This window comes from Globicephala melas, chromosome 10, assembly GCF_963455315.2.
Source record: "Globicephala melas chromosome 10, mGloMel1.2, whole genome shotgun sequence".
In the NCBI taxonomy this organism is placed as follows: Eukaryota; Metazoa; Chordata; class Mammalia; order Artiodactyla; family Delphinidae; genus Globicephala; species Globicephala melas.
Genome location: NC_083323.1, coordinates 70614769 through 71129651, shown reverse-complemented (window position 1 = coordinate 71129651; position 514883 = coordinate 70614769). Strand labels below are relative to the sequence as shown.

The 514883-nt window shown below is 35.4% G+C and overlaps 1 protein-coding gene and 1 non-coding gene across 8 annotated transcripts; both read left to right on the top strand.

Moving 5' to 3' along the window:
- Positions 1–107712: 107712 nt before the first annotated feature.
- On the top strand, positions 107713–483330 carry CNTN1 (contactin 1). Of its 7 annotated transcripts, XM_060307111.1 has the most exons (27): positions 107735–107863; positions 111663–111720; positions 198966–199013; positions 249358–249456; positions 317838–317973; positions 319370–319402; positions 327836–327968; positions 331418–331590; positions 333347–333442; positions 340711–340917; positions 344194–344293; positions 344447–344628; positions 347469–347593; positions 348245–348362; positions 352068–352218; positions 357779–357906; positions 358216–358391; positions 373761–373881; positions 395779–395937; positions 406490–406639; positions 415359–415429; positions 417842–418076; positions 420418–420521; positions 427660–427846; positions 437297–437409; positions 438197–438353; positions 481044–483330. In XM_060307111.1, exons 5-27 carry the CDS (start codon positions 317913–317915, stop codon positions 481118–481120), a joined length of 3057 nt encoding a protein of 1018 aa, XP_060163094.1. In that variant the 5' UTR covers positions 107735–107863; positions 111663–111720; positions 198966–199013; positions 249358–249456; positions 317838–317912; the 3' UTR covers positions 481121–483330. The 7 variants fall into 7 exon arrangements, with proteins under 7 accessions (XP_060163093.1, XP_030691243.1, XP_060163097.1 ...); XM_060307109.1 differs by lacking the exon at positions 111663–111720 and having other exon boundaries at positions 107718–107863; XM_060307113.1 differs by lacking the exon at positions 249358–249456.
- LOC115841449 (small nucleolar RNA SNORA18) lies at positions 361059–361189 on the top strand. The gene has a single exon (XR_004034821.1). It is a non-coding gene; the product is annotated as a small nucleolar RNA SNORA18 (small nucleolar RNA).
- Positions 483331–514883: the final 31553 nt, after the last annotated feature.

The window sequence follows — 514883 nt, the reverse complement described above, 5'->3', positions numbered from 1 at the left end:
TATTGTCTGTCTTTTTTTATTATAGTCATTCTATAGCTTATTTAACCTCATTTTAAGCCCCAGTTTTCTCACTTGTAAAATAGGACTAATAAAAATATGTGCTTCATAGGTTTGTTTGAGGATAGGATGAGAAATATGTATAATGTATAAACATCTGTTTTTCAATCAGTGTTATTATTCTACCTTTCCTCAACACTGCAGGTCAATCTTATGGCAGTTTTGTAAAGTGACTTCCACACTGCTTACTTTATTTCAACTTAGAAATTGAGAAAACAGAGACGAAAATAACATTCCTAAGTATATAGGAAATAACCATTTCATAATAGTAATTTGAAAGGATATTAGATAGAGGCATTATCATAACTGAGTTTTGTCATAAAGAAATATTTCAAGCTTTGGGGGTTGAGAAGATGAAGAAATACAGGGCAACAAAATGTTCTACTGTGCTCTAAATGTGGCACTTGCCATTATTCTACAAAGTAGATTATAAGAAAATAAAAATTTTCAGCTACACTTAAAATAATTTTATTGTGTTCCATAGACAATATTCTATGATTATATTTTCAAAATTTGTTTGGAAATAATTTTTGTTCATTTTAATCCTATTGTTAAGCTGGTTGGTAACTAATCCAGCTAAAACTATGTGGACATCTGATATTTTTCCAGAATTATCAAAAGCCAATTTCACTTTCACTTATGTGTAGAAATCCAAACTTGAGGGTAAAGAAATGCCAAATTTGTTACTGTATGGGAAAAAGGAATGGAGAGACATTCCACTTAGTTGTGACATAGAGACACTGCCTAAATCATAATGTGGTTGTAAGAATCAAATGATATACTTGATATTCGGGGTTTCCTGTGAAAACCCTAGTCACATGGAAAGAGCTTTGTTGCCATTCTTATTGCATTCCTTGCTTTCCTTTTTTTGTCTCTCTAAGACTCTGCCATGTTCCTAACCTCTATCTACTTTCCTCAGGGCTGGAGCTACTTGATGCCTACCTTTAGCTCCAGCCTTGCACAGTCTTTAGGGTAAGTTCTACCAGGCACTAATGATTAAGCGGCTCCCATTCAACTTTCTAAATCTTTGCTGTGAGTCTCGTGCTGAATTAGACTCCGATAGCTGAACTTTCACCTTGTTCCTGAAATGGACTCACCTTCTTTACCAATTTTGAGAAAACACCCTTTATTTTCCTAGCACTGGATTTCTTTCTTGGTAACTTGCACATAGCAGCATCTCAATTAGAGGATTCACCTTGCTACTTTAGTACCTCCTATCCCCACCCTTTCTTTCTCTGCCTGTGTCTCTTTGGGTTTTGGATTCTGCTCTTTACTAACCAATTTTTCCTCTTCTGCCTGTTGTCTGCCTTGATTTCCAAACACATTTTGGCTCAGTTAGGTAATTTTGTTAATTTGTATGTGACTTAGGCAACACTGAACCTCCTCTTCCAAGAGTATATTTATTGCCCTAGGCAATAGCTCTTCTGTCAGAGAATGCTCAGGAAATTTCTTTGCTTCTACAGATTATTCATGGACATTGAAAGAACTGTCCACCCATGCTCCTTGATTCACATGAGCTCAGGAGTCTTGTGACAAAGAAAATGAGCTTGCTATGAGGGTTCCAGTCATTAATGGACTGGTCTTTCCATGCAGGTTAGAATCATATTCAACTGAATTAGAGATTGAGCTCTTAATGATGCCAGAATCTTCACAAAGCATTAGCCACTATTTCTTATGAGGCTCATGAGAGAGCTACATGCTTTAGGAACAATGAGAATGAGATGTAAGCTGCTCTTACACTGTTAACCAGACTTGTCCTGGTGACATGTGTGAAATAGTTCCTTCTCTATGAATGGAAATAGAGGTCAGTTAAGGAGGCAATGTTCTCCTGTCTTCTCTATTCTCTTCATTCTGAGTTAATTCAGTGGACTTAATACCAAGTGTATGGTCAATTAGGGTATGGCTGTCTCAGAAAAGAAAAGAAGTAAATGAGTATCAGGGAAATACTTCTAGCATATTTATTTTCTATGCTTTCCTTTTCTTGTCCCTCTGGAACTCTGCCAGATTCCTAGCATCTCTCTACTCTCTCCAAGGCTGAAGAGTTTTGCATTGTGCCTATGTGTCCACTTGGTTCTAATAATAAAACGAGCATTTTACTTGTTGTCTTTACACACTTCTATAATTATGAAGTGTCAAAAAAATTATTTAATTCCTATAAATTTCCCACAATATATTTGGGTGAGAATTCACCTGTTTTATTTTGCTTCTTTTCATGCACAGCTGTGTAATCCAATCTGGTATACCAAGGAGTGCTATGTAATAGACACCATACTGATCCCTTCTATAGATATTTACTGAATAGCTGCTATTCTAAGCCCTGGAAATACAATGATTCATAAGCAGTTAAGATTCCTTATACAGAGTTTACATTCTAGATAAGCGGGAGTATAACAAGATATAAGTGAATATTATTAGGAGTTATGTGGAAAGTGAAACAGATTGTTAGTACAGAGAATGAGAACATGATGAAGCAGTTACTTAAAACTTTTCTTAGTGTGTCATTCAGGACAGAAGAGGATACTATAATAACAAATTAACTCCAAAATTGTAGTGTATTATAGCAACACAAGTTTATTTCTCACTCATCCGAAGTCCACCCTGGGTTTTATAAACTCTCCAGGACAGCAATCCTTCATGTATTGCCTTAGTAATTAAAGCTACTTTAATCTTATGCTTTGCCATCTCAACATGAGACTCTTCAATTGTGACAGAAAGGGAAGAAGGGAGATTAGAACCCTGAGAAGAGAGATTAGAACACTTCTCACGGACTCAACCTAGAAATGATACATTTTACTTTCGCTCATGGTCTGCTGATCAGAACTGGTCAAATGTGCTTAAGCTGTTCCAGCAGAGTCTGGAAGTATAATCTTCCAAATATCTAGCAAAGAGAGGTGTGCCCTACTGATATTTATGCCACATAGGAAGTTCTCTCTGAGACCTGAATAACAAGAAAAACCAGCTATGTGAAGATAAAAGTGAGTAACATTCTATGTAGAAGAAACAGGGAGAGCAAGTGTCCTAATTTTGGAAGAGAAAGGCCAATGCACTAAGGGAAGAGTGATAGAGATTATGTCAAAGAGGAAGGCAAGAGACTGATCACAGAAGGCACAAAGACCAAGTAAATATGATAAGAAATCTTTGACAGTGTTTAGAAAAAGAAATGATGTGTTTTGATTTATATTTTAAAAATAGCAGACTGATTCATATACAGACAATTGCTTGCATAAAGGCAAAAGTGGAAGCAAGGTATTATTGCAAGTACCCACATACGAAATAGTAGTGGTTTAGCCTCATGTGATGTGGTAGACTGAAAAATGGTCACAGATTCCTCCCATCCCTTTTTGCACAACTTTTGCCACAAGGCTTTACCTTTCTTCCCATTAAAAAGTGGAGCCTATTTCTTCTGACCTTGAATCTGGGTTTGACCTGATGACTAGCTTTGGTGTTACAAGCAGAGGCTTGAAAAAAGAACTAGTCTGTTTGAGCTTTTTCCATCTTGATCCTGGATGTTCTTCCACTATCATATGAACAAGCCCCAGACTGGCATGCTTGAAGATGATGAATGAACCCAGGACAGGTGTTCCAGTCATCCCAACCATCCCAGCGATCCCATGTAAGGCCTCAGATGTGTAAGCAATATAATTCTAAATCATTCAGTCCTAGCCAGACCAGCCCACACTAGAAGAACCACCCACTTAACCCACATAATTGTGAAAAGTAATAAATTATTGGTGTTTTAAGATACTAAGCTTTTGGGTGGTTTGCTATGCAGCAAAAGCTAACTAACGATTGGCAGTTAGTGGTAGTAGCAGTAGTAGTAGTAGTAGTAAAAATGGAAGAAGTAAATAGATTTAGAATATGTTTTGGGAGTAAAGCTTGTAGGACTTGCTAATAGTTTAGATACAGAGTAAGAGAGAGAAAGGAATCAAAGGTAGATATTAGGGTTTTAGTATCATTTATTAAGATGAGTAAGTCATCTGTAGGGAAGGGGTAGATCAGAACAGAATTATCCATAATACCAACAAATCAAATGCTCCAAATTTAAACAGTATTTACTCTCTATCATTATTATTTTTCCACAGAAAAACATATATCTCATAGCAAATTTAAGAGATAAAATGTTAAAAGGTATGCAATATAAATATGAAATGAAATAAGTTAGGCAAAAACTCTTTATTTTTTCCTTTTTAATTGGAAATGTCAGTATGAACTCAGAATTTAGTTTCTTCATTCTAAAAGCATGCATATTTTCTAGTTTTGTCCACTCAGTTTTCTTGAAGCAATAACAACTAGTAGAAAAAAATATACCTTGTGCACAGATTTTCATCTTCAAACATTTCCTACTAAAAGGAACAAGATCTCCTTAGAGAAATGGCAGATTCTTCAACTGGATACTAAATGTAAAACATGGATCTGAGATATCTTGTCATTTCTGAAAGCAAGGAAGCTTTCTAAAACTCTTGAGATCATGTCAAAAAGGCACAGAAACCAGTTTGAAAGGGCTTAAATTGGCCAAAGATAGATCAGCTTGAGCACCAAAACAATAATTATTAAAATGCACTGAAATAAATATAAAATATAATATATGGGTTTATAATGATACTTTAAAAAAATCTCTTTAGCAACTTTAGGATAATTGTTAGATACCAGTTGGTTTTTCTAGAAACTGATAAAGGGAAAGAATCAAGTATTTGAAGGAGAGGTCAAGATGGCAGTGTAGAAAGATCCTGACCTCACCTCCTTCCACTACACACCAAATTTACAGCTATTTACAGAACAATTATTGATGAAAAATCCAAACCTACCAGAAAAGATCTTCTACAACTAAAGATATAAAGAAAGAACCACAAGGAGACTGGTAGGCGGGGAGGAGTCATGATATAGTTAAGTTTCATACCCCTAGGAGGGTGACCACAAATGGGAGAATTGCAGAATTTCTCCCAAAAGAGTGAGGGGTCTGAACCCCATATCAGGCTTCCCTGTTTAGAGGTCTTGTGCCTGGAAGATGGCTTTGAAGGCCAGTGGTGCTTACTTTCAGGAGTCTCAGAGGACTGGGGGAAATAGAGACTCCACACTTAAAGGGCACATACAAAATCTCACATGCTCCAGGACCCAGGGCAGGAGTAGTAATTTGAAAGGAATCAGAGTCAGACCTACCTGCTGATCTGGAGTGTCTCCTGGAGAGGCAGGAGGCAACTGGAGCTCACTCTGGGAACATAGACACAGGCAGCAACCATTTCTGAGAGCTTGTTTTACCACATGGACACTGGTTCTGGCAATCTCCATTTTAGAATACTTTCTCTAGCTTATTAGACTCAGAACTTAGCCCCACCCTTGCCCAACAGCTTGTAGGCACCAGCACTGAGATGTCCCAGGCTAAGCAATTAACTGGGCTGGGACATAGCCCCACCCACCATCAGGCAGACTGCCTTAAGATCCCCTGAGCCCAAATCACCCCTGGACATAGCCCAGCCCACCAGAAGGCCTATGACTTGGCCCCACACACCAGTGTGTATGCACTATACCAGGGGCCCCCAGGGTCTTGCCTTCAGAGACCTAGGGCCCAGCTCCACCCACCAGCGAGCAGTCCTCAGCCACAGAATTCCTGGTCCTGCCCACCAGCTAGCCTGCTTTAACGTCAGGACCAACCTCACCCATTAGTGGACAGATACAGACCACAGGACAGCCACAAACCTGAAGCCTGTGGACACAGCCCACCAACCAGCAGGCTAGCACCTACCCTGGGACTGGCTGGGCTCTGGCCCCACTCTCTAGCAGGCCAACACAAGCTTCAAAACACCATAGGCCCCTCAGCGAGCTGTGTCAGGAACCAGTCCCACCAATAAGCAGCCTGACACCACCTCTGGAAACCCTGCGGCCAGACCCCAAGATGTGGCTTTGCAAGCCAGTAGGCTGGTACTAGCTTTAGGATCTGGCTTCACCAACCAGTGGGCAGGCACCAGCCCTGTGGTCTCCTGTACCCCAACTCTGTCCACCAGTGAGCCAGCACTAGCCCCAGGGCCCCCCAGGGTGTATAGCCAGCTGCATCATGACCCAGCCCTACCACACAATGGCTGTCAACATCCACACAAGGCAAGGCCAGGCAAAAAACTGGACCAGGGCCAACCAAGCCTACCAGACTGGCCAAAGTAGTCAGCCTGCCAGAAAATAAGAATTCATGCAGCCCGTATAAGAGGAACCCCAAAGAGCATATAGCTTTGATGTCGAGAGGGGAGTGTGCTGCTGAGATGCCTAGGACATCTCCTACAGAAAGCCACCTCTCTAAGGTCAGGAAATGTAACCAACCTACCAGATATGTAGGAAAAAAAAAAGGAAGTTAGGCAAAATAAGGTGATGGAGGAACATGTTCCAAATGAAGGAATAAGATAAAACCCCAGGAGAAGAATGAAGTAAAGTGGAAATAGGCAACTTACCCAAGAAAAAGTTTAGGGTAATGATTGTAAAGATGACCAAAGAACTTGAGAGAAGGATGGATGCACAGAGTGAGAAATTAGAATTTTTAAACAAAGAGTAAGAAAATACAAAGAAAAAACAAACAGAGATGAAGAATACCATAACTACAATGAAAAATAACTAGAAGGAATCAACAGTATACTAAATGATATAGAGGCATGGAATAGAATAGTGGAAATCACTGATGCTGAATAGAAAAAAGAAAAAAGGAATGAAAAGAAATGAGGACAGTTTGAGAAACCTCTGGGACAACATCAAGTGCACTAACATTCACATTATAGGGGTCCCAGAAGGAGAAAAGAGACAGGAACGTGCTTAGAAGAAATAATAGCTGAAAACTTCCCTAACTTGGGAAAGGAAACAGGCTTCCAAGTCTAGGAAGCATAGAGATTCCCAAATAGGATTAACCCAGAGAGGAACACACTAAGGAACACTGTAATTAAAATGGCAAAAATTAAAGATAAAGAGAGAATATTAAAAGCAGCAAGGGAACAGCAAGAATTTTTACATACAAGGGAACTCTCATAAAGGCTATCAGCTGACTTTTCAGCAGAAACTCTGTGGGCCAAAAGGGAATTCCATGATATATTTAAAATGATGAAAGGGAAAAACCTAAACCCAAAGATACTCTCACAGCAAGTCTCTCATTCAGGTGAGAAGGAGATCAAAATTTTACAGAGAAGCAAAAGCGAAAATATTTCAGCACCACCAAACCAGATTTACAAAAAAGTCAAAGGGACTTCTCTAAGTGAAGAAGAAAGGCCACAACTAGAAACAAAAATTATGAAAGGAAAAAGCTCATTGGTAAAGGCAAATAAACAGTAAACGTAGTAAATCAACCACACACAGAGCTAGTAGGAAGGTTAAAAGACAAAATTAGTAAAATCATATGTATCCACAGTAAGCATTTGAGAGATATATGAAATAAATAGATGTAAAATACAATATCAAAAACAGTAATTGTGAGGAGGGGAGTACAACTGCAGGGTCATTAAAATTCATTTAAAATTAAAAGATCAGCAATTTAAAACAATCATGTATGTATAAAGATTCCTATATATAACCTTTATGGTAACCACAAATCAAAAATCTATAATAGATACACACACAAAAAAGAAAAAGAAATCCATACATAACACTAAAGATAGTCATCAAATTACAAGAGAAGAGAACAAAAGAAGATGAAAGGGAAATAAAAGAGCTACCAAAAAAAAAACCAACAACAAAACAATTAACAAAATGTTGATAAGAATATACATATCAATAATTACCTTAAATGTAAATGGACAAAATGCTCCAGTAAAAAGACATAGAGTGGCTGAATGGATACAAAAAGAAGACCTGTATATATGCTGCCTACGAGAAACTCACTTCATATCTAAAGACAGAGTGAGGGGATGGAAAAAGATATTTCATGCAAATGGAAACCAAAAGAACGGCAGAGTAAAATAGAGACACAGATGTAGAGAACAAATGTATGGACACCAAATGGGGAAATTGTGGGGCGGGTGGTGGGATGAACTGGGAGATTGGGATTGACATATATACACTAATATGTATAAAATAGATAACTAATAAGAACCTGCTGTATAAAACTAAATAAATTAAATTAAATTAAAAAAAAGAAAGGCAGAGTAGCAATACTTATATCACACAAAATAGAATTTAAAACAAAGACTGTTACAAGAGATAAGGAAGAAAGTTATATAAAGACAAATCTATGAAGATATGACAATTGTAAATGTATATGCACCCAGCATAGAAGCACCTAAATACATAAAGAAAATATTAACAGACATAAAGGGAGAAATAGACAGTAATACAGTAGTAGGGGACTTTAACACCTTACATCAATGGATAGATAATCCAGAAATGAAATCAATATGGAAAGATTTGCTTTAAATGACACATTAGACTAGATGGACTTAATAGATTCCACCCAAAAGCATCAGAATACACATTATTTTCAAGTGCACATGGAACATTCTCCAGGATACATCACATGTTAGGTCATAAAAAAAAGTCCTGGTAAATTTAAGAAAATTGAAATCATATCAAGCATCTTTTCTGACCACAATGTTATGACACTAGAAATCAACTACAAGTAAAAAACTGCAAAAAACACAAACAGGTGGAGGCTAAACAATATGCTACTAAACAACCAGTGGATCACTGAAGAAATCAAAGAAAAAAAATAAACCTGCAGACAAGTGAAAATAAAAACACAACAATACAAAATCTATGGAATGCAGTAAAAGCAGTTTTAAGAGGAAAGTTTATAGCAATACAAGTTTATTTCAGGAAACAAGAAAAATCTCAAACAACCTAAATACATACCTAAAAGAAGTAGATAAAGAACAAACAAACCCAAAGTTATCAGAAGAAAAGAAATCATAAAGATCAGAGCAGAAAAAAATGAAATAAAGAATTAAAAAACAATAGAAATAATCAATGAAATGAAGAGCTGGTTCTTTGGAAAAGTAAATAAAATTAAAAAAATCTTTAGCCAGACCCATCAAGCAAAAAAGGGAGAGGGCCAAATCAATAAAATCAGAAATGAAAAAGAAGTTTCAGCTGACACCACAGAAATACAAAGGATCATAAGATACTACTATGAACAATTATATGTCAATAAAATGGACAAGAAGAAATTGACAAATTTCTAGAAATGTACAACCTGACAAAACTGAACCAGAAAGAAATAGAAAATACAATCAGACCAATTATTACTAATAAAATTGAATAGCAATTTTTAAAACTCCTAACAAACAAAAGTACAGGACCAGATGGCTTCAGAGGTAAATTCTACCAAACATTTAGAAGACAAACATTTGTCCTCAAACCATTCCAAAGAATTGCAGAGGAAGGAGCACTTCCAAATTCATTCTATGAGGTCAGCATCACCCTGATACCAAAACCAGACTAAAGGAGAAAATTACAGGACAATATCATCGGTGAACATAGATGCAAAAATCCTCAACAAAATATTAGCAAACCAAATCCAACAATACATTAAAAGGATCAAACACCATGATTAAATGGGATTTATCCCAGAGATGAGATGCAAGTATTTTTCAATATCTGCAAATCAATCAATGTGATTTGCACATTGACTGACCAACAATTTGAAGAATAAAAACACATCAACAAATTGAAGTATAAAAACCATATGATCATCTCAATATATGCAAAAAAAGATTTTGACAAAATTCAACACCGATTTATGATTAAAAGCTCTCCAGAAAATGGGCATAGAGGGAACCTACCTCAACATAATAAAGGCCATATATGACGAACCCACAGCTAACATCATTCCCAATGGTGAAAACATGAAAGCATTCCCCCTAAGATCAGGAACAAGACAAGGATATCCACTCTCGCCACTTTTATTCAACATAGTTTTGGAAGTCCTAGCCATGTCAATCAGAGAAGAAAAAGAAATAAAAGGAATCCAAATTGGAAAAGAGGAAAACTATCACTGTTTGTAGATGACATGATACTATACAGAGAAAATCTTAAAGATGCCACCAAAAAATTCTAAAGCTTATCAATGAATTCAGTAAAGTTGCAGGACACAAAATTAATATACAGAAATCTGTTGCATTGCTATATACTAGGAATGAACCATAAGAAAGAGAAACTAAGAAAACAATTCCATTCACAATTGTATCAAAAAGAATAAAATAACTAGGAATAAACCTACCTAAGGAGGTAAAAGACCTGTGCTCAAAGAAGTATAAGACACTGATGAAAGAAATTGAAGATGACAAAAAGAGATGAAATGACACGCTATGTTCATGGATTGAAAGAACTAATATTCTTAAAATGATCATACTACCCAAGGCAATCTACAGATTTAATGCAATTCTTATCAAAATACCAATGACATTTTCCACAGAAGTGGAAGAAATAATTTAAAATATTGTATGGAAACACAATGACCCCAAATAGCCAAAACAATCTGGATAAAGAAGAACAGAGCTGGAGTTATTATGCTTCCTGACTTCAGGCTATACTACAAAGCTACATTAATCAAAACAGTGTGGTAATGGCACAATAACAGACATATAGATCAATGGAACAGAATAGAGGACCCAGAAATAAACCCACACAATTATGGTCAATTAATCTATGACAGTGGAGGCAAGAAAAGAAATGGAGAAAAGACAGTCTCTTTAATAAGTGTGATGGGAAAACTAAAAATCAACATATGAATGAAATTAGAACATTTTCTAACACTATATACAAAAATAAATTCAAAATTGATTAAAAATCTGAATGTAAGAAGAGAAACCATAAAAATTCTAGAATAAAACATAGGCAGAACACTTTTTGATGTAAATTATAGCAGTTTTTTCTGGATCTGTCTCCTACAGCAAAAAACAAAACAAAACAAAACAATAACCAAAAATAAACAAATTGGACCTAATTAAACTGAAAAGCTTTTGCACAGCAAAGGAAACATACTGAATGGGAGACAATATTTGCAAATGATATGACTGACAATGGGTTAATATCCAAAATATATAAACAGCTCATACAACTTAATGTCAAAAAAGCAAACACCTGATTCAGAAAACATGAATAGACATTTTTCCAAAGAACAAGTACAGATGACCAATGGGCACATTGAAAAATCCTCAACATTGTTAATCATCAGAGAAATGCAAATGAAAACCACAATGATATATCACCTCACACCTGCCAGGATGACTATCACCTGGTTCCACATCCATGAGTTCAACCAATCTTGGATTGGAAATAGTAAAAAAAAAATTCCAGAAATTTCAAAAAAGCAAAACTTGAATTTGCCACATGCCAGCCCTTATTTATATAGAATTTACATTTTATTAGGTATGATAAGTAATCTAGAGATAATTTAAAGTATACAGGAGGATGTGTGTAACTTTATGCAAGTATTACACCATTTTATATAAGGGACTTGAGCATATGGGTATTTTGGTCTCCACAGGGGTCCTGGAACCAATCCCCCACGGATATGGAGGGATAACTACGTTGTGATTATATTTTTCTTTTTAATCCATATCTGTTAGACATATATACTCGAGTATTTATTGGTGAATGATACGATGTCTCTGATGTGTTTTAAAATCTCCAGGAAAAAAAAAAGTGATGTTACTCTTGGGTGTTTCCTTTGATACATGCTGGATGGAGTTTGGCAAAAGGAATTCTCTGGAGACAATGAGGCATAAAGGGATTAATGTCTGGCTTTGACTACACAAAGGTTTGAAATAAAATTCACTTGTACTTCAGAGAAATACCCAGACTGTGGCTTTTTTCTTTTTATAAGAAAGTTATACTAGGTTCTCAACACTTCTGTGCTCATTTCACACTTTGAAATATTACAATTGCTATTGTAAACTTGAAGAGATTAAAAGACCCAATATGACATGATACAAGTCCACAGCATTATAGAACATTTACTCTTACGGTGTGACAATAACTCACAATGTTTGTAGAGCATCAGCTCTTACCACACTATTGCCTTGATTGCCCTTCAGCACTGTAAGCTGTGGTTTATTGCCCTGACTATGCCGTCTTATCCATTCACATGTCAAAAGTTCTTGAATATTTCAATAAAAATAAGATCTATTTTTGGTGTCAGCCTGCAAGTTTCAGTGTTTGACATTGCCATTATAATATGCATATTCAATTAATTTACAAGGAACAAGAGTGTATAGCCTGACTGAAAGGTTTGAGGCATGCAATTTGAGTATCCAAGGTCACATTACTGTACCTGTTTAGGTAAACATTCCCAACAATAGAGTTACTTATATATAAAGTTGATTTCCCCTTCACCAAAATATTGAAGAGAAGTGAGCCATGTGACATGGTCGAAGCTCAAAATATTCCTTTGGAATAGCATGTAAGCTATTGTTTTTAAAATTCAGAAGCATCTTGGAAGCTAATGACCTATGGCACAACATAAAAATCATGTAAGCACTTTATGTAAGGGAATTGGTTAAGTCTTAGTATAATCATACTTAATGACTGGTTTTGTCAGTCAATATGGTCAAAGAAATGTAATTCCATAAAATTCCATATGCTATTTAAATCTATACCTGTATATTGGAGAGATTTATTTATTACTTTAGAAGTTTTTCAAGAGTGTTCTAAATTACTGTTGTGTACATGAAGGCTTTAGTAAATAATTCTTTTTTTTGACTTAACTTTAATCTCCATCTTCTTGCAATAAAATTACTTACAAGAACTTTCAATAAAAGTATAAACACATTATGTTGTGGTTTGAACAAAGTCCTGATAGATGTGTGAGAGAGAGAAGAAGGGATAGGGCCTGATGAAATAAAAATTCATCTTTTAAGACAGGACAAGAAAAATTTAAACAAATTTTTTTCTCTGCCCATTTGTTCTCTTCCCTTCCATCTAGTGTGCATCGTGTTTCTGCATTATGTGTTAACCAGATCTTTCCAATGGCAAAAACACCTGCTCAATTGTAATGATCAATTTTTTTCTTCTGGCACCAGCCATGTAACTTCTTAGAAGATAACATTCCCTTCTCAATCCTGTAGGGGGTCACAATGGCCAACCACTCATCTTGTATGTTCAGACATCTCTGTTGAACGTTATGTACAATGCCAATATATCATTTTCCTCAATGATAGCAATTGGTGCAGAACAGACTGGTCAGATGGCCTGGGGAGATGCTGGGTCACACCTGATGGAAGTTCTTAGCTTAAATTGTTACTTATGACCTTATTACTATTATAAGGTAGTACTACTATATTACTTTATTCTGACTATTTTATAAGATTATTGTTTCTTGCATTACCAAATATGTAATTTGGACTGAACCTTCAATAAAAATAATAATGACTAGGCGACTTGAAATGATTGACCAAATATATAGTTCTACAGGGTCAGTGATTGTAATAGTGCTGTTCTAGGTATGGGAAGAAGCAAAAAACCTCCACACACTATAATTGGTGACCAGAATCTTAGGTGTAGATCATCAAAATATAAAAAAGACCAGAGGAAAGAAGGGAAGCCTAGAAAACTTATACCAGAGTTCATACCTGAGCTACTTGGCTGTTTTACCAAAAGGAAACATTAAATTTTATAGCTCTAATCATCTTATACAGAATTGTATAGAACATGTGACGACACAAACTTTGTCCCAGTTCTGGACTATGAGAAGAATTTTTCATCAGACTATTGGAGTTCATTTTAATCTTTTTCAAAAGAAATAGGTGTGAAGAATGTAAATATTATGAAGGAAATTATGTGCAAAAACTGTTCTTGTTTATGTAAGTTATTCTGACAGTTTATTAGGAATGATTGTATCTCAGGAAAAGAGACAAATGCTCATTCTGCTTATGCTTGTCATAATTATTATCTATTCTTCGTTAAATTTTTTACTGAGCATCTACTCTGTGCCTTGCTCTGCAAACGTGCCATAAGCATGTTCTTGCAATCATGGGTGGTTATAAGATGTGATTGCAAAGGAAATAAAAAGGAACTTACTTTAAATATGGCACAACATAAGGTTTCTTCGAGATAAGGTTTAAGATGAGACTTGAAAAATGAGAAAGTGCCAGCCACGCTAATAGTGAGAAGAGCATTATGGGCAGAAGAAACAACGTAAGAGAATCTTGGCATTTTCAAAACCCAGAAAATCAGCTCATGTCACTTAATTTATTAAGGCAAAGAGTATGCTGAGATGAAGCCGGAGAACAGGTAGTTGCCAAACATGTAAGGTTTTACAGGTAAAAGTATGGCTTTTGTATTTTATTCTAATTATAATTTGTCTGTATGTATATATTTATAGAACTTGGATGCTACGCAGAGAATAAATTGGAAAAGGACAAGGGAGGAAACATAAATGTTAAACCTAGTATTTATGCATTACACATCTACAGGAAGAAAATTATGACAGATACAGCCTTTGGTTTACAGATAAGTGTTTTTCTTATTATTACTCAGTGACGTGTTCCTGAATTCAGGTTGCAGCAAAATCATTGTTGCTTGCAGATGATTCTGCAAATGCCAGAATTATCTAAATATGTTTATGTCTTCTCTAAACTCTCAATTTGCCTTCATCCATCTTTAAGTCAGTAATCTAGCTGATGAGTTGGTCATAATTCAACCAGACACAATCAGTGTGGACCAGTCATGATTTCTGTCATGGAGAAATGTGGAATAAGAGCAGGGGGGCATAAAAACTGACATCCCTCCCCAAGGACAAATTATTGTAAGTGCCTATACATAAAAATAAAATAGTTTGGATTTCCCTATGCTGAAGATTGGGCTAAGAATTCATTTTTAAATTGGATTAATTTGGAAAGAGAGAAACTATTTGCATAATGAAGCAATTAAAATAAAGCTCAGAGACATTTTACTAAGAAGGCTGTATTTCAAGGCCTAAGTGAACTTAATAACAATATAAACTCTAGTGTAAAGTAGGATCCAAGTCCATCCCATATCTAACTTTTAGTGATTAGTAATCAAATTCAGTGATGAAACATGATGGAAGAATTGAAACATGAAAACAGAATTGAAACATGATGGAAGAAATCCATTCTTTTGTAGGAACAATACAGCAGTTAATATTTCCCAGTCTTTTTACTTAAATTTATATATTTTCAATTTTCAAATAGAGATATTTAAAAGAATTAAGATAAAGTATAGGCAAATAGTTCCTTCCCTTATGACATTCAGTTTTACTAAAAAACAGACCAGCAAGTGTACATTTGAAGGACTTTAGAAACTATTTTATCTACTACCTGGACAAGCTAAAGAAATCTCCAGAGCAATAATGTAGCAGGTTAATTTATTTCACATTGGCCCAAAAACTAATGTATGCAATATTACCGAAACTTTGTCTATTGCTATGGCAGGGCTAAGAAAGAGGAAGCCCGCTGTGGTTTGTACCCTCAAAACTTTTTCACATTCTCTGAAATATTGATGTGTGTTTCTGCAGAGGTGTTCTCTCTTGTTACCAGAAACTTATTCTGTTTAGTTAAAAACTAACAAGACATAGACACTAAATAGCAAATTAACAAGTACTATAATCCAGGGTCAAATTTAACCACAATAGTAGAAAGAAAATACTTTCTGAACACCACATTTGGCATCTTAATCAGTGGAATGAGCAGGCAGTTCTCAAAAACCACATGCAAATAATCAAAGAATTAGTGTAGGGTATACAAATGATCCCACTCTCAATGCCATCTTTCACAACTTTTTCTTTTTCATGCAAATTCACTGGGCTACTTCTTTTGGTGCCTGCCCTTTCAGGAAGAGATACTTTATGATAGATACTCTTCTTTAGTAATAAAATGTGAAGAGTTGGACCAGTACTTTTTCTTTCAGTCTTTTCTACCGATTTTCTAGTTACTCTAAATACTTAAGCATTCTCTGTTCTAAATAATCATAATGAAGTGCTTAGATTTTCTTGAACATGCTCTTCTATGTCATTTTTGTGTCATCATTTATTTTCTCTTTCCCTATTTTGTTCAAGTGATAAATACCAACTTGCCTATCATTGCCTGCCTGCCTGCCTGCCTGCCTGCAAGCCCTTCTCATGAGAATGCATGACTCACGGAAGAAAAAAAGTCTTATATATCCAGAGACCCTGCTCCATCTCGGCATAGCTGACTATATCAGGATGGGTAACTGATACAACTGGGCTAATAGGATTCTCTTTCCCAGGATTTTGGATTTGGGATATGAAGGGGCTGTACCAAACAACCTTAGGATGGACAAAAACAGACATGGAGAGGGACAAAACCAGAAGTGGTCATGGGAACAGAAAGATCATTTAAAGTGAGTTTAGTTGGCACCAGCAAGCCAAAGCATCATGGAAACTGAAATGATGACAAAGCAGAAACTAAGAGTCTTAAGGAGGAGAAGTGAAACGACTGGAAAGAAGCAGAATTGAGAGACGATGTCGCCTTAGAGAAAGAGGTTGAGAGAGCGAATACATCAATGTGCCACTCTCAAGAGGCCAAGCTGTTTTGTTCTGCAGAGAGAGATTGATTTTCTTCCATATTTTTTAGTAAATTCCTTTTCAACTGGAGTGGGTTTCTGTACTTAACAAAAATTTGTCTTAAAATTTTTTTATTTTATTGTAGTACGGGTACTTAATATGAGATATACCTTCTTAACAAACTTTTAAGTGCACAATAAAATATTGCAGACTATAGACAAAATGTTGTACAGCTGGTCTCTAGAATTTATTCATCTTGCTTAACTGAAACTTTATGCTCATTGATTAGTTTTGATCAAAACACTGTCCTTCTACATTTACCTCTATTCTACACCTCCAGTTCTGCAGTCATCTCTCTCCAGAACACCTATCTTTTCCTATCCTTCCCTCTATTCTCAGGTGCCTCATACATCCTGTACATGTTCTTTCACAACCCTCATAAACCTTTGCCGGATGAACTTTATGTGTCTGTCTCCCTTATGTTAGATGGTAAAGTTCTTAAGAGATGAATTCTATCTTTTGAGATTTATATTCCTGACACCTAGTACTGTGCCAAACACATAACTTGCACAATAATAAATATCTACAGAATAAGTAAGTGAAAGATTGAATGGATGAGTAAATAAAATAAACTTTAAAAATCTCAACTGTGCATTCTCTTTCTGTTCCATGCTTTCTTCTTATTCTCTTTTTTCCTTCTAGAAGTTCTATACTGTACTAGTGTTTTCCAAATTCTAGTCCACAAGTAGATACTTACTTGGTAGCCTAATAACAAGCTGTTAAAAATTCAAATTTAGTGGGACAGAGGCGTGGGCTGTACATTTGTATTCGTAAGCATGTTTGGGAACTCATGTTTTCAGATAATATGACTTCGGACTGTAGGAAAACTACTTTTTCCAGGATGAGTGAACTTTAAATGGCTAAATCCCACAAATCCTTTTTCGTCATCACCCTGTCAGTTCTACTTTCAGAAATTGCCACTGTTACCTTTATTCATTTAAGAGTCTCTCTCTCCCAGGGAATTTGAAGGTAGTTCTACTTTAATACTCATGCCAGGTTTCTAAATCTCCCTTAATCTTGATCTTTGGCTTCTCTTCTTAAATTTCAAATCATTGTGCCTCAAAGCCTGCATACTGGTCCAGCAAAGCAAAGGGAACTGAACATTTTAAAAAGATACCATAAATAACAAAATAGCCCCAGAGATAGTCCCAGGCCCTGGAAGGGGAGGTTGCAGGGTAGTGTGGAAGCTGGAACAGTAGCACATATAACTTCAAAGCCTCTGTTCCACTCTTTCTCATAGACTCAGATTTGGATGGATCTCATACATTCATCTATTCCAAACTTCTTGTTAAAGACAACTCATCCCTTAGAGGAAAAGTGACTTGCCCAAATTCACAGAGTTAGTTGGTGCAGGGCCAGAACTGAAATATACATCATGGGTGATACAATCAAGTGCTCTTTCTAGGAAATAAACAGAATTTTTTCCCCTTGTTTTATATTTTTAATTGTTTTTTCCTGATTATACAAACAATATATGGATACAATAATTTTGGAAAAGTGCTTGGCAGTATCCACTAAAGCTGAGCATTGGAAGCCATGTAGTGTAGAAATTCTGCTCTAGGTATACACTCAACAGAAATGTGCACATATGTTTACCAAGAATGTTCATAGCAGCATTAATTTTAATAGCCCTCAAATGGAAACAACTCAAATGTCCATTAACACTAACATGGATAAATAAAACATGCATATTTAGAAAATAAAGTGCTACCTAAGTCATTGAGAGTCAAAAAAAAAAAAAAAAAAACTAGCAACTACATATAATAATACAGATGAATTTTGCACAAATAATATTAAGGCAAATAAGCCAGACACAAAAGAGTATATATTTTATGATTCCATTTTTGTAAAGTTCAAAACAGGCTAAACTTATAATAAAAACAGAGGGTAGTTCCCCTTAGGTGGTAGTGTTAGAGGAAGGACTACAGGGCAGAAAGGAGCTTCTTGACTTTCAGTAATGGTTTGTTCCTTGATCTGGGTACTGGTTACACAATGTGCTTACCTTATGAAAATTCATGGTGTTATAAATTTTGCTATGGAGTTTACTTTTTGATAAATTTATTAAAGTATAAATTATCTTAAAGAAAGGATAAATAATATCTGTAGGGCTTCCCTGGTGGCACAGTGGTTGAGAGTCCGCCTGCTGATGCAGGGGACATGGGTTCATGCTCCGGTCCGGGAAGATCCCACATGCCGCGGAGCGGCTGGGCCCGTGAGCCATGGCCGCTGAGCCTGCGCGTCCGGAGCCTGTGCTCCACAACGGGAGAGGCCACAACAGTGAGAGGTCCGCTTACCGGAAAAAAAAAAAATTAATAATATCTGTAGAAAATTAGGAACTCACAGAAAATATTAAACAAGCTGAAATCAACTATTAATATTTTTGCATATTTTCTACTGTATTTTCTGCATACATACAATCTGCACTTTTATAATCCCCAAAGTTCAAAACTAAGTTTTTTTCATAGCTCACATAGCAACAAAATTCTGACCTGAGCAGAATTCATTTAGTGACAAATCTTGGCCTCGACTGTTATGAGGTTGTTTATAGTTTTTATTTATCCCACTTGGGGTGAATATTCATACATTTCTCACAGAAAGACTAATGTGCTTGAATATGGAATATTGCTGCAGACATCACTGGTTTGCAATCTTTAAATTATCTTTTAAATACTAAAAGTTCTGAGTTCCAAAATACATCTGGCCCTAAGAATTTAATATATAGCTTTATGTATTTTTTAAAAAATGTTTTAAAACTTTTATTCTTACTTTCAGAGAATTCAAAGAAGATATACAGATGAAATCTGACAACACATGTGAATTTATTATGGTTTTATATATCGTGATAGGCAAAATAAAGGCCTCCCAAAGATGTACCCACCCAGATCCCTGGAACCTATGAATATGTTAGGTTACATGACAAAGGAGAATTAAGGTGTAGGTAGATCATGGTTGCAAATCAGCTGACCTTGAGATGAAAAGATTATCCTGAATTATCTGAGTGGGCTAATGTAATCACAAGGGGCCTTATGAGTAGAAGAACCAGAGAGATGGCAGTGTGAGAAGGAATCAGACCAACGCTGCTGACTTCTTTGAAGATGGAGGAAGAAGGCCATGAGCCAAGGAAAGCAAGAAGTCACTAGAAGCTGAAAAAGCCAAGAAAACAGATTCTCTCCTAGAATCTGCAAAATAAATAAATAAATATATATATATATATATTGCCCTATCGACACCTTGATTTTAGCCCAGCGAGACCAGTTTTGGACTTCTGACCACCAGAACTGTAAGATCATAAATTTGTGTGGTTTAAGCCACTTTTTGTTTGTAATTTGTTATAAGCAGTTATCAGAAAATTGCACATGTATATACACATATATGCCATAAAATTTATACACACACATATATGCATACATATGTGCATCCACATACGTAGTTGATGTATATGCTTATATGCATCCCTAGCCAATATCTAAATCATGCAGTGCCTGGCACAGGGTAGAAACTCAATAAGAATTTTAAATATATAAATGGATGAATGCATGAATAAATGAATAAATTGAATGACTACTCTATGTTTTATATATGCAGATAGGGATGGAGTTGCATATGAGTTGATAGTAGAGAGTTAGCTCTTGGCCTGTGTAATAGTTAATTAGTACTACATAACAAACTCAAAACTTCTGTGGCAAACAACATGAACATTCTGTCTAGCTCACAAGTTTTCAGCTCAGCTGGAGTAGCTTAGCTTCACATTTCATGTCAGATGGGTGGCTTTGCTTTATGTGTCTCTCAGCCTCTTCTCATGGTGAGGGCAGAAGAATGGTGGTGACCCAACCAGCCAAGCACATAACCTGCATCAAGTCTGCTAACTCACTGACCAAAGTAGATTATACGGCCAAGTCCAAACTCTAGGGGCAGGAAGTATATTTACCTTCTATAGGAAGAATTTCAAAGTTACATTAAAAAGGCATGAATACAGGAAGAATGGAAGAATTGAGACCAAAGATTTATCATAACCTCTCTTGCTTTTTATCAAGAAGTACTGCTGAAGCCAAATATAGATATTAGAGTATGCCAGATAAGACCTTCAAGCACCCTAGAAGGAAAGTGTACACTGTCATGTAAGAAAGAACATGTGAATAGGATGCAATTATCAAAAAAAGAGGGTTTTATCTGATTAGTTGGGAATTAACTAGAAGTGTGGGTATGTTTTAATACAGGAACTTATAAATATCAGGAAAAGCATTTTCTCCCCTTTTAAATGGGTTTATATTGTAGAGCAATTTTAGATTCACAAATGATGAAATAAAATTTATATTTTAAGGCAAGACAAGAAAAAATTAAACATAAAATTCTCTCTCTGTGTTTTATGGGCCTCCTCCTTACCTCCCTAATGTGCAGTGTGCATCTGCATTACACATTAACCAGAGCTCCTCAAAGATGGCAGTGCCTGCTCAACTGTAAAGATTTTTTTTTCTTTCTTCCAAAGCTAGCAATGTAATTGCTTAAAGAATAGTGTTCTTTTCCAGCACTGTAGGGGGTCGTGGTGACTTGCTTGCTGCTTGCTTTGTACATGTTTACCTGAACTATGTACCCTTAATGAACTTTACATAAAATATCAGTATGTCATTTCGATGTATGATCCTGTCTCAAAAATGTATATGACTGTGCCTTTGACTTCTAACAGGCTTCTAACAGTTCTCAGAGCTTTCTGAGAATTTGCTTCCCAGGTTATGATCCTCAGTTTGGCTTGAATAAAATTTGCTTTTTTCTTTTTCACTTGATAGTTAATTGAATTTTTGTCAACACAGCAAAATCTAGCAGAAAGAATAAAGCGTTCCAATTTATCTCCTGCCTGCACCCCACATCCCATTACCTATCCTTCCCCACTGTCAACATTCTGCACCAGAGCAACACATTTGTTAACTTGATGAACCTACATTGACTTATTTTTTATCACCCAAAGTCCATAATTTGTATTAGATTCATTCTTGGTATTGTACATTCTATAGATTTGGAAAGATGTATAACAACATTTTACCTCCATTATAGTATCTACAGAATAGTTTCACTGCCCAAAAAGTCCTCTGTGCTCCATCCTCCCTCCCCACTACCCCCTGGCAACCACTAATTTTTTACTATCTCCATAGTTTTGCCTTTTTCAGAATATCATATAGTTGGAATCATATGCTGTGTATCCTTGTCAGACTGGCTTCTTTCACTTAGTAGTAGGCATTTAAGGTCCCTCTGTGTCTTTTTATGGCTTGATAACTCATTTCTTTTTAGCACTGGATAATATTCACTGACTAGATGAACCACGGTTTATTTATTCATTCATTCACCTACTGAAGGACATCTTTGTTGCTTCCAAGTTTTGTCAGTTATGAATAAAGCTACTATAAATATCCATGTGCAGGTTTTTGTGTGAACATAATTTTCAGCTCTTCTGGGTAAAATACCAAGGAACATGATTGCTGGATTGTATGATAAGAGTATATTTAGTTTTGTAAGAAACTGCCAAACCATATCCCAAAGTGGCTACACCATTTTGCATTCCCACTAACAATGAATGAGAGTTCCTGTTGCTCCATATTGTCACTAGCATCTGCTATTGCCAGCGTTCCAGATTTTGACCATTCTAATAGATTTGTAATGGGATCTTACTGTTTTAATTTGCATTCCCTGATGACATATGATATGGAGCATATAAGCATATGACATATCCTTTAATACGCTTATTTTCCATCTGTATATATTCTTTGATGAGATATCTATTCAGATCTTCTGGTCTTTTAGTTGGGTTATTTGTTTTCTTGTTGAGTTTTAAGAGCTCTTTGCATATTTTTGATAAGAGTAACTTTATCAGATGTATCTTTTGCAAGTATTTTCTCCCGGTCTGTGGCTTGTCTTCTCATTCTCTTAATATTGTTTTTCACCAAACACAAGCTTTTAATTATAATGAAGTTCAGTTAATCAATTATTTCTTTCATAGATTGTGACTCTGGTGTTGTATCTAAAATGTCATCACCATATCCCAATCATCTAGATTTTCTACTATGTTATCTTCTAGGAGATTTGTAGTTTTGCATTTCACATTTAGGTTGATAATCTATTTGGGGTTAAATTTTATAAATAAAAAATTTATTTTTAATGTGGATGTCCAATTTTTTCACAACAATTTTTTGGAGATACTATCTTTTCTCCATTGTATTGCATTTGCTACTTTGTCAAAGATCAGTTTACTATATGTATGTGGATCTATTTCCGGGTCCTCTATTCTGTTACATTAATTTGTCTATTCTTCCAGCAGTATCACACTATCTAAATAACTATAGGTTTATGGTAATTATGGGTCTTTTGCCTCTCCATATAAACTTCAGAATTAGTTTCTTGACATTCACAGAATAACTTACTGGGGTTTGGGTTTGCACTGTGTTGAATCTGTATGTCTAGTGGGGAAGAACTGCCATCTTGAGAATATGAGTATTTATGTCCATGGACATGGACTATTTCTCCATTTATTTAGTTCTTTGTTTTCTTTCATTAGAGTTTTGTAGTTTTCATCATATAGATAGAACTTTTACATGTTTTTTTTAGATTTATAATAAATATTTAATTTTGGGGGGGTGCCAAAGTAAATAGTATTGTGTTTTCAATTTCAAATTCTACTTGTTTATTGCTGATATATAAGAAATCTATTGAATTTCACATATTAACCATGTATTCTGCAAACTTGCCATTATTGTTTATTAATTCCACGATGGTTTTTTACTTTTGAGTGATTCTTTTGGGTTTTCTACATAGATAATCATGTCATCTGCAAACAGAGACAGTTTTATTTCTTCTTTCCCAAATTGTATACATTTTTATTTTCTTTTTCTTGTCTTATTGCATTAATTAGAACTTCCAGTATGATGTTGGAAAGAAGTGATAAGTGGGCGTATCCTTGTCCCTTACCTGGTCTTAGTGGGAAAGCTTTGCATTTCTTACCATTAAATATGATGTTAGTGTTGATTTTTTGTAGATCTTCTTTATCCAACGGAAGAGAAAAACATTCTTAAAGCTGAAAACTATTAGGTTTAATTAGGCCCCATTAGTTTATTTTTGTTTTTATTTCCATTACTCTGGGAGATGGATCGAAAAAATATTGCTGTGATTTATGTCAGAGAATGTTCTGCCTATGTTTTCCTCTAAGAGTTTTATAGTATCTGGTCTTATATTTAGGTCTTTAACACATTTTGAGTTTACTTTTGTGTATGTGTTAGGGAGTGTTCTAATTTCATTTGTTTACATGTAGCTGTCCAGTTATCTCAGCACTACTTATTGAAGAGATTGTCTTTTCTCCATTGTATATTCTTCCCTCCTTTGTCATAGAGTAGGTGACTATAGGTGTGTGGGTTTATCTTTGGACTTTCTATCCTGTTCCATTGATTTATATTTCTGTTTTTGTGCCAGTACTATACTCTTTTGATGACTGTAACTTTGTAGTATAGTCTGAAGTCTGGGAGCCTGATTCCTCCAGCTCTGTTTTTCTTTCTCAAGATTACTTTGGCTATTCAGGGTCTTTTTTGTCTCCATACAAATTTTAAGATTTTTTGTTCTAGTTCTTCAAAAAATGCCATTGGTAATTTGATAGGAATTGCATTGAACCTCTTGATTGCCTTGGGTAGTATAGTCATTTTCACAATATTGAGGGAGGGAGACACAAGAGGGAAGAGATATGGGAACATATGTATATGTATAAATGATTCACTTTGTTATAAAGCAGAAGCTGACAACCCATTGTAAAGCAATTATGCTCCAATAAAGATGTAAAAAAAAAAAAAAAGAATGAGGAAGCATGCCTTATAAGTATCTGGTGGAAAATATTCTAGGCAATGAAAACTTAAGTTCAAAGGCAATGAATTATGAACATGATTGATGTTTTCCAAAATGGAAAGGATGGCTAGAAGAGTGAGTGAGAGGACAATGGCAGGAAATCAGATCATATAGGACTTTGGAGACCATGGCGGGGGGGGGACATTGGATTTTTTTTCCTAAGTTTTATGAGAAACTAAGAAGTGTTGAGAGCAGAAAACTGACATGACCAGTTAAATTTTGAAAAGATTGCTAGTAATCCTTATAGTGAGGATTGTAGTGTGAAGACCTCAGAATAGAAAGCAAGAAGACCAATGTTTTGATTTGCAGTGGTTCAGGCAAAAGGTGGTGGCTGTGGCTGTGGCTGTGGCCGTGAGAAAGTGAGAAGTGGAAAGGATGGGATAGAAAAGGTGTAATGTTGACTCTAAAGTTTTGGTCCTGAATAATTAGGTGGTGTCCATTTTCTGAGGTGGGAAATATTGGGAGCAGAAGAGAGTTGTAGGGAGAGTTTTGTATATTTTAACTTTAAGATGCCCATTTAACAACAAAGTGGAGATGCCATAGAAAGAGTTGGGTATCTGAGCCTTATATTCAAGGGATGGTTTGTACTAGAAATGCACATTAGGGAGTCATTTGAAAACTATAGATAATTTTTGAAACCATGGTAGTAGACAAGATCACCTACAGATTGAGTCTAGTTAGAGAAGTTTTGAGGTTGGATTTCTGGGGCACTCCAAAAAGCAGAGGACGAGAGCCCAGAAGAAGTGGCTTGTAAGGCAGGAGAAAACCCTGGGTCTCTAACCATATACCCTGAATATCTTTGCTATGCCAATCTATCAATAGAATGTGACTTGATCACTATTTCTCTAAATCTCTAAATTTCATAAATATTAGGAACAAATATTCATGCCAATAGTTTTTAATACAATATTGGTAATAAAAGTAATTTTGAGACAACTTGCCCATCTCCATCTTCCACACAATAACTAAAAAAAAATAATAAAACTGACTTTTCCTTTAGACACTCCCAATCAAATTCTAAACCTAAACTGGAAAAGAAACCCAAACCCCAAACTTATTGTATATTAAATATGTATAACTCTCACTCCTTTGAGAGTAAACACAACACATTAGAGATATTCCAAACAAGACTTATGGTTGGTGTGGGGATTCACTCATGCACACAGAGCAATGGGCACTTAGCATACATACATAGGTGCTTTCCATGCTTCATATTGTGTGATAGTCAGATACTGTGTACTGATAATCTAAAAGCAACTAGAACAGGGTGATGAGAAAGTCTGAAGTTGACTCAGATTATCCAAAAAGGCTCAATTGTGGATAATCTCAATTTTATTTGACTTTTATTTTGCTTTTCATAATTTGTTTACCATTGTTCAGTTTCCGGAATTTCCAACAGATTTAATAGGTTCAATTTAAAAAATGTTATTAGAAGCAAACATTTAAAATATGGCAAAAGCTAAAAAAATTAAAAGGTTAAATATATGCTAAAAATTGAGGCTGTTTTAAAAATGTATAATTTTGTCAAATCCCCTTGAAGAGATTTAGAAAAACTTTAATTCAATCCATTAGAAAAAACTGATTTTTTTTTTAATAGAAAGAAGTCTCTGGGAAAGAAATTAGTCATAAGGGCTATTAAATCTCCTAAAATGAGAAATTATATAAATATAATTCCACTGGAAATTATATTAATATTCATAAAAATATTACTTTTACTAACAAGATGTCATTTGCTTTACTAAAATCACCTAATTTGAGGAAAATATCCTCAGAGACATACGAGAACACTGGGTGGTAGGAATATTAAATATGATAAAATTTTAAAATGCTTAATCCTCCTCTTTAATACTACTTAGTTTTCTTATTTTCTTTCTCCTTATTTTTTGTAACAAACAAATTGCTTTAAAACCTGGAAATTATTGTAATGTGTCCTTGGTGTGATGGCTTACTGGTATGGCCAACTAGTTTTCACTGATGAAGAAGGTTATACTGTCTAAAAAATAGCTTTCCAAGCATAGGATGGCAAATTAGCATCCTTGAATTCTACTTCTGTCTTGTTTCTGGGTGGCAAATTATGCTCAGAAATGGAGATTGTCCTTGGCAAAAATTTATTTAATACAGGTTCGCTGTGGGAATTATAATATTTCACAAGCCAATAGCATATAGGATAATGTTTCTTAGTAAGCCAATAAAGAAATAACATACTCCAAACCAATAATAGATTAATTACACTATTGTTCCAGGCAAGGGGAAGATGATAGGAATAAAGTCAAATTTAGTTGAGGTGTAACTTTCGATGAATTGATTATTAGGACAGTGGGTTAGCCAGCTAAGAGGCATCAGCCAGCTGCCCAAGCAAAAGTGAAATCCCTTGTTGCTAGAGTGTGTTGCTGGGAACAAAGGTACTGATGTTGGTAGGTAAGGTGGCCTCCCTGGAGGAGCCTGCAGGTTTTCATCACTGCCAACAAAGAGTTGTTATGCCTGGGTTGGAGCTAATGCCCCCGCCCCCAAGGTCTTCAGAGAGAAATTAAGATCAGCAAAGAGTAAACTTGCCCAGATCAAACACTTGGAGTTGCTGGTCAAACCTCTGTATTAAAGCTAAACGTCCCCTAGCCATAGTTGCTCAAGCCCCCAGCAGTGCTGGTCACTAGCTGAGCTACTGAGTGCTTACCAACAACTACAGATGTAAATAAAAACATCCTGATACAGCTTTCTCAGTGTAAATATTTTCACTCTTAGAACAAAACATATTCATTCTTAGAAACAAATAACAAGTGGATTTTAAATCATATCAAGCCAGTACACAACAACTTCCAAGTCATTCAAGGAGTTATAAAGCAAAGCATATAAAATTAGGTTTGGTCTATTCACTCTGGATAATCTTGATGGATACTTTGATTTTGAATGATGTAACCTCACACTGAGCTGCTGGATTCCAGGTGTAGCAATTATTTATACTAGAGTTGGACAGCTAATACAAATTTCTCTTAATTAAAAAATAGATGTTTTGGGGCTTCCCTGATGGCACAGTGGTTGAGAGTCTGCCTGCCGCTGTAGGGGACACGGGTTCGTGCCCCGGTCCGGGAAGATCCCACATGCCGCGGAGCGGCTGGGCCTGTGAGCCATGGCCGCTGAGCCTGCGCGTCCGGAGCCTGTGCTCCGCAACGGGAGAGGCCACAACAGTGAGAGGCCTGCGTACCGCAAAAAAAAAAAAAAAAAAAAAAAGATGCTTTAAAAATTATCTTAGCTATGTGAATACATATTTTGCCATTATGAATCTATGTTGCTCTAGAAAATTATTTGGCTCAACATATTCTAAAAATCAACACTGAGGATGTGTCAAAGTTTTTAAAATTGCAAGAAGAAAGGAAAACATACTTTCTTCTGAAAACTGTTAACTCTCACTTTAATTTCTGCTATCCTAGATTGAACTCTTTGCTACTATATGATTTCTACTTTTGGAAGCAAAATGTCAGACATTAAAATATCATTAGAATTTACCTGCTTTGTTAAAAGATGCATTACTGCATAGTACTTCAAATCTGGTTTAAACACATCTCCAAAGCAGAAATATCTATCCTTAAGATGTTGGCAATTGTCACCAGGTTCAAATTGTGCTAACCTTTTAAGTCACATGCAACTAATTTTCTACTTTATTCATTTTGAAATTTTACATTATTTTCTGTTCCTATCTTCAATGTTTCTGTCTTAGTTCAGGCTGCTATAACAGAATACCATAGAGAGAGTGACTTAAACAACAAAATATTTATTATATCTCTCACAGTTCTGGAGGCTAGGAAGTCCAAGATCAAGGTGCTAGCAAATTCAATATCTAGTGAGGATACTCTTCCGGGTTTACAGCCAGCTACATTTTAGCTGTATCTTCACATGGAGCAGAGAGTGAGGGCTCTGGTCTCTTGCTCTTATTATAAGGGCACTAATCCTATCATCAGTACTCCACTCTCATGACCTCTAAACCTAATTACTTTTCAAAGGCTCTACCTCCAAATACCATGACATTAGGGGTTAGGGCTTCAATAGATGAATTTGGGGATGGCACAAACATTCAGTCCATAGCAGTCTCTTTTAAAGCATTAAACCAATAATAATGCCAGTAACAACAACTTTTATTTGTGGAACACTTGCTCTGAGCTAAGCACTCTTCTAAGGATATTACAAACATACTAGCTCATCTAATCTGCACAACAAATCTGTGAGGTAGGGTAATTATTATCGCCTCCATTTTACAAGGAAAACTGAGGAAAAGTGACACTAAGTAGCTTGCTTAATGTCATTAATTTGGGATGTGGCAGAGCTGGGATTTAAACTCAGTCTGATTTTAGAGCCCACTTTCTTCACCAGCATGTAACATAGATTATTTCTTTACTTCTGTTTTTTTTATTTTGTTTTCGTTTAGCTTATTAGTAACTTTTAACAAAGAGTATAGTACATAAAACTAAGGAAAGCAATCTCTAGTTCTTGCTTAATAACTGATCATTAGCTCTAGTGATTCTTAAAAATATAACTCCCCCAACAACCAGGGCTCTCCAGCAAATCAGTGACTGTGTTTCAGAGCCCTGCACAATTACGGATTTATTTGATCACTGCTGAGTTGGGATAGCATGCTAGTCTTTGTGAACAGCACCCAGGTAATTAATTTCATGTAAGAAACGTGTTTAATGAGAAGATGGTAGAATTAAAGAGAAGGTGGGTATCAGATTAGAGGCATCCTGGGTAAGTCAAATTTCTCTAAATTGGGGGGATTTTTCACTGGTAGTAATTAATACCTGGTTTAATTCAGAAAATTTTTCATCTTAAAATTCAATTAGGGAGTTTCTATTATGAATTAACATAGTTTCATGTAAGTATGTGCTTCCCTGGATAGTCCAACAGTATATTAGTAGTAACAGTTTGATTAAAAGTGTTCATATCAAAACAAAAAATAAAGCATGCTTTTATGTCCTCTTTTCATTTCAAAACCATTTTGATTATTCAGCCATAGGTATTTTAGAGAAATCCTTAAGAAGATCTTCTGTACTATTAATTTTCAGTTGCCCATAATAGAGTTCTTTGCTGGTCTTCAAAGAGCTTTTCAACAGAATGTTATTACATTAAAGAAAGTGGCAGGCATCATTAACCGTACCATACAGGCAATCGCTCCTGAGGCATAGACAAATAATATTGCCTGACATTACAAAGCAAATCAGTTGCAGAGCTAGACTAATGTTCTAATCTGTTATTCACGGCATAATCTGATAAAAAAAGTTAAAACTTTTGTGAAATAAAAATAATAATAACCCCCCTGCCCCAGTTCTAACCTGGGGCAAACCCACCAGTTTGTGAACTTACTGTCACGTAGCTCTGACACTGTTGTAATAAACGTTTTCAGTAAAAAAAAGAATAAAAATAACATCATGAAAATATCTGTGGTAGGGCATGGAATTGGAGTACATAAAAATTTGTATTTATAGAATTCTTATGTGAAAGGGCTTTTAGGGAACAAACTTGTCAAATTTCCTGGTAAATTACATGGTAAGTGATTTACTCAAAACCACACACAGTTTTCTCATGATAGAGAAAGTATAAAATTTCATTTTATTTTCATTCTACGGTTATTGAGAGGATAGTGTATGCCAATTTTCTGCAGTGTGGCAGGAATTCAAAGATGAATAATGTAGTAGGATTGAGAGTAGAGAAAAAAAGGAAGTAAAAAATAATTGTATTGTGGCATGATTCTTTCTATGAGATGGAGAGTCCACTGTTTTCTAATACTGTTCTGCCCCTATAGCACTGCCTCCTCATATTCCAAGTCAGGAAAACAAATGTACTGTTGTTACCATGATCAAGTTTTGAATGGAAATTACTCATAATTATAGTTACTTCCAAACTAAAATCTGGAAAAGTCAAAGTTATAGCTGGCAAAGTGTTTTGTCAAATTTTGTCAACGTTATCTTTCTAGAAAGATTATCCATCAAGTATATATATGGATATAAATTTGCATGTATGTTTATTAACATTATTAAACTTAGTTTATTAAACTTATTAAAGTTAAATTATGGCATATTGTATTTCTTTAATTCTAACTATTGAGCATTCATGCCTGAGTTTTCTGATCAAATAATCACAAATATGAAGGTTTCCCTAGAAGCTTACAATTTATCACTGACTTACAGATGCACATTCCAGCCAAAAAAGGAAACATGAATAGATGAGGAAGTCCAATAATTAATTTAAATGATTCGTTTTAATTTGGGACTTTGGGAATACTTATAGATTTTGTAGTACATACATAAGCCTAGCAGAAAAATGATAAAATGAGAAAATCATCACTCAAATTAACCTCCAATATTCCTGGAGGAATTGGAGCAGCACTGCTCAATTGCTCTTACTAGAACTGCTACAAAACACTCTTTTAATCCACAAAAGGAATATAAATTTGAGCGGATACTTTAAATAGTGCAAGCATCTGGTATACATTACGTTTTCCCAAATAGTCTCATACTAAACTTTTTTATACCTGCATATTCTCTTAGTATATACCACTCTTTTTAAAATTCAAACTAAATTCATACTTCTCAGGGTAAGATAATAGCTTAGAATCTCCTATAACCCCACATTTATTTTCACATAATTGCTTTCCTTTGAGCACATTATTACCATTTCTGATATCTGATCATCCTGTGCCTGATCCTAAGCACACCAAGGATAGCATATCATTTTCTACAGAGGTTAAGTTTATAAAATTAGGTTTGCCAAAACATCTTTAATATGAAAGAAATAGGTCTCACAGAAAGGGCTGCCACTGGTTTTCTGAACAGCATTAGGCATGTCACTGAACCTCTCCATGGTTACTGCTTTTTTTTTTTTGAACACATCTATTAGGTATAAGAAGATCTGAGGGCTTTAAAAAATGATATCTGAGAGAGAAAAGGAGTGCCCTGGGGAGAATTCTCTTAAAATCAGGATGTGACTAAGGGACGTTTGATATAATGTAGTAGAATATAGAGTATGAAAAAAACTAGTGGAGAAAGTGGAGCCAGAATGATGAGGGGAAATCAGTCAGCTCTGCAGGATGCAATTTTCTGTTTGTTGTTATAGTATTTCTTTGTCAATATTGCCTCTATTTTAATATTTCTAGATGGATGTATATGTTTAATCTAACTTTTTATACCAACAGATACTATTACACACAAAAATGTTAAACTCTCAAAAGGCAAGTCTAAAAAGCAAATGTTTTCATTAATAAGATCAATGTGATTTTAAAAATCCAAGCATAGAAAGCTTTTGCTCTTTTGTTCATAGAAAGAACTACTTACAGTAATCAGGATTTAAATCAACATGTAATTTATTAAAGATAAAAATAAAATAACCTAATTTTCCTTATACTTTGAAGTTCTGTTTACAAATCTCATTATGGAAGTAACTAAAATGCCAATATTTCCCTTAAAGTTTTCTTGGATTAGTGTTTGATCAACTTAATTTGAACAGAATAAATTCCCTTAAACAAGAAGTCTCATTTATAAATTTAATTAATTAAATTTCCTGGAGTATTTTGCACTGTTTTTAAAAATACTTCATATTTGAACTACAAAACATTGCTGAAAGAAACTACAAAAAAATTGCTGGAAGAAATTAAATAGTATCTAAATAAATTACGAGGTAGTCCATATTCATGAGAAGACTCAACATTATGAAGATAACAATTGTCCCCAAGTTTGATCTTCAAATACAATGTAAAGACTATAAAAATCCCAACTGACCTCTATTGCTAAAATTTACAAGCCAATCCTAAAATTTGTGTTAAATAGCAAAAAATTCCTGAAATAGAGCAAAGTTGGAGGACTTACACTACCCAATTTCAATAACTAATACAAAGCAACAGGAATCAAGACAGTGTGGTAAAGATAGACATATAGATCAATAAAAGAATTGAGGGTCCAGAAATAAACCTCTATGTATTTGACCACTGAATGCAGCTAGAGGTTCTAGGTCAATTTCAATGGGGGAAATAGTGGTCTTTCCTAAAGAGAATGAGGAGAAAATTGGTTTTCCATATGCAAAAAAGATGAATTTAGACTCTTACATCACACACTGCACAAAAATTAACTCAAAATGGGCCATAAACCTAACTCTACCAGCTAAAATTATAAACTCTTAGAAGAAAACATAGAAGTAAATCTTCATGGTCCTGGGTTAGGCTAAAATTTTTTGAACTGATGACAAGCACAGGTGATTAAAAAAATAGTAAGTTAAGAACTTTGTGCTTCAAAAGACACCATTTAAAAAATAAAAGAAAAGGCACAGAAAGAAATAAAATATTTGAAAATCATATATCTGGCAAAGGACTTGTATCCAAAATACATAAAGAACTTTTATAACTCAATAAGAAGGCAAATGACCCAATTCGTGAATAGATATTTCACCAGAGCAGGTTTATAAATAATCCCATGAAAAGATGCCTAGCACAATTAGTCATTAGGGAATTACAAATTCAAACCACAATGAGATATCACTTCACATCCACAATAATGATGGTAATCATAAAGAAAGACAACAACAAGTATTGGTGAGGATATGGAGAAACTGGAAACCTCATCCATTGCTGGTAGAAATGCAAAATGGTGCAGTCACTTTGGAAAACAATTTGGCAGTTTCTTAAGGAGTTAAATATAAATTTACCATATGACTCAGAAATTCTACTCCTAGGCACCTATCCAACCAAAATGAAAACATATATCCACAAAAAGTGTTTTATGTAGATGATCACTGCAGCATATTTATAATAACCAAGATGTGAAAACAATCCAAATATCCATCAACCATGAATGGGCAAACAAATTGTGGTGTATTCATACAATGGAATACTACTCAGCAATAAAAAAGAGAGATATTACAGCATGGATGAAAGAAGCCAAACACAAAGATCATATATTATTTTATTCCATTTATATGAAATGTTTAGGAAAACAAATTCCATAGAAATAAAATTAGATTAGGGGCTGCATATGGAAGGGAAACATGGTAGTTGAATAATGGTCCCCAAAGATGTCCAAGCCCTAATCCTGAAAGTCTGTAAAAGTGTTATCTTACACGGCAAAAGGAATTTTGCATAGGTCATCAGGTTAAGAATTTTGAGATGGGAAAATTATTCTGGATTATTTCGATTATCTGGTTGGGCCCAATATAATCACAGGAGTCCTTATTAAGAAGAAAGCAAGAATGTCAGAATCAGAGAGGAAAATTTGAAAATGTTATTCTTCTGGATTTGAAGAAGGAGAAAGAGGCTAGCTAAGAACAAAGGCATGCTAACGGCCTCTAGAAGCTAGAGAACATGTTACTGAGTCTAAGCTCTCTCTGCTTGCCGCATGACAGGACAATAAATCAGGAGACAAGGTGTTAAGGCAAGGAATACAACTTTATTCGGAAAGCCAAGCATCTGAGAAGGTGATGGACTAGCGTCCTAGAGTACCATCTTCTTGGGGTCTGGATGCTAGTTTCTTTTATAGAACAGAGAGGGGGAGGAGGTGAGGGAGTAAAGTTAAAAGGCCATAAATCTTGCAAAACACCTCCTGGTTTGGCCAGCCGTGGGGAGGGGATGTGTTAATTTCTTCTTTCTTACAGCCATTCACAGGTGGGCAGGGTCAGAATGTTTCCCTGTGAGCTGAACAAAGGCACTTTAACATTTAGGCCGAGGAGCAGTGTTCCCCGAGGGAGGCCATTATGTATGCCAATAGCTATAGACAACATGATTTTAGTGATTGTAGTAACAAAAAGCAATGGAGAGCAAAAGTTAAAGTAAAAGAAACAGATCCAACATGGAGTCAGATTTTGTTCTTACTGCTTACAAACAGATTATATAAGAAATGACTAGCAAGGGAACAGATTCTCCCTTAGAGCTTCTGGAGGGGAAACAACTCTGTCGTCGTCTTGATTTTAGTATTAAAATGCCCATCTTTGACTTCCTACTGCTAGAACTGTAAGACAATAAATTTGTGTTGCTTTACACCATTAATCTTGGGTAATTTGTTACATTCATAATAGAAAATTGGGCTACATTCCTTCTAGAGACTCTAGGGAACAAATTATTTTTTGCCTTTTCCTGACTCTAGAGGCTTGCCTGCCTTTTTTGGCCCATGGTCCCACATTACTGACTTCTGCTTCCATGGTCACAACCCCTTCTCTGACTTCTGCTCCCTCTTTTATTTATAAGAACACTTGTGATCACATTGAGCACACCGACACAAGATAAATCTCCTCATCTCAAGATCCTTAACTTTATTACACCTGCAAAATCCCTTTTGCCATTTAAGATAACATATTTATAGGTCTCAGGGATTAGGATGTAGATATCTTTGAAGGTAATTATTCTGCCTACCACACTTCATAAATATGTTAAAAACTATATACTTGATTCCTATTTAAGCATTTAAAAAAGTTAAGGTTATAAATATATCAAATCAGTGTCTTGAAACTGTTCCAATTCTGTTTACAAATTAAATAAAATTCTGTTTAAAATCACTGATTAATAAAAATTCAAATTACTCTCATATTTAACATTAAAATGTTCATATTATGAGTTTTATTTATTTCAACATTTCTAAATTTAACTGTAAATCCTCCCAGGGTTGAAAGATAGTAACCCAAACAACTTGGTTGAGTATCTTTTCAGTCTCAGGAAGCCTGAAGTTACTGGTACAATTGCTTCTTAATCTGAAGATTAAGATAAGGATATATGAACAGGTGCCACTTATCTACAGGAGTTAATGAGCCCCTTTTTATGGATCTTTAATATGAACGTTCATGTTCACAGCCTTAGATATGATTGGTTTTGCAAATATGTGTTCACCATGTTCAAGTGGCCACTTGCTTAATTCTTTCATACATCAACACTTATTTCTACTTAATATGATTCAATATATTTATTAACTGTCTGATTGAGTCCTGCATTATTTTTGTTCTTCCCATGTAGGTCACCACATCTCTAAAGTCATTCTGATGCCATCTTGTTAGATTCCCACTTTGTTCTTGTTTTTGTAACAAAAATCTCCATACTATTGGCAACTTGGAGGTTGTGTTGAAGTTTTGCAAATAATACTTCTCTAAGCTAGTTTATACCTTTCCTCACTTTTGTGAACAAAGTCTACTGATAAATGGAATATTGCCTGCCATATCAGTAAACGAAAGATGTCACACTCATCAGCGATCGCAGCCACAGCACGGTGAGCTGGTGAGCCCTGGGAAAACTCTGGAAAGAAAAGAATACCTGCTGTCTAGCAACCATCAGACTACAGCCACTCCCTAGTGAGCCCTGAGGAAACTCAGGATGTGAAAACACAGGATACTGGCCCCAGATAACTGAGGTGCTTATCAAAGGAATGATTTCAGTGAGCCCAGTCCCTTGAATCTTCCCATACATAGAAAAGCACTAAATTCCTTAACTTGAGACATCTAGTTTTCTTTTATTAACAGTAATCTATTTTTCCTACTACCTGCTTCTTGTTGTAAAACTCCTATATATCCTAGCTTTCCCCCTCCCCCGCCTCCTCAGAGCAGTTTTCTCAGGGTTACTTGAGATGTTGCCTCCCGGGCTTGACGTCCTAAAAATTCCCACCGAATAAAACATAACTCTCAACTTTTATGTTGTGAATAACTTTTTAGTTGACACTACCAAACTGAATTTAACCTTTCTTATTGATAATATATTGTCATTAAAAAATTATTTCTGTGTTATTGATATTGATGAGTTGCTGTGGCCTAAGCTTGTTCCGAGAATATATACCAAAATATTCTTTTTTGAAATCTATGAACTCCATTGGCTTATTTTTATTAAAAGGAATAGAAAATTTACTTGAGAAGCATAACAGGCTTTTTCAGCAAAATTAAATCTTCTGTTATAACTTATAACAATATATATACACATATACATAATATATTATATCACATATATACATATCACATATATACAATAATCTTATCATTTCTATTTGCTTTATCCCACCTACTGAGCTGTTTGCAACTTGTAAACTCACAAAGCTTCTGCACATTAAAGGATTAATAACACCTTCTTGAAATCTTCAACAACTTATTTCCTGTTCAACTTAGGGATAGAGCTCAGAATCATGTACAGATACCTGGTAACATGCTAAATTAGGGGTATATTTTTCTCATGTATAAATGAGTCCAAAATTCAGTAGTCTATGGTTGGTGCAGTGACTGAATGCAGTCATCAAGGACCTAGGGCCTTTTTAGCTTCCTGATTTTCTAACCTTATCATGAGACTCTCATCCTCATGCCCATGAGAGTCTATGGTCATATAGAGGCATGTATTGGAGTCACTCCTATAATCACTATTACAATAGTGTATATATATGTACATACACTATACACTCTATATACACCATTATACATACACTATACACTATAATAGTGACCAGTCACTTTTATAATGTGTGTGTGTGTGTATATATATATATATATATATATATACACATACGTACATACACAATGGAATATTACACAGCCATGAAAATTGAAATCTTGCCTTTTGTGACAATATGAATGGTTCTAAAGGGTATTATGCTAAGTGAAATAAGTCAGACAGAGAAATACAGATATCCTATGATCTCACTTATACATGGAATCTTAAAAAGAGAACAAATGAACAAACAAAGGAATGCAACAAACTCGTAGATGCAGAAAATAAACAAGTTGTCGCCAGAGGGGAGGGCTGTGGGGGGATTGAGTGAAATAAATGAAAGAGATGAAGAGGTACAAACTTCCAGTTATAAAATAAATAAGCCACGAGGATGTAATATATAGCATAAGAAATATGGTCAATAATATTGTAATAACTGTATGGGAAAAGATGGCTACTAGACTTAGATTGTGGTGACCATTTTGTAATATATTTAAATGTCAAATTACTATGTTGTAACCTGAAACTAACACACTATTGTATGTTAACTATATTTCACTAAAAATATAAAACAAAATTTGTGATTTAAGAAAAAATAAACCACCAGTGGTTATCTGTATAAGCTGAACTGTAGATATATTTAGTTTTATTTTTCTATATCTCTAGTTTATGTAACTAGTATGCATTTTTTCATAATGCAAATATAAAATAAAAGTTACCATTTTAAAGGGGGAAATTTAGCTTTCCTTGAAACCTTAACAAAATACACTTCCATTTATATAACCTTGTTCTGCGTGGAGTTGTCAGGTCACTTCTAACTGACAATGAACTCTGCTCTTAATAAAATTGGGGTTTTGATAATAAATAAGAAGCGAGGGGAGAATGTATTTTGTGTAGGCAAATGGCAGTGTCCAATGTAGATTCAATGTATGTTTAACTTTGTATTTAATTATTACTCAGTTGTACCTTGCCTAAAAGACTGATTTGGAAATAGGTGTATATGCCTAATGATTATATACAAGTTGGTACCTAAACGATATCAGAGTCATGACATAGTGGGAAAAGCATGGTTGGATTCAGTCCTGGGTTTTAATCCCATCTCTATACATCTTATCTTCTACTCTGAAAAGAATGAAAATACCTGGTTTTTGGTGATTCTTAAAAAAGGATAAGGCTATGAAGTGTGACCTATATAGAGGGATAAATGTAGGACTGGAATTACCAACAAGGTCGTATGGTTAAGCCTTCCACAGGGAGCTTATTCTAACTCTCTCTATATTGTGTTAGGCCTATTTGAGTTCCAGAGGTGGGAAACTCACAGTTTTTAAGGAATTAATTCTATTGTCTAGCTATCTGTCTTTTGTAAAGTTCTTTCCTTTATTGACTCAGATCTGTCTTCTATTTTATAGCCAAGGCTCTTACAAAAGTAAGAACATCTCTTGGAATTTAATAGTGCTGTATGATAAGTAGACCTCTTTCTATTCATAGTGTTGGATTTGGGGTTGTTATTATTTTCAATATAATTTTTATTTGTTTCAAAGGCAAAATATTTCCTGACACGTTTTCCATTGCAGTAACATTTCTCTTCAATGTTTGTTGCCAGTGTGATTCCAGTAAATAGGTGCCTTTATAAATTAACTTTGATATTACCTAACTAGTGGATATGAATGTGTCCAGTTTGTCCATTTCCTTTCAGGGAAAGCACATCTGGTACTCAGAAGCATTGCTGCAATCTCACACAAAGAGAGTTAGTTGATGAAGCTACTTGAATATCCCAAGCACCAATGAAAGCAACTTGGCTCCCTCTGAATACTCTATTTCATGCCCCAAATACTATGTGAGTGTCTAAAACTGCACATGTCTTTCAGATAGTTTTTTGCTTCCATGAAACCCAGGTCAATATCAAAGGCATTCCTCTATCTTCTTGGTGCATTATCTGAATCCCAGGGTATCTTCCAAGCCTGATGTTTTCATGGAACTGAGAGTCAATAGCCCCATCTGCCCCACCGGAAGTGCCTTTGCCATCTGGCTTGAGGAAATTGGGTCATGTCTAACTTGTTCAAAGTGAATTGGTAGTAAATCTTTCCTATGTGCAGCACAAACACAATCATGAAAAGACTGCCTTTGAAAGGTGGAGAGACACATCTTTGGAGTGATGCTTAGCTTATTTTACCTACATGTGCTGATCAGGAAAGCATCAGTCTAATACCATTTATGGAACGTCTATTACATGCAAGATGTTTTATATTCGTTATCTTTAATACTCATAAAACCCACATGTAAGTTTTATTTCCCCACTTAACAGATCTGTTCCTAGGCTTAGAAAGTTTATTTGAGATGCCCAAGGATGTGCATCCCAGTAGAAGTGCACATTGGATATCCAAACCTGTGTCACTTCCATGGTCTCCAGGCACACCTGCATTCCACCACCTAAAATCAACTTGCTGTGTGATTCTTCCAGCTTCTATGTCACTCACTTATACATGGACAACAGGAGTTAGCATTATTTTAATTTGTATTTATTATCTGTAGGGATTTTTTTCCTCTGAAATAATAAACAAGCTTTGTTTTTACACAAAACAAAACAGTATTTGGACTCTAACATTTTCAAAAGTCAGAAAAGAAGAGAAAGTCCTTGAAAGACTTCCATGAATTTTCTTTTAGTATATGCTAGTCACTGACTTTCAGCTCTTTCTCAATTGCTAAGATTTTTTACTTACTTGAAAACAAAATGTTTTAAGCCAACTTATCAGCATTCATTTGGGAAGAAAGGAAAGTTAAGTAGCATGCAAATGTAATTTAAAAGAAAAAAATATTATCTAGTTAAAATTGCTAGATCATTTCAAATGACAAGTCTCAGTCAGGAAAGAAAGAAAGCTAAGGCCAGATGTGTCACTATCTCAGCTAGCGAATAACGGGTTTCAGAAGGAATTGCTCTTTTGTTTAAAATCATGATCTATAAGAATTTTTGTAGACAGTAAACTCAATGTACATTTAAACTTGACCCTCTCATCTTTATTGCTGATTGAACCAGACATTCTTGGAGTACAATAGGAAGACAATTTCTTTGCAATTTCCAGGATCAATTATCTGGTTGAAAGTGCCAAACAAATGTTTTAGAACTTTTAGAATATTAATTAGAGAAGTCATTTTTTGTGGCAAATTGTATACTACAAGAAAAACATTTCTATGTGGTCTATAGAACAAAAAGCTTTCTATCTCTTTTCAAGTAATTGAAATATAGAAATTGCATTTGCTCTCAGAGTAACTGAGATAATTTTTAGAGAAGTATATAGATGTAGGACAACATAGTAAAATGACATGACTAGATGCAATACAAATAAAAATAAAAAATCACGAATTTCATGCAGTTATTTTCTTTTTACCAGCAAATTCCTTCTTTCCAAAGTGAACAGACTTCTAAAAATGGAACCTGAGGTATTTCATTTTTTATGAAGTTCTTTCATGACACCCGTTCTTCCTGGAAGTCTCTAGGTCACCCAAGATGCTGCAGTAGACTTAAATTCTGTTGATCCTTGTCAGAGGCCAGAATGCACAGTAATTTAGATTCAAGACTCTGGATGTAAAAGCAACCAGGGGCCAGGGCCCACAGATAGAAAATCTAATTCACCTGAATTCGCTAATGATAGATTCTTAGAGAGAGGCAGGCTGGAGGTCAAACCTGGGAGATGGGATAGAGATTACAGTTTGGAATAGAGCTGGGGACTTTAGAAAGAACATGAGTGGGATACTATATGGTCACGCTGGTCTGGGAGAAAGAAACCAAGTGTTAAGGCAATATAACATGATATGATTCCTGCAGTCCTGCTTTGTCTTATCTTCTTTTGCTATACATCTTCTTTAGATGACATTTTCAGTTATCATGGATTAAAATAACATCTTTTATTAAGATGTTATCTCCCTTTTGAGTACTGATTTCAGAAACTTCTTCCCACGTGGTCTCCACCAGGGTGTCAGAGTTATAGTCTTTAAAACAGAAATCTTGCATTTTCCCCCAACTCACTTTTCACTTCTACTCTTCTTCATTTTAGTAAATAGCAACATGAGTCCTGCCAATTGCTCACTTCAAAATGTCTTTCCTTTTCTTCACTCACCTAAGCCCCATTGATTTTATTTCCAAAAGATTTCACGACTCATTTCTCTGAAGGTCCATTGACATTACCAAGTTCAAGATACTATCACCAATTATTCAGATCACAGTGTTAACTCCTAGCTCATTTTATTTTTTTAAAAATTTTTTTATTGAAGTATAGTTGATTTAGAATGTGTTAATTTCTTCTGTACAGCAAAGTGATTCACATACATACATTCTTTTTTTTTTTTTTTTTTTTTTGCGGTACGCTTTTTTTTTTTTTTTGCGGTACGCGGGCCTCTCACTGTTGTGGTCTCTCCAGTTGCAGAGCACAGGCTCCTGACGCGCAGGCTCAGCGACAATGGCTCACGGGCCCAGCCGCTCCACGGCATGTGAGATATTCCCGGACCAGGGCACGAACCCGTGTCCCCTGCATCGTCAGGCGGACCCTCAACCACTGCACTACCAGGGAAGCCCCATACATTCTTTTTTAAAATATTCTTTTCCATTATGGTTTATCACAGAATATTGAATATAGTTTCCCATGCTATGCAGTAGGACCTTGTTGTTACCCATTCTGTATTTAATATTAATAGTTTGCATCTGCTAACTCCAGACTCCCACTCCATCCTTCTCCCACCTCCCCACCATGTTGGTGACCACAAGTCTGTTCTTTATGTCTGTGAGTCCATTTCTCTTTCCTAGATAAGTTCACTTGTGCTATATTTTAGATTCCACATATAAGTGCTATCATATGGAATTTGTCTTTCTCTGTCTGACTTACTTTGCTTAGTATGATAATCTCTAGCTCCATCCATGTTGCTGCAAATGGCATTATTCTGTTCTTTTTTATGGTTGAGTAGTATTCCATTGTATAAATATACCACACCTTTATTCATTCATCTGTCTATGGACATTTAGGATGTTTCCATGACTTGGCTATCATGAATAGTGCTGCTATGAGCATAGGAGTGCATGTATCTTTTTTAATTATAGTTTTGTCTGGATATATGCCCAGGATGGGATTGATGGATCATATGGCAACTCTATTTTTAGCTTTTTGAGGAACCTCCATACTGTTTTACACAGTGGCTGCACAAACTTACCTTCCCACCAACAGTGTAGGAGAGTTGCCTTTTCTCCACACCCTTTCCAGCATTTGTTATTTGTAGACTTTTTAATGCTGGCCATTCTGACTGGTGGGAGGTGGTACCTCATTGTAGTTTTGATTTGCATTTCTCTAGTAATTAGCCATCTTGAGCATCTTTTTATGTACCTGTAGGCCATCTGTATGTCATCTTTGGAAAATGTCAAATTAGTTCTTCTGCTCATTTTTTGATTGGGTTGTTTGTTTTATTGTTGTTGAGTTATAGGAGCTCTTTGTATAATTTAGACATTAAGCCCTTGTCAGTTGCATTGTTTGCAAATATTTTCACCCATTCCATAAGTTGTCTTTTCATTCTGTTTATGATTTCCTTTGCTGTGCAAAATCTTGTAAGTTTGATTAGGTCCCCATTTGTTTATTTTTGTTTTTATTTCTGTTGCCTTGGGAGACTGACTAGCTCATTTTCTTCCTTTCATTCTCGTCCCCTTATGACACACTGTTAGCCAGCAGTGAGAAACTTAAGATATAAATTGTACCACATTATTCTCTTGCTTAAACCTTCTCATGGTTTTTTAAATTAAAATTTTTTTTTTTGCTGAACTCAGAATAAAATCCAAAAACCTTTTAGTGATCTAAAAACCCTGAATTATCTAGTCCTAGCTTCATCTTTCCCTACCTTTCCCACCCCACCACACCTAACATCCTCTATGTTCTGAACATTCCAAGCTCCGTCCTATCTCTTTGCTTTTACATGTGCTCTCCCCTGGTATGTACTTATCCCAAATTTCCACATGACTAGTTCATTCTCTTTATTTAGGTCTCAACTTCAATGTTATATCCTCATGAGGTCTTCCCTGACCACCTTTCCTAATGTAGGGTCTCATCTGATATTACATTGCACACTATTATTATAACTTGCCACTGTTTATTTCCTTTTTCCCCCTGTTACTCTCACTACAAAGTAAGCTCCATGTCTTCCTTGTATACTGAAGTATCTCAACCATTTCTTAAATGTATGATTAAATAAAATAAATAATTTCTGAATTATCAAAAAGCCTCATTTGTTTGTATGAAGGAACATTTGAGAAGATGGACAAGGAGAAGCTTCTCTGGTTAGGGGCGGTTTTCAAGGAGCTCTGGGTTGACAACATTCAGGAACAGGAGTTCCTCCAGGATTCCTGGTCAGCTTTGAGTTGATCAAAGGTTGTTGTATCTCTTATATTAATTAATCTTACTGTCATTCCATCTGCTAGCTGTTAAAGAAGAAATAGGATCATTGAACACTTCAAGAACTATGGAGGTCAGAGAAGCCATATGCCAGATGGGGCAAATTTTCTTGGGTTCACAATGGACTGTTTATTGGTAAAGCTCACCTAATAGCTTCACAGAGGTTTGGAAGTGAGACCAGAAGAGATGGTCTAATGGCAAAATGGGCTGCCATCAGATGGCAACAAAGAGTTGTTTCTTCTTGCATGGCTACGTATTAACTTTGCCCACAATTAAGAATATTAAAATATGATTGTTTACCAAATATATTTAAAGCATTAATGGGTTTCCCCATATAGTATTTATATCTGTTTATTTCAAACAGTACCAATTTGTGGAGTCAATGGGAAAAGTCCACTGCCTAAAAATGTATCTTCAGAACAAAAAAACTCAAAATTTCAAATTTATTGAACTTAAAATGATGGGTTATCCTTTTCTAAAAATTTATTTTTTCTCTAAGATCTTAGAATAAACATAGGATATATATGATGAACGTTATGATATAAACATTTTATATTTGAAAATGAATTAATTCACTTCACACCAATTTGACTCAAAAAATAATATGTATTGTTGCATTAGGTGCGCTCAATAATAAGGCACTAACACCTTTGTAATTTTATAAGTTATTATGATTATTTTGCTTCCATGTTAGAATTGAACTACTTCAGGTTGCATGAAAGGCTTTAACATTTTGAACCTGACAGTAACTACAGTCATCTCTCTTCATCACCTACTCTAGTCACGGAAAACTCACCATTCCCCAAACACTTCTTTTGCTTCAGTGCTTTTGCTCATGCTAGTCCCAGTTCTGGGAATAATTTCATCAGCTCTTTCTACCTGACAAGTTCTACTTATTTTTCAAAATCCATCTCAAGTGTCACTTCCTCTGAAAAGCTTTTCTTCCTTTCACTGTCCTTTCAGTGAAATTTAAATTTCTATAATATTGTGTGTGTGTGTGTATATATATATATATATATATATATATATATATATATATATATATACAGAGAGAGAGAGAGAGAGAGAGATGGCACATGACACTTCATTCAATCATTCGTCCAGTAAATTATTATTTAATTAGCCATGCACTTTACTGGGTGCCAAGAAATATAACAATTGTGTCACTGTTGGCAAAGACTCTGGCAGAATAAGGAGACATTATATGGACAATTATAGAATGATGAAGCCTATGAAGACCTTTAGGAAAACAAGTCTTTTGCATATAATAGAGGCTCTCCTGGGCAGTGAATCTAAGAATGAATAGAAGTTAGCTAAAGAGAAAAGAATTCCAGGCAGAGGAAAGAGCATGTGTGAAAACCCTCAGTTAGAAGATGACATATATTAGTTTAAGGAAGGACTCAGTGTGCCAGAGCAGAGAGATTGAGGGTAAGAATGATATTCAGATAAGGTAGAGAGTTAGGCAAGGGGTAGTTTGTAAAGGCTGCTTAAAGCCTTACTGAGGATATTGGACTTTACCCAACAGTAAGGAGCAATGACAGAAGCTTTTAAGAAGAGGAATAAAATAAGCAGACACTGTGTTTTTGATGTATTATTCTGATTGCAAAGTGCAGAACAAATAGAGGAGAACACAGAAGGTTTAGGGAAGTATAAGGAGGTTATAGTAATAGTTTAGGCAAAAGATTTCTGTGATTGTACAAGAGCCTTAACCATGCAGATGGAGAGGAAGTAGAGTGATTTACATGTATTTAGGAGGCAAATTGACAGGGCGTGGTGATCGGCGGTGAGTAGCGAGAGAGCACAAGCAATCCAGGGAGGCTTCACGGTTTCTAGATTGAGCAGCAGCTGGATAGACAGTCTTCCTAATTCTACGAGTGAATAGATTTTTATTTACCAATTAATATTTAGAATTACATTGATGCTCTATTTTTTAATGTGGTCAAGAATTATATAATAAGAATGAATGTAATGATACATTAAATCTAGGATATGGGATTTCTAAAATTCATATTAAAAAGACTTTCCAAAGAAATATGAGTAGTAAAAATTTTCTGTTATGATAATAAATGGGTATATTGGACTGGGAAACTTGCAGTAATAATAATTCCTGCTATCAAGCTCTTTCTGTGGCTGCTTCTCAAAGGAAGCATTTGTAGCTCTCTCTCTTTATTTTCCTGTTTTTAGTAAGGTTCACAACCTTCTGTATTGTGCATACATAACACCTTAAAAATTAAAAATAGAATCTCCAAGCTGCAGATATTCTAATTGAACATTTTAGTAACATCTTTTCTTTGTGTTAATCAACTTTCTAAAGTGCGAGCTATTTTTAGCACCAGTTACACTTGTACCTTTGGGTCCAATTCTAATTCTCTTCACATCGCAGACGATCTCTCTGCAGCGTTCTCTTTGAAATCAATCAGTGCTTTCAGGAGAGAAAGTTATGCAGCGGAGGATGAGAACTGGGTCATGGCGAGCATTCTCCTCCACATAATGCTGAATTCTTTTACTTCCAGGTGCAGAGACGGGTAAGATGACTACCATTTAGAGAGCACAAAGCGGGCCATTAAAATAGTCGGAAAAAAAAAACAAAAAACCTTACCTCAGTAAGGTTACTTCAGACTGGCTGCATTGTTGTTTTGGTTCCAGAATTTTAACTTTACCAACATAGTGCTAAGTAAAGTTGCTATAAAAATATTCCTAGTCTGAAAAAAGGCAAGCAGTTTCTAACGTAACATGCTCACACCCACATTTCCTACTTAGAACCCTGAGAAGACCCAGAAAAGACGGGTAGACAAGCTACTCCTTGACAGATCATCTCGTTCCAGGAACTTTAGACATTTCCATTAATTTTAAGTTTGAAGGGATTTAGAATGAGGAATACAGTGATTTGCCCAGTTTTTAAAGGGAAAAATGCAAACCCACCCATCTGAAAAAAAACTGCAAGATCTTTCATCCTTCTTACCCATCTGACAAAAAATTGTAAGATCTTTCATTCTTCCCCTATGGTCTATCTTTTCATTAGCAGTTCAGATTCTGTATCAATCAGAAAAAAAGAAAATAATTTCTGTTATTTTCATTTTGATTTTGAAGTGGTCAGAGGTGTTTTTCCAGCCTTTTCTCTCCACCCCCATAATTCAGGTAAATTGGGGCAGGTTGGGTTGGGGTAGACAAGAGTCCTGAAGAAACCAGGAGAAGACTTTCATTGCATGTACTACATTCATTCATGGGATGCAGGAGATTATTTCCACATCATAAAAGAGTTTATGAGATGATTATCTGTAGATTGATATAAAATTTGGAGCTAGTTCCTCTAATTTTTCACACCGAGGTGAAAAATTGCTTATTCATCCACTTACCCACTTACCTATTGAGGCAACTGGTCCTTGTTGCCTTCAGAGCCTTTAAATTGCCTCTGAAAATGGAAGGCACTAAACATTCTAAAGAAAAAATAAATATCGGAATGAATTTCTAAGAAAAAAAAATACCAAGAAGAATTATCTCAAAATTCAAGAAAAGGAAAAATAATTTTGAATTTCCACAATAAATAAGTAAATATAAAAATAGAATCTTTGACTCTCCTGAAACATAACTTGAAGAAAGAAATTGTAATGCTGGACTGGAAAGTGTGTGCATGAAGAGTCAGTTTCTGATTCTGTCCACTACACACATCTTCCTCTTTCATGGCACAGAAACTAAATAATAAAAGCTCTCTATGTTCTAGGGAAAAGAGCTTGAAATTTGGGAGAGAAGAGCAAGAACCTTCCCATGTGGGTATCTGGGAAAGGTATCTTGCTTTTCCCCCTCTCAAGGCCAAAATCTGGGCTTGATAGGTACCTTCAAGTAGGTTTAGCATTGGAGAGCAGGGGTGCCTTGTGTCCTATCCTTTATCTGGACCGTTAGGAGGGAGGAGTTATGTAGATCACCCCAGTCATAATGGATAAGAATGGATACAGGGCAGTTCTAGGAAGAGAGAAACCATTACCCATTTTCTCCTGCTCTTCATGGATCCAGTGTAGATGAGCATCTGAATGATTTCCATGTCCCCTTGAAAATGATACAGAGGAAGGCTGAAAAAGTACAGGTGTCATGCCTTGGGGCTGGGATGAGGAATATGTGGAATGAACTATATTGTCCTGGCAATTGAAGAGCAAGGCAGTACCATGGATAGTAGCAGCAGATGGCAGAGGGGCTGGATGGAGATCATTCAAGGTTAATATGGATCATATATATCTTGGCAAAGGCTAACAAGGGAAGAAAATGGCCATGGTTAGATATCAACTTTTCCTGTGGCCTTAATCATATGTAAGTACTGTTGGAGAGAAAGAAATTTCCCTCTACACCTCTGACTGATCTAAGAATTAAATTGATATGAGTCAGATTAACAGGAGAAACTCAAACAAAAGTTTAATAGCATGTATACATGACAGAGACCCAGGAAAACTAACTCACGAAAATGCCTAAAACCCTCACCTTAAATACTATCTTCAACCAAAAATAAAAGAGGATGTTGAGGGTAGTGGTTTGGGACCTCAAAGGGGAGGAAGGCAATTCACATGGAGATGGAAAAGAGAATTTTTGGTAAAGAAATGTTTGCTGAGCAATGCACAGACTGTGGGACACAGAGTGGACTCTGATCTCTAGGCCCTGCTGCGTTTCTCCCACCACAACTAGCCCATATTCTTTGTGGATATCTCCAGTGATAGCTCTATTCCAGGAACAGACTCTTTAGGCAGCTAAAGGGGAGATAAAAAGAAAGACTTCCTGAGTCTTCGGTTTCTTAAAAATAATCAGCCTGAATTAATCCTCATGTTTTATTTCATTTCTTTTTTGGCCATGCCACACGGCTTGTGGGATCTTAGTTCCCCAGCCAGGGATCAAACCAGGCCCTCGGCAGTGAAAGCACAGAGTCTTAACCACTGGACCATCAGGGAATTCTCAATCCTCATATTTTAAAAGAGTGAATTTTATGTTATATGAATTATATCTTGATAAAGTTGTTACTAAGTAAAAGGAATTCCTGGAAAGTTTGAAATGGAAATATAATTTTTGTGTTATTAATGAAACACATGAAATAGATGTCATGAGTGCATCTTCATGAAATGATTGCATAGTTAAGAAAGTTACTAAGTGATAAATCACTTTTTATACAGTAGGGATTTTTTTTGTAGGCATTTATTCAAGATGCATGCATTCTATTGAACAGTGACAACCTAAAAATGATTTATTGCTAATGATATGCAGCAAAATCCAGAAACTAGAAAGTGAGGTAAAATCAAAAAGAAGAAATGAATTATTCTGGGAAGTGGATATAAGGCCTTTATGAATGGTCATCCTAGACCATGGTGACTATGATGAAAGATATAAATTAGCTTTTAAGATATCTTATTTTCTTATTTCTGTTTCCTATTGCCTATAATTCCTTCAACATGTAGCATGACTTTTTTCTCTTTCTTCCAAATGGTACAGAAAAAAAATGTTGATTTTTAACTACTTGACAATTAGTTATTTATGCAATGAAAAAAACTTGGATTTTGCTGTTACAGAATTAAAATTAGTAAAAGAGGTTTTTACTAGATCATAGAAATAGAAATCCTAATATGTTTTCATAATTGTTATTTGATTACAGAGTAACAGTCATCAAACTGGAAACAAGTTCTTATGTATCAATATATCGTATAGCATTTATCAGTACCACTCAGATATACAGCCTCCCTGAACAACAACAACAAAAAGTTTGCAATAGGGTATGTAGTGTGTGCATAGTATTAAATGTTTGGCTTAAAGTACTGTGTTTGAATTTTAAAAAGAAATTGTGTAGTAGTCTAAATTTCAGAGGGAAGATATTGAGGCTGAAGTGTCCAAAAGTTTGAGACACACAAATGAAGAGACCAAAACTCTCCAACTTTGAAGTCCAAGAAAGGGGCATTACAACTTATGAACTAAACTGAGGGCTACACTATAAAGAGTGTAGTTTATGCTCACTAGAATATTCCTTCTTAAGCAGCTCTTCAAATGGGAGAGAGAAACTTTTTCCTGTTTTATTAGCTCTATTCAAATGTCTGAGAAACAGAATCTCCTTTGTCTCTTAAGCTGCAATGGAGCCACTATCACAGGGATTTGGCATTTCCCTTCCTTTATAAAACATGCTCAGCAAACTATCAGTTAACCACAGATCGGTAAATTCGTATCATTATTATTGTGGCATCTGTAGTGTTTTGTAAAGCAACTGATTTAATAAAATCACAAATGTGAGAACTTAAAGTAAATCACATGAATAAGATCCATGCATGTCTGTCAGACTCTTGGGGAGCTCAGGAACAAAATGGTCATGGTGGCAAGGGTAACATTTACATACAGGCTTCGCCTCACCAAAGCTAATCTGATTAAGAGTACTGTTAAATGTCCGACTTGCCAAAGCAGAGACTGATGTTGCTCTTAATATACCACATACTTCAGAGGTACCAGAAAACATTTGGTGGCAGGTTATCACTTTGAACCATATGATACTGATTTGTTCTCCCTGGAAGAGGCACTTATCCATGGACTTACTGAATACCTCATTCACAGTTTCAGAATTCCTCATGATGTTGTTTCTAACCAAAGGACTCATTTTCTAGGGAGAAAAATGGAACAATGTGCTAGAGGCTGAGGAATTTCCTGGTTGTACTATGTCTCTTGTTACCGCAAATATATCCTTATAGAGTAATGAAACAGTATATTGAAGACTCAGTTATGGCATTTTCTGGAAGGTAGTAGTACCTTGTGAGGTTAAGAGACTTTTTTGGAGAATGCATTGTATGAACTTAAGCAGTGATTCATGCTATAATTGACTTTGATTTTAAGGAACACCACTATATTAAATACCATTAAAAAGGAAAGAAAAGAAAGTGCTACCAAGTAAACAATGGTTTGCAATTATTGTAAGAAGCAGGCCAATGTCAGAGACATAAAAATCTTTAAAAAAAAGGAAAAGACAAAATAGAAAAATATGGTTAATGATACTTTTTCTTTTATAGCCATAATATAAAAGTCGAGGAAACAAGGAGTGGAAATAAAAGTGATGCTCTAACCCACTGCACCAATGTCACCTTCCAAAAAAATCCCTGCTATTAAAAAAAAAAAAAAACCTATTCTGACAATTTAATTATGTGGACTTGTCAAAATTTTACTTCAAGGTTGTTCAAAGAATGAGAACTAAGCAGGCCAATTTAAAGGTTGATCTCTTGCTGGTGACACTTATAGAAAAAAGAGTTTTTAGATAATCAGTAAAAGGCTGGGTTTCTGATTGGAGTCATTAGACTTCTAACTGACACTCAGCTGGCAATTAAATGGTGGACAGGTGACTAATTTTCTAGAACAGATCTTATGCTTATTAAAGTTCATCAGGTAAGCATGCAATGGTACCTAAGCAATTTCATTAGAAATTGTAATTTCTCAGAAAGAGGTTGTGAAATTATACCAGACCAGGTTTGAGCAATATTTTTTTCAAATTATAAAAAGGAGAAATGTTTCCACAGGGGACATAGCAATGGTTGCATTTTAGGCTCTTCTTGCAACAAGCCAAACAAAATAAAATAACATCAAATGGGATGCGAGTAGAAGAACTGTATTTTCCAATGATTTATCTAATTACCAAATAGCAGTAGGGCTAGTTTTTCACTATGAGGTGTATGTATGGAGCGAAGTGGTCTTCTGCGTTACCTCTTCTACTTGCTTATGTAGTGTTAAAATAAGTTACATTGACCAAATGAACATTCAGCCAAGACCATGAAGGAGCCAGACACCTCAAGATAAAGACTTGGATCAACCTACAGACCAAAAACATAAGCTATCAAACAAAACAAAACCACACAAATAAACAAAACTAACCAGCTAAGATGCTGGGTGAAGGCAAGAGGATATGGCACAGGTCTCATGAGTACTTATAGAAATGACTATTTAAAGAAATACATAAATTCTTTCTGTATTGTGTATATATCTACACCTAAGTAATTTTTTTTCTCCTCTTACCTCTTCTACTCTTTTATGTATCATTAATGTTAAATTTCTAATTGAACTTATAGGTTTGTAAATAAGAGAATAATCTAAGCTGCTATAGTTAGTCCAAAATAAAGTGTCTTAAGATAAAAGTTTATTTTTCTCTCATGTATTATTCTGGGTTGTGGTCTAGGGCTGGACGGTAGTTTGAGCCATTGCCAGAGGTTAGCACTCCTTTCATTGTCAACTTTCCCATTCCTAGAATGCTTTCACTGTCTGTCATGCCAAAAATAACCCAATCCCACATCCATATTTCAACCTGGAGGAAAGAGGAAGGAAAAAGGGGAACAACATATTTAAGATGTCATTTTAGCTGAACAGAAGAGGAATGAGTATCACCCAAAGACGACTGTAGTAACTGAATCAAAAAGATTCAGTTACTACAGAGAATCAAAGTTATTGGATCAAAGGATATACATACTTTTGAATTTCTCTACATGGACAAATTCCTTTCTGGGAAAACTTGTTCTGGAGTAGACATTCCACTGGCAGAGAATGAGTGTCTGTTTTCTCTTCAGTGTTTAGTCTTAATAGTCACTGATAATTTAAGTGAAAAGTGGTACCTCGCTGGTATCTTCATTTAAATTTGATTACTAGTGAGGTTGAACACTTTCCCTATGTTTTTGGCCACTTTTATTTCTTTCATTAGTTTGTTCATGTCCTTTGGCAGTTATTCTGTGAGGTGGTAGCATTTCTCTTGTAGATTTGGAAGAGCTCTTGTAATGTTAGTGACTCTTTGTTTGTCGTAATTGCAGATATTTTTCTCCACTAGGTTGCTTATTAGTTTTGTTGATTATATGTATGAGTGTGTGTGTTTATATGTACACAGGTTTTTAATTTTCATATAGATGGATCTATATATGTATTTTGTTTTATGCTTATTACAAATATTCAAAGTTTTCTTCTAAATCTGGGAGACAACTTTTAATTTAACTCATTAATCCATTTGAAGCTTATTTTGGTGAAAAGTATGAGTAATAATCTGAGTAATATGATTCTCTCCTCTTGGGGAGAGGGTGACTGCATTTATATCTCTTTGGCAATGGGTATTTTAGGTTGCCATTGTTATTGTTGAAAGTTAAGTATAGAAAGAAATGTGTGTATAAATGTTACTTATCAAAGAGATTGGATATGGCAGATACAGTGAAACGGCACTCACATTCATTCACTCCAACTTTCTCCTAAAGTGGGTTTCCTATACTGCAAAAGTTGGGAAGTTAAAATGGCACTTTAAAAACTCTCTTGAAGCTGAAGTTGAGGGTGAGAATTAGGTTCTGTCCGTTAGATGTCTACTAGATGGAGCTGCCTCCAATATGGAAGGAAGAAGTCTCCCTGCTGCTTTGGGTGTTGTTTCTGGCAGGCACCACTGTATACTTGTTGTTTTTTTCTAAAACTGGGTTCTAACCACTGACTTGTAGAGTGGAGGTTGGTATATTTTTGTAAAGGTCCTCATAGTATATATGCTATATTTTTGGGAACAGGAGGCCACACAGAAGCTCTGTCTCAACAGCTGAACTCTACTGCCATCATGAAAGAAGCCATAGACAAGGTATAAATAGAGGTGAGTGGCTGTGTTTGGTGACTGGATTTGGACTGGGAAGCTCATTTCTAGAGCATGATTTGGAGAGGTAGATGCAAGGAGCATTGTGGTCCAAATTAGCATTTCATTCTCTAGTCACTAACTTCATGGGTGTCAGCGGATAGTTGTGGAGGTGCTGACTTCTTTTTCTCTGAACCACAGCTGTTCTTTGGATCAGTTTCAGAATTGGCCTCCCTGTTTCTTCCTAATTGGTAAAGATTGTAGTTCCTGGTGGGTCAGTTCAATGGTATTGATCTGGGAGTCATTACTGGAGACCCAGACTAAAGATTGGTTTTGTACTCCTTCAGTGATCTTTGTAAGCACTCAATTCCTTACATTAAACTAATGTCTGCTTAAAATATATATAGAATATGTTCTGTTTCTTACAACTGAAAACTGTCTGATCCTTGCCTATCTCTATACATCAGTCAGAAACCATAACTCTCAATAGGCTAAATGCCAAGAAAGAGAAGCAAAGGCCAAGTGCATTCTAAGATATTTGGTTGTCTAAGAAATACACCCCACCCCCATTTTCTCAATGGAAAGCACAGACAACAATGTGAACAGTGCATGTTGGTCTTAGTAAGAAATACTGGCAAGGAAAGTATAAGATCTGACCTTAGACTCAACAAAACCACACTGGATTATGGTTAGGTGTCACAAACTGAGTACATCAGACTTTTTTTCCATTTGGACAGGAGTGCTACCAGCATCCAAGTGGACAATAAATGGCATAAGAGGTGTTCTGCTTTTTTTTTAGCAAATGTTAGGCCTGGGTTGTTGCTCCCTATTCCAAATTAGTAAAGAGAAAATAATTTATAGCTATGTTAAAAAATGCTGATGATTGAGAGGTCAGTATAGTTCTGAACATTCTTTTCCAGTATAAACAAAAGATTAGAAATTGTTAGAAGGCATCTGATTGAAGCAGACGTGAAATGATAGAAACCTAGAGGTAAGAAGAAGTGGAGGCAAGGATGCAATGGGAGAGAGCAGAAGTAAAAAGGTATAAATAGAAATACCAATAGCAATCACACAAAAAAAATCAATTTTTCAAAAGAGAACACAATAAAGTTGCAAAATATCAAATCAATGGTATGGTAGAAGAATTTTAGTACTCCTTCATTATACAGAGGAAAAAGACACAGTTGAAAATGAAGGGAAAATGACATCTAAGGAGGAGAGAAAAATAGAGTTCCAATCTAAGAACTATTTACATTCCAAAGGAAACTGAACATAATAAGCAATTACCTTATAGAAAATTTTTCTGAGGTGAAGAATAATTGCATCTGTGGACTGAATGTACTCGCCAAATTCCAGGCAACTGCAATGAAAAAAAAAAAAAGAAAAGACCCATCAACTTTAGATTTCAGAAAAACAAAAATTGGGCTTCCCTTGTGGCGCAGTGGTTGAGAGTCCGCCTGCTGATGCAGGGGACACGGGTTCGTGCCCCGGTCTGGGAAGATCCCACATGCCGCGGAGTGGCTGGGCCCGTGAGCCATGGCCACTGAGCCTGTGCGTCCGGAGCCTGTGCTCCGCAACTGGAGAGGCCACAGCAGTGAGAGGCCCGCGTACCACAAAAAAAAAAAAAAAAAAAAATTAAAAAATAAGTAGCCATAAGAGGGGTTTATCAAAATGATGTATTTAACAACCAGTATTGCACAGAAACAAACCAATGAGATAAATGGTAGCACTGGCTTGGCATGGCCTTACAACTAAGTACTGTCTTAATAGCATCCCTGGTTATGACATAACTCTGTATGTTTTCACCTCTGTGTGAATTCAATGAAAGATATTTTTAAGTAGGCAAGGTCTCAGAACATGTATTGCTAAGAATATACTCTTACTAAGAAAACTACTTGGAAGTGTTCCTTACAAACAAGGGATGAATTAAAATCAAGATTTCGTTGCTGTCTTGGGAGTGTGTGGGCTGCCACCACTAAGAGACGCAGGAACAGGTGCCAGTCGCTACCCCTGCTGACCTGGGGGCATGCGGGCTGCTGATGCCACTGGCAGACCCACGAGTGGATGCCAATCTCTGCCCTCATCATCCCAAGAGCATGCATAGGCTGCCATCCCTGCACACCCTCATATCAAGGGGATAATGGCCAGCATGCACTGAGGAAAAAAGGCAGCTATCATCCAAACTAAAAGCAACTCCTTGATTCTGGACAAGATGGTGGAGCGGAAGGACTTGAGCTCACCCCCTCTCACAAAAACACCAAAGTCACAACTAACTGGTGAACAACCATTGACAAAAAAGACTGGAACCTACCAAAAAAAGATATTTTGCATCCAACAACAAAGAAGAAGCCACAGTGAGATGGTAGGAGGGGTACTTTTGTGATATAATCAACTCCCATACCAGCCAGGTGGGCAACCCACAAATTGGAAAATAATTACATTACAGTTCTCCCACAGGAGTGAGAGTTCTGAGCCCCACATCAGGCTTCCCAGCCTGAGGGTCTGGCTTCAGGAGGAGGAGCTCCCAGAGTATTTGGCTTTCAAGGCCAGCAGGGCATGAGTGCAGGAATTCCACAGGACTGGGGGAAACAGAGACTCCACTCTTGGAGGGCACACACAAGGTTTCACATACACTGAGATCCAGCACAAAGCAGTGACTCCATAGGAGCCTGGGCTAAACCTACTGCGGGGTCTCGCAGGGTCTCCTGGGGAGATTGCTCATTGTGGGGGCAAGGACACTGGTGACAGAGGCCCCAGGGAATATTTATCAGGTGAGCTCTCCCAGGGGTAACCATTCTGGCACCAAGACCTGGCCCCACCCAACAGCCTTCCGGCTCCACTGCTGGGATACCAAACAACCAGCAGGGTGGGAACACAGACCCACCCATCAGCAGATAGGCTGCCTAAAGTCATACTGAGCTCACAGCCACCTCTAAACACACTCCTTGACACAACCCTGCTCACCAGAGGGACAAGATCCAGCTCCACCCACCAGTGGGCAGGCACCAGTCCCTCTCACCAAGAAACCTGCATAAGAACCTGGACCAACATTGCCTACCAGAGGGGAGAAACCAGAAGCAAGAGTAACTACAACCTTACAGGCTGAGGAAAGGAGACCACAAACACAGATATTTAGGCAAAATGAGATGGCAGAGAAATATGCTCCAGACAAAGGTACAAGATAAAAACCCAGAAGAACAACTAAGTGAAAGTGGAGATAAGCAATCTCCCTGAAAAATAAATCAGAGTAATGATAGTAAGGATGATGCAAGATCTTGGATAAAGAACGGAGGCACAGACTGAGAAGATACAAGAAATGTTTAACAAAGAGCTAGAAAAATTAAAGAACAAACAGAAATGAAAAATACAATAACTGAAATGAAAAATACACTAAAAGGCATCAAAAGCAGAATAACGGAGACAGAAGAACGAATAAGTGAACTGGAAGACAGAGTGGTGGAAATCACTGTCATGGAACAGAATAAAGAAAAAAGAATGAAAAGAAACAAGGACAGTCTCAGAGACCTCTCAGACAACTTTAAGCTCACCAAGAGTTGCATTATATGAATCCCAGAAGGAGAAGAGAGAAGAAAGCATCTGAGAAAATATTTGAAGAGATTATAGCCAAAAATTTCCCCAACATGGGAAATGAAACATTCACTCAAGTCCAAGAAGTGCAGAGTCCCATACAGGATAAACCAAGGAGGAACATGCCAAGACACATATTAATCAAACTAACAAAAATTAAAAACAAAGAGAAAATATTAAAAGCAACAAGGGAAAAGCAACAAATAAAATTCAAGGGAATTTTCATATGGTTATCAGCTAATTTTTCGGCAGAAACTCTGCAGGCCAGGAGAGGGTAGCACAATACATTTCAACTGATGAAAAGGAAAAACTTACAACCAAGAATACTCTAGCCAGCAAGGTCTCGTTCAGATTCGATGGAGAAATCAAAAGCTTTACAAATAAGCCAAAGCTAAGAGAATTCAGCACCACCAAACAAGCTTTACAACAAATGCTAGAGGAAATTCTCTAGGCAGAAAAGAAAAGGCCACAACTAGAAACAAAAATATTATGAATGGGAAGCTCACCAGTAAAGGCAAACATACAGTAAAGGTAGGAAATCATCCACATACAAACAGTTGTAAATGTATATGCACCCAACATAGGAGCATCTCAATATATAAGGCAAATGCTAACAGCCAGAAAAGGAGAAATCAACAGTAGCACAATAATAGTGGGGGAAATAAAACAGTGAAAATGTTGCCTGATATACTTTTTCTTCTTCAAAAGCATCCTAATATAACTGTACTGATTTATGGGACTGCTATTACCAGCAAATGCTTACATAGAGATTTCTGCTTTAACTATGGTTTTATAAGTGTAATTTTCTGCTATAGTGGCTGGCACACTGATATTAATAGATGTTATTTAAGTACAGTTTGCAACAGAATAAACAATGTCAAACAAAGGTCATTTCTTATTGACTGAGAAAATGAGATGAAATTAAAATATTCATGTGTAATGACCTTGCCACTGGCAAGGGTGATTAGTAGAAGAAGCAATATGCTTTAAATATTAGAAAAATAATTAAACTTTCATTCATGCCCTGATCAGAGTAAAATAATATTAGAGATTGTTTATCTTAACTTGACCTCAACTCCCATTCTGCATTGGAAAGATTGCTGATAGAAATTATCAAGTTGGAGAATACTACTTTCTAATTTTTTACTTCAATATACATCTAATTTGACTACTACCTATCTGTCATCTATCATCTATCTATCTATCTATCTATCTATCTATCATCTTTTATCAATCATCTATCATTTTAAATTCCTGTAGTGATATTTGTATCCTTGCATGCAGCATGTAAACAGAACCAACTCTTAAGATTTCTATTAAGTAGGAAGAGATTTATCTTCAGCCCCCTCCTTTCTACCTTTTCCTACCTCCCGTCCTGACTCCCACCTCCCTTATCCTCAAAGGTTTGCATGCTGCTGCTGACAGTCTACTTATCACTACTTCCCAGAGATGGCTAGATGTTTCTAATATCCATGTTCACCTCTGCTTCCCACTGACACTGCTAATTACATTTTCCAGCCCTTTTCTCAGGTATGGCAATCAGACTGAGTTCAGTGATGTGCGACATTTACAAGTCTAGCCCTTAAAGTCTCCTTTGAGATCCCCCTTCCCTTACTCTTCCCTTCTCTGTTAACCAGATGCAAAGCATTCAGTGGAAGACTCAGAGGCCCTCGGTGATAGTCATTTGATAAAAAGAACCTGAGTACCCAAAGGACTATGTGGGGCAGAGCACCCCCTTTCCCACGGACTCTACTCCAACCCACCTACACATTGGACCTTGAGAGGAATCAAACATAGTTCACTTTTTTTTTTTTTTTTTTGCGGTACGCGGGCCCCTCACAGTTGTGGCCTCTCCCGTTGCAGAGCACAGGCTCTTGATGCGCGGGCTCAGCGGCCATGGCTCACGGACCCAGCCACTCCGCGGCATGTGGGTTCTTCCCAGACCGGGGCACGAACCCGCGTCCCCTGCATCGACAGGCGGACTCCCAACCACTGCGCCACCAGGGAAGCGCCAGTTCACTATTTCGTTAAGGTTTGGGATTTGGGAGTTATCTGTAACAAAAGTTAGCACACTTTGAAAAATACAGTGTCCTTATTTCAAATCATTTGTCCACTCTCTACTTACCCCTTAGGACAGGATTTAGGAAACCACAGACTGTTGGCCAAATACAGCCATGGCCTCTTTTTGTACAGCTTGCACTATAAAAAATGTGTGTGTTTTTTTTTTTAAATATGTTTTAAAGGATTTGCTTGAAGAATGAAAAGGGGGCTTCCCTGGTGGCACAGTGGTTGAAAGTCCGCCTGACGATACAGGGGACACGGGTTCGTGCCCCGGTCCGGGAAGATCCCACATGCCGCGGAGCGGCTGGGTCCGTGAGCCATGGCCGCTGAGCCTGCGCGTCCGGAACCCGTGTTCTGCAACGGGAGAGGCCACAACAGTGAGAGGCCTGCGTACTGCAAAAAAAAAAAAAAAAAAAAAAAAGAATGAAAAGGAGACAGAAGAACAGGAGTAGGAAGAGGAGACACAATGTGACAGATAGCATGTGCATGAAAACCAAAAATATTTACCATCTGGTCTTTCAACAAAAAAGTTTGCCAATCTCTGCTCTAGAATATTAAGGCAGCCCCAAATCCTTTGCAGAAGCCTCAGTATTCCAGGGCTGTCCATCATAAGATCTCCAATGTCTATGGTAAGGATGTTGACTGAACTCTACCGCAGCTTTCACTATCCATGTAACCAAAGAGCACAGGGCTCTCTGCAGAGATACAAACTTGGCATTGTGTGGGCACCCTAATGCAGCCCTGAGCCCCACTTTTCAATATGGGCACCCAAGGTAGTTCTCTTTGTGCTCATAGCTTCACAGCTTCCCTTGGAGTAGGGGTATAAGCTTTTGGTCTTAATTCTTCATTGGCTGAAAAACAATCTCAAATACCTGGGAAAGGAGAAAGTCTTCACTATCTCATGGTTGTCATGTTCTAACTTATGTTTGAAACTTCTATCAGAGTAAACTTTGTCCCCACAAAATCTCTCTTGGACATAAAGATATGAAGGGAGACTAATTGATACCCGTTATTTATTTAGGAAGAGTGTATCTGAGTGTGTGTATGTTTCATGTGCTTAGGGAGTTGTCTACACTAGCAAGCAGCTGGTTAATAATAAACTTTTACACTTGCATTTACATAGGGCTGACCACTGAATAAAAGTATTTAAGATTTCAAGTGGCCAGTAAAGAAGGTATCTATGCCAGGCATTGCCTTTTGAAAGCATGAATTTCCTGTCCCTGAAATTATTTTTAAAAATTAGTAATTACTGAGTCAAATATATTTAAGAACATTTTGAGAAGTAAAACCTGAGGTACTGGGGACAGGAAGCAAATACCACAGCTTCCCTTGGTTGGGAAGTTTATGTGTACCTCGTTAGGTTATGGGAGACAGAGTCTTAGTACCTAAGTATAGGGAAAAACTTTACAATGGCAGTATCTAAGCCAAACTATCCCAAACACTGCTGAGTCTGGCAACCGACTTATCATAGAATATAAAAAACAATTTTCAATCAATGAAGCATTTTAAAATCTCTTGGAATTCAAACTAATGTTGGACTAAGTCATAGTTCAACTACAATAAATTTAAAGGCAGAAAAATAGTAACAAAAAAATGGCTGATTGCTTAAATAATTCCAGACTTTCTGACACCTGCTGACTGTGCAATTTTTTGATCTTGTCAATGTTTTGTTGAAAAATAAGTCTTATCCCAGAGATGTAATTTTATCTAATCAATCATAAAAATTTTAATGAGTTTATGTTGGAAAAGTTTCCAAGAAGAATTAAGTTTTAAACCCTGGGTTTCAGAGAACATGCTAAACAGGCCAAAAGTCATCATGCTCTACAAATATTTTAAGATCACATACCCATACTAGAATAAATCACCTATTTCTCCAAAGTAAATGGACCACTGGATGCAATGGCCCACTCTCTCTTCCATGTCTGAGAGGACTACAGCAGAGCCGAGAGATTCTGTGCACAGAACACATGGATGAAACAAATGCTCTTGCCAAGCTCCCACCAACAACTTCCAGGGAATTAACAGTGACAGGTTTCCTGATGTTAGCTCATCGCTTCCACCAGGCTTCTTAGCCATTGTAATTCCCTGATGAATTGACTGGATAAACAAATCCACACTAATTTAACATCAAAAACTAATGTTTTTTGTGCCTTCAACAAATTTAATAACTTTGGTTTCTTGACAATGTTTGCCCTCACAGGGAAGAGATGTCAAAACCTTTTGTCAAGCCCTAAAATTACTCTTACTTGTTCAAAGTTATTTTAGACAGAATGCTTGAAGACAGGAAAATTGGCACAAACTGTCAGTGTTTAATGTTGTCGGCTTAAACTGGAAGGAACATGGCATACACGATTTTTCTGTGTTTCTGGGATAATGGTGATGTTTCTTAGCAGGTGAGAGTCTTAGGATTTAGAGCAGGGATTTAAAAAATTTGCTCTTTTCCCAAGGGAATAACATTATTTTTGTAGAGAACATATTTTAATCTATTTAAATGTATTTTAATTATTCTAAGAATGACTGGTTAATTTAAACTTCAGAGAGGAGCTAAGGATGAACTTCTTAAAAAGTCTGGCATCAAAGATTACACCTGGACAGTGCTAATGTGTCTTGTACATGGTTAAAATCTAAAGCCAGCCATATGGTTTCTATAGGAGGGCAGTTTGCATGAATGAGCAGGTCTGTACTCTCAGAATGACATACCATCACTTGTTTATTGACCATTCCCATCTTTGTTTGTAATAAAAGAAAGTAAGAGAAATTTTCCTCTGGAATTTTATTCCCTTATTTTCCTAATCACCCTTTTCTTGCCTTCAACAACAGAGCCCCCTGAATGGAGACATTTAGGAAGATTGCAGTGTCTCTGCCCACTTTGTCTTGAAATTCTGTAGATATGGATCTCATATTTTCTAGTGTTAATTCTGATTTGATATTAAAGCATTGTTCCCTAAACCAAAGGTTAATTTCTTTTCCTCCAAAATAGTTTAGATTACCTTTTTTAGATTACATTTTTAGAACTATGTTATAAAAGCTTATTTACTGCTATTTGATGTATTTTATTTTCCCTTGTATTACTTCATAGTTTATTTGAATAGTGGATGGTTTCACATAAAACTGAGTACAGCTATTTGAGTTTTTGTCTATTTTCTTTTTTAAATTGATATGCAAAAATTGCACATATTTAACATATACATTTTGATGAGTTTGGACATATGCACACACTGATGATACCATCACCACAATGAAGGTGCTAAACATCTCCATCATCTTCAAAAATTTACTTCTGTTTGTGTGTGTGTGTGTTAGGAACACAACGTAAGATTTTTCCTCAACATATTTTATTTTATTATTTTTACTTTTTCAATTTTATTTTTATTTAGTTTTAAAATTTTTATTTATTTATTTACTTTTGGCTGCATTGGTTCCTCGCTACTGCATGTGGGCTTTTACTAGTTGCAGTAAGCGGGGGCTATTCTTCATTGCGGTGCATGGGCTTCTCATTGTGGTGGCTTCTCTTGTTGTTGAGCATGGGCTCTAGGCACACAAGATTCAGTAGTTGTGGTGCACGGGCTTAGTTGCTCTGCAGCATGTAGGATCTTCCTGAACCAGGGTTTGAACCTGTGTCCCCTGCATTGGCAGGCAGATTCTTAAACCACTGTGACACCAGGGAAGTCCTTCAACATATTTTAAAGTACACAATACCATGTTTATCACAGATCTCTAGAGCTTATCCATCTTGCATAACTGAAACACACCCATTGAGTAACAATCCCCCATGTCCCCTTCCCCCATGTCTATTTCCTTATATTTTCAAAATTACCATGCTTTAGCAAAATGGTTATAAAAATCAACTCTTTGTAGAAAAATCATTTAAAAATAATAATTTTAATAAGATGATGATTTAAGGCAATGCTATATTTTATGTCTAAAATTTTTTTGCATTTTTCTGTAAAATACCAACGAATCATTTCTTAACAATGCCTGTGAAAGTGCAAAGTTGTATTTCACTCATGCCCTGAAGAAGGCAAGAATAGCCTAGAATACTTTGTTTCACAAAAAAGTCACCTTCATTAGGTCTGAAATGGCCTGTAACTTTGAATAAAATTATTTAAATAAAGCTAAATGCAAACTATTGAGAGATTTTCAACAAAGAGAATTTGACAGGAATCAACAACAAGGGCCATTAATTGCCCTGCTTCTAGAGGTAATATCACACCCTCGTGATGTTTCTGAGATGATGGAAAGCAAGGCAGATGGGAAAGATGATGTGGCTGTTAAATGTCCAAGAATATTTTATCCAAGCAAAAGTAAAAGGTGTCATGTAGATTTGAAGAAGAGGAGACTTGAATTTACTTTCAGGGTAGTTGCTTAAAGACAGCTATTTTTTTCCAGCCTTGAGATATTTTGATATACCTAAGATCTTACATTTATAAAGCAATATACAAAAATATAATAACCATACCTACTCAAAAAAGCTTCTGTTACCTCAAAAGAAAGTGGCTGATATATTGTAGGGAGTGCATTCTCACTTTACCTACCCCAAAATATCATTCACAAAAGCAAGGTCAATGGGGAACTTTCTGGGAAGTCATGCTAAATTTCAGGGGCAGAGATACTATGAAATAAATTTAATTAAGAAATTTCAAATTGTAAGTCAGAATTTAAGCAACAAGATTCTGTGACAAATAGCAGACTTATGTTTCTTGTAAGTAAATGAATTTAGACCTTTATCACACTTTCTAATGACAGATGGGGGATAGAAAAAACAATATATTTAAAGAAAATATTCTTTAAAATATAGTTTATTTTTGTGTATGGTGTTAGGGAGTGTGCTAATTTCATACTTTTATATGTACCTGTCCAGTTCCTTAAAAAACTAAAAATAGAACTACCATATGACCCAGCAATCCCACTACTGGGCATATACCCTGAGAAAACCATAATTCAAAAAGAGTCATGTACCAAAATGTTCATTGCACCTCTATTTACAATAGCCAGGACATGGAAGCAACCTAAGTGTCCATCAACAGATGAATGCATAAAGAAGATGTGGCACATATATACAATGGAATATAACTCAACCATAAAAAGAAATGAAATTGAGTTATTTGTAGTGAGGTGGATGGACCTAGAGTCTGTTATACAGAGTGAAGTAAGTCAGAAAGAGAAAAACAAATACTGTATGCTAACACATATATATGGAATCTAAGAAAAAAAAAAATAAGGTCATGAAGAATCTAGGGGCAAGATGGAAATAAAGACACAGACCTACTAGAGAATGGACTTGAGGATATGGGGAAGGGGAAGGTAAGTTGTGACAAAGTGAGAGAGTGGCATGGACATATATACACTACCAAACATAAAATAGAGAGCTAGTGGGAAGCAGCCGCATAGCACAGGGAGATCAGCTCCAGGCTTTGTGACCACCTAGAGGGGTGGGATAGGGAGTGTGGGAGGGAGGGAGATGCAAGAGAGAAGAGATATGGGAACATATGTATATGTATAACTGATTCACTTTGTTATAAAGCAGAAACTAACACACCATTGTAAAGCAATTATACTCCAATAAAGATATTTTAAAAAAAAAAGAGGATAGCAAAGAAAATAAACCATTTTCCAAGGACTTACTTGCTTTAGGCCCTGTGTTTTCAAATATGTCACCAGATACAATTCTCAAAATAATTTTCTAGATAAATATTATTATCCCATTTATATAGATGAAGAAACTGAGACCCATGAAAAATTAACTAAAGTAAACCAAAGCCAGGATTCAAATTCATTTTGACTGTTAATCTCATTCATTTTCCATGCTCTCATAATTCATCCTTTAGAAATCATAAAGATTAATCTTTATGCATTTAAATGACTGATCATTGCTCAGTGAAGGACATTTGTGTCCTAGAGATGCTCATTTTCCATTCAGATCTTGAATCTCCAAAGGGACCTCTGTTTTTGGCTCCAGACCACGTACAGGGAATTTTAACTGTGGAATCCACAATGTGGGAACCAGCGGAGGCAATCCAAGGAGACTTGACTGTCAAACTGTTAGAATGTACTGATGGAGAAATCCTTCTGGGATGGCTGCTGTTTTCTGAGTTAGGGATAGTGATCTCCCTTTAAGATACAGAATAATGTAGCTTCTGAGAGGGAAGAATGTCATTGTGGAGAAACACTCTCCTTTGTAATTAACCTCTGGATTCCTGGACAAGATGTGACTGGATTTTCATCCCAGGATTTCAATCATTTTCTATACTACTCTCTCTCTCTTTGATTTTGTTTCCTATGCCAAGTTGTTCTCCCTTACAAGCTCTAAGTTACTAACCTGTCTTCCCATTCCACATCCTTTTTCTTTAATCTGATCTCTCTAATCCCTGCTTTGTCTTTTGCATCCTCCCATCATTGATTCCACCTTGACTATTTATCTGGATTTCCCTCTTGACCCATTTTTATTTTATATCCTGCTCTGTTTTCTGGTTTGGGCCACACTGTCTCCCCCCAAAAAACCACTTTGGAATCAGGGTCCAGGATCTTAGATGATTTCCTTTTTTCTGCATTCATGCTAAAATCTCTGGGGGCCTCATTAAAGTTGGGACTCTGTGAACAATATGAACCTGATGACTGTTCTAGAATATATTGACTTTAGCATTCTCTTGCACACTCTTGTCCCCTTTTCCTTCCATTATTCTGACTTTCATTCTCCAGTGGGGCCCTCCATGTCACCCAGCAACTCTACCATGTTTTCCTTTAGTACATTCACTTTTCCACTGCCAAAGATGACTGTTTTATGCCTTCATTTTTCTCCTCCAACCACCAAGTACCTCCTTGTCCCTTTCTAATCTCAACTGATGACCTTTCCTCCTCCACAGAAAATAGAAGAAACCAGATGGGGAAATTCCATATGCTTCTAGTACCATCCCTACAAACCTACTGGTAATTTGCCTTTGCCCCATCACTATGGATGAAATATACACCATCTTATCTAACTAAGGTCAATCCCTATATTTGATCACTAGATCCCAACCTTTCATGCCAATTCAAATAAATTAATTCAGCTGCTGTCTCCTCTCTATGGCATCATCAATTTTTCACTTTTAATAAATCTTTTGCAACATTATACCAATAAGCTATATCTCTAATCTATACCTCTCTTGCTACTGTCCCTTTCCCTCTCCCCTTTCCAGTAAAACTTTTAAAAAATGTTGTCTATATTTGCTGCCTCTGTTATTCTCTTCTAATCTTTTTCTGAATCCAGGACAATCAGGCTTTTAATTCACTGAATCAACTCTTGTCAGGGTTTCCAATGACCTGTTCGTTGCCAAGTACAATGGTCAATTCTCTGTTCTTATGTAATATTTAATAGGATTGAACATTTCTGCATTCTCATTTTCTTCACTTGCTGTCTGGAATATCTGTCTCCTTCTCATTCTCTGTCTCTCCCTCTGTGTCTCTCCCTTTGTCTCTCCCCCACCTCCTCTCTCAGTTTGTCTCTCCTGCCTCTCTCTTCCTTATTAGCTATTCCTTCACAATCTACTTTGCTGGTTCTTACCTATCTCTCCTAACTCTAAATTGGAGGGCTCCATGACATAGCTCTCAGATGTCTTTCATTACTCCTTAGGTGATCTCAGGCAAACTCAAAGCTTTCAACATGTTGTAAATTTCAAAGTTATACATTGAACCCAGGTGTCTCTGCTGAACTCCAATCTCATATACCCAACTGTCTACTTGACATGTCCACTTGACTGTCTAATAGATATCTTAAACTTAACATGTCCAAACCAAATACTAATTTTCCACATCTCTGCCCCATACCCCCAACCCGCTTCAAGCCACTCTATCTCAGTAAATAGCAATTTCATTCTTTCATTTCTCAAGACAAAACATTACTATTTCCTTTCTTTTTCACAATATTCAACCTATTAACTAATCCTACTTGGTCTTTGTTCAAAATACATCTAGAATCTCACTACTTATCACCAATTCTACCATTATCACCACTGTCCAATCTTGTTTGCATTATAGCAATAAGCTATTAACTAGTCTTTCTATTTCTACACTTGTTTCAGTATTCAGTTTATTTACTAGACAGCAGCTAGAATGCCATTTTCACAAATGTAAGGTCAGGTACATTTCTGACCAGTGACTTCCCAACTCACTCAGAGTAGCAGCCAGTGGCTACATTGTAGGTCAGATGGCTCACCATAACCCCACCTGATATCCCACCAGCCTATCAACCCCAACAGGATAGGTCTTTTCTGATAGCTCCAGAAGAAAAGTTTCAGAGGAGATTCTTCTTGGTCTGGCTTGAGTCTTGCATTCTTATTCCTGAACCAGTCACAAGGTCCAGGAAGATGGAGAACTTTGGCCAGTCCTGGATCATATTCCCTTCTCCATGTTTCAGGGGGGTGACCAGACTCACATAACCACATAGAATGTGTTCCCCAAAGGAAAGAGGAATTCTATTACAGAATAAGGAGGAAAAGCTGCACAGATAAAAACAATGCACATCTACTACATAGACAATAAAAATTCAGAATGACAGGTGTTTCACATGAAGAAAGCTTTTTGATGTGTGAAAAAAAGAGAATTCTTTTTGTGTGCCAGGAATGCTCAGAGATGGTAAAAATACCAGTGGAGAGTGCACAGGATGCTATTTTAATATTTATTTTTACCTAGAATATCAGTAAAAAACAACAAATGAATAACATCAAACTAAAAGATAAAAGATTAATTCTTTACCACCTTTTTCTTTTGTCTTCCACATGAGTGGCAGGTAAAAATGTGCTCCCCCAAAATAGAATATTAATTTAAAACTAGCTAAACTCAAGATGTCAGAGGAATATCAGAGTTATGAATTCTCAATAAAATTAGTGAAAATATAAGTATTTAATTGCTTAAAAATGAAAATAAAGAGTCGAGGTCAAGATGGTGGAATAGGAGGGCCTGAGGCTCACTTCTCCCCATAAGTACATCAAGAATACATCTACAAGTGGAACAATTTGCACAGAGGACCTGCTGAACACTAGCAGAGGATCTCAGAAACCTAAAAGGACAAGAAAAGATCCCTGCATAACCAGGTAGGATGAAAGAGAAAAAGGGAAGAAAAAGAAAAAAGGAAAAGGGATGGGACCTGCAACCCTGGGGGGAGCTGAAGGAGAGGAGAGGTTACTGTACCCAGGGAGGCCCCCTCACCAGTGGCGAAATATACTGAAATAGAGGGGGCCTCAGGGGCTATTGGAAGAAAGTGCAGTGGCTGTTCTGTGGCAGGCAAGACAGAGTGAGACTTGCATGGATTATCTGTGCCATAGCTCTGCATGCCCCAGCCTGAGACAGGAGTCCACCAGTGCTGGTGGGGGCTGGGTGCTGAAGCATGGGGTTAAGAGAGTAGACCCAGGGAGAGGACTGCTGTTGGCTCATGGAGTCAGCCTGAGGGGGTAGGAGTGAGAAGCTCTGCAGCTGAGAATGCTCCTGGATGAATCGCAGACTGCCTTGGAAGTGAGGTGTCATTGTTGAGTGGTGTGCAAGGGGCGGGGCCGCCATTGTGGCTTTTCTCCCTACATGCTAGCTCCTGCCTCCATGGGCACTGGGAGGGACTCCCAACAGAGCAAGTGTGCATGCCCCAGTTGTTGCCACCTTGTCCCCCTCACGCTTGAGTGAGCATTTGCACCCCAGTCTGTTGCCTCTTCCTGTCAGCCCTTGCCTCTGTGGGCACTAGAGGGGGATCCCACAGGAGCAAGTGCATGCCCCAGTCATGGCCACCTTATCCCTCTCCTGCCTGAGCAAGCATGCGTGCCCCAGTCAGTTGCCACCTCTTGCACCTCCCACATAAATGAGCAAGCATGCTCCAGTCAGTCACTGCCTTTGCCCCTTCTTGCCTGGGCAGGGAGCAGATGCCTGAGGGTGGTCCACATTCAGAGGTGGGGCCAAAACCAAAGCTGAGCCCCAGGGGCTGTACAACTAAGGAAGAGGAACTGAAATCTCTTGTTCAGCTGCACAAGCCATGGATTAAACCCCTGAGATCAGCCTGGTATATCCAACACCTACGGAACATCTGAATGGACAACGAGTGCTCCCACAACTGAGACCAGTCTAGCTTTAGCAGCTGTGAACTTTGGGGGCAAGTACAAACAGGAGTTGGGCCAGGTCAGAGTCTTAGCTGACGCCACAGTGCCCACAGCAAGTCCAGAGACCTACCTAGAGGTCTTGAAGGGCCTCCTGGGGAGGTGGAGGTTAGCTGTGGCTCACTGTGGGGACAAGGACACCGATTGTGGAGGCCCTCAATGAATTTTTTGTTTTGTTTTAATTTTTTTTATTTAATTATTTTCTTAATTTTTAAATTTATTTTTAATTTTTCTATTTTAATTTTTTAAAATTTTTTGTTTGTTTTTGTTGTCTTTTTTGGTTTTTTTGATTTTTGTTTTGTTCTTTTCTTTCTCTTTTTTCTGTTTTTTAGTTGTTTTCATGTGCTTACTTTTTGTTTGCTTTGCTGTTTTTGTTAGTTTTGTTTTGATTGTTTTGGTTTTGGTTTTTTTTTTGTTTGTTTGGTTGTTTTCTTGTTTCTTGTTTTTGTTTCTGCTTTTGTTTTTTGTTTTAGTTTTGTTTCTATTGTTTGTCTTGGTTTTTGTTCATATGTTTGTTTCCTTTTCTCCCCCCCATTTTTTGGCCATGCTGCATGACCTTTGGGGTCTTGGTTCCCCAACTGGGAGTCAAACCTGAGCCCCTGTGGTGGGACTGTAGAGTCCTGGCTACTGGACTGCCAGAGAATTTCTGGCCCCAGGGAATATTAATCAGGGTGAGCTGTCCCAGAGGTCCCCATCTTGGCACCAAGACCTGGTTCTAACCAACAGCCTGCAAGTTCCAGTGCTGGATACCTCAGGCCAAACAACCACTAAGACAAGAACTCAGCCCCACTCATCAGCAGACAGGCTGCCTAAAGTCATATTAAGCTCACAGATACCCCATAACACACCACTTGACATGGCCCTGCCACCAAAAGGACAAGACCCAGCTCCCCCCACCAGAGCACAGGCACCAGCCTCTCCCACAAGGAAGCCTACACAAATCCCTAGACCAACCTCACCCACCAGGGGCACATACCAGAAGCAAGAGGAACTACGACCCCACAGCCAGAAGAAAGGACACCACAAATACAGTAAGTTAGACAAAATGAGATGACAGAGGAATATGTTGCAAATAAAGGAGCAAGGTAAAAACCTAAGAGACCAACTAAATAAAGAGGAGATAGGCAATCTACCTGAAAAATAATTCAGAGTAATGATAGGAAACATGATCCAAGATACCAGCAATAGAATGGAGGCATGGATCGAGAAGATACAAAAATGTTTAACAAGGACCTAGAAGAACTGAAGAACAAACAAACAGTGATGAACAATATAATAAATGAAATGAAAAATGCACTAGAAGGAATCAACAGCAGAATATCTGAGGCAGAAGAACAGATAAGTGAGCTGGAAGATAGAATGGTGGAAATCACTGGAGTGGAATAGAATAAAGAAAAAAGAATGAAAAGAAATGGGGACAGTCTCAGAGACCTCTGGGACAACATTAAATGCACCAATATTTGAATTATAGGGGTCCACGAAGAAGAGAAAGAGAAATGTTCTGAGAAAATATTTGAAGAGATTATGGGTGAAAACTTCCCTAACATGGGAAAAGAAATATTCACCCAAGTTCAGGAAGCACAGAGAGTCCCATACAGGATAAACTCAAGGAGAAACACACTGAGACACATTAATCAAACTAACAGAAATTAAATACAAAGAAAAAAATATTAAAAGCAGCAAGGTAAAAGCAACAAATAACATACAAGAAAATCCTCATAAGGTTATCAGCTGATCTTTCAGCAGAAACTCTGCAGGCCAGAAGGGAGGACTGCATGATATATTTATAGTTATGAAAGGGAAAAACCTACAACCAAGAATACTCTACCTAGCAAGGCTCTCATTCAGATTTGATGCAGAAATCAAAAGCTAAGAGCATTCAGCACCATCAAACCAGCTCTACAACAAATGTTAAATAAACTTCTCTAGGCAGGAAACACAACAGAAGAAAAAGACCTACAAAATCAAATGCAAAATAATTAAGAAAATTGCAATCAGAACACACATATCAATAATTACCTTCAATGTAAATGGATTAAATGCTGAAACCAAAAGACACAAACTGGCTGAATGGATATAAAGACAAGACGTATATATATGCTGTCTACAAGTGACCCACTTCACACTTAGGTACACATAGAGACTGACGGTGAGGGGATAGAAAACGATAGTCCATGGAAATCAAAAGAAAGCTGGAGTAGCAATATTCATATGAGACAAAATGGACCTTTAAATAAAGAATGTTACAAGAGACAAGGAAGGACACTACATAATGATCAAGGGATCAATCCAAGAAGACATAACTGTTGTAAACGTATATACACCCAATATAGGAGCACCTCAAAACATAAGGCAAATGCTAACAGCTATAAAAGGGGAAATCGTGAGTAACACAATAATAGTGGAGGACTTTAACACCCCATTTACACCAATGGATAGATCATCCAGACAGAAATTAAGGAAACACAAGCCTTAAATCACACATTAGACCAGACAGATTTAACTGATATTTATAGGACCTTCCATCTGAAAGCATCAGAATACACTTTCTTCTCAAGTGCACATGGAATATTCTCCAGGATAGATCACATCTTGGGTCACAAATCAAGTCTCGGTAAATTTAAGAAAATTGAAATCATATCAAGCATCTTTTCTGACCAGAATGCTATGAGATTAGAAATCAATTACAGGAAAAAAACTGTAAAAAACACAAACACATGTAAGCTAAACAATATGTTACTAAATAATCAATGGATCACTGCAGAAATCAAAGAGGAAATCAAAAAATACCTAGAGACAAATGACAACAAAAACATGACAATCCAAAACCTATGGGATGCAGCAAAAACAGTTCTAAGAGGGAAGTTTATAGCAATACAATGTTACCTCAAGAAACAAAAAACTCTCAAATAAACAACCTATCCTTATACCTAAAGCAACTAAAGAAAGAAGGACAAACAAAACCCGAAGTCGGTAGAAGGATAGAAATCATAAAGATCAGAGCAGAAATAAATGAAATAGAGATGAAGAAAACAATAGCAAAGATCAATGAGGCTAAAAGCTGGTTCTCTGAGAAGAAATACAAAATTGATAAACCTTTAGCCAGACTCATCAAGAAAAAAAGGGAGAGGATTCAGATCTATAAAATTAGATTATAAATGAAAAATTAGATTAAAAAGGAGAAGTTACAAAAGACACCACAGAAATACAAAGGATCATAAGAGATTACTACAGGCAACTATATGCTAATAAAATGGACAACCTAGAAGAAATGGACAAATTCTTAGAAAGATACAGCCTTCCAAGACTGAACCAGGAATAAATAGAAAATATGAACAGACCAATCACAAGTACTGAAATTGAAACTGTGATTAAAAATTTTCCACAAACAAAAGTCCAGGACCAGATGGCTTCACATGCAAAATCTATCAAACATTTAGAGAAGAGCTAACACCTAAACTTCTGAAACTCTTCCAAAAAACTGCAGAGGTAGGAACACTTCTAAGCTCATTCTACAAGGCCACCACCACCCTGATACCAAAACCTAACAAAGATATCACAAAAAAAGAAAATTACAGGCCAATATCACTGATGAACATAGACACAACAATCATCAACAAAATACTAGCAAACCAAATCCAACAACACATTAAAAGGACCATGCACCCTGATGAAGTGGGATTTATCCCAGGGATACAAGGATTCTTCAATATACACAAATCAATTGGTGTGATACATCACATCAACAAATTGAAGAATGAAAACTATATGATCATCTCAATACTTGCAGACAAGTTTTTGACAAAGTTCAACATCCATTTATGATAAAAACTCTCCAGAGTTTTTTTTGAGAAAGCCTACCTCAACATAATAAAGGCCATATACAACATATCTACAGCTAACATCATACTCAATAGTGAAAAGCTGAAAGCATTTCTTCTAAGATCAGGAACAAGACAAGGATGTCCACTCTCACCAATTTTATTCGGCATAGTTTTGGAAGACCTAGCCACAGCTTTCAGAGAAGAAAAAGAAATAAAAGGACTCCAAATTGGGAAAGAAGAAGTAAAACTGTCACTGTTTGCAGGTGACATGATACTATACATAGAAAATCCTCAACACAATACCAGAAAACTACTAGAGCTGATCAATGAATTTGGTAAAGTGGCAGAATACAAAATTAAAGCACAGAAGTCTCTTGATTCCTATACACTAGCAGTGACAGATCAGAAAGAGAGATTAAGGAAACAAATCCATTTACCATTGCATCCAAAAAAAAAAAAAAAAAAAAAACACCTAGGAAAAAACCTACCTAAGTAGGCAAAATACCTGTACTCAGAAAACTATGAGATACTGATGAAAGAAATCAAACAGATGGAGAGATATATTATGTTCTTGGATTGGAAGAATCAATATTGTGAAAATGACTATACTACCCAAGGCAATATACAGATTCAATGCAATCCCTACAAATTACCAATGACATTTTTCACAGAACTAGAACAAAAATTTTGCAATTTGTGTGGAAACACAGAATACCACAGATAGCCAAAGCAATCTTGAGAAAGAAAATGGAGCTGGAGGAATCAGGCTTCCGGACTTCAGACTATACTACAAAGCTACAGTAATCAAAAGAGTATAGTATTGGCACAAAAACAGAAATATAGAGAAGTGGAACAGGACAGAATTTACAGAGATAAACCCACACACTTATGGTCACCTAATCTATGACAAAGGAGGCAAGAATATACAATGGAGAAAAGACAGTCTCTTCAATAAGTGGTGCTGAGATAACTGGACAGGTACATGTAAACAAATGAAATTAGAATACTTTGTAACACCATATACAAACGTAAACTCAAATGGATTAAAGACCTAAATGTAAGGCCAGATACTATAAAACTTTTAGACGAAAACTTAGAGAGAACACTCTCTGATGTAAATCACAGCAAGATCTTTTTTGATCCACATCCTAGAGTAATGATAATAAAAACAATAATAAACAAATGGGACCTAATTAAACTTAAAAGCTTTTGAACAGCAAAGGAAACCATAAACAAAACGAAAAGAAAGCCCTCAGAATGGAAGAAAATATTTGCAAATGAAGCAACCAACAAAGAATTAATCTCCAAAATACACAAACAGCTATATCAGAAAAACAAACAACCCACTTAAAAAATGGGCAGATCTAAATAGACATTTCTCCAAGAGGACATACAGATGGTTAAAAAACTCATGAAAAGATGCTCAACATGGCTAATTGTTAGAGAAATGCAAGTCAAAACTACAATGAAGTATCACCTCACACCGGTCAGAATGGCTGTCATCAAAAAAATGTATAAGCAATGAGTGCTGTAGAGGGTGTGGAGAAAAGAGAACCCTTCTACACAGTTGGTGGGAATGTAAATTGGTACGACCTTAATGGAGAACAGTATGGAGGTTCCTTAAACTAAATCTAGAACTACCATATGATCCAACAATCCCACTCCTGGGCATATCTGGAGAAAACCATAATTTGAAACTGTTCATTGCAGCACTATTGACAATAGCCAAGACATGGAAGCAATCTAAATGTCCATTGACAGATGAATGGATAAAGATGTGGTACATATATACAATGGAATATTATTCAGCCATAAAATGGACTGAAATTGGGTCATTTGTAGGGACATGGATAGGCCTAGAGACTGTCATACAGAGTGAAAGTCAGACAGAGAAAGACAAATATGATATATGGAATATAAAAAAATAAGGCTGCAAATGAACTTATCTACAAAACAGAAATAGAGTTACAGATGTAGAAAATAAACTTATGGTTACCAGGGAGTGAGGCTGGGGAGGGATAAATTGGAAGATTGGGATTGACACATACACACATATATATAAAATAGATAACTAATAAGGACCTATGCTATAGCACAGGGAACTCTACTCAATACTCTGTAATGGCCTGTATGGGAAAAGAATCTAAAAAATACTGGATATATGTATTTGTATAACAGATATATTTTGCTGTACACCTGAAACTAACAAAATATTGTAAATCAATTATACTCCAATAAAAATTTTAAAAAATTAAAAATAAAACACAAATACTTTTTATATATTAAAAATGATTTACCATTTACCTGGGTTCCGATTTTTAAAGTTATAATTATAAAATTATCTGTATATGTTTTCCATAGAATCCATTATTGTCTAAATTATATTTCACTATTTCTATTTTTCACTTTTCCTATTTGACTATTTTTATTTCTTTTACAGTTAATTAAGAGATGTTTCTCTTCCAGTATAGGAAGCAAAGACATCTTTAATAGAAAAGAAAGCAATCAGGTTTGGGGGTTACTGGCTGATCATGTATTCTTTCCTTTGTACTACTGCTTCTATCAAACAGGAAGTGAAAAGAACGTACTGGATACAGCATTAATTACCTGTGGTTCAGTCCTGAAAGCCAAACTGAATTTCTCTGAATAATGAGGAACTGCTGAAAATAAACATTAATGATTACTTTAATTACATTATTAATAAACAATAAAGAATTACATAATTAACATCACATAATCAATAAACACTAAATGATTACATTAAGTATTATTGACAATGAATTCTTACTCTTTGTGAATCATTTTGCTTATGCCTGACTCTTTTATAAGAACTTGATATCCTTAAATTCTTTAGCCTTCTGTGTGATTCCTCTCTTTAAAACCCAAATAACAGTAGTTTGCATTTTCCTCTCTTGCCTTACTTACAGGAAATAATGTCTTTTACCAAGTTTCCCTCTCCAAAGATTTCTTGGTAAGTTTTAGGAACATTTTCTTGTTCTATGAATGCTTCCTGTATGTCACTTGGCATCTTCAATTCAGGCTGCTTGTCTGGGCTTCTACATACATCACAGCTTGCCAGGTCAATATTACTCTTCCAGGATATTGGAGCTCTCCTAAGTGTAAGAACACATCCAACCAATGATTCCTTAAAGTTTACTGTTTAAGAAAGTTTTACTCAAAGGACTGAGAACAGTAAAAGTTACAATGTAGACTAGGGAAGGGAATCATGGAAATCCCACCATGCTCTCTTTTATCAGGTAGTAGACAGAATGGTTTCTAGAATATATATGCCCCACCATTCCTCCAGGGATCTGCCATAACTCTCTTAACCCTCAGATTGCCACTTAGTTGCAGGCACCAATTTCCCTTTCATGATCTTTCCATTAGGACTTTCCTACACAGAGTCCAGATGTGTAAACTGAAGAGATACTGTGCAAAACATTTGGTACTTCAGTACTCAGAAATTTTCCTTTCTAGAGAGGAATTGGATTTATACTTGCATATCTAAAAGGTCTCCTTAAAGAGTTTCCCAATCCAAATCCAACCATACATACATATATGACACATACACCATCTTCATGAAAGAGAATTCTGTTTCCATCACAAAAGCAACATGCAAAGTTGCATGTTAACACTATTTAAGAGGAGAACTCAGTAAATATATTTTAAGATAATGAATCACATTTTAGAAATGAATGTAAAAAACTTAAGCCTCTCTGGGGATACAAGAGACTGCAATGTACCCTCTCATTTTCATGAATATGACTTTGTTAGTCTCTTAGAATGATCCTGACTTTCAAATATGAAAATATATCACTGTGAATTTAAGGAGTAAATGATTGCCACAATTAAATCTCCAAATCTTTCTATAGGCCATTTCTAAAATTGGAATGATTTGGAAGTTTCTGGAGCAGAAAGTGAATTACCAGAGTCTACATTTGCAAACTGTTAGCATAGTTTTTAGTAGTTCTACATTGATATAATTATGAAAATAATGCTTCCCTTTCTGAGGGTTTGAATATCCAGGTTAAATTGAAAGAACAGCTGAAGCAAGATGCAATGTCAGAAGATGGCACTACTCTCCAAAACAGAAGGGTTTCTTTTGTCCAGCAAGGTTTCTGCAGTCTTTAACTGGTGGATAACAAGCAACAGGTGGAGAGACAACTGACGTTTGGTTGATAAGTGTGAGGCTGAAAAATCTTTATGTCTAATTCAAATGGTGGTATTATTAGAAAATATAATAATTTTCTCTTTTATTCAATGCACATTTATTGAGTACTTACTATGTGTAATGTTCTGAATTGTGGTGGCTATAAACAAGAAACTGTGCAAAAAGCTAACAGTTTATCGACACTAGATACATATTCATGCACGCACACACGACTGTTAAATAACCTATCATGTAATACATACAATAAGGAAAGGTAGAAAATGATTAGGCAGTTCTGAGGAAAGCCATTCTAGGCACAGAAAGAAGGCAGAATTAGGAACAGCAAAGGGAATAATTTATCTGGAAAAATGGAGTACATGTAAATGGAAGGTGGAATATGATATTGGGAAGATAAGTTGAACTGACCTTGGAGGCCTTTGAGGATCACACAAATGCGCTTATTTCATAATAAGCCTACATTATTTCATCATAATAAGGTTCTACTAAAAGCTTTCAGCCAGGGAGAGCCATGATCAGGGCTGTGCTTCAGAAGTCAGTCTGTTTGGTGGTGTGAAGAAGGTAATGTTAGGATAAAGGAAGAAAATAAAAAGTCTGGAAAAAATTTGGCATACTAACAGCTGGTTCTTGAAAGTTGTCATTCAGAAATCATTAATGCGTTTCAAGTAGGAAAAATAGTTTGACATTTAAGGGTCCATATTTAATGTTTATCCAGGCTTATGTAAGTTATTAAGCTGAAACTATTCCAGATGTTTCACGATGTTTACTAAAGTTTCTTTCTGGAATTTCTTGTATTTGCAAATATATGGCAATCAGGTGTTAAATGCTTAGAAGCAGGAGGAAAAAAGAAATGTACCCTTCACCACCCCCCTTGCCGTGTCATACACGAACATGAGTGTGTGAAGCAGAGTGTCTACTGCATTGCTTACTCTAAAAGCACAAAGCTGGATCCTCTGGGCAGTGACAGAGAAAGGAGAAAGCATTCACAAAGGATTCTTGAGAACATATTTGTTGTTTCTTCTTTTCTTTTCAAACTCTTTTCATGCTGAACATTTTAACTGACCTAGCCTTTGGAGAGTTAAGAGAGTGTCTGGAAGATGGAATTGAAAGCTGCCTCAGAAGAATTCTTGTGAAGAAAAAACCCCCACAGTGTTGGAGGTGAAGGAGGTTTTATTTATTACACTGTATCTGGTAAAATATGTTGCTAGCATTCATGCTGACAAGTGTAGAAGAAGTTCACCATTCTCTGGAACTGAATCTTCTTTATCCATTCTCTCATTTATCTAATAAAGGTTTACGAGTACCAAGTGCACATTACCATGCTAAGGCCTGGGAAAACTGTCAGGGACTCCAGCTTAGGGCATAATTAGCAGAACAGCTAAGGAACTTGGGAACAAGAAAAGAATGGTGTGTTCAGGAGCGGGACATGCCAGGGAATGAGGCTGATTAGAAAGCAGAGACCAGATCATATATGCTTGCATAAATTATGAAAAGGTCTGGAATCTACCCTGTAGCAAGTGTGATTCTTTCTGATGGCCATTTTACATACTGAAAGCCTGAAATATATAAACTAAGTACTTGCAAACAAAGTCTGTTCTGGTTGGCATTCCTTTTGATCCTCTTTTGAATTTTTATGGCTCACTCAATATTGACACAATAAAGAAAGACAGTCGCTAGAACTAGAGCTATCTGCTCTGCCAGGTTTTGGGGTCGCTGGTTTAGGCCCTAAATGTGAAGTTGGGCAAATTGAAGTACTTTGCAGTTAGAGGACATTTAGTTGTCAAAGCAGCAACCTCTGTGAGTGAAATTTCGATTGTGAAACATGCGATGGGAGAAAAGCTATGAACACTTACTGAATTTGCATAAGTAAATGAGTTAATTTGTGTGAAATGCTTAGAGCAGTATTTGGCACATAGCACTCAACAAGTAGCTAACTCAATGTTAGCTACTAATAGTGATAGTATTATTTAATTTTTAAAAGAGAATTAGAGTAGGAAGAAATAAGAAACATTATAAATATGGAATAGGATTATTTGCTTGTTAACTCAGCACCAAGATATCCCAAGTGATACTTCAACAAACACTGATCAGCACATACTCTGTGCCAGGCACTGATATAGGACACAGCAGGGATCAAAGGAGACAAAAAGCCCTGCCTTAGGGAGGTTACATTCTGGGAGTTTGGCTTAAGCTTTGAAGTCTGGAGCCAGGGTCATATAATTGACTCCAAATACAACAATGACTCTTCCCACCTCTCCTGCAAAGCCTAATGAAGAGGATTCTGGTGAGGGGCAAGATAATGGCCAGAAGAGATGGCACCAACCCAATGGCTATCACCTGAGTGCAGGACTCCACTATTTTTTCTGGCTGCTGCTTCTGGATCTCCTGGCCCAGTGGCCCCTCTCCCCCCAAATAATCTGCTAAATTCTCCCTCTGTGGAGTGATGGTTTCTTTACAGTATGTGATTCTTTTTCTGTAAGAATGTTGCTCCTGCTGCATGGTGGGTACCAGTAGAGACGAGTTCAATTATGAACTGAATGCTAATCAATCAATTATAACTTAGAAGCTTTAGAAGTGTGTTTTTCTCAGAAGCCTGACCTAATCTATCATTGCAAAACTTATACTTTCCAGGAAAGAAAAAATCTCCCTTTTCTTTGTTTAAACTATATACTAAATGTGGGAGCAGATGATGTCAATAGAATGAAGAGTTTCCTGGTCTAAAAATACATTTATTATTGTTTAAACCATATTTTTTCTTTGTAAAACTAAAACCTTACCTGGAAAACTTTAAAAAATTTCACACAAACATCTGTGAAAGTTGGTAAATTTATTCTACTAAGTGATGATTCCTTTAACTCTGCTCTGAATAATGCCCAAAACTTGCTTTAACACTGCTCTACAGAGCATTCAGTGCATACTTCATCAGTCCAAGCACTTAAAAAAAATCTCTTTTTTGTGTGTCTTTTTATCTTTTCACCCACAGGGATGTAGGGTTGATTATTTTATTGATTCTGAAGTAGTTGTTAAACCAGGAAGTATACTAGGGCTTTCAGGATTGAACATTTGAAATGGTGTGGATAGACTCAAACAACTCTGCCTTCTACACATATGTGCACACACACATACACACAAACTATCTTTGGCTAATAATGGAATCATAATGGATTAAAACATCCAGTAAAAGAGCAGGAGATTCAGGACAATTGGTTTGTGAGAATTTAGAATAAGTGTTATTTACTTAGAAGATGGATTTATGAAGTGTAAATCAACCTAAATTATACTTTTTTATGAGGGGTTGGAAATAGATTCCAATAGATAGCTGAAAAAATAGCTGAATCAAGAGAATTATATATACTACTATGTATAACTTTCACTGAAATTTTAAACAAATGTCTCAAGATATTCTTGAGGAATATCTCCAGAGCAATGTATATTGGATGACAATAAAGATAGAATTTTTAAAGTTGGTGAACAATTATTTCCAAATATATTCTAGTAAGATGTACCTTAAGACACCTGCTTCTATTTAACATTGTATCAAGAACAAAGTGACACAAGCTATCTTCCCAAATCTGTGAATCAAACAAAATTGGAAGGGTAATATAATGGATAATACAATAAAAATGACAAAGAACTGTCCAAGACCTCAACAGTCCAAAAGATTGGAACTGACAACCTTACATTTAAGGAAGATTAAGGTTTTCCATTTGAATAAAAACAATTTTTAATTAAAAAAAGAAAGTATAATGTGTGAGGTACCTGACTTCATAGAAGTTTATGTGAAAAAAAGATAGTTTTAATTGACTACAGATTAATATAAATATTTCATGACTATTAAAGATATTGTATAGACGCAAAGAGGTAAAATAGTTTTAATCTTCAATGGTCCTGATATATGTGGTATATTACATTTAGTACTTAATGTGATATTTTAATAGAAGTGTCTATAAACAATGCTATTTCCAAAGGAATTAAAATTACATGGTGAAAGGAATGGAAACCACCTAATGGGAAGAAGCACCGAGGGTCCTAGGAATGTTTAGACCATAGAAGAAAGCATATATAAGAGAAACGCCAGTTGTATTCAAATATACAGAGCAACATTAGGTGGATGAGAAATTGATTTATTCTATATTGGTCAAGAAGACAAATCTAGAATCAGTAAGTGAAAATTAAAAAGGGGCATTTGACTCTAGTAAAGACTTTTCTGGAGGTCAAGATGGCATAGTAGGAGGATGGTGGGCCAACCTCCCCTCCAAATATATCAAAACTACGATGACAGGGCTTCCCTGGTGGCGCAGTGGTTGAGAGTCCACCTGCCGGTGCAGGGGACGCGGGTTCGTGCCCCGGTCTGGGAGGATCCCACATGCCGAGGAGCGGCTGGGCCCGTGAGCCATGGCCGCTGAGCCTGCGCATCCGGAACCTGTGCTCCGCAACGGGAGGGGCCGCGACAGTGAGAGCCCCGCGTACCGCAAAAAAAAAAAAAAAAAAAAAAAAAAAACTACGACGACACATAGAGCGACTCTCACTGAAATCAACCTAGCGGCTAGCAGAACAGCTCTTCTGCAACGAAGGTTGTAAAGAAAGATGCACAGAGTCTGGAAGGAAGGGAGGAGAAGCAATCTGGTTGGACCCGCACATCTAGCAGGGGACACAGGAGACAGGCACAGAAGAGGAGGGGTATATCACAGGTTCAGGGATCCTCTCTGGGGAGTGAGACGTTTGATCTACATATTAGGAACCCTAGCCTTGGCGTCTGACACAGGGAAGAGGAGCCCCCTAAGCTGGTTTGAAAACCCGTGGGGCTTACTGGAAGGCTGTAAGAAACTGAGACTCTGCTATTAAAGAGTGAGCACACATGCTTGCTTACTCCCAGTCACAGTGCAGAGAGAGCAGACTGAAAACTGTCTGGGGAGCTGGCAGTGTAACATGGCCAAGCAAGCTTACATTGAGATTATGTGCACATAAGTCATTTCCAAATAATACAACCAGTTTTCTTTAACATCCACAGCATTCCTTCATTTCAGTTATATATAAGTAAAAGGTTTTTATGTCTGCTTGAAAACATTTCCTTTCTTTTTTCTTTCTTTTCTTTCTTTTTAACCTAAATATGCCCATCCCTTTTTCTTCCTTATTTCTAGAGAATCAAATTTACTATCAAAATCACAACCCTAATTTCTTCCATAGGCCTGTTTCCTGGGAGCATTTTATGGCCTATGCCTTATGCCTTGTCATGTGCATCTCTTCTTTGGGTTCACTTAGAGATAGGCCAGGGGCAGATAACTTAGAGACTTTTAGGCCATGGGGGAAAAGATATTTATTCTTTTCTTCTGAGAGCTGGAAAGTTATTAGGAGATTTTTGAGCATAGGATGACATGATCTATTTATATTGTAAAAGTATCATTCTTTCTACGGCTGAATAGGAAAATGATGGCAGAGATCCAAAAAGAGGCAGGCAGCCAGGGGCAGTTATCAAGCCAGAACTGACTGTAGCTTGACCTAAAGTTAGTAGTAGGGGTGGTAAGAAACGCTAGGCGTTAGTATGTATTGCATTGGGGTTGAAAAAGTTCGTTCGGGTTTTTCTGTAAGATGTTACAAAAACCCAAATGAACTTTTTGGCCAAACCAATATTTTCATATATTTCTCATAAAGCATATAACTGGCATGAGAGAAACTTTTGCCACATAAAAACTTGAATTTGGTCTCTGAAATTATTACTTTATGTCCTCTTTCATTTGGTAATTAGTAACATAAGGGAAAGCTTAAAAGGGCACGATGTTGTAGTAGTGAGCATTTCTGCAAAAGGGCTGAGAATGGTTATTAGTCATCAGTTTAGCTTTTCTATGCCTCTTTTTCTTAGGAAAAGAGAAAAATGGACTCTTTAACACTAAAGTTACCAAAGTGGATAAAGTTATAAACCATATAAGTTATGGTTTATGCAAGTGTTCATTTTTGTCTTAACAGTAGACTCATCTGTACTACTGTTGGTAATAAATGTCTGACTTGGGAAACACATGCATTTTCTGAAAATGTAAGCACTTTAGGATATAAATGGAAAAGCTTTAATGAAAACAAAACTACCTCACTACCATTAGTCTGCTTAGACATTATATATATATATTTATATATATTTACTTGGCAGAAAGTCAGTGTACGTTCCCTCTTAAGTTGTGGTAAATTGGGGAGTTTTGAATTCTCCAATATAATAAGTGTATGGTATATAATTTTTTGGTCTAAATAACTCAGTAGAGTTGAGAATTAATGTTCTCAACAGAAAAAACTGTACCTCCATTCTTCAAGTACCTGTTTTGTCCAAATATCCTAACTTTTATTTAGGATGGTTATTTGGATGGATGGCAGGGAAGATTGGTGAGCCTATTACAGCAGCAATGTTCCTCTGTAACATCATAACCAGTGGCTACACAGAAACTTGGAGTCTATCTGGAAGAATCCCCTATATGCTGACAATCTGACAGTTTTTTCCACCTTTTGAGAAGGGAGTGGCTATCTATCTTGTGCTCTCATAGTTTGGGAAACAATGCAAAATTTATGTAACTGGGATTTTTAGAATAAAATGGGAAATTACTTGGCTACCATTGGGAATAGTTATAAATAGTTTTTGTGTGCTTACTAGATTGAATGTACAAAGTTTTATTTATTTATCTATTTAATTTTTAGTTTAAGCTGCAAAATTTCACTTGGCACAGCTCCTAGAATGTAAGAGAAATTTAGAAGCAGCTAGAGTTGCCCTCCTTTTCACTTTTGTTGAGATTGATGCCCGAAGCTTGATAGAATACAAATTTGTGTGACTCCATCTTATAAGTGGGAACATCCTGTTTACTTAGGCACAATACATACGGTGTTGATTTGATTCTTTGCATAAATAATAAGAACAGAAAAGTCAGCACAACAAAGGAAGAAAGAAAAAACAATTGTTGACTTGCTGAACTTGAGCAGTGTTGAACTTGAGTAAGTTGTAGTGAAGTGACACAAAGTATTTGAGAGAATGGTGGAATCGGAGTCTAAATATCTGGATTTGAACCACAACCCTGACACTCAGTAGATTTATGACCTTGGGCAAGCTACTTGCTTTCCCTGAGTTTCATTCTCCTCATTTGTAAAAATGAGGATAATGATGCTTGTTTTGAAGATTTATGATGAAATCCTGCCTCAAAAGGAACCTGGCACACAGGCTACTTGAATCTGAGAACTCATTGTTCTTTCATTCCAAGTTGCCTGGCTTCTGCTAATATTTCATTATCTTTGAAAGTTTTGGCTTAACTATTTAACAATAACACTTCAAAGTAATTCCAATGTAAGCTGAAGTTAAAAGGAAGGATACTGAATGAGCTGTATATTTATTTTTTCTATTTTCTTTTTCTAGAAAGTTTACCTAAAGTTTTGGAAAGTGTACATCTTGTTTTATTCTTTTGGTGGTTGCCTATACATTGGAAATTGTCTTTCAACTAATTTATTTAATTATCCATGTGTAAAGCTATTGATTTCTGCTACTTTGTCACTATTATTTGATGCTTCTGATCCAGAGAGCTTTTGTTGCTCACTGTCAGGTATTTTATAACAGTTTTTTCCCCAGCTTTAAAAAAATTATCATCCAGATATGTTTGAGGAGTGTAAAATATTTAATTGATTTTTCAAAACAAGTAGAAATTTATGATTGAAAACAAATAATAATTATTATAAAATTGAAGATGCCTTTTCAAATTATAGTTATGCTTTAATACTTACAATTTCTAGAGTTCCTAATATCTGCCCCTAAGACGATGTTGGAAGAGATCATTGAGAGGACATGACCCCCAGTTGACACTTGATCTGGACCCAGGCAACTGGAGGCGCCTCTGCCCCTCCCCTGGTTTTGGAATGCATGTTCTGCCCACAATTCCTGCACTAGGTGCCACTTCAAGGATGTAGCCTTGAGAGAACAATTTAGTGTTGAGACCATCTGGATGGTATACATGACTGAACCCAGTTAAGGTCTCTCTATATACTTTTAAGATTCTGGTGGGCCGGGGTGGGTGGAGATCTCCTCATCTTGTGACCACCCAAAACAAGTCTCATTTTAAGTTTCCTTGCTCATTAAACCTGGCACCTACTAATCTTCTGTGGTCTGCCTTTTTCTTTGGTTTCTCCTTGCCCTCTGCGTATAAGGGCCAGTTTCAGATTTCACCTGGGAAGCTCCTGAGGTTGCAACCAACAGGCGATGTACCTGATCCCTCTACCTCTCCCTCCTGCCTGGAGATGTTTCTTTTAGCTCTGATTTCCCTTTTCTTGATGTCTTTATGTTAATTTATTTCTTGTAATTTTTTCCCCCTTGGAAGGATACATAAGTGGTATACTTCATGAGACTTGCATTTCTAAAATTTTATTTTTTTTGTCCTTGCAGATAAATGGAAAAGGGGGTTTGATTCCCAGAAAGAAAGTTAAAATATGGGTCAGTGAAAGCTCAGTGTCAGAATAAGGTACTTTTATTTGCATTCCAATTATGACCAAGACTAGCAATATTAAGTCTTAAGGTATAGAAAGTATTTCTCGGGCTTCCCTGGTGGCGCAGTGGTTGAGAGTCTGCCTGCCGATGCAGGGGACATGGGTTTGTGCCCCGGTCCGGGAAGATCCCACATGCCGCAGAGTGGCTGGTCTCATGAGCCAGGGCCGCTGAGCCTGCGCGTCCTGAGCCTGTGCTCCACAGCGGGAGAGGCCACAACAGTGAGAGGCCCGCGTACCGCAAAAAAAAAAAAAAAAAAAAGTATTTCTCATGCGATGACTTTTACACCTGTTTCATTATAGTTATTAGCACTAAATACCTCCAAGAAATCGCCAGTGTTGTGTGTTTATTTAGCTGGGACAAGAAGAGAGAGGACAAGTTTATAAATATGGTTCTGATCCACAGTGATCAAGTGGTAGCAAAGGAAGTGTTCTGGTGGATAAAACTTTCAGGGCATAATAGAGAAAAGGGCAAATGAATGATCTAGAGTATCATTCCAGGAGAATTTTTTTTTTTAATTGAAATATAGTTGATTAACAATGTTGTGTTAGTTTCAGGTGTACAGCAAAGTGATTCAGTTATACACACATACATATCTATTTTTTTCAGATTCTTTACCCTTGTAGGTTATTACAAAATACTGAGTATAGTTCCCTGTGCTATACAGTTGGTCCTTATTTGTTATCTATTTTGTACATAGTAGTATGTACATGTTAATCCCAAACTTCTAATTTATCCCTCCCTCCACTTTTCCCCTTTGGTAACCATAAGTTTATTTTCTCTGTCTGTGGGTTTATTTTGTATACCCACTTTTTTATATAAGTTCATTTGATCATTTTTTTTTAGAATCCACATATGAGTGATGTCATATGATATTTGTGTTTCTTTGTCTGACTTGCTTCATTTAGTATGATAATCTCTAGGTCCATCCATGTTGCTTCAAATGGCATTATTTCATTCTTTTTTTATGCCTGAGTAATATACCATTGTATACATATACCACATCATCTTTATCCGTTCATCTGTCAATGGACATTTAGGTTGCTTCCATGTGTTGGCTATTGTAAATAGTGCTGCAATGAACATTTTCAAATTATGGTTGTCTCCAGATATATGCCCAGGAGTGGGATTGCAGGATCATATGGTAGCTCTATTTTTAGGTTTTTTTTTTTTTTTTTGTGGTACATGGGCCTCTCACTGCTGTGGCCTCTCCCGTTGCGGAACACAGGCTCAGGACGCGCAGGCTCAGCGGCCATGGCTCACGGGTCCAGCCGCTCCGCGGCATGTGGGATCTTCCCAGACTGGGGCATGAACCCGTGTCCCCTGCATCGGCAGGTGGACTCTCAACCACTGTGCCACCAGGGAAGCCCCTATTTTTAGTTTTTTTAAGGAACTTCCGTATTGCTCTCCATAGTGGCTGTACCAATTTACATTCCTTCCAACAGTGTAGGAGGGTTCCTTTTTCTCCACACACTCTCCAGCATTTATTTTTTGTAGACTTTTTGATGATGGCCTCTCTGATCAGTATGAGGTGATACCTCATTGTACTTTTGATTTGCATTTCTCTAATAATTAGGGATGTTGAGCATCTTTTCATGTGCCTTTTGGCCATCTGTATGTCTTCTTTGGAGAAATGTCTATTTAGACCTTCTGCCCAGTTTTTGATTGGGTTTTTTTTTTTTTTTTCATATTGAACTGTATGAGCTGTTTGTATATTTTTCAGATTAATCCCTTTTCAGCTGCATAATTTGCAAATATTTTCTTCTATTCTGTAAGTTGCCTTTTCATTTTGTTTATGGTTTCCTTTGCTGTGCAAAAGCTTTTCAATTTAATTAGGACCTTTTTTTTTTTTTTTCCTGTTTTTGTTTCCATTACTCTAGGAGATGGATCCAAAAAGATATTGCTGCTATTTAGGTCAGAGGGTGTTCTACCTATGTTTTGCTCTAGGAGTTTCATAGTATCTGGTCTTACATTTAGGTCTTTAATCTATTTGGAGTTTATTTTTGTGTGTGTGGTGTTAGAGAATGTTCTAATTTCACTCTTTTACATGTGACTGTCTAATTTCCCCATCACCACCTACTGAAGAGACTAGACTGTCTTTTCTCCATTGTATATTTTTGCCTCCTTTCTTTTTTTTTTTTGCGGTAAGCGGGCCTCTCACTGTTGTGGCCTCTCCCGTTGCCAAGCACAGGCTCCGGACGCGCAGGCTCAGCAGCCATGGCTCACGGGCCCAGCCGCTCCGCGGCATGTGGGATCTTCCCAGACTGGGGCATGAACCTGTGTCCCCTGCATCAGCAGGCGGACTCTCAACCACTGAGCCACCAGGGAAGCCCTGCCTCCTTTCTTGAGTGTAGTTATATTATTAACTTGAGTTCATTTGTTTCTGATTGCATACAGTTCTAGGGTTTTTTCCTCATTTTTAAAAATTTTAATATTTTAAAAAGGAAAACATTAGTATGCTTCTAAATTTCAAAACTACACAAAAATTAAGCTAGAGAAGTATCATTCCCAGCTATGAACCTTCTCCTAGCTTCTTGCTCCTTTTTACCCCTTACAAGTAATTGATTTCATTATTTTATGACTTATTCTTCCTGTTTCTTTTTGCAAAAGTAAGAACACACACACAGTGTATCATGTACTGATATGCACTTTGCTTTTTCATTATTGTAAGCTAAAAATCACTCCATATTTATTCATATAAGTCTTCCTTATCTTTTTACAGCTGCATAGTCTTCCATTGTGTGGATGTATAGTAGTTTAGCCAACCAATCCCCATGTTTGGACATTTAGGTAGCTTTCAGTATTTTGCAGTTACAAATAATATGCAACTTGTATTTTTATAGTGTTCTAAACATATCTTCATGGTAACTTTCTAGAAGTGGGATTTCTGGTACAAAGTGTAAATGCATATATAATTTTGTTAGATATCGCCAAATTCTTCAAAAGGATTGTACAATTTTGCATTCCCAAAGCAATGTGTGAGAATGCCTGTTTCTCCACAGCCTTGTCAGCAGAGTTCATTATTAAGTTTTTGAATTTGTACCAATTGAATGTTGAAAAAAGATATCTTAGTGAGGTTTTAATTTGCATTTTCTTTATTATAAACAACATTGAACAGCATTTCATGTGTTCAGGGATCATATGCTTTTTGTGAATTCATCTATATTCATATCTTTTGCCACTTTTTCTATAGAATTTTTGTCTTTTTCTCCCCAAATTAAAAAAAAGTTTATTTTTAGTAGGCATATTACCCCTTTATCTGTAATATATATTGCAAAAAATTTCTCCTGATTTGCTATTTTGTTTTATTTTTTATATTGATAACTTTATGGAAATTATTCTACTGTCTACCTGATAATTCTGATAAATTTTATTTTACTAATGAATTATCAACTTTATTTACATTTTCAGCTTTTTGTGCAGGTGTGCAAAATTTACTTCCAATTATATTATACTGTATTATATTATTATAATATATATTTATCCCTCTGTATCAATAATTATCTCTTTCATGTCTTCTCTTTTTTTAAAAAATAGTGTTCATTTAGCTAGTGTTTTGTCTATTTTGTTGATTTTTTTAAAAGTCAGGAGTTTGACTGAATTTAACAGGCTATTTTCTTTCCTCTACTGAGTTAATCTCTACTTTTATCTCTATTATTTTCTTTTATTCTCTATTATTATCACTTTATTTTCTATTATTTTCTTTTATCTCTATTATCTCCTTACTTACATTTTTTGAACTTCTTGAGTTGTGAATTTATTTATTTACTTTTCATTTATCTATTCAAATGGAACAAGAACTGGTAAACTTTTTTTGTAAAGGGCCTATATAGCATACATTTTAGGTTTTGTGAGCTGTTTCAGCTCTGCAGTTGTAGTGAAAAAAACAGTCATAAGAGAATAAGCTTGACTGTTTTTACAGGTCACACAAAACAGGCATTGGGCTGGATTTTCCCCTTAGGATTGTAGTTTTCTAACCCCTGTTATAGATGTTTAAGGCTATGAATTTTCCTCTGATTATTACTTTAAATATAGCCCACACATTTTAATACATAATGTTTTTGTTATCATTCTTTTTTCAGAAACTTTGTAACTTATGATTATATTTCATCTTCCACCTGGGAGTTATTTAATAGAAGGTTTTTTATTTCCATGTGGAATTTCTTTTAATTTCTAGTTGTTTTGTATTGTGATCAGAGTGTAGTTGTAACTGTTTAAATTTATGGAAATTACTGGTCCTTTCTTTGTGACCTAATATATGGATAATTTTTGTGAATATTTTATGTGCATTTGAGAAGAAAGAATATTCTCCATAGCACTGTGTAATGTTTGATATATCACCATATATTCTATATTATTGATTATGTTATTTAGATTTTCCATGGCCCAAGTTTTTTCATTTGATATGTCTTGAACTGAGAATAATGTGTTAAAGTCTCCTATTTTTAATATCTACTTCATCTTTATCTCTCACAGTTTATTTTAAATAAATGGTTAATATATGTGCATAGATCTTATAATTTTTATTTCTTAATTGTGAATTGTGGCTTATAGCATTTTAAAGTCCCTTTTTTGTTCTCATTTAATGTTTCTGACTTAAATATTACTTAGATATAAAAAAAAACACAAGCCCTGCTTCCTTACTGCTCCCATTTGCTATCTACATTTTTGCCTTTGCCATTGTTTGACACTTGTTTTAAATTTTATTTTTTCAAATTTTTATTTTTTTATTAGTTATCTATTTTATACATATTAGTGTATATGTATCAATCCCAATCTCCCAATTCATCCCACCACCACCCCATCCCCAGATTTCCCCCCTTGGTGTCCATATGTTTGTTCTCTACATCTGTGTCTGTTTCTGCCTTGCAAACCAGTTCATCTGTACCATGTTTCTAGATTCCACATATATGTGTTAATATACGATACTTGTTTTTCTCTTTTTGACTTACTTTACTCTGTATGACAGTCTCTAGGTCCACCCACATCTCTACAAATGACCCAATTTTGTTCCTTTTTATGGCTGAGTAATATTCCATTGTATATACATACCACATCTTCTTTATCCATTCATCTGTCAATGGGCATTTAGGTTGCTTCCATGACCTGGCTATTGTAAATAGTGCTGCAATGAACATTGGGGTGTATGTGTCTTTTTAAATTATGGTTTTCTCTGGGTATATGCCCAGTGGTGGGATTGCTGGGTCACATGGTAATTTTATTTTTAGTTTTTTAAGGAACCTCCATACTCTTCTCCATAGTAGCTGTATCAATTTATATTCCCACCAACAGTGCAAGAGGGTTCCCTTTTCTCCACCCCCTCTCCAGCATTTGTTGTATGTAGATTTTCTGATGAAGCCCATTCTAACTGGTGTGAGGTGAAACCTCATTGTAGTTTTGATTAGCATTTCTCTAATAATTAGTGACATTGAGCAGCTTTTCGTGTACCTCTTGGCCATCTGTATGTCTTCTTTGGAAGAATGTCTATCTAGGTCTTCTGCCCGTTTTTTGATTGGGTTGTTTGTTTTTTTGATATTGAGCTGCATGAGCTGTTTATATATTTTGGAGATTAATTCTTTGTCCGTTGATTCATTTGCAAATCTTTTCTCCCATTCTGAGGGTTGTCTTTTCATATTTTTTATAATTTCCTTTTCTGTGCAAAAGCTTTGAAGTTTCATTAGGTCCCATTTGTTTATTTTTGTTTTTATTTCCATTACTCTAGGAGGTGGCTCAAAAAAGATCTTGATGTGATTTATGTCAAAGAGTGTTCTTCTTATGTTTTTTTCTGAGTTTTATAGTGTCTGGTCTTACATTTAGGTCTTTAATCTATTTTGAGTTTATTTTTGTGTATGGTGTTAGGGAGCGTTCTAATTTCATTCTTTTACATGTAGCTGCCCAGTTTTCCCAGCACCACTTATTTAAGGGACTGCCTTTTCTCCATTGTATATCCTTACCTCCTTTGTCAGACATTAGTTGACTATAGGTGCGTGGGTTTATCTCTGGGCTTTCTATCCTGTTCCGTTGATGTATATGTCTGTTTTTGTGTCAGTACCATATTGTCTTGATTACTGTAGCTTTGTAGTATAGTCTGAAGTCAGAGAGTCTGATTCCTCCAGCTCTGTTTTTTTCCTTCAAGGTTTCTTTGGTTATTCAGGGTCTTTTGTGTCTCCATACAAATTTTAAGATTTTTTTGTTCTAGTTCTGTAAAAAAAATGCCATTGGTAATTTGATAGGGATTTCATTGAATCTGTAGATTACTTTGGATAGTATAGTCATTTTCACACTATTGATTCTTCCCATCCAAGAACATGGTATATCTCTCCATATCTTTGTGTCATCTTCGATTTCTTTCATCAGTGTCTTATAGTTTTCTGAGAACAGGTCTTTTATCTTCTTAGATAGGTTTATTCCTAGGTATTTTATTGTTTGTTTAACACTTTTGACTTACTGTTTTAAGTGTATCACATGTACACAGCAGAGAGCTGCGTTTGTTTTATGAGCCAATTTGAAAATCTTTTTCTTTGGTAGGTGAGTGAAGCCTGTTCATATTTATTGATATGATTGATATGTTGCTTCTTTTATATTATTTTATAATTACTGTGTCTATTGTGTTATCTTTACTGTACTTCTTTCTGTATTTTTTGAGTCTTCTTTCCTCTATTTAAAAAATTTCTTTTGGTTATGAGGAAGTTTTATATTTTATTTTAACTATTGCCTATTCAAGTGTACCTTTTATATTACATTTAATCCACTTATTTCCTGCTTAATATTTCAGTATGCAGTTTGTAAAATTTAAATGGTACTCTTTGATCCCCAACTATTCATTTTAACAATAGTCAATGATCTTAGTCTACTTTCTCCTTTCTTGTTTTCTCCTTCTATTCATTAGTTACATTATTTCTACTTTTTCAGAATATGTAATGTTTACATAGTATTTTTTCACCCATGTACCTAAACCTATATCTAATCCTGTATTAGTTCTACAATTAGATGTACTATGTGCTCACCTTCTGTTCTTTTGTAGAAACCTCCCTGAGACAGGCTGGGACCTGGGCCCCTTTGCTGCAGTGCTGCAGTGCTTGCATCTGGACACACCTCTCCTCCAGCAACAAAATATAAAGAAACTGTATGGGACTAAAAATAACTGTATGCATGTGCTGTTGGAGTAAATTCTGGACAAAAGATACACAGAGACCAAAAAACCCAACTGCCACTTTTGAAAAGCTTTGAGCAAAAACAGGGGGTCAGAAGTAAAAGCAGGGTACTGTGCATGACCCCTGCACACAACATCACCTAAGGGGTGGGAAACCACCCAAGCCACCCCTCTGGCCTGACCCCTGGACACATCGCTACCATTACTCCATATAAGGAGCAAGCTCGTGCCTCCCTCAGGGAGCCAGCAAGTAAGGGAAACTGTTGTTTGTTCTTGCTACCCCCTACTGCAGCAGGAGCCCCAATAAAGCCTTGCCTGAATTTCTTGTCTGGCCTCTAGTCAATTTCTCTTCATTGGGGAAGGCCAAGAACCCTGGCCGGTATGATCCTCAGTCATTATTTGTTTTGATGAAGTTCATCTGGTAGTAGAATCCCCATGAAGAGAGCTCATGGTTACAGTATATCGTGAGTTCCTTCTCATACAAATGTGTTTATTTTTAGAAGCTTGATACTTGAAGTATTGCTTGGCTAGATATAAAATCCTTGGCTCAGACTTCTCTTAGACTTTTAAAATGCTGCTATCGCCTTGCTTTTAATGTTGCTCTTGAAAAGTTTGGCACCAGTGTAATGGTTTTGTCCTTATTGTTTGATATTTTTGTCCAGGAATCCTGATGATTTTGCTTTTGTCTTTAAAGTCTAATAGTTTTACTAAGATTCGTCTCAGAGTTTACTGTTCTGGGTCAATTTCCTCAGGTATACAATGGGCCCTTACAGTATGCACATTTAGCATTCTTTTGAAAGTTTTTTTGGATTGCATGTTTAAATACTACTTCTGTTAGATTGTTTTGCTTTTCTTCTTCTGAAACTACTTATAAGCATGCTGGGCCTTCTTTGCCTTCTTTCTGTTTCATTCAGTCTCTATCTAAGCACTTTTATTTCCTTATCTTACTTCATTTTCTTTGTTACTTTTTTCCTTCTTCAATGTCCCTTGTTAACTTTTCTTTTGAATTTATTATCTTTTAAGTACTTTGTAATTTATTCTTCTTTTCAGAGATGGCTTATCTTTTTGTTAAATTCTTTCCTGAGTTCACTAAACTATGTTATCTTTCTTTCTTGTGAGGAATTTATTGGTAGTTATTTTTTATACCATTTTTATTTTTACTTTTTACATTTTTTTTTTTTTTTTTTTTTTTTTTTTTTTTTTTTTGCTGTATGTGGGCCTCTCACTGTTGTGGCCTCTCCCGTTGCGGAGCACAGGCTCCGGACGTGCAGGCTCGGCGGCCATGGCTCACGGGCCCAGCTGCTCCACAGCATGTGGGATCTTCCCGGACAAGAGCATGAACCCGTGTCCCCTGCACCGGCAGGCGGACTCTCAACCACTGCGCCACCAGGGAAGCCCTACTTTTTACATTTTTGATTCTTGATTTTTTTTAATTTATTTTTTAACATCTTTATTGAACCATAATTGTTTTACAATGGTGTGCTAGTTTCTGCTTTATAACAAAGTGACAGTTATACATATAAATATATCCCCATATCTCTTCCCTGTTGCATCTCCCTCCCTCCCACCCTCCCTATACCACCCCTCTAGGTGGTCACAAAACACGGAGCTATCTCCCTGTGCTATGCAGCTGCTTCCCACTAGCTATCTATTTTACGTTTGGTAGTGTATATATGTCCATGGCACTCTCTCACTTTGTCCCAGCTTACCCTTCCCCCTCCCCATATCCTCAAGTCCATTCTCTAGTAGGTCTGCATCTTTATTCCTATCTTGCCCCTAGGTTCTTCATGACCACTTTTTTTTTTTTTTTTTAGATTCCATATATATGTGTTAGCATACAGTATTTGTTTTTCTGACTTACTTCACTCTGTATGAGAGACTCTATGTCCATCCATCTCACTACAAATAATTCAATTTTGTTTCTTTTTATGGCTGAGTAATATTCTACTGTATATATGTGCCACATCGTCTTTACCCATTCATCTGTTGATGGACCCTTGGGTTGCTTCCATGTCCTGACTATTGTAAATAGAGCTGCAATGAACATTGTGGTACATGACTCTTTTTTTTTTTTGTGGTACGCGGGCCTCTCACTGTTGTGGCCTCTCCCGTTGCAGAGCACAGTCTCCAGACACGCAGGCTCAGTGGCCATGGCTCACGGGCCCAGCTGCTCTGTGGCATGTGGGATCCTCCCGGACCGGGGCACGAACCCATGCCCCCTGCATCGGCAGGTGGACTCTCAACCACTGCGCCACCAGGGAAGCCCCATGACTCTTTTTTAATTATGGTTTTCTCAGGGTATATGCCCAGTAGTGGGATTGCTAGGTCATATGGTAGTTCTATTTTTAGTTTTTTAAGGAACTTCTGTACTGTTCTCCATAGTGGCTGTGTCAATTTGCATTCCCACCAACAGTGCAAGAGGGTTCCCTTTTCTCCACACCCTCTCTAGCATTTATTGTTTGTAGATTTTTTGATGATGGCCATTCTGACTGATGTGAGATGATCTCTCATTGTTTTTCAGTTTGGTTGCTCTCTTCTTTCTTTCTTTTTCTTTTCCTTTTTATGATTCTTCATTTTTTTAAAAAAATCTTCAAAATATTTTTTTTTGTTATTTTTTGCAGTACATGGGCCTCTCACTGTTGTGGCCTCTCCCATTGTGGAACACAGGCTCTGGACACGCAGACTCAGCAGCCATGGCTCACGGGCCTAGCCGCTCTGCGGCATGTGGGATCTTCCCAGACCGGGGCATGAACCTGTGTCCTCTGCATCGGCAGGCAGACTCTCAACCACTGTGCCACCAGGGAAGTCCAAATCTTCAAATTTTTGTTTGAGGATTTAAAATTCAGATTAAAGTGGTGTGTTGCAGTTTTCTCCTGTTTGTGTTTATTTTTTATTTTTTGAGTAGAAATTTTCTCAACTGAAATTTTTGATTCACATTTTCTCTTTTCTTCTTCTAATAGCTTTGTATGAAATTTGTCTCTTTTTTTTTTTTTTTCCTACTCTTGAGTATCTAATGGACAAGATTACTGGTTTGAGGGCTACTTCTTTCAGTTTATCAAAATATGTTTGTTAATGGATACTCTTGTTTCTTGTGGTGATGATAGAGGGTGACAAGTTGTTTAATTTTTGCCCCCTTTTGTTTCTACAAGATTATTACTTCCCATCCCCTTCCCCTTTCCTTTCCCTTTACTACCATATCTTCCCAAGGGGCACCATTCTTCTCTATTTACCTTTCTCCTGAAGAAGCAGTTCTTCTCTAAGGCTGCTACCTCCCTTTCTTCCCAGTTTTAAGTACCTTCTCAATGGTTGGTGCAGTGAATTTCCACATCTCAGACCAATATTGGGGCATTTGGTAATGAAATTTTTTTCTAGGGGTGCTTTTTCTGTATTTCATGAATGTACTCTGTCTCTCTTCTCAAGCAATCTCTCATCTCCACACCCACAGGCATGTAGCCACGGTAAGAACTTTCTTGGTCTCTGGTACGTATTTCTTCAGTTACAAGTAATTTTAATTTAGTGGTATTCTCAGTCTTCTAATAATGTTGAAAATTTGGATCACATGTTTTATTTGCCTTCCTTGTTGCTCTTTTTTGGTTTTGTTTTGTTTTGTTTTTGGCTAGTGTGTGAAGAGATTCACATTTGGCAGTCACCATTATCCTCTATACATAAAGGTTTTTTTTGTTTTTTTTTTTTTACATCTTTATTGGAGTATAATTGCTTTACAATGGTGTGTTAGTTTCTGCTTTATAACAAAGGGAATCAGTTATACATATACATATGTTCCCATATCTCTTCTCTCTTGCATCTCCCTCCCTCACACCCTCCCTATCCCACCCCTATACATAAAATTTTAAATAGATAGTTATTTTTGAAATTAAAATTGTATCAGAAAATACATGGCAAAGCCTCCATATGTACTGTCATAGCAAGAAGAATCTCTCAGTCTGCAGGTTATATTCTGAAAATATCCATTTCTTTTTAGCAGACCAATATTGTGTTGTTTTCCTGGAAAACCACCTTTCTCTGAACAAGTTAGTATGTTTCAAGAAATGTTTTTCATAAATATATAACAGAAATAAATTAGAGTTAGTATCTCTGGACTCAATCTTGTGATTCTGGTACTTAATCTGGTTAGTTTATGGTTTAATTGAGTAGCTTTTCAGCTCTTCCTTTCCTCCCTTCCCATAAATTATCTTAGGCTTACTCTAGGCTCAGGGAAATTTAGTGTGTGGTAGCGGAGTGAAAGTTTGACTACATAAGCAGAAATTATGAGGGTATTTCAATTATTTGAAGGAATTAGTAAATTACTATCATTAGGAAATAAAACACCAGGTTGTTTAATATAAAAGTGTCAGAAGACTTTTCTTAGATGGACTGTCTGCATCAGTGTAGTGGTAACTAACTCTCCTGAGCCCACCAACTGCCAAAGGAGCAAAACCAACAGCCTGCTCCAAGGAGACCAGATGGACAACTCTACAGGACAGTGCATCCAGGGAGAGCTGTCTGTCTGTGACTGGGTGAGTGCTCACCAACAATATTCATTGATTATTTTACTGCCTGCCATGGATATTAAAAAGAAAAACAGTCACGGTGTCATGATTTTTATTTATGCTAAAATATCTGTTGAGGATGAACCATGTTCCATGCACTGTTCTAGCACTGGAGAGACAGCAGTGAATAAGACAGACCAGGTCCTTGTCCTCATGTAGCATATATCCTGTAGAGAGAAATAAATAAGATAAACAAATAAACATTTAAATGCCAAATATTATTTTCTATAGTAAAGTGCCATGAAGGAAAAATAACAGTGTGATATGATAGAGAATCTGAATTAAGGGATGTCCATTAGGAGTGTTATCACAGAAGTCTTCTCTGAGAGATGACATTTAAGATTAGACTTTTTTTATTAATTTTTTTGGAGCATGGTTGCTTTACAATATTGTGTTAACCACCACTGCACAACAAAATGAATCAGCCATACACATACGGATATCCCCTCCCTTTTGGACTTCCCTTAGGTTACCACAGTGCATTAGGTAGAGTTCCCTGTGCTATACAATATGATTAGACTTGAAAACGTATAGAAAGCTAATCATATGAAGAACCAGAAGAGCTTCTTAGAAAAGAGGAAGAGCAACTGAGTTTGGCTCACTTAAAGAACAGAATTTAAGGAACAGCCAGTATGGCTGGAACATATTAAGCAAAAAACTGAGTGATTTGAGATGTCAGAGAGGTAGAGCAGAGCCAGACATATGTAATGGAAAAATAATTGTTCATTTGAACTGTAACGCAAGGCCATCAGAGAATTTAAAATGAGGGAGGACTTTAATGAGAGGGGACTTTCAGAATATGAGGACATCCTCTGGTGGAGGAATCTAGCTCCAACAACCCTGGATCTCCCCTCAAGTCTGTTGACCTCTTCTACACATACTTTCCAAAGAATTGTGGAGCACATAAAAATCTTCAGTCCCCACTCATGATTTTCAAGCCCACATTCCAAATGAACCACTGTAGCGTTTTTTTCCTTTGTAAATGACTTGACCTATGTCCTTTGAGTTCATACTAGAAATCTGCTAGTCAGAAAAGGAATTCTTGGGCTTCCCTGGTGGCACAGTGGTTGAGAGTCCGCCTGCCGATGCAGGGGACACGGGTTCGTGCAGCGGTCCGGGAAGATCCCACATGCTGTGGAGTGGCTGGGCCCGTGAGCCATGGTTGCTGAGCCTGCGCGTCTGGAGCCTGCGCTCCGCAGCGGAAGAGGCCACAACAGTGAGAGGCCCACGTACCGAAAAAAAAAAAAGGAATTATTGATACTGTAAGAGCTACTTATTTAACCTAGAGTGACTAATAAGGTTGTAAAGAGCAATGGCAACATAGAAAATATTCAGACATTCAGGTAAACTGGGAAAGTAGGTTAAGTGGCTTCTAGCCATATACATATGATTAACATATATACATATATTTTAAATATATAAAATACATCATGTATATACATGTATGTCTAATATATATGAAATATAGGATATATGTATCAACTCCCTCAGTTAGAAAACCAGTTGGAGAGGAGTCTAGGCTTTGAGCCAATTTTTTTCAATGTCAAATGGTACAGATTTTTGGGAAAATAAATAATTATGTCCAGATAAAGGTTAAAGTAAAATTTCTTTTAAGCAGAGATTCTCATTTGGTAATTGGATGGCAGTGAAATGCTCAGATTTGCTGGTAGTAGGTCATAATTTCCTCTTAAGCTATGCTTTGTGCTTTTTTGTGTACTGAGGTACTTATGCTATATGTTCCTCATATTATTACTGAATACTCAAAGGAAGGGCAATAGCAGTAATGAAATGGCATTTCTGACTTAATTTTCTTCAAAAACAAACAAATTTTCTTCAATTCAGAGTCCCAAAATATAAATTTTACACATTTTGTCTTTGTCTAGATGGATTTATATTTTTTGGTTCCTCTATCAGCAAATTGCCATATTTCTCATAATTAACTTTCAAGGTAATAGTTCATTAAGGTAAAACATGATTTATATGTTCTTTTTATAGTGAGTAACTATTAATGTGATACTAAAAAAAATGCTTTCCATTTCAAATATAAGCAAACTAAAAAATTGCAATTTTTAACTATAAAACTGTATCTATGCTATTCCTTACCTTCCATCTAGTTAATTTATATTTGTTTTTAAAGTTTCAATTCATTTGCCACTTTCCTTGAAGACTTCTCAGATAACATGTAACAGAAGGTAGAAGGGAGTTACTTCCTTTTTCTTTAGTTCTTACCAGGATTCCCAATCAATCAAATATAGCCTTTGCCTTCAAGAAGCTTTTTATTTGTAATGAAGAGAGATATACCAGAAAAAGCCTATAATAAAATATTATAGTATCATAATAAATTTATTTGTAAAGCATAGATGTACAGAAGAGAAGTAACTGTATCTGGGTGTGGGTGTGAGAGGAGAGTTTGGGTTTCACAAAAGAAATAGCAGCTAATACAGTTTCGGAGAATACACGGGAGTTTATCTGGTTGAAAACAGTCTGGGTAAGGGAAGAGAGAAGAATAGTTCACAGGTTGAGAGAACACTGGATGTGAAGACAGGGTCAAACAAAAAGCATGGTATTATGGGTGCTCTGTTTTGTTTGTGTTCCTAATTCATCCTTTTTTTTCCCCCCACAGGCAACAAACATTTTTTTGAGTACTTATTATGTCCCATGGACTGTTTGTTCTAGAAATGAGCACACAACACTGAACAAAAGAGAGTCAATTTAAGCCCTAGTGGAGATTAAATTCTAGAGAGAAGTAAGGGCATATTCTGCAAGACAGGCAATAAAGCAAAGGAATACAAAAGTTGTATAGTATTGTAGTTGATGAAAAGTGCCACTGAGGAATAAGAGGTAGGGATGTCAATTTTAAATGAGGCAATCAGGGGTAGGCTCATTAAGAAGATAACATTTTAATAAAAATCTGAAAGAGTTTATACAGAAAACAAGGAAGGACATTTCAGGAAGTGAGATCAGCAAGTGCAAAGCCCTTACCATTGGAGTGTGCCTCACTTATTGGAAGAATAGCAAGGAGACCAATGCAGTTCCAATCCATTTTTTTATTCTCTTCATCCTTATGCTTTAGGCATCATCAAATTCTCTCAATTCTTAAGCATGACTTGCTATTTTATATTATGTATCTTTCACATTCGTTTTCCAGCTCGGAATAGCTTCTTAAACTCTGGATACTAACAATTCTTCCTTTGAAAGTCCACCTAAACATCATCTTGTTTTTCCTCTCTCAGATATACTGAGATTCTGTTTTCATAATGTTCCTTTGTGCCACTAAACAAGATAATTATTTCAGTTTGGGTATTTTGAGTTTTATATGATTTTCAATCATCCAAGTAGAAAAATTTACTAGAGAAATGGATTTGTGAGTCTGCAATGCAGAGTATATCCAATGTTGGAGACAGAGATTTAAAAAATTATCTTATAGGAGGATGTTAGAACTAGAAGTACTTATAATATCACACACTAGAAAAGGCAAAGAGATAAAAGAGTCAAGCACTGGGTATACAATTATTTGTTAAATTAATATTCATAGAAACAGAGAGAAAGAGAAAAAGAATTTGGGGAAGGAGCTTTAGATTTCTTAGAGAACTAAGAAGAGAACCAGGAAAGAAGTTAAAAAGTAATAAGGATATGTGAGGGTCACAATGGCAAATTTTCAGTTCTCAAGGTCTTGTCCTGTAATTAGAGGAAATGCAGGGTCAGAGTAATTTTTTCATGAAAGAGACTTAAACATGCTTTTATGAAAGAAGGAGGTCTAGAAAAATGGATATTGTCAGGATAAGAGATATAAATGACAACTGCTGAAAAGGAGACAGGAGGAGGAAGGTGGAGAAGAAAACAATATATTTGGTTATAATTGAAACTAGTCAACCTTCAGTCAGAACATCCATGAAAATCCAGGGAAAATCTGTAGTTACAAAAGCCTAGTAAACTAATAATGTCAAACAATAATTTGCTAATTTCTGGATAGATGATTTCTTTTCAACTTTTATGTCTCTTAACTTTTTATAGTTTCTATAATAAGCATAATGATTTATTACATTATGTTAGATTATCCAAGAAACTGATTCTAGAATCAAACTTTGTGTGCAGAAAATTTGGGGTGGGGGGTAAATTTGTATTTAGACAAATTTTCTTTTTTGCCCTCGAGCATAGTTGTAGTTGCAGTTTTAAAATCTTGGTCTGCTAATTCAAATATCTGCCTCTAATCTTAAGTATGTTACCTTTTCCTGTTTTTTTTTTTTTTTCTTTTTGTAGGAGGGGTATCAGGAGCAGACAGGTTTTTCTAGTTATTTTAGATTATATCCTGGACACTGTGACAATACATTGTGGAGATTCTGGATTCTTTTTTCTTTCTTTTTTTTTTTTGAAGAGTATTAATATGGTTCACTTTTTGTTTTAGAAGGCAGTTACCTTAGCTGAACTCGAACTTCAAACTCTGTGTCCTGTTTGGCAGGCAGCAGTTGAAATTTCTGGTAAGTTCTTATACTAGTTTCCTTTGGCTACTGTAACAAATTATCACCACAATAAAACAAAACAATTATCTTCTCACTTAAAACCACAAAATTTATTTTTCTCACAGTTTGGAAGTCCAGAATGTCCAAATCAGTATCATTGGGTCAGAATCAGTGTCAGCATGGCCACCCTCCTTCCAGAGGATTTAGGGAGTATATGTTTCTTGCTCCTTCCAGGTTTTGGTGGCTTTGGGAATTCCTTGGAATATGGCTGCATCCCTCCAAATTTCAAGGCCAGAATTCTCAAATCTCTCTCTCTGCTTTGTCTTCGCATGTCTTCTGCTCTGTGCATAGTAAAATCTCACTCTGTCTCCCTCTTATAAGGATACATGTGATTGCATTTAGGATGGAGCAGGATAATCTGAGATAATCTTCCCATCTCAAGATCCTTAATCACATCTGCAAAGACTTTGCCATACAAGGTAACATTCACAGGTTCCAGAGATTAAAGAGCATTATTCCATCTACTACAGTTCTGTTAGCCTTATTTGGGCTGCTCGGAGTCTTCCCTGTGTATCCACAGTTCAGAAGTCAGTTTAAAATTTGGCTTATACTCTCAATCGAGGACTCTCTCTTTCTGTATCTCTCCTTTCTGTGATTTCCCCCTCTCATTTTCTTTGTTCCATCATTATCCAGAACTCTGTCCTCTGGTTCTTTAAACCAGAAATTTTTTTTTTTTAAGACTTATCATGTTGTCTTCTGATTCTTCAAGGCAGAAAGGTTTTATTTATTTGTGTATTTATTTATTTTAGTTTTATTCATCCTGTTTGGAACATACTGGAAACTTTCCTCAAGACAAAAGCTGTATAAAATGGGAAATTCACTCTCTGTCATTTCCCTTTCCCACGTGTAGACATCTTGTCAAGTTCTGCCTGCTTTTGACTATTTTCCAGTGGCCTCAAACAGGTTTTATTTTTTCTTTCTGCTAGAGCTTATCATTTGTACCTGTATGGAGGATGGTTCCACAATAGCTATTCCTCTGTCAACAGAAGCTGAACTTCTATGTTTTTTTAAGAGTACATGGGACTTTCGCCAAAACTGCCTTATAATTTTGTATTATAAACAAAGCCTCAAAAAATTGCCAAAGGTTGAAATCCTTTCAGAATATTTTTCTGACAACAATAAAATTAAACTAAATATTTCAAACAAAAAGATAAGTACCCGAAGTGACTATAAACTAAACAACATATTTTAAAATTATCATTGGATCAAAAAGCATGAAAAACAGAGAAAACAGAGTTTAGAAAAATATTTGACCTGAATGATAATGAAGATAAGACATATTAAAACTTGTCAGGGGCTTCCCTGGTGGCGCAGTGGTTGAGAATCCGCCTGCCGATGCAGGGGACACGGGTTCGTGCCCCGGTCCCGGAAGATCCCACATGCCGCGGAGCAGCTGGGCCCGTGAGCCATGGCCGCTGAGCCTGTGCGTCCGGAGCCTGTGCTCCGCAACGGGAGAGGCCACAACAGTGAGAGGCCCGCGTACCGCAAAAAAAAAAAAAAAAAAAAAAAAAATAGAGAAGAATACCAAATCAAAACTGAGTGAAGTAAGAGAAAGGAAGTAATAGAGGTAAGAGCAGAAATCAATAGAATACAAAACAAACATACAATAGAATAAAATAATAAAGCCAGAATTGATATTTGAAATGATTAATAAAATTTCTAAACTGGAACACTGACTAGTGAAAAAACAATATTTATCAAAATTAAGAAAATTGGACTGTATATACAAATCTAATATATATTAAACACATAATAAGGGATATTATGAATAATTTGAGGTCAATAAATTTGGATAAAATCGACAAATTCATTCTTTTGTTCTTTTCCTCTTGCTTTTTTTAAAGGAATCATATATATAATTTTTGGCTCTGGTGCCCAGAGTTTTATTTTCTGTTATTTTAAAAAATATTTATTTATTTATTTGGCTGCATCGGGTCTTAGTTGCAGCAGGTGGGATCTTTCGTTGTGTTGCACAGGCTCAGTAGTTACGCTGCGTGGGCTCTCTAGTTGTGGTGTGTGGGCTCTGGAGCACGTGGGCTTAGTTGCCCCAGGACATGTGGGATCTTAGTTCCTGGAACCTGCCTCCCCTGCATTGGAAAGTGGATTCTTAACCACTGGACCACCAGGGAAGTCCCCCCCTCCACGCCTTGCTTCTTTTGGTTGTTTTGAGGGTAGGATATATATTTGGGTAGATGACCTTTTATAAAGATGCTGATACTATATTCTTAGCAAATAGTTTTGTATTGTGCAACTTTACCCCTCATCTTATGGTATAGGAAACCGAGTTTTAAAGTTCAGTCTCTGTCCTCTCAGTTAGTTACTAGAGTAGAATGAAGGTCTCTTAACACTCTGTTCTATGGTCCTATGTTCACCTCAGATGGTGAAGGTGTCCATCATTTCAAGGACATACTGAAGAAAATAGAATTTTCAGTATCTATAACGGCAGTTAGGAAAGAAGGGAAAGGACATGCTAATTAAGGTTGTTAGTGAGAGTTCATAATAGTATATGACTGCCTGCTCTCCATGAAGAGAGACTGAAGGTGCAATTTAATAATTGAATTGAGAATTGGCCCCTCCTTATGCGTTCCTTGAGTTGAAATAATTTGGAGGGCATATTGGCTATAAATTAAGGAGTAACATGCTCTTTTGTTGCATTCCACATTGATTCTTATTATACAAATTAAGCAATATTAAAGAGAAATAGTTGACTCTATTGTGAAACAATGGAATCTGTGTGAAGATATCCTTGCAATGTTAGCATGTGGCTTTTTTGTAAATCTGACCTTCTGGTACACAGCAGTCAGTGACAAAACAAAAAAATAGTCTATTCTTACTCTTAACCTCCAAAAAGATTGCAGTGGTTCTCGGTGAGTAGCAAGCTGCTGCTGTTGACTGTATCTCTAGTCTTTAGTACTTGAAAACTATCTGCCCAGCCTGCTTCCCGCCACGTGGTACTGATAGTGTGTGTGTGTGGGGGGGGGGGGGGCTGTGCATGCACACACATCCCTTTGCCTGTGTTCCCAATCGGCTCTGTAAAAGCTAGGTCAGTAGGCTGATGTGATCTTCCTTGAGATGCTGCAGGCTGGGTTTAGCATGATTGTCTTCAAACCAGTTTCTGCTGTGTTAAGTTTGCTTGAAATTTTGATTGGAAAAGCACTTTTTTTCTTACTCTCCCACCCTCTTTCCCATAACAGGCTGTTAGCAACTGTTCTCCTGGGAAGCTTCAAAGTGAGGAAATGGTGGGTTGAGCAGAGGAGAAAGAAAAGGAATACATGCTGTGGAAAGCTGTACTGTTGCTGTAGTTTCCTTTCCTCTCACTGAGATTTAATCACTGGTTGGAGAAAATTGGAATGTTTCAATAATGAGGGCCAGTGCAGGGTGGAAGAAGGAGAGGATGGCAGGAGAATTCAATAATAGGGCCAAGGGGAGATTAGCAATGTAATGCCCAGTAAATTGTGCTCTGGAACTCTGCCAGTGGTTAGGGAAGCAGAGCCATCCAGGGAACAAGGCAAATTTTCCTAGCGTTTCTCTTGAAGATTTGCAAATAATACCAGGCTGCCAGATAAGGGAGATTGAGACATGTTTCTGCAGTTCTCTTCTTCCTCACTTTAGGGACAATGTGTGCTAGAGGCAATCTGTCTAGTTGATCACCCATTTCTATCCACTTTCTTTATACTCCCACACTAGCCCCAGTTATTCTGATCTCAATCTCGTGAGGCAGACCCCAAACATAAAAGCAAACTGAGTCTCAGATACTGATTATGTCCTACTTAATTTCCAGTTAAAATGGCATGCTTTCATATATATTTATAGATGCTGGAAGATGAGTATACCATTGTGTCCGTTCTGAAAACTTCAATAGACTGTGTGGTTTGGGGAGGAGACCGGCTAAGAACTCTCCTGGATGAGATATACCAGAAAAATTTATTGTTCATTTAGGTGGGAAAAGTAAGGAACTGGGTTCTAGAGCCAGCTTTGCCCCTAACTAGATACACAACCTTGGGCAAGTTATAATGCCTGAATCTCTTCTTCCTAGAATAATGGGTGGAAATTGATGACTTCTAATGTTCTTTAAACTTTCAAATTTTGTAATGCACGTATTCATCAATAAGTATAGGTTGGATATTTCCTACATGTGAAGCATTATATACACAACTATTTTTTATTACCTTTTGTTTCAAAGGAATACATTTCCATGGCTACTTCAATTTCCCCAATTGTGAAATGGGGCTAATAATGATGCTCCTTCTTACTTAAGAACATAGATGGGGATTGTATCTGCAAGTGATTTGGAAAATGTAAAATGCTCTGCAGCAGATATTTCTGATATATCCACATACATAATAAACATGTATTCCAGGAACAGATATGGAAGTTTTGCTCTCTGAGATGATAACCAATAACCTGGAGACAATTTGCTTTATCTGAAAATATATGAGGTACCTATGACCAGATGGACTTAAACTAATACTGTTCCCAAGTTGTCTGTGTGCGTATGTGTGTGGGCACACACCAGCTTGCCTATTTCATTCTTCACTAATATTTGTTGAAGAAATGAAGGAATGAAAGAACGAGGATAGAATAATTCAGTAATCCCATGCTAACCTCAATGCTCAGTGTTTTTCCTTGATACTCTGCCTTCTCACTGCTTAAGTCTAGAGGAGGGTGTGCTATAGTTCATTGTGACTCAAAATAATCTATGCTCAGGGATCAAAAGATGTTATTGTTGATTATACACACTTCCTCTACAATATTTTACTGTCTTGTTTCTTGAATCCCTTTTTAATAAGTTCAATGTATTATTCTCACTTCATTCCCTAACACCTAACACAGCGTGTGACACAGATTAAGTGCTCAGTAAATGCAGTAAGTCATCAACAATTTGTCCAATTCAATGGAACAATTGGTATGGGTGCATAGGTGGAGGCATAAGGCTAACAGGAATATTATGTAGAAACATGAATGATGGGATCTTGAAACTTGCTATTACATTTTAGTTATTTCTATTCAGTGTTAAAAGGGTTTCTGACATAAGAGTCTTATCTATTGTTCACTATAAATTATCTCTAAGATTCCTTCTGACTTCCAAATACATTAATTTGATTCCTCCAGTTTCATGAAGAGAACATTGAAGAGTCTGGCTTAACAGTGATAAGAACCATACGCACGAAGAGCCTACACTTGTTTAACATTTGATAACAATGTCATCTCCACAGTTGTCCAGTGAGCCACATCCATCATAAGCTCTTTGAGGCTGGGAGCTCAGTCATGGTCAGCACTAGTTAAGACAGCTACTTAATTTAGGTGGATGAGGAACTTGGCTATTTGCAGAAAGGAAGCAGCCTGTGAGGGAGAAGACTGATTCCTTATATGGCATTAGAATAAGACACCTCCCTACCCTCAATTTTGCTTGTGATTTTCTATGATTATTCCTCAACTAAGAAGTCCCTTGAATTCCACAGCTTTCTGACTCCACCTGGATCAGTGGCAGAGATAGAATGTGGGCAGAAAATGGTTTTACCCTCGTCCTCCTTCACCTAAAAGGCAAGCTTGGGATCATATAGATTTGGGTTGGCTTATCCACCCTCTGCTCCTCAGGGTTTGAGCACGAAAGAAATGATGGCCCAGTATCAGGAGAAAGGGAACAGATTGATTAGTCAGCCTGGTGGTGATTGTTTGAAGACTTTTACCACCAAATGAACTGCCCAAGGCAAGTCTCTTATGCAGTCTGGCTTTAATTGCCTTCTTTTACTCTTTTTTGAGAGGTTATTATCGTAACACTTTTCCATCGAAAACAGTGTTCCTACCAGCGGGTATTTTGGAGTCTCCTGCGCTACAGAATAAGCAGTTCAACATTTTCTCCACATGAAATACTGCCATGTTACATTTAGGGGAAAGAATGGAAACTTGAAATAAAATTCTCATGCTTTTTCTTTTTCTTCTGATTTTTTTCACTTAATTATATGTATTTTTCTATTTTGCTTCATTCGTTACCGAAGTTCGTGCCTCTGTATCGAGGCACTCACTGCTCCTGATATTTTCGCTGTCAAATCTCCCAGAGCAGATGGTCCCTTCAGGGAAGCTCTGGAAAGTGCTGGGTGTCTGGTTCTGGCTGGTCCCTCCCTCCCTCTTGGGGTCTCAGATGACAAGTCAACAAACCAGTTTCCCTCCTCTTAGGGGTCTTTGATCCAGTAGCAGCAGGGTTTGGTTCCAGCGACTGCAGAGACCCTTTGCGGTTGGGTTTAGCAGCTACCCGGGTCCGCAGCGAGCCCTGGTCCTGGGGTGAGAGTGACATTCCTCCTGTCCAATCAGAGACTCGGCTTTCTCTCTGGTGCCCGCCCCAGTTCCCTCGCCGCCCCAATAAGCGCTCTAAAAGGCCGGGCTTCTGCTGTCAAGTAGCTGGGGTGGGCTCGGCCTAGGCGAGGAGGGGCGCCGGGTGGGGAGATGCTCTCCCAGGTGTCTGTGGCGGAAGTGGGAAACCTGTAGGTTATGGTCCAGCTGTGCCGCGCCAAGGCGAGCAGGAGCAGGGAACAGGTAGGAGGCAGGACTTTCCCTTCTTTGCAGACAGAATAAAGAATGCGTGTTTTCCTGCTGCTGTTGCCTCCCTTCCCCTTCCCCCAGCCCCGCCCCGCCCTCGTCACCCCCAGATCTCCTGTAGTCGCCGCAGCTCTCATCGAGAAGGACGGCAGGAAAGACTGGGTGGAGGGTGTGTGGTGCTGGGAAGGAGGGTTACGGGATGCCGGAGCCCGGGGTGACGGGCGGGGCAGGGCGGCAGTACGACGGGAGAGGGCACCGAGCCCCCTCTCCGTCTCGTCAACTTTCCTCTCGGAGGCTGCGGCCGCCACCGCCGGCGACTCGCCCAAGGGATGCCAAGTCGACCTGGCAGGGGAGGGTCTGGGAGAGCAGACCTGTCAGCAGCCGGGAACCTGCAGGTCTTCCTAAATCGAGAAGAGAAGAGCATCTTCTCCTCCCCACGCCTATCCGCACCCACTCGTTTCCCCTCTCCTCCCTTGCCTCTAGACTAGTACAACCCTGAAAAACTGGGAATGATTGCGCTGAGGGGAAGAAGGACTTGTATGTTCCCTGGCCGCTGTTAAGAACCGGCTCCTTTCGGGAGTGGGGGGTTGGGAAAAAAGCCTGCAACTCGCAGGGCATTTTCCAGTTAATTACGTCTCCACTGAGAAGACATCAGCCCTTCTCCCCTATCTGCAGCAGACTGAGGAGGGAAGAGGCAAGGAAGGCTTGGCTTCTTCTCTCCTAGCCTTACGCTCTTTATCGGAAACCACCTTCTCGCCTAGTTTCTAAAAGATGGGTCTATCCTGGGGGATTTGCGGAGAGTCAAGTAATCGTGCCGAAATGGGCTCCCAGGGGCTGCAAGGCAGCCTCCTTGGGTGACCGCATCTGGGTAGTAGGTGTTGGCCCAGTGCCGTTTCCTGCCGGAGTTAGACTGCTGGAAGCAGTAAGCAGAATTGCAGAGAAATTAGACGCTGCATCACTCTCAGCGATTGATGACACCCTGCTTTGACAATTGCTGAAACATTCGGGTGATGGGAAGGGGGGAGAGGGGAGAAGTTGCAACCTTTTCTCATTTATTCATGACACATCCAGCATGGGCATTTGTACACGTACTTGTGTGTGCATATCTCCAAGGTGGAGCTATATATAGCTCCTGCTCACCAAGCCCTGTTTGCCTGCTGCTGAGCAGGCTGCCTTGGTCTTCTGAAGCAATCTGGAAGCACTGAGTGGGAGGGGAAAGAGGGAATCAAATTCTCCATTAGGGGAAAAGCCAGAGAAGATGCACTCAGACTGAGGAAACCTTGCATGAAATAATGTTTCTCTATTGCACATGAAGATCAATATTTCCAAATATTATTTTGAATACGTTCTTAGAGTGCTATTTGATCTTCATCCATTTCCCTGCATTTTTCAGCTTCACATGAGCCTTATCAGCCTGAAATGTAGCACATATATCAAATAAATATGAGTCATATGTGGGATATTTTATGAAATTCATCAGAGCATAATGGTTTCCCTATGCCTGTACCTTGGTTGATCGGTGGTAAATTTATTTGGCTAGTAACTCACAGCTGGCAGCATTAGGGGATCTGGGGGAAAATCCCAGATCCACCCACTTTATAGGATATAGAACTAAGGGACCTTTGGAATCTTGGAGGGTAATTTTGATATATTTCTTTGTACAAATTTTACTTGTGGACCTGATATTTAAACTTGTGCTGCTGTTTTATATCATATCTATTTGCATGACATGGACTTTCTTTTATAGGTGTATGTGCATTTATTTTTCCCATTGGCTGGAATTAGTTAATCTTGATGAAAACCTTTCCATTTTCTTAGATGAGAAAACTAAGATTTAGAGGACATAAGTAATTTGTTTAAAATCTTCTGAAAGTCCACTATTTCAACCCTAATATTCCAACAACCTACTGTGAATTAATTGCATAGCAGTTTACCATCAAATAGAATTCTTCAGTTTCCCATGGTTTTTGGACCTGGTAACAATATTTGATCAATATTGATATAGTATAGACCAAGGTTATTCAGTTATTCAGACACTAAGTCTGTTTTGTTGCTTGACCATTATTTGTATGTCTGATTTGTCTTCTAATTAGGCAGTTAGTACTTTGCAGAAAAAGACCATGACCTACATTTTGTATAGCCTACAGTTCTAAGTAGGCTCAAATATTCTTACTGAGGAAGAATCATCATAAGGAATTGTTTGGATGGATGAAGCAATGATTTTGGGTAATCCATTTATTGATAGAAGGCTATGTGTTGAGAACTACTTTTGGAAACTTCCTTTGGCTCCATTGTCTTCTCCATGAGCAGGAATGAATGACATGAGACATTTCTATATCCTTCCAAAGAATGATTCTATTTCCTAGTAGAGGTTATGACTGTGTACAGGTTATTCTATATATACTCTCATATCTTCTTCCCCTTGAGACCAAGTTGAAAGATAGACAATCCATATTTCTCCACACAAAACATGCCATGCCATGTGCCTTATTTTTAAAAAAGTGATCAACAGGGTCCATCCATTTCTACAGATAAATTGGCCATGATCTATGTCATATCAAGAACCAATCCTCTCTAAGTCATCCGTAAGCCCTTCAAGTCCAGTACTTGTTTTCTTTTTATTGGTACATTCAGTTTTCTTCCCTTTTGATCTGCCATTTCTGCTGTATTGTCCATCTCCTCCTTGAAATTTTACTTCTTGGTACCACAGTGATCTGATGTCATAATTATTCTCTCACTTTTTATAACCCTGTCTTTGTGCCCCTCTTATGTCTTCTTCCTGCTCCTAGCTTTCAAATGAATCCCCCAAATGGATGGCAATTTTATTAGAAATAAAACTTTCCTTTGCATTTCCGTTTCTATTCTCTCCTCCATGAGTCATTCCAAAATATTATCCTGGTGGCTAAGAGCACAGGTATTAGAAGGAAGCCTAGTTGTGTTAATATTCATATATCACTAGGCAGATAAGTGAATGTCAGTAAGTCAATTGGAAATTACAACAGCACTTATCTCAGAGATTTTTATGGGATATTTTTCAAGTATTAAGTGAGATAATGCATGCAACACATTTAAAATAGGTATTGGTCCATAGTAATTACTCATAAACAATAGCTGTTAGTAGTAGAAGTACTGTTTACAGTAATGATAATGTACATAGTGACAACCATTTTTTGCTTTCCCCCCATCAGTTGTCATCATCCTTAAGTTGGCTTTTAGTAAAGGATACTGCTGTTTTCTAGGCTTTTCTGATTTGTGATCAGTTTTTTTTTTTTTTTTTTTTTTTTTTTGTGTGTGGTACGTGGGCCTCTCACTGTTGTGGCCTCTCCTGTTGCGGAGCTCAGGCTCCGGACGCGCAGGCTCAGTGGCCATGGCTCACAGGCCCAGCTGCTCTGCGGCATGTGGGATCTTCCCAGACTGGGGCACAAACCCGTGTCCTCTGCATCGGCAGGCGGACTCTCAACCACTGCGCCACCAGGGAAGCCCTGTGATCAGTTTTATTTATTTATTTTTTAGATTTCCTTTTCTCTACCTCCAAATGCCTACCATCCATTCAGTAATAAATTTATTCATTTCTATTCTCAACCTAATTTGTATTTTTCTCTGTTTTCCTTAATACCAGTTTTCATCTGTCATTGCATACCTCCATTAGTGCAGTTATCAAATATCCCAGTGTATAAGTTTCTCTGCTTTAATCTAAGATGTCAGATATTATTATTGGTATAATGTATTTTTAATGCCTCATATTGATTCAATTCTGCTTTGAAACCTGCACTGTGCTTTACTTTTTATCTTGAAGGGCACTGGCTTTGGAGAAAGAATACCTGGGTTCAAATCCTGAGAACAGGACTTACCAGGTTTGTGAACTTGGAAATGTAGCAGGTGGAGGAATGGGGCATTATTTCACTATGGTTGTCTGGATGACTTACTGTGTAAAGTTGTATTTGAAAGTATATTCATTTAACATTACATTTAAATAACATTTTTATGATTATAAGGAAATATGGGATCATTCAGGAAAAATTGGAAATAAAATATAATTCTATCATCATGCACAGAGATCCACTATCAACCTTTTAGTTTTATTTCTATGAATATGCATAGGTATTTTAAATTTACAGATTTGAAATTAGAGTGAATATTCATTTATGCATTCAGCTTTTTCCCCACTTAACATCATACCATAAATATTCATTTATTTTATTTAATATTCTTACTAACCATGTTTTTTTTATGGCTGCCAAATAATTTTTATATAGAGCTTTTAGATAGTTTCCAGTTTTTCACACTTATGGAAATGAACATAAACATTCATTAATCTTTACCTTTCTGACCATTTCCTTACAGTAACTCCTTAGATGTTACTGGATCAAACATATAAATATTTCCAGACTCCTAATGCTTATAGCTAAATTGCCCCAGCAAAAAAACTTGTGCAGAAATTGGTACTCAGTTTAAGCTGATTTGGCAATAGCTTTATTAATACTTGGTACTGTGGTTAAAACAATTGAGACTATTTTGATAGCAGAAATTAGGTATCTAGTTATTCTTTGAGTTGTGTTTCTATGATTTTGAATGAGTTTGAGAAATGTTTTCATTTCTCAAATTGTTTATCTGCTCTTTGTATTTCTTAATTTGTGGATTTCATTTGATTATTTTTTATTGGGGTAATCATAGTTTCTTCATATAATTAGAAATCTGTTGTAAACTGAAAATTTTCCTCACCCTGTTTTTTTTGCCTTTAATTTTTTATGTGTTGAACACACAGAAATTTGTAACCTTACTGTAGTTTAATCCATAAATTGATTTGCAGTAATATCTTTCATTTCTTTAATGCTCAGAAAACTTTCTGCTACCTCACAAAGAACTGAACATAAAAGCACACATTTGAGGGTGCTGTTGCTGAACTTTTCTTCTTTGAAGTAGTATTTGGCTTATGTATATCATGTATCTCTGTGTGAAATGGCTCCTGGGGACATAAATACACTCACAGTCTATTGAGATCCCATTATTATTTATGTGACTTTCCCATGAAGTGAATAGTACCTTTATTCTTCCTGAGCTACTGTTGTCCATTTTAGAAGTGCCACAGGGAAAAATGTACTATGGAAGATATTAAAGACCAGGTTACTCCGCCAGAGCAGGGCACACTGTTTGCACAATTATCTGAATGACTCAGGCACTAAATCTGCTTTTGCCAGGATTATCCAGATGGTCCTTAATTCACTGGATAATTGCTCACCCCTGTACTTGATTTTGATGATGTAGACTGACTGTGTCATCACTTTTCCTGCACTGTTTTATTTGTTGCTATTCTCTAAATGCTTAGGGTTTGTCACATTCATTTCTCTTCATGAGAGGCAGTTTCTATGGTCCTAAGAGCACACATTTTAGAGTTATGTAGAGCTTTGCACAAAACCTAGCTCAGCCACTTACAAGCTGTGTGATTTGGGGCAAGTTACTTAATTTCTTTAAGCCTTTGTTTCCTGTGTAGGAAATGAGGATATTCTGAGGATCTTCAGAATTCAGAGCCCGTACTTCAGTCCCACTCTCTGTAGTCTTCTCAAGAACATTCTCCACACTATAATCAAGTGTCTTTCTGAAACCAATCTCAACAGGTGCCTCCTCTGCTGAAAAATTTTTGATAGAGCTCTCTCTCTCTTTCTCCTTTTAATAACAAGATGCCAGAAGTCCTTTAGGTTGTACTTAAAGTCCTTTACTAAATGGTCCTTGTTTACTTCTCTAAATTCATTTCCTCATTATTCCAGTCTCTTTGATCTCCAATCTCCCACAATGCCAATCATATTAAACTGTTTGCATTTCCCCTTATTCAGCATATATTTTTCTCTCTTTTCCCAAACTCCACTTCCCCTCCATATTCTATTTTCTGCCAGACATTACCTGTCTCATTGTCTGCCCTGTAGTTGATCTGCCTAACCTCTTCAAGGCTCAGGTCAGGTGCCACCATCTTAGGGAGGACTTCTCTGAACTTCCAGGCTGAGTTTTTTGTAAGCCCTTGAAGACAGAGACAATGCCGTATTCCTCTTTGTGCCCAATGAAGACTTTGACATATATTTTATGAAGAAATGAATTAAAGAAGGTTAAGATTAAACACCTTTTTAAGATTTCAACAAGTTAAGAATTTATATCTCTACCTTGGAAACCAAGAAATAAAACTAGAAGCTATGTCAATCTTCTTAATTTGTCAAGGATTAACTTCCTGGTTTTGTTGATTTATACAGCAAGATAGGTAAAACAGAGTCTTTTAATAAGCAATTTGTCAAGATAAGACATGTCTAGGACATTGAATAATTCCCGAATGCTAAATATGTAGCTAACTCTTTTAAATAATTCTTCATTTTAGAAGGAGGAAGAAATATATAATTACATGGATAATGTAGATATATAAGTTTAGCTGTGTTTGAACTAAACACAGCTAATTAATTAACTAATTAATTAATTGGTGAAATTAATCCCCTTTCTCTTCATTTAATAAAAATCTTCCATTGGTGTGGTCTCTGGAAGTTTATAAAGCATGGTTACATGTATAACCTTGTTGGATCCTTTGCAACAATTCTGAAAGTTAGATCGAAAGGTGTGGTTATCCATTCTTACAGATAAAGAAACAAGCTCAGAGAAATAAGTAATTTGCCTAAGATCACGTTAGTGGCAAATCTGGACAAGATGTAAGGTAATCTTACTCATACTTGCATGTTTGGTCTATTATGCTCAGCCAAAACATCTCACAGAGAGGTGCAGTCCACCATTCTGTCCAGGTCAAGGACATTGGTCTTGAAGGATATAAATAATCCACTGAGAGTCCTGAACAATCCAGTAAAAATTTACTGCACTAATACCTATGTATAGTTGTCACTTTGGTTTTTAATAGCTGAGAAGTAACGCACTGGCAGTGATTTTTGATTTCAACTTATTGTAAAATCGTGTATTTGTTTAATTGATTATGTATATTTATATTTGTTTACATATATATAAAACTTCAGAGTGTATTTCTTTTTATTTTTGGTGACAAGTACAATACCCTTTCCCTTATTTATTTTTACTAGAATATTAAAATGCTTTTTCTAGATATTCTTAATTAAGTAGAAAATATCCAGCTTTTCAGTTTGGCTCTTAGCATATATTCTCTACAATCTTGGAGAGTCAGATGAGTCAAATATGTTTTTCAGAAATAGTACAAGAGTTGAAAACATTTTTATGAAAAATAGATGGGTGCTTACCTACAGCATTGATCTAGCCTAGTTTAAAAATGAAAAAGACAGAAGTGGGATTCCCTGGTGGCATGGTGGTTGAGAGTCCGCCTGCCGATGCAGGGGACACGAGTTCGTTCACCAGTCCGGGAAGATCCCACGTGCCGCGGAGCAGCTGGGCCCGTGAGCCATGGCCGCTGAGCCTGCGCGTCCGAAGCCTGTGCTCTGCAATGGGAGAGGCAAATAAAAAACCAAAAAAACACAAGTATTAGACTGATTTTTTTTTGTTTGGTTGTGCAGATAATGTCTTCTCTATAACCGCACTTCAGTTATTAACAACAACCATTTTTTGAGTGCTCACTCTGTGTTGGGCATTATTTTAAATGTGTTGCACATGATATCTCATAACTTAATCAAACCCAGTGAAATGGATTTTATTTATTATTTTTACCATTTTACAGATGAGAAAAAATAGATATATTAAAAATCTAATGATTAAAAAAGCTAGAATTCATATGCAGGTTAACTAACTCCTAAACCTAGATTATTAAACAGTGTTTATTCTGCTCTCCATGATATCTAGTTTTAGTATTTTGTTAGTCACAGTTTAAATTTCCTGCATTTGAGGTGGCCATCTATCCCTAGATCTCACATGTACTTAACATCAACACAACAGATAGATTAAATCATTCTAAATTTATATATGTTTTATTTATGGAAATCTCATAAACAAAATGGTCTTTCACTACAGTGATTTACATGGGGCAGTTTTCCAAACATAAATTAAGTAATTACAATGTGCTATTTTAAAATTCATTATTTTAACTTTAAACTAAGTAACAGAATTTTGTATGCTTTTCTGCCCTAATTTTGCTTGCTGATGTTACAAACCATAAACAGTAATTCTATCCTAAGACATCTAATCAGATCATATTTAATTGTCATGGTTACTGAAAGTACAGATTTGCTATCAGTAACAGGCAAGATTGCCTGCTAAGATATTATAAATAATATTTATAATATTCCAGTTTGAGGCTCAACTTATTTAATATAACAGAAATTTATATCAGATGAAAATTCCCATTGCATATTATTTTTATACATTAAACACAATATATTTTAACTGAAAATTTTTAAAAATATCTACTGGATTGATTTACTGTATGTTTCTTTAGCTTTCAAATATTATTTTAGAGGTCATAACAACTCTTTTGGTAGAATTAACTAATTAACTAATTAACTAATTTTTTCCCAAAAATGTTATTTGGAAACTAAGACATCTATTTTCAATAAAACATTGCATTGTTTTTTTAAACCTTTTTAATTAAAGAGTAACAGAAATATAGAAAAGCACACAGAAAAGAGTCAGCACAATGAGTTAAACAAAGTATTTACATCCATGAAATCAACACTCAGTTCTGAATAAAGAACCTTGTCAGCCCCCAGAAATCCTTCTTCCAGCCACTCCTAATCATTACCACCTTGCTTTTCCCCAAAGGTAATCATTAATTCTGACTTCAAGACCATGGAATCATTTTGCCTTTTTTTAAAATTCATATAGACAAAATCATGCAGTATGTGACTTTTTTGTATCAAATTTCTTTTGCTCAACCTTTTTGGTGAGATATATCCATGTTTTTGAATGTAATAATAGTTCATTTTTGTTGTCTTATAGAATTCCATTGTATAAATACTCCAAAAATGTACCTATCTTTCTATTTGATAGACATCTGGGTTGTTTTCAGTTTTGTGTAATAGTTTTCCTATGAACACACATTCTTTTACATGTCTTTTTATACATGTATGTGTATACATTTTTGTTAGGATATAAATAAGATTAAAATTGCTGAGTCAATGGCTAATGCTTAGTAGAAATTGCTAGATTTTCCCAAGAGGTTGAGCCAATTTCCAGTTCAATCTGTGGTGTATGAGATTTCAAGTTACGCATTAGCTTTGCCTTCACTTGGTATTAATAGTCTTTTAAACTTAAACTATTAGAGTAGTTGGGAATGTGTGGAGCTGGATATCTAATTATGGTTTTAATTTGCATTTTTTTCATTAATATGTAGTTAAACACCTTTTTATATATATTTTGGCCATTTGAATATGATGTTTTGGAGTGTCATTCAAAGATTTTGCCCATTTTACTATTGAGTTATTTGTCTTTTATTTATTGATTCATAGGTGGTTCCTTATATATTCTGAGTTTGAGCCCTTAGAAAATATTTGCAAATATCTTTTCCCGCTCTATAATTTGCTTTATCATTCTCTTAATGTTATCTTTAATCAACAAATGTTCTCAGCTTTAATGTAGTCCATAGTTAGAATTTTTTGTGTTTTATTTAATAAGTCTTTCCTTATTGTAATCATGGAAACATTTTTCAATATAGTATTTGTGCCAGACACTATACTGTTTTCATCTAAACAAAACCTGTAAAACTCATGTATCAATATTAATAATTTCTTATAAGAAAATTTCTCAAAAATTCATCCTTAAGTATTAGATTTTTTATGCATAATTTTATCAAGTGAAGGAAATTCCCTACTATTTCTATTTGTTAAAATTTTAAATATTTTACAAAATTTTAAATTTATTCAGATGATCATATGATTTTTATCTTATCTTTGTTAATGAAACAAATTATATTGATTGATTTTCAAATGTTAAACTAGAATCCCCACCCAGAATAAATTTAGTTTATTATGTATTTATTAACTAGAATAAATTTAACTAATTCATTATGTATTTATTACCTGTTAATGTATATTACTAGATTAGTGTTGATAATGTTTTATTTAGGATTATTCTAGTAAGGGTTTGTGAATGATACATTTTAATTTCTTGTAGAATCCACTAGTGAAGCCATTTGGCCCTAGAAATATTTTTGTGACAGTATTTTAAATTAAAAATTCACTTACTTTATGTGTTATGTGTCTATTCGTATTTCCTAAATATTATTTAATCTTTTTTGTAAGTTGTACTTTTCTAGGAATTTTCCCATCAAAATTTTCAAATATATTGGACACTGCTCTTCAAAATAGTCTCATACAATCTTTTTACTATGTATAAGATTTTTAACGACGACTCTCTTTTCATTCATTTAAATCCACCCACAGAGCTGACTATTCTTAACATTTTGTATATATTTTAAAAGATTTTTATGAATAGAATATAGTTTTATATATATTGTTACTACTATCAAAATGCACCATACTATATGTAATGTTCTGTCACTCATTTTTTCTATCTTGGCCAACTTTTATTTTCACACATTATAGTGCTAACACATCCTTTTTAGTATTTGCATAATATCTCTTTGCATGAAACAATTTATTTATGTCCCCCTTATTGGATCCTTGGGATATTTCTAATTTTTTTTTAAAGAATGCCACAAGAACATTATTCTACATATACATTTGTACATTCATTCCAATATTTCCCTAATACATTTCTAGAGTGAAATTGCTAGCAAAGAGATACATCTTTTACAGATTATCAGTATTTCCAAATTGTTCTTCAAGTACATTATAACAATATATAATCCTAGTGACATAAATAAGAATGTTTGCTCTTGAATATCCTTCCTTGTACTGCGTATGATCAATCTTTCAAATACTTTTAGAAGTTTTCTTTCCAAATCAGACTATTATTAAAAAGAAAATATAAATAAAGCACAATTATGCACCAATGACATCATAAAACATGAATTTGGTATTTCCCTATTGATTGTTTACTTTTATACATAAAAATATTTTGTGTATTATTGGGATTATAAAAGATTTCAATTAAATTTGATAGTAAGTTGGTTTTATAAAATTTAAGTGCTAAAAATCTCTCCTGCCTTCATTGTTTGTTATTTTAGTATCATATATTTTCAATATAATATATGGCTATGTTTGCTCATGCAGGAAAGAGTATAGTACTAGCTGTTCAGTAGACATAGATTTAAATCTAAATTCTGGCACTTAGTAGATATGTATTCTTAAGAAATCTACTCAACTCCTGTAACTCTGAGTGGCTTCATTTCCTAAATTGAGGAAAATAGGTATGGAAGTAAGTTTGCAGTATGTCTGTCATCTGATTATTCACTAGGTTTTATTTAGGTGATTAAACTAGTTAGGCAAGGCCTTTTCTCTTTCACTTGCCTATTTATGACCCTCTCAATGCTACTTGTTCTTCAAGGAAAACAGTTTCCAGGTATGAAAAAGGACTGTCTCCCATGAAAAATCTATAAAGTACGTCCTTCTGCTAGAAATGTAAAGAAATAATGTGATTAATACTTTTTTCCGTCATTTATTATATATTGTATTTGTAAGTGGAGGAAAGGAAGAAGCAGAGAGGGAGGGAGGGAGGGAGGGAGGGAGGGAGGGAGGGAGAACAGAAACACACATCTCCTATGTGGTAGGCTTTGTAGTAATGAATAAGTCAGACTTTTCCTGCCTTCAAGAGACTTCTAAGAATAAGTGGGGAAAATAGATGAAAAGATAACCCCAAATTGTGTGATAAGTGCTTTAATACAAGGAGATTCAACATGTTAGGTGAATATTGTATGCCAGAGACATTTAGGAGAGTATGGTTCAAATAACTGAAAGAAATCTAGTATATGATAGAGTATAAACTATAAAGTAGCAAGACATATGGGCAAAGAGGAGAAAATAGTAGATCAAGAAAGTATTTTTAAAGTGTTTGTATTTTACCCTAGAAGCAATAGTCCCAAGTAAGGCAGTGATTTAATTGAATATCCTAAAATGTTTTTTTGAGAATTTAATGAAGTAAAAGAAAGATATTAGGTGTGAGAAGACTTTGTAATTTAAAAAATGTTAAGGAAGTTAACTAGATTTGAAGCAGCATGTCTAGATAATTCTTGATAAGAAATATTGCTACAATATTGGCAGGGCTGTACTCTCCAAATCAACTCTTTTAAAAAGCCCTCCTAATAATTTCATTTTGACTTTATTTTGCTATTAGCATGTTATAAAACTTCCTTTGAGTAAATAAGGAGAGAAAATTAAATATATATTTTCATCTCAATCTTCCCATAGCTTCTTTGAGAGCTAGATTTCTGCTAAGACATATATACCTTTTTATTTTTTATTATTATTTTTTAAACATCTTTATTGGAGCATAATCACTTTACAATGGTGTGTTAGTTTCTGCTTTACAACAAAGTGAATCAGCTATACATATACATATATCCCCATATCTCCTCCCTCTTGTGTCTCCCTCCCACCCTCCCTATCCCACCCCGCTAGGTGGTCACAAAGCACTGAGCTGATCTCCTTGTGCTGTACGGCTGCTTCCCACTAGCTGTCTGTTTTACATTTGGTAGTATATATATGTCCATGCCACCCTCTCACTTCATCCCATTCTCTATGTCTGCATCTTTATCCCTGTCCTGCCCCTAGGTTCTTCAGAAACTTTTTTTTTTTTTTAGTTTCCATATATATGTCTTAGCATACGGTATTTGTTTTTCTCTTTCTGACTTACTTCACTCTGTATGACAGACTCTAGGTCCATCCACCTCACTACAAATAACTCAATTTCGTTTCTTTTTATGGCTGAGTAATATTCCATTGTATATATGTGCCACATCGTCTTTATCCGTTCATCTGTCGATGGACACTTAGGTTGCTTCCATGTCCTGGCTATCATAAATAGAGCTGCAATGAACACTGTGGTACATGACTCTTTTTGGATTATGGTTTTCTCAGGGTATATGCCCAGTAGTAGGATTGCTGCATCATATGGTAGTTCTATTTTTAGTTTTTTAAGGAACCTCCATACTGTTCTCCATAGTGGCTGTACCAATTTACATTCCCACCAGCAGTGCAAGAGGGTTCCCTTTTCTCCACACCCTCTCCAGCATTTATTGTTTGTAGATTTTTTGATGATGGCCATTCTGACTGATGTGAGGTGATACCTCATTGTAGTTTTGATTTGCATTTCTCTAATGATTAGTGGTGTTGAACGTTCTTTCATGTTTTTGTTGGCAATCTGTTACATATCTTTTTAAAAGCCATAGAAGTTCATGGAAGTTCATAGCAGTTCACTGGACTTTGGATGTCATTTCTAGCCATGGCTGAGAATACCACCATGCTTATTTTATAAACACACATGGTTTACTCTTTGAATACAATTGTATTTTTTATAGGGGCATATAAAATAGCCATTTGTAATATGACTAAATCACGAAAAATGTTTTCCAGTAGTACTCCCAAAAGGTGTTTTGTTGATGAAGGAACAGGGAAATGTGAAGAGAGAACAATGTTTTGGAGTCTTTAGCTTCCTGGGTGATCTTTGGAGTTTACTGGATTGCTAAGAATATTAAAATGAGATTTTTGTAGCCTATCCAGTTCTCAGGATGGTTGAGAAAAATGAATATTTTATTTACAAACTCAGAGCAAAGATCACTTGCTCTAATTCTTACATACATATCAATAAAATGGATGCATTATTTTATAATATTAAGTCCTCCAGTGGCTTTTTAATCCTGGGTACTTTTCTCCAATGTAAATTGTATTATGTACTAGAATCTTCAGTCTAAGTTGCAGTTACATTTTCTTCCATTTATTTGATTTTATGTTTGAGAGAAAACATGGTATATTACTCATGGCTATGCTTTTATTTTGGGAAATCAAAATTGTATCACTAAAATGTTCTGTTCACATTTTTCAATACCTATTGGTTTCTGACAATATGCTGAAAATGTTCCACTGCATACTGTCTGATTTGAGGTGGTAGATATGAATGTAATAACTGCTAGTAAATTGAAATATTTCTTTAGAACCAACTGAGAAACAGTGTTACAAATGTTACCACAAATCATGTTTATTCATATTGCCTTCTATTTTTAAGAAGAATACTGCAGAACAAAGGAATTTGGATCCTTGCTAATATGTAGGGTAAGGAGACAATCTTGCTGGACTCAGCAATTATTTTATTTTATTTATCTTTTTAGATTTCTTAGTGTAATTCACACATAACCTAGTTACTTCTGTTTTTGAGTTTTAAATCCAGCCTTCCTCCACAACCCTTCTGTAACGCATTCTGGAAGATGACATTAATATTTATGTTACTAAAAATATCATTGTGAAGTGGAATGCCTTAATTAATTAAATATTGCTTCACTCAGCATGTCTTCATCTCTACTGCTATCCTTAAGCCTATGATGGAGGAGGGATCTCTCCTCTTTCTTAATTCCAATTCCTCTACTTTTTTTCTGGATCTCAATTTTCTACAACATGAGAGAAAATTTGCTTTTATGCTCATATGCTTCCTCCCCAGAAATGCCAATCTTTCTTTCTTAACTCCCTAATATTCCCCTGCCTTCAAACTTTTCAGTTGTTTTTCTACTAACTTTTCTAGGTTCTTTTTAAAATTTCATGTTTTCTCGTCTCTTCCAGAATTACTAGTCTACAGTTTCTAAATATGACCTCAGCTATAGCAACATTCTCCTTCCATTCTTCTGACTCATTGTAATGGAAGAGGAAAGCCAACTTCTTCATAAATTTTTTTTTCTCTTCCTGGGTTCTGGATTACACCCTTCTATCATTTTAGGGTCCTCACTATATTCATTACCACCTCTTTCTTGGATCTTCAACTTTGATCTCTCTACTGGCTTCCTGATGCCAGCATTTAGGCATGCCTAATTCTCTTTCATTTGAGAAACAATGCAGACAAAATTAAACAAACAAAATCATCCTCCAACTCTTTCCTCCCACAAGCTACTGCAGTCATTTTTCCCTTTTCTCTTTCACAGCCAAGTTTCTTTGAACGTTTATCTATGTTTGCTTTACCATATTTTGCCTTCAATTCTCTCTCTAACCTTTGAAACCTGGTTCTTAAGCCAGACATTTTAGTAAAACTGTACTTTACAAGGTCTCCAAAATATCCCTTAGTTCCTAAATTCTGTGGATACCTTTCAAATATCACCTACTTGACCTTTCAGGAGAAAATTTAACACTGTTGAATTTTCCTTCTTGGAAAGGTCTTTTCATAGTTTGGATTTATTGTTAAGCAAATATTCATTTCTCTTCCATTCCCACTGTTAATAGAGCATACAGCTGTACCAATTGATGTTGTGTTCAGTCATATGTCTTGCTTTGCCCATTGTAATAATACTAGATGTGTACTAAGCAAAAATTATGCATCTGAGTTTGGCATGGTTCTTACACCCAGTCATCTGCATTGAGAAGAACATATGCTGGGAAACTGCTGATCCAAGGTGAAAGTGGAAACATATGAGCAGACATGAGGGCAATACAAAGCTTGGAGACAGACCCAGTTACTGTACAGCCTAAAGCATGATTGACCTAATCAAACTGTGGACCCATGTGCAAGAGAAAAAGCTATTGTAAATTTGGGATGTTTGTTTTGCAGTGTTATTGGGCAATAGCTGATTGATATAACTCAGTTCCTTGAGATTTCATGAAACTATCTTCTGGTTTTTCTTTTAAGTCTCATAAACCTTTGTAGCCTTTATAATCTTTTCTTCCAGAGGCTTCTGCCCTAAACCCATTACCTCAGTTTGAATACACTTACTATGAGATCCTATTCCCAGTGATGGTTCTGATTGCTATCTATATGCTGATAACTTCTAAATAATTAGCTTCAATTTGACCTATACATCAGACCCATCTTGTCAACAATGCATTGGACATCTTCACTTGGTTGTTTCACAATCACACCAAACTCCATTTCCTGAACACAGTGCTTCTGCTCCACAATACATTTCATATTCAACCACAGGGGGGATAAAACTAAAACAGCTATGTACCACCAACATTACAAAAATTAATATAGAGGTTATGATTTATTGCATTTTTGCTTTATGCCTTTAAATGCATTATCTGACTTGTTGCAACAACTCCATGGGTTGTAAATTATTATCCCTCCTTTGATGGACATGAAGTCCAATTAAATAAAATAAGATCAATAGCTAGTAAGGGACTGAAACAGATCAAATTCAAATCTGTCTGACCCCATAGGGTGGACCTACTTATAAAATTTTATGGGCTGCTTGCTTAAAATCTAAATTTAAGGACCAGACTCTCCAGTGATCTTTTCAAGGTGCTGTACTGCATACACATATTACCTATTCAGCAATAACTATCTCTGTTCCCTCAGAAGAAACTTTTTTGCTATCCTCCACACAAACCACCCACATTACTGCTTCTGTGTCTTTGTTCATGCTATTTATTGTAAATAATGGTAGCTGTCTCCACATATATCCAGATTCTCTCCTTCTCAGATGCACTTCGTTTAAAGATTAAGGCTTTAAGAGATTCTCAAACTATTTCTCGTGACAAACTATTTCTAATGACGTATAACTTGTATATATTATTTAATAGTTTCATATTCCAGTTTCTTTAGCTGTGTCTTGAACACAAAGACTTGTGGTCAGCCTCTTTTGTGTTCATTTCAACACGAAGTACATTTCATTGAAAAGTTGAACTGAGTATTTTAAATGAACTATTTTATTTTTAACCCCTATTATTGCTTTTTCTTTTACTGCTCTCTCAAAAATATCAATGAAGTATCATATCACTTAGAGCAATATTTCTCTCCCTCAAATCATAGATTTATATAATCATTGAAATAATTATAGGAATTGACTTATTTATGTTATTAAGTAAATGCAAATAAAGTTAGCCAAAATCAAAGCTGCAATCTCAGGGAGCTTAGTTATCAAGGTCTTCATCATACTTGTTTATATGAGACTAAATAAAGTATGTGAAAAGTAGAATAGAGTCACTCAGTGATTTCTGTTTCTTTATGCTAACAATTTCTTGATTATTTGACATATTTTAGGTAAGTTTTTCTATTTATGAAATGGCCTAACAGATGTAAATTGTTCAGTGTAGTTTCTCACAAAAGAAGCATTTGATAATAGAAGTGCTGGGTAGGTCATGCTGAAGATGTTATGCTTTTAAGGTTCTATCACATTAAAAATGAGTATCGTGAAGGCAGAGAAGATAGTCATTATTCAGGGAAAATACAGAGGAATTATCTATGTACATGATAAAATAAGTGAAAAAGTAAATAAAATGTCCAACCAAAACCCCTCGTTTTCTGTTACCTTAAGAACCGTTGGGAAGTAAATGTATATGTCTTTTCCACATTTAGTACTTTGGTTTAATCTATTATTAAATGGCAGAATCATACTGTTTTTTCCTGATATTTTCAGATTACACTCTGCTCTATTTCTCCCTGCTAAGAGAAACAAGATGAGGTCAAATGACCTCACTGGGTAGTAATTGGGATTCTTCTGAATTTCTTTTTCCTTGACTACCTAAGTGGTAAGAGATGGGATGATTAATTATGACCTCACTCTATTCTGTTGTTAGACGTTGGGGTACTAGCTAAAAAAATTTCAGGTTTGACCACATATGAATATAAATATGTAGTCTAAAGTCAATATAAATTTTAAAATTGTTAGTTTTTTCTTGGATTATCCATATAATAGGTCTTCTCTAATTATGAGGATAACTGAGTTGACTTAAGCATCTTGTCTGTTTGAAAATTCTCCACTATAGGCACACTAAAGATTTTCAGCATTTCAAGAACTAGATATTCATTTTAACCATTAGCAAACCCAGGAAGTTTTCACAGTTTGGGCAATTCATGAAAAAATGGAACAGACTTCACAGACTCTTAGTATGGGGGATTTCTGGAATTAATAGGTTGGGAAGTAGCAATTGTAAAATTTTACTCAGAGGATCACATAATACTGAATTATAACCACCCCCCTCCACCGTCCATTTCAGGCATGATTAAAATGTTGATCATTAATGATGCTATATTTTCCATCTTTATTAGAAAGTGAAAAGATACAGTGGCATATCTAATTACTAATTCTTTATTATAAGGATGCTCTCATCTCTTGTGTCTTCTCAGAAATAGATGTTGCTGGACAATATTATATATATTGTTTGTTTTAAGAAATGACACTTTGAATTAGTTTTCCTGAAGACATTTATTCAATTCTGAACTGGTTACCTTGTAAGATGTAAATTGTCAAGAACTCTAATATGAATTGCTTTATAAACACATATATAGGCATTCATCATAAAGCAACCAAAATGTAAGGCTTAATTTCAGTGAGCTAAAAATGTGTTTATTATGTTAAACATTCTGTAGTTCCTGCAACTTTTGGATTTTTGTACTATCCAGATCCCAGGGGATTCTGATTTCTTCAGGACCTGCTGAAATAGAGTATGACTTTGATATTAAATTTTAGGTTCTGTATTCAATCCACTCAAAAATGGACTGCAAGTGTATTGTTTCTTACAGAAAGGTAAATATTGATCCTTTCAAATCAGAACCTCATCAAATCCTCATGGTCATTTTGTAGATGACTGAAGAAATTCCCTCTGTGTGAAAATTATTTTGTAAGCATTTTTATGGAAAAGGAAAGATAGATGCAGAAAGGAATGAGATGACAATCTATAACACCATGGATTATGAACTGAATTTTATTTGCTTTAGATATCCTCTGAGCTTGTGATTCTCCAGCATGAAAATAAGTATCACTGGAACAGTTTGTTAAAACCAATGCTCTCAAAGCTTCTGATTCAGTGTTCTGAAGTGGGGCCTGATAATTTGTATTTTAACAAGCTCTCAGGTGATGCTGATGCTGTCTTCTCAAGAACCACCCTTTGGGTATTCCTCTAGTTACCTCTGGTACCAATCCTTTGTTAACTAGTAACACTTACCTTCAGACAATGATAACCACACCAAGAGTATTAGCTAATGGAAGAAAATAACAGAACAGCTTACTTTATTGTATAGGATGATGCTGCATTAGCAGGATTCTTTGCCTTGATTTAACATTACTAACACAGTTTTTCCTTACTATCAAAAAATAACAAAAGTAATCTTCTAGGGCCTGATTTGATGATTCTTGTGTTGGAGAAAATATTGATATTCCTGTTGATTTTGAGAAGTAAATCTGTTATGGTCTCAAGTTTTTATTACAATCAACTCTGGGGAGAGCAAGTGTGATACCCATGATGCTTTCTCATTAACAAATAACTTCAAGCTCCTTAGAGTCTAGTAGTTAGAGAATATGAGGGTGAATGTAATTTGCTATGACAACTAGTAAATGTACCCTTGAGATTAACTATAAAATTCCACAAATATTCCTAATATTTTGAAAGTCAGGATGATAGAGTATCTCACAATCTTAGCTGGATATTAAAATCACCTGGGTAATTTAACAATACTGATACCTGGGCCCCACAATTTAGACGTTCAAATTTAATTGGTTTGGGTCTGGTCTTGACATATTGAAATGGGTAGAGGAGAAAGATTAAGGAGGGAAGTCCAGACAGGAAGCCAACTACCATTTCTTGAGACCTGCTTTCCATATGTCAGGAACTATATGAGACATTTTATGAATATTGTCCCTAAACCTCACATAAATTCACAAGATAACTATCAATTAAAAGCTTTTTAAAATCTAAGATAATAGACTTGAATAAAGGGATAAAATAACTTTCTCATGGCAAGAGGCTGTTTAATAAGTGGGAGATTGGTCATTAGAACCCAGGTTGAGGTGGCTCCAGTGTCCATTCTTCTTCATTTCTTTGCATGGGTACTAGATGTCTCTTTCTTCTATCTCAAGTCAATTCTATTGTTTCCTTGAAGGAGCATTATAACTTCACAAGGAAAATAGTTTCATAGCTCTATATAAAAAATACAGCTTTGTTTTTCTTGCATTGGTTTAGGTTGAAATTTAGCATTACAATCACCATTGGATAAAATCACTCCTGTAAGCACAGTGTACCTAGTGAATTGGAGGAATCTCTTTTAGTATTTCTCAAGCAAAATAGGGGCCTCTTGTAAGTAATTGTGTTTATGAATTTTTTATAATATTTGGTTTTCATATTTAGGTCTGTATTATTCATTCTTTAATCAGGTTTAAAGATACTAAGTAAAATGGAATTTCTTTGGTTGTATATTTTATCTTTCAAGAAAAGGTTCTAAATTTTTAATTGACTGACTTATAAGTGCAGTAGATTATGGTTTAATTTTTTTCTCTGTTTTTAAAATTATGTTTTCATGTATAATTCAGCCTTTATAATGTTTTTTATTCCATCTGATAGATATCTCTTTTTAAAGCAATGTACATTCTCGTTTGAAACCAATAACTTGCTGGATAGTTTTAAAGGTGGTCCTGAGGGTTATGAAAGTTTTTTCAGTGCTTTCTCTGGTAAGGAAACTGGAGCTTTCCAGTCAACAGTAAGAGTTGGCTTTAATGAATTCAGTCCTGTCTGTAGAGCCCAAAGTACAGAAAAGAGGCCTCTGGGGAAATGGCTGAAGTACTCTACCAACCCAGCATTCTGGAACAGCATGATTGAATAGAGTACTTAGGTGGCACTATGAGGCAGAGATTATCCCCTCTTTACAGATGAAGAAACTGAGGACACCTGAGGCTACATATTTAGAACCGTAAATCATAGGCTGGCATTTGGACTCAGATCTGATGGACTTTGCACCTATCCTTTAAAGTTTTCCCAGGCTCTACTGTTCTCCTTATTTGAACAGACTGGCTTGTGTATTTCTACGCCCTGGCTATCCATCTGATAAAAATTTGGCATTTCTTTCCATCAAAGCATATTTTCCAAAGGTGCCCTTAGGAAGACAGTCTCATTGAATTTTATTTCCCTTCACCTTAGATGGTATGAGGTGTTAAGTCTTTTAAGAGATGCTATTTGAAATCACCGTTATCTGACTACCTGCATGTTACTACAGTTCAAAACTTGTTAAACATTGGACTATTAAAGTTAATTATATGGTTATTTGTCCCTTGAAGACAGAAGTGTTGTTCATTCAGCTGGAAATAATGTGCTGAAGATGGAAAAGTTAACAGTTGCTGATTCATCACATGGAATAATGCATATTTATGGATATTCTTTTATAATAATAGAGAATGCTAAATAAATCAGTAATATATGAACACAATGGGAAGATGGACTAATAGTCACTTTGACTTAAAATTGAGGATAGTTACATTTTCAGAGTATAGTATTTAGAGAAACTTTATATAGAGGCCTAATAATTTAGTCACCACAAAATCCTTTTAACCCAATAATTTGCTATATAATTTCTAAGCTATTTTATAAGCAACTTCTAAATAGCAGTCCTTCTTAACCTGATCATCTGGCATATAAAATACAGATACTAAATATAGGAGTTGAAAGAAGGGAAGCAGTGGCTTTTAAGGAAATGAGCATTCAACTTTGAATCAGGACCAGAAACTTGACTATATTTCATGGGAAATTGTAGAACCCAACTTATCTCATTGTGCTTTGAGGTCAGAAAAATAAATCATTCTTATTTGTTTAGTATATTCTTTCATGGTTCAGAGGAAGTATATAATATGTTAGCTACATAAGTGCAGAGGCTCTTAAACTGCAAAGTAAGTATTAAGTATCTACCAAGTGTTAGCATCATTCTAAAGTTAAAAGAGTAGAATTCTGTTAAAAGATCTACCTTGTTGGTCCTAACACTGACATTCAGCAATGTGACTTTCTCACACTAATCTACTTACGAATCTACTCTCTATATTTTTCACTCAAATTTATCTCTAAAGAATGTTAAAGTCAAAAAAGTGAGTTTAGAAGAACATACTTATTAGCAGTAATTTGATCTCTTAAGTTCTAGCTTTAGTCGTTGTCTTTTAAAGATTTAGTTCAGAGTATGTTTGTTTCATTGTTAAACACTATAGATAGATCTCAGTCTAAGTAACAGATACCCATCTCAAAGGTTTTGTGTGTGTGTCTGTGTGTGTATACACACGCAAGAGAAGAGCAGTATAAAAAATGTTATGACACACAGTCAAATAACATTTAGCTTGTATGGCTGTTTTGTGTTTTTGAAAATTGAATTTTATTTGGAATGTGAAGGTAATATGGTTGCCAGATAATTAAATCCTATTATAAATCCCTTTGAAAAATTAACTATAATCAACTAGTTTTTTATGTAATTCAACATTTTTTAACATAATCTTGTTAGATTATTTAAACTGAAGCTCAGCTGTGATTGTTTCAAATATAAAATAAGGAAAATACATTTTTGCCCTTTGAGAGAACATTATAAGTTGATCCTCTGTCTTCTCTTTCCAAAACCCAAGCGTCAGAGTTCATCATGACATCCTCATTTATCAGAGTTGTTTAAGACAATGAAGCCCACATAAAGGATGCAATACTTTGTATCTCAGTCCTCCTTGAGCATCTCCAGACACAACTTTTCACCTTTCCCATCGCATTCCCTGCCCAAAAAAGTCAACAAAATAAGCTAAATGGGTGATGGCCATATAATCACTCAGGACCAGCTCCTATTTTCTCTCTTATGTTGATCTTTTCTTTTTTATATATAAATTCATTTATTTTATTTTTGGCTGTGTTGGGTCTTCGTTGCTGTGCGCGGGCTTTCTCTAGTTGTAGCGAGTGGGGGCTACTCTTCATTGCTGTACATGGGCTTCTTATTGTGGTGGCCTCTCTTGTTGTGGAGCACGGGCTCTAGGAGTGCAGGCTTCAGTAGTTGTGGCTTGTGGGCTCAGTAGTTGTGGCTTGAGGGCTCTGGAGCACAGGCTTAGTAGTTGTGGTGCACGGGCTTAGTTGCTCCACGGCATGTGGTATCTTCCCAGACCAGGGATCGAACCCGTGTCCCCTGCATTGGCAGGCGAACTCTTAACCACTGTACCACCAGGGAGGTCCCTGGATCTTTTTTCTAAGTTTTAAAATTCTTTATGTTATATAGAGAACTCTAAAACATCATCTTATTTTCACTGATAAAGAGAAATGCCAATTTGACTTTGATAATCCTAGTACTTAATATTTATTTGTAATTTATTGTCAAAGGATGCTGATTGCTATTGGAGCATGTTACATAAATTTGAACTGTGGGGAACATCACACTTCTCCATCAACTAATAAGTACCTCATGGTGGGGCTACGCAGGATACAAGAGAAGTACAGGTCAACATTTCCTTTCTTATAATTCTAGAATTCAAAAAAAGCTCTAAACATACAACATTGTGATTCATTTGGTGATAAAACCTGATTTTGACTTGAACTCATTTGGTAGCAAAACCTGTTCTGAACTGATCTGAGGCCATTTCTATCTTATGTTTTTGGTCTGGAGTGAATATACCCAATTTTTGCTAAAGAAATATTGATGTCTTTGATTACATGTTGCTACTCCAGACAGATATACACACTTCCAAAGTTCCAAAAACTCCAAACATATTTTAATCCAAAACATATATAGCCCCATGGACTTTGGAAAAGGGATTCTAGGTCTGTTAGACGTTGTCCTTGCACTCCAGCAGCTTGTAGTTTATTGAGGTGTATGACAGGAACACCACCTTTAAACACATAGTCAACAAATAGTTACTGAAAGTCTACCAGTTGGCAGATATTCACACACATACAGATATATGTATATATTCTATGTGTATATATATGTATAATATAAAACTATGTTTTATATATAATGTATATAATGTTAATTTTGCAACATAAGAGAAAAGTAGTACTAGTTTAGAAAAAGTCTAGTGACATAAAAGGTTTCAGAAAGTAGTAGAACTTCTCTCTTAATCATTTTTGAATTTGTTTCTTCATAAAATAAAGCAAAAGCACAGTCAATAAGGAAACCTCTGTATGTACACTGAAGGTAAAAACAAATAAGCCTGTAAAGTTTTGATGAAAACCCTCCAGTAAGTGTGTTTTTCTTTACATATAATAGAAAGCTGTTTTGAGGATAGATCAGTGTAACAAGTTTAGATCAAAGAACCAAATAGAATTTAGTTGACTTTCATTACTGCCCTTACTAGATATGACTTTAGGTAAGTTATTTAAAATCTCTAAGCCTGCTTTATTATCTGTAAAATATTAATAATAAAAGCAGCCACCACATAGACTCGTTAGAGGATTACATCAGGTGATGCATGTATTGGAGGATGTCTGGCACATAGGAAGCACATTTATGCTCCTTATTACGAAGCTGTTCTCATCCAGGCCCAGTGGATAAAGATAGTCTTAGGCTATAGAATTCTATGTAATTCATTCTTAGCTATTCAAGGGAGTTGTTTTCATTGCATGTTATATTTTCATTTGATAGGATAAATTTTTCTATAATTTTTTAAGGTTTCATATCTAATAATGAAAGTAGTTATCTGGTGAAGAAGCCATCTTCAGCTGCTCTAGGCCTTTATGTTTATTACTGGAAGTCTCTCAGCTGACTCACATGAGACTTTTAGATTTAATTTCTAGAATTTCTCCAGGAAGCAGAAGAAATTGGAACAGCAAAGTGTTTTGTCTTATGAAATACTTGATGTGTTATTTACTCCTGATGAGTTCAAGTTTAATATCTAAGCCATTCAATACACTCATAAGGTGATCACACCCTCTGCCCTATAAGAATCTCATTGAAATAAGCTACAATAAGGTATAAAACTAGGTGGTAAAATGGAAAGGGATGATATTCATAATAGAAACTTTGACATATTTTTGCTAGACATAGTGAAGTCATATTAGAATGAAGGAACTTCTAATGTGACCAAGAATCTCTGTATGTGTTTAAAAGACTCATAGAAAAAGGAAGTGAAAGAGATGGTAGCAGGGCCATGTTATGACTTTCATGAACCCCAGGCACTTCTACCTTTATGGGCCCCTTCCTTAATAAAAAATAATTACAAGTGATATTTTACACCAGTCTTGTTATAAAGATAAATATAATCCAGGCTGGATTTATTATTATATATTCATTAATAGTATATCTATTTTCTCTTCTTTTAAAGCAAATTAAAATTAAAGCATTTTTGTGAACTCCTAAAAGTAACACAGACCATAGGCATTGTGCCTATTGTGTCTGCCTCATGGATAAGCACTATCCTGGATGCTAGTAGAACTTCACCAATTCTTTTTCTTAAAAGCCAAGTATCAATGCAATACCTGGATTTCTACAAGAGCATTTAACAGGCATAGAACACAGGAATGGCCCAGCCAAACAACGGTTCCTTCAATAAAGAAAAAGAAAACTCATCTTCAACATAGACTGACAGATCCTGTCCTGACTTTGTCCAGTTCAGCTTAATTTCTTTCCATCACCATCCCAGGCTGCTGCGATTCTGGCTTAACAAAACGAAAGTAAAGTAATTGAAAACTACTCCCTTGTCTTTTCATTTGTACTCAGAAGATTTGGAAATAGATCCTCAATGTTCAGTATTGAAAAAGCATAGACCGGGCTTCCCTGGTGGCGCAGTGGTTGAGAGTCCACCTGCCGATGCAGGGGAAATGGATTCGTGCCCCCGTCCGGGAAGATCCCACATGCCGCAGAGCGGCTGGTTCCGTGGGCCATGGCCCCTGAACCTGTGCGTCCGGAGCCTGTACTCCGCAACGGGAGAGGCCACAACAGTGAGAGGCCTGCGTACCGCAAAAAAAAAAAAAAAAAAAAAAAAAAAAAAAAGAAAAAGAAAAAGAAAAAGCATAGACCGTACTCTGTGATCACAAGCAAACAAAAGAACACTTCGGTTCAAAAGACAATGACATTTGAAAAATAAGATAAGAGTATATTCTTATGCATTTTTTACTTCAACACAGTAGAAAATTTTAGGATATGTTAGGTTGACTTAAAAATAAATCAACTTTTGATTTTAATCAAATAAATAAATCACAACTTTGCAATTTAAGAGCAAAAATGATGATGAGAGAATGATCTGAAACAAGAAAAATTGCATGGAGTGAAAAACACAACTGCCAAATTAAAACTCAAATAAGAATAGCGACCATTGATGGCATTTCACAAAATCAGTCATGTAAATGACATGTTTAAGAAATTCTCCCAGAATTGGGAAAAGTATTAAGAGACCAAAATAACAAACGACAAAGGGTATGTGACCAAGATAGCCTTAAATTTCCCATCAGTGACTAATTTTGGACAGGTTTCTTCCTGACTGCAGGCCTCTCTCATCTCCCTTTTCTTGGAAAATTTACTTTAGAAAACTTATAATTGAAAATTCTTTCTCTGCCCCCATGAAATGTATATAAATTAGTCCCCAGCCTCTAGCCAGTTTTATAATCCAAGAATGTCTTTCTCAAAAACCTGGGAATCATTCCTTCAAAATATAGTCATCAAGAAAGATCTCTATCTCTCAGTTTCTGTGGGAGGGCAGGAAACTAAACTCAATAAGCACAAATTAGCAAACAGATGGCCTAATAACATTGACCCTCCCACTAACATCTTTCAGTACTATTCCACTGGCTCACCCCAGCTCTAAAAACTCTCGCACCATTTGTTTCAATGGAGTTGAGTTCAGTTTCTTTTCTTACTGCAATAGTCTTGAATAAAGTCTTCCTTGCCTGCTTAAATTTGTCCAGTACAACTTTACTTTGACACATCAAAGCCAGATCTTTTTGATTCAAAGGATATTTAATAAGCATCTAATAATAATAATAACAACAAAGTACAGGAATAACTATTGACTGTGGGCCATGCCCAGGGTGAGGCATCTCGTCTTAGTCCAGGACAATTTTCCAGAGAAAGTGAAGCCATGAACTCACAGTAGCTGGGGGACATGCACTGACAAGTAAAGGAGATCTGAAGGGGGCCGACAACATCTACCATAGACATGCTTTCTGTTAAGATTAATTTTGGCTGCAAGAAAGAAAAAATCTGATGAAAGTGGTTAAAACAAAGTAAAGGCTTTATTATTCTCATGAAGCAAGAAGTCCAGGGATAGGCAGTTTAGACCTGTGCACGGCTCCAGTATGTCAAGGATCTGCACTCTTTCTCCCTTCCTTCTATAGTGTCCTGCTAAGTGTGTGGTTTCATCCTCATGGCTGCTAAATCTTTGTACATATCACCACATTCCAGACAGGAGGAAGGGGAAGAGCAGAGGACCAAAGGGACAAGCCAATCAGTATACAAGCTCTATAGGTAAAAATCTCTTAGCTTTCCTGGTAGTACTACCCAGTGACTTCAGTGAACATCTCATTGTTAAAATGAGATCACACAATACACCCCTAGTTGTTGAGAATTTTAGCTGTCCACCTTCTTGTAGCAAAGGAGGTCAGATGAGAAGGAGGATTGGGATGACTCTAAACGCCCACAGCATTTGCCAAACTGAACAATTTTACATTTGAGTTAAATGACTCTCTTAACCCTTAGGAAAACAGAGATCCAGTTCTAAAATAATATGATATTAAAAGTAGCAGAGTAAAAAATACATATAAAATTACGCAATAGGCCTAAGCTATATTCAGAAAAAATTATGTTACATAATAAGGACTGAAAATAAGTGAACTAAGTATTAAGGTAAGCAAGAAAAAAGGTAAGAAAATATGCTTAAGGAAAATAAAGAGAAAATCATCAAAAGCAAAAGCTGACATTTACAAATTTGAAAAAAGAAAAGGGGGAAGGGGAACTGCCATTGTAAACTTAATCCAATACTTGTTCTTTACAAGGTCAGTAAAATAGACCAAGCCTTGGGCAAGACTTATAGGGAAACAAGGGAGAAAGGCACTATATTATGTTAGGAATGATGTAGGGGATGTAACAACATATTTTGGGTGATTTTTCCCCTTAATAAAGAAAATACTTTGACAGTTATATGTTAAGAAAAGGCAAAAATATGGATAAAGTGAAAGTGTTTTTTAGTAAAAGACAAATGACCAAAACTGATCCCATAGATAATAGAATAGCATGGGGAAAATGGTTAAAGCAGTAACTTAGTTTCAAAACAACATAGGTCAGATGGAAATGGAACCAACAATAGAGCAAAATATTCTCAGCACAATTTAAAAGTAAATTTAAAGATTAAAAATAAAGTACATATCCTCTAGATTAGATATTTTGCTTATAGAGGTTTTTCTTGGGGGAAGAATGAGAGGTGTATATATAGATTTATGTGACTAGATATGCAATGTCGTGCCATTCATTAGCACTATATATTAAAGAAAAATATGAGAAATTATTTAAATACACAAATGTAGAGGATCGTGGTTCATACATGCAGTCAAATAGATTAGATTGAATTGTATGACGTTGCTGCTATCGACCATTTCTAATTTGTTATATAAAACCAGTGATTTCATATGCTCCAAACTAATAAATACACACACTTATATACCCCAATATTTTAACTGTGGTTATCTCTGAGTGGGGGGATTATTAGTGATTTTAATTGTCTAATTAATTCTAATAAATGAACAAAATGAGCACATAACTTGCATGTATTACTTTGTAATGTTCCACTAAATTATGCACTCTTGGGGAACAGGCATTTGGTTTTGGTAATCATTATATTCCTGTTGCAGGAGGAGCCCTGCAAATATTTGTTGAATCAATAACTGAAAAAATATTTATACTATAAAAAAAGATTTTAAATTGCAAATGAGGAGAGCTAGAGAAATTGCTCCTTAAATTATTTGCCTCACCATGTGAAAGGGTTAAAGCAATTTTAAGCCTATCATGGCTCAATTTAGGCAATTATTTTTCCTTAATGTATTCCATATGTTTAGTATCTGATAAGATGCTATTATGAGATGTTACATCGACTTTATGGTTCTCTTTGAAAACATCCAATTAAGTTTCACAAATATAACTTGATGTGAGAAATAATGAAAACACCAATGATTAATGGAGAGATACAATCGCAAGAGAAAAATGTCTGCCCAACAGTTCAGAATAGAATGGTAACATAGTGTTTGAATCTATAATAATAGTGGTATATGAAATTGTATCAGATACATTTTACTGATTCATTATTCAAATTCTCAAATTTCAAAAACTGTGTCCTGGAAGATATACTACAACTTCGTAGACCATGCTCATGGCTTGCGAGGAAAACTGCATTTCAGCACTACAGTTATTTTCTCTAATGTAAAGAGTGGCACAAGAAACCACTGACTGTGATGGTCCTTAGTGCAAAACAAGGTTGAAATCCACATTCACTCAGAAATCCTATTAGTGCCTCTGCTGAAGAAAAGGCAAAAAAAAACATTGAAGGGTTAATGATTTGCCTACAGATTTTTTTCTGTCCATGTGTTTGGATAAGCTGACAGGAGTTAATTACATAAAATTCTTTTCTTTCAAATAATTTCACTGATGTAAAACTTCCAATCCAGTTACATTCTTTGATAATTATTTTAAATATCAAAACACTAATTTTTGCTTACATAATATTAATAAATGATGCAGGCATTTTGCATCATTCTCTGCCCTTACTCATAGAGTTGGCATATACTTTAATTAGATATACAAAAAATACAACTGCTTTGTTATTTTTACTGGGAAATTTATTCTTTCCGTCATTGATGTGGTAACCTGCCAAGGAATTAGGAGTTTTTGCATTCTTTGCATTCTATTTATAAAAGAGATACAGTTCCTGGGTATGAACTTGGGCTCTGAGTGAAGATAGGTAGACCAGGAGAGGGTATTTATGAATATTTTAAGTAGGTGCATTTATATTTTGTGGTTGATGTCATACTTGATTTGCAATTTTTGAAATATAAAATACAGTGTTCTTGGAATACAATGTTGTCCAGTAACAAAGAGCTTATAAACCCAAATGAGGTTCCATTTATTTTCCAGTATTTTTTTTTCTTGGTCATAAAAAAATAGCTTAAAATGAAGACTGAAATATACATTCAAAGCTTGCATTCCTTATATGCTATAAAAGTTAGATTTTTTCCAGATATTAAAATATATTTTGTGGCAATATTTGGCATCAAAACAGAAGACTCATATTTTCTTATCATGCTGTCATTTTCAAAAGTGTTCAGGTAAGGAGATCTTTTTCCTGAGAGGAAGAATTCCAAGAGATTTTCGTCACCATGAGACAAAGAAAGTCAACAAGCTTAAAAAGCAGCATGAAGGACTTAGATTGATTGTGGAAAAGTCTTTATTTCCAATAATACTTTTTTCAACATTAAACTAGGGAGAAAAATTGCAGAATATTTCCAATTTGATAAAAAAAATTATATAATAAGTTTAAAAAGTTATATTTAATAAGAATACATTTTCTTCTTTGTCCTGCCTTTTTGCATTCACCCTTAGTACCACATAGCTCCATTTAATTTGGAAAGTTTGTACCTGAAAGACAGAATACAATCTCTCAATTGATCTCTTTGTCAAGAGCACTGACGATTGATTTGATTGCAGCTCCTGCAGTTAAAGGAGTGTTCATTTCATGATCAAGTATTTTGAAAATGCTTCCTTAAAATGAATGTTTCTTTTCTATTTGGTGATTCTTTTAGTGCACATCAGGGTCCTTCTTGCCTGGGCTTTCCCTGAAACCCTCCTTTTGACATTTCCATTAAAAAATAAAAATTAGTGTTTACTGATTAACATCTCACTTTAAGAGCTCTGCTAAAAGCCATATTCATGAATCAAAGTCAGTGTGTACCACTTGTAATTAACTTGACAAAATTCAGCTTTCCAGGCTAATCTTCTTCTGGCTGCTTTAGGTAATGGCTGTCAATTCAGCCATTCAGCAATTCAGCCACAAAACAATTGGAGTCCACTAAAAAGGAGGGGGGAGCATAAAAACTAGTGATTAGTCCGTGTTCTCTAGCTGGGAACATATTCTAATTAAAATTCTGAAGTATAATGAGGAAACAGAAACATCCAAAAATGTTGACTTGAGATTCACATATTTATAATTATATAAACCAGCCTAAATAAGATCAAATTGACAGTAGGGGTTAAATGAGAGTCAATGTAATAAATACCCTAGGGCTTACCATGTGAATGTTTCTGAGCAAGATCCTGAAACAGTAGATCATCTGTTGCGCTACAGGGCTTTGTGGTTAAGAATGCTGCCTCTGCAGTGAGACATGCTCAAATACTGGCCTTTTTCTAGTTGTATGATTTTGCAAGCACTATTCAACTTTATTCTGCTTTATTACGTTTTCTCATAAAAAAGTTAGGAAAAAAAATACATACCTTGCATGTTTATTTTAAGGGTTAAACCAAAAAACAACCTTAATTCACTGCCTGGCATTTAGTAGATGCTAAATAATTATCATGTATTATAATTCTATTATTATCATAATCTATTACTTAGAGAAAAGCCAAATACACAAATTGTTAGAGTATAATATAATAATATAATAAGCATGTTAAGAAATATACAAACAAGTTGCCCTTAGGCTTCAGAAATGGAGAACAAACATTTTGGCTGGGAAATCTTGGAGAATGAGAAGTTGACTTTGGAGATGTTCTTTAAAAAGATAGGTATAGTTTATCAATAAGGTGAGGATATCTATTTTAGTTAAAGAGTATGAGCAAAATCATGCAACAGGAAAAGCATGATGTATAATTGAGGAACAGTAAAGCATTCATTTTACTGGAGCATAAGATTTTGTAATAAAGCAAAAGAAGATTATTCTGCAAGGAAATGTTGGATAAATATTGTGAGTTGAATACATTTAGATCATCAATAGATTGTAGAAAGTTTCAAAGGATATTTTGATCACTTTTTGCAGGCCAAAATATTCCAATATCAGAGAGTCCAACAGAACCAAAGCAGACTAAGCCCTCCTATAAAATCTCAGTTAGCCTCTGTTTAATAATTAAAGCCATTTATAAACTTACAGAGATTAAAACTGCTAGGTTTTATGAAAGCCAATTTAGTACTGTTTTTTAGAAGCAGCAAGAATCTTAAAAATATATGGCAGTATGCTTAAAAATGTACATTTGGTTCATACAAAGAAAGGACAGTTAAGTAGAATCTTTTAAATAATATTAAAGGCCTCTATCTTTGTTTGGCTAGGACACAGGTTTTGCTCCTGCAGAACAGGAGCTGTGAACAGAACAGCTACCTGTGGTGTTTGTCAGTTTACACAGTTTTTGGACTTACACTTGAAGATTCTGATTCCATTTGTTTAGAATGCAACTCAGGGCACCAATAATTTTCAGACACAAGGGAATTTCAATTGTAAAAGAAAGAGCAAAGACACTTGCCCTTTTTCTACTCTTAAATCATTAAAAGAATAACAAAAAAAATATAACCCATGTTTTTAACAAAACTAGGAATATCTGTCCTTTTGAATCACAATTTAAGAAGCAGCATTGTCAAATACAGTAAATATCAATCCAGGGTACGGGAAGATCCTGACAGAGGACATATGCAGTTATGTGTCTCAGACACAGCCAGCTAAATACAAACATTGTTCAGACAATTGGAGTACGCTAAAGAGAAAAAGCAAAAACCCTTGGTTTGAGCCAATGGAAACAACATGTTTAAACCATTTATATAAGTTTTGGAGACGTTAAAAATGATACTGTAAAGTGTTTAAGGTCACAAATGTGTAGCAGTAGAGTTTTTAAATCTTTAAGAATGATACAAAACAAATTCAGGCCATTTCTATATCTCAGAGGATAAGGTAGTCAGATTTAGCAAATAAAAATACATTCAAATTGCATATCACATGAGATATATTAAAAATTGAGTCATTGTTTATCTGGATTTCAAGTTTAACAAAGAGTCCTGTATTTTATATGGCAACCCTACTTGGGAAGTGGTCTAGAGGGGTGTACAGAGGTTCCAATCATATCTGTGATGTTTGATTTCCTTAAGGAAAATCAGAAGCAAATATAATCAAATGCTAGAATTTGATAGAGCTTGGTGTTTAGTACAGGCATATCTGTCTTGTAGTCCTATTTACTATTGTAAAAATAATTTTAAATATAATGGGTGAACAGACTTCTTTGGTAGTAACAACACAAAGGAGAAGCTACCTTGGCATAAACTTATCAGTAATTGTCCAGTGTCCATATGAAGAAAACATACTACACTATTGAGGGTTAGGAAGATAAGCATCGATAGAAAAACATGCTATATTTTGTTCTTGGATAGGAAAACTTATGATGTAAAAAAAACTGTGCTTTCTGCGTGAATCAACAAATTTAATGAATTCCCCTACAAAAACTCAATATAAATTTTTTGTGAACTAGACAATATAAGAGATTCTAAACTTCATCAGAATAAATTTGCAATAACTGCCAGATAAATCTGAGAATGATGAATAATAAAGGAGATAACCCAACCTTGTAATAAAATATACATCTACTGTTGCTAAAATGAGGGCTATGCAAAAGTATCATAATTACATTTTCTTAAATAAATTTAGTTATTTTTGGCTGCATTTGGTCTTCATTGCTGCGAGTGGGCGTTCTCTAGTCGCTGTGAGCAGGGGCTACTCTTCACTGCGGTGAGCGGGCTTCTCACTGCGGTGGCTTCTCTTGTTGCGGAGCACGGGCTCTAGGCATGCGGGCTTCAGTAGTTGTGGGACACGGGCTCTAGAGCGCAGGCTCAGTAGTCGTGGCGCACGGGCTTAGTTGTTCCGTGGCATGTGGGATCTTCCCGGACCAGGGCTTGAACCCGTGTCCCCTGCATTGGCAGGCGGATTCTTAACCACCTGGCCACTAGGGAAGTCCCATAATTACATTTGAGTGAAATGGCCATAGAAATAAAATTGTGATAATCATTGCATAACATGGATTTACCCACAGTAAATATATATATGTATGTATATTTTACATTTTTTTGAAGTATAGTTGATTTACAATGTTGTGCCAGTCTCTTCTGTACAGCAAAGTGACTCAGTTTTAGACATACATACATTTTTTTTAATAATCTTTTCCATTATGGTTTATCTCAGGAGATTGGATATAGTTCCCTGTGCTATACAGTAGGACCTTGTTCTTCATAGTATATTTTTGAGTCTTTGCTATCTTTCTTATCTTTTTCTTTTTTGCTCCAGTTCAGTTCTTTGGGACTTCCCTGGTGGTCCAGTGGTTAAGACTTCACCTTCCAATGCAGGGGGTGCAGGTTCAATCCCTGTTTGGGGAGCTAAGATATCACATGCTTCGTGACCAAAAGAACAAAACATAAAACAGTTCAGTTCTTTATCACCTTTCATCTGAAAGTTGTAATAGCTCTTTAACTGCTCTTAATACTGGCAGGTCTTTTCTTCAGGTCTTTTCTTCCACCTCGGTCAAAATGATCTATCACAAACACACATAATGTGTTAACTTCCTGACGTAAAATAGTTTGAGGCTCTCCATTGCATCCTAGACAAATGTAATCATATTAGCATGGAATGAAGGACACTCTAGGACCCAGCCCTACCTATCTCTTCAGTCTTGTCTTTAGCACTCACATAACTCAGAAAGCTTTCCCCCATCTCCTCCCGCATACCAGACTATTTCTCACTGCCTGGAATTTCTTTTCAACTTGCTTCACCTGGCCAATTTTTTTCATCTAAAAAATTAATTCAGCTACTATACCTGCCCTCCCCAGTGGGAAGGACTAAATGTACCTTTCCTGGGTATCTCCCTGTAAGTGTCTATTTTATAACTCATGAGTGCATCTTGGAATTTTTAAATTATATACCAGTCTTTTTTTATTACTCAATGTACTCAAGACAAAATTTTATTTATCTTTTTACACTTACTTCCCAGCATACTGTATGCATAACTGTTGGTTAATAAATATTGAAGTGACTTGTTGAATGTCAGTTGAAGTCCTTTCAGTAAAATATATCACACATGTGCTCAGACAAGTGATATCTCAAACAAACAACCAAGCAGGCAAACAAACACACTAAAAGTCCTGGAATAGGAAGGTGGATAGCAGTATTTCTAGTTTTACTGGCTATATCCTTACATCTATTTGTTTATTTCACTTTAAATCAGCTTCAATAATTTTGATTTTGACTTCAATTAAACTTATACATAAAATAAATCAATCATAATCTGTATTTCTTCATTTTTCCAAATGTGGTTCCAAGAAAATCTCTAATGAACAAGGTTCCCTCTTTTTTTGGACCACCCATCTTTCTTTCCTATATATGCTCTGTAAAGTATCACATATTTTACCACAAAAAGATATGAATGATGAACTGAAACAATAGCTTTATTTAGATATAATCTGACCTTTTAGCTTTAATTAAAGGCTATTGACTAACCCCCTCAATAAGACTGAATTTGATCACTTTAATATACTTAGATTTCATTTTAAATGACATTTATTGATTACTTATTTGTACCAAACATTATAAATATCAGCTGAATACTTGAAACAACCTGTGCGTTGCATACTATTTTTACTTTCCTGGTGAGGAAATATGACATCGAGTGGTGAAGTAAATGTTCAGCGTAACAAATAGTAAATGTCAACTCTCAGAGAAGCAAATTAGACTAATTCATTTTCTTCAGACTTATTTTTCTTGATCACAAGTATGATCATGTTTTTACTTACCTTCTGTGATAGAGGTATATTAGAGTATAATTATTACTATATGAATTGAATTTTAATAGAAAAATTTTGAAAATTCTAGAGATAGATTCATAATATATTATCATTACTAATAAAATATATTTGAACTTGTTATTTTGTTTTTTTTTTTTAATTTGTTTTGAGAGGCAGAATTTCTTTTCTCCATTCATTCTAGGGGAAAGAAAATCTAGATTTCTAATTTTTCCAAAGTTTTATTATACTCTCAAGAAATGAAGCAAAACTACTTCTACTTATAATAGGCCTTTCTCTCAAGTTGGACAAACTGGCCCAATAATATCACATTACAATGAGAGTTTGGCTTAAAATGTTTAAAATATAACCTGTGTAACCTAGCCACAACTGGAGGGAGCCAATAATGTTCTCCTACTGTTTGATGACAAAAAGAACTTCAGGGAAGTTGCATTTATCCTGCTCTTTCACTATGCAGCAAGGTGACTGCCAAGTTGAGTTTCACAATAGTCTAAATGTTCTAAAACTAAAAACATTTGGTGGAGTGATATTTCACCATAGTAGCTCTATTGGTCAATAGCTGAACCAAGAGTTTACACAAAGAAGAAAAGAGGAAAATGCTTTGTCTTTTTTGCAGAGAATTCTATCCAAATTAACTTGCATTTGATTACTTAATACTTCAGAAATGACAAAATTTTCAAGGGAGTATGGTTTGTCTTTGCTGCTTTTCAACTCTCTGTCACTTCTATATCTCATCCTCTTTCATGTCCTTTGCCTTATATCCCTAGAGACCTTTCAGGCTTTGCTACTAGTTCTAAGACTAGAACTTGAAGACTGTCTGATAAGAATTACCCTTTCCATAAATATCTGCTTTATAATATGGTGCTCTGATAATTTTCCATTTCAATAGTTTATCAAATGTCATGCCAGAAATTGAGTTAAGTGTTAGCATTTGCTGGATATTCAACTAATATTATTGGAAGAGAAAATGATACAGTGATGAATAAGACCCAGTCCCTACTCTGGAGGAGACTATGGTTTAGTAAGAAAGTTAGATTAGCCAATAATTAAATTCTGTTACCTTACAATAGATAATGTGTCAGATACATCAGTACAGTGTTATGGAAATGTGGTGAGCAGAAAAAATTATTCTGCAGGATGCTGACAGAGGGAAAGGAGGCTTCATTGAAGAAGCAACTTTGAGTCTTGTATTTGCAGGCAGTGATTGAGACAGATGTTGAGGCATGCATAAACCAACGGGGTTGAGAAAGAACCCAACATGTCCTGAGTCTTTCTGTTCAGTTTGGCAGGAACACACGGGGTTGGGTAGGGAGTGTTAAGAGATAAGCTTGGACAATTACACTTGCTCTAGACTTTCAAGAGCTTTCTTTGAAACATTAATGAGTTTGAATTGTTACCAAATGGGCAATGGAGACAACAAATATTTTAAAAATAGTTAGGAAGAGTGACATAGAGAAAGGGAGATAGTTGCAATAATTAAGAATGCCAGCTTTGCCTCTTACTAGCTATGTTAACAAATTATTTATCCTTTTTGTGTGTCAGTTTTGTCTATAAAATAGTGTGAATGTGTATGATTGGTGTAAAGATTAAGTGAGATAATAAAGACTAAATATTTAGAATTAGTGTTTGGAAAAAAAATTTAAAAACACTGTAGATGAATGCATAAATGAAGTGAGAGTGGAGAAGATGCATCAAGTTAAGGAGCTTTCTAGAGTAAAAGAGCCTGTAATTGGTTATTTGTTGCTTCGGATAGGAGAGGTAGAGAAAGAAATGAAGTTACCTATTAAGGTTTCCAGCTTGAGAAACAAGTATGGTCACATGAAAGCTTACAGGGGGCCAGGAATGATTGAAGGAATTACTGTTAAGACTTTTGTACAAAATCTTTTCAAGAAAACTCTGGTACATTCAGTTCACTTTGGAATACAGAGGACTGGGAGTTAGAATAGAGATAGTCGTTGGGATAGACAGACTTGGGATTTAGTAAGAATGGAAGATGATTGTTTAAGCCATTCAAAAATGAGTGCATGGAGTAAGAGATAGAATCACTGGGGTACTCCAGTTTCTAAGATGGACAGAGGGGAAATTTCTAAAGATAGATTTATAGTTATATTAGAAATGGAGGTATTCCAATGCAAGGACTCTTGCATGGAAGCATAACACATATGCAACATTATATTTTTGAAAAATAAAATCACTTTTTAAATAGAACATTAGAGGGAATAACTTTTCCAATCACAACCATGATTATCCTTTTACAACTCTATTTTTAAACTTCTGTTTCCTAAACAAATGTTTCTTTATATATTTGTGATTGGATTATAATACTTTACAACCTGCTTCTTTCACTTAATATTTAGTATGATCATTCCCCCCCAAAAAACTTAATATGATCCATATTGTCACATAATCATAATCAGCACATTTTGCAGCTATAATAGTCCATGTTGAATTGTACCATATTTATTTAACTATTTTTAATTGGGAGATATAATTTTATTTATTTACTTTGTTCTGGCAAATATTTTCAGACATAAAATTCCTTTCTAAATTTCTCATTTTTCTTAAGTAGTTCTATTTATGAGACCAAACACTGATCATAAAACGTCTATTCAACAGAAGTGCTATTTACTTTTACATTAAACTAACACATAAAACTTTCCAACAATTACCATTGTCATACTTAATTATTACTGTCATCTTCAATCCCTTCATTTCTCAGTGATTTTCATTCAAGATATGGGTATTGACATCAAGTGCTCCATTTAAAAAAAATCAGATTTTGGCCAGTCTTACTATTACCAAATAGTATTTAATTGTTAAAACACTTCAAAATATTAAAAATACTGCTTCACAACCTAAGTGTCCATCAACAGATAAATGGATAAAGCATATGTGGCACATATGTACAATGGAATATTACTCAGCCATAAAAAGAAATGAAGTTGAGTTACTTGCAGTGAGGTGGATGGACTTAGAGTCTGTCATACAGAGTGAAGTCAGAAAGAGAAAAACATATACAGTATGCTAACACATATATATGGAATCTAAAAAAAAAAAAAGGTTCTAAAGAACCTAGAGGCAGGACAGGAATAAAGATGCAGATGTAGAGAATGGACTAGAGGACACAGGGAGGGGGAAGGGTAAGCTGGGTTGAAGTGAGAGAGTGGCATGGACATATATACACTACCAAATGTAAAATAAATAGCTACTGGGAAGCAGCCGCATAGCACAGGGAGATCAGCTCCAGGCTTTGTGACCATCTAGAGGGGTGGTATAGAGAGGGTGGGAGGGAGGGAGATGAAAGAGGGAATAGATATGGGGATATATTTATATGTATAACTGATTCACTTTGTTATAAAGCAGAAACTAACACACCATTGTAAAACAATTATACTCCAATAAAGATGTTAAAAAAATATACTGCTTCAAATAATCTTAGATATTTGTTTAAAAAACTTAATTCTTTATTCATTATTAAATAACTAACTATATGAGTCACAAATGTATATGAATATAGAATAAATAGGCATAACTGAGGAAATTAATTTGATAACATAGGTCAATATAAAAACCCATTCTGTCTCTATCATTTAGTTTCCCGTTGAAAAATGTAATATTTCCTTTGGTCTCACTTGTTGCATTTTTTACAAATGAAATAATCACCTACCAGTTTCAATCTCATTTTTTCAAGCCGTTTGAATTTTGTATATATTGTAATAACATCCTGGGTCCTCTTAATAGTATTGAGGGTCTCTTAAATTGTTTCATTTCTTCATTTAAAATAATCATTAAATGATAACTATGTGCTCAGCTTTCGCTCACTCTTGTCTACTTTTTTAAACTTTTCAGTGTAAACTTTAGCATCAAATTTGAGTGGGGGGAGGGAAAAAATAGCTGAGCAAAACAGTTTGCTGTTAGAAGATTTTGAAAATACTTTGCTATGAATTATTTTGGTTTCCTTTGAAATTTTAATACTGTTGGTGTTTTTACTGATTTGTGTCCCCCCCCATTCTATATTATCACAAAGAGAAATTTGTTTGATGGCACTACAAAAAAAAGTTTAAAAGGCATTGTCTGGGTTTAGAAATATACACTTAATAGAAAGTTCCCTTGCAGGGTTTACGGGACCTGGAGTTAATTAATTCAATTCATTTAGGATCTGCAGAGCCTTGTGGTTTTGTTGGATTTCAATGGGGTTGAAATTTTGTACAAAATACGGCTGATGACTTGCCAATAAAACCTCTGCATAAAGTAAAATAGAATCTCATAGCACACTGAATGAGAGACCAGATCTTTTATAAAACTGGTAGAGGGATATTTTAATTTTATGTTCTATTTTCTGTTTCACTTTGGAAATTCTACTTGTTTGCACATAATTCTTAACATTCATTTTGCTTTAACCTGTGATTCTACTTAATTAAAAAAAATAAAAACAAACGTTTGAGCACCTATCATGTTCAAGCCACTCTACTGCATTCAAGAACATTAGGGCACTCAGACAACTCTCCTTAAGGAATTCCTATTCTGGTTAAGGAAACAGACTATATGCTTTTTGGCAGACGAATTAATTTACGAATTGAACAAATATTTACTGAGCATTTCCAATATACTGAATTAGAGACACATTTGTAAAAAGATAGGAGTTGGGTGTTTGGTAGCATCAAAAATTAATAAAAGTAAGTTCAGATAATGATAAATTCTAAGAAGATAAAAAAGCAGGGGAAGGGTAGAGAGTGGTTATGTGTGCATGAATATGTGTGTGTGTGTGTTTGTGTGTGTGTGTGTTGGTGAATATTTTACAAAAGATGGTCAGAGAAGTTCTCATGAGAGAAGTAGGCAAGGAAAAGATGTGGAGAAATTAAAGACAAAGAAGGATTACAATGCAGGGACCCATGAGCCTAGTGACTAAGGGCAGAATGACAAATCCCAGAGCAGAAATGAGGAGGCAGTGTGGGCAAGTACAGAGTTATGTGTGATGCTTTTGTCTTTTCTTCTAAGTATAGGAACACACTAGAGGGTTTTCAGCAGGGTTGGGACCTGATATGATTGCATTTTTAAAATATCAGTTTGGCTGCTGAATGGAGAATGAATTACAGGGGGCAAAAGGAGAAATACTCTAGTCAGAAGGTTATTGCTGTAAAATAATAGCATAAACAACAATATAAAGAGGTTATGAGAAAAAGTAAGTCATACTTAATGCCAATGGACTTAACTTTGATTTGCTGTTAAAGAAATGTTCCTTAATAGGAGTCTGTGATACAAAGAAGGGCAAGTCCATCACAGGCAATGGAAAACTGTTTTGGTAAAAAAGATCTGAGTTTACATTACCTCTTTCTGGGCAATGAGTAGTCCTAGTTGAGTGAAATGGAGTATCTATGAAGAAGAATATTAGGCAATAAATCTGTGTAGGCAAGAGACCCAGATTGTGAAGAACATAAAATACAAGTTTAGGAATTAGTTCATTCTGTAGGCAGCAGAAATAACTGTAGATATCTGAAGAGAACAATGGAATGCACAGTTTGGTGCTTTAGACAAGTTGATCTAGCAGTGGTTTGTAGTATTTTTTGAGGTACTACACTGGATGCAAGAGGATCTACTAGGGAGAAAAGTATCCTGAGGGATATGAGGTGAGCATCTGGGTAGAGACCTGGTTTCATTGTTAGGTGAGAGACAATGGAAAGAAAGTATTAATGTAATGGGTAGAAAGAGAAGGAAGGATGAACGGTAACTCCAAGTTTATATGGAATATACGTATCGCCTTTAATTTTTCAACAAACTGATGATGTAGGTAATATTCTTATTTTACAAATGAAGAAACTGAGGTGTTCAAGGTATAGTAGCTTGCCAAGTTCTCAGCGCTAATGAATGTCAGATGGGATTTTTAAACCCAGGTAAATTATATAACACTGTCCCCAAAATGCTCTGAAATAATTTAACGTTTCTAAAGATTGGTTGTGTATGCATATTGTACTGAGTTCTCAAGATATTTATTTTCATGGAATAGTTTTTATACTTGATAACTGCTGTGCTCATTTACAAATACTGCTGATGGTGTACTCCAGATATTTAAAGCAATCAAAACTGTGTTTAAATAGAAATTTGGCTTTTATTCTCATTGTTTTCATTTAATCACAAAAATAGTATTAATGTATTTGTTTCTAATGTTTTATATATTATATGTTTTATTGCATCTGCTCCCTTACTGATTTAATCAACTATAACACTCTTATTGTAAGCCAACACACAGATAAAAAAGTGTGATAAAGTCAAAGGAATCAAATTGAGGAAACAATTTAGTAGAAGGGAAAATGTTTTTACAATAAGTTTAAATAGTTTAAACTTATAATTTAAAATAGTTTAAAAATTATAGGTGCAATATGTATTTTTAATCTATCTTTTCTTGCCAAGTTAATATTAAAATGTGTTAGACCTGAAAATAGATAGAACACCCCTTATGTTCTTATACCTGGTCTTAAACAATAGCATTCTTTGATATTAATGAATTATTTCAATTTAATTCTTTCAGTTATTATAGAAATGATGAACTTGGTGTTCTGACTTATTTGTTCTATCTAAAGAACACTAATACTTTATTATCTCTCTGGAATTTGATTCAATTTTGTAAGAACAGTTCAGGAACTGAACTATGTAATAATTGTACAGAACTGACCCTTTCTAAATATTTAATGTAAATCACCATAAATTAATATTTATTGATTTCACACAGTGGACCAGGTATTATAGCAAAGTAAATCTACAGTATATTTAAAGTAGACAGCCTATATCTTCATTGTCCACCTTTCAATGATATTTTTGACTGAAAAATATTTCTTTTGATTGTTATGCTTAGTTTTATACATGTTTTTGCAAATAGTATTGTGAATTATGTTAATACTAATTGAGATAGCTTTCAAATGAAGGAAATAAGGCTTCTGTTAGGTGGCTATGAGCCAGAATATAAGTTCAGTTCAATAATTTTTTTCATTAATAACCTGGTAGGTGTGAGGTCCTGAGTGAGCACTGAACAAAAAGAATAACTATCTATATAACAACAATAGTGATAGTTACACATAACATTTAACACTCTTAACAACCTTGGGAACCTGATCTTATTTATGATCACCCCATTTTCATGGATAATAAAAATGAGGTTCTAAGGTTAAATAACATGACCAAAAACATGGGATAGCAGAGCCACAATTATAATCCAAGTATGTATGACCATGAGTGCTATAAAATGCTCTTAAGTACTATATTTTTAAAGCAATTAAAAGATATGTCAATTGACTAATGAAAATGTTTGATAAAATAAGAATTTTCCTAAATTTTGATCAAGCCATGCAAGATATTATATTGGTTGTTCCTTTTCCTTAGAATGTTACCATTGTTGTAGATTTATTTACTATATAATTTGGTCTATTCTTTGGAAAGATAATAGCATGGAAAGTAGATTTAAAGGGAAAGAAAATTGATATAGAAATATATATTTGGTAGTCACATTATATAGTGCAGATAAAAATTAAGAGGGTCTGAAATAAATTCATTATTTACTATACTTGTGTATATAGTAAAAATAAATAGTATAAACAATATTTAGTGAGTGCCTAATATGGGCTGGAGACTGGTGTAAACACAAAGTCCTCAATCTCATTGAGCTTACATTTCACAAAAAGTAAATGTATGTCAGGTGGTAATAGGTGCTGTGAAGAGCTGGGAGCCTGCAGAAGAGGGGCTTTGGGGTTGGGGACAGGATTTTCACTATTTTTTATACTTGGTTAGGGAAGTCTTGAAACTGTCTTGAGATAGATGGAGTCATGTACTATGTCAAAAACTCCTACTACCTCCTATAAAATGAGAACAAAGGATTGACCATTAATTTGGTGGTGTAGAAGTCTCCAGGGTCTTGAAAAAGGTCTTGTATGGATTGGTAAGAAGATAAGCCTGATTGAATTGGCTCAAGACGATGTGAGAAGAGGAAGGGGAGACAGTATTAACAATTCTTTGAGTTTTGCTATAAAACAAAGCAGAGAAATGGAAGAGTAGTTGGATAGGAATGTGCATCAAGGAAGGTTTGTTGTAATTTTTAAGATGAAAAAATTTCTTAAATCAGGTTGCATGTTGATGGGAATCATCCAGTAAAGAGGAAAAATCCATGAGACAGGAGGTAGGGTGATATTCTGGAATACTGTCCTTGAGTAGCTAAAGAGGTATGGATGGCTTCCAAGTAGAGGAGGGATTAAATTTAGGTAGAAGTAGGGCAGCTCATGCAAATTAACAGAAGAAAATATGTAATATATGGATACAGATGAAAGTAAGTGGGTGGAAGTGGGTGGATGTGTACTAGCAACATTTAGAAGTTTGCTCTTGATTGCATTTTTTTTTAAAGAAATAGAAATCATAGATAGCTGAGAATCAAAAATAGAGAAAAATTCTAAAGAAGGGATAGAAGTGTGAAAACTCAAGAGAACTCAGTTTGGTGAAAGAGGATTATACAGAAAAATATGTATTTTGAGGATGCTATGTTTAAGGTCCTGTGGGTCATTCAAGAAGAGAGGATATGCAATCCTTTTGCTTAGTCAGGAGATTAAGACTAGAAAAAGATATGAGTACTAGTGGCATAGTTATAGTAATTTAAGCCATGATGAAAAAGATATGGCCAGAGAGAATGAGCAAAGTGAAGAGAGGAAGCCAAGGTCATAATTAAAGTATTTCATCATTTGTTTAGGCAAGGGAAGAGTGCCAGCAAAGGAGAAAATATAAAACAACAACAAAACAGAGAAGGATAAAGAAAACTAGGATAAGGTAACTAGATGAACATTTACAAAAGAGAGTGTTCAGTTTTGGGATTTTTTTTTTTAACATTCTTACTGGAGTATAATTGCTTTACAATGGTGTGTTAGTTTCTGCTTTATAACAAAGTGAATCAGCTATACATATACCCCGGTCTCTTCCCTCTTGCATATACCTCCATCCCACACTCCCTATCCCACCCCTCTAGGTGGTGACAAAGCACTGAGCTGATCTCCCTGTGCTATGCGGCTGCTTCCCACTAGTTATCGGTTTTACATTTAGTAGTGTACATATGTCAATGCTACTCTCTCACTCCATCCCAGCTTACCCTTCCCCCTCCCCATGTCCTCAAGTCCATTCTCTACATCTGCGTCTTTATTCCTGTCCTGCCCCTAGGTTCTTCAGAACCTTTTTTTTTTTAGATTCCATATATATGTGTTAGCATATGGTATTTGTTTTTTCTCTTTCTGACTTTACTCTGTATGACAGACTCTAGTTCCACCCACCTCATTACAAATAATGCAATTTCGTTTCTTTTTATGGCTGAGTAATATTCCATTGTATACATGTGCCACATTTTCTTTATCCATTCATCTGTCAATGGACATTTAGGTTGCTTCCATGTCCTGGCTATTGTAACCAGAGCTGCAATGAACATTTTGGTACATGATTCTTTTTGAATTATGGTTTTCTTAGGGTATATGCCCAGTAGAATTGCTGGGTCATATGGTAGTTCTATTATTAGTTTTTTTAGTTTTTTAAGGAAGCTCCATACTGTTCTCCATAGTGGCTGTATCAATTTACATTCCCACCAACAGTGCAAGAGGGTCCCTTTTTCTCCACACCCTCTCCAGCATTTATTGTTTGTAGATTTTTTGATGACGGCCATTCTGACCAGTGTGAGATGATATCTCATTATAGGTTTGATTTGCATTGCTCTAATGATTAATGACATTGAGCATTCTTTCATGTGTTTGTTGGCAATCTGTATATCTTCTTGGGAGAAATGTCTATTTACGTCTCCTGCCCATTTTTGGATTGGGTTGTTTGTTTTTTTTTAATATAGAGCTGCATGAGCTGCTTGTCGATTTTGGAGATTAATCCTTTGTCAGTTGCTTCATTTGAAAATATTTTCCCATTCTGAGGGTTGTCTTTTGGTCTTGTTTATGGTTTCCTTTGCTGTGTAAAACTTTTAAGACTCATTAGGTCCCATTTGTTTATTTTTGTTTTCATTTCTGTTTCTCTATGAGGTGGGTTGAAAAGGATCTTGCTGTGACTTATGTCATAGAATGTTCTGCCTATGTTTTTCCTTTAAGAATTTGATAGTGTCTGGCCTTACATTCAGGTCTATAAACTATTTTAAGTTTATTTTTTGTATGGTGTTAGGGAGTGTTCTAACTTCTTTCTTTTACATGTAGCTGTCCAGTTTTCCCAGCACCATTTATTGAAGAGGCTGTCGTTTCTGAATTGTATATTCTTGCCTCCTTTATCAAAGATAAGGTGACCATATGTGTGTGGGTTTATCTCTGGGCTTTCTACCCTGTTCCATTGATCTGTATTTCTGTTTTTGTGTCAGTATCATATTGTCTTGATTACTGTAGCTTTGTAGTATAGTCTGAAATCAGGGAGCCTGATTCCTCCAGCTCCGTTTTTCGTTCTCAAGATTGCTTTGGCTATTTGGGGTCTTTTGTGTTTCCATACAAATTGTGAATTTTTTTGTTCTAGTTCTGTGAAAAATGCCCTTGGTAGTTAGATAGGGATTGCACTGAATCTGTAGATTGTTTTGGGTAGTACAGTCATTTTCACAATGTTGATTCTTCTAATCCAAGAACATGGTATATCTCTCCATCTGCTTGTATCATCTTTAATTTCTTTCATCAGTGTCTTATAGTTTACTGCATACAGGTCTTTTGTCTCCTTAGGTAGGTTTATTCCCAGATATTTTATTCTTTTTGTTGCAATGGTAAATGTGAGTGTTTCCTTAATTTCGCTTTCAGATTTTTCATCATTAGTGTATAGGAATGCCAGAGATTTCTGTGCATTAATTTTGTATTCTGCTACTTTACCAAATTCATTGATTAGCTCTAGTAGTTTTCTGGTAGCATCTTTAGGATTCTCTAAGTATAGTATCAGGTCACCTGCAAATAGTGACAGCTTTACTTCTTCTTTTCCAATTTGGATTCCTTTTATTTCTTTTTCTTCTCTGATTGCTGTGGCTCAAACTTCCAAAACTATGTTTAATAATAATGGTGTGAGTGGGCAACCTTGTCTTGTTCTTTATCTTAGAGGAAACGGTTTCAGTTTTTCACCATTGAGAACAATGTTGGCTGTGGATTTGTCATATACGACCTTTATTTTGTTGAGGTAAGTTCCCTGTATGCCTACTTTCTGGAGGGTTTTTGTCATAAATGTGTGTTGAATTTTGTCGAAAGATTTTTCTGCATCTATTGAGATGATCATATGGTTTTTATCCTCCAGTTTGTTAATATGGTATATCACGTTGATTGATTTGCATATATTGAAGAATCCTTACATTCCTGGGATAAACCTCACTTGATCATGGTGTATGATCCTTTTAATGTGCTGTTGGATTTTGTTTGCTCGTATTTTGTTGAGGAATTTTGCATCTATGTTCATCAGTGATATTGGCCTGTAGTTTTCTTTCTTTGTGACATCTTTGTCTCGTTTTGGTATCAGGGTGATGGTGGCCTCACAGAATGAGTTTGGGAGTGTTCCTCCCTCTGTTATATTTTGGAAGAGTTTGAGAAGGATAGGTGTTAGCTCTTCTCTAAATGTTTGACAGAATTATCCTGTGAAGCCTACTGGTCCTGGGCTTTTGTCTGTTGGAAGATTTTTAATCACAGTTTCAATTTCAGTGCTTGTGATTGGTTTGTTTATATTTTCTATTTCTTCCTGGTTCAGTCTCAGAAGGTTGTGCTTTTCTAAGAATTTGTCCATTTCTTCCAGGTTGTCCATTTTATTGGTATATAGTTGCTTGTAGTAATCTCTCATGATCCTTTGTATTTCTCAGTGTCAGTTGTTACTTTTCCTTTTTCACTTCTAATTCTGGTGATTTGAGTCGTCTCCCTTTTTTCTTGATGAGTCTGGTTAATGGTTTATCAATTTTGTTTATCTTCTCAAAGAACCTCGTTTTAGTTTTATTAATCTTTGCTATTGTTTCCTTCATTTCTTTTTCATTTATTTCTGATCTTATATTTATGATTTCTTTCCTTCTGCTAACTTTGGGGATTTTTGTTCTTCTTTTTCTATTTGCTTTAGGTGTAAGTTTAGTAGTTTATTTGAGATTTTTCTTGTTTCTTAAGGTAGGATAGTATGTGTATAAACTTCCCTCTTAGAACTGCTTTTGCTGCATCCCACAGGATTTGGGTCATTGTGTTTTAATAGTCATTTGTTCCTAGATATTTTTTATTTCCTCTTTGATTTCTTCATTGATCTCTTGATTATTAAGTAGTGTGTTGTTTAACCTCCATTTGTTTGTATTTCTTACAATTTTTTCTTGTAATTGATATATAGTCTCATAGCGTTGTAGTCAGAAAAGATAATTGATATGATTTCAATTTTCTTAAATTTACCAAGGCTTGATTTGTGTAACAAGATATGATGTATCCTGGAGAGTGTTCCATGGGCACTTGAGAAGAAAGTGTATTCTGTTGTTTTTGGATGGAATGTCCTATAAATATCAATTAATTCCATCTTTTTAATGTATCATTTAAAACTTGTATTTCCTTATTGATTTTCATTTTGGATGATCTGTCCATTGGTGAAAGTGGGGTGTTAAAATCCCCTACTATGATTGTGTTACTGTCGATTTCCCTTTTTATGGCTCTTAGTATTTGCCTTATGTACTGAGGTGCTCCTATGTTGGGTGCATGAATATTTACAATTGTTATATCTTCTTCTTGGATTGATCCCTTGAACATTATGTAGTGTCCTTCTTTGTTTCTTATAATAGTCTTTGTTTTGAAGTCTATTTTGTCTGATATGAGAATTGCTACTCCAGCTTTCTTTTGATTTTCTTTTGCATGGGGTATCTTTTTCCATCCCTTCACTTTCAGTCTGTATGTGTCCCTAGGTCTGAAGTGGGTCTCTTGTAGACAGCATGTATACAGGTCTTGTTTTTGGATCCATTCAGCCAGTATATATCTTTTGGTTGGAGCATTGAATCTATTTACATTTAAGGGAATTATTGATATGTATGTTCCTATTACCATTTTCTTAATTGTTTTGGGTTTGTTATTGTAGGTCTTTTCCTTCTCTTGTGTTTCCTGCCTAGAGAAGTTCCTTTAGCATTTGTTGTAGAGCTGGTTTGGTGGTGCTGAGTTCTCTTAGTTTTTGCTTGTCTGTAAATTTTTAAATTTTTCCATTGAATGTGAATGAGATCCTTGCTGGGTAGAGTAATCTTGGTTGTAGGTTTTTCCCTTTCATCACTTTAAATATGTCCTGCCACTCCCTTCTGGCTTGCAGAGATTCTGCTGAAAGATCAGCTGTTAACCTTATGGTGATTCCCTTGTATGTTATTTGTTGTTTTTTCCTTGCTGCTTTTAATATGTTTTCTTTGTATTTAATTTTTGATAGTTTGATTAATATGTGTCTTAGTGTGTTTCCTCTTGGATTTATCCTGTATGGGACTCTCTGTGCTTCCTGGACTTGAATAACTATTTCCTTTCCCACATTAGGGAAGTTTTCAACTATAATCTCTTCAAATATTTCCCCAGTCCCTTTCTTTTTCTCTTCTTCTTCTGGGACCCCTATAATTCAAATGTTGGTGGATTTAATATTGTCCTAGAGGTCTCTGAGACTGTCCTCAATATTTTCATTCTTTTTTCTTACACTCCTCTGCAGTAGTTATTTTCACTATTTTAACTTCCAGGTCACTTATCCATTCTTCTGCCTCAGTTAGTCTGCTATTGATTCCTTCTAGAGAATTTTTAATTTCATTTATTGTGTTGTTCATCATTGTTTGTTTGCTGTTTAGTTCTTCTAGGCCCTTATTAAACATTTCTTTTATTTTCTCCATTCTGTTTCCAAGATTTTGGATCATCTTTACTATCATTATTCTGAATTCGTTTTCAGGTAGACTGCCTATTTCCTCTTCATTCGTTTGGTCTGGTGGGTTTTTACCTTGCTCCTTATCTGCTGTGTGTTTTTCTGTCTTCTCATTTTTCTTAACTTACTGTGTTTGGGGTCTCCTTTTTGCAGGCTGCATGTTCATAGTTCACGTTGTTTTTGGTGTCTTCCCCCAGTGGGTAAGGTTGGTTCAGTGGGTTGTGTAGGCTTCTTGGTGAAGGGGATTAGTGCCTGTGTTCTGGTGGATGAGGCTGGATCTTGTCTTTCTGGTGGGCAGGCCTGCATCTGGTGGTGTGTTCTGCAGTGACTGTGACTTTATTATTAATTTAGGCAGCCTCTCTGCTAATGGGTGTGTTTATGTTCCTGTCTTGTTAGTTGTTTGGCATAGGGTGTCCAGCACTGTAGCTTGCTGATCGTTGAGTGGAGCTGGGTCTTGGCATTGAGATGGAGATCTCTGGGAGATTTTCACCGTTTGATATTACTTAGAGCTGGGAGGTCTCTTGTGGACCAGTGTCCTGAATTTGGCTCTCCCACCTCAGGTATAGGTCTGATGCCCGGCCAGAGCACCAAGACCCTACCATACACACGGCTCAGAATAAACAGGAGAAGAAAAGAAAGAAATAAAGAAAAGAATAAAATGAAATAAAATAGTTATTAAAATAAAAACTAATTATTAAAAGTAAAAAAATTAAAAAACAATAAAAAAAAGAAAGAAGAGAGTACCCAAACCAAAATACAAATCCACCAATGACAAGAAGTGCTAAAAACTAAATTAAAACAAAAAACAAACAAACAAAAAACAGACAGAACCCTAGGACAAATGGTAAATGCAAAGCTATACAGACAAAATCACACAGAGAAGCATACACATACACACTCACAAAAAGAGAAAAAGGGAAAAAATATTGTATATTGTTGCTCCCAAAGTCCACCTCCTCAATTTGAGATGTTTCGTTGTCTATTCAGGAATTCCACAGATGCAGGGTACATCAAGTTGATTGTGGAGATTTAAGCCACTGCTCCTGAGGCTGCTGGGAGAGATTTCCCTTTCTCTTCTTTGTTCGCACAGCTCCTGGGGTTCAGCTTTGGATTTGGCCCCGCCTCTGTGTGTAGGTTGCCTGAGGGCCTCTGTTCTTTGTTCAGATAGGACGGGGTTAAAGTAGCAGCTGATTAGGTGGCTCTGGCTCACTCAGGTCGGGTGGAGGGAGGGGTACAGATGTGGGGCGAGCCTGCGGCGGCAGAGGCCGGCATGACGTTGCAACAGCCTGAGGCATGCCGTGTGTTCTCCCAGGGAAGTTGTCCCTGGATCACGGGACCCTGGCAGTCGCGGGCTGCACAGGCTCCCGGGAGGGGAGGTGTGGATAGTGACCTGTGCTCGCACACAGGCTTCTTGGTGGCTGCAGCAGCAGCCTTAACGTCTCATGCCCCTCTTTGGGGTCCGTGCTGATAGCTGCGGCTCGAGCCCATCTCTGGAGCTCATTTAGGCGGTGCTGTTAATCCCCTCTCCTTGCGCAACACAAAACAAAGTGGCAAGAAAAAGTTTCTTGCCTCCTCTGGAGCTCCAGACTTTTTCCCGGACTCCCTCCCGGCTAGCCGTGGCGCACTAGCCCCTTCAGGCTGTGTTCACGCCACCAACCCCAGTCCTCTCCCAGCGCTCCAACCGAAGCCTGAGCCTCAGCTCCCAGCCCCCGCCCGTCCCGGCCAGTGAGCAGACAAGCCTCTCGGGCTGGTGAGTGCTGGTCAGCGCCGATCCTCTGTGCGGGAATCTCACTGCTTTGCCCTCCGCACCCCTGTTTCTGCGCTCTCCTCAGTGGCTCCGAAGCTTCCCCCCTCCACCACACGCAGTCTCCGCCCGCGAAGGGGCTTCCTAGTGTGTGGAAACCTTTCCTCCTTCACAGCTCCCTCCCACTGGTGCAGGTCCCGTCCCTATTCTTTTGTCTCTGTTTATTCTTTTTTCCTTTGCCCTACCCAGGTACGTGGGGAGTTTCTTGCCTTTTGAGAGGTCTGAGGTCTTCTGCCAGCATTCAGTAGGTGTTCTGTAGGAGTTGTTCCACGTGTAGATCTATTTCTGATGTATTTGTGGGGAGGAAGGTGATCACATCTTATCTTCTGCCATCTTGAAGCTCCTCCGAGTGTTCAGTTCTTAAACGAGTTCGAATAGGATGAAGACTAAAAATAGACCACTGCATTTTGAAAATTAGGAGACTATCGGCTATCTAACTGGCAATTATTTCTGAGGAGTGGTGGGTGTAAAGCTGTAATCTAATTGCCTGAAGTTTTAAGGTATTTGACCATGACTGTGGAAGGAAACATCTTAAGAGGTTAGTAGCTGTAAAATGAGGTGAAGTCCAAGGATTATTTAGATTTTAATAAAAGTTTACTAAGTATCTGCTCAGTGCCAGACACTGTCCAAGGCGGCCTCGAACAAAGTGGACGTTGTAAACAGAAGAGAAAAAACACCAGTCCTCACATATCCTGCATTCTAATTTAGGTTATTTCTTTAGCCTGAGAAGCCTTGAGCATTTTTAAGTTTTATATTAGGAGAAAGATTCAAAAGAGAGAGATGAATAAAAGAGGTGGTTCCAAGGCGTGACAGACTGAAGGGAAGTTCGCAAAGGGCATGGGGTCATTGATATCACAAGAGGAAGCCACTATAAAATGCAAAAAAATCCCAAACACCTGGATTTTCAGTTTATGGCATTTACATGAACAAGGATTTTGTACAGAAACACAGTGGTTCAGTGAGAAAAATATAATAGGTTTCAGAAGATTGTGATTCTATCCCCACACTTAATTAACTATACAAACAGAGGAAAGGCCCTTGAGGGACCATGGTTGCTTCTGTGTAAATTAGTGGTATCTCTTCAATAGCAAGGTGTTCTTACATTGGTTAAATGAGATTATAGATTCTCTAAACAGCCTTATAAGTCAAAACTTTTATTATAAGAAAATGGTAATTGACAGGGCACATCTGCAAATCTTTTGACCTATATTTTGTAGTTCTTACAATTTAATTTTTATAATCATTATTTTTATTTATTAGACTATAATTGTAGTAAAAATTCATATTTTTTAACAAAGTGAATCAGTTATACATATACATATGTTCCCATATCTCTTCCCTCTTGTGTCATATTTTTATTTGATATTTTAATGTTTTTATATTTGTAAAATATGTTTACATTTATAAAACACTTGATTGTTTATTATGAGCAAGTTAATAAAATAAATTTAGAATATATAATTCCCCTTGACAACTGTGCACTAATACAAGAACAAAGACATTATTATGCCTTGTATGATCACATGTTACAATAGATGAGCTTTGGCTTACAATGACTGCTTTGTCTGATGTTTATTAGCCCATGCCTTGGTGCAGTTGAACTTGTCCTAAATTCACTGTTTCAGAGCTACAACGTGTATAGTGCATTCATTGTCCTGTGAATAATACTCTCTTGCTTGAGTCAAGAGACTATAACCTTAGGACTTCTAATGTTCTTTTCTTATAGGTTCTAGAAACTCCTGCTAAAATGTTGAAATATGTAAAGACATTAAAATAGTTCAAATGGTGGAAACTTTATCTGATATGATTTTGAAAAATAACTGTGTAATCTGTATAGGATGAGAATTATCCCTCATTTTCCTTCTTGGTGCAAGCACTAATGAATGTCATCTGAGTGTGGATTTCAATTTGTCGTTAATCTATTTAATTCCAAATAAGACAGTTCCATGATACACTAACTTTTTTATAATTCTAATCTCTATTACTGGGAGTTTCCAATAATTCTGAGATTATTACTTATTTTTTAAATTGATACCACAAAAGTTAAAGACAAAAAATTTGAAGTGTAATATTTTAAATGCTAGAATGCCTCAGAATCTTCTTAGACATATAACTCTGATTTATAAAAACAGTAATGCTCTTTCCCCTTAATCTCATCTATATTACTAAGTAAACAAATAAATACTTAAATTCAGAAATATTCTATGACTGCCCAGCTACATGTTTGGCATGTAGAGCCTAGAATCTCTTCACTACTGCAGTATATGTCATTGCTTTTGGTGGTTTTAATAATTAATTCTGCAAATATGGTGGTGAAGGTGGAGTGAGATTTGGCTCAACCCTGCAATAAGCTAGTTTTTCCTGTGCAGGGGGCCGCAAACCATGTATCTACCCTGAGGCTCTGGTGATTCTGCCCAGTTCCCCCTAAACAAAGTGAAGAGAAGGAAACTTTACTCTCCTTCCCAACTTGCCTCCTTCCTTTTCACCATCTTCATCTTCAATATTTGTTGCTTTCTTAACTGCTATATACTGAATAGACTTCTATAAAAAAGGTGGAAAATACTAAAGAAAACTATAATTACTCATAGCTCTGTTACTCAGAATAACCAGTCTTAATACTCTGCTATCCAATCGTCTTTTGGTATATTATTTATAATGAACACTGTAATGAATATTTTAGAAAAATTAGACCATTTATTTGATACTGTTTTGTAACCTATGTTTAGATTTGGCAGTGTGCTTGGAGCAACATCAGTTATCCTTACATATTCTTCAAGATTATGATTTTTAATTGTTCTATCACATGCTAACGTAAGGATGCATTACAATTTATTTAGTTAATCTACTGTTGGAAATTTATATTGTTTTTAATTTTTTGCTCTTATAAAATAACCATATTTTTTAGACTTTGCTTCATATTGCCAAGTTACCTACAGGAAGTTATCAGTTGCTATCCCAACTTAGTATGAGAATCCTCACTTCCTTGTATGTTTCACAATACTGAGTACACTATACTTATAGGTAGATATATAAATACAGAAGTCTGTGTCTGTATGTTGTATATGTGTATGTATGTATATATGTGTATATATGATAAAGTATAATATATAAAACATATAAGTGATGGTATCTTACTTTTTGTTTTATTTTATATTATTAAAAATTTGTAAAGTGAAACTTTCATATATTACTGCCTATCTCTATATCTTCTTTTGAAATGATTAATCATGTTTATTGCCCAATGTTTTCTTCTGAGCAATAATCTGTAAGAGTTATTCGTGTTTTAATGATATTTTCCTTTTCCTATTATCAGTGTGTTGCAAATTTCCCCCAGATTGTCAATAAGTTCATAGTTTAAAAAAAATCAACCTGCTTTCTTTTTTGTTTTGAAATGCCATAATTATTTCATCTGATGTTAGGTCTGTTTACATATTTCTAGTCCATAAAAATATTCTATTTCTATTTTATTACCATTTTTATATTATTGTTGCTTTATAGTAGATTCTAATACTTTTAATACAGCCACACCCATATAAGTTCTGTAAGTTTTTTAAATTGCTTTATTATTCTTGCTATTTATTCACTTATTCTTCCAGAAAAAAAAACCCCACCTATTTATTTTCTTTTTTCTTATTTACTCACTCTTCTAAAGAAATATAGTTTGGAAAAGAGAAGTAACAGCAAGTTTGTATGTTAATGGAAACAAACAGTGAGTGTTGAAAAAAATTTTTGCTACAAGAAGAAAAGGGGAGACTTACTTGCGTAGGCTAGAGCAATGGGATCTTATGCACCAGTGGAAGTTCTACTTCTGTAGAATAACACATGGTGTTTACTCAGTAAGGATGGCTATGGGGGAGGAAATGTTCACAGTCTAAGGAGAGAAAAGTAAGTACAAAATAGTAATCTAGGAGAATCTAAGAGAGTGAATGGTCTGGTTTAATAGCCTTTTTCAAGATATTGTTCATGAATGTAAGGTGAAACCATTCAGTATGATTCTACAGTGTGATATTTTTCCAGCCATGTTTAGATACATGGCTGTAGGGAAAACAGGTGGAATTGATTTTGACTAGGGTTGGATTTAGTTAAGAATAGAGTGAAGCAAGAAAGAGACAAGGGAGTTGGAATTTTAAACAGTGAAGTGATTTAAGTGAAGTATCATGAAATTTATCACCAGTAAGGAAAGTGGTGAGGAGCTGAGTTGGGGATGAGGGACAGAAAACAGGTGGTACCTCCATAGATTGTAGGTCCTGGTGGGGAGGAGAATCACTGGAGTCAGGGTACTTAGAGTGAGTGAACTGGGAAGAAAGAAGGTGGTAGTCAAGGAGTATGATGTATAAATTGAGACTATGGTGGTTTTTTTTTTTATTGTTATGACCAGAGGAGATGAAGTAGTGTTGATAACAAGATCACTGAATGAGTGGAAATAGAGGACCCTAGAGGCCAGTGTGTTGAAGGAGTTATGGGTATAGATATTAAAATCACCAAAAGCTGATATAAAATTAGTGTTGGAGATTGTGACAATGAGCAAAGATTTCTGAGAAATGGATATGTAGTTGTACCGAGAAAGGGTACTGGATGGGCGACTTAATATGAGATTCAAAGCTGAGGATTGTTAAGGAGACCTGGTGCACTAGATGTTTCCTATGCCTAGAATGTTTTCCCCCCAGACCTCCCAATACTTTTCTCCTTCTTATTCATTTATTGGGTCTTTGTTCAATTATCACCTCCTTCAAGAGACTTTGCCCCATCCTCTAATCTAAAATAGTCCCTCAAGGCATGCTCTACTTTGTATTTTACTTGTTTTATATTTTAATGGCATTTATAACTAATTGAAAACATCTTGTTTATTTACTTCTTTTTATACACTGGTTCTCTTATAGAATATAAATATTTTGAAAATAGTGATTTTTCTTATCTTGGTTGTGGCTGATTTCCCAGACTTAAGATTTCTGGCATATAGTAGGCAGCCAATAATTAGTGGTTGAATGAATGAATGGATATTCATAGGGTTAAATAGTGTCTCCCACTTTCCTGTGACTTCTTCCAGAATCCAAATACACTTTCTTAAAGCCACCTTCCAATTCAGAGTATTCATTCTTATAAAAATTCCTATTTACAACCTCCCCTCAAGAAAGATGAATGTAAAACACAAGTAGGAAAAGGTACAAAAGTAAGCTTGTTCTGTTTGCCTTGTGATAGTTATTGAAGTTAGGACTCAAAGATGTTGTCACTCATTACTTCAAGAAAGACTCACCAGTGGGATAATGAACTTGAAGTATAGTTATCTTCTGATTTATTGTTTTCAACTATCACTATACTGATATACCTAGCAAATAGCTGCCCAAAGATTAGCACTCCACAACAGTAAACTTGATGCCCCTCTCAGTATGACTATACCCTTTGCTCACTTTTTTTTGGAAATCAGACTAAAGATAAATTTAAAATCTTATTAGTCAGAAAAAAAGAAGGAAAAAACCCATTTATCTGTCTTCAGTTGTTCTTTCTTTATACAAAAATCTAAATATCTTTATATTTTTATGCTAAATACAAAGTACTAGAGATAAACTTATGTTCTTATGTTTTGACTATAAGTAGAAATATCAAGTAACTAATTAACATGCTATTTAGTTTATGTATAATAAACTAGAAATAGCATGGTATAGAAGAATGAGCCCTTGGTGTTGTCAAGAACTAATTAAGATAACAAATGTAAATTAATTTCCCCTTCTTTTCTTTTTAACATACCAAATATGTGTTATTTATCTTCTTACACAGAATAAAATTATCCACCTTAATTTGATGCCCTAGGCAAGAAATTTTTTCCACATTGTATATGGTTATTATGTAGCATGATTCTAATTGTTGCTGTCCTATTTTTATAAAGTGTCATTCTGTAATCACATCAGTAATGTAATGTTTCTAATCATTTACATTTTAATCCTCTGGCATTATGAACATTTTACATAGTAGTTGATTTATGTTTATATACTCAGAATATTTCAAGTTCAAAACAAAGTGTTCTTTTGGTGTTTTGAGTATTTTATACACAACTGAAAGAGAAATTTGCTTCTATTTTCAATTCTGCTGCCATTTATTGAGCACCTATCAAGTGAAAGGCTCTGTATTAGTCAGCTTGGGATGCCATAGTAAATACCATAAACTGGGTGGTTTAAACAACAGAAACTTATTTTGTCACAGTTCTGGAGGCTGGGAAGTCCAACATCATGGTTGGGTTCTGGTGAGGACTCTCGTCCTACTTTGCAGATGGCCAATTTCTCAGCGTCTCCTCACATGACAGAGCAAGAAGAGAACAAGCTCTTTGGTGTCTCTTCTTCTAAGGACATTAATCTCATTGTGAGGTTTCCACACACATGACCTCATCTAAACCTAATTATTTCCCAAAGACCTCATCCCCAATACTATCACTTTGGGGGGTTAGGGCTTCAACATGTATATCTGGGCGAAACAATCCAGACCAGAGTAGACCTTAAATTAAGAAACACACACTATTTTTTTGAAGTAAAAATCAGTTAGATTGTAATTGCAAGAGTTTACCACTATTTAGATTTCCTGTTGGAATGTGGTTCTTTACAGCTGCTTGAAAATTATATTTTCTATATATTATGAAACACTTATGGGCACTCTACACTGTAAGATTTTGCATCCAAACAGACTGCAATCTGGGAAATTTTGTTTGTTTTTTTTGTTTTATGAAAAAAAGTTTTTATATTTACAAAACTAGACAGAAAAGTTAATGAACACTTATAAACACATGACCAGTTTCAACAGCTATCAACTCAAGATGAATGTGGTTTTCTCTATACTTCACCGACTTGTACGCAACTTACCGCAAATCTGGAATCAATCATTGTCTCAAAGTTCTAGTATTTCTTTAGTATTTCAAGTTTTCAATTTTTCTACTGGGGTATTTTATTGCTACTAAGTTGGTTATTGTTTTTTTTTTTTTTTTTTACTTGTTTTTCAGTTGACAGAGTAGGATAAATATGTTTTGTTTTGATTTTGAAAATCATATATATTCTTAGTTCCTACTGATTTTTACAATTGGAATTCAAGATTTGAGGAATTTTAGTTAATTACTTCAAACTTATATTCTCCCATGACAAGAATCTCTGCGTCAGGAACATCAGGGGTGATAAATTTATATTATCACAAAATCACATATTTATTTCTTCTAATGTTGTACATATAACAGTGTCTATAATGCCAACACTACCACCAACATTGTTATTACTGATAGAAGGTAATTTGCAGTTGTTTTGCCCATAGAATAGCCCACTAGGAATCTGAAGTCAAATTACTGTGTATGTGTATTTTTAAAAAGTTATTTTATAGTGAAAAGAACATGAGATCACCCTCTTCACAAATTTTTATGTGTACAATACAGTATTGCTAACTATAAGGACACTGTAGTACAGCAGATCTCTAGAACATATTCATCTTGCACAATTGAGACCTCGTGCCCATTGTTTAGCAACTCCCCATTTGGAAGAGTTCCTCTCAGTGTGGTCATACCACCAACTGGATACACATTTAGGATCATTGGTTTCATTTTATTTTTAATTTTAGAATCTCCTTGTTTAAAATTTGGTTTTGTTTTATAGTCACCTGAAATATTTACATGGGTCAGTGACAAAAATGCAAAACAAATTATATTAAAAAAACTAGCTAGTAGCTCATGTCTTGTATTCCATTCTTTTCATCCCCTTATTTATTAAAAAGTTTCCACTTACATTGTCATATATGTGTGTGTGTGTATATATATATACACACACACACATAAATATATACATACGCATACATATCAGTAGATGAATGGTAGCCCAAATAGGCCATATATATATGTGTGTGTGTGTGTATATATATATATATATATATATATAGAGAGAGAGAGAGAGAGAGAGAGAGAGATGTTATTGAAATGACAATCTGCTTTTCTTTCTCTAAGTGATTTGGTCATTGTATATGGATGCACCTCCCCCATTTTTTTTTCTTTTTCTTTAAAGTCTGATAATTTTACTAGGATATGTTTTGGTGTGGGGTAGATTATTTTCCAAGGTATGTATGAACTTTCAAAATATAGTTTCAAATCTTTTTCCTTTTTTTCAGGAAATGTTTTAGAATTGTAATTTTTGGTATTTGTTCTATGTTTTGTTTTTACTTTATAAGGATATAAATGAGCTACAGTTCAAATTATTCAGTTAATAGTGATTAACATAAGGTTTACCACATGGAGTCAGTTTTGGCCAATACAATCAGACTTTTACTAGTTCTAATGATGGTATGTTACACAGTATTTCCTCTTTGATCTCATAGTCAAAGACTAGGGATGCACTCTGTTACCTGGCTTTCCCAAATTCAACTTTACCCAAACTATGTGCCACAGAACATTGAAATGTTTCTTTGGTAAAATACTTACTCTATAAAATAAGTTGAGAAAAAAAGGTAGATTAGTCAAATTAAGCAGGCTTATTGAAAATGTGCATTATAGTCTTCAGAGAAGATTACATGTAGTGTTCTTCTTCAGAGAAGCATATTTGTAGCATTTCACAAATGTATCTGACAAGTAACATTTTTACAATAAACACATTAACATCTCTAAGTGAGATACAATTTGGAAGATATTGACTTAATTCATTTGCTATGGAACTGTCAACAAAGTTATATAAACACATTCAATTTTTAGTATTTTTCCATTTGTACCAACTTTTAGAAAAATATAATCTACAAATTAATGCAGTAACATTTTTATTTATGCAACACTTTATTTTCTCATAAAATAGTAGGGTATCTTTTTAAAGTATCTTTGACTTAGGAAATTATGATAATATAAGATTTATTCTTTTCTCAATACTCACTAGAATACTTTTTAATCTGCAGTTTTCCTTTTTCTTTTTTGCCTTGTAAAGTGTAAAATTTTAGTAAACTATTTCTAAGATATATGAGTCAATGAATTTTGATTACTGGCTCTCAACTTGGCATTGGAAATGCGGCATTAGACCATATTTTGAGTTTTATGTTATTTCTTAGATGGATAAGTTTAAGATACTCTGAAGAGTAAGAATTTTTTTTTACCTCTGACTAATAAGAGTTGCAAATATGAGTGTTCATTTGGTATTCATTTTATTATTATTATTATTTTAAACATCATTTTTACCTCAGCTAGAAGACTTTTTTCTCTTTTTTCTGTTCATTTGGATTTTGGGGAGCGCTGGTTTTGCAATGAATAATCATTGAAAGCTAGAATCATAGAGAAATTAGAGTGTTGTTTTGAATATGCTAAATTTCTAAGCTTAATCAAACTTTCAAATTAACAGCAGAACTTTAATATAAGCTGAGTGGCATGGGGGATAGCTGATTGCTCTGTGTTTGTTAGCATCAGTTGTTACCATGCACCTTGACTAGCATGGGCACCACAAGGTCTCCAATTTCCAGACTGTACACTTTTGATTCCTCTTTAGTTCATAATCAAGCTCGACTGTATTACCCTTTGGGTTACTACAATTAAGCATGTATTTAACTTAAACTAGACCTTTTTATTTCTTTGAAAAGAATACTGAGTACCTACATTATGGATTTCACTTCTGTAAATACAAAAAGTTCACTCCTAAGTTAGCCATCTGCAATTTCCAAAGACGAGGAAATTCATTTTTCACACAAGAGAGACTGAAGGCAAGCTCTTGACATTTTATGGAATTCATTCATCAGAGATGGACTGCTAAGTGCACTCTTTAACTTTGTAAGTAATAATTAAGATGAGAAAGAAAAGGATTGGTCCATGGGCACACAGTAGACACTATCACCTTAGAGAACAGATTAGAATTTAAAATGATCTTAAAAATTCAAAGAAATGATCAGAATTTATCCAACATAAAGTTCTACTTAAGCAGAAAAAATATCTGCAATATTTAAAATGAGTAATATGTACAATCACAAAAACTGAGCATGGGTTAAAAATAAAACAAGAAAAAGAAAAAAGGTAATACTCCTTATATAGTGTCCAAGGGTAAATACTCTACTGCATATAATAGTGAGAAAAAGAATGGACTTGTGTATAAGGAGCTCAGTTTGAATCTTCACTCTTTATGTATAAGAACTGAGACAGAGCCTACTATGTGCTGCACCATGTGCAGGGTCTGGAGGTACAATTGTGAGTAAAATCATGCATGGTCCCTTGTCTTCTATGGCTTATATCTAGTGGATGAGACAGAACTCAATCACATAATAATAATAATAATGAAAATATATAGTTAAATAGTGAGATGAGTGATCTGAAGACAAATAAGATCAGATTATAAAACTGCATATTAAAGGAACCTTAACCTTGAGTGAAGGTTAGCAAACACTTTGCTGATAGAGGAATTTAAGTGAAGATCTGAAGGTTTAGTAGAACTTTATTAAGTAAATGATGTGAGGAGGAGGTCGTGCAGCTAAGAATATTCCAGGGTGGGAAAAAATAGTGAGAGCAAATATTACGTGGAGGAAGGGAGCATAGTGTTTTGGGAGAATAGAAGGAAGGTCACTGTGGCCAGTGTGCAAAGAAGAGAAAATGGAAGGAATGTGAGGATAAAGAGGTGACTGGTGACAGATCATGGAGGGCTTTGCAGGGGCATGCTAAGGATTTTGACCTTTGTTCAAGGTGCCACAGAACAAGAGGAGGAAAACAAAGTGGGGCTTCAGAAGGATGTAACATCCATGGCATATTCATTGAAAGGCACATGTATTTACTGTGAGTAGGTTGCATTATCTTCAAAATCTCAGTGGCTTATAAGGATACTTATTTCTCACTCATGTGTCTGGCATTGCCTGGAGCAGCTTTGCTCCAAGCTTCAGGCTCCAAACTTGGAGTCTCTCAGAATTTCTCATTAGGGATTCAGTATGTACCCGGGCATGCCTTTCTTATATCAGGAGGTGGAGGAGGTGTGGGTGGTGGGTAGGAGTCAGGGACAGGAATAGCATGGGCCAAGCCAAACCAGGCAAGCACTTTTAAATGCTTTGATCACAGATGCCTCATTCACATCTGCTTACACCACTGCTTCCATTAGCCAAAGCTAATCACATGACCAAGTTCAAAATTCATAGAGTGGGAAACATGCTCCTTCTATAGGGGCAGGGGAGTAATTATTTGGTGAACAATAATATAATCTGCCAAAGGGCTTTCTAGAAACCATGGGTTGAAGTATGAAAGAAAAATTACCCTGGGCCAGTAAAACAGGCAAGGAAGACTTTATTCAAGACTGTTGCAACAGAAGAGAGAAACTTGCAATGGGGAAAAGAAAGAGAAAGAATTAACAATTGCAAGTTTTCTAAAGTAAATGCTCTAAGAAAAGGGAGGATATCAAAAGATATCTGTCTAAAGTTTAATCAAGTTGAGAGGAACTTTAAGGCTGTCTTGGTCAGAAGGACGAACAAGCTTACAGTTAGAAACATCTCAGAAATATCCCTTATAATCTTTCTTTATGAAATGATACACTTCCAGGAATTGTTTAATTTCTTCTTCAAAGCATGGATTATTTAGCAGCATACTGCTTAACTCCTCAACAGTTGAGGGTTCTTTAGACACCTTTTTGTTAAACTTCCATTGAGATTAGAGAACACACTCTATTTGACTTGTGAGTCTTGCTTTATGGTCCAACATAAGAACAATGTTTTTAAACGTTCCATAAGCACTTGAAAAGAATGTATATTTACAGTAACTAGGTGTGGTATTTCATACTATATACTTTAGGTCACACATAAATATAACATGCAGTACACTTTTATATATATTAAGATATTAGGTCAACTGAGGATATTGCTAACAAGACTTGATAATAGATTGTGTATGGGGAGACTAGAGTTAATAAAGGAATCTAGAGTAACTAGATTCTTGTTTTATGGTTTGAGCCAGAGTATGAATGGTGATTATATTTCCTGAGGAGAAGACTCAAAAGGAACTAGTTGGAAGAATATGTTAATTTTGGCCATGCTGAGTTCAGATGCTTAATTGACATCCAAGTGAAAAAGTCCATCCACAGCAGTAGGAGTTCAGAGCTCAGGGGTAAAGATGGAAATGGATATATAGATTAAGGAGTCATATAAATGATCCTTAGCAGCATGGATTTAAAGAGGTCATGTTGTGGGAGTGTTTAGTCAGAGAAGAATCCTAAAGCATTCCATCTTCAGAGATAGAATAAGAAGAAAGAACCATCAAAGGAGAGCAAGAAGAAGTAGTTAGCAGAGCAAAAGGAAAACCATAAGAGTTTGGCTAATAGAGTCAAGGAAAAATGTGTTTTTAAGATGAAGTGGTTAACTTTGTTGAATGTTCCCAGGAGGTTAAGTAGTATGAGAATAGTTGGTTTTGATAACTGGAGATGCTTGGTAACCTTAACAAGAACAGTTAGCAAAAGCTTATATAACATTTATCTATATTTTTTTCCAATAGAAAATTTATAACATTATTTAATCATGAAAGAATGAATGGAAGATTAAAAACTATAGTTTATACCTTATACCTTAAGCTCATAGTTTTGAAGGGAATAAGACGTGCAAAAAAATTAAAATAAAATTTTGCAAGTCCTATGCTAAAAATATATCCCATTCTCTAGAAGATGGAGATGTGCATGACCAATTTAGCTCAGGGAAGCTTTCAGAGAAGGAAATGTCCTGCAGGCTGAGGCTTGAGAAGTACCTGGCAGTTTTCTAGACAGATGTTGGAGGAAAGAGGTTCCCAAAGGCACTGACGAGTAGGTTCTAAAGACTCAGAGGTAGGACATTTAATGGGATATTTAGAGAACTGTACAATCACCCTCTGAGATATGTAGAAATGTGTGTGATAGGGAGGTTGGTCATGCCAATGACTATAGGGTGTTACAAGCATTTAGTAAGGGGTAGTAATACTAAATTTCCTGGAATCTTTGAGTGGATTCTCCTTCTCAACTTATCCTGTAAACCTCAACAGAGCATTGCTAAACAGAGAAACACTATAGTAGAGTATGCTACATGGCTGAGAGGATGAGTATTTGGAGAGTGGGAATGAAGTCCAATATGACAAATGTTTTAGAAGTAGAATCCATTTAATCTGATGGCAGATCAGATAGGTCTGAGGTCACGCAAGGTTGCGACTGCCACATTTTAGACATAAATCACTGTGTGGGTAGCAGTTATTTTCAATCAGATAGAAATATAGGGACAGAAGCACATGGCATAGAGTGGGAGATGACAAGTTTGTTTTGGAACAGGCTAAAGGGTTTGTGGTACATATCCAAGTATAATGTCCAGCAGATAGTTGAAAATAGGAATGTGGACTTCAGAAGAGATTGGGAATGGAAATAGAGTTGAAAATCATACGTTAATATTAAAGGAAACCCAGAGTAGGTAACATTTCTCAGGGAGAGTTAGTAGAATAAAGAAAAAATAATCAAGATAAAAAATAAACTTTAAGAATTTTATATGCTTTATTCAAAATTCTTTTGCCATACAAAACTTGTCTGTGTTTTATAAAGTTGTTTTAAGGAAAGCAAATGTAGTGATGCAAGGAACTGTATATTTTTAATATACTCAATCAGAGTATTTGGAAATTTCTATTTTATTTTACATAATATCTACTCTGGTAATTACTAGTGGTCAAGTAGTACTATGATGTAAAATGTTTACTCTTCAAGTATTCCCTAATAATGGAATTGTTTTATTTTTAGTGTCTATTCTTTTCATGTTACTTAAATACTACTTGGAAAGTTACCATACTAAGATAACTAATTATCAAACTAAGATAATTTTCCATTCACTTTTCTATTTTTTTCCTGTTTTTTTTTAACTGAAAATAACTTTTAAAGTGTTTTTCTTAATGAAGTGACTTTCCTAACCTAGTGAATTGTAAGAATCATTAATAGTTCTTCAATCTTTGAATTCATGTTCCTAGGAGGGAAAATCTTAATGTAAGAAATGACTTCATTGCAGTATCTTAATTTAACATTTTATACTTCTGTAGACTGATAACAATGATTTTAAAATTAATTCTCTTTTTACTACAAATGGAGATTGGCTTTACAATCTTACTTCATATTCTTCTTCTATTTTGTTATCTTTTAAATTCCTCATGACATTTGTGTAACATTTCGTAATTTACAAATTATTTGTAGTTATCATGTTACTAATTCTTACTACAATTTGGTGACATGAGAATTAGTAATGCCGTTTTATGGAAAAGGACACTTCAAATGAGAAGTCAACGTTTTACAGCTCATAAGGGTAGAGTGGGCCCTCAGATCAGCTCCTCTTCTTATATGTCCAGAGTACTTTGACCACACCTGAGCAATTTCAAAACGATATCATATTTTTATTAAAGCACTTGCTCATGCTGCTTTTGCAAATCCCTTGTGAACACATACTAAATTAGAAAATTGTATCCTTTAAAGAAAATAGCTATGACATGATTGATTCCACCATCCCACCCCATACCTGACTTTTTTTTTAACTAGGTACAAAGGTCTCCGATGAGATTGAAAAGAGTACTACATGTTTGGGGTTATAACAAAAAAAGGTTATTTTCATCTCCAACAGTTCCTGGCTAATCACAGTGTTCCATGCCACAGAAAGGCCTGAATAATTTCGTTAAAGAAAGCACTGAAGCCAAGAATTAGCATTCTTTCTGGGTGAACTGCAATTGCACACAGGTTGGCCTCTCGTTTCTGCAGCAGTGTTTTCATTATGTCAGTTGAAAGGCTGCCCCCTCTGTTCAAAGCAAAATCAGAAACTTACACAAGGAAGTGGATCTTCAGCAAGAAAATATCTCTATGGTGCCCTTTGTCTACTTTTTTTCTCAAATTTTAAATAATTGAAACTTTGATGCTTGTTGCTATCAAGGACTGTCTATTTTGATATTATTATACATAAGGCTGTGTTCTTTTTTTTTTTTTTTTTTTTTTGCGATACGTGGGCCTCTCACTGCTGTGGCCTCTCCCGTTGCAGAGCACAGGCTCCCGACGCGCAGGCTCAGCGGCCATGGCTCACGGGCCCAGCTGCTCCGTGGCATGGATCTTCCCCGACCGGGGCACGAACCTGTGTCCCCTGCATCGGCAGGCGGACCCTCAACCACTGCGCCACCAGGGAAGCCCAGGCTGTGTTCTTTATATGTAACTATACAAGCTCTGGTGGTCTTTCCCAAAACAGTGTGCTATGATGGTCAGTGTGAGCCACTCCTCCAAAAGCAGCATCAACAAAGGGTCTGAGATCATGTGAGGGTCCTCTAGTTGTGACTTATTATTTGTAAATTACAAAGTCATATTTACTGTAGTGCTTCTGTGTGGAAGTATAAAAAAATTATTATTGTTATTTTTATTTGTGAACTCAAAATGTTTGTTAAAAAACTTAAAACTAAAATAAGTATAATAAGTCCATCAGGTGAAATTAAGTAGTTATAATTTATATCTTTATCTCAAGCACATGCACAACTTGATTATTATTAATAATGGGAGGATAACATTATACTAATTTGGACCACCTAGTAAACATGATTTTAGTACTATTCAATATCACAAAGAATTGTGATTTTTTTGGAAACAACAGCAGAGTATAAAGTGCATCTCACATTTGCCCATGGCCAACAATTAAAATTCCATTTATAAGGAGGACAAAGAATAAACTTGTAGATTTAGTGTTTAATGATATTTGTACCAACATTTATGTATTGAACTGTAGTTACTCTGTAATTAACCAATTAAAATGAAACAAGTGGCAAGTATAAGGACTTATTTAGCTAGATATAGTGTCTAAGATCTTTATTTAAAAATTTAATATTTTGTTCATCATGCATTTTTGCATTAATTTTGATGTTTTAGACTATTACATTAAAATGTTACTTATCTTGATTGCTAATTTTGGGAGGTTCCCTTTAAATTTTGCACTGGGGCAAGTGCCTTATTTTTATCACCGTGGTACTGGTCCTGGACTGTGTTTAGATATTTTTAAGACAATAATAAATTTTGATATTTGTAGAGATATACCTCTAGGAAAGGTTTCATCCTTAGCCTGTTATCTTAACTAGTTGTCTGTAAATATCTCTTTGACACAATGCTAGTTGGAAAAAAAAAGAGAGAGAGAACTATATATCGAGAGGATAAGACACAAGGGTTTCAGAATTGTACTGCAGAGAAGTGAGAAGAGAGTTCTGCCAGATTATTTTGTACTCTGGTACAGCATTCTTTTTAGAGGTTGTGAAACTGAAACCATAATCCTGTCAAGTTTGGAGAAACCCTATAGCCTTAGGTAAGCCAAGCTTTGAATTTCAATAAATATTAACAAATCATTCTTTATGAAGCAATCAAATTCGTTTAGCACCACAAAGCATGTCAAAGTTACCTGGAGAGAGGGTCCCTTTAGAACACATTGGCAGTCTTTGCAGCCCCAATCATTCTGGAGAGGCAGATTCGCCAAGTCTGCCATTTAGAAAAGCAATAGCTCTCTGGCCTGTTTTTTTTCAGAAAATTTTCAGAGGAATTAAGATTCTTTTGAGCTACTTAGGTGTGATATTATTTGGAACTGGAAATAAAACTTGTGCTAGAAGAATTAAATTTGTCTGAAAAAGTATATAAAAATAAAATCAGAAATTTTCTATTTCAAAATTTTTATAAAATATTGCCATTAGATTTATTGACTATATATCTGTATGTAGTCAGAACTTTGGATATTGAAGCCATGAAAATAATTTTTAATGTAGTTTATGCCAATTTGCATTTCAAGGTTCAAACTGACAATTTAGAAGCTAGATGCTGTCATAAAGGCTTAAGAGATAACATATAATTAAAAATATAATCACAAGAATTTCCAAAAAGTGGGTATAAAAGGAGATGATCAGAGACTATGCAAAAGAGATGAGACTGGCTTGGCTTAATTAATGCTTTTTATATTACTTGAGATATACTGGATAATCTAAAGCACATGCTGTGTACAAAATAATAAATATGAAATATGAAGCAATTATATTTTACTAGTGACAGTGAAATAAGCCAAGGCAGGTGCATTATGAAACTAATGGTATGGAAACTTCCTTATTAGGGTTTCAATTTTAATTAATTGTTTTCCAATCCCATGAGTTGAATCTTGCTTTGCTTGTCAAGTCAGAAGTCTCAGTGCATTTTCATTTGTCGATAAAATATTTTGTGACGTACTGAAGAAACTTGCTCCAAGGGAAACTTGGAAAAGATATCCAATAGGGTTTCATGAAACCCTTAGACTTGTACGTTATTCTAATAGGAAATCACATTAGAAATAAATCTCAATGTAGTATAGCTAAAAAAAAAATGTTACCTGTGAAATCTTGTTGACTTACTCAGAATCACAGTTAGAACATATTAGAAACTTGGCTGAAATCACTTATGGGCTACAAACCAGAATCTTTTCCTCTTCACCAGCTTGACTCCCTGTAGTCTTGCCTTGAATGTACATTTCTCACATTGGCTTTAGTATAGTTAACTGAGCAGCTTTATTTTCAACTAAGCTAAAGTCAATGTCTAGTGTTATTTATTTTATATTATTATTCTTGTATGTATTCTGCTAGAGATGGGAAACTCTGTAAATTTAAGAGGATATAGAGTTTAGACAGTTCATAAATAAGAAATGTAAGAATATTTAACTAATCTATGTTGCTGTGGAAAGTCCTTAATTTGGGATTAGTTAATATAATTGTAATAAGTAAGAAAGGTTTGCACTTCTGTTTTGGTGAGCATCTGACCTGCAGCGTTCATAAGCAGGATGGGCAACTATGGGATGAGGCTGCCTAGAGCACTATCCCAGGAGGAGAATGTCCAATTGTAAAATCAAAATTGGCTTGGGTGGGTGGTGGAGTTCTAGCATAGGTGACTGAAAATAAAATATAGAATAAGTTGTTATTATTTAATAATACTAATTATTTAAATATAACAATTTTATAGAGATTTTTAGTGGTTGCAAAAACAATATAAATGTTCCTTATCTTCTCCCTCCACCTCAACCGCTATGTATTCGAGGAAAGATGTGAACATGGAGGTGTTTGGGGGAGTGTTTTTCTTTCCCTTTGGGAGTGGCCTCTATAGCACCAAGAAAGTGTAAGGTAGCAGTGGGAGAAAAAGCAATGAAATTCCTTTGGTAAATAAATTAAATACATATTTTCTTCATTTGAGGTCTTTATTCCTCATCTTAGACTACTTTGTATGCATTCTATTGGTCTTCTCAACATTCTTCAGTAATACTGATAGAGTAGACTGCTTTCTAAATTAGGACATATGGGATATACACATATAGCAGTTTGGATGGAGTTACACGGCAAATGTCAGAGGATGGTTAGAACGGAAGTCTCAAGGGCTGCTGATGCCTCAGATTTCTCAGGAAAGCCTGTGTATACTTTTATATGTTAAAGTAAGTTTGCTTGAGAAGAAACTTGGATAGCTGGAAATTGGAATATTAATACTAATATCACCTCTAACATTTTTCTCATATTTATGTTTTATCTGTAAAATAATATAATGTAGATGTTATAGAGAACTGTGAGTTATTCAAGTGATTCTAAATAGAGTTGTTTCTAAACTGCCTTCTGAGTCTTAAAGATAAATGTATTTTATGTATATTGTATAAGTAAAAGCAAGGAGAATATGTTCTTTCCTTGATTGAAACAATCACATTCGTCTATAATCATACTCTCTGTTGCATTCACTTTATGATAGATGAATTACATAGGCAAGTGTGTGGAATAGGAATTTTAACTATAATGTGAGGAGCTTAAAACCAAAAAATAAATAACTAAAATCTACTTTGGAATTAACATTAAGAAAGAAGAAAAATAGAAAGCAGGCATGTAATACTTGTTCAAGTGCTATATGCTTTGAAGATTAACTTTATACCTGTAGGATTTTTGCCATGTTTCCTGTCACCTGAGTAACCCAACACACTGAGTTGAATACTTAGGGTCACCAAAAGGCGTATGAGTATCATTCTGTACCTTCATAAGCTCAAAGTTAATAGCAGATGTTGGGAAGCCATCGAAGGTATCTGAACAGGTTAATCAGGTGATTAAGGCTGTGACATAGGAATTTTATCTGGAAATAGAGTGCTGGATAAAGTAGAATGAGGAGGCTAGTTAGAAAGTTGTGATTATCTAAACAATAGAAAGGAGTGCTTTATTAGGGCAGGACAGTGAGATTAAAATTGTGTACACTCCATGAAAATTGCCACTTTCATGCACTTACCTTCTAAGAAGTAGAAGCAAATGCACCGTTTCAAACTGAGATAGTGAGGAAGAAGGGATGAATGAATACTGAGCCTTACTGTGTGCCATCCACAGGTATGCCATTTACACATATTATTTCATCCAACAGTAACAGAAGTACAGTCCACAGGAAAAGAAAGAAGTTATGAAGGGGATTAACAAAGAGGGGCACCATGCATTTCAGACACAGAAGACCTCTAGCATAATTTGGAGAAGACCTCTAGCTCAAGAATTGAGCATCAGTGATTCTGGAACTAAAAGGAAACATCTAGAAATGATCATTAAAACTTGGAAAGTATATAAAATAAGTCATGTATGTTCAGAGAAAAAAATAAGAGAATACTGGTCCAAATTTTAGTTAAGGTCTGTTACTTTTATTGGGTGACAGAAAAAACACAGGCCAATGATAAGGACAGATAAGCCAAGAGACAGCTAGCAGGATGTCCAAAATCGTGCTGTATCATAAAAACCAGAGAAAAAGAGAGTTTTAAAAAGGAAAAATTGAACAAAAGCAATATATGCTGTAAAGAAAATGAGGAGAAAGAGGATTAAGGCAAAGCTTTATATTTTGAAATTAGAAAATAATTGGTGATACAAAACTTTGAGAAAACAGGAACAAATTTGTAGCCCCTTCTGAGAAAAGTCAGCAATTCACAGACCAGGCCAGGATATAGCAGCTCTAACGCCAAACAATATTTTTGAGAAGAGGATCTTGTTGAGAATGCAATTTAGGAAACTTCTGGGAGCACCATTGGAGAATACAGCCAAGCTAAGGCATTCAAACTGTTTGATTAATAGACCTTAAAATAGGTCCAGGTTCAATCTGGAAGAGATTGAGAGATGAAGCAGAAGCAAATCAGGGAAATAGATATCAGTAACATTTATGGGATGAGAAATTCTGAATAACCTCACTCACCAAGTTTCAAAAAAGGCAAATGAACAATTATGATCAATAAAGAATTCTGATACTGCAAATGTGGATTCTGGGTTTAAAAGAAGAACCAATGTCTTGCTGCAGGAAAGAAACTGTGTCTTGCAGCATAATATGTTATGGTCTCTGTAGCCCTGGTCCTCAACAAAGTGCCTGGCACAATACACTGTCTGTAAATGAAGCAGGAGTTTAGTGAATGAATGAAAAATAGTGGGTTTTGAACAGGAGAATGAAATGACTAGGATAATATTTTAGAAAAGTCACTCTGTCTGCAATAAGGAATAGGTTTGCTCTGGGAATGATTGTAAAAAGCCAGACTATTGCAGAAACATATACGAGAGCTTTAGAAGAAATAACCATGATTGTTTAAGTGGAGATAAAGAGAAGTGGGTAGATTTGAGAGATGTTTGAATTGAAGAATCACCAGAACTTGGTTATCAGAAGTATGAGGTAAGAGTGAGGGAGGAGCTGGGATGGTGCTCAGGTTTCTGACTTGAGCAATAGGATGAAATATGATGCCAACAGATAAACCAGGAGAATATAAAAGGGATTAATTGGGGGATGGGTAATGATATGATAATGAGTTCAGCATTAGATTTGTTAAATTTGATATCTCTGTGGACCATCCAAGTAAAGATGATCAGTAGGCAGATCTCAGAAAAGAGCCCTGGACTAGCAACATTGAGATGAGGGTTTTATCAGCCTAGATTTGTTTATTAAAACCATGAAGGGAAATAAAACTGCCCACAAGAAATATACATAGGCAGGCGATAGAAGGACAGATAAATGTCTGAGGAATGTCTTCGCTAAAGGATGGGCAAAGGAGTTCACAGAAGAAACCAAGGAGTGGTTTAGGGAGTGGAGACAAAATAAGGAGAGTATGGCACTGCTGAAGGAAAAATTAAGGGTGATACAACTGCATAAAGGTCAAAGAAGATCAGAACTAAATATATATGTACCTTTAGAATTGCTTTTATTTAGGCCACTGACCTTGATGAGAGAAATTTCAGGGTAGGGAAGGAGGAGGGAGCTATCTGCAGTGTTAAGACATGAGTGGAGCCTGAACTCTTGGAGTCAGTGAGTGTGTTGGGGAAGCAAGACAGGATTGAGGAGAGTGATGTAAGATGCAAATAGAAGCCAAGAGTTCAAGCTCCTCTTTTCAGAAGTTGGGTGTTGGATGATGAAACAGGGCTACAAGTTTATATTATTATATTAGATCCCCCAAACTTCCTCCCAAACTGGCACCTGTTATGTGGAGTGACTGTGGATAAAGGGCCAGGTCCAAAGCACTAACTGTGCTTTGTTTGGTTGTTTTTGGCTTGCAATGTTATTAAGGGTTGTGGACAGGAAAGAGAAGAAGCATTATTATGAGTCATTTTTTTTCTAAAAGCAGACAAATCCCAGTATTACCATAATCCTCCCTCCATTTCATTATTTTCTCACTTTCCTTATCTTCCTGCTATTCAAAACAGGCCAGAATATTTTGTCTTTCCTCCACCTAAGACATAACATAAGGTTTTAAAAGTACTCCTTTCATGGAATTTTGAATTACACAGTTTACCCAAATTAATTTTATAGCTTATAAAAACTTAAAAGTGCCAAAACGGATTATATTGTCATGCTTTGAGTCCTCTTCCTTGAGAATAAAATATATATGTATATATAATCAGAGTGGTATTAAAAATGTTTAACAATAAAATAAGTCCTATCTATATGTATATCTTAACCTTTATGCATATAAATATCTATTTATCCATCTATCTATATGTAGACATTTGCACAAGCTTTCCAGAGTTGTTCTTTCATAGGCAAATGGCATAAATATGAACCTTGGTTGGTATATCATCCTTTTTAAAGATTATTGCAATGTACCCACGGTATCTCTTGACTCTGATCTTAATATTTGTATAAAACAGCACCTTCAATAAATTTTACCTCCATGAAAATTAATACCTGAATTAAAGAAAACTGAATTCCAGACTTGTTATATGAAACAAACGGCTGATAAAACATTCTATGTAAGCCTATAGCCTATTCCCTTTCTGCACTGACTGGGCTTGGCACTTTCAATTTGAGAAAATGGCAATACGGTTAAGTGCATTTAAATTTTACTTTCATATTCATCCTCCACAATAGTGCAGATTCAGACCCTTTCCATCCTTTCAAATCCTCAAAATCTATATTTATTTTTTAAAATATAAGAATGGATGTATAAAACTAGGAGATGATGTAATTATACATAGTATAACATTTTATTGACTTTTGTATGTTAAATTTCTCTATTGTGAACAGTAGAGAGTTTCAGAGACTTCAAAAACCAAAACCAAAAACAAAACAAAAATAAAACAAAATGTATTAGCTTTAAGATGGTGCTCAGAATTCTTAAAGTTTTTTTTCTGACCCTGCTTTGTTCATGTTGCTATTCTAAGCACTTTGTAGCAACTGTTAGACATTAACCCTGCTTTTTTTTTTTAAAACATCTTTATTGGAGTATAATTACTTTAAACTGTTGTGTTAGCTGCTGCTGTATAACAAAGTAAATCAGCTATACATATACATATATCCCCATATACCCTCCCTCTTGAGTCTCCCTCACACGCTCCCTATCCCACCCTTCTAGGTGGTCACAAAACACCGAGCTGATCTCCCTGGGCTATGCAGCTGCTTCCCACTAGCTAACTGTTTTACATTTGGTAGTGTATATAAGTCCATGCTACTCTCTCACTTCGTCCCAGCTTACCCATCCCCCTCCCCCATCCTCAGGTCCATTCTCTATGTCTGCGTTTTTTCTTTTTTTTTTTTAACATTTTTATTGGAGTATAATTGCTTTACAATGGTGTGTTAGTTTCTGCTTTATAACAAAGTGAATCAGTTCTACGTATACATATATCCCCCTATCTCTTCTGCCTTGCATTTCCCTCCCTCCCACACTCCCTATTCCACCCTTCTAGCTGGTCACAAAGCACTGAGCTGATCTCCCTGTGCTATAAAACTGCTTCCCACTAGCTCTCTATTTTACATTTGGTAGTGTATATATGTCCATATATACACTACTACTCTCTCACTTTGTCCCAGCTTACGCTGTCCCCTCCCCATGTCCTCAAGTCCATTCTCTAGCACGTCTGCGTCTTTATTCCTGTCTTGCCCCTAGGCTCTTCATGACATTTTTCTTTTTTTTTTTTGATTCCATATATATGTGTTAGCATACAGTATTTGTTTTTATATTTCTGACTTACTTCACTCTGAATTACAGACTCTAGGTCCACACACCTCACTACAAATAACTCAATTTTGTTTATTTTCATGGCTGAGTAATATTCCATTGTATATATGTGCCACATCTTCTTTATTCTTTCATCTGTTGATGGACAATTAGGTTGCTTCCATTTCCTGGCTATTGTAAATAGCGCTTCAATGAACATTGTGGTACATGTGTCTTTTTGAATTATGGTTTTCTCAGGGTATATGCCCAGTAGTGGCATTGCTGGATCGTATGGTAGTCTAATTTTAGTTTCTTAAGGAACATCCATACTGTTCTCCATAGTGGCTGTATCAATTTACATTCCCACTAACAGCGCAAGAAGGTTCCCTTTTCTCCACGCCTTCTCCAGCATTTATTGTTTGCAGATTTTTTGATGATGGCCATTCTAACTGGTGTGAGATGATATCTCATTGTAGTTTTGATTTGCATTTCTCTAATGATTAGTGATGTTGAGCATCCTTTCATGTGTTTGTTGGCAATCTGTATATCTTCTTTGGAGAAATGTCTATTTAGGTCTTCTGTCCATTTTTAGACTGGGTTGTTTGTTTTTTTGATATTGAGCTTCATGAGCTGCTTTCATATTTTGGAGATTAATCCTTTGTCCATTGCTTCATGTGCAAATAGTTTCTTCCATTCTGAGGGTTTTCTTTTTGCCTTGTTTACAGTTTCCTTTGCTGTGCAAAAGCTTTGAAGTTTCATTAGGTCCCATTTGTTTATTTTTGTTTTTACCTCCATTTCTCTAGGAGGTGGGTCAAAAAGGATCTTGCTGCGATTTATGTCATGGAGTGTTCTGCCTATGTTTTCCTCTTAGTGTTTTATGGTGTCTGGTGTTACATTTAGTTCTTTAATCCATTTTGAGTTTATTTTTGTGTATGGTGTTAGGAAGTGTTCTAATTTCATTCTTTTACATGTAGCTGTCCAGTTTTCCCAGCACCACTTATTGAAGAGGCTGTCTTTTCTCCACTGTATATTCTTGCCTCCTTTATCAAAGATAAGGTGACCATATGTGCATAGGTTTATCTCTGGGCTTTCTATCCTGTTCCTTTGATCTATCTTTCTGTTTTTGTGCCAGTACCATACTGTCTTGATTACTGTAGCTTTGTAGTATAGTCTGAAGTCAGGGAGCCTGATTCCTCCAGCTCTGTTTTTCTTTCTCAAGATTGCTTTGGCTGTTCTGTGTCTTTTGTGTTTCCATACAAATTGTGAAATTCTTTTCTTGTTCTGTGAAAAATGCCTTTGGTAGTTTGATAGGGATTGCATTGAATCTGTAGATTGCTTTGGGTAGTATAGTCATTTTCACAATGTTGATTCTTCCAATCCAAGAACATGGTATATCTCTCCATCTGCTTGTATCATCTTTGATCTCTTTTGTCAGTGTCAGTATAGTTTAGTGCATACAGGTCTTTTGTCTCCTTAGGTAGTTGTATTCCTAGGTATTTTATTCTTTTTGTTGCAGTGGTAAATGGGAGTGTTTCCTTAATTTCACTTCCAGATTTTTCATCATTAGTGTATAGGAATGCCAGAGATTTCTGTGCATTAATTTTGTATGCTGCTACTTTACCAAATTCATTGATTAGGTCTAGTAGTTTTCTGGTAGCATTTTTAGGATTCTCTATGTATAGTATCAGGTCATCTCCAAATAGTGACAGCTTTACTTCTTCTTTTCCAATTTGGATTCCTTTTATTTCTTTTTCTTCTCTGATTTCTGTGGCTAAAACTTCCAAAACTATGCTGAATAATAACGGTGAGTGTGGACAACCTTGTCTTGTTCCTGATCTTAGGGGAAATGGTTTCAGTTTTTCACCATTGAGAACAATTTTGGCTGTGGGTTTGTCATATATGGCCTTTATTATGTTGAGGTAAGTTCCCTCTATGCCTACTTTCTTGGGGGTTTTTATCCTAAATGGGTGTTGAATTTTGTTGATAGCTTTTTCTGCATCTATTGAGATGATCATATGGTTTTTAACCTTCAATTTGTTAATATGGTATATCACATTGATTGATTTGAGTATATTGAAAAATCCTTGCATTCTGGGATAAACCCCACTTGTCCATGTGTATGATCCTTTTAATGTGCTTTTGGATTCTGTTTGCTAGTATTTTGTTGAGGATTTTTTATCTATGTTCATCAGTGATATTGGCCTATAGTTTTCTCTTTTTGTGACATCTTTGTCTGGTTTTGGTATCAGGGTGATCATGAACTTGTAGAATGAGTTTGGGAGTGTTCCTTTCTCTGCTATATTTTGGAAGATTTGGAGAAGGATAGGTGGTAACTTTTCTCTAAAATTTGATAGAATTATCCTGTGAAGCCTACTGGTCCTGGGCTTTTGTTTGTTGGAAGATTTTTAATCTCAGTTTCAATTTCAGTGCTTGTGATTGGTCTGTTTATATTTTCTATTTCTTGTAGGTTCAGTTGTTACATCTCCTTTCTAATTTCTAATTCTGGTGATTTGAGTCTTCCCTTTTTTTCTTGATGAGTCTGGCTATTGGTTTATCAATTTTGTTTAACTTCTCAAAAAGCCAGCTTTTCGTTTTATTGATCTTTGCTATTGGTTCCTTCATTTCTTTTTCATTTATTTCTGATCTGATTTTTATGATTTCTTTCCTTTTTCTACTATAGGGTTTTCTTCTTCTTTTTTTTTTTTTTGCGGTATGCGGGCCTCTAACTGTTGTGGCCTCTCCCACCATGGAGCACAGGCTCTGGACGCGCAGGCTCAGTGGCCATGGCTCACGGACCTAGCTGCTCCGCGGCATGTGTGATCCTCCTGGACCGGGGCATGAACCCGTGTCCCCTGCATTGGCAGGCAGACTCTCAACCACTGTGCCACCAGGGAAGCCCCTTTTCTTCCTTTTTTAGATGTTCTGTATCTAATTGCTTTAGCTGTAAGGGTAGATAGTTTATTTGAGTTTTTTCTTGTTTCTTGTAGTGGGATTGTATTGCTATAAACTTCCCTCTTAGAACTGCTTTGCTGCATCCCATAGGTTTTGGGTCATAGTGTTTTCATTTTCATTTGTTTCTAGGTATTTTTTGATTTCCTCTTTCATTTCTTTAGTGATCTCTTAGTTATTTAGTAGTGTATTGTTTAGCTTCCATGTGTTTGTATTTTTTACAGTTTTTTTCCTGTAATTGATATCTAGTCTCATAGTGTTGCAGTTCGAAATGACACTTGATATGATTTCAATTTTTTTAATTTACCAAAGCTTGATTTGTAACCCAAGGTATGATCTATCCTGAAGAATGTTCCATAAGCACTTGAGAAGAAAGTATATTCTGTTGTTTTTGGATGGAATGTCCTATAAATATCAGTTAAGTCCATCTTGTTTAATGTGTCATTTAAATTTTGTGTTTCCTTATATATTTTCCTTATGGATAATCTGTCCATTGGTGAAAGTGGGGTGTTAAAGTCCCCTACTATTATTGTGTTACTGTCAATTTCCTCTTTTATGGCTATTAGCATTTGCCTTATGTATTGAGGTGCTCCTATGTTGGGTGCATAAATATTTACAATTGTTATACCATCTTCTTGGATTGATCCCTTGATCATTATGTAGTGTCCTTCTTTGTCTCTTGTCTTTGCTTTGAAGTCTATTTTGTCTGATATGAGAATTTCTACTCCAGCTTTCTTTTGATTTCCATTTGCATGGAATATCTTTTTCCATTCCCTCACTTTCAGTCTGTCTGTGTCCCTAGGTCTGAAGTGAGTCTCTTGTAGACAGCATATATATGGGTCTTGTTTTTGTATGCATTCAGCCAGTCTGTGACTTTTGGTTGGAGCATTGAATCTATTTACATTTAAGGGAATTATTGATATGTATGTTCCTATTCCCATTTTCTTAATTGTTTTGGGTTTGTTATTGTAGATCTTTTTCTTCTCTTGTGTTTCTTGCCTAGAGAAATTCCTTTAGCATTTGTTGTAAAGCTGGTTGGTGGTGCTGATTCTCTTAGCTTTTGCTTGTCTGTAAAGGTTTTAATTTCTCCATCAAATCTAAATGAGATCCTTGCTGGGTACAGTAACCTTCGTTGTAGTTTTTCCCTTTCATCACTTTAAATATTTCCTGCCACTCCTTTCTGGCTTGCAGAGTTTCTGCTGAAAGATCTGCTGTTAACCTTATGGGGATTCCCCTGTATGTTATTTGTTGCTTTTCCCTTGCTGCTTTTAATATGTTTTCTTTGTATTCGATAGTTTGATTAGTATGCATCTTGGCATGTTTCTCCTTGGATTTATCCTGTATGAGACTCTCTGTGCTTCCTGGACTTGACTATTTCCTTTCCCATATTAGGGAAATTTTCAACTATAATCTCTTTCAATATTTTCTCATTCCCTTTCTTTTTGTCTTCTTCTTCTGGGACTACTATAATTCGAATGTTGGTGCAGTTAATATTGTCCTGGAGTTCTCTGAGACTGTCCTCAGTTCTTTTCATTCTTTTTTCTTTATTCGTCTCTGCAGCAGTTATTTCCACTATTTTGTCTTCCAGGTCATTTATCCTTTCTTCTGCCTCAGTTCTGCTATTGATTCCTTCTAGATAATTTTTAATTTCATTTATTGTGCTGTTCATCATTGTTTGTTTGCTCTTTAATTCTTCTAGGTCCTTGTGAAACATTTCTTGTATTTTCTCCTTTCTATTTCCATTATTTTGGATCATCTTTACAATTTTTACTCTGAATTGTTTTTCAAGTAGACTGCCTATTTCCTCCTCATTTGTTTTGGTCTGGTAGGTTTTTAATTTGCTCTTTCATCTGGTGTGTATTTCTCTGTCTTCTCATTTTGCTTAACTTACTGTGTTTGAGGTCACCTTTTCCCAGGCTGCATATTTGTTGTTCTTATTGTTTTTCCTGTCTTTCCCCAGTGGGTAAGGTTATTTCAGTGGGTTGTTTAAGCATCCTGGTGGAGGGGACTCGTGCCTGTGTGCTGGTGGGTGAGGCTGGATCTTGTCTTTCTGGTGTGCAGGACTTCGTCCAGTGGTGTGTTTTGGGGTATCTGTGAACTTATTATGCTTTTAGGCAGCCTCTCTGCTAATGGGTTGTGTTGTGTTCCTGCTTTGCTAGTTGTTTGTCATGGGGTGTCCAGCACAGGAGTTTTCTGGTCATTGAGTGGAGCTGGGTCTTAGCGTTGAGATGGAGATCTCTTGCAGAGCTCTCACTGACTGATATTATGTGAGGTCTGGAGGTCTCTGGTGGTCCAATGTCCTGAACTTGCCTCTCCCACCTAAGAGGCTCAGGCCTGACACCTGGCCAGAGCACCAAGACCCTGTCAGCCACATGGCTTAGAAGAAAATGGAGGAAAAGCAAGAAAGAAAAAATAAAATAAAGTGAAATAGAATAAACAAATTTATTAAAATAAAAAAATAAGAATATTATTAAAATGAAAAAATTAAAAAAGTTTTTTAAAAAAATAAGAGAGCAACCAAACCAATAAAGAAACTCACCAATGATAATAAGCACTAAAAGCTATGCTAAGATAAATATAAAAATCAGAAACTAGTCAGTCATTTACAGCAAACCCCAAGTCTACAGTTGCCCCCAAAGCCCACTGCCTCAATTTTTGGATGTCTTGTTGTCTATTCAGGTATTCCACAGGTGCAGGGTACATGAAGTTGATTGTGGAGATTTAATCCACTGCTCCTGATGCTGCATGGAGAAACCTCCCTTTCTCTTCTTTGTTTGCACAGCTCCTGGGGTTCAGCTTTGGATTTGGCCCTGCCTCTGCATTTAGGTCACCCTCTGGTGTTTGTTCTTTGCCCAGACAGGAGGGAGTTAAAGGAACGGCTGATTAAGGGGCTCTGGCTCAGTCAGGCCGGCGGGGAGGGAGATGTACGGAATGTGGGGTGAGCCTGAAGCAGCAGAGGCCAGCATGATGTTGCAACAGCCTGAGGCACGCCGTGTGTTCTCCCGGGGAAGTTGTCCCTGGATCACGGGACCCTGGTGGTGGTGGATAGTGACCTATGCTTGCACGCAGGATTCTTGGTGCCTGCAGCAGCAGCCTTAGCATTTCACACCCATCTCTGTGGTCTGCGCTGATAGCTGTGGCTCACCCTCATCTCTGAAGCTCATTTAGGCAGTGCTCTGAATTTCTTCTCATAGTGCACCCTGAAATAATGGTCTCTTGACTCTTACGTATTTCCAGACATTTTCCCAGACTCCTTCCTGGTTAGCTGTGGTGCAGTAGCTCCCATCAGCTATGTTCACGCCACCAACCCCAGTCCTCTCCCTGCGCTCCGACTGAAGCCCGGGCCTCAGCTCCCAGCCCCCGCCCGCTCTGGCGGGTGAGCAAAGCCTCTCAGACTGGTGAGTGCTTGTCGGCAGTGATTCTCTATGCAGGAATATCTGCTTTGCCCTCTGCACCCCTGTTGCTGCACTCTCTTCCATAGCTCTGAAGCTTCTCCCCTGCCACCCCCCGTCTCCATCAGTGAAGGGGTTTCCTAGTGTGTGAAAACTTTTCCTCCTTCACAGCTCCCTCCCACTGGTGCAGGTCCCATCCCTATTCTTTTGTCTCTGTTTTTTCTTTTTTCTTTTGCCCTACCCACGTATGTGGGGAGTTTCTTGCCTTTTGGAAAGTCTGAAGTCTTCTGCCAGCATTCAGTAGGTGTTCTGTAGGAATTGTTCCACGTATAGATGTATTTTTGATGTATTTGTGAGGAGGAAGCTGATCTCCACATCTTACCTCTCTGCCATCTTGTAGGTCCTCTTTAAATCTTATATCCTGATAAAGGGTAACATATATAGGTATATTATGAATAAGCCATGGTTCATGTTCTTTTTTGTACTGTTTACATTTTACTTCATTTGAAGAACCTTTCCTTCCAATTCCAGGTAATGCAAAGAGCTGTAAGGCTAGAAATCATCACTCAGGAACAAAAGTGTACAAATATCTACATCCATGAATTTAATGCAAGACTACAGAGAGATACATGATGTTTTGTTATTTGTAGGCACCAGCAAGTTTTCACAACCTAAGATCAAGATTTAACACAAAGAATTATTACAATGGCTACTTGAAATGGTACAAAATTGCCCTGGGAAGTATGACCAAAAACAAACCAGCAAACAAACAAAAACAAACCTTAGAGGTCAGTGTAAGGCAAAAATGTACTGTAGTTAGTACATTACTGCATAGTTACTTTATAGGTCAGTTACACATCTAAATAGATCTTAATGCTAGAAAACAAAATTTATTTGAGTCATAAGTGTGGCTTATTATTATCTATTGTGAAAGCTACAAATGCAACTGTTTAGGGCATTTACCTCATTCCACAGGGTGACCTGTAATGCTGATGCAGCCTATAGCACTAACATTTCTCTATTATTATTTTATTTTATATTTCTATCATCATGATTAAGTTGGGAGGATCTACAATATTCTGAGACAGATGAGATCTTCTTATGGCTAGGTCAAATATTGGACACATAAAAGTAAAGCCTCATAAAAATACTAAAATCCATTGAATTGTACACTTAAAATGTGTCAATTTTATGGTATGCAAATAATATCTAAATAAAGCTCCTTAAAAAAAAAAGATAGAAGCAGGACAGGATATCACTTGAAGCCACTACTGATTGATGACTTGGGATTCCTGGATCTTCTGTGAAATACAGTAGTGTCAGTTATTCATCTCCAACTTTTTATCTTAAATTGCTTTCTTTCTTCCAGATACTTTTCCATCTTCAAAAATGTCCAGTCAGCTTCAGCTCATAAAAACAAATATGAAACAGAACAAATCTTTATCCTTCTTTCCTCCTTTTCTGCCTTCTCTTAGGTTTTAGATTTTTTTTTAAATGTCTGCACATTCTATTTCTTCATCTTTACCCTCCACCCAGTTCTGGCCCCTCACTTTATTATCGGATTGAGACTGACTGTGCAGCATTCACTAGTTGTTCTTGGATTGCCAGATATAGTGATTTCTGCACAGTTCGCATCTTCCTGGAACTCTCTGAAGTAAGGGACATTCTTGAGAATCTCTTTTCATTAACACATTTTTTGTTTTTGGCTTCAGTGATGCTATTTTTAACTTGTCATATCCCATCTCTAATTAGAGTTCTACAGTGTTATTTCTTTTTTTGGCTTATCTTGTAGGTCCCACTTCTCCCAATCCTAGACGCTTCCCAACTACATTCTCTCATTCTCTTGGCATTAGCTCTCACACTTCTATGAAAATGACACCCAAATCCCCAGCTCTATCCTTACTCACTGTCTTAACTTTGGGTACATATTTTCCACTTTCTTTTTGATTTCTCCATCATCTCATACTGAACTTCAAAAAAGGAATCTTTCCTCTCCCCCCAGACTTTATCTCCCAATCTTAATTAATAATATATTCATAATCTAGTCAACCATCTTATGATATTTATATTATCTACAATTCTTATCTCTTTCTTATTCTCTGTATCCAGGCAGTTACCAGGTCCTGTCATTCTTATCTTGAAATTTCTTTCATGTTATATAAAACCTTTCTCTGTTTTCGTAGTTATAAACTATTCCCAGGACTTTAAGACAGGGAAGGGACTGTTACATATACAGTCTAGTAGCACAGAATTCCCTCAAGACCTTACTTTTTGTAACACTCCAGGAGGCTGTCCTGACACAAAATTCATCATAATGTGAAAGAACAATGTCTTTAGAATCAGGCCAGGACTGGAGCTATCACATATGGTGCATTGCTGTAAATTAGAAAAAGAATCCTAAAATATACATCTTTCTATCAAAAAATAGTCATAATATTGATTTTTTCAAGACAAATAAACTCTATTGACACCTGTGGGAAATTTTCAATAATAAATATACCAATCTACCTCATCTATACCCTTATATGTAGTGTTCTAACAAGTGCAGAAATTACACAACCATACATGGTAGCACTGCATGGGTCTAATTTTTCAAATCCTGGCCCTACAGCTATGTAACATTGGTAATATACTTAACCACTTTAAACTTCAGATTTATGACCTATAAAGTGTGACTAATACTACTATATCTTTCAGAGTTTTTAGCAAGGGTAAATAAGAAAAAAAACTATATATATATATATATATATAAAATTAGCAACTTCAAGTTTACCTGCCTATGTTCTCAATCTGCTGCCCCAATAGTACAAATCATTAAAAGATGCCAGATTGTGGAATTCCTTACACTAATATAAAGATGAGATGAAAATACTGTTGGTTTTAACAGCTCACTATAAATCATTAAAATTTTTACCTCTGAGAGTATTTCATGGAGGACATTTCAAAAGAATTAGAAGAGGGCTTCCCTGGTGGTGCAGTGGTTGAGAGAGTCCGCCTGCTGATGCAGGGGACACGGGTTCGTGCCCTGGTCCGGGAAGATCCCATATGCCACGGAGCAGCTGGGCCCGTGAGCCATGGCCGCTGAGCCTGCGCGTCTGGAGCCTGTGCTCCGCAACGTGAGAGGCCACAACAGTGAGAGGCCTGCGTACCACAAAAAAAAAAAAAAATTAGAAGAATAGATGTCCTATTTTTCCATTAACTAAGGGTTGTAGCCCAGAGCCTAATGTTTATACCTGAAAGTTGCTGTTAGCTATTTGGACAAAATGATGAGAAAGCTTTTAGCACACTACAAGAAAGTGTCTTGGTTTCATCATTTCCATGTTATGATTATATTCTATTATTCTCTTATATTAGGATCAGCAAACTACAGGCCATGGGCCTTATGTACTCTTTTTGTAAATAAAGTTTTATTGGGACACAGTCACACACATTTATATATGCATTGTCTAGGCTGCTTTTCCACCACAATGTTAGAGTTGAGTAGTTGTCACAGAGAACTGTTGGTCCACTAAGCAAAGAATATTTACTATCTGGCCCTTTTCCTAAAATGTTTGCTGATCCCTACCTTTCTGGTCACTTTAAAAATATTAATTCACTTGAACTTCAATTTTGCTCAATTTTACACATATGAAGAAAAAAGATTGTATTAATCTGGAGTATGGTGAGACTTATTTTTCCTTCCAAAGTATATTTTATGGCTCAACAATGGAAAGTTAGTTTCTGTATGCTGCCTTAAACATGTACAATTCTCAGGTTTTTTTTTTTTTTAAAAGAAAACAATACAAACAAAAACCCCCTAAGGCAGAACAACCTGTTTCTTTTCACCAGATTTTTATTGGCATTACCTAGAAAATATTTCCTGTAAGAAATAAGCTTTTTAACAACTGATATTTTCCTTTCTTTTAACATTAAAAAGTGATAGTAGGGAAACATCCATTTAATAGTCAGAAGAGCCATGAATTTGATGACATAGTGATGGAGTTATTTCCCTGTTGGAAACTATTTTTGATTGAAATTCAGGGAATTCATGATTACCCATTTTTTTCATTAAAGCAAGTAGTTGAAACCATAATTTTCACACGGGAAAACAATTCATATTTTGCAAGATTAAAAAAATTAATACTCTACATTAAAAACTCAGTAAATAATGGTTTCTCAATAGTAGTTAATTTATTATTATTAAGATTAAGTTCATTAAGTAAAATATGTCAAATTATTTCAGCATACCCTTCAAAAAGTCTATTTAATGATCAACTCCCCATCAGTTTGTTTTGAATTACTTAACTGTTCCTTCTGTGTGCTACTTCTCATTTTTAAAAATGAATAAGAATTTAACACTCCTCACCTTTTTTCACCTTTAACTTAAAAGAATTCTACCAAAGACATTTATAATTTAAAAGCTCATTGTCTGGTGTCATTTGGATGTGTAGATATACCTAAAGGTATAATTAGTTATGGAGCAAGGAAATATACAGCAAACTTTAAGATATTTATTTTTTATCAGGCTTTCCAATTTCCTAAATATCAATGGCCAGGGAATGGACCTTAATTAAAAGAACATCCTCCAAGAAGTTTGCTGTCAGTTAAGGCATTCTTTGTAGTGTGTTTTAGAGTCAAGTCATGAAAGTTAAGTTTTCCTATTATTAACTGTGAAGCAGTTAAGAAATACTTTGGGATCCAATATAGAAAATCCTCAAAGTTAAATAAAATTGTTAGGAGAAATGAAATCTGTTTTTAAAAGAAGAAATTGATTACAAAAAAGTAGCATTTCCACTGATATCAAAATATAGGTACAAAGCACAACAGGGTGCATATTAGCTGGATTATGAAAGATATTCATAGACAAGCATAGTTCAAAGCAATCTAGTTCTGGTTCCTGCTGCTGTCATTGTTATGAGGATTCATTTTATCTGGAAATATAAATCTCCCTAAAGTCACAGTGGTTCCTGGGGAAAACATAAAGAATTTGAGCTTAGAATTTAGTCTGGATTCCTAAGATCTTTTGGACCATGTATCTTTCTCCTGAAAAAGCTTCAGACCAAATTGTAGTCTATATTTTATATTATATTCTAGACTGTGGTCCTACAAAGCTTAAAATTTACCTCCTTTGGGGACTATAGCTCATCAGCACAGGTATATGGAAGAGTTGTTCTGTACTCTTATTATTACCAGGAGTGCTGCTCACCAAAACAATCAGTTTATTCAAGTAATTGGAAAACAATGTGAAGTATTTATACACAGTGAACACAGCCTAAGACAAAAACTATAGTTTGGGAAAATAATAAGAAGTTAGGGTTGGACAAGATGGCCATAAGAAGTTATCTATCTCATTTTATATAAGAAAGGCATACTGGAAAGATGACAGGTAGACTTGCTGTATCTACATTCCAGTTGGGAAAAGGGATAAAGAATCATCTGAATGATTAGGCTTTAAAGTTTAAGGCCATTAGAGATTTGGAATGTTTGAGATGAAAGATCTGAAACATCAGCCAAGAATTTATTTAGTTGTCAATAATGTGGGAAACTATTGATACAATATGGTTCTGGGATATCCAACATAGAAAATAAAATTTGAAATTGTTTCTCACACTTGTCTTTGTCTCATATTTTTATAGTTTCTTTTTTGAGGAAAAAAGAAAAAAGACCAAGCTTCATTTTAAGGTTAATCTCAAAATTCCATGAATGAAAAGAGAAGGACTTTAAGGAAAGGTCAAGGCACTCTAGTCGAGCCTCTTGTTTTGGTTAGAGGTTCAGGGCTTATTGAGTAAGAAGATGTGATGTGTTTTCTGGAATGACCAATCGCACGAAAGGGTAGACTTTCTTTTTAAAGAATTTTATGCAAAGATGACAGAAGTCTCTTTTCTTTATGAAGATGTATGACTCATTAATGAATCAGTCTTTGTCTTGCACTAGACAGCAATCACATGCTCACTAGTAAGGTTGCTTCTGTTAGCAAAAACTGTCTCATCCATAAGCAGCTAAAAGTGGAAGCCAAATACATGAAAATAAGTTGAATGCAAAACAAACTCAAGATTTTGAAATGTAAGTGATCAGCAAAAGGAATGATAATCTTGGAATATAAGTAATGACTGTATTAGGTCTATTAAGCTATCTATGAATAGATGGGTAAAGTGCTAGGAACAGGCAAACCCACAATCATGTCTGGGACAAAGGGTCTCAGAAGAGACAAAGGGATGAAGTCAGATGTGAAGAGATTTTGTGTAAGCCACCAGAAGAAACACGAACACTGCACTCTCACACTTGGGTCTCTATCTCATTGGGCATCTGTCTCGATCATTCAAAATAGAAAATTTTAAATCTCAGCTCAGGCTGGGCCATTACACATGGCCCCAATCCTATGCTGAGTATGTGGCAGAGATCCCTGGGTAAACTTTCCTCTCATTTCCTAAGGGTTCCATTGGAGACAAGTTTTCCCCTCACGTATTAGGAACAACTTACATGTAGAATGAATTCTGTTTTTTTTAATATCTTATGTGGGATAAGAGGAGAGTTGGCCATTGTTATTTCTTCCTTCCATAAAATTAGTCACCAAAATGAAGTATTGGAACAAGAGTACTCAAAACAACATCATTAGGTGAATAAGGCAGCATAAAAGGCCATAAATTTAATTATCTCTGTGTGTACACTGTCTTCTCAATTGTACCCTATTACAAAGTGGATACTTATTGATTTACTTAGTGTCTGCTTATATTTTGGTTTCTGCATCTGTTGTCATTTTCCGTAAGGAGAAAAGAATAGCTTTCCCTTAGAGTAGCAATGTAAATGATCAAAGTAACAGATATTTGGAAACTAAGTTCTCTTTTTTCTGTTCTGTTCCTTTTACTGTTTTTCATTAGTCATCTCAGGAGATTAAATTTTCTTTAGAATACTAATTGGATGTAATTTTGCCTTGTCACTTAAGAAATTGTTAATCCTGGAAGTTAAATTTTGTGACAAAACAACATTTTAATTGATTTACTTTTCAAATCTGCTGTAATTAACCAAATGTGTCTGGTTCTTGAGGAAGAGGTCTATAATTCTCCTGTATGAAAATATCGAGCAATGAAAGTCTATCTGGAAAAGATTTTTCTCCCCAGCCAAACACATGTTTTTTCCCCTTAATTAAAAAAAAAGGGAGGTATTCTAAATGCCAGCTGCACTTTTCCGTTGACCAGAGGAAAGCTCATAACAGCCTCCTCTATCTTACTGAATGCAGCAAACATGCTTCAGTCCTCATCAGACTTGTTCTCTGCAGCCTCCATACTCTTGCCTTGTCAAGGTCCCTCCTTCCACAGATCCTTCTTCATGTCTTCCATCATGCCATACTCTGTTGGATTTTCCTGAGTTTCTTTGTTTCTCTTCAGTTTCCCTTGCTGGTTCATTTTCCTCTGCGCATGCCTGCATTCTCCAGGACTCTGCTGGCATTAGTCTCTCTTCTCACTTCCCAACTCTCGTACCTTATGCAGTACAGCTAAGTCTTTAACAACACAGGCTACATAAACTGACTACCTATGTTTAATCCTGTGCATTAGTTTCCTGTTGCTGTGTAGCAAATTCCCACAACTTTGTGGCTTAAGACAACACTCATTCAGCATTTCACAGTTTTGCAGGACAGAAATCTGGGTGGAGTTCAGCTGGGTTCTCTGCTCAAGGTCTCACCAGGCTGAATTCTAGCTGGAGGCTAGGGCTGAGGACTCATCTGAGAGGCTTGAATCTTCTTCCAAGCTCACTAGTGTTGGCAGAATTTAATTTCTTGTGGTTGTAGAACTGAAGGTCCCATCTTCTTGATGGCTGTTGGCCAGGGCCTAGTGTCAGTTCTTAGAAACTGCCTGTGATTCTCTGCCACGTGACCCCCTACCTAGACCTTCTAACACTTCCAATTTGACGTTCTTTTAAAGGGATGAACTGATTAGGCTAGGCCTACGTCATCTCCCTTTTGTTTTTAACTCAAAGTCAACTGATTAATAACTAAATAGTAGGAATTGTATCCCATCACAATTACAGATTTTGCCCTGCACAGGAGAGGAAATTGTGTGTACAAGGTACGTACACCAGGGGTTAGGAGTGTTTGAGGCCATCTTAGAATTCTGCCTATCACATCCTAGTTCTGCCATTTACTAGCTGCATGAATTTAGGCAAGTTATATAATTTCTCTGTACCTTGGTTTTTGCATCTTTAAAGTGGGATAATAAATAAAATATTCTTTGTGGAGTTATTTTGAGGACTAATGGGATTGATACATGTAAAATCCTTAGAACTGTGCCTGATACATAGTAAGAGCCTGCAAATTTTCAGTTATCATTATTAATCTATTTTCTCTCCATAGATATTGCATCCACTCCCATGACATCACACAATTACTGATATTCTTATGGTAGATATTGCTTTTCCAAATAATTGCACTTTTTAAATTTAAACTTATGACTTCACTTGCAAACCTGATCTTTTCTAGTGATTCTTATCACAGCAAATAGTACAATTATACTATTATAGTATAATAGTTCCTTATGCTTTCCAATTTTCTCTTCCTTTCCTACCATTCATTCATTAAAAAATTATTTTTTGGAGTATCAACTATGTACAAAGCATATGATGACAGAGGATATAATGGTCAGTAAAAAGATACAGTCTCTGCCCTCATAGAACTTATAATCAAGTTAGAGAGACAGATTATACTGTATCACACAAAACTTATTAAAATAAACCCATTTTCTCAATATCTTTTGCAAACACTCAAGTCAAAGCCACTACCTCTCTTTCCTGAACTAGAGCAATAACCCTTCACTGGGTTCCAACATTCACTCTTCCTCCACTTTTTTCCTCCTCTCAGAGCTACCCTCTTCAAGGAAACCTTATTATGTCACTCATCTGCAGAAATCCTTTCAATGGCCTCTTGTAATATGTAAGATAAAAACAAATCTTCTTCATAACCTGCCGTGCCCCTGCCAGAGCTCTCCAGCTCTGTACACCCCCACTCACCCCTCCCGGTCTGTGCTTTAGCCCTATGGCCTTCTTCTTGCTCCTCCATGGTGCCTCGCTCCTTCATGCCTCAGCACTGTGCACCTGCCAGTCCTTCAAAACTGGCCACTCTCTCTCTTCCCTGCTCTGTCTTTGCCTGATCATTCTGAGTTTAAATTTTATTCCCTCCAAACTAAATCAGCATCCTCATTATACTCAAAGTACCATATGAGTCTTCTTCATCACATTTAATATAACATATAGTTATGTATTGATTTGAGTCATTATTTGATTAATATCTGCCATCATTCTGAAGAAGGGATGTTTGAGACAAGATCTAAAAGAAGAGCTTCAGCCACATGAAAAGTTATATTTCATAGATTTCAAGTGTGTTTTGTTTATGAGGGAATATGACATAGCTTGTATTTTAAATGTAAAGACTAATCTCAGAATGGGGATTTGAGGGGCAAGCTTCCTATGTAACTACCTCTGTGTTAATTCAGACCAAGCTTACCTTATTAGTATTTGGGAGGGAACACATTTGTGATCATGAGGGTTACTGAAGACTTGAACAAGAATGTGAGAAAGTGTTCTTTAAACTATAAAACTCACAACATGACTTTTGCTGCTGTTATTGTTAATATCACCAAAATATCAGGTTATCCAAACACTTGAGCTCAGTTGAATTTGATCCATTAAATTACACCCAAATACTTGGTTTACTTTACCAAATTATTTAGGTCTACCTGTGTTTTTTTCCTTAAATTTACTTATGTGTGTGTGTGTGTGTGTGTGTGTGTGTGTGTAATACCATTCTATCAATATGTAAACATACATTTGGAATACTCACACATATACATATGGTGTATGTGTGGTGCGTATGGTATATACACACGCTTCTTATAGTATATTTTAGTCTAGTGTTCATTATCATAAAATGGGTCAAGTTCAGAAGTCCTATTATTATAGCTTTATTTAAAATGTTAATTTTTAATACAATTCAATAATGCTTAATAAGATGATATTTGGGATATAACTCATCAATAGGCTTTGCAAATAGTGAAACAAGTCAAATTCCTTTAGCTTAAAAGTGTTTACTGATTTTTAAAATATATTTTATGAATATTCCAAAACTTTAGTGGTCAAGGCAATAAACAAAAACTTCTAGATGATGAATATGCTACTAATTTTTTGTAGAAAATATTAAAAATCATTGCTAAAAGTAAAAGCACCTTTATCTTCAAGCTAACTGACTGTAGTTTCATAATTATTGACTTGTAGATATCTGCTTTAGATGGTTTCTGAAGCCAAATTCAGAACAATCTTAAGGTAAGCTGTTTACTCGGGGGATGTGTATGTTTATGTACGTGTATTTTAGTTTTAAAGAATAAAAATTATGCCAAAACAGTGTGTAATAGAATATTCAAATGTATTTTTAGTAACTGAGCATGGAGAAATTTTCCGGTTCATGATAAACACTCAATGTTATTGGTTCTGTTTTATCTGTTATTTCTCAACTTCAAAAATATCAAAACGTGATAAACTGTTTGATGACTACTTATTAAATGTCCTTTCAGTGCCCTCTCACACAATAGCCATACAAGTAAATCACTGTGTAAATACATAAAACAAGTAAAGGACAATTAATCCTGAGTTAATAGAGGTTGGAATGAGTTATCAAATATGGGTTGAATGAGAAACCTGAGGCTGGTTAAAGTTATGTAGCTGGTAAGTGGCACAGTTACAAGCTGAGGCCTAACTAACGCCCAAATTTTGGTTTCTTATCACTGTGTAAACTACCTGGAAAAGATAAGAGTTAAACCGAATTTTGCAAATTTTCTACTGAAGAGACAATGAGAAGGGAACGTTTTGTGCTATGACGACCGTTAACAAAAGCGTGAAAGATCCTATAGATATGCAGTGTGCTAGAGTAACAAGTTGTAATGAAGAGCATTTGAGAAAAATGTAATAAAAATTGTATAGCCAGAGCAGATTGAGATTACGGACATACTTTGATGGATAATATTGAGTGACTGTTCCAGTTTCATCTCTAGTGTCCTCTACCTGCAAACTACTAAATTGGATTATTGCCATTGGAGTTGGGTACAAGAATCCACAATGTGGTCAGGGTGATCAGTTAAAAAAGATAAAAAGTATTGAATTAAAAGGGATCTTTGAAAATTATCTAGTCCTGTCAAGACATGAAGTGATGTCCTAATTCTAATAGAGGCCAGAAGACCTGGAAGCAAACAAATATGACAGCTCTTTATGATAGATTAGATAAGCGGAATAAAGGAAGGAAGAACAGAGAGGGTTTTAAGATTATTCTCACAGAAAAAAAGGAAAAAGTTTAAAACTGATAGAAAAGGAATATAAACTATTTTGTTAGAGAACAGAATGAGTTTGGTTTCTCTATTTTGCATCTGAAATATTGAAGGGGACCCACATTCACAGTTCTTACAGACATAGAAAGTTAAATGAAGAAAGGGGTGAAGATTGGGTCCTAATTCCATTAAATGTATTTATTACTTTAGAGGGGGTGATTACTCTGGAAGGATTAGTATAAAAATAGAAGAACATATGGTTGATATTTAAACACCATTTTCAGTTGAACATTTTAAGAACAAAATATAGGGGTGTAAGCTTGAAAAATATATGTAAGAAGATGTAACTTGTATGCCTTCTATATGTAACACTAAATTCTCAAAGGTTTTATTTGTTTTGGATTATTGTTTTGGGATTTTGTTTATTTCTTTGTTTGGCAACATAGTGTACTTCTTTTAAAAGTAAGTAATGCAAATTACTTAAAAATCAGCTCTGGAAAACATTTATTTTAAATGCTGACAATGTTACTTCTTTTACTTTAAGGATTTTCTTTCATTGGGCGTTACCATTATCCTGTTAACAATGCTTCAGGCAAAATACAATTTTAAATTACTTTTATTTAAGAATCTAAGCTCTCATTCATTCATTGTGCAATGAAATATGTGAATTAGATGGTAAACAAGAAGAGAAAGAAAGAAGGGAATCTCTACTTAGAGTACAAATTACTTCATTTGGAGTGATGTCTCTCACTAATGCTGGCCTACAATTCTATAATATTTCTAGTAATACTAAAAAAATTTCCCCTAATATTAGTTTAAAATACAGGTTAAAATAATATGTATACAGAATTATAAACTTCTTACATTGTACTAAACATACTCACTCATAGATTAAATTCATCAAATATCTATTCAGTACCTAAATTCAGTGCTAAATTCTGGGCCCATTACAATACTTTTAATACATATGGCTTCTCTTTTCAAGATGCTCACAGTCTAGTTAAAAAAAAAAAACCCAAATATATAAACAAATTATTACATCATAACATAATCCCTTGTTATGGAAGGACAAAGGATTGGATTACTTCTGATTGAGTGGATCAAGACTGGTTGTAAATATCATCAAGGAAATGTAGATCTTTAATTTACAAATCAAAAAGTAAACATACTTTCTAAATCTAAAGATTTGAGCTTAATTATGTTTATTTAAAATATAAAAGCAGTACAAAGACTAATTGAATTTCTTAGAGTTTGATTCTCAAAGACTATGTTTTTTTTTTTTTTTTTTCCTATATTTGGAGTCTGGAGGAGAGTCTTTATATAGTGCTATCAATACATTTTTAGAAAGTAGAGACTTAAAATGTGAAACATATTGCCTGTGGTCTGCTAATTTTTCTTGACATTAGTACCATCAGGAACTGTACTTGTTTCTGGTTTTATTTTTAAATTTATTTATTTATTTATTTTTGGCTGTGTTGGGTCTTTGCTGCTGTGCTGGGGCTGTCTCTCTGGCTGCGGTGAGCGGGGGCTGCTCTTCTTTGCAGTGCGTGGGCTTCTCATTGTGGTGGCTTCTCTTGTTGTGGAGCACGGACTCTAGGCATGTAGACTTCAGTAGTTGTGGCAGGCAGGCTCAGTAGTTGTGGCACGTGGGCTTAGTTGCTCCGCAGCATGTGGGATCTTCCCGGACCAGGGCTCAAACCTGTGTCCCCTGCATGGGCAGGCGGGTTCTTAACCACTGCGCCACCAGGGAAGCCCTGTACTTGTTAAATGCATGAAGAAGTTGAATGAAAAAACTATCACTTTGGTAACAGTTTTACTTAAGGTAATAAAACCCTTGTACAGGCAACAAACTGTATTACTTCAATTTTTTTTTTTTTTTTTGCGGTACGCGGGCCTCTCACTGTTGTGGCCTCTCCCATTGCGCACAGGCTCCGGGCGCGCAGGCTCAGCAGCCATGGCTCACGGGCCCAGCCGCTCCTCAGCATGTGGGATCTTCCCGGACCAGGGCACGAACCCGTGTCCCCTGCATCGGCAGGCGGACTCTCAACCACTGCGCCACCAGGGAAGCCCACTTCAATTTTTAGAAACTAAATTTAAGTAGGATTAAAAATAATTTATAGAGCGTTCCTTTTCTAGCAGCTGTGAAATGAAAAACTCTAAAAATATGACTATAAAATACTTCTTTTTAAATGCTTTTCTGAAAGGGTAAGAAAGCAAAGAATCCAAAGGGGACAAAAACGAAGTGAAAAAAGAAACCCAAGAGGTAAGTAAGGGAAACACTGGGACAGAAGATGAAGCAAAGGGCTAACTCTAGTTGTAGTCTGATAGAAGTGTCTCTCTCAGAGAATCAGAACCCTTAAGGACAACACTCTAAGAATAAGGGTCTATACAAAATAAACCTACCACCAAGAAGGTACATCAAAAAACCATGCCTATCTAGACACTGCACTGGGTGGAGGGACACAGAATTGTCCTTAGAACTCAGAATTATTAGATGGCTTTCACTGAGACTTGGTGGCAGAATTTACCTGTGTGATCAACGAACTTTATCCAGTAATTTAGAGTGGTTCCAGATTCACAGTCAGTGAGTAGAAGCAAAATAAATCACTTGCTTTGTGAATCCAAATTGAATGTTCCCAAGATAAATTTCTAAAATAATTAGTTACTAATTTAAAAATTGCAAAGCATAAAGAATAAATTAGACTTGAGAGAAAGCTGAAAAAAACGATACAGAAGACATAGTCTTACAAAGATACATTGTATTGGAATGATCAGATTCAGAAAAGGAGTATGTTGAATATTCTAAAATTAAAAGAGAAATTAATTTTCTATTGCTATTTTTATTTTCTATGACAAATTACCACACACTTAGTGTCATAAAACAACAAATTGTACAAGTGTCACCAGATGAAACTCAAAGTATAGGCAGGATGCAATTCATTCTGGAGGCTCTAGGGAGAATCGAATTAATTTCTTGTTCATCTGGGTTGTTGGCACAAGTCAGTTCTTTGTGGTTATAGGACTAAGCCCCTTGTTTTATTGTTGGCTCTAGGTTGAGGGTTTCTCCCAGTTTCCAGATGCTGCCACATGACTTGACTTTGGGCCCCTTTTTTACTTTCAAAGCCAGCAAAGGTAGGTTGAGACTTTCTCACATCATATCTCTCTGACCTCTTCAGTCCAAGTTGGCAGTGTCTCTGCTTGTATAAGATTCTCAAGAGCTCTGTGGATTTTCCATAGATGTCACAAGGATTCAATCCATTAGACAAAGAGGTTCATGCGCAGATCTTTCCAAGAAAATCTCTACTTTTGGCTTCTGATGAGATGACTGATGGGATTTATGATAACTTCCTTAATTTTTTCAAAGAGTCTTTTATGTTACTAATTACTCTGATCTTTCGATCTTTCTGAAATAGCTCAGAAAAATAATCTCTTAATTTTTAAATAAATTTAAATGAATATCTTAATTTTAACATTTTGCCATATGGGAAGGCTGAGAATTTCCAAAATCATCAAGTCCTGATTCCTTTTTGTTTAACAGTTCCTCTGTCAGTTTATCTCTTTCCTCTTGCATTTACTCTAAGGGAAAAGAAGAAATCAGTCTGCACATTCAACACTTTACTTGGAAATCTCCTCAGTTAAATATCCAAGTTCATTGCTTACGAGTTCTGTTTTCCATATAACTGCATGACACAAGCCTGCTAAGATTTCTATGTAACAAAAATCCCTTTTCCTCTGGTTTCCAATAACATGTTCTCATTTCTTTCTGAGCCCTCACCAGCAGCATTCTTAAAATCCATGTTTCTATTAATAGTTTGTTCATGACCATTTATATTTTCTATGAGGCAATTTAGGACTTCTCTGTAATGCTCTTTACTTCCTTCTGAGCCCTCATGGACATTCTTTAATGTCCATATTTCTGCTAACAGTCTATTCAAAGAAAACTAGGCTTTTTCTTCCATACTTCATAAAATTCTTCCAGCCTGTACCCACTGCCTGATACCAAAATCAATTTCACATTTTTAGATATTTGTTACAGAAACACCTCAATTCTAGTACTAAAATCTATATTAATTTTCTATTGCTGCAAAAAAAAATATTACAAACAGTGGCTTAAAATAGCATAAGTTAATTATTTTATAGTTCTATAGAACAGAAGTTCAGTACAGTACAGTTCTCATTGGACTGAAATTAAGGGTGGCAGATATGTTCTGGAAGTTGTAAGGCAGAATCAGTTTTCTGCCCATTCACATTACTGACTGAGTTCAATTCCTTGTGGATGTAGGACTGGGGTCCCCATTTTCATGCTGACTATAAACTGAAGGTTGTTCCCAGCTTCCAAAGGCTGCTGCCTTTCTTGGTTTATGGTCTCTTCCTTACCTTTCTACAGCCAGCAACACTGGGCTAAGTCCTTTTCACATTGCATCTCTTGACCCATTCTTCTGCCTTCCTCTTCTGCTCTTAAGAGCTCATGTGATTGGATTGGGACCATCCAGGTAATCCAGGATAATCTCACCATTTCAAGGACACTACCTTGATCACATCTGCAAAGCCCCTTTTCCCAGGTAAGGTAACATATTTGCAGGTTTCTGAGGATTAGGTCATGGACATCCTGGGAGTGGAAGGAGGACCATTATTCTAACTACCAAAAATATATTTAAAGAAAAAAATGTCTGAAAATATGAGCAAGGAACCAGAAATGTAAAAATGAGAAGTGGCTTTGGAAAAGAATAATAGAAATGAAACATATTATAATTGAAATTATACACTTAAAAAGCAGTTTAATAGAATTGACCCAGCTAAATTTGTGATCCAAAGAAATAATTATCAAAGACAGAAACATCACAGAAAGAAAAAAATGCAAATTACCAGAGAGACTATGGACCGTGGAACAGATGATGAACAGAATGAAAAGATGTAAAACATGTAATTTGTGTTCTAAAATCAGAAAATAGATATAAGGAAGAGGAAGAAATACTTAAAGAATAACAGCAGAAAATTGTTGAAAAATACTTAATCTTCAGATCTTGGAAGACTAAGGAACCTGAGACAGGATAAATTATAAGAAAGTTTATGTGTAAACACATAAAAATGAAACTGCAGAATGCCAACACTAAAAGAAGAACTGGAAGCAGCTAGAGAAACAAGACAGCACTGTTAAATGGAAGGTGATTAGATTAATGGTCAACTTCTAAGTAGCTAAAATGGAAGCCAGAGTTACCGGGATATGGGATCTACCAGAGGATTCCATTTTTCTGTGAGCAGCCCGTACCTCACGCTACTCTCTTCTTCCAGTTATGGGTGTTATTGTGAAGGCTTATTTGTATTTCTTCACTCAACCTTTAAATACTGTGTAGTATTTCTAATATCTAACAAATATGAGCATAAATAAAAGTATAACACATATAACTATCGATTTATTCAACAAATATTCATTATCAGTTCCCTGTGATGCTCACTAGAATGCAGATTCTATTCTAGGCATTGGGGATATTAAAAAAAAAAAAATCCATCCCCGTCAAGTTATCTACTTATATCAATCTCTCATGAATTAGAGGTTGTAAGCATAAAGTCACACCTTTTTTATTTATAACGTAAATCCTCTCATTTGTTTGCCGGTCATAAACCTTGATATCTTTATAACTTTTATATGATTTTCAACAATTCCATGCACCCTCCTAAATGCTACAGTTTGCTCAGCACTTAGCAGCTATCATCAATCAAAAGTAGTTTGTTTAACACCAAATATGTGCTCACTCTTGCACTTGGCACTTTTGGGAACAATGGGAAAAACACTATAGCCCTAGTGTATCTTTCAGTGCCATTAAATACTATTTATTATAATGAATTTTGGCAGACTCGCCTTGTTATTTCTGTTGCACAACTGAATTATTTTATATGCTTAATAAAGTTTCTCATTAATTATATTAGAATGAATTATTGAATATATATTAAAAGCTGTGGCTTTATTTTTTGAGCATGGCTAATGTAAGAAAATTGCATGAATTTTTATTCCATTTCATCAAAACAATAATTGTTTTCTTCAATAAAAGAAAATCCAGGAAGAAACAGGGGATTTAGTGCCTGAGATTCAATGAACAGTAAAATAAAATGACTGTGAACTTTTCATAAAGCAAACATAAGCTTTATTTTCTCCCAGAATTGCACAACAGCATTCATCTGGAGTTTAAGAAAACATTTTACTAATTACTAGTGAATAATAATTTACTAAATTTTGCTAGAGGTATAATTTTATCTGGAAAATATATAATGTCTATGACATCCCTTTCGTAGAGGATAGAAGATTAGTGTCAAACAGGATTGGTTTGAATTCTAGTTTTGCAAATTACTAACTGTGGCTGATTAGGCAAGCTATGTGTCATTTTTGAGCCTTCTTCCCATGATAAAAAAAAAAAAGCAACTGGAATTCAAATGCAGTCACATCTCTTTTATTTTTTTTTCACATAACTTGAAACTTGGCATGCCCATATTAGCAGGAAGTCCAATGCCTCCCTCCTGAGGTCCTTGCTGCCCTCACTCCCATTGCTGAAGATTCCCAGAGGATCACTCTGTCTAATGTAGTCTGCCCTGCTTCCAAATCCCAAGCAGAAAGAAAACAGGGGAGTCCATCCATTGCTTTCTGTCAGCATACTTGGAGCTGCTATGGAAAACTGATCCCCCAGCAGATTCCACCTGGTGATTTTGCACTGCTACAGGGATGTCCTGTCTGAACTGATCCCTGCACACTGTGGACTTAATAATTCTATTTGTGATCAGCTATCATTCCTGCAATTCCCACCATCATATATTGGCCAGGACAGGAAAGGCTGCCAGCCTCAACCTTTCTCCAGAAATCTCTAAATTATGGTTCTGAGCTTGGGTCAATGGCCTTGTACTCCCTTGCCACAGGGTGACCTTGCTGAGGCTCCTGATATCCTTTCCTGCTGACAACCTCAGTCAGAAACAGAAATCCTTTAAGGAGGTTTCAATAACACTAAATCACAAAAGGATATTCTCCAACCCCAAGTAACCTCTTGGAAAACTTAGTGACCCGCTCTTGTGGGAGGTGAGCCATATTTTAGCAGGTCATAAAAGGTTCTAAATAATAGAAAAGGTTCTAAATAATCTTTCCCCAGGAAGATAGGTACCTACTAGGTTACTAAGGACAAATCACATGACTCTTTAAAAAGAGATTCTCTCTAGATGACTTACTGACTTTACTAGAGAAGCTTCTTCTCTTCCTCTTAGGTTCTGCCTCATCAATTACATTGTACATCCTGTTGCTGAGAGAGTAAATGAGATGACACATAGCAAATGCCTATCAGTTCCCACTATTTAGTAGACACTTAATAGATTCCAATTTTCTCCTTTGTCTTATATTCTTAATTTTTAGTTTAAAGCTTTACTGTTATTTTGATTATTCACATAAATTTCATAAGTGAGATTATAAAACCAATAAGGGAAGAGAGTTATGTCTTGTACATTTTTTAAGGCTCAGCATAATACCTTACAGAAAAATATTAATTACTATGTTATTATTGATTTAGTTATTACTTTGAAGTTTATTTTTCCATATGTAGATAATATAATCTTCTTTTTAAATTTCCTTGTATGACTTTCTGCTATCATACTAAATTATTATTCTGAGCAGAAGCTTGGCATGGAAAGGATATGAAATTCTAACATATATATTTGCATTTTGATTACTGAATCACCTATCAGTCAATAACACATAAATTGCTTAGAAATTTTCACAAGCCCTTGAAATGATGGGTTTCATTCCTTCTCATAAATGGTGAGGCAAGAACACATTAGTATGTGTTGCACTGAAAGGAACTGAAGGGAACTTAAATTTGAATTCTAAGTCTCTGCTGACACCTGTAAGAGTATAGACAAGCCATTCAGTGTGCCTCCTGTAGCACAAAGGGTAACAATAAAAAAAATTATTATAATGATTAGAGGAAATAACTGTGTAAGTGCTCTATAATAAGAGCCCTTTAATTTAAAAAATGCACACTTATTTTGAAAAAAAATGGAGAATAAGTGAAATAACTCATAATCTCACCTCTCAATAATAAATTTTTGTTAACATCTTGAGATATTTTGAAGTCACAGATACATACATTTTAACATTCTATTTTTTTAGTTCATCTTATAGTGTGTTGAATTTTGAAACTTTTCATGTCACAAATTTTTCAAAACCATTTTTTAATATTATAACATATAATTTGGCCACTTCTCTTAGTTACATGGTTTTTTTCCTAATGTTTCACTTAAAGATAATTTTATTTTTAACATCCTTGCAATGTTCTTATATTCATGTATATGAACATTTGTAAGATTCTTACATTTTAGATTTACATCCTTAATATTTGCTACTTTAACCTTCCTTGTTCCATTTAATCTGGAAATACCTCCATAGACCCATGACTTGTACAAATCTATTATTCATTTTACTGAAATCCACACTTGGGTGCTGCCCTGGGCTAGTGTTACTAGTACTCACTTCATCTATTGAAGTCTAGTGGCTGCCTGCCCCTCTCTCACTCAGCTTAATTTTTCTCCCCTTTCCACGGTCCACATTGAATCTATCTTTACTAGAGTGTTATAATAATTCATCAAACTGTCCTTCCACCCAAAAAGTATTCTTTTAATTCATTTGATTTTCTAGGGTTTTATTTATTTATTTTTTAGCACTTACAATCACATCTATTTTTTCTCCCTTCTGTGCTTTGCTTGTTAAGTTTGGTGTCAGAGCTGTAGTTCTAGGTTTATACAATGAAAGTGGTAGCCTAAATCATATTCTACAGAGTACAGTGCAAACATGGGAAAGTTAAATATAACAACTTGCCATTATATAGCCCAGTAGCTAATACTTTGGAAAACAGAATCAATATTCAATTTATTGCAGCAATTATAACACTGAGCTCAAAACAAGATAAAATATTACAGAGGTAAATATAAATTTTTTTCTTTTATATTTGAAAATATAATTCTATAAATATGGGGTGGTAAGGGATCTGACTTGACACCAATTCATATGAAATAAATAATTATACTTTTTTAGAAGGACCACAAGTATACGTACCAACAAAGCACACTAGCAGCTGATATAACTCATGTCAAAATACATTGTGTTTATAAATCAGAAGAAGGGTGGCACTTTTCTCACCATGTTTCTGAGATTCTTTCCAGCAGCAAATTCTAGTACATGAGAGACTCCTACAAATATGTATGAGTCCTGCTGTTAAGCCCTGTGTCCGGCTGGTCTTTGGAGCTTGTCCTATCCAGCTGATACCCTTAGCTACCTCTAAAGGGTAACACAGATGATGTTTAGGAGTCAGTGAGTTCCCCCTGCAGCTTCTGAGATGGACAGTCTTATGGATAGGAAACCACATTCCCCTCTTATCTCAGAGAACCATCCCTACATCTGTGATACTATCACTTCATTCTACCAGGATACCTCTTACAAGACTGTTCCCTAAGTTACAGCTTCCAACTGTGGTCGTAGACTACCTAACTAATAGGAAACTTACAGTTCTTGCCATGCATCGTGGAGTCCCACAGGAAACTAGAGTGGGCTTTGCTCTCTTCTCCCTGTCTGTGCCTTTTGGCCATCTCCCATCTGTCCAGTTCCCAGGCTCTGACAACACTGGAAATATCTGGGATTCTGCTGCTCAGTAACTTGCAAGCAGGAAGGAGAGCCAGCACCCCACATTCAAAATCACATCCAAATCTCAAGGGAGGGTTTTCTGTCTACCTCTCCTATACCCTACCAACACCAAACAGAGGCAGGAGAACAATGTAAGTCTCCTATTTCTCCATAAATTCTTCTCTTCAACTCTCTTTCTTAACCTTCTTTTAAAATTTCTTCGATGTTAAAAGATCCTAGGAAATCAATTCTGCCTATTTCCCAAGGAACCACGACCCTAACCCAAATTGAGGGAGGATCCTTTGCAGCAATTAAGGGCTGGGCCTTTATTCTCAGCCAGCTGAGGATTGTCACCACAGGATTGAACCCTGCCTTTTCCTTTCAGACACAGCTTATAAAAGAGGCTTACCACTAGTCTATGGCTGAGGTTAGGAAGGAGCACTTTCCTCAAATCTTTATTTTATGTTGTTACAGCAATTCTTATTACTCACTTCAGTTAGAACTAATAATTTTCTACTCTTTTAAGTGCTGTATTTGACAAATTTAGAATTATTACACGCGTTAATGCACATGATATGTATGTAGTTTATCAACTAGTTCCTTTTTACATTTTAACCAATGAAAAGGTGATCACTTTTAAAATGCCATCAATTTATCTTTGATTTTCCTTAAGCCATGTCACTGTATTGCTCCTGGTTTATCACCTTGATCTAGCAATAAGTACAGGCAGCATTAATGCTGATCTCTATTACCGCTCAATACATCTCAAATTCTTTTCTATGGTCTGGAATTCCCAATGTTCCATTTATGAATGCTCTTTGTGACCAAAGCTGGACCATTTTCCCTAGCAATCCAGTTAAAATACATATGGGCATTGATTTGTTTCTTTTGAAACTAGGACATTGATTCAATTATCATATTGGAGGAAGTTCATGTCGGTAAATTTATATCACTTCTCTTATACATATCTAATAAATGTTCCACAATTCAGGATTTTACCTAGAAGTATGTAAAATGAAAAAAATATTCAGGACCTTGACAAAATAGAGTTTAGTTTAATATCACTGTCCTTGCACAATGAAGAAACCACCTGAGATAAATATGTTCTTCGAGTAGCACTTTTCATGAATATTTTTTAGCTATTCCTGTAAGAGACAGCAACATTATTTTTGTATTGCTGAAGTGCTTTGAGAGTAATGTCCTGGTGACAGCATAAACAAAACACAAAGGCCAGTTTGTTTTTATACCTAAATGGGGGATTGTTGGTGAAGAGCTGTGCCAGCCAGTACAGAGTGGGATAACATTTTATTCCTCTCAAGATAGATGGATTGCTGAATTGCCTGAGTTCCTGCTGTTTTATACCTTGCCCCTTGAATTTGAAAATGAATAACTGCTCTTTTTTTTCTGAATGGATAGTGAGAAAATATATAATTCAGTAAAACTCAACTCATAATATTGTCATTAAAATTATGTCCACCTGGTATTTTATCCACACAATATATTGCCAAAATATTAAATGTCTTATTTATTAAATATTATATTTTTGGTAAATTATACCATTATAAAACAGGGTATGGGCAATTTGCCAGTGGGTTACACTTTTAAAATGTTCCTTCAAATGAAGGGAATTAAGTTTTACATCATTGATAAAGCCATTACTTGAAACTTTTTTGTTGGGAGATAATAAATTCAACAAATATCTTTTGAGTGCCACAGTGAAAAGTCTCTGTAGGGGATAGACATAAAAAGAAAGCATAGTTCCCACAATCAAGGAGCTCTAAACAAGTAGAGAAAAATTATTACATGTACAGAAGATTATAACAGAGGGATGCAGGAAAGTTACAATGACTATGAGACAAAAAAGGGAAAGTACTTCCCATGGAGATGAATAATTGAAAACGATGGAACATGGAAAAGGAGTCTCACAGCTGAGGAGGGAGAAATTAGAAGAAAGAAAGAGAGTTGGATCATGGAGATCCTTAAATACAAAGAGAGAATTTGATTTTTGTCCTGTAGATATAAAGGAGTTATGATGGCTAGTTTTATGTGTCAGTTGACTAGGCTGTAACATTTAGTTGTTTAATCAAACACCAATCTGGCTTTGCTATGAAGGTATTTTGTCAATGTGGTTAGCATCTAAAATCAGTTGACTTTAAATAAGTAAGTTATCCTCCATAAGGAGGGAGGACTTCAACCAATCACTTGAAGGCCTTAAGAGGAAACACTGAAGTTTCCCAGAGAAGAAGAAATTCTGCCTTAAGTCTGTAGCATCAGCTTCTGCCAAGTTTCCAGCCTTCTTGCTTACTCTAGGGATTTCTTACTTGCCAGCCTGACACACGCAGTCAACTGAGCCAATACCTTAGAATAAATCTTTTTATATATAAACACATATATATCCTATATACTGTACATATATATTCTATATGCTATACATGTATTCTATACATTATACACACACACACACACACACATATTATGTTGGTTCTATTGTTCATTTCTCTGGAGCAGCCTGACTAAATCAAGACTTATTACAAATTTTAAACAAAACTGTGTTTATAACTATTATGACACAATTAAGTCTTGTAATTTTAAGCTTTTATTGAACATTAATTTATGCCAGGTTTAAATGCTTTGAGAAAAAATAAGCATAAAATATAGTACCAGTTTTAGTAATTTTCTGCACTCTGCACAGGAAAATACTGTTTTTCCAAATTCTTTCATTTAACCAATCAATACAACATTGCTATAAAATAGATATTAATAATGAGGCTATTATTATCTTTCTAATTTTACTAATGAATAAACTGAATTTACAGCTAATATATGTGAGGCTTAGGGACAAACTGCATGCTACAGCTCATGAAATGTTGTGTATTTAACCACTAAAGTGCACATCTTCTAATGTAAAACAAATTGGCTGCAGTCAATGACACATGATCAGAATAAAACTATGCTCTTAAATATTCATAAAAGAAAACATAAACAGGCATATTTATTAGAGAAGAGAGTTTTTAAGCAGATAAGTCTTCATGGGTGGTAGAAGGAGTCTGATGGCTTCAATAGTGAAAATAGGGAAGTAGCTTAGATCATGACTACCAGATCTAAGAAAAGTTAAAGCAATTGTAGTGTTTTCACAACCTCAGACAGCCACCTTCCACCAGATTTTAACAAACGTAGACAAACTATTACAGTAGTGCTATTCAAAGTATGGTTCTAAGACTATCAACATCAGCATAATGACCCAGGAATTTACTAGAAATGCAAATTTGGAAGCTTCAAGACAGATTTTACATATCAGAAGATCTTAGAGTGAGGCCTGGGAATTTGTATTTTAAAAGAGTTTACCAAATGATCCATGTCATGTACAGTTTGAAAAGCACTGCACTACAGCAGCAAGGATCAGCAAATAAGATGTGAGGTAGCCACAGCAATCAGAGAAGAAAAGGAAATAAAAGGAATCCAAATCAGAAAAGAAGAAGTAAAGCTGTCACTGTGTGCAGATGACATGATACTATACATAGAGAATCCTAAAGTTGCTACCAGAAAACTACTAGAGCTAATCAATGAATTTGGTAAAGTTGCAGGATACAAAATTAATGCACAGAAATCTTTTGCATTCCTATACACTAATGATGAAAAATCTGAAAGTGAAATCAAGAAAACACTCCCGAGATACACCAGAAATACATCTACGCGTAGAACAACTCCTACGGAGCACCTACTGAACGCTGGCAGAAGACCTCAGACCTCCCAAAAGGCAAGGAACCCCCCACGTACCTGGTTAGGGCAAAAGAAAAAACTAAACAGAGACAAAAGGATAGGGACGGGTCCTGCACCAGCGGAAGAGAGCTGTGAAGGAGGAAAAGTGTCCACACACTAGGAAGCCCCTTCGTGGGTGGAGACTTCGGGAGGCGGAGTGGGGGAGCTTGGGAGCCGCGGAGGAGAGCACAGCAACAGGGGTGCGGAGGGCAAAGCGGACAGATTCCAGCGCAGAGGATCGGGCCGACTGGCACTCACCAGCCGAGAGGCTTGTCTGCTCGCCCGCCGGGGCGGGCGGGACTGGGAGCTGAGGCTCCGGCTTTTGTCGGAGCGCCTGGGGAGGACTGGGGTTGGCGGCGTGAACACAGCCTGCAGGGCGTTGGTGCGCCGTGGCTGGCCGGGAGAGAGTCCGGGGAGGGGTCTGGACCTGCCGAAGAGGCAAGGGACTTTTACGTCCCTCTTTGTTTCCTGGTGCACGAGGAGAGGGGATTGAGGACGCTGCTTGGGAGAGCTCCGGGGACGGGCGCGGGCCGCGGCTGAGAGTGCGGAGCCCAGAGACGGACATGGGACGCTAAGGCCGCTGCTGCCGCCGCCGGGAGGCCTGTGTGCGAACACGGGTCGCTGGCCACGCACCCTTCCGGGGGGCCTGTGCAGCCCGCCACTGCCAGGGTCCCGGGATCCAGGGACGGCTCCCCCGGGAGAGCGCACGGCGCGCCTCAGGCTGCAGCGTCACGCCGGCCTCTGCCGCTGCAGGCCCGCCCCGCACTCCGTGACCCTCCCTACCCCCCGGCCTGGGTGAGCCAGAGCCTCCGAATCAGTGGCTCCTTTAACCCCGTCCTGTCTGAGCAAAGAACAGACACCCTCCGGCGACCTACACGCACAGGCGGGGCCAAATCCAAAGCTGAGCCCCTGGGAACTGTGAGAACAAAGAAGAGAAAGGGAAATCTCTCCCAGCAGCCTCAGAAGCAGCGGATTAAAGCTCTACAATCAACTTGATATACCCTGCATCTGTGGAATACCTGAATAGACAACGAATCATCCCAAATTAAGGAGCCCTGTGGATGAAAGGCTCTTGGTGCTGCAGCCAGGACTCAGTGCTGTGCCTCTGAGGTGGGAGAGCCAACTTCAGGACACTGGTCCACAAGAGGCCTCCCAGCTGCACATAATATCAAACAGCAAAAATCTCTGAGAGATCTCCATCTCAACGCCAGCACCCAGCTTCACTCAACGACCAGCAAGCTACAGTGCTGGACATCCTATGCCAAACAACTAGCAAGACAGGAACACAACCCCACCCATTAGCAGAGAGGCTGCCCAAAATCATAATAAGTCTACAGACACCCCAAAACACACCACCAGATGTGGACCTGCCCACCAGAAAGACAAGATCCAGCCTCATACACCAGAACACAGGCACTAGTACCCTCCATCAGGAAGCCTACACAACCCACTGAACCAACCTTAGCCACTGGGGACAGACACAAAAAACAACAGGAACTACGAACCTTCAGCCTGCAAAAAAAAAAAAAAAGGAGACCCCAAACACAGTAAGATAAGCAAAATGAAAAGACAGAAAAACACACAGCAGATGAAGGAGCAAGATAAAAACCCACCAGACCTAACAAATGAAGAGGAAATAGGCAGTCTACCTGAAAAAGAATTCAGAATAATGATAGTAAGGTTGATCCGAAATCTTGGAGATAGAATGGACAATAGAATGGACAAATTGCAAGAATCAGTTAACAAGGACCTAGAAGAACTAAAGATGAAACAAGCAACGATGAACAACACAATAAATGAAATTAAAAGTACTCTAGATGGGATCAATAGCAGAATAACTGAGGCAGAAGAACGGATAAGTGACCTGGAAGATAAAATAGTGGAAATAACTACTGCAGAGCAGAATAAAGAAAAAAGAATGAAGAGAACTGAGGACAGTCTCAGAGACCTCTGGGACAACATTAAACGCACCAACATTCGAATTATAGGGGTTCCAGAAGAAGAAGAGAAAAAGAAAGGGACTGAGAAAATATTTGAAGAGATTATAGTTGAAAACTTCCCTAATATGGGAAAGGAAATAGTTAATCAAGTCCAGGAAGCACAGAGAGTCCCATACAGGATAAATCCAAGGAGAAATACGCCAAGACACATATTAATCAAACTGTCAAAAATTAAATACAAAGAAAACATATTAAAAGCAGCAAGGGAAAAACAACAAATAACACACAAGGGAATCCCCATAAGGTTAACAGCTGATCTTTCAGCAGAAACTCTGCAAGCCAGAAGGGAGTGGCAGGACATATTGAAAGTGTTGAAGGAGAAAAACCTGCAACCAAGATTACTCTACCCAGCAAGGATCTCATTCAGATTTGATGGAGAAATTAAAACCTTTACAGACAAGCAAAAGTTGAGAGAGTTCAGCACCACCAAACCAGCTCTACAACAACTGCTAAAGGAACTTCTCTAGGCAAGAAACACAAAAGAAGGAAAGGACCTACAATAACGAACCCAAAACAATTAAGAAAATGGGAATAGGAACACACATATCGATAATTACCTTAAATGTAAATGGACTAAATGCTCCCACCAAAAGACACAGATTGGCTGAATGGATACAAAAACAAGACCCATATATTTGCTGTCTACAAGAGACCCACTTCAGACCTAGAGACACATACAGACTGAAAGTAAGGGGATGGAAAAAGGTATTTCATGCAAATGGAAACCAAAAGAAAGCTGGAGTAGCAATTCTCATATCAGACAAAATAGACTTTAAAACAAAGACTATTAGAAGAGACAAAGAAGGACACTACATAATGATCAAGGGATCGATCCAAGAGGAAGATATAACAATTGTAAATATTTATGCACCCAACATAGGTGCACCTCAATACATAAGGCAAATACTGACAACCATAAAAGGGGAAATCGACAGTAACACATTCATAGTAGGGGACTTTAACACCCCACTTTCACCAATGGACAGATCATCCAAAATGAAAATAAATAAGGAAACACAAGCTTTAAATGATACATTAAATGAGATGGAGTTAATTGATATTTATAGGACATTCCATCCAAAAACAACAGAATACACATTTTTCTCAAGTGCTCATGGAACATTCTCCAGGATAGATCATATCTTGGGTCACAAATCAAGCCTTGGTAAATTTAAGAAAATTGAAATTGTATCAAGTATCTTTTCCGACCACAACGCTATGAGACTCGATATCAATCACAGGAGAAGATCTGTAAAAAATACAAACACATGGAGGCTAAACAATACACTACTTAATAACGAAGTGATCACTGAAGAAATCAAAGGGGAAATCAAAAAATACCTAGAAACAAATGACAATGGAGACACGACGACTCAAAATCTATGGGATGCAGCAAAAGCAGTTCTAAGGGGGAAGTTTATAGCAATACAAGCCCACCTTAAGAAGCAGGAAACATCTCGAATAAACAACCTAACCTTGCACCTCAAGCAATTAGAGAAAGAAGAACAAAAAAACCCCAAAGCTAGCAGAAGGAAAGAAATCATAAAAATCAGATCAGAAATAAATGAAAAAGAAATGAAGGAAACAATAGCAAAGATCAATAAAACTAAAAGCTGGTTCTTTGAGAAGATAAACAAAATAGATAAACCACTAGCCAGACTCATCAAGAAAAAAAGGGAGAAGACTCAAATCAATAGAATTAGAAATGAAAAAGGAGAGGTAACAACTGACACTGCAGAAATAAAAGAGATCATGAGAGATTACTACAAGCAACTCTATGCCAATAAAATGGACAATCTGGAAGAAATGGACAAATTCTTAGAAATGCACAACCTGCCAAGACTGAATCAGGAAGAAATAGAAAATATGAACAGACCAATCACAAGCACTGAAATTGAAACTGTGATTAAAAATCTTCCAACAAAGAAAAGCCCAGGACCAGATGGCTTCACAGGCGAATTCTATCAAACATTTAGAGAAGAGCTAACACCTATCCTTCTCAAACTCTTCCAAAATATAGCAGAGGGAGGAACACTCCCAAACTCCTTCTACGAGGCCACCATCACCTTGATACCAAAACCAGACAAGGATGTCACAAAGAAAGAAAACTACAGGCCAATATCACTGATGAACATAGATGCAAAAATCCTCAACAAAATACTAGCAAACAGAATCCAACAGCACATTAAAAGGATCATACACCATGATCAAGTGGGGTTTATTCCAGGAATGCAAGGATTCTTCAATATACGCAAATCTATCAATGTGATAAACCATATTAACAAACTGAAGGAGAAAAACCATATGATCATCTCAATAGATGCAGAGAAAGCTTTTGACAAAATTCAACACCCATTTATGATAAAAACCCTGCAGAAAGTAGACATAGAGGGAACTTTCCTCAACATAATAAAGGCCATATATGACAAGCCCTCAGCAAACATCATCCTCAATGGTGAAAAACTGAAAGCATTTCCACTAAGATCAGGAACAAGACAAGGTTGCCCACTCTCACCACTCTTATTCAACATAGTTTTGGAAGTTTTAGCCACAGCAATCAGAGAAGAAAAGGAAATAAAAGGAATCCAAATCGGAAAAGAAGAAGTAAAGCTGTCACTGTTTGCAGACGACATGATCCTATACATAGAGAACCCTAAAGATGCTACCAGAAAACTACTAGAGCTAATCAATGAATTTGGTAAAGTGGCAGGATACAAAATTAATGCACAGAAATCTCTGGCATTCCTATATACTAATGATGAAAAATCTGAAAGTGAAATCAAGAAAACACTCCCATTTACCATTGCAACAAAAAGAATAAAATATCTAGGAATAAACCTACCTAAGGAGACAAAAGATCTGTATGCAGAAAATTATAAGACACTGATGAAAGAAATTAAAGATGATATAAATAGATGGAGAGATATACCATGTTCTTGGATTGGAAGAATCAACATTGTGAAAATGACTCTACTACCGAAAGCAATCTACAGATTCAATGCAATCCCTATCAAACTACCACTGGCATTTTTCACAGAACTAGAACAAAAAATTTCAAAATTTGTATGGAAACACAAAAGACTGCGAATAGCCAAAGCAATCTTGAGAATGAAAAACGGAGCTGGAGGAATCAGGCTCCCTGACTTCAGACTATACTGAAAGCTACACTAATCAAGACAGTATGGTACTGGCACAAAAACAGAAATATAGATCAATGGAACAGGATAGAAAGCCCAGAGATAAACCCACGCACATATGGTCACATTATCTTTGATAAAGGAGGCAGGAATTTTCCAGTGGAGAAAGGACAGCCTCTTTAGTAAGTGGTGCTTGGAAAACTGGACAGGTTCATGTAAAAGTATGAGATTAGATCACTCCCTAACACCATACACAAAAATAGGCTCAAAATGGATTAAAGACCTAAATGTAAGGCCAGAAACTATCAAACTCTTAGAGGAAAGCATAGGCAGAACACTCTATGGCATAAATCACAGCAAGATCCTTTTTGACCCACCTCCTAGAGAAATGGAAAGAAAAACAAAAATAAACAAATGGGACCTAATGAAACTTCAAAGCTTTTGCACAGCAAAGGAAACAATGAATAAAACCAAAAGACAACCCTCAGAATGGGAAAAAGTATTTGCAAATGAAGCAACTGACAAAGGATTAATTTCCAAAATTTACAAGCAGCTCATGCAGCTTAATAACAAAAAAACAAACAAGCCAATCCAAAAATGGGCAGAAGATCTAAATAGACATTTCTCCAAAGAAGATATACAGACTGCCAACAAACACATGAAAGCATGCTCAACATCATTAATCATGAGAGAAATGCAAATCAAAACTACAATGAGATATCATCTCACACCAGTCAGAATGGCCATCAGCAAAAAATCTAGAAACAATAAGTGCTGGAGAGGGTGTGGAGAAAACGGAACACTCTTGCACTGCTGGTGGGAATGTGAATTGGTACAGCCACTATGGAGAACAGTATGGAGGTTCCTTAAAAAACTACAAAAAGAACTACCATATGACCCAGCATTCCCACTACTGGTCATATACCCTGAGAAAACCATAAATAAAAAAGAGTCATGTACCAAAATGTTATTGCAGCTCTATTTACAATAGCCCAGATATGGAAACAACCTAAGTGCCCATCATCTGATGAATGGATAAAGAAGATGTGACACATATATACAATGGAATATTACTCAGCCATAAAAAGAAATGAAATTGAGCTATTTGTAATGAGGTGGATAGACCTAGAGTCTGTCATACACAGTGAAGTAAGTCAGAAAGAGAAAGACAAATACCGTATGCTAAAACATATATATGGAATTAAAAAAAAATGTCATGAAGAACCTAGGGGTAAGACTGGAATAAAGACACAGACCTACTGGAGAACGGACTTGAGGATATGGGGAGGGGGAAGGGTGAGCTGTGACAAAGTGTGAGAGAGGCATGGACATATATACACTACAAAACGTAAGGTAGATAGCTAGTGGGAAGCAGCCACATAGCACAGGGATATCAGCTCGGTGCTTTGTGACCGCCTGGAGGGGTGGGTTAGGGAGGGTGGGAGGGAGGAAGATGCAAGAGGGAAGAGATATGGGAACATATGTATATGTATAACTGATTCACTTTGTTATAAAGCAGAAACTAACACACCATTGTAAAGCAATTATACCCCAATAAAGATGTTAAAAAAAAAAAAAAAAAGATGTGAGGTAAGCTTCGCCAGGACACCAGAATAAAAATACCAATTAAAAATAACTGGAATTAACAATGGTTGATGAATGTTCTGTCTTAGTATGAGACAAGATAAGAATCTGGGACCACAATAAATCCAGAAGGGACAGAACTTAAGTAGTATCATGGAGAAGATGAAACTCTCCCACTCAGGTAAGGATGAGTTTGGACACAAAGAATAGGTTACATAGCATAAGTGAAAGTGGTCAGGGTGATATGCATCAAGGATCAAAGCAGAGTTAAAGATTAGGGCAGATGTGATAAGCTGAGGAGGCAAAAATCCTGGGACAAAAGAATAGCTATTTTAGAGTGTGACTAAAGATTTAAGAATCCATAGCCAAAGGTCTAAAGTTGAATATAAACTATTTGGAAACAGGCATCCCAGATCTGTTAGGCCAACCACATCACATTTGCCAATTTTCCATCCTAAGGAATTAGGTCTTGTTAATAGATAATACTATCACAAATTGTGCCACTGAATCATATGTCTATGAAGCCACAAAAATATTTTCGGCACTCTTTATGTGCCAAGTTCAGTGATAAATAACAGAGATAAAAAATTAAGTGAGACAAGTGTGATCTCTGCCATTAGGAGAGTCAGGCATTAAATACACAGTTATTATACAAGTAAGTAATTATGATTGCTGTAAGTATTACCCAGGAAAGGTACAAGTATTATGAGACTGAATCACAGGATACCTAAGCTAGCCTGCAAAGAGGAAGGGTAGGAGGATGATCAGGAATGGTTCCCAGAGGAAGTAAATCTTAAGTTATAACCTCAAAGATGAGATGAAGTTGATTAAGACAAGAGCTCGGGAAAAAGCATTCTAGGCCAAGAGGGCAGTCTGTACAGAATCTGTACATTGGGGAAAAACATGAGGATGGCCAGGGTGGTTGGAATACAGTGAATAAAGGGAGAATGCACAAAATGAGATTAGTGATGATACAGACCCGTTATGCCGTGTTGAAGAATTGAATAGCATCCTAATTGCAGTAGAAAAACACAGGACAATTTTAAGCCAGTAAATAATGTGATGACATCTGCATTAAAAATATATCATTCTAGGTGATATGATAGGGTATTTGACATGAATTACACAGGGAAAACTTTTAGGAGGTCATTGTACTAGTTCAGGCAAGGCATGGTGATGACACACATTATGTTAATGGTAGTGAGGAAAGAAAAAACAGACAGATTCAATATATGTATATTTACCAAGTACAAACCAATGGGCTAGTGGCCAAAGAGGAAGAAGAAAATATAAAGTATACAATCTAGGTTTTTGGTATGAGCAGATGAGTAGAGATTTGTACCATTAACTAAGATAGGGAAGACTGGTGGAACCAAGTTTCAGAGAAAAGTCAAGAATTCAATTTTGGGCTGTCCAAGATTAAGATGCCTATCAGTTACCCAATATAAATGTAAATATAAAGTAGACCAGTGGACTGATGGGTCTGAAGCTCAGAAAAGACACTTTGCCTGAAGATGTAAGTTTGGATTCATTGTACGTGGTAGGTCAAGTTATTAGGGTGGATGAAAATGCCTAGGAAGAGAAGATGAAATGAGAAGAGATCTCTTATCTTTCAATCTTTAAAGGATGATAATAAAAATGTTGCACTGGCAAAGGAGACTGAAAAGGAATGGTTAGAAAAGCAAGAGGCAAAGATGAGTGCAACAGAAACCAGTTGAAGAGATGTTTCAACTAAGAAGGAGTCAGTAAATATGAGACAGAGAGCAAAAGGATTAAAAAGAATGAAGTGAATAGGACTGACCAATTTACAGTCCTTTATTTTCCGGCACTTATTGTACTTTCTTAGTCAATCTCGGTTACACGTGTCCACATCCACTGATTTATTCCAAGTCAGAATCCTCAATGTCATTTGTAACATCTTCTCTCTAATCTCCCACATACAACCTCATCTTTAAATAGCATCTTTAAAATATGAAAGAAAATGGAAAAAAAAAAACCCTGTCAATCTAAAATTCCATACCTAACAAAATATCTCTCAAAAATGTAGTATACATACTTCATAATTTTTTAGATAAAGAAAAACTAAGCAAATTCATTGCCATCAGACTTGTACCATAGTAATGGCAAAGGAAGTTCTCCAGGCAGAGGGAAAATGATACCAGATGGTGTTCCCTAGAGCTGTGCAATACAGAAGCCCAGAGTATCAAAGCCCATATTCTATCTACACTACTTTTGAGTCAGAAGCTGAAAGCGATATTGACATAAACCCAGTAGTCATTTAACTTATTTTTAAACTTTTTATATATTTATAAATGAACACTAGTAAGTTAAATTAATGTATCAGTCTCAGATTACCTAATATCAAATCGATTGTTTGATGTCTTATATAATTGAAATTTTATGCACAATAAAATCTATTATTGAGTAGTTACTTAATAATGTATACATAATACAATCTCTTACTTAGAACTTGCACTAAAATTAGTTGTTTCACCATGCCAGAATATAAAATACAGTTATGTTATGTTCAATACTTAAATTACTTTAAAACCCTGATAATTTTTTTTCATCTTATCATTAAGGAGTTAGTGAAAATTTGAATAAGAATAAACAAACACTTTTAAAAGGTGTTCATATCATTTTTTTTTTTTTGGCAGAAAATAACCCTTGTGTTTCTACAAATGGCTTTCTTAGTGGGAGGTAGTATTTTATTTTTCTTTTTTCTCTTAGGGTTTTATTGAGATATAATTGACATATAGCATTGTATAGGGTTAAGGTATACAGTATAATGATTTGACTTACATACATGATGAAATGATTACCAAAATAAGTTTAGTGAAGATCCATCATTGCATGTAGATACAAAATAAAAGAAAAAAAATATTTTTCCTTGTGATGAGAACTCTTAGGATTTACTCTCTTAACAATTTTCATACATAATATACCAGTGTTAATTATATTAATCATGTTGTATATTACATTCCTAGTACTTATTTATCTTATAACTGGAAGATTGTATGTTTTGAAACACCTTCCTCTAATTTCTCTTCCTCTCACTCTTGGCCTCTGTTATCCAAAAATCTGAAAAAAGGGTTTGTTTATTTGTCTTTTGAAGTATAATTGACCTACAATCCTATATTACTTCCTGGTGCACAAAATAGTGATTCAATATTTCTATACATTACAAAATGTTTGCCACAATGTTTCGTTACCATATATTACCATTCAAAGATATTACATTGTTATTGACTATACTCCCCACACAGTTGATATCACCCACATGACTCATTTATTGTGTAACTAGAAGGTTGTACCTTTTAATTTCCCTCACCTATTTCACTCATCCCCCACTCCTTTCAATTTCCCTTATGGTTGTTCATTTACTTTATTCTTTTATTCTATATAAAGGTGAAATATATGATATTTGTCTTTCTCTGATATATTTTACTTAGCACAATATGCTCTAGGTCCATTTATGTTGTCACAAATGGCAAGATTTCATTCTTTTCTTATGGTTGAGTAACACTCCAGTTTTTATTTATACCACTTATTTATTCATTCATCTATTGATAGGCACTTAGGTGGCTTCCATATCTTGGCTATTGTAAATAATGCTGCAATGAACGTAGGGGTGTATATATCTTTTGAAGTACTACTTTTTTTTTGAATTTTATTTTATTTATTTTTTTATACAGCAGGTTCTTGTTAGTTATCTATTTTATACATATTAGTGTATATATGTCAATCCCAATCTCCCAATTCATCCCACAACTACCACCCCCCACCACCTCCCCTGCTTGGTGTCCATGTTTGTTCTCTACATCTGTGTTTCTATTTCTGCCCTGCGAACCAGTTCATCTGTACCATTTTTCTAGGTTCCACATATATGCGTTAATATACAATATTTTTCTCTTTCTGACATACTTCAATCTGTATGACAGTCTAGATCCATCCACATTCTCTACAAATGACCCAATTTCATTCCTTTTTATGGCTGAGTAATATTCCATTGTATATATGTACCAAATCTTCTTTATCCATTCATCTGTCAATGGGCATTTAGGTTGCTTCCATTACCTGGCTATTGTAAATAGTGCTGCAATGAACATTGAGGTGGATATATCTTCATGAATTACAGTTTTCTCTGGGTATATGCCCAGTAGTGGGATTTCTGGGTCATATGGTAATTTTATTTTTAATTTTTTAAGGAACCTCCATACTGTTCTCCATAGTTGACTGTATCAATTTACATTCCCACCAACAGTGCAAAAGGGTTCCCTTTTCTCCAAACCTTCTCCAGCATTTGTTGTTTGTAGATTTTCTGATGATGCCCATTCTAACTGGTGTGAGGTGATACCTCATTGTAGTTTTGATTGGCATTTCTCTAATAATTAGTGAGGTGGAGCAGCTTTTCATATGCTACTTGGCCATCTGTATGTCTTCTTTGGAGAAGTGTCTATTTAAGTCTTCTGCCCATTCTTGGATTGGGTTGTTTGTTTTCTTGATATTGAGCTGCATGAGCTGTTTATATATTTTGGAGGTTAATCCTTTGTCCATTGATTCATTTGCAAATATTTTCTCCCATTCTGAGGGTTGTCTTTTTGCCTTGTTTATAGTTTCCTTTGTTTTGCAAAAGTTTTAAGTTTCATTAGGTCCCATTTGTTTATTTTTGTTTTTATTTCCATTATTCTAGGAGGTGGATGAAAAAAGATTTTGCTGTGATTTATGTCAAAGATTGTTCTTCCTATGTTTTTCTCTAAGAGTTTTATAGTGTCCAGGCTTAAATTTAGGTCTCTAATCCATTTTGAGTTTATGTTTGTGTATGATGTTAAGAAGTATTCTAATTTCATTCTTTTACATGTAGCTGTCCAGCTTTCCCAGCATCACTTACTGAAGAGACTGTCTTTTCTCCATTGTATATCCTTGCCTCCTTTGTCATAGATTAGTTAAACATACATGCGTGGGTTTATCTCTGGGCTTAGTATCCTGTTCCACTGATCTATATTTCTGTTTTTGTGCCAGTACCATATTGTCTTGATTACTGTAGCTTTGTAGTATAGTCTGAAGTCTGGAAGCCTGATTCCTACAGCTCCATCTTTCTTTCTCAAGATTGCTTTGGCTATTCAGGGTCTTTTGTGTTTCCATACAAATTGTGAATTTTTTTGTTCTAGTTCTGTGAAATATGTCATTGGTAGTGTGTAAGGATTGCATTGAATCTGTAGATTGCTTTGGGTAGTATAGTCATTTTCACAATATTGATTCTTTGAATCCAAGAACATGGTACATCTCTCCATCTGTTTGTGTCATCTTTGATTTCTTTCATCAGTGTTTGTAGTTTCCTGAATACTGGTTTTTTACCTCCTTAGGTAGGTTTATTCCTAGGTATTTTATTCTTTTTGTTGCAATGGTGAAAGGGATTGTTTCCTTAATTTCTCTCTCTGACCTTTCATTGTTAGTGTATAGGAATTCAAGAGATTTCTGTGCATTAATGTTGTATTCTGCAACTTTACCCAATTCATTGATTAGCTCTAGTAGTTTTCTGGTGGCATCTTTCGGATTCTCTATGTATAGTATCATGTCATCTGCAAACAGTGACAGTTTTACTTCTTTTCCAATTTGTATTCCTTTTATTTATTTTTCTTCTCTGATTGCTGTAGCTAGGAGTTTCAAAATGATGTTGAATAATGGTGGTGAGAGAGGACATCCTTGCCTTTTTCCTGATCTTAGAGGAAATGCTTTCAGTTTTTCACCATTGAGAATGATTTTTGCTGTGGGTTTGTCATTTATGACCTTTATTATGTTGAGGTAGGTTTCCTCTTTGCCCACTTTATGGAGAGTTTTTATCATAAATTGGTGTTGAATTTTGTAGAAAGCTTTTTCTGCATCTATTGAGATGATCATATGGTTTTTCTCCTTCAATTTGTTAATTAGGTTTATCACATTGATTGATTTGTGTATATTAAAGAATCCTTGCATTCCTGGAATAAACCCCACTTGATCATGGTGTATGATCTTTTTAATGTGTTGGATCCTGTTTACTAGTGTCTTGAGGATTTTTGCAGCTATATTCATCAGTGTTATTGATCTGTAACTTTCTTTTTTTGTAGTATTTCTGTCTGGTTTTGGTATCAGGGTGAAGGTGGCCTCAGAGAATAAGTTGGGGAGTGTTCCTTCGTCTACAATTTTTTGGAAGGGATTGAGAAGGATGGGTGTTACCTCTTCTCTAAATGTTAGTGAAGCCATCTGCTCCTGGGCTTTTGTTTGTTGGAAGATTTTTAATCACTGTTTCAATTTCATTACTTGTGATTTGTCTGTACATATTTTCAATTTATTCCTGGTTCCACCTTGGAAGGTTATATCTTTCTAAGAATTTGTCCATTTCTTCCAGGTTGTCCATTTTTTGGCATAGAGTTGCTTGTAGTAGTCCCTTAGGATGCTTTGTATTTTTGTGGTGTCTGTTGTAACTTCTTTTTCATTTGTAATCTTATTAATTTGAGTCCTCCCCCTCTTTTTCTTGATGAGTCTGGCTAAAGGTTTATCAATTTTGTTTATCTTCTCAAAGAACCAGGTTTTAGTTTTATTGATCTTTGCTATCATTTTCTTTGTTTCTATTTCATTTATTTCTGTTCTGATCTTTATGATTTCTTTCCTTCTACTAATTTTGGGTTATTTTGTTCCTCTTTCTCTAGTCCCTTTAGGTGTAAGGCTAGACTGTTTGTTTGAGATTTTTCTTGTTTCTTGAGATAGGCTTGTATTGCTATAAACTTCCATCTTAGAACTGTTTTTGCTGCATGCCACAGGTTTCGGTTCGTCGTGTTTTCGTTGTAATTTGTCTCTAGGTATTTTCTGATTTCTTCAGTGATCTCTTGATTATTTGGTAACGTATTGTTTAGCCTCCATGTGTTTGTGTTTTTTACATATTTTTTCCCCTGTAATTGATTTCTAATCTCATAGCGTTTTGGTCGGAAAAGATGCTTGATATGATTTCAGTTTTCTTAAATTTACTGAGGCTTGATTTATGACCCAAGATATGATCTATCCTGCAGAATGTTCTGTGTGCACTTGAGAAGAAAGTGTAATCTGCTGTTTTTGGATGCAATGTCCTATAAATATCAGTAAATCTATCTGGTCTATTGTGTCATTTAAAGCTTGTGTTTCTTTATTAACTTTCTGTCTGGATGATCTGTCCATTGATGTAAGTGAGGTGTTAAAGTCCTCCACTATTATTGTGTTACTGTTGATTTCCTTCTTTTATAGCTGTTAGCAGTTACCTTATGTACTGAGGTGCTCCTAGGTTGGGTGCATATATACTTATAATTGTTATATCTTCTTCTTGGATTGATCCCTTGATCATTATGTAGTGTCCTTCCTTGTCTCTTGTAATATTCTTTATTTTAAAGTTTATTTTTTCTGATATGAGTGTTGCTACTCCAGCTTTCTTTCAATTTCCATTTGCATGGAATTTCTTTTTCCATCCCCTCACTTTGAGTCTGTATGTGTCCCTAGGTCTGAAGTGGGTCTCTTGTAGACAGCATATATATGGATCTTGTTTTTGTATCCATTCAGCGAGCCTGTGTCTTTTGGTTGGAACATTTAATCCATTCACGTTTAAGGTAATTATCGATATGTATGTTCCTATTCCCATTTTCTTAATTGTTTTTGGATCCTTTTTGTACGTCCTTTTCTTCTGTTGTGTTTCCTACTTAGAGAAATTCCTTTAGCATTTGTTGTAGAGCTGGTTTGGTGGTGCTGAGTTATCTTAGCTTTTGCTTGTCTGTAAAGCTTTTGATTTCTCCATTGGCTCAGAATGAGATGCTTGCCCAGTATAATAATCTTGGTTGTAGGTTTTTCCATTTCATCACTTTAAATATATCTTGCCATTCCCTTCTGGGTTGTAGAGTTTCTGCTGAGAAGTCAGCCGTTAACCTTATGGGAGTTCCCTTGTATTTATTTGTCATTTTTCCCTTGCTGCTTTCAATTATTTTTCTTTGTTGTTAATTTTTGCCAATTTGATTACTATGTGTCTCAGCATGTTTCTCCTTGGGTTTATCATACCTGGGACTCTCTGCACTTCCTGGATTTGGGTGGCTAGTTCTTTTCCCATGTTAGGGAATTTTCAACTATAATCTCTTCAAATATTTTCTCAGGTCCTTTCTCTCTCTCTTCTCCTTCAGAGACCGCTATAATACGAATGTTGTTGCATTTAATGTTGTCCCAGAGGTCTCTTAGGCTGTCTTCTTTTTCTTTCATTCTTTTTCTTTATTCTGTTCCACGGCAGTGAATTCCACTGTTCCATCTTCCAGGTCACTTATCCGTTCTTCTGCCTCAGTTATTCTGCTATTGATTCCTTCTAGTGTATTTTTCATTTCTGTTATTGTATTGTTCATCTCTGGTTTTTGTTCCTTAATTCTTCTAGGTCTTTGTTAAACATTTCTTGCATCTTCTCCATCTTTGCCTCCATTCTTTTTCCGAGGTCCTGGATCATCTTCACTATCAATATTCTGAATTCTTTTTCTGGAAGGTTGCCTATCTGCACTTCATTTCGTTGTTTTTCTGGGGTTTTATATTGTTCCCTCATCTGGTACAAAGTCCTCTGCCTTTTCATTTTATGTATCTTTCTGTGAATGTAGCTTTCCTTCCATAGGCTGCAGAATTGTAGTTCTCTTGCTTCTGTTCTGTGCCCTCTGGTCAAATTAGTATTTTTCTTTGAAAAAAAAATAGAAGTGGAATTGATAGGTTGTATGGTAGTTCTGTTTTTAATGTTTTGAATAATCTCCATACTGTTTTCCAAAGTGACTTCACCAATTTATCTTCCCACTTACAGTGCACAAGGGTTCCCTTTTCTCCACATCCTTGCTAACAGCTGTTATTTGCTGTCTTTTTGATAAAAAACCATTCTGGCAAATGTGAAGTGATATCTTATTGTGGTTTTGATGTGTGGTTCCCTAATGATTAGTGATGTTGAGCATCTTTTAATTTTTCTTCTGGCTATCTGCATGTCTTCTTTAGAAAAGTATCTATTCAGATCTTCTGCTCATCTTTAATAGGGTAGTTATTCTTTATCATATTTAGTTGTATGTGTTGGATATTAACTACTTATTAGATATTTCATTTGCAAATATTTTTCCCGTTCAATATGCAGCCTTTTCATTTTGTTGACAGTTTCCTTTGTTATGCAAAAGCATTTTAGTTTGATTAGGTCCCTTTTGTTTATTTTTGCTTTTGTTTCCCTTGGCTGAGGAGACATTCCAAAAAACTGTTGCTAAGAGCAATGTCAAAGAACACACTGCCTATGTTTTCTTCTAGGAGTTTTATAGTTTCAGGTCTTACTGAATGGATTTAACTCTAATCCATTTTAAGCTTATTTTTTAATATGGTGTGAGAAAGTAGCCCAGCTTAATTGTTTTGCATGTAGTTGTTCAGTTGTCCCAACACCATTTATTGAACAGCCTGTCTTTCCCCCAGTGTATATTCTTGCCTCCTTTTTGGTAGATTAATTGACCATATAAGTGTGGGTTGATTTCTGCACTCTCTATTTTGTTCCACTGACCTATGTGTCTAGTATAGTTTGAAACCAAGGCATGTGATACCTTCAATTTTGTTCCTCTTTTGCCAGATTGTTTTGGCTACTTGGGGTCATTTGTACTTCCATGAAAATTTTAGAATGATCTGTACTAGTCTATGAAAAATGTCATTGGCATTTTGATAAGGATTTCACTGGATCTTAGAATGCCTTGGGTAGTATGGTCATTTTTAAAATATTAATTCTTCCAATGAGCATAATATATCTATCCAATCATTTGTGTCACCTTCAGTTTCTTTCATCACCCTCTTATAGTTTTCTGAGTACAGGTCTTTTACCTCCTTAAATTTATTCCTGGGTGTTTTATTGTTTTTGATGTGATGATAAGTGGGATTGTTTTTAAATTTCTCTGATAGTTTGTTGTCAGTGTATAGAAACACAACAGAATTCTGTACGTTATTTTTTATCCTGCAACTTTAATTAATAATTTATTAGTTCTAATAGTTTTATGGTGGCATCTTTAGGATTTTCTCTCGCTATATATATATCATGTCATCTGCAAACAGTGATAGTTTTACTTCTTCCTTTTCAACTTGAATTCCTTTTATTTATATTTCTTTTCTGATTGTGTGGCTAGGATTTTCAATACTTTTTTTTTTTTCCTCAAGTCCATTCTCTAGTAAGTCTGTGTCTTTATTCCCGTCTTGCCCCTAGGTTCTTCATGACGTGTTTTTTTTTTTTAACATCTTTATTGGGATACAATTGCTTTACAATAGTGTGTTAGTTTCTGCTTTATAACAAAGTGAATCAGTTATACATATAGATATATTCCCATATCTCTTCCCTCTTGCGTCTCCCTCCCTCCCACCCTCCCTATCCCACCCCTCCAGGCTGTCACAAAGCACCGAACCAATAGACCTGTGCCATGCGGCTGCTTCCCACTAGCTATCTACCTTACTACGTTTGTTAGTGTGTATATGTCCATGACTCTCTCGCCCTGTCACAGCTCACCCTTCCCCCTCCCCATAACCTCAAGTCCGTTCTCTAGGAGGTCTGCATCTTTATTCCTGCCTTACCCCTAGGTTCTTCATGACATTTCTTTTTCTTAAATTCCATATATATATGTTAGCATACGGTATTTGTCTTTTTCTTTCTGACTTACTTCACTCTGTATGACAGACTCTAGGTCTATCCACCTCATTACAAATAGCTCAATTTCGTTTCTTTTTATGGCTGAGTAATATTCCATTGTATATATGTGCCACATCTTCTTTATCCATTCATCCGATGATGGGCACTTAGGTTGTTTCCATCTCCGGGCTATTGTAAATAGAGCTGCAATGAACATTTTCGTACATGACTCTTTTTGAACTTTGGTTTTCTCAGGGTATATGACCAGTACTGGGATTGCTGGGTCATATGGTAATTCTATTTGTAGTTTTTTAAGGAACCTCCATACTATTCTCCATAGTGGCTGAACCAATTCACATTCCCACCAGCAGTGCAAGAGTGTTCTTTTTTCTCCACACTCTCTCCAGCATTTATTGTTTCTAGATTTTTTGATGATGGCCATTCTGACTGGTGTGAGATGATATCTCATTGTAGTTTTGATTTGCATTTCTCTCATGATTAGTGATGTTGAGCATTCTTTCATGTGTTTGTTGCCAGTCTGTATATCTTCTTTGGAGAAATGTTTATTTAGGTCTTCCGCCCATTTTTGGATTGGCTTGTTTGTTTTTTTGTTATTGAGCTGCTTGTAAATTTTGGAGATTAATTCTTTGTCGGTTGCTTCATTTGCAAATATTTTCTCCCATTCTGAGGGTTGTCTTTTGGTCTTGTTTATGGTTTCCTTTGCTGTGCAAAAGCTTTGAAGTTTCCTTAGGTCCCATTTGTTTATTTTTGTTTTTCTTTCCATTTCTCTAGGAGGTGGGTCAGAAAAGATCTTACTGTGATTTATGTCATAGAGTGTTCTGCCTATGTTTTCCTCTAAGAGTTTGATAGTTTCTGGCCTTACATTTAGGTCTTTAATCCATTTTGAGCTTATTTTTGTGTATGGTGTTAGGGAGTGATCTAATCTCATACATTTACATGAACCTGTCCAGTTTTCCCAGCACCACTTATTGAAGAGGCTGTCCTTTCTCCACTGTACATTACTGCCACCTTTATCAAAGATAAGGTGTCCATATGTGCATGGGTTTATCTCTGGTCTTTCTATCCTGTTCCATTGATCTATCTTTCTGTTTTTGTGCCAGTACCATACCGTCTCGATAACTGTAGCTTTGTAGTATAGTCTGAAGTCAGGGAGCCTGATTCCTCCAGTTCCTTCTTTCGTTCTCAAGATTGCTTTGGCTATTCGGGGTCTTTTGTGTTTCCATACAAATTGCAAAATTTTTTGTTCTAGTTCTGTGAAAAATGCCAGTGGTAGTTTGATAGGAATTGCATTGAATCTATAGATTGCTTTGGGTAGTAGAGTCATTTTCACAATGTTGATTCTTCCAATCCAAGAACATGGTATATCTCTCCATCTATTTATATCATCTTTAATTTCTTTCATCAGTGTCTTATAATTTTCTGCATACAGATCTTTTGTTTCCTTAGGTAGGTTTATTCCTAGATATTTTATTCTTTTTGTTGCAATGGTAAATGGGAGTGTTTTCTTGATTTCACTTTCAGATTTTTCATCATTAGTGTATAGGAATGCCAGAGATTTCTGTGCATTAATTTTGTATCCTGCCACTTTACCAAATTCATTGATTAGCTCTAGTAGTTTTCTGGTAGCATCTTTAGGGTTCTCTATGTATAGGATCATGTCGTCTGCAAACAGTGACAGCTTTACTTCTTCTTTTCCGATTTGGATTCCTTTTATTTCCTTTTCTTCTCTGATTGCTGTGGCTAAAACTTCCAAAACTATGTTGAATAAGAGTGGTGAGAGCGGGCAACCTTGTCTCGTTCCTGATCTTAGTGGAAATGCTTTCAGTTTTTCACCATTGAGGATGATGTTTGCTGTGGGCTTGTCATAAATGGCCTTTATTATGTTGAGGAAAGTTCCCTCTATGCCTACTTTCTGCAGGGTTTTTATCATAAATGGGTGTTGAATTTTGTCAAAAGCTTTCTCTGCATCTATTGAGATGATCATATGGTTTTTCTCCTTCAGTTTGTTAATATGGTTTATCACATTGATAGATTTGTGTATATTGAAGAATCCTTGCATTCCTGGAATAAACCTCACTTGATCATGGTGTATGATCCTTTTAATGTGCTGTTGGATTATGTTTGCTAGTATTTTGTTGAGGATTTTTGCATCTATGTTCATCAGTGATATTGGCCTGTAGTTTTCTTTCTTTGTGACATCCTTGTCTGGTTTTGGTATTAAGGTGATGGTGGCCTCGTAGAGGGAGTTTGGGAGTGTTCCTCCCTCTGCTATATTTTGGAAGAGTTTGAGAAGAATAGGTGTTAGCTCTTCTCTAAATGTTTGATAGAATTCACCTGTGAAGCCATCTGGTCCTGGGCTTTTCTTTGTTGGAAGATTTTTAATCACAGTTTCAATTTCAGTGCTTGTGATTGGTCTGTTCATATTTTCTATTTCTTCCTGATTCAGTCTTGGCAGGTTGTGCATTTCTAAGAATTTGTCCATTTCTTCCAGATTGTCCATTTTATTGGCATAGAGTTGCTTGTAGTAATCTCTCATGATCTCTTTTATTTCTGCAGTGTCAGTTGTTACCTCTCCTTTTTCATTTCTAATTCTATTGATTTGAGTCTTCTCCCTTTTTTTCTTGATGAGTCTGGCTAGTGGTTTATCTATTTTGTTTATCTTCTCAAAGAACCAGCTTTTAGTTTTATTGATCTTTGCTATTGTTTCCTTCATTTCTTTTTCATTTATTTCTGATCTGATTTTTATGACTTCTTTCCTTCTGCTAGCTTTGGGGTTTTTTTGTTCTTCTTTCTCTAATTGCTTGAGGTGCAAGGTTAGGTTGTTTATTCGCGATGTTTCCTGTTTCTTAAGGTGGGCTTGTATTGCTATAAACTTCCCCCTTAGAACTGCTTTTGCTGCATCCCACAGGTTTTGGGTCGTTGTGTCTCCATTGTCATTTGTCTCTAGGTATTTTTTGATTTCCTCTTTGATTTCTTCAGTGATCACTTCATTATTAAGTAGTGTATTTTTTAGCCTCCATGTGTTTGAATTTTTTACAGATCTTTTCCTGTAATTGATATCTAGTCTCATGGCGTTGTGGTCAGAAAAGATACTTGATACAATTTCAATTTTCTTAAATTTACCAAGGCTTGATTTGTAACCTAAGATATGATCTATCCTGGAGAATGTTCCATGTGCACTTGAGAAAAATGTGTATTCTGTTGTTTTTGGATGGAGTGTCCTATAAATATCAATTAAGTCCATCTTGTTTAATGTATCATTTAAAGCTTGTGTTTCCTTATTTATTTTCATTTTGGATGATCTGTCCATGGGTGAAAGTGGGGTGTTTAAGTCCCCTACTATGAATGTGTTACTGTCGATTTCCCCTTTTATGGCTGTTAGTATTTGCTTTATGTATTGAGGTGCTCCTATGTTGGGTGCATAAATATTTACAATTGTTATATCTTCTTCTTGGATCGATCCCTTGATCATTATGTAGTGTCCTTCTTTGTCTCTTTTAATAGTCCTTATTTTAAAGTCTATTTTGTCTGATATGAGAATTGCTACTCCAGCTTTCTTTTGGTTTCCATTTGCATGGAATATCTTTTTCCATCCCCTTACTTTCAGTCTGTATGTGTCTCTAGGTCTGAAGTGGGTCTCTTGTAGACAGCATATATAAGGGTCTTGTTTTTGTATCCATTCAGCTAATCTGTGTCTTTTGGTGGGAGCATTTAGTCCATTTACATTTAAGGTAATTATCGATATGTATGTTCCTATTCCCATTTTCTAAATTGTTTTGGGTTCATTATTATAGGTCTTTTCCTTCTCTTGTGTTTCTTGCCTAGAGAAGATCCTTTAGCATTTGTTGTAAAGCTGGTTTGGTGGTGCTGAACTCTCTCAGCTTTTGCTTGTCTGTAAAGGTTTTAATTTCTCCATCAAATCTGAATGAGATCCTTGCTGGGTAGAGTAGTCTTGGCTTCAATACTATTTTGAATAAAAGTGGTGAGAGTGAATATCCCTGTCTTGTTCTTGATCTTAGAGGAAAGGCTTTCAGCTTTTCATCATTGAATATGATGCTGGCTTTAGGTTTGCCATATTGGGCCTTTATTATATGGTATGTTCCCTCCACACCCAATTTGTTGAGAGGTTTTCATCATAAATAGATGTTGAATTTTGTCAAAAGCTTTTTCTGCATCTATTGAGATAACCGTATGATTTTTATCCTTCATTTATCCTTCATGTATCACATTGACTAATTTGTGGATATTGAACCATTCCTGAATTCTGGAATAAAACCCACTTGATCATTGTGTATGATCCTTTTAATATATTGTTGGGTTCAGTTTGCTAATATTTCATTGAGGATTTTTGTATCTATGTTCATCAGTGATATTGGCCTTTAATTTTCTATTTTTATAGTGTTTTTGCTGGTTTTGGTACCAGGATGATTCTGGCCTCAGAATGAGTTTGGAAGCATCCCTCCTTCAATATATTGGAATAGTTTGAGAAGGACAGGCATTAGTCCTTTTTTAAATGTTTAGTAGAATTCAACTGTGAAGCTGTCCTGGACTTTTGTTTGTTGGGAGGTTTTTGTTTTTTGTTTTTTTTTTAACTACTGATTCAATTTCATTACTGGTAAATGATCTGATATCTAGGTATTTGTCCAGTTTTTCTTGGTTGTCCATTTTATTGTTGTATAATTATTTGTAGTATTATCTCATGATCTCTTGTATTTCTGTGATGTTGGCTATAATTTCTCATTTTTCATTTCTGATTTTATTTACATCTTCTCTTTCTCTATTTGATGTGTCTGGCTAAAGGTTTATCACTTTTGTTTCTTATCTTTTCAAAGAAATAGCTCTTTGTTTCATTAATATTTACTGTTTTTTTGGTCTCTATTTCTTTATTTCTGTTCTGATCTTTATTATTTCTTTTCTTCTACTAACTTTGGGTTTTGTTTGTTCTTCTTTTTCTGGTTCCTTTAGCTGTAAGGTTATGCTGTTTACTTGAAATTTTTCTTGTTTCCTGAGGTGGGTTTGTATCACTATAAACTTCCCTCTGTGAGCTACTTTTACTGCATCCCATAGATTTTGGATCATTGTGTTTTCATTTTCATTGGTCTCCAGGTATCTTTTGACTTTCTCTTTGATTTATTCAGTTGTTTAGTAGCATATTGTTTACCCTCCCCATGTTTGTGTTTTTTGTAAGTTTTTCCCTGTAGCTTATTTCTGTTCTGATAGCATTTTATGGCTGGAAAATGTGCTTGATATGATTTCAGTCTTCTTAAATTTATTGAGCCTTGTTTCATGGCATAGCATGTGATCTCTCCTGGGGAATATTTCATGTGCCCTTGAAAAGAATGTGTATTCTGCTTGCTATTGGATAGAGTGTTCTTTATATATCTGTCAAGGCTGCATAACCTAATGTGTCATTTAAGGTCACTGTTTCCTTATTGATTTTCTTTCTGAATGATCTCCCCAAGGATGGAAGTGGGGTGTTAAAGTCCCCTATTTTATTACTGTCAGTTTCTTTCTTTATGGTTTCTAATATTTACTTTATGTATTTAGATGCTTCGATGTAGGGTGCATATATATTTATAATTATTTTATCTTCTTTTGATTGATCCCTTTAGCATTATATAATATCCTTCTTTGCCTCTTGCTACATTCTATGTTTTAAAGTCTACTTTGTCTGATATGAGTATTGTTACTCCAGCTTATTTTCATTTCCATTTGCATGGAATTCCTTTTTCCATTCTCTCCTTTTCAGTCTGTGTGTCTTTAGATCTGAAGTAAGTTTCTTATAGGCAGCATATATATAGATCTTTTTTTTTAATCCATTCAGCCAGTTTATGTCTTTTGACTGGAGGATTTAGTCCATTTACACTTAATGTAATTATTGATAGGTATGTACTTATTGCCATTTGTTAATTGTTTTGGGCTTATTTTTGTAGTTCTTTTCTTTTCTTTCTTCCCCTGTGATCTGATGATTGTTCTAGTGTTACATTTGGATTCCTTTCTCTTTTTTGTGAGTGTATTTATTGCAGATTTTTGGGTTTTGGTTATCATGAGATTTACATATACTAACCTATATATGTGTATACATGATTATTTTAAGTTGATGATCCCTAAAGTTCAAATGCATCTAATAACCCTGCATTTCTACTACCCACTCCATATTTAATGTTTTTGACATCATATTCTACATCTTTTTGTTTTCTATATCCCTTTACTTATTGTCGCTATAGTTGATTTTACTACTTTTGTCTTTTAAGTTTCGAACTAGCTTTAAAGGGGTTTACTTACTACATTTACTGTATATTTGCCTTTACCAATGAGATTTTTCCTTTCAAAATTTTTATATTTCTAGTTGTAGTCTTGTCTTCTCTGCTTAGGGAAGTCCCTTTAACATTTCTTGTAAGGCCTATTTAGTGGTGCTGAACACTTTTAGCTTTTGTTTCCTGTAAACTAGCTTTTAATCTCTCTTTCAGATCTGAGTGATGGCCTTTTCCTGAGATAGCATCTTCTGAGTCATTAAAATCTGATAAAAAAGAAAGACTCAGAAAGAAAATCTGGTTGAATTTATCAATCAATCAATAAGCATTTGTCATAACCTATTTTATGTAAGCTCTGTGTTAGATGCCCATTATCAGAAATATAAAGCATGGTGATAGATTGCAGGGAGTTTATGCGATAAAAGTAACTAACAACTTTTAACACTCACTATGTTGAAGTGCTATATGAGGTAAGTTTTTTTCATGTTCTTTCATTTAATTAAATCTCACAGTATTCCTATTATGGAGGCATTATTATTGTTATTTCATTTAACAAATAAAAATATTGAGATTTAAAGGGCTTAAGTAACTTGGTTATGGACAAACAGTAAGTAAATGTAAAACACGATACTAAACTACAGGTGTAAGAAATTAAAGCTTATATTTTCAACTATTAGATCCACCACTTCTCTCTTTACAACACATTGGGAAGGTAAGAAAAATATATTTGAAAAAATGAACAATGCAAGTTAGGAGAAAAAAATACTCTTTTATTTTTCTTTGTTTAGGCAACATTCTCTACTGTTAAGCAATACTTGTGAACTTATTAAATTGAAAAATATTATTAATAAGCATCTTCAGCAACTAGGGCTTTCCCAGTTTTAATGAAGAAGGAAAAAGCTTAATCAGTGAGAGTACAGAAATAGATGACACCCTGAAAACCATAAGTTAGATAAATTAAAGCCATCAAGGCTCTTTCAACATCTCTGGCAGTTATCGCCACACCAAATTTGAACACATCAGCCTTAAACTACTAGAAATTTAGGAGCCAGCTAAGAAAATTATCAAAGGGCTGAAGAGAATCTCTCTAGAGAAAGTAAAGTTAAAACAACAGCTAAAGTTGTTAGAATTAATAGAAGTTAATCAGTGTTCTGTTTTAGGTTGAACAGAAGTGGGTATATAAGACAACAGAGAATTCAAGTAGGTCAGGGCATAGGTGAGGTTGTGGAGATAATAAAACTTCTCCACTTAAGGATAAATGAGTTTGGACACAAAATCAGAGCAGAATGTCCAGCATGAGTAACAACAGGTCAGTCTACTGACTGGTACAAGTTTGACAAGCTAGGGAGTCAAAATCTTGGGACAGAGATAAGTGGTGCAGATTTTTAGAAAGAAGCTTAATACACAAGAACTCTTAGCCAAAGATCTAAAATAAATGAAACATTTATTCAAAGGCAAGCAGATCAGTTCTATCTTTTCAACTCTATCATAATGCCTGATAATTCAAACTTAAAGAATCAGACCCTCTAATATAAGCGCACACTGTGTATTGATTCAGTCTTCCATGCATTCAGCACATACTTGGTACCCTGTGTAATAATCACAATGATGCACATCATACCTGTGATAAATGAAAGGTAAATGAAACAAATATGATCTTTGCTGTAGTGAAAATTATATTATAGTGGAAGAGTTAGACATTAACTAAACAATTATAAAAGTGTGTTTTTAATTATAATTTTGATCAGCTATAAAGGAAAGTTACTGAGTATTGCAAGAATGAATTACAGAAGGAAGTATCCAAGTTTGCAAATTGGTAAAGTAGAATATACAGCCTGAAAGACAAGTCAGTTAGCCAAGCAAATATTTGGGAAAAAAATTCCTGACAGAGGAAGAATAGTCTTAAAGTTAGGAAAACCAAGGAGTTGGCCAGAGTTGCTAGAATACAGTGAAGAAAGGGGAAAAGAGAACACGATGAAGCTGTAGGGTTGGCTAGAAACCAACAGGACATTATATACTATGTTGAAGATTTTGAATATTATCTTAATTGTAGCTCAGGAAAACACTGAACACTTTTATGCCAGTAAACAATATGATGACATTGACATTTTTAACATATCGTTTTAGATGATCTCACTATGTATTTTGTATGGATTAGACAGCAGCAGAGTAGATATGGGGAGCTCATCTATAAGACTGTTTCAATAGTCTGAGAGATGATGATAGCTTGAACTTTGCTATTGACAATAAAGACAGGAAAAAGTAGATGGATACAGTATATAATTAGGCAGTAGAAAAGAGGGTTGAAGCTGTAGGCTTTAAGCATAAATAGGATGGTGTAGGGTGATGTCATTTACTAGGATAGGAAGGACTGGAGATGATCAGATTTGGGGGAAATATTGGGAATTCAGTTATCTAAGAGTGAGATATAACCAAGTAGAACTATGAAGCTGATGTGTTGAATTTCAGAAAAGATTTCTTGCCTAGAGACAAAATTTGAGTTCATCAGCATATAGATAATCTTTCAAGTAAAAAGGTGATATCTCAGTTTCTGGAATGAGTAGATTAGTAGATGATAGTACCATTTCCTAGCACAGAGGAGAAAAAGGAAAACCAAATTTAGAGAAAGGAAGTCGAGTTCATTTGTGAACTGCCTGAGATAAACATCAAGTACAAAAGTAGGCTGATGGGTCCGGAGTTCAGAAAATAAATTTTGGATGGAGATATAAATTTAAATTCAGTATACATTATCTGTCAAGTTATGTAAGTACATAAGGTACAGTTTATATCATTTTTATTAATGATGACTGTTTTTAACAACTGTCTTGCAAAATCCTGAAATTTAAAATGGTCTCTAACACTGGGCTGGCTCCAACAGACCACTGATTCTAAGTTAGATTTTGACCTATAGCCCATGTCAGTGAATATTTCCCATGTCAATTAATATTTTTCGAAAAAAAAAAGGGCCCAAGTCATGTTAACTGGACTGGAAAAAAGGTGCTTTTGCATTCATACCTGCATGCCCCAAGCCAGTTTTTTTCCCTTCTATTTCATATACTTGTTTTTCTTTGTATTGTTTATTTGGATTATTTTTCAAACATAATTTTTACTGGGTCATATGCTAGATAAGAGTTTTGCATCTGACAGTTTTGCACCAAGGGTCAGTCTAGATCATATGTTATCCTTATATTTAAATTAAGACTTTCAATCCCTATGTTCAATCATCTATTTTTAATTTAAACTCGTGTATTTCAGTGAAGTGTCACTTTTTTCATAAAGATCCCAATACCCACTCCCTGCAACTAAAATATTAGTTATATTTTTAGATACTTTATGAGTGCCTCTTCAAATTAATAGGACAAATGTCTCTGATAAAATATTTTCCAGGAAATTACAGTTACAAGTTTAAAGATAAAACTCCTTATGAAGAAGCAAAGTTGATTGCCTTATGCAATGACTGTATGAAAACCAATATTTTACAAAAGGACTTACTGGAATATTAATATCCTGCTATGAGATCTAGTTTTGGTAGAAAAATAAAATGCATTGCAAAGTATTCATATAAAAAAGAACTTATACAAAATTACCTTATTAAATGAAAGTATAACAGTTACATTTTACATTGAACCTATGGTCAAAAAAGAATAGAAAGAGTGTGAATAAAAGCCTCTGTCCAAACTTATTTCTGAAATGATTTTATATCTAGAGAATTCTACAGCACTAGACATTGGTTTTTAAAGGTTGTGTAAAAATTCAGGTGAAACTAATCTAGGATGTTAGCCTGCAGGACAATAGTTATCTTTGTGGGTGGTGGAGGATGGAAGGGAGAACACAGGGACTCTGGGCTCCTAGTAATGTATTGTGTGTTGATCCGAGTGTGGGTGACATAGTTGTGCCGGTTTGTGAAAATTCAACAAGTTGTATGATGTTACATGTACACTAATGTGAAATATAGTATACTGCCATTAAATATTTAAAATATTTGTATACATATGCACATCCACATATACATACACAATGTAAACTTCTGCAATATAATCATGATGTGGTCATTTTTAAAATACATCTATTTAGAAGTTTTTAATTAAGTACTTTTTAGTGATAGTGAGGCTAAAACTTGTATAAAGTCCATAAAAGGAGTCTGTGTTTTTAATGGTTTAATCAAGTATTGTAGTGAATTTATGATTTATTTTATTGTTGACATTTATTCATTTGTGAATTCATACAGTAAACCTTATTTTTCTAAACCTTCTTAAAGGAGTTACTTACTGGTCAAGTCATTCTTTTCAAAAGCTCACAACTCTTAAAGACCTAAGAAAGTACACACTTTTCTTGAATAAAAGAAATTGAGACATAATGAAGTAAATCTAAATTGCCTTGAGACTTGATATTTATTTAGACCAGACTATTTTGCAAATATTTAAATTTGTTACTAGAAAAAAGAAGCAGGATTAAACTTGTAAAATTCTTTTCTAATGTGTATCTAGAGATACATACTGGCATGTTCCCAGAGGTGTTCAGTGAATCTCATGGGATAGAACTGGTTGCTGGTATTTCTGACTTGAAGTTAAATATGTCTTCTTCCAAGAGTATTTAGTCCCTTAAAAAGGAAAACTGCTTCTCTAAAAGTAACTACAATTAAATAGGGATTATTATAATTATTTAGACTTAAAAAACTTCATAGACTTAAAAAACTTTGTTATATTTTTCAATTATATCTGTAACCATTAGCAGAAATCTTATTAGGTTCATTTTATATGCAGGTTAAACTACAGTTGGGTGATTTGTATGAGACCTTGGAAATCATTTTGGTATATTAAGCTCTATATGTTAACTGAAATATTGAGAAAATGTTGGGTATATTAATGGAACTAAGAATTCTTTAATGTTGTATGGACAATGTACAAATCTATCAAATTTTGGGACATGTTGGGATACCTGTTCCCTACAGATATTTTCTTCTTTATTTAACTGAAAGATGTGTGCCCACTACCAGCTTAATAAATATAAATATATGCAAATAAAATTCTCTATACCCTCCTTCCCAATAATACCCTTCCTCCTCTCCCCAGAAGTAAGTACAATCCAGATTATGGAATTTATATCCAGGCCTTAATTTTCATGTATCTTATTTACATATACCTTTAGGCAAAATATAATATCATACCATTTGCTTATTTTTAAATTTTATGTAATTGGAATTATGATATATGAGTTCTGCACTTTTTTTCCTCAGCATTAAGCATGCAAGCTCCATCTATGTTGATGGTTGTAGCTCTATTTTGTTCATTTGTTGGTGAATTTACAAAAATATTGTTAAAGGATATTACAGCATAATAACCCTGAGCTTTGGTCATGTGGTACTTTGTCTTATTCTTTAATCTATGTACCCTTAAGAAAGTTACTGAAAACTATTTCAACCTGTTTTATTACCTATTGAAAGGGATGGTAATGTCTTCTTTATAAATTAGTTTAGACATAATTACATACTGTGCATTTGGAGATAAATATATAGATATATAAAATATTATGTATTTAGAACAATAATAAATGATTTTTCTTTTCCATATTTTAATTTTTTTCTCTTATTTTTAAAACAAGTAGTGATTACCAGACATACTTGTTTTGTATACTTTTAATACAAAACTCACTTTTTGCTGGTCTTCTGGGCAGAGATGGAGAGAAAAGCAGAGATGGAGAGAATGCATTCTGTTAGGACTGTGGTTCTTGGAAGCAGTTCAGCAGCTTGATGTGGTTTAAGGTGTGAATTGTGAACTTGGAAAATCTAGATGTGACTTCAGTCTTACCTGTCATTGGTCATGTGACTTGGCCAGATTTCTTAGCCTTTCTTTGAGCCAGAGTCTTCATTGATAAGTGGAGGTAAATGTTACTTATCTCACAAGAGCTTTGTGATGATCAAACCAAATAAGTTTATTAAAATACTAAGCATGTTCTAGCCTTATAGTATACGTTTAACATATATTAGCAGGTTCCCCTTCTGTAGTCAACTTATTAATGATGTCAAGATATTTATTTAATGTAAGGCTTTTATGTACATTTTCTTATCTACATCTCAGGGTTTCATCCTCCACCTTCTTTTCTCTGTACACCTTCAACCCTGAGTTGCTTCCTCCACTTCCATAGCTTAAACAATCTGGCTACTCCCAAACCTATTTAGTGAGCTATAGCTTCATTATCCAAGTGTCTACTGGAAGTTCTATAAGTGTCCAATTCTTTACCAACTCTTCATCTTTCTTCTGGTTTGTCTCTCCTTTGTTTCATTTAATATTATAATCTCATTACCTCACCATCTTCTCATAATATCGGTGGTTCTTCTTTTCTTCTTCTTTATTTTTTTTGGATAAGGATGAGGGGAGAAGGACACTGAGTGACTCAAGTCCTAAAGTCCTAAAGTCTTCCATGATTTCTCCCTGTCTCTTAATCCGACTTAGTCCTACGCGCTAATGTTTAAATATCTCTAGAATATTCCTATCTCTGCTTTGTGCAGGCCCTCATCACTTCTGGTAAACTAAAATCATATCCTATTAAACACATTTTTTATTCTGGTTACTGCATCCAATCTATCCTCTAGCCACAAAATTTAGTCATTTTACTCTCTTGGTGAAATCTTTAAATATCTCTTTCTCTGTAGAATAGCTTCAAACTCCTTCCCAGATTAAAAATGTGGTATATAATCATGATTTTAACAGTTTTTAAAAAGAGTCCTATACTATCAGATTTTGTATAATTTTGCCTCATCACCTGACAAAATGTTTATTGTATCCAAAATTATCATAATATAGATACTTCAGTTTCTCAAGCATATCATGTGATGTCCTGTCTCTACAAATGCATACTTTTCTCTTTACTAAAAATGGCTTTCCCTTCAAGCCTTTTCTTCAAGACTAAGATTTTGGAGAATATAAATTAATGTTTCTAAAGTCCTTACTGTGTAAGAAACTGTTTTAAGTGACAAAAAGACATTGTAATATTTGAATTTTCTAATAACTCTGTGATGGCAATGAAATTTCCATTTAGAGATGAGGAAATCAAGGCAGGATTTAAACTCTCATCTGGATGACTATAAAAACTGTGTTTTTAATTATTATTCTGTAAGCCATTTATTTAATTCTTATAAAAAGAAAAAGAGATAGATATTTAACTAGATTTCTACATGATAAAACTCATGCTCATGGAGTACGGGTAGCACAAAAAAGGTCACGTGAACAAGACCCTATGGTGCTTTCCTGCAACAGATCCCTCCCCCCATATTTTCTCCCTGCCTTTTGTTTGTAGAAAAACTGCAGTCTCCCAGGCATCCCCTGAGTCACAAAGGCCTGGCTCAAGAATTAATGATCGATGAACATTAGGGTACATGTGTCTTTTTGAATTATGGCTTTCTCAGAGTATATGCCCAGTAGTAGGATTGCTTGGTCATATGGTAGTTCTATTTTCAGTTTTTCAATGAACACCCATACTGTTCTTCATAGTGGCTGTACCAATTTACATTCCCACCAACAGTGCAAGAGTGTTCCCTTTTGTCCCCACCCTCTCCATCATTTATTATTTGTAGATTTTTTTTTTTTTGCAGTACGCGGGCCTGTCACTGTTGTGGCCTCTCCCGTTGCGGAGCACAGGCTCAGCGGCCATGGCTCATGGGCCTAGCTGCTCTGTGGCATGTGAGATCTTCCCAGACCGGGGCACGAACCCGTGTCCCCTGCATCGGCAGGCAGACTCTCAACCACTGCGCCACCAGGGAAGTCCTGTTTGTAGATTTTTTGATGATGGCCATTCTGACCGGTGTGAGGTGATACCTCATTGTAGTTGTCATTTGCATTTCTCTAACAATTAGTGATGTTGAATATCTTTTCATGTGCCTCTTGGCCATCTGTCTGTCCTCTTTGGAGAAATGTCTATGCACTATTCACAATAGCCAGGACATGGAAGCAACCTAAATGTCCATTGACAGATGAATGGATAAAGAAGATGTGGTACATATATACAATGGAATATTACTCAGCCATAAAAAGGAATGAAATTGAATCATTTTAGAGATGTGGATGGGCCTAGAGTCTGTCATACAGAGTGAGGTAAGTCAGAAGAAAAAACCCAAATACCATATATTAATGCATATATGTAGAATCTAGAAAAATGGTACAGATGAACCTATTTGCAGGGCAGGAATATAGAAGCAGATGTAGAGAACAGAAGGGTGGACACAGTGGGAGAAGTGGAAGGTGGGATGAATTGACAGATTGACATATATACAGTACCATGTGTGAAAGAGATAGCCAGTGGAACTCTGCTGTATAGCACAGGGAGCTCAGCTTGGTGCTCTGTGATAACCTAGTTGTGTGGGATGGGGGGGTGGGTGGGAGGGAGGTCCAAAAGGGAGGAGATACATGTATACATATAGCTGATTCATTGTGTTGTACAGCAGAAACTAATACAACATTGTAAAGCAATTATACACCAATAAAAAAAGAATTAATGATCAAAAAGATGTGAACAGGTAGTGACAAAAGTAGCAGTTGAACCAGGAGAACTGGTAACAGTTTAAACAGTAAATCAGCCATGTGGCATTCACAGAATCTTTAGTTCCTCCCTGATATACCCAGATAACAGTATCTGAAACATATTTCGTGAGTTTTTTAACAGATGCTAACACCCCCACCAAATGGAAGAAGTTAACTACTTGATGACCTTGACCTACTGGAGCCTGAGGATTGATAATGTTAACCCCTGTGACACTGCCCTCTTAACTCACCACCAACCGATCAGAGAACTGTGCACGAGCTGATCACATACACCAGAACTCCCCTCCCTCACCTTGCCTTTAAAAATATTCCCTGAAACTCATCTGGAAGTTTGAGTTTTTTGAGCATTAGCTGCCCCAGACTCCTTGTCTGGTGCCTTACAATAAATGCTGCACTTTCCTTCACTATAACCCAGTGTCAACCTTGGCTTTCCTGTGCAGGGCAAGCAGACCGAAGTTTGGTTGGGTAACAAATTGAGGAAGCTTGAATTTAATTTCAAATTTGACCAACATTAAAGCCCATGTTAGTTCTATTTACCACACAGTTTCTTTAAATAGTACCCCCTCCATGAATCATTTCCTAATGCCCCATGAGCAGTTGGTGATGCCAATATTTCTTCTGCTTCTATGCCTCATATATAACACTTATCTATCAGTTACTTAGCATACAGGCACAGTATACTTTAGTAATTACCTCATTTGCATACCTTAACGTGTATCAGAGGTAATTATATTCATCACTCTGTATCTACGTCTTTTCTTGTTTTCTTCACTAAAGCATGAATACCTTGGGGGCAGCCACTATATATATTTGTCTTCCTAGCATATAGTACAATTTGTTTCATACAGAAGGTACATAATAAATATTTTTTGATTGAATGAATGTGTTATGATTAGGGGATGACTATGTTATGGGTAGGACAGCTTGAGAAAAGAGGAAAGAATATCTTAAATCTCAGAGAATAAATGCAGTCTGCTCCCACAACCCTTGAGTTCAGGAATGTAGAAACTTTGGCAGGCTAAATTATTTTCCTAATTCTACATGGCATTATGTATTCTTATAGTGGATATAAATTATGCATTTTTCCAAATGACAGGCAGGATAGGTATATGTCTTAATAGATATTGCAAAACTAGCAGAACAAATATGTTTGATTTATTCACAAATTTTGATTCATTTTATTGACCCTATTGTACATTACAGAGTTCACTCCATATTTTACATGCATTATAACTTCAAAATATTGGAAATCCTCTAGATCAGCAAAGAGACCAAATTCATCTAAAAGACCCATCTCTGTTTTCCATCCATTTGAAAAGAATTGTTAAGTGTGTTTCTCAGGCATAGCCAGACTTCTGGAAAGTGGAAATTGGTACTTATTACATTCTCAGGCTTCATCTTATCTGGGAGTACAACTGATTATTTTTACTCAGGTGTTTCCCTTCAAGGTTTACTTGTTGCCCCCACTCTGATTTCTTAGGGACTTACTATCTCCATAGCTTTTCTCATGCCATACTCTTCTCTTCTTTGCTGACTCTAATCTTGGTCTTTTCTAGGTTGATGGTGTGTGTGTGCAAGTGTGTGTGTGTGTGTGTGTGTGTGTGTGTGTGTGTGTTTCATCTCTCTCCTCACCTTTAAAACAATTGAATCTGAAAATTCACCAAGTAGATGAAAAGTTGCCATCACCGTTTTAGACTTGGATCTTGGATATTTGTATGTGAGAAAAGATATTGTCTTTCACTCACAGCAGAAGAAGAGAAGGACAAAGCTAATGCTTTTCCTATCCACCTAGTTATGCACTATTGAATTATGTCATTTCAGAGAACTTAAATTTCCAATGCTTACGTTTGTAATTATTTTTGGTTTTGTCAGCAATCTATATCTCCTAAATGAATGTACTCTATATCCTTATACCTAAATAAATGTACTCTATATCCTTATACATGATAACTTAAGTTTCAAAGTTTTCAATTTTCTACTATTTTTAAAAGAGATGTTATCTTCATATAAAATTGCTTCTCTAAATGATTAAATTGATACAACTCTTGGCAGGAAATTAATCCTTAGCTATACCTTTTGTAATTTTTAAGTGTTTGAGATCTTCTGTATAAAGAATAAAGAATATTACTCTGATAAATGGTCTTCTTATAGTTTAATTTTATTATTTAAATTTTATTATGTATATATGTAAACATACAAAAAGAATCTGGCTTGGACAAAACAAAACATTGCGGAATATGGAATATATAATGTACATAGTAATTGGATAATTAATTTCTCAGACACCTTTAGAATATTTTAGCATAATCTTTATCAGCTAGGTGCACCTATTTTCCCAATGACCTAGCAGGGATTATGCTCTTACTGCACTTGGAAGGAAGAGCCATCTCCCTGAACATCCCTTAACTCCATTGCTATTGTCATCAGGGCTCCTACTACCCTCTCATGCTGGTATCAGTTGTTACTGGCTTATTGACTGCAAATCACCATTGAAGAGGCTTTGGAAAGACATGGCATTAGGCTTCTAAATGATCTCAATAACATCAGTCCTCTTTGGTGGATAAAGCTTAATTCGTTTTTACAATTAAGATACTTTGGGAAATAGACAAACATTTCTTGTACATAAATGCATTTGGTATTTTACATGGATCTCCCATTATGGTAACTTTTAAAAATATTATACTACTATGTTTTCTCCTGATGAATATTAGCATAATAAAAAGCACAATTTGTTTTAAAGCTTACTTTTTTGAGGCAGTGAAAAAAGACTAGTAGAAATCATGGCGTGTTCTTAGGAGCTTAAATTCAGAGAGAAAGGGCTCTCAGAACTACTGACACACCCAGAGCACAGGTGCTCATGATCCAAAATAGTTAACAATGATGTACCCACTATGATGATTAAAAAAAAAGAAATCCTCTTCCACATTATTGAAATAAAAATTGTTTTTAAGTTAAAGTCTTCAAAGAAATGTTATTCAAATGAGCCCAGATAAAAACTTCTATGATTTATACCAATACACCATTCTTTTTTTTTTTTTTCTTAATTTTCCGTTTAGCCCTGTTAATTTTCCCGAGATGGTAGGAAAAGATCAACTCTGTATATTTCACTTCTAATATAAAATATTCAACCTAAACCCACAGAAAGTATGTATTTTGAATAAAAGAAAATAGATGCTATAGCATTTCTGCGGAAGAGTCCAGTTTAAACATTATGCAGTATGCAAATGCCATCTCGTTTATGTGAATGTTTTACTCGAGTGGATGCTGCAGGGTTGGAGGCTTCTGCCTGTGATTTAGGTTGTAATTTTATTTGTGGAAATAAACCAATCGCGTACCTCCAATCGTCTTAACGATGAGGTGATCAATAGCCCATTACTGGATAGAACAGAGGCTACAGGAAGTGCATTGAAGATTTTAATGCATGAATTATGCATGCGGTGCTCATTCTTTAGTCTCCGAACAGAATGACGGGGTTTGTGAAGTCGCCTCAGATAGTTTCTTGCATTAAGTGACTGCAGTGAAATGCTTAATATTTTCAGGCATAGAAGCAGCATTGACTCTAGCCAGCTGAATTTGGATGTAAATCCCAGAGCTCGCAGCACAGAATGCTTTATTTGAAAGTATTGCTATGTAGAGAGCCAGCTTTACTGTCATCTAACCTGCTCTCCCCAGAAGGTTGGCTGAAGGATGGGAGCGGCTGTGCCTGCCTCTGAGGTCACAGCTTGAAGTCCTTTTAACTTGCTTTCTGCTGCAGGAGAGAGACGTACTGTGGTGTGACTGTCGCTGCATTCATTCAAATGGACAGCTTGCAATAAATACTATACACAGAACGTCAGATAATTCAGCATAAGAGGTAAGTCCGAGGTTTTTCTCTAGGTTAGTAAATTCCAAGGGAGAATGTGCTGAGTTAGGAAAGGGTGATGCAGTGTTAGTAGGATTGACTCACACCTCAGTATTGCTATGCGGTGTCAGGGTTCTCAATTTTTACGTTAATTGAAAGCTGATTTTATTTTATATTTTTGACAAGTTGCCGTAGGGTATTTTATCTTGCACGCAAAAGCTTTTCAAGAATGTACCAGAGCTCAGATGTGTGTCTCAGATAGACAGAAACCTGCAAACTGGGGAGGGGCAGCACTGAAAGTATGAACTGAATCAATAAAAAATTACCTCCTGTGGAGAAGTTTTAGCAGGGCTGTGGTATTCCTTTGGCTCCTATTATTTCCTTAATGTCAATAATTTCAAATTATGGTAAAAAATGTTGGTAAACACCAAAAATGCTCAATCTTTTCCCCAGAAGCAGAGGAAAGCACTGAGGTACTCAAACTCAAATACTGTGTTGCATACAAATGGAACAGATGGAATTAAAGTAATTTGGACTAGCTTGTCCTTGAAGGAAGACCTTGTTGTCAGAAACAAAACAGTTTGACTTCTACCTGTAGTGTTTTGGGGTTTTTTTCCCTCTTGTCCAGAATGCCTTACTCCAAAAAGAATGCATAGATGTAATATTTTGAAATTTATGCCCCCATCCACCAAAAAAGTTTTCTTTCCTTCTTGGTCTTTTAAAAATTAAGCTTATACAATTGCAGAACCCACTGTATAAAAGCCAAATAAAATTTACAAAAACTCTGCAAAACTGAAAAATATAGTTCTATCTACTACTATATTTGCCAGTCTTTGTGAATTAAAACTGCTTGCTTAAATATCATGACAAATAATTAATAAATATGCAGATAACGTGCAGTATGATATAAATTCCTAAACCTTTCTTTAGGGTAGGAAAATAGCATTTAATAAACATTCAGCAAGAAACTCTAGATATAGTAAAAATTTTTAAGGATGCTTTTCAACAGTACATTTATACTATTAGTATATATATGTATACACATATGCATAGATGTACATATATGCATACATACATATATGCACTATAATATATAATTTATGAAACATAATATATGCAATATAACAGGTATATCATATAAATTAGATAATATAACATTGCCTACTTCTCAAGTATGTTAATTGATGCTGTTTTTAAAAATTTGTTTGCTGAATAATCTACCAAGAACCAGTAATAGATAAGGCCAGTATTTTTTGTAAAATAAGGATTATTATTAAAAAATAAAAATTAAAAAAGGAAATAGAGTAATGATAGTAAGACCACAGGAAAAATACCCTTCAAGCATTTCACAGTACATTTCAGTTCTGCTACAGTGTTACTCTGTTACTTGGCTTTCCTGTCAACTGTCTGGTGGTGGTGTGGCACTGCGCTCCCAGCACTGTAGAATGTGTTTTATGAGGACACTCACGTGTGAGTTTTTACTTAGGGAGGGGAAGAAAGGGAGGATAGGTAACTGCCTATATGTCTTAGAGGTCTCCCGTTGCTGAGTCATGGCGTTCAGTTCTGCTTAAATGCCTCCTGAATGAGGTGGCCCCTTAACAGCTACTAAAATGGAATCTAAAAGAAAATGAGAAAGAATGGAGGGAACAGAAACTTAAAGGTATTTATTACCTAATGACATACTAAATTCTGAATAATGAGTATAATGGCAGTGCTACTTGTTGGAGCTGGCTGAGGTGACAGTAGAAGAAAAGCCCCCATGATGGGTGACAAGATCATAGCAGTGAAATTAATGGACCAACTTGGGGAGATTGTATAGACAAAGGGTTCTATGTAACATTGCACTTGTACTTACCTAAGCCTCTTTGTCATTGTTCTAGTCTCAACCCAGGCCATTAATCAGTCTCACTGAAAATATCTAATGGTTTTGATAAAGAATATTTCCCAGGTCGTCTGACGGGAATCTGGAAAGAGATGTGCTCAGTTCCCAATTCCCACATTAGTTGCAAATAATTTTTATAGGTTATCAATTGGGAGAAAATAACAAGAGATTAATGAGAATATTTGAAAATCAACCACAATATATGAGTTGAGACACCAAAATGAGTTTAGATAATGATTATTATGGCAAAGTATAATAGTATTAAATTCAGTTGGAAAGGAAACTAAAGATATAAAAATGGTATAATAAAATGGAAAGAAGGAAAATGGAATGAAAAACCTATATAGTAGTGAAATATCAAATGTAAAATTTTTGAAAGTGAATTTAATCCATAGTTGATATATATTATTTATGCCTCTAAAATCAATTTATAAGAATTCTGAAATATTATGATTCACTAATATAAGGTTTTGTAATTTAGCTTAAAAATGAATTTTAAAGGTGTCTTAGAGTGATAAATCAGTTGAGAAGAATATTTTAAACTGGTAAACAAGCAACTTTCTTATAGAGAATAAATATATATATTAATAAGGGATGTTTTCACCTACATTATAATAAATCTAAGAAGAAAACTGTATCTCTATCTATACTATATTAAGCATTAAATAAGATTATAGAAAAGTTATGAATCATTTATGGAAGATTAGAAGAGTAAAAGATGAGAGATGATATGCCCATTTTCCAAACCTAAAACACACATACGAATTGATTAAATCTGAGTTTACATTTATAAGACAAGGTAATCCCCTATAGGGTTCTTTAGTAAATAGTCCTGATGTGCTACAAGCTTTGTAAAATACACAGAAAACTTTTTTCAAGTATGAATTTATAACAAAGAGTGATACCAAGAGATTTTATATTCTTTTCTCTTACATTGGAGAAAACGATAAAATTAGTTCCTCCTTAAAATATTTTCCCTAAGAAATTATAGTTTATGAAACATTTTCCTTTTATATATGCTCTTAGGAGTTGACACTGATGAGTGTGTCTTTTTTTTTTCTGTACGCGGGCCTCTCACTGTTGTGGCCTCTCCCGTTGCGGAGCACAGGCTCCGGATGCGCAGGCTCAGCGGCCATGGCTCACGGGCCCAGCCGCTCCACGGCACGTGGGATCTTCCCGGACCGGGGCACGAACCCGTGTCCCCTGCATCGGCAGGCGAACTCTCAACCACTGCGCCACCAGGGAAGCCCAAGAGTGTGTCATTTTAATATAGCTTCATGCATGTTTCACCAATTTATTCCCTCTGATTATAAATATACATTTTACCCAATTATTTATTGTTTCCTAATCACTTTAATCTTACAACTCAGTGTAATGAAGAAGCATTTATTAAGGTCTTCTTGTGTGCTTTTTCTAGGTACTCACTGTAGATGCAAAAAAAAGATGAAGGGCTATGCTTTCAATAGAACAAATAGTTCAAATGTAGGAAAAAAATTAGAGCATAGCATCAGGCAAAATACTTGGTTAAAAGTTTTAGTGTCACAGGAGAAAGGGGGAACCAAGCTCAGAAATGTTAAGTGGAGTCCAGGAGAAGAATGTGCATACAGGCGTGGAAACAAAAATCAATATTATATATTCTGATGTCAGGACTTAAATAGAGGAATTGTATAGGTGTAGGTGAGAATAAACAAGGTGGGAGCAAGTTGTTAAGAACTTAACCAACAGAATAACTTGCTTAGACGTGGGTCTTATAGTTATTGGGTACTCACAGACATTATTTAATCACACTGGAGTCATTTAATGCTAAAGATATTTCTAATCTCTGAATCAGATGAATTCTCAACATTTCTTTTTAATGATTGTTAATCCTGAATTGAATATTGTATTAACTATATATTTTTTTCTGTATTTTAATGCTTTGCTGTGCTAACCCTGGAGGGACTGCACCTCCCAGGGTGAGCTAATCACGGGAGTTAGTAAGCCACTGGCCCTCAAGTTCCCTTTTCAAATGCAAACCAACCAATCCAAAGCCCTGCCTTCAACCTTCTTATTAGAATTCTCACATCAAGACAACTAGGTACAGCCCCAATGCCCCAGAGCTACCTAAAATAATTCAAACTGGCCAATCCTAAATCCACTTTTATCTTGCCTCCTTCCTGAGAAAACCATAATAAAGGCTCTTGCCCACAGTTACCCTTTTCCCTCTGCCTCTTGACCAAACCTGCACCCCCGTGATTCCTTGTGTGTCCCCAGGCATGTCCCGCCTTCTCAGGATCTGTGAATATAACAAGCTATATTTTTCAATGACAGTCATCACCAGATCTATTGGCCTTACCATACCTAGATAACAATAAAACATATTAAAATAAACATGAAAAACTTATCAACATCTTTTTTAATGTTAATTAACATCAGTAGAAGTATTACATTCCTAGTATTTAAAATAAATCAGTCAAGTCTTTCTGAAATCATTATCTTTTTATTAAAATGCTATATTGTTAGCACAAGTTCATATACCTGAAGCACAGTGAGGCCAAACAAACCTAAACGTCGGAGTTTGGAGCAGTGAAAGGTTAATTGCAGGGCCATATCAGGAGACGGATGGCTCATGTTCCCAGAAACCTTGAACTCCCCAAAGGGTTTTAGCAAAGCATTTTTAAAAGCCAGGTGAGAGAAGGGGATTGCAGAGTGTGTGATCAGCTTGTGCACAGTTCTTTTGTTTGGCTGATGAATGAGGTAACGGCTGTGTCACAGGGGTTAACATTATCAATCCTCAGGCTCCAGTAGGCTTGGGGGCTATGTGCTTATGGTCTTCAAACAGTTAATATTTTCCATTTGGTAGGGGTTTTTCACATCTGTGACACAATTCAGGAAATGTGCATCTGATACTGTAATCTACATACTCCAGAGAGGAGCTAAAGCAGAGGATATGGGGGGAAGGCCTGTCCTGGGAAGGCCCCATAAGTGTCCTGCTCCATTATATTATTATTTTGAATATAAGAGTAATTTCTAACTGAACCTCCTGTAAACACAAGCTTAATTCTTTTCTAAGTTGTGGTTGATAGAGGAAGGGTATTACTCCAGAAATGTGAGTGGACAATTAGTTTTTAGTCTCATTACAAGGTACGTAGGTCTAAAGTTTTAAATATTTTCCTGAGTCCACTTTAACTTGTAGTATGTTTCCTCTGCTACATGAAAATAAGCATCTACCTCATCAAGCAACTAAATCAATGCCAAGGGAAAATGCCACCTTATGCTCCTTAAATATCAAATTCTGAAACTGTAATAATCAAATGCTAATGTTGTTTATATAGCCTCTTTGGCATCCAGTAGGCAACTATAACACACATCTTAAATAAAAAATATTTCTGCTACATTAAGCCTAAAAATTTGAATTGAACTGTCTTGAGAATGTGGTGTTCAAGGAAAGGTTTTTGGTAATCAGTGAATGCAGAACTTTGGAACAATGGCAAATGCACTTAACCACAGGACTAAGAAGAGTTGAGCCACACAGAAGTAGTGTGCAGAAGAAATGTATATGAAAAGACATTAGTGATATCTTTCAGTAGTGCATGCTATTCCTTCAAAACATTATGATTAAAAAAAGCTGAGAAAAGTAAATGACTTTAAAGCATAGAAGAATTAAAACATTAAATGCATGTTTGAGCATTTTGGCTTTTAACTTCCCTATCTACTCCAAGATTGTGTGATTATAAGTAACTATTGCAATCACAATAATCCTTTAAGAGATAAACTTTTGATAAAGAAATTCAAGTAGATAATTGGAGACAATTTAGATTGGGAACAGGTTAGAAAAGACACTAGTCATGCTAGCAGATGGAAGGGCAGCAAGGTAGGTGGCTGGGAGAGAATCTGGAGGCGGAGCTGTGCCAGAAAGAACATAGGAATTTAAACAGATGGAAGATGATATAAAGTTGGCAACACGAGAAGCTGGGTGACAAACAGAAGAAATCTGTTGAAGAACTGGGTGAGCAGGAAGCCAAGAGGTGAATTAGGCGGACTAGTGATAAACTAAATAGGTCAGTATGAGGGCACCCAAGTTCCAGAATAAATAGGTAAGAATAATGGAAAACTGCAATTTTTCCCTTTACTTGAACGTAGGAAATGACTTTTATTATAATTTTTAAAGTGCTTTGAAACCATGATGAACACTGATCTTCTACAGAGGAACAGTTTTAGTAGAAAATTCTGAGATGTTTACTACTGAGGAAATGTATTCTGTGAAATTATCATGAACATAAAATTTATTTATTATTTACTAGTTTTGTGTTTCCTATAATTTGAGTTCTGGCCCTGGCTTGGAAGATTTGGCTGGAAAATAATACTGAGAGGTAATACCTGTAGAGAATAAGAACTTTAATCCTTACCAAAAGAGGATTTATCAGACTGTGGAAAATCTGAACATAATATTATCTTTAGAAAAATTTCTTATGTTGTACTTGCCTGTTAAAAGTGATAGTAGCTCTGTCTCAGTGAACATTAAGAAGATGATTACAAGTCATTTTGTCTCATTTTTGTCTTCGGACTTATCTATCCTTAAATCACTACATTCATGGACAATTATCCATGCTTACAAACACTTGGTAAAATTATATAACATAGTTAAGTACTTTAAAATTTTATTTGTCATTATAGACAAATATAAAAGTGCCGTATACAGGAACATTTGTATGAGAATCTTGGCATTATGTCTATCTTGATTGATCTTCAGATAGATACATGGGTTCTAAGTGCAAGAGACACTGCCATTTGCTACGTTTATAAATTTAGAATTAACTCCACTCTTTCCTTTTGTTCTCCAATCTAACCTCTAAACTTATTTTTCTGATACATCAACTCTATTTCTCAGATATTTCTTGCTATCTATTTTACTAGCCAAAGTCCTTATGCCACTGTGTCTAAAACTCTTATGTTTATTGCCAGCATAATTATTTCTAAAATATCTGCATTCCAATTAATCCCCCACACAGAGCAAGGATCATTTATCAACAGTTGTCTAGACTGTATGACTGTTCTTTTGGAGTGATGCATTTAGTTGCAACTTCAATCCCTTGAATTAAACTTTTGAGCACAAAGCTAGTAACAGTATCTTCCCAAGTTCCAAGTGCCCACTTTATGTGTGTGTGTAGATGTGTGTGTGTGTATGTGTGCGTGTGTGTATACACACACAACTCTCTTGAATTGAAGAACCATATTTGGCAAATCTTGCACATATGCTAGCTACTATGCCAGACTTTGGGGATACAAAAATGAGTACAACATGAACCTTTCCATCAAAGAGTTTATATTCGGATGGAATAAACAGATTTATATATACCAGATATTATGGTACAATCTAATTGATGGAATGTTATTATATTCATATGTAATAGATATGTATATTACCCTACATGATTGTGAATCTGTTGAGGTCAGGGAACACATTAATTTATTAATTCAGCAAATGTTTATTAAGCTCCTTTTATGTGCATTGGCTATGCAAAGGGAATTATATTCCTTGTTTCCATGGACAGAATAGTCTGTTAAAAGAAGGAGAGAAAATAACTGAAAGCTCACTGGACAAAGCTAACACTTGTAAAGGTAGAAGCAGGTACAGTAAGTGCATATAAATTGAGCTCTAGCTAAAATTAAGGGAGGACATCAAAAATAACTTCCTGAATGAGGTAGTAAAATGATACTTAAAATAGTTTAGAAATATCGGTATAATGATTTAGTCAGTGCAGTTATGAAATAAATGGTGTTGACTGTAAATTTCAGAGGTTCACACTAAAAAGAGATAGGTAATTAAAATACAACTTGAAAGGAAAAAAGGTTTTGCTGAGATCATGCTTAAATGAATAATCTCATTTAATCCTCTCTAGGAGAATATGAGATCCTCACTTTAAAGATGGGAAAACTGAAAGATAGAGGTTATACTGTTACTAAAACTCTAGGTTCAGGATTAGGAGATTAAAGTTTCTTTTCTATATCCCCATAATTTTACTAAATTTTCTTGGCACTCTGCAGGAAACTTCAAATGTCAATGCATGCATATAATCAATGACATTTTGAACCCCTATGTTCATAAGTTTGTTCATCTTCCTTTCATTGTAACTAAAATGGGCGTAATGGAGGCAGTGCAAAATTGAAAATTAATTTTTATTATTATTTACTAGAAGAAAGTCAAGTTTAATTTGAAAAAGAAACTATCCATAAGCATAATCTAAGGTCAAAAATGGTCATTTTGCTCAAGTATGGAAAATCTGACTAGTGGATAAGGAACAAAATGACACTTGAAGAATACATAAATTTTACAAGATGTCCAATATATATGTACCCAGCTTATTGCAGAGTAGTCTGATGAATAATGTTTTTAATAAATTTTTATTAATTAGTTCATTATTAGTTCCTCTAAAATATGAATTAATTGTGAGTAATTTTAAAATTCTTTTGTTGGGGGAAATGCTTTTAGAACCCTTTTCTTCTTCTTAACATCTTCAGTAGAAAAAATGATATTAACTAGGGGAGTTTTCTGTATTTGATTGAAGAATAGAAAGGGTGCCTGCATTCCCAGTGTCTAGCACAGTGCCATGAACATAGTAGATGTTCAATAAATCTGTGTTGAATGAATGTTCACATGAATTAATGTTATCACATTTTATTAATTATAAGACACTACTGTTTAAGTCACACTATCAAATGAATAGACTTTGGGGAGAATATTCATTATGTTAATTATACATATCAAATGCAAGGTGAATCCTGTAGTAGAAGATATTTTTCTCTTTTTTCTTTTTTTTTATTGAAGTATAGTTGATTTACAATATTACATGAGTTTCAGGTGTACTACATAGTGATATTTTTATAGATTATACTCCATTTAAAGTTATTATAAAATAATGGCAAAAATCTGTCTCGAGCTAGCTTAAGCAAAAGGGGAGATTTATTGGAAGGATATGGTGTCATGTGACTCAAAGCTGTACAAGCAAATGTTGGGAAGGATGGGTTGTGATGTAGCTGGACCTAAAGTATACCTGTACCTGGATATCTGATTGTCCTATCAAAAGTGTCAACTTCTCTGTGAGTGTGGTTTTCAATCTCAGTGAAGATCAACTTTGATATATGCCTTCGGGAACATGTCTGGCTACCAAGATTTAGATATCTTTCTATCTTGTAGCCCCTTCTCTCCCACCTCCACCACTAGCTGAGTGTATTTTGTGATAGTTTTTACAAAGACTATGTTGAAATTGGCAAGTTCAGGTGATTGGAATGAACAAAGTGGTATTTTTTTACATTATTGATTAGAATATTAATGCAAAAATATTTGGTGCTTTAAAACTTGAACAAATATTCTGTCCAGCAAAAGTGCTGTGGCTATTTTAATTAAAGATAAATTATGGCTTATGCAGAAGTTATGTCAATAGCAGAGATGAAATTAATAAAAAATGTTTTAAATTATTTTTAATGATGTTCAACATATTTTCAGACATCATGGGAACAATTGTTCTGTTTATGTCCATATTTCCAGCAATTAGCGCATTGCCTGAAATATTGTAAACAGCTGGTAAATATTTGTCACTAATATATTGATAATAAGGTCTTCTTCATTCACATAATTAATTCATAACAGTAATAGTGAAATGGACTACACTGAGGCAGTAGGAATGTTAAGAAAGTATTTAAAATATCAGTGTGTGTATTCCATGTTGTGACCTATTCACAGCTAAATGACAAATTATATAAAACAATATATTTAGATGTAAGTGACCTGAAAGATAAGTAGAGATCCAAGCCATAAAGAATGTGTCTTGTTGAGTCTGGATTTGTATCATTTATTAAAGATGACTCGAAATTGTACATTGGTTCTTTGGAACTTACTCAAGATGTTAAATACATAGAAAATTCTTGAGGGGAGTAGAACTAAGCACAAATAATAATAAAGATACTGAGAGAAGTGGCTATTTGTCCCAGAATACTCAGCTAGAAGAGAGAAAACATGGCCAATTGTTTACATAGATATATTTGGATAAGACCTTTACAGCAGAGGATGAATACCAAATACTGTTGATTTTTTAATAAATGATATATTTTAATCATTTTTTGTAGCAAAAAGAAAATTCTTTGGCACAGTGATTATTTTGAAGTTATTAAATGCAAAAAAAATCTAATCTAATAATTTTCTCTCTCTGTATTTTATTGCAGTAGGATATAGCCCTCACCTATGCAAATGTTAATGCCTTTAGGTGAAGCCCTCCTTTTAGTTAAATTGAACTTAAATAGATGCTTCATGCAGTAATGAAGAAAATATTTTTGTTAATCCAAGATGAGGATTATTTAGAATTTGTCTGTCTAGTCCCTCATCAAGGATAAAATGAAATTTTAGAGTTGGAATGTGTCAAATGAAATTGTGACTAATCCTTAATTTTTGCATGTGGAAACTGAGTTTCTAATGATTGAGAGTTACAATTTAAGGCCTTCTATTTAGACATACCTACATATAGAAAAACAAGTTTCAAAGTGTACATGGTTAAGAAGTCAATAATAACATAAAAATTGCAGTAATATTTTCCCTTAACTGTAGAATTCTTGTTCAGATGTAATGTTCTTCATGTAATTAAGTTCTTAGCTTAATGAAAATTTTTTTGTTTTTTTAATTTTTTTGAATTTATTATTTTTTTTTGAATTTTTGAGATTTTGAATTTTATTTTATTTTTATACAGCAGGTTCTTATTAGTTATCTCTTTTATACATATTAGTGTATACATGTCAATCCCAATCTCCCAATTCATCCCCCCACCCCCCACTGCTTTGCCACCTTGGTGTCCATATGTTTGTTCTCTACATCTGTGTCTCTATTTCTGCCTTGCAGACTGGTTCATCTGTACCATTTTTCTAGATTCCACATATATGCATTAACATACGATATTTGTTTTCCTCTTTATGACTCACTTCATTCTGTATGACAGTCTCCAAGTTCATCTGAAAAATGTTTTTAATGAATTGCTTTTGCTTCTCTAAATTATCTATCTCAAGAATCATTCTTAAGAAAAGAAATTTTAAATGAAAGAAAATTATTTCTCTGTGATTCAGAACACATATAATTCTTAGATCTTAACCACAGAACTATAATGCTCATTCATGAACATTGATTAGGAAATGGGCACCCCTTGAGACATGCTCAGTATCAATATAAACTTAATTCTTCTTTAAAAGAGCTAGTCATGTGTCAATCAATGTGCTGAAAATAAATGCTTTGGTTATATGACTTAAAAACAGAATTTTCAGTAGCTTATAACTTAGGAAGAAATAGGAGTAAATGTGTTAAAGCTGAAATGGGGGTCGTATGAATTTCTATTGCTCATATGGAAGATTGATTAGGATTAAATTGGCCCAGCAAAGTGTAGATATGCAATAGGTACTAAATGCAGAAAAACGATGATCATAGTGCCTAGCAACTGCTAAAACAGGGAGAATGAAGAACACATATTTGTTAATTGCCTGTAATTGTTACTACCTGTTTCACAGTAGAATTACTGTTTATTGTGTTTTGTTGACAGAATAAAGCATAATTTAAAGAGGGAAATTGGTACACCAACATTTATTCATTTTTCACTCTGTGCTAGGCATTGTGATAAGTGTTTTGCATATTTATTAAAATGTTATCACTGGAGTAACAATAAGTATTTAAAATGTGTTAATAAAACCCAATATTTTAATTTTGTATAAGAAATGATATTTTTGTCATATATGTGTCAAATACAAGTGATTAGTTATTTAAAAATAATTTAGTATTAAGTCTTTATTTATGCAATACATAACTGAATATGAGACAAATTACAAAGAAATATAGTCTCCTATTTATTTATTATTTTGGTAAGAATAGAGCAATTAAGTTTGAGCTCTAAAGAAACATATCAAAATGCATTTGAGTAGAATGGAAATCAAATATTCCACATAGGCAGTAAAAATAATTGTACACAGATTGAGTTAATTGGGGAACCTGAATCATGTGTTAATTTTAGAGCCTGATCTAAATAAAATGAATTCAGCAGACAAATCAATGGAAAAGATCCAGTTTATTGATGATAGAAGAGATTACTTTAGCAATGCACTGTAGTGGAAGTTAGAAAAACATATTGAGATTTGATAATTGATATTAAAAGAAGAGAGCAAATCTACCAGTAGTTGGAAAAAAAAAAGTTGGCAAAAATTGGGGGTGAAAGTGTTAACAACTCAAATGCTTCCATTAAGTTTCCTTAAAGACTTAAGTATTCACTTCCTTTCTTCCTATGCATCATCATCCCATAGAGCAGTTTTTCATTTTCAATATTTCTAACAAATTAATTCAAATCAGCCGAAGTTTTCTTTTTTGTTTTCTACTTGCATATTTTGGAATGAAAATTGAAGTTACTAGTGGTTGCTCCTTCTTTCAATCTGTGTCACTTTCAAGCAGTGTGACCTACTTATGCTAACTAAAAATGTGAACTAAAAATTATTTGAATTTTATTGTTTGCAAAGATCTTAGGAAAAGCTTGAAAAATAGTGAGTTAATAATGTGACTAACAACTAGAATTATATCTTACTATTTATGCCACAGACACATTCCTAAATAGGGAGCAGTAGAGTTAAAGCTTGAAGGAGTGAGTTGTTCCTCCAGAGCTTCTAAACTTCTAAACTCTACACATATATTGTCATAGGAGAAGAAAGCTTTATGCCTACATAGAATGAACTCTCACAGCTGCAATTTGACACCAGAATTAAGATAAGAATATGTATATGAAGAATGCATCTGATTTTTTCTTTTAAATTATTTTTTTTTCCCAATGACATTTCTATAACATCAAAATTTTTCTTAGTGTTCAATGTTAGGAATTTTTTTTTTTTTGCATTGTCAGCTAGGCAGATTTTAGCTAAATATTCCTTTCAATTAATAAGTAATGTGCCCTAAGCTAGGTTACATGATTTCCTTCATACTGGGATCTCATTCTTCTATCACTGTGTTAAAAGCTTCGTTGACTATGTAAGCTGTAACAGATTCCTTTTGGAAGCATTAGTGAATATATAATGAACAAATAAATATGTGAACAATTTATGAGAGTTAGCATCTAGACCTCACTGGTTTTGACTGAGTCAAGAGATTAAAGTGCTATTTTGGAATTTATGAACAATATGGAATTTATGGAATTTTGGAATTTATAAATTCCAATTTTGGAATTTATGAACAACTAATCTGACCACATATAGTTCTCTTTAAAAGAGATAAAATGTAATAAAATAAAGAAAGAATATTTCAAAGATGCTTTTCTGATTAATTATAACTTTTTTTCAGGGCTTTTGCTGGATGTGTTTCATATGTCTGGCAGCCAGTGTAGTCTTTAGGGCTTCTCAAAGATGAAACTCCTACTTAAGTTGTACAGTACTGAATTATATATCATGGCTTTGTAGTACAGACAGAATCTAGAGCATCTGAAAAAGAAAAAAAGGCAGTAGGGACTGGTTATAAAGGAAAAAAATCACTTCTTTCTCTATGAATTGACCTCTCAGACAAAAATAATCAAATGTAATATAAGACTATAATATGATAATATCTGTGATAGATCCATATAACTAAGCATAGATAATGAAGTATCAAAAGAAAACATCTCTGTGTGGTTAAAAGTATCAATAAATACGAATGTGGTAGTATCATCAAACTACTGGACTGATTAAGAACCAGAAAACCTGAATGTATTTCCTTTGAAATTTCAGACAAATTACTTAACCCCTCTAAGCTTCAGGTTACTAATCTTAAAATGGGAGTTAGTAATATTGGCCTCATCAATTTTCAGACTGCTTGTGGAGTACACGTAAAAATTTCATGGAATTGTTAATAATTTTTACACCTCTAAAAGAAAAGGTATAAAAACCAAAAAAGTAATTTTAACATTAATAGCAGCAATAAAACTTATACTCTTGGTAAAGAAGGTTAATTTAATATCATCATTACATATATTTATATGTTTATATAACATTATATATATGTGTGTGTATATATATATATATATATATATATATATATAGTCTCATTCAAGGAAAGTAAAAAATGAACAAATGCAAAATTTATATTAATAATTGACCCCCAAAACAAGTGTATTGTAGGTTGGAAATCATAGTCAATTTTTGAACAATTTCCTGCAAAATTGACTCACAGTTATGCTCCAGTCCACTCTATCCATCTATCCTCTTGTCCTCTTTATCCTCACAAATACTAATAAGAACACTTAGTTGGGATTTACAAGGGGAAACAGAGATAACACCTTTGTAAATATTTTTGTAATAATTATTAATAACTAATAGTGATTTATATTATTAAAATAAAGATTTTCAAACAATTTCTCAGCCATGTCAGGTATAACCAAAGCAAAACAAACTCATATTAGGAAGAGCCTCTCTATTTTTTCTGCTGTGAGTCATAGAGTACTATCTTAGTGGGAAATATATAAATGAATTAGTAAAGAATCAATCAATCAACGAATCAACTCTTTAGAGGATATTAAAGTTGTCTATTTGTTGATGCTTACAACTTTAGCATTATAAGTGCTGCTTGTTGATTTCTATTTAAATTAAATTGTGTTTTATACAAAGGCACCTCACAATTTGCACATTTTTTCTTAACATTCTTACTATGGATATTCCTTACTATGGATATTATACTGTTCATTATGAAATCAACTCACAACAAATCTAATTGTTCATTTCATATTTTTAAAAGACTGTCAGCTTAAAGTTTTTGAGAACTTGGCCAGGATTATCTTTTCTCTTGATTTTTCAGATAAGAGTCTGAATTGATTCAGTACTTTTCAAATGTTGCATTAGCTGCAATCCAAAGTCCTGCAGGGCTCCCTAGGAGTGTGGTAAAAGGAGTGAATAGTAACTAAAATCTCTGCTTCTTTATGTGTCATAAAACAGAATGGAATTGTTAAAGCCTCCAATCTATTCCTTGATTATGCTTTGTATTTTAGAAAAAGCTTTCACAAATGCAGACACACAGTCTGAATCTATTATTGTTCCTATTTCAGCTGACATAATCAAAGTTATCCAAAGTGATGATATCAAAATATGAGCTTGGCTGGAGTAAGTTGCTTGTCTAGATAAATAAGATAGATAGTTTTTGTATTCTTCAGCTGTCTATGAGATTATACTTGGTTCAGATATACACCAATTGACTTGAAAGTATTTTTTATGGGAGTAAAGTATTTGTTAATGGGAGTTGTGTATGAAGCTATTTATTCATCTTTGCATTATTACTGCACTAAACTGAAACCAATTACAAATTATCCAGTCTCTTATTTTATTATTTTTCATTTTTAGCTTTAAAATACCCCCCTTTTTGGCATAAGGATGATAAATTGAACTCAGTGTTAATGGTTATGTCCATTCAGTTGCCTTCAACAAGGACATCTAGACCACTCATCTAGACATCATTCATCTAGATCACTTTCAGACTGTAGGACATAAAAGGGAAATATTCCAATTGGGATTCTGTTTGGGATTGTATTTATCATACAGTGAAATTTTGATTTTCTACAAAGTCATTTCCAAAGGCTTTGCATAGACTGCTCCTCAAAAAAATAAAAACAGAACTACTATGTTGTCCAGCAATTCCACTCCTGTGTATATATCTAGAAAAAACAAAAAACACTAATTTGAAATGATAGTGCACCCCAATGTTCATAGCAGCACTATTTACAACAGCCAAGATACGGAAGCAACCCGTGTCCATCAACAGATGTATGGATAAAGATGTGATATATATATATATATATACACACACACACACACACACACACACACACATATACACACACACACACACACACACACACACACACAAAATGGAATATTACTCAGCCTTAAAAAAGAACGAAATTCTGCCATTTGCAGCAATGTGGATGAACCTAGAGAATATTATGCTTAGTGAAATAAGTCAGAGAAAGACAAATACTGTATGATATCACTCATATGTGGAATCTAAAAACTAAACCGAATGAATGTATATAGCAAAACATACTCACAGGTATAAAAATCAAAGTAGTTTTTACTAGTGGGGAGAGTGAAGGCGGGAGGAGCAAGATACGGGTATGGGATTAAGAGATACAAACTATTATGTATAAAATAGATAAGCAAGAAGGATGTATGTATATATGCACAGGGAATCATAGCCATTATTTTGTAATAACTTTCAATGGAGTGTAATCTGTAAAAATACTGAATCACTATGCTGTAACACCTGAAAATAATATAATATTGAAAATCAACTATACTTCAATAAAAAAATAGACTTCTACTACTGGTGGAAACGGGAGCTCTTCAGATCAAGCTCTTAGTGAAAGGTACTGACAGAGCTCCTATGTACCTGGAGTATCAATGAATACTTATGCAAAAACAAGGCTTAGAAATAGAGATGACTCGGTCTTTAATTTGCATGTATTCTTTTCACTTTTCTCTTTCCTTCTTATGCTCTTTGCTTTTCCAGTGCATTAGGGATGAAAGCCCTAACTAAAAAACATCATATATATATGATGCACACACACACGTGCAGTGCCTGTGTGCATACATTTGCATACATGTGTATATGCTTTAAATCATATTTCACAAAAGAGTAGATATTAATGTGAAATAACCAGTCAAAAAGGAAGTTCCATCAACATTTTGGGAGCCCTCTGGGACATCTGACTTTTAACCTTTCACATCTTAGGCTCTCTAGGCTTAGTCTTGCTACAGAGCTACATGCTCATTTTCGTTAAATCAAGCTTTAATTTGTAAAGTTGTTATATATATATCTTATCCTCTCATAATAATTCCTCAGATATTCCTAAGATTGGTGTGAAAGAGATTTTTATTACCATTTCATAGATGAGGAAACAGATTCAGAGAAGTTGGCTTCATAAACATCTTGAGACCGAGCAGCAATAATTATTTTTAATCCAGGCCAGCTCTGCCTGGGATCACTGCTCTTTCTGTACATGGTATGATTGTGGCTTGGCTTCCAAGTTTTTTATCAGATTTATTAGATTTCATTTTATTTATCCAAAAATGTTTATTAATATTTATGAATCACATGTGTTTTTTTAGCATGATGTTTTCTTCAATTCTTAATGGCATATTTCCCCCACTTTAATGCTATTAAAATTAAGATGTCACAAAAATTAATGTCACAATGACATTTTTACAGAATCTGAAATTAAATTGCTAAAACAAATGATGTGAAAGATCTGAGAAAGCAGTATTTTGTGTCCCTATGCTTAGGAACATACATAATATGTCTTTGATTCTCTTCTCCCTGCTTTTTGCATAAAATCTTTATATGAAGATTCAAATACTATTTCATTATTTCTGTTCTTATAATTCCCCTAAACTGCTGTCAAATCTTACTTTATTAATTTTCATAATCTTCTAAACTTGTTTTTCTAAGTTACTTGATTTCCTCCTGAGAAGATAATTCTCATTGTATAGTTTTCTTTTCTGAGAGAATTTGATCTAATATCTATCAGTTTTTCAGTGATTTCACTGAATAGTTACTGAAGTTTTTCAATAACAGCTTGATTTATTGGAGTCTCTTCTTCTTTGTGTTATTTTTTTGTTTTGTTTTTGAATTTTATTTTATTTACTTTTTATACAACAGGTTCTTATTAGTTATCCATTTTATAATATTAGTGTATATATGTCAATCCCAATCTCCTAACTCGTTACACCATCACCCCCCCACACTTTCCCCCATTGGTGTCCATACATTTGTTCTCTACATCTGTGTCTCAATTTCTGCTCTGCAAATCCGGTTCATCTGTACCATTTTTCCAGGTTCTACATATAAGTGTTAATATATGATATTTGTTTTTCTCTTTCTGACTTAATTCACTCTGTATGACAGTCTCTAGATCCATCCATGTCTCTACAAATGACCCAGTTTTGTTCCTTTTCATGGCTGAGTAATAATCCATTGTATACATGTACCACATCTTCTTTATCCATTTGTCTGTCGATGGGCATTTAGGTTGCTTCCATGTCCTGGCTATTGTAAAAGGTGCTGCAATGAACATTGGGGTGCATGTGTCTTTTTGAATTATGGTTTTCTCAGGGTATATGCCCAGTAGTGGGATTGCTGGGTCATATGGTAATTCTATTTTTTAGTTTTTTAAGGAACCTCCATACTGTTCTCCATAGTGGCTGTATCAATTTACATTCCCACTAACAGGGCAAGAGGGTTCCCTTTTCTCCAAACCCTCTCCAGCATTTAATGTTTGTAGATTTTCTGATGATGCCCATTTTAACTGGTGTGAAGCGATACCTCACTGTAGTTTTGATTTGCATTTCTCTATTAATTAGTGATGTTGAGAGGCTTTTCATGTGCCTCTTGGCCATCTGGATGTCTTCTTTGGAGAAATGTATATTTAGGTCTTCTGCCCATTTTTGGATTGGGTTGCTTGTGTTTTTAATATTGAGCTGCATGAGCTGTTTATATATTTTGGAGATTAATCCTTTGTCCAATGATTCATTTGAAAATATTTTCTCCCATTCTGAGGGTTGTCTTCTGCCTTTTTTGTAGTTTCCTTTGCTGTGCAAAAACTTTGAAGTTTCATTAGGTCCCATTTGTTTATTTTTGTTTTTATTTCCATTACTCTAGGAGGTGGATCAAAAAAGATCTTGCTGTGATTCCTGTCAAAGGGTGTTCTTCCTATGTTTTGTTCTAAGAATTTTATAGTGTCCGGTCTTACATTTAGGTCTCTAATCCATTTTGAGTTTATTTTTGTGTATGGTGTTAGGGAGTGTTCTAATTTCATTCTTTGACATGTAGCTGTCCAGTTTTCCCAGCACCACTTATTGAAGAGACTGTCTTTTCTCCATTGTATATCCTTGCCTCCTTTGTCATAGATTAGTTGACCTTGGGAGGGTGGGTTTATCACTGGGATTTCTATCCTGTTCCATTGATCTATATTTCTGTTTTTGTGCCAGTACCATATTGTCTTGATTACTGTAGCTTTATAGTACAGTCTGAAGTCAGGGAGTCTGATTCCTCCAGCTCTGTTTTTTTCCCTCAAGACTGCTTTGGCTATTCAGGGTCTTTTGTGTCTCCATACAAATTTTAAGATTTTTTGTTTTAGTTCTGTAAAGAATGCCATTGGTAATTTGATAGGGATTGCACTGAATCTGTAGATTGCTCTGGGTAGTATAGTCATTTTCACAATATTGATTCTTCCAATCCAAGAACATGGTATATCTCTCCATCTGTTTGTATCATCTTTAGTTTCTTTCATCAGTGTCTTATAGTTTTCTGCATACAGGTCATTTTTCTCCCTAGGTAGGTTTATTGCTAGGTATTTTATTCTTTTTGTTGCAATGGTAAGTGGGATTGTTTCCTAATTTCTCTTTCAGATTTTTCATCATTAGTGTAAAGGAATGCAAGAGATTTCTGTGCATTAATTTTGTATCCTGCAACTTTACCAAATTCATTGATTAGCTCTAGTAGTTTTCTTGTGGCATCTTTAGTATTCTCTATGTGTACTATCATGTCATCTGCAAAGAGTGACAATTTTAGTTCTTTTCCAATTTGTATTCCTTTTATTTCTTTTTTTTCTTTGATTGCCATGGCTAAGACTCCCTAAACTATGTTGAATATTAGTGGTGAGAGTGGACATCCTGGTCTTCCTGATCTTAAAGGAAATGCTTTCAGTGTTTCACCACTGAGAATGATGTTTGCTATGTGTTTGTCGTATATGGCCTTTATTATGTTGAGGTTGGTTCCCTCTATGCTCACTCTCTGGAGAGTTTTTATCATAAATCAGTGTCGAATTTTGTCAAAACTGTTTTCTGCATCTATTGAGATGATCATAGGTTTTTCTTCTTCAATTTGTTAATATGGTGTATCACATTGATTGATTTGCGTATATTGAACAATCCTTGCATCCCTGGGATAAATCCCACTTGATCATGGTGTATGATTCTTTTAATGTACTGTTGGATTCTGTTTGCTAGTATTTTGTTGAGGATTTTTGCATCTATATTCATCAGTGATATTGGTCTGTAATTTTCTTTTTTTGTAGTATCTTTGCCTGGTTTTGGTATCAGGGTGATGGTGGCTTCATAGAATGAGTTTGGGAGTGTTCCTTCCTCTACAAAGTTTTGGAATAGTTTGAGAAGGATAGGTGTTAGCTCTTCTCTAAATGTTTAATAGAATTAACATTTGAGAAGCCATTTGAGAAGAACATCTGAGAAGCCATCTGGTCCTGGACTTTTGCTTGTTGGAAGATTTTAAATCACAGTTTCAATTTCATTACTTGTGATTGGTCTGTTCATACTTGCTATTTCTTCCTGGTTCAGCCTTGGCAGGTTATACTTTTCTAAGAATTTGTCCATTTCTTCCAGGTTGTCTATTCTACTGGCATAGAGTTGCTTGTAGTAGTCTCTTAGGATGCTTTGTATTTCTGTGGTGTCTGTCATAACTTCTCCTTTTTCATTTCTAATTTTATTGATTTGAGTCCTCTCCCTCTTTTTCTTGATGAGTCTGGCTAATGGTTTATCAATTTTGTTTATCTTCTCAAAGAACCAGCTTTTAGTTTTATGGACCTTTGCTATTGTTTTTTTTGTTGCTATTTCATTTATTTCTGCTCTGATCTTTATGATTTCTTTCTTTCTACTAAATTTGGGGTTTTTTTAATTCTTCTTTCTCTCCTTCCTTTAGGTGTAAGGCTAGATTGTTTATTTGAGATGTTCGTTGTTTCTTGAGGTAGGATGGTATTGCTATAAACTTCCCTCTTAGAACTGCTTTTGCTGCATCCCATAGGTTTTGGATCATCGTGTGTTCATTGTAATTTGTCTGCAGGTATTTTTTATTTTCCTCTTTGATTTCTTCAGTGATCTCTTGGCTATTTAGTCAGGTATTGTTTAACCTCCATGTGTTTGTGTCTTTTATGTTTTTTTTCCCTGTAATTGACTTCTAATCTCATAGCGTTGTTGTCAGAAAAGATGCTTGATATGATTTCAACATTTGTAAATTTACTGAGGCTTGATTTGTGACCCAAGATGTGATCTATCCTGGAGAATGTTCTGTGTGCACTTGAGAAGAAAGTGTAATCTGCTGTTTTTGGATGGAATATCCTATGAATATCAGTTAAATCTATCTGGTCTATTGTGTCATATAAAGCTTCTGTTTCCATATTAATTTTCTGATCTGATTATTAATTTGGATGATTAATAATCATCCAAATGATCTGTCATTTGGATGATATGTCCATTGGTGTAAGTGAGGTGTTAAAGTCCCCCACTATTATTGTGCTACTGTCGATTTCCTCTTTTATAGCTGTTAGCAGTTGTCTTATGTACTGAGGTGTTCCTATGTTGGGTGCATATATATTTATAATTGTTATTTCTTCTTTTTGGATTGATCCCTTGATCATTATGTAGTGTCTTTCCTTGTCTCTTGTAACATTCTTTATTTTAAAGTTTATTATATCTTATATGAGTGTTGCTACTCCAGCTTTCTTTCGATTTCCATTTGCATGGAATATCTTTTTCTGTTCCCTCACTTTCAGTATGTATGTGTCCCTAGGTCTGAAGTGGGTCTCTTGTAGACAGCATATATATGGGTCTTGTTTTTGTATCCATTCAGAAAACCTGTGTCTTTTGGTTGGAGCATTTAATCCATTCATATTTAAGGTAATTATCAATATGTATGTTCCTATGACCATTTTCTTAATTGTTTTGCGTTTGTTTTTGTAGGTCCTTTTCTTCTCTCGTGTTTCCCACTTAGAGAAATTCCTTTAGCATTTGTTGTAGATCTGGTTTGGTGGTGCTGAATTCATTTAGCTTTTGCTTGCCTGTAAAGCTTTTGATTTCTCCATCGAATCTGAATGTGATCCTTGCTGGGTAGCATAATCTTGGTTGTAGGTTCTTCTGTTTCATCACTTTAAATATATCATGCTACTACCTTCTGGTTTGTAGAGTTTCTGCTGAGAAATCAGCTGTTTACCTTATGGGGGTTCCCTTATATGTTATTTGTCATTTTTCCCTTGCTGCTTTCAATTATTTTTCTTTGTGTTTAATTTTTCCCAATTTGATTACTATGTGTCTTGCCGTGTTTCTCCTTGGGTTTATCTTGCCTGGGACTCTGCCATTCCTGGACTTGGGTAACTATTTCCTTTCCCATGTTAGGGAAGTTTTCAACTATAATCTCTTCAAATATTTTCTTGTGTCCTTTCTCTCTCTCTTCTCCTTCTGGGACCCCTATAATGCGAATGTTGTTGGGTTTAATGTTGCCCCGGACATCTCTTAGGCTGTCTTCATTTCTTTTCATTCTTTTTTCTTTATTCTGTTCCACAGCAGTGAATTCCACCATTCTGTCTTCCAGGTCACTTATCCATTCTTCTGCCTCAGTTATTCTGCTAATGATTCCTTCTAGTGTATTTTTCATTTCAGTTATTGTATTGTTCATCCCTGTTTGTTTGTTCTTTAATTCTTCTAGGTGTTTTTTCTTTAATTCTTCTATGTCTTTGCTAAACATTTCTTCCATCTTCTCCATCTTTGCTTCCATTCTTTTTCCAAGGTCTTGGATCATCTTCACTATCATTATTCTGGATTCCTTTTCTGGAAGGTTGCCTATCTCCACTTCATTTAGTTGTTTTTCTGTGGTTTTATCTTGTTCCTTCATCTGGTACATAACCCTCTGCCTTTTCATCTTGTCTATTTTTCTGTGAATGTGTTTTTTGTTCCACAGGCTGCAGGATTGGAGTTTTTCTAGCTTCTGCTGTCTGCCCTCTGGTGGATGAGGCTATCTAAGAGGCTTGTGCAAGTTTCCTGATGGGAGGGACTGGTGGTGGATAGAGTTGACTGTTGCTCTGGTGGGCCGAGCTCAGTAAAACTTTAATCCGCTTGTCTGCTGATGGGTGGGGCAGGGTTCCCTCCCTGTTGTTTGTTTTGCCTGAGGTGACCCAACACTGGAGCCTACCTGGGATCTTTGATGGGACTATTTGTGGACTCTGGGTGAGCTCACACCAAGGAGTACTTCCCATAACTTCTGCTGCCAGTGTTCTTGTCCTCACGGTGAGACATCGCCACCCCCTGCCTGTAGGAGACCCTTCAACTCTAGCAGTAGGTCTGGTTCAGTCTCCCATGGGGTCACTGCTCCTTCCTCTGGGTCCCTATGTGCACACTACTTTGTGTGTGCCCTCCAAGAGTGGAGTCTCCACTTCCCCCAGTCCTGTCAAAGTCCTGCAATCAAATCTCGCTAGCCTTCAAAGTCTGATTCTCTAGGAATTCCTCCTCCCGTTGCTGGACCCCCAGGTTGGGAAGCCTGACGTGGGGCTCATAATCTTCACTCCAGTGAGTGGGCTTTTGTGGTATAAGTGTTCTCCAGTTTGAGTCACACACCCAGCAGTTATGGGATTTGATTTTGTTGTTTTTGCGCCCCTCGTACAATCTCATTGTGGCTTCTCCTTTGTCTTTGGATGTGGAGTATCTTTCTTGGTGAGTTCCAGTGTCTTCCTGTCAATGATTGTTCAGCACTTAGTTGTGATTCCAGTGGTCTCACAAGAGGGAGTGAGAGCACCTCCTTCTACTCCACCATCTTGAACCAATCTCCTCCATTGTGTTATTGTAAACATTACCTATCTTGAAACTTACCTATATTTCATGATATCTCCCCAGTACATTTTCAAATTAATGGGGAAAATATATGTAAAAACACTGAGTTTTAGAATTTCTTGCTGAACTTTTCTATCTTTGCCTTAACCTGTGTAGGTTTTGCTAGCAGGGATAACATGACCTGAGAAGAGTGAAAGTCAGAGTTGAAAAAAATTAAAGTGTCCAAACAAATGACCCTAAGAGTTAGGGGAAAAGCAGAGGTAGATAAGATTCCAAATGACTGCACTCATTCAAACTCAAAGAATGGCTCTATTTTGGCAAATTAAAGCATAGCATAAGAAACTGAAGATGAGTCCTTGTTGAATGGACCTACCCACATGGTAAATGTTAGTGAAAAACTAAACTGAGGGCTCAGTCCAAGGCACATATGAAGTCAAAACTATTTTCAACAATTAACAAAACAGAAATCATTCATGTGTTTATTGTCTTGGTATGATTTCATTGATTCATTCAGCATCTATTTATTGAATACCCACTATGAGTGAGATTTTATGCTAGGCATTGGAACCTCAGTACTAAGCAATAGATATACTGTCCTTTTTTTCTATAGATTGTCACCTAATTTAGATGAAGGTAGAAAGAGTCTTGGTGGAAGTGTGAATTCAATTATTTTGAATACAGAAGGGTAAGGATTTTTTTCCAAGCCAGAGCATGGGGTAATAATTAGGAGTTAGCCTCAGTCTATCCTCTCATACTTCTAGATTTACAAATTTGGTCTTGTTTTATGAATATATGAATTAACTTAAGTTTACATGTCTATAAATCTGGATCAGAAATCATCTGGAGAAATAAGGAAACAAAAACCACCACCGTGTAAACATCTAACCATTTAAAATATGAGGATTCAAGGAGCCAAAGCAAGATGAGCAAGTGAAAGTGTTATGCTTCCATTATAATTTGTTTCTTAATCTGAAGTCATGTGCTATGCCAACACATTAAGGGGATTTCTAACTCATAATTGGAGGACCAAGGAATATTTTCTAAAGCAAGTGATTTCAGAATTGAGACCACAGTGATGACTAGCAGTGAATTAGGAGAAGGGCAGATGGTGGAAGCAGGGCAAGAGGAGGAAGGGAGTGAGAATGAATCAGGAAGGGAGAAGAATTTGAGAAAGGACCCAGAGACAGGAAGCTGGGATGTCTTGCAGTTCAGTTTCCGTGGGATGGTGGTAAAGAGCAGCAGTGGCAACAGTAACTGGAAAGGTACACAAGGAAAGACACTGAGAAACCATTGTATTGTATTAAGTAGTAACTTGATTGAATTTTTTGCATTTAAGCATGATCACTCTTGCTGCAGTTTTGAAGACATTTTTGAGTGGGGAATGGCTGCCAAGCAGGAAGAATATTAGAAGATATTGCAGTAACCTTGGTGAGAGATAATAATGGCTTAGACTAGTGCTTTTCAAACCTTTTTCCTTAAACTCCCCCTAAAGAATTTTTAAAGTTAAATATTCTCTCATATACTTATGAACTGACTTACAAACTCATCATAAGTTTAAACAGTTGAAAAAGATGTAATTTTCAGCATATTGTAAATTTTGACATTTTAAAATAAATCTGTTGTTTCACTCCTAAATATATCCTTTAAGAGTCTGAAGAGCATTGAGAGCCCATGCTCATCATTATCCAGTTAAAAATATTTGAAATAGCTCTTGTAAAACAAGAAATTCTCCAGACACTAGCTGGGTATCCAAGAATTCAACTCAATTTTGACACTATCACCCTAGAGATAACATCAAATTCTAACCCTTTAATAACATTGTTGGCTCCTTTGGCAACCAGCCCCCATTCTCAGGTGCTTTCCAAAAGTCACCTTATTAATGTAGCAAAAGACACCTGTATCACTTTCAACACTTTGGAAATATCAGTTGTTTGGGGAGCTATGAGCCAGGAACTGTAGACAAAGACAAAATATAAATAAAAAATATATTTTGGCCATCTGAATGACCACATGTATATTTCTTACAAATCACGATTCCATAAAACTCTTTTCAAAATCAAGTGAACATAAAGGTAAAGGTTTACTCCCATACTCTGAATTCTATTCTATTGATTTATATGTCTATCATTATACCAGACTACACTGTCTTGATTACTGTTGCTTTATAGTAACTTTGAAATTTGGAACTATGAATTCACCAACTTTGTGCTTATTTTCACTGTTCCTTTGACTATTCTGGGTCCTTTGGATTTCCATATTAATTTTAGGATTGACTTGTCAAATTCTGCAGGAAAGCCGGATGGGATCTTGAAAGGGATCACATTCAATCTGTAGAACACTTTGGGGAATATTGACGTCTTAAAGATGTTAAGACTTCTGATCCTCAAAAACAAGATGGGTGTCCTTTATTTTAGGTCTTCTTTAGTTTCTTAAACAATGTTTTGTAATTTTCAATGTAAAATTTTTACACTTTTGTTAATTTATATCTAAGTATATTATTCTTCTTGATGTTATTATAAATGTAACTGTTCAAATTTCATTTTCAGTGGTGATTGATTTTTGTATGTTGACCTTGTATTCTGCACCCTTGCTGAACTCATCTATTAATTCTATAGCTCTTTAAAATTGGGTTCCTTGAGATTTTCTGTGTATAAGATCAGTCATTTGCAAACAGAGAAATACTGCTAGTTTTACTTCTTCCTTTACAATCTTTTTTTTTTTTTTTTTTTTTTTTTTGGTCTAATTGCCCTGGCTAGAACCTTGACCAAAATATTCAACAGAAGTGACAAGAGCAGACATCCTTGTCTTGTTCCTAATCTCAAAGGGAAAGCATTTCAATCCTTCATCATTAATATGATGTTAGCAGTGTTAAAATGTAATATTAATCATTACAGTAATATATAAGCAGTAATATGATTCATAGCTGCCCTTTACAAATTGAAAAGTTCCTGGCTATTCCCAGTTAATTGAACATTATTATTGTAAAAGGTGTTGGGTTTTCTCAAGTGTTTTTTTCTGTGCCTTTTGAATTGATCATGTGGTTTTGTTCTTTAGTATATTAATAGGATGTATTGTATCTATTGATATTTTAAACCAACCTGCATTCCTGGGAAAAATCCCACTTAGTTATGATGTATAATCCTTTCTATATATTGCTGGATTCATTTTGTTAGTATTTTGTTGATAGTTTTTACATTTAAGGGTCACATTGTTTCTTTTCACATCTCATACATTTTTGTTGGTAACTGGACAATTTAGGTAATAATATTATAGCAACTCTGGATACCAATACCCCCTATCAGGAGGTTGTTACTTTTGTTGTTTGGATTTTGGGGGACATTTGTTTATTTTTTTAATGATTTGGTTGAAATAGTCTGTGAACTCTACTTCTGTACAGAACTGTTTAAAAGGCCAAACTTAAAAGGTGTATATACACATCTGCCCCAATCCCAAATGCCAGAATTCACACACATGACCCAAACTTAGCTGCCAGAGGCACTGGGAAAGGTAGAGAATTAGTGTTATTTGGTGAACGCCAACAATCTCTGCCACAGTCCAATCTTCCAGTCATCCTTTTCCATACACGTGTGCCCATTACCCTCTTCTCTAGGGGGATTCCATCCAAAATTACTGCATCTAGTTCGAAATCCAGGAACTCTCAGGTCAGCATATGCATCTGCTTGGTCTACTGATCTGAAAAATAAAAAGACAAGGTCTTTCTCCCCTCCTCTGCATTCATAAATGCACCTAGCATAAACAGTGAGGTGGGGGCAGAAAAAGTATAACCACATGTACCATTCAGAAAATGGAAGCCTGGATAACATACAAAGATGACTTGCCTACATAAATGTGGTGACTGGACAATTTGTGCAGTCTCTCTGCCCTGGAAGTGGGGAGAGTCCCCTGATGACTCATGCTCTGCTATCCAGAAGAAAATTTCTTGTCTGTTTTCCTTTCTGGACCCTTGCTCTGCCCTCTTCCTCTTCCTCATTGAGTGCACGTTTTGGAGTCATACCGTTGGGGAATCTACAAAACTTTCACAGTTTATGGACAGTTTGGTTTAGGTTTTCAAATTCAGAAACTTTGTTGGCATGAGTTCTTAGAATCTTTGGAACAAAATTCTCTCCACAATTTTAGTAAGACCTGATGTTTTACTTCTGGTTTGGCCATGTTCTAGTAAACACACCTCAAAATATTTTCTAAACATTGTTCTGAAATCTGATTTATTTTTTTTCCCTTTATCACGACACTTCCTTCATCTGCCTATCAACTCTATGGCAGCTACCAAGGGTATCTGGAACAATTGATGCGAAGGCCACACCCTTAATCAAGCTTTTCTCTACTTTATTTAAATGAGTTTTCATGGGCCTTTCTCATTTAAAACCTGTTTTATTATTTTATCTTATCATTTGGTATCTACAAGCATTTGTCTTTTTCAACCCTGAAAGACTATTCATTTCTGGACTTACTCTATTCCTTTATATTCCTCTTGCAAATTGGCAAGTTGTTTCCTGAGCTAATTTATTTTTGATAATACTTAGCCAAACACAACCAGCAATAATCAATACTCACTACAAGACTTTATATGATAAACCAGTACTCATGTGATCTGCTTCCCAGGATTCTGCAAGAAACATCTTTACCAAAATTTGCCATTGCTTAACATGAATCAAGGTCTTTCTAGCATCCAATATTAGCTTCCCCACTGCTCACAATCTGACCATTATACTCTTGTCTCACACTTTAGGATGAGTTTTGAATTTGCAGCAGCATCCCTCTTTAAGGTACCAATTTCTTTATTAGTCAAACATGTTAAACTATGCTGTAGCTATAAACAATCTAAATATCTGTTTTAACCTAAAAGGCTTATTTACTCACATCACATCTGTTACTTTGCCATTTGGAATATGTGACCTCAAAGGCCACTGTGTTAGGGAGAGAGATGGCTAGAGAATTTTAAGAGCCAGGCTTAGAAAAAGGCCTTATGCCATTGCTATCTACATTTCATTGGCCAAAAGCAGTCATAAGGCTCTAAACTTATAAATGCAGAAGAGAAGAGCAAAAAGATAGTGTTTGTAGTCTCTGCCAATTATTAAAACATTTTATCATCATAAAATCAATATGAACCTACTATTTTACCAAAGCCTTCTTTCAAGCACAGTACTGTCAAGCACAGTACTGAATTTCTAATCTATTCATTAATTAATGCTTTTATTAAAAAAAAATATTTATTTAGCACATACAATATGCTTAGAACAATAGAATCACTTAGAAAATGAAGATAAGGAGTACTGGGGACAGACATATAAATAATCAGAAGGTAATGTAATATGTACAGCATTATCCAAAATGCTAGAGGGATACAAGAAGAGACAGTGTTTAACTTTGCCTTGGGCTATTGGAGAAGTTCAGGTTTTAATTCTCAAAGTCAAAGGAAGTGACACATGAATCCTGTCTTTCTGGATAGAGAAAGAATAATGGCCTTCCAGGCTGAAAATAATTGTGGTCTAGTCAGATTTTAAAACAATAAATCAAGTTAAATTTTAGTTGCTCCTGAATGGATCATGTTCTTGATTGTGCAGTTAAGAATCACTTGTATATACTTAATAGCAGCTCCATGCATCTAATTATAATATCCTATAAACCTTAAATGAATTTCCCTAGTCACCTTGATTAGAGCATATAGAAATATGTGAGTGTTTTAAAAAGATTAGTCATTTGTAGAAGCCTAGTACTGAAGATCAACATATTCAAATTTTATTTTCTTCTAATTTGTATTTTTCTTTTTGTTAAATATTTAATAATATATAAAGGATCAATGCTGGCTTCTTTATGTAAAGGGAGAGAAGAATAGAGGTGGCCTTTCTGGATTTATTTATTTATTTATTTATTATAATTATTTTTTTCTTGATGATATCATTGGTGGTACTTTTATGTTCACTTTAGTATGAATAGAAACAACTTTGGATTATTTCTTAACTTCAGACATTATGGGACTTGTAATTTATGGCTTTGCCTTTATTAATAACTACTGGAAAAATTACCCACTTTGAGGAATTAAAAGTTTCATTGAGCAAAAGTCACAACTTATTAAGGTTTTTTACATTCCATTCTTTCTTGAGATGATGGCTCCTGTTTCCTTTGTTAGTTTTTAATTATAATATAATTCCTTTCTTCCAGTAGATAAGATCTTTATCTCCATAAACCAAAATAATTGTCCCCATTGAAATTTTATATTAATTAGTAGGTGGTCATTTGAATGCTAACTTTTCTTTATACAGAAGCCATTAAGATTTTATGTTTTTTTTAACATCTTTATTGGAGTATAATTGCTTTACAATGGTGTATTAGTTTCTGCTTTATAACAAAGTGAATCAGCTATACATATACATATATCCCCATATCTCCTCCCTCTTGCATTAAGATTTTAATTGGGACAGATATTTGTAATTCATAAGTAAAATTTCAAAGCAAAGCCTATGATCTAATTTGTTAAACAGGATTACAGAGTGTATCTATTTCTATTATTATTGCCATTTGAAGGAACTTTGAAAGTTATCTACTCCACCTTCCTTTCAAAGTAATATCTTACATAGAGCCTGCTGATTATGCCAAGGTACTTAGTGACATAAATATTTTTAAGTCCTGTTATCGTGAGGTCACAGGCTTCAGCAGCTATCATTGACATGCTGAACTGTGAAGAGATCAATTGGAAAACCGTATTTCCTTTGTATAAGGTGTGTAAGTTATATATGGAGAATTTAAGATTTTTTTTAAAAAAAATTGGGCCTTTGAGAAGTGATTAGGTCAGTGATCAAAAAGCCCTCACTAATGTGATTAGCGCCCTTATAGAAGAGGCACTAGGAAGCTCTCTTTCGCTTTCCACCATGTGAGGACTCAACAAAAAGATCACCATCTATGAGCCAGGAAGTGAGATTTACCAGACACCAAATCTGCCAGTGCCTTAATCTTGGACTTCCTAGCCTCCAGAATTGTGAGAAATAAATTTCTGTTGTTTATAAGGCACCCAGTCTATGTTATAGTAGTCCAAATGGACTAAGACATCATTCATCTCCAAATATCTTCAAATAATTCAATGATTCCAATACTTTCTATGCTTGCCTTATTTAAATATGGCAATACACATAGAGATATTTCCACAAATCAGTCAATCAAAACAAAATATGTGGAACATTTCTAACCACATCTAACTCAAATTCATTTTTTAAATTAAGAAGGGTAAATCAATATAGAGAAATCTATAATTTTAATGCATCCAATTAATAGACCAGAGAGTGTTCAAGTAACCAAAGATTGGTCTGCATTAAAATAAAAATTGGAAACAACAAGGTCCTACTGTGTAGCACAGGGAAATATATTCAATATCATGTGATAAACCATAATGGAAAAGAATATATATATATATAAGAATGTCTATATGTGTATAACTGAGTCACTGTGCTGTACAGCAGAGATTGGCACAACATTATAAATCAACTATACTTCAATTAAAAGATTTATATTAAATAAATAGTAGTTTAAACCTAATTTCTAAAATAGGTCAGGGTATAATTCAGAGAGAATGTGAATGCTGTGTAAGTGAAAACTAGAGAATCTGAGGATTGTGTAACCAACTACAAGGGATGTGTAGTTATTTTACACAGGATTTATTTTAATCTATCAAATTCAGAAATGTCAGTGAAATGATAAATATTTCATGTATTTTTATTGGTAAGAATTTTAGATTTTTCTCTGGTTTGTATTATTTGTTTGTTTGTTACCGCATACAACTTCAGCATTAATATCTTCTAAAGGATACTTACTTTCTTGTTCACTTGCTGTAAGGATTAAATAAGTTAATTATGTGAAATACTTTAGATATACAAAAGCTATAAAGAGAATATAATACATATCAAAGTATTCACGGTGAAACTGAAAAGATAGAGCATTATAAATCATTTGAAACATAAATGTATTCATCCCTAACTACATTCACCTCTTATCTTCTGCAGATATAGCTATTTTTAAAATATCAATATTTATCCTTCTCATGCATGCTTGTATTCATTTACTACAGGGGTATAAATTATTAAACAATATATGGAAATGGTTTCAAATTTTATAATGACTAAGTCCAACTATATTCAGTACCCCAGCTTTTAATGATAAATATTACGTTTGTGTAAGTCATCAGAATTATTATATGAAGTTCTGGCTCCTTTAATTTCACTACTCTCTAGTGTTCTGTTTCATGAATGAAACAAATTTCTTCATCTATTCTCTTACTGATGTATATTTATATTTGTTTTCAAAATTTTACTCTTTCATAAACTGCTACAGAAATAATAAAATGATGAAAGTAATTTAAACAATTTTCTCATACTTACTATGTTTTAGGCACTGTTCTAAGTAATTTACATATATTAAATCATTTAGTTCCACAGCAGTTTTTTAAGTATTAATATTTTATACCACATATATATGAGGAAACTGAGTCAACATCACAGAACTAGTATATGATGTTGCTAGAAATCAAATGAGACAATTTGGCTCAAGAGTCAGTTCTCTTAACCACATAGCACTTTAGGCACACAAGTGAGAGCAGGTCTAAGACTGGCTCTCAGTCCTGTCTGCAAGTTAGAATCATCTAGGTGCTTAATTAAAAAGGACATGTGCCCAGTCCTCTCTCTGGGTCAGTTGACTCAAAATCTCTCGGGATAGGATCTGTAGATAAATATTTTTTAGTCTTATTTTAAATTAAATTTTTATTTTGAGGTAATTGTAAATTTACATGCAGTTGTAAAAAAATAATACAGAGCAATCCCATGGACCATTTACCCAGTTTCCCCCAATGATAAAATCTTGCAAAACTATAGTACAATATCACAACCAGGATTGACATTAATAGTGTCAAGATACAAAACATTTCCATCACAATGAAGATCCCTCCTATTGCTCACCTATAGCCACACCCATTTCCCTCCCACTGACTCCCCTCTTAAGCCTGGGCAACTCTGTTCTCCATTTCTATAATTCAGTCATTTCAAGAATATTATGTAAATGAATTATACAATATATAACCACTTGGAATTGAGTTTTTTCACTTAGCATAATTGTCTGAAAATTCATCCAGCTTGTTACCTGTATCAAAATAGCTTGTTCCTCTTTAATTGCTAGTGGTTTTTCATGGTATGGATGTGCTGCGGTTTGTTTTGTTTAACCATTCACCTGTTGAAGGACATCTCCATCATTTCTAGTTTTTTGGCTGTTACATATAAAACTGTTATGAATATTCATTTATAAGTTTTGCTTGAGCATATATTTGCATTCCTCTGGGATAAATGCCCAGAAATACAACTGCTGGGTCATATAGTAGTTATGTGTTTAATTTTTTAACTTCTGAATAGCCCTGATGTGAGTATTTTCATAGTTTCTCATAATTTGGGTATCATTGTGCTAGGGTTTATACCTAGGAGTGACATTTCTAGGGCATAGGGCATATACATTTTCAACTTTACTAGAATTTGACAAATTGGCTTCCAAAATGAAAGTGACCATTTATATTCCTGTGTGTGAATCTGTTGCTCACTCCTCACCATCACCCGGTATTTTCAAAATCTTAAAATGTTTGCAGATTGAAGAGTGTTTAATGACATTTTACTATGGTTTTGTTTTGCACCAATCTGCTAGTGAGATTAAACATCTTTCTATACATTTATCAACTTTGCAGCTTTTTCTAAGCTTCCTGGTCAAAGTCTCTGCCCAATTGTCTATTTCTTTTCTCTTTTGTCTTTTTCTATACTAATTAGTGTGACTTTTTTGACATATTCTGGACATGAAACTTTAATTAGTTATATGAATTGCAAATAGGTTCCTCTGAGCTGTGGCTTGTTTTTATTTTTCTATTTTGTTCATGGTGTCTTTTGATGAATAGAAGTTTGCGGGTTTTTTTTTTTAACATAGCCAAATTTATAATCTCTTTTCATTGTGATTTGTGCTTTTATTTCTTTAAAAAAATTATTTCCCCTTATGAGGTCATAAGTATGTTTCTATATTTTTCTAGAAGTTTTATGCTTCAAATGTATTTAAAGAAAAATTAAAAGAAAATTAAACGTGGAATTAATGTGAGGTTAGGCTAATCATCCATTGCTTGGATCATCAGTTGTCCCAGCTCCCAATTATTAAATGATCCTTTTTTCCCCTACTAGTTGCAGGAATATTTCTATCATTGATCAGGTCTCCTTGTATGGTGGGTCTGCTTATGGACTTTCTATTTGGTTCTGTTGGCTTATTATTCCACCCTGGCACTGTTACTATGCTGACTTAATTCTTATAATATTATAATAAATCGTGGATATGCTGAAGTAAGGACCCCACTTATTTCTTTTATTTTTACTGGATTATAATTGCTCTACAATGTTGTGTTAGTATCTGCTGCACAGCGAAGTGAAGCAGCCATATTCATACACACATCCCCTCCCTCTTGGAGCTCCCTCTCCCCATCCCACCCAACTAGGCCATCACAGAGCATAGAGCTGAGCTCCCTGTGCTATACAGCAGGTTCCCACTAGCTACCTATTTTACACATAATAGTGTATTTATGTCAAACCTAATTTCCCAGTTCATCCCACCCTTCCCTTCCCCCACCATGTCCACATGTTTGTTCTCTACACCTGCCTTTCTATTCCTGCCCTGCAGATAGGTACATCTGTACCATTTTTCTAGATTCCATATATATGTGTTAATATATGATATTTGCTTTTCTCTTTCTGACTTTCTTCACTCTGTATGACAGACTCTAGGTCCATCCACATCTCTACAAATGACCCAATTTCATTTCTTCTTATGGCTAATATTCCATTATATATATGTACCACATCTTCTTTATCCATTCATCTGTTGATGGACATTTATGGAGGTTCCTTAAAAAACTAAAAATAGAACTACCATATGACCCAACAATCCCACTACTGGGCATATACCCTGAGAAAACCATAATTCAAAAAGACACATGTACCCCAATGTTCATTGCAGCACAATTTACAATACTAATTTCTTTTTCAAAATTGTTTTGACTATTCTTAGTTGTTTGATCTTTAACATAGGTTTTAAAATCATCTTACTACATTCTCTTCTAAATAGTGTTGATATTTTGACTGGAATTGTACTGCAGTTACAGACTAATTTGGGAGAAAATTGAAATCTTTAATATATTGAGTTTTCCTATCCAAGAACATTTAATACTAACTCTAAATTTAAATTAGCTCTTCTCCAAACTCTTTTAGAAAAGTTTGTAATTTTCTCCAGAAAGGTTTCACACTACTTTTGTAAAAATATTATCCTAGATGTATAATAGTTTTTTTTGTTAATGTAAATATTATTTTTATGACATTTAACTACTTGCTGCTTGTCTATAGGATTGCAACTAATTTATATAATTGATCTTATAGAAAAATTGCTGTACTATTATTAGCTATAGTTAGTAATTTTTGTTTTAGATATTTTTTTGTCAACAGTCATACTCTGAATAATGACAGCACTCTTTTATCCTTTCTAGTTCTTCTGTCTTTTATTTTTTTCTGACCTAATGGCTCAAGTCTCAAATATAAAGTTGCATAGAAGGCGTAGAAGCAGACATCCTGACTTATTCTTGACCTTAAAAAAATTATGTTAATTCACCAACCTCTTTTTTTGATCACACTTGAAGGTAAAATACAGTGTCTATCTCAAGGTAAAATTAAGTTTTTTTACTCTGAGGATGTTTTTTCTCACCAACCTTTTATTTTTAATTTTGAGTATAAATGTTATTTCTAAGATCTTGGAAAACATGAAATAGCCACAGGTTAAATATTGCTAGCATGGGCTTCCCTGGGGGTGCAGTGGTTGGGGGTCTGCCTGCCAATGCAGGGGACATGGGTTCGAGCCGTGGTCTGGGAAGATCCTACATGCCGCAGAGCAGCTGAGCCCATGTGCCACAACTGCTGAGCCTGCACACCTAGATCCTGTGCTGCACAGCAGGAGAGGCCACCGCAGTGAGAAGCTCGCGCACCACAGCGAAGAGTGGCCCCCCACTCGCCGCAACTAAGGAGGGCCCGTGCGCAGCAACGAAGGCCCAACGCAGCCAAAAATAAAAATACATAAAATAAAATAAATTTTTAAAAATGTTAAAAAAATACTGCTAGCATTAGTTAGTGAAAAAACAGAACTTATTGTTTAAGGTTTTCTCATTGATGATGCATACTGCTAGTTTACTAGGAAATTAATATCATTATTCATTCATTTTCCTACCTTTGTTTTCTAGATATAGCAGATGAGAGAAAAAACAATCTAAATGCTTAAGCAGTGTTCACTCTCCTACAGCCAAATTAAAGGAAGTGTATTTTTCTAATAATATGTTCATTGACTTGAAATCAAAATAATAGGGATGCTTTGAAGAAAAAAAACACTTTTTAGAGTAAACTGAATATAAAATGACATTTAAACTTTATAGAATCTCATGGAAAACTTGAATAGCATTGAATGATATTCACATCCTAGAAACACGTAGTATCTTCTGCTAAATTTGACTAATCCATCAATATAGCCACCTTTATTCTCAAAGTTTTTTTTTATTTTTTAATGACACTAGAGCCAACAAAAATAAAGCATAATGCCATAGTATGGGAAATATAATTAAATTATCACAGAAATTTTTAAAATTTATTACAGTTATTTAAATATTTTAATATGTCTATTCCTATACCAAAACATTTCCTACTAAGTATATGAACTGAACATATATTCGTTGTTAGCTTTTCTTTTCCTACCTGCTGCAGAGATTTCTCTGCTTTGTCAAGACAGAAACATAATTGTATTAACTTCCTGTATAGGAAACGTATTATTTTCCTCTTTTAACAAAACTTTAATAGAAGAGCTTTGTGATGCTATCATTTTCATGAGTTTAGTCTATTTATAAAGGAACTGATAAATCCAATGTGTTTGCCTCTGTGCATTATTTTTCTTGAAAATTTAGCCTAGATAATTATGAACTATTTACCTATATAAAATGTTTTGAAGCCTAAAATTTCAAGTGTATCTTAATTTTCTATTGAAATTTAATCACCTGGTTTTGAGTTGCTCTAAGAACTGAATTTCACCAATATAGTTGTGAATGTGAATTCTCTTGTTTTGTGACCTTGTTATCATGACAACTTCACTTGCTTCCCTTTCATCAGCTCTCATCTGCCAATGTGCCATGATAGCTACCCTAACATTTAAGTTTAATTCTCTTGCTTTGGGGTCAGTGAAGTTCAGGGATATTTAATCAGAATTTTCCATGTGAAAGTTGAAAATTTATACCTTGAGTATCCTTGCAATTGCTACTGTGCCTTTAGTAACTATTCCATGTTAATAGGTAAAATGATGTGTTCAATTAAATAGACTTATGAATGATTAACAAATACAATCACACCATCTTGCTATAATTCTTTAAAATTTTAATCAAACACTGGTTTTTCACCCTAAAATTTCTTTTTGTGAAAGAATGAAAGTGAGAAACCTAAACATGTTTTTAAATCTTTCCATTCAAAGGAAGAAATCATCTTAATCTTTATGAAGTTGACATGGTTAATGCACTTTCTATCAGTTAATGAGATTTGTTCACACTATTTAGCTTCCTGTGAGATTTCTTAGGTTAATTTTTTTGTACTCCATCTAAAATTAATAATAATATGAAAAAAAATCAACATGACTGGGGACTCTGAAGGTTGCTAAGGTCAGAAGTCTCAGCCTTGGTTTATTCAGAGATTGATTAATAACTAACTGTGCCTTGGAGTTGGCTCATGTGCAGGAATTAAATCAATGTAATGGTTTTTCAAGTTGAGATTTTAAAGTACCAAGATGACCTTAATTACATGTATTAAATCACTTATCAAATATTATACACAGCACATTTTGCCCTTTTCTTCATCTAATTAGTATTTTATTTACTATTTCTCTAAAAGATTTTCTTATATTCTCCCCACAATAAAGAAAGTTCCATTTCTCTGGTATATGTTCTTTGGAATCTCTTAGCTTATTAAAAAATTCTGAGAAAACAACAAAGATCCTGCTGCTAGAAGAAATAACAGATATGGGATTCCCAAGAAGAAAAATAGTTCATGTCACCCCCAGAGTGTTTCTCTTCTCCTCTCTCCTTTCTTTACATTTATGCAAAATAAATCCAAGGGTTGGAGATTAAGAGCAAGAGGAGAAAATCAGGAAAGGAGTGAGAAGTTTAGAATTGAGGAAGCGACTAGTGTTACCACCCCAAAATAATAAGACATAAGTTCCAGGAAGCAGCAAGGGATATAGAGAAACTAGCTGAAGGATGGAATAAGAGAATCCTCTCAGTCTTGTTCTTGATTTCCCATGTATAGGAGGAAAATACAGTTTCCTATAATAAGACAGAATAAGAGGGTCATAGAGATACATAATTTTTTGTTAAAATTAATTCTACATATATTGTGACTTTTACCTTGAATACAACTTTACTTCATGGTTTGTTCATCTGTTGGGAATTTTCAATTTTGTAACAAGAAAAAGAAAAAAAAACCTGTTAACTCTGTAGAAGCAAGAAATTCTTAGTGATAGTTGTATGCTATATGAAAATAAATAGGATTATCATCAAATAAACTGAATACAGATTGTAAAAATACCTGTAATTATACCTGTGCTCTGGGGAGCTAATATATGTAAGGAGCACAGTGTAATACAGAGTGTTCTCCTTAGGAACAAATTTACTTGGGGTGATAAGTATTCAGAGATAAAGTAAAATTTATGCAATAAAGAGATAAGACAGAATAGCAATAAAGAAAAGGCAAATTATTTAGCTAATGCATACTGAGTATATTCATTAATTCAACAACTATTTGTTGTTGAGTATCAAAAAATCCAGAGTCAACTAGATTTTAGAGGTTGAAAGATCATTGTGAGTTATAGGATTTAGGAAGTCTTTTAGGAGAAGAATTATCTTTTGCTGAGTTCTTATGGGTAGGTTGTTTAGAAGAAGAAGTGGGAAAGCATTCTTTCTGAGTACGTGTACATTTACTGAGTAAAGCAAATTCATTGCATTCTCAGGGTTTAGTAGCAGTAAATTACTTTGGCTAGAATGCAGTGTACAAATAGATTTGTGTTAAAATAGAAGTGAAAGTTCTAGAAAAGACAGATTTTAATCACTAGCCAGGATATTTGCAATTGGTGTTATGGTCAAAAATGAATCTACTCTTAAGCAAGTAAGTGGCATCGTGAAAGAGTGTGCGTCACTTAGAACAGAAAACCCAACTACAGTTGACTGAAGAAGGGGTTTGTCTGGAACATATCACTGAAAAATTCAGAGGTAAACAGGGCTTCAGGAATATCTTGGGAGTAATTTAATTAGGAGTTAGTTTTTATCCTTGTCTTGACATTGTTTACATTCTCAGGCTCCATATCATAATTTCCTTCAGTTTTAGGCTCACATCCTCCCAGAATTAAGTCCAGTAGAAAAGAGAGAGAAATATCTAACTCCTGAATAATGTTACTGTATTTTATGCTTGAAACTTCTAGAGTCACAAACTTATCTCTGAGCCAATCATCGTGGCTAAAAGGACAGAATTATATAGATTTACCAGGTGTGGGTCACAGACCTATTCTTGAACCATACCTCCTGTGAATAAAATCATTCAATAATTCATTATTATGAGTGATTGGGCATAGAGCCTGTGTACCATCCCCACTTCCACATGAATCAGAATCAAGAAAGGCTTGTTTCTCAGAGCAAATTTCTTCTTGAGGGAGAGAGAATGGAATGTGAATTTTGGTGCTAAAATACCACTCCAGGATGTTGTTGTAGAGTGGATTGGAAGAAAGAAAGCCCCAAAACAGGAAGACCAAATACCATTGACATAAATTATATGAATCCAATCTATATAAATTGGAATGGAAAGGGTAATATCAATATGCAAAATTTTTCAAGGATGACTTGGTATAACTTGTTAATTGATTAGCTACCGTTGGTGACGAAGGTGGTGGTGGTGATGGTGATGATGATGATGATGATGGTTAGCTTGTTGATCCATTAGCTGTTCCAACAGTTGGTATTTTCATAGTTATACATGATTTAGAGTTATACTATAGCCCAGAGGTTCCCAAACCTTTTCAAATTACAGCAGCCTTAATATCTGAGTCATTTTTTGTATGTTATCCCTACACCAAAATAAATACCTAAGAGATCTGTTTAATAAATATTTAGGTCTGAGAAATAATATGGTTGGGTTTCACTCCAAAAATTTTAAATGCCCCATGGGTCTCACCTTTTTTGAACCATAGCTATAGTTATTGACTTACAAAAGTGTTTCATTACTTCTTAAGAGTAATCAGGAAATCAAAATTAGATAGTACAAGAGTTTCACAGATACTAGTTGAGTAACATTGTGTATAAAGGAGTATCAAACTCACTTATGCAGATCTTAAGTAGGTAATCAGTATATACCATTTTGTCCAATTTTTTTCCCAGTTTAAGTTCTTTTTTTTTTTTTAAACATCTTTATTGGAGTATAATTGCTTTACAATGGTATGTCAGTTTCAGCTTCACAACAAAATGAATCAATTATATATATACATATGTTCCCATATCTCTTCCCGCGTGCGTCTCCCTCCCTCCAACCCTCCCTATCCCACCCCTCCAGGCGGTCACAAAGCACCGAGCTGATCTCCCTGTGCTATGCGGCTGCTTCCCACTAGCTATCTACCTTACGTTTGGTAGTGTATATATGTCCATGCCTCTTTATCGCTTTGTCACCATTTACCCTTCCCCCTCCCCATAGCCTCAAGTCCATTCTCTAGTAAGTCTGTGTCTTTATTCCTGTTTCACCCCTAGGTTTTTCATGACATTTTTTTTTCTTAAATTCCATATATATGTGTTAGCATACGGAATTTGTCTCTCTCTTTCTGACTTACTTCACTCTGTATGACAGACTCTAGGTCTATCCACCTCATTACAAATAGCTCAATTTCATCTCTTTTTATGGCTGAGTAATATTCCATTGTATATATGTGCCACATCTTCTTTATCCATTCATCCGATGATGGACACTTAGGTTGGTTCCATCTCCTGGCTATTGTAAACAGAGCTGCAATGAACATTTTGGTACGTGACTCTTTTTGAATTATGGTTTTCTCAGGGTATATGCCCAGTAGTGGGATTAAGTTCTGATTAATGAAGTATGATTAGAAAGTAAAAATTGATAAAACTAATTTTACAAATAAGGCATTTGTAGTTGGAGAAGAAATTGATTTCCTTTCTATATAGTTAGTCTAGATAATTTTGCCCCCCTTTGCAAAGTGTGATTTGTTTTGGGACATGTGAAGTTATTTTTATGCCATTTATAACTTATTGTAAGTTATCAGAGAACAGTTCTCTGTTGGGAATAGATAAAGGATAGGAGGATGGAGCCTCATTACAATGGGCAACAGGTGGTGAGCTAAAGGGGCACAGGGACAGGAAAGATACACAGAAGTAGAGCAAGAATAACTTATGAGTAGCCTGGGTCACTTCTTAGTTTCTAAGAGTTAACCTTGATTATGATTGGATAAGGCAAGAGAAGAGCCAAGTAAGTATCAGGAAAATAGGCATACAGAATGATATATAGAGAACAAGTTGAACTGACAAGCATTTTTAAACCCTTTAAACTCTCTTAGTGATTCCTTTTGATTATTTAAACATATGAGTTAAATAAACCTCATCAGTTTATTTGTGTCTCTTCTTAATTTGATTCAAAGACTATTACATATGAGAAGAAACGTCATTAACAACAATAAAAGTAGACAACTCTAAAGCATTGTAGAGTGAAAATAAATGGTGTACTGTCCCAGATAATTTTTGTTTTCAATTCACTTTCCTAAAGAGTTCTCTAACAGACTGGCTGGAATGTGCAACCCAGAAAACTGAGTAATATGAACACTGTTATAGATCTTCTCTCTTCTAAGACCACTGGATCTAAACCTATCAGAGGAAACAATGTCATCTGGACCTCTTTCTCCTATTGCTCACCCCTTAGGATCTGTGCCACATTTAATTGTATGTTAGGGCTCAAAATAATATTCCATCTTCAATAAACCCATGTGGTATGGACACCTTTCTATAGCCAATATAAATATTAACACACAGTTGCACACATAATCTCCTTTTAAAATGCTTTGAATTTAACATACTCCATATTTAGTATAAGTAAAATAGTTTATAGTGAAATAAAGACTTTTTAAAACTATTTCTTACTTGCTTTTAACATATGAGGCATTGATTTTTTTATTTGGGGTTCTTTATTATTTTATTATTTGAACTTTACATTTGAGTAATTGTAGCAAATCTGTGTTTAAATTAATATACTTGAGATATGTCCTGGTATCATCTTTCACTCATTTTTTAAGAAACTTTATTCATCACTTACTAAATTCCTTGCATGTTGTTAGGGAAACAAACACTGGTACTGTGAACACTGTAATAATGCAGTGGTTTTCAGTCCAGGCTCTACTACATTACTATCACCTGGGGAGATTTTAGTCAAGCCTCACTCCAGAAGTAATAAGTTGGGTTTTGAACCCGGGCATTGGTATGTTTTAACAGATTTCTAGGTGATTCTACCTTGCATTTAAGGTAGAGAGTGAGTGATCTAATGAGAAAGCTGATTTTTTAGGATCAGTGGCTATTTCAGGTCTTGAGAGAAAAACAATAACATAGTTATAGTTTCTGTTCTTTTTCAGTCCAAACCCTTGACAAAGAAAAGTGTTACTGAAATTATATAACTGTGAATGAAAAATTCAAATATATTCCCCCAAACTTAAAGCATTGTAGTATACCAAATTGAATAAGAGAATGCTAGTGATTACAGAATTGATATTCCTTTTCTCTCTTTGCAGCTGCCTACTAGCCTAATTCACATTGTTTATTCACAGGATGAAAGAAATGTTTTTAGGCATTCTCCACAGAAGATTGTGATAGATATGAAAAAGACACTCTGGCTTAAAGAATGTTGCTAAGTAACACAGTTTGCAGATGAAATGTCCTACAGAGCTGTCTATCATCCCATAATAAGAAAGTAAAGTGGTAACATGTCCTGATTTTAAAAGTAGAAAAATAATCTGTTAAAGTGTAACCAAAGGGAATCTGTTATAGTTTCATTTAAATAGTTTCATTTTGGAAATAGTTTTGGTTTATTTATGTTACACTGAAACTTCCAGATATTCTGTGTGTGTGTGTGTGTGTGTGTGTGTGTGTGTAAGGATAAAAATGTAAGCATATAATAATACTTTGTCAAAATAATCACTTTTAAAAGAAATACACATAAATGAAAAATAAACTCATCTTAATTTTTGCTTTAATAATAATTTTCTGACAATTAAAATAATATATCCTTTATCACAGGAAAATTTGGATATATGGAAAATATAAAGAAGATAAAGATCATCCATAATGCTACCACATAGAAATAACCATATTTTGGGGTTACTTCTTCATACTTTATTTCCTCTAAATACTCAGTACATGTTAGCTAGGGTTTTTAAAGTTTTGTGTTTTTTTTTTTAAAGTATGTTACCAAGAGAAAAACAAATATCATATATTAACGCATATATGTGGAACCTAGAAAAATGGTACAGATGAACCAGATTGCAGGGCAGAAATAGAGACACAGATGTAGAGAACAAATGTATGGGCACCAAGGGGGTGAAGTGGCGGGGGTGGTGATGGTGGTGAGATGAATTGGGAGATTGGGATTGACACATATACACTAATATGTATAAAATAGGTAACTAATAAGAACCTGCTGTATAAAAAAATAAATAAAATAAAATTCAAAAAAAACCAAAATAATAAATTATGTCCCCTGCTTTTTAGCAGATAAATTAATTTAATCCATTTACTTTTATTGTAATTTCTTATGTACCTTGATGTATTTCTACACTTATTTATTTATTTACTTTTTACTGCCCATACTGTTTCTTTTTTCTTTTTTCTCCTTTCTTGCCTTCTATTTTATTTAAAGTCTTTTTGTACCTTGTATTTTTGAGGTCATACTCTATAATATTTACTTCTGCTTTTTCACATAATATAATAGAATAAACTTTCTCTGATTCTGATTCTTATTATTATAAAGCACTTGTAAGCATAATTTTAAGGCCTCCCTAATATTTCATCATATTACCTTATCATAATGTAAATAACTCAAATTATTTAATTATAATAGATTTCTCTGTAGAGAATCACTGTATCAAAATATCTGAACTATTTTAAAACTTTTAATATATAGTACAAAATTATTTTCTCAAAAGATTTTCTTAGTTACTACTTGTAGCAATACAGGAAAATATCAATCATTGTATCAATTCCAACACTGAGTACTATTATTTTTAATGCTGTGAAAATTTGATCAAATAAAATATACATAGCATTTTAAAGAATTTGTATTTTTGATTAGTTTATTAGTCATTCATATTTAGTCTTTCATATATGTTTGTAAACATGTCCTTTATCAATTTATCTATTGTGACATTAATATTTTTTTACCTCTGTTACTGTGGGTGCCTTATAGCTGAGCCTGTAATTTTTTGAAGCTTTTCCCATTTGCATTTTCACTTTTAAATTTCTTCATCCCTTTTTGTATATGCAATTTAAAAATTCTTCTTTGTGTTTTCTTCTAGTCAGGGACTGCTACATTTATTTCCTTTTTCTATTAGCTTTTCAAATGGGTTTGATTTTTATATTTCAATATTTAATTCATCTGAGTTCATGTTGATGTATGAAGCAAGATTAGAACATTTACTGATTTTTCCATCTAGCTATCTGATTACCTAGTGTGTTTTATTAAATCATATTTCATATCTTTATCTGTTAGTGCTTTTACAAATGGAGAATATAGCAGTATGAAATGTAAGCATGGTTTCAAACTCACTTCACTACTGTTAACACCACCATTTTGGGCAATTTGCTTAATCTATGTGTCTCAGTTGTGTCATCCTGAAAATAAACACAAAGAAAAAGTATAAATCACAGGGATATTATGAGGGGTAAGTGATATAATGTATCTAAAGTATTGGTACATAGTAAATGCTCAGAAAAATGCTATCTATTATGGAATCTGTTTATATTAGAATATCATCACACTTTTATTAATGGAGCTTTATTATAATTTTCTATCTGTTGATATTTTTCTCATTTTATTAGCCTTGGGAAACAATTTGGCACAGCATTTAAGCACATGGATTCTAGAGCTAGACTATCCCGGTGTGAATCTCAATATCCAAACTAATTAACTGTGTGACCTTAGGTAAATTACCTCACATCTTTGTGTTTTAATTTCTCTATTTGTAAAACTGAGATATTTGTGGCATTTATTTCAGAGATTTACTGTGGGGATTAAATGAGAATTAAATATGTTTAAAGTTGTTAGTGGTAAGTGTAATGGTAGCATTAGCTATTATTTGTTTCAAGATGTTCTTAATGACCTTTTCATCCATTTTTATTCTCTAATGAAATTGAGATATTCTGTGAAGTTCAGAGACATCCTTTTTTTTTTATTGAAATGTACAGTATTCTGGAAAATTTTAAAAATACTGAGTCTTCTTATCAGGGGAAATGGTATATTTCTTGAATTTTTCAGTGATTCTTTTAGATCTATTAATAGATATTTATAGCTTGTTATTATTCTTCACACTACTTATTAAGAGCATTACTAGGTAATTAATTATCTGTTCTTAATATTGTAAATAGTATCTATTTTTCTTATTTCTAAGTAGTTAATTGTTGGTACACAAGAAAACCATTGTTTGGTTTATATTTATCTTCTGCTTAACCGTTTTGCTGAACTCTCTTAATTGTAGTATTTCATTTAAATCCATTTTCTTTGCTATTCTGGTACATAATGTTATTGTATGCAAATAATAGCTTTGCCTTTTCTAATTCTTGAAATCTGATTTTTACTTCATTTTAAACTGTATTTGCTTAAGCTTCCAGAATAGCGCTAAATTCATTGACCAAATATTCAATGGGCGTTTTCCATGTTTCAGATACTGTGGATAGCACTTGGGATAGACCAACAGACAGCAAAGCCAAAGAGCTTGTCCTCATAAAACTTTAAATCTAATCCTGTGGTCTTAACATGGTATCAGTCTATCAAATGTTTTATGTGGGTTTACATTATTTAGAGAAGATGTTACATAGCTTCCATTAGATAATCAAAAGAGTTAATGGCCATAAGAAGTGAAAAACCATTAACCTTAATGTATAGCAACAAGTTGTAACCTTAGTTATATACTGATTAATTTTACTTCATGATGATTTAAATGTTCTTATTCTCTATTATAGAATTTTTAAATGTGAAGGAACCTGTATAGTGCTACTAGTTTCCTTATAGGTATATATATTAAAAATAATCCACATTCTCAAAAATCAGTTACTGATTTTCCATAGAAATATGGTAAAGTAACCTATGCAGAACTCCAAAATAACCTAAAAAGGACTCTTTATAGATACATTAGTTTAAATGTAAAAATATATATATTTGAATGTTAAAAGACAATACTGAAAACATAATTCAAGTGCATAATCACCGATTGATCACTTAAGCTTCCTAAGAAACATAGGAATAAGTTAGGGTATGATTTTCAATAATAACTTGTGGTTCTAGACAATAGAATTGTAAAGAAACGTATTTGATAAAATAAAAAGCAAACAAATAGTCTTGTGTGTGTTTGTTCTTTTTCACATTTCTATTGCTGAAACAGAGAAAAGATAGAAAGTATTTTCTCTAATAAAATTGCCTGATTCATAGGGAAGGCAGAGGGCTTTCTCAGGTTTTGATGGAGAGACTATGGGAACACTTTATCAGAGTAAGAGGTGAATAAGCCGAGTGGCTCTCAACAAAAAAGATTGAGCCCTGTGAGAGATGCCTCAGAGGGAATAGATCACCTTTCTTGATTTAGCAGCTAGGAGAAAACCTTCATGGGAGGGGAATGCATCAGGACAAAGAACAAGTCTCCCTTCCCTGACTGCCTCTCAGTTCACTCCACAATATGCCAGTGAGGGCACAGGTTTGGGCCTGCAGAGATTCGCTTCATGGGGAAGGTCATCTGAAATTTCTTTAAAGTATTCTGACTAGAGCTGTAAAAAATTAAAGCATTTAAAAATTCCTTCTCAGGTTATTCTCTGTAAGGGTTCATCCTTGTCTTAGGAAATTCACTTCCTATCTATCCACTTAATGTAGGAGAGAGGTTCATTAAAAGGTTGATGAGAAGTAGCTAGGCCTACAATAAGAATCACTGGCCTCATTGGCTGAATTTTAGACCATAATGTGAAGCAGAAAAGACAAAAATTTTGGATATTATGAGTGGTTTAAAACAAAACAAAATTACTAAGACAGTTTAACATGGTGGTACAGTTAGAATGTGATTGAAGAAAGGAAAAGGACACTTGGTATGTCATTACTTTTCAGTCTTCAATTTATCCCTTCAGGTATTGTGCAAATATTAGCTAATTATGCTTGTTTTTAGGTCAATAGATTAATTTTGACTTTCAAGGCATTTGTTAATTTATACATTCAGAGATTTTTTTAAATGTTTATTAAGTCCTTCTTGTGTAATTAGACATTATGGTAGCTTCCAGGAGTTTTATAGTTTGCATTTTATATTTAGGTCTGTGATCCATTTTGAGTTTATTTTTTGTGAAGAATGTAAAGTCTGTGTCTAGATTCATTTTTTTGCATGTGGATACCTCATTGTTCTAATACCATTTGTTGAAAAGATTATCATTGCTGCACTGTAATGCCTTTGCTCCTTGGTCAAAGTTGCCTATATTTATATTGGTCTATTTCTGGGCTCTCTATTCTGTTCCATTCATCTGTCTCTTTTCTCACCAATATCAGTGTCTTGGTTTCTACAGATATATACTAAGTCTTGAAGTGGGGTAGTGTCAGTTCTCTGACTTTGTTTTTCTTCTTCAGTATTGTGTTGGTTATTCTGGGTCTTTTGCTTCTCCATATAAACTTCAGAACAAGTTTGTCAATACACAAAATAACATAAAATAACTTGCTGGGACTGGGATTGGGATTATCTTGAATCTATAGATCAAGTTGGGAAGAACTGACATCTTGACAGTACTGAATCTTCTTCCCTATCTTTTCAACTTTGCATGAAAATTTACTAAAATATTTGTTCAATAAAAGAATAAATTGAACTCCTCCATACCATAGCCATATCTCAAAAGTTTATCTTCCTTCCACAGCTTAACACTGGCCAAATAACCAGCTGGCTAATGAGGTTAAACAAAGTTCTACCACTGAGAGGTTGCATCTTTGCATCAGGCCTGTCTGAGGGTGAAGGATGTATAGATTAGAAGTATTTAGCAGAAGGTGAGAGAAAGAACATAATTACAGTGTAGCTGAACTTACCTCAGGTTCAAAATCTATATGATTATAAATTCAAAATCTATATGATTCAGGTTCAAAATCTATATACACTCTAGAAGGGTCAGGGGAGCTTCTCATTCTCAACAAAACATTGTTGAGGTTCAAAATCTATATGATTACATACACTCCAGAAGGGTCAAGGGAGCTTCTCATTCTCAACAAAACATTGTTTACCAACTAAGAATTTTTACTGTGAAAGACTATATTATTGACTCCTACTCATATAAAAATATTAATTGCAGAAAACAAAATGGTATCCTCCCATAAAAGGAAACAGACCAACAGAAGAGACAATAGAACCCAAAACAAAATAATCATTACTATTGGCATTTTTAAGGAAGCCCTGAGGATGAATGCCTATAATAACTGACCAACCTTCTTGTGTATGTCAGGAATAACACCTGATTTAGTTGAGATATTGACTGTCCATTGATGGAAATGCTAATCATTTTTGTGACATAACTTATTCAACAACTGCATACTTATAGTTTCTTAAATGGAAGTTCATTTCTCCAAGGGCAAGAGATTTGCAATCTGATATTTTGTAACTTTTTAGCTGAGCTCTCTGTGAGGCAACTTGCCAACATCTCATTATATAATGCATTTTAAAAGAAATATAAAGGTACTTTATATGGTACTTTTTGTTTCTGCTAGAAGGCTGAGAGGTTTGGTTCAGCAGAATACAAATCATTACAAATACCCTTTCCCAGAAATTCAAGACATCAATCAAAACAAATGTAACAAAAATGAAAACAACTAGAGGGTGAATAAAGAAAAATATGACGGAGTTGAAAACATAATGCATTTATTGATTGGAAAAAATTACTTATTAAGATACACAAAATTAAGCATAAAGATTCTGGTTATTATTATTATTAAAGATTTCAGATATTGTTCAAATACAAATAAAGAATGAATGGTCACTTAGATAATTCAAGTAAAAGTATTGCCTTTGCCTGAAGTTTCCTGATTAATTACAAAACCTTCCTTTTCACCTTGACTGTAGAGATTGTTATATGATAGTCATGTAAGGAATTTAATTTTCAAGTGAAATCAAAAATCCCTTAAATGTCAATGATAATTCAAGATTTCAGACAGAAATATGGACATATTGAATTCAACACTGATAGTTAATTAAGACTAAAAGTCCTTGACTAGCCCTGATAAACCTTATATTATGCATTGAAAATTAGTTCACAAAAGAGCAGATACATTTTTGCATTCTAAAACTTGTGAGATCTTTATTCTAAGAAACTGAAACTACACTAATGTTATTTATTAAATATTCAGAACACCCAAGAAACTGTTTTGTAAATCTTTTTTAAAAATGTTCAGCAAGAAATTTTTTTAAAGCATCTTTATTGGAGTATAATTGCTTTACAATGGTGTGTTAGTTTCTGCTTTATAACAAAGTTAATCAGTTATACATATATATATGTCCCCATGTCTCTTCCCTCTTGCATCTCCCTTCCTCCCACCCTCCCTATCCCACCCCTCTAGGTGGTCACAAAGACTGGAGCTGATCTCCCTGTACGATGCGGCTGCTTCCCACTAGCTATCTATTTTACATTTGGTAGTGTATATATGACCATGCCACTCTCTCACTTCATCCCAGCTTACCCTTCCCTCTCCCTGTGTCCTCAAGTCCATTCTCTACATCTGCATCTTTATTCCTGTCCTGACCCTAGGTTCTTTAGAACCATTTTTTTTTTTTTAGATTCCATATATATGTGTTAGCATACGGTATTTGTTTATCTCTTTCTGACTTACTTCACTCTGTATGACAGACTCTAGGTCCATCCATCTCGCTACAAATAATTTCATTTCTTTTTATGGCTGAGTAATATTCCATTGTATATATGTGCCACATCTTTTTTATCCATTCATCTGTTGATGGACACTTAGGTTGCTTCCATGTCCTGGCTATCGTAAATAGAGCTTTCAACAAGAAATTTTGAACAAAAGCCAAAATATTTCTTTTAACATCATAAAGAAAGTAAATAATTCTGGCAAGAGTGCAAAGAGCTGCAAGATTCCTGCCAATATACAGCTGTAGCTGCTTTGTTCTTTTATTTTAAAGTCAGTGAGCAGGCCAAGATGGGTGAAAAATTAATCTCAGGTTTATATTTCTGCTGTTTAATTTATCTTCTTTTCATTTCTCCACTGTATAAAACAAATTGATTAGGAGGTTCTACCTATTACTGAACTTCAAAAATATTATCTCTGTGCAGATCCCTTCCAAATACCTGTTCTCTCCCCCAGCTTGTCTCCAAATTCTGGTCTCATTTACTCAAGTGTTCACTAAGTATCACCTCTCGGATGTCTAATGGGAAACTCAAACCTAGCACATTCAAAAGTAAATTCTTCGTCAACTCACTTTCCCACCAAAACACTACCTCCCCTTTGCCAAATGGAAGCATCTTCCACTCCCATGGGCAAGCCAAGAGATAAGGACTCATCTCTGAACTCTTTCCTTTTGCTCACCTCCTACTTCCAATCAGTGTTAATTTCTCACTTGTCCATACTTGAAGCCAAGGGCCACATATTTTGGCTCTATTAAATCTCTAGGATCTAGCCCAGTGTACATGATAGACACAAATATTTTAAAACAAAGGTGCCTATATAACTGCTTCTACTACAGCTACTGCTAAGTAAATTGCTGATTTTACCTACCTATATTGAAAATTGTATTGGCAGCTGCACTGCATTAGAGAAGTCATTAGATCTTGGAAGAGAAATGGCATCATTTTGTTCCTCCCAATTAGATAAATGCATGAAATTATCCTCGAGTCAGCGTTAACTGTTTAACAGTGATTCTTGTGCTTTAAGTGTTCTAAATGACAGCAGCTTCATAGCCATTCACAACTGTGGTGCTTTTTCTTTAGTTATCAGCTTTCTTCTGTGACATCTAAACCTTCTGTGGCATTAAACACACACACACACATACTCACACACAAGTGCACACACATATATTTATTAATCACACCTTCCATGCAAAGTATTTAATCCTTAATAAGAATATAAATATATGTATAAGGTATGTCCTATTCCCTAACTTCTAATCTAGTTTGTGGTAATGAGAAATTAACACAAATGTCATGTGTACATTTGTCAAATAATTCTCACAATTGACATATGCTGGAATAACTTGTCCAAAATGGACTAGCTATATGAGTGAGTTCTGACTTTATCCACACTCTTGTCTCTCAATCTCATTGCCTTTTGATAACACAAAAATCTAAAATACTGTGACCATATGTATAAATTTCCCAGGACAGTTTCATAGTCAGATATTTTACTCTACTTATTTTCTTCATAAGCCATCAAGACCTATCAGAAATAGCAGATTTGGGGCTTCCCTGGTGGCACAGTGGTTAAGAATCTGCCTGCCAATGCGGGGGATATGGGTTTGACCCCTGGTCCGGGAAGATCCCACATGCCACGGAGCAACTAAGCCCGTGCACCACAACTACTGAGCCTGTGCTCTAGAGCCCATGAGCCACAACTACTGAGCCCATGTGCTATGACTACTGAAGCCCATGTGCCTAGAGCTCGTGCTCCACAACAAGAGAAGCCACCACAATGAGAAGTCCATGCACTGCAATGAAGAGTAGCCCTCGCTCGCTGCAACTAGAGAAAGCCTGTGCACAGCAACGAAAACCCAACGTAGCCAAAAAGAAAGAAATAGCAGATTTTGACAAAGAAACCATTTCTCCAAAATACTTTTTTTTCTCAATCTCTTAAATTGTTTTCAAATGTTTAATAATCAAATGTCCCTATATTCATTTGGAAGTTGCCTTGCATTTGGAAGACAAGCAAGCACATAATAAGGTATCAGTGAGTCAAACAGCTGCTCCAAGACTTTAGACAAGGGATAGGACCTCACAGAAGGATATTGTCAGAGGACAGTTTTTCTTACAAAGATGATCTTGATCTAGGTCTTGATAATAGGAGAGGTTTTTGTTTTCTCATCCATAAACTGAGGTTAATAGTAGTAGCTACATTATTGGTTCATGAAAGATTACTTGAGTTAATGCTTAAGCTTCTAGAACAAAGCCTGGCTTACAAAATCAGAGGTAATAGAGTGTAGATATCTTAACTACTAAGCTAAAACTTGTAATTGAGTTTTTTTATTTCTGTAACATAGTATAATGTGTACCACATACAATAGATACTCAATAGATATTTGTTGAAGTGATGGTGTATCACTGATAAATTTTGAAGCAGAGAGTACAAGTAAGCTAAATTTTCTAAAGATAAATTTAATTTTACATTATTAACTAGGTTTCAGATATTTGGATACATGTTCATTAAAATAACAAGCGCATAGGCAAGAGTTCCTCTTGGTAGCAGGGATCAAAGGCAGATCCATTGAGATTGCACTGATTGTTGTGCTTAACTAGACTCACAGCTTTTGAAGTTTGAAAACTTGCCTCTACTTCTATTTGCATCTGGGGCTTGTATAGGGACTTTCTTATATTAGGTACCCAGTCAGTATTTGTGACTGATAAGACTTGGGTTTGATACAAAGAAAGCATTACTTACATTAAGAGAGAATAAAATTATTTTCAGAAGTTATAGATCCCTCTTTTATATTTCAGTTTTTTAATAATCTACATCTTTGTTCTGTAATTTCAAATAAATGGAGGGATATCCACTCTTGCCTTACTGGTAATTTAATTAATCTTTGATACAAATTTGAATAAAAAGGGTACAGCCCTAGACCTTGTTGTCACTATAAATCTGAAACCTTGATTCTGTGAGGACATAAGGATTCAGGAGTTAGGGAGTTTCACCAATATCTGCTCTGGTAATGGAATGCTGAAAAGGAGCCTGAAGAACAGTGTTCTTCAACCAAAGCACTTAGGATTAAACATTATGATGACATTTTCTTTCAGAACAATTCAGCAATGGAAACTTACTCACTGCCTGTGGAAGAAACCAAAAGTTCAACACACGACATTTAAGGTCCTATAATTTGACGATATTTTCTCCCCACTTATCTTTCTTAAATGCTCCCATGAGCGTAGGCTGTGGCCATATTAAATACCTGAGTTCTCTGAATTTGACATATACTTTCCTACTTTATGCTTTTACTATTGCTACGTCCTCCTGCTTGCTTGGCTCTGTGAGCCAAATGTACACCAGTGATTTACTTTTAGAAATAGCTCAATAAATTTATTCAACAGATGTTAAATTGAGCATCTGCAATGTGTAAGACATCACATCAGGTAATATGGGGCATTGAAAAATACAATCTTCTATTGAGGTATTTATAACCTAGAAATTCCCTCACTAAATATACATCTTTGATTTAACAATACTTATGCTGCTGCTGCAAAATGTCTCAATTTGGTAGCTACTTCACAAATATGTATGGAATTAATGAATGAATAATTAAAAATTACCATCCAGCTACCTTTATATGATTATTTTATACTCTTCAAAAGAAAATGAAACAAACTTCTCGGTCTTTGAACAGCAGTCAATAAAAAACAACGTCTATTAAATTGCACAAACATTCAAAGACATCTTACATGTGTTTCAAAAATAAATACTTATTGAATTGTTTGAATTGAAGCATGTTAAAAAATGATTCTCTTATGCTGTTTCTAGAAATAAGGGCCTAAATTATCTGGGTAGAAATCAGTCATGAGTTTAAGCACTGAAACAACGACAAGAGTCAGTGACTCTTCCCTGTTATTTAAAATAAAATGTCAATGGTTACATCTTGTTCTTTCCGAAGGTCTGTGCCTTCGTGTGGTATCTCTCTTAACCTGAACAGCCGCTAATAGGAGTTGCAAGATCATCAGCCTCATTCTGCAATCATGGACGGGTTACTTGTCATAAAACAGTATGAAATTCTATGTACCTTTAGATTGGTGAGGTAGAACAAAGGTCTGCTCTTTTATATGCAGGACATACAGAAAGATCTGTGCAGTGAGGAGGAGTCACTCACATCATGGGCCTTTGCAGTTGCTTTAGGGAGAAGGACTTAGAGTGGAGCCTCAATAGCAGAGTGGTAGCAGCAATGAAGCCTTGTTATTAGATATGGCCATTTCCACAGAGGAATAAAGCCATACAAAGGGGAGATTAGGGTCCAGGAAGTCTTTAAAACTCCCAGTGTAAATTGAGTGAGTGGTTTCAACCTGCCACCTTTTCTTCACAGGTCTTGTCCTTTTGTGCATGTGTGGGAAAGCAAAAGTTCTATCTTGCTGGCATGGGAATTTTTTCTGCTGTCAAAGACTTATTAAATCCTACTTTGGATTTTTAGATATGATTCACAGGGAAGGTATCACAGAGCACGTTTCTTTGTAGTAGTCCAGCTATCTCAGATCAGTTTGAACTTCAGTTAGGCAACAAGAGAGGTTAATAGAACGTTCAGTCATGTCATTATAGTCCAACAAGAGAGTCTTATTTAAAAGTAGGAAAACTTCCAGGTATTTGTCAAAGCAATATATCAAAATGCCTTGTTCATTATGATAAATCAGAAGTAAAGTAAATCAGATGTAGACAGAGAGGATATTCAACTCTCACCCAGACCAAATGCCACAACAAGGTACAATGCAGACATAATTTTAAGAGGTAGGTTATTAAGTGTTGCATATCTTGATTTGGAGAGTGCACTGGCTAAAGATGTGGCCTAATGAATTCAGAACACATTTGCATGTTCTTTGCGAGTAGTGGAATATTCCAACCTTCACTTAACACATTAACTGCAATAGTTCTTGAACTTTAGTATGCCTACAAATTACCTAGGAAGCTTGATTAAAATGCAGACACCTGGACTATTCCCTTAGAGACTCTAATTATTCTTGGGAGTTGTCAGAAATCTGCTTTATTAACAAGCACACCAAATACTGTTAATGTAGGTGGCCCCTAGACCATATTTTGGGAAACACTGACAGTGTTTTGAAAGATATGTTAATCATTGAGTGTACAAAATATCATTTCTTATGATTTAGAGCAAGAACAGATTCTAAGTATCTTTAAAAAAAAATTAAACAGTAGAAAATAAAGGATTTAAATCTGCCTGGAATAGAATTCAAACCCGGCTCTGTTACCAGCTGTGTGTCTTTGGGCAATCACCATGATCCTCAGAACTCATTCTATTTGGCAAGGTCTAATGAGGTAATATGTAGATTGGGAACTTGTAAAGTTTTTAGCACATTTACATGTTATTGCTCCTTAATTTTTTCCATGTGTCTGAAGTTACCTTTAGTTTTCTCATTCATCCACCTGGCTCTGTTCAGTTCCTTCTAACATGAACCATAATGTAAATCATTGACAACAGAGGAATTATTAGTTCCACTCCCCACTGTCCTTCTCTAAGTCTTACTAAAACTCACCAGCTATGTTTTACTTTTCATTTAATATTTATCTGATATTTTGCACAGCAATTCTTTGCCACAGCTAGCACTAGATTCTGAGGATTCAAAGTAGAATAAATTATGGAGTTGAATAATAAACTGATTCTTTTTTTATTTAGTATCATTGATTTAAAATATTATATTAGTTTCAGATGTACAGCATAGTGATTCAATATTTTTATAGATTACACTCCATTTAAAGTTATTATAAAGTATTGGCTATATTCCCTGTGCTGTACAATACTCTTGTATCTTATTTTATGCATAGCAGTGTGTACCTCTTATCCCCTACCCCATCTGTCTTCTCAATGGTAACCACTGGTTTATCCTCTATATTTGTGAGTTTATTTCTGTATGGTTATATTCACTTGTTTATCTTTTAGATTCTACACGTAAATGATAACATATAGTATTTATTTTTCTCTGACTTATTTCATTAAGCATAATACCCTCCAGGTCCATTAGTGTTTTTTCAAATGACAAAGTTTCATTTTTTTAATTGCTGAGTACTATATATTATATAATATATATATTATATTATATATAATTATATTATATTATACATGTATATTATATGTATATAATATCATATCATTTGCAAATATTTTCTCCCATTTTATAGGAAATCTTTTCTTTTGTTGAACGTTTCCTTTGCAGTGAAAAAGCTTTTAAGTTTAATTAGGCCCAATTTGTTTATTTTTGCTTTTATTTCTTTTGCCTTGAGAGACTTATCCAAGAAAACACTGCTACAATTTATGTCAAAGAGTATTTCACCTCTGATCTTCTAGAAATTTTATGCTTTCAGGTCCTACTTTAGGTCTTTAAACCATTTTGAATTTATTTCTGCATATAGTGTGAGGGAATGTTCTAATTTCATTGTTTTAAATGTGACTGTTCCATTTTCCCAGCACCACTTGTTGAAGAGACAGTCTTTTCTCCATTGTTTATTCTTGCCTCCTTTGTAGTAGATTAATTGAACATAAATATGTGGCCTTATGTCTGGGCTCTCTATTCTGTTCCATTAATCTATGTGTCTGTTTTTGTCCCAATAACACACAGTTTTGATTATTGCAGCATTGCCATATAGTTTGAATACAGGGAATGTGAAACCTCCAGCTTTATTCTTTTTTTATTAATCAAGATTGCTTTCACAGTCTTTTGTGATTCCATATTAATTTTAGGATTATTTGTTCTACATCTGTGAAAAATGTCCTGGGTATTTAGATAGGATTGCATTAAATCTGTTGATTGCTTTGGGTAGTGTGGACATTTTAACAATGTTAATTCGTCCAAACCATAAACATGGGATATATTTCCATTTCTTTGTATCATCTTCAATTTCTTTCAACAATGTTTTATAGTTTTCAGAGTATAGGTCTTTCACCTCCTTGGTTAAGTTTATTCCAAGGTATTTTATTCTTTCTGGTGTGATTTTAAACAAGACTGTTTTCCTGCTTTCTCTTTCTGAAAGTTCATTTTTGGTGTATAGAAAAGCAACAGATTTTTGTATGTTAATTTTGTATCCTTCAATTTTACTGAATTCATTTATTAGTTCTAATAGTTTTTTGGTGGAGACTTTAGGGTTTTCTATATAAGGTATCAGGTCATCTGCTACTAGTGACAGTATTACTCTTCCCTTCCAATTTGGATGCCTTTTATTTTTCTTGTATGATTGCTCTGGATAGGACTTCCAAAACTATGTTAAATAGAAATAGTGAAAGCGAAAATCCCTGTCTTCTTCCTGGTTTTAGAGGAAAACCTTTAGTTTTTCACCATTGAGTATGATGTTAGCTGTGGCTTTGTCATAAATGGCCTTTATTATGTTGAGATATGTTCCCTCTATACCAACTTTGATGAAAGCTTTTATCACAAATGGATGTTGAATTTTGTCAAATGCTTTTTCAGAGTTATCAAGAGGATCATGTGATTTTTATCCATTGTTTTGTTAATATGGTATGTCATATTGATTGTTTTGTGGATATTGAACCATCCTTACATCCCTGGAATTAATTCCACTCAATCATGATGTATGATCCTTTTTATATGTTGTTGAATTTGATTTGCTAATATTTTGTTGAGGATTTTTGCATCTATATTCATCAGAGATATTGGCCTATAATTTTCCTTTTTTTTTGTAGTGCCTGTGTCTGGTTTTGGTATCAAAATAATTGTGGCTTCATAGAGTGAATTTGGGGTGTTCCCTACTCTTCAATTGTTTGGAATAATTTGAGAAGGATAGATATTAAGTCTTCATTGTACATTTTGTAGAATTCCTCTATGAAGCCAATTAGTCCTGGACTTTTGTTTGCTGGGAGATTTTTGTATACTGATTCAATTTCACTATTGTGATTGATCTGTTCAGATTATCTATTTCTTCCTGATTCAGTCTTGGAAGATTGTATGTTTCTAGGAATTTATCCTTTTTTTCTAGGATGTCCATTTTTTGCCACAGTATTCCTTAATATTTTTGGTATCTCTGTGATAACAGTTGTAATATTTCATCTTGCATTTCTTATTCTGCTTATTTGTGTCCTCTTTCTTTTTTTTCATAATAAGCCTGGCTAAAGGTTTATCTATTTTATTGTCTTTTCAAAAACTAGCTCTTAGTTTCTTTGATCGTTTCTATTTTTTTTTTTTTTTTGGTCTAAATTTTATTTATCTCCTTTCTGATGTTTATTATTTCCTTCCTTCTACCAACTTTGGGCTCTGATTGTTCTTCTTCTAATTCCTTTAGATGATAGGTTAGGTTGTTTAATGGAGATTTTTCTTGTTTCTTGAGGTAGGCCTGTATTGCTACAAATTTCCCTCTTAGAACTGCTTTTGCTGCATGCCATACATTTTGGAAAGTTGTGTTTTCATTTTTATTTGACTCAAGGTATTTTCTGATTTCTTCTTTGATTTATTCATTGAACCATTAGATTTTTAGTAACATGTTGTTTAGGCTTTACACGTTTGTGTTTTTCACATTTTTCTTCCTGTAATTGATTTCTAGTTTCATACCATTGTGGTTGGAAAAGATGCTTGATATAATTCCTATCCTCCTAAATTTCTTGAGACTTGTGTTGTGATCTAGAATGTGATCTATCCTGGAGAGCGCTTCATCTGCAGTTGAAAAAAATGTGTATTCTGCTGGTTTTGGATGGAATGTCCTATAGATATCTATTAATTCCAACTGGTCTAATATGTCTTTTAAAACAACTGTTTCCTTATTGCTTTTCTGTCTGGATAATATGTCCTTTGATGTAAGTGAGGTATTAGAGTACCCTATTATTTTTGTATTATTGTCAATTTCTCCCTTTATCTATTAATATTTGATTCATATATTTAAGTGCTCCTGTATTAGGTACATACATGTTAACAAATGTTATATTCTGTTCTTGTATGATCCCTTTATCATTATATAATGCCCTTCTTTGTATTTTGTGTTTTGTAACTTTGGTTTAAAGTCTACTTTGTTTGATATGAGTACTGCTATCCCAACCTTTTTCATTTCCATTTTCATAGAATATCTTTTTCCATCCCCTTACTTTCAGTTCGTGTGTGTCTTTAGCTCTGAAGTAAATCATTTGTAGGCAGCATTTTTTGTTGTTGTTGTTGTTTTTTGACAGAGACATCAATAATTTTTTGGAGAGAGGGATCTTACAAATCTAAAACAAAGGGTTCTGGAGCAACACCTCACAGTGTACAGCAGGCACGACATTGTTTTGTTTTTTTATCCAATCAACTACCCTATGAGTTTTGAGTGGAGTGTTTAGTTTGTTGACATTCAGTGTGATTATCGCTGAGTATGTACTTATTGCCTTTGCTTATTTGGTTTCAGTTTGCCCTGTAGTTATTCTCTGTTCTTTTTTTAGGCTCTTCCTCTGTGGTTTGATGACTATCTTTAATGTTATGATTTTGTTCCTTTCTCTCTGGTTTTTGTTTATCTATTGCAGGTTTTTGATTTGTGGTTACCATGGAGTTCACATATGTTGACCTGTAGCTATATCTACTTGTTTTAAATTGGTAGTCATTTAAGTTCAAACACATTCTGAAAGAGGTACAGTTTTTACTCTCCTCCCCCATGCTTTATGTTTTTGATGTTATATTTTACATTATCATGTTTATCCCTTAAGAGTTTATTGTGGTTATATTGATTTTACATTTACTGTCTTTTAATCTTCATACTAATTTATTTAAATTGTTGAGCCACAGCCTTTATTATATATTTGCCTTTACTAGTGGTATTTTCCCTTTCCTATAAATTCTTCTTGTAACCTTTTCTTTTCCAACTAAAGGTGACCCTTTATCACTTCTTGTTAGATCAGTTTAGGGTTGATGAACTCTTTTAGTTTTTGCTTGTCTGAGAAGTTATCTTTCTCACCTTTCATTCTGAATGATAACCTTACTGGTTAGAGACTCCTAAGTTTTAGGTTTTTCATTTCAGCACTTTATATATATCATGACACTCCCTTCTGGCTTGCAAAATTTCTGCAGAAAAAATCAGCTGAAGCTTTATGGGAATTCACTTGTAAGTGACTCTTTGTTTTTCTCTTGCTGCCTTTAAAATTCTCTCTTTATCTTTAACTTTTGCCATTTTAACTATGCCATTTTAACTTTTGCCATTTTAACTATGAGTCTTTTTGGGTTCATCTTGTTTGGGACTCTCTGTGATTCCTGCACTTAGAAATTTGTTTCTTTCTTCAGCTTCAGGAAATTTTCAGCCATAATTTTATCAAATACATTTTCTACCCCTTTCTCTCTTCTCCTCCTGGGATCCGTATAACACAGATGTTAGTGCACTTGATGTTGTCCCCAAGGTCCTTTAAGCTATCCTCATTTTTTTTAAGTTTGTTTTTCTTTTGCTCTTCTGATTACGTGATTTCCATTATTCTATTTTTCAGATCACTTATGCATTCTTCTGTATCACTTATTCTGCTGTTAGTTCCTTCTAGCATATTTTTCAGTTCCGTTATATTTTTCTGATCTAATTGGTTTTTATATTTTCTAGTTCTTATTAAAATTCTCACTGTGTTCATCTATTCTTTCCCCAAGTTCAGTTAGCATTCTTATTACTACTTGTTTGAACTCTGTGTCTGGTAAATTATTTATTTCTATTTCATTAGGGTTTTTTTCTTTTTTTGTTCTTTCATTTGAAACAGTCTTCTCATTTTGTTTAACTTTCTTTGTCTCTACAATATTAGGTGTAACAGTTACCTACCCCAGTCTTGAAGGGTTATTCTAGTGTGGGAGCATTCCTATGCAGTCTGCATGTATCCAGTGGCTTTGGTGGGAGAGATGGATCTGAAGTGAGCATGGGTCATGTTTTCCCTTGGAGTGTGCTGGCAAATACCACCTTGGAGGGAGGTAGGGCTGAAGATGGAGTGGCTAGGACCAGAGTCAGGTTTAAGCCAGGGCTTCTCCTGTGCTCAGTGGCAATCAGCCCCCTATCAAGGGCAGGGTTGGTGCCCAAGGTGCTGGAACAGAAGCCCTAAAGTTTGTATCTGAGCTGGTTTCATTCTAATTGTGTAAAGTCTCCTTGGCAATGGCAGCTTTCACCCTAATGGAGAGCAGCACCAGTGCAAGAGAGGCTAGATCCAGTGCCTGCTATGGGCTGAGGTGCGTGCTGGGATGATCACAGGAAACTGGTCAGGATTTCAGGCAATTTTCAATCTACAGCCTCTGCACCACTCCTGGGAGTAAGGAAACATCTGCATGCACTCTTCACAAGAAAAATCTTGGTTTCTCATAGCCCTCTGGTAAGTCTCACAGGTTTTCAAACCAGCTAAGGGGACTCATCTCACCAGGGTCTGACTCCATGGCTGGGGTGCCTCATATGTGATTTGATCCCCGGGGAGGATCCTCAAGCCTGTGATATCCTCATTCCTCTTCTGTGTCCCCTGCTAGGGGCCTGGACCCTGACCGAATCATTTCTTTTCCCTTCCTACCTGATGTGGATCTTTCTTTAAAGTTTAGGTTGTGGAAGAGCCTTTCTTGCCAGTCTCCAGGTTGTTTTCAGCAAGAGCTGTTCCATGTGTAGATGTATTTTGATGTGTTCATGGTGGAAGGTCAGCCCAGCATCCTCCTGCCCTGTCATCTTGATCTCCCTCATAAACGGATTCTTATTAGTACACTGATGAGAAAGAGGTTGAGTGGAATCCCACATGTATATGTTTGAGTTTTAAATCTTGCTTGACAAAGCAGCCCCTCCCTTATTCATTGACTGAATCAATGATTTGGGGAATTGCAAATGAAGAAATCATATTGCATTATTTGCTTATTATTACTATATCTATTTTCCATTACCTTCTCAATTTTGTAATTTCAAGCAAAATAATTATGTAGTATTGGTACCATGTCAGTTCCATTGGGGAAATAGTTTAGAATCAGCAGGAACTTTCTGCATTTTCTTGAATTTCAAGAGATATCTAACCACACATACACATACTCCTGAAATGTGGGACAAAAATTCTGTTGGACTGTCAGTTTATTTATCATGTAAAAATGATGGTTTACTGAAACTATCCGAACAAAATGCATGACTACATCAGTTATAATCTTGCATGACATCATGGGCTGGCAAGAAATATGTGCTATAAATATCACAAGCAGGGTTCCATTATTTTTAAGTCCTTCTGCAGTCATTACATCATTTTAGAAATAAACAAGTAATTAATTTAATCATAAGTCCAATTATCTAAAAATATGAGCATTCAGTTTTCTGTAAAATGCAAGGTGTGCTGTCAGCATACAATAAATACCCATATCTTCAGAAAGCCTTTAGATATTTTTTCCCTCAGCAGCCTCCAAGTCATTAATTTCACAGTCTGATAATTTTATATTTATTGAAATGTATTTATTATATTGCTTTTCTTTTTACATATACTTCACACATAATCAAGTGGCAGGCTGCTTCAGCAGCTAAGGCAGTTGCAATCTGAAAACCATCACATTCTACCTGTTAGTTGAGCAGTGTATGACTCTATTCTGGGAAAGAAGGGTAATGTTTATAATCATTTTCAGAAAATGTGGTGTCTTTCTTGGCTGTGTACTGTTATTCCTTGGCTTAAAACAGCATGCTCTTTAAATTTTTTTACATCTGTAAGCTGCTAAAACACTGTTAAAAACTATTAGACTGAGACAATAATAATTTGATAATAGAGTTTAAAGAAGTCAGTATGAGGCTGGAGAAGACCATATAAAGTACGCAATTATATAGGTAGAGGGAGTTGTGTCTCCTATGTTTAAATTGTTTTTAATAATCTGAAAATTAACTGGAGCTGTAAAATATTGATATACAAATGCTTAATGTGTAGTATATACAGTATCTCCTTTCTAAAGGATAAGAAATTTTAAATATATAATATTCCTTTTTTAAAAGATTCCCATTTTTAAATTCATAACCGATTTTGGGACTTCCCTGGTGGTCCAGTGGTTAAGACTCCGTGCTTCCACTGCAGGGGACATGGGTTCAATCCCTGGTCAGGGAACTAAGATATCTTGTATGCTGTGTGGCACAGCCAAAAAAAAAAACAAACTAATTTTATTTCTGGAAAATTTTAGTTAATTTCACTTTAATGTTTTGACTTCTGTTATATACAGATGTCAAAGGGCTTTTACTTACACACATGTATCCATATGCATAAATAATTTACTCCTCACAACAATCTTCTGAAGAATGGACTTGGATTTCCATTCTACATACTGGGTGACTGACACCTCAGGAAGATGAAGTGATGTGTTCAGCAAAGGCAGAATTTCAGATTGAGTCGAGGATAAAATGTCCCCTGGTTTTGTAGAGTAAGAGCTATTGATGTCTTTTCACCTAGAATCATCTGTGCTCAGCACCAACAAGCTTCTTCTATTTTCTGGAAACTGAACTTTATAGCAAATATTCTTTAGAACCAGAGCAGAGTGATGAGTATCATAAGTAAAATTTTAGGTTAAATATTTTTTAACATGGCCTTTCATGAGCTGTGTTGAGGATAAATCAGAATACGTTCCTGATATCCCCCCAAATCTTTTTTCTTTCTGAAAGAGATGCGACAATTTGCCAATACATATTAGTATTTTCTCAGTATTTCTAAAATTTTGTTCTCTCTCAATGTAAATGCTTGAATAAGCATCAGTTCAATGAAATATTAGATTTATTGATATTGATGGAACAAACTTTGATTATACAGCAGCACTAAATACTTTGTGAATAATTGTTAGTGGCTAAATGTTTGTTAATGTACTGTTGAAGCTTTTTTGAATAAAAAATGCATACATAGATATGGACCAAATTTCTCAAAGGAGAACCATAGCATCATCTAAAGTAAAGAGAGAAAGGTCAGAGAAAGAAAAGCATGGAAAGACAGAAGGGAGAATGAAGGAAGGGAATAGAGATTGTCACCCTGTGTTGCCTTATTATATTTTTTTTTGTTGTAGTTGTTTAAATACATGAGTAAGAAGAGATTTAGTAAACGATGTTGGAGAAAAGAAGTTAAGTTCTTTGGAAATTACTATAGTTGCAATACATGTTAGAAAAACACCAGTCACTGGACACCTATAGAGTTGTGATGGGTTTTGGGGGGAAGCATCTGCACGGCCTGGTGTGAGGCCTAGGCTGAGAGGAGCAGAAACCAGGGAGCTAGACAGCACAGTATGGCCTGGGGACAGGAATGCATACCCGGGTTCCAGGAGCTGGTCATTCTGTTCTTCTGGTTATTGAGAAGGAAAATGTTCACTCCTTTAACTGGCACATCTTCGTCCGACTTGTTTTCTTCCTATGCCACTTCACTTGCTGCAACGTTTTCAGGCCCATGGGGGCTGGGATCTGTCTGTGGATTACTGAGTGGCAGGTCCTCAAGGGACAGTTAAGAAGAGCCATTTCTTCCACACTAGCAAGCATGGGCACAGCCTTGCTGCCTCTCTCCTCTACTGCACTGCTGAGAGGATAGGATCAGGAGTTACAGTGATGGGATAACTGGGGACACAAGAAAACAAATCAGCAGCAGAAAACAAATGGGTGCACAACATACGAGAGATGCTTTTATACTGAAACAACAAGAAACCCATTAAATAAAATAAAATACGTTCTGCCAGAATGAGGACTCACTATCCTATTGAAATAGGCAATATTTTGGAGTGAAGGAAAAGATAGTGTGGCTCAAAATAATGAAAAATGTTTCCTTCTGACTAGAGTGAGCATATTGAAATCAGAAGACAGAGACTTCCAACACTCAATAAAGTGCATAATAAAAATGCTTTAAAATATTGCTGCTTAGAATATTCCTCTTCTAGAGTGTATTTATATGCAGCAATAATCCCTATCAAAGACCAGAGCCCCATTAAGAGATACTCCTTATTACCTATTGTCAGCATCCTATCCTTATTCTAAGGAACTAAAGTTTAATTTTGTTTGTGGCAAGTGTTTTGGAATACAGTTATGGAATGGTCCAGTCATTTCTTCATTTATTCAATAAATATATATCAAATGGCTTCTATGTGCCAGGCATTAGAGGCATAACAATAAACAATGACATGTTGTTTTCTCCTGCAGCCTGATGGACCTAAGATCTCATAGAACAATAGTTAATATTTATCGAATACTTTCACAGTAAACATTTCACATTGCACAATCTTATGCAATGCTTGTAATAGTCCTATGAAATAGACATTTTTTTCATACTTTGTGCATGAGGAAAACTAGAGTCAGAGCTTGAGTGATTTGCCCAAAGTTACAAGCTAAATAATGGTTGAGCCAAACTTCAGACAAGGTCTGGCTGACTTCCCCAGATCTCTTTTTACTATGCCTTATCTCACTTTCCCATATACTGTGGGTGTTGTCTAAGAAGGAAATGTAAAATAATATCCTTGACCTAGAAACTCCTTCTGTACCTTATTTACAATTTCCTGAAATCACTTGCTCTGTGTAGACACAGCTAACCTTCCTTTAGACCTTCTCTCTTTCTTTCCCAGATTCCCTGTAGACTCAATCAGGTAAACAGACCAAAATCTCACTCACACAATTCATCAAAATTAATAATCTGAAGGATACTCTCACTGTAATTGTCCTTCTTTTTTTTTTTTTTTTTTTTTTTTTGCGGTACGCGGGCCTCTCACTGTTGTGGCCTCTCCTGTTGCGGAGCACAGGCTCCGGACGCGCAGGCTCAGCGGCCATGGCTCACGGGCCCAGCCGCTCCGCGGCATGTGGGATCTTCCCAAACCGGCGCACGAACCTGTGTCCCCTGCATCGGCAGGCGGACTCTCAACCACTGCGCCACCAGGGAAGCCCCTGTCCTTCATTTTTACCTGATTCTTTTTCTTTCTGGTCAGTACTGCTTCCTCTACACACAATACAAAAACTGCAGCAGCATCCCTTGCTCTTACATTGAATATTATTAGTATGTAGAGTTACTGTTCAGAATTACTTTACAATTATCAATTTATAACAGTTTATTAATCGATAAATTTGAACTATTTAAAATCCAATAATTACTGCCACATTAAACCGAACATGCTTTGTAATTTGCAAAATGTTTGCAAATATATTATCTAAATTAATCTTTACAAAAAGAACTGTTTGACACAGCAGTTTTGGCAGAGTTTATGTTTGCCTTTCTACCTTCCTCCTCATTAAAGGAACTTGTCCTAATAGTGTGCATAACTCAATGAAAGGAATTAGAAACCAATAGGCCAAGAAAATGCTGAAATGTACATTTTTCGAGACAAACTTTAGAAGACATAAACAATGTGCACAGGTTTCAATAATTTTAAATTAGGTTATATTTAAATATTAATGATAACAAAATAAAAAGCTAATATCCTTCCATAGATCATTTCATTGATTTCCCTGCCTCCTGAAGGATTTTTTTTTTATTCTTCACATTTATTTACCTGTTTCTATTTCTCTCTGATCAGTTCTGCTTAGTAAAAGAAATAAAATAAAATTTAAATTTATAAGTGTAGATTTAATACAGTTTATAGAGATGTGTAGTTCTCACCTTCTTACATATGTCCAAGAGAAATAAATTGGTCATAAATCAATCCTGGCATTTAAAAATTATCTTTTGAATATTTTTCCTCTTTCAAAGATATTTTAAATATCTCCTGTTGCTAGGTTGACCCATTTCTGCTATGTTTTCTCTAAGAATTCAACTCAATTTCTTTCTAGAAATAAATGATTTTTCACTGTAAAATAACCTATACACCAAAAGGGACAAATATGTTTTTCCTGGTCCATGTAGTACCAACTAAATATTTTTACCAGTCTCTGCAAACGTTAGGATTCTGGCAAATTGGGGGGGGGGGGTGTAAATATAGTTTTTAAATCCAACATATTAAAAAAAAATAAGTAATACCTTTAAATGTCATTATGATGCAACAAATAAGTACCATTTTATTTTTGCTGTTTTGGATAATATTTAAATATATTTATATATTGATTATCATAACATTACATATTTTCTTTTCAGAATTGCTTTTATGCTCTATCTTAATATTTTACATTCAATTTTATGTCTTGCGGTTTTTCTATCCTATTTCTTATATATTCTTTGAAAACTTGATTTAATATCCTTTCAAATTGAAGGGCCTACTGTGTCCCAATTGAAGAAGTCTCTTTCTAATGCCCTGGAACATTAAAAAATTTGTTATATCTCCACCATAATGCCCTGCCTGTCACCACCAGGCCCATTCCCACTGTGATGTATTTTACAATGCTTTTTTTTTTTTTTTTTTTGAGGTACGCGGGCCTCTCACTGCTGTGGCCTCTCCCGTTGCGGAGCACAGGCTCCTGACGCGCAGGCTCAGTGGCCATGGCTCACAGGCCTAGCCGCTCCACGGCATGTGGGATCTTCCCGGACTGGGGCACGAACCCATGTCCCCTGCATCGGCAGGCGGACTCTCAACCACTGCACCACCAGGGAAGCCCTGCAATGCTTTTAATTAAAATTAGCAACATGCTTTCAAGTTTAATAGCATGTAGATCCAAAAAAGTTTCACTGCACTGACTTGTGTACACATAAGTGTTCCTATTGATCTGTGAAATTCTTAAGGGTAAGCAGACTATGTCTTTCTTACAGATTCTTTTATCTGTATGCTTGGTCGCAGATGGATTTACAAAGAAGATGATGAAGCTTAAGTCATGGGACCCCTCACTTACATGGGGCTATTTCAACGTTCTGAAACCTCACCAGTATAATCACGTGGTCATAAGTTTTTGCAGAATTTATAAAAGCAAAATATTTTATTTAGACTGCTACATAGTTTCATAGCTTAGTTTATATTAGTAATTTTATCTTTTTATCTTTAAAGATGGTTCTCCAAATTTTAAAGATTTGGCCACACAAAACCTAGATTCTTCCTTATAAGGAGTAATTATTTACTTTCTGTTAAATGAATAAAAGAAAGAAATGAAGAAGGGGAAAGGGAATGAATATATTATTAATCAATACATTTTAATGTCTAAAAATTAGCATTTCTGGCAAAATTTTTCTATAAGCCACCAACAGGCAATGCTAACGTATAACTCTTGTACAGTGTCTATGCATTTACAAAGCCCTTATACAAATATATCTTTCATTAAATCTTTCTACCAGCACTTCAAGTAAATTTAATCTTCAATTTAAATAATTGACATTAAAATGTTCACAACTGTGCTATTTGTAAAAAACATATTACTATGCTCAATTATTAAAAAGTTAAAAACTAAAACATATGAATTGAGTGACATGCTCATGTTTCTTACCATGTCAATACTGGGAGGCAGCTGAAGCCCTGATGCAGAATCTACTCTTTTCATTACAACATGGGGTTTACAAATGTACATAAAAAAACTAAAACATTCTACAAATAAGAAATATAAAATAGGGGCTTCCCTGGTGGCACAGTGGTTGAGAGTCCGCCTGCCGATGCAGGGGACACGGGTTCGTGCCGAGGTCTGCGTACTGCAAAAAAAAAAAAAAAAAAAGAAATATAAAATAAAATAGAATTGGTAATATTGTTGACCCCAAATGATGAACATTTTCCCTTCCTTTTCTTCCCTTTTCCTTCTCTTCTTTCTCTTTTCTTTTCTTCTCTTCTCTTCTCTCTCATCTTTTTATGCAGGTGTTTAATATTCTCCAACTGCCATAAAGTTAAAGCTTTTTTTGAAAATTGAACCTAACCTCTACTGAACACAAGATGAAAATGTGGTTGCTGGTCAATCACCTTGTGATTGTATCTTTTACAACCTGTCTATCGGGTAAGAAATATCCTTTGTATAATCTCCAAAAATTATGCCAATGTAAACAATATGCTGTTCACTTCATTGAATCTGGTGTATAAAGTTAGAATTAATATTTTCTTTTGACACCTGGGTCAGACAAGTAAATTCATATATATTAAGGTTGGCCCTTGTTTTCTTTTCTTTTTTTTTTTTTTAGTTTCAATTAAAATTCACAAGATTTAGTTAATCAGTCTTATATAGTGATGTGCTGGTAAATGTTTAAAATCTGGATCTCTGGGAGGAAAAGAAAAATCCCTGTTGTGTAGCATTTGCCAATTCCTATAGAGTAAGTCATCCTACTATTCTCAATTTCGACTTGAAATCATTTAATGTGGTGGCAGAAAAGATATGTAACAGCTCACCATTATACAGTATGTTCACTATATAATTATAATAGACTTAACCTCATTAGCATACATAAAAGTAAAATACAGTAAAATAATTAAAAAATAATGGATTTTAAGCTTTTGTTACCTTTGTTCTTTTTTATTTATAAGTTAATATAATTTAATTTTTATTATTGGCTGGTCAATCTTATGAAAAACAATTCAGAAATAATCTACAATGTATTCAGGGACTTAATAACAAAGCAGTTTTAAGAATGCTATAGTTTTAGGACAAACAAATACTATATTTCTATCTTTCAAAGACAAGTGTGAAAGATTCAGAAATATTTTCTACAAGGAGAGGTACGTTGTATTTTTATCTGAAGCAGCATGTTTTCTACAATCAGTTTTTTCTGATACCTTTGTCTCAATTACCTTAGGTCAGTGCTTGTTGAGTTGTTATTAAGTTCAAGACTTAGTTGGATATCATTTTATCATTTATCAGTCCCCCTTGATTGCTTTAATGATGAACTTGATAGGCATCTTATTGTATTTCTTATGTATTATTAAGGGAATAAAAAAGTTATTTTAATTTTGGGAGTAATTTTTATTATGATGACTTCAAAATCAAGAAAAATATAATAAATTTATCAGTACTTAAGAATTTTAATGACATTGATATAACCACATAATTATACACACACACATATATAATTATATGCTTATATATTATATAAATATAAGAAAGAAAAATTTTGTGGTAAGGTTATTATTGCTGTATTACCTTTATGAATAAAATAAAACAAAAATAATCTTATTAGTACTGAAAATCCATACTAATTCTGTTGACCATAAATTTTAGTGCTACAACTATAAAATTGCAAAGACAAGAAATAAATATTTGCAAAGATATGGTGATACTTCAGCCTTAATAGTGAAAGGCCAGTAACCTTATTTCATTAACTAATATCTCAGTTATCTGAGTAATGTTTGAGACCACAACCTGAAGAGTTGGGGATTAATTATTTTTCTTTTTTTCTTTTTAGAGTTTACATGGCACAGAAGGTATGGTCATGGAGGTAAGTTGATGAAAGGGTTAATTTTTAAATAGCTTTCCTCAAATAAATCATATTTCATCCTGCTTTAAGCTATTAATTCTTCAAACTTCAAGCAAGTGATTAATGTTAGAGCACTTGGAAATTTTGTAAGATGATTTATCTAGGGTCTTCAGGCAACTTGTTTGATTGCCAGAATGAATGAATGGATACACCACGAACAAATATCCAACTAGAAGATTGTAGCAGATGGAATATATTCAACACAACCTGTATTTTTTCCTGCATGCTTTGTAACAATCCTATGCTACTAAACTTTGAAGCAATATTTTCAATATTGTAAAAATCTAGCTTATTTTGAAAGCCTCCTGCTTTGCTGCACACATCTCTTTAACTAAAGTTAATGCACTTGGAACCTTAAGATTCAGTTTAATTAGAAACCAAAGACCTTGCAAAATTTATTGTTTATTTTTTATTGAATATAATTAGCAATCCTGCTAGTTTAGATTCTATTTCAACCACTGAACAGTTCTTGCCAGAAATATAGGCAATATAGTAGACTGCAAAAAAGAGAATCTAGAGTAAGGCCAGCCTGGATTTACATAGTCAACCTGGTATTCACTAGTTATGTGATCTTGTGCAAATTATTCAACTTCTATGAGACTCAAGTTTCCAACATGTAACAATCACAGGATTCTTGTGAGAACTAAAAAAATAATGTGACAGGGCTTCCCTGGTGGCGCAGTGGTTGGGAGTCCACCTGCCGATGCAGGGGACACGGGTTCGTGCCCCGGTCCGGGAAGATCCCACATGCCGTGGAGTGGCTAGGCCTGTGAGCCATGGCTGCTGAGCCTGTGCGTCCGGAGCCTGTGCTCCGCAACGGGAGAGGCCACAACTGTGAGAGGCCCGCGTACCGCAAAAAAAATAAAAAATAAAAAATAATAATGTGACAATAGCTTCCAGCACAGTGACATACATAGTAAGTGCTCAGTAAACATAGTAAAACTGGTAACCAATAAAAACCACAGCATAGTGGTAGGAGAATGAATAATTAGGAAGAATCACTGAGCAACCAATGCAACAACTTCCATGCCAAAGCAAGATATTCATGCCAGAGTGGGTCTGAATTTCCGTCTGTAGGGAATTAAGAAAAAGGACAGTCCTAGCATGAAGCACATCAAAGCTATTTCTGTTTCCTCCTTGTGAGTTAGGAATAACATTTAGGCTATATAAAGATCAGTGAGATATGTTTCTTGACTTCAAGAACCTTACATATAATAGGGAATAATAAAAGGAAGATTAACAGATTTATAAGAGAAATAAGCATTTTAAAACAATTACTTTGAGGAATAAATGAGTATTTAATGATGGAGCTAGTAGGTAAGGGAAACTCGAAGTATTTCAATTATTAGAAATGGAGCTAATTCTTAGAGGCAGTGGCACAAATAAAGTGCAGATGTGGGCAAATATGGGCTGTGTTAGATCACTAATTCAAAGAACTCTTGTTCTGCAGGATGTTAGTAGGACTTCATTGTCAAGTAAATTTGAGAAAGGCTAGTTCATAAAAGTTCAACAGTTTATTATTAAGTGTAATATATGTATTAGTTTCCTCGGACAGCTATAGCTATAATAACGTGCCACCAACTGGGTGGCTTAGAACAACAGAAATTTATTGTCTCACAGTTCTAAAAGTCCCAAACCAAGGAGATATCAGGGTCATGCTTCTGCTAAAACCTGTAGGGGAAAGCTCCTTCCTCGCCTCTTTCAGCTTCTGGTATCCCCATCATTCCTTGGCTTGTGGCAGCATACATAGGTAGACATAAGGTAGGTGTGGACAGATGCCTAGATAGTTATGCAAAACACAGTGTCTAGGGCTTCAGGGTTGGACCATAGGTCAAGGAAATGGTTGCCATCAAGAAATGTGATAGGCTCTTCTTAGGCAGGTAATGCCATGCTAAGGAAAATTTAGTCAACTTAACCATTCTGCTAACCAGATCCTAATCTTCCTTCTAATTATTGGATTTCTGCACATTCTCAAGGCCAACTCCTTATATTTTAGTTATGATAAATTACTGCAATGTTACCTATTACCCATGAGACTAAAGAATTAGGGCACCAGAGTATTCAAAGCCTAAGCCCTAAATGTCCTTGTTCTCTTATCAGTGGGGAATGATTGACAATGAAGACAAGAAGCATGCTTTGAGACAATTTAAATATTGTTTCATTTGGAGAGTTTATTGTATTTCAAGAGAGCCTACAATACTCCCTATCCCATAACCACTGTAGCATTGTAAATATTGTAAAAATTCTAATATTAGACTGCGTTAAAATTTTGTTTTCATCGCTTTTTTCTAATAGATTTTTTTCCTGAGAATCTTATTACAGCATACTCATATAAAATTATGTTTGAAAACTATCATATTGAGATGACATATTACAGAGTGAGAAATAGGATTTGATTCATAATGAATATAAAATGAATAAAAAATAACTGTCAAAAAAAAATAACTCTCAAGCACAGATAGTAATTATACTTTCAATTTCCAGAGATAAAATAGGATAGCAAGGTTACAGTGGACCATCACTATATAGTGAGAGGTGAAGTAATACCATTTAAGATCATACAACTAAGTGATTACACTAACCATGAAACTGAGAATGCTACTGAAAAAAGCAGCAGTTTTTGCCTGTTGCTCACATCTGTGAATTTGACAGCAAATATTCATACATGATTTCTTTTTTTCTGTTAATCTTCTTGATCAGATTTAAGAAATGAACTTACTTCTGCAATATATTACCACTATATGGTAGAAAATACACAAATTTGCATTGAGCAGATCAAAAAAAGAGTGAAGTGCTGTCTTCAATTAGCTTGAGAAGTCATCTATATAATTGTGTGCTCCTTTTTAGAAGAATATATCCAGTACAAAAAAGAGCATGTGTTTTAAAAATAATCTTATTTTTTTAACATATTATCCATGTGTTTCTTGTACCCTTTAAGCCCATAATACTTCCAAAGCATGATCATTTGTCATCTAATTATTTCCATGGCCCTAGAAGAAAAGCAATGGATGGCTTAATTCTTGTTAATGGAGATTATAATGCTTATATTAATGGATCCTTTGCTGAACCTTGTGTTGTATTCCCCCTGAAAGTTCTTTTTCCTTGATCTGGGCTCCCTAGCTGAGCTAACAGAGCAATGAGCTCAGGTAGTATTCAAGGGGGTTATGAAGTTCACATTCAGAAGTTCACACTGAGCATGCCACAACAATGCAAAACCTTGTGTTGAGTGATTTATCTTCCCAGAGCCCAAATATGTTCTCAAAATAAAATGTATAGAGTAATTGGTAAACCACCTAATGGAATATTATGCATTATTTTAATCAGGCTCGAAAATTTTACAAAAGCTAGAAATGCACATTTATAATATATACTGAGTAGAAACACTAATGTGATGTGGTGTGTCATATTCTGCTTTTTGATCTAGAAAGTGGGCAAAAGGAAATATCTTAAATGTAATATTTTCTCAAGTGAAAAATAAATTAAATATTTTATCGGAAATTAGCTTCATATTTTTATCCCTTAAATGTTTTGTTGTCTCTTCCTATAAAGGGCAGATGGAAGTGGAGTACTAGAAAATATCTGCATATAATTTTGGAAAAGCACTTGTCATTGAGAAAAAATAGCATGGGGCACTGATAATATACAGTTTGGCCTATAAACTTCAACCCAGCTCATCCCAAAAGTGTTTTATTTTTACATCTATCCTTTGAGGGATTGCCTATCAATCAATAGATATAGTCCCATCATTATTAACATGTGGCATTCCATTATTTTCAATGGAAATATTCATTGCTGGTATCTTTTCCAGAAAAACAAAAAAAAACTAAGCATTATGATCATGATGAAGAAACTATAAACAATATTTTCAGTTTACTAAAAGATGACCGATTTTTATCTCAAAGGCATATACCTTAAAATCATAGAGTCAGAAAGTATGTTGGTAGATGCCAGGGGCCAGGAGGTGGGGGGGTGGAGAGGGCGAATGGGGAGTTGTTAGTGTTTAACAGGGACAAAGTTTCAGCTTAGGAAGGTGAAAAATTCAGGAGACAGATGATTGTGAGAGTTGCACAACAGTGTGAATGTACTTAGTGCCACTGAACTGTACAGTTAAATATGGTTAAAATAGTATGTTTTATACTATGTGACTTACCACAATAAAAAAATATTAAGAAATAAAATAAAGTAAAAATGAAAAAAGATACACTATCAAAAAATATGCATTTTATGAAAATATGCAAATCTACTAATCTCTACCTCCATATTGATGTATGTTTATGTGCAACTGTCTTTGTTGTATTTCAAAGCACTGTACAGTACTTTAAATAATCAAGGCAACTTGGAATGAACAAAACTCACTTTATTTCAAAGTGATAAAAGTAGTTATTTCAAGAAGGCTAATAAAATTATAAATTAAATTGAGAATTCAGAATTATTACAAACCCAATACTGGCACTACCAGACGGCACTCTAGAAGCAGGTGCTAGCAGGCCAGGATTAACTATTTCTACATTGGAAATACAATACTGTTGAAGAATCTTTAGGTAATGAAACCCTGCACCTATTGAGATGAGTTCAAATTTTGTGAAATAGTGTGTAATCACCATTATTAAACGAAATAGATAATTAAGTTGACAGTCTTTTCAATTTGCTGCTTAATGCAAAATTTTCTGATGCAAGTTAGAGTCGACCTAAAGAAAAATCCCTAACCTTAAAGACCTGAAATTCTATTAAAAGTGTCTTTCATAGGGGACTTCCCTGGTGGCACAGTGGTTAAGAATCCACCTGCCAATGCAAGGGACAGAGGTTCGAGCCCTGGTCCTGGAGGATCCCACATGCCACGGGGCAACTAACATGTGCCACAACTACTGAGCCTGCGCTCTAGAGCCTGCTAGCCATAACTACTGAGCCCACGGTCCACACTACTGAAGCCTGTGCACCTAGAGCCTGTGCTCCGCAACAAGAGAAACTACCGCAATGAGAAGCCTGCGCACCGCAACAAAGAATAGCCTCCACTCACTGCAGCTAGAGAAAGCCCACATGCAGCAACGAAGAACCAAGGCAGCCAAAAATGAATGAATGAATTAATTTTAAAAATAAATTTTTTAAAACAGTGTCTTTCACAGAGCATAACTTTTAAATTTTAATAAAGTTCAACTTATCAAATTTTTTTCTTTCATGGATCATGCTTTTGGCATTATATCTCAAAACTTCACCATATGCAAAGTCAGAATCAAGTCATTGACTGAATTAAGAACAACCAACACCTCAACAGATGACCAACAGCCTCACAGATGACCATCTAAAATTCTTATGCTGCCACTGATGTAACAAATGGAAACTCAAGATCTAATCCAGTGCAGATCAGGGGGTTTCTGCTTAAATTATATGCATAATTGCACCAAACATCCATTCCTCTTTAAATTTGATGATCTTTTCTATTAGTAATGATAGTAATACCATAATCATCAGGCTTGTATATAAATACAATGTACTTAGAAGATATTCATGAGCTTTAAACTCCCCTAAACACTTTATTTTTAGTATTCTAAATATTTAGTCTATTTAGGTATTTTTTTTAATTGTTCAAAAAATTTCATACTAAACTCATAATTCATCAGGGGGTAAAGTGAGAATAGAAGTCATCTTACCTTCCAGAAGAGAATCAAAATATGTTAATAAAATTGAACTCCTCTGCTTGTCTTTGTAAGCTTTTTTGTTTTTTTTTGGGGGGTGTGCGGAGTTGGGAAGAAACAACAGACTCTCCAGGGCAGCAGTGTTACTAAATTGCTCCAGTCAGAAAAGCTGTGCAACTGGGAGAGATTCAAGGAAGAGCTTATGAGATTGTCCAAGTGGGAAGAAAAAATAGCATATGATTTTTACCATAGATAAGCACAAGGTCGTTTCTTTCAGAGATTAGAATATCTAGACCCTACATCCAAACGAAGGTCTAGTTATCAGGGATTTGGGTTTCATTCCTCATTTTTCTCTGGTGTGCTATTATATCCTGAAAGGCCAGAAAATATTGGCCATCATCAGGAAAATTATAGAAGCAAAGCAGAAAACATTATATGCATTTCTAGTTTTTATAACCTCAGGGATATGGAACTAGACACAGCTCAGAGCAGGACTTCAAGAGCATTAGCAGAGGACTTCTGTGAACACCTTGCACTCATTGTCTTACTTATGGCTGCAGTAGGCCTGTGAAGTCCTTAGGGCATGTGCCCCTATTCCTTTCTTTTTTTTAAACTGTAGATACCATGTAGAACAAACTTATATAAAACAACGGCTAGAACACTGCACAGCTGGAGCTAAATCCCAGTTTCTCTGGTTCCTCCAATTCTGATCCAGCAATTTATCTGCGGTCTGAAATAGAATGGTGGTTTTGGAATGTAACTAAGGTCTATAAATTCTTGAATGGCAATTTCAGCAAATTCCAACTAAAAATGAGGCTTCTCCCTTTGAAATATTTCAGGTCAGTTTAGAAAAATTAATGCTTCATACTGGGAGAAACTAACTGAAGGTTTTTGTTAGTCATCTATGTACACAGAAATATGTATTGACATAATGCTTATGGCACCATAGCTACAAGAATGAATAAAATTTGGCCCCTGAAGTTTTTGGAATTAGTCTAAGAGATGATATACATAAGATATTTAAATTAAATTTTGAAAGCATTGGCAAATTCATGAGAATCAGTAGTTATTGATTACTGACTACATAGGTTGTCTCAATGTAATTCTCACAATAGTCCAATGAGATAGATTTTATTATTATCCACATTTTATAAAGCATGATATTGAGTCTTGGAGACATTAAATAATTTTTCCAAAAGCACTGCTAAACAGTACTAAAGCAAGATTTAAAAGACGTAATTAAACTTCTTGTTAAGAGAAACTGGGAGAAAGCTTTTATCCTTAAGTTTGATGTTAGAACAACCAAAATTTCAGTGTAGCATTTGCCTTACACTCTCTCTTAAAAAGTAAATTGGAGGAGTGAACCATAGTTTTTGATCAAGCAGAGACATTACAATGATCCCATGTAAGACTATTCCTCATTTCTAGTCATATACATCAGTATTAATTCATTTGGGGTATATGGCTCTTAGCTGTGCTCTGTAAATGGTGCCACACTGATGACATGGGAGTGAATCTCTTCTCCTCATCCTGCTATGATGTGTCACACCTGCCCTTCAGAGAGGATACACAGTCAGGAACAACTGCTTCTCAACACTATTTTTGTGGTAGATTTTTTGTGTGTGTGTGGTAGATTTTGTGGTATTTTTGTGGTAGATTTTAAATGAGTTGGCCAGATCCCATATCATGTAATTAGTTTACTGATTGTTCTAGATGTTGCTAAGTACTAGTGCTGGTCACATGTTTAAAGACAAAAACAAAAATTAAACAAGAACTGACCCCCAAAAAGGACTCATTTCCCCAGAGCATCTAGAAATTCATTCGTTATGTTGTTCAAAAGTTGTTAAGTACCTAGTATGTTCCAGACCTGTCCCCAGGCATCTGCAATCTAGTGAAACAGAAAGTTGTATCAAGAATCACAGCAGGTGTGTTAAGTGTCATAAGCCTGATAGGGAGTTATGAGAACATAAATGAGGACCAACTAAAGCTAGGAGGGGTTGGAGAGGTGGCTTCGTGAAGGAACTAATGCTATGACTAAATCATAAAGGAGTGTACAAAGTTTTTTTTTTTTTTTTTTAGATTTAAACGTTTTTTTCTTTTTTTCTAATTTATTTATTTATTTTTGGCTACATTGGGTCTTTGTTGCCGTGCACGGGCTTTCTCTAGTCGCGGTGAGCAGGGGCTACTCTTTGTTGTGGCGCTCGGGCTTCTCATTGCGGTGGCTTCTCTTGTTGCGGAGCACCGGCTCTAGGCGTATGGGCTTCAGTAGTTGTGGCACGTGGGCTCAGTAGTTGTGGCTCACGGACCTAGTTGCTCTGCAGCATGTGGGATCTTCCCAGACCAGGGCTCGAACCCATGTCCCCTGCATTGGCAGGGAGATTCTCAACCACTGCGCCACCAGGGATTCCAGGAGTGTACAAATTTTGATAAGAGGAGAAAAGTCAGATGGTGATTCCAGAAAGAGGAAAAGTATGTGCAAAGTGTCAGAGGCATAGAAAGCATGACTTGCGTGAGGAGCCGTAAATAGTGAAGCATGGCACCGCAGAGTGCTTTTGGGGAAATGCTGAGAGATGGGCAGAAAAGAATTTTGAATAAAGAACCTGAACATTTTCCTCAAGATTATAGTGGCAAATATCTTTGGTTTGAATGAAAATGGAGATTCCATGTTTCTGACCTTTTTTTCAAAAAACTTTTTAATGTACCCAAATTATCTTTGATTTGTAAAATAGAACAATGTAAAATAATTGTATTTTTCTTATAGTTTCTGAGGAAGACAAAGGATTTGGACCAATTTTTGAAGAACAACCAATCAATACCATTTATCCAGAGGAGTCACCGGAAGGAAAAGTTTCACTAAACTGTAGGGCACGAGCCAGCCCTTTCCCAGTTTACAAGTAATGTACCTCATTGCTCTTTTCAGAAAGAAGTGTTGGACTAAAGATTACAGATCAGCATCTATGACCCTGTATCTATAGAGAAAGCTATGGCATAAAGCTTTCTACGAAGTCCAGGAATATTAACAAAAATATTGTCATACAGGTTATTTTTTTAAAGTTGTTAATACCCAAATAGATAGTTTTCGCAAATATATGCAAATAATTCACTTCCTATTTCCTGCAGAGATAATGCCAGTGTCATTTGACATTATCCACTTAAAAACTGGCTAATGGAGATCATGCTATTAAGTAAGAAAATGGTTATATGAATAATATGCACAATTTAAATATATGCATTTGAGGATAAGCTGGTTTTGTATGTATTGGCCTGGATAACTCATACCTACAAATGATGGATAGTATTTCTATATTAACTACATTTAAAGAGCTTCTTACATAGATAACTCTAGAAAGCACTATTTTTTCAGTAGTCTCAAATCTATATTCCAGACAACAAAGCAAATTCCTTAAATGTCTCTACTTATCGGACAATCTATATAACATACCTCTTTATGTTTTTCTGGGGTACATATTTATGCTATCAAAAATAACTTTATAAAAAGTAACATTTGGTTCTCTTGCTTCAGAGTGTTCAGAAAAGTATACTAACAGTTTCTAGCCTGATGTAAAGAATAAGATTTAAAACTTAAGCAAATGCCAATGGATTTTGGTTCCAGGAAAACAAAGGAAGTGATTGATGGGGAAATTGGGTCTCTAGTGTGTTAATGTCACCTGAGTTAATTGAAGGTTGTCATTCAATAAAGTTGATTTTAGTACTAGATTTTTCTTCTCATGGATAGAAAAATAACTTTCTATTTTTATTAAAAAGTTGTTATCATGGAGAATACCCCTTCCCCCCATTTAATTATACTTGAACTCATTTTCTCTTGCCTCTGGCTATAATTACAAAAATTTTCTTAAAATAAATATAAATTTATATATAAAATCACCATCTCTTTAAAATTATTTTTATAATTTTATAAAAGTAGAAGTAGATATTTTATAAATTATAAATAACACATTTGTTCTAAAATATTTGATGGGCTAGATTTATTTCTACCCTTAAGTCATATATAATGGGCATTTATGTACATAACTGTGGACATGGCATAGTATAACTAATGGGGGCTCTAGAGAAGATTTAATCCAGGTACAAAATTTTATAGGAGAGGAAGCTGAGTCCTGAATAAGTAAGTTGACTTGCTCTTCTCCAGAGCTAGTAAATCACAGATCCAGGGCTGAAATACAGGTTTTATGACTTTCAAAGAAACATATAATTTTTTTCAGTATTTATCTATCTAGACGGGTCAATAGCATTTCAAAAACTATTTCAGTGACGGTTATTCTGTGACAGTTATTCTGTGACAGTCTGTCCTTGACATTCATACACGGAACCTAAGCAAATCAGCCTCCAGGCTCCAATGGAAGAGAAAAGAACAGCAGAGGCTGTTCTCAGATAGTGTTCTACGAACGTGTACTTCTCTTTGCTGCCGCCACTACCACCATCCAGCAGAGACAGTAAAAAGCAAAGTTTTACATCAATAAAATTTTGTACATGTTGATTAGCACCTCTCTCTAGCTCCCTCCTGCTAGTCCCACTTAGTCTTCTCATTAAAATATAAAAAAAAAACAATGAAAAGCAAAACTTTGCTTGGCAAATACATCACCAACTCCCCCCCAAAGGTTGCATCAGCACATAAGTCCCCAGGACAAGTACGGCCTGATTATCTACACGTTAATGTAGAGAGCTGAAGGGGAGAAGTAGACGTTTAATTGTTAGGAAGGTGATCTGCATTTGACATCAAAATAAAAAATATTCAGCTCATGATGCAGCTTGTCTGACAGAAGAACACTTGCAGTTATGAACTTACTTAATATTACTTAATATTCAGGGCAAGCCATACTTACCTTGGTAATCATGTAATTTGTCATTCACATAGTACTTTTATATTTATGGCATGTTCTATGATAATTTGTTATTCGTGGCAACATCATGAACGTTACAACAGGGAACTTTACCTTTCACTCATCAGCCTTGAGGTTTTCATTATCTTGCCTTGTCTCCCACAATAACAAGAACTCCAATAAAAATTGTGTTTAAAGCTGTGTAAAAGGAATTACAGCAAAGGTGAATCTTCCTGAAAATAAAATAGACCTGTGAACTTACCTTAACACAGCAAAACTTAATCATTATATAACATCAAGGGCAGAATCAGTCCCACTGGGAAGAAGTTAAAGCAATAAATAAAAATTTAAAGTAAATATAATGAGGGGGCGTAAAACATAACAATGGGAACTGCCTAACAAAGAAACCCATTGCCTTGGCAAGTACTAAGTGACTTGACATTGGATGGTTCAGTCAGGGACAATATTGCCATCAGCTGGGGTGAGGGGGATGATTTATTCATTGGGTTGGTATTTGGTAGGTTTTCAGAAGCAAAGCACAGTTTTCTGTTGTTCGCTTTTGAATTACTTCCTACACAGTAAAAATTAAAACTAAAAATGTTCCAGTAATTTGATTTATTAAAAAAATATTATAAAATCATTAGACCTCTTTGGCAAGATTCTGACCCTAATCAGAATTGTGCAGCCAGGCAATGAATGATGGGACCACAGCCCACTGGTTCACCATGGCTCGTCTTATAACATTGCAGAAGACATGGAACCTTAACCCTGATAGAACATGAGTATAAAATTATGCAGGTGGTCAACTTAATTGACAATTATTTTGTATATGCAATCTTCTCATCATCTCACCAAGAAACTTAGATTCCTGTTTCTAGTTGGTTTATTCATAACGTCATCTCCATGTAAATATACCTTCAATAGTGTACTTGTGGCTTGGAAACGAAGACCCAGTTGACTTTAATCATGTTCAAATAGTGTGATCGACCTCTAGTGGTCAGAATATGACATTTACTGAGAAGAATCCTGATTTCAATTAGTATGTTTTTTTCAAAAATGACTCATATTTAGAATCAGATATTGATATTTTATATTTTATTTCTGCTATAGGAATGTTTTTAATATTTTATACAATATATCTATATGCATTAATCTAAACTAGTGCATAAAAGATTATCATTTATAATCCATGTATATCTGCTAAGAAACCAGTTTATGCAGCAAAATTCAATGAAATATTTGTCCTTTGGGATGCCTCATGAAAAAAAAGGAAATTATTCATACACTTGAACATTTACCTTTCTGTGCCTGAGCTGAATTATAAATCATGAGCCCAGAGGCACAGAATTATAGGATGTGAATAAATACCACTCTGAGTCAACTACTTAATCACCTGACTTCACATGGAGCTATACTCATATTATTTTAGAACAATGTTAGCCCAGTACACTGTTTGCAGTCCTCTTGGCCTTTGATATGACATTTATTTCTTTTTTTCACAGATGGAGAATGAATAATGGGGATATTGATCTGACAAGTGATCGGTACAGTATGGTAGGAGGAAACCTTGTTATCAACAATCCTGACAAACAGAAAGATGCTGGAGTATATTACTGTTTAGCATCAAATAACTACGGAATGGTCAGAAGCACTGAAGCAACCTTGAGCTTTGGATGTAAGTAATTGTAACTTTAAAAAGGGCAAATGCATTTGGGAGAAGTAAAACTTAGATGTTATCATAAGAGTTTAACAAAAGGAGAAATCAAGAAAAAAAGAAAGTGAAGGACTCCATAGATGAGGTGTGTCTTACCAGATTAGTGGGCCTTAATTGTGTGGAGAAGAAAAAATTTCAGGAGAGCAAAATGTCACGAGGGGTGTTATGAATGTACTTGAAGTAGTGAAAGATAACACTGGAAAATAAACTAAGGCCATGTTCAAAAAGATCTTGAATAAGTTTCTAAAGATTACTATCAATGGAAATGCTAAGCTATGCATTCTCAGTGGGGGTGATATCACCCCCAAGGTAGTGAAAATTGGTTTTTGCGGTGGGGGGAACCATCTTAGATATTACAACATAATGGTCTATGGCTCTCCAACGCTCAGCCCCACCCAACAAAACTTTTATTCCTTAGTATTTAATTTTTCTTGTTAAGAATAAATTAAATAAAATTTCTCATTTTGGGGACAATAATAATAAAAATATTTTGAGAAACATTGTGGTAAACTAAAAGTTAGAGGTTATTCTGAAAGAGAAATGTGTGTTGGGAGAGGAGCTGGACTAGGTGTTCTCCGTGCGTGATTTTATGTCAGCGTTTAAATATTCTACAAAGTGAATTATAGGATGAAAGTGACATTTTAAAAGGACCCAAGTGGTAGTGATTACCAGGAGGGAGTGAGACAGGGTCAGGAAGTGCAGTCCGATTAAATTGGTGTGGTGACAGTGGGAATGAAAATAATAAACTCAGTCCTTGAAGAAATACACAACAGATTGCATTGCATTGAAAGAAAAAGACCTTCAATATTTTCTTAAGGAAAGTCTAGTCAAAAGGCAGAAACATTCTGCTCTCTTTAAAATGGGATGGGCGCAAGTAAGACCAATTTCAAGGATGGGAGGAAGCATTTAAATTGTCGCTTCACATGCAGAGGTGACATTAAGTTATCCACAGTGAGATAGATGTCAGCTAAGTTTTGAGGACAGGGATGGCATTCCAGTGAGGCATCAGGACAAGAAAAGTAGATTTGAAGCGTTCTTTGCAAAAAGGTAGTTATTGGAATGATAAATTTTCAGGGACGTTAAGTATACTGAGAGAAGTAAAAACTAGATTTTATAATTCGAGTACTGATCACATGTAAGGAATAAGAGATGAGGCAAGACTGAAACAGAAAGAGAACCAGTAAAACAAATGAAGAATCAAATAGTAGGCTATCAAAAAACCAAGCAAAATGTGAGTTCCAAATACACAGGAGAGAGTAGAGGAAATAAAACAGGAAAACCCAGAATTTGGAAAAGAGCAAGAGATAGTTGACCTTAACATTCCTTATCTAGCATCCTGCCCTTCATCTTTATTCCTTCTCCCCATTGGAGTCCTCCCTAAAACTTTCTCTGGTAGAGCCCTGGGTTTTTCTGAACACACTATTTCCAGATACTCTTATGGAGATTCTTCCTAAATCTGAAACAAAGTTTAGGAAATGCTCAATCTTCAGGGTTGTCCAAATAGTTATCAGGTGCTACCAATGTCCATACTCTTCTGTAGTGTGTGCACATCCCAGTGTGTGTAAAAGGGAATTAATTGACTTTGATAGGTTTCACCAAACCAACAGAGAACTATTGTATCTAAAAGTGAGTTACTAGCTGAAAAATAAACTTTAATGAGTATCAATCTTTCTATTGCCCAGAGAGTGAATGTTCTCCTTTTTGTTTTCATGATTAGATCTTGATCCTTTCCCACCTGAGGAACGTCCCGAGGTCAGAGTGAAAGAAGGGAAAGGAATGGTGTTGCTCTGTGACCCTCCATACCATTTCCCAGGTAAACTTAGCTCTTCTGTGATTATAAGCACCTAGGAAATGAAATGGGGAAGTTTCTGTTTTCTATTTTTTTGTTTTATTTTCTTAACAATAATGGAACATTTATAATTAAATAAGACTCAATATTTGTGTAACCTTATAATGCATGACTTACTAGTGATTATAGATGCTTGCTTTTTTAATTCCTTAATAACTGGGCCTTAATTCCAAAAAATTTATGGTCATTTCAGTTTATAAACAATATATATGTTGGATTATGTCCCTATTAAAGTTCCTGGTACACAGGAGAAAACACTGTAGATTTTCTACAAATGACCTCTGAAATAGAATAGTACCAAGGAAGAATATATAATCAACCATTTTATTAACAATTTAGCATCTACAGTATACTGTGAACTGTAATTAAACACTAGAAAGGAATAAAGGCATAATAAATTATTAATCTCTGTAGGAGTACCAATCCAGAAGAAAGGGGCTAAATCAAATGTCACCTATTAGAAGATTCAACTTTTGAATTCATGTTTTCAGTAATTTGATATGGCTAAAAGAAAAGCCACCAAAGTGTTAATTAAAAGATGAACACTGCATACATTTCACTTGTTTTATTTATCAAATATACTCTTCAAACAATATATTAATACCACTTTTCTCACAGAAAAAAATGTTTTGGGTTCTTATAGTTTTAATATTATGTCATAAAGACATAAAATATTATATCTTTAAATATCTCCGTAGAGAATGATTCATAACAGGCTAGTATAAATCATTTTCTATGGAATATATTAGTGTGGCATATATATACATATATATATATATACTATTCCAATTATGTATATATAAATTCAAATTTTTTTGATCATTTTCTTTCTAATAGCTATGGGAGAAAGATAATTAATTGATAAACATAGGAGGAATTTATGAATCCAAAATGTTGTAAAAAAAATTTCAAAGAGGGAGTAGTCTTTTTTTTGAAGAACTGACAAAACTATGAAAAAAAAAATCCTATCATGTTCATAGTGTTTCCCACAAACCGAATGACCATAAGTCACCAGTGTCTACATTTGACCATATTCAACACTGGATGGGCTTCATTCAATCACTCATTCACTCAACAAATCTCTTGTGAGCACTTGTTATGTATCAGGCACTGTTTACACCACAGAAATACCTCATTGAGCAAAATAGAAAAAGCTACTCTCCCTCAGAGACCTTCTACAGGGAGAGAGACAATAGACAAGATAAATAGTTAATAGACATAGCATGTTAGATATTAATAGATAAGTGAAAGGGAGAAAAAATAATCCAGGAAAATGGGAAGAGGAAGTGTTGAAGGGATGACTAAACTTTTATAAAGGGCATCACTGAGATAGTAACTTTGAAATAAAGCCTGAAGGAAATGAAGAAGCTAAAATGAAGATATTTGAAGGAAGGACATGCCAGATATATGCCACAGCAAGAACAAAGTTCCAAAATGGGAGTATGGAGGAAGACAAAGTGAGCCAGGTTGCTGAATGAGATACAGGGTAGCAAGGAATGAAATCAAAGCGATACAAGAGATATATTGGTTGGAACCTTATAATCCATAGCAATTACATTGGCTTTTACTTTGAGTGAGAGTTACATTGAAGGGATTTAAACAGAAGAGTCATATGACATCACTTAAGTTACAGAAAGTTAAATCTGGCTACTGCTGTAAGAAAAGACTCAGGGGAGGGTAAAGGTGAAACCAGGAGATCAGTTCAAAGGTATTGCAATCATCTGGGCAATGAATGGAGGACCAGAGCAGTGGCACTGGAGGTGGAAAGAAATGGTTAAATTCAAGATATATTTTGAAGGAAAAGCCAAGAGGACTGGCTGGTAGACTTTCTGTGAGATATAAGAGAAAAACAGGAGTCAAGGATGACATCAAAGTTTTTGTCATGAGCTCTTGAGAGGATGCAGCTGCAATTGCCTGGAGGAATAGCTATGGACATAAGAGTGAGGTGCCTGATTTAAACTTTCAAAAGGAGCTGTCAGATTGGCATTTCTGTGAATGTGGAACCCAGGGGCAACATCTGAGCTAGGAATATCAGTTTGTGATACATCATTTTATAGTTTTAAAAGCCATAGGAATGCATGTGATAACTTAGGGAATTAGTACAAATAGAAAGGGGGAAAATGTCCAGGGAACAGGCTTTGAGATTTTTCTGAGATAAGTCTTGTTTTCAAGTCTCTGTGACATCTTTACTACTGTGCCGAATGAAGAATTTCATGGACCAAAACAAGGTTGATAGAAGCTTCAAATCATTAAGCGAAATGACTAATTACCTCTTCATCCTGATAAAGATACATATGTTTATATGGGCAGGGGCAGGGCAGGGAATTAAGTAGGTCTTTTAAATAAGCTGGAGAAACATCATTAATCATAGAATAGAATCTGAGCTGCTCTTCATCTCCTTTTGTCCGCTTGCGTTCTTAGCGGATTATGACCTCTTTGAACATTAGACATGCCATCTTCAAACATAAGAATGGACATATGCTTCAAAATCATAATGTGTGTATGTATGTGTACTATTTTACCATCTCCATGCCATAAATCTATCTTCCTCCTATATGCAGTTAAGTTAAGGTTTTGTGTTTGCAGTTTAAAACTTAATGGCGTTGAAGGTGTAAAGGAACCTGCCTTTGGATTCTGAGCCTCAAAGAATGTTATATACGCAACTATTTATAGTTGTCAAACCCTGCTGCTCTACTTGGTGATCTGATAACCTAGGATTTAGTCCTTACTAAGTCAAGTCAACTTAGACATATCTACATCTCAATTTCCTTGTTTAAAATTTGGGAATAATAATTCCTGTGCCACCTACTTCATAGACCTTGTTGTGAGATTTAAATTTAATAATATATTTTTAAATGATAAAATGGATATATAATTAACATGGATTATTATTAAAGTAAATAAAATGCATTTAGTACATTTAGTATTTTGAAACTTATTATGAAAGCAAATAAAGTACTTCTTACTCTACTAAGAATTTTTTATTCACGATTATAGCAATGTTGTCTTTCTCATTTATGCACAGGAAAAAGATCTAGAAGGGAAGTCTCATGTTTACAATCCATTACATTTTTCTATGGATTTGGGTGTTCTACAGTTTCTTGCAAAGGGGAGAACTCTGATTTGAACCAGTTTACTTATTTATCAAGAATACTTATACGTAACTATATCAGTACAGATGTTGATTCAATTTTATAACAACATTTGATATACAACGGATTGCCTAATGCATAGCACAGAATAAGTGTCCAAAAAATATTTGAGGACTGAGAGAGTGAAAGAGTAAATAAATGTGTTCATTAAATTGGTGGATATATAGTGATTACAATTTCATTAAAAGATAAATTTTCCTGTTAAGATTTTGTTTTATTAAATAGCAATCAATAATTCATGAATGTGAAAGACTTCCTAAACCCCTAGACCCTCAGAAAATGAAAACATGATGCTTTGTTTCTGGCCAATTTTCAGAACCGTCAGAAATTGAGTTATACATCTCACAAAATAGAAATCATATATGTGCATATTAAGTGAGAGAATAAAGATGAAATCCATTGTTCAAAGGGTGGATACTATTGACAAAATATGGAATACCTAGTAATAGATATGGTGGGAATTTTTTTAATGAATAAGAAAGTGGGAATACTCCTAAGAAAAATAACTCATGAAATGGTGAATATGATATTGAATGAATCTCAATAGACTAAAAAGGTAAGCACAAAAATAGACACGAATGCCAGAGCATCGTAGGGAATATGTGAGCCCACGGTATAAGTTGGTATAAATTTCTTTCTAAAAGAGTTTAATGTATAGTTTACTGTGAGTATCAAAGAAAAATTAGGAGCTATAGTGATTTTATTGGTATAGGTAAATTCTGTTCTATTGAGGTTAATTAACAAAAAAAATACAAACATCTTCTAAAAAGTTTGTGAATTATTCTTCCAGGGAACACTTAAGTACTTTAAATCTATTTCAAGGAGAAATATATATTATTTATCAAGGTTAGATAAGTGATGTATTTCAAAGTAATACAATGAAACTAGTCAAATGCAGTATAATTGGCCAAAACAAATCCCCCTGTAATATGGTCCAGACTCTCTTGAGGCAAAGGAAAAACATCCCAGACATCTATCAATAAAAGTAATGTTTTTGAAACAGGTGCTGGTACTTATTACTTTTTCTAAAAATGTAATTTTATAATAATTTATTTTTTAAGCCAGACAGCAGGGCTATGAAGAAAGCAGGTGTTGGCTTCTTCAGCGATGGTTAATTTTACCATCTGCATGGGGCAGGGGAAGACAGATAGATAATCGATTGAGCCCCTGTGAGAACTTGGTCAGGGTTTGGCTCTTGATTGCCTAAATTCAGTCTTATTCTTAAGTCCGAGCAGCAGGACAGCTACCACACCAGTCGTGGAACTGTTTTGGTAGTTCTGGGGTGGAAAGGGAAGTTGGAAGATCTGTTCTGCCTCCCTACTGCTCTATATCCCCAGGGAAGTCAACCAGCTAAAGCTCTGTGTCCCTGTTTAAAAATAACAATAGCAATTCCTACCTTTATTTTAATGAGAAATGATAGCTTCCAATATATTGCAATTATTCTTTCATCCAAGTAGATGGCTTATCAGTAGGCAAAAATTCGTTAAATAAATTTAGATTAACTATTAATATTACAAGTCCCTTAAGGGCAAAGGCCAAATCTGTCTTGTTTAGTGACACATAGAAGATAACTCAGTAAACTGGAGAATCCACATTGGGCATTAAATCAGCCAGACCAGTTGCTCTGTAGTCCAACACTTATGTTTCTATCAACGTCATGGAAATAACTTCTCTGACCTAGCGTTTCTCCCTTGAAGATTCAAATAGTAAAACATTATCCCATTCCTCTTTTCTAATGAGTGGTAAACAGAAAACTTTCTTAAAATTTACAGAAACTGAAAAATATAGTAATTAAAATAGACTGACCAAAGTCATATTTAGTCTAGATTTAAAATACAGTTCTCCATATTCACATAACTAGGGGTACTCAGACTATTCTGAATGCATTTTGTGTGTGGTATCTTGAAATCATTGTATAGCTAAGAAAATCCTTCTTCTGTAAGGAAATCTATACTTTCCTGACTCTTTCTGACTTTTTGGAATTTAATTTTGTGCAGAAATCATTACAAAACTATTAATTTTCTTTTTAAGTGAGAATACAAAAAAATATTTCAAAATTAGATAGGTTTACAGTTGTTAAAATATGCTATAAATATTATTTTGGATCAAAGATTACATGGAATTATTTGTTGCCCAATTCCAAGAACCTGATTTCAGCAATTTAAGCAGCCCCCAAAGTTTCTTCTTATTTTGTTTCTCCTGTGGTTTTTACCCGACCTTAAATCAGCATAAGAATAACAATTAAGATAATAGAATCATTCACAGATATAAATGCCTAGAAAGATGTATGCTAACAATGATAACTCTGAGTTGGAGAATTATGGTGGTTTAATTTTCTTTCTCTTTTTAACTTTATCTGTATTTCCTATTATTTTAATAAAAATAAACTTCTATAATTAAAAAGTTAAGATGAAAAAACAGAATAATCATCTTCATTCGCTTTTATAATATTGTATATTGCTGGAGAAAATTACATAGCTAATCTAAATGGAATCCCCTGGATTATTATTCTCAAGCATGCTGAATGTATATAGTGTGCAATTCTTATAGTTTTTCCTATTCAGCTCTCTTTCACACTCCCATTAGCAGCTTCACCAATCACCTTGAGTTCCCTAAAGCAAAAGGGTATTATGTCACGATTTTTTCTGTGTGTGTGTGGTACGCGGGCCTCTCACTGTTGGGGCCTCTCCCGTTGCGGAGCACAGGCTCCGGACGCGCAGGCTCAGCGGCCATGGCTCACGGGCCCAGCCGCTCCGCGGCACGTGGTATCTTCCCAGGCCGGGGCACAAACCTGTGTCCCCTGCATTGGCAGGCGGACTCTCAACCACTGCGCCACCAGGGAAGCCCCATGTCACGATTATTTCATTTTTAAAAGATCATGACTTTCCACCATCTTACATCTAAAATCCTTTCTAACTTGAACTAAGAGATCCCCTCTTTTTCTGAGGTGATCTTCCTAGTGGCAGTTGTCTTCACATGGTTATGATGTTTTAAAGGGAATCAGCATATTGTGACTGAGAAATACGCATTGCCCAGAGTTCCCTCTTGCACATTACTGCTGCACATGACTACTGGGGGGTCATTCCTCAAAACTGGAAGGGGATATAGGAATAGAAAACTGCATGAAAAATAGCAATTTAATGAGGAAATTCAACTTTTGGCCTAGCCAGCCAGTATGTTTAGCCAAAGGAATTTCCTACAGTTAAAAGTTACCATATGATCTGCTTCCTAATATTTAAGAAAACAAATAAGATGCCTTCCTCGGGCTTCCCTGGTGGTGCAGTGGTTGAGAGTCCGCCTGCCGACGCAGGGGACACGGGTTCGTGCCCCGGTTCGGGAAGATACCACATGCCGCGGAGCGGCTGGGCCCGTGAGCCATGGCCGCTGAGCCTGCGCGTCTGGAGCCTGTGCTCCGCGCAACGGGAGAGGCCACAGCGGTGAGAAGCCCGCATACCGCAAAAAAAAAAAAAAAAAAGATGCCTTCCTCTCTTTCTGTAGTTTTCACTTTTTTAATGTGGCCAGAATAGGCTATGTAACCTCATTCCTAAATCAATCATTTAAAATAGGAGTATAAAAATAAAAAGATATAGAGCCACAGTATGGTTAGTAATCTTGATTTTATCTTTTAAATGCAGTAGGGAAGATGGAATTTGGAATTATTAGACCTGGATTCAGAATCCTAATTCTTCTTAGCCATGAAATTCTAAGCAAGTCATTTAACCTCTCTGAGTTTCGTTTTGCCCATCAATGAAATAAAAAATAAAAATTAGTAATCCATAAATAATTGAGAGATAGATATAATTGCTTAGCATCGCTTTATACTCACTCAAACTACAGTAGCTTTTAGAAAATTTTCAGTTTATCTTGGCCTATTTCCAACTTCTTGGCTCTATAAAAGCTTAGATTAGATTATGTGCTTATTACTAGAAAGCAAAATCTTTGCTTTTGGAGAAGAGATTAATACTTAGTCAACAATATTTTAAAAGCCTACATTAGGTTATGGGCTAGCTTATTATTAGAAAACAAAATCTTTGCTTTTGGAGAAGAGGTTAATACTTAGTCAACAATATTTTCTTCTAGATGATCTTAGCTACCGCTGGCTTCTAAATGAATTTCCTGTATTTATCACAATGGATAAACGAAGATTTGTGTCTCAGACAAATGGCAATCTCTACATTGCTAATGTTGAGGCATCAGACAAAGGGAATTATTCCTGCTTTGTATCCAGTCCCTCTATTACAAAGAGTGTGTTCAGCAAATTTATCCCACTCATTCCACTACCTGAACGTAAGTATCATATTTGTTCCTCTGTTTTTGCAAGTTTGTCTGCTTATGGCATACTTACAATAATGAAAAGAGATATCCAGTGGGGAGAACAGCTGAATGCTCTGTCGGAGAAAACAGAGGATACATACTTTGTAAGCCTTGCCCTTCCTTAGTTTTTCCCATAGAGAAGATTTACATCATAAAAGTGTCCCTAAGGTGGTTAAGTTTGGACTGGTTGCCTCTAGCTCAGGGAATGCATAGAGAACCAATCAATTCAAGCAAAATACCAATATATCATTTACAATGGGAATCACCAGCAACTGTTTTTTGTTTCATGTCCAATCCTACTTCCTAGTAAATTCATGAAAGAGAATGAATGATTAGATCAAAACAAACTATAGTGATTACAGAATTGGGGGGCGGGGGGAAGAAGGCAATTGGATTATTTTGATATTTTTAAGAACTATTTACATGATGCAAATAAGTACATAAATTGCCTTTCTACTGTAAGTAGTGTAGGGTATGACTACCATGGTGCCATATTTGATGATCACTAACATTCTTGACTGGCCTTTTCTCAGGCTTCAATTGAATGAACTGCATTCCGTTTTTTAATGTACCACTTCCTGAGAAATCAGATCACAATATGTTTTCTTACTTCACATTATTTTTATCTCAGTCCTGCTGCTACACTCATATCGCTGAGTTCAAGCTTCTGAAGAAATACCGGCACTGTTGTTGGCAGACTTAGGTTTGGTTCCTACCACTAACCTTAAGTTGTATATAACAATGGGGAAAAGTCCATCCTACCATAAAGATTCTATTTTTATTATTCTTCTCAAGATAGCAGTCACATGGTTAGAATTCAATAAATATCTTCTGATTTTCTGGCTTTTTTTCCCCTCCCAAATCTTAGGAGATACTCTCACCACTACTTCGCAGAGTGAAAAGGAGCCATCATGTAAAAATTTCCCTAACTTTCTTCCCTATGCTTCCCTCGACATTCAATGCTTCTTTCTTTCTCGGTGGAAGAAGTGCTTCTCCTGCTGCTCAGGCTGCCTCCTCCAGTTGCCCTGGTTCACAGTCCATTTGATTCATTTAAGGACATCACTACATCACTCTTTCCTTTCTTTTCTGAATCTTCAAACTCTCCTCCATTCCTTTCCCTCTGCGTATTATTTTGTATTCAGTGAATAAGTGAAACCACTTCTTATTTGCTAAATCCAAAGGATATCTTCAGGCCTGATACTGTATGAATTTTGACACTTGTTGATCTCTCTGCCTCTCTTGAACTCTCCCTTCTTTTCCTATTTTTTCTGACTACTTCTGCCTCCGTTCATCTCCCACCTGCCTTGCTGACAAATTCTATGCAGTATCCTTCATCAAATCTTCCTCCTTCTAATATTTCTTTCTAATCTTTTTTCAAATATTCTCACTCACTTACACCTTTTTCTCTAGTAGCCCTATGTGATGACTCTAAATTTGCATCTCCAAAACTTTTCCCTATATTTAATCCTGAATTCTACCTACATCCTGGGCTTGACACACAGAAAGTTCCCAAGGATGTTAAGTTTGAAATATTCCAAGCACATCTTTTATCTCCTCTCTAAACCTCCTCTTCTGGTGTTCTTCATCTCATTTAGCAATACTGTCATATTTCTCATTTAGCAATAATTCGGGGGAGCATTTTTAATCATCAGCTCCTCTCCACTGCCATCCTCAGGACAGTGAGCACAGCGGTTCCCATTTAGGACATAAGCACTTGGGAAGTTTGAGGAAAATGTGGAACCCAAAGATAGTGATTCAGCAGACCTATGATGTGACCCATCCTAGACCCCTAGGAAGTGATCTGCAGGTTCAACGAGCATCCCAGGTGATTCTGATTAATTGGATTTTTGATCTGTACCTTGAGAAAACATTGATCCAAGGGGCAGTTCTTTTGATTTTGCCTGTAAAATACAACTTGGATCTGCCCTTTCCTTTCTGTTCCCACTGCAACTGTGCCCTCGTTTAGTCCCTCATCTATTTTTCTGAATTTATGAAACTCACTCCCTTAGATCTCTGACTCTCTGCTATTTTTCTTCTCCATATTCCTTCCTTTAAAACTGACAACAAGGTCTTCTACTTAAACCAAAATTAAGATTCATATCACTTCTTTTATCAAAACCTATTAGTAGTTACCCATTGAGGAAATTAGCTTCAAAATGTTTAATATCACAGTTTCAAGTCTTCTATGTTGTAGGTTCAAGCTCATCTTCAACTACATATGCTTCAATATCATTTTGATTCCTAGACCTTTTATAATTCCCTGCACAACTCCTGAAGTTGTGTCATAATATGCTATTTCCTCAACTTGAACTGGTCTGGTTCAAATGCCCTCTTTGCTTGAAATTCCCTTGGCCCCTATATACTTCCAACAATCCTCCTTGGCTGCCACTCTTTCAGAGCATTTACTTTTGTTTTGGCTTGTATTTCAGGTCTTTGTGTATCTATTTGTCTTTATAGTGTTATACAGTGTAAAATACACACTCATGTTGTGATCCTAAACAGTGTATTTAGCCTTTCTGAGCCTATTTCTTCCACTGTAAGATAGAGGGAATTACATCCTTCAATAACGACATGCTAAATAAATGTCATTGATGAACACGGTGATGTTTAAATAAACAATTTTCTTCTTTCCTTCTCTCCTTCCCTCTTTTAAAATTGTTTTCTCTTTTCCTTCATCTCCATGGACACTCCTTTATTCTTTTCTTCCTCTTTCTTCCCTTGTCTCCTTCTTTTGCACTCTTCTCTCTTCTTTCTTCCCTTATCCCTCATTTCCTTCCTTTTTCTCTTTTTTCCTGATTCCCATAGAGTACCTGGCAGATCCAAGTTGTATTTTAGAGGCAGAATCAAAAGGAATGCCCCTTGGGTCAATGTTTTCTCAAGGTACAGATCAAAAATCCAATTTATCAGAATCGCCTGGGATGCTCGTTTCATACGTATTTTATGCTTGTTTTATACCTATTTGATGCTTCCTAAAGAATTGTTGAATTTTTTAGTTATTTGAGTCAAATTGGTTACACCGTTGTCAGAATGAGCCAATATGATTGAAAATGCTTAATAAAATTCATACTGTATGCATACTATGCATAAATAAACAAATCTATACATTGTGACATGATCAGATATTTTCCAGTACTTGTACAGAGAAAAGTCTTCCATACTGAAGCAATTCTAATCCTATAAAAACCACAATGTTAAACAAACGCTACTCTGCTTACTAATTAGTTGATATTTTTGTTTTTCTTAAATTAGGAACAACAAAACCATATCCTGCTGATATTGTAGTTCAGTTCAAGGACATATATGCATTGATGGGCCAAAATGTGACTTTAGAGTGTTTTGCACTTGGCAAGTAAGTATACTCACAGTTTTTATTAACATATATAGAAATACATTAAATTTTGTATTGTTAGGAAATAAATGTTGTAAATGTTTAGCTATAAACATAGAGTAAATTGTCTTTTAAGAATTGTGGACCATTAGCTCTTACTTTCTCCTATTTAAGTCCTGTTCCTGATATCCGTTGGCGGAAGGTCCTAGAACCAATGCCAAGCACGGCTGAGATCAGCACATCTGGAGCTGTCCTGAAGATCTTCAATATTCAGCTAGAAGATGAAGGCACATATGAATGTGAGGCTGAGAACATTAGAGGAAAGGATAAACACCAGGCAAGAATTTATGTTCAAGGTAGAGATATTGTTTTAATTTTCCATACATTTAATCAATATCTTATTGAAAGCCACTTTCATACTTGAAAAACTAGCATAAAATGATTAGTTTAAAAATAGTGATGTGAACTACATTATGCAAAAGGATAAAATATTCATCTTTATGTCTAATTAAATCACAAATATGAGTATATAAGTTAAGAGTTTATGCCACTGGTATCATAGGAACACCAATGGATCAATAGTAGTGTTATTGATAATTTTCAGAAAATATAATTCATATAGTTTGTAGACTTTCTTCAAGCTCTCTTTTTTATTTGTACAAGAACCTAGGCATTATGATTTAGTTTAACCCAGTGGTTCACAAACTTTACCATGTTTTAAAATCATCTGGGGGCTCATTAAAAACACAAATTGCTGGTTCCCACCCTCAGAGTTTCTGAGTTAGAAGGTCTATTTGGGACCCAAGAATTTGTATGTCTAACAAATTCTTGGGAGATGTTGATGTTACTGGTTCAGGACGCACACTTAGAGAACAACTGGTCTAAGGAAAAGTTTTCTTTAATATAATTTTCTTGGCACAAGTGTTTGATTCTCACACATTAAAATGAGCTTATGTTTGGGAGGAGAGAATGTTGTTTCTCAGTCAGTGCTTGAAACTTTTCAGGCTGAAATCATCCCTACAAATCCATTCACAAATCTACAATGTGAAGTTTGCAGGTCTAAATAAACATCTAAATAAACATCTAAGTCTTCAACAAGTGTATACTGAGTGTGTCCTCAGAGGCAGACACTATGATAGGAGCAAGGACTTAAAGGAAATATTCTGTCCTTGAGGAATTCATACTCTAGTCATATCATACAAAACCCTCAAATGTATACAAGCATATACAGTCAAATAAATATATACCCCCAATATATATAATTATAAAGAAAATAGTGAGAGTGCGATATGGAAAATTACATAAGATATTGATAAAGCATATGGCAAAGGGGTACCTTAGTCTCATCAAAAAGATACATGATAGGAAAAACTGGAGATGATGCCTCAGCTGAACTGGAATACCAGAAGGCTGAAAGGGTACTGTGACAGGGTCAAGTCCAACCCCTACCCCTATCTCTCAGACCCCAGGCCTCTGTCTATATCGGAATAAAGTAAGTGTCTCCGATGACCCAGGATTTGCAGCCTCACCACCACCATCTCATAAAGTCCACTAAGATTAGGATCATTTTACCTTCACCCTGTGCATTTCATTTGCCTTAAGAAGCCCTTGGTCCAGGGCCTCCTTATGACCTGTACTTTAATACCCACAGAGCTCTGCACATGTCCTACTTAGTCTCTATTTCCCCCTCATTCCCAACTTCTGACGTCTTTATACTATGCTTCTAGAGCACATAGTCCATTATCAGAATCCCCTATATTCTCAACTTCTTTGAACATTCCCTTTATTCTCTTGCTCTAACTGAAACTTGGCTCTCCCTTAAAGACACTTTCCCCTGTAGACCACTCAAGCAGTGGCTGATTTTTCTTTCACAGCCCTCATCCCCAGGAGTGACTGGCAGTACTGCCAATACCTGCCTCCCTGCTCTTCACTGCTATTGCTAGACTATCTTTCTTTTCCTTTAATCATCCAGTTTACAATCTTATGTTAAGTCGCCCCTCCCCACTCATTGCCCTAAGATTTTCACTATTGACAACTCTCACCAACTACAACTCTACTCCTGACTTCATTCTTGGTGACATAAAATCATGTAGACTAGGGGCTTCCCTGGTGGCGCAGTGGTTGTGAGTCTGCCTGCCAGTGCAGGGGACACGGGTTCGAGCCCTGGTCTGGGAGGATCCCACATGCCGCGGAGCAACTGGGCCCGTGAGCCACAACTACTGAGCCTGCACATCTGGAGCCTGTGCTCTGCAACAAGAGAGGCCGCGACAGTGAGAGGCCTGCGTACCACGATGAAGAGTGGCTCCCGCTCACCGCAACTAGAGAAAGCCCTCACACAGAAACGAAGACCCAACACAGCCAAAAATAAATAAATTAATTAATTTTAAAAAAATCATGTAGACTATAATAACTTTTCCAATAGTTTGCCCTCTCAGTTCCTTTGAACTCCTTTCCTCCAATGATCTTGTCCTACAACCTTCCTCAGCAACTCACTCCCACTGCCATGCTTCAGACCTTATTGTTACCCTTAATGTCGCCTGGCAACTAGACTACATTTCTCCAGATTCACTTACCTCTCACTCTCTTAGATGACCATTTCATGCCTTCATGATTTCCTTCAAACCCACAGTACCTCCTCCTTCAACCTTCCTCTCAGCTGATAACTTGGCTTCTTATTTCACAGAGAAAATGGTAGTAATTAAATTGGAGCTTTCACAAACTCCCACTCCACATCTACTGACACCTACTTCTCTACCCTTATCTCTTTATATTCTAGGTTCAGCTGCTCTCTGAGGTCAACATCTCCACTTGTACCCTAGACTCTACCCCTCTTACATAATAAATTAACACATAATTCTTTAAAACTTTATATGTAATTTTGAAAGATTTACATTATAAGAAAAAGATAAATTATTTTAGTGCTATTCGTGAATTAGCTTTCCAACAAAACGTGGTTCACAAATAGAAAAACAATTATGAATTTAATTACAGTTACCTAGTGCTGTAATATTGTAAGATAAAGTTTACCTGCTGACCTGTAGAAATACAATTTCACTGACTCTATCATTGATTTTATGACACAGAGTATTTGATGTATTTTCTAGAGGAAGATCAACTAAGTGTAATATTTGTCCTCTTGAGATGATGATGAATGTTGACTTGCATTTGACAATTTTCAATGTCCTTTACTTTTAAGCATTTCCTGAGTGGGTAGAACACATCAATGACACAGAGGTGGATATAGGCAGTGATCTCTACTGGCCTTGTGTGGCCACAGGGAAGCCCATCCCTAGCATCCGATGGCTGAAGAATGGATATTTGGTATGTATGTTCAAGTGCTTTGCAGTTCTTGAGCCTATGTTCCGGTAACATTTCTGGGTGATCCTGGGATAAAGTTAGCAGGAGTGTCAATAGATTAAGGGCATCTAGTCCCTGAAATATAAAAGTCTCCTTTAAAAGAAAAAACCAGAAAGTGAACATAAAATGTCTTTTTCCAGCTTAAACATTTTCTTATGTCTACCTTCTCTCTCTCTCTCCTTATTGTTTCCTTTGTTCCACTTTTCACCCTCTTTCTATGCATCCATCTCTACTACCTGATATTGTCCTCTTTTTCTTGCCACTGTTTCCCTGACCCCACAGAAACAGAGGTAAGAATGAAGGTCCTACCTTTAGCCCTGGGGACAAGTAGCAGCAGTGGGGTCCTTCTCTACCTTCCCACTGTAATCTCCCAGCTGGGCCAAGAGGGAAAAAGGTGGACTCTCTTCTCTGTAGGATGAATAGAACAAGAGCCACTGGGCATGGTAAGTGGGTTTTACTTCCCCATACCATGAAAACCCCACTCCACTAGACTTACTTAACAGTGGGGGCAAAAATAATGTACCTAAATGGAAAGACAACCAAGCCCAAACCCAAATGAAACCATTTCTATTAAAGTCTATCAAGAAAATGTGTTTCACTTTGTGTTCTTTCCAGTATCATAGAGGGGAATTGAGACTGTATGACGTGACCTTTGAAAATGCTGGCATGTATCAGTGCATAGCTGAAAATACACATGGAGCCATTTATGCAAACGCGGAGTTGAAGATCTTGGGTCAGTATTATTTCTGGTTTCTGTTAACAATCAGCAAGAAAGCAACATGTTAAAATCATCCTTCATTATATACAGATTATATTTAATTTCACATTACTTTCTTGAATTAGAAGTTAAACATTTCTAAAATGTGGTTTGAAATAGAATGATATTATTATTTTCCTTTCATTCATGAACAGTAAATAAATTGGAGGCAACATGGAGTATAAAGGTTTTTAAGACTTTTTTAATGGTAAAGCAAACTTTACACATGCCAATTTTTATGTCTTGTTCTCTCCTATGTTTGGGCAGCTAAACACTGCCAGGACATCACATAGTGAAGATTGATGCTTCCGCAATGCCTGTGAGCCAGCCTCAGATGAGTGTTTAGCACTTGGTAGCTTTATCAGTCCCTGGGTCCCTGGGTTAAAATTGCTATTGAAAACCTTCGAGACATTCCTCAATCCCCTTACCCCACACTCACTCCTACTTTCATATTACTTTCTTACTTCTCCATGAAAATTGAAAAACACTGAAATAAAATATTTCAACCTCCCATCCCTCTTCAAAACTATCTGAATCTTTACTACACTTGTCCTTTTGATACTCTTTATCCAGAGGACAATGTATCTTGTCCCAAAATAATCCCTTTATCTCTGCCCTCAACAGACATCTTTCTTCGTGTGCGTGTGTGTGTGTGTGTGTGTGTGTGTGTGTGTGTGTGTGTGTGTGAGTGTGTGTGCATATCCTCAGGCTGCCTCTCTTTCTGGTCATGCTTTCCTCTTGAATTCTCCTCTCTTTTGTCCTTGGTGATGCCATGCTCTGATACCTCCCAGATTATTTTGTCTTGATCGCCTTCATTTTCCTTTTTACCCCTTCCCTGCTCAGTTGGAAATCTTGCTCTCTTCTAGATTTCCATTCCTCTGGTTGCATTCCATTTTCTTACTCATTCTTTCATGTATTTTATAATATTGTTCCTCAATTATTATTATTTTTAAATTTTTTAAAAAAACCTGGATGATATCTTCTTCTTTGCCCATTAACTATCAAGGACCCCTTAATTTATACATCTGGCCCAGAATTTTATCCTCAGCTTCAAGCTCACTATAAAAGCTTCTTGGTAGAAATGGTCATCTGGGTAACTTCACAGATATCCCAAACTCAGCATGTCTGAAACCTAATTCATTATTTCTCACTCATTCACATCATCTCCTCCTGAAATATTTACTGTTCTAAAGAATGACACAATCTACTACATACTTTCCCCCCATTACATCTATTAAATTTCTCATTTTTATCCCATAAATCTCTGAGATTTTTTACTTTCTTCTTATTTTCATTACAACTACTTTAATTAAAAGTATCATGTCCTTTTCATACTATTTGAAGTGGCTGTCACCAAGTTTAGTAATATTGTAAGTAATGAATCGGGTGGGCAGGATTTCTCTGCTAGAAATGATTACTGAAAAGATAAAACAATGACTCAGTGCAGTCTCTTTTATTCTTGAGACACCAAAGGGAAATTTTTTAAAACATTGGTATCACTGCAAATTGAGTGACACTAAAAGAACATGAAAGACACTGAGACAGTTATAAGAAAGTATTAAAGAAAGCTATCTTTAAAAAGAGTTGAGGCCTTCTTGATTTTAACTTTTCCTGCCTCTTCTTATAATGCTGAGTATCATATTCCATTTCTTCCCCCTAAAGTCAAAATTCCTTGCTAATATATTTAATCTAGTTTCTTTGGGTATCAAGGAAACATTTAGGCTTAGGCTTCATACCCTATCACTTTGGTATGAAGTGCAGTAAAATCATTTTGACTCTTAGAGAAGATATGAGGTGAATTTCAATTCCTTCCAAATGTAAATGCTTTTGTTTTCTGTTAAAATTTCTTGTTAATTGTTATATATTACAAGAGAAAATGAAAATTTAACAGCTCAGACTGAAAGATCTTTCTGTCTTCAAACCTAAATCTTGCAATCATTAATCTATTAAGGCAGTAATTAAGCAAATTGATCATTTTGAGACTGAGATTAATTCCTGACCATCTTTATATTTGTTTCAATCTATTTTTGTTTATTACCTTTAGGAACAGTGTTTCTCTCTCTTCTTTCCTGAGTTATTTAGCTAATTCATTTATTCATCCACCAAATGATTATTGAGTGCTTACTCTGCACCAGATACTAGTCTGTAATAGGCTCAATAAAGAACAAAAGAAAAAAAAAATATATATATGTATGTATACATGAACATGGTCTAGATTCTGTCACTAGAAATTCAAACATTAGGTAAGCATGGATCATTTAAATGACTGCACCAAATCAACGATTTTATTAAGACTGAACAGATTCAGAAAAAAGTCTTATTTTCTAGATAAATTTAGACTTTCTAAATATAATCCGATGAAAATTTCTCTCATATTTTATAAGCAATATGTCACCCACAATATTTATTTAGCCTATACAAAATACCACATGCTGTGTTAGGTGTACAACACAGTTGGTTGTTTACTTATTTATTTCCAATTATAAAAACTCAGACTAAAAGAACAATGGGACAACCTAAATCATTTTTATAAAAAGTGTGTTCTTCAGAGCTTGTTAGAAGTGCTGAATATCAGGTCCACCCCAGATCTATTAAATAGCATTTTACCAAGATCCTCAGATGATTATGATGCACAAATAAAATTTGAGAATCATGGGACTAGATGATGAAGGGTCAAGACCTGGATAAAGATATACTTAGGCCTAGAAAAGCCCCCAGAAAGGAGAGTTTTATAGATGATTGGGATGTGTGGAAATAAAAAGATGGAATCCCCCTGGAGTCTGCAAAATGACAAAGAGATTGAGAAATGAGCTAGATGTGGGGACACTAAAGAAAATTAGAGCATATCATCAAGAGAGTAATATTTTTTGAGACTCTATAGCATGTTTTCATAATTATTGATCTGTACTTTGAAGTAAGGATGAGCTACAGGTGCATTATGTACTTCTCAATTAATTGAAAACATCATTCCCATAACTGTTTGTAGGTTGGTCCTGAAGGCAGGGGTCTCTCTGTTTATTAAGGCATCTCATAGTGTCTTCATGCAGTTGGTACTCAATAAATGTTTGTATAATGAAGGAGGAGTCATATTGTTTATTGAAAAGGGCATGCTTGCAAATCAGACAGATCTAGATTCAAATGTAAATCCCATTTTATACCTTACTGCCTGTGGCACCTTTGGCAAATTATATAATCTTAATAGGTATCAGTTCTTTCATCCGTAAGCTGGGGACAGTTCATTCAAAGTGTGACTATGATTACGGATTATGAATATGTGTCAATATTAATAATTGCTCAATTTCCTCTATCCTTTCACTTAACTTCCCTTGCGCAACTGAGTCAAGACACTTGAATTAGGTATTACCTTCAAGGTAAATATTCATACAGCATTTGATTACAACTTAAATGTGTAATAATTAATTCAGTTATCACCAAGAATTATACATTTAAAATGGGTAAATTTTTGATAAGTAAAATATACCTCAATAAAGTTTTAAATAAAAGAAAACAATTATTATTATTAGGCATGGAATGTCTGTTGGTCATTGCTGATAACATTTGGTGAGATTAATCTTTTCTATTGATTATTAATCAAAAGGGAATAAAAGATGCTATAGTATAGAAGAAACTTCTGTTTCTTTTTTTAGCAAAAGAGACAAATAATAGTTTACTTTCTTTTAGCTTTGGCTCCAACTTTTGAAATGAATCCTATGAAGAAAAAGATCCTGGCTGCTAAAGGAGGAAGAGTTATAATTGAATGCAAACCTAAAGCTGCACCCAAACCAAAATTTTTATGGAGTAAAGGTACAGAGCGGCTTGTCAATAGCAGCAGGTCAGTCCAGAAACTAAAAATCCGATTGCAACTCAGTACTTGGGAAAGTTTACTTTGTAGAGAACTTGTTTTCATATTCATAGTGTAAATAATTTTTGTTCTAACTTTTCTCCCCAGAAGATATCACAGCTCTAAGGTAAACAGAAATACCCATCACTGTCAGTATCTATTATAAACAGAATTCAATTTTTAGACTTCTAGAGTTTATAAGGAATTTTAAAAATTGAGGCCCAGAGGTTTGTGACAAATTGCCCAAGGCCACAAAACTAATTAACAATGGGAAATAAAATAGGGTCTTTATAATTTTTCCCCTAACAAGGGCTTCTATAGCCATTCATATTTGATTTAATTTTATGCAATTAGCCTATTAAATATTTCAGTAGGGAAATAAAAGGTGATTTTAAAGTACAAATCACCTCTTCCCTCTTCCGAAGTGAACAGGAACTTCTAATCTTCCTAACTATCTATGGGGAGAAGGAATGTTGGGAAATAGGAGAATTGGGATGTGAAGGTTGGGGAGCAGCAAATATTTCAAGCAGGGAGCACAGCATGTGCAAAGGCCCTAAGGCAGAGAGCAGAGGATGTATAAGGAATGTAAGAACTAAAACCAACATGGCTGTCTTTAGAATAAAATGGAGAACAGTTTTAAGGGATGACACATAGTAAGCCAGGTCATTAGTAACAACATTTTCTGTGGCTTCATCTAAGAGTAGTAGAAATCTGTCTAAAGGCTTAAATAAGGGAGGAAAAAAGTAGTTTTTGCCTTTAAAAAAATATTCTAGCAAAAGTATAAAAGATAAATCTTTACAGTAATCCAGTAAAGGATGTAAGGTGGGTGTTATCTCTGTTTTGATGTATCTAAAGCCTGGAAAGTTTAAAGTGACCTTCTGAAAATGTATCAGTAATCTCCAAGCCAGAACTTGAACTTGTGCCATGCTGATATGGAATGAACACATGGCAACACAATTTTCTTACTAGGATAATCACAAGTATGGTTGTGCATGAGACAAAGCTGTGGTTGGGGAGGGGTGTGCAAGGACAGCAGCTGCTTCCCTGAATACATTAAATTCTACAGGTAATATGTCTGACTAAGATTTATTAACACTTTAACAAAATGATACTAGAAGAATCAGTGTTAAAGGAAAAGTCAATCTGTGCAATACAGGGTTGAAGCTTTAGCAGTCAGATAATGAGTGATGCAGACCATGATCATAAGGTAGTTCCAATTTTAGGTATTCACTACTGCAACAGCCTAGAGCATAGCATTCCCTGTTGGCTGCACTATTAGCTCTCTCTCCTTAATGAAAAGAATCTTGCTCTGATTCTGATGAGGACTCATGCCATGGACCTCTGCAACCACAAATATCTCAGAACCATGCTTCATGGATTTGTTTTTCCTAAATACAAACATGTGTTCAAAAAAAGAAAAGTCTAGCTCCTAAAACCTTATTATTCTAGTCCTGTCAATATTTTTAAAGTATTTGAATCAAATTGTATGACCTTTTGATGAAAGAGTCTATAAATCTAATTTTTGCTCACTATGTTAACCCATTAGTAGCTCAGATTATTTAAGTATCTCTTTATTATAGATTTGGTATTTCATGTAAAAATAAGTTTGAATGTTATAAAATAGTATGTATTAAGAAAAGTTAAACTAATAATTACTTTTAGAGAAACATTTCTGTTGAAAATAATATTAAGGAGTAACTGAATAACTATAATCTCATTCTGATTAATATAATTACCTAAAAACTGTTCCACATTACTAAGTTATCTCTGTGCCTGGTAAATGGTTTGTAAAATGGCATATGAAGTACTTGCAATCAGGAGAGAGGAAACATAAATCTTGATAAGTTGTAATTAAGTTCTCAATTGTATGATTTTATTTAAGGTTAAAATGATATGCATCCTCCAACAGAATTTCTTTGTAGTTGTTCATTTATAACCAATGGACTGCTATCAACTCTAAAATGGTCTTTATCTGAGCCCTTTATATGAGAGTCTCTCCAAGATTCTTTTCTACCCCAGAGTTGGTGTGCTTTAAACATTAACAAATAAGATGGAGGTTATACTGGAATAATTTTGGCAACAATAAGTGACTACTTTATTAAAGACCAGATGGTTCCTGGCTTGTTTGACTGTTTATCTATATGATCTAATCTGAAAATAAGGATAAGATTCTGATAATTCAACTACATTGACTTTAGAATATGGATCATTATTCAAAACCATCAAGTTCCCTAAATACTCTTACTGAAATTAATTATAATGTCATGGACAAAGTACCTGAAAGTGTAGGTGAGCTGAACAACACAAGGAAGTATACCCTTTAAAGATGACAATGATCAATTGAGAGCTAATATATGTGAGAAAACTAAGAATATAATGTGGGTTTTAGAAAGATTAATTGTTGCTATTGTTGTTTCCATTGCAACTTGATGATAATTTTCATTGCTTTACGTACAAAATAAGTAAATGAGGTGGGGGTGGAAAATTGGCTAAGGACTTACACTAGAGCTTAGTGAGAAAAAATGAGACACATTAATGTTAGTACTGTGTTAATATGAGTTCTATGAGAAGAAGATGACAATGCGGGATTAGCCATGCAAGAGATTTATTAATGGCAATGCCTAGGAAGGAAAACAGAGAAGACTCTTGGTGAAGCCTGGGACAGCCATCTGAGATTCATGTCTGCTTCCAAATGAAAGGGAAAGGGAAGGAAGGAAGAAAGGTTGGGTAGAAATGGACTGCAGTGCAGATTTAATAGAGTGTGGTAAGACCACTGGAAAGCGTTCCAGCTAAAAATGCCCATCAGAGGAGCCTGATGTCTACCTGGAATATGCAGCCTTAAAATTCCTCCTGGACTCAGTCATTGGCTGAGAGCAACCTGTGGAAAGTGTTGTTTTGGCTCAAACACAGTGATGGATTTCTGAGTGCAGCAGCTAGAGCTGTGGATCAGTTACACTCCTCACAGTGAGAACATAGAGGGACATTGGCATAGCTTCCACAATATCAAATAATTACTTTTATGTTTATATTATGCTATTACATTATTTCTTCAATAAGTAAAAAGTATTCTGAAATGAGCTTAAGTTGGAACTGGAGAGTTAAAGACGAGCAAGGAAATTATGGAATATATTATTGGTGAAATTTTTGGTGTTTTCTTATATGGAGATTTTTATTAATAAAGTATGTATGTAGTAATTGTCCTTTATGAAGCTCTGCTCTTAAAATGGAATATATGGAGAATTGTTGGCATGTGTTTGTACAAAGCTTCAGAGATAAATTAAGGTTTTGGAAATTATCTATTTAAGGAAAGTAAAAATCAGATCTAAATAGACATTTCTCCAAAGAAGACATACAGATGGCCAATAGGCAAATGAAAAGATGTTCAGCATTGCTAATTATTAGAGAAATGCAAATGAAAACTACAATGAGGTACCACTTACACTGATCAGAATGGCCATCATTAAAAACTCTACAAATAGTAAATGCTGGAGAGGGTGTGGAGAAAAGGCAACCCTCCTACACCCTTTGCCACACCCAAAAGCGTGGCAAAACTCCACCCTTTTGAGGGTGTGGAGGTTCCTCAAAAAACTAAAAATAGAGTTTCCGTATGATGCAGCAATCCCAATCCTGAGCATATATCCAGACAAAACTATAATTTGAAAAGATACATGCACCCCAATGTTCATACAGCATTATTTACAATAGCCAAGACATGGAAGCAACCTAAATGTCCACTGACAGATAAATGGATAAAGATGTAGTATATATATATACAATGGAATATTACTCAGCCATACAGAAGAATGAAATAATGCCATTTGCAGTAATATGGATGGGCCTAGAGATTATCATACTAAATGAAATAAGTGAAAAAGAGAAAGATACTATATAATGTCACTTGTATGTGAAATCGAAAATATGACACAAATGAACTTATTTACAGAACAGAAACACATTCACAGACATAGAGAACAGACTTGTGGTTGCCAAGGGGGAAGGAGATGTGGGGGGATGGATGGGGAGTTTGGGATCAGCAGATGCAAAATATTATATATAGGATGGATACACAATAAGGTCCTACTGTAAAGCACGGGATAGTCAATATTCTGTAGTAAACCATAATGGAAAAGAATATCAAAAATTTAAAAATAAAATAAAATCCAATGACAGGCAATCCAATATTGAATGTAAGTGCAAGGCATTATATAGTAAAGTTATATAATAAATATATAAATTATATGTAATATATCATAATATATGTAATATTAATGTAATATAAATTATATGTAAGAGTTAGGTATAATAAGGTTACAAATAATGAGTTTTCGGTCTCCTGACTCCAAGGAAGAGGCAGACAGGCAGAGGGAATACATTTAAGTTCTATTAGTATGAAAGATTTAGTTTCTGTTCATAGAAGAATTTCCTAAAAGTAATCTGTTACAGAAGCTTTTACTAAGGTAGATTTTACAGTATCATTCTTTGAAATTTCCTAAAATTAAAATATGTTTGTATTCCTCTGTGGCTGTGGAAATGACAGTCCATTCTAACTACCAAGGCTGAAGTCCTGGGGTCACGTTCCTGGAAGATCTGGGCTCACTTCTTTCAGGCCTATGACTGATCTAAGTCTGTCTCACAGTGGTTTAAAAGTCATTTTATGGTGGTATGTAGAGAGCCACTGCTTCAGTTAAACTCTATGTAGTTCATACATTCAAAAACAGGTTGATCGAGTGCCTACTCATTGTTTCATGTCTCACTCCTTAAGGAATTCCTGGAACATAGTTTTTTGTTTTTTCCTAATGATTGTATACGTTAATGAATATGTTACCTTGAGATGGGGCCACAAACAAAGCAGATACAAATTCCTGACATCAGGATGCTACCATCTAATGCAAGGATAGATTAACAAGTAAAGCTGAAGTATGTCTGATGAAATATGTGTTAGGAAGAAAAATCTGGGAAGAGGAATATCATGGGGAATGCCAGGACAGCAGCAGTGCCATGGGTGGGTGTGTGCATGCCATACTAACTAGAATTTATCAGACAAAGCTTTACTGAAGGTGCCACTGTGCAAAACCCTGAAGGTTGTGAGAAACAGATTGTGAAAACGACCAGGGCCTAAAAGGGCAAACCAAGGGCTGTGGCTTTTACTATGCATGAGATGGAAAACTCACTGGAGGCTTCTGAGCTGTAGAGTGACATCACTGAGCCAAAGAGTGACATTGTATTACTTATGTGGTGTATGTCTTCATGTCTGGCTGACATGTGGGAAAAGAAACCGTGTAGAGGCAAGGTTGGCAGCAGGAGGACAGTTCGAGATTACTGTGATAAGTCCAAGAAAAAGATGAAGGTGGTTTTCCAAAAAAACTTGATGCTGAGAAAGAATATTCTAAACAAAGGCTAGAATGTTTCATCTTGAAAAAAGTCTCTGTCAAGCAATTTATGTAAAACTTTAATGATACTAAGATGTTAGTGTTTTTAATCTAAGACATAGAATAGTAACGTATTTCATTAAATTAATTTTGTGAAATATGTATTTCTTTCATTTCAATAGAATAGTCATTTGGGAAGATGGCAGCTTGGAAATCAATAACATTACAAGGAATGATGGAGGTGTCTATACATGCTTTGTAGAAAATAATAAAGGGAAGGCTAATAGCACTGGGACTCTTGTTATCACAGGTAGGAAACCATTTGATTAACTTTACTTTTTTTTTTTAAGTTTGACAGTGCTTAATTTCTAATGTACTATAAGACATGATTCAGCACTAAGCTTATAAGACAATCCACGTTTTGATGTTTCCATTTCAAAAGCCTTCTGTGCAAATCTCTTGTTTGATGAAACTATTCTTGGAATTTAAATTTGTAAACATCTTATTGTTTTGCACAGAGATTTCAACTATATTGATTTTTATTTTTTAATGTACTAGATAATATGGTGTCTCATATTTTTTTGAATTGTGGTTTACTCCTTTATTTAAAAATGTATAGATCCCACACGAATTATATTGGCTCCAATTAATGCCGATATCACTGTTGGAGAAAATGCAACCATGCAGTGTGCTGCTTCCTTTGATCCTGCACTGGATCTCACATTTGTTTGGTCCTTCAATGGCTATGTGATCGACTTTAACAAAGAGAACATTCATTACCAGCGGAATTTTATGGTATGTGTTTTATTTTTCATCTTATTAACATCCCAACACCCCCCATGTGTCTGCATTGCACCTGCTATTACCATAATCATGTACATGAGACTGGAAAACAGGTAAAATTTTTTTATGGGTCTCCTTATATTAATTGTAATATTCCTGAACCTTTCTAAAAATGGCTAGCCCTGAGGATTTTGGTAGCGATATTAATCAATAAATATTCATTGTGCTTTAGGTCCACTTCCTCTTTATTATAATACAATTTTTATATTAATGTGTACTCTGCCTCATTATATCTGTACTATAGGTTCTAAGTGCCTTCACATTCATTTTAAACTAAGTAAGAGCACAGAACTTATCCTTTGTTATAGTGATGACTTTATGGCGTTTATTTTATTCTTTGAGGGTAAGAAATAGACAAGCTATATATGTGGGAGGGTTTGGAGAACTAGTCCATGCAATGTTTAAAAGGGTTAAATGGCTGTATTTTAAGAATAAGAAAGCTTACATGATACAAGTCCTATAATTAAGCATAGTGGTATCGTTGTATAGAAATGAAAATAGAGGAAAAAGACTGGGAAGTAACGCAAGTATAACAACCTGCATAGGAACACACTTGTTGCACTGATAGGGCTACCTAAATTACAGTGTATTTAAAGGGCAAATTGGTCACTTCTTCTTCCAGTCTGTTCTTTAGAAAGGCAATCATTTAGGAACCTAAAGACCTATTTAGAACATATGCTTAGTCAAGAAAACTTTAATTCTAATTTTAGAAGTCAATTTTTAATAAAAGTTTGAATTAACTCAGTAGAGTATTTAAGATTTTCAAGTCCTATGAACTCTGAAGTTTGATATGTATCTATTAGAATATTATGTTTTCAAATTGTCTAACTCTTTCAAAAAAATTCTTCTAGAACTTTCCACTTTAAAAAGCCAAAACAAGTTTTCAGTCAGGTTAAGATTGTTTTTAACTAGATGGGAACATTTATTCTTAAATTTTTATTAGATAGATTCATAGAACAATTATCAATACAGTATCAATGTTTGTGACTTCTATATGTTAACTGTAATTCCAGTTTTTTTCTTTTTAATCTAACAAATCTAGCTAAAACTGTACATCTACAGTGAATCTACTGTCTTTCAGTTTCTGAAACAAATTTATACTTTAAAAATAAACAACTGGGAATTTGTAGAGAATGATTTTAACATTATACCATGTGATATTTTTTCTTTATATATCTATTTTGATGTGCTTAATTATAAGAATGCCCAACATTAATAAATTTGGCACCATTGTCTTTAATAATTTCTTCAAATTGTGTTTTGTTTTGCAAGAAAAGCAAATACCACTCAGTTTTTACTCATTTGAAGAAAAGAAGTGAGCTAAACAGAGATTTTATTTTAAAAAAGTAGACTTTTGAATTTGCTTTATATTATATATTGAATATTTTCTAAAATGCAACAAGCATAGTTTATACAAGTAGTTACTTATAGCTGCAGTAGAGTCTCTGAAAATAGATTTGAAGGTATAACTTACCCTAAGTTAAGCTGAAACTTCATATGTGGAGCCTCTTTATGTTCTTTAAAATAAGTTACTTTATGTTGATTGACGTAAATAAACATTTCAAAAAAAGAAATGAAGGAAGGAAGGAAAGGAGGGAGGGATGGAAAGAAGAGAAAGAAAGAGAGAGATGCGGGAGGGAGGAGGAGGAGAGAGAAAAAGACAAAAAAAGAGAGAAATAAGATAAAAGAGACCCATGGCTTGAAAAAAGAGAAAAGTAAACCACTGAAAGACTAATTAAGAAATAATTATTACATTAGGTCATAACAATGTAAGAGACTTTGGTCATCACCAACTGTACTCCTTCCTTTTGTGGATGTTAGCCACAGGGGTTCATGTTGTTGCCCCTCAGGGAAGCCAGAGCAGACCCTGACTCTGAGCCCATACTCTGGCTTCAGGGGCTCAGTTTCCGCTTCATTCCACCATATAAGAAGCATAATAACAATCAGTGGCATAAAACATACTCACTGGTTAAGTATGCAACTTCAGTGAGTAAAAGTATCAAAGACACATTTTTAGCACTTTGTAGATGGACAAGTCGATTTAACTCTGTAAATAATTAAAAAACCCAGATAAGAAATGTATTTTGAATTATTAAACTTAATTCTGCCTTTTGAACCTAAGAAGGATCTATGAAGCTTTCCCTTGCATCCTCCTTCTCTTTTAAAGCAAACTTCAAAGTCACACTTCACTGCTAAATGTACCACACAAATTTGAGTAAAACACCGTATGGGTCTGATACACCTTTTGGAAGCCAGTACTAATGGCTAGTAATTGCTTCTGGGGTCACTAATAGAACACTCAGAAGGAGGGGTTCTTGCAACCTAAAGCTCAGCGAATGAAAACATAACAGGGATGGCAGGTATTGGGGAAAGCAAATTCGAAGGAAGGAACACTGCTGCCTGCGTTTGTCTGTTATTCAAATTGCACTAGCAAATATGTCAGTATATAATTTTTTGGTTTTTTAAATCATGTTTTTATATTTTATTTAATTCTGGCAACATTTCAATTATTGAATATCACTTGTTCGTTTAAAAATATAGTACTGAACCCATACCACAGCAGGAATAGTGATAGGCACTAGGGTGTATAAAACAGTGAATAAGACGAACACAGGCACTGTTGAGGTCTATCCCAATGGGACTTTTTCTGCAGACCTACATTGTTGGAAATGCCTCATAGAGTAACCGTGTGGTTTCCTTTACTGAGAGAACTACGTGTTAGATCTGTGGGAAAGAACTTCAAGATAGCTGCTAATAATCTATGAAAAACCTAACAGTCAACCTTTTTATCTTGGGTATTGGCATAACCCAACGATCTGTACTGTTCTAAGGTGCGATAGCTTAAGAGTGAATATGGTTTGAACTTAATGCATGTTTAGAGGGTGTCTAAAATTCAGTGCCAGGCAGATCCATCTCTTTTGACCCTAAACATGGTCCTAAAGTAAATTGCTTGAGGAAATTGGATCCCAAAGATTACAGGTGGGGAATTTTGAAGTGTGTCCATGTTCTACTGGAGATCAAAGAAGCCCAACTAAAAGAATTGTGGACCGACAACATGACAACTGTGGATTGAGACAAAATTCTTTTTGAAAGGGTTATCTTGAAAATTATGGATCAAACATTGAAGAAACCAAGGTGATTGGCAGTGGAAGGAATCAGAACATGTGAAATTCCTTAAAAATGTATTGACTTAAATAATTTTGCCTGTGTTACACATAATAACAAAAAAACCTTTACACTTTTTGTAGGAACAAAAGACAAGCACAGACTCTGATCCAAAATAAATCAGAGCTACCCTATGAGTTTAAAATTTAAATATAAATGAGTTGGTAGCTATCACAGTTAACAAAACTGATGTCATTGTCACCATCATGTTTTAATAATTTTAATTGCTAAAAATTAATATCAGAAACTCTAATTCATGAAGAATATAGACATAAAAATTTACACTTTTAATTTTAAGAACCTAAGTTTTTATTTTCAAGTTTGGCTTCAATAATACGTTATATTCAATAATCAAGCATGCTGTGAGTTTAGCTTGCTATTCTTGATCTTGACCACCATGTGGCAACCGTGCATAAGGTTTCAAATTTCACAGCCTGACCTACTTGGAACTTGAAGCTTTATGAAATTAAACAAATTACATCTATCATATATATAAAATTATAATATATCTAATATATCTATATCAAATTAATTATATCTAAGATGTGTGATTTAAATTTTTTTCTTTATACTTTTTCCAATTATATTAATATAATTATCAGGAAAAAAGTAACTATATATTTTTGAAGATGTGCATTTCTTTTAAGAATTTATAGTGACCTATAAAATTTAAATATATAAATAACATTTCTATTACATTTATGATCCTACTTTATGTAAAACTCTTTTGAATTAATTAGTTTTAAAATGTAGCTATTAATTTTAAAGTTGTAAGTCAACAATACCGATTATAGAAAAAATATTAAGAAGTTAAATATCTAATTTACCTGTCATGTTATTTATTCTTTCACTATTCAATAAATATTCACTGAGTGTTACAGTGTTATGTAACTAGGGTCAGTAAATGTTTCATTTGAACTTGAATTTATGCGTTGATGTTAAGTATATATATGTATATATACATATATATATGAATTACAAATTTCATAACTTTGGAGCTTTGATACAATAAGCTTATAAGTAGTTTATCTGGCATTCTTTTATTCTGTCAAATTTATATGGCAAATACCTATATTTTTCAAGCCCAAATATAAAATGATTTCTATTTTGATTTTCCAGTTCAATAGCTACTTACTCGTTTAGAGTAAATACAAAAGCGGAGTCATTTTACTTACCAATTTAATTCATAATCCCTTTTGTTCTATAAAGGATGTAAGACTATCTACCAAAAAATATGTATTTGTAATATATCATTTTATTCCTTTCTCATGGTGGTACCTGATCTGCAGAAATTTTTTTTCAGGAGCTATCTAACTTTTGACACCCACTTTGAGTCATTTTCCTTCAACTATTTGACAGTTCTCCCTGTCAGAGCCATTATTTTAGTTAACCACGTTGAGTTTCTTAAACTTTCTAATTCTGGTATTGCTGCTATAATACCTTTTTTTCTGTTTACAAATAAATGTTAAAATTATAGTTCAGTTAGAAGATTTTACATACCTGCTTTGAATTCATAAATATCATATGAATTGTTCAGAGGCTTTGCCACAACCAGAGCTCTAGGCTCCATTAAGCTTAATCTAGAGTCAGTGATTAAGCCTCTCTAAGTTTCAGATTTCCCCCTCTGTAAACTTTTATTAGTAATTCACTTATTTCATTCAGGTTACTTCATTGAGTTTGCAATACTGGTTACTTCATAATATTTTTGTGAGAATTCAATGAGAGAATGCCTATAAAGTTTTTGGCACAAGATCTGGCAGGTTATTACTAATATTTTTTATAATAGAGCAATCATTCTACATCGAAAATTCCAGAAGCTTTTGCCAGATAGTTTTTTTCTGGTTATAGATCTCATTTTTCATGATTGATATTTTGCACTGCTTGCTCTACTGGATACCTAGTTTGAGACAAAAGATTCTAGGTATTTCCTTGCTGAGGGCAATGGAGAGGTAATAATAGTCAACATTTTACTGAGTGCTTGCTGTTTAGCCAGCATTGGATTAAATGCTTTTCATGTATTTCTCAGGTGATCTTCATAGCAGTCCTCTATGGAGCACATATTACTGTGATTTTTTTCTTAATTTCTGAGGTGGGGAAACAAGATTTGAAACGTTCAGTAACTTGTCTAAAGTCATACAACTTACTGGCGGCAGAGAGAGGATTTGAAACCAAGGTGGTTTGATTGTAGACCCTGTGGTCTTCACCACTTGTTTCTAATCCATTGACTGGTACTCATGTCTATATCTATTTAAATAACCTCCCTCCCATTATTTGAAACACTATAAGACAGCAGTTGAACAGCAGTTCAACTCCTAACTTATTCTATAATCTTGTTTAATGAACTTTTTATGTTCAAAGTTATCCAAATTACTTTATTCTCCCTACATGATTAGCAACCTTTGCATTACATTGTAAGTCAAGTCTACAGAGTTTCAGATTGCCTAAATATAAAACTCTAGGCAGTTCTTAGTGATCTCCTTTAGAGAGATAGGTTATGTGTGTGTGTTTGCAGGTGTGTGGACATGCATTTGTTCTGACTTATAGACAGCATTCAAAACCAAAGTAGACAGATTTCTTACCCTAGGGCTGAAAGAAAATATTAATTCTACTGAACATGTCACAAAAATGTGTTTAAATCTGAAACATGTATCTTATACTAGAAGAACAGAATTTGAACAGATGTTTTGCTTCTGTGCATGCAAAAAGAGAGAAAGAGAAGCAGTAATAAACAGAAGTCATTTTTTGTTTGTTTTTTCAATTTCATTGGCTCTCTGTCATTATTGAACAAGAAGGTAAAGATTGTCCAGAGTTATGGGGCAACAGGTTACAGCAGAAAAGGAGTGTTAGGCCATAATCCAGATTAAGACAAGAATCAAATTAGAGCTGAAGAAACAGCAGAAAACCAAGAGGGCACAGTGAGATGATGTAAGCCCTAAAATGCTTGTTCTAAACCAGGAACAATTTTTCTCCCTAGGGAAATTTGGTCATATTTGGAGACATTTTTGTTTATCACAACTGCAGGCAAGTGGTGTATTACGGGCACCTGTCTAGCACGGGTGCTGCTAAATATCCCATAATGCTGAGGACAGTCCTCCACAACAGAGAATTAACTGGTCCAAATTATCCATAGGGTCAAGATTGAGAAATGATGTTCTCAAGGGAGATTTTTTTAAAAAAGACAAGAAAAAAGGGACTGAAAAGTTTTAAGCATAGTATGTTGGAAACAAAGAGAAGTTATATTATTTTGAGCAAATGAGAGTGCTGAAGACAAAAAAAGAAATTATAAGAGGATAGATAAAGCATTTTTCAAAATAGTATCAGAAGTAGAGGATAGACTGCATGTGTTTCACGAATTCAAGACTCTTTAAATTTTGGGAGAAAGAAAGAAATATGTGAAATGTCCCCTGACATAGTTCTGTGGTCCACACAAAACCCACAAAGGCAGGATACCTGTGCCCAAATTGTTTCTCTACTAAGGGTAATTAACTGGAAAAGAGAGAATTCTATCATCCCTCATTCTGTCTGAACTTTCTCTACCTCCCTTTCATTACCCTAATAAAACGTGACTTACACCTAATTATTCTATTTTATTTTGCTATTTTCTAGATCATCACACTTCCAGGGCAGAGATCATGCCAGCTAAAGTTATTCTCTAGCAGAGACTCCCAGAGTCTAGACTTTAGGAAGCATTTGTCAAAGATAAGGTTAAATATTTGGAATTAAGCACATATAGCAGCAAGTCTTTTTTCTTCAGAAATGTACTGGTTTGGAGAAATTTCTAAAAATTCATTCAAAATTAAAGTCCCATTTGTTTTACATAGAACTCCTTGCATACTTAATCATCACTGGAATAATTATTCTGGCTCTTTATGCTTGCAAAATACAGTGTGTATATAAAATAAAAAGAAGGGGAAATAAACATATAAACTTTTGGTGTCTTAGGAATTTTATTTTATAATTTTACATTGTCAATTTTGATGTTTTATTTACTATATCACACTAGAAATATACTATTTTGTCATTAGCTCTCATATTCCCAAAAAACTAACTAATTTTTTAAAAAACTAGTTTTTAAAACAGAACATTATCTAAAGATCTGGAATTTTGTTGTTGTTTTGCCCTTGACAAGTTATATGATCTTGGGCAAAGCAGTCAATCTGTGCCTCAGGCTTCTCATCTGTCATATGAGGAAGTGGGGCCACACCAGAAGTTTTGAGAAACAGCAACAGAAGGTTTTTAGCAGCAGAATTCTTTTTGCAAAGAAAATTTAAATTAGAACCCCAATAAATATCAAAGATGAAGGTAAAGTTGGTCTAACTGAAAAAATTGTACCCATGTTTGTGAGCATGTGTAGGAGACCAAAGCCTTAACTATAGGGCATCTCACATCTTCCTGTCCCAAAACACATCCCATTCTGATCCCTTCTTTCTACCAAGTGATCCATGAAGGTCTTCAGAACCCTAAGGCTAATGGAAACCAATTTAAAAACCATATAAATTAAACAGTGTTCAAGTTTTCTTTCAACTCAAAAATATGGGTTCTAAACCCAAGGCTTTGATGGTTTTGTCCATCATTTAAAATGCTTAGTAGACATCGAAAAGAAAATTTCCTTCCATATGAGTTTTAATTTAAAATGGTCCGATTGATCAAAATTGACCTCTTCAGCCATCAAAATAGCCAAATTCAGGGATATTCAACATCTCCATTGATCGAGTAAGTACGGGGTGACCTCTCAGTAATTATCCTAAACTATTTCCCTAATATATTTAAGTATGTATATTTGTAATGATAATACTCATTTTCATAAGATTTTGTAAGTTATGTCTTTTTAATTTTTTTTTACATTCAGGCAAACTTAATGCTGATGCATTACTTAGAATAACACTAACTTGAATATTAGATCATATTAGGAAACTAATGTTAATTATGTTGTGTGTGATTGTGTGTCTGTGATTATTTAAGAGAATGGTTTTATCGTTTTGGAGATTCAATTTAATATTTTGATGAATGAATTACGATGGTATCAGTAATTTGTTTTTTAAGGATTCAACAATAGATAGACAGCTAGATAATTAGATAAAGTGAATATGGCAAGAAGTTTACAACTGTTGAATCTAACTGGTTAGTATATGGGTGGCCATTGTACTATTCTTTCTATTTTCTTATGTTTGAGCATTTAAATAGGTTAAAAATTAAAGAAAGAAAGAAAGAAAGAAAATATAACATATTGTATTTTTCCTGTTATGAGAAAATATCCACTTTTACCTACCAAACTGTGAATCTAAGTTCAGTTGTTTGATCCATGAAGCACTACTTTGTCAACAGCTTAACTTGGGGAAAACAGGTTAACTATTGAGCCTTCTACCAGTAGCTTAACTTAAGATCTAAAATTCCTTATCTGTAAAATGGAAAGATTAAACATATCTCCCTGAGTCTTATAAAAATTAAATAGGAAACATATATGTAAAGTAGCTAGCACATTGCAAGGCATCTTAAGGGCATTTAATAAGCTAGATCAGGTATTAGTAGGAGTTCATAGTAGCTATAGCAATGGCAGTAACAATAGCAGAAGTTGTAGTAGCAATCTTAATATTGATATTAACAGCAGCAGTAGTAGTATCCTATTAACGGCAACAGTGGTAGCAGTAGTGGTGGTTGTAGTTACAGTATTATTGTGTCCTCATCTCTAAAATACAGTTAAGAATAGTACCCCTTTCCCAGGGTTGTTGTTATAAGTGAATTTGCACATGTAATGTATTTTTAATAGCCCCTGGCACCTATAAAACGCTTACTTTTTTTCTTTCTTTTTTTTTTTTTTTGCTCGTGTGTTGGTGATGGTGGTGTTAAAGTTTGCAGTTGCATCTGATGAATTTGCTAGTTATTCCTTCTCTAACCTAGGAAGCCAAAAGTAAAAAAGAAAAATGTTTATTTTTCATGGATATAGCATGTATCATACATATTTAATAATTTTTGCTTACAGGTTTCTAGAGTATTCTCTTTAAAAACTATGCTTTCCTCCAGTCTTCCATATTTGTCTCTTCATTCTGAACTTCAATGGAACAAAAGAGATGTTTTTATACAACCATTATGACCTCTAAGCTTTATCTAGACCTTGTATATACTTTATGGCATATTTCTTTGTTCATCATGATTAACTGAATTTGTTAATACAACTTAGTAATTCAGACTCATTTATACTGCAGGACTGATTTTTCAAAGTTAGTTCATGGGGGAGTGGAAAGGAAGGAATAGGCATTTATATTTTGGAAGTCTTTTGATTTAAACTTGGGAAGTTTCTAAGTGGTAAACCACATATACACTTTGGAACATCCCTGAGCTGTGCTATCACGATTTCCAGTATGTGAGTCAACTCTCCTCATATGAAGGGAAGCATTTTGTAATTCAGCCAAGCTGTGGTTTTTAGTGAAAATAGAGAGAGCATTCGTATCTAATTTGTGGCTAGAATGTGCTGAGAGCCATGATCTTTACTTGCTTTGTAAGCGTTCTGTCGACCACTGAGAACCTCAACTTCTCCTGAGGTATGGAAAGTGCTAGTACCATTTATAAAAACGTCAGCAAAGCTTTTATACATACACAACTCAATTGGAAATGATATAGCGTATTTTTTCTTTATTTTCCTTTTGAGGTGTTTCAGTGCCACACCTTCACCAAATATAGATTGAATGAGAATAAATGTTAAAGTCGCTTATTACTGCTTTATGCAAATCGGCCTATCATTACCTACCTAAGTCCTAATGTTTAAAACAAGCCTAACTTTTAAAATGAGTTTAGCATTAAACTTTTAGAATAGTTTAATTAAAAGTTTTTAAGGAGTTTATTATGAAGATTCAGTAAGTATAACTTTAATATGATATTTTAAGACAAAATAGTTTGTGTTTTTCATTACATGTGAAAAGTATGAAAAGCATAACAACATTATTCCTCTCAGGATTAAATAAGTGAATATGAAAACAGCACTGTGTTTCAAACTGAGATTTTGGGGAAAATTATAGCAATTTCATTAAAGAAGATTATTAGGTGTACAGCATTCAAATATTTTACAAAGGGTAATTATGGTGTCGCAAATTATTTTTATATTATTTTCCTGCTTTTATTTTTTTTATTATAAGGTTGAATTTTTTTTTAAGGTTGAATTTTTTTTTAATTTTAATTTCTGAAGTATTTTATTTTTTAAAGTCCAATCTAATCCCATGGTTCATTGAAATAGTGGAAGTTTAGCAACAGGATTATCTTTCATTTGGATACATGGAGCAACCCAAGTAGTGAGTTAACATAATAAAAGCATGCAATAGAGCTAAGTGCTTTTAATTTTATGCAAACATTATTCTTTCTCAAATATAGCTATTATCTTGTGTCATGATAGTTTAAAAATATTTTTTAATATCTTTCCATTAATGAATATTTAATGTCAAAGTTCAGTACTATGATGTATTGAACTTTAAGGATGTTAAAGCACATTAAAGCAGTCTGTTTTATTAATATATAGTGTTTAAATTATTTTATTTTATGGTAATTATTTTATATTATTTTATTTTTTCTCACTAGAAATTGTCTCAGAAATATGTCAGGTAGCACCTACAATGGCTCAAGAAAAACTCTTTTATTATTACCTTCCCCATATACACAACTTTACTCTCTTCTTACTTTAAATATTTTTAAAAAGATAGCTATAGGTAATAAAATAATATTTCTTTACCCCTCTCCCTTTAGGTGAATTCTATTTAGTATGATATGTAGAATTGGCCAACTACAAAGTCAGGCAGAATCCTCAAGACCATCTTCAGTTCTGAAACCAACTGCAAGTTCCAGGAGTTGCCAAAACCAGCCTCAGTTTCCTTGTGCTAGAGGGAACTCACAGAATTCCCTGAAAACTATTATGCTCATGGTTACAATTTATTACCCAAATGGCATGCAGATTAAAAGCAACGAAGGGAAGAAATGCATGGGGCAGAGCCCAGGAGACGTACCAAACATAGAGCTTCCATTGTTCTCTCCCCATGGAGTCAGGATTCATTACTCTACCAGCTATGGTCTGTGGCAGTAGGCACAGAGTATTGCCAACCAGGGATGCTTTCCTGAGCTTTGATATCTAGAAATTTAACCAGGGCTTAATCATGTAGGCATTGATTGACTGATTGATTACCCAAACGGTTAATCTCAATATCTAGGTTGATTGATAACACATGACCCAAAGCCCCTACCCTAAGCCACAATGTTAGTCTTTTTGGCATGGTTAGCCCCTACTTTAAAACTATACAGGTGTGGCTAACTTCCACCCTAAATCACATGGTTAGAACAATTCAGTATGACCCAAGATGCCCAGGCAAAGAAAGAATACTACAGGTTACCTTCCAGAAGCTGACAGAAAGGGCAGATCTCTCTGTAAATTTGTGATTTGTATTACAAATTTTGAATTTGTAAAGGCCTAATTCTTTACAACAAATATGGGTGGTTGAAAAACTTAGAGGTGTCCATTTTCTTATATGTCAACTGCATTCTTTTCTCTATAAATTTACACATTATTCCTAAAACGTTTATATTTACTCATGAAATTGTTTACAAATAATTTGAAATATATTATTAATTGATAGCTGAACTCAGGTATATGGATAGAAATAGTTGTTCTCAATTCAGCTATTTTATCTTATAATATTATCATTATCTTACCTGAAAAATCATATGAAATTACTAAAAGAATTTAATAAAAAACATTTTAGATAATAGGTATTTTAATTCATTTATGCAATATTTATTTGTTGAATTCCTCCTGTCTGTCAGATATCACAATACATAATTTGTATGTAATAATAAATAAGACCTAGTCCCTTCCTCAAAGAATTACAGTCTAGTAGAAGAAATGAACAACTACATAATTAGAATAGAAAGGGATAGTTAAAATGAAAATATGCAAGGGGCAATCCCTAACCAGGACTTTGGATTCTAGAGAAGAAAGGGGCATCTAAACCACGACTTGAAGTTAGCCAAATGATAGAAGTGGGAGATGGGAGAATCCAGGCAATGCAAGTGATATGTACAAAGGTCTGCAGGAAAGAGAACACATGGTAAAATGTAAGTTTCTGGGGCACAGGAAGTGGGAAAAGAAGTGACAAGAGTGTGTACTTCATCCTGACATCAAAATGTCTCATTATGTGCTTACAAAATTCTGCCATTGTGATGGGCTATATGAACTTGCTATCCTAACTCTGCTTGTACCTGAAAAGAAGTAAACATGTATTATCTTAAGAGCAGATGCCAGAAGTCTTAATAAGCATGCTGAAAAATTCACTCAAACAATGTATATTTGGTGTTGTTATATCCCTGGGACTGTGCTGGTCTTAGGGATACAGCACATACAGCTGTACACATGTAACACAGGGATACAATGCTGAAGAAATCAGGCATGTTTCCTCCTCTCATAAAACTTACAGTCCTTCAGGGAAACCAACTTTAATCATATAATTGCAAAAATATTTTATTGTAAATGATATATATAATATCACATTAAGTAAAATGTGCTATGGCAAAATGTAACAACAGAAAACAGAAAGACTTGCTTAAGGAAATGATTTGAACTGATATTGGTGGGGGAGGGTAAATGTTATTTAGATAAAGGTGGTAAGATTGTGGGGTATGAAGAGATCAAATTCCAGGAAAGGAAACACCTTGGAGAACCAGAGATAGGAGATAACAAGATACATTTAAGGTCTTAAAAAGGGAATGTTCTTCTGGAGAGCAGAGTGTAAGTGCAATGGTGGCACTAGTTGAGCTGGAATATTGGACAGAATTTAGAGAATGGAGCCAAGTTGACTATCATAACACTTACGGCTTTTATTCCAAAAAGTGGAACATTTTTAAAGATTTTAGTTTGTTTTTATAGAAAGGGATGATTTGATCATAATTTGGATTTTTTAAAGGTCACCCTGAGTGCTAAGTAGAGAAAAGAATAGATGGGACAGGGGTGAGGGTCATGACCAAATAGGACATAGTAGTTCAGTGAGAGATGTTGGTAGCTTGGACAAGGACAGAGGAAGTGTTGAAGAAAAGGAAGGGATAAATTCAATAATTTATTTTGGAATTATAAGGAAGTTGAAGAAGATGAGAGGTTAAGAATTTTCTCAAACTTTCTGGAAAATGTGCTGTCACAGATGACTAGAAAAGTTGGGTGTTTGGGGAAGAAAGGTCAAATGCTATTAGAAGTCAAGTAAAATGAGTTGAAGAGTTGGGAACCAGATTAAAATGGACTGAGGGGTAAGAGGTAAAGAAATGGCAAAAGCTAAAAACAGAAAGTAAGGGTTTGAGGAAGAAGTATTGTCAGAATCCAAGCAATGATCCAATAATTAAGCAGCTTAACACGAGGAAAGAAGAATAGTTGTTTGTTTCCAAGGGAAAGAAGAAAAGAGCAGAGAGAGGTAAGATATGGGAGTGGGAGTGAGTGCCAACAAGATGATAGGGAACAGAGACAGGTGAAGGTCACTGAGAAATCCTTAGTAAAATTATGACCAGCAGGACTTTTAAAAATAGAAATATACAGTGGATGATAATTGCCCTACTTTGTGGGATACAACCAATTCCATGACCTTTAACTCTTTAGTACACCTACTTTACTAGGGAATACTTCATGCTAGTAGGTTTCATGGCAAAATAGAGAAAAGGTTGGTCTGGAGCTCCTTGGTCAAGAGAACAGAAGGAAAGAATTCCCCTACCTTAGGAATTTGAAGAAATCTTGGAAACTTGATTTTTACCCAATCTTAGACCTCAAGGGACAGGAAGACCCCAACTAACATTAAATTGTATGACCCCTAGTTTCATTTTTCAGAGATTTTAATTACTGAAACCAAGGAACAAGGTGTGTGGCCACTGACCAGTTCTTTATATGGAGATAGTAGTATTCTACTACAACCAATTGAATCAATCTGCTCAGATGATAACTAGCTATTATTTTTAATTAATCTTATTAATCAAGCAAGGATTGCAACCCAAATACTTTCCAAGACCAGCAGGGAATTTAATATGTGAAGGGGCCACCAGCAGAACCAATGGTGAAGCAGAGCATTTATTCCATATATAGTCATTAAATAATTAAAATTTGCAGGTCTGTCATATAACAGAAACAATACCTTCATCTATTACATGAAATATTAACCTAATCATTAGTTTTTCATCCATTAATCTATCTGGATATCTATAATTGCAATAGTAAATCAATATTTTTGTTTCTCAGGGAAACCAAATGTCTATTTAAAAATCGAGTTTTCCAAATTTTTCTCTTAAGAGAGTATTTTGGAGATAATGAGCATGGACTATGTTATGCTCCTCCAACCAAGCAAACCAAGTAACCATAGTTAAATTACTTGGCTACTCTAAGTCTCACTTTTATCTTTAGTAAAATGGACAAAATAGGACCTATCTCATAGGAGTGTTTTCAGAAGAGAATCCCAGGATCTGTATAGAGGAGGCATTCTATAAATATTAGCTATTTTTAGAAATTGCATTGGGATGGTGCCTTATCATTCACAAGCAAAATTCCCTCAAGCCTCCTTAAAAAAAACATATGTTAAACACTATTCTAAGCACTGGGAATAGAGCAGTGAACAAGACAAAAATCCTTGCCCACAAGGAGGTTATATTTGGCCAAAACAGAACATGTTAGTAGAATTGTCCATTTTGACAGTTTCTGCACACTTTTAGTATCTTTGTAAAATGAACTGTGGCACGTCTTGAAATTAGTTGTTTAGATTGGTTTTACATAACCAAATTAATAATTCTCCCTAGCCATACAGCATTTATGTATCTTCATTGATATTGAGCATCAAGATTTTTGAACCTTCACATTTCTTTTTAAAAGACATCAATGAAATAGTTTCATTCTGTGCTTTCTCTCAAAATGCCTTCTGATTATATAAATAATAGAATACTAAAGACATTAAAGCTAAAAAGGACCTTAGGTAATTCACTCTATTTTTCACTTGAGATACCAAAGCCCAGAGTTTAAGTAACCTAAGAACACACAGACAGTTAGCACATCTCGAACAGGTGTTCATTTTGTTAGGGGAAAATGTACCTCTCATATCCTAAATACCATTTAATTGGTGAAAAAAAAGTACTGATTTGAATGACTGCTGTTTTTGCCGACAGCTGGATTCCAATGGGGAACTGCTCATCCGAAATGCCCAGCTAAAACACGCTGGGAGGTACACGTGCACCGCTCAGACAATTGTGGATAATTCTTCAGCCTCAGCTGACCTTGTTGTGCGAGGTAAGAGTTTCAACATTTTGTAATCACAAAACCAAAGCTATATGACTTACATAAATATGTATAATCTTCTGGTAACTCTGGTACGAATTCTTATATATTTAGAATCTCGATCCTTGAGAACAGTTCTTCACCCATGCCTGATTTATGCCAGCCAAGTAGTAAACAGAACTGATTTTGTTTGTTTTACGAACTACGTATTTTTTTAGCAACTTACACCACATACCTCCTACTAAATGTTTGTGCTTTTAAACTTAGTACTTACCAGAAGTTCTCAGTTCCTGCTAATACTTTTCATGTGTTGAGTAGAGTTTTGTTTCCTTTTTTACTTTTTATGGAAAAAATACACTGGTGCTGTTTATTAAAACCTCAAGTGTTATACATTTACCAGTATCATCTTAGAATAAAAAATGCTTTGTACATGTCTCATGTTTCTATTTGTTACTGATTTTCAGACTAGTGCTTTTGTTCTTATAAATGATTGAGAATGTGCTTGGATACATGCTTATTGAAAATACAACACCTTTGCTACTGGCCTCTGCTATATAGCTGTGAGGCCAGCTCAGAATATGCCTTACTTTATTTAAAATCATTCATCGGCTCTTTACTCCCTGCCTACAGAATGTAGACCATTCCTTTTAGCTAAGTGCCCAAGAAGTTCCATAAGGTGTGGTGACCTCGGCCTGTTTAGCTTTAATCTCTCACCATTCCTCCTGACCAACTAGTCCACAGAAATACCCTAGGATTTCTACCTCTGTTCCTTGGTTCACAGCATTCCTTCTACATGCTGTTTTCATTGATTGTTGCCCAAATCTTATCCATCCTTCAAGACTTGGCTCAAAAAGTAACAAACTCATGAGTCATTTTTATGAGGTCCCAAATATGAGCCCTCTCTTCTAAACTCTCATAACAATTATTACTTTCTCTAACGTATTTTATAGCAATCTGTACATATGAGTTACCTTCTCTACTAAGTTGTTAAATTCACATATGCATTTTTATTAATATTTAGTGAGTTGCAGAATTCTATCTCATAGTTTCATTGTTCTCTTTTTCCCTCTGTCTCAGTGACATGTTAAATTTTGGTTTTTTTCACATTTTACCTACTAGAAATATTTATTGACCATTATTTATTGCACTTCTTTTTTCAGTCAGCTTTTGCGCAATCAGATAAACAATTAGTAAATGAGATGATATTCATGGTTTGTCTTAATACCCATTCTGGATTAATTGAAAATTAATAAAACTCCAAGGCTACAAAATGCTAAATTAAAGGAAGTTCATTTAGGTTCAGTATTTCCATTAGGAATATTTTGTTATCTGGAACATCTACTGTCTGTGAGAGTTATCAGGGAGAGGGACTATTCACTGTTCTTTCTAGTCAGACCACTAGCTGTTAAGTCACTTCCAGCAATACTCTATGCTTGTATTTAATTGAAATTATTTGCATATTAAAAGATTATCATTAGTGTTACAATAGGGGTTATGTTACAATGCCTGGGCATCAGTGTCTTCATATAATGACATTGCAGCAAACTCCCAGTACTCACAGGGAAGACGAAGTTTTACAGATGTAGTCAAAGAATATTAATAACCTTATCCACTCATACTTAGGTAATTAATAATCATCATACTCTGTATTTTTTACAGAAAAACCAATATAAAAAAGGTATAGCAGGTATTATGTGAAAATATAAAGTTTTTTTTTTCTAAAACCCTTTAGTCATAGGAAATATAACTTAAAGCAAAGCAATCTGGCAAGTGCACTTAGTAGAAATATGATATAGCATTTTAAGTCCCTGCACTATAGCAGGGTGTTGAAAAAGCTATACAGGTAGATAAAAAGTATTGCTTAACACTGATAAAAGTCTGAAAGTTGTAATCATTCTCCAAATGTTATTTCTAATAATATAAAAGGTATTCATTTTATATCAAGAGAAATTTGCAATTCAAATAGTCAAATACATTTCTGCATAGCTGCATTCTGATGGCCAACTACTCAGCAGCAGTAATAAAAGTCACAAGGTAATTGGGGGATCCAGACTTCAAGGTGACCCTCAGTGATCCTTGCTTTCTGATAAACCAGCCCCTGTGTAATCCCTCTAACACTTAGGGTTGGTGTATGTGCCAGCAGAAATGACAGCGCTGAACATTGTCATAAATCACATTGCTGCTTCTGCCTTGGTTTTTGGAATTCTCATTTTGGAGGAAGCCAACTACCATGTCATGAGGATATTTCAGCAATCTTGTAGAGAAGCCCACATGAAGAGGAAATGAGACCTCCTATTAATAACCAATACCAACTTCCCAGTCATTTGAGTGAGTCATCTAGAGAGCAGATCTTCCAGTCAAGCTTTCAGATGACTGTAGCCTTGGCCAACAGTTTGATTATAACTTTCATGGCAGACCCTGATCAAGAATTATTCAGCTAAGACACTCAAAAATTCTTAATCCACAGAAACTGTAAGAGATAACTGTTTATAAGTATAGCTGATTCACTTTGTTATAAAGCAGAAACTAACATACAATTGTAAAGCAACTATACTCCAATAAAGATGTTAAAAAAAAAAAAGAGATAACTGTTTACTATTGTTTTAAGCCACTCAGGCCTGGGGTAATTTGTTATGCAGCAGTAGATAACTAATACAACCATGGAATGTGCTGAAAGAAAAATAACTCTCCACCAAGAAGTATATATACAGACAAGTTATCATTTCATAATGAGGAAAAATAGTTATATTTAGACCAACAGAAACAGAGTTTATTTCCCAAGAGACTCTTATGTCTAAAGGAATATTTAATGGGTAAATTTCAGGAAGAAGGAAAATAATGCCAGAGTAAAGTTCTGAGACATCAAATAGCATGATGAACAAAGAAAACAGTAAAAATACCCAAATCTAAGCAAACAGAGCTAAACTAGACTTCAGAATATGCTGTGGTCTGGGTTTGAGAACTGGCAAGAATAAGTTGCACACTGATCAAGTTGATAGTTGCTTTTACTTCAAGTTTCTATTAAAACAACAAATCTGACATATATATGTATGTATGTATGTATGTATATGAATATGTGTGCATATTTTATATGGTCAAATATAGAGAATGCATGAAAATGATAATCACGAAATATAGGGGAGTTGTTACCCCTGGGTTGGAGATAGGAGAGGAGGTGAGTGTGGTTAAGGAGGGAGGGGACCCACAAAAGGCTACATCTGAATAAGTAATGTTTTATTTCTTAACCTGAATGGTGAGTTTTTAGGTGGTCATTTCTTACTTTATACAGCTTTACCTAAATGTTAAATATTTCTCAATATATTTAATTTAATTAAACAGGGTGATCTGCTATCCCCTACTTCCTCTCCACCAACCTTTTCAGCAAAGATTCATGAAAAATCTTTGTGTAACCTCTGGGTGCAGGTGCCAGACTTGGCTGTACATCAGATTTACTACTACAATTAATTTTAAATACACAATTCTAAGCCTCTCTTGGAAGTTTCTAAATTAATAGCTCTGGGATGGGTTTAGCAAAGCTAGCTTAAAGATTGGCCTGGTGAACCATGGTGCATCAACAACGGACACAGAAATTGACCCATACACATATGCTCAACTGATTTATAACAAAAATGAAAATTAATTCAGTGGAGGAAGATTAGCCTTTGCAATAAATGGTGCTAGAACAAATGAGGATTCACAGTTCAAAAAAAAAAAAAAAAAAGGACCTTATACATAATTAACTTGAAATGGATCGTGGACTTATTTGTAAATTTTAAACTATGAAACTTTTAGAAAAATAAAGTATAGGTGAAAATCTTCAGCTCTTAGGGCTAGATGAAGAGTTCTTAGACTTGACACCAAAAGCATAATGCATAAAATGAAAAAGTGATAAACTGAACTTCATCAAAATTTAAAACTTTTGCTTTGTGAAAGTCCCTGTGAAGATGATGAAAAGACAAGCAACAGACTGGGAGAAAATATTTGCAAACCATATATCCAAGAAAGGTTTGTATGTAAAACATATAAATAACTCTCAAAACTCAAAATTAAAATAACCTAATATGAAAAAAGATAAAAGATGTGAACAGACATTTCATTGAAGATGATATACAAATGGTAGATAAACACATAAAAGATGTTCAATGTCATTAACCATTAGGGAAATGCACATTTAAAGCCACAGTGATATATCACTACATACCTATAAGAATGGCTAAAATAAAAAAGAAATAGTGATGCAAAACAACAGAGTCACTCACTCACACATTGCTGGTGAAAATGTAGAATTGTACAGCCACCCTGGAAAAGAGTATGGCTGTTTCTAAACAAGTGCTTACTACAGGACCCAGTAGTTGCACTCTTGGACATTTATCTCAAAGACATTAAAACTTATGTCCACATAAAATATATATACACAAATGTTCATAGCTGTTTTATTCATGATAGCCCAACACTGGAAACAAATGCCCTTAAACAGGTGAGTGGTTAAACAAAATGTGGTATATTAGTACCATGGACTATTACTTAGCAATAAGAGAAGAATGATCTATTGATGTGTGCAATTTGGATATATATCAAGGGAATTAATGCTGAGTGAAAGAAAGCCAACCTCAAAAGGTTACATACTGTATGATTCCATTTATTTAGCATTCTTGTAATGACAAAATTATAGAGATGGAGAGTAGATTAATGGTGGCTTAGGGAGGCTAGAGGAAGGGGAGTAGCTGTAGCCATGAAAGTGTACAACAGGGGATCCTCATGATGAAATTGTTCTGTATTTTAACTGTGGTCATGGTCCCAGAAGTCTACGCATGTGATAAAACTAAAAGTTTCTTAGAACTAAACAAACACATAAACACACAAATGAATGAATGTAAAACTAGCAAAATCTGTACTATAAGGTTGATGGATTATGTCGATGTCAATTTTCTGGTTCTGTTATTGTATTTAGTTATACAGAAAGTTATGGTGAGTAAATGAGTGAAGGATATGCAGGACCTTCCTGTATTAATTTTCACAGTTGCATGTGAATCTATAATTATCTCCAAAAAAAAGTTTAAGAAAAAAATCACTGGACATAAAATACACTGAAAATATAAAGAAAATATGTACATATGGGCTCTTTTTTCAAAAATAGTATAATATTACTAGAAAGCAAAGAGTATGGCACACCCAGAGGTAATGTTTGAACAAGTGGTGGCCACCAAACTGCCTTCTGAGGAAGTGGATCCAGGCCTGGGAAGGACCTAGTGGGGTTGCAGCTTTGGAACCAGGGTTGAATTACTGAAGGCAGTAGCAGAGAGTGTGTGTTCTACTTCTTTCCCCAGAACCCTCCTTCACTCCTTTTTCCCTATGCATGTCTGTCTCCCCTTTAAATAAATACTGGATATATTTTTAAAGAATGTCATTACGGAGGGCATCAAATTACAGCATTCCAGAGTGACCAAGTGTTTAAACCTGGCCTGGGCTGGCAAATCTGTATTTTTAATAATGCCCCATGATGCTTGTGATGAAGTGGTCTTTAAATGGTTTTTGGAAATTATTGTTCTAGGGAATTCTTGGAAAATAGTTTGAAAGTCCTATTATTTTGTTTATGGAATGGGTAAATTACATTAGAAATGTGTTTCAAAAAGATGGTAAGGTCCCCTTTTCCTCCAATTCATCCTGTTCAAACCAAATAGAAGTCAATCAACAGACAATTGAAAAACTGTTATGAATATTTGGCTAGAAGTCAGGGAAGGGAGCTCTGATGTAAGGACAGGAGTGGCATGGAAATGCAGGAAGGTAGTCCAGGTGGTGAGAAAAAGAGTTAACTCCTTTTTCCCTTACCCTCATATAATTTTAGCACAGCTACACTTAAGCCTTAAGTCACACAAAATAAGATAGCTTCAAAAACTCTAAAGTTAATCAAGAACCACTCAATCTATGTATCAACAGTAAGTAAATAAAAAAAAAAAAACAAAATATGATGAAATATTTCCCAGCTAGAGCACTGATATAAAAATGAAGATAACTTTACAAGAGATTGTAATGCCATTTCTTGGTAATATGGCATTTCAAGTAATTTATAAAAGATTTTACTAATTTTTTTTCTATCAGAGCACATATTGACATCAATTTAAATTATTATTGTATTAGTGAAAGAGGTAATTTCAGAATAAAACTTTAAAACAGAGGTGCACATAATATAGCCAAAGAGATTTAGAACTCAAACAGCTACAAACTGCTTAATATCTAGAAGACCTTTACAGTTTAAAACTATTTTTAGTTAAAAAAAAAGAACCAGCTATTAGACTTCAAATGGTTTTAGGCTTCTTATATAAAAATCCAAATCAAGAGGATCGATACAAATTTCCTTTTTGTTGTTGTTATTGTAATAAAGGTTGTACTAAATAGGTCCCACAAAAGTGTATTTCAGGTTGTTTCATCAAGTAAGTTTTGATGCACATCTACAGCCCTGTATGAATGTTTTTAGCAAAAGATGTTTCTGGAGGACTTAGTGCTTTTCAGTTAAAAAAAAAAGTGTCATTTAGAAGGAAAGGTGTTTCAGGATTTATCTGACAGCACCTGTGGGAGCATTTATGTAGCTTGCCAAATCTAAATTCTCTTTTATGAGTGCACTTTTGGACAGCATTCAAAAATGGACCATAAAATTAGGCCACAAAAGCAAGAAATGAGGCTTTGACGTCTGTTTTTTACTACTTTCCACGGCATTTCTGCTGTATTATAAATATCCTTGGCAATGCTACCGACCTTTAGGAGGACCTTCCTGACACCTGGCTGAACATAATGTTTGTCACTAAAATTGCCAAAACAGAAAATGCAATCATGATTATACTTTTCACATCTGCCCCCTCTTTTACATCTTATATACCATATTAAACAAAATTTCTTAATACAAGGCTGAGATTTAAAAACAAACAAAAGAAAAAGACTTTAGTCTGATTCTCAACACTAACCTGTGCTATGTGAAATTTGGAAACATTTAGGAAAAAGTGTAACTAAAGGTCCAGTGGATAATACAAAACTGTGTAAATCATTGCATCTCCAAATTAAGTTTGTATTGTTTATATTTTTATATTAAAAGCTTATATTCATAGTTTTATGTAGATTTTCATTTAGATTAGAATATTGTGTATGTGCATGTGTGTATGTATGAATGCCAAAATGTGTGTGTGTGTATTTCTAATGCCAAAATACAGTTGCAGAATGGAAATGGATATGTTAGATGTCATCTTTATTTGATGTAATCCCCTGAAGTTTTTAGTACTTGGCCTAATGACATGGTTACCAGATTCTTTCTTAAGGAGGTCATTTTGGTTGATGACTAACCCACTTTTAAATCCTGTGTTGGCTAAGTTAAGGTATTATAGCCAAATAAATAACCTGCTGGAAGCTGTCAATATACTTTTTAGTCTGAATAATACTGCTGTATTTTAAACAATCATAATGGTTGGCCAATGGTCTTTTCTACAGAAAATGCTCTTGAGTATTTGTTACTCCCAGATGTTCTATGTTAGCAGAGTTCATATCCAGAGCACACCTCTCTTCGCTATCCAGGCAAACAATTTTGAACCATTTACTTAGAGATGTTGTTCCAGATTAATTAGTACTCTTTCTTAAAAAATAGGAAGTAAACATTTTCTTTGTCTCAGATAAAAGAGTTCTAATGGTCCTATTATTGGAAAATCATGCACCAGTTACATCTTTTTTCCTTCCAACTTCTTCAGAGTAGCTACATGAAATATCTGCATTTATGTTAAAATTGGAATATACAATTTTAAATCTAGAATTAATCCTGGAGGTCATCTAGAAAATTTCCATTCCTTTATACTACAAAATTTAGACTTCAAGAGAAAGAGACTTGTCTTGTATTACCCATCTATTTCATAATAATCATTTTGGAACCTAGGCTTCTTCCAGATTGTAAGAATAAATAAAATCTATAGTTAATTTCTAAAACTTCTGTAGTTAGTGCTTTAAAATTTTAATAGTTTAATACACTAAAACTTTCAACAGTTAATTTGGTATAGTACCCAAACGATTACCAAGTCTGTTCTAGAATTGCTGCTACTAAATGGTGAAAGTTACTGACTGCAGTTCTGCTCTTCTTGTTTTCCTATCCATTGTCCAGCACATGCTAATAAATAGTAGTTGGGTTTTTAAAACATTGTGGGAAAAATAAAGCCAAAGACATTTATTTTAAAAGGTTAAATTACCACCTGTTGGATTATTTAGCATTCTATTTGTATGGCTAACTCAGGGACCCTGGCTATTTGTGAAAGCAAAAAGACGGTGAGTCTGCTGTCATGCTAAAAGTTAGTGGAACTCTTGGTGCTAAATCAGGATTTAGATTTCTGCGGTATCTGGCATAAATATTTACCCAGTGTTCAAGAATTCCTATATTCAAGTTATTATTAATAACCAAATGTGGATTTATGTTCAAAATTATTATTTAAGCATGGCATGCCTAAATTAATTCAAAAGGACTTTTAAATTAATTAATTTAATCACTATAAAATTAGGAAGAACAGATTAAAAAGTTGCACATGATGTGCACACAAAGCCAGACAGATGCACGAGTACACACACAGCTTACCACCTCCACCTGCCTCACACACACATGCATATGTGAAGACATCCAGAAAAGAGATTCATTTATACAGGCAGAAAGATGTGTCCAGATCATCAGAGTCAAATCAAAGAGAATAGTTGAGGTAGTTTTTCAAGTATTTGGGTCAGAAAAACACACATTTACCTCAGATACTTGGATAATTGCCTCTGCTTTCCACTTGCTTTGGCCAAGAAAGTTTGCCACAGAGACAGACTAAAGATTCCATCTCGTCAGTCCTTGCAGGACTGAGACAGGAAAATGGCCCTCATTGCCCACATTGGCTGGAGCAACGACTGACAGGGCGCCATTCGGAGGCATCCTGACCCCACTTGGCACTAAACCACAGCCATACATCTATTAATAGTGAAGCCTGCCCAGAAATTAAGCTTTCTCATTTCCATTGAGAATCAACAAATTCAAAAGCTGCTAAGGGCCAGTTCTCCATAACTGTTGTAAGCTAAAGCTGAAATAATGAGCTGAAAGGTGTATCTGAATTTACAAGGTAGCCTGATTGTTTCAAAGCTAGAACTTACACGTAGTTCTATTTGATAAAAGCTCTAGTAAAAGTAGCAGCTTTCCCAATTACTACTAAAGTTATGAAGTACATCAATAATTTGAAACTGTATTTTTCAAAGTCAGTTCGATGTAAATTGACATAAATTCAAGGAAGTGTTCAAATATATCAACAAAGTATGTAGTTCATTCAGAATGAGTCATGATATTTTAAGCTTTAAGATGGATCTTGAAAGTGATTTAGTTTATCCCTTCATTTTACAAATTCAAAAATTGAAACATAACTGTGTGAGGGTTATAAACTGGTAGATAACACTGTGAAGGATGCACTGATACAAATTTAGATTACTTTTCTTTTTCTTCACTGGAGTACAGTGAGAGAAGTTTCCTTGTAGGATTTCTTCTCTTCTTCAATCAATTGCTCCTGACTCTCTTTGTCTTATAATCAAACTGATCAGCTTTTGGCAAACTGGAATTTATTCTTTGCTACTCAGTCAGCCTGTATCCATGATTCCCTTAAAAAATAATCAGCAAACTTGCTTCTCCTCACTCTGATTCCAGGAGGGAAAGCAGGAAAGATTTACGAACTTAATAGTCTGGCAGGCTTTTAGACACTCCACTTCACTGACCCATCATGGGCTTTATACATCAGTGTCTACTTACCAGATAGTAATGTCAAATTATGCTGACAATTACATCAAATTACAAGCAGTACAGATAACCAGTGATATCCAAAAGTCTTTATGGACATGAATAAATGGCAATTAGTTCATATTTAAAAAAAAATTTTAATTATGCTGGCAAAATATGTTTCCAACTCTAATCTATATCCTGTGAAAAGACATATATTATGAATATAAAATTTAAAAATAAAGATATGTAATTATATGTTAATGTATAATATATGACATAATTATATAGTATATTTTATAACAAAATACAAATTACATAGCATATATTTATTATATTATGTTAGGATACGTAATATTTATTAAAGCCTTATTTTTTTTTTAATTTATTTTATTTTATTTATTTTTTGGCTGTGTTGGGTCTTTGTTGCTGTGCATGGGCTTTCTCTAGTTGCGACGAGCAGGGTCTACTCTTCGCGTGGTGCTCAGGCTTCCCATTACTGTGGCTTCTCTTGTTGCAGAGCATGGGCTCTAGGCACACGGGCTTCAGTAGTTGTGGCATGCGGGCTCAGAAGTTGTGGCTCGTGGGCTGTAGAGCGCAGGCTCAGTAGTTGTGGCACACAGACTTAGTTGCTCTGCAGCATGTGGGATCCTCCCAGACCAGGGATCCAACCCGTGTCCCCTGCATTTGTGGGCAGATTCTTATCCACTGCGCCACCAGAGAAGTCCCTAAAGGCTAATTTTAACAACACTATTTTAAGAGATGGATACGATCATTATCCCCATTTTACACATAAGGAAATTGAGTACCAGAGAGGCTAAGTTACTTGCCCAAGATCATTTAGCTACTAAGTAAAAGGACAAGATTTGAATATAAGCAGTCTGGCTTCACATATAACACCCAGTTCATTGCTGTAACATAATATAATCAAACACTAATTCAGATATATTCAATGAGATAAAATAATCAATGTGGAAAAATTAAAATGTAGGCTTTTTTCTTTTTTGGTAAGAAATGTTTATTCTATAGAAAAGTTACTGATACAGATTTTGCAATTTTATTTTTGCCCATAATATATTTATGAATGGTCTAATAAAAAGGGAAAGGTATAATAATTAAAATTATTTTCATGTAGTCAACGTCATACAATTGTAATTACAACAGCAAAAACAATAAATCATAGTAGATGGTTTTAAGCTTGATTTTATAATGTGTTCTTTGGCCTTAAAAATAGTACATTCAAAATGTTTAAGTGTTTTAGATTAGAATGTATGTGTCTACAGGACTTTCATATAAATTTTATCATGTCATCCTAACAAAACTGCTGTGTGGTAGTCATGCAAGGACTGGTAATCCATTCATAGGCAAAGGAAGTTTAAAACAAGAAGAAAAAGAAAATATTCCTCAGAGTTCACATGATCAAGCCAGAACTTGGCCAGTTATCAGTGTTTCAAATTCACTACATAACTTACTTTTTCTCACTTCTCTTTAGTGTTTAACTTCCCAAATATAAAAATCAGATCAGATAATTTTATTGTACATCTGTTTCACATTGGTATATGGTTTGTTTGTTAAATTGTCCACCCAAATACTCTGAAGCATTGATAATTCAAAGTTAATTCAGAGAGTAAAATTTTAAGTTATTTGAAATTAGAATTTCATAATATCTTCTCTTTTTGGTTCATTTTATTTAAAAAAGAAGACAAAATGCTTTAGCTTCATTATTGAAAAAATAACCAATAGAAGACTCAATGGTATAAAATTCCTTTTAAGCAAAACTATTTTTTTGGTGTGACTTTTGTAAAGTCTGCCATTTCAAGTCTCAGGAATGTGCAATTATTTCCTCATGGTACCTTTTGCAGACTGGCTTCCTGCCACCACCATCTATCTCCTTCCCACCAGCCAACCTCATCAGACCAGGCCCTGGGAATTTGATTGGGTCACAGAATTTCTTACACCTAAGTAAATGAAAATGAAGGAAACTCAGAGAAAACTTTTACCCTCTAAACCTGTGGTCAGTATAACAAGGTTTAGAGAGGAGATTTTAGTCCTTTTAAATTCCTATCACATAGGTCCTTTTAGTCCTTTTAAATTCCATTTTAGTCCTTTTAAATTCCTATCACACAGGTCCAAACTACCATCATCACTGGGATTAATAGAGACATACTCAAAGGGAAAGGGAGAAATGTAAAAGGGTACTACAAGCAACTATGGAATCTCCATTGGTATCCTACAAATCCAGCTATTCCATAGTTTGTGCCTTCCCTATTTCCTCTTCAGAGGTGACTACAGGATCCGGTCCTTGTGTGACAGAACCCCGTCTCCCATCCGTTATCTAAATTTGGCTTAGGACATCTCATTAGATCAACACAGCAGGGAGCTCCCAATCTTCTCTCTGCCACAGTACCTTTCTATTATAATTTTAACTGCCCAATACACTCATGAGTGAATGAAGATTGTGGAATAAATCCAAAGGGTCTTTTTTTTTTTCCAAAAAATTAAAACACCATTTTAATTTCTAATTGCCCAATGCTTGTCATGGTCACTCTGTTGACATGGGATGAGGTGAGGGACTTCGTTGTGGCCCACATGCATTTCCCAGGGCACTGCTGGAATACCAACTCCCTTATCTGAAAATGCATTGGGATGAAAGTGAACAGTGAACAAGAGCTAGCATAATTAAAAGGATAACCTTGAATACACTTCATTTTTACACAAAAAACTAATGTACAAACTTATGAATTTTCAATATTCTTAGTAGCAAATAACTTGTGACTCACTAGAAGGTAGCAATCCCTTGTGTGTCATTGAACAGTCTGGGCTCTGTCACACTAAGGAATATACTTCTGAGCATCATCTCACTACAGTCTTAGTGGCTCTCAACAGCTAGTGCTTGAGCCGCCCCGCACATCTCTGAGAATTTCTCTGGGGCAAGGGGCTGTCCCTGTTTGGAACACACCAGGTAATTCTGATGTTTGTGGTTTAAACAAGTTGGAGGACCACTGTTTGATATGTTCCTGCAGAGGTTGGAAGCCTCTGTTACTAATGCAAGAAATGGCACTCCAATGTGCAACAGTTTGGGGAGGTTTCCTGTGTGACTGTTCACTGCCCCCTCTCTCCACAAAACTACCAAAACTTCATTTAAAAGGGAGAAAAAAAGAATATATTTAAAATTAGCAATTTCAATTCTCATCAAAAGACTTGGAAATCTCTTATGTTTGAAAGACAAATGTAAGAGACAAGTGCGTTTTTGTGACCTTTGTTACCATTTATCATAGGACTAAATTTGCAATAAGCAGTCAGCAGTTTTCCTAGATACTATTTCTCCTACTTAAATAACTATAACCAGGGGGGCACTAGTAGTTATAAAGTGGTCTAATTATAATAATCAAACTATCCCTAGTTATGGTTAGGGAACATAGGAGGATGATCATCTTGTTAATACCATACTTTTCTATGATAATATAGTTATACTAATATATGCATACAGTCATTAAAAGATCCGCATGGCACAATGGAAAATGTATGGCTTTTGGCATTAGGCAAACATAGATTAGAAATGCACTTCACCTGCTGAATAACCTGTGGTCTTAGGCCAGTCGGTTAATCATCATAAGCCTCAGAGTCCATATTTATGAAAGAGAAGAACAGCTCCAGTTCACACGTTGCCCATGATGACTTTCTATAAACATTTTCTTTTACTTCCCTCCCTTTTGCTATTAATGTCTATATAGACATAAACAATAAATATAATATTAATCAAGACACAGGTTCCCATGACTTCCAGCCCCAACCTCTGATTAAATTTCATAAATCACTGCTTAAATTTATCCTCAGGATTTTTTTCTTACTTAGAAGCCTTGAAGGCATGAGCATAGGTTTGGGTAGGTAGACTTGTACTATGTGGAGTGGAATTACAAAGGCTCTAGGAATTTGAGGGTTTTTTTAAGGGGAGGAAGGGATCCAGTTACAACTCTTGTTCCTTACAAAGTCAGTCACTATTTCTGAGGGAAACAGGTTTGATTGGGCCAAGGCTTGTCACTTCAGCCTTCTCCTTTTTGGACTCCCATCTACAGTGTTTAGAAGATGTTTTTCTTTGTTCATTATTTCAACTTACCCATTAAGGATACTTGGCAAATTCCTGAAGTATATGGCTTCCTGCTCCTAAATGGGCATCCACACTTGCCCTTCAGCCTTGATCTTTCCTCTTGCAGGTAAAAACAGAAAAGATGGAGAGAAAAACATGGCGGATCCTTTTCTCCCCGTCTGTGCAAGCCTGCCTCCAACCTGGTGATCGTTGACACTCACTCTTTGTGGGAAAACCTTTTTTTTTTTTTTTTTTTAACATATTATATTAGATTTTACTAATTAACTCAATCTTGTAGCTTCTGCAGTTCCCCCTGCCAAAATCTAGTTCTTAGAGGATTTTTTTCCTTTTTGAACATTTAAACATACTTTGAGCAGAATGATATTTTAAAATATAATTGCATAGCTTCATTAATATCTGAAAAATGCCTACTGAACTAACCCAGTACATCATATAATGGCCAAGTAAAATTTTTGTGTTTTCATATCCTGTTTTTCTTTGAAATTACATATCTCAGAAATTAGCTCATTATCTGAAAAAAAAAATGAAGAACTGGTGAATTATAATACAGGAGTGTTGCCACTGAATGGACTGTTTGATTTACCCAAGCAGGTAATGAACACTGTTGTTGTCAAATTCACTAATGAGTCATCTTAATTAGGATGTAAGCTAAGGGGCATTATTCCAGTGGCCTTTTGTATCCTGGTGCCACATATATTCTTTGGCAAGAAAAGATCAAAAGCAGCAATAAACAACTGAAGACCACCCATGGCTCTGTAAGGTTTTTGGAACAATTCCTGGGACTGGGAAGTGAAATTGGTCAGCATGTGGAGAAAACTGTCATCTCAGTAGCAAGATTTAAGTGAAGATGACTAAGCCATTAACAGCACGTATGCATATTTAATTCTGTTAACTCCTAGCATCAGCCTTCTTGGATCTTTTGTTTTGAGAGGAAGGTCAAGACTTTTTGGAAGGACATGAACAGAAATGGCAGATTAAAATTGAAGTGTATATAATTCTTTCTGGAACTGCTTGAATTTCATTATTTGAAAATATTTTCATTTCTGCCCTTTGGTCAAAGAGACATGCTTAAAATTCTTATTTCTTCACAAGAAATAATTTGCTCTTCTTAAACAGGTTTATGGTTAAGGGTGGGATATTATATGAACTTCTCATTTAGTAACTCTAAAATTCCCATCTGTGGTTGGAAGAACTCTTAGGAAAGCTTTGAGAGATATGTAATGACCCCTAAATATGTATGTAGTTAAAAAATAATTGATTAGTCATCGTAAAGGAATACATGCCTCTGGCTCAAAATGTTACTTATTTCCACCATTTTTCATTTTCTAGTGTTAATTATTGTCATAGAAGGAAGCATCTTAGGATTTAGACTGGAGATCTAGGGCAACTGTCATTTTAATAAGATATTTTAAAATAATTCAAAATTGTCACGTATCCATAAATGTTGCCATGGAGATGTGCATAAACCAGCATTGTGGTCCATAGTCCATCACTGAAAGTATACCACCAAGATCAGATAGGAATATAGTTTTGGAAAGACAGAATAAAAATTAGAAAGGAAACCACATAACAATTATGACAAGTGGCAGGAAAAGGAGAATATTTTTGTTTAGATAAACTGCTTCAATATCAACTAGAATTACATAGATTCATTTAGCTCCTTTATCCTCATTCTCATTTCTAATAGTGATCTATGTTCATTTTTAACAATGTAAGAGGTTAAAATACCAATTTTAGAGGTTGAAAAACTACTATATTCCTATTAAATGGTAGAGATGTTTAATATTCAGCTTCATCTTAGTACAGTTTTAACGCTTTAACAAGAGCACACAAATTTGTGTTTTATTACCTTATAATAAAGCTGTTGTCTTAACTAATTTTCAGAGCAAGAACGGGCATGTAGTAATAAAGAGACTAACTGACATGTTTTGGTAAAGAAGAAGCCATGTGCCTTGATAATAACTGATGTTGTTTCAGCATTGTTATTTTCAGATTATTTTATTTTAAAAGGGATGATAATTTGTACTGAAAGTTTTTTGTTTTCTTAACATTTAAACTTTTCATTAAAATTTGCTCTTTTGGTAAAAATAAACAGTGAACCACGAGATACTCATATGTGGTGCTTTGCTTTTAATTACTTATGGAGTAATTACAAATGGAAATAAGATGACACTGAGAGGTCTTTCCTGCTTAGTGCCAAGGCTTGCATTAAATGTGTGCTATGCGGAGTGGAGTCCAAGAAGGACCAGCAGTTTTTTGGGGTCCAGTTCTAACTACAGGTATTTAGAGAGCCAGTCAGCCTTTTGGAGGGAGAAGGTGCGTTAGGGTTACTGCCTAAGTATTGGCGCTGACTCAAGTGACGCCTGGGGTATAGTCATGTGTACTATGCATCCATCGTGTTTAATCCTGGAGGATCCCAGTTTCAAATCTTCTATCCCACTGGACTTATGGGAAAATTAGTCTCAGTTATTGATTGAGAAAATACAGTCAGCTTATAATGTGTGAATAATCATTTTGAAAATTTTTTTCCTGCTATTTTTCCTCAAATGTCTAAAAACTACTTCACTGAGTGTTACTACATTCCTAAAGAAGAAATGGCAGAATTGAGAAATAATTGTATTTATGTTCATTTTTCCTTCTAATTACTTTACATGTGAAAGAAAACTGAGTGGAAATCACATCTGTATTTTGTTCACACATAGGTATTTTTTTCTAAAAACACTAGTAAAATTCAGGAAAGTTTAACAAATCCCTTCATGATAATAAAAAAAAACTAGGCATGTAGTAGGAATTTATAAATGGGTGATATCTTTACCTTCACTTATCTGAATTAACAGATCACAAAATGATTTAAAAAGCTGCAGTCAATATATCGCAGTTTTTGTCATTTTACTCACAATATGCACTAGTGCCCAAGTAATTCATATTCTCCCCAACAAAAAAGGTCTCTAAAAAAAAGCAGTAAATACCATTTTTGAATTTGAAGCTGCTAATGCTGTTTTTAAATGATTGTTTTTACTATAGTTAATGAAAAGTCTCATGGCAAATCAGTTGAGTTCAAGTCTTAGCTTTGCCGTTTGCTAGCTGGATGACTGTGGCTATTTTATTTAATCTGTCCATATCTGGGTATCCTCATTTGTAAAATAGTGAAAATAATAGTGCCTACATCATAGCATTATTTGTAATAATTATAAAAGATTTAGCAATGACTCAGATATAATAAGGACTTAGTAAAATATACTACTTTTATTAAAATAGACAATATAAATTTCCTTACTTAGTAAAATATATTACTTTTATTAAAATAAACAATATAAATTTCCTTTTTTGGATTCACTAACATTTTATGCTCTTATGAGTTCATACTTTTTTAAAAATGCAGGCAAATCCAAGAGAAGCACAGTATAAATGTGCTAGTTATCAGGTAGTTCTCTGCAGGCTTTTTGTGGACAGACACGTTTGGGCTGCATGATTTGAATTTCAAACGGGCTTCTTCCCGCTTTGCCTGGGTTGTACCAGGAAACTCAGTCTCTTGTCTTTTTCTGTACTGTCACAGACCAACTGTTTCATTCTGGCAATAACCTTTCTGAACTGTAGCAACGTTTTGTAAAATGTACAGGTATTGGCTTCAGTGATCTCTAAAGTGTGTGTGACCTACATTACATAGCCAAATGTTTTCAATATTTGCCTGTAGTCAGTGATTTAATAGTAAAAACATTGAGAATCTAGAAAAATTTAGGAAAAGAGAATATGGATGTGGCCAGTGAAACTGCATTGAACCACAGATGATAAAGGACCATTCTGGCTATTTCCAAAGCCTCCACTATGTAAAAAAAAAAGTGACAGAAAAAAGCCTCAGTAATTATAGACTCCTTTTGCCTGATTTTGAAGAACTCACAATGTAGAAACATAACACTAACAAGGATCTTGATAGACTACTAATTATCCCCCATAGGTGAGATTTTTTGGAGCTTTCTCAGTCAGTAATCTCTGAGAGAGATATTTAAAGCCAGAGAGAAAGGTTATAATGGTGAAAAACAAGAATTGAAAGATAGAGGGTAATGCAAATAAAAAAGGAAGAACAGTCCATAGTGGCAGCCTCTACCTGAAGAAGTACAGAAAGGTAGTGGTTGAACACTATGATATTGAAAAGGAAAAGAAGATGTAAAGAATCAACATTGAAGTCTGTACTGTTAATTTATAAAGGAGGAATTTAGTCAGCTGGACAGGCCTAACACAGTTAGTGATGTCCACACTTAACGACATCTGTCAGCATTTGGAAGAATCGGAAAACAAAAATAGCAGCACTGTTTTATGGACATGATACATAAGCTTAATAAAATGAATATCAGAACTCCAGGGCATGGGGGGTATGCAAGTAGTATAGATAAAACCATATTCATAAAAACTAAAACCAAAAAGCATACTTGGAATAACTTTTTATCCCCTCCTTCCTATCTCTTTTTCTCATTTTCTTCTCTTTCCAACTCCTTTAGTATTTACTAATAGTGAGAACTGATGAAAAGCCTTTGCAGGGTTAGTCAGAGAAATATTCCAGTTCCTTCTTTTTTTATTCCCACTATGGATCATTAATGATAAAAACAAAAGACAGAAAAAAATGGATGAATAAAATAATCTGTCATCTAATATACTTATGCATTTAAAATACAGGTCAAATTCCAAAGGTCCTTTCCCTCTGACCAATTTCTCTGTTTCATGATAATTTAAATTTGGTATATATAGTGTTCTTAGCAATCATTAGCTATCTGCCTGAGGACACCTAAGAAACTGGAAAGGTATACCGATAGAGTAATAGTGAAATAACCTGTATCTAGCTGTCTATTCGCTTACATTTTCCCTAGCTTCAATTCTTTCCTTAAAGATTTCTTGAAAGTGTTTGCACAGTGATGAGAGCTTAAAAAAGAAACAAACAGACTCTGAGTCAGAATTATGTATTGCTTTTTTGTCACTGAAGAAAGAATCAGAAGGACTGCCAGTTCCTAAATGCCTGCCTTTGTGCTGAGGAACTAGTGGCTGCATTATTTCATTTTCTACCACAACACTTTTTTCTCCATTCTGAACAGAAAATCTGAACAAGTAACATCAGCGACACTGCTTAGAAAACCTTCCTTCTGGGAGACAGTGCAGGGCTGGCCCAGTTTGTCTCCATAGAACCACTCTATTTTTTCTGCATCTTGATTCCTTAGTACACATTAGAGGGCCTTCACATCCCCAGCCATTCCTCACCTCCATCAAATTTACTAGAAATACCTTACTTTTGAGTGGAAACAAGTGATAAATGAACAATCGGGTAAACAAATCCCTGTTAATTATTAACAAGTATTACTCCTGTCCTATAGTTCAGATGCCCAGAAAGCTCTTACAGGTGTAACAATAATAACATTAATAGCTAAAATTTACTAAGGACTTCCTGTGGACCAGGCCTAACACTACATTCTTTAAAGGTTTTTTTTCAATCCTAACAACAATCCTATCTGGTCAATTTTTATTACTCCTATTTTATAGATGAGAAAATGAAAGTTGAGTAAATTTGAGAAACTTGCCCAAGATAGATGAAGGAACTGGATTTAAAGTCAAGCCTTTTTTAACTCTAAAATCTCTGCTCTTTAATAGTATATTTTCTCTCAGGTATTTTCTGGGGGATATTTGTATTTAATTACTAGATGGAAAAATCTACTTTATATCAAAGTGAGCCATTACCAAATAATATTGCCACACAGTGGTTTTGGGAATATCAACCAACTCCTTTCCATTTGTTTTCTCAATTTCACCTTCTTATGATGATACAGTATTTCAATACAGATTGTATTGTGAATGACTGTTATGTTTACAGAACTGTCTGAAGGTCAATGTGATAAATTTATTTATGTCTCCACCAAATATTTACTAAGAACTCACTATAGACCAGGCATGTATCAGAGAAAAAAATGCATAAGTATAATTACAGTCTTTTGCTCAACAATATTGTTCTTCAGTGAATGGGTGACTGGATAAATTATCATGCATATAATGTCCCAACAAATACACTAATAGTATGTGACTTTAATCTGACTTTGCGAAGGTCATTCATTTGCCATCAAAGAACTTCACAGAATAATAGTAGGGAAATGATTTTCACTTTAATGGTAAAAGACTAACCTATGGCAATTTTGCCTTAAATTCCCTTTAACATTTTCTGAATGCCATAACTTTATGCTCAGAAAAAGTGTCTGAATGCCTTCACTATAAGACTTTCTCTTCCTTTTAAAATTTTTATTTTTCATTTCTAATTTTTAATTTTAATACTCTGAAATATTCCACTCAGTAATTGACTTGGGATGATACTTCATGTGAAATAAGGAACTTGGTGGTTCTGATCAAGAATGTGCATAGTATTTCAATGTGTTTTTTACATATGAAAAATACAATGTGTTCTTTCTGAATATCAAATGTGTTTTATATAATTTATGTGGCTATTTTCATTAATTGTGGATGGTGTATTATTATTACTTTTAATTAACATCAGGAAGTACAAGAATACTATTACAGATTATACATTTACAAAAATTTATTTACCTTTATTAATTTGTTATATAATTCCAAATAAAATTTACTACCATCAATAGGCTGTGTCCTGTGTTATTTTAATATTAGTAGTAATGCAGTTTTGTCGATCTACACACACGTTTTCCTCCTTGGGACCAACCGCAAGGAAACTGGTGAAGGTTTGTGGTGTTCTCTATACCTTTGCAAAGACCAAAGCCCATGCGGAGAAAAAAGGCCAAGTAGACAAAGCATCTGATCTGACATTTAAATAGGAAGGCACTGACTTTCAGCTAAAAGATTAAAACTTTGTTTTATTTAATACTTTTTCAACAAAAAAAGTTGCCACTTAAAAAAGTTGTTGATTACTATACTCACTATGCCTATTCAGTTGGGGATGGCCTCCTTTCTGGTACAAAGAAAACAAGTGATGTCACTGTCTGAAATGTCTATTCTAGGAGTTCTCTGGCAACTGAGAGCCTTCTTTAGCATTGTAAGTGATAGATGCCACATTACCACCTAAAGGACGTTTTGTTACAGTTTTACAAAGAAGAAATCATGATGCAAAGTATAAGTATCTTGTATACCATATATGCCATAATCCTGGCATTCACTACTGTCTATTACTGTTATTTATTTACCGAGCCAATTCACCCTTTTCAAGACAAAGTGCTGTTCAAAATCTAAAAGTTATGTCTCATTTATCTTGTCATCTCTACCACCCAGAACAGTGTTCTCAGTTTAGAGAAGAATATTAATACTGAATTACGAAGCATCTCTGAAAGCTTATTTTTAACATTGTTTTATGTTCTGCAGTAATAATTCTTCTGGCCTAAGACTCTTCAGTATATTATTTGATGTTTTCAGATCATTCCTCGTTTATCTGAATTGACAGTTGTTTTCTACATTTTATATAAATAGAAATATTTCTTTTAATATTATTTATTTCTATTAGTTTAACTAACATGAAATGTATTATCCAAAATGATGCATACAAGCATTCTCAGAAATTTCTACTCCAAGTAACATAAATTATCTATAACGTTTAGAGTTATATGTCCTGCCTCCTTTTGGGTAGACAGAATGAAACATACGACTGACTACCCTCATATCTGGACTGTGCTGTCAGCTCTGATCCATGTATTCAGCAAACATCCATTAACTATCGCTATGCTACAATCTGTTATGTCAGGTTCATTTGATGCCAAATGCATTTTATGAGTCAAGGAGTATCATATGTTTGTTATAATAATAATGCCGTTTTTAAAGGACAGAATTTATCTCCTTTCATAAAAAGAGACATCACGAAAGCATTTAGTAAAAACCATAAACACCATTATTACTGCTTCTTATAGTTTATGTTTAAATGGACTATGACACCACTGATTTCATCGTGTATATGTTCTTTAGATTAATTGCAAAGAGGGCATTTTTGTATTCTAATGTGTACTTAATTCACTAGCTGGCATTCATTGATTCATTACTCAAATTTTCATTTCAGGCCCTCCAGGCCCTCCAGGTGGTCTGAGAATAGAAGACATTAGGGCCACTTCTGTGGGACTTACTTGGAGCCGTGGTTCAGACAATCATAGTCCTATATCTAAATACACTATCCAGACCAAGACTATTCTTTCAGATGACTGGAAAGATGCAAAGACAGGTGAGTTTTTTTTGTTTGATTAATCTGTTCATATTTTGAGATGAATTTTTTTTTTTTTTTTTTTTTGCGGTACGCGGGCCTCTCACTGTTGTGGCCTCTCCCGTTGCGGAGCACAGGCTCCAGACGTGCAGGCTCAGCGGCCATGGCTCACAGGCCCAGCCGCTCCGTGGCATGTGGGATCTTCCCGGACCAGGGCACGAACCTGTGTCCCCTGCATCGGCAGGCGGACTCTCAACCACTGCGCCACCAGGGAAGCCCTTGAGATGAATTCTTTCATCAAAAACAAACAAAAAAAAACCTGGATATTTTAATAATTTTATCATCGACCCTGAAAATTTTCTTAAAACAGACAATCCCAATGTTTTAGTAGTAAAGAAAACCACAGCAAACTAAATGTTTTAAAGCTATAGAGGAAGAAGCAGCATGTCTAAATCTATAATGGGGAAGCAAAGAGAGGTCTCCTGGGTTTCTTATTTGAGCTACGTGTTAAGTCTAAAATGTACTAGGAAAAAATTATAAGGAAGGTAGATTTGGAAAATGGCATCTATAACTTATTATTTATGACCCTTTTTATCCAATTATATAGGCACTATAGTTCTGCATTCTAAAAAAAGGTACAATTAATCATAAAGATTAAGCACCTAAATCTTACTACCATAACTTTTTACTTTCTGAATATGTTCTTATCTGGCTTGAATTTCCTCAAAACAGGTTTTTAAAGAAGTCTAGCACCTCAACCTTTTTTTTTCTCTCATATTAAGATTTTCTAACAGACAAAAACTAATTAAGAGCAAGTGGGTACTTTTCCTTGTGTATAAGTTATTACCATTGCCATTTGTCATCACTAGTCTTCAAATATCACACATCAGCGTATTTTCTCATAGAACATGAAGGAAGATAGAGGATTGTTTTGATAAAATAACCTGTTTATCTTTGTCATTGTTGACAATATTTTTAACCAAACTTGCAGTTGTCAGAATTTCTTTCACATGCATAAAGAAGAGGCATAGAAATATGTTCTCAGTTGTCACCAGAGGGGAGAAAAAAAAAAACAAAAGTGAATAGAGTGTTCCTGTTTTTTAAAAAATGAAAAAGAATTAATCCCAGCATATCTTAAACCTGCTCACTTTAATCTTAACATAACAGAATTTATTTGTATCTCTCCCTGAGAAGTTTTAATTTAGATTCACCTCTTTTTTTTGATAATTTCTTCCTATCATGGGAAATAAATGAAATATAAACTTGAAATCTGTTACAAGGGTTTAGGATATATTTTACCATTAAGTAATTCTCCACATAAGTGTATGAAGTTCAGAAGAATTAGAAACAAGTGAAACATTTCTATTACATTATGCTTGTGAGTGTAAGAATTATCTATAAATATACTTGGCAAAATCAGACCTTTTGAAAAACAATTTTAAAAACCGTATAAATATTTGATAAAGCATGAGCAGTTTCTACTTCTCTAAATAGAATGAAAATGGATGATAATGATAAAACAATAGATGATAATTTATATCTAGCCAAATTTACATTAATTATAGATACTAGAGAGCAAATGAAATAAACATATGGTTAAAATTTGGTTTGGCTTTGAAAAAAGAATAATGATTGCAATCATCTCCATTAGTTCTTACCATGCTTACCACATTATGCTTAACATATGGCTCAATTAAAATATGCTTCCCATTAAAAAAATTTTTCCACTATAAATTAAGTTGCATGAGGGGGAAGACTTTTGTTTGATTCACTGTGCTATCCCTAGCAACTAGATCAGAGCCCATAGTGCTCATTCATTAAATACATATTTATTGAACTCCCACTGTGTGCCTGAACCTGTCCTAGATACATAGTTGACTAGCACTGAATAAAACAGAGAGAAAAAAAAAGTCAAAAGAAAAGCCACAACCCTACCTTCAAGGAGCTTACATTCTAGTAGGAGAGATGATAATAAACAACTAATTAAAATATATAATAAGTCACATGGTGATTAGTGATAAAGATAAACAACAGAGAAGGGAGATGGAGAGGCAAGACTTGCATTTAAATAGGATGCTTCTAATATTAGCATAGCCACTCCAATTTGTTATGGTACCTGTTTGCATGTTATATCTTTTACAATTGCCAACCTATTTGTATATTGAATCTAAAGTATATTTTCTGTTGACAGCATATAGTTGGATCTTATTTTTTATCCAGTCTGACAATCTCTGCCTTTTGATTAGATTATTTAATCCATTGATATTTAATACTATCATGGATGTAGCTGAATTTATATCTGCCACTGTATTTTTGTTTTCTAAATGTTCCATCTGTTTATGTCATTTTATTTCTTCTTTATTGCTTTCTTTTGCATTAAATGAATATTTTCTAGCATAAAAATTCAACTAATTTAATGAAATTCTCTAAATATAAAAACTTAATGAATACTCTAGAGCTTACCTGGTATAATGGAATTTATCACAATAAACTTCATATTTTTACCAACAATATCAGAGAGATATAGAAACATTACTCTTAGCACTATTCCATTCTGACCCTTTTTTGTGCTATGGATTATTATTCATACATCTATATTATATATATTATACACCTATGTATGTTGCAAATTCAATAAACTGCTGAAATTGCTTTCTATAATTTGAATGTCTTTTAAAGAAGCTAAGAGAAGAAAGGAAAACAAGTATATATTTATAGTTTGTTATATTAAGTAACATATTAAATATTTAACATTTCTGATCCTCCTCATTTGTTTCTGTCAATTTGAATTATCATCTTATGTTATTTTCTTACTGTAATACAACTTTGCTTCTACCTGTCCCTTAAAGTTATGTCAAATATATTACATTTCTATATGCTGTAAGCCCAACAACACAATTTTATTACATACACACACTGTATATATACATTTATACATATGTATATGTGTATGGGTAGATGCATAAGTAGATAGATAAACATAGATAGATATTCTCTACAATGGCCTTTAAATCAGATAAGAGAAGAAAGAAGAAATATGTATTTATACTCTTCTAATTACATAATTACCTTTACCAGTGCTCCTTATTTTTTTGGGATGGTTTTTTCAAATTACTGTCAATGGTCAACTGCTTTCAGCCTGAAGAACTTTTTGGAATATTTCTTGTAAGTCAGGTCTGCTCCCAACAAATTCTGTTTTTGTTTATCTGGGAATGTCTTTATTTTGCTTTCATTTTTAAAAGGTAGTTTTATTTTCTTGGTTGACAGCTTTTTTCCCCCCTTTATGCCCCTGGTGATAAAGGGCATCTTGGATGGAAGTTCTTTTCTATTCTCAGTTGCTGAAAGTTGTTTCTAAGTCCTTCATACTTACCAATATATTTTCTATTTCTGGGTTTTCCATTGCTTTCTGTAGAACTGGATTTCTATCTGTTATAATTTTTCTAAGTAAGGAACTTCTTTTAACATGTCTAACTCTTCAGGTTGCTGAAGTCAAAGACCTTCAGCTTTTTTTTACACTAACAAATAGTTTTCTTTTAATATTTAAGTGATTTTTTGGATATATGTTCTAAGCTGCTTTTTTTGAGCACTTAATAAAGTGTCTTTGTCTTTTTGCCTTCATTGTTTCTGACAAGAAGTCAACTATTCTTTTTACCTTATATTCCTGTATTTAATGTGTCCATATTCTCTAGCTGCTCTCAAGATTTCCCTTTGTATTTGCTTTTCAGCTTGATGAGAATATATTTATCCAGATGCAGTTTACTGGCATCTTAGACCTTTGAGGTGATATCTTCCTTCAGCCTTGGAAATTCTCAGACATTATCCCTTTAGATATTCCTCTGTCCCACTCTCGCTCTTCTTGGTCTCTAGTGAAATATATGTTAGATTGTTTGATGTGTTCCACAGATCGTGGACACTGTGTGTGTGTGTGTGTGTGTGTGTGTGTGTGTGTTGATTGATTTTCAAACATTGTGTGTAAAAGAACAGAAGAGGCTGAGTAAATATTTTTTTCCCAGGAAAATTCATGTCATTCTTTCAGGGGTTGAGTCAATCTAATCTGTCATTGCGATGATCTGAGCTTTGCTGTTAAATTCAGTTCTATACAGGCTTTAATAAGTGTTTTGAGTACAGGATCACAACCTTTCCCCCATATTGCATGTCTGGAGGTTTTCCAGTCTTCCTATCAGACTTCAGCTTTCTTCTCCAGCTTGGACAACAGAGAGAGCTCTTGCTCCTCCCCTGCTCCTGCCCCAGACAGCTGTTGTCTGATAATCAGTCTAAAGCACAGAGTGCTGGGACGGTGGGGGAGAATTTTCTCAGTTCTCCTATCCTTCCCTCAGACTTCACAGATCCAAAGCACCTGCTCCTCAGATGGGAGGCAAATCTCTGTTACCCTCTTACCACTCACCCAGCTACACGTGGGCACTCACTTATATCCAGTGTAAGGCTCAGAGTGCATGCAGGGTCTCAATTTTCCTGCTGTGCTCTTAGATTTGAGCAGATCTGAGGTGTCTATGCCTTTAAGGGTGGTCTCTCAGCACTCTTGTCCGGCTTCCGAACTTTCTTGAATGCATCTGGTAAAGCCTACGGAGAAAGAATTAGTCAACAGGTAAGGACTCTCCTTGATTTGGGGCTCCCAGGGATTCAAAATAGCCATGCCAGACTGCACTTTATCTTTAAATATCTATGAAAAGTTAAACTGCCTTTTTCTTATGAATGTCTATGACTAAATCCTCCTCTCCCCATGACTCTACTGATGATGACTTTAGTTCATTGGATTTCTTCACAAACTCAGCTCTCCAATGGCCTCTAAAAAAAACTATTATTTTGTAGATTATCTTGCATGTTCTTCCTGTTTGTTGGTCAGTAAAGTTATTGTGACTGTGTTCTAAGTGGAAGTGGAAAAAAAAATTTATAGCCAATGTAGAAATAAAAATCACGTGGTTCTTATTTACAGTGGTGTCCACTGAAAAAAGAAGGTATAGGATTAAATTCAATTTCATGCAGGTAATTAGTTAAGGTGTCCAATAAATATTTTTCAAAGATACCAACTTTCAGCATTCCAATGATTAAATTTAGAATAATGAGAATAATAGACTGTAGATCTTTAAAACAATCAACTGTAAGCATTACTTCTCTGGAACATTTTTGGGGATGGACAACAGAAACCTGATACTATTCCTAGGGTTCTACAAGATGCTCAGGTCACGTTTAGAATGTGTGTTGGATTCCGTGCTGCTACTTTCAGAGGAAAAAATATAGAATATTCTTGGTGATGGTGTGTGTGTGTGTGTGTGTGTGTGTGTGTGTGTGTGTGTGTGTGTTTGTGTGGAAAAGGAATGTTGGCCAGAATATAAAATGGCCTGGAAACTGTGCTATGAGGAGCAATTGAGAGAACCTCAGATATGTTCTTGAAAAAGGAGAAGAAAAGTGTCTTTATATTTAAAGTTTTGTCTTGTGGAAGACTAGAATTAATTGTTACCAATCCTCTGCAATTTTCGTTGTGGCACATAAATGTTCCTCTGAATTTTAGATTATTTCCTCAGAATAGACGTTTGTGAGTTAAATTATTGAGTGTACGCATGCTTAAGCCCATGAGCTTACTACAAAATTACGCTGTAGAAAGGTGGAATAAATTTTATTCCAATCAACAATATATAAGTGTCTCTTCCACCATACCTTTACTTAGTATTTTCTTTTTAAATCTTTGTCAAATTGATAGGTAAAAAAAATGAAAAAGCATTAGGCTCCTTGTAGGACATTTACATTTTAGAATTTACTGTTTTATTTTTTGCCTTTCCATAGCTTCACTTTTGTTGCTCTTATTTCAAAGATAAACTTCTGGGTTTTTATGAGGCAGCATGCAAACTTTCCATAGAGAAGAAACAATGAATCACATTTTCTGGGAATTCAGAGAACAATCCGATTCTCTTTCTCTGCAAGGAACATTGTCACACCTCTGGCTCTTCTCTGAGTCCTGCCAGATGATCTACAGGTTGGGTCTAGAGCCTCTAACATCACACTGAGTAGTTGTGTCAGAGCCAGAGAGAGGCCTTTAATTGTCCATTTTCATTCTGAAACAATGGACCAACTTTTTCAGCTAGATCCCCAAGTGGGTAATTCTTTCTGAATAGTTTCAAATACTTGGGTTTTAGATTTAGATGGAGGATCCTAAGGGTTCAAACTGTGTTTAAACCCCGGGGAAATAGCAGAACTCACTATGGCAACTTCCAAGAATCTAGAACAGGTGTGATTATATTGCCTGGAGTTATTTTTGAAACATCTGCTTTTTAGTCTGGAGGTCATTGTGCCTAGTTCTGAAGCTGCTCAGGGAACTAGTTGTTGTGGTCTGAAGGCAGAGCACCACAAAGCATGGTTGCCAGGCAATTGAGACTATTGGCCTTGGGATACCCATGAGGCTTGCTTCTCTTTTCCTCCAAAGAATAGTCAGAATTTTTTTTATTCTGAGCCTTATGGACTAAAGGTATTTGAAAATAGACCTGTAGATTAGTGCTCATGGCTGGTTAGCAAAATAAAACCTTCTAAAGGGGGTCTTTTGACCTGAATATTAAAGTAAGGAGTATGTCTCTTATTCTGTATCCCTTTGCTTGAAATTTACACTTAGAAGTAAAACCAAGATTCAAATAGCTACCAGGTTAATATACAACATTTTAGTTTTTTATAGAAAGAAGCCTCTGACAGCCTTTATACAGTTAAAATCTGATTTCCAAAACTGAAATTGTCTGTAAAAAGTGGCCTGACTCAGAAATGACCCAGTTAAAACTCAGGAACTTGAGACCACAGTCCTGATTCCTGGTACTTGCCTCTATTTTGCCAAGTACTCTCCTCTCTTTCTGACTCCAGGAATAGCAAACAGGTTGCAAGGAACTTGGCTGAAGAGAGGGAACACAAAGTCCCTCTGCTCCTGATTATTGTGCATTTGGCTTGGAGCAAGAATCTCTTTCCAAAGCAAAGATGACCTTTGCTTCCAACCTATCTACGTGGGTGGTTTTGGAAAAATAAAATCTATCCAATAGTTCCTACCAGGGCTGAAGGGGTTGGAGAAGGTACAAATCCTTTTATAGGGACATTTAAGGCTCAGAATAAAATAAATAAAAATGTGTACTAGAGGTAAAACACAGTAGCAGTGGAGGAGAGAAATTGAAAAGGATCAACTCAGAGTTAAAGAGGGTGGGAGAGAGCTTAAGAGGATGGAGATGAGGTCTACCCTCTGCTTTAGACAGGGCAGGATGATTTATGAGCTAAATACAGGCATAAGAGCCATAGAGCATGGATATTTTGTAGTGGGACAAGGTAACAGAGTGCCCTCTTTTCTTCTACCGGTTGCCTGCCTGATTCAGGGTTGAAGGAGACAATAAGGTTATACACACGGTTGTGCTTCTTGCATTAAGACATTGTCGACTCTAAATAAGCACAACTTTTGTATTTGTAGTTTATTTGTATCTTTTACAAATATTTATAAAGTACTTCTACTTACAAAACATCATTCTAGGTGTACCAGGCACTGAGTGGTTCCCAAACATGAATAAGAAGTAAAAGAAACATATGTATGTCCATAAATAATAACCAGGAACAAACAAGGGGCAACATAGAGACATATTATAGGTGTGGCCTGGTATGGACATAGCCGGTCTTGAAGTTCAAGTTGTAAAGTGGTGATATGGGCTACCGAGCTCAAGATTGGACTGGAAAAAAGTTAGAAAGAAAACTTTTAAACCCTGTTCTTATGATGTGGTATGCATCCAAAGTCCTGTCCCCCTCTGGGGAAGGAAAGCAGGCCATATACAGAGCCATTTTTAATTCTAAATACATTTTTATAAAATGATTGGCTTTAGTCATTTTTTGCTAAGTTAGCCCTATTACTTATATAAATGGTTTTATAGAGGGGGTATTATAAAGATATGTCAAAAACTTATTTGTTTTAGATACTTATCTTCTCATAAGTATTGATGTCAGTGTGTATTAACAATGATCATAATTGGTTTTGTTCTAAAAAGAGAGGTGTTCACAACTGTTAGCTATCCTTTTAGACTATATTATTAACTTATAGATATCAAATTCTTTCCTTAATCATTTGGAAGTTACATTCTGGAAGTCCATCTTCCTAACATCCACTTCCAGCTTCCCCTTTTGAAAGTTGTTTGCATCACTGGGTCAAGGGTTTCCTGCTGAGGTCTGTCTTCTCATGGTTGTAACTCCAAGGCTTTCTGCTTATTCATCTTCCTCTCTTCATCTCAGACTTCATTTAGTCACAGGCCTTACTCCTCATCTGGAATCTAAAACCTACCCTAAAATGACACCAGTTGACTTTTCTTTCTTTATCTCTCCCCATTCTTCCAAATGTTTTCTGTAGTAAAGTATGAATTTCTACCCTTTGAACATGTTCCTGATCTTCCATTTGTTTGGAGATATTTTCATACTGGATCCTCATACATGCTCAGAATCAGTCTGTCAGCTGTAGTTTTCACTGCACATCCATCTGGCTCTTCCTGTCTGATCCAGCCTTCACCTGCCCCTACTTGTTGACTGCCCAGCTGCTTGGAAGAAGCCCCAGGGTAGCCTTTACCATCGTGAGAACACCATGCCTTTGTCAAGAGGGACCCTTTAGAATGGTTCCCGTATTTCCATTCTTCAAGTATTTAAATGGTGCTGGGGTTTTGCAGCATAAGAAGCAGGAGAGAGGATCAGACTGCCTCCTTGACCCTTCTATTATACTTTTTTACTTGGACACCCCGGACTCACAAACTCACAAATATTTCCATCAGCTTCAGCCTCTAAACCTCTGTATTAATTCCCTATGTCTGTCATAACACATTACCACAGATCTGATGGTTTGAAACAACAGAAATACAAAACTAAGGTGTTGAAAGGGCTGCACCTTCTCCAAGGATCTTAGGGAACAACCCATTCCTTGCCTCTTCTAGCTTCCAGAGGCTCCAAATACTCCTTGGTTTGTGGCTGCATCACTTCAATTTCTGCCTTTGTGGTCACATTTCACTCTTTTATATGTCTCTTTGCTGTGTTTCTTTTATAAGGACACTTGTCATTGGATTTAGGGCCCATCTAGATAATCCAGGATATCTTATCCAAAGATTCTTAACTTAATTTGTCTTAAAATTAAAATGGTCTACAAGACCCTTTCTCCAAATAAGCTCACATTCATAGGTTCTGGTGATTTGAACATAGACATATCTCTTGTGTGGGGGGAGTCACCATTCAACCCACTACAATGGCTCCTTCTATAGGAGGCTCAAAATCATAAAAAGGCATCTAGTGAAGAAGGAGGCCACTCTACCCAGTGTCATAACAACCAGCTCTGTGTTTTCCTTTTCTCCATGAAGAGTCCTTTGCAAATCAAAAATTCATCTTCCCTCTTCCAATTACCTAAAATAACTTCCTATGTACACGAAGTAAGACAAACAAATCCCAATTTGGTGTGAGGAAGGGGTAGAGAAAACAGGAGATAAAGAAGCAGAATTAGAGGAGAAGGAAAGCCAAACTTTTAATCAGAAAGTCAAAAATATATGTCAATATATATAAAACAAATTCTTAACAAAATAAGAGACTGGATGGCAAAATTAGTGTCTAGGAGAGTTATGCCACACGTGCCACACATGACAGTGTGAGGCATGGGATAGTCTGAGCCGTTAGGAATTTGTCTAAAAGTAGAAACTGGGCACTGGGATGCTTAACATTTATTGTGATGATGGGTACAACATCTTAAAAAGCTATTTATTCATGGTCTGCAGTGCCAGATAAAAATTCCTTGAGTAATAAGATAATGAGTCATATATAAGCCTAAAGGAACACATTTTCCAATAAGTGATGTACAGGTATTTACATGCATATGTATGTGTAAGTTAATTATTAAAAACACATGTGAGAATATTTTAGGGGAGCTTAAAATAATGTATAATCCTGCCTTGGTTGTATGTTTTATCATACCTCAATTAAATAAGCAGTCTTGAACGTATCTTACCCCTAAGTTATAATTTTCCTGTTAGTATCTAGTGGCATCAATTCTGAGAAATACTTAATAAATCTGAATGAATTATTATAACCTTTATTATCAGTGCCCCAAAGGATTTGGGTATAAATCTAAAAAGCTAACTACAAAAGAGTATAAACATACAGGTACCCTAGTAATAAATCATTCACTACCCATACACTACATCAGTGGCAGTCCATAAAAATTTTAACTGCACAAGTTGTACCTTTGCCTCAAAATACAGCCCCTCGCTGTTCGGGTTGTAGACAGTGGACGAGCAGCAGAAGCAAGAGCTGGGAGCCGGTTAGAAATGCAGAATCTCAGTGCTCCCACCCTGTACTTAATAAATAAATGATCCATGTGCATATCTCTCTTTCTAACGTGTTATCTATTAAGGACCTCTCCTCTCACTCCCTTGAACTTAACATTTTGTCATTCCTACTTTTTATTTTTATTTCAACTCAATGGAACATGTGCCATTTTCTCAAAACAGTAAAATAAAAAGAGAGAATTATAAGAATGATGTTACTCAACTAATATTCTCTATTTAATATTTATTTTATTTAGATCCTCCGATTATTGAAGGAAATATGGAGGCAGCAAGAGCAGTGGATTTAATCCCGTGGATGGAATATGAATTTCGTGTGCTAGCAACCAATACATTGGGTATAGGAGAGCCCAGTATACCATCAAGCAAAATTAAAACAGATGGTGCTGGTATGTAGAAGAAACTTTTTAAAATTTAAAAGGTTTATAAATTCAGTGACACTTTAGCATATAATTGAATGTATTTGGAAATAATGCTCTGAGGTAAGTACTTTATCTAAAAAAATGTGTGTATATGTATCTCACACAGGTGTGTGCATTGTGTCAAGACAGTCAAAAACCAAAAGAGAAAATATAAAGCTTTAGAATATTCTTACATAATTAATGGAAAAGAGGTAAATAGAGGCAACTATATGATCCACTGAACACCACTTAAATGAAGTTGGTGTTTAGAATATAAACTTTAATGTAAATTGTGAGTCTTAACCGGGCAGAGTCATGGTTAAGCAGATTCCATGATTTAGAAGGCTCACAATTTGTTTTATCTCTCAAAGACATGGATAACCGAACAGCCACGTGGATGGAGGGTATGGGCAGGAGAGCAGGGTGAGCCTGGTAAGGAGGGAATGTGATGGGGTCTCTTGGATCTATACCACCTGGGGAGTCAGAGCATCTCAGAAATAGCTATAATGTGTTCTTTTAATATTAGGTGTCGCTCTAAATGTGCTCTTTTATCACAGCTCAACCATGGCTATTCTTCCAATTTAGGTTCACATTTTTATGCTAAATACCAACTCCATTTTAATAGCCTTTTATACAAGAAATACCCCACTCTGTTTTCCTTCACCCTTGAATTTCTAGGCAAAAATATTGTTCTGATTCTAATAATAACTCTTCTTTATTATTCCCTGTCTATGAAAAAGAAAATGTTTTGTAGACTCTCTGAGTTTATTTTTACTGCGCCTTGCCAAACTTCAGTGCTTTATTTGGGGGAAAATATTTTAAACGGATGACAGAATGCCATTAAAATTCTGCTGTGATATCTTAATATCACTTATCCACATTTCTGGCTACGTCAATTCCTTGGTCTAACTTCTAAATAGAATTATGAATTGTACTGTCATTAGTTTTTAAAGCCAAGTTATTCACAGAGACTGCCATCAATAAATTATCTCTTAAAGTTTCATGTAATTTCATGTAATTTATCAGATAAAACTGATGATTCTGTAATAAAGGAAGAACAGAAACACTAAAATACTGATCTGTGCTGAGCATTTTCAGATACATTTCAGTTAATCCTCACAATAATATTTTGAGGTAGGTATTACAATCCAATGCTCATTAATAGGCAGTAGACTCAGAAACACTGAACAGTTTACCTAGGTTAATATAACTACTTGCAAGATTCAGAATTCAAACACAGACCTGATACATTCAACTTTCTTTCTTAAAGGTGTTTTCTCAAGCAGGACTCCTAAACACACAGCCATTTATATGAACCTTTATTTTTGCGTTCTAGTAGAAGCTCATATTTCATTCTAAGTTACAGAGCTAGATATGACTTAAACACCGTTTTTTGTTTTACTATATCCACCTGTGAAATGAACACAATTGTTCCTTTTTCTCTGCCTTGCAGAAATCTCATTAGGATACGGAGGTAATATATGTTGCAGCTTTAGAGAACACAGATACCACATAGCCAGGATCCTTGTGTTTGTTTGGTTTTGATTATTCCCTAGAGCCTCCTATGTTTGTAATAGAAGTTTCTGTGTGATGGACTGAACACAGTTGCCCTTTCTTGAAAAACAAAAATAAAAACGAACTGGCACATTATCTGACTGGTGGTTTCAACCACATAATTCATGCTGAGAAATCATGCACTTGCTTTGATATAACAAGTATTCATTTTCAAAATAAAATTGCAAAAATATCAAATGATTAAGTTGGTCTAAGCAAACTTATTTCAGTTAAAAATTATAACATGCTTATCTCAGATATAGGCCTTTTTTTACCTCATTGAGCTTGGTTAATTTTCTGTGATCTGTTGACTAGCACAATATGAATTAATTCTGATCCAAAAACAACATTGTTCATGGGGAGGGAAGATACTTTCTCTGGCATTGATGATAGGAGTAGACCCTCCCCGCTGTTACCAAAAAGTTGTAGGAACTCTGTTACTAAAAAATTATGTATTATTTATTTCAAAAATGATTGCTTTAGTATACTTCGGTTGATTGTCCGGACAGAATTATAAGAACTTGGATTTTTTTTTTAATCTCAGTGTATATTTGATTAAATTAAATGTTTTTAAGAACAGCAACAGCAAACCATGTTTCAGAAAGAAAGATTCAATCTGATTCTTTCATCTGTGAATCTATAAATATAATTTATATTTAGTATCATATTTAGAAGATAAGAATATTTTTGATGTGCTTGCTACCTGTAGTTTGTATGTAACTCTGAAGGCTTTCCAACCTTAATGTCTTCTTATCTTTAGAAATGCTGGGAAAAATTTGTTTTAGTGATATCAAACCTAAAATTTTGGTAAGGTTGTTACTTTCAACTAACAACTTTTGGCATCACCTTCATTAAGCATGACCTCTAACATGTTTGCTCAAATGGTATTTTGTTAAGGAATTCATTCTCTCTCTAGTGTACTTGGAAAATAACTTCTCTTAAAGGCCTTCACACACAAAACAAACATATGAAGTGATAACGGTCTTATTCACAATGCAAGATTTGGCCCAATCGTGATATAATAAGATGATGCTTTCCTTTCAGTTGTGAAAAAAATAAATCCTATAACCTCTAATACATTTGTTAATCTTTCATAAGAAAATATTTTTGGATCCTTTATTAATCAAGTTTTGTGGCTACTATCATTTATGCACTTGCTGTATGTTATCACAGAGTGCTAAACTCTCTACTTGCATTGCTCCACTTAATTCCCACAATGACTTTATGCAACTGGTATTATTTATTCTAATTTTACAGACAAAGAAATCAAGATTACACTTGGTTAATGTGAAGCAGAGCTAGTATTCAAATTCAGGGCTTTGCAATTCTAAAAGCTTCATTCCTAAATAATTTTCTAGGAGGGCAATATGCAGTATTAAAGCTCTGAGACACTGATCCTTTAGTAGAATACTGGTTCCATCATTTAAAACTCTGTGATTAGAGGCATGTTACTTAACCTCTCTGAGCCTCAGGTTTCTCATCTCTAAGTGGAAATTATTTATCTTATGAATTTTTTATGATTAAAAACATGTAAGGAAAGCAAAGTTAGTGCTGTCTAGTGCATAATATTTTCTGAATAAAATTTTTATTATGCCATTAATGCTCATTTTAAGCTTTAATATGCTTATAAGAAAATATTGATCACCTCTTTTGGCAATATATTTCCATTTTTATTAACATAAAAGAGGATCATATAATTTCATGTAATTTTAATCATCTTAAAGGAATAATTTATATATTTAATACAATACAATCCAACAGACTTTCTCTTTAATTTGTTTTTCATTTCATCCTGTTTTTGAAAAATTGAATATTCATAAAATTGGACATTTACATTTTTTATCCTTACAAAAAAATAAAAATACTTTCTGAAACAGGGGGATGTTTGTCTTGTCACGTACCATTATAACAACTCTCTAAGAGATGCCAGCATATGTTATGTGGGATAAAGGTTGGTTCCCATTTGATGGAAAGGTTGCTCCTGTGCCTCATTATACTGATTGAAAGACAGGACATTATCTAGTGCGGCATATGCCCTTATCTGTCCAATTACTTAATTTTAAGATTGCCAGGCACAGTTGGGTATATTCTTTGGTTTCAGACAAGTGCATTATAAAATGGATGGCCCCAAATGAAGAATTAGAAGATGTGTTTGTAATCATTGTAACCCATTTAATTTTGACTGTAAATAAGAGATAACAGAAGCATCCTTCAAAGTGATGTGTCATTGTAAGACATACCCCCATAGCTAATAGCTCTGCAGGTGCAGTTGGTAAGTCGATATCCTAAAATGGTACATTCAGGTTTGTTTTGACAACTTTGCTATTTATTTGCCAGATCAAACTAAGAAGGAAAAGAGAAAAAATAACATAACACTGTAATCAGCACTTTCATACTATGTAGAGAGCTTTAATTTCATGTCTAATGAAGCTATTTGGCTGTGTCATTTATTTTTATTTTTTTAGATATGTTTGATAAAGGAGGAGGATGGTGCTAAGAACATGTTTTATAGCTAGTAAGGTGCTATGTTAAAGTTAGCAGCTGTCACTAGTTATGTAATAGAAAAATCTTTTTTTTTTTTTTAAAGAAGCAAAGAGTGTAGATTTTTAAGCCATCAGGAGGCCTGAGTTAAAGTTGCAGCTTCTCTACATGTGAGTAGTGTGACCTGGGCTAGTTAACTAACTACTTTTGGGACTCATTTGCCTATTTTATAAAAAAAGAATAATGCTACTTTTCTGTATATTTATTTTTAAGTGCTGACCTGAGTATCCAATTAGGTACGATATGTAAAAATCATTTCTAAGTTCTAGATGAGTCTTTTAATAAGCTGGGCTTTTTTATTCATTTATTCATTCATCCATTCATCCAGCAAACTTCTATTAGGGATTTTTAACACAATGAGGATATTTAACACATTGAATTAAAACCAGTTGTACATATTTAATTTTATTACACTAGCGTTTTCAGGACCAGAATCAGATTTTATTCATATTGTTAACTTTAGTGCTTAACACAACACAGTGTCTATAACTGGTACTTAAAATTATTTATAGAAGGAAAAGAGAGGAACAAGAAGGGAAAGAGGATGGTTCTTGTAATTGTAAGTTAATAGAGGATAATGAAAAGTAGTGATCAAACCTACTGTGATATTTGCATATTAAAATTTAGAAAAATATATTACCAAATATAATTTGTTTTGTTTGAAACAAGGTTAACATATACATTAGATGCTTTTGTTTTTAATACACTGAGATAAACTAGGAAGTGTTCATTTTTTCACTTAAGTGAAAAATCCATAATCAGTTTGGGTTGTTTATAATAAATTTACTATGCATTATGCTTATTTCAGTTTGTAGCATTCTTTTCTGCCCATCTAAACATTCCCCCAGATGACTTGTGTTTAGACTATCATTCTATTGAGCAGTTAACGAATTTACTCTGCTACGCCCATTTAACTTTCCTGTTTGAGAACAAAATCTACATTAATAAGCAAACTACAATTTTGGCCTGATAAGATCTAAAGACATTAATGTTTTTGTGAACAATTTCAGACCCTATATAATTTTTGCCGGGGAAGAGCATCAATTTAACATGGTAGATGCATAAAGAATGTTAGCAATCTGGTCCACCATCAGAGCAGGAGATCATAAGAATTATGAAGAACTCATTTGAATATCTAAATATTATACAGTTAATTTGATTTTATTAATGACTTCAGAAAGAAAATATATTTATAGATAGAATAAAAGCAGATGTAAGGCTTTAATCCCTTTGTTTATCTAGACCCTAGAGCATTACTTACATACCATTTTGAATCTCTTACTAAAAAATTTGTTTTAAATCACAGTGAAATTCTGATGCAAATTGAAATGAGAAGCTACATTCATGGTAACTTTATTTCTGTAAAACTGGAAAGCAATAATTAACAAAAATTGAGTAGTCCATACATTTTAAATCAAGGGCCTTTCTTCCTATACTCCATGATTTTTATAAATTAGGATTTGTCACAGGGCAGTTTGTACATTGTTAAATAAAACGCCAAAGCCCCAAATGTTGCTTATATGCAAATACTTAAGCATTCAAATTTACAAGTAAAACTGGCAACAGTTTCTTTTCATAGGAAAGAATAATCATGACATTGGCTTGATTTTCTTTTTAAATATTTTTTAGATCTACAACTGAAATACAAAAGCCTTCCTATAAACATCATTAAGGAATCATTATTAGACTGAAATCATTGCAAAATGACAAGTTTAAAAGCCTCACTATTTTAAATTGTTTATTCATTGTTAATTCAAGAATTTTGTATTTTTCCTAAATATTTGTTTAAATTCTTTTTAATAATTTATTGTTAAGAGAAAGTCTATTTTGCTCACTGTCAGATGCCCTGGAGCCTAAAGTTAAGTAAACTTCCTTGTGCTCAGGGTGATTTACTTCCCTGAAAGGAATCAGTATTTGGCCAAGTCCTCCTGTTTTCTGCAGGGCTGAATACAAATACAGAATAGTTAGGTATTCAGATACATGTCAAATATGTAGGTTATTTGCCAATTCCACTTGTGAAAAAATGTCCCTTAGCTCCTAAAGCTACAAATGAACATTCAAAGCTTAAAGAAGGAAATTAAAATATAAAACACTCTATTTTTCCAAGTAAGATATAAAACTCTATATAAAGAGATATAGCTAGGGCTTCCCTGGTGGCACACTGGTTGAGAGTCCGCCTGCTGATGCAGGGGACACGGGTTCGTGCCCCGGTCTGGGAAGATCCCATATGCCGCAGAGTGGCTGGGCCCGTGAGCCATGGCCGCTGGGCCTGCGCATCTGGAGCTTGTGCTCCACAACGGGAGAGGTCACAACAGTGAGAGGCCCGCGTACCGCTAAAAAAAAAAAAAATATATATATATATATATATATATAGCTAGGGCTTCCCTGGTGGCGCACTGGTTGAGAGTCCGCCTGCCGATGCAGGAGACATGGGTTCATGCCCCAGTCTGGAAGATCCCGCGAAGCGGCTGGGCCCGTGGGCCATAGCTGCTGAGCCTATGCGTCCGGAGCCTGTGCTCCACAACGGGAGAGGCCACAACAGTGAGAGGCCCACGTACCGCAAAAAAAAAAGGAAAAAGAGTTATAGCTACCTTTATTTCTGTGCTTTTGTTCTGTCTTATTTTCAGCATTGTGAACTCAATGGATGATCTTTGAGGAGGAAAATAATCTTGAATCATCACTTATTTGAAATGTGTTAGACCTGAAACTAAAAGTGACGAAATGTGAAAAATATTCACTCTAGCATAAACATACTCTATTTTTAGCTCTGTTCTAAATAACAAAGGTTAATATTGATAATAATTTAAAAGATTATAGTGAAATGCTTTGGTAAATAATACTTGTCCTGATGAAGGCAATATTTGATTCAACAAATTGCAATATAATAAATTAAATTATTCTAGAGTTATCTTTGCAATTATTTGCCTGTGACCACAATATTTGTACTTAAACACAAAATTTGATTTATTCATTGATTATAAGACATGTTCTTTGTTTCTGTATAGCATGTAAAATTTTAACCTCAGAATATGAGTTATGGGGCTTAAAGGGTTTCCAGCAGTATTTTAATGTCCCAGCCTTCAATATGTATTTCATCTAAAGTGCTGCAAGTAAATTACCTTTTAACACCCCCATGCACTCAATTTAATTTCTAACACTCAAGTGGTGACAGTTAATAATAAATAATAAAATAATAAAATAAAATAGAATAATAAAATATAATCTCTCAAGCTTCACATTAATTTCTTAATCAGGAAAGGAAACCATATAGATTTATAGATATAAAGAAAAGCCTGTATTTTGTTTGTTTCTGTGCAATTAATGTGCATAGTTCAGCAAAGAATTTATGTGGCTAACATAGAGGAAGTTTTGAAGTATTTATCTGTGAATCACAATTACTTGTTAGGATCTGTAACTCAGTAAATGAGTACTCTGTAGAAGGTGTGACAGTTTCCTTTAGGGAAGGACTATTTGGGGAGTCATGGAAGAACTGACATGTCATCTGTTCTTTAAAATGTTAAAAGAGCCGGGAATGATATTTCAGACTGAACCACAGCGGTTGTGTGGGAAAATGTATGTCCTCAGTAAAAACATGGTCTTCACCTGCGTAGCTGGGTAGCTGGTCTCCAACTGCCTGGAGTGCAGGAACAAACTATGCTTTAGTATTATCTGTACAACTCCAATTAGATGCAAATCCAATAAGGTAAAGGCTACAATAAGGTAGAGTACGCAAATCTGATAAGATATAGCACCCACCTTGAAGGACTTCCAAGGAGAGAGAATAACTTGGAGAAAAACAAAGAGGCCATTGCACTTGGTAGTTAAAAGAAATTTTGTGATTTTTGAGAGAGTGATTTCAGTAATATGAAGTGGAAACAGATTATGGGTTGTTAAAAAGTGATTATGGAGTGAAGTATAAAAATAGTCATATATCATTCTTTGCAGTTCAGTGACAGGAAAGGGTGAGATTAAGAGGAAAACAGTATTACAGGATGATTTTTAAGGCTGGAGAGACTGAAAAGGATAGTCATTACAGTAGAGACTGAAAAATAGAAGGATAATATAAAAAGATGGAAGTAGGTGAGAACTGGAGTCACTGATGGGACAGGGTTCCAGAAGAGATTTAGGCATTGAAAATAAGAGCATAAGAACAGCATTAGATTTCTGTTTCCAAATATCTCAGGGAAGCATAATCCTATGTTAATGCACATGCACTGTTTCTTAACAGTTATTTGTAGATTGAGGCATAAAACTAACACAACAGTAAGTTGTTAGGTCATAGAGTTCAAAGCGAGCTGTGAAATATTTAACCAATAAAATACGTCTAATCTTTCAAAACCATATTAAATAAAAGGACACAGAAAAAAAAAGATGGGAAGGCAAATTTTCTTCACTACTTTGTTGAAGGAAACTAGTACATTTCCTGTGGCACTGAACCAATTCTTTTCTTGGCAGTAAAACTTTATTACAGCAACTATGCGGCATTGGATCATGTGTGCAGCTTGTCTTTCCTGGTGAAAGAAAACATGTACAGTTTCTAAGTGAATAAGAACTCTAACATAAGAAAATAATTACAGGGCCTCTCATTTGTAGCTTTGTTTATTTGTTTCAGCACCTAATGTGGCTCCTTCAGATGTAGGAGGTGGGGGTGGAAGCAACAGAGAACTGACCATAACATGGGCGGTAAGTGCTAAGAAGTTGCATATGTTAATAGGCTGCTTTACCTACACTTAATCTCAAACGCATTTTGCTTCCTGAAATAAATTGAAATAAAAGACAATGCCCCAAACCCAAACAAGAATAAATTACTAAAATTATTTTTTTTTCTTAAATGCATGCCAGATTTTACCTGGCTTACTATGGCTTAGTGCAATTCTTATACCAAAACAGATTATTGATGCTAAAGTATCTGTAGGTTTAAAGATTAAACAAACATTCAACTCTCTCATTCCAGAGATATTTTGTACTCTCTGTGGCCTGGTAACCCAATTGCAATTCACATTTGCTCTGGACTTTCAGAACTCCAACGATTCAGTTAAAAAATCTTTTGTATCAGCATCTGTTTTAAAATTGGAGCTTGCTTTCTCACTTGAGACTTACTTTCATCACCATGTGTAATCTATCATTGGTCAGTCTTAGAAGTCCCCCCAAATGACTTGTTATTAAGGTGTCCAAAACATTGTATTAAATTTTTATGACCCAAAGGGGAGTTTTTTTTCAGAGACTATGATGTCTGGAATACAATGAGTCTTAGCTGAATTTTTGAAGTGAGAGAGATACTGGGGGCGGGAAAGGCTTTGGTAACATAGATTTGCCTGAATTAGACACCTGGCATTTATCTAGGTAACATGTTTTGTATAGCTCTATGTATCCGTTAAATATTTTTTAGTATTTAATCACTGCAGAAAATCAAAGAACACAACTAAGGCTCCAAAGGATTCTGAGAACTACAGGAAAAATGACAGGTTTTATTCTTTACATGAGTTAAATTGATTTATATAATAAATGGATATTTAGCAGAAATTGACTTCACTCTGTGCTCTGCAGTCATATTTTATACTTGGCATTTAAATCACATTTTTAAGTAAGATTTAGAAAAAAATTGCCTTTTCTTCATTCAAATCTCAAATGATTTGTCAGTTCTAGTGTCAGTGTATCACATAAAAGTAAAGATATTGGAAAAATTTTAACATCTTCCTCCTTTCTTTAGGCTTGATTTTCTTAAACTATGTAGATATGTGTGTCACAATAAGATGAGGAGCTTGTCAAAAAATTCAGAATTGGGAATTCCTATTTCAAAAATTTGAAATCAATTCTCTGAGACTAGGGCCTGAGAATCACTAATTTTTGAAAACTCCATAGCTAATTCTGATCTACTAAATTGCAAAAACTAAGTATAGAACTATCAATAAGAAAAAATATTTAAATTATGGTGGAAATGTTAGGCTATTCTATTAATAATGTAAAATCATATTTTGTATATCCTTGTGATCATGCTTCAGGATTTCTATATTGTGCAACCAAGAACAACTTCTTTTCCCTTTGAACTTTGTACATTTACAGACATTCCTGTTTAACCTATGGATATTCAAGCTACTGTGTTGTATTTAGTTCAAGGTTTTTCCTCAAGACACCGTAACTTTGATATTCTGGTGAAAGAAGTCAATATACAATGGGCACATTTACTTTATTGGCTAAAAAAGACTAAATGATGGATACTCAGTAGAACTTGCTTTGAGTCAGTATTTATAAATAATGGATTGTTAGGGCTGACACAGACTTCTTTATTGAGCAATTGTTATATAATAATAACTCTGAGAAAATAATGCAAAACAGAGCTCTTACTTCAGCCCTGGAGTCAGACGGGACCCATAGCCAGCCTCCTACAGATCAGTGCAATGTTATCCCTTCCTCCTTTCTCATTCTTTTTCCTCTGACCAGTTTCTATTGCTTGGTTACAATACAGATATTCCAGAGTATTGTTAACTGTCTTACCATAGCCTTTCAACTCTAAAGAAATTCATTTACTTATCCATTGAATAAATACTACTTGAGGCTTTGTTCTAGAGTCTAGGTAAATGAAACTGACAATAACCCTGCCCTCATGAAACTTATGTTATACTAGTGGACAGAGACAGTAAAGTAGACAATAAGTAGAATATGTAGTGTAGATCATTATTATTGTATTAAAGAGAAAAAAATAAAGTGGGGGGATTCTATATGGATTATTGCAGAGTCTTGAAATGGCAGATCCTGTGGCCAGGGAAAACATCAAGTGGCGTTTTAACCTCAAGAAAGTGAGAGAGGGACCTTCTGACAAATGGGAAAGCATCCTAGAAGGAAGGAACTGAAAGTAAAAAAGCCCAGAGTGGGAGCCCCCATGGGGTGTTCCAGAAATAACAAATTTGGTAAATGAAGTCACCACATGTTGGAGCACATTTGTGCCCTGGCCTTTTCAGGCAGCTCTCACTTATGAACTAAGAATGTTTTTACAGAAAGCATGCTTCCATGTGTAGCATATTTATTGTTTGCATAGGATTTTCCCCGTGTTAACCGTATTGCTTAAACCTATTAAATATTTCAATTTCTATTCAGCCTTTGTCAAGAGAATACCACTACGGCAACAATTTTGGTTACATAGTGGCATTTAAGCCATTTGATGGGGAAGAATGGAAAAAAGTGACAGTTACTAACCCAGATACTGGCCGCTACGTTCATAAAGATGAGACCATGCGCCCTTCCACTGCATTTCAAGTCAAAGTCAAAGCTTTCAACAACAAAGGAGATGGACCATACAGCCTCACAGCCGTCATCCACTCCGCACAAGATGGTAGGTGAAAGAAAGACCCCACTGACCTGATGAGGGATTGTTTCTCCAGAAGGCATTTTGTTTGCTGTCTTTCGAGCCTACTTATTAAGATCTTTTTAAGATACCACACATTTTGTAAATGAGTTAGTAAATTTTGAGCCAAATTAAAATGTCAGTCTCTTTATTTAAATGACAGGAACGTTGCCAAAATCTCTTTCATTCTTTAGATCATGTTTATGGTAGTTAGGAAATCTCCACTAAAATCCTTGGCTTAGACCGCTGTTCCTGGACTCTTGACTATAATTTTGCAGTCAGAAATTCTCCAGACTTGATGGAATCTTAACATACACTTTTTTTTGATAAAATTTCTCCTTTTAACTCAAAATTATGTATTGTATCATTTATGTAACTTCTTTTGTCATTACAGTAGCATGCTAGAATTTCATTAAAGTGAACTTAGGCATAATTCTATGAAAAAGGAGTCAGAAAGCAAGTTGAAATTTTTTTCTTGGAAAGAAAAAAAGATATCTGAAAGGCTATTCAGGGGAAAAAAAATACAGATACTGGCTCTTTGTTTTTCTAGAAACTTTAACTGAACTGAGCATGCTTCTGGAGGACTTTATATATCTCTGCTAAATGATACATATTTTTATATTAAACTTAATTACATTGATTTCTATGATTTCCCATTTAAGCTGCTACACTTTTTTTATTATTTATTTTCCTATTTAAAAAAGTAAGACTTCCTTATTATACCTTTGTACTCACATGCATTATGCAAATAATTAATGGCTAGAAAGGCAAGTAGAGATTTTCGTTGCCTTCTGACCTAACACATTTGTGCTTGGACAAGTTTCCCTTTGCACATGTGTGAGAAGTAAAAATGGAAGGTTTTACAACTTAAAACTATGTGAAGTACTCTTCTGATCTCTTAGAGGAAAAACACTATCTATTAATTTACCCAATTTACACTAATTTTAGTCCACAATAAACATTTAGCTATCCCTTAGAATTTATGGTCTTCAGTCATAGTTATTAGCTTTCATATTTGTTAAAAATTTAATATCTATTCAAATCATCCCATGACCTTTACTTTCAATACAAACATGAAAGACAATCATATATATGTATATATGTTTACACACACACATAAACACGTGCATACTTTTCTAAAGTTAGCTCAATGAAATACATAGAAAGAATAACAAGTAGAAATTTCTAAGTTAATAATCAATTCAGGACTATTTAATCCTGAGTAATTAATCCCACATTTTCTACACTCATTCTGATTTGGCAGAAGTATGATAACTTGACTCAATAGTTTGAACAACTTAAGTACATCTCACAAAGAAAATGAAAGTGTAAAGCATTTTACAAGTTACCTTCTCACCCGTTTCACCCAATATGATTTTTTTTTTTACTCAATGCTAAAGTAATCAGGCAAAAGCCATGCTTGTCATCTCTTTGGTTATGGCCATCTGTATTTAATTACATTTCTTTCCTAAATATTTCATGAGTCTCATAAAACGTGCATGTGACAAAATTTGTTTAAGTGTTCATCTTCACGGCTACTGCTAAGAAATCAGTCACAGTGCCACACGTTTACCTTGATTTGGAAAGACGACAGTGTTCATGTGCAGGACATTTTAGCATAAAAGAGGATTATGGCTTGTTAATAAAAGACAATAAAAACTGATCACTCCTGCTTAAGATTTCCTTAGTTACTTTGTGTAATTTTTGTAAGGGATGTAAATTACTTTTTTTTTTCACTGAACAGAGCCTTTTGATACATATTTGACTAGACGCCCAGTTGGACAATTAGACTTATAAAGGCTTTCCTGAGCACAAGAAGCGGTGGATGTCACAACTTGTTTCAAAGGATCTTAAAAAAAAAAAAAAAAAGATCTTAGCTTAAACATAAAAGACAAAGAGGCTGTATAAAGCTGTATATCTCTATATATACAGCTGTATATAAAGCTGTATATCTTTAGCTCATATTAAATAGGAAGTGTGAGAGAGTTGAAAATTAATTGTAATGACTAATTTTCTATAATAAATACCAAATTTCCTATCTTTGACAATATAGAGTTGATAAGCTAAACATAATAAATATTAATTTGCATCCACAGGCTTTCATAAACAGGTTAGTTAAAAGAAATACAAAAATATTAGTATGGTTCTTGCTCACAGATATCAGAGAAATCCTTATGGATTTCCATATTTTGTATAAGTGTGTGTATATATGTGTATGTATCTGTCTGTATTAACATTCATGTATATGAATATGTGTGTGTGCATGTATTACTGATGACCACGAAATAAGCATCTTACGTAAGAATGTAATGTTCTCATCAAATTTCAGCTCCCAGTGAAGCCCCAACAGCAGTAGGCGTAAAAGTCTTATCATCTTCTGAGATATCTGTTCATTGGGAGCATGTTGTAGAAAAAATAGTGGAAAGCTATCAGGTGAGTTCAATTTTTACCAAACTAAATACACTTGCTCATAATTATCAGCATACCTTTTCAAATATGTTGCATCCCTTGACGTTCTGTGTCCTTCTGATTTATGTGACAACTAACACTATATTCTCTGTGTTTAATATGTTGGATATTTATTAACTAACTTATGAGTAAAGCAGGGGTTCCAACCTGACTTATCTATAAGAGATGTAGAGTCCTGTGTATAGGTAAACAATTGGCCAAAATAAAAACTAAGGTAATAACACTCGGGCTTAAGCACAATCTTTTGAAACAAACATTCTCATAAAATGCTGGTAAATCTCAAGTTTTTGGGAAATCATTTTGGTAGTTTGGTAATTTAATTTTTTTTACCCTATTTGACTCATTAGTTCCACTTCCAAAAAGCCCTCCAAAGGAAACACTTCTAAATATACTAAATATGTATCCCATTATGTTATCTATGAAGGCAGAAAATTGACAACATTCAAAATGTCTCAAAGGAAACTTCCTTCAAAATAAGTCTTAAAAGTGTAGTAGGATTTATCCAGAAGGATAGGGGCGGACTTGTCTTAGTCAACGGAAATAAGACCTGGGGAATTGAAGCTAGTTCTGCTGCGATCTTTAATATGAAATTTAGACTTGATTTTGTAGGAAAAGTGAAGTCGTCTCATATTTTTAAGCACAAAGAGTGAAAATTAAGAGGAACTGACATCGTCCTACCTTTGCAGATGAGAAAATGGATGCCAAAGAGATTCAACAACTGGCCTTAGTTAGCACTAATATACTTAAATAAAGTGCTGCAACCTGGCTTTCTCAAGACCCTGTTTCTGAGATAGAACCACAAAAGCAGCCCCAGGTTTTAAGTTTTAAACTCACAAACTAACAGGAAGCTTTTTTTCTTGGTATCATAGGTTATGATTTGGGTAGATGTTAAAGTGTTTTCAGATCATCTTTGCAAGTGATCAGCTGAAGTTGTCACCAAGAGAGTGGAATTATAGGAGTGGACTGTGAAGTTCCAATATTCATAACTTATTAAACTTACATTTGCATCTGGTAGAAAAGAAATGGAAACGGAAAAGAGAGAGAAATTCACTAGATGTTAGAAAGCACTGTAATAAATAAGTCTGAGGTATCTTGGGAGAACACATCAATATTTAGAGTTTTCAAGCCATATTTTGGACTTAGGGTTTCTTCTTTTTTTAATATTGTTCATTTGTAAGCAACAAAAAAGAGAAAAAAGTGATTATTTAATATATAACCCATGCATTAACTCAAAGTGCTAAAGATGTATTATTACTTTGCTAAAAACATGCCACAGAAATAGGTATTTTCTTTGTCTGAGAATTATATGTTGACTATTTTATAACTTCTGACATGCAGAGTAAAATGGAAATATGAGATGTGAAACAATGCACTGGCACCAGTGAATTTAGACAATAATCAGAATATACACTCTTGATGCGGAATAAGCTAAGTAGAGGATTCTCAATTAAATAGCAAAAAATAATCTTAACAGCTAAGATTTTCTCAAATGATCAAAAACTGTATGCCGTGGAGAAGTTTAGTTTCACAGATTTCTGACGTTTCACAACTCCATACTAGAAAATTATGAGCTCTGCTGCTGAACAGACGTGGGGTTATCTCTCAGCTCTGTCACTTAGAAACTGTGGAAAATTTATTCAAACTTTCTGGGCCCTAGTTTCCTCACGTTTTAAGCTGAGAGTAATCAATGCCTCATATCCTGTTGTGTGGAATAAATGAAATAACCTGTGTTTAACGCTTTTCCCTGTTTTATATCATTGGACATTTGAAGACAATGATGACGATGATGATGATGACAATGATGATAATGTTAATAATGATAAGAATGATAATATTTGTTGAGCCCTATGATGTCAAACATTAAATTAAGCTCATCGTATTGAATCCACACAATCCCAGGAGATAAACACTATTATTTTCTCCATTTTAAAGGTGAAGAACTTGAAGTTAAAAACATTTATCTGAGTAATAATTGGTATAAACTGACTTGAACCTAGGTCTTGCCTCTCCAGAGAATGGTTAATTAAAAATGTTGGAAGGGATTCCCTGGTGGCGCAGTGGTTGAGAGTCCGCCTGCCGATGTGGGGGACACGGGTTCGTGCCCCGGTCTGGGAGGATCCCACATGCCGCAGAGCGGCTGGGCCTGTGAGCCCTGGCTGCTGAGCCTGCGTGTCCGGATCCTGTGCTCCGCAACGGGAGAGGCCACAACAGTGAGAGGCCACGTACCTCAAAAAAAAAAAAAAAAAAAGTTGGAAATAAATCATAGAATTATTGTTTCAATTTATTCTTTCTTTAAAAAGCCTTTAAGTCTTTCATACAGAGCTTTAAATATCAAAGAGACAAGCATGAAAGCTTAAAAGAGAAAATCTGTAACATTTATTCTCTTGTAAGAAAATGCCCCTTTATGGGGGAAAATCTTGACTCACTATAATGCGGTTATTGTTACTATTTTTAAATGTGAAGGAAGAAGCCGGTGGTTTAACAAGATAGACGATCAAGAAAACTAATATCCTACTGCACTTCCCATGAAAATGTACTATGGGTCTAAGTTATAAAGAAACAGAGAAAAACAGCAGGACATTAATAAAATAAGATAAATTAAAAGTTGGAAAAGCCCAAGTCCTGTGTGATTGACCCCATCTCAAGGTTAATTTCCTGACATTTCAAGTGAGAACTGTTGGCAGTTGGATTTAAAAAAATCCCTTGTGGTTTTAAAGTGTATCTTGTAGAAAGTTTAAGTTTTATTCTTTTCCCTCCCTGGCCTAGTTAAAGAGCTCCCCACTTTTAATCTTAATTTCCTGCAGTGTAGGTGAACTAGAAGAATGCAAGAAGTATTTCTTATCAAAGGCTTATTAGAAATTTGGGCTCCTGCCCAGGAATCCACAAAAGACTTAGTATACTCACCCAGCAGGTAAAGAATTCACTTAATGAAAACAAGTAAAATATTCTATCAGGAATAATAAATACAAAACCTCTTAGCAGCTGAATTGGAGATTAATGCTGATGATTGATTTCACAACTATCTTAAAAGATTAACCATCCTGAGTAGTTTACACAGATGTCTTTAAAAGTTAAATTATTATGGTGAGCATAAGCTCATATTTAGGAAGTGCTGTATTTTCTTATTTTGGAGAAGGCATCTATCTTCATCTGGATCTCCCCAAAGCAAAGTCTGACACACAGGTATAGAAGAAGTTAGTGTTTTTGTTGTTATTGTTGTTTGTTTTAAATATGATCCCAGGGAGCAGATATGAGGAAAAAGCAGAATGAACAGGAGAGGGTTAGAAAAATGCTTTATCTTGTTGGCAACCACTGTGGGCACTGGTACTCCATCCCTTGTGATCTTTAAGGAGCTTCATAAATGTGGTTGAGAATTACCCCACATAGAATGAAAGGGGAAGCGTTCATCCACTGCTATTCCCCATTGGTTAAGAGTAGCCCCAGGGGCATTACCTCCCCTCCCTGCAATGATTGCAGGACAAGGTTCACACTGCAGCATCAAGGATGACCCAAGACAGGGAGTGAGAAGTTAGCAGCAATAGCAGAGGAAAACTGCTAACTGGTAGTACTTATGGGAAGCTGGTTGAAGCCTACATAGAATTGTTTGGTTCCTGCACCAATGGCTAGAATAAAAAAGAACTTTGAATAGGTTCCAAGAAGTGTGAGAATACAGATTTTGAGTGATATATATTATTACTATTCCTAACCCATAGAATGTACTAATACTTGAATTAGTCTGGGATCTGGATAATATAAAGTTATTATATAATATCTTTTTTAGATATTTTTCACTTAAATAACTGTATTTAGATTTTTTTCCCTAAAAACTATATTAAATCCATAACAAAAGAATATTCAGCTGTCAGAAGATATTTTTTTCAGAAAATTCAGAATTTGAAGAAGTTTGGAAATCTGATACAAAAGTTTACTGAAGTGGAAAATAATAAAATGGAGCAAGCCTAATTTTCAAAAGTACTAAATATCTTTAAATACTTCCACAATTGTAACATCCAGGTTTTATTCTAAGCCTCTTTGGAGAAAATGAGATTAAAGAGCTGTTTTTCCTACAAATTTCTTAAATTTTCCTCGGAAGGGATATAACTATTATCTTTGTACAAAAGTGGTATTATTGTAGTTCATAAATGTATGGAAATTATAATTATTCTTTGTTATATGATTTAGCCCTTTTTCTGAGGCTTTTCTTTCCAGCTTCCCAATATTGTTATAAAGAGTAAATTTTCTTGGGACAAAATTATACACTTAGATCATCCTCTCAAATATATTAGTAATTTTATGTGAACTTAAACATTTTGATTTCTTACTTTATTTATAAGATCTATGGAGGAAAAAAACATGTTTGCTTGGTTCACTACTATATTCCTAACATCTAGCACATAGCTGGTACAAAGTAGATACCCAGAAAATATTTGTTCAATGAATGAATGAGTGCCATACATCAAATGCAGTCCTATGTACACAGCATTCGAAATAATGAATACCTGTCCTCAAGGAGTTTATAACCTAGCAATAGTAGAGACCAGTAATGGGGTAATTCCATAATTGTTTAATAAGCACTAAGATAAGTTAACACTAGACATGGGGTGTTGTGGAGATTTTAGGAACATGTAAATAAAGAATTAAATTTATATAATGCCACAGTGTTAAATAGAAATAAATATACTATATGTTGCTCTAGCATGTGAAAATGAATTTATGGTCTGCTGTCCATAAAGCAGGACCTGCTTCATTTATTTATTTTTTTCCACTAGTTCATCCAGGCTGCCTTTTGGTCTCCCTAGTGATTAATCAAAAGGAGTGCATTTGTTCTGCTGCATGACTACAGGTTCAACCCTTCACTCCAAACAATTTTCTCACAGATTAATATTGGTTCTTCACCACAATGGGCAACTTACTGCAGGGATCAAACACAGTGGTCCAAATTATCTATTTGGAAATTATTTCTAAGTGCATGGCCAGTGCCTAGTTCAGATGAAAAAAAATAATAATGCTACATTTTACATATATCCACTATTTATTTTAGAATTCTTTGAAAACATTGCAAGTTAAATCTAAAGGTATGCTTTAAATTAAGGAGAGACAGATTATTCAACCAAAATAATTTTGTATCAGATGCTTTCATTAGTAGAGGTTTAAAATACTGTAAAAGTGTCTGTAAAAAATCTCATATTCTAAAATAAGAAAGTCAGAGATTATTTGATACACTCAATAACTCTCTCTGTTCTCTAGTTACCAGGGCATAACTAAGGCACTGCTTAAATTTATTGTGAATTTCAGTGGAGACTGTGTAATATAGATCCCTGCCAAAATCAGATGAATAAAGTAATTGGCCATTTAAGATATAGATGCAAAGAGTAAATTAAAGAAAATTTTGTTCTTTCCTTTTGTATTGCCAAAATGCCTCATGGAATTTTGGGTAAACTGTCAAAAAAGTTTGTCACTTTAAGTCCTCATTTTAGTACTTAGTGTCTTTTAGAAATGGTCTAGTTAAAAATCTTCTCCTCTTTAAACGAGATAGAAAAGTTGTTATAATGAATGAATAAAATTTTAAAATGTGCTCTCAGTCAACAAGTATCCACGTAAAAATGTCTGAACCTCGGGGACGTCAGTTTTGATTGCTATAAAACAGGCTAAATACTACCATTATTGGTTTGTTGAGAAAATAATATACATGGATGATCCTACTTTAGTACCTGGCATTTCACTAGGATATAAATGTTCATTTTATTTCTCTTCAGTCAAACAGTGGAAGAGGCCTTACGTGTCACACAGTTCAAATTTCCACTAAAATATAGGCCGTCTTCCTCCTTCTCAGATGAATGTAGGCACTGCCTGGATGCTTCCAACACCAGGAAACTCATGCCTTCACAAGGAGGGTCCCATCCTCATAAAGTCTTTTCTCTGCCAACTGAGATCTGCCTTTGGAGCCGCTTGTAATATTCCACTTCCTTGGTTCTGAAGCCATCCTTCTGGTCAGAGGATAGAAAAGCCAAAGAGATTCCATCAAAACTATTAGGAAATATATTATTGGCATCAGAAAAAATGAGCCCTAGTATACAAAATAAAAATATCACAAAGGAAACCAATAAGCAAGTAGTAACTAGCTTTTGTTCTGAAATGTGCTCATTCTTCATATAAACCTCACTTTGTTACTAAGGGAATTTGAGCCATCCAGTTCCATTTTATAATGTTTTTTTATGTGTTTATGTAAATAAACATTTCAGGATTATATAAATATTAGATATTATCTTCTAGTATGTTGGTTAATTGTGAAATTAAAATCCCATTGTTTTATAGACAGAGCATCTAAAATATAAAATTGCAGTATACTTATAAACAATCCTCTCCTTTTTATTTATAACTGAGATGTAATTATAGATTTTTAACCAATAAAACAGCCTTATTAGAAGAATGAATATTATAATTCATAGCTTTTACTTAAACTTTAAGAGACAAGGAAGGCTGTCATTGATATGCTAGTTGGTAAAAGTAATCATTTCTAATCACAACATGAATGAAATTTTTTAAACCTTATTTTAAAGATAACTTCTACAACTAATCAAGTTATTAGGTATAATATTTCTTTGATATCTGGCCTCTATATAAGTTCAAAGGAAATAATTTTATATACATACTTCTGAAATAAGCTGGCAGAAAGTAATTAAGCTAGCATGTTTTAGGCCTCATGACTATTTTTGTCTTAACAAATTTGCAATCATGTAAACACAAATAAAGCTGGAAATAAATTATATAAATTATTGTGGCAAATACTTCCAAACAGAAACCAGTTTTATAGTTTGAGAGCAAATCTTTGCACATTTTTTTGGCTTTTTCTCTTTTCTCGTCTGTGTGTGACTATTTCAGGCAATGAGGTGAGCCTTTAATTTGCTTTTGACACTTCTAATCAGATATGCATTGTGTGCCTTGCCATTTTCTAAGACTGATAGAAATGTAAGTAACATTAAGTAACATTTGAGAATATGATGCTCAGCCAACATCAAGTGTCAGAACAACTTGAAAAGAATTTTTTGCAACTGAAGTGTCTGAATCATGAAAAAATATTACTCAACTTGTATGTTTGCAGATTCGGTACTGGGCTGTCCATGATAAAGAAGCAGCTGCACACAGAGTGCAAGTCACTAGCCAAGAATACTCTGCCAGGCTGGAGAACCTTCTGCCTGACACCCAGTACTTTATGGAAGTCAGGGCCTGCAATAGTGCAGGGTGTGGACCTCCCAGTGATATGATTGAGACCTTCACCAAGAAAGCACGTGAGTCTCAATATTTGCATTTTATACTTGTCAAAAACTCCCAATTGATTCAGTGATGATGCAGGTATATTTGAGAGAAAATTACTACCTAGCAGTCTGAGCACTTTTGGTTTTCAATTTTAACCTTTAAAATCACACAAGATTTAAAAAAACAAAAACAAAAACAAACAAAAGCATTGATAGTTATTGTAGATGATGAAAAAATGTGGAGAATACCTTCACACATTTAATGTTCCATTACAGAACCTCCCTTTGTAAAGACTGCCCACAAAATTTTGTATCATTAGACAATTAATTTGTTATTGTTTTAAACTTGGTTTTATAGGAATGCATCAACAAGATGAGAAAATGAAAATTCTATAATTTTTCTATGCTTTGATTTAAAAACCTTCGTCACTGTACAATGCAAATACAAGTTAAATGTTGTAGCATTATGTTCACTCTCTTATTACTGTATGTTCTCATTGTTAATATAACAAGACCACCTGCCCTGCTCACATTTTTTGTCATACCCATCTCCCTGACTTCACTATGATAGCTCTTTTTTGAACCCAAGTTGAACAGATGGAGGAGGAGAACTTATATTCAGAATTCAGGGAAACTTCACAAGAATTTGAAGACAGGATTACCATTAGAGTTTGAAAATTTATGAAATTCACTTGGGGGAAAAGAAAGTTCTAATGAAATAATAGAACATGGTGGTAAGATCCAGGCTTTGGTATCAGACAGGGGTTTCAAATCTGTCTCTATCACTTACTCAATGTGTGACAGTAGACATATTACATCAAATCTTTAAACCTCAGCTTTTTAATTTGTAAAAAGAGCATTCATTCCTTTGTTCTTTTTTCAATTTATTCATTCATCAAAAATATGCTACATGCCCAGAACAGGTCTAAGTGTTGACAATACAGAAAGGATGAAGCAAGACCAGATCCTCTTCTCACAGGCTTTAACAAACTAATGGAAAGAGAGGAAGAGAGAGAGAGGGAGAGAAATATGACAAATAAATAAGTATAACATCAGATGACAGAACAATAAAGTGAATAAACAGATGATATGGGAGGAGGAGACGAAGATGGCAGAGTAGAGGACCTGAGCTCACCTCCCCCCATGAACACATTAAAAATACATCTAGACATGGAGCAATTCTCACTGAAAACAAACTGAAGATTGGCAGAAATACTCTTCTACGACCAAGGCTGTAAAGTAATATCCACATGGAGTCAAGTAGGAGGGGAGAAGAAGTAATCAGGTTGGGACTCATGACCCTAGTACAGGACATAAAAGAGGAGGGGGATATCACAGAGTCAGAGATCTCCTGGGGAGTGAGGGCTTTGAGCCACATATCAGACACTCCAACCCTGGAGTTCAACACCAGGAAGATGAGTCCCCATAGCAGATTAAACCACCAGTGGGACTTACAAGAGGGCTGTAGAAAACAAGACTCCACTCACGAAGAGTGTGCACACACAGTTGCTTACTCCTGGTAACAAGAGAGAGAAATCAGATTGAAAATCCTCTGATGGCTTTCCTTGGGCTTTCCCAGCATGTGTCCCAATCTGCACCAGTTGCCTTCTTTAGAAAAGTTCCCAGATAAGACAAAGGCTACATTGCCAAGGAGAGTGTGCAGTTATGGGGGAAGGAACTGGAAAAGAAACAGCACTGCATCTGAATGGGGCAAGGGCAGCCATTACTTGTGCTCACAGAGGCTCCGAATTGGGAGCTGTCTCAAGCTCTGACTGGCTTGCCAGGACTGTCTTATCACATGCTCTGGCCTGCACTGGGCACCCACTCTGGCCCCCTTGCTCTAGCACTGCTCCCCTCTGAGGCAATGATTCTGTTGCTGTGGGGAGGGAGAAGACACATTTAGAGGGAATGGAACCAGCTTAGACCTGAACCTCAGGGCTTCTGCTCCAGCACCTTGGGACTCAAAACTGCCCCCAGTAAGTTGGTGATGGCCACTGAGCATAGGAGAAGCTCCAGTACACATCTGGCTCTGGATCTAGTCCTTCTGTCTCCAGCCCCACATTCCAGCAGAATGATAGTTACCAGCACACTGTAAGAGGAGATGTGACCCATGCTCGCTTCAGATCCAGTTCTCCCACCAAAGCCACTGGACACACAGAGATTGGTAGGGGCACTACAACACAAGAACACTCCTTCAAGAACTGAATAGTTAAATGTTTCACCTAATTTCAAAGAGACTGAGAAAGTTAAATATGAAGACAGAGAAATTAGTTTCAAACAAAAGAGAAAGAAAAGAACCTCTGTAAAAAAACAACTAATGAAGCAGAGATAAAGAGTTTAAAGCATTAGTAATAAGAATGCTAACTGAACTTGGGAAAAGAATAGATGAAGACAGTGAAGATCTTAACTAGGAATTAGAAAATGTTAAAAAGAACAAGTCACAACTGAAGAATGCAATAACTGAAATGAAAAACACTAGATGGAATTAGCAGCTGACTACATGATACAGAAGAACACATAAGCAATCTGGACGATAGAATAATGGAAATAATCCAATCAGAACAACAAAAGAAAAACATATTTTAAAAAATTGAGAACAGTTTAAGGGACCTCTGTGACAATATCAAGCATACTAACATTTTTTTAAATTTATTTATTTATTTTTGTCTGTGTTAGGTCTTTGTTTCTGTGAGAGGGCTTTCTCTAGTTGCAGCAAGCGGGGGCCACTCTTCGTCTTGGTGCATGGGCCTCTCACTGTTGCGGCCTCTACTGTTGCAGAGCACAAGCTTCAGACGTGCAGGCTCAGTAGTTGTGGCTCACAGGCCTAGTTGCTCCGCGGCATGTGGGATCTTCCCAGACCAGGACTCAAACCCGTGTCCCCTGCATTGGCAGGCAGATTCTTAACCACTGCGCCACCAGGGAAGCCCCCATACTAACATTTTTATTATGTGGGTCCCAGAAGAAGAGAGAAGGGGGTCAAAAGTGTATTTGATGAAATGATGGCTGAAAACTTCCCAAACCTGAAGAAGGAAACAGATATCCAGATACAGGAAGCACAGAGGATCCCAAACAAGATGAACCCAAAGAGACCCAAGACGTATCATAAAGAAATGGCAAAAGTTAAAGATAAGGAGAGAATTCTAAAGGCAGCAAGAGAAAAACAAAGAATCACTTACAAGGGAACCCCCATAAGGCTATTAGCTGATATTTCTACAGAAGCTTTGCGGGCCAGAAGGGAGTGGCATAATATATTTAAAGTGCTGAAAGGGAAAAACCTACAAACTAGGGTACTCTACTCAGCAAGGTTATCATTCAGAATTGAAGGAGATAGGAGAAGCAAAAACTAAAAGAGTTTATCAATACAAAGCCAACCTTGCAAAAAATTTTAGAGGGTCTTCTCTAAGTGGAAAAGAAAAGGTTACAACAAGTAGTAAGAGTTGATATGAAAGAAAAAACCCTACTAGTAAGAGCCAATATATAGTAAAGGCTGTGGATCACCACTTAAATAAGCAACTATGAAGATTAAAAAACAAAAATTGTAAAATCAACTATAACCACAATAGACTTTTAAAGGATAAACATGAAGAAGCAAAATATGACATCAAAACAGAAAATGTGTGGAGGGGAGTTTAAAAAGTAGATCTTTTAGAATGTGTTTGAATTTAAATGATTATCAGTTTAAAACAAGTAGTTACAGTTGTAGGTCAACATATATGGACTCCATGGTAACTACAAGTCAAAACCCACAATTATAGATACACAAAAACTGGAGAGAAAGGAACACGAGCACACCAATAAAGAAAATCAAACCACAAGGGAAGAAACTAAAAGACAACTACAAAACAACCAGAAAACAAGTAACAGGATGGCAATACGTATATATCTATCAATAATCACTTCAAATGTCAATACACTAAATGCTCCAATTAAAAGACACAGAGTGGTTGATTAAATAGGGGAAAAGTCCCATCTATCTGTTACTTACAAGAGACTCACTTCAGAGCTAAAGACACACAGAGACTGAAAGTGAGGAGATGGAAAGAGATTCATGCAAATGGAAACTAAAAGAAAGCTGAGGTAGCAATACTCATAACAGATACAGTCTATAACAAAGATAGAGAAGTGCATAATATAATGAAATGGTAAAGGAAGTGATACAAGAAAAGGGTATAACATTTGTTATCATGTATGCACCTAAACATATAAATCAAATATTAACAGACATAAAGGGAGAAATTGACACTAATGCAATAACAGTAGGGAACTTTAACATCCCACTTACATCAATGGGTAGATTATCCAGACAGATTATCAATAAAGAAACAGTGGCCTTCATCATCAAAAAAATCTACAAACAATAAATGCTGGAGAGGGTGTGGAGAAAAGGGAACCTTCTTGCACTGTTGGTGGGAATGTAAATTGATACAGCCACTATGGAGAAGAGTATGGAGGTTCCTTAAAAAACTAAAAATAGAGCTACCATATGACCCAGAAATCCCAGTACTGGGCATATACCCTGAGAAAACCATAATTCAAAAAGACACATGCACCCCAGTGTTCATTGCAGCACTATTTACAATAGCCAGAACATGGAAGCAACCTAAGTGTCCATCAACAGATGAATGGATAAAGAAGATGTGGCACATATATACAATGGAATATTACTCAGCCATAAAAAGAAACGGAATTGAGTTATTTGTAGTGAGGTGGATGGACCTAGAGCCTGTCATACAGAGTGAAGTAAGTCAGAAAGAGAAAAACAGGGCTTCCCTGGTGGCGCAGTGGTTGAGAATCCGCCTGCCGATGCAGGGGACACAGGTTCGTGACCTGGTCTGGGAAGATCCCACATGCCGCGGAGCGGCTGGGCCCGTGAGCCGTGGCTGCTGAGCCTGCATGTCCGGAGCCTGTGCTCCGCAGCAGGAGAGGCCACAGAAGTGAGAGGCCCGCATACCGCAAAAAAAAAAAAAAAAAAGAAAGAGATAAACAAATACCGTATGCTAACACATATATATGGAATCCAAAAAAAAAAAAAAATGATTCTGAAGAACCTAGGGGAAGGACAGGAATAAGGACTCAGACATAGAGAATGGACTTGAGGACACAGGGAGGGGCAAGCATAAGCTGGGATGAAGTGCGAGAGTGGCATTGACATATATACACTACAAAATGTAAAATAGATAGCTAATGGGAAGCAGCTGCATAGCACAGGGAGATCAGCTCGGTGCTTTGTGACCACCTAGAGGGGTGGAGAAGGGAGGGTGGGAGGGAGACACAAGAGGGAGTGGATATGGGGATATATGTGTATATATATAGCTAATTCACTTTGTTATACAGCAGAAACTAATACAACATTGTAAAGCAATTATACTCCAATAACAATGTTAAAAAAAAAGATTAAAAAAAAAAGAAACAGTGGCCTTAAATGACACATTAGACCAGTTGCACTTAATAGATATCTATAGAACATTCCACCCAAAAACAGCAGAGTACACATTTCTTTCAAGTTCAAATGGCATGCTTCCCAGAGTAGATCACATGCTAGGCCAAAAAACAAATCTCAAAAAACTTAAGAGGATAAAAATTATATCAATCATCTTTTATAGTGAAAATGGTATGAAACTAGAAAACAATTACAGGAAGAAAAATGGGAAAAACATAAACCTAAGGATCTAAAAAGCATACTACTGAAAAACCAATGGGTCAATGAAGGAAATCAAAGAGAAAATCAGAAAATACCTAGAGACAAATGAAAATAAAAACACAGCTTTTCAAAATCTATGGGACACAGCAAAAGTAGTTCTAAGAGGGAAGTTCGTAGCCATACAGGCCTACCTGAAGAAAGGAGAACTATCTGAATAAACAACTTAAACTACCATCTAAAGGAATTAGAAAAAGAAGAGTAAACAGAGCCTAAAATCAACAGAAAGAAGGAAATAATAAAGATAAGAGAGGAAATAAATAAAATTCAGACCAAAACAAATCAATAGAGAAGATTTAATGCAATTTTTATCAAAATACCCATGACATTTTCACACAACTAGAAGAAATAATTCTAAAATTTTATGGAACCACAAATACCCTGAGTGGCCAAAATAATTTTGAGAATGAAGAACCAGAGCTGGAGGTATCATGCTTGCTGACTTCAGACTATACTACAAAGCTACAGTAATCAAAACAGTATGGTAGTGGCACAATACAGACACATAGGTCAATAGAACAGAATAGAGAGCCCAGAAATAAACTCATGTTCTTATAGTCAATTAATATATGATAAAGGAAACAAAAGTATACAAAGAGGAGGAGCTTCCCTGGTGGCGCAGTGGTTGAGAGTCCGCCTGCTGATGCAGGGGACACAGGTACGTGCCCCAGTCTGGGAAGATCCCACATGCCACAGCGTGGCTTGTCCCGTGAGCCATGGCTGCTGAGCCTGCGCGTCCGGAGCCTGTGCTCCGCAACGGGAGAGGCCACAACAGTGAGAGGTCCACGTACCACAAAAAAAAAAAAAAAAAGAGTATACAAAGGGGAAAAGACAGTCTCTTCAATAAGTGGTACTGGGAAAACTGGATAGATACATGCAAAAGAATGAAATTAGAAGATTTTCTTAATACCATATGCAAAAATAAGCTCAAAATGGATTAAAGAGCTAAATGTAAGACCAGAAACCATAAAATTCCTATAAGAAAAGATAGGCTGAATACTATTTGACATTTTTTGGGGTCTGTTTCCTTAGGCAAAGGAAACAAAAGCAAAAATAAACAAATGGAACCAAATTAAACCTAAAAGTTTTTGCTCAGCAAAGGAAATCATTGAAAAAATGAAAAGATAACCTACTGAGTGGGAGAAAATATGTGCATATTATATGACAGATAAGCAACTAATATCAAAAATATGTAAACAGCTCATTTAACTCAATATCAAAACAACAAACAACCCATTAAAAAAATGGGCAGAAGATCTGAATAGGCATTTTTCCAAAAAGACATACAGATGGCCAATAGGCACAGGAAAAGATGCTCAACATCACTAATCGCTGACCAAGTCAAATCAAAACCACAATGAGTTATCACCTCACAGTTGTCAGAATGACTGTCATCAAAAATACTGCAAATATCAAATGTTGGCAAGGATGTGAAGAAAAGGGAACCCTAGTATATCATTGGTTGGAATGTAAATTGATGCAGCCACTATGGTAAGTGATATGAAGGTCCTCAAAAAACTTAAATCCAGCAATTCCACTCCTAGATATATATCTGAAGAAAATAAAAACACTAATTTGAAAAGATGCATGCACTCCAGCCTTCATAGCATTATTTATAACAGCCAAGATATGGAAGCAACCTAAATGTCCATCAATAGATGAAGGGACAAAGTAGTTATGGTATATATATATACAATGGAGTATTAATCAGCCATTAAAGAAGGAATGAAATTTTGCCATTTGCAACAATGTGGATGGACCTGGAGGGTATTGTGCTTAGTGAAGTAAGTCAGACAAAGTCAAATACTTAATGCTAGCACTTATATGTGGAATAAAATATAAAACAGATGAACGAACATAACAATATAGAAGCAGACTCACAGATACAGGGAACAAACCAGTGGTTGCCAGTGCAGAGAGGGAAAGGGGGTGGAGTAAAATAGGGGTAGGATTAAGAGGTACAGACTGCTATATATAAAATAAATGAACTGCAAGGCTATATTGTACAGCATAGGGAATATAGCCAATATTTTGTAACTTCTAAAGCGGTAGAATCAATAAAAATATTGAATCACTGTTGTACACCTGAAAGTAATATAATATAGTAAATCAACTACACTTCAATTAGAATTAAGTAATAAATAAAATACAATAAATAAACAGATAATACAATTTAAAACTGCCTGGGTGGGAGCCAAATTCGAATCTGATGGTTGGGAATATCCTCTTAGAGAAGATGCCATTTGACCTAGGATATGAGTAATAAGAAGGAAGTCTTTGCAGAGGAGATTCTATCAGGCAGATAAAATAACTAGCACAAAGCCTTTATATGAAAAGAGCGCGGTATGCTTTACTGGTAGAAAGGCCAATAGTTCCAGAGCATAGGCTCTGAGTTGAGGAGGAAGAAGTGTGCTGGAGTCATAATAAGAAGGGTCTTATAGATCATAGTAAGGAGTTTAAATTCTTTCTAAGTGTGATAAGAAATCATTGGAAGATAGTAAGGCAGAGAGTGATATCTAATTTATGTTTTTTTTAAATTATTCTGGGTAGACAATGGATATTGGTGGAATAAAAGTGAAAGCAGAATAGCAAATTAGGAGACCTTTTTTAGTATTTGAGGAAGAAACGTTGGTAGCCAGCATTAGGTGATAATGGAGATAGAAAGAAGTGGAAAATTTTCAGCAGGCAGAGTTGAAAACTTGCAGCTAATTTGGATGTTGGCAATAAATGGAATGGAAGACTGAATCGATTTTGGCTTGAGAAATTGGGGGTTTGGTTGTACCATTTAGTAAATATGGTAAAGTCTCACAGAAAGACAGATTTGGGGGTACATAGTAAATGTTCTGTCTTGATTATATTGCATTTGAGAAACCTTTTAGACATTTAGGAGGAGATAGGAAGTTGCACATACATGTCTAGAGGTCGAGAGAGAGACGAGCTTGAGATAAAATTGTGTGTACTCAAAACCATGGGCCCAGGTGAGAGGTTTAAAGAAGATTCATATATAGAGGAGAGAAGTGTGCTCAGAATCAAGTCCTAAGTCATTCCACCATTTGGAAACTGGGCAGAGGACATGGAGCTAGCAAAGGATGATTAATGAGAAGGAAGAACCTGAGAGATAGGAGGAAAGATTATAAGAGATTATGAAATTTAAGAAAAGATATTCAAGAAAGAATTGGAAGGTCAACTCTGTGAAATACTGCAAAGATGCTAAGTTTTAAAAGAATAAAAAAGTGACATTAGATTTGGCCAAGTGGAGATGATTGAAGACCTTGAAAACAGAAGTTTCAAAAGACTGGTGGAGGGGCTTCCCTGGTGGTGCAGTGGTTGAGAGTCAGCCTGCCGATGCAGGGGACGCGGGTTCGTGCCCCGGTCCGGGAGGATCCCACATGCTGCGGAGCGGCTGGGCCCGTGAGCCATGGCCGCTGAGCCTGCGCGTCCGGAGCCAGTGCTCCTCAACGGGAGAGGCCACAACAGTGAGAGGCCCACGTATTGCAAAAAAAAAAAAAAGAAAAAGAAAAAGACTGGTGGAGAGAGACATCCAAATGAAGGTTGATGAGAAGAGAATAAGAGATCATTTTATTACCTGCCTCCCAGGGTCCCAGTGCATTAAATGAACCCATGGATGTAAAGTGCATACCATAGTGCCAGGCAAACAGTACAAAATCAGAATTAGCCATTGTTGTTGTCACGTCATTATCAGTATTATAATTCCCAATGTGATACAGCTTGCAGAATTGAAATTGGATATGGTGACTATCAGTTGCATGTTATTACTTTCACAGCTCCAAGCCAGCCTCCAAGGATCATCAGTTCCGTAAGGTCTGGTTCACGCTACATAATCACCTGGGATCATGTGGTTGCACTGTCAAATGAATCCACAGTGACAGGATATAAGGTATATAAAAGATTACTAGATTATTTCCCACACAAGCTTCATTCTTACAAAGAGTGACTGATGTTTGTTTTTTTTTTTTGCCAGAACCCATCCAGCTCTCTTTTATTCTAGCTGTGAAGCAGAATCAGATGACATGATAAATTTTGAAATGAGAAAAGATCTTCAGTGAATTCTAGAAAAATACTATGTCAAATGAGCAAGATAGAATAACTGCTTTAAAGAATAGAGTTGTTAGAATAATTGGTGTTTAAAAAAGAGAGAAAGAAAGAATCCATTTTTGTTTGACAATGATTAAGATAGTGCCACCAAGCACACAGTGAATTCTTTGATGTATGAGGTACCCTCTGTAAATGAACAAAAATGGAAAAAAAGGTTATTTCTATATATTCTCTATATCACACTATCACATTTTTCAGTCAACACTAACTTTTAGAAACAGTGTGAAAAAATTTTAATTACTAGGCAATTTTTAGACTAATTTAATATATTGAAAGAGCCCTCATTTTTTTACCTTTTTCATAAAAAGACACATTCTCTCTATTTTGGTAATTTCAAAAAATAAAATTTAGATGCTTAAGATGCATCCTCTTGGATCACCCTAAAAATAGATGAAATCAATTTCTGTGAATTAAAAATAACATGAATTTTCCAGCTAGTATTACACACAGTTCCCTAAGATTTTTTTTTAATTAATAAAAGTATAAGCGTTTTTATTCTGGTTTTAATGTTAGGGCATTGACTCCTTATTGCCAATTTATTAAACATAAATATTTTGAAACTTTTAAAGGTACTCTATAGACCTGATGGCCAGCATGATGGCAAGCTGTATTCAACTCATAAACACTCCATAGAAGTCCCAATCCCCAGGGATGGAGAATATGTTGTAGAGGTTCGTGCACACAGTGATGGAGGAGATGGAGTGGTGTCTCAAGTCAAAATTTCAGGTAAGCCAATCATTTAAGGCACGTTTTAATTAAGTACTCGTAAGTTCTAGGCCCATATGACTTCTCAAGGGTAAATGTGGGACTGATATTCACACTAATATCAGTATCATTTGTAAGGAGATTTGAAATGGTAAGAATGCCCTGAAACTTGAAACTTCTCCCTTTATGAGTCACAAAGTACATTTGCAACCTATCAGATACCTATTGGTTATTATCTGGACAGCAAAGCACAATTAAAATACCATAATGCATTAAAATGGTACATAATACTAGATCATTAGATAATAATTATCCAAAATTCTCTTATATCAAAAGGAAATTCACTGGACAACTATCAGTATTCTTCTCACCCCCTTTTCTTTATCTTACACATATTAATATAATAAGATAGAAAGACAGTAGATGATAGTTCCTTCCTTTACCAGTATGTCTATTTGTCTCAGTATAGCTATTCCTTTTCTGCAGACTCTAATTATTTCTCACAGCATTGGTTAATTTGAAATAAATATTTAAGGCAGTTACTTCTTCCTGTAGAACTCTACTAATTTTAAAAATTTTGATATTTTCACTCACGCTGTATGCATGGTATAGTTTAATTATACTGAATTAAAATTGAGGTCATTTTGAGAATTTTATGAGACTATGAAGTGCTAGAATATGCTAAAGCAAAGATGGCAATAATTGATTTAGAAGAAAATTTGGTGATTTATAGCTAAATAGATGAATATGTTACATATGAACCTAAAATAAAAACCCTTTGAAACAATTCCAGTGTTTTTTGTCCAATCATGGTTATGCAAAGAAACTGTTGAATTAACATTAGGAAATGTCAGATGTTAGGTGAATAGTACTATTCTAGACTTTTTAAAAATATGTTTGGATTTATTTGCAAATTATTTAAATTATTTTCAGTGAGAAAGCATGTAAATACAAATGGAAATTTTAGGTTTTCTTATAAATTCAAATTATTTACATTGAAAATACTTTTAGTTTAGACAGTATTATTATGTCTTTTTAGAAAATTGCGAAAATATGAAAGGAAAAGAAAATAGTCATATTCCAAACACTAACTGCTTAACTAATGTTCAATGGAATTTACTTTTAGTTACCCTATATACATATATAGTTTCATGTGATTTAATATATTGTGTCATATCCAAATTTTATCAGTTATGTTCTATGAACATCCCCCATGTCATTGAAAACTTTATGCATTTTATTTAAAATTATACATAATATTCTCTCAAACAAATGTACAAAAGTTATCTACCCATTTCAGTTTTTCCTATCATAAATAACACTATTTTGAGTGCATTTTTATAAATATTTCTGCAGGTTAAATTTAAATAATCTTTCTGCAGGTTAAATTTAAACAATAAGTTAAAGAGTTTTACTTCTATATTTCAAAATTTATTTTAAAATATTTATCAACTTATATTCCTATTATCATTGTGTATGAGTACTAATGTTGCACCATTCCAACATTAGTCTCTTTCTTTTAAGTCATTACTATTTTAATAGGAGAAAATGGCATCTTTTTATCTTTGAAACTTTTTCTAAATTTTGAACTTTGATAACACACAGCTTCCATAGTTTCACACTTAGCAGGGCTGTTTCACAAAAGGAAATGAGAGGCAAATGTGGACATTATTTTGAGGGTGGTAAAATGCAAACGAACTAAGTAAAGTACTTTTGAACACTGACCTTCCCTGTCTAAAAGCCAGCAGTGGAACACTGTTGCTCTCTTCATTTTTACCCTTGATTCATTCCTAATGCAAAGCAGAACGTAGTTTCTGGAATTTAGACTATAGAAGTTCTTAGCAGGGACAGATGCTGTAGCAGTGACAGTAGCATTAGTACATTAGTGGTGTGCTGGTAAATGTTAAACAATTGACTCTCCTGGGTAGGAGGAAGCCCTGGTTTATAGTGTTTGCCAATTTTTGTGATGCAAATATTTCATCATGTCCGATTTCAAGCTTCCCACATGATGTCACTAAATGTGGAGTTGGAAAGAAGTGGTTAGGAGCACACTGTGATAGGATTGTCACCATACAGACGCAACAGGCATAACCTCAAGAGCACTGAAGACAATTAAAAGGTAGTAAATAATTACGAAGTGAAGAGACTGAATATTTACTACCTTTGTTTTAAACTTTTTCATTTAACTAATGTTTACATAATTTCAATTTTAATAACAGTGTTTTCAACAACTAACTTAAACTTCCTTAAAATGTGATGGTTGCCTTTTGGAAGGTAGTATGGACCAGCTGCAGCACACCAAGTTTATAGTCTGATTGCCCAGTGTAAACAGCCCATGTGCAGAAGACACAGAGTATGGTTTTTTAGAAACCTCAAAAATAGTTTCCTCTTTTTTTGCTAAATAATGGAAAATATTCTTATTAATGCAGAATTTCTATTATTTATCTCAATCTGACCATAACTGTACAAAAAAAAAAAACTGTAGAATTAACATTAGGAAATGTCAGATGTTTGGTGAATAGCACCATTCTAGAATTTTCTCATTTAAGTTTGGATTTATTTTCAAATTTTTTAAATTATTTGTAGTGAGAAAAGCATTTAAATACAAATGAAAATTTTAAGCTTTCTCATAAGTTTAAAAGATTCCCAGTACTTTCATTTGTTTCAGTTTTCATGCCTAAAATATGTAGCCATGAATATAATACACTGCTACATTTTCATATTTATAACATTATGCTGTCCATTCATTGATTCATTCATTCAACAAATATACATTAAATGCCTAAAATATGTGAGGCATAGTTTACATACTTAAAATGTACTACCATTTGTACATTTCCACATGCCTTCAAGTCCACATCACAATCATTCCTCGCTGGCTCTATGACAATTCTAAAAATTTTTTAGGCTGCCAGTTTTGACTTCCTATAGTCCATTCCCTATGCAGCAGCCAGACTGATCCTTTCAAACATGTCAAATCATATAACTTTCCTCTTAGAAAGATATCCTATAAAATGAAATCTAAATTCCTCACCACCTACCTTTATAATCTGGCCCTGCCAAACTCTCTCCCCTCAGTTAATTGATTTCACCCTTGGTCCATTGACTTCTTTTTGCTTCTTGAACATACCAACATTGTTCGTATTACCTTTAATCACCTGTACTTTTTCTTGCTGCTGCCTGGGATTCTCTGGATCTTGGCACAGCAGGTCATTCTTGTCATTTTTGTTTCTGCTCAGATGTCACCTTCTCAATGAAGAATTATTATACAGCCATCAATGTAAGATAGCCCTCTACTCCAATGTTTTGTCATATCATGTCACTTTTAAAATTTATTCATAATATTTATAGCTATTTAGAATTATCTTATTAATTTATACTGTTTATTGTCTATCTTTATCTTTACTTGAATGTAAGCTCTGAGGAGGCAAGTTCTTGCCTGCCTTGTTCAACCCTTGAATCCCCAGCACTCAGAGGACATATCTGGCACATAACAGGGTTTTAACAAATAATTCTTGAATAAATTCATGATTTCTGTATAGAGTAAGAATAATTTGGCAACTTAAACTATAATTTAGATGTCTAGAATGTTGATAATGCTTTCCCATTGGGTACGTGATTTACATTATGACATACTCATCCACAAGTTTGATTCTTACAAAGATTAAGACTTAGAGATATTCTAGAAAATTTATTAGACATGGTAATCTGTAACTCCACTTATCTCTGACCTGAACACTGTCAGCTGCTGTCTTAATAAACTGTTCCCTATCAGATGTTTATAGCTCACAGTGAGGCAAACATAATACTGTAAATGTTTCGTCACAAACATACTATGTCTAATACATTCTATATTGTCTTTTAAGAATCTTTTGTTTTATAGATCATTGTGAGTTAAATTAAGAATCTGGTGAAGATAGCTACAATATTTTAAATATAAATTTTAATAAATTAATTTAGTTTATGACATATTCACTTACAAATGTTAGAACATAGATTAACAAGGACCTTTGGTCATAAATAAATGTCCACAGAGAAGCGTGTATTTCATTACTAATGTGTGAATGTGCATACTTTGAGCTTTTATTTTCCTTTTAGTTTTAAACACACTATAGCTATCTTAGTCAAATGAAGACTTTCAAGGACATTTTAGAGTCTGGACTTCTTCCTGAGGGCAAAAAGTAGTCATTTGAAATCTTTAAGGTGGGAGTAATATGATAAGATATTTGCACTTGAAAAATAACTTTCGTGATTATGGAAAATATATATAGTAGGGGAGTAAGATATAAGGAGATGAATTACAAGGTTATTGCCATAGAAGGATTAAGATGATGATGGTCTGGACTGGAAAAAGGGTAGTGGTAAAGTCTAGGGTAGGTTCTAAAAGAACAAGGCATCTTTTCCACTTGATTTAAAGGTACTATATATTTATTTTGTTGACTTCATGTCTTTGAATAAATCTGTAATTTATCCTGATGTCACCATAGATGATGTAATCTAAACATTTAACCTACTATTTTTGGTAACTCCAAGCTATTAAGTTAAACTATATATATAAAACCAAAGCCACTGACTTCAATACTGATGAAAAACACATTTTTTTTTCACTTTGTCCTTTCTTCCCAGTAGCAGAAGACAAAGGGCTAGTAACCCAGTCTTTAGGTGGAACCTTTAGATGTTTGATTCCATTACTCACATGCTCCTTTCTCCATTACCCATGTAAGTAGTGTAGTATAAAAGGAACAAGAGGATAGTCGGAATGTTTAGATTTAATTCATGCTTTATGAAATTAAAATTCATAAAGAATTAATGTCAGCAATTTTGCAAAATATCCTTGGTAAGCATTTTCAAAAATCAAAAATAGTTTGAGCATCTAATTTTGTACAATAGCCTGTATATAGAAGGAGAGGGTAATATGCATGGTGGTCTTAGGTTTACTTTATCCTGCCTTCTTTAATGACAGGATGCTATATAATTAAGTGATCCCCAAATCTGTAACTTTGTAAATGTCCTGTATCATTCGGAAAAATAGATGTCAATAAATAAATTAACTACTAACCTAAAATTTTGGAATGGTATATTATATGACAATAATGTTACAGTTGCTTGCCATTCTTGTAGGTCCATCATCATAACTTTAAAGTCTTGTATTTGTAATTATGACACAATCAGATATTATCATTCATGAAATGCTATCACCCTAACTATTTTGAAATTACCAAATATTTTGCTTTACTTTGCTACATGTTGTGTGGGATTCAAGAGTTTAAGAGGGTGAATTCAACCTATGTATTTCTAGGCTGACAAGTAGCTTACATTTAAAATTACCTCTAGGGCTTCCCTGGTGGCGCAGTGGTTGAGAGTCTGCCTGCCAATGCAGGGGACACGGGTTCATGCCCTGGTCTGGGAGGATCCCACATGCCGTGGAGCGGCTGGGCCCGTGAGCCATGGCCGTTGGGCCTGTGCCTACGGAGCCTGTGCTCCGCGGCAGGAGGGGCCACAGCAGTGAGAGGCCCACGTACCGCAAAAAAAAAATAAATAAATAAATAAAAATAAAAGAAAATTACCTCTAAAATATAAATTCCTTTTATTACCATTCAGTCCTGACTACACACTTAAAATCTTTCCAACTGTATAGCACTCCTAGTTTTACAAAAAACATGAAAAAGGATGAGAAGTTATCTGAACAAACTAATATTTTTTCGCATTTCTAAATTTGACTTAGAACAGTGACTGCCTTGATTATTGTTAATGTAGCTCTATGAATGACTCAGGGTTGTTTCAGCAGTTGATGGATAGGGCTAGGAACTCCCAGCAAAGGGAATTCTCAGAGGTTTACTTACCCTTCAGAAGCTTTAAGCAGTAGTTCTAGAAGCAGATTTTGCCACTTTGTCAGGCCATGGATGGCATCTCTGCATCTAAATTAACTCAGGTTCTCCTGAATCTTCCCCAATGGTTTTTTTAGCTACTAGTAAATTCACACAACAGTCCCAACATAATTTGTTTACTTAGATTCAGACATAATTTGATAGGAAAATTAATCAGTGGAATACATTATAAAAATAGAAGGGAAAATTAAAAATAATACTCCAAGATTTACTTACTACCAAAATAATTTTGTTTTATAAAATTTGGTCTTAGTCTCTAAAGCTATACTTCAGTGTTACAATGTGCAAATAGTATTTTCCTCTGATAAATAAACCTTACTCTTAAAATAGTCCATATTTGTATAATACTTTTGCTCTCCAGGAAATTGATTCATTCATTAAACATCTACTGAACACCTACAATATGTCAGGCATTCTGCTAGGTTACTGGTTACAATAATTGGCAAGCCCTTCCGAAGCTTACATGCAGCAACATGGGTAGACCTAGAAATTATCATACTAAGTGAACTAAGTCAGACAGAGAAAGACAGATATCATATGATATCACTTATATGTGGAATCTAAAATATGATACAAATGAACTTATTTACAAAACAGAAAAAGACTCACAGACATAGAAAACAAACTTATGGTTACCAAAGGGGAAAGGGGGTGGGGGAGGGATAAATTAGGAGTTTCGGATTAACAGATACACAGTACTCTATATAAAATAGATAAACAACAAGTAACTACTGTATAGCACAGGGAACTATGTTCAGTCTCTTGTAATAAACTATAATGGAAAAAAATATAAAACTATATATATATAAAACTGAATTACTTTGCCGTACACCAGCAGCTAACACAACATTGTAAATCAATTTAAAAAAATAAGAAAACTAGTAGATATCAGGAAAATAAAGAACTAACACCAAATAATAAAGTTTATTTATATTTAGCTTTATTAAGGATTATAAGTAAAATATAAGTGGCTAATATAGAGAATAAAAGAGGTAAAACTGATTTAAATGAGATGATCAGTTCAAGTCTCCTTTAAGTAGGAAATGTTTGGGCTGAAGCCTAAAGAAAAGGAACTAGCCAGACCCCTCAAGTGGGGCTAAGAGTGCCAGGTACCGGGAAGGAGCCTGACATGTTCAAGGAGACCAGTGTGACCATTACATAGTGGTGTGGGATGAGTTGGAGAGATGAGAGGGGCAAAGCCATGAACGGTCTTGATTCCATCTCAGACTCATCTCATACCCTTCTCCTCTCATTTTAACTCTCTCCCTCATCCCATCCTTAAAGGCTTTTGTCAGAAGTTTGTACCTTATTCTATGTTCAATGGGAAAACATCGAGGAGCCTTTAGGAGATGAGTGATGCAATCTGATTTAAGATCATTTTTGCTATACTGCAGAAAATAAACTGGAGTGGAACAAAAGGGGAATTGGTGGGGCTGGTGAGTAAAGAGAAAGTATGAAGCCCAATCAGCACAAGCAGATTCTTCTTCAGAAAGAATCGATATATAGGATAGTTTACTTTTTTCTTGCTCTGCAAAGCAAAGCAAATTACAAGATCTTTTTGAGGATAAATGACTAAAGAAGATATTACATACTATTCACAGGGTAAAAATGTACATTTTAGAATGTTTCTTGTAAAAATTTTCAGGTGGAATATAAAAGTTAGAGATAAAAATATTATAAAAGTATTCATAGGCTTGCTGGAGGAAAATGTCTAGACCATCTTGTTCAACTCCTTCCCAAGGGCTGGAATTCTCTGCAGGACATTGATGACTTATGCTCTCTCAACATCAGCTTAAACACTGTTGGTGATGAGGAGGGAATTCACCCATTTTACAAGCAGCCCTTAGACTGTCAATAGCTTTAATCAACAGATTACAGATCTCTGATCAATTCTATAATGATTGAACTAGTTTCCAATAAAATCAGGATCGACCCACATATACTATAAAATTCTTTCCTCTCTCTCTTCTGTCAGTGAAAGATGGTGCAGCTTTCAGGAAAAATGAAACCTCTCTGGATAATTTAATTTAGAGTCTTAAAAAAGAAAACCTTTTACAAGAACTGTGAAAATGAATGTCTGCTGGCTTTAAGAAAAGCAAAGTAGTTGAAAGGAACCCCCACTGGTGTTCCATCTGCTTGCAGTCCCAAAGTAGGGGATCCACAGATGAATCCCAAAGGCAGTGGCACCACCTTCCTTTGATATCAGCTGAGGCCCACAGTCCTGCCCACCACAGCCAGAGCAGCAGTGGCTTCTGCTTTTCTATGACCTCCCAGTTCACCCCCTTAGTGCCTCTCAGTGTCAAGAGAATCTAGGAAATATTGTTTTCACATTTTTACCTCAGAGATAGTCAGGAGGTCATAGGGAGCAAGAGGAATGGTGCTGAAATTCCAAGAAAAATATGTCCTTCTCCAAAAATAAGTAGGTTTACATCAAAACTAATAAGAAGAACCAAGCTAAATATGGATTTTTAGGGAAAGTTAAATTAAATAAAAGAGAGAAAATAAATATGTTTTAACTTCTAAACTGACTTCATGATACAGAAATTCATATTATTAGAAGCACCATTAAAATTATAGGATAAGAGAAGCTGAAGACATTAAAGCTATATCATGAAAATATCTGAAAGGGAGATTTGCCCAAGATATGGAAAATAATGATTAATATCACCTGATCACTAGGACTCACAGATAACAATGTGGCTACTATATTTAGTCACTCCCCATATTTCCTTTTTCAGTATTATGATAACATCATAATGGATATTATTGTATACAGACCTTTTTTCTGAATTTCCAAGTTTTTCTTAGAAAAGATTCCTAGAAGTGGAAATACAGGATTAAAGGGCAGGACTTTTCAAAGACTTGGCAAATACTTGACAATTGCCAAATTGCTATCCAAATAGCAAGGCCCACATTTTATCATTAAACAAGTCTTGTTTTAACTAGCATTTTGCTATTCAAAATTTTTTCATTAATTAAGCAAAGATATTATCTCATAATTTTTATTATTTAATTACTATTGCAATGAATATATTATATTTAATAGCTACTTAGTTTCAGTTCTATGAAGTTCTGTTTATATTCTTTTTTGTTTACTATTAATTACTTTCTTTAAATTGTTATGACCAATTTATAAAGCAAGATTTTTAATATTTTCATGCCATATTTGTAGCAAATATTTTTCAATCTTGTATTTAAATGTTATTGACACTAGATTGATATGTTTTATTTTTATTTTTTATTTTTTTTGCGGTACGTGGGCCTCTCACTGTTGTGGCCTCTCCCGTTGTGGAGAACAGGCTCCGGACACGCAGGCTCAGTGGCCATGGCTCACAGGCCCAGCTGCTCCGCGGCATGTGAGATCTTCCCGGACCGGGGCACGAACCCGTGTCCCTTGCATCGGCAGGTGGACTCTCAACCACTGCGCCACCAGGGAAGCCCGATATGTTTAATTTTTAAGCAAAATAATGAACAGTTATAAAAATTCTCAAATATTTATTGCACATAAACAAGAAGTAATAGAATAATAGATACAATGTAAATTTATTTATATTAAGTTCAAAAAGAATATAATAAAGCAACCTTTAAAGAGGTACATATATGACCTGTAAAACTTCCCCCAAAAGAGAATGATTAACACAAAATTCAGCACCGTGTTGTGAGGGGCAATCAGGAAGAAGCTTATAGGATGGTAACAATGTTATCAATATTTGTTTGCCTGCTGATAAGTATACAGGTGTTTTCTGTTGTTTTTAAATAGTATTTTAAAAAATACTAATTTACATAATTTATTTCAAAGTTGTAAGACTAAAAAGGGGGTTGACAACATTGAAGAGTGGAGAAAGACTATTGAATTTGGTATTTTATAGGTCTGTATTAGTTGGCTAGGCCTGCCATAACAAAGTATCACAGACTTGTTTAAACAACAGAAATGTATTTTCTTTCAATTCTGAAGACTAGAAGTCTGAGATGAAGGTGTTGGCAGGTTTGGCTTCTTTGGAGGCCTCTCTTTTTGGCTTGTAGATGGCCATTTTCTCCCTCTGTCCTCACATGGTCTTCCCTCTGTGTAGGTCTGTGTTCTAATTTCCCCTTCTTATAAGAACACAAATCATATTGGACTAGAGCCCACCTCAATAACCTATTTTAACTTAATTACCTCTTTAAAGACTCTGTCTCCCAATACAGTCACATTATGAGGTACTAAGGATTAGGGCTTCAACATATGAATTTTCAGGGGTAAAATTCAGCCCATAATAAAATCATTGGTAATATCAAGAGAAAAACTTCCATAAAATAGTGTGGGTGAAGGTCTTATTTCTCTAAGCAAACCACACAGAACTTACATACTATAGGGAGGAGGTAAAATCAATCTATTGATATATAACATTTTGTCAGGTAGAGATAATGTATGAAGAAAATAAAGCAGAGGCAGGTGGGTAAGGAGGGATGGAAGAGAGCTAGAGCCTATGTTTTCTTTTTCTTTTTTGTCCCATGGAAAGGCATTTTATTTTAAACATAGCAGTGTGTACATGTCAATCCCAAACCCCCAGTCTATCTCTCCCCTCTGCCCTTCCCCCCGGTAACCATAAATTCATTCTCTAAGTTTGCGAGTCTGTTCCTGTTTTGTAAATAAGCTCATTTGTATCATATTTTTTTTTTAGATTCTGCATATAAGTGATATCATATGATATTTGTCTTTCTCTGTCTGACTTACTTCATTTAGGATGATAATCTCCAGGTCCATCCAGGTTGCTGCAAATGGCATGATTTCATTCTTTTTAATGGTTGAGTAATATTCCATGGTATATATGTACCACATCTTCTTTACCCATTCATCTGTTGATGGACGTTTAGGTTGCTTCCATGTCTTGGCTATTGTAAAGAGTGCTGCAATGGACATTAGGGTACATGTATCCTTTCAAAACATGTTTTTCAATAAGAGTGGCAGGAAAATCCTGCTCTGACGGGGTGGAAAAGAAAATCAAATGAAGTGAGGAAATTGTCCATGCAGTTATCTGGAAAGAAAAGTATTTCTACAAGAACATTAAAAAGCCCCAAGCAAAGAGTAGGTTTGAATGTTCAGTGTTCCAGCAAGGAGACCAGTGTGACTGGGGCCGAGCAAGCCATGGGGAGAGTGGGCACAACGAGTCTGGAGAGGTAAATAGGACCTGAATCATAACAAGCTTAAGGACTTTGGGATTTACTCTAAGTGTGACAAGAAACTACTGAAGTATTTTAAAATGTGGACTGATATGATCAGATTTATATTATACAAGTTGTATGTTTGCTATTCCTTGGAAGGAAGTAGAAATCTTGTGAATTGTGGGGAAAATCTCTGTAAATATCAGAAAATAAGGAGGGCAGGATATAGTAGCCAAAACGTGATAGTCCAAGTAAGAGAAGAAGTCAGCTTTGACTAGTGTGGTCACAGTAGAAGAAGTGAGAAATAGTTATAGTCAGTATTTATTTGGAAGAAGACCTAACAATATTTTCTGATGATAAGGGGTGTGAAAAAGGAATTGGCATAACTCTTAGGAATTTAGATTAACCAGTGGAATCATCTACTTAAATGGCCAACAGAATATCTACTTAACAGAATCATCTACTGAAAATAGATCACTGGAGAAAATAATTAGGAGTTCAAATTTTGGCATGCTACCTCATGCTACATCTATTAGACATCCAGGTGTATATGATTTTTAAAAATTATCTAGCAAAACTGAGAATCCAGCTGAGATCAGATAATAAATTTGTCAGAGAACCACTTGGCATAATTGTATAAGTATCTACAACCCATACCAGTCTGATACAGAAATAGAGATAGCAGATTGTTGTTGGTGTTGCCCAAAGTTATTGTTAATATAATAGGAGATCAAGGGAAAAAAGGATTCATTACTTTTAGTTAAAGAAAAATTTAAATAGCTGGACAGAGAGTTTTTATCTATTAGAATATTTTCAGCTGTCAGTAACAAACTCTCAACTCAAAATTGCTTGAGAGATAGGTAGGCCTTATGTCTTTCGTGAAATCAGTGTCTCAAACATATAATCAAGGACCAGTTTCCCCTCCCCCCTCCCCAGCTTTCTCTACTTGGGAGGTCTCAGAATCAGGTTCATTCTAAGGCTCATCTAAGGCTCTCTGTGGTTGCAAGATGGCTGCCGCAGTGCTAGGAATTATTACAAAGAGACCTGATGATGTCCGAGAAAGAAGGGGTCTCTCTCTTTTGAAACTTTATTCTTAAAATGAATGACCTTTCCCAGAAGGCCCTCAGAAAATCTTTCCCATATTGTCTAGAACTGAGTCACAAGTCTACCCTTAAATAAATAATATGGCATTTCCATGATTGCTCAATGTGATAAAATTTACCACAAATCTGAGGATGGAAAAATCTTCCTTGAGGAATGAACATCTGAGCAAAAAATCGAGACTGTATTCACAAGGAAGCAAAGAGAAAAAAGATTTCTGCTTAATATTAAAAGTTAAATAGAGAGGTAAATAAACGTGGATGTAGGAAAAGGAAGAAGAAGAAACTAAGTCAAAGGCAACTTCATAAAAATGCAGAAGAAGAGAGGAATGTTATAGGAAGGATAGAAAGTTAGCTTCAAAAGCAGAAAATTTAGGCAGGATTATTTTTTATTTAGGTAATAAACGGTGATCACCAACATGGATCCTGAGAGTAAAATAAAGATTTATGATGTCAAACAAGTAACCAAAGAGTATGTCAATAAACTAAGTTGCGAGAACTCTAATCCAAAGTCAGTAAACACAAGTTTATCCTTAAAATTATATATTTGTCACTACCACTGTTAAAGAACATGTAAGTAGGTAAATAGGCATAGGAACAGTTTAAGTTATTACTATCACAGGAGAATTCTACATGTCTTTGCTTTGTTTTGCATTTTAGATTATATAGTCCACAATACTTAAATCTGTGAGACAATCCCTTCCCCTCAAGAGCTGCATTTGGTGGTATTTTCTACATTTAGGAAATTATACTAGGAGGATGGAATCTGGAAAGAATACTGTTGATGTAACTAAAATTGGAACCTAGCTTGAGAAGGGATTTCCATATATAATAAGTGCTTTCCGAAACAGAGTCGTAAATTAAGGAATTTAACATTTTTGAAGAATGTAAGTACATTGAAGAAGTTTCAGAAAATGAACCAACGGTACATTCAAAATGGGCTTTCTTTTTCTGAATTTTGGGTATCAGCAAAATTACAGTCTTACTAAATAGTAATCTGTTTATTTTACCTTGTTTGCATAATACCAAGTTTTGTGGAATATAAAGTTTCAACAAATATTATAATGGGTCATAATATTATGCATCAATAAATTAGTCATAAGATGGGTAATCTTGTGCAATGGTATATCTTAAATGTATAGTTTTAATTGTTAGTAAACTCAATTTTGCATTTTATGAATGTTTATATATTGGTGGCTTAAAATAGTACATTAAGATATCTGTTCTGTACACTCAAGTGGGTTGGAAATATTCTATGATCCTAAGGAAGGAATATTAGGATAAATGTACCTCCCTCAAATTATAAGATATTACTTTAGGGGAGTCAGGAAGATGGCGGAAGAGTAAGACGCAGAGATCACCTTCCTCCCCACAGTTACACCAGAAATACATCTACACGTGGAACAACTCCTACAGAAAACCTACTGAACGCTGGCAGAAGACCTCAGACCTCCCCAAAAGCAAGAAACTCCCCCACGTACCTGGGTAGGGCAAAAGAAAAAAGAATAAACAGAGACAAAAGAATAGGGACGGGACCTGCACCAGTGGGAGGGAGCTGTGAAGGAGGAAAACTTTCCACACACTAGGAAGCCCCTTCACAGGCGGAGACTGCGGGTGGCGGAGGGGGAAAGCTTCGGAGCCACGCAGGAGAGCGCAGCCACAGGGGTGCAGAGGGCAAAGCAGAGAGATTCCTGCACAGAGGATCGGTGCCGACCAGCACTCACCAGTCAGAGAGGCTTGTCTGCCCACCCACTGGGGCGGGCAGGGCTGGGAGCTGAAGCTTGGGCTTCAGAGCTTACATCCCAGGGAGAGGACTGGGGTTGGCGGCGTGAACACAGCCTGCAGGGGTTTAGTGCACCACGGCTAGCCGGGAGGGAGTCCGGGGAAAAGTCTGGACCTACCAAAGGGGCAAGAGACTTTTCCTTTCCTCTTTGTTTCCTGGTGCGCGAGGAGAGGAGATTAAGATTGCTGCTTAAAGGAGCTCCAGAGACGGGCGCGAGCCGCGGCTAAACAGGGCGGACCCCAGAGACAGGCATGAGACGCTAAGGCTGTTGCTGCCGCCACCAAGAAGCCTGTGTGCGAGCACAGGTCACTATCCACACCTCCCTTCTGGGGAGCCTGTTCAGCCTGCCACTGCCAGGGTCCCGGGATCCAGGGACAACTTCCCCAGGAGAACGCACGGCGCGCCTCAGGCTGGTGCAATGTCCCGCTGGCCTCTGCCGCTGCAGGCTCGCCCCGCACTCCATGCCCCCACCCCCCCGGCCTGGGTGAGTGAGTCCCCGAAGCAGCTGCTTCTTTAACCCCGTCCTGTCTGAGCGAAAAAAAGACGCCCTCTAGTGACCTACACGCAGAGGCAGGGCCAAATCCAAATCTGAGCCCCGGGAGCTGTGCGAACAAAGAAGAGAAAAGGAAATCTCTCCCAGCAGCCTCAGAAGCAGCGGATTAAAGCTCCACAATCAACTTGATGTACCCTGCATCTGTGGAATACATGAATAGACGACGAATCATCCCAAATTGAGGAGGTGGACTTTGAGAGCAAGATTTATTATTTTTTCCTCTTTTTGTGAGTGTGTATGTGTATGCTTCTGTGTGAGATTTTGTCTGTATAGCTTTGCTGTCACCATTTGTCCTAGGGTTCTATCCGTCCGTTTTTTTGTTTTTCTCTTTAAAAAAATTGTTTTCTTAATAATTATTTTTTATTTTAATAACTTTATTTTATCTTACTTTAATTTATTTATCCTCTTTCCTCTTTCCTTCTTTCTTTCTTTTCTTTCTTCCTTCCTTCCTTCCCTCCTTCCTTCCTTCCTTCCTTCCCTCCTTCCTTCCTTCCTTCCTTCCCTCCTTCCTTCCTTCCTTTCTTTTTCTTTCTTTCTTTCTGTCACTCTCTTTCTTTCTTCCTTTCTTTTCTTTCTTTCCTCCTTCCTTCCCTCCCTCCCTCCTTCCTTCCTTCCTTCCATCCTTCCCTCCCTCCCTCCTTTCTTTCTTTCTTTCTTTCTCTTTCTTTCTTTCTTTCTTTCTTTCTTTCTTTCTTTCTTTCTTTCTTTCTTTCTAATTTTTCCCCCTTTTATTCTGAGCTGTGTGGATGAAAGGCTCTTGGTACTCCAGCCAGGAGTCAGGGCTGTGCCTCTGAGGTGGGAGAGCCACCTTCAGGACACTGGTCCACAAGTGACCTCCCAGCTCCACATAGTATCAAATGGCGACAATCTCCCAGAGATCTCCATCTCAACACCAGCACCCAGCTTCACTCAATGAACAGCAAGCTACAGTGCTGGACACCCTATGCCAAACAACCAGAAAGACAGGAACAAAACCCCACCCATTAGCAGAGAGGCTTCCTAAAATCATAATAAGTCCACAGGCACCTCAAAACACACCACAAGACGTGGACCGGCCCACCAGAAAGACAAGATCCAGCCTCATCCACCTGAACACAGGCACTACTCCCCTCCACCAGGAAGCCTACACAACCCACTGAACCAAATTTAGCCACTGGGGACAGACACCAAAAACAACGGGAACTACGAACCTGCAGCCTGCAAAAAGGAGACCCCAAACACAGTAAGATAAGCAAAATGAGAAGACAGAAAAATACACAGCAGATGAAGGAGCAAGATAAAAACCCACCAGACCTAACAAATGAAGAGGAAATAGGCAGTCTACCTGAAAAAGAATTCAGAATAATGATAGTAAAGATGATCCAAAATCTTGGAAATAGAATAGGGAAAATGCAAGAAACATTTAGCAAGGACCTAGAAGAACTAAAGATGAAACAACCAATGATGAACAACACAATAAATGAAATTAAAAATACTCTAGATGGGATCAATAGCAGAATAACTGAGGCAGAAGAACAGATAAGTGACCGAGAAGATAAAATAGTGGAAATAACTACTGCAGAGCAGAAAAAACAATGAAAAGAACTGAGGACAGTCTCAGAGACCTCTGGGACAACGTTAAATGCTCCAACATTCAAATTATAGGGCTTCCAGAAGAAGAAGAGTAAAAGAAAGGGACTGAGAAAATATTTGAAGACATTATAGTTGAAAACTTCCCTAATATGGGAAAGGAAATAGTTAATCAAGTCCAGGAAGCACAGAAAGTCCCATACAGGATAAATCCAAGGAGAAACACACCAAGAAACGGATTAATCAAACTGTCAAAAATTAAATACAAAGAAAACATATTAAAAGCAGCAAGGTAAAAACAACAAATGACACACAGGGGAATCCCCATAAGGTTAACAGCTGATCTTTCAGCAGAAACTCTGCAAGCCAGAAGGGACTGGCAGGACATATTTAAAGTGATGAAAGGGAAAAACCTACAATCAAGATTACTCTACACAGCAAGTATCTCATTCAGATTTGATGGAGAAATTACAACCTTTATAGAGAAGCAAAAGCTGAGAGAGTTCAGCACCACCAAACCAGCTTTAAAACAAATGCTAAAGGACCTTCTCTAGTCAAGATACACAAGAGAAGGAAAAGACCTACAATAACAAACCCAAAACAAATAAGAAAATGGGAATAAGAACTTACATTTCAATCATTACATTAAATATAACTGGATGAATGCTCCCACCAAAAGATACAGACTGGCTGAATGGATACAAAAACAAGACCCATATATATGCTGCCTACAAGAGACCCACTTCAGACCTAGAGACACATACAGACTGAAAGTGAGGGGGTGGAAAAAGATATTTCTTGCAAATGGAAATCAGAAGAAAGCTGGAGTAGCAATTCTCATATCAGACAAAATAGACTTTAAAATAAAGACTATTAGAAGAGACAAAGAAGTACACTACATAATGATCAAGGGATCGATCCAAGAAGACATAACAATTGTAAATATTTATGAACTCAACATAGGAGCACCTCAATACATAAGGCAAATACTAACAGCCACAGAAGGGGAAATCGACAGTAACACATTCAGAGTAGGGGACTTTAACACCCCACTTTCACCAATGGACAGATCATCCAAAATAAAAATAAATAAGGAAACACAAGCTTTAAATGATACATTAAACAAGATGGACTTAGTTGATATTTATAGGACATTCCATTCAAAAACAACAGAACACACATTTTTCTCAAGTGTTCATGGAACATTCTCCAGGATAGGTCATATCTTGGGTCACAAATCAAGCCTTGGTAAATTAAAAAAAAATGAAACTGTTTCAAATATCTTTTCCAACCAAAACGTTATGAGACTAGATATCAATTACAGGAAAAGATCTGTAAAAAATACAAACACATGATGGCTAAACAATACACTGCTTAATAACAAAGTGATCACTGAAGAAATCAAAGAGGAAATCAAAAAATACCTAGAGACAAATGACAATGGAGACACAACGACCCAAAACCTGTGGGATGCAGCAAAAGCAATTCTAAGAGGGAAGTTTATAGCAATAAAATCCTGCCTTAAGAAACAGGAAACATCTCGAATAAACAACCTAACCTTGCACCTAAATCAATTAGAGAAAGAAGAACAAAAAAACCCCAAAGTTAACAGAAGGAAAGAAATCATAAAGATCAGATCAGATATAAATGAAAAAGAAATGAAGGAAATGATAGAAAAGATCAATAAAACTAAAACCTGGTTCTTTGAGAAGATAAACAGAATTGATAAACCATTAGCCAAACTCATCTCAAAAAAAAGGGAGAAGACTCAAATCAATAGAATTAGAAATGTAAAAGGAGAAGTAACAACTGACACTGCAGAAATACCAAAGATCATGAGAGATCACTACAAGCAACTCTATGCCAATAAAATGGACAACCTGGAAGAAATGGACAAATTCTTAGAAAAGCACAACCTGCCAAGACTGAATCAGGAAGAAATAGAAAATATGAACAGACCAATCACAAGCACTGAAATTGAAACTGTGATTAAAAGTCTAACAACAAAAAAAGCCCAGGACCAGATGCCTTCACAGGCGAATTCTACCAAGCATTTAGAGAAGAGCTAACACCTATCCTTCTCAAACTCTTCCAAAATATAGCAGAGGGAGGAATACTCCCAAACTCATCCTACGAGGCCACCATCACCCTGATACCAAAACCAGACAAGGATGTCACAAAGAAAGAAAACTACAGGCCAATATCACTGATGAACATAGACACAAAAATCCTCAACAAAATACTAGCAAACAGAATCCAACAGCACATTAAAAGGATCATACACCATGATCAAGTGGGGTTTATTCCAGGAATGCAAGAATTCTTTAATATACGCAAATCAACCAATGTGATACATCATATTAAAAAATTGAAGGAGAAAAAAACATATGATCATCTCAATAGATGCAGAGAAAGCTTTCGACAAAATTCAACACCCATTTATGATAAAAACCCTCCAGAAAGTAGGCATAGAGGGAGCTTTCCTCAACATAATGAAGGCCATATATGAAAAACCCACAGCCAACATCATCCTCGATGGTGAAAAACTGAAACCATTTCCACTAAGATCAGGAGCAACACAGGGTTGCCCATTCTCACCACTCTTATTCAACATAGTTTTGGAAGTTTTAGCCACAGCAATCAGAGAAGAAAAGGAAATAAAAGGATTCCAAATTGGAAAAGAAGTATAGCTGTCACTGTTTGCAGATGACATGATACTATACATAGAGAATCCTAAAAATGCTACCAGAAAACTACTCGAGCTAATCAATGAATTTGGTAAAGTAGCAGGATACAAAATTAATGCAGAGAAATCTCTGGCATTCCTATACACTAATGATGAAAAATCTGAAAGTGAAATCAAGAAAACACTCCCATTTACCAGTGCAACAAAAAGAATAAAATATCTAGGAATAAACCTACCTAAGGAGACAAAAGACCTGTATGCAGAAAATTATAAGACACTGATGAAAGAAATTAAAGATGATACAAGTAGATGGAGAGATATACCATATTCTTGGATTGGAAGAATCAATATTGTGAAAATGACTCTACTATCCAAAGCAATCTACAGATTCAATGCAATCCCTATCAAACTACCACTGGTATTTTTCAGAGAACTAGAACAAAAAATTTTACAATTTGTATGGAAACACAAAAGACCCCGAATAGCAAAAGCAATCTTGAGAAAGAAAAACAGAGCTGGAGGAATCAGGCTCCCTGACTTCAGACTATACTACAATGTTACTGTAATCAAGACAGTATGGTACTGGCACAAAAACAGAAATATAGATCAATGGAACAGGATAGAAAGCCCAGAGATATACCCACACACGTATGGTCACCTTATCTTTGATAAAGGATGTAGGAATGTAAAGTGGAGAAAAGACAGCCTCTTCAATAAATGGTGCTGGAAAAACTGGACAGGTACATGTAAAAGTATGAGATTAGATCACTCCCTAACACCATACACAAAAATAAGTTCAAAATGGATTAAAGACCTAAGTGTAAGGCCAGAAGCTATCAAACTCTTAGAGGAAAACATAGGCAGAACACTCTATGACATAAGTCACAGCAAGATCCTTTTTGACCCACCTCCTAGAGAAATGGAAATAAAAACAAAAATAAACAAATGGGACCTAATGAAACTTAAAAGCTTTTGCAAAGCAAAGGAAACCATAAACAAGTCCCAAAGACAATCCTCAGAATGGGAGAAAATATTTGCAAATGGAGCAACTGACAAAGATTAATCTCCAAAAATTAAAAGCAGCTCATGCAGCTCAATAACAAAAAAACAAACAACCCAATCCAAAAATGGGCAGAAGACCTAAATAGACATTTCTCCAAAGAAGATATACAGACTGCCAACAAACACATGAAAGAATGCTCAACTTCATTAATCATTAGAGAAATGCAAATCAAAACTATAATGAGATATCACCTCACACCAGTCAGAATGGCCACCATCAAAAAATCTAGAAACAATAAATGCTGGAGAGGGTGTGGAAAAAAGGGAACACTCTTGCACTGCTGGTAGGAATGTGAATTGGTACAGCCACTATGGAGAACATTATGGAGGTTCCTTAAAAAACTACAAAAAGAACTACCATATGACCCAGCAATCCCACTGCTGGGCAGATACCCTGAGAAAACCATAATTCAAAAAGAGTCATGTACCAAAATGTTCATTGCAGCTCTATTTACAATAACCAGGAGATGGAAACAACCTAAGTGTCCATCATCGGATGAATGGATAAAAAAGATGTGGCACATATATACAATGGAATATTACTCAGCCATAAAAAGAAATGAAATTGAGCTATTTGTAATGAGGTCGATGGACCTAGAGTCTGTCATACAGAGTGAAGTAAGTCAGAAAGAGAAAGACAAATACTGTATGCTAACACATATATATGGAATTTAAGAAAAAAAAATGTCATGAAGAACCTAGGGGTAAGACTGGAATAAAGACACAGACCTACTAGAGAATGGACTTGAAGATATGGGGAGGGGGAAGGGTAAGCTGGGACAAAGCGAGAGAGAGGCATGGACATATATACGCTACCAAACGTAAGGTAGATAGCTAGTGGGAAGCAGCCGCAGAGCACAGGGAGATCAGTTCGGTGCTTTGCGACCACCTAGAGTGGTGGGATAGAGAGGGTGGGAGGAAGATGCAAGAGGGAGGGTAATGGGGATATATGTATACATATAGCTGATTCACTTTGTTACAAAGCAGAAACTAGCACACCATTGTAAAGGAATTATACTCCAATAAAGATGTAAAAAAAAAAAAAGATTAAAAAAAATTTTAAAAAGATATTACTTTATATTCTCTCCTGATAGAAGAGCAACAAATAAGTGAATTAAAATAATTATATTATCTTAAAATGATATATACATCAACCATTAAAGTACTATTTCAAAATTAATTTTCCTATGAAAAATTATAGGCTCTGTTGAAATTTGTAACCTTCTTAGGAATATATAGAGGCAATTGTCTGTGCTGAGAAAGAGAGTTGGGTTTTAAATTTTCTCTCCTGAGGTTTGACACTTACTCACTGTAACATAAATCTGAAAACCATTTAGAAAAGAAAATGAGCTTGTTATTTTTAAAAATAAATTCCTGCAAAATTGTCACAAATAGAACAGGAAACCTTTAATGCTACAATAAGAGGGAATATAACTCTTAAACTGGCAAGTGATATATCAACATATTAAAATGGTCCATTTGATACTACATTAGGGACCAACTTTAGTGATTGATGAAGGAATGTTTAGGTCTCAAAGTACTTTTCATAGTTGAGTACGGCTAAAAGCCAGATTCTTTGGTAGGTTATTCACAGTATAAAAGCAATGTAATGAAGTAAATGACATTCCAAGGGCACTTTCTATGCAAAATGAGCCAGATAAAGAGAAAATAAATCATTTGAAACATAATCCAAGAGTATGAATTTCTCCATCCAGTAGTCTTTCTTCTACAACCTATCACTCCAGGCAGACCCTGAATAATTGCCTGTCATCTCTAAAGCAAATCGCCAGCCTTCCTCACGTGGCGGTGAGAAGCAGAAAGATGGAAGAGTGTTTGTTGTAGGTTACAGAGGACTTAGGAAGAGTCAAGGATACTGTAGATTACAAAGGAGTAGCGCAACAAGACACTTAGTCCAAAGTCATTGCCTCAAAGTCTAGATATACCTGGAAGTTCTGAAATCTTTGGATATCAACATGTGTGGAGATGATCCTTCCAATGTCCTGGCCTCTTAATTCCTGTTTCTTGATGATCTTGCCCTCTGCTTGCCTCAGCCACCCACCCATGATTACAGTCTAGACAGGGCTTCACAGACTTGAATGTGAATTAGAACTTGAGTGGTCCCTGAAACTTGACTGAGAAATAATTAATAAAAAATTTTATTAATTTCTAACTAAAATTTATGATTTCTTCAAATATGAATTTAAGCTACAAATCACTCACCAGTAACAATCCCAGATATTCTCATATAATAGTTCACCTGTTGCAGTATCGCTTCTTCAAAAAATATATTTATTAAACTGTATCCAATTTCTTATTATGTAATGTTCTAATAAGCACACTATTTTATGTGTTAACAAACATATATTTGTTTTCTTGATATTTTAAAAATGCATTTTAATATAATGTGTTTCCTTTTAACTCTATGTATTGTATTTTATGTATGTAAAAGCATTATTTTCAGTGTTCTCAGAGATTCACAGTATGCCAAGGTGTCTATGACACAAAAATCCTTTCAAATCTTTGCTTTACCAATAGCTACAAAAAATTAAAAATTTAAGTTTAAGCTTTTATTCTCTGACTACTAACTGTTATCTTTCCAATTCATTCCTTCAAATCTCCTTCCATCTCCAACAGTTCTTTCACCTTCCCCCACCCAGACCTGCCATTGACCCTATCACTTGTTTTCCTTTCCCTCATTCTCCTTGATGTCCTCAGTTGTGGCCTTAAAGAGCTCAGATTCCATAGTTCATAATTAAAACCACTGTACCTTGCCTCATTCTCTCTTTATGCACCTCACATGGTTGAATCCAAATTTTGATTAAACACAACTTTTCTCATATTTTATGCCTGCATACAAGCAGAACTCCATGTGCTCCCACCAAGATCTCCTCTTCAATCCCCATCCCCAACATTCACCACTTCCCCAGCACTACTGCCTGGAGACCCTCAAGTCTAATAGATTAATACTACTCTGTGCCCCATTTTCTGGCATCATTTATGTCCAAACTTAGTTCTTAAAACCTTCCTACTCTGCCTCTGGAATTCATTATCAGTCATCAGTAGCCTCTTATAATATTCATCTCTTCACTGAATGTTTCCTTCACCTTCTTAATTTATCAGAAACCTTACTCCACCCCCCGTCCACGCCGCTCCCAATGATGTTGCTCCTCCTGCAGTCTATTCATATGCCTTGAACACTGGGCCTCGTGGCAAGATAGGTGCTCTCCTTCCTTCTTGATGATGCTTCCATTGTATCCTCCTTCTTTCTTGTCTCAAGTTCCCTGCTTACAACCTCATATCATCCACTTCTCTCACTTATTTCCCCTTCCTGAAGTTTTCTATGAGTCCCTGAGATCATTCCTACTCATTCCTTGAAGATTTTGGTGCACTGGCACTCTCTCCAACACTACTTCTCTCCTACCTTTTGCTGATTTCCATATACATGTCAGTGATCCTTACATCACAATGTCCTCTCAGTTCTTTGAAACACTTAATCCAATTTGTGTTGTCCTTGCCATGGCTCCACTTTTACCCTTATCACTGCTGTCTTCATAATCTCAAATATTCTCATCTCTGAAAGACACCTATCTTTCTTCTCACTTTTTTTGGTACTCAGGTTCCTGAAAAATTTTGACCCAACAGGAACAACAAACCCTTTATCTCACCACTTTTCTTATGTCCCCTACCTTTCTCAATCTCTCCATATCTAGCTGAAATCCCACAGCCATAAATTATCATTACTCCTTGGCATACATACCGGTACCCTTTTACTTCTCTCACTTCATCATACTCACTTGGAAAAATTGTGGATTAAATCTAACTGTCCACTTACTCAAAACCTACACTCTCACATTTAATGGTGGCTAGAGAAAAATACCCCAAATTAAGACTGGTTACACCTTGAACTCATGACCATGTCAAGTGAGCCCACAGTGCTACTGGGCCATTCCACTAGGTTTTCCTAGTAACTTTATTCTTCTCTCCCTTAGACAACAATTACATACCTCCTTCTCCTTCCTTAAATTTCCAAAGTATCTTTCCTATCTTCCCTTTTTAGTCAATAGCTTGCTTCCTGCTTCCCTGAGAAAATAGAAGCAATTGGAAGCAACCAACACAGAAATATGTGTCCATGTGCTCTGCCTTCCTTCTTAATGCCCTGGCTGAGCTCCATATTCTTATCTAAGGGCAGCCGTCCACATGTGAACCAGATACCGTAGCCTCTTGTTAATTCATGAATATTGCTTCAGCCATTCTTTCTTTTCTCTTCTGCATCATTTTTTTTTCTATTTGATTTGTCTCATCACTATGCAAGAATTCTGCAATTTTTCCCATTGTTAAGGGAAAATAAAAACAAACAAACAACAACAACAAGAAAAAAGGAAAATCTCCCCTTGCAACTAATGCATTGTTCTATGATTTTCTATAGAGCAAAATGCAAAAAATAATTTGTCCCTCTTCAGTGTTTCTAATTCCCCTTCTCAAATCCTGTTTTGAATTTGCATCCTCCCAACCCTCTATCAAAATAGACTTTGTCAAGATCACCAATGACCTTCATATTTTTAATGCAGAAGTTAGTTCTCTCCTACTCCATTTCTTAGCAGCTTGAATACAGTTGATCACTTTCTCCTTCTTGGCTTTCTGGGCACCAGTCTCTTGTAATTTTCCTCCTCCCTAATAAGATGCTGTTCTACGTCTCTTTTGCTGGTTCTTGATTATCCTTCCAATAACTCTATCCTTCTTAGTCCATAAGCAATCTTATTGTTTCAAGGTTATAAATGCTAAAAACTCTCAAACATAAATCTCTGATTTCTCCAATTGTCTAATCACTATCTCCACGTGGATATCTAAATTAAACTTTTTTCTTTATATATATATACTTTTCCTACACTTTCACCTGTCTCCACAATGCATCTCCAGTCTTCCTGGAAGTCATCTTTGACTTCTTTTTTCCTCCTATATACTAGTTTCATTTCATCAAGAAATCCTATTCCACTAAAGTGGAATTAGTGGCTATTCCTATACCACTAAAATATATCTAGAAACCTCCACCTCTGTTGCCACCATCATGATCCAGCCATCATGCTTTGTCTCCAGGATTATTGATTAGCTATCCAACTGTTTTCTCTGATTTACACTTAGCTACAACCCTACAATTCATTCTCAGCAGAACAACCACAGTGATCATTTAAAAATATGTTAGGTCTTATCTATGCAAAAACCTCCAATGACTTTCATCTTCTCAGAATGGGACTAGATCATATTCATACTTATATTCTGTCTGATTTTTGTCAACATTGGTCATTTCCATTAACTCTCTAACTCATAAATCATAAATCTGTTTCTGTGAGATTTTAAATTGGTTTTCCAATATCTTGCAAATTTGCAAATTTAACTCCTCTAATCAGGAGGCCTACAATATTCTTATATATTTGTATTATTTATATGGTTTGATTATTTAGCATAGGTATATTCTATATTTTACATGTAGAATGGGAACAATAGTGTCCATATTTTATGTGAGTAATAAATAATAATAAATAAATAATAAATAAATTAAAATCTATTTTCCTGTACCTTACAACTTTGCCACCCAATTCCAAACAGAAGAATGATTGGGAGAGATAATACTCTGTACCAGAGTTTCTCAATCTTTTTTCATTATTTTTCTCCCTCATAAGCCTTTTTACATGTTTTTTCTTAGCAGCTGTTGCCACCCATGTAATTTTAATACCACAGAAATACTGCATATCTGTTTATGTACTGTAGCCCTTTGGAGATGCAAAAACCATTGTAATAGCCCAGATATTCTTCACCTCACAAGAACCAATTTTCACCTCCGTGGAAGCCATATTGTCCCTGTAGAGAATGCATGGGCTATGCGGATACCCCCTTCCATCTGTTCCCAGGAGATCCAATCAATTTTATAAATTGATCAATCTAAAACTTCAGTGAGCTGTGTCTTTAGAAGACAGTGTTTTCCATCTTCATAGGATTGACTTTTATTGAATTGTACTTTGGTATTGTGCTATTGGCTTATATTGAGGAACATTATAGGAAAAAAAACAACAAAAGCAAAAAACAATTACATGAAATCTGATACCATATTATTCCTTGATAGTTGAGGATATGTTTTGCTGTACTACAGTGTCCTCCTTTTATGGAAACATGATTGAAAATTTTCTCAGGTGAGGTGGAACTTAGAGAAATGAAGACACTGGGCCAGGCTAATAAATAAATATTTAAATAAAATGTCTGATATTTAATATTAAATCAGTATGTTTCAAATTCCTGTACACAATTTAATGGAGAAGATGAGATCTTATTAGAGGAAGTATATGAAGAAAGACCGCTTCTGTCTAAATACTAGAAAAATTTATCTTCTCAACACCACCCCATGCTTCACACACACACACAAGAAAAATTCATACAGCTAAATAAATCCATTGTCCTCTGTAGGCACCTTAGATATTACTTACTGGACTGTATTTAATAAGAACCTTATTCTCCACACATACACACTCTAAATAGGTTATCAATATCTTCCTTCAATACAGTACTCTCCTTTAGAAGATCTAGGGGTGATGGTAGGGGGAGAAGATGCATTTCCAGTATTGTGTAGCATCCTTTATTCCAAGTACTGCCCTGAGAGAGACTGTCCCTTAACCTGCATCCTTCCTCTGGTCTGAGGACCAGAAGTAGAACACTTTTCTTGAGCACAATACTTGTTTTTATCTTTCAGATAATCAACTTTATGATTGATCTATTTTTCTATTTGAATTGCCTGGCCAAAACTCAATGCCATATTTCCAACATACCTTCAGCAAAGTATCAGTACATAGAGCATTGTATATTTTAACTGAATATAGGTGAATATAGGTAAAGTGTTCTTCAATAGTAGCATTAGTGGATGTTGTTGCTATTTATGTATCATTATCTCAGCTTTGTCTCATTTTTCCTAAACTTATTTCCCTTCCCCTCAATTAATATTTTTTCTTTATCATAATTTATGTATCTTTGTAAACTATCTTAAAGCCTTTTTAAAATGAGGTAGCATATAACTCATAAGTAAATATTTATGTTTTATTCTCCAAAGAACCTGACAAAGAATTTTGACTCAATATTTATTTTTTCAATTAAACTAGCAAAAGTAAGTGATCTAAATTAATACTGATGTACTAAAATGCTTCAAAGATTTAGATCATAAATGCCTTAAGAACATGTGTTGACTCTCTAGAACTATAAGACACATGTATTTGATTCCCAATATAAGCTTTATGATTAAAATGTAAGTTAAAAAGAATTCTTAAAACATATAAAGTCATAAAGAATGTATTGTAAAATGTAAGAGCCAATAAAATCTAAAGAAAAAATGCTAAAAATGAAGAAAAATTGACACAATTTAAAAGTGCTCTTATATTTTTAGTATAATAATTTTCATGACAAATGGAAAACTGACATATGTGATTCTAAAATTACAAAGAGATTGTAATCCAAGGAGAAAACCAAAACATAAAGCAAACAAATTTAAAAGAAAAAAGATTGGAAGCATAAAAAAGTGATGCCATCACGTTTGAAATATATAGCCATCATAATTCTTATATTCATCCAAGTACATCAAGTAATTTAGTAACTTCATGTATTCTAAGGTTTTTGAGAAATCTTTGGTTTTTATAAATGAAAACATGTTCTTTCTTTTTATACTGTCACCATAAGTGGCTGCCTAACTCTCCTAACATATAAATATATTGTCATGGGTACCTGATATCCAAAGTGAATTTGATGTAGAGAATAAAGTACTATGCGGATAAGTTATTTAGCTTCTGTCCCTTATGTTTTCATTGAATATATTTTTCTGCTGATAACATAGAGTTGGTCCTTTAGAAGATTGCTCATTTCTGGGAACCCTGGTTATTTTATGGTTTTGTTAACAACTTTGCCCTTTATATGGATGATTTTGATAGTTGAACACATCTTTTTGCAGCTCTCTGAAGCCACATATTATTTTGTGTTTTTCTTAGGATTAAACCACTGTCTTTATCAAAAAATTTTAAATGATTATTAATATATTTAAACTAAGGTATATTTAAATTACATTACAAAAAAGATATCTCATATTTATTCAGTTATTACACTTTTGTAAAACTTCAGGTTCAGTTAAAACATAAGAGAATTATTTAACATAGTTTTCTTGCTTTGATTTTTTAAATTCTTTTTTGCCTGTTTATCAATTGAATATAATTTATCACTAAATCAAGAGCCCCAAATACTCTATTGTCTTCTTATTCTCTAATTCTTCAAGGAGTAGTTTCTATTAGATATAGTTGTAACTATTAATTATATTCAGTTATTTTATTTAAATAATCAATATTTTAGGTCAGATAAAAGAAGTATACAAATATTCTATATCTAAATTTTATAAACTAGTTCCCTAATTCAGAAAAGGGGAAATTTACATTGTTCTCAAAGAAATTAAAGTGAAAATAGGAACGATTTTTTTTTTTTTTTTTTTTTGCGGTACACAGGCCTCTCACTGTTGTGGCCTCTCCCGTTGCGGAACTCAGGCTCCGGTCGCTCAGGCTCAGCGGCCATGGCTCACGGGCCTAGCCGCTCCGTGGCATGTGGGATCTTCCCAGACCAGGGCACGAACCCGTGTCCCCTGCATTGGCAGGCCGACTCTCAACCACTACGCCACCAGGGAAGCCCCGAAATTATATCATATTTTAAAATCTCTTTGTTATTCTTTCTGGATGAATATTTATTTTTCTAAAATTTGAGATTAATAAAATTAGTAATAAATTATGCTAGGAGTTCCAGCATTGATATTGGGAAGAAAAGTAAGACATATATTTTACAGGCAATATTAAATTCAGTGTTATAAGTATTTCCTAGAGCACATTTGATTGTAATCATTTCTCTATAAATTAATGATTGTTGTCAATGCCTAGTATCCTAGATTATATGTTTTGCTGTCATGTCAGATGTATGAGGCAATGTTAGCTATATAAAAGATGGAAAATCACAGTGAGAATATGATCAGACAGTTTTTGCTTTAGCAAGAAATGAAATGGTATTCTCTCCTTACTTTAAACTTGAGCAAATTTCTTGTCTTTAAAATTAACCTATTGATAGCATAGGCAAGAACGCTTATCACAGTGCATAGCAATTACTCAATAATTTTATTTAATCTTCAGCAGTTACAGTGAACAGTACAAGCCAGTACATGAATAATGTACTTTACACAGAATAATGTCTTCATATCACATTATCAATTGCCATGTCATATTTAGAGAATTATTTTTTTAGTGACAAGATGAACTAAATGTATTTATATACATTTAGATTTAGAGATTGTCAAGTCGTAGGATGCATTTGTGCAAATTTGATAAATTCCTATTTATTTGTGTTAATTTTAAAATGCCATGTCTCTAATGTTTAATATATTTTCTATACCGATATGCTATATGGTCAGTGAAGAGAATATCCTCTGTGGCTTATCCTCAGGCTTTAAAAAGTAGATGGACTGCAACATTGCTAGTTTTAAAATGAAAGATTACATATTTTTCCAAGTACTAGATGTTTCTGTTGTGGCTGTTTTCTCAGGTTAATAACTTCTCTTACATTGAGCAACTATATTTGAAATACAGTCTAACAAAATGTGTATTCATCTTTTATTAAATTTATGTTCAAGAATATCATGATGAAATATCTTCTTAAATTTTAAAGTATTTTCATGTTTTTATAATTTTGGAGTGTTCTATGGATTAATGAAATGGAAATTAATATCTCTGAGAGGATTAACTCTAAGTAAAATTAGATTATTATAAAGCAGTGGCTTAGAATAAGAGTTTATTTCCTTTTGAATATCAAGGATTACTTTTCATTAGATTCTCTGTTTTTAGTATGCATTTCTTGGTAAATATTTTATTATCACAATAGAAGGGCATTTGTGAAGCACATACATATATTTTGTCCCATCTCTTCTTTCTTAGCTCAGGTCCCTTTTCCTCCAGAAAACTCCTTTTGTGCCACCACCTGCAGCTGCCCCTCATTTCAGTTTTGCTTCCATGGTGTCTTGGGCATTCTGAGTACAAAAAACACTGCAGTGTGGTTGACTTGTGATTCAGCTGTGATCTCCAGGGGGAAGAAAAGCTGTTTCTGCCCTAGCACTGGGCAGAATAGTAGTAGGCTCTCATTGTGTGTAAATTGAATTCATGAACAAATATCAGGCAGTTAAGCTCTTTTTCTTCTATGAAACCTTAGAGAAGCTATCTTAAAAAGAAAAAAAAAATCGAAGCAGAGTTGATCAGAATTAAAGTTCAATCACATCCAAATGGTTACTGCCTACTTAGCTAAGACATCCAGTAACTCTAACTACAAGGTAGATCATGTCTGTGTACCTTTCTCAGTAGTGACTTCCTTCTCTGTCTTCTCAGCTTCTATTTGGGGCATTGTAGCCTAGGGTCTGCTCTTACTTTAAAAGAAGCAGAGGCCTCACTTCAGTACCTAAGATCCGTTTTCAAATTTGTACAACCTTCGATATCCAGGGTGGCTAAATTGTAGTCAGTACAGTGTGATGCCTTGTGGCTAGTCTTGAATGGTTTTCTAGACTTTAGTTGTTACCTTGCAAATGCCATTCAGTTTGGGCTTGGCCCAGTACCTTTTCCTTCCTGAGTCCAGTAAAGAATTCTTTGGAATGTGGCCTGCAGCTACCACAGATAAGTGGCAATCTATTCCTTGACAAATGGAACAGATCAGAAAAACAACTTCCCAGTAATTTCAATAGGAAGAGCTGCCAACTCTGACATATTTTTATATAATAGCAATGCACTTTCTGTACCTTTTATTGTTATAAGACACAATTAGGTAAAACTATCCTCATTTGACTGATGAAGTAACTGAGCATCAGAGTTTAAGTAACTTGCCCAGAATCACATTGCTGTTAAAGAGACATCAGGATTCAAATGATTTATAGCTCTAATATGTGTACTCTTAATCTCTATACTATGTCCAGAGAAGATTAATTTTGTGTGGCAATTTTTAACAAAAACCTGATACTGGGAAATGAAATGGCACAATGGAGGATAAATGAAAACACCCAGAAATACCAAGGTCTTTCTATAAGTAATTCATTATTGCAGAATGAGTAGTAAATGCCAGATAGGAAGAAGTGAGATTTCCAGCAACCAAACCCAAACCACATTTTGTTAACTATGTAGACAGGATCTGTCACAGCCTCTACCATTATCTAATGAGGCAGCATCCAAATGGTCATTGAAGAAGTTAAATAAACTCAGATTACTTTCTTTTAATTATTTAGACTCTATCTGTACAAGTGGAAAATTCACCTGATTTAAAGTTAAAATTCTTAAAGTACAAATTATGTGTTCAAATTAAAATATTATCTAAATATGTCCCTTTAAAGGAACAGTCTTGTTTTCCTGGTCCAAGATTATATTCTGAACACAGTTGCAACTTAAAATTGGCCAAGATACTACAGAAAGCAAGAAAGATGTTAAATAACACTTAAAAGCTCACAAGTTTATTAGCAGAACTCTCACAAGAGGAAAAAATAGCAAAGTTTTGGCGTGCAGCTAATTTCTCTCAGTGAATTCTATTTCCTTTTGATCCAAATTATAAAATAACCTCTGGCTAACAGTCATCCTCAGAATATGGACTATCAGTGAAGAGCCTTGTTTGTTCATATTTACATCTTGAGCACTCTACCGGATGTTGGTTAAAAGGGATGATTGCTTGATTTTGAGTCTACAAAGAAGTGGAGATTTGATAGGGAAAAAAATTCATTGCACCACATTTTCTCAGGAATGGTCCTTCTCACACATGCCTAGAGAAAGAGAGATCATGGGTAGAATGACAGCAGAGGGGGGTCCGAAGCAGGACCATTAGTTCAACTCATTCAACAAAAATGTACTGAGCACCACATGTCTTAGGTAAGACTTGGTCCCTGGAAGTTGGAAGATGAATAAGAACATGGTCTCTGTTCTTAAGGAACCATAAAGTCACAGATAAATAAGACAGGTGAAAAAATAATTGGCAGCACAATGTATTAAGTGTTGTACAAGCAAGCACTGAGGAGGAAGTCATTAAATTCATGCACAGTTACCTAAAAGAATGATACTTTGATGACTCTTTTAAGATCAATGAGCATTTTCTAGGCATAAAAGGGGGTAATAGGACATATGAGTTTGAGGAAACAAGTGTTGACTCTGAGAATATGTAAAAATGGCATCACATTCAGTGAGTCTCTAATGCAGGATTCAAAATGGAGAGAGAGGTAGTATAATTGGAGTATAGGTTATTACAGACTGTGAAAAGGGGGCAGATTGGATTTGTGGGTTTTGGTTTTTTCATCTTTTTACTTTTCTTGTGATTAAGTAAGAGGTGACGAGGTCCTGGATCACTGTGGCAGAGACAGGAGAGAAAGTGGAGCAGAGAGATTCTAGAGCGATGTTGGAGACGGAATCAATTGTACTTGGTGACCAAGACAGTGTATTGCAAGTGAGAGGAAAAAGCACTTTGAAAATGACTCTATGTTTAACATTCTGATTGCATGGCAATCATTAACTGAGCTAAGTAATTTAGAAGGATGGGAAAATGCTATAAGAATAAGGATGGAACAGATGGTGTAGAGGGCAAGAGAAGTGGTGCTCTGACAAACTCTGAAGAACCTAATATGGAAAAGCCAGGGAAGGGAAACAAGAGGTAAGACAGTCCAGGTGAAATAAATGTCAAAGCAAATCATTGGTCTCAAACTTCTTTCTAGATTTTATATTTCTTTCAATATCTTGAAAACTAATTATGTTATTTTTAAGCATATTAGTATATCATCATCAATCAACATCCAAAAGTCCCTCTGTATAAAATACACTCTCACGAGTCATGGAGACAAAAGGCACAAGTCTTATGGAGAGATAGTCAATAATGACTCCCAAAATTTTATAATGAAATGACTGGGAGAAGACTGGTATTACTGGTTAGAAATATAGATGTTGACAAAAGAATTTCAATTTCCACTCAGAGTGAGAGAATTTGATTTGTTCAGTATAAACAAAATGGTTTCTTAAAGCATTCCCCAGAATTCCTGTTGGTTAGCAAGGAGTAACTACTCTATTGATTTTTTAAAATAAACTCCTTACAGACGTAATGAAAGTCAACCTTCTTTTTTTTTCCACTTTTTTTAACCTAAAAAGAATTTGGAAAGAACTTAAAATTTCAGGGTTTAGCACCATGAAAACATGACTAAGAATGAGCCTTCTGGAAAAAAAAGAACTCTGAAAAATATATAAAAATAACAAAAATTCCATGTAGATGCCATCCAAAGTGATTGAAATTATTTTATATCTTCTACTGAATAAGCACAAACTCTTAGAAATCCTTTGGAGTAATTAGTGTTGATTTCAGCCAGTACCTCCTTACATGTTTCAGACTATTGTGAAAATAGCTGAGCAACTGTTTCTTCTGTGAAAGTACAAAAAGAAGATTCAGTTGATTTTGATCCTCTTAATAGTTGTGAAGATTCAATGAATTCAGACTGTTTCTTATAAGAACTTCATGTGCATGTGGAAAAACAGAGAAGCACCAATTAATCCTTGCTGATAGATGGATGACACTGAATCCTACAGTAAGTAGGAGGCCTACAGTAAGGCCCCGAGGTCTGACAAACAAATGAGTTCAGGATTATATTAGGGATGAAAATCTTAAATAACAAAATACCACCTCAAACAGGTGAGTCATTCATTTGTCATAGCCCCAAAGCAAAGATGAATCAAGAAAAATCAAATGGGACTTCTGCTCTGGTTTGCCCTGGGAAAGCTTCCCAGGTATTTGTGACTCTGAACCACCACATGAAACCAGTGGGGGACTAGGATCCTTGGCTGTTGTGACATGGGGATATTTATATACTGGTAATAAAATCCAACTCTCAACTCATTACATTAAGGAAAGTTGGACCACTGCATTGTCTGGCCATATTAAGAAGGATTCATGAAGCATCTTTGGGGTAGAGAAAATAGCATTGGGCTTAGAACCAGGTTTTAGTTCAATAACCAATTTTGCCTTGTGCTAGGTCAGCAAATCTGACTCTTAGACCTTTAATCTGCAAATGAGGATAATGAGACATACTTCAACTGTATTATAAGAATTAAACAAAATAACATGTTGCAAAAGTTCCCTGGACAGAATAGGCACTTAATAAATTAAAAAATAATAATAATTCATGGAACAAATATTTGTTGAGGACATGCTGTAGACCAGACTGTCCAGAAAACTTATGAATAAATGATTTAAAGAAATCTTCTTATTATTCTTATATCATAGTTATCTGTACATTTAAATTTTTGGAGTTTTCCTCACAGAAGAAGATTTGATTTAAAAGAAAAGCAGAGGTAATACTTAAATTGAAATTAATCTGCATCTATACTTTGATAAAACCTGACATGTAAATTGGAAACCACCCCCAGGAAGGCCAGCTGGGTGAATGATGGCTGCTAGTTCCGTCCCACAAAAGAGTCACATGAAACTTGATATAGTTGCCACTTTGGGGCTCACAATGCCAAAGCTTAACAGGGGTTTTTCTGTGTCATCCCATCCTCTCATCTCTTGAAAAGCCTGCTGTTCTAAGCAAATTTAAAAGGCAAAATACCTATCCTTTACTAGAACTGGGGAATGATTTGTCCCACAAATATTGGTACTAGAAATAGGCATGCAAGTATGTGTCTGCTAAAAATACGTCATCTCTCCTATAATTTTAGGGATGCCTGAACAAAATAGACCCTCCATGAATAAATAGTCATGACATCCAGGAGCATGATAGACTAAGCCTTTTTAGTTCTATGGTCTCACCTACAAGCAAACATTGTGCCCATCATGACCTTGAGCATTAGTATTAAACTCAGCAAAATATCCTTTACTCAAATTTATGTAAAAGAACAGCTACGAAAAATTCGGTGGGCTTTGTAAGAAGACATACCTGCCTGCTTCCCTTTGTTTAGCTTTCTTTTGATTACATACACTGATAAGTTTAAGGAAAATTGACTGTCATGTCCAGCTAGTTTTACTCCTACTCTTCATGGTCAGTACTGCAAAACACCAGTTTTTCTCCTAAAAATGTAAAGTGACAAAACTATAGAAGAAGCAAGTATGTCTGTAGGGGATGTAGGAGAGGTTCAGGGAGCAGTACTTCTTCTTAAGTAAACCTGGTAGAGTATGTGTCTGTAGCTCCTGAAGTTGTCTAGGAAGTCTTAGTCATAGATGTGTTCAACTGGGCCCTCAAGCCTAGCACTAAAGAGGAACCATTTAGCCTTGGCATGGAGCACACACAAATTATTAAACTTTTTCTCTGGCTCTACTTGTTATTGCTTTGCCTCAAAAACTGATTGGGGAAAGGCAAGGCTGGGGCAGTGGAGGGAATAATTTAATATTTGTTTTTATGAATATTGCAAAATAGAACAAGCATCTGAAAGTCCCCAGGCTCTCTAAATTTTATTGATGTTGAGAAAAACTGATCCCAGTCCTAGTTTGATACATTCCACAAAACCAGGGCTACCCAAGTAAGCATATTCTGCCAAACAGCTATTTCCAATACCAAATGCAAAGATGATCTAATAAGCTGGCTCTGGTTGTTTGTGAATAAGGAACTTGAGTGTTATTTGTTAAAGATTTTGTATAAGTTGAGGAAAAAATTAAACCCATGAAATGCATTATATGTATGTTGAACATTTTATAGAATAGGAGAGAGTTCTGAGTCTCTTATGTCTCATCCCATGCTTAGGGTATTCTCATATTCACTATATAATAATTTTTAAATGAACACACTAAATTTCATATTTCAGATTCACAATTATCAAATGGCATTTGCTATGTATTTTTAACTTTTTTTCATTTAATTATCACAAATACCCTGCTGTGAAAATATTGTACTCCCCATTTTCCAGATAAGGAAATGGAGGCTCTGAGAGGTTAAGTACCTTGCGGAGGTCACACGCTCAAGCGAGGGCAACAGTATTCAAGTAGAATTCTTTCTAATGCCAAGTCTCAAGCTTTTGTGAAAATCTTACCTTGCATTTCTAAAAAAGTAGGTAAACCAGTTTTAAAAGTCCTCAGAATTATACTCTCATCTTGCCCCCCAATTATATCAAAATTAGGTTATTTAGAATGTGTTTGTTAGTGAATGGACTGTTAGAAGTTAGTTTTATATTTCCCAGCAAATAATTGGTCATCACTCTAATGGAGATGCTTGATCCTTTCTCAAAGAAGAAATGCATCCTTGTAATCTCACATTTCCTGATAGGGAAAGGACCAGAGTAAGGAAAATATATGACTGCCAGGATAAGCTGTCAGCAAACCATACACCCTTGCCAAAAAAAACCAAAAGCTATTTTGTTTGACATATGTGTTTATAATTGCCAAGTAAGTAGGAGTAGCAAGATTAGTGGGTTTCACCAGTTTGAAAAAAAACATCAGAGCCACTATCACTTATATGATCAAGCTTTTAATGTATATATATAAACACATATCAACTTTATCATAAATAAGGGGAAATATAACAAATATCTTTGCAAATTTTAGGCTCAATGCTTGATATTCTTGAACACATTATGGTTTGCATAGAATCATAGACTAATGGCAGTGCTAGGAACCTAAGGAGTTGTAATATTGAACCCTATCATTTTATAGAAGGAAAAATCCACAGCCTTGACAAGTAAAATGGCCAAAGATCACACCAGCCTCAGAGCCATATTTTGAGTCCAAATATTCTCTTTTGCCCAAAGTTACACAACTAGCTATTGACAGAACTGCAAATAGGTCTTAAATTATCTTTTTTTCTTCTTCTTCTTCACATAGCTTAGTATTTTGCTATCTCAAAGAAGCATAAGGAGATAAAATTCTCAAACACAGAATAAGCAAGCTGATACACATAGACACTATAATATAATAGATATCAAAGGCCAAAAAAATCATCAAATATAAAAAGTCTTCTTATCTCAAAGAAAAAATCCATCTTATTTTCTGATTTCTCTTTTGTTTTCTTTTCCAGAAACTCTTAAAACCGATTGGGGTAAATATCCATAACTCCATTTTGTCAAAGGCAGGTAGTTATGCTTATAATAATGGATTTAAAATTGAAAACTGTAACAGCATTTTCCCCAAGAGACCTATTTGAAGCAGAGCCAACTAACTTTTTAAAGAGATACGTCTTTTAGTTCTTAATAAGCATTAGACAATTTATAAAAATAAAAATTCTGATATATGGCCCAAAGAAAATTTTAACATTAATCTCACTGAGTTACAGAAGTTTTATTCCAAATTCTATACCAGTTTCTAGTCAAGGGTAAAAAATCGGGTGGGAATCAGGAAAAGGGTGGGGGGGAATCATGAAAAAGAAAATATGAAAGGGAGGAGAGATATATAAGATAGAAATTCCAGAAATGAATTAACCAATAACGAATCTATAATTGTTTTGTCTCAGACATTCTGTAAAATCCCAGTAGTCAAGACAAATTTTGAAGTATTTGTTTTTGCCTCAATGGTTTTACATCCTTTAAGTGTTAAGTCCTGCAAGAAAATTAGAATACATGAATTTTTAAAAAATTTTCTTGGTCAGAAAATTCATTCATACATTAAGTTATATGTCAGTATCTGAAAGTAAAAAACAGCTCTTCCTCCTTTAACTTTTGTTTTCACCCATTTCTGCCACAAAATTTAAGAAAATAAGTGCCATTTCCTCACTTAAACCTCACAACAATCTAATGGGTAAATGGACACAAATAATTTTCCAAAGGGTACACAGCCAGTAAATGATAGATCCAGAATTGCCAACAGGTCAGGCTAACCCCAAAAACAAAGCTCGTAATCAATACCTGAGATCAGAAAGTGTTGATGTCTTCTTAAGCGACCCTCCTCCTTGGCCACAGTGATTGGTTGAGGGACGGGAACATGTTCCCAGCTAGTTCAATCACACAAATGCACTAATTCAGCGACAGTATTGGTCTGAAAGTACGTATATGACTCAGACTTTGCAAATAAGAATCTTTCCTTGAGAGTTTTCTCACTGGAATTGGAGTAAAAAAATATCATCTCTTTGATCTTGAGAATGTATGATTGTGAACTTGACTCTCTTGTCTACCTTGAGAAGTCAGTCTGAGAATGTGAGGCAATCTGCAAAGGAAGAAGACATGAAAGTCAGAAATGTAGCAGACACAGGTATTCAGTTAACTAACTAGCTCTAGTTGTCCCAAAGCAGTGCAAAATCAGCTTTTTCTTCAGTTGAGCTCCAGTCACTTAAAACCAAAGATCCCAGACTACCATGTCACAGAGGAGATCAACTTGAGCTAGACTACTACAGAAAAGTCCAATATGTCCTGTGTTGATAGGTGAAAGGACATTTCAGGAATGTTTGTGATCTAAAAGGACACAATGTGTGACTAGGGAACAGTAAATAGACATACAGGTCTCAAATGTATGTTGTCTGCAGGGGACACCTGCTTTATCTATTGTTTTGCTTTGTTTTTATCCAACTACTTTTCAAAAAACACAGTGTAGGACTGTATAAAGAGATGAACAACATCAAGTGTAGTATGAATCACTATCATTTACAGAAGTTTTCTCCCAGCTATGCACTTTTCGAAGTGCTCTACATAAAGCAGCTGTTTTCAAACTGTGATAAGCAGAGCCCTACACATTGCCTGGAGTGATGGGCTTGGGGGAGTACAGGTACAAGCATGAACGTAAAGGAGGCAACAAATCTGTGGTCTCCTGCCCCAGGCCCATCTTTAAATAAAGCATCCCCTCTCCCTGCTTGTTCAGTAAATGGGCTTCCACATATGATTGTTTCTGAAGAAAGGTTATGCTGCTAAAATATATATAAGAACCATTGATATACATCTTCTCCATACTCACAATAAAGCTATGAGATATATTACCCCTGTTTTGTACTTGAAGGAACTAGGGCATAAAAATATTAAGGAACATGCTCAAGATGACCTAGCCAATAAAAGGCAGAGGCAGTATTTGGACTCTTGCTTTCTTTGCCTGGCTCTAGAGCCCCATTACACTATTCACTATCCCCTTACATCTCCTGCTAGGACAGTGACCTGCTTACAGACCCTCATATTTGCCTGTTTGTTCTCAAAATCTAAACAACCAAGGACCAGTTACAAAACTGTAGTCTGATAGATAGTCGGACTACCTGTAATTGACTGGATGTAACAAGGAAACATACCCCAGAGCAGTTGTGGAACACCTCTCGAGTGAGAAGGAGGAACATCTTATGTAAGGTTTGAGTTCTTACTGAAGAATCCAGAGGAAGGTCTAAGGGAAGAAGCAATCAGTTTTGGATCAGTTGCTGTTTCTAAGATGAGGGCAGGAGTATCAGGAATTAACTAGGGTTGGGAGCCGTCTCAAGGGGAGAGTAGTTTAGCAATTGGGTGTTCCTAGTAAAAGATGGGAAGTGTAAAGCAGGTATGGAGTAGCACTGGTAACACAGCACTAGCCACTCAATGAAGGGGTCATTTGTGCATTTGCCAGCTGCTGCATGACCTTGGCAGTGTCTCCATTTAAGTTCAAGCTGGGATTATCTGTGTCTGTCATACTACTAACCTGAATAAACGCAGGTGACTTTGCTCTTTTTCCCTCTGAGCTGATTTTTTACTCTCAATCCCAAACAGACTTTTACTCTTATGTTTCTCTCAACTTGCTGCTATCCCAGCAGGAATTTTATTGAATTCGACAAATTTCAACAGCAAACACCCACTGACGTGTACCTAACACACCTAATATATATGAAACATACCCCTAGGCATGGGGATCAATCATCTTATCAAAACGCTTTCTTCCCTCAGCCCAGGGTTATAAGGCTTTGAAGGAATCCAAAGTAACATCCTATCAAGAAAAGTTAGAGAACCCCTCGGCCTGAGCAGTAAAATAAGGTCTTTCTGATACTGCAGATTTTTAATATCATCTCTCTGATAGGAGAGACATGTCACAGTGGTTACCTTTGTCTTCTTTAAACCCCCGTGTCCTACCCCTTCACTTTCTCTCCCACCTTGTGTTCTGCAATCAGAAAAGGTTCAGGGCTTTTAACTGGAAGAATTATTCATATTATAACTTTATGGTTCAAGACAACACAGCTGAAAATATGATTTGGATATATTCCCTGTCCTGAAGTTGTTCAAAATCTAGAGATATTAACAGGTGTGATCATAAACATGACACCACAAGGAGAAAATTCCAAGTATTAATAGTAAACATTAGCAATTTGGATTGGACCATGGTATCTAAACTTAAGCATCAGAAAAGAGATTTGTATTAAAAACTGACTAGAGTGGCGGTCTATTTAGCATAAAACCTGGAGAGATTGTTAAGCACTGCTTAACTTTTAATTAAATTTCTCTTCTCAATATATAACTCCCTCTAGAGGAATCCTTCCTGAGGGAAAAATAAATCTGGGCAGTTTAGGTTAAAAAAAGTCAAGAAATCCAATGGAAGAGACATAGTATTCTAAATTGGCCTTACATTTTTTCTTATAGGCAAAAGTAATTAACCAGACTGATGACTTTTTCATGTTTGATATTCAGTAGCTATGTGAAAAGAAAAATATACGTTTACTATATACCATGTTAAGTACTGAAATTATGCTTGATATACATTTTGTTAGATGGAAAACCAATATATGTTTAAAACCCCTCAAGAATATAGGGCTCCCACATTTAAAATGACTTTAAAATAGTAATTCAGTCAGGTCTCTAATTTGTGTTTGCAATGTGGAAGAGAATTGAAGATGAAGACCACAGTTACATAAGCTTGAGCCATTAGAGAAATTAAATATAACACACATAAACATGAAGAGTTTATTTTAAATAAATCAAATATCCTGATGTTGAAGCCTCAAATTATGAAATTGTGTTTGGTTTTCATACTAACACCAAAACTTCAAAATGGCATCCATAATTGACTGACTTTCTTTCCTTGGCCACAGTTTGTACTTAGCCAACCCACATATTCAGGCAAATACATGAATGTGTACCCATCACTGATGTAATTCGTGGTCAAAGACACAGTGTTGCAGAGACCCTGCAGTCATTCTCAGACAAAGGTCTTCAGGAAAGATCATTTAAATTAGGTCAAACATTGAAAGCTAATGTTTTTCTGTGTGATTAAGGTTTATTATTGGTCATCTTATTGAATAAAATAATATGTGGGCTATGGCATAGTTTTAAAATATCTGTGTAGAAAAATAGAAGGAAAAAATGCTACAAGAATAAAGACACTTTGAAACAGCTTAGGTGCTCTGTTTTCCCGTAAGTCATTTGTTTTCCTCCTGTGCCCTTGCCTTGACACTTTAAATGCAAGATGTAATGTCCTAATGCTTTTCTAGCACTGGTACCTTTCCAAAGTTATCTGTAGAAAGTGGCAGAGAGGTAGAAAGAGCATGGGCTTTGGAGCCAGGCCAATCTGAGATCTAATCCTGGCTCTGCCTTCTACTGGCCACTGACCTTGAACAAGTCATTTTACCTGAATCTGAGTTACATAATCTATAAAGTCAGGAAAATAAGATCTGCCATCATAATCTATTGTATAAATGTCATAATACATATAAATGATCAGTGTGGTGTCTGTCTTGTGGCTGTAGAACAATGAACTGTAGCTGTAGCTGCTGTAGAACAGCAATTATCATGGTCATTATTTGTGTCATCATTGCTACTGATAATGCCGTTATGCATTATCATAAAGAGGCTATAAGCAGCTACTCGAGGGCTGTTTATATAGTGCTTGCTCTTCTGCCCTCACTTTTACCTTCGCTGTCCTGCTCATTTCTAAGAACCCCTTTATCAGTGTCTGATAATGTTTTCTCTCTTATATTTTCCATGCAGCCCTGAATGCTGCTAACAGGGCAATAGTGGAATGCAGGTAGACAGAATCATCTTCCGCCTTACAGGGAGTATGACTGTGCTTTCAATGACCAAATTCGAGAGAAATGGCCTTGAGTCTTCCTAAACTTAAGAGGAATATTCCAAAGAAAGGTCTATTTAGGCAACTGTTGATATAGTAGATAACAATGATTTAAAGTTTCAATTTAGAGAATAAACTTCCAAAAATGGACACAAATCTATTATATTTACAAGCTGTTGACTGTATTTTTTGCTCATTGAAGAGAGCACCTAATAATTGTGGAGAGTTGAAAGGAAGAGTGTACCTTCTTGGTCCCACTTTTCAGCCCTTTCTCAAGAATTCCAGTGAAGCTGGACTTGGACCCATAAACTTACCTGACCACAGGAAGAGCCCTCCTAGGTGTCATTCAAGACGTAATTTAAGTCTGTAGAATATTACATCATTTTTATTCTTCATTTACATAACATCTCTCAGGGCAATTGTTCTTTAGATAAAAATTTGAATAGGTTATTTATTATTATCAAAAATACATTTCTAAAATCATTGCGTATAAGCCCCTAAATGTTTTAAAACCATTAGGATATGAAATCATGTAGGACCTTCCAGTATACCTATGATGTCATTGCCCCATGTAACATTATTAGCATTTTTCTGCATCTCTTTATCTTATTTGTTCACAGCTTACTGACGATTTTTCACTTATTTATACATGTTTCCTGACCTAGTGCCTTCTGGTAGGAGTTTGGGACTGCTGGATCACAGGAAAAACAGAAACATTTGTGATCTTATTATCATAAATGATTTATATGAACTTTTGGTATAAACAGTCCACACAGTCTCACACACAAAATCTTTGATAAAACATTTTTGTTTTTCTTAAGTCACTTAAGACTAAGTGAAGCTAGTATTTTTTTAAAGGAACCACTTGAGTTTCATGGTTACATAATACCCATAGCAGGGTAAATGAGCAACAGTGACTGTTATCAATGAAATAATATGCACTTTTTTGGTTTACATTATAGGTGCATCCATCCTATCACCATGTCTTCTTGGCTTCCTGCTTCCTGTCCTTGGCATCCTTGTGTACTTGGAATTCTGAATGTGGCATGACAACTGCTGCTCCCAGCCCAGCTCAGAGGACACCCTCCATCTCTGTGATGACTACAATTCCTTCCAAGTCCTGCAACTCCATCCTAAGCCAAATAAATTATACTTTAACAAACTATCCAACTGATTTACAGCATATGTTATGACTGAGGCATTCAGGAACCCCTTCATCCAAAAGAATAAACTTTTAAATGGATATAAAATGATTTTTAACTCGTTCCAATATGCCTTATAAACCACTTAACCTAATTCTGTGACAGTTGCATGATTTAATCCAATGGGACAATTTACAGTGTTCAATTCAATACCATAGGCTGTAGAGTGAAAGTAAAATCACCATACACAGGTGCTTTAAATTTAATAACAAGTTGTGAAATATAATAGAGGTTGAAACGTTGATCGTATGTGGTAAATGTAAGAGTAATACAGTCTCTTGTACTATCCTCTCTGTTTTGGGTCCTGCATATTTTTGAATGGCCCCTATCACTCATGGCATTTTGAGTTTTCTTTAAGAAAAAAGTATAACTAAAGCATTTAACATAATTTCCAATACCAAAACATTCTACTGAATGAGTTGGATGATTTTGAATATTGAAAACCAAATTCTAGAACTTACTTTCAGTATTCTTGTTTTGGAAGTAAGTAATTTTCTAAATATTTGGTCTTCAGAATCAGTAATACTTTTAAGTTAGTTTTTTAATAATAAAATTAATATACTACATGAAGTTTTTTTTTACTTTTGTATTCTACTCTGACATTATTTTATGTTTTTCTTATCATCAATTTCAAACCTCAAAAAATCGCAGCTCTTGTGTTAGAATATCATCATGTTGCTGTATTTATTCACACGTGAACTGATGAATTTTGAGAAGTAGAGTGCTTCCATTTTTTAATTGAGATGTGACAGTCTTTACACAGCTAGGAATAAATGACAGTTAAGTGAATATCAGAATTATCTAATATTCTAGTGACTTTGTTTTTGTGCTTCATTCTAAGTAAAACCTCTCTTTATTAAAGGTATGGAATCAAGAAATCACCTGTAGCTCGGAAAAACTACAGTATTCCCTATTTTTTTTTAATTTAGTTTTAAACTCATTTCCTGCTTCAATGCAATACCGAAAACTGGCTATGAATACCAAATCAAGATGTTGCTAATGGTACTTTGAAGAGTATGCAAAACTGGAAGGCCAGGAGGAGACAAATAACGTGTCTGTCCAGTGGTCTCCCAAGTGTTGGTGCTTTAGGTTTTTATAAGTTGTGAAAAGGAAGATGCACATTTCTTCATTCTCCATAGTGTGCACGGAAATGTGTTTGAGTATGGATGTGAAAGAAATCAAGTAATAAAGGATTAGCTGGCTTATGAAATAGTGCAATGTCTGATGCTTCAAGAGGTATAATCCTATTTTATTAGCACAACCTTGCTAGCTAATTAGAGATAGAATTTATCTTTTTAGAAAGGATACCTTATAGGTTCATAAAAAAAAAATATTTACAGGAAGCAAAATAGATCTATTACTATTTTACCCCCCTTTCTTTAATTTGTATAATTTTTGTACTATATATCTATGTATAAATGTTTAGAGTTTTCATTATGAAAATACCAATAAATATTTCATTAGTTTACATTTAACTCTTTGTTATAAAATGAAACTTTTTAAAAATAAGTGAAAGGGATGATTCTCCAGTGGAAGTATGTCAACAGTCTTGAGATCGTTACCAGATTTCATAAAATATTTAATTATTTGAAAAAAAAAATCTCTTCATACTTTAGGGAAACGAATACTCTGTGAGCCTTCTGTACACATGTTTGTGTCTTCATTGTTACACCTTGGGGTTTTCCTTTTGCAATGTGACCCATGTTGGGCATTTTTATATAGTCAACAACTAAATCTTTTGCCAAATGCATGCTTGCCTTTTATTTTCTAATGTATGGTAATAAAGAGCAAAACTGGTTTTGCATGAAATGGTTCTGAAAGGTAAGAAGAAAACAGACTTTGGAGGTTGTTTGTTTAATTTTAACTTTGTGGCAGAGATAAGGTAGATTAAAATCTCTCATACACTGATAACTCAAGCCTTTCATTTCCTCATACAAGTGTACAAATTTGACTGGGACCATCAGTTTTAAACTGTTGTCAAACTAACTAATGTATCATCTGCTTTAAGACGCAAGATTCTTAATTAAACTTTATATAGATATAGATACATATGTTGTTTCTTTGTATTTCAAGGAAAGGTGATAGTAGTTTTATTTGATACTGATAAATATTGAATTGATTTTTTTAGTTATTTTTTATCATTTTTTCAATGGAGTAGTATAGGACTGTGCTTTGTCCTTTTTATGAATGAAAACAAATTATAAAGAAATAAATGTCTTACTGTTACCCAAGAAATAACAATTGTCCTTTCAATTTACCTGAAGTTGAAAATTCGTTTTTAAAGGGTTTTCATTAAAAGTTTAATAGCATGGGAAAAAAATATTACATGTTAAACAACAGTTCAATGTTTGAAGCATTCTACAAAAAATATACAAACAAACATAGAGCTACACACATAGACACACACAGGCATTATTACAGTGAAATACTCTCGCCTGCGAGATAACTTCAGTTTATGGAGAGGTCAATGCATATCACTCAGTCTAATGCTGGACACTAAAGCAAGCTGCTAGATGCTGAAAAAATAAGAGACTAGATAAACCCTGAATGAACTGATACTCTTAATAGAGGAATTTACATAAAAGCATAACTCTACAGACAGGAATCTGGTTCAGGTAAAGCTTTCTCTGAGTCCTGAGCCAGACTGAGCCCCAAATTCGAAATGCCAGAGCTTCCTGTGTTTCTGGCTTACAATCCTCCCCTGTGTTCTGATTGTGATTTCTCATTGGCATTCTGACCTCCTTTCCTGTTTCATGAAGCTTGCTTCCACCCTGCATCCTGGTTTCCCTTTTAGACCCTGCCTCTGTTTCTTGACCTTAAGGATTATATTACTTCCATTCTAATATTTTGCTTTTGGTATTTGACCTTGGATTGACCCCATCTCTAATTCCCGAGGCTTTGGGAGATCAAAGCTTCTTTCTGTGAGAGCATTTTCTATGTTAGTTGTTCTCAAACCTGGTCATCCATCAGGATGACCTGGAGAATTTGAAAAAATAAATAGCTTCCTTAGGTGTTAGTTCAGACTTACCAAACCAGAATCTGGGCAGTGAGACATAGGGATCTTTCTAGGTTGTTCAGGAGTGTCTGAAAAGGAGCCAGGTTTAAGAATCACAGATTTTCATCATTATTACAAGGTAGATTAACTGATGTTTCAAACTTAATCAACAATATTAACATCATGGATACATAATTTAAATATCTCTTAGAAAAAAATCCATTCTCTTGGTTTGTCTAAAATGCTAATTTGTTCATTTGCTCTCTTTTGCTTCTATGTCTTAAGTATCAAAAGGCTATATACTTTCTGTCTATTAAAAATATCCTCTAATTTGTTTGTGTCTAAAATCCAAGCAGCAGACTGAAATGCACTTCAGAAGATTTTTTTCTCTAGAGGAATGTGGATTTTACTTTTTTCTTTCTTTTTTCTTCAAGTAACTTGGAAAGTTAATTAAATTTTAATACCTAATTTCCTGAGTCTATAATCTTCTGGAGATGCTTAATAAAAAGATTGATGAAAGGTGCCCCCTCCCCAGCTTGAATATTTTTTTTCCTTCACAATGGAAACATGGCGGTTTTGAATGAGTTGACTTCAAAATTAGTTGATGAGGAGGCCAAAATTAGGTTTGTACATTGTTTATCATATTTTAAAAACAGGTTTCACTTTCAGTTACTAGTAATAGATTCGATGCTTGGGGAAATATACCAGTACCCGTGATGCTATTACAGTTTGGCTCTAGAATTCAGTCAGGCTCATCCTAAGGCAAAACTGTAAAGTGAAAGAACTTGGTCTTCATCTATCCTATCTCCTCAGTCGGGCTCTTTTGCTTGATGGAAGCTGCCCTAAAAGCAATCCCCTATACCTTCATACCTTCTTGTATTAGTTTCGTAAGGCTGCCACAACAAATAACCACAAACTGAGTGCTTCCAATAACAGAAATCTATCTCTTACAGTTCTGGAAGCTGGAAGTCAGAAATCAAGGTGTCAGCAAGGTTGGTTCTCTGAGGGACAGTCTGTCTGTTCCATGCTTCTCTTGTAGCTTCTTGTGGTTGCAGGCAATTCTTGGTGTTTCTTGGTTTGCAGCTGCATGTCTCCAATCTCTGCTTCTATTGTCATGTGACATTCTCCCTTTGTATCTTTGTGTCTAAATTTCTCTCTTCTCATAAGAGCACGAGTCATTGGATTAGGGCCCACCCTAATCCAGTCTGACATCATCTTAACTTGATTACATCTGCAAAGACCTTATTTCCAAATAGATTCCAGCTGGATATAAATCTTGGTAGAATATTATTCAACCCAGTATACATTCTTTTCATCATTTTAAAACCTGTATATGCCCCACTCACACTAATGAGGATATGATTGAAAAGCTGCTCTAAGCATGCTTTCATAAAACATTTATGTTGATAACATACAACAGTATGGATGGATTTCAAATGCATTAGGCTAAATGAAAAGAAGCCAGATTTGAAAGGCTGTGTGATTCCATTTATATGACATTCTGGAAAAGACAAAACTCTAGGGACAGAGAACAAGTCAGTGGCTATCAAGCATTAAGAGTAGGAGGAGGGGGCTTCCCTGGTGGCGCAGTGGTTGAGAGTCCGCCTGCTGATGCAGGGGACGCGGGTTCGTGCCCTGATCCGGGAAGATCCCACATGCCGCAGAGTGGCTGGGCCCGTGAGCCATGGCTGCTGAGCCTGCGTGTCCAGAGCCTGTGCTCCGCAACGGGAGAGGCCACAACAGTGAGAGGCCCGCGTACAAAGGGACAGCATGAGGAAGTCTTGGGGGTGCAAAACTGGTGGCAGTGATGCAAATCTATTGGTCAAAACTCATACAACTGTACAACAAAAGGGTGAGTTTTACTGCATATACATTTAAAAAACTTAAAATGCAGTTATGCAAAGATCATGGGCATTGGACAAATCTGTGATCATGTTCTAACTCTGTTATTACCTTGTGAGGTACCTTGTGAGACCTTGGGCAAGTAATGTGACATTTGGAAGATAATTTCCTTTCCCATAAAGTGAGGATAACACTTTTCAATCATTCAGAATCCTTTCAGTTGCAAAGGACAGATACTCAACTCAAATAAGCTTAAGAAAAACAAGGAATTTATTGGCTCAAATAATGCCATCTGCGAGATATAAGGGCAGGGTTTAAAGGCTTAAGTAATGTTCTCAGCAGACTGTCTCTCCATCCACTGATTCTAGTTCTCTCTGTGCACACGTTTCATTTTTAGGCAGGCTATCTCCTTGTGACAGGAATCACGGGTGCTGACCGTTCCAAGCCTACATTCTGCTGGCTGGTGGTCCCAAAGAAATAGGGACTTTTTTTCTGACCTAATACAGATACCAAATCTCATTAAAGACTCATATTATGCCCGGGAGGTTGGCCATCAGGGGCCATCATTGGCCTCCTGCCTGTCCTTCTGAATAATTGGAAGGTGGCAAGAGCACTGTAATAGAAATTCTACCAGGGCCACATGGAGTGGAAAGGGATGATTCCCCTAAAATAAATATCAGGTGCTAATAACAGAAGGAGGGTATTGGACAGACAAAAACATTCTCTACTCCACTTATTCTTCCTAAAATTCTATGAGTTAAAAAGATGATAGAGTTAAAATGCCTGGCATATAGTATTAATATATTCCCCCAAAATCTTAAATTTCCTCTCCCACCCCATGACTTTTCACCAGATATATGCAAATTAGCATTTAGGGCTTCTAAAAATCTTAATTCAGGTGATTGCATAGCTGTCTGTTTATATCTAGAACAGAGCTTAGCATTCACAGTCAACTCAAAGTCACCTATCCTTGGTCAGGTAGAGCTGATTTAGTTGAACTGAATGCAATAGCAGAAAGTAAAAGAATAAGGAAAAGGGTCTGTTGGCTCTGAAATCTTCCTTTTACTACATTTAAATGTATAACATTTTCAGTGATGAGGGATGAGGGGAAACCACTGTCAAACAGTTCTGTCTACACTTTTTTCATTATTTCTAAGAAAGAATGATGTGTATATCCAGACATAGTACAAGTTTTCAAGGGACTTCAGAACTTCAGTGGAAAATCTTATCCACATAGATTATCATGCCAATTAATCAATGGGAAGAGGCATACCATATTAAAGTGGTGAAAACACATACACCATTTTAAGTGAACTATATTAGTTATTTATCACCACAATAATGCTGCAGAAACACAACCACAAAACCTCAGTGACATGTAACAATAAACATTAATTGCTCACACATCAGGGTCAGCAGTAGATCAGAAATGTGGCTTTGCTAATGTGAACTGGGCTTTCTCACTCGCTTGAGAGCAGTCTGACTGTCAAATGTTAGAGGCTGCCTTTAGTTGCGACCTTTAGGGCAACTTGGATCTGCTCCATTTTTCTCTCATCTTCCAACAGGCTAATTCTGGCATGTTGTCATGACAGTGGCAGAGGTACAAGGAAGCAAATGGAAATGTGCAGGTACACTTTCAAGCCTTCGCTTGCCTCATGACTGCTAATATCCTATTAACCAAATCAAGTCACATTATAAAACCCAGAGCCAAGGAGAAGGGCAGGTCATTCACGTATATGGGTGGGCACCTTATAGTTACCAGCAAAGGGTGTGGCTATAGGGAATACTGACGAATTGGAGCCAAACGATGCAGTCTACCACAGACATTTACCAAATCCCATTGGATCTAAAAGGCCATTAATTCTACTATTAAGAAAGAAAAAATACTCCTAATTAAATTATAATACAACATTTGTTTATCATGTAGAATTTTATTTTATATTTATGGAAATATTTACACAAAAATTTTATGGCTTGTGATTCTTATGCATAGACAAGAAGGAAACTATGTACAAAATCAATTGTGTAATATAATCCTAAATATTTCCACGTTCAGAATATGACTCTTCTAAATCAATCTTAAACTCAGTAAATGATATTTGTGTTTTGCCACAAAATACTATTCTTTGGTGGTATTGGTATATGCATCATTTCTTAAAAGAATGCTTCAGTATTTATTTCAAGCTTCTGATGCTCATTCTGCCAGTACTTTCTCAATGTTATCAGGCATTAATGGACAGTTATTAGAGACATTTAAAAAATATGTCCATAAATTCTTTGATAGTTCTCCCTTCAGGAGGTAGAAACTAATTCTCCTCTTAGGTTGTGCTGGACTTAATGACTCATTTCTAGTGAACAGAATAAAGCAGAAGTGACAATGCAGGACTTTGGAAACTAGGTCATAAAAAGCCAATGTGGTTTCCATGGTTTCCATTTTGGTCTGTCTGTCTGTCTGTCTGTCTGTCTCTCCTTCTCAGATCAGTTGTTCTGGGAAATGCTAACTGCCATGTTGTGGAAGCATTCAGGCAGCCCTATGAAGATGCCCACACAGTGAGAAACTGAGGTCCCTACCAACAGCCATGTGAGTGAGCCATCTTGCAAGCACATTCCAGTCCCAGTCAAGCTTTCACATGACTACAGCCTTGGCTAAAAGCGTAATTGCAGTCTTTGAAAGACACTGAGCAAGAGCTACCCAACAGAAATGCTCCCAGGTTCATGACCCTCAGAAACTGCATGAGATAACAAATATTTGATGTTTCAGGCCACTAAGTTTTGGGGGTAGTATGTTATACATAGAATAAAATAAAGACTCTTGCTGACAAGAATTTTAAGCAAATGAAATTGTCTGATCTGGCCAACAGGAATAAAAAATGTTATCCCTATATGTCCAGGTGCTCTATTTCCATAAATTTCTGTACATAAAATATTTTTGGTTTTAATGATGAATCATAAGACATTTAAAAAGCAATTAAACTCAACATGTGTTATCTCCAAAATACTCCTAACTCAACTGAAGTAATGCCAATATAAACAGCTATGACCAAAGTCACATATGCGCAGGCAGTGACAACTAAGTCATTATTGTCTTCTGACTGACAGCAATTAAGAGGTGCCATAAATTGCAAGATACATTCCCTTTTCAGAGATATTAACATGGAAGAAATCACTGGGTATACTAGAAATGATAAAATATGGTATTTAACAACCCTTACGAATACTTACAGCTTCTGGACCAAATTTGAGTTAAAGATGAGAGTTATGTTTAGGTTAGGTTGCTGAATTTGTTTTGTTTAGTTCACTGAAGAAGAAAGACACCAGCTTAGGTGGCTGGAATCGCAGTGGTGAGCTGAGATGAGCATGGCTGCCAAGGGAAATAGCCTCTCTACATTTACATCTACCATAAAGATTACAGCTCAAAGTGTTCTACCAGGCTGAAGTGTGTTTCTTTTCATCTTCATAGAGTAGCATAAGACCTTGTATGTAATAAGAACTCAGTACATATATATATATATATTGAATGGATTATTGAATGAAAAACAAATTTTTAAGTTTTCAGTGTTTTAGTGCATTTCTATAAATAATTTTCATATTACTTGATTGATATAATAATAATGATAATTACATATATTCTAATATTCTAATATTATAAGAGAACAATATTCTAATATTGCAATATTTGAATATTCTAATATTACAAGAGAATAATAAGCTTTTGACAATGTTGTGTTTACAAGTGTGAGTTTGTGAAAACATCTGGGTGGGGAACAGGCCATCACCAAAGAGGAAGAGATTCATCTACACTTGTACTTTCAGGGAATAGCCAGTACCTCCTTCTCTGAGTATTATTTCTGTAACACTTTATTTCTAAATGTTCACACCTCAGGAGCACAGGATCAGGTTGATATGATCAATAATATTCTGCAATTTGTGGCACACACTAAGTACTGCCTGAGCACAATGTCTCTCATACTTATCATTTATTTATTTATGTATTTATTTATATATTGTATTATGTTTTTTCCATTTAACTCCAATTCCGTATCCTGCCATGCATTCACTGTCACTTCAGTTCATCTTCTTTGTTTTATTTACACATGTTGTTGTATGAACAATAAATAGTATTGTTATATTTGGTTTTATTTACATAAATTATACTTCACTGCATATTTTATTCTGTTTCTCAGTTCTTTCAATTAATATTTGTTCTAATCTGTCCATGTTGTTCTATGTAAGTTTAGTTTATTCCTCTAGCTGCCTTTATTACATTTCATTCCTTCATTGCCATTCTCTCTTAAAATCTCCTCACTAAAAACAATTTGAAAACAAACATCTTTTTACATGCCTTTTTATGCACCTCTGGGAGAACTTTCCTGGGGTATATATTCAGTGTGGAAGTTTATTAAGTTATAGTATATAACTTATATTGTCTTATACCTGTGGTTGAAGGTATAGCAATAAACAAAAGAAAGTGACACCAGTTTAAAATGGTGGCTCCAATTTTTCTTCTTCCAGCACCTGATGGCTTCCATTTTCCCATCTAAACTTAAAGTTATATAGATACAAAGTTTAGCCTGTCTAACCAGGTGTGAAGAGCTTTAATTTTTATTTCCCTGACTACTAAATATCCTGAGCATCTCTTTGCATGATTACGATGCATATATTCTTCTCCTATGAACTGCCTATAAAAAAATCTTAACAGTCTATAGAAACCTTGAAGATGAAGATTTGCATATCCTGTGAATAAGCAATTTCACTCATGGGTATGTGTGATAGAAAAATGTGTGCATAGGTGTACCAAGTTAGCAAGTACCAATGTTAGCATTGTTCATATAACTCAAACTTGGAATCAACCCAAATGCCCATCAATAGTGGCTTAGATAAATTCACTATGGTATTTTTAATATAATAGACTATCATACAGTAAATAATATGAATATTCTACTGCTACACACAATAAGAGTGAATTTTACATGCACATGTTTTTCAAGCTAGACACAAAAGAGTACATGCTGTACTGTTTTAAAAGTTCAAGGTTAAGGGCTTCCCTGGTGGCGCAGTGATTGAGAATCTGCCTGCCAATGCAGGGGACACGGGTTCGAGCCCTGGTCTGGGAAGATCCCACATGCTGCGGAGCGACTAGGCCCGTGAGCCACAACTACTGAGCCTGCGCGTCTGGAGCCTGTGCTCTGCAACAAGAGAGGCCGCGATAGTGAGAGGCCCGCGCACTGCAATGAAGAGTGGCCCCTGCTTGCCACAACTGGAGAAAGCCCTCACACAGAAACGAAGACCCAACACAGCCATAAATAAATAAATAAAAATTAAAAAAAAAAAAAGTTCAAGGTTAAAGTGTTCAAAACTGATCTGTTTCGGGCTTCCCTGGTGGCGCAGTGGTTGGGAGTCCGCCTGCCGATGCAGGGGACACGGGTTCGTGCCCCGGTCCGGGAAGATCCCACATGCTGCGGAGTGGCTGGGCCCGTGAGCCATGGCCGCTGGGCCTGCGCATCCGGAGCCTGTGCTCCGCAACGGGAGAGGCCAAAACAGTGAGAGGCCCACGTACTGCAAAAAAAAAAAAAAAAAAAAAAAAAAAAAAAAACTGATCTGTTTCATTAAAAGTCAGGATATTTGCTTACCTTTGAGAAGATGGGTAAAGGTAGTGACTGGCAGGGAATATGAAGAGACTTCTGGGGTGATGGCTTTTCCTGATTTGGTGGTAATTGCACGGTGTGAAAATTCATTAATCTCTACGCTTAGAACTCATGCATTTTTCAATATGCATAGTATGTTTCAAAAAATAGATTTGGTTAAAAATTCAATAAACCTAATTGTGCATAAGTCTGCATTTCTAATTATGTCTTAAATTAACATTGTTAGGAGATGTGACTTCACATATATCTCCCACAAAGGAGTTATAAAACATTATTCTCAATCAACAAGAAAGATGACTGAAGAAGAAATTATAATCAAGTACGATAAGTCCTATGATAGGGAGAATTCAAGAAGCTATCAGAGTAGAGTGGGCTTGGCAATGCAGTCCAGGAATCAAGCAAAACTTCTCAGAGAGGATAATGTTTAAGGTACTACCTGGTGTGTGTGGGGTGGCGGCCTGGGGAGGCTGGGAGAGAGTGTTAACGCTGAGATGAGAAGAATGTGCCTGGCAGGGGAAAGTCACTGTGAAGGGACCAAGCTGAGAGTGGCTAGGTGAGATTTAGAAGTTGCAAGGACTGTATGGCTGGAGTATGAGCATCAAGGCTGGAGTGATATCTTAGCGGATCATGAGGGCCCTGTGAGTCCTGGTAAACTGGGCTTTAATTTACCACATTGGAGGGTGAAATAATAAGGTTTGCCTTTTAAGCCTAGTTCAGACTACAGTGTAGACAGTGGCTTGGAAATGAGTAGTACTGGAGTGAGGGAAACAGTTAGAGGCCAGTAGTAGCAATAATCCAGGTAGAAAGGATGGTGGCCTGAAATCCTTTTGTCGTGGAGGAAAATAAAGAAAGTAGACAGGATTTAGAGATGTCTAATAAGCCAAATTAAGAGAACTCATCCTTTGATTGGATATGGTACGTAGAAGAAATGAAAAATGTTGAGAATTATTTACTTGTTTCAGGTTTAGCTATTTTTCCTAAAAAATAACCAATGCTTTCAAATGACTTCAGATATGATTTTGAGTACTTTTTAATATTTGCACTGAATTTTTATAATTATAGCATTTATATTATGCTCATACTGTTCATGGCCACGACTAGAAAAAAATAATAAATGTCTGGAGGAGGACAGCTTAATGCATGATAACCTGATGAAGTAAAGAAAAAGTCTGAAATATCTTCATGAGACTGAAAAAACTTGCTTACATAAGCAGAGATAAATCAGATTGTTCCAAAGTTTCTCTAATTTTTTTGTGGTTTATCAATGAGGAGCTTTCAGATCTCTCTTGAGAACATGGTCATACAGATACTTTAAAAGAGAGTAAGTTAACATTCCCTTTCTCATTTAATCTGCTGTCCTTAGAAACATTCATCGACTGCTTACATGTTGGCCATTTCCAAAGCCAAATATTGGAAGGCAGCTTCTGGTACTGTATGATTTGAGAATTGCCAGAAGGACATCTGTCTAATGAATTTTAGACTTCTGTATTATTTATTCTTTTGGCTTTGTGGCTCTTAAACTTGAGAAAAGCACAGCTAAAATCAAACAACCACAGCTATCCATGTTAACTAAAATTATGATTATTAAAATGTTACCTAAATATATACAGCATAAAATTAGTTATAAATTTACTGTACTCATAACTCACACCAAAGTACATTTAAAAATTATACAATGGACTGCCCTAGTAGCACAGTGGTTAAGAATCTGCCTGCCAATGCAGGGGACACGGGTTCGATCCCTGGTCTGGGAAGATCCCACATACCGTGAAGCAACTAAGCCTGTGTGCCACAACTACTGAGCCTGTGCTCTAGAGCCTGCGAGCCACAGCTACTGAGCCTGCATGCTACAACTACTGAAGCCTGTGCACCTAGAGCCGGTGCTCTGCAACAAGAGAAGCCACTGCGGTGAGAAGCCCACGCACCACAACGAAGAGTAGCCCCAGCTCGCCGCAACTAGAGAAAGCCTGCACGCAGAAACGAAGACCCAACACAGTCATAAATAAATAAATATACAAAGGTACAAGGCAAGCAATATTGAAATTAATAATTGATTTAATATGGTTATTGATGTTGTTTTGCCATAGTTAATTTGCTGCTTGCAGCCCTGTACCAGATGACTGACTTCTTCGGCCATTTCTCAATGCTAATTACAATAAAGATTTCTGGCAAGCAGTGCTGACATTTGGGCATCACTTAGTGCAAGCTCATCATTTACCATTAAGTGCATATCTCTTTATTTCTTATTATCCAGAGACAATAAAATAGTACAACTTGGCACCAATGGATTTATAAATACAAATTCCAGGGCTAAAATTATAGACAATATTAAGCTATCCAGCAGTCATTCAGAGGATCCAGAACATGTTTACATTATTTTTAAAGCTATCATCCAAAGATGATCAAAACTTTTACATTCTCCTTGAGAACTCTCAGAATTTGTGGAAAGCAATTTCTCTGACTAGACCCAGCTTGAGGAACACTGGATTAAGTCTTGATAGGCAAGAGCTAAAATGCAAATATTATTCAATATTTGTAAAGAATAGCACACCAGATCTTTTCACACTCTAACTTAAACAATTAAAGTAGAGAAGGAAAAGACCTTCAAGAAAAAGAAGGACAATCGTCTTTGGCTGGAGTTAAGGGGTTAGGAAATAAAGCATTTGTAAGTAAAGAATTTATAATGATGATATGAAACTTTTAGAAGATACTAGAAGGCACTAGGTAATAGGGACCAAAGTGACCATAATACAGGAGAGAGAAGAAGATGATTAAAAAGGATCTGAGGAAGTATGTAAAGCATAATATGGATACTTAAAAAAATTTGGACATTAGTAAATATTATAGATGGAGTATATTATTCTATTCAATTCAGCCATGCTGATATAGAATTAAAGTACTCAAAAAAGCAAAGAGGTAGACTTCTAAAATAAACAGTTTCAATCCTCAGAGATAATTTTTTATGTTGCTAACTGAAGCAAACAAGCTTTCAGAAAAGATTTAATGATTGGCATTTTTGGCATATGAAACGCCATTGATCCTGCATGTTCATGATTTTCTTTGATTTGAACAGAAATGTTTATTTTTTAAATAATTCTATTAAGAACTGCCAGATTATATACTTTAGAAATTGTTAATTTGGTATGAAATACAATATTCCAAGCAGTCCAGTTTGGGAAGGATTTTACCATTTGAAAAATCTTAGGAAATACAACAGTTCTTTGACACAAATAATTTACCGGAGTCTTAAACCACAAATCTGAGTCCCAGATCTAGTGATATTGAGCTAGCTTCATGATTCCTATGGGTTTAAGTTTTGTTCCCTATATCAGGAGGAAGTTGGCAAAAATAATCACGGGCTCAACTCCTCTGTATTGTTAAACCTACAGCTAAAGAAATTTCCTTTAATCTGCATAGTAAACCTCTCCAAAATTAATATTAAACAAAAAGAGAAATAAATTATTTCTCCCTATAATTATTCCATTGGATCTCACACGTATCATATAAAGAGTATTAACATCACACCCTAAAATTGTGCTTGCTCCTAAGAGCCTGTGTCCTAAATCTTAACTACTGACAAACAAGCTACTTCTGTGCTTCAATTGCAGAAATACACTATATTTTTATAATGCTGTTTTTATTGTTTCAATCTTTGAAAAAAAATCATTTTGGTCTTTTTTATTGCCACCCCCAGGAAAAGAACCTATCCCCAGGACTCTACAATGAATTTATTTTCCTGTTTATTTAGCATAATCATTTCTCTTTCACCAGAGAAATGGTGCCTCAAGGCCACTACAGAACTATACAAAATCTTTGTTCATTAATGATCAAATAAAGAATGTGACCCTTCCAACTTCCTAAAATATTTCTTTGCCAAGAATCTGTTTTGGCTTTTTAGTTTTATTTTTGTTTCTTTCTTTTCTCCCCCCTAACTCCTTTTTTTAAAACTTCTAATTAATGTAACAATGTTTTTCCTATTGAAGTCTCTTCAACACAAATAAAACCAAGATGGTTAGATCTCCGTTTTTTTTCCATGACATAATCTGTTGTCTGGCACTCAGAAAAGCTTAGTTTCAGTAGCCATTCTAGAGAAGCATAAAATGCCGTGTGGGTAGGCAACACCAAAAGCAAAGAGTTGCCTCAGATTTCAGTTGTCTGGAATAGTCACAGGAAGCTCTTTGATCTCCAGCTTGTCCCATCTGCCTCTACCTACTAAAACAGGCTCACCTTAAGATTGGGTGCCTGAGCAGCTTTTGTTTTCTGCGCATTCTTTAGAATCTGCTATCAAAAAGGAGATCTTAACATTCATTCTTTCATTTACCTGAGTCACTTGATAATACTTCTAAAGAACCTAGTGTTCTAGAAAGTTCCTATGGGGCTTATATGATGTCAATATTTTATTTAAATATGCAGCCACTTAAAAACCTAAACCACAGAAAATCTGGCAATTGCTATTTGGAAAATAAATTTTAAAAGATTGGAGGTTGGACTGTTCTGGCTTTAAAGAAGCAGACCCATAAATTCAAGGGAGGGTGGAGAGGTGAGTAATAGACAACATTTGCTTCTCATGGATTTGGTTAGATTTTTGGTTATTATCTCTGGGAAGCTGATCCAAAAGGTGTGCAAAGGTAAATATAGACTTATTTAAACTTTCACAGTGAATTTCTGTTATTTTCTCCCACAACCAGTGGCATCCAAGAATTATACAATTGTAGATCACATATAATAATCGCTCATTAGATAACTTCCAATGTATAATCTCTTAGGTGGCAAAATTGATATTTCTTTAGAAAATAATTGCCATCTCCTTTGATAACTGTATTAGATTCTTGTGGCTGCTACAACAAATTACCACAAGCTTGGTGGCATAAAATAATCTAAATTTATTCTCTCACAGTTATTGAGGCCAGTGATCCTAAATCAATATCACTGAACTAAAATCAAGGTGTTGTCAGGGCCATACTCCCTCTGGAGGCCCTAGTGGAGAGAACGTTCCTTGTTGTACATTTCTTACCCAGTTTTGCGTAGCTGTTGGCATTTCTTGGCCTGTAGCCACATCATTCCAATCTCTGCCTCCACAGTCACATCAAATTTTCCTCTTCTATATGTAGTCAAATGCCCTTCAACCTCCCTCTTGTAAGAGATTGCATGTAGGGTCACTCTGATTATCCAGGAGAGTCTTCCCATCTCAATATCCTTAATCACATCTGCAAAGTCTTTGCTGTATAAATTAGCATTTACAAGTATAAATTTGGATTACTGGGATAAAGATCTAACATCTTTCTTTGGGGAACATTATCCAGCTTACAAGAAAAATCATCTGTTCTTTCAACTTATACTTCTTTTCTAAGAGTGACAATTTCAATAAATAGATTCCCATAAGCAATTTGAGCCTTATACAGTTAATGACTTATGTTATTTTTTTAACATCTTTATTGGAGTATAAAGTATATGTTAGTTTCTGATGTATAACAAAGTGAATCACTTATACATATACATATATCTCCATATACCCTCGCTCTTGCGTCTCTCTCCCACCCTCCCTATCCCACCCTTCTATGTGGTCACAAAGCACCAAGCCAATCTCCCTGTCCTATGCAGCTGCTTCCCACTAGCTATCTATTCTACATTTGGTAGTTTATATATGTCAGTGCTACTCTCTCACATGCTCCCAGCTTACTCTTCCCCTTCCCCATGTCCTCATGTCCTTTCTCTACATCTGCGTCTTTATTCCTCTCCTGCCCCTAGGTTCTTCAGAACCATTTTTTCTTTTTCTTAGATTCTATATATATGTGTTAGCATATGGTATTTGTTTTTCTCTTTCTGACTTACTTCACTCTGTATGACAGACTCTAGGTCCATCCACCTAACTACAAATAACTCAGTTTCATTTCTTTTTATGGCTGAGTAATATTCCATTATATATATGTGCCACATCTTCTTTACCTATTCAACAGTTGATGGACAATTATGTTGATTCCATGTCCTGGCTATTATAAATAGAGCTGCAATGAACATTGTGGTACATGACTCTTTTTGAATTATGGTTTTCTCAGGGTATATGCCCAGTAGTGGGATTGCTGGGTCATATGGCAGTTCTATTTGTAGTTTTTTAAGGAACCTCCATACTGTTCGCCATAGTGGCTATATACATTTACATTCCCACCAACAGTGCAAGAAGGTTCGTTTTCTCCAAACTCTCTCCAGCATTTATTGTTTGTAGGTTTTTTGATGATGGCCATTCTGACTGGTATGAGGTGATACCTCATTGTAGTTTTGATTTTCATTTCTCTAATGATTAGTGATGTTCAGCATCCTTTCATGTGTTTGTTGGCAATCTGTGTATCTTCTTTGGAGCAATGACTATTTAGGTCTTCTGCCCATTTTTGGATTGGGTTTTTTTTTTTTTTTTTTTTTTTAAATTGAGCTGCATGAGCTGCTTTTATGTTTTGGAGATTAATCCTTTGTCAGTTGCTTCATTTGCAAATATTTTCTCCCATTCTGAGGGTTGTCTTTTCATCTTGTTTATGGGTTCCTTTGCTCTGCAAAAGCTTTTAAGTTTCATTAGGTCCCATTTGTTTACTTTTGGTTTTATTTCCATTTCTCTAGGAGGTGGGTCAAAAAGGATCTTGCTATGATTTATGTCATAGAGTGTTCTGCCTATGTTTTCCTCTAAGAGTTTCATAGTGACTGGACTTGCATTTAGGTCTTTAATCCACTTTGAGTTTATTTTTGTGTATGGTGTTATAGAGTGCTCTAATTTCATTCTTTTACATTAGTTAACCAGTTTTCCCAGCACCACTTATTGAAGAGGCTGTTTTTTCTCCATTGTATATTCTTGCCTCCTTTATCGAAGATAAGGTGACCATATGTGCGTGGGTTTATCTCTGGGTTTTCTATTCTGATCCATTGAGCTATATTTCTGTTTTTGTGCCAGTACCATACTGTCTTGATTACTGTAGCTTTGTAATATAGTCTGAAGTCAGGGAGCCTTATTCCTCCAGCTCCGTTTTTCTTTCTCAAGATTGCTTTGGCTATTTGGGGTCTTTTGTGTTTCCATACAAATTGTAAAATTTTTTGTTCTAGTTCTGTGAAAAATGTCATTGGTAATTTGATAGGGATTGCATTGAATCTGTAGATTGCTTTGGGTAGTAGAGTAATTTTCACAATGTTGATTCTTGCAATCTAAGAACATGGTATATCACTCCATCTATTTGTATCATCTTTAATCTCTTTCATCACTGTCATAGTTTTCTACATACAGGTCTTTTGCCTCCTTAGGTAGGTTTATTCCTAGGTATTTTATTCTTTGTGTTGCAACGGTAAATGGGAGTGTTTCCTTAATTTCTCTTTCAGATTTTTCATCATTAGTGTATAGGAATGCAAGAGAGTTCTGTGCATTAATTTTGTATCCTGCTACTTTACTAAATTCATTGATTAGCTCGTGTAATTTTCTGGTAGCATCTTTAGGATTCTCTATATATAGTATCATGTGATATGCAAACACTGACATTTTTACTTCTTCTTTTCCGATTTGGATTCCTTTTATTTCTTTTTCTTCTCTGATTGCTCTGGCTAAAAATTCCAAAACTATGTTAAATGATAATGGTGAGAGTGGGCAACCTTTTCTTGTTCCTGATCTTGGTGGAAATGGTTTCAGTCTTTTACCATTGAGACTATGTTGGCTGTGGATTTGTCATATATGGCCTTTATTACGCTGAAGTAAGTTCCCTCTTTGCCTACTTTCTGGAGGGTTTTTATCATAAATGGGTGTCGAATTTTGTCCAAAGCTTTTTTTCCATCTATTAAGATTACCTTATGGTTTTTATCCTTCAATTTGTTAATATGGTGTATCACATTGATTGATTTGCATATATGGAAGAAGCCTTGCATTCCTGCAATAAACCCCATTTGATCATGGCATATGATCCTTTTAATGTGCTGTTGGATTCGGTTTCCTAGTATTTTGTTGAGGATTTTTGCATCTATGTTCATCAGTGATATCGGTCTGTAGTTTTCTTTACATGTGACATCTTTGTCTTGTTTTGGTATCAGGATGATGGTGGCCTTGTAGAATGAGCTTGGGAGTGTTCCTCTCTCTGTTATATTTTGGAAGAGTTTGCAAAGGTTAGGTGTTAGCTCTTCCCTAAATGTTCAATAGGATTTGCTGGTGAAGCCATCTGATCCTGGGCTTTTGTTTGTTGGAAGAAGTTAATCACAGTTTCAATTTCAGTGCTTGTGACTGGTCTGTTTTTTTGTTTGTTTGTTTGTTTTTGTATTTCTTCCTTGTTCAGTCACGGAAGGTTGTGCTTTTCTTAGAATTTGTCCATTTCCTCCAGGTTGTCCATTTTATTGGCATATAGTTGCTTATAGTAATCTCTCATGATCCTTTGTATTTCTGCAGTGTCAGTTGTTACTCTCCTTTTTCATTTCTAATTCTATTGATTTGAGTCTTCTCCCTTTTTTTTGAGATGAGTCTGGCTAATGGTTTGTCAATTTTGTTTATCTTCTTAAAGAACCAGCTTTTAGTTTTATTGATCTTTTCTATCATTTCCTTCATTTCTTTTTCATTTATATCTGATCTGATCTTTATGATTTCCTTCCTTCTGCTAATTTTGGGGTTTTTTGTTCTTTCTCTCCTTGCTTTAGGTGTAAGGTTAGATGGTTTATTTGAGATGTTTCTTGTTTCTTAAGTTAGGATTTTATTGCTATAACCTTCTTAGAACTTAAATAAACTTAAACTTCTTATAAACCTCTTAGAACTGCTTTTGCTGCATCCCATAGGTTTTAGGCCATCGTGTTTTCATTGTCATTTGTTTCTTGGTATTTTTTGATTTCCTCTTTGATTTCTTCTGTGATCACTGGTTATTTACTAATGTATTCTTTAGCTTCCATTTGTTTGTATTTCTTACAGATTTTTTTCCTGTAACTGATATCTAGTCTCATAGAGCTTTGTTCCGATAAAATACTTGATATGTTTCAATTTTCTTAAATTTACAAAGGCTTGATTTGTGACCCAAGACATGATCTATCCTGGAGAATGTTCCATGAGCACTCGAGAAGAAAGTGTATTCTGTTGTTGTTGGATGGAATGTCCTGTAAATATCAACTAAGTACATCTTGTTCAATGTATCATTTAAAGCTTGTGTTTCCTACTTTATTTACATTTTGGATGATCTGTCCATTGGTGAAAGTGAAGTGTTAATGTCCCCTAGTATTATTGTGTTATTGTTCATTAACCCTTTTATGGCTGCTAGCATTTTCCTTATGCATTGAGGTGCTCCTATGTTGAGTGCATAAATATTTACAATTGTTATATCTTCTTCTTGGATTGATTCTTTGATCATTATGTAGTGTCCTTCTTTGCCTCTTGTAATCATCTTTACTTTAAAATCTATTTTGTCTGATATGAGTATTGCTACTCCAGCTTTCTTTTGATTTCCATTTGTATGGAATATCTTTTTCCATCCCCTCACTTTCAGTCTGTATGTGTTTCTAGGTCTGAAGTGGGTCTCTTGTAGACAGCATATATACAGGTCTTGTTTTTGCATCCATTCAGCCAGTCTGTGTCTTTTGGTTGGAGCACTTAATCCATTTACATTTAAGGTAATTATCGATATGTATGTTCTTATTACCATTTTCTTAATTGTTTTGGTTTTGTTATTGTAGGTTTTTTTCTTCTCTTGTGTTTCCTACCTAGAGAAGTTCCTTTAGCATTTGTTGTAAAGCTGGTTTGGTGCTGCTGAATTATCTTAGCTTTTGATCATCTGTAAAGGTTTTAATTTCTCCATTGAATCTGAATGAGATCCTTCCTGGGTAGAGTAATCTTGGTGGTATGTTTTTCCCTTTCATCACTTTAAATATGTCTTGCCATTCCCTTATGGCTTGCAGGGTTTCTGCTGAAAGATCAGCTGTTAACCTTATGGGGATTCCCTTGTGTGTTATTTGTTGATTTTCCCTTGCTGCTTTTAATATTTTTTCTTTGTATTTAATTTTTGATAGTTTGATTAATATGTGTCTTGGTGTGTTTCTCCTTGGATTTATCCTGTATGGGACTCTCTTCACTTCCTGGACTTGATTAACTATTTCCTTTCCCATATTAGGGAAGTTTTCACCTATAATCTCTTCAAATATCTTCTCAGTCCCTTTCTTTTTCTCTTCCTGTTCTGGAATCCCTATAATTTGAATGTTGGTGTGTTTAATGTTGTCCCAGAGTTCTCTGAGACTGTCCTCAGTTCTTTTCATTGTTTTTTCTTTATTCTGCTCTGCAGTAGTTATTTCCACTATTTTATCTTCAAGGTCACTTATCCATTCTTCTGCCTCAGTTATTCTGCTATTGATTCCTTCTCGAGAATTTTTAATTTCATTTATTGTGCTGTTCATCACTGTTTGTTTGCTCTTTAGTTCTTCTAGTTACTTGTTAAACATTTCTTGTATTTTTTCCACTCTATTTCCAAGATTTTGGATCATCTTTACTACCATTATTCTGAATTCTTTTTCAGGTAGACTGCCTATTTCCTCTTCATTTGTTTGGTCTGGTGGGTTTTTACCTTGTTCCTTCATCTCCTGTGTATTTCTCTGTCTTCTCATTGTGCTTAACTTAGTGTGCTTGGGGTCTCCTTTTCACAGGCTGCTGGTTCATAGTTCCCATTGATTTGGGTGTTTGCCCTCAGTTGGTAAGGTTAGTTCAGAGGGTTGTGTAGAATCCTGGTGAAGGGGACTGTTGCCTGTGTTCTGGTGGATGACGCTGGATCTTGTCTTCTGATGGGCAGGCCACTTCCGGTGGTGTGTTTTGGGGTGTCTTTGAACTTATTATGATTTCAGCCTCTCTGCTAATGAGAGGGGTTGTGTTCCTGTCTTGCTAGTTATTTGGCATGGTGTGTCCAGCACTGTAGCTTGCTGGTCATTGAGTGGAGCTGGGTCTTAGCATTGAGACAGAGATCTCTGGGAGAACTCTCACTGATTGCTATGTGGGGCTGGTACGTCTCCTGTAGTCCAATGTCCTGAACGTGGCTCTCCCACGTCAGAGGTTCAGGCCTAATGCCCAGCCAGAGCACCATGACCCTGTCAGCCACACGGCTTTTGGGAAGTCTGAGGTCTTCTGCCAGTGTTCAGTAGGTGTTCTGTAGGAGTTGTTCCACATGTAGATGTATTTTTGTTGTATTTGTGGGTAGGAAGGTGATCTCCATGTCTTGCTCCTCCACCATCTTGAAGGTCCTCCAGGAGTGGAGATCTTGAAATTATAAAATGTAGAATTCAAGGGAAAAACTTTAGCCAAATGACTAAAAGGACCCATTTTATTAAAGTATTAAAGCCGTGGATATTCTACAATGAAAATATGAGTTATGGATGTTTTGCACCAAGTAACACAGCAATTACCTATATATAACAGAAACTACAAGAGATGCAATGAGAAGTAAATAGAAACATACTAATGACAGGAGACTTTAACATATTCTCCTCAGTACAAGACAGATCAAGTGGCCAAAAAATAAATAAAGACATAAAAGTTCTACACAATGTAGTACTATAGATTTTTTTGGATATATATCAAATACTATACCTCAGTAAAAGATAATATATCTTTTTCTCAACTACACTTGAATAGTCACAAAAATTGACAGTTATTAGGACACACACATTCAAAAACAGTAAGTTCTATGAATTAGAACTATTCAGAAGCACTCTTTGATCTTAATGAATATAGCTAGAAACCAAAAATGAAACCAAAACACAAAAATGCCCTCCCACCTAGAAGAATGGACATATAAATATGATATGGGGCAAGGCAAGAAAGAACCCCATGGGGATGGATTGGAATTGCAGATAATAGTTTAAATTCATGATTTCCAAAATACGTGTATAATGTATATATACGTGTGTGTGTATAAATACATATATACATATATATGAATGTGTATATATGTTTATCTACCTGTGTATGTGTATATATGAATATGTCTTTATGTGTATGATTATCTACATGATCATATATATGATGTATGTGAGTGTGTATGCATGTGAATATGCATGCACATATTTTTAGACCTCTCTACTGAAAGGACAAAGACACCTCAATAGCAATGACTGCAAGCAGCATATTCAGCTCCCAGATATTAGTCTTTACTACCATTCAAACTTAAAAGGGACCAGAGCTCTTCCGGCTAATGGTTAATTCCAGGGCTAAGGCAGGGTAGATAAAGATGAACCTGGAACACTTGTTATGCCAGAAAGTAAGAAGATACCCAATAAATGATATGATGTACTTCTCAACGAAATGGGAACTGGCTTTAAGACTGTCAGTGTTACAACATAAATAGAAATGAAGTTTTTCCTATCTTGAAAACAAAAAAAGTAAAGGGGACAGTGAACAGGCTAGAGAAGAAACATAAACTGGCCTAATCAATGCTAGTTTTATTTTAACTGTTACTAATCTGTAGTTTCTCTAACTAGATTAGTCCTTCACCAAGCTAACCTGTCACCCCTAATTCTGTGTAATTTACATCCTGCACCTGGCATTTACTCTCCCTGTAATCTCTTGTAGCAAATCACCCCTTGTAGCTGTTTACAATTCAGAAGGGAAGTCACAGGCAGATAATCCAGAAACTAACGGGCTCAATTACCAGGCTGCCAGACCCAATTACTGGGTTGCCTGACGCCAGCGGTGACTGTTTTGAAACAATGCAAGAAGAAGAAGGCTAGACCTTCACCATGTTGATCCTTATCACTCACTTTGGACTGCAAACTCCCCCTATAAGAATCCCTGTAATTCCCCAGGAGAGGTGGGCACAGTTCTTGAGGTGCTAGCCTGCTGTATCTTCCCTTTGCCTGGCAAAGAAAATAAAAAGCCTCTCTTATTTCTCATCCTCCAAATCTCTGCCTCCCTATTTCTATTCAACATCGTGCACCGGGAACAACAAAATTTGTGGGGCTCGTCTGGGATCTGATAATGGGCAGGTGGCCCCGCAGGGCCCCTCGGCTTGAATAGATGCTTGGAGATTTCTCTTCACACCAGCCTCCTTTGGGAGAGCAGAGGGTTGAGGGATTTCTCTGAAGCCAGATAGGCAGGGCCTCCCTGCGGCAGGACCATGCCTCGATCACACCCGACCTGCCTACTCGGCTGCGGAACTCCGAGTCTGCGGCGGGGAACGGTGGAGGGATTGCCCTAGCAGCTGCTGAGGCTTTCTTTGCTTGGAGGACAGCTTCTTTTCCCCTTCCCCACATTGGCCCGGACTTCTACTCCGAGAAGGCATTAACTCTTGGAGGATCAGAAAGAGGGCATTTGGTACCTCGCGACTCACCCGCCAGCATTTTGGTAAGTCCCCGGGGTGCACCCCGAGATCTTTTTACTTTGTCCATTTTGGTAACTTCGGTTCCAACCTTGGAAATTCCATTTACAAGGCACCACTTTGGACAAACGTCACAGGCTTAGCATGACTTGGAAGTCACATTTGGGGGCATTTCTGCCATTTGACTTTTGATTTCTGGGCATTTCTTTGCTGTTTGTTTTACTTTGTGATTTCCTGCTGGCGAGGTTTTGGTTTGGTTTGGTTACTTTGGTTTCAGCGCGCAGACATCTGGTACTAACTCCAGCTAAAACGGGAAACACTTCCTCTAAGGTTGCACCACTACCTGGGAACACTTGGGGAAATTTTTAAATGACTGGTCGTCCTATAGCTATGATCCAATGACAAAGAAAAATGGCCTGAAAATAGGTCTCCTACAATTAGATCTTTATTGCCACAGGATTGGAAAAATGGACTGAGGCTCCCTTATGTCTAGGACTTTCTCCTATAATCAAAAGCCTGAGCAATCAGAAAAACTCTTCTCACATTCTAAATGATCCCCTTCTAACTTCTCCCAACTCTCGGGGGGCGGGAAACAAAGCTTCCCCCACTTCTGCAAGTTCCTTTACTCCTTGAGATCAAACTAAGACCCCACCTCCCAAGAAGGAAAATTCCTGTTGGGACAATATTTTATCAGCCAGTCTGCCCCTGTTATCAGAGTCAATTTGAGCACTATCTGGTTTAAATTTTAGCTATGAAACCATGACCACAGAAAGAGAAAGATGATTTTTGACAGTATGGCCACAATATTCTTTAAACTCCAGAGAAAATTGGTTAAAATAAAACTTTTTTAAAATTGCAAAACCAGTTCTTTTTGCATGTGCGATTAGAAAAAGCTATCTTGTTAAAATACTTTTCAAAATTCTGACCCTGAGAAAACAAAACTATGCCTAGGACAAAGCTTGAAGTTAATTCTTATCATGTCCTTGAGCTACAAACACAGCCCATGTTGCCTGAGGCTTCAGCCTTGGGTTAATTAGTAGAACTTCAAGGGAGAAAAAAAAAAAAAAAAAAAAGAGGCGAAGAGACATTTTAAATCTCAAGTGGAAACTATGAGGTCTCTGTCTGTCTGGATATATGTGTATGTCTCAGTATGTGTCTTTGTCTTTGGGTAATATTGCCGAGGTTAATTTGTAAATGAGCTCTATTTAATTGGCTTTAAAAAATAAGTAAGCACTTACAAATCAAACAATTCTAAATACAAGGGAAAAGGCTCCTGGCAAAGAACAAAAACAGGAGCCTAGGCAAGAAAATAAAGATAGGGACAAATTAGACCAAGGTCAATGTGCATATTGTAAAGAAAAAGAGTATTGGAAAAAGGAATGCCCAAAGCTGAACAGACAATATGGAGAGACCCAGAAGCTTGGGGAAAACAAAACAATTGGGGTCTCAGGTAAAGAAAGCTCTGAGGAAGAGTATGGTGACTGTGAATGAAGGAGCTCAGTTTCCCACAGCTCCCATTAACATAGCAAAAGAGGAGCCTTGGGTACAACCAGCAGTGGGGAGCAAAATGATGGACTTTTTGGTGGATACTGGGGCCACCCACTCAGTTCTCAACTGCAAACTGACTTCCCTGAGCAAAAATGCAATATCAGTAGCAGGAGTCTCAGGGCAGGAATGGGCAAAACCGTCTGTTCCTGAAACCACTGGAATGTCAAATTGGGGACAAAAAGCCTGTACATGCCTGATTGTCCCATTCCTCTATTAGGGAGGGATATGCTGTGCAAACCGAATGCTCAAATAACTTTCCCACCTGAAAAGTGGCTTTTGTGCCTAGAGATAACGCCGGAAAGTGCCCTGAGATTTCACCAGTCACTGGAAGAGGAAGAAGATAAAACGGAACCGATTCTGGAGCAAATCAAAGAAAAAGTGAGTACAGCTGTCTGGGCCAATGGGGTGCCTGGGCATGCCAGATTTGCCACTCCAGTTTCCATCACCCTACAGGATGGAATAAAATGTCCCAGAAAGAAACATTATCCATTAAAAAGGGAAGCAATTCAAGGAATCCAACCGGTGCTGACACGATTTTTGGAACATGATCTCATCAGACCCCGCAGATGCCCATGCAATATCCCAATATTGCTGGTAAAGAAAACCCACACAAATGAATACCGGTTTGTTCAGGACCTAAGCCGTTAACGAGATCTTGCAGGATATTCATCCCATGGTCCCCAACCCATATACGTTGTTCACTAACATTCCAGGAGACTATGAGTACTCCACTGTACAGTACCTGACTTGAAAGATGCCTTCTTTTGCATACCGGTAGAGGAGGAATCACAGTTGCTATTTGCATTTGAACGGTAAGACCCGAAAACAAAAGCAATCAGTCAGTACTGTCCCAAGGATTTAAGAACTATTTTCAATGAAATTCTGGCCAAAGATTTACAGGGACTACATTTAAACCAAGGAGTCCTCCTACAATATGTGGATGATTTGTTAATAGCAAGCTCAGATATAGAACACTGCTTATCTAACACTGTCACAGTATTAAATCACTTGGCCTGGTGTGGCTGCAAAGTCTCGCAAAAGAAAGCTCAAATCTGTCAACAACGGGTCACTTACTTAGGATTCCAATTACAAGAAGGAACTCGGAGCTTGTTAGCCAACAGAAAACAGACTATCTGTAATTCAGACATTCCAAAAAGCCGCCGACAACTCCAGGGTTTCCTAGGGATGGCTGGATTTTGTCACATATGGACACCCAACTTCGGGTTAATTGCAAAGCCTTTATATCATGATTTGAAAAGCGCAGATTCTGAGCCCTTGGTTTGGACAGGAGACTGCCAAAAGGCTTACGAGACTTTAAAACTTAAATTCATGACTGCACGAGCCCTGGGCCTGCCCGACCTTCAGAAAGAATTTAAACTGTATGTACAGGGGCTGGCCCTGGGCGCACTCATGCAACCAGTGGAAGACATCCCCAGACCAGTGGCTTATCTTTCAAAACAACTGGATACCACAGCCACCGGCTGGCCCCCTTGCTTACGCTCAGTAGCCGCCACCTGTGATCTGCTAAAATAGGCAGAAAAATTCACTTTGGGTCAGCCAACAGCAGTATATGTCCCACATCAAGTCTTAGTGCTCCTGGAACAAAAGGGTGGATACTGGTTGACATCACGTAGGATGTGAAAATGTCAGGCAATTCTCCTTGATGACCCCAAGGTCACTGTTCCAGTGAGCAGTTCTTTAAATCCTACTACCCTGCTTCCCTCACTCCCTGAAAAGGACATCCTCCATGACTGTTTGAAGGTATTAGAGACTGTTTATTCTAGCTCACTGGATTTATCTGATAAACCTCTGAGCGAGGCTGATTGGGACCTGTTTACTGACGGCAGTAGTTTTGTGAAGGAGGGACAAAGATATGCAGGATATATAGTGGCTACGGAACAACAGGTAATTGAGGTGTTGGCCCTGCCCCAGTCCTCCCGGCACCTCTGCACAGAAAGCAGAGCTGATTGCTCTAACCCGAGCCCTAACTTTATCAAAAGAGAAAAGGGCCAACGTCTATACAAACTCTAAATATGCCTTTATGGTTTTGCATGCCCACGGAGCCATACGGAAGGAACGAGGGCTACTGAATTCAAACAATAAGGACATCAAACATGCTCCAGAAATTCTAGCCCTCTTGAGAGCAGTGACTGAGCTAAAGGCTATAGCTATAACGCACCGCCCAGGACATCAAAAACCTACATCATTCATAGCCAGAGGGAACCAAAACACAGATGCCACAGCAAAACAAGCTGCATTAAAAAGGGTAATGGTGGGACCCTTGCTTCCCCAAATAGACTGGTCACAGAACCATCCCCAGTATACTGTAGAAGATAATCAGAGAGCAAAAGAGTGAGGTTTTGATTCCACAAACCTGAGTGGACAATGGAAAATTAACCCACATGGTCTTATCTTGCTGCCTGCTGCCCTAGTGTGGCCAATAATAAAACATCTACATGACAACACTCACTACGGCCAAGAGGCACTAATGGTTTATATCAAACCTCATATACCAAACCTCATGGACCAAACTTACACCAAACTATACAAAGGGTAAGTGAAAGCTGCCCCATTTGTATAAAAAGCAATCCTAAGCCAGGTAAGCTAGGACTACCTGAAGGAATCCAACGTGCTGGAGAACACCCAGGTGCTGACTGTCAGGTAGATTTCACCCAAATGCCAAAGACTAGGGGCTGCATAAAATACTTACTTGTGTTTATTGATACCTTTTCAGGTTGGGTTGAGGCCTTCCCAACCAGGACTGAGAAATCTCAAGAAGTGACAAAAGTCTTACTTAAAGAAATTATACCCAGGTATGGCCTTCCTTCATCCATACAAAGTGATAACGGATCGGCCTTTATAGCAGAAATAACTGAAACCATAAGTAGAATTCTAGGAATAAAGTGGAAGCTTCACTCAGCCTGGAGACCCCGATCAATAGGAAAAACAAAAAAGATGAACCACACATTAAAGAAAACCTTGCCAAGCTATGCCAAGAGACTCAGCTAAAATGGGACAAAGTGTTGTCTATTGCTCTCCTCCGCATACAGGTGGCCCCTAGAAGAAGGCTAGGTTTAAGCCCCTGTGAAATTCTTTATGGGAGACCATTCTTTGCTCATCATAGGGAATTAGGAAATGTTACTCTCTTACATGAGTCCAAAGTAAAACACTATGTCCAACAGCTCAATGATATTATAATTTCTATGAATGAGTTTATATTTTACAGGTCTCCTCTGCACCTGGAAGTTCCTCTACATCCCTTCAAGGCCGGAGATCAAGTGCTATTAAAAGTGTGGAAAGAACAAGGGCCTGATCATCAACTTGAAGAAAAGTGGAAAGGACCATATGACAATCTTCTCTCAAGCTTGAAGGGGTGAAGCCATGGATCCACCACACCCCAGGTGAAAAGACCTCCAGAGATGGACCCACACCCCGGGACTTCAGAGCTGACTCCAACCACTGAAAGGAAGCCTCAAGAGTGGACTTCACATCCCACTGGAGACCTTAAGTATCACTTTAAGCAAGAGAAATGATGGCTAGAGCTTTGTATTATACTGGTAACTATGTTCTCTCCTAGTTTAAGAAATATCTTTTTGCAATGGGCTTATTCATTTGCTGACTCTTTTAAGCACACTAATTGCTGGATATGTTGCCAACTACCTGTGTCTGCGTCCTCCAGATTGCCCTGGTGGGTTTTCCCCCTAAAGGCTCTGATTAGAACAGAATTCATTCTTGAAGTAATGGAAGCTGGGGATGTCACTTCTGAAGTCACCAATTTCCTCCCCACTGAATGGCCAATTAAAGACACAATCAATCAGCCAGGCCATAATTTCACCTTCTCTCGTGGTGCCACAATATACTTAGATGTGACAACCACAAAAACACTAGAGAAAAAAAAACCCTGGGTCAGTACAAAACCTATAGCTTATAATAAAAGGCACATCCAAATTTGGTATGGACTATTTTGCCTAACCCCTGAATATGGCTGCCTGAGTGACAGGCACCGTTGTGCTGGGAACAGAAACCATTCATACCAGCACTGGATAAATTCCACTAGATATCTGGGTTGGATGCCTCCAGAACATTGTCAAAACATCATGCTATTAAGGAATAGTGACTGGTTTGACACACGTTGGGGTCTAAGACCTGGTATTTATTGGAGAGCCCCCAGTAGGACCCGCTGGCTTTGTGGAACCAACCTGTGGCCTTGGCTCCCTCTAGGGTGGATAGGCAAATGTACGTTAGGATTTCCATGGGCCCAAGGACACCGACAAGAGTCCTTACCCAAAACTAAGATTGCTAATTTACAGTATATCCACTCTAGATGGGCCAGATGCATTTTTAAATGGTACGATCACCTAAATTTCTTTGTCCCAAATATCAGCCTAGAAAGTGTGCCATTACATATAGAAGCATTAGCTAAATTTACCAAGCAGGCCCTCAGTGGTACTTAAAAAAGTCTGTCTTTACTGAATACTGAAGTTACACTAATGTGAAAAGCCATCTTACAAAACCAGATGGCCTTAGATATCCTACCTGCAGCCCAAGGGGGAACATGTGCTATCATATATACTGAGTGTTGCACTTTCATACCAGGTGAATCAGGAAATATATCTTTGTTTCTGAATGATTTAAAGAATTAAGTCCAAACTACAGATAATGCAGATGCTTACACTACTGAAATTTTGTCCTCAACCAGACAAGAAAAATGAGCGTTTCCCTTCCTCCATTGATATGGAGGAAATGAACTAGCAGCGTGGAATTTGTTACAACAAAAAATAGAAATTAAGTTTTTTGTCTCCTGAAAACAAGGAAAGTAAAGGGGACAGTGAACAGGCTAGAGAAGAAACATAAACTGGCCTAAAGAGTTAATCAATGCTAGTTTTATTTTAACTGTTACTAATCTGTAGTTTCTCTAACTAGATTAGTCCTTCACCAAGCTAACCTGTCACCCCTAATTCTGTGTAATTTACATCCTGCACCTGGCATTTACTTTCCCTGTAATCTTTTGTAGCAAATCACCCCTTGTAGCTGTTTACATTTCAGAAAGGAGGTCACAGGCAGGTAATCCAGAAACTAAAGGACCCAATTACCAGGCTGCCAGACCCAATTACTGGGTTGCCTGATGCCAGCGGTGACTGTTTTGAAACAATGCAAAAAGAAGAAGAATACAAGACCTTCACCATTTTGATCCTTATCACTCACTTTGGACTGCAAACTCCCCCTATAAGAATCCCTGTAATTCCCCAGGAGAGGTGGGCACAGTTCTTGAGGTGCTAGCCTGCTGTATCTTCCCTTTGCCTGGCAAAGAAGATAAAAAGCCTCTCTATTTCTCATCCTCCAAATCTCTGTCTCCATATTTCTATCCAACATCAGTGCACAGGGAGCTAAGATTTTTGGCAGCACTAGTAGTCAAATCCAGGACAATTTGAACAAGACAATTAAGAACAGTTAAATGAATTACAAATCCTTAAAAAATGGGTATCCATGAGCCCATAATGAAGAAAGAGAGAGAGAGAGAGAGGAAGAGAGTGAGAGAAAGAGAGAAGGGGAGAGGGTGGTAAAGGAGAGAAGGAAGGGTGGAAGAAAGGGACAAAGGAAGGGAGGAAAGGAGGAAGGGGGAAGGGAGGGAAAGAGGAAGGAAGGAAGGAAGGAAGAAAGGAAAGAAGGAGGGAGGGAGAGAGGGAAGGAGAGAGGAATGGGGGCAGGAAGGAAGGAGAAGTGAGAGAAGAAATGAGGGCTCTTGCGTACAATAAAATGAGAGGGGCTGACTAGTAAATTGTCATGTTTTTCATTATTCTACTAATATTGTAAATCATATTGATTGATTTATAAAAGTTAAACCAATCTTGTATTCTTGGGATGACACCAGTTGGGTGTGATGTATTATCATTTTTACATATTGCTATTTTGTCCATTTTTATTGAGAAATAATTGACATATGTCACTGTATAAGTTTAAAATGTACAGCATTATAGTTTGGATAACACATATTGTGAAATGATTGCCATAATAGGTTTAGTTAACATCTATCATTGCAAATAGACACAATAAAAAGAAAAAAAGCTATTTTAAAATTTATAAATGTATAAGAGATGAAGATTTAATATCTCCTTCATTCTCTAACCATTTTATCATACTTTTAATTACATCAATAATTAGCATTTGCATCATTATGGTGATGTAAATGTTGTCCACTGCAGAACCTATTAGAACAGTGTGATTACATGTTTTTGCTTTTTTAAAATTGAAGTATAACTGTCCTAGAACACTGTGTTAGTTCCAGTTGCAAATCGTAGTGATTCAGAATTGCTATACAGGGCTTCCCTGGTGGCGCAGTGGTTTAGAGTCCGCCTGCCGATGCAGGGGACGCGGGTTCGTGCCCTAGTCCGGGAGGATCCCACGTGCCGCAGAGCGGCTGGGCCCGTGAGCCATGGTCGCTGGGCCTGTGCGTCTGGAGCCTGTGCCTCCCAACGGGAGAGGCCACAACAGAGAGAGGCCCGCGTACGGCAAAAAAAAAAAAAAAAAAAATTGCTATACATTACAAAATAATCATAAAAATGTCTCGTTACCATGTGTCACCATAAAAATTATGACAATATTATTAACAATATTCCCCATGCTGTATATTTCATCCCCATGACTCATTTATTTTGTAACTGGAAGTTTGTACCTCTTAATCTCCCTCACCTATTTCACTCATTCCCCCACACCCTGCAGCTGTAGCAACCATCTGTTTCTTTGCTGTATCTATGAGTCTGTTTCTATTTTGTTTATCCATTTGTTTTATTCTTTAGAGTCCACATATAAATGAAATTGTATGTATTTGTCTTCCTCTGTCTGACTTATTTCACTTACAATAATACCCTCGAGGTCCATACATACTTTTGCAAATGACAAAATTTCATTCTTTTTGTAACTGATTAATTTTCCATTGTGCATATATATATATATCTTCTTTATTCATTCATTTATTAATGGAGACATTAGTTGCTTCCATGTATTGGTTATTGCAAATAATGCTGCAGTGAACATAGGGATGTATATATCTTTTCTAGTGTTTTTGTTTTCTTTGGAAAATAACCAGAAGTGGAATAGCTGGATTGTATGGTAGCTCTATTTTACTTTTTTGAGGAATCTCCATCTGTTTTCTATAGTGGCTTTGCCTATTTACATTCCCACTAACAATATACAACTGTTCTTTTCACCATATCCTTTCCAACACTTGTTATTTGTTTTTGTTTTGATAATAGTCATTCTGATAAGTGTGAGGTGATATCTCATTGTGGTTTTGATTTGCATTTCCCTGATGATTGGCAATGCTGGGCATCTTTTCATGTGCCTGTTGGCCATCTGTATGTCTTCTTTGGAAAAATGTCTCTTCAGGTCCTCTGTCCATTTTTTAATCAAGTTGTTTGGTTTTTGATATTAAGTTGTATGAGTTCTTTGGAAATTCTGGAAATTAACCCATTTTCAGATACATTGTTTACAAATATCTTCTCCCATTCAGTAGGCAGTCTTTTCATTTGTTGATAAGTTGCCCTGGCTGAGCAAAAGCTTTTGAGTTTGATGTGATCTCAATTATTTATTTTTGCTTTGGTTTCCTTTGCCTGAAAAGGAAAAGATATTGCTAAGACCAACATCAAAGAGCATATTGTCTTGTTTTATTTTTCCTAGCAGTTTTATCATTTTGAGTCTTATGTTTAAGTCTTTTATCCATTTTGAGTTTATTTTTGCATATAGTATGACAAAGAGTTCCAGTTTGATTTTTTTGCATGTCCAGTTTATCCAATACCAATTATTGAAGAGGCTGTCTTTTTCCCACTGTATACTCTTCCCTCCTTTGTCATAGATTAATTGACCATATGAATGTGAGTCCATTTCAGGGCTCTCTGTTCTACATGTGTGCTTTTGTGCCAGTATCATACCACTTTGATTACTGTAACTTTGTAATATAGTTTGAAATCAGAGCAAGATAACTCCAGATTTGCTCTTTTTTTCTCAGTATGATTTTGGCTGTTTGAGGTCTTTTGTGTTTCCATACAGATTTTAGAACTATTTGTTCTAGTTCTCTGAAAAATTCCATTGGTATTTTTGATAGGGATTGCATTGAATCTGTAGATTGCCTTAGATAGTATTGTCATTTTTATTTTATTTATTTATTTTTTTGTGGTACGTGGGGCTCTCACTGTTGTGGCCTCTCCTGTTGAGGAGCACAGGCTCCGGACGCGCAGGCTCAGTGGCCATGGCTCACGGGCCCAGCCGCTCCGCGGCACGTGGG

Excerpts from the sequence above, each read along its gene's own strand:
- CNTN1 (XM_030835383.2), top strand. The coding sequence starts at position 317,913 with ATGAAAATGTGGTTGCTGGTCAATCACCTTGTGATTGTATCTTTTACA. Across the intron at positions 319,403-327,835 it reads CAGAAGGTATGGTCATGGAG|TTTCTGAGGAAGACAAAGGA; the intron begins GTAAGTTGATGA and ends TTTTTCTTATAG. Across the intron at positions 357,907-358,215 it reads TGGGACTCTTGTTATCACAG|ATCCCACACGAATTATATTG; the intron begins GTAGGAAACCAT and ends AAAAATGTATAG.